The 482,144-nt window shown below is 35.2% G+C and overlaps 22 protein-coding genes, 1 long non-coding RNA gene and 3 other non-coding genes across 32 annotated transcripts; 12 read left to right on the forward strand and 14 right to left on the reverse strand.

Moving 5' to 3' along the window:
• Positions 1–8,601: 8,601 nt before the first annotated feature.
• Positions 8,602–8,673, forward strand: Trnad-guc (transfer RNA aspartic acid (anticodon GUC)). The gene has a single exon. It is a non-coding gene; the product is annotated as a tRNA-Asp (tRNA).
• A 7,810-nt stretch (positions 8,674–16,483) lies between these two features.
• Positions 16,484–79,229, forward strand: LOC106135856 (transcription factor AP-2-epsilon). Of its 2 annotated transcripts, none has more exons than XM_060951312.1 (10): positions 16,484–16,675; positions 64,151–64,297; positions 65,107–65,265; positions 67,093–67,206; positions 68,416–68,470; positions 70,271–70,460; positions 75,631–75,749; positions 76,105–76,247; positions 76,770–76,937; positions 77,407–79,229. In XM_060951312.1, the coding sequence occupies exons 1-10, from the start codon at positions 16,646–16,648 to the stop codon at positions 77,512–77,514; spliced, it is 1,233 nt and encodes a 410-aa protein (XP_060807295.1). In that variant the 5' UTR covers positions 16,484–16,645; the 3' UTR covers positions 77,515–79,229. The 2 variants fall into 2 exon arrangements, with proteins under 2 accessions (XP_060807295.1, XP_060807296.1); XM_060951313.1 differs by lacking the exon at positions 16,484–16,675 and adding an exon at positions 51,068–51,304.
• Trnad-guc (transfer RNA aspartic acid (anticodon GUC)) lies at positions 45,869–45,940 on the reverse strand. The gene has a single exon. It is a non-coding gene; the product is annotated as a tRNA-Asp (tRNA).
• Trnad-guc (transfer RNA aspartic acid (anticodon GUC)) lies at positions 51,442–51,513 on the reverse strand. The gene has a single exon. It is a non-coding gene; the product is annotated as a tRNA-Asp (tRNA).
• Positions 76,143–80,777, reverse strand: LOC132903308 (uncharacterized). Its single transcript, XR_009657377.1, has 3 exons — positions 80,699–80,777; positions 76,791–76,953; positions 76,143–76,265 (listed from the first exon to the last, which is right to left on the reverse strand). It is a non-coding gene; the product is annotated as an uncharacterized LOC132903308 (long non-coding RNA).
• A 1,767-nt stretch (positions 80,778–82,544) lies between these two features.
• LOC106135875 (uncharacterized) lies at positions 82,545–86,135 on the forward strand. Its single transcript, XM_013336276.2, has 3 exons — positions 82,545–82,680; positions 82,912–85,053; positions 85,939–86,135. Exons 2-3 carry the CDS (start codon positions 82,930–82,932, stop codon positions 86,047–86,049), a joined length of 2,235 nt encoding a protein of 744 aa, XP_013191730.2. The 5' UTR covers positions 82,545–82,680; positions 82,912–82,929; the 3' UTR covers positions 86,050–86,135.
• A 312-nt stretch (positions 86,136–86,447) lies between these two features.
• LOC106135945 (large ribosomal subunit protein uL30) lies at positions 86,448–90,615 on the reverse strand. 2 transcript variants are annotated; one of them, XM_013336365.2, is made up of 7 exons: positions 90,475–90,615; positions 89,582–89,726; positions 88,995–89,114; positions 87,940–88,029; positions 87,390–87,533; positions 86,991–87,140; positions 86,448–86,609 (listed from the first exon to the last, which is right to left on the reverse strand). In XM_013336365.2, the coding sequence occupies exons 2-7, from the start codon at positions 89,720–89,722 to the stop codon at positions 86,469–86,471; spliced, it is 786 nt and encodes a 261-aa protein (XP_013191819.1). In that variant the 5' UTR covers positions 89,723–89,726; positions 90,475–90,615; the 3' UTR covers positions 86,448–86,468. The 2 variants fall into 2 exon arrangements, with proteins under 2 accessions (XP_013191819.1, XP_013191821.1); XM_013336367.2 differs by having other exon boundaries at positions 90,415–90,546.
• A 340-nt stretch (positions 90,616–90,955) lies between these two features.
• LOC106135944 (zinc finger MYND domain-containing protein 10) lies at positions 90,956–96,510 on the forward strand. Its single transcript, XM_013336364.2, has 10 exons — positions 90,956–91,059; positions 91,399–91,507; positions 91,789–91,902; positions 92,749–92,888; positions 93,097–93,213; positions 94,193–94,347; positions 95,108–95,259; positions 95,625–95,786; positions 96,033–96,271; positions 96,367–96,510. Exons 1-10 carry the CDS (start codon positions 90,956–90,958, stop codon positions 96,434–96,436), a joined length of 1,362 nt encoding a protein of 453 aa, XP_013191818.2. The 3' UTR covers positions 96,437–96,510.
• Positions 96,511–96,663: 153 nt separating this feature from the next.
• LOC106135946 (small ribosomal subunit protein eS12) lies at positions 96,664–100,407 on the reverse strand. Its single transcript, XM_013336368.2, has 6 exons — positions 100,312–100,407; positions 100,137–100,177; positions 99,671–99,805; positions 98,491–98,593; positions 97,684–97,785; positions 96,664–96,775 (listed from the first exon to the last, which is right to left on the reverse strand). The coding sequence occupies exons 2-6, from the start codon at positions 100,151–100,153 to the stop codon at positions 96,713–96,715; spliced, it is 420 nt and encodes a 139-aa protein (XP_013191822.1). The 5' UTR covers positions 100,154–100,177; positions 100,312–100,407; the 3' UTR covers positions 96,664–96,712.
• A 789-nt stretch (positions 100,408–101,196) lies between these two features.
• On the forward strand, positions 101,197–109,493 carry LOC106135816 (dual specificity protein phosphatase CDC14A). The gene is made up of 16 exons (XM_060951243.1): positions 101,197–101,573; positions 101,874–102,049; positions 102,140–102,278; positions 102,469–102,598; positions 102,982–103,107; positions 103,293–103,345; positions 103,485–103,675; positions 104,408–104,489; positions 104,569–104,671; positions 104,744–104,839; positions 104,927–105,089; positions 105,406–105,582; positions 107,694–107,833; positions 108,584–108,651; positions 108,932–109,006; positions 109,361–109,493. The coding sequence occupies exons 1-16, from the start codon at positions 101,197–101,199 to the stop codon at positions 109,446–109,448; spliced, it is 2,184 nt and encodes a 727-aa protein (XP_060807226.1). The 3' UTR covers positions 109,449–109,493.
• On the forward strand, positions 105,748–107,196 carry LOC106135871 (protein NDUFAF4 homolog). The gene has a single exon (XM_013336269.2). The coding sequence runs from the start codon at positions 105,909–105,911 to the stop codon at positions 106,566–106,568; it is 660 nt and encodes a 219-aa protein (XP_013191723.2). The 5' UTR covers positions 105,748–105,908; the 3' UTR covers positions 106,569–107,196.
• Positions 109,494–109,513: 20 nt separating the features above from the next.
• Positions 109,514–118,311, reverse strand: LOC106135959 (N6-adenosine-methyltransferase subunit METTL3). Its single transcript, XM_013336383.2, has 13 exons — positions 117,904–118,311; positions 117,354–117,543; positions 116,785–116,909; positions 116,246–116,334; positions 115,691–115,817; positions 115,204–115,390; positions 114,533–114,621; positions 113,578–113,676; positions 112,819–112,963; positions 112,188–112,335; positions 111,097–111,208; positions 110,509–110,575; positions 109,514–110,025 (listed from the first exon to the last, which is right to left on the reverse strand). The coding sequence occupies exons 1-13, from the start codon at positions 118,088–118,090 to the stop codon at positions 109,899–109,901; spliced, it is 1,692 nt and encodes a 563-aa protein (XP_013191837.2). The 5' UTR covers positions 118,091–118,311; the 3' UTR covers positions 109,514–109,898.
• A 578-nt stretch (positions 118,312–118,889) lies between these two features.
• LOC106135901 (NADH dehydrogenase [ubiquinone] 1 beta subcomplex subunit 9) lies at positions 118,890–120,048 on the forward strand. Its single transcript, XM_013336302.2, has 3 exons — positions 118,890–119,006; positions 119,310–119,455; positions 119,870–120,048. Exons 1-3 carry the CDS (start codon positions 118,912–118,914, stop codon positions 120,046–120,048), a joined length of 420 nt encoding a protein of 139 aa, XP_013191756.1. The 5' UTR covers positions 118,890–118,911.
• A 345-nt stretch (positions 120,049–120,393) lies between these two features.
• On the forward strand, positions 120,394–122,689 carry LOC106135889 (DNA polymerase interacting tetratricopeptide repeat-containing, protein of 47 kDa). Its single transcript, XM_013336290.2, has 3 exons — positions 120,394–120,737; positions 121,164–121,354; positions 121,781–122,689. Exons 1-3 carry the CDS (start codon positions 120,591–120,593, stop codon positions 122,592–122,594), a joined length of 1,152 nt encoding a protein of 383 aa, XP_013191744.2. The 5' UTR covers positions 120,394–120,590; the 3' UTR covers positions 122,595–122,689.
• A 530-nt stretch (positions 122,690–123,219) lies between these two features.
• On the reverse strand, positions 123,220–129,598 carry LOC106135815 (uncharacterized). Its single transcript, XM_013336201.2, has 10 exons — positions 129,536–129,598; positions 128,731–128,898; positions 128,374–128,451; positions 127,965–128,094; positions 126,847–127,078; positions 126,057–126,246; positions 125,465–125,564; positions 125,076–125,183; positions 124,534–124,652; positions 123,220–123,342 (listed from the first exon to the last, which is right to left on the reverse strand). Exons 1-10 carry the CDS (start codon positions 129,596–129,598, stop codon positions 123,220–123,222), a joined length of 1,311 nt encoding a protein of 436 aa, XP_013191655.2.
• Positions 129,599–132,103: 2,505 nt separating this feature from the next.
• LOC106135906 (vesicular inhibitory amino acid transporter) lies at positions 132,104–134,750 on the reverse strand. Its single transcript, XM_013336310.2, has 4 exons — positions 134,518–134,750; positions 133,836–133,998; positions 133,407–133,536; positions 132,104–133,288 (listed from the first exon to the last, which is right to left on the reverse strand). The coding sequence occupies exons 1-4, from the start codon at positions 134,654–134,656 to the stop codon at positions 132,104–132,106; spliced, it is 1,617 nt and encodes a 538-aa protein (XP_013191764.1). The 5' UTR covers positions 134,657–134,750.
• Positions 134,751–135,594: 844 nt separating this feature from the next.
• Positions 135,595–142,699, forward strand: LOC106135814 (uncharacterized). The gene is made up of 10 exons (XM_060951396.1): positions 135,595–135,657; positions 136,379–136,549; positions 137,290–137,367; positions 138,185–138,326; positions 138,545–138,776; positions 139,337–139,526; positions 140,094–140,193; positions 140,995–141,117; positions 141,894–142,015; positions 142,556–142,699. The coding sequence occupies exons 1-10, from the start codon at positions 135,595–135,597 to the stop codon at positions 142,697–142,699; spliced, it is 1,365 nt and encodes a 454-aa protein (XP_060807379.1).
• Positions 142,700–143,171: 472 nt separating this feature from the next.
• On the reverse strand, positions 143,172–156,032 carry LOC106135971 (BSD domain-containing protein 1). 2 transcript variants are annotated; one of them, XM_060951205.1, is made up of 9 exons: positions 155,864–156,032; positions 154,556–154,652; positions 153,208–153,324; positions 152,377–152,434; positions 151,614–151,711; positions 150,297–150,511; positions 148,105–148,224; positions 147,375–147,466; positions 143,172–146,785 (listed from the first exon to the last, which is right to left on the reverse strand). In XM_060951205.1, the coding sequence occupies exons 1-9, from the start codon at positions 155,872–155,874 to the stop codon at positions 146,478–146,480; spliced, it is 1,116 nt and encodes a 371-aa protein (XP_060807188.1). In that variant the 5' UTR covers positions 155,875–156,032; the 3' UTR covers positions 143,172–146,477. The 2 variants fall into 2 exon arrangements, with proteins under 2 accessions (XP_060807188.1, XP_060807187.1); XM_060951204.1 differs by having other exon boundaries at positions 143,172–146,788.
• A 25,698-nt stretch (positions 156,033–181,730) lies between these two features.
• LOC106135985 (putative transcription factor SOX-15) lies at positions 181,731–294,153 on the reverse strand. Its single transcript, XM_013336411.2, has 4 exons — positions 293,931–294,153; positions 283,869–284,105; positions 268,306–268,697; positions 181,731–183,073 (listed from the first exon to the last, which is right to left on the reverse strand). The coding sequence occupies exons 2-4, from the start codon at positions 283,949–283,951 to the stop codon at positions 181,830–181,832; spliced, it is 1,719 nt and encodes a 572-aa protein (XP_013191865.1). The 5' UTR covers positions 283,952–284,105; positions 293,931–294,153; the 3' UTR covers positions 181,731–181,829.
• LOC132903299 (uncharacterized) lies at positions 227,076–232,193 on the reverse strand. The gene is made up of 3 exons (XM_060951258.1): positions 232,026–232,193; positions 229,969–231,169; positions 227,076–227,741 (listed from the first exon to the last, which is right to left on the reverse strand). Exons 2-3 carry the CDS (start codon positions 231,155–231,157, stop codon positions 227,683–227,685), a joined length of 1,248 nt encoding a protein of 415 aa, XP_060807241.1. The 5' UTR covers positions 231,158–231,169; positions 232,026–232,193; the 3' UTR covers positions 227,076–227,682.
• Positions 294,154–302,196: 8,043 nt separating the features above from the next.
• LOC106135960 (glutamate--cysteine ligase regulatory subunit) lies at positions 302,197–315,374 on the reverse strand. Its single transcript, XM_013336384.2, has 6 exons — positions 314,943–315,374; positions 311,752–312,037; positions 309,129–309,284; positions 308,375–308,494; positions 307,002–307,187; positions 302,197–305,824 (listed from the first exon to the last, which is right to left on the reverse strand). Exons 1-6 carry the CDS (start codon positions 315,036–315,038, stop codon positions 305,646–305,648), a joined length of 1,023 nt encoding a protein of 340 aa, XP_013191838.2. The 5' UTR covers positions 315,039–315,374; the 3' UTR covers positions 302,197–305,645.
• Positions 315,375–321,784: 6,410 nt separating this feature from the next.
• LOC106135914 (transmembrane protein 14C) lies at positions 321,785–326,463 on the forward strand. Its single transcript, XM_013336322.2, has 4 exons — positions 321,785–321,983; positions 323,985–324,032; positions 324,557–324,647; positions 325,098–326,463. The coding sequence occupies exons 1-4, from the start codon at positions 321,908–321,910 to the stop codon at positions 325,219–325,221; spliced, it is 339 nt and encodes a 112-aa protein (XP_013191776.1). The 5' UTR covers positions 321,785–321,907; the 3' UTR covers positions 325,222–326,463.
• A 610-nt stretch (positions 326,464–327,073) lies between these two features.
• LOC106135913 (A disintegrin and metalloproteinase with thrombospondin motifs like) lies at positions 327,074–440,062 on the reverse strand. 2 transcript variants are annotated; one of them, XM_060951123.1, is made up of 16 exons: positions 439,888–440,062; positions 396,281–396,378; positions 354,564–355,118; positions 348,809–348,904; positions 344,882–345,017; positions 344,056–344,163; positions 341,688–341,820; positions 340,925–341,054; positions 336,944–337,086; positions 335,468–335,523; positions 334,075–334,201; positions 333,614–333,778; positions 332,626–332,742; positions 332,051–332,165; positions 331,419–331,534; positions 327,074–328,689 (listed from the first exon to the last, which is right to left on the reverse strand). In XM_060951123.1, exons 2-16 carry the CDS (start codon positions 396,368–396,370, stop codon positions 328,680–328,682), a joined length of 2,097 nt encoding a protein of 698 aa, XP_060807106.1. In that variant the 5' UTR covers positions 396,371–396,378; positions 439,888–440,062; the 3' UTR covers positions 327,074–328,679. The 2 variants fall into 2 exon arrangements, with proteins under 2 accessions (XP_060807106.1, XP_013191775.2); XM_013336321.2 differs by having other exon boundaries at positions 327,074–328,692.
• LOC132903277 (homologous-pairing protein 2 homolog) lies at positions 336,972–343,179 on the forward strand. Of its 3 annotated transcripts, none has more exons than XM_060951125.1 (4): positions 336,972–337,107; positions 337,656–337,930; positions 338,336–338,594; positions 342,637–343,179. In XM_060951125.1, exons 2-4 carry the CDS (start codon positions 337,705–337,707, stop codon positions 342,701–342,703), a joined length of 552 nt encoding a protein of 183 aa, XP_060807108.1. In that variant the 5' UTR covers positions 336,972–337,107; positions 337,656–337,704; the 3' UTR covers positions 342,704–343,179. The 3 variants fall into 3 exon arrangements, with proteins under 3 accessions (XP_060807108.1, XP_060807107.1, XP_060807110.1); XM_060951124.1 differs by lacking the exon at positions 342,637–343,179 and adding an exon at positions 339,611–339,778; XM_060951127.1 differs by lacking the exons at positions 337,656–337,930; positions 342,637–343,179 and adding an exon at positions 339,611–339,778 and having other exon boundaries at positions 336,983–337,107.
• A 16,064-nt stretch (positions 440,063–456,126) lies between the features above and the next one.
• On the reverse strand, positions 456,127–457,934 carry LOC106135893 (uncharacterized). Its single transcript, XM_013336294.2, has 2 exons — positions 457,679–457,934; positions 456,127–457,306 (listed from the first exon to the last, which is right to left on the reverse strand). Exons 1-2 carry the CDS (start codon positions 457,814–457,816, stop codon positions 457,127–457,129), a joined length of 318 nt encoding a protein of 105 aa, XP_013191748.1. The 5' UTR covers positions 457,817–457,934; the 3' UTR covers positions 456,127–457,126.
• A 520-nt stretch (positions 457,935–458,454) lies between these two features.
• On the forward strand, positions 458,455–479,783 carry LOC106135926 (ubiquitin carboxyl-terminal hydrolase 20). Its single transcript, XM_060951118.1, has 21 exons — positions 458,455–458,880; positions 460,496–460,615; positions 461,387–461,491; positions 461,876–462,005; positions 462,616–462,769; positions 463,124–463,211; positions 463,798–463,890; positions 464,397–464,499; positions 464,709–464,796; positions 465,558–465,661; positions 466,358–466,484; positions 466,855–466,972; positions 467,318–467,437; positions 468,483–468,598; positions 469,726–469,904; positions 470,625–470,811; positions 471,216–471,329; positions 472,243–472,386; positions 473,798–473,924; positions 474,551–474,679; positions 475,479–479,783. The coding sequence occupies exons 1-21, from the start codon at positions 458,803–458,805 to the stop codon at positions 476,079–476,081; spliced, it is 3,027 nt and encodes a 1,008-aa protein (XP_060807101.1). The 5' UTR covers positions 458,455–458,802; the 3' UTR covers positions 476,082–479,783.
• Positions 479,784–482,144: the final 2,361 nt, after the last annotated feature.

The raw sequence follows: 482,144 nt of genomic DNA on the forward strand, positions 1-482,144 counted from the left end.
CAAGCAGATGCAAGCCATCACATACATATATGGTATATGTAGAACATAAAGACATAGCTAACTCATACACCTGCTATACTTGCAAATCACGCCTACAAACCTTTGCAAAATTATAACTTGCAGTTGGAAAAGCTTTTGCTAAAGGATTTGAGACTTTAACCCTTAGATGTAAGGTGAAAGTTGCTCGTGATGTTTGTTTATGTCGCATTGTCACAATAAGAAGCACGACAAAGATTAAGATTTAAATGTTTCAGGATTATGTTGGTTGAAGCAAAAAAATTTAATGTTTTCTGTGTCTTTAGATTTTTAAGAACAATATGACAGGACAGATGAATTAAACTGAAGACGCGGTAAACCGGACAAAATGTGAAGAGAAAAGAAGGAAGAGAAGTGTGCTTCTGGAAACACGCCTTTGTAATTTCTATTGTATAATTTAATTCCGATTTCTATGAACTGTACCTAACTCCCAAAGTCATATCTGCAATATACAAATTCTATGACCTGTAGTTACCGAAGTGGCAGATCGCAGCCCGTCCCCCGGAGCCATCACGGCGCGCCTTTCTACGCACAGCTTTTGTTTCGCGCCACCCGGCCGGTATAGCATTTTATTTTCATGATTCCTGTCCTACACTTTATACGGATTTCAATACAGATTTTAAAAAAATCGTAGAGTTTCTCTGCGTTGGCTTAAATCGTTTGATTCCACTAAAGAGAAGTAATATTTTATATACACCTCATGTAAGCTTTTAAGTGCCAACACTAATGTTAATCTAAGTACTGAACATGTCGCTTCATTTCTTCAAATAGCAATTAATTAATATCTTCAGCGAAATGCTAATAATGTAAAGATAAACTTATAAGATGCTTACTAAAGCTTCATCCAATTCAATCATAGCGTTAAATCTCCTAATATAAATCTTACCGGAGGTTATTTACTCTGCTCCTAACATTACTTTCCAAGACCTCTTTGACTTCGCCCCACCAACGGAATTAATCATACCCGCTTTTGTTTTACTTTTTAAATTCTCTATGGTAAGGTCTTGTTTTCCGCCCCCATTTTCTGTTTGTAAAAATGTTTTCGTTTGAAATTTGCCTCCTCTTATAAAATACTTATTTACGCTACCGAGTATAATATTTATTTATTTATTGTGTGCCCTTATTTTCTTTCGGCGAGCTTTATTTCTCATGTAATAACATCTCGTTGTATATATACAATGTGATATTGTACTCAATAGTAAATGGCTTGAATCGCAGATAAAGAAGCCAATACACGCATTATACACGCCTTTCAATTACTCATAAACATTAGAGAACGGGCCGTGTGTCCGCGTTCGATCCATTGTAACTATCGTAATGATACAGATAAAATAAAAATATGTCAGGCATAAACAACAGTCTGGTAAGGGCACGGAGCGAGGTAATAGCCCAATAGTGGAGTGGCAGTAGGTACGTAAGCCGCACGGGCCTCGGGCCGTCACGATAAATGACCCGGCCCTCACCGCCCATGGACAATTTCACCGGACCGCGCTCATGAAAAGACCTCTTTTATTCTTTTCATGTTCTTTTTTCGAAGTTTCTTTTTCATGCTAGCCGCAGATGATGATTTTGAAATGGCACTGCAGTAACTATAATTTTCGAATGGAGACATTTTGGAATGGTGGAAGATGGATGTATCCAATACGTACAATAGGAGTACTTAGTGTTGAATGTAGTTGTAATTAATGTAAATAACAAATTTCAATATTCAAAGATTATTTAAAATAACTTGCAAACTTCAAAAGGACAACGTTGCAAGAAAAAAAACGTGAAAATAAGAACCGAAATTTACACGTTTAAGAAAACTAACACATGATATAATAGGGATGTGGACTGTACTCAAATAAGTATAAAATTTTACCACGAAAAGGTAGTTTCTATAGTAAAAATAATAAAAAACACAAGATTTTCCTCAAAACACAAGGGATTATTTTTTTATTTAATAAAATGTAATTAAATATTTCACCCTCAAGTCACGTGACAATGAACACCAATCAAAATGCATGACGTCACGCGTTGCAATACAAGAATTTTCGCTGTCAAGTATTATGGTGTTTGTTGATATTTGGATCATATTATTACCGTGATTTCCGTCCGATTATCTTTTTGAATAAATTTTTAAAGGTTTTCCCATAATGGAAAGTGGATATATTAAGGCAGATAGTTCAAATTTGCCAAGAATTGATTGCTTTACGATAGCTTATTTCTTCGCAACAAATAGTAACTTCTGCTCTGCTGAATTTAGAAATGTGAAGTCATCCATGTAAGTAATATACTCAAGATACATTATTATAGCAATAGTAGGTATTTTTAACCTCAAAAAGGTAAATTATAATGATTTTTCCATATCATTGGCCAACTATAATGAAAGAACAAAACATTGTTTACATTATTTCTAACCTAAAAATACGAGTTTTTGTCTTTGAAAACTTAAAGAGAAAAATTATTTTAATACAAGTAAATGTAACAAATATTATCAAACTTACATCAAAATGATCCTCACAGAAATACATTTTACTTTGTGTAGATACAAGTGCCGGATCCCGACGGGCTAATTGAAGCCACTTTTTTCGCATCGTTTTTGTACGTGGAACGTGAATAAACAGTTTTTCAGTTGTTTTAATAGTTGTACTTTTTCACTGCGGCACCGCACAATATTTATAAAATTTTGAATTCATATTATTATCACACAACTACGAAATAACTATTTATTACATACAACTTCGACAATATTTTATAACGCGTGACGTCACAGCGGCCGTTTGACAGGTATCCGCGTTTTGGCGCGATATTTTAAATGGAATTTTAAATAAATTATTTTAAAGGAAATACTTGAAATAAAAAAATAATTTTAAATAGTTTGGGTTATATTTGGTACTTATGCATGGTTTTAAACACTTTCCCAAAAATAGTCCACATCCCTATTAGGACGTTTGCTAAGAAACATACCATAAGGCAACTAGCTTAAAAAGACCCCATAGGGTCTCGAACCCCAAAATTACTCGGCGACCGACTATAATTACGGCGCCCTATCTGATTTTTTATCGCATCGTCCTTGGTTGTATCAGCCACAAATCTATGCCCCTAATGACAGGATTCGACGACTAAGCGTCAATTAGTCTATGGTATCAGCATATCACAACCCTAGTGTCATAATGCACGATTTATTTGAATCGGAACGTAATATTGGGTTGTCCTGTTAGAGATTATAGACAATATAATATTTTTTTTAATTTAGAACACTTTGTCTTTTTCCTCGTAAGTAACAATTAATTACGATGAAAATTATCACGTAACTATGTCATCATTGCATAATAAAATTATATAGGTAGCACGGGGGCAAACACCTAAATAATTTAGCTTAATGTGGATCTTGTCTTTTGTGACAATTGGTTGTTTTCTTTATAAATGACAAATATCAGATAAAATGTTTGTGTATGTCCAAAGACAAAAGACGACAAGGCGCTAATAGCCCCCCACTGCGACCCGCTGCGCAAGCGCACCCGAGCCCGAGGCGCGAACTTCCTCAATTAGTTTATTGATCTGATTGATGGAACGTGCATCATTTTGAATTTGGATCAAGTTTGTTCTTATAGATTAATTATTTCTTTAATTAGTAAAATTTTGTTTGTAATAAATGTCGTAATTGTTATAAGCTTATCTCTTATCAACATTGTAAAAATCGTATCTTATGTTTCCATTAAAGCAGGTATTTGAAATTCAAACATCAAACGAATACATTATGTTTTGTGTTTATTTGTTACGAACAAACATACAAAAAATCAAATCTACCTCCAAACAACAAGGAGTATATTTTTGTTCCTTGCTAGCAATCAACTTTAATATAGAACTTTGAATAACACTTTTTACATATGAAACATTGGGGAGATTAGTTTTTTACCTCCCTTTTTTACAAAGTAAGGTAAGGTAACATGATGAAATTAAAGTACCAATGGATCAGCTACCCACGTTAATTATATCTAACAAGCTAATGTAACGGTGTACCGTCAAAATTAATAAAGTAGAGATATCGAGTGTCAACACGTGACCAAATAGTTATGTTTTTTATTATTTCACTACGCACAAGTGTGCCCGCCCCCTAATGCGCGACGCGTGGCCAGCGAAGAGCGTATTGTGATAACGCCCTTACACTGGCACGGTAATGGATCCTCCAGTTGGAAATAGGAAATATTGTAAAAAAACAATGAAAAGAAAATATAAGTGGTATTATACTAAAAAAGGGATTTATAAAAAGAAATTTACTTTAACCAATTATGGATAACATAATCACGTCTTTATCCCTAACGGGGTAGTCATCTAAATGGCTTAAAGATGTAATTGAGTGCCAACAAAAAGTATCCCAGTTTATTCGCCTTTCCCTTCTTCGCTGTTTACGTCATCCATAGGAAAGATATGGAGTATTTCTATTATAAAGTGCCGGGAACCACACGACTCACCTAAGTACACAATTAGTAAGATATTTAGGTTTTTTTTCTAGAATAGTTATAGCTAAATGTTCTATTATACCAATATGCCACCACTTTCCTATCGAGCACGCGTCAGCCATCCACTTCAATTTGAATTTAAAATTCGAATAGCACGTTCGAATTTTCCAACTTATCCGGATGATGCGATTTGAAGTACGCTAGCTAGCGAGGGCGCGAATCTAAGGGAATCGATGCTTGAAATCTCATTCGATTCTCAATTTGCCACGATTCCAAAAGGTATCTTTGATGTTTAATGCAATAATCTGAGCAAATATTTTAAGGGCAACTGATTTTGATCGACTGGGAGTTATTTTTAGAAAAGTAATAAATATTTAGATTTATTATTCAGTGTATTTATCTATGAAACTTATAAATTTCTGTTATTAAATATTATATTACATACTTATCATCAGAATAAACAAACTTGGAAACTCTTGCTTTATTCATTTCTTCTGTTGAAATTAGAAATAATTTATCTCGCAAATACAACGAGCTCTATAAATAATACGTTTATGTTAAAAGTTTATTCCTAATCGAGAATGGGGTATAATTCACCAAAAACACTTTTAAATCTCTCCAATTAATCCACGATCAAGCAAAGGTCAACGTGAGGTTAGACTCAGTCAATTACGGCATATTAGGAGCAGCTAGGACCGATAAATCACAAGTTTTGTGTTCGCGGATCACGCAAACGTCATAAATCAGATTTTGGAGAGCACTTTTTTAATCTGTAGAGGCATGCGGAAAGTGCTGGCTCCTTTTGTTAAAAAGTAATAATCATTTTAATAAAATGATATATCGAGGTCTACGTTGGGAGATTAATCGACTTCGCAAATCTCGGATCAGTTGATCTTTACAGACAAATAATAATAAGTTACAATGATACATATAATTACGTCTAGGTTTTATCCCTTGCGTCGTGGACAGAGCCTACAGTCTCGGAAAGACTACGATCAGCAGTACGGCTTAATAATAAATAGAGATTCCAATACCTAGTGATAACTTGTTACATAGGTAGCTTAGCTTGCTAACCAACAAGAAGAATCCCAAGTTTATTAGCACTTAATGAACACTGGTCAAACCAACGCATGTTACAGTACTTTCCTCATGCCGTACTACAAAATAAATTCGTCGATTTATTTGACGTAGAGATAGCTATAAAATTGTTCATACTCATTCCTAATTAATTGTATAAGGTTTTAAATTTGAAGGATGAATCATATGATATACTCGTATAGCTATCCGTGACTCATTCTGTAACGATTTTAACAAATTCTTCAATGTATTTTCCAGCATTAAATTAATTTCGCTTCTGTTGTATTAATGCAATTAATTTAAGTTGAATTATTATCTTGTGTTAAATGTTGAAAAATACATTTTCGCCAAAGAAAATCCTTGCTACTTTGTTTTTAATTCGTGAATACGCTACGCTACGTACGCTTAAATAAAACATAGGTACATAATAAATAATACATTTGTTTTATTAATACTAGGTATTTATTATATCTGTTAGAAAAAAAATATTCAATCATTCGATTACCAAATATGCCATAACGATATATACGAATAATAGGCAGCAGCAGACAACACTATTATTGTTTTTCTTTTTTTAAATTCTTTCATTCTCATTTCAAATTCCGAACGAGATTTCCCTCGCGTGCTTGACGGCGCAGCAATCAATCAGTCAAATTATATTGTCTCGGGATCGGCCAAATTGTCCCGAATCTAAATCTTATCCAATTGTTTCAAGTAAATGGACCAATTAAATCAATAGCTCTGTTTTGTTACATACAAATTACTTGAGATAGTTTGTTACTTTTTGGGATATAGAGTACCTATGTATTGGGTGCAATAAATTTAAAAATATGCTTTAGTAAATTGATTTTTAAATTTAGTATTTTGTCTATCACTATTGAAATCTATCAAAGTGAGAAAGTTCGTTTAAAAGGAGATTCTTAATAAAAAAAAATGTTAATAGGTACTCTTTTCTGAAACCTTTAAAATAGCGAATTGTGGATATACGAGTACATCAATAAACCATATGAATACTGATTAAATTTCGCGTATCCCCTCTTGCACCCTCCACCGCCACTTTAGCTTAGCTATTTATTATCCCTAGCGTTTACCAGAGAAAAATACTTATGATAGATTTGAAATATTTAAGTGTGTTCACTCAATATGTGATTTATGAATAAAAATTCATCAAAATCGATTTCAAGTCAAACAAAAAACTCACTTTCGCATTTCTATATATATGTTTCTCACGATATTTCTCAACCATCTATGCCAAATTAAAAAAGTAAAGACCATACCAGAAAGCGCTGAACCCTTTCCGTAAATTATTCAATCATATTTCAAATCAAATTATTAAAATAAAGGTAAGAACCGCTATTATCGGATTAGTGTAGTGATCCGGTATTATAATAATTTGATCGTGTTCCGACACTTTTGTTTTTGTACTTCGTAAGTATATATAAAATGACCAGGACACGGAAACGAGACAAAGATCCAGTATGAGTTAGTTCGTGATACATACATACATACATATGGTCACGTCTATATCCCTTGCGGGGTAGACAGAGCCAACAGTCTCGAATAGACTGAATGGCCACGTTCAGCTATTTGGCTTAATGATAGAATTGAGATTCAAATAGTGACATTAGTGATAGGTTGCAAGCCCATCGCCTAAAAATGAATCCCAAGTTTATAAGCCTATCCCTTAGTCGCCTTTTACGACATCCATGGGAAAGAGATGGAGTGGTCCTATTCTTTTTTGTATTGGTGCCGGGAACCACACGGCACACACACATTAGTTCGTGATTACATAGTATAAAGCCAAATCGTTTCCCGCGTCTGTTTGTGTGTCTGTATGTGTGTATGCTGAGATCTTTACCGCAGTCTGTTTTCGCTTCTTAAGCACTGACGCTTTGGAAGCGGCAGTAAACTTAGTTTTAAGTACTTTTTTTGACGTCAACCAATGTTATGAAAATAAAGGATATGACAATTATTAAGTGATATTGAAGTGTCCCATAATAATGAATTAAAGTTTTGAATTTGATTTTAAATACATGTGCTCTACACTTAACAGAAGGTCACGAATACTTTGATTGGTATACCAGGTGATTTAATTCTTCTTTTTGCAGTCTCGAAAAGACTGAAAAAGCCATGTTTAACTAGGGTTTGAAACTACTAAAAATAAATGAGTGGAAATGGTGACGTCACATTTGTTGTTTTGTGTGTGTGTGTGTGTGCGTTTGTAAATAAAAAATAAATTAAAATATTTTAATAAGTCAATCATATTTTGTCTTTAAAGTAATTTTTCTACATATTCGTTATTTTATTCTTGGACGTCAAAGGATTGATTGATATATGTTACGTGATAGGACCTCGTTCAGAAATCCCTTAATACTATTGCATGGGCCATAACTGTAGAATAAGAGTAAAGAATAAAATGAAAGGCCTAAACTTTAATATGGTACAATGAATAACCGTAATGAGTATGAAACTCATTACGGTGACGGAAAACATCGTGTGGAAACCTGCACATTCAGACAACTGGATGTGGAACCGTGCCATGCCACGTTCAGCTGTTTGGCTTAATGAGAGAATTGAGATTCAAATAGTGACAGGTTGCAGCCCATCAGCCTGAAAGAAGAATACTTACCAAGATTATAAGCCAATCCCTAAGTCGCCTTTTACGACAACTTTGGGGAAAGATGGAGTAGTCCTATTCTTTTTTTATTGGTGCCTGGAACCACACGGCACCATCTTGTCTAGCTAGATATTTTAAAATTAAGCATTTAGGTTCCTAGTGTAGTCTTGGGATGTACTAAAAAAGGATTTCCCGAAATTCCCGCGGGATCTGAAACTGACGGGAATCGTCGTTTTACACTAAAGGAGCCGTGAGCGTACTCTGGTAGACTAAACCTAGAGTACGAGAAGTAATAGGTATAGATATTTTTTTTATTCTTGTAAGTCCCAGCCCTGTATTTTTTTATTATCTTATCTTTGATGACAGTAATTGGTAATTACTCTAGTGATTTAATATTTTACCACTATTTTCGTCATTATGTTGAAGTCTTCGGTAGTATAGTGGTCAGTATCCCCGCCTGTCACGCGGGAGACCGGGGTTCGATTCCCCGCCGGAGAGGACTCTTTTTATTTATTTTTTTTACATTTCAAATTATTTTAATTTTTTAAACAAGATTCATTTTTAGTATAAAATGAGAACACATCTTAATGGATCAAACTTTCACTTTTTGTTATAGTAGTGCCATCTATTAGCAATCATATTGAAACTAAAAACTATTTTTTTCACCTCTCTGTAGAGGATTTTTATCAGAATCTGTAGGTAATACAGAACTAAAAGGACACTCAGATTTTGTACGGAATCAAGAAACGGTGCGCTGTTAGAGAGTAAAAGCGATAGCAGCGCACTCTTTCTGGCGACAATAACCGGTAGGTTGGTAGAGCCGTGCGTTTTTGAAGGGCTACTCCTGATACCAACTCTCAAATTTTAACAACTTTTGGCACATTTTTGTCACATTACTGCTAGAGTGCGCCAGCGGTTCCACGCGCGCGCGCTATACTTATAATTCCGTCAATTTCCGTCCAAGCGGAATATTTGTCAGCTCTCACAGTGCACCGCCAAACTACATCAGGAACCTGCATTTCGAGTCTATAAGTAGACCCAAAGGTATTTGATGAGCACTGAAAGGTCAAACATTCAGACAAGTCAATCAATAAGTATCCTCTTTTATATACATATAGAAGACATACATACATAATCATTTCATATCCCTTGCGGGGTAGACAGAGCAAACAGTCTTTTAAAGACTGATGGGCCACGTTCAGCTGTTTGGCTTAAGACGGAATCAATTTCATTCTAATTCAAATAGTGACATGTAACTATCCCATTGCTTAAAAGAAGTATCCCAAGTTTATACCTATCTAGAATACTATATTACTATTACTTACTCTATATTCAGTGACTATTAGCTTTTGTAATCAATTGATTGTTATAAAACTGATAGGCCCCTAATAATTAACCCAAACGCTTTATAATTGCAAGTCTGCCGGTCCCCACATAATTGCGGGGTAAACATAGTCATTTAACTTATTTTATGGTCGTCCAAGTCATTGTTACGACTTAAAAGATTTATGTCTGGCTTTTTGCGTGTTTAGATGTTATATTGTAGCTTTCTTTTGTTTATGTCTCTTCACACATTTTTTTATTTTACCGGTTAAGATATTGTGATATCGTGTGGTTTCGGCGCCTGACAATAGTACCACTCCATGTCTTTCCCAATCCGTGTCACTCCGCCCGCGCAGAACCCAAATTCCTGTTAATTTCCAATCCCGTGGAAATTTAAGTAAAAACCTCAATCATTGGACCCCTAGACCACATAAGGAGCCTATGCCAAATTTCAAATTCTTAGCGGTTCAGGCTGTGCGTTGTCTGTCTGTCTTGGAGTTAGTTTTTTAGTAACGAGAGAGTTATATATAGACTAGCGGCCAGCCCTGGTTTTACACTGATAGAATTTATACATATAAACCTTTTTTATTGAATCACTATTAAAAAAAATTGCATCAAAATCCGTCGAGTAATTTTAAAGATACAAACATACATACAGAGAGACAGACGCGGAAAGCGACTTTGTTTTATATTATATAGTGATAACGTTCTCCGTTTTGTTACGCGGGACCCTAAAACATTACACATGCTATCATCACATCTGATGATAGGGACGACATTAGATCAACCAAGGCTATACTTACGGACGCATAATAAAACTACATAATCTTTTTATCATAATAATTACCTATAATGAGGACTCTATGGCTTTTCGGAATTCTGTACGGTCATCTAATATGCTAATTTATTTTAACTTTACCCAAAAATATTAAAGAGGTTTTGTTTTTTTAAACAAAACTGGCAACTCTATTTCTTTTTTTTTCTGCGATACATTAGATTATCAAATTGGATATTTGTACAATACATATTGATATATAAAAGCACATTTAAATAATTAGCTGTTGCTACACTTTCTATAAATTTTTACTTATTATGTTATTACACTGTCTATGTTATTCTACTGCAAAGATTCATCAAAATCAGTTTAGTAGATTTTTACATGAAAAAGTACCGACAAACACACATCTCTACAAATTTTCGCTTTGTAAATTTTATTAACAGGCAGGCCAAATACTTACATAATAAACTATCCACTTTCATCAAGTTAGACTAAATTTTATATGTGAAAAAATATAAAAATCTGTGCAGTAAATACAAACATGTGACAGATTAAATAATTATAACTACTCGTATTAACGATCATTACCATTTTTGTGCCAATCTTCTCGTAACAAAATATTTTGGTGCACCATAGAAATCCCTTAAAAATAAAAATGACGATGGAATTTTTATTTATTCCTTTTCATTTATTTTGGGGCTGCTACGTCGTCATACGGCAATTATTTCCATTGGGATATCAGCTCGTCACATGAAATATCTGAGGATAACGGGAACACATATTTTATACCCAAAATCTCGTATAACATATGAATTATGTTACATAGACATAGAATTAGCGTAATGGACGAACACTCGCATCATAAAATAGTGAAGTACAAAAGGATAACTGGTGTTTACATATAATCGAGGCTACTTTCTTCTTTGGGAATAGAATTCATTTTTCCACTCGCTTCATTCTCGCTACATTCATAATAATTTTCATGAGTTTTACTTTGTGATCGATTTATCCATATCTATACTCTTAATTCTAAGTAAATTGAAAAGAAAAAAATATTTGTATTTTTGTATGTAATAAATTTAAAAGAAAATGGCCCCATTTTGATTATTCACTATATAGCATTAGCTACATTTTTTTAGAAATTCCCATGAAAGCGATACACCGAGCTACGCCTAGTAGTAATGTAAAGGTCGACTCGATTAAAATGTAGTCTATCGTTATTTTTGGCCTGAATTAATTAATATCTACATGCAAAGCTCTAAAGTCTTTGCATCTTGTATCTTACAATTAAGTTCTTCTTCTGTATTCTCCTTATTTTACGCTCGCGTGCGTCCCTGCGTTCCAGAATAATGGACGAGTATGCGAGTAAACACTGGCCGGTATGCGCGGCATTTCAATGACTGTACTTTTAAATTTTCAAATTTGGAACAAGATTGTTATTTTGTACACAACGTTGTTTACCGTCTTTTGAAAAAATAAAATGAAATTGAACTAACATCATCCGAATTTGTTCCCAGCTGCATCCATAGATTTCGGAATAAGACTATAGAAGTGGTAAGTACTGGTAAATGCGCGTCGCAACTAGTGGTAAACACAACCATTAGTCTTAATCTAAACTCTTAACTTTTTCATCTTATTTTACCGCTTTACAACTGCACAGAAAACTGTGACTTGCCAAACGGAGACACATCACACAAACACACACACATTTCTTCCGAGCTCCTCTCTATAGAGGTGAGGATAGTCGAGATTGATGCCAGGAGGAAGAAAAGATAAAAAAAAAAGATTACGATGAAATTTGTTATATAGGTAGCTGAAAATCCAGAATAACACAAAGGCTACTATTTATCCCCAAGTTCCAGCGGGATTCCACGCGGACGATGTCGCGGGCAGCCTCATGTCATCTATATAGCTCCGCAGTCACATGTTATTGAAAAAGTATCAAGAAATAATGGTTATTCACAATTTAAAATCGATTAAGTTGCTTTAAAAACGAATTTAATTTCATAGTGATTTTACCATGTCGCTAAATCATAATAAAATAAGTTTTTAATACCATTTCACAAAAAATAATCTACCGTTATCTACAATAATACATCAAAATACTAAATTTACGTCACCGAAAGGTCGGCGTATCGAATTAAATGGCCCAGTGAAGATAGGTGACTCAAAAATTTGTGAATTCATCAAAAAAGGTCTGACTTATGGGTCGAAATTAATTTGTGATATTTTTTATCATTGATGAGAAACAATTCTGAATGGTCTTGGTGCGTTAGCTGAATTGACTGTTAATTAGATTTCGTTACTTTTTTATAATTTAGAAAACATCATATTTTATTAGTAGAGGAAAGTCACCAAATATGGAATAGTATCCTAATATGGAATACCTTCATTTCTCTAAGACTATAAGTATAGAAATGCAACACTCGACCATCTTCTGTTTCATTCGGTCTACTAACTATCACACTCACACCATCGAGTCAGTTGCGCGAACGCTTCACGTGTGGCAGGCGTGTTTTATTTTGTTATCGTGCAGAAAATTTTTAAGGTAAGTAATAAATGAGTATAACCAGCTGTTATGTTTGTATACAAAAGTGTTATACTATTTAGTATATCGGTATTATGTTTATTTCACCATTTTGTGATCTTTTATCATTAAAATATTGTGACTTGAAAAAATATTTGGAAGAGTTTGAACTAGTATAAAAATCCAAATATGGACAGTCGTGGGTGTCTAATTATGGAATAGACGTTATCCAGTTTAGTGAAGGTAGTGAACAAGATGAGTTGATGGACCAAGTACGTCCTGACTCTGCTGATGCAGAATGTATGTTTTGTTCAAGTCTTTTTTCCATGGATAAAAGTGGAGAAAGCTGGATTAAATGCTTGATGTGTGGGCTCTGGGCACATTATGATTGTGCTGGTCCAGAGTTTGATACTTGGATTTTTAATTAGACTTTTGCAAGTAATTATGTAACTTCTTTCATTTATCACAATATGTTATATTCATTTGATTGATCTCAAAGATATTAATGTCCATTTTTGTTATTGTTACGTTGATTTATGCTTATATTCCATATATGGGTACCTATTCCATATTTGGTTACTCATTTGTGATTTTGTTTTTTGTGTTAGATTTTAATTTGATTACTAATATATTTGATTAAAGGCTGTTAATTACTACATATAAATGTATGACTGATTAGTTAAAACATTAAACTGGTTTAATTTATATGAAGTTTTTTTTTTATATCCCAAAAACAAAATGGTATTCCATATTTGGTGACTTTCCTCTAGTAATTTAAAAATTTAGCATGTCACACTTGCTCTTACTAATTTGCTTTTAATTTCAAAGATTTTTTACAATTTTTTTTGTTCTTGATGGGATTTTACTAACCGTAATGAATATATAAAAACTTAACTTAAACTTAGTTTAACTATTTGATAAATTAGTTTGTAACATCTTTTGCAGTTAAAATTATCTCTATAATAATTAATACTGCAGTGTAAAATAATTTTATACTAGCTATATTAGGTATTCTCAGAAAAAAATAGCTTACTTTATATTTACCTCCAACAATTAAGAATATTCATACAAAATTCCATCTAAATCGGTCAATCGGTTTAATTGTGGATGCGCAAGAGGCAGATAGACTTATAAGTACTCACTCTAATAGTGAGTAGAATGGAATTTGTGTTACCTATCATTTAATGTTGCCATTTCTAGCATTCTTTGATTCTCGCACTCAAAAAATATACCATACATACATAAAATCAGCCTTTTTCCCGGAGGGGTAGGCAAATACTACTTGTTTCCACTACAAAACATATTTTGTAGAAATATAATATTTATTTATAATTTTGTAACTCGACCACCAACCACACAGAAAATAAAGCTTAATTCCACATTTCCGTGTTTCAGCAAACTGTAATAGACGCCTCGAGGTGTTGAATTTAGAAAAACATCCAATGACATCTGTCAACCACTGTGTGGTCCGAAAATTGGGTGTTCCTGTGCAATTAAACATAATTAATTTCTTATTGCAACACCAATGTTTCCGTGTGGGCCGTGACACATTAGACTTACACGACACGACATCGCGTTGAGACTCAAAACTTACTTATGTAGGTAAGTACTACTTCTTTCTGTCATACCTAGACGTTATCTCTGGCATTTTAAAAATAAGAAAAAAAACTTTATAAAAATAAGACGTACTCTGATATTTTCAAAACGCGGGGCTACAAATTTTAGAAGTTTTTGTACCCCACGCACCGACATTTTGGGAAAGAGGTACAGTCTTTATCAGTATCATACCGTGGCTCTAGACAGACTAGATATTTAAGACCAAAGTCAGCTTGTACTGTAAACAGCAAAGTTGAATGGCGAAATTTAAGAAGTCGTAAATTAGAGGTCACGATCATCATCAAAAGAAGTCTATGAATCAAAAACGAAGTCGAAACGACAACGCATTTGTCGTTACGTCGCGTCGTGTCACTCCAATGTGCGACAACCCTTTTCTCCACAAACAGCCCGGGGAGACAGACATTTGGCCGACAGAGGTACGGAAAGTTGCCATCATTATATCGAAAGTTAATTTTCGCCCTTTTATGCGTTCCGTAATTATGTTATACGATTTGAATAGAAGTGGGCTGTCCGTACTGCGGTAAGTATTGTTAATCTTTTATTCGAAAGTATGTTTTTATTACCGGTAAGTATATAAAATTACTTGTGAATGTATTTTTACGTTAAGTAAATAAAATAATTGTATTGTGTATAACTGTACATATGGGTCCTTTTTATTTCATTTTGTAAAATATACCTAAGTATGTACATAACTTAAACCACGAACAAATATGAAATCCCGGTCATAGACAAACAGTTAGATACACAAACCCTTATGCATAATGTATCGGCCTGAATAAACCATGATAGCGTCCTGAATTGATATCACGACTTCCGGTTAGTGATGCCATTTCCGTTATTAGGTTTAGTGAGAATAAATCCACACTATCTATACAATAGATATAGCATTGATATAAATAAGCATACTATTAAAAGTGTTTGAATAATTTTAAGTGAGTAAGTAAGTACTTATATGATTGTAATTAAAACTAATCTTGACTGTTTTAAATCCTTTGAAATAAATTAATTACATTTCTACATTTATACTCTGATCTAATTAAGTATTTCTATCATTATTTCGCCGATAGGTACCTAATGTAAAATGAATAGATACTTATCAGATTGGATCAAGATACATTATCTTGAAATTTGATAGTAAATTACGAAATGATCCAATATGGGTTACAATTCTCTTACAGTGATAAGATAGCGATGGTCAGACGGGAGTCGCTCCATGTAAAAACCCGAGTCACCCAATCCAGGATCCGTGGTCAATAACCGCGTCCTGGACCCTTTTCCATACCTAGAGGTGGTAGCCGGGAATTTTGAGTATTTAGTAACTATGGTATTTTAATATCGAGACGTTTAGGTGATAAGTATTGTCATTTCACAATATAGGTACCTAGGTACTGACACCCGATTAATGCCGTAAGAAAATGAAAGTTAAAATTAAAAATATTTAATTCATAATACTTATATGAGAGAACCTATCTTAACTTATCGACATAAGTTTGTGTTAGAATAAAAAGTCACTAATAAAGTATAATAAAACGCAATAATGCCAACTATTTCGTAAAAATGTATCGATGTAAAAAGCTCAAAAAAATCAAAGAGTATCTATTTGCGATCCTCAAACAAAATCTGAAAACACTGCAAAAAATCAGTGAGAAATTCAAACAGGTGTTTGCTTAAATCGCTCGGAGCGTTACGAATCAAAATCGACAGACACGATTCAAACACCGAAAAACCAACAACGTGCGCAGGCGCAACACTAAAAATAAAATAAAAAAAATCACAATACAAATCAGGCATTGTAACGCACAGCCGTCAAAACTGCTCACTTAACCCTACAATAGCCGTAGAGAATTACAATTAATCGACGCGACAAGAAATGCCAGTAAAAAAACGTCAAAATATTGCCAGTTGACGCGCGGCTGCCCCCCTGGCGTCGTCATGGCCAATGGGGAGGCGCATACGGAACCCGCTACCGCTTTTAGGCCAATAGCGAGCCCCGGGGCGGAGTTCGGAGCTACGCACGGCGTTTCGCCCCCAGCAAAAGGCTTGTAGCCTCCAGTCGTTTACAGATAAGCCTGCGGGATGGTCGATTATTATTACGTTTTCGCGTCTCCGTGATCTTCGCCCCGGGCGCATCGGATATGTACAAAGTGCGATAACTTATCTGAACTCTTGTGATATGGGACTCAGTGCGTTCTGTGATATGGTTGCCTTAGTATAGATTTAGCGGCATGAACTTGTACATGCAGTGCCATCGTGAGGTATGCAATACTATCTTATTATGTAGAAGTAAGTAGAATCATGTGTTCATCGGTAGGTAATACAGCTTCAATGTTATGTGTATCATATACCTACTATGAAGTTGTTGCATTCTATTAGTACCTATATATAACACAATAGGAAGTTATTTTTTAAAATTTGGCTTGCGGCTAATTAAACAATGTTCAGGATAAGAAATAATAGAAACACAATTGATGATCTCTTTTATATCCGTAACATACATATAGGTAAAGATGTCTGACAAAATAAAAACAAAGTTACAATTTAAATAAAATAATTACACATTTAACAAGCGCGTCGGTAGATGGGTTTACACCGAATTATATCTATTTAATATATAGACTTCAGATATTTATCTTGATTCGTGTTATTGTAAGAAAAAGCTCTATTGAAGCGCGTTTTTCACCTCAGTAAAGACCATTTATTAAGGCAGGTACTGAAATTAAGGTAAAAAAACTTACGTCTTATTATTGAAAAATAAATTTATAAAACATTTTTAAATTATAATATGGTTAACAAGAAAAGTTACTAATTATGAAACTATTTTATTTCAATTTGATTTTACTTCTACGGGCTATGAATTAATTTAAAAACATGTTTTACAACAAAAATACATAAGTACTTAGTAGGTAAGATTGTTTTCCTTTTTACTTAGTACTAAGCCTAAAAAAAACAAACACAAAATGATGGTTCCAGAAAAAATACAATGTAACGTTAAAGTCACACACACAGCTAATTGCGTCCACAATCTAAATACTAGCGTCCAGTTCTTCTAGTAATCGATCCCGTAAGTTGAGGTCCCGATAGGAGTTTTTAGACTGGGAGCTAACAATAAAAATTACGCGTTAATTCGGAACACTGTTAAACCCGTACCTGTTTTATAACGTTTCTCCAGGGCTACACTACAGTGACATTTAATTCCGAATAATAAAGGTGTGCTACGATACTTTGCAGGTTTTAATCAATATCAGTGCAATATTTCCTCGAAATTGATACCTACAATTGTTTTTAAATTAACAAAAATACACATCCAATTGTCTTAATTAAATAAAAACAGATAAAATAAAAAATAAACTACATTTCCATTTATAATTCAATTTTGTGCTATAAATAATTCTGTGATACATCTATACCTAAGTAGGATCTAGGTATGTATGTTATATGTAACATACATATGTATGTGTGTATGTTATTTAACAATTAAAAATCACGAAAGTGGCAAATATTTTTGTAAAAAGTATTATTAGTAGACTTTTACAGGGTTCTTTATTTAAATAATTCAAAACATTCGATAGAAAACCAATGTATGAAAAAAAAAGCTATGCAAAATATTAATATAAGTATACCTAACTATCCCTATATTTTTTTGCGTTATTGTTTATAATAACATCGCTTCAACTTAATATAATTTTCAAAATCTTAATTATTTACTAAAATACAATAAACTACTAATATAATAATTAAATTAGCATTTGTTATTGTTATATTTGTTTATGTTTGTATCATTGTCGAATACACATTTTATCTATTTATCTATCTTATATGCCTTTATAATAAGTATGGTATTCTCTGCCAGTAGAATCTATGTATTATAAGTTGATCCAAAACTGAGATGTATGAAGTACGGCGGTGGCTTACGCAAAATAACCATACAATTTTATAAGTATTCATTATAAAATATAAATAGTATCGTTGAGTTAGTATCCCATAACACAAAGACCGAATTATCGAGGTATGGAACTTGGGTACTAGGGTACTTACCTCAATCTGCGTGATTTGTCCTGTATATTTTCATTTACAATTTTTCTGGTGTCGAGAGCTCCTATACTAACACTTAAAAGAATAAAACCCTTGACAGAGCAGCCTGTGCATTTAAAACATTCTTCCAAAGGGTACAATTAGCCCAGCCGAGTTTTTACTAAGTTATACTTTTATGATTATAATTGAGGGTTAAATTATAGGTGAGACATCGGAACGAACGAATATCGGCTCTGTTTTGGCGAGTTGTTCTATGTTTTGTAAATAATTATAAGTTTTGATCTAGTGGAAAAAGATAAATGTGTTTATTTATATTCTTTGATTTTTCAAGATTATGAACCTAGTTGTAACGTTATTATAATTATTGTTGCGTAGCACTAGACAATATGCAAAAAAATCTTTTCTAGGTTTATTTATTAATGGATTTACTTAACACTAAGGTTTTTGCCCACCCGAAAGCCGGACAAGCAAACACACAAATATAATTTCACATGTATAATGCATGTGGAAGTATGGATTAATTTTTATTTTCAAAGGTTAGGTATGTCATGTATAGTACCTACTGTCTATTTGTATAATAATTATAGATACCACTAAAATTATTTTTGTGGACGTCGTAAGAGGCGACTAAAGAATAAAAAATATTAATATTCCCAGTCGATGGAAAAGCTAAAACTAAGGGAATCTCTCGGAAAAGAGGCTTGTAACCTGTCACTGTCACTATCTGAAACTAAGCTAAACATGGCCTTCGAGTCTATTCAAAACTACGACCTTTGTCTACCTCGTAATGGTTAAAGACGTGTTATATGTAGGTGTATTCCAAAAGCGCGTTCAAAAAGATAGCCTGCTATAAAAGCTCTCCTACATCTTTGCACGATATGTAAAGAATTGCTTACATGTTTTCTTTAGCTTTAGGTGCTTTCAACCCGCCAGCTTTGAAACTGCATGCTGAGATGGGTTTTCAATTATTCTTCTTCTTTAGGTACCTACCTTTTATGTAAAGTCGGCACAATGTTAGTTTCTTTCATAGAAATCGAAATAGTATATACATAAATCACGCCTCTTTTCCGCAGGGGTAGGCAGAGACTACATCTTTCCACTTGCCACGATCATTACATACTTCTTTCGCTTCATAAACATTCATTACTCTTAATGAAAGCTCGTCGGTTTCGGGTACTCTTGACCTGAAGTTTTGACAGAATGTCTCCGATTTGATAAAAAAGTATCGAAATAGTAAGACAACTATTAGTCGGCTATCTATCCTTACGACGAAAAATCTCGTTTATTTCCTTTCCCCCGGGAATTTACAGAAATTCTCTCTTAGGCCCTTATGCAAAACATAAGGTATTAGGTACTTACCTACATGCCAAATTTTAAATCGCTAGACTTAGGGCTTATTGATATTAGGGGTATTGATTTGTTAGTCAGTGAGTTTCCTCATTTTTCAACGCATATAAATAGATAAAAATTAAACTTTTTAATCTTTCGTCAAATTTACGACACAGTTTGATCAATAACATGTAAATACAGTTAAGCTAAGTAACTTACTGTTAAGCGGGTAACTGCAACTAGTTTAACCTGTACATAATAAATTAGTGCACTCCTGATTGACGGGGCAATCTACGTCAAGGCACATTATGCAAAGACAGATGAGTATCGGGTTTTGTATGACAGCGTGTATGACCTGTTGTATGACGGCGAAACGTGGCCATTGGTTGAGCGGCACTAGGAATAAGAACTGCGTCTCAATGACTATGAAAATCTTACGCTGGGTGTACAGTTTCGAGGCGTGACCGCGTGAGGAACACCTGTATTCGCGGCAGCGTTCATGTCAGTGACATAGTAAATAAGAGAGCCTTCTTTGCTAAGATCAGGTCTTGCGGAAGACTGCATGCTATCTGAAGAACAAATGTCTGGTCATGCCGCCTCCGACGCGTGCAGATAAGTAGGCTTGACGTTATAAAATGTAATATGCGTCAATGGTCTTAAAATTGAAGACGCTTCATGCTGGGCTAAGTGGAAAGAGAAAAGTCAGAACCAGACCTAAGACACCTAAGCATGTGGTAAAGAGTGCAATTGGGAACACGCAAAGTTGAGAGAGAGAATAAATTAGTGTACGTACATTATGCAAAGGCAGATGCATATCGGCTTCCTAAGGGTGAAACAAAATTGTTTTGCTACTTATTGGTAAGACTATGAGCTTTACATTTTTTTTCCTATAAACCCTAGAATGACTGACTGATTAACGGAATTGAGATCCAGGAAGAGAATGATCAGAGCCTTTCGCCAAAACTTAATATTTCTTTTTTTTTACAATCTGCATGGGAAGTGAAGCAGCTGGTAAAAACTATGTTTTTTCTTCGCCATCAAACTAGTGGGAAGCTTGCACTTGATGGAAAAATGGGTGTGGTCCTGTTTTTAAGTTTCTTGAACCACACGACGATATATGTACGAAAGAACGGCGGTAAATAATGATAATGAAACAAAAGAAAAAGCATATTTGTAACAATGTATTCTCAAAGCTAGGCGGTCCTCTGTTACAGCGCAGAGCATCATTTACACCGTGACAGGTCCATTATTGGCCTCTTACTAGGAAGGCACCTGGTGTCAACAATGCCTTATGAGTTATGTTTACTTTGCCTTCATTAAATTTTATTTTAAAACATCCGATTGGTGCATATTACTTGCTGAAAACAAAGCCATAACAAATTTAAATTTCGATTTATATTTTTAATCACCTTTCTATTAAAGAAATGAGATACAAATAATTATTTGTGGCCAGCACCATCGCTCCCAACTTAATGAATTAATTTCCTTGACCTACGCGAAAGGATTAAAAAATAAAACAATCGGCTCAAACAGAATGGAAGGGACTTTAAAACCCCGCGATCCCATTACGGCGCTGTCATCGCTCACTTGATAAGATTTAAAAATTTAAATTAGCCGCACAATAACGTTGCTGTCAAATCCGCCATTAATTTCCAATTTTGAATTTGGAACGGGAGCGGAAGTAGGGTTGTTGCTGTCAAAAATTTTTGTATGGCCACCATAAATGACCTCAATTTTTTTTTTATAAAAATTTTTTTTGTCTTTATTTCGTGACTAAAGATTGTAATACCTAAACATAATTACAGTTCATGACGCGAACCCGAAACTCAGGTGGGACGTCATTCTAATGTTTTAGTTGTTAGGAAACTAAAATAATAAATACCAATACAATATTTAGTAATCATGTCTTGTCATTAAGGAAAAACAGATTATACATACTTCCGAATGAATTCCGATAATAAATTCAACTAAAAAGATGATGAGATACTTCTCGAAATAATCTATTTTTTTTATATTTAGTATTTTATGCTATGTGCCACGTGCCAACCCTAGCGCAAACAAAAGGCATTTTAGCGGCCAGCGTTGTCACTGCGACCTGACGTTGAATGTAATTCAGATTCAGATAATTAAATCATTAGTTCTCCTCCAATGAGTGCATTTGTCAAATTATTTTGACCTCTATTGTGTCGTGTGTCGCCTTTTATGGCCAATTTATTATGGTTTGTGTCTTATTTAGGTATTGTAGTACGTTGTTGTAATTTATAGACAGATAAGACTGAGGTGTAAGTATAAATATAATATAGCTTTTTATAGGTTCAATAGGACAGCGAAAATCCTTATTTTCTGCTTCCCTGAACTTCCACTGCGAAACTTCGTCTTTCTAAGCCCGGTAGTTTGAATGTTCTCTTGCCTATCAGTCACTCAGAAACAAAAAGTTTTCTATAATGATAATCTATGATCTATGAAGTAAAAATTGTATCAGAATTCGAACATTATGAAGCAGCCATAGACACGTATAGACGTCTTGCCGCCAAACTGTTTAAGTGGATGCTAACAACTTTATATTATTTATGAACAGCAAACGACATGACCACAGATTAATGATTTCCGTCCAGTCTTAACTAATAAATTTGAATGTAATAAATCTAACGACTTTGCTCCGCCCACAATGATCTAGACAAAAACGTCAGTATGACGATATCTGTTAAAAAAATACTTTAAAATAATTTTTTAACTGTTTTAGCTAAAAATTTTACTCAAAGAAAAGAGATAGAAGTGCAGATATAATGTTAAATTAGTATTATAAAAAAACAAAGAAATAGAAATCATTACTAAACTTTACGATTGATATGTGTTAGTTATTTTTTGATGGAATAAAAAAATAATTTAAATAATAAACACCAGAAATGTCTCACCACTCTATTTCATCAAAATAAAATAATAAAAACAGAAGACAAATCTACGTTTCTTAACCATTTTCTCAGATTTGAAGCACCGATAAAATCAGATGCGGTAGCTAGTTACCTGTTCCAACTAATCGAGAATAATTCTAATTGGCTATTTCGAAATTCGAATTTCAATAAGCATTGCCGATATTATATTTTAATAGGCAATAAGAGCAAGGATACGCTCTCTGGTTTTGTTTTTTTTATTTTTAATAGTGTGTACGGCACGGGCAGCCAAATGAGCGAGTCGTTGTTTTTTAATTTTTTGATTTATAACCAATGAATTGTGAACAGCAGTTAATGAAGTATTGAGTAATGTCGCAAGGTGAACTACGACGGTCGTATATCGTTTTATTTTCGTATTTTAATGGCACACAATAACCGTAACTCTTATTGTTTGTGGTGCTTCTTAATAATTCAAATGATTCGTTAAGTTTATAAATGTTGAGATCAATTTATATTCGTGATTATTTGATTGAAATATAGGTATAGTTAAAAATCAACCACCTATATTTTTTTATTTGACGCTAGATAGCAGGGCAAAAACTACAATAAATTCTCAGCCTATTTTTTTCGAAAGGCAATTAGTTACGGTAAACACAAACCTATTGTGTCAGTACGGAGGTCAGGCTGATTTTCTAAGCCATAAGCTAAATTTATATCCGACATTATTCATACGATCCTTCGCTTGTTTTCCCTAATTAGAATCCATTCAAGCGTGGACCATTAAAGTGGGCTAAATTAAAATTGGAATAACTTACTAACTAGATGTATAAATCACAGCGTACAGAAAGACAATAAAATATATTGTCGATTCTCGAAGCAATTATTAATACAACAATACTCGGGAGTAATTAAAATAAACTAATTTCTAAACGCAGACAAGTTTTGTGAATGAATTTGAGACAAGGGTTGTCTTGCACGGTGACTGATATGACGTCGACTTTAAACAAACCATTATGTTTTGACCTCACTTTTTTATCATAACTTTTTTATATTTTTAATCTGTCCCGAGTTGAGCGGTCGCCTAAGAAAGTAAGTAATTACCACTTTTATATTTTGTACTACCACACAATTACATTTAATTTTGTATTTAATTAGTAACTTTAAAAAGCTAGAGGTGATTATCTTATTTTAGAGAATTTGTTGCGCGTAATAAAAATGCCTTTTTTTTAATTTTATTTTAAACAATGAATAACATATTTGAAGTATCATCTCTCTGATATTTTAAGTTAATTATATTTCTAAAGTAGCAACATGAATATTGGAAAAAGCCAAATTGAAATGGTGCTATGCCTTGTAGATCATTAAAGTGTAAAAACTAACCATATTTGTAATCTTATTTTCTTGTGTTTAAAAAGTAAGAAAATAAAGTCTATTATTATAACACTTTTTTATTCTTGTTTGTTGCACTTGCGACCTCCCAGCAGGGCGCAGCATCCGTTGCCAGAATTAACTTATTTTAATTTTAAAACGTTACCGCTTTCCCTATTAATGCCTTTCAGTAATAATTTACATTAATTTACAATCTTTCACATTGAATAATTTTAATGGGGTCCATTTTGAATAATAGTTTCGATTAGCCGATCGTGGCAAATATAGAAATAAAGCGAGGCTTTGTCGGTTTATTTGAGGTTTGAATAACATTTTTTTGTGTTTTTTTTTCTTATAATAAATAACACTTGCCTATTTTATAATAACTATTATTGGGTATTGTGAAAAGAAGCAAAACATGTCAGATAAAGTCATTGTTTATTTATATGTATGTATTTCATCATGCCTAATCTTCTTGCCTTGTTTACACATTCACATTATTAGGAAATTTACTGAGAAGGACAAAGTTCTTTTTTTCATTTCAGAAAAAAAGTTACAGTTCCCACAATATTTGCGATACAACCAACACACGAAATAGTGGACGTATGCCAGTATTAAATAAAAAAAATCTAATTTGAATATACTGAATTCCTCTCGTCACGTTTCCAAAAAATCTTTGCATTTCTCACGCCGTCTGTAGCTTAGGTACGTACCGAACTCCCACGAATTAGTCGAGTTAGCATTTTTATTTGTGGCAACATTGGATTTGGATGGGTAAATCGGCACGGGTAATTACACCCTGCAGATCGCGGAATCGCCCTGCGTGCACGGTAGCCGTGCAATTTAAATTTTTGGAATATCTGACGCCATTTTTTTATTGCGTGCTACTGTTAGTATTTTTACCAATAATGAAAAATGGGATCCTTTGTGGGATCCATCCTAATATTATAAATGTCTGTCTGTTTTTTATGTTTAAACCTCTGATTTGGTTTTAACAAAATTTGGAATGGATGTAGTTGGAGACTGGAGGTCATACCTATAAAATAGAAGAAAATCCTTCGTAGTTCTATCACTCTTGGTAGAGTGGTCATCTCATAAAAGCTCTGTAAATGTTTTAACCATGATCCTCAAATTTTGATTAGGTTCTCCTGCAAGGGTTTCCTCTGGAGAGGGATTTGTTTGGGCGAAGTACCAGCACCCTTTTGAGGCTGGTGTCCATTTTGAAGAGCGTTCCATTTTGTTCTTTAAAAGGGATACTAGCTTCAATAGGGATAAGTGCTTAGGTAGTTTGTAGCTGTTTGACAGAACTTACTAATTTAATTTATTGAAATGCAAAATGATGAGAATTTCTGTGTGTGAAGTGTCTACGAAAAGCCTTTTTTCTGAATTATATTGGTGAGGATGAAGGACTATCGCCAGAGGAAAGAAGTAGGTTTTCATTTACAATGAAATGGGAATACCATATCAACAACATACGTTTTGAAAGATTCACAAAACACTAGTGGCATTACTCGAAAGTCTAAATGACTCCAAATCAAATCTCCCAAATACGACTCATCCTAAATAATAACAAGCGTCTGTTCGTCCGTCCACTGCATTTGGCATCACGTACACAAAACAAAAATAAGGTAATTTTATCATAACCCCCACTTATCTCATGTTTGTGGATGTAGGTATGTCCCAATCTCAACAAGTATTATAAATGCGAAAGTAAGTTTGTTTGTTTGTTGTCTCTACACGCATTATTTTCTTATAATATATAACTAAGAGCCTGGAGAAGAACAAAAAGGAACTTTTCATCCCATTAAAAACTAAAGCTCACGTGGGGTTTGATAAAACCCTGTATTGCTTTATCATAAATTTGTAAACGAGTCTATTTGGAAGTCATCTACAATATCGATAAGCCGATAGTATCGATATCTCGGTTTGGTAATTACAATAGTTTCAAAAACTACAAAACTATCGATAGTATTGTTGGGTGTAGAGTCGATAGTATCTATTTACAGTAATTGAGCTATCGATTATATCGATGGTTTAGACCCTGTCGACTTACTCAACAACACTACTGGGTGCAACGACCGTCGTAGCAAATATCTACGAGAAGAAAAGTATCCCTTGCACATCGGATAGTATACTTACTTTTTTCTGGAGCTTCATTCCCATAGAAAACAGAATTTTAGATATCTTTGTAGATCAGACTTCAGGTTTTATTCAGACAAAATTTACATGTCTACAATAAGGCATTATCAAACGGACTTCCCCACTATCAATATTACACAGGGAGGAATAAACTTTAATTAATGAAATAGTCCTATATTAAATGAATGAAAATCCTATTTTAAAATAAATAACCTCATAATTTCAAGTAAGTATTAAAGTTAATCAACAAGCACTTAAATACAGATAAGTAATAATTTTAGAAGCGTGTTCATAATACGAAGCCTATAAACACAGCCTTCGAAACTCATTTCCTACCAAACACGCCTAAACTTGTACATTAAAAAAAATAACATTTACTGCATTACGTCTAGAGTAGGTTGACCAAATATTTTAGTTACTTTTTAAATTTAGAAATAAATTACTTAACTGTTTAATTGCATTTTGACCCGACCACGGCGATGCAATAAGCAGGGTTATGATTTTTTATTAAATATGTTTAACTGGCTTACACCCGCGGCTCGGCCCGCGTGAACTCCACACTATACAAGGTGAACCTTCATTTGTTAAGGAAAATTTCGCAGCATGCTTCGACTATGAAACTGAGTGGGTTTTCATAAACACACAGCAAGAAGCAATAGAAAAAAAACTTTGCTATACTAAAAAGCGATCATGATAAAACCAATTTGTACATACAGGATGTACAGACAGACACACATATGATACACACAATTCATTTTATTATATTAGTATAGATGTATGAAGGTGTCGTGACATTGGTATGGCTTGTAGTAGTTTTAGATTTAATTCGTTCGTTACAAACAAAATACAAATAATTTGTCTTTACGATATGGGTATGGATAGATGAATTGATAATTATGCTGTTACGGTGAGGCAAAACATCGTGGGGAAACCTGCACATTCAGGCAACTGGATGTGTAACCATGATCGATCCAATACGGGATAAGTTTACCTGCAAAGGTTGCGGAGGTCAGTAGGGAGTCGCTTCGTGGATCCATGGTCAAAGGTATACTCCTCTCCATAGTGATAGGGATGCAACCAGGACTAAAGCCAGGAGGAAGGAGAAATATGGACTGATAAAGTGTCCGCGCACACCATGGTCCCCCTAGCGCTCGTAACGCGGTGGATGCTCGTGCGCGCGCGCACGATTCGGAGGCTGCTTTTTCATTAAAATTACACGCCTTCGTACGCCTCACTCAACACGTGCTGGTAAATAGCTTATTGATAGAATATACTTCAATAAGCTTTATAATCTACCCTAAAAAAGAAATAAAATCATTTGACCGTCTATCTAGTAAACAAAGTACGCCCGTCAATCAGTTAGTCAATGTTCTTCATTATATGTATAGTAGGTATTTTGAAGATTATTTTAAACAGTCATGAAGCTGGACGTGGCCATTCAGTGTTTCAAAGCTGTTGGTTCTGTCTACCTTGCAAGGCGTATAAACGTGATTATAAAGCGTAAAACGAAAAATCCTGTATCTAAGTAATCTACCGTTTCAGCGAAAATTTCCAAAAATCCTTTTTTAGCAGACGACTTACAATCTTCCTTCCCGCCAAATTTCATCTTTGTTGGCTTAGTAGTTTACTTTTAGTTTAAGTGAGTGTGTATTTCGCTTTTATTAGGTACAGAAAATAACGACACATTCGCACGGACTCAGATTCGCCCGGCACTGGGTTGACGTTGACTCACGAGAGCAAAACCACGGGCAACAGTTAGTTAAAAAATACACTCTCATAACCCAACTACCTGTCAAAACAAACCACCACTTCCTTCATTAGTATACATCTCAAAATCCATTTTCTAACTTTCCTACTCAAATCGACTGCTAACAAAAGTTTTGTACATAACCAACATACAGACACAGTTCACTACGCCCTTAAACCTAGGTCATAAGGTACATCTTAATGTAACCAATGATGTTTTAAATTTGTAGATGTATAATAGGCCGTGCTCATACTACGACATTCAATCTTGTGTTTGCGCGCGCATTCATCACGCGACCACGCCCTCTCGCAGCCGTTTCGACAAACCATTTAACCCTGTTCGGATTTTGAAAATTAAAAAAATCATAAGTCACTTGATAAGATGACAAGGCGTAAATTGGTCTAAGATGATTGAGAATGCAGACTGTCTCGATTTATACTTAAAAGTATGAAGGGACTGTTCTGTCTCTGTCTACCCCTTAAGGGATAAATATGTTATTGTATTTGGACGATAATGCATGGTAAGGGTAAATATTTTATCTTAAAATAGACCACCGAAAAAGCGGCCGTGTGGTTCCCGGCGCTTTAGAATAGGGCAAATAGGTAATTTCATCTTTTACTCTGTAAAGGTTGCGCAGTATTGATGGAAGTTGTTTCGTGTGAAACCTGACATAGGTATTCGATCCAGGATCATGGTCTAAATGGAACCGGGATTAACTGAAACAGACTTATTTATTTTATATTATTAATAATGAAGCCCTATTATTTAATTTATGACCAATATTTATCCAGATTTATAAATGTCATAAAATAAATGTAACTAGCCTGTACTATCTCTCTTAACTTTAAGCTTCTCTTCTTACGAATCACAAGTAAGGAAAAATTTTCATACAGTAAAATATCGCTCATATTAAAAGAGGTACCTGTTATAATAGGCTAATAAAAAAAACAAAACTAGCAAAATCATTTTTTTTATACAAATCTCATTTTCAAATCCAGGCCAATTATTAAACTTCTGGGCAAAAATTCATACTGTTGCAAATGAAAGCGAGCATAAGTACCTATGTTATATGGAAAGCCAATTTGATATTTACTTCTAGAAAATTAATCTGAATGCATTAAATGTGGAAAGATGTGACTAGAAGACTAATAATAGAATATTATTTGTCTCAAAAATATTCTTAAACCTTGCATCTGATAAAACACTGGTACGTCTTAAAGAAAAAAAGAAAAACAAATTACTGGCAATTTAAAACAACCCGAATTAAAAAGAGAACACGGTCTTGGAATGTTGAAATGAACGGGGCTACCAATTTTGAATACGCATAGCACATTGTTTTTAATCAAAATTGAACATTATCACTTTCGTAAAAGAACCCAATTTCGTCCGTGATTCAAAAACCTGTTGTTGCCCTTTAATTAATAAATCAAAATATTGACTTCCGTTTTTACGTAGACGGATGATTCTTAATTTAAAAATGTTATTAGACGCAATTTGCTATGGAATGCTGTGTTTTAATACAGTCATATATACATCAATTGTACATAAATTTATTTTATTTTTATATACATATGTCAAGCCGTATCATTTCATTCACGAGAAAGGTTTTCTAAAAAGGGATTCTTCTTACTAGGGATTATTCTCTTGTCATGATCATAAATCTCAATGCAACTAAACTTGAGCGTAGCTATAATGTAGAGCCAGTAGTTACAGACTCATTTAGTTGGACTTAGCCCAACACCCAAAAAAGCCTTTCCCTTGTTTGTCTTTTACAAACTTTACTGAAATAGTATGAAGCAGCCGCCGCAGCAGCAGCGCCAGCGCACATTATGTTTTTGATTGGAAAGCAAAGGAGGAATATACTTTGATCAAATCTAGGATATTCTATAAGAGGTCAGGTCAAGCGTGGGTCTCTAAACCGACGAGCTTGCATGAAAATATTGATGGATGAAATAATTAAGCTTCTGGCAAGTAGAAAGATGTAGTCTCTGCCTACCCCTCCACGAAATAAGCGTAATACTACCTATTACAATGATACTCCTTAGGTAAAGAAGTCCCCGTGGTCTCTACTTAATTAATTCATCTTCTTTAATCGTAAATTATGTACATTTCAATTATTTGCATTCATTAAATCTGCGGCAAACCTTTGATTTGATATAGAATTAAAGTTAAATTACAAATAAAACAGAAATCCAGCTATAGCAATTTAAATAATGTCTTTACGTACGATTCATAATTTTATGACCAATATATTAAATACTGTATCTTATAAGTACTTTATTAAAATTGCTTTTCAATGCTCTAACAGAGAGGAAAACATAGCGAGGAAACCTCCACAACCAGCTATTGTATGTGTAACCATGATCCGATATCGGTCACGTTCCCCTGCATGGTTGCGGAGGTCAGACGGGAGTCGCTTCGTGTAAAAACCTGTCTTACCCAATCAAAGATAGCGTGATCCAAGATGCACTCTGGACTCCTCTTCAGGGAATATGCACTACAATAAACTAATTTAATGTAGTATACCTTAAAGAAAATGGGTATACAAAAAAGTACTTTAATCAAATAACATTTCCTTCCATGACTGCGGATCGTTAAATTTTCCCTCCAAAACATGATAATTAGGAACGACCTTTCTCCAACATCATGTCGTCTATACCCAGCCGTGGCTCCACCAGGTCGAAATTCGTAAATTGCCCCAAACGTGGGATAATGAGCGCCCTTTAGACCCTTTCCCGGGATCGACATTAAAAACGTTATAGTTTCTTTTTCTTGTCGACACGAGGTTTTTTTTTTAATTGTGGGTTGGCGAATATTTGAATTAGATATTATTTAGTGATGGCTCAGCTTATTAATGATTGTTGATAACCTTCTCAACCAATAAAATTTTAATGCTAAATGTGTACATTTTTCTTTTTTTAGTTCTCAGTTTTTCTCTAATTGTATTTCTCAACGAAGAGAAAAGTCTTTCTAATCCAATCCAATCCAATTTGAAAAGCAACCAAGTAAGGTAAGTAAAAATTTGACGGTAAAGCAATACGTACAAACATTAAATAATAGCTAATAAAATAACGCTGAACAAATAATTTATTTGCAATTTCATGGATATGGATGGATATCAATTGTTTGGCTTCATCGCGAAATTCAGCAGTAACATTGGTCACGGATAAAACCGCAAAGTTGCGTTACACAAATAAAATTAACGTTCAGAAACTCCGAAAACCGCGTGTAATAATAGCTCGGTGCACGCTCCACAATGAGGCATAAAATTCTTGATGTCTGTTCCAAAAAACACTTTAAAAAAATTACTCTACTCGCGTTCCGTTCACAAATTCGACTTTAAACAGTCGAGATAAGATCAGATGTTCGATGTTTAAAAATAAGTTTTTTTTAGTGTGGTGGTCAATAAAAAATGCCCGCTCGCGTTGCCTCGGGCGTGGCACGGGCCGCCTCGGCATACAGCCGCGGTCGATGCCTAGAAATCACTCCGAATCTGTATTTAATGACCATAGACGAGTATACACTCTGCACAAGTTAAAATTAACTGACAATTTTATCGAGCCATTTCGAATGCCTTTGAAATTATCATACTCTTACTCATCGACATTTTTTGTAATTCGTATTTTATTTCTTGTAAGGTAGCGTTAGCGGTCAGAAAACCTTAGTATTTTATTTTCTTCCAAGTTTCCGCACTTTCATCTTTAGTCGCATCCTTCGATATCCACAGAAACTGATGTAGTCATGTGATTTTCAGGTTTATATGTAATTTTGTGAATACAAATTGTCTGTTTTTATTTTCGAAAAATAATTTCCCAAATTTGTGCAATCCATATGAATATTACACATGTGGAATTGTATTTGTACAATGTGTTTGTATGGCTTTCACTTCAAAAACAACTAAACACGATTTCTATGAAATTTTACGTAGGTAGGGAGACTTTTTCGCGGGCGGAGCCGCTGGCGAAACATAGTAGGTACTTTATAAATCACTTAAATCTATTCCAATGCCTTTCCTTTTAAAATATTTACTAAAAAACCTTGTAGTTTAGATTTAACTGAGCCACACTTTTAAAGGCTGTCGTGTTTGGTAAGTAACTAATTACAGTCCAATCACATGATGGACGGGCAAAGTTAGTAATTATGCTGTCTGTATTCCGTCAATAAATCAATAGATTTGAGAGGTGCCTCACTGGTCTATTGTTTTCTGTATTAGCTCATAAATTCCTACCTCATAAGTATCTAAACTATACTTTTAAGCCAAACATTCTGAATCAAATTGCACAATCAAATGATACGGAAGATAAAACAAAAGATTTTTAATTGCTAAAAATCCGTTAACACGTTATAAATACAAATATTAATGAAAATATAAATTCATTCAGGTGACTCCCGCCTGCATCAATTGCGCCAAGCTTTGCAGGGGAACCTAATCTTCATTTGATCATGAAAAGCTGTGCCAAATAAATTTTTAATTATTTATAATTTAGTAAACTCTCACTTCAAGCAGATGAATGTGCTATTTTTTCCTTTTACGATATCCATGGGAAGGAAATGGAGTGCTCCCATTGTAAAGTACCTGGAAACTCGGTACAAACTGCATAGTGCTTCAATTCTTAATGCTGATGAAAAGGGCCTATTCAATTCTTTGCCTCCTGTAATTAATATCTACTTCCATTATACAAGTTGTGATTATTTTGCATCACTAAGTAAGTGTTTTGTTTTGTTCTAGGTAAGCTGTGACAAGAATTTAGTGTTATAGTGTTGAATGATAATAGGAAAGATTTTTAAAATGACTTTTCGTTGTGTACCTACTTTTCAAGCTGTTTCGAATGATAGCAACGCCACCTGGGTAAGTCTGTGTAAACTATATTATTACTACTCAACAATAGATGGCGTTGTATTTTATATTTGTGTCATTTTAATTTATTAACCTTTGATTTTAATATATTTTAGTACAAACGAGCAGAGAATGATTTATTTACTCTACTGCAGTGTAATATTTAGTAAAGATTGCGTAGCGTTACTTTAATGATGCAGCGCCATCTATATTTTTATCTTAAAATTAGTACGTACTTTCACTTTTTGTTCTAGCTACTCGCCGCTAGATGGCGCAGTACCATTTTTTTACATCATTATCATCAACATAATGTAGCGTGTACTTTCTGTAATTAGCGCATACATATGCGCTAATTACAAAAAGTATTCAGCGGATTTTGTTCCTGTTCGAAATGTTAGTAAAAGGGTTTTGAAGGTTTTTATCTATACACGCTACCCGAGCAAAGCTAGGGCGGGTGTCTAGTCTAATATAAACGCATGTGTCTGTTGGTTTATCTGTAACGCTTTATCTACTAAACCACCAGACCAATTATGATGAAATTTTCTATGAATACAGTTAATTATAAGAGGTCAACATAGACTGCGTTGTTACTATTATCTTTTTCATTTTAATGAAAATTTTCACAAGAACGGGAGAAGAAGCAGCGGAATTAACTGCACTGCAGCATTTTCAACAGACTTCAATTTCCAAATATGGATCTCTTAAATGTAAATAAAAGATAGTTAAGACATCTTATTACACATTCACATTCGTAAATAGGGGGAAAATGATGTAGTGTAGTTTATTCCGCCGCTTTTTCTACACATACGTTTTGTAAGCGGTAGAAGAAATAAGCAGATTTAAATTATGTGACGTCAATAAGTGATACATTGTCTACAATTTTAAAAATTACCGATTATCGATAATACCGTTAATGTATTCTTTTCTCAGTTCAAAAATTTTCCTTAAAGTATATTTTCATCAATGTTCTCTTATAAGAACATAAACTTATAAGAATGATTGCATCATGTAAAGTCGGTTAAGCTACTTCAAGATTCAAGTTTATTTTTTCAATCGCTCCCAAACCGGTAGTTACTGCATTACATAAATGTACCTACTTATGTGTAATTATAGTTATCTCATATTTAAATCACTGGCTGATTAGACCGTTACTAATTAAATTATACTAGACTTAACAAGAAAACCTATAGGGTAGACCCGATTAACATTCTCAGCCATTTTCCGAGATCCGATTAAAATAACAGGAAATAGTTCGTGTATTTATTCTTTTTGCCCGCGATTACATACGCGTTGAAGTAAAAAGCTTAATGTGTACCAGTCGCTTTTCTTACCGTGCAGAATCTCAGTTCCATCATCAGCTGAACGAGGTCATTGTGTCTTTTTAAAATTGTTGGCATTGTCGACCCCGTGAGGAATGAAAACGTGATTATATGTGTCTGTATCATTTTTTTTACTAAATAGCGATATTTTTTTAATAACCTGTTTATTATTGTTTCAATGGCCTTCTTCAGCGATGGAATGTGTCCAATTGTTTGTAAAATATGACTAAGTAACTAGAGAGGCTTCCACCTTCCCACGTATGGCGTGAGGCGACATGGTCATAGGAAGCTGGCTACTTGACCGGCGCCTACGCAGGTCACGTTACTTAGCACCTCTACTTAATTCTAGCGCTTATTGTAAAATTGACTAGCAGCCTGCCACGGATTCGCCCGTTTTCACTTCATATTCATGAAATTTTGTGTAGAGTTCATATAAGACTCCATGTACCTACTAGCTTTTACCCGCTTAGCCTCGCTCGCGCGAATTTAGCGCCACCTACAAATATATACAGGTTTTTCGCAAATCCCACGGGAACTGTTGTTTTTACCTGGGTGAAGAGTACCACAAGTCTCACTTCTGACTCTTAATTATATATACGTAAAATTTCAAGAAGATTGGTACATAGGATAATGAGTGAAGAGGCAACTAACAAATAAACTTACTTTCGCATTTATAATATAAGTAAGGACATATAATTAGTGTTCTTTTTCTTTCATACATAGACAATGAAACTATTTCTCTATAACTGACCGATGAACATTGACATCATCCATAAACACATCAACATTCAAACACGGAACATTTGTTCATATACTGAACTAACTCAATTGCGTATAATTGTCTATGGTAATTGCTCATTAATACTCATTATAAAACTATGTCTGTTAATAATCTGCACACAGTTCACTTCGCCTTGCAGCCACGAAATAAAATCTAAAATAGAATCCTTAAATTTTGATTCCTAATATGTTTGCTTAGTAACGGCCCTTTATGACAAAATACTTGTTTTTTCCAACAGTCTTAAAAAAAGCTCAGCTTCAGCTGTTTGGCTCGATGATAGAATTGAGATTCAAATAGTGACAAGTTGTTTGCCCATCGCCTAAAGGAATCCCAAGTATACATATAATCCTATCTCTTAAACGCCTTTTACGACATCCACGGGAAAGAGATGGAGTGGTCCTATATTTTTTTCTATTGGTGCCTGGAACCACACGGCCTTGATTGAATTTTACATCTTCTCGGGAAGAGAAGCAGTTGGCACGCGCGTTGGCGTCTCTTCGCCAGCAGAAGTATGCATTTATTTGTTCAAAACTGTAACTGTGCCTACCAGGTGGGTCAAAATATTTGGGACTTATATGAACACACCCATATCGACGAAATTCGTTTCACGCACACTGACATTCATGTGGATCACATACAGACGCACACATACATATTAAAACTGGATATGAAAGGAAAGAAGTATAGTTTTGCGGTTTGGTGCGAGCAAGAAGCTTTTTGGTCATGTATATGCAAAATTTTCAGATAAATCAGAAGCTCCTGTGATGCAAAAATTTAAATCTTCAACTTGTATGTGTAACTTGAATGTTTAAACTCAGTTTATGCCTTTACATCATCAAAACTGTCCATGTATTTAGGCTGCAGTTGACTCAATAAGTTTTTAACTATGTATTTTAACCCATGGATGTCGTAGAAGGCGACTAGGGAAAAAAAATATTTATTGTGTTTAGAACATTACCTTCAGTCCTAACTTATCACCATCTTAGTCCCATAAAATATATTTCTGAACATAGGCCAAAATTCCCATCTTGACCGGTTGAGAAAGACATTTTATCTGATTATTCTGCACTGACTTTGATCTCCCCATCTTTTTATTATCATGTCTCGAGGCTGTACGTCTGCGCGCGCACCCACTCCATGTGATAGCCTCGAGCGACGCGCGCCCGTCACGTGGCGACACGCGGGAAATTCGAATTTAGAACATACTTACCGATTCCGAATTAGTTTTTTTTTTACTAATAGTTTAGAAAGTATAGCAGTCATTTTGTTTTTTTTTTAATATTACGTGTCATGTGTCAATGTTAATTACATAAAGTGCAAGTGATTTAATCATACTGACGGGCGTTTTAAGAAAATTTTTGTGAGCGTTATGTACTGGATTTTTTTAAATAACTAAATTTATTACAACTCGAAGATAATCACATATTGGCCTCAACACCGATTTCCTATACCATCAATAACGGGGCAAGTAAACAATAACATTATCTGACCAAAAGAGAGGGACAGACTACTGAGTCAGAACGAGACGGAACAGAAATCATCGATCTAAAGAAAATAGAATTCTCATACGAATCGTAATGACGGTACAATAATCGTGTAAAAGTTCACGATAGTTGCCCAATGCGGTAACAATACATCTGGACCAGTTTAACTGGGTCCTGAACAAATCGATTTTGCGGTACCGTCATTAGCTGAAAGCGGGGGTCTGGTTACACTGGTCTTTGGTTGCGGTCATCAACTGGGCAGATAATCATCTCCCGATGATTTACGCCGTGTTAAACCGACAATGGCACCAGATAACCCCCAGCCGATCTCAACAATGTGACCAATTAGAACAAATACTTTCGCCACGACCAAAATGAACGGAATCAACCTGCCTATGGCTCAAGAAAGCTTAGATTACCAATTAAAAAGAAAGAAAAATGACGATCTAGACAAAAACATGGCCGCGGATTTAGTGAAATTCGGTAACAATAATAATAATATTACAATTGAAAAAAGTTCACCGCAAAATTTGAAAAGGAAAAGAGATGAGTATATTGCATCTGAAATTAATATAACGATAGATAAAGATTGTAATAAAACTATAAGACTTGAATTGAGACATCCTGTGGATGTGAATGATGAAATCTCAAGAGAGTTAGACCAAGTCGGTGATGAGGCTGGATCAGTGATGAATATAGACAATGATGGGTTAAATGGATTTAATATGAAGGATAGTGATATAAATTTGGACAGTGAGAAAGGACTTAGTAATGGTGAGGACTCGGTGACAACACGAGAATATATAAATGGGAGCGACAGTCAAGATAATGATGTAAGTAAGATTTTGTATCATACATATGATCATGACCATATATCCCTTGTGGGATAGACAGTCCCAACAGCCTTGAAAGCACTAACGGCCACGAATGACTTAATGAAGGAATTGTGACTGAAATAAGTAGTTACAAGGTTTTTTTTAACCTATAAGGATTTATAGGTGCCGTGTGGTTCCCAGCACTATAGAATAGGACCACTCCATAAAGGGAATGACCAATAAACTTTGTATTCTCCTTTTAGGCGATGGACTAATAACCTACCTATTTGAATCTCAATACAGTAAATAAGCCATACAGATTAACGTTAGCAATTCTTTCTTTTTAAGACTGTTAGCTCTGGCTACCTCGCAATATCTCTAGACGTAATTGTATCTCATGTCGTGTATCACAAATTTCCAATTCTAAAATCAATCTGTAACATACAAAATTGATTGCAAACCTCATTTATATCCGCATTGTACTCCCATTGTGTCGGACGAGGAATCCGCCATCTTATCCTCATAATTAATCAACAAACTGAAGGCGGGCTTATAAATGTGATTATAATAACACGCTTCGACCGATCCTGGAATTATGACTAACTTGCGACTTTGTCCGCGAAAAGCAAGCACTTGTAAAACTCGCCTCTTGAACTAAGTAAGTACCTTTTAACTTTATCCGTGAAAACTTAACAGTGGACTTAGTATTGAACTATAGATAGGAAAGTGTAGTATTGATATTTATTATATCCCACCTTTTTCCGTTACGGAGTTGACAGAGCTAATAATCTCAAAAAGACTAGACTGAATTTTACAATCTATGAATTTTCTTTGCTCTGCCAATCTAGAATGAAACTACGGATATCAAAACAACTACTTATTATGTGGTCTGGGCAAGTAAAGAATGAAACCATTCTACCTCTTACATTTGGATGTAAGAGGCGACTAAAGGAATAACAATGTATTCTCTCGCCCACATTTCTATTCTAAGTTAAGATACATGTGAAGTTGACGTTGCTGAAGAAAATGCTGCAGTGCAGTTTGATACCGCTTCTTCTGCAGTGACGCTTTGGAAGCGGCAGAAAACTTAGTTTTAAGTAATTTATTTCTCGTCAGCCAATATTGTACAACTAAAACATATGACAATTAGTAAGGGATATGAAGTGTCCTTTAATAAAAAAAAATGAATTTTTAATTTAGAATAAAATATTCAGTTTGTGCAACAACAAAGTTTGGGATGCACTTTTTGTATTTCTTAAGTTTCTATACACAAGACTATAAAGAAATTTAATTCTATGGATGACCAGCGGGGCTAGCATGACACGCGCTATGCCGTTTTTATCGCGCCAAGACTATCACTGTTTCGCTTTTTATTATTACAAGAAACGGGACAGCGATAGTATGCTGAAAATTAAATTGTCAAACTATTTATTTATAAACAAGTTTTAAAAATTAACCTAAATTTATAATCATAACCAGGTGAAAAACGCCACATAATTAAAAAATTCAATTTATCTTTATGCGTTTCCGAATGGCACTTAAAATTTTATGACACATAATAATGTCGCCATATTTGTTACAGAACATAATTTACATGTTTAAAAAGCAAGTGACAAAGAAATTCTTAAGATATTTTGAAAATGTGCAATCTACTTATTCTTAAAATACATTATAAATATTAACAAACTTTGGTTGGTATGATTACATACATACACATTATCCGTCTATATCCCTTGCGGGGAGACAGAGCAAACAATCTTGAAAAGATTGGAAGGCCCCTATGGCTTTGTAATGGAACTGCGATTCAAATAGTTACAGGTTAGTATGCTAGCCCATCGCCTACAAGAAGAATCCCACGTTTATAAGCTTATCCTTTTATCGCCTTTTACGACATCAATGGGAAGATATTAAGTGATCGTTTTCTTAAGTGACGGGTACAACACGGCATTTGGTATGATGAGAATGCCCTTATTCAATACAAGCTGATTATTTTATGATAATTTCGGGATAAAAAGTACTTTTTTGTTATTCCAGATTGAATTATAATAGTTCTGTTGATTTTTTTCAATTGCTTTTTTAATAAAATACAAATCTTTTGTCTAGATCTAGTTACTAGATATTAGATAGTAAATATTATGGATGGTTATTGATTATGCTCTCACGGTGAGTGGAAACATCGTGAGGATACCTGCACATTCAGGTAACTGGATGTGTAACTATGGTTAATCCAATACGGGTTAGGTGTACAAATGTTGTAAGCTTAGTGTAAAAACCTGACTCGCCCAATTCAGGATCAATGATCAAAGGCATACCCCGGGCTCATCTCCAGAGTGATGAGGATGCAACCGGGACTAAAGCCAGGAGGTAGAAGAATGGATTTCGCTCTTATCATTCTATATTTTCGATGGCATATTCCTAATTCATAGATACATACATACACACATACACAGTCACGTCTATGACTCTTGCGGGATAGACAGAGCCAACCTGAAAAGACTGAAAGGCCACTTTCAGCTGGCTCTGGTATGATGATATTACTTATTCATACATACACACATATACAGTCACGTCTAAGGCCACGTGCACGTACGACTTGGTGATGGAATTGAGTTTCAAATAGTGACAGATTGCTAGTCCATCTTAACAACTCCCTTTCCCTTAGTCGTCTTTTAAGACATACTTGGCAAAGATATGGAGTGATTATATTCTAAAGTGCCGGATATAAATTAATAATAGATAATTAATCAGTTATAAAGCTATTCATAGTAACCGAAGATCGAACCCGGGACCTTATGACTCAGAGACAAGCTCATTACTGCACCACCATAGAAGGCGGCCGCCAGTTCTCTGCCACTTGTGAAAATTAACACGTAGCGTTAGATTCAGCTAATTCCTCTTCCATAATAGAATAGACAGATTGGAGCCTTTTACCAATTAGCGGAAATCCTACATTTTTTAATGTTTTATAGGTTTATTGTTTGTTTTGTGCGGGTTTTGTGAACATAGGGCAGCTCACACTAAAAGCTTAGCACAAGCTTGACTTTACATACCATTATTTGGTCTATTCAGTATATTTTACATACATACATACATACATATGATCACGTCTATATCCCTTGCGGGGTAGACAGAGCCAACAGTCTTGAAAAGACTGAATGGCCACGTTCAGCTATTTGGCTTAATGATAGAACCGAGATTCAAATAGTGACAGGTTGCTAGCCCATCGCCTAAAAGAGGAATCCTAAGTTTATAAGCCTATCCCTTAGTCGCCTTTTACGACATCCATGGGAAAGAGATGGAGTGGTCCTATTCTTTTTTGTAATAGTGCCGGGAACCACACGGCACTCAGTATATTTTCTGTAACATATTATGTATATTATTTTTGGATTCGAACCTTTTAAAACAAGTGAATACACACATGTTTTTAATAAAATGCGTTCATGTCAATTTAATTAGTAGAGCACAAAATAAATAAGTAGAATAGTTATTTTTTTTTATTTATGCAAATTTTTTTGTTGATTGTTACCTTAAATATAAATTTTCTCTTTCCCGATGGACTATCCAATGAAATGCTAAGAAACCTAGCTTTTCATCAATTCCTTGCGTTTATGGTCTGTTGTTACATAGCGGAGCTGAGCTTAGCTCGCGGTGTATCACATACCTCTCATAAAAATATGTCAAGCGCCCAATGACCACATTTTTTGTCATCGCAACTAAAATACGATGACCTCTAGATGATGCTTCAAATGTAGCTCTTGAAAGGGCAATGGAAGAATGTATAGTTAATGTTGCTGTGTTTTAAACTGGCCGTGTTCATTTGGCAAATGATTGGTAATTCGGGGCATTGCAGCCATAGAAATTTGAATGTTTTTGTCTGCGATTCCGCAAGTTCATTTGTCGTTTAATAAATCCCACGGAAATAGTGATCTTGTGATTCTTTGTATTCCATACAACGAGTATGCGAATTCAAGAAGATTTGGACGAAGGTATCTAATTTAGATTCATTGCAAATCTTCTGAAATAACTATCTACTTATAACCAAATAGCTAAACGTGGCCATTCAGTCTTTTCAATACTGTTGGCTCTGTCTACCCCGCAAGGGATATAGACGTGACCATATGTATGTATGTCTTCTTAATATGTGTGCAAACAAATCGTACATATTGAGGAGAAATAAATTCAAAACAAAAATCAAAAAAATTTAGAATTAGATTTAACTAAACTCAACGGAACTTATTAAAAGCAATCAATTGAGTCGTTTCAATCTATAAAAGTATTAGACATAACGTGGTCGCATGCAAAAAGACGCCTGTATTATTCTGTTTTTAAATTCAAAATGTTGCCAGGTGGTCTATTTTTTCATAAAAAAAAACAGTGCCTATATTATTCTGTTTTTAAAATCAAAATGTTGCCAGCCCTGCGTATTAGGTCGATGTAGCGTGGCGCGTGTTCCATGGTCCCTGCAGACACCCGGCCGCCTACGCGTTACCACGATACAACTCACCGTATAGTTTCACAACTATTGGACCTACTATTAGTTCTCGAATTGTAAAGATGGAATAGATTTTTTCAAAATAGTATACAAAGTTTTGAAACATAAGTAGAATTATATCTTCTACCGCTTCCAAAGCGCAAGTGTAGCAGAATTGTAAATCGAGTGATTTTGCGATTGAGTTAATACGTCTTTATTTTATAAAAATGAGTAACAGGAAACTGCAAAATTAAGAATAAAAGTTTCATTAAATACTTTTTACTCTCGAAAAAAACTCATTTTCTCTCGGCGATAAGACAAATGGTACTCGCATCCGTCTCTTAATAGAACATCGGTCGAATAACAATAATATATGGTCAGTTCGTTTATACAGTGCCATTGTATTTTTTTTACACTGCGATAGATAAAGAATCGTTCGTCTAGTAGCTTTCCATTAATTTAGTAGTCATGTACTTATTATACGGATAAATCATATAACACATACTTACTTAGATTTGAGAAAGTCCTCTTAGAAAATACGTCGTGAAAAAACCTGCACATTCAGGCAACTGAAATTTAAAATGTAATTTCCTTTTTTCACATTTCTGTGGGAATCGCGGGAAATCTTCTCTAAGTAGTTCAATCGCTAAAAATATAGTCAAGTCGAGACAATATGGCTCACATTGTTAGAATAGAATAGAATAGAATAGAATAGATTTATTTTCAAAATTGGATACAAGGTATCACTTATTGACGTCACATAACTTAAATCTAATTACAACTACTACCGCTTCCAAAGCGCATGTGTAGAAGAAGCAGCGGAACAAACTACACTGCAGCATTTTCATAGGACGTCAATTTACAAATATAGATCTCTTAAATCTAAATCGTGGACGAATTCACATTGTCTACATTAAAAAACATGTATGAATGTAGAACTGATTATTACTGTTAAAACTTAGGATCATCAGGAGGTGTACCATGTAGTTAGGAGCTAAGCTTTCAAGTCTTCATGCTATTGTGGTATTATACAGGTGAATTTTTGGTCGTCATAACGAACATAGAACTTATTTGGTTTAATGGGTACCTACTAAGGTTAATCAAAATTTAAAAATTTTCTTAACGCATAAAAACTCACCTGTACACGTCCAAAAATGGTGCGCTAGAAAGTTAGCTTTTTAGGTCAAGTTAAAAATGTTTTTTAATACAGTTTCCTCCAATATTTTTTTATCGGAAAGAAGAAATAGAAAGGTCATTGTCAAATTGTTCAATTATGAAAAACGTAAGTAGGTAAGTAATTACTCGTACTACACACATAGTATTTTTGAATTTGAATCAATCACACTATTTGAATCTCAATTCTATGATTATGCCAAACAGCGTAAAGTGGCTTTTCCGTTTTCTCAAGACTATTGTCTCTGTCTTCCCCCCGCAAGGGATAAAGATATTATTATATGTATGTATGTACACACATAGTTATAGTGCGCATAAAAGTTAATTCATACAGATTTGTTATCGTTTTTAATAGAAAGAAATATAGGTATACATACATACCTTTTGACATGCTCAATTATGTAATTTGTACGTGGATTTCCATATTAATACTATATTTGATAAGTACCTACTAACGTATACCCAAGTTCAAACTGGACGTCCTGGTAAAATCAGGTCAAGAGTACCCGAAACCGCCGAGCTTGCATGAAGAGAGTTATGAATGTGGTTGAAGCATGTAGAAGTATGCAGAGATCGTGGCAAGTGGAAAGAGGTAGTCTCTGCCTACCCCTCCGGGAAAGAGGCGTGATTTTATGTATGTACCTATGTATGTAAGTTCAAACTGTGATTGTCAACTGTAGGTCCCTCATAATTGCGTCAGCAGTTACGTATGTACCTACCGTTTCATGCGTCCAATAACTCATACTTGTTTATACATATAGAAAGTTGCTCCCAAATCATACTCCACTTCAGTATTACCCAATACTTGCGATACATACAGACAGACATATGACATTGAAAAGTGTACTCTATTCCTGAAGACGTTAAGTATTTTTTCTCTGTTGGCAGGTTAAAGATGGAGTTGCGTTTTTTAGGATTTAATTTGAATATAATATGTGACAATCAGGATAAATAATTTGCCATAATGTTGTCACCGTTAAATGGTAATTATCGCACATATTCAATTTTAATTTCGCAATGTGTTTTTTTCATTCTCGTTATAAAAATACGCTTGATTAAATTCATCTGTCCATAGATCTTAAGAATCAAGAAAGATGAAGAATTTTATATGTGTGTACTTATATTTTAGTACATCTAACAGTAGGTACTTAGTCTATTGACACCATTAAAGTTACAATAATAAAACATTAATATAAAAGCAAAAAGCTGTCATTGAAAAATTCTGTCAAAGAAAAATTCATAAACTTGGAATTCTTGTTTTGTTTGTTTGTTTGTAACATCTTTATTGTACTCATACGAAAGAACACAAAAATACAGTTTATTTGTAAGACAAAATATACAAAGGCGGACTTATCCCACTTAGGAAGTCTTCCAGTCAACCATTTTTAAGTCCGGTTCTCACCAAAGCATAGAGGAGACGAGTTGAGATCTGTTTTGAATAACCGATTAGATGTCGTTATTTCCACATCTCCTCTCCGCTCCGCTTTGGAAACCGGGACTTAGGCAATGGCTCAGCAACCTGTCGCTTACTCCGAATCTCAATTCCATTAAAGGCCGTCCAGCTAACAGCTATTATGTCTTGGGTTGGAACTATTGGCTCTGTATACTCTATTAGAGAAAAAGATGTGATATGATCATGCGTGCCTGTAAGTATTTATTTACACCGATGGAGAAATAGTATGCCACCAAACTTGAAATTTGCTTTTATCGAGTCATAGTGTTTTATGCAAGGTAAGTAAATTGATATGCGGTTGAATGTTCTATTTGTATATATCTTGTCATTTTGATCCCGGTGCATGGAAACGATCATTCTTTCCGTATAGCTGTATCATTCAGTTCTACTAGTAGGTTTAAGCGGAGAAATAAACCCGTATTTCTTTACCTAGAATTACGTTAGTACTATTAATAATCATGTTGTACTATTTAGTGAGGTTCTATATGGATTAAAGACGAAATGTAGAAACATGTCTGCTGAACACTTGACTACAGTCACAGATTAAAAATGCCACAATGGGCGGCCGCGACAGAATCAATCACGCGATTCCGAGAACATAACGGAACTGCACAGATTAAAAATATTACAGAAAAATGTTATATATGACGGCTCTAACGATTCCGTTGAAATTTTAAAAAGAGGGTGGGTGGTAAATAATCTATCTGGCTGGATCCCATGGCCGCGAAAATTAGGATTTCCTATATTTTAAACCAATATCATTTTGATAAATATACAAAAAGTGACTTTTTTTAAATCGCAATTCCTTTCAGGAAGGCATCGAATATTAATATCTCACTGATAAGAATCTACGCAGTTTTGGACTGCGAATAACATAATTATTTCCAGATAAGATAATAGTCTATTATTTCAATTGTATATGAAAACAAGTCAGAAGTCATAACCAAATTTTCGAAAATAATTATAAATGTTGAATGATAAATTGGATATTATTGTCTCATGTAAACAGTTAAACACCAAATTGGTGTCATTATGAAGATCGTGTTGTCCCCTCTGCGGCGCCATTTCTGTACTAACCTTATTTGGACAAAATCGCAGCGGCTTTCTTAATTTTACTTTTATTTTTTTGCGAAGTTAAAAATTTCATAATTAAGTAACTTTTTGCCGCCAAATGCGCAGGTCATATCCAGACCGGTTGACCTCAGCATGAATGAGATTTAATTCATTTATATTTTTTCTATAATAAAGCAACTTACGAGAAATTAAAATACGTACAATCACGTGTCACATAACTCACGTAGGAATTCCATGACAAATGTATTTCATGCAAAATTTCACAAAAATCATAACAGCAGTTTAGACGAAAAACATACTCACACGCTCGCGTTTACATATAAGTACTAGTATGTAGCATGGCTCGAAAGAATAGATTTATCAATGCTAAAATGAGGATAAGTAGTAAGTTTATCAAAATTATGCTATTGCTTTGTATTAAAAAACAAAAACTGTGCGTAATAAATTATTTCATAAAAATTGTAAAATTAAATGTAAAAACAACGAAAGGAGTCAAAATAATAAAATAAAAATGTAGAAAAATTTCAAAAGAGTTCTCTCCGGCGGGGAATCGAACCCCGGTCTCCCGCGTGACAGGCGGGGATACTGACCACTATACTACCGAAGACTTGTTAGTCTTTGTTGAAATTACGGTAATGATGCGTATTGTATCTAGACATGACGTCAACACTGTTATTATTACAAAATTGAATAGAAATAAAATAATTCATTTGTAGATAGTATATCGCATGCCGCCAATACGCCGAATTGATTTTGAGATACTTATTATTGCATGTCTACCTTTTATTCATTTATTTTTATTACTTTATACTTATTTCTTTTTTTATTTGCGTCATTTTCTCTATCACTGTAAATTTTGTCTCACTAGTCAAAAGGTCATAGTATACCCAAAAGTACATATAGGTATATTATTTTATTTTATAACTTTTTTATTCAGTTTTTTAATCATAAATTTAATTTATAAATATACTTCAATCAAACACCTTAAAATGGAAAAAGAAGCATGTAAATAAAATACATACACTATGTAAGTAAATACATTTTAATGATTACAAAACTAAATTACCCAAATATTCAATAATTCATATTTCCGGATGAAAGACTGGCAGCACGGCACCCCGCCATCTTGCCTTGAGCTATAAACCTATCGACATGCGTTCTTTTTTCAAAATCAATGCACGTCACAATGCGTTCTTATTTTTATATTTTATTTTTCTATTCATTTGTTTCTTTGTACTCTATACAAATTGGCCAGCTCTTTGTTAAATTCCGAATTCTTTACTTTTAGAAAATTAATACATTTTACAGCAATGGATTCCGTGATTGTAGATTTTACATACCACTTCTTAAAAAGGACGTTTGACTCACGTATTAACGCACAGTCCAATACCACTGGGTGTAGAGATTTGAAATTTAGAATGTAGTTTCCCTATAATATGCGATCTAGGTGTGCACTACGTGAGATAAGATTTCCCGAAACCCTCGCGAGAACAAAAATAAACGGTAAGTATTTATTTATTTCATGTAACAATAGTTACTTTCATCATTTTATATTTTGTTTTACCATGTAGCATTTAGTCAACCCTTTGTCCATTTTAAAGTGCAATAAGCTGAATACTTAATTTAAATATAAAATTATTTAAAAATTCATTTTTTTTTCCAATGCCGACGTGGAAAGCTACAAAATTACTTTCTGATAACCATGTTCTAAGTGCGATCCTCATATACCCCGAGGCTTCAGGCTATCAGGACCCCACGAGGGGAACTCACTAAATTACGGATATTACCGAAAGTGAACGAATTAGCGAATCAATTTCGCGATGTGGGTGTGCCGCCATTTTGGAAAACTAGGAAAATTGCCGCCCAATGAGTTTAAATATAGAATAGAAGATATTGAATTGACAGAGGTTGAAATATTTATATTTTTTGTAGGACAATTTTTTTAAATAAATTATTAGCATATTATTTTTAACATATTTTATGAAAAGGGGTGTTGTAGTGTGTTAGATTCGTCGTATATGTAGGTAATGTTTGTACTTTATATTGTTTATATGTTCACGCTTTCCTCTAAAACTGCTGCATACATACACAATATATAAAAATGCCTTTATCCCTTGTGGGGTAGACAGAGTCATCAGTTGAAAAAAACCGAAAGGCCACATTTAGCTGTATGGCTTTATGATGGAATTGAGATTCCAGTAGGTAAAGACAGGTTGCTTAGCCCATCGCCTACAAGAAGAATCCCAAGCTTATTAGCCTTTCCCTTAGTCGCCTTTTCCTTCTTCCATAAGAAAGATATAGAGGGGTTCTATTCCAAAGTACAGAGAACCACACGGCTAAAACACGATTCGATTCTACCGGAGCTTTCGATATTCAATTACACATTTTTATGGGAATACTTATATAAATTTATAGTGAATGCTAAATCTTATTAAATGAACATGGACGAACAGTTACTCTACCGAATTTAACCCCCCTATCTTAAGGCAATTTATTTTATTTTTTCACACCCTATGCCTCTATTATAATATCAAATGAATGCACTACAAAGTATAAGTACATAACACTGAACATTGCGTGTAACGAACCGTGTACACCGTAATTGTAAGTGCACTTACAATCGAGTGATCACCAATCGCAATCGACTCCTATACCTACTAATTATGATCGAGAGAGGCGGGGCGCGCGTTACTACGAGTTTCAGAACGAAATATGGGTGGAAAATGAGTGGATACTGAGTTTCTTAAATGTCATCCTCACGATGTTTTCCCTCACCGTAAGAGGCTCAGTAACCACTCATTTTCCATTAACCACTTATTTCGATCTGAAACTCGTAAGAAAAACTGACTCGAGGAAAAGAAGTAAATGTCTTCCTCACGATATTTTCCCTCACCGTAATTTTTTTTCCTGAGTTACTTATAGGCAGCATTCATTACGAGATTACAGACTAGAGTTTCTCCTCAAAGAATGACGATTTGGCCTTAGTAGGAAAATAATTTAATATTATACACCTACAACATATCCATGGCCTTTAAAAATCTGAAACTATGTGTATATAAACGGTTTCAGTAGATACATGTTTTTTATCAAAAGCCTATAGATTTGATAATAATCTGTTTAATTAAATAATAAATTAATTGAATGTCCTCGTACAAGTCTCAGTTTCCGCCCATAAAAAAGTAAAAGTAACAAGTTCTTGATTTATTTCACGTCTCAAATTATCTGTTTATTGCGACATTAGATTTATTTATTGCAATATTAGATTTATACATAAAATTTTTATCTGATTCTAATTGACCTTAATAATAATTTGATTGCTTATACACTCACTTAATTTTTTGATAATCATTAAGTAATTATTTACCTACGTGCGTAAATTCAGAATTTTTGATTTGAAAAAAAATCTGCAAAGATACAAAACTTTTAACTACATGATATTTTGCATGGAGAGGATTTTTGCAATTCCCACGGGAACGAAAGTTAATGAGATCTTTCTTTTTACGCGGGTGCTAGTGCGGACTTTACTATATAAAGGGAAAACTGACTACTTGATCTATCAATTTGCAGCCCAAATCGTTATGTTCTAGGCATTTGAAATTTTACATGTTTTTTCCTTATGTGTTTAGTTTGTTAGGCGTTATGTGATGAGATGTTTCGTTTATTAAAATTGTAAACTATCTTAGTTAAACAACAAACATTAATAGCATCTTTCGTGTCACGCGGGCCGTACCGTGTATGAGATAAAAGTCGTGTGACTTATAGAAAAACATCGCATTTCTCACTCAAAACTCGCTGAAACAAATGGTACCACCGATGTCCTAAGGGTCGCCTGTCGAAGGTCGGCCTCGGCACCCCCAGGGCGGACCGCCGCCCTCCGGCAGTCGGCCGCGAGCGCGCGACGCGAACGATCGTAAGCAATTAGCGATCGATCGATTATCAATTCGAATCGAGTCCGTCGGCAAACGTAGTGTTAAAGAATAGAACATTTATTTCTAATTTTAAAAAGTGTAACGACGAACTTTTTTTAAAAATTAAATATATGTAAACAAAAGTCAATGCAAATATTAATTAATCGATTTTATGAATTGAATTAAGATACATAACATATGCAAAAGTTCCAAAAAAGTAATTACATACACATCTTTTAATAATCATTTATCCTACTTAATTTTTATGTACAAATAGTTTTATAATGTTTCCAAAAAGGAATAATAATATTTAAAAAAAGCGTAGTAAAAACGCCCTATCGATTTTTTTTAATACTTCTTAATATAAAAATAATAAAACGCTTTTGTTATGACTACTTTGGCACAATTTGATAAACTGGAATTCAATGCACCAAAACATTTTATTGCTCACAACGTATATTTTAGTTTTTTTTATGACATAGACTAAAATAAAAAAGACCAGAAAATAGACTTCTATCGTATCGCTAGTATATTTATTTGTCTATTGTTAAACTAGATAGCTGCAGCTGTTTTATTTTAATGTTTGCTAAAGATAGCATGTTAAGTAAAAAAAGCCTAACAAAGCCAAAACTGATGTGGTTTTTTTAAAGTTACTTTGTACTTTAGTCATCATCTACTAATGAGACTACGTTCTTATCTACTTTTCCTAAATTCATAAGGTCAAGTGCCTCTTTATAGAATATTTTGCTATAATTAAGTCCAATAAAGTTAAAATAACTTCACTAGGGCTTAAATTGCTTTCTCAAAAATATTTCTCGCTATCATTTTTAAATTATGCTACCAATATTATTCGACAGTAACGAGATATTTTTAATTATTCAATCTAAATAACGGTTTTTAGATCACACATAATGGTTTATAATCGAGATATCATAGCATTCGCGTTCGCAATAAAACAACTAAGTTACAAAAATCACTTATTATAATAACGAAACAGTTATGTGATAATTTGTTAACTACTAGTTTTAATTTTTAGCTTTCAATAGCGTGTTGAATTGATTTTATCGACATTTCGGTCTTGATCAATCGTTCCTCCGATTTTTGGCTAATTGGCTTAATAAAGACATGTGTATTTTTGAATTGAATGTATTTTGTAGATTAAAAATTCATTTTTTAATCTACAATGATGTAGGATTGGTGAAAAAATGTTGAACTATATTTTCATAAGAATACTTTCAGCTTTAACTCTTACCAGCCTTAAAAATGTGAAAAATAATAATAATTTACATACTTTACTACAACTTGTAATTTTATTTTTGGATTAATACTTTAAGCTATTCTTTGGCTTAGATATATGATTTATACTTCAGCACTTTTTTTTTCTTCCCAAACCATTGTTTTCAACAATGGTTAATGAAAATTCAATAAGAAACCGATTACATTTTTATAATTGCTTTAGAATATGCGGTTATTATCAAATTATCAATAAATTCTTCCCGTTATAAATACAAAAGATAAAGATAACACCTTTTTATTATTAGTTTTGACAACACGTGCTGAAATATGACCTCTTTTACGAAATAAGCCTCCCACAAAAACAGTAGTCAGCAACAGCAAATCATTAAAAAGTAATCATCTCGGACGATGCTCGCTTCGCCCGCCTTTTAAGGGATCGATAATTATCGATATTCGTTATCGAACAGCGATTTACATATTGTTTTTGTAACTTTCACCTCACTAAACTTAACTCGATTAATGTTGATTAAATATTTTACACATTGATAGGACTATGCATTCTACCGTTATGCTTCGATAAATAGATAAAAATTTCAATTAAAAAGTAAGATCTTAACGAATTTCAGGAAAGATTTTTTAAATAAATAAATATAAGCAAGTAATCTACTTATGAAACGCTTGAATATTTTAATATATTTCTAAAAACATAATGTCGTAATCAAATAGAATAACGAAGTGCAATGTGCAAATAAGTGATTTTTATTGTGAAGTGATATAAAATCGAGGCCCTGGCGTACGTGGATTTGTCAAGCGTGATTGAGGTGCAGGTAAATATTGGGATTCAGCTTCCTTAAAACTGTTTATTGAAATTTTATTGCATCTAAAATATTATTTTTTATATGGTTATCTGGTCCCTTGAGTACTTATCCTTAAGTATTTAAAAAAAAATACAACAAAAACAGATCTCTCCGGCGGGGAATCGAACCCCGGTCTCCCGCGTGACAGGCGGGGATACTGACCACTATACTACCGAAGACTTATGTAGTGTGCCAAAAAATGTATTCAGATAATCTCATTTAACAATTTATCTTTATCGCGAAACCGCGTGGTACGCTTTAGGTAGATATGGAAACAATGGTACATAGTATGTAATTTATTGTATCTTATTTCACGTTGTCACGTCTTCTCATGGCTTTAAATTAATTTGTAGATGTATTTTTTAAATTTAAAAATTTGTTCAATGTATTATAGTAGGTCGGTTGTCAACCTTTATTTCAATACCCACTAAAGACCAACTATACAAACAGCTGAACGTAGCCAATCACTCTTTTCAAGACTGTCTGCGTCTGTCTGGCTCTGCCTACCCCGCAAGAGATAGAGGCGTGATTATATGTATGTTTGTATAGGTATAACCAACATACATACATCCCAATTCTACCACACAAGAGGCAGACAGCAGGGTAAAGAGATTGAGTTGTCCTATTCTAAAGTGCTGGAAACCACACGGCCGTCGACAACAAGTATTCCCACAATTCCCACAAAAACAGGATTTTAAACTTATAAAGTTACGGACAAAAGAAAATAGAAGAACATGTTCTTTGAACCAATTAGTTTATTGTGTACAATAAATTACACGACTGTAAACAACAAGTATAACGGTAGAACCTTTGATTAAATTCGCGTTGTTATGTTGTAAAAATCTAGTTATCACGCTTAAATTGATCTTGTGCAGATTGCTTGATTAGATACTGGCTTTGCCCGCGACTTCATCTGTCTTAAATCTTTAAATTTCCGTTTAGAAGTTTTTGCGTGAACATACATACATACATACATACATAAAATCACGCCTCTTTCCCGGAGGGGTAGGCAGAGACTACCTCTTTCCACTTGCCACGATCTCTGCATACTTCTTTCGCTTCGTCCACATTCATAACTCTCTTCATACAAGCTCGGCGGTTTCGGGTACTTTTGACCTGACCCTTTACCAGGACGTCCTTAATTTGATCAAGATACGTTCGTCTAGGTCTTCCCACTCCGACCTTTCCCTCCACACTCTCCTTGTATATCTGCTTAGTCAACCTGCTTTCATTCATCCTCTCCACATGACCGAACCATCTTAACATACCCTTTTCTATTCCTGTAACTACATCTTCTTTCACATCACAACATTCCCTTATCACGCTGTTCCTTATCCTGTCACTCAATTTCACACCCATCATACTCCTTAACGCTCTCATTTCCACTGCATTTATTCTGCTTTCATGCTTCTTTTGCCATACCCAACTTTCACTCCCATACATTAATGTCGGGACCAACACGCCCCTGTGCACAGCCAGTCGAGCCTTTTTGGATAGTTTCTGACTGCTCATAAAGGCATGCAAAGCTCCATTCACCATGTTCCCCGCGTTCACTCTCCTTTCAATATCACTATCATACTTGCCATCTGATGTAAACTTTGATCCTAGATATACAAACTCTTTCACTTGCTCCACTTTTTCTCCTCCAATCAAAATATTACATGCTGTCATTTCTTTCTCCATTTCAAAAACCAGTGTTTTAGTTTTACTTACGTTCACTTTCATTCCTTTCTCTTTTAAAGCTTCATGCATACAGTTTACCATCTCCTGTAACTCCTCCGCTGATGACGCCAGTATAACCTGATCGTCGGCATAGAGCAGACATTTGACGAGTAACTCATTCATCCTTAATCCACTTTTAGACTCTTTCAAATCTGTCAAACAGCTATCCATAAATAGGTTGAACAGCCACGGTGACGCAACACATCCTTGCCTAACGCCTTTCTCAATCTTAAACCACTCAGTGTGCGCTCCGTTTATCCTGACACAAGCACTCGAATCCTCATATAAGGATTTCAGTGCTCGTATTAAGAGACTGCTCACCCCATGCATAGAAAGTGCTGACCACAATTCATTCCTCTCAACTCTGTCATAGGCCTTTTCCAGATCTACGAATGTGCAATAGACTTTTTGACTCTTGGCCAAAAACTTTTCGGCTATGCACCGCAAGGAAAAGACCTGATCAGTACATCCCATTCCCTTTCGAAATCCCGCTTGAGCATCCCATATTTTGTCATCAGTTTCATTCCTGACTCTATTAATCAATACCTTAGCATACAATTTGCCGACGACGCTAAGCAGGCTTATACCACGATAATTTTTGCAGTCCAGCTGTGACCCTTTTCCTTTGTAAAGTGGCACGATAACAGCCTTACACCAATCTTTTGGTACTCGGCCGCTTCTCCAACACAAATTGAAAAGGCAGTACAACTGACTAGCTACTACGCCTTTTCCTGCTTTAAGCATCTCGACCGACACTCTATCACACCCAGCAGCCTTTCCCGCTTTCATACTCTTAAGTGCTTCCACAATTTCGAACATTTCAATTTCGCCTTCCATCTCATTCTCTTTTTCTTCGCTATAGCAGAAATCTTTCTTATTTCCTTCCTTTTTTTCAAATAAACTTTCAAAATAGTCCTTCCATATCTTTAGTACACATTCTTCTCCTTTCACAACGCTACCATCCTGGCATCTGATCCTAGTCAGCTCTCTGGTTATAGTATTTCCTCGGGCTGACCTTACGGATTTCCAGAATACTTTCAGATTTGACTGAAAGTCTTCTGATAGCCTTTTATCAAAATCCTCTTTATACTCTTCTTTCTTTCTAATCACAGCTTTCTTAACCAAATCTTTCATTTTCTTATATTCCTTACGTGCTTCATTCACATCTTCATCTATAACCTCTTGCATTCTTAAGTTAGCTTTTGCTGCTAACAAATCCAGCCATGCTTTCTTCTTTAATCGCACAAGTTCTTGCACATCTTTACTGATCCACGCATTTTTGTGATTTTTTCCTTTCCTTCTTCTACTTACACCACACACTTCAACAGCTACTTTCACAATTCTTTCTTTAAATTCCTTCCATCCATCTTCAATATCGCTCATTTCCTCTAAATCTTCAAATTCATCCTTCAGTCTATTAATATACTTCTTACCTACATCCATATCTTGCAAATTTTCTACTTTTACTCTTTCCAAAGCGCTGGTTTGCTCCCTTACCCTGTGCCGCCAGCGATTGAAGATACCCCTTATCCGGGATATCACCAGTAAATGGTCCGAGTCAATGCCAGCACCGCGATATGCACGGGTATCCAGCACTTTGTTCTTCAATCTTTCATCTACAATCACAAAGTCTATCATACTTTTTAAAATACCTTCCACTCTTGTGTAGGTGTGGATCTCTTTATGTTGAAACATTGAGTTCGACACAAAAAGATCCAAAAAGATCTTTTTGGATATTTTTGCGTGAAACGGTTACAATTGTGACTGTGATTTGGAATTCCCTCCCAGCTTCTCTATTCCCCGATACATATGTACAACTCGGAAATCAAGGCAAGAATGAATAGGCTCTATTTGAGCTTGCGAGCACCACCTTGGGCCACTTCTTGCTTACTACCACCAGGTAATGGGGGACAAACGCACTCAAATATGTCATAAAAAAAATTGTTCACATCCTTACACACATAAATACAATCCACCAATCACATTTTTTCCCAGATAAATTGAGAATACAACCATATCTGATGTAAGGGAACCATATATTACTCTAAAAATACATAGGTACTTTTAATTAGATGTACGCAGAAAAGTAGTTGTAAAATAACATTCTAACAAGCACTATTTTTACACAATCAATCAAATAATAAAGCAATACTAGTGCGGGGCTCAATTCCTATGTTAATGAGACACATATATCGATCAATTTTATCGTATTGTAATTGAGATATAGCCCAGTACGAGCCTAATACGCATTCCAACTTTGATTGATCGAATGTTGTCGTAACAGTAAATTCTATTCGATCTGACATGCAAGCATCGATATCGATTTTTGATACCGATCGCACTATCATGTTTTTTTTTTAATAATTGGCAGATAATTGTGACTTGGTATCGGCTGTTACATAATGATTGGCGAGGGAATATCATTCAGTTTAAACTTATTAGTTATTGCTATCATTTGCGACCGCAAGGCAAATTTTTACAGAAAATAAATCCTCAATAAGTCTGGCATACTCTCCTCGAATGACCACAAAAATTGTAGAAATCTGTCTGGTTAATTTATTTATATATCAATACTTCTCAACAATGACTTTGTGCTATTGACTAGGTTAGTAAAGCAAGAGCAAATGTTTAACAATTCCTTCGAGAAGCTTAGATAGTTCAAGCAAAAACAAACTTTGTTTTCTATTAAAATTTTATTTAAATTTTATTGTTACAAGCAAAGTAGATACAATGGTTGGACTTAATGCTAAATGCATTTGTCTTAACAGTCAACTCAGTCAATTATATTAAAATTGATAACAAAAACATTCTATATTTTTCTTTAGCAAACTGTCAATTTTATCGATATCACCGTCTATTCTGACCCAGCACTAGCATAATTTATCACTTATAGAACAAACTTGCTAACTCGATAGAGCTTTTGTTACCGAGAGCTTACGAAATGCGACCTGTTTGACCTCCGCATAGCTTTCTCCGAGGCTCGCAATATTTCAGATCTTTATTGACAAGACATTCATATGTGATGGCGCCGTAAATTAATTAATTAGTTTTATTTTTTGACTGTTTTGACCTAGAGAGTCAAAGGTTTGACGCAGGGTGTTTCAACTGCTCAGTTTTCCCATGAGATTTCGATATAGTAGGATCACTCTTCTCTTACACATCTTGGCATGTTCTTAGTTGCACCTTCTGCTACTAAGCTTCAGGGTCTGAGGTCCGCTTTCTACCTCTATCTATCCAGTTCTTCCGGTCTACGCCGTCTTTAGTTCCAAGACCATTTGCACGCACATTATATTTCGGATTTAAAGTAGATCCACTCTTTATACTTTATATTTTTAAAAAGCTTTGTTTATTCGATTGTTAAGTATGTAAGTCATCTTTTCCATTGATATATAGAGAAGAAAAAAAGACGGGATCCAATTTCTACCAGCTAATTTAAGTACCCCTTTAAAGTTGTAACTCTTTACCATTATTTATTTATTTATTTATTTATTCTTTATTGTAACAATAACAATTTGTAAAGTACAATAGGCGGACTTAATGCTAATAGCATTATCTAACAGTCTACCATTGGGTTAAGCGGAGAACCTTTGTGTGGGTGATAATAATAATGTACAATAAACATACTTACTTACTATATGATATATACTAAAAACCTATACATAATATATACCTATATACTACAGTAAACATAGATATACATAAATACATATATATACATAAATATATATATATATATTTGCAGCAGATTACATACAGAGATTACTCTCTCATGACTGAGTCAGAAACAACTGGACCACATGCGACTTAAAACTGGCGCGGCTCAGAGAAGCTTGAACGGAATCGGGAAGTGCATTCCAAAGTCTAACAGCTGTAGCAGCGAAAGAATTTGAATAAAAACCTGTACGGTGAAAAGGTGTTGCAAGGGTCAACCTGTTAGAGGAACGTAGGATTCTTTCATGAGTGGAACTTAAAAGTTGAAATTCGGATCTAAGATAATCTGGAGCTAGGGGATTATTAAGTATATTATAAAGTTGGCAAAGAATATGAAGATTCCTACGTTGTCGGATGGGCAGCCACTTAAGCTGAGAACGGAATTCAGAGACATGGTCATACTTACGAAGACAGAAAATAAATCTGATACAATTATTGAGAAGACGTTCAAGCTTATTAAGTTGTTCTTCAGTTAGATCCAGACAACACACATCAGCATAATCAATAATGGGTATAACAAGTGCTTGAGCCAACATTACTTTGGTTTTAATGGGAAGAAAATGTTTCAGACGTTGCAGGTAATGTAGAGACCCGTAGACCTTTCGACTGAGCTCAACGACATATGGGTTCCAGCAAAGGTTTGAATCGATGAGAAGACCGAGGTCTTTGACAGTAGGACTAAAAGGTATTGGAGTCCCGTCAAACATCAGAGGCAGCGTACTATTGATGTCTATGTTATTTATTTGATAGGTACTTCCAACTACAACCGCCTGACACTTTTTTACATTAACCTGGATCCCAAAGTTTTTAGACCACCCCAGTATAATGTTTAAATTGTTATTTATTATGGATATTGACTTATCTATGTCGTCTAAACTAGTATGTGTATAAAGCTGCAAGTCGTCTGCATAAAAGTGATAAGAACATGTAATATGAGACGAGAGAAGATTAATAAAAATAGAAAAAAGGATAGGAGATAAAATGCCGCCTTGCGGTACGCCGGCTTTCAGATCACACCAGTCGGATGTCTCCGCTCCGTTGCGAACCTGCTGCCGACGACCGCGAAGATAACTCGAGAACCAATCAATCACCGAAGGGGAGACGTTGCAACGGGTTAGAATAGTTAGTAAAATATCGATATCGACAGTATTAAACGCGTTACTAAAATCAATTAACACCAATATGGTAACTTTTTGGTTTTCCATGCCCTTTCTTATGTCATCAGTAACACGAAGCAGTGCAGTAGTTGTGCTGTGTCCGGGCCTAAAACCAGACTGATATCGATTGAGAAGATTGTTGTCAATCAAGTGTTTTAAAAACTGATTAAAGGCAGAGGCTTCGAGGATTTTAGACAGGAAGGAAAGGATGGAAATGGGACGCACATCATTTAAACGGATAGGATCAGGAATCTTGGGGAGAGGACGAACATAAGCATTAAGCCATGAGGTAGGAAAACGATGATCTATAAAACTGGTATTTATAATGTGCGTGATGACAGGGAGAATAAAACTGAGAATTGGGATCAGCATCCCGCGACTGATTTCATCCGGCCCGACAGCATTAGAAGTTATGGATTGGATGGTTTTTGAAACGTCGTCCTCGGTGACTGTGGAAAATTCGAATAAACTACCATCAGGAACAGGCAAATCAAAAATATAAGATATAGTACAGTTTTTAACTGTGTGATCCAAGAGTGGGACAGTTGTAAAATGATTGTTGAGAGCATTTAAGGAAAAAGGTATTTTTGAAGATTCATTTTTTATTTTGCCTATGCCCTGAGAATTGAGAAATTTCCAGAGATTGGCAGTAGAAACATTTTCGATGTTGTCAGTGAAATAGCGGCGTTTAGCGTTACGACAAAATTGGTTGCATCGATTCCTTGCAGCTTTATACAATGACCAATTTTCATCACTGCGCTCCCGTTTAAACCTACGAAAAGCATTGTTCCGTCGTCTCATGGCTATACGAACTGCATTAGTTATCCACGGTGCGGGAGGACGCCTTATTTTGACTGCTCTCACTGGAGCATGCGCATCATACAGAGCCAAGATTTTATTGTTAAACAGAGAAATTTTCTCGTCGACTGTATTCGCTGCAGTCACCGGAGACCAGTCAATATTAGAGGCGTCAGTTATTAAGGCCCTGTGGTCTATTTTTGAGAAGCAGCGCAGTTGGAGGATTGTAGGCTTTATTTTGGGAACTCTGAGCTTGTAAGAGACATAGATTAAGTCATGATGGGAAAACCCCGGGGCCGGTATTTGACCATGACTGGCGACAAGCTTTTCTGAAGAAGTGATTATCAAGTCAAGCAAGGTAGGTCCATGTTCTGTGAAGTGAGTTGGTCCAGATGGGAGAATAGAAAAATTAACCGACTTGACAATATTTAGTAATTTAGAAGTTCTAGAATTTCCCTTCAAAAGGCACGTGTTAAAATCCCCAAGGATCAGATGATGAGCATAGTCTGAACAAACCGATTCCAGAAGCGACTCAAAGGTAGAAAAATAATCTATTCTTAAAGAAGGGGAATAAAAGATGCCAAGAATAGATTTACAACCTTTAACTGTGACCTCTAACAAGATATACTCCATTGAAGCTGAATATTCAGAAGGTGACGTGGAGATTACGCGGTAAGGAATGTCACTACGCAAATATATAGCAACACCTCCCGACCCCTTATCAACACGATCATTTCGTATCAGTACGAATCCAGGCAGCGAGTAGCTAGTAGAAGGTAGACTAGGCTTAAACCAGGTTTCTGAGACAAGTACTGCACTCAGTTCATCAGAAGAAAAAGCTTCAACGAGGTCAGAGTAATGAGCGGGAATGCTCTGTGCTTTGATGTGGCATACATTGAAATTTTGAGGAAAGCGGTGGAAGGCATCCCTGACAAATTCTCCCAGTGTCCCTGAAGAGCCATGAGAGGCAAAACTGGAGGAACCAGAGTCCTCTGCAGTGCATAAGGAATCATTATTGTTAAATGAAAGTTGCTGTTGCTGCATAATTAATAAACACAATAAATATATATATGGTTCTTACAAACTAACTATTAATATAAGTGGTGTATTTAGTTTGACGAACTAAAGTAAAAGTTCTCGCCAAACCCGCCAGCCGGACCTTACAAACAAAGAAAATAAGAAAGTAAAAACAATTTATCACAAACCGAAGCAAGAACACCATGGCTGTATGTAAGAAACAACCAAGCATACAATTAAATGAAGTTGACAGTTAAGTTGACATCGACATTCACGAAATGAACGGCGAACGACAATAGAAAAGAAAGAAAAACAAAGTTAACAAAGCAAAATAACGCCTGTGAAGTGCCATTTTAAAAACAAATAACTATAAATTTTAAAACTGTCTACCCGTTAGTAAATAAAATAAAACTATGTATTAAAAAGTTCTGAGTTTGTACGCTAGCTACCTACGTTTTACAATAAAAATAGCCTACGGGCGAAAGTACACAAACTAAACAGTACAATAATGAGACGTTACACCTTTTACTTGGACTTGCCTGCCTGCATCTGACGACGAGTCATGTTTTTAGCAGCAATGGTGGCAGTTTTTTTGGAAGGCTGCGTCTGCAACAAGGAGCTCCGCGGTTGATCGGTTCGCTGCTTGTTTTCCTCTGGCGACACTCGCTTGTTATCAGCATCTACAGCAGGAAACCTCTTCGTCAAAACAGCCAACTCAGCAGCTGTGGTGAACTTCACGCGGTCACCCGCCGGAGTCCTGACACAAATTACGCCATCCATAGTCCAACACCGCCTCATACCAAAGTGCAATCGAGTAGCCATGAACACCTCCTGCCTGGCACGAGTGAGGAACTCTGAGATACTTATTGGAGATCCTTTCAAAGCAGTTTTTTTGTTCCACACAGTTGTTCTGGCATCTGTCGAATTGAAACGGACAAGAACAGGTCTTGCACGATCCAGTTTAGTAGCTCCTAAGCGGTGACATACTTTGATGTGACTACTAACATCGGTGAAATCAAATTGATCAGTAAGAATGCTGCATATTGTATTTGAGATATTTTCATTGGAGTCCTCCTGTATGCCATTAAACAGCAAAACTTTCCTACGAGTCCTCATCTCAATGGAGTCAATTTTGCTGCTCAAATTATGGATCTGTTGTTTCAACAGAAGGAAGATTGAGTGCACAATATTCTTAAAGTCTGAGTACTCTTCCCGCAACTGACTAACCTCTGCAGCAGGAGTGATGGTGAGCCGCTTCTCAAAATTGGCCATGCGATCAGCCAGTGACTTCTCCAGTTGCTTCTGTGTCATCTGTACTTGCTCTAATTCAGAGTGGTTTGATGTCTCCATTGCGATAAATTGTGTTGTGATGTGGAAGTCCAGTAAGGCAGGCTAGCGCAGAATTTATTATATGTACATAAACCTAAAGTTATTGTTTATATGTATATGACAAAATTATATATTGTTACTATTGTTTATTATTTTTAATCTTTAAAATAAAAGGATCAGCTGATTTTAGGTCTATTATTTGCAACTACCCACAGCGAAAAAAACAAATTATGACAAAGACATAGAATACTTATTTATAACTACAATAACTTGCGAAAAACATAATATGTAGATAAATAGTACCAAAAATACAGATGGATATGGTAAAATCTTTAGTTGATTTTGTTATTTTTCGTATAATAAATGTATCGCGTACTTACACCTTTTACGGCAAGAATTGTAATGGAATTTTTCAATCATCTTATCACTTGGTATTAAAGTTACACACATTATAATTAGAGTGCCGTGTGGTTTCCGGCACCAATACAAAAAAGAATAGGACCACTCCATCTCTTACCCATGGATATCGTAAAAGGCGACTAAGGGAAAGGCTTACAAACTTGGGATTCCTTTTTAGGCGATGGGTTTGCAACCTGTCACTATTTGAATCTCAATTCTATCATTAAGCCAAATAGCTGAACGTGGTCATTCGGTCTTTTCAAGACTGTTGGCTCTGTCTACCCCGCAAGGGATATAGACGTGACCATATGTATGTATAATTAGATTTCAATTTCGACATAACGTTACATAGCTGCGGTGGTACAAAAGTACACACATGTCAACGGTTCCGTATCCGGCAAGACCAGTCGCCACATAATCGATCAGTTGACCATTGCGACACATAACATCGAAGGTTGAGAATTCAAGCTCTCAATTCTTGATTAAAAATTATAACAAAAAAAATAACAAAAAGTGACTTATGATTGAGATTTAGATTGCTAACCCATTACATAAAAGAAGTTTCCAAAGTTAAGTTCCTATGAACTGTAATAAACGAAATTGTAATATATACTAATACAGCTTAATAAGGGGAGTCATAGGACAATTTTAGAAAAAAATTACACTTCGTTTACCAACATATAAAGAAACAGACCATCTTCTTAATAAAATTACAAATGGCGATGACTTTAGCTCGTATACGCATAACAGTTTTATAATCATTTTACCCTTTTGCTTGCAAGAAAGCATCTTGAGGCTCCTTTTTTAAATCCCTACTCAGTAAATAGGATAATGATTACCCTACCAATAAGTGTGTACAATATGACAATGTATAATTCATCGTGAATTTATTATTTTTAAGACGCTTTACCTCTATATTACATTGATTGCTTCTCATTTCGGTGATCCACATTTACTAAAATACATCGATTAAAACATGCGGGTGTCGAAATAGGCCCACTAGACCGGTTATTACTTGTTTGATCCATCTGATTAATTACAGTTACAATTACTACACTGTACGTATTCCAACCTTACATTGTATTGACCTATTGAAATAATGGGGAATTAACAATACAATATAAATGAGCATCAGTAGATATATATACTTATTAAATAGTTAAGCATTAAGCATTAGCAGTCAGTTGTAAATGAATATATTTCTTAATTTTGTCATTATTATACTTTTGTAAGTTTATTTTATTGTTAACCATAGATGACGGTCCGTGCTAAGGCCTATTTTTAATTATTTTACTGTTAAGACTTATATTTCCGATTCTTCGTTTCACGAAATTCACATCGCAACTTCCTTTAGTAGAAACCACTATTTAACTCCGACAGGTTAGCAATCTGGTTTGATTTTTGTTTATTTACATTCTCAAGAGATTGAATTGAGAGTGTAAGTTTATAAGTACGTACCTACACTAATTACCTGATTTTCCTAGTCGCCGATACTAAGAATTTATTAATATTGAAAGTAAAAGAAGCACTTTTGACTGATTCATTCTCGTAGCAGAATCGTAGCGCCATCGTAGCACGTTGAAATCTTTTAAACAGTTAACAAAATTTTATAAATAGTTTTTTTCCAATAAAAATTTCAACTTTCACATTCCAATAAAAATTTGACCTTTCACACGTTTCTGTAAAAAAAAACAATCTTTGACGCATGCTTATCTAAAACTGTCTCTGAGCATGGGTACATCCCAAAATTAGGACATATACGTTGATAGATAAATGCGAAAAGTATGAACATTATGTACTTTAAAACATTTTATTTTAATAAGTTTCATATGCTGTCGGTAAAAAATTTTGATGGAATGAATACAAATCAGAGTTAAGTGATGATGGTCTAATCTAATTCAAAGTTCGCGTGTCCGTGGCGTCATATCATTATTATCACATCAGAATTATTTCGAAATATAAATTAAGCAGACCTCTAATGAACAGCCTAGATGTCCAGATATAATTATACAAATGTTATGATCATATGCATATGAAACAACACGTCTATACTTAGATCTCGCAGTAAATTTGTTAACTTCAAAACTTAGTTACAAAAGTTTAAAGGCTTAATTGGCGGCGTGCCATTTAGTTCTTATGTAGGGCTGTCAAATTTTTAATGACAGTATTATTTTTTACAAGTCGTTTTTATTATTTTTAACTAGAGGCCGCCCGCGACTTCGTTCGCGTGGAATCAATCCTGCAGGAACTCCGGGATAAAAAGTAGCCTATATGATGTTATGTTAATCTGGGTCTTTAGCTACCTACATACCAAATTTCATCGTAATCGGTTCAGTACCTAGTTTCAGCGTGAAAGAGAAACAAACATCCATTCTGACATCCTGACGTACTCATAAACTTTCGCATTTATAATATTAGTAAGATAATATCGAATCTGTTTCTGCAGAAGTGTTACATATATTTTTTTTTACTTTATTTTAAACTAGCGACCCGCCCCGTCTTCGCACGGGTGCAAAATTTTGTTATTATACATAAAAACCTTCCTCTTGAATCACTCTACCTGTTACAAAAAAATCGCATCAAAATCCGTTGCGTAATTTTAAAGATTTAAGCATTCAGACAAACAGACTGAAATAGCCGCTTTGTTTTATACTATGTAGTGATTTCTTTTTGTTTTCTGCAGGAGCGTCTCGGCGGCGGCGGGCTGGGACTCGGCGGCGGCGGCTTCAGGAGCGGCGCCCAGCCGTCCCTCGCTGACTTCCAGCCGCCGTACTTCCCGCCGCCGTTCGCGCCTGCCCCTCATCCAGCTAGTCCGCATCATCAACAACAGGTACTTATTGTACTTTATAGTCTTGTAGCGGGAGCATAGTTTCGAGCTCGATTGCCAACAAAAGAAATAAATATAAAGGGGACAAATTACACTAAGTGATTTCAAAATATATAAATAAATAGGGGAAAAATTACACAGATTGATTAAGCCTCGAAGTAAATTCGAAACTTGTGTTACGAGATACTAACTCAACGATATTATATTTTATAATAAATACTTGAAACATCAGAGACCCAGGCTAATCAGTAAAAGTTCTTTTCTCATCATGCTCTGGACGGGATTCGAACCCGGGACCTCTGGTGTCACAGACAGTGCGTACTACCGCTGCGCCACGGAGGCCGTTAAAAAGTAAAAGAAAGTATTTTGACTGGAAACCCGTGGCTTACCACATCACTTTTTGGTGCTGGTCGATCATGAAACTTCGCTGCCTTCGTGACATAAAGGAAACAACCTACGGTAGATTAATGGTGACAGTCTGCTTAGTGGAGGCTCCGTATCACCCCCAGTCAGTCCAAAATCTGACTTAAATCTGATTATTTCAGACTAATATTACTTCATGTTCTACCTTGTTTACGCTCTTAATTCTCAGTTACTTTTCTTGATGTTGCTTCTGAACTATTTGACCAGATTCAATCTCCATTCAATTACCTTGGACATTAAGCTCTATTTAACTGTCATTTACAATAACGATATCTCTTCCATCGCTAAGATTTCAGAATTATTTCTAGACTATATAAGTACTTACAAAAAAAGTTTCTATCACCAACTTTTCTGCATTCGTTCGCAACCTCAACACTCTTCGTTTTCAGAGCCATGGCATGGACTACGGGGGCGGCGGTGGTGGGGGCGCGGAGTACGCACAACACTACGCGCCCCAGCAGCTGCTCCCGCGCCACCACGGGCACCACGAGCCGCACGCGCATCTGCGGCACCACAGGGACCACCACGACGCTATACATGCTCACCATGTAAGTAATACCATATATGGTGTCCTGTATGACAGGTTCCTTCGGATACCTAGTTCAGGCATCAGTTCTCCACAGCAGACCATTCATGCAACTTATGTATATTAGTTATGGTATAGTTAAGACACCAATTGTATTGTTGTGGAGCAAAAAATAAAGTTCATTTTTATTTATTATTTACATACTACATTAAATCACGACTCCTGCCTGAAGAGGTAGGCATAGACTCTATCTTTCCACATGCCACGATCAATGAATGCTTCTTTCGCCTCATCAACCTTCATTACTCTTCATGCAACCTCGTCGGTTTAGCTTGACCTGACTTTTGCCAAGACGTCCCCGATTTGACCAAGGTACATTAAACTATTAAGAGATTGTATACCTAATAGAAAAATAACCTATACAATTAATGCGCTGGGGTTTCTAACCGATGATTATATTTTGTTTATTTTTCATCAAGATAATAACAAAATGAAACAATAATCTGCCCTTATTACTTACAGAATTATACATTATTGTCTTTCTTATTCTATACTTGTTTAAACCATGTTTAAACATTAACAAAAGCTACTTAATATCGATTCATAATCACAAGTCTTCAAACTATTTCCCCTCCGCGCTCCCTCGCGAAAGAATCCCGCCATAGTTGGAACCCTCTGCCAACAAATATGCTAATAAATACTTACCTCCTCAGAAATCAGGGCATTGACGAGTTTCGAATAATTTCCACTAATTTTACGTTCATGCTTCATGTTTAGATGAAGGTTGAGATTATTGAACCCAGAGACTGCACGTATTTCATTTTAAGGATTTTGATAAATAGATAAATCTAAAGTCAAACTATTAGTACGATTTTCCTGTTAAGAATAAAATGTCTGCTTTTTCTAATTTACAAGGAAAGAAAAGAAGCAAACACACAAAACAAAGAGACATTTTGATAACGACAGTTATAATATAAAGTACTAAGTAGGTACAAACGGCATAATATTACCTACAGAATGAAAATATTTTTTTACTTATTAATTCAACAAGAAAATCCAATCGAATCGATATACCCATTATCCATCTTGCCATCTTATTTAATTTTATTTGAATTGTGAAAATACGCTTTCCAAATTCGAATTTTATTCCCTTTAAAACTACCTATATCATAAATATTTTGTGGCCAACAATGAGCATTGGAAGCAAGATTCTCTATGGCCCTACTTTAGCAGATTAGCCGTTGGTAATGTTCCGGTCTTCGAAACCCGGGTATGATGCACAATAGCGGGCGATTTTTCGCGGGAAACTAGATGTCATTTAGTGATTGAACTTCAATTTATGGAACGGCATAATGCAATGCCGATGTACAAAGTTAATAGCGGTGTTATTTTTGTAAAAATTGTTCGAGTCTACTTTAGGTAACTAAGTATTCACTATTATGATTTTTTTTTCCCAGAGATATTTTTCATGTTTAATTAATAAAGAAATTCTATGGTGAAGTGAAGGAGGAGGTGAGGAGGATTGGATATACGCTCTCTATTTATAATAACCACATTACATCATTTTTCAATTTTAAACTTCAAAAGGTATATATTTGATCGAAGCATTAAAAGTACAAACTAGTTAATGTTTCGATCAAATATATACCTACTACGTCTTTTTTTTTCATTAGGTTTGCACAAAACTCATGACGTAGGTATCTCAAACGTCTGATATTCTGGTCTGAAAATAAAAATAAAAAGACAAATAATAAGTGCTTGTCCATATATAACAAGCAAACAGCGTATCTAATAAATAAGATTTAAGTGCCTTGTATCCTCAGATCTTAAATGTACTTTTTTGTTCCAGTTATCCCACGGCGGGTTCAGCTACGGCGGCGGCGACCGGCGGGCGGACTACGGTGCGCGGGAGCAACATGAGCTGGCGCTGCACCATGCGTTACATTCCACGGAAGAAGCGCCGGTATGTGTTAATGTGTGTTTTATTAAAATTTCCTGCCATTAAAGATCGGCCAACTAATAATTCTTTGGCTATGCGAAGGGTGATAAAAATAGTGAAATCTTGTTAGCGACTTGACTTGACGGTGAAACAATTTACTTTTACATAACATTTTTTTAAACAATATATTGAATAATGAGACAGTATGATTAGGAAAAGAGATAGAGTGAGTATTTTAAAATTCCGAGAACCACACGAAATGAGCATAGATAGAATAAACCCTTTATTGCACATAAATTATAACAAAACTACTTACCCTTAACCTACATTATATGCATAGAAGCTATAGTTATATAAACCTTATCATTTTAATTTTAAGTAAACATATAATAAAACGTGATAAAAATGCCAATTAAGCTTATAAAATATCAATATCCTCTGGAAATATGTGCGACGGTCAATAGGAATTTAATAAACATTACCCCGGCACAAGGAATTCATCTTCGATATTTTTGAGAAATACTTCGATAAAAATGTTTTAGGAATAGGGGATGCAAGTTAATTAGAGTAGAAAAATATTGCCTAGCGTTATTTAGTATGGACTTAGGAAGAAGGTATAGGCGACGGTTAACATAGAACTATATTTAACTAGTCTATGCGTATTTAGTTAAGTTTTGTCTTTTACAACCTTTAAAATAAAATTTTAAATCTTATAATTTATCTTTTAAATCGTTATTCTTTCATGTTGGAAAAAAAGACATACAATCAAAAACTTGTGTATTATTTTGTAAAAAAGTAACTGTTTTTATTTTTAAAGAATTATATAATTACATTTTGAACGAATTTGAATTGGCAGACATACTTTATTGATTGGAATTCCATATACATTGTCGTTGTCGCTACGATTGCACGTCGAATAAAACAAACCACCACTGCTGCTAAACTCATTTACTCGGAACTTTCTTTGACTTTATATTAGATACAATGCAAGAAACCATATCGCGTTCTAATATTGAACAGAGCCATCTATGTAACCACACATTAACTATAAGAATTAAACTAAAAATAATTATCTAAAATAGATGGACACTTGTATCACATAAATGCTCACCAAAACAACGTCTCAATTTCCTACGGGGTGGACAGAGTCCACAGACACATTAAATATAGAAAAAATAGAAATTAGGATTACTAATTTGGACATACATAATTAATTTATTGTAATTATTTCAGAACTCAGGCATGGACGACACGAGTGGTTTCATGACGGACCTACCACTATTAAAAAGTGAGTGTACTTACATAATGTATAAAACCTTTATATATATGGTGTCATCTACGGTGTTTGATATTGTTAAATAAAAAAAATAAAGTTTACTGATAAAGGTTATTCCAAGTCTCGATCTATTAATCCATTTAAAGACTTGCCTTTAATAGGGATATTGCATTACCTATTTATTTTAAACTATTGAGGCAATACATAAATCATAGATGGCACACATTTTTTGTATGACCAAAGTCTTAGAAAATCACCGGTACTTGATCAGCCCAAAGATATTTAAATCGAACGAACATCAGATAAAATAAATACATATTATTAACTTATCAAAGATTTTTATTGTTACCTACTCCAACGATGACCCGCTAAAGATAAAACTGTAATTAGACCTCATACCAAACTTATCGGATAGGTGTATCGATTTTTCTAAGTAGATTGTAAAAAAATCCATCTCATTCAACGGCCGAATGAATCGATACAGATGAAATAAAAGTATCGATCAATCAATCTATATTTGAATAGCGTTTCGGAAATGAGTCGTTAAGATCCGAGTGCAATTTGAATGTGGTCATTAAGAACTGTAACTACAATCTTTCTGCTTCAATATTATAGGTATTCTGTTTAATAATACTTATTATAATATAATTTCTATGCTCTATTACTTGTTCAAAACTTTTTGCCATTCGTGTTTAAACTGTGCCGTTACCATTTTTCAAATAAGTAAAAAACTCGGACAGAAATACTTGTACTTATTCCTATGGTAATATTCCAATTTCAAAAGTATAGAACATTTTTTGTGTAATTGGCCACTAATACGACAACGCATTTCTTTTTTATTATTTGAAAAGGCATGGTGTTAAATAGCCAGTATGGTGCAAAGCTAATGACACACTAATGTTTATTGTATTAGGGTTGCCATATAGAATTATTACAATGAGAATAGCGATCACGCTGAGTGCATGTTTGGGGCGTGGCAGTGATTGTTAGAAGTGCTATTGTTAGTATTCCATGTCGGGAATTTGGTAATCACCCGTATTTTTTACACATGTGCACGCACATACTTTTGTTATATTTGAAACGTATTTTTTATAACATTAAATCTAGCTCGTCTTAGTCAAATCTTGTTTAATTAAGTTAATTATATCAAACAACAATGTTAGTGCCGTGTGGTTCCCGGCACCAATGAAAAAAGAATAGGACCACTCCATCTCTTTCCCATGGATGTCGTAAAAGGCGACTAAGGGATAGGCTTACAAAATTGGGATTCTTTTTTTTTAGGCGATGGGCTAGCAACCTGTCACTATTTGAATCTCAATTCTATCATAAAGCCAAATAGCTGAACGTGGCCATTCAGTCTTTTCAAGACTGTTGGCTCTGTCTACCCCGCAAGGGATATAGATGTGACAATATGTATGTATGTATATATGTAACAATGTTGTCAATATAAATTCAGCAGTCTGACAATAAAAATGTGAAAAGCAAACATAAGAGTTAGGACTGATTCTGCGATATAATCATATATACGTCGCCAATATACAGACTTAACTTACAGACAAAGAAACTACTGAGAGTAGGAACGAAGTTGAACATCTTCGAATAAGATAAGTGACAGAAAAAGTGATGCCAACCTATCTGTGAATACCCGTGAGTTAACGCTATAGAACATACAATATTTTTGTAATCGCGCGAACGGAGCTGCCATAATCTAGTTATTATTACATTAGTAAGTAGATTATGGGACACACTTGCGACTTACTTAACAAAAGTTCTTTTTATAAGCTGCCACGTAATAAATCTTATCCCTTGCAGCAATGAAAGGACGAGACGGTCTAGGTGGCAGCGGCTCCTGCGCACCGAACGACGTGTTCTGCTCCGTGCCTGGAAGACTGTCGCTGCTTTCCTCAACGAGCAAATACAAGGTCACAGTCGCAGAAGTTCAGAGAAGATTGTCACCCCCGGAATGTTTGAACGCCTCGTTATTAGGCGGCGTTTTAAGAAGGTGAGGTCTTGGTGAGGTAGTCTTCTTCTTCGACGCCCTGGCGTAAGTCCCGGTGCATCCTTACCTCTCTTAAGTAGAGCCCAGGTTGGTCCTGGATTGGGTAAGTCCGGTTTTTACACGAAACGACTCCCATTGGACCTTCACAACCTTTGCAGGGGAACCTTACCCATATTACATGTTAAAATTTAAGTGATTAAGTCTTCTTCCTCCTGGCCTTAGTCCCAGTCGCATCCTAACCACTCTGGGAGAGGAGCCCGGTGTATACCTACCCTTTGACCATGGATCCTGAATTGGATGAGTCAGGTTTTTGATTTAATATAACACAACTATTGATAGGATATGACATATCCCCAATAACAATATGTAGTTCTGCGGACCCGTACTGTACAGTACAGTCAATGTCTCACACTTGTCCTAATCGTCCAATATTTGACAACGGCGAGATTGCCGTGACTTATTTTAGGGAAACTCGAATGAAGTATTTAACAACCTGAAAGAAGAAATCACAAAAGTAGGTAACTTATTTTACTAATTTATTCTCAGCATTCTAGGTTGTTATGAAATTATAAATTCGCCCAGAAATGTCTCTTTACTCAATGAAGATGTCTAATTAAGTACATTTACTTGTGAATTTTCAAAAACATAGGTACACCTTTTTATAGGAAATTACTACTATATTAACTCTTAAGTCTCGCTTAATAATCAGTAATTTATTCCTTGAAAGGAACATCGGACAAGTAAAATATAATAATTGTCGTATAATTCATCTGCATAATTGAATTTAATAATTACCCCATGAATAATACATTTTAATTAAATTACTACGCACCGTCCTACAAAGTACCGGACGTTTATTTTATTTTTTGCAATGGCAGCACTGCAATGTTCATGGAATAAGGCGCGACCACTAAAAATACGTTTGACTTTCTGCGCTCATTTTGGTCGGTCATTAGATTGTTTTTATAGCGTTTGTCTGTGGTTATGTGGCGGGCTCATGTTAGTATAACATGTATCTACTCGGAATTTATCATAAATAATTACTGGTTTATAAGTTCTAGTGGTTACGGACGAGTTTCAAGTGTTCCATTGTCGCTTGCCGTTTGTCAGTTTTATTAAGAGGACGTTGCCACTGCTTTTTCCTAGTAACTTTTAAGTACCTACTTAATGCTTATAAATATCAAATTAAACACTTTAATAAAATTTTAATTAATTACATACGTAACTTTTTTTTAATTATATTTAACGGATCACCAAATCTTTCATTGAAGTATACTTTTTTAATAAACATTTTTTACACGTTTTCAAATCACACAATCTCAAAGTAGTACCTTAGAGAATATTAAGCACAATAAATCCACGTCTGTCTGAACGTTTAATAGAATTTGGAGCAAACGTCGAGGGCCTCTAATAGCCGTCATTAACATTTAGTTATTTACAAGCACCCATTGTTTAAGTAGTTATAAAATCGATCAAAGATTTCCACCAATATTAAAGTTAATTTTACAATATACATATTTCCTAGCTTTTTGCCAAATAATTTTAAGATGAATGAAAAGTTTGTCCACAATAAAAAAAAACACGAAAACACAAGTGTTTTGTTTTACCTACAATACCAATAAAACAATAATGAGTTTCAGGAAATAAAAAAAAATAAAGAAAGTATATAAAATTTTGGAACGAACACTCCTCCCGACTAAAAGATACTGGCTGTTTAAAAAATAGGATTAGGTTATTTAATTGTCTTTTCTACAAGGGCAACACAGTAAGCAATAAATTGTAAGCAAAGGCCACAGGTAGCAGCTGATCTTCATTTTCGAATATTTCACATACCTTGTCGCCATGTCGTCTTTATGGTAATTATCACTGTATAAAAGTTTATTCGAAACTCTTTAAGCAAAATGCTGGTTGTCATTCGACGGCTATTAAACAGCTTGAGAACCCTAATTTTCATGTCCAAGGGAGAAACACCCTTTCAATTGATTACTTATAAAATGTTATAGCCTCTCATAAGACCTTCGCCCGAATTTGCAGAAGGTGAACACATGTCTCAATAAAACTACGTTTTCAAATAAAACTTAAAGAATTATACATTCTTGCTCTTTATATTTTATTTTTTTAATTGGTCCAATAAAATATAAATAAATAAAATAAATAATACATAGGTACGTTACACTGATTGAGTTAGCCTCAAATTAAAAAAAAGGTATCCTCAATTCACAAGTACTATCAACACTTGTAATATTACTAAAGATATTTATAAATGTAAGGTTGTCTTTAAAAATCACTGAACAAATAGCTACGTCCTCAATAATCTTGTACATCTATACAAAATAAATCACTCGTAAAAATTTCATAAAAAGCAGTATGTCAACATACAAAAGAAACACAACATAACTGTCAAAACACGCGGGCTTTTCTAAATTCAAAAATATTGATACCCATTATATTTAACAACGTAGCCGCGGTTTAATGTTTTTTTTTTTTATTGAAGCAGTAATTGGACATGAGCTAATCTCGCATTTAAATAACGATTTTGAATTGATTGAAGCGATGTGTGAAATGAATAGGTATCTTTTTAATCGAGCACCTATCCCAAAGTAGCATGAACTTTGTTTTTTGTTATAGGAATTTATTGTGAGAATGTATTGTGAAATACCTATTACTTTTATTAATAAATGTCACGAGACAATACAACATGTCATCTTATGTCATTAAAATAACTACCTCTATAGTAGTTTTTAAGGCCTGTCTGAAAATTTATGCCCTGCCTTTTTGTCTCGATATTCACAGGAATCTTAGTAAAGATTTTTTTTATAAGAACAGTAGTTCTTATATAAAAATCTACTACTTATAGAGAAAGAAAATTTTTCGTAGTTCGATGGAACCGACCTTATTTGAAAACAATTATTTTTTTAAATAACTAAATTTCAAAAACTGAAAGATATCTTCCAAATACCACGCGCGAAACTTGAACAAGTAGGTAAGTTAATTTTTAATGCCCTCATGATTCTCCCATTGTCTACATAATTTCTTGAGGATAAAAATGACACCCACGGGCGCGGCTACTTCAAAATTAACCTTTCAACTTGCAAAAAACACCGCATAGAATGAACGGTACTGTTTCCATATTTATCGTATTGGAAATCAAGGAGGTGTACTCGATTGATAATCTCTTTAATCGGACTGTCAGCTATCGATACTAACTCGATACCCGTCGCCATTAGTGCTGTCCAATCTGTCGATTCATCCGATTTAGTTTTCCATTCGATTCTGAATTTCTTTGTTTGGCTCGTTAGCCGATGATTCTTGATTCTATTGTGTATGTCTAAGCGAACGTGTGAAAATATCATAATCAAAATGTCTTTATATTTTTTGTATATCCTACAAATAGAAAATCAATTACGGTTTCTTTGTGGAAGTTATTTGAACGAGTGGCTGCAAGTAACTTTTTAATATACCTATTTGTATAGTTTAAAAACTTAAGAATGTGACTAAACATGGATGGTTTTGGTTTATATTAAAAAAATGCACGATGAATTTTGATTACCTTTGTCATTTCATACTGACATAACTGATTTAAAACGGTTGCATTGCATTAAACTATTATCAGTATATATAATACTACAGGTATTAAACGTACCAATAAAATAAAATAAAATAAAGGTACGTTACGTGCGCTTTTATAACTGTAGTATTTACAAATGTCATACAATATCAAAGCTTAATGAAAGATTACAATATAATATAATTATCGCTTCAGGTTTCTGACATAACTTTATTCATTAGTAAATTAATTACGTTCGATAGTTGAAGATTGAAAGAAAACTGAAAGATTTAATTAAGAATGCAAATTATTTGACCTATAATTAATAACACATAATAAGTATTGTTACATATATATGGTCACGTCTATATCCCTTGCGGGGTAGACAGAGCCAACAGCCTTGAAAAGACTGAATGGCCACATTCAGCTATTTGGCTTAATGATAGAATTGAGATTCAAATAGTGACAGGTTGCTAGCCCATCGCCTAAAAAAGAATTCCAAGTTTGTAAGCCTATCCCCTAGTCGCCTTTTACGACATCCATGGGAAAGAGATGGAGTGGTCCTATTCTTTTTTGTTTTGGTGCCGGGAACCACACGGCAAGGTATTTATATTTATATATTTTATACTTACTTTCAATACCTTAACAAGATTTTCTAAAACAAAATCATTTATACATAGGTAGATACATAATTACATTTTAAAAAATATACCTATTTATAAATACATAATACAGCTATTATTAATACGTACGTAACGCAACATTTTTTTATGTCTAACGTTTAAATATTTTTTTTTATTTCGAGTTACTCTACCTACTAATATTCCAGTAGTCCGCTAAACTCACCTGTCAATAATGAAAGGCTAATAAAAAAAGAAATTCCGACACTTTTTCCAATCAATCAATCTCTAACCGGCCAGCAATCCGTTCACGTACTCCGAAATTATCAAAGAAATTTATGGAGAACAATTTCGTTAACGAGCGTTTATTCTTTTACGCTTAATACTGGTAGCTCGTTTTCATTCAACTATCCGGCATACTGGCAACAACACATTTAAGGTCATATAAAATTGAAAATCGAACTAAACAGAACCCTACTGCATCGAGATAAATTGAATAGGAATCCGGAAGCATTCTACGTTGCGTTTGTTTCGAATAACTTTCTTTCTATGCGTCAATCACGAATTACGCTTTTGACGGTAATCGATAGGTTATCGGTAGTTCGATCTAGCGGCCAGTAGCAACTCTATGACATTACTCGCGCACCCATCATTTGTATCTGACAGTTTGTTTTTTTATTTATTTTTCTGGGTTCAATGACTTTGGGCAATGATCAATGATAAATAGATAGCGTGGCCTCTTGAATGTGTGGCCGTATGTAACGACTTTTTGATGTTTAAAGATTAATGTCTTTATACCGACCATAGTTTTAATATATCTGAGATATATCTCAATTAAGCAAACCTAATTTCATCTATCATTATTAATTTTTCTATTTACTTTAATATATTTCTTTGCGCGAAATACCCAGCAGTTTTATAGTAATATTGCTATATTACTGTATATAACATAAAAATATAAACACTACACTTAATAAACAATACTTATTGATAATTTTTTTTACAGAGCGAAAAGTAAAAATGGCGGCCGTTTACTTCGTGAAAAATTAGAGAAGATCGGTCTGAACTTGCCCGCAGGCCGGCGGAAAGCAGCCAATGTAACATTGCTCACTTCATTAGTAGAAGGTACGATTCTTCACATTCTATGGTAACAATTACAGTATCAATAAATATCATCCTCATTTTCTTGTCTTTTGTCCCTTTTACACTTCCTACTTCTACAGCCCTGAGTAGCTACTTAATTGTGGTACATCCAAGGTAAACCATTGACATTTTCGCGTACTCAAAGGAGAAAATGATCTTAGTATAAGACATACATAAATACACTGAGGGAATTTTGCTGATGAATTTGGCTCTTTGGCTAACAAAAGAGGTTAAGCTTAAGCTAACAGCTTTGATATAGTCTGTTCGCTAAGATAATTCTCATTTAAACGGCGATGTTAATTTTACATACTGCATGTATATAAATCCTTGTTCACAGCTGAAGCAGTACACTTAGCCCGCGACTTCGGCTACGTGTGTGAGACAGAGTTCCCTGCGCGGGCGCTGGCGGAATACCTCGCGAGGCAGTACGCCGAACACGACGCCAGGCGGCGCAGGGATTTGCTGCAGGCCACCAAACAGGTATAATGACCACAAAATCTGCGTGGGATTCGCAATAAATATATAAGCGAACGAATGGGTTAGACTAGTTAAGCAACTACAATTTTGGGTCAACGAAGGTTGGCACCACGTTTGCACGAACATTAGTTGGTTCTCAAGTGTTGGCGTTCGGTAGACAATCCAGAACCAACGAAAGCTTGCAAATCCATTGGTTTCTTAACTTTCATAATACTGATGGTGGTAAAACGGGACATAAATTATTGTGACATCACCAAACCATGGCTCTACCAACCTTTCGGTAAAAAGGCAGAACCAAAGCAAGTCAGTACCTAAATCTATTGGTTCCTTAACTTTAATAATATTGATGATAGTAGTACGGGATACACTTAAATTTGCCTTCACGAAACCATCGTTCTACTAACCTTTCGGTTATTCGAAAAATTTCATTCATAAAATTTTATTAAGAAATCAAAAGCACGAGAATTCTGTGTGCCTTTAGTTTAGTTGGAATGGTATAAGTTATACTTTATTATAAATCCACAGGTGACGAAGGAGCTGATGGACCTTCTAAATCAAGATCGGTCGCCGCTGTGCAACACACGGCCTCCGCACCTCCTAGAGCCAGCCATCCAGCGACACCTCACGCACTTCTCCCTCATCTCCCACGGATTCGGGGGTCCCGCTATAGTGGCTGCTCTTACTGCTATACAGGTAGTACTATCATTCTCTGAAACAGGTGGGGTATCTATGTATATCGTTGTCTATGAGAGACGGGTCTTTACTGTACAACACATGGCCTCTGAATCTATTAGAGCCGGCCATTCAGCGACATTGCACACAATTCTTCCTAACTTTTCACGGGTTTGACGGTCCGAGTTTCTATCATTTCCACTTTAAACCAGCCTTTTTGCATTAGGCGTCAGTGCTTACTTGGTTTAACGACAGAAATTAATGGAAGGAATCCACATTTCTCATTAATAATTGACAAATGAATGGAAATATCTGTGGGTAATACTATGAACAAACTTTGTGGTGCAGAGGTAGTGCGCTTTTCTGTGACACAGTCGGTGTCGGGTTCGAATCGAATCCCGGCCATAATGAGAAAATAATCAATCTCAATCTGTGAAATTTGTCCCGTAAAACTAAATTTATTTTTAAAGTACTTTTATTTTTTCCACAGAATTTCCTGAACGAATCACTGAAACATTTAGACAAGCTATATCCCCAAAGCGGGATGGTGTCTTCGTCAATGGACAAGACGAAAATGGACCCAGACATCAAGAAGTAACGAAAAATCAACGTGGAGTCTACAGGATCAACTTGAAGAAGTTTGAAAAGGACGACCACAACCAAATAATACTTTATCCACGATGGATAACGGTTCTTGATCGGAAGAAGCAACATGTGGGGTCTAGCGGATTGACAAATGAAGAGAAAAATTAGCGGTGACATTTGTAATTGGCTGGTTGAAAAAAAAAATTACGTGTACCAAAACGGCAGCAAAATAAATTGATCGAAAGAAAAATTTTTTTTTCGCTCGACTTATTTGTTTTGATTGCCAGTACTGGATGTATCATTTCTTTGGAATTTTAAAAAAAATAAACTTAAAAATATTTTAAAAAATCTAAGTTTTAAATTGAGTTCCGAATTTTGGTGCCAAAAAACCAACCGCCAATGAAAAACAACGCCCTTAAAACTGCCAATGTGAGATTGCGTATTTATTTTTATGAAAGTCTGCGAGCCCATACAAATAAAGTGCAATTATAATACTCAAGATTGTGAGAATATGTACATATAGAATTATAACTAGTATTAATTAAGCATTTATATCGTAATCAGTTTCATTCAAACGCGTATATTTTTACAGAAAATAGATTTTCATCCACCGCAATAAGGACACATATCACGTTTGTATATAATATAGAACTAAATAATATCGGCGGATTCATTCTGCGTAATAAATAATATTATTTGGCTTGTCTAGAGTTGGTAACAAGCGAGGATTTACAGGATAAATTGAGGAAAAAAAATAGTACAAAACTTAATCAAATAGTACCTACTTAATTTTTTTGTTACAAGATTTTTACTTAAATTCTTGTATGTTTGAGTTTTAATTAACCTCTCCAATAAATGTCTTCACAAACAAATCCCTCGCTGTTAGTAACTGTTGACTTTGCCGATTTCGAACAAACCAGTGAAAATATTTAGTTAATTAGATTTAGTATTGCTAGTGATTCAATGTGAACGTGTGCCAATTAGGTTGTCATTGGAAATACGGCATTATTTCCAACGAGTAAGTATTTAATATTTATTATTGTGTCATGTACATAAAATTTGCTGTTTCCTTGCCTAAATAGTTTTAATTAAGCGTTTTAGCCATATTAGGGTCGTCACATCGGGATGGGTGTGGAAAAAACAAAGTAAAGTTTATAGTACAATTATAAAAACAAGAATATCAGCAAATTAAGCCTGATTGTTGAATGTTTTTAATGAGTATGTGGCGGTTCTCTACGCCACAAGTCACAAAAACAAAATCACGCTATCAAAAACAGCGAAAAGGCTAAGGCTAGAAAGTTTTTTTTTTAAACTCCCCAACAAATCCAACAGCCGGCCCTAACCGCGTCCGATGTGTGCCAACCCTTAGTCCAATTCGGCACTAGATCGAATTTTAATCTGTGAAATATTTTAAAGACTAATATTAAAATTTAAAATTGTTTTTAAATAGATACCTAATAATTTGACTTGCTCAAAAGCTAGGCTATTATTTATTTCAACGTTAAAATTGAAAATAATTTTTATTAATGAAAATTTACAACTTTTCGAAATTAAAATATTAAAAAAATTACATAAACAAATACATTTGGTATGCATAGATAAATATAACATTATTATTGTGAAAACCATGAAATGTTCGCCACAAACCTAATACAACTATAACGTTGAAATAAATAAAATTAAAAAACTTTTTGTAAAATTATTGTGCCAAACCTATTTCTTGTGAGCGTGTAAAACATTTTTTGTTTTCTTTTTTAAAATTTTTTGTATATATTTTGCCGTTTATTGTAATTTAAATAAATAAGTTTTTTAGGGTTACATTTCTATTGTACAATGATCTAATTTATCATCAATTTGTTCTGAATACCTCATCGTATTAAGATATTTTTTAAAACCTTGTGTTTTAGCCAATGATCTTAAATTCAATAGACCAAATACTTACAAAACCTTAATAGACATTATGTACAAAACTGAGTTTATAAGTTCAAAAGCTATCAAAAAGTAAGCCTGACACTTATCTCATTTTTCAAATAAAAAAATTGTTGTCAAACAGTCAGCGTAAAATATTCAATCGCAATAATTGTTTTTTCTTTAAAAATCAACATGACTGAAATTAATCATGCAATTCTTAAATTTTTTATTATTAAAAAAAACATTCCAATTACGAAATTATATTAAGGCCTTATCTCTCGCATTCATGAATCCGTAGGGGGCAACACGTGCATTTTGTGTCGTTTGAGTTTGTATGAAACACAACATGTGTACAAATATTAGTTTCCCCTGCAAGGTTGCGGAGGTCAGATTATGTACTTACTCGAAGCGACTCCCATCTGATCTCCGCAACCTATGCAGAGGAACCTAAACTCGTATTGGATCCTATTTACGAATCCAGTTGCCTGAATGTTCAGCGAGGCTGGCTGGCATTGCACGCGCGACGCCGTTTTCATCACGCGATAAACTATCCCTGTCCCGTTTCACTTCATAATAAAAAGCGAAACAGCGATAGTTTATCGCGCGATTAAACGGCGGTTCACGTGCCATGCTGCCGGGGCTGATCATCTCCTAACAGACACTAGTCCCTTCCGGTTTCTGAGTGTGATTGTGATGGTTTGGAAGATTCGGTTATTAAATGAAGTATGTGCCGAATGGCTTTTTTAACGCCAGCTACATTCAAAATACTTATTGGTTGGTGTTTAAAAAGTCGTTTATATCCATAAAAAAAGTCCTTCGTTGGAACGAATTGTACCTACATTGTGTATTTGGTTTCTTTGTGGAGTAAAAGAATGATGTTAAAATTTTGTTTTATTATGAGTATTCCTTGAATGTGGCTTCGCTCGACTTTACCATTGGGCTATTCACGAACTTCGGTAACGCGTATTATATAATAAATATGCTATAATAAATTTAGTGAATAGTCCCACTGTATCGTAACTGTGATCATCAGTGGGACATGGGCGAGACCACCAAAAATGGCAACCATAGAAAAAGTTTATAAATACAAACAAAACTAAAATGGAATCTCTTCTACATCTCATTAAAAATTTAAGTTATCAAAACTTCGAAAAAATTGTTTAGATATCTGTTGGAGCAAGGTCCGGGGAGTACGGTGGATGTCTTAGACATTCCAATTGAAGCTCGTCTAATTTGGTCGCCGTCTGGCCTGCAGTGCGTGGTCCAGCGTTGTCGCGAAGCAGTACCTAGTGGCGTGGAGCGATCGGCCAGCCTCGGTTGTTTAGCAGCTAGCTTTTCCAACATGCAATTGCGGACAGAAAATCTAAAAAAAAAAACAAATGAATGACGGTTAACGAACACACAAATAAGTACATACATTTATAAATAGCTGTATAATCCCTCGAGTTATCACAGTTTACATAATACAGCCTGGTGAAAACCGACGGACCGACAGCTGAGGCTTAGTTATTGTTTTACTGTTTTTACCTTTTAGGTACGGAACCCTGAAAAGGTTAAACCAAACCGAAGAAAAAAAATAGTACAAAACTTAATCAAATAGTACTTATTTTTTTTGTTACAATATCTATTTTTACTTAAATTCTCATATGTTTGAGTTTTAATCAACCTCTCCAATAAATGTCTTCACAAACAAATCCCTCGCTATTAGTAACTGTTGACTTTGCTGATTTCAACAAACCAGTGAAAATATTTAGTTAGTTTAGTTATTAGATTTAGTATTGCTAACACAGTATTGGCACACGTTCACATTGAATCACAATGTGAACGTGTGCCAATTAGGTTGTCATTGGAAATACGGCATTATTTCCAACGAGTAAGTATTTAATATTTATTATTGTGTCATGTACATAAAATTTGCTGTTTCCTTGCCTAAATAGTTTTAATTAAGCGTTTTAGCCATATTAGGGTCGTCACATATACATCGTTACATAGGGATGGGTGTGGAAAAACAAAGTAAAGATTACAGTAAGTACAATTATAAAAACAAGAATATCAGCAAATTAAGCTTGATTGTTGAATGTTTTTAATGAGGCTTAGTTATTGTTTTACTGTTTTTACCTTTTAGGTACGAAACCCTAAAAATGTTAAACCAAACTTTTATTTTCTATCTATATAAATCTGTTTAACCAAGAAATTGCTTGGCTTCAGCATAAAAGATCCATACAGGAACGAGCTTATTGCGTTTCACAAGAAGTATGCTTGACATCATCATGTGCCTTTTTGATTAGGTGTAAGTAGGTATTATCATGGTATCATTGACGAAACAGTGTCTACTCTACTTCGCAGTCTGAAGAACTTATTTTAGCTATTGAATGAACTAAAGTCTTTCTGTGCTGCGTACCATTCGATCGAAAAAAATGTCAGATTGTCATTTTATTATGTCAAATGTCGTCTCAAGAAGCGTTGCCGAACTATCGATAGGAACAAGTTTTACTATCGATAATCGACCTCGGAAATCATCTGCAATATCAATAAGCCAAACGATACTATGGATAGTACTGATACTATGTAAAGGCCAAAACTATCGGTAGTATTGTTGATGGAATGGGTAAGGTGCCCGGTTCAGATGCGTGATGCATAAAAAGGTAAATCCATCTCGACAATGTACCAATGACTAATTTCAAAGATATGTAGGTACTAATAATTTTAATACTAACCAATACTCTTATAATGAGGGAAAACATCGTGAGGAAACCTGCACATTCAGGCAACTGGATATGTTACCATGAATCCAATACGGGTTATGTTTACTTGCAAAGGTTGCGAAGTTCAAATGGGAGTCGCTTCATGTAAAAACCTGACTCTAGAATCCATGGTCTAAGGGCTCCTGGACTCCCCTCCAGAGAGATGAGGATGCAACCGGGACTAAAGCCAGGAAGAAGAAAGTATTTTGTTGCAATTAGAATTGACTGGTACCTGAGCTATCGACAGTCCCATAGATACTATTGCATCTACACAACTATCGATATTCTATCGATGGACTATCGATTACGGATGGCGAATTTCTTTCCGAAAAATCGGTTTTTAAATTGATCTGAATCGAATTAAATTTTGTAATTTTTTGTGAATCAAATTTAATGTTAATATATTCTCTATGAAAAACAAGACGGATGACATAATAACTGATCTCTTACCAGTAAAATCGGTTTTTTAAGTTCTACGAAAGGGATAATAAAAATCATTTATTACCATATTGAAGTCAAATCAGGTATGAAAGAAGACAATTTTATTTTTAAAAGGTATTTTTTAAATGAAAAATTTACATTCCTTAGATTTATCGATCTCAGATCATACTATCGATGGTGGTCTATCGATCGGCAACACTAAATTAGCAATATTTTAAATAATTCAGTCATTGACAAAATTCTTTCATAGTTACCCGCGCTTTGTCGACTTTTCACTTTTTATATAATTTCTGCAGTTTTTACTTAATTCTCAGGTAATATAAAAGTTAATCATGGATGTCACAGTTGAACCCGAAGTTCTGAAAAATTGTTTCAAGTTTGAACATGTATTATACCACAATTTATCGATTGTTTACAATCAGAACACCTCAATGGTAATATTATGGAATAAATTCCAAATATTTGTGCATGAAAATCGTAATTTGCAAAATTTAGCTAAATTACTAATTCCTGAGTTTCAAATCCATCAGTTGATACTCACAGAAAACTATATATTATGTTTAGACATGAGTGGCCATATACATACAATATCGCTGAAGTTTAAGAAATCTGCTCAGAAGCGTACAAGAAATTGTTTCCAGCCTCGGGAGCGAAATGTCAAGTGTTGTTTTCTCAACCTGCAGAATGCTCTAATAATCAAATATGTTGGAAATGAAATATTTTTATGTTTACATAAAATTGATGCAGATTTTACTCTAGACAAAAAAATTAAGTTGACATATTCCAGTCAATGGCCTTTACCAGAGCCAGTTCTGGGAAAATGTTTACTAGTGTGTCATAATATAAATGAAGAAGAATTTGATCGAATCAAGCAAATATATAAAGCAAGAATCATGCCTGAAGATTCGAAAGTAGTTATTATTTCATTTGATAGGCTAACAATGTTCAGCTGTCTGTTTAGTCACCACATGGATGAAGAAGTTGTACCTTTGATTAAACTGCACACTTGCCCTTCTGAAATATGTAGTATAGATGTTTTAGAGGATTTAACAATCTTAACATCTCTTAAATCGGGAACATTAATACAATTTGATCTGAAAAACAGTGCCAAGGAACCAAATGTTACGCATTTGACTGTTGCTATAGATAAATGTATAAATATGAAGGATACATTTATTTACTCTGATGGCTTGACTCTGTGGAAAGCACATAAACACCTCACTGATGATATTACATTCCAACAATTTATTTTTAAGCTAGTCAAAGATTTTGTGGTCTGTGGAGACCAACTAATTTGTACTACTTATTCAAACCTAATTTATATTCTACACATAGATGATGAGGCTGCATATGTTAAATCATTATCTACAGATGAATATTGTAAAGCAGAGACTGTTTTCACTAATACCGAATATTTGTATAAAACTTTAGAAGAAATAGAATTGAATAATGATTTGGTAAAGAAAATTAAAGAAGAAGGAAATTATTTAACTGTTTTAGCATTGTCCTATAGAAAAGATATTATGGATACCATTGTACAACAAAAAGTAAAAGTTTATGAGAAATATGAAGATGTTTGTCTAGAGCATAGAGATTTATTGCTCACCGACCACATGGAAGAATACTTTGATAAAGAAGCATATCTATTTCTAATAAAAATCTCAACAAAAGTTCTACAACAAATGTTCAGCAATATTATATCAAACTTATTCAGTGATTTGCAACTACATTTTTCTTACTTCTTAGATATGAAATTGATAAAAACAACTAGTCTGAAACTCAATGAAAACTTAAAGATGCTTCATTTGCTTACATCATTGAAGGTTAAAAATTGCGATATTTCTGAAATAAATATAGTTATTAGATTGATTTCTAGCTTGCCAGGGTCACACGACCGGAAGCAACTGCTCTGGACCTGTTTATATGAAAAACATATTTCATTGAAATCTGAACATTTTATAAAACCTGATACAACTTCAGCCCAAATTATTAATTTAGCTGACACTAAAGATAATTTAGAACAATTGATAGCTAAAGTGGAACATAATCGGCACAAGCATTTGTTCAGATTTGTAGATGCATCTAGTCACTACATTGAGGGTACTGATTGGTCCATGTATTTAAAACTACCCACAAATTATAGAGACTTGTTTGTGGAAAGTCAAATAATCAAAGAACATTTAAATCCCATAACTGCAAATTTTCTGATAAGACAATACACTTCTCAAGAGTTTTTAGAGTCAACAAGTGAATTTTTCCTCCAAATAGGCAAAGAAAAAGTGAAAGTACAACTTAACATGGACTTTTCATTTCCATTATTGCAAGTGTCAAGTCAAAATGTCCTTTTAGCTTTTAATATAAGGAACCTCTTTTCCAAATTAATCTATAACGATTTTGGGAACCTTGACTGTACAGCCAAAGAATATGTTAATCATGTTTTATACAGTGTCAACGAGGTATGTATCATGAAAATACTAATAAACATCAGTACCTACATAAGCCATTTTATCCCTAGGTATTGTTTCTTTAGACATTATTTTCCAAAAATATTATGTAGGTACATCTATTTCTTTAAAAATGTTTAGTATAAATATATTACAATGTAGGCTTATACCGTTAGGGATAAGGACGTGATTATGTGTATTGAGTACATATTTATGTAGGCTGACACTATTATAAAGAACATAATAATGCTGCCTACTTGAATTCGAAACTAACTTATTGGCGGGAATTTAAACGTAATTTTTTTTCATAAAAATTTTGCTTTTGGTTTATCTAGTGTTATTTTTTTTATTTTGTTATGTTGAAGTCAGAAACTATCCAAAAAGGCTCGACTGGCTGTGCACAGGGGTGTGTTGGTCCCGACATTAATGTATGGGAGTGAAAGTTGGGTATGGCAAAAGAAGCACGAAAGCAGAATAAATGCAGTGGAAATGAGTGTTAAGGAGTATGCTGGGTGTGAAATTGAGTGACCGGATAAGGAACAGCGTGATAAGGGAATGTTGTGATGTGAAAGAAGATGTAGTTACAGGAATAGAAAAAGGTATGTTAAGATGGTTCGGTCATGTGGAGAGGATGAATGAAAGCAGGTTGACTAAGCAGATATACAAGGAGAGTGTGGAGGGAAAGGTCGGAGCGGGAAGACCAAGACGAACGTATCTTGATCAAATTAAGGACGTCTTGGTAAAGGGTCAGGTCAAAAGTACCCGAAACCGCCGAGCTTGCATGAAGAGAGTTATGAATGTGGATAAAGCGCTCTCTGCCTACCCCTCCGGGAGAGGCGTGATTTTTATGTATGTATGTTATGTTGAAATATACATATACACCATTTTGTATTTCAGAACATGCAAAGGGATATAAAAGCGTGCATAAAGGAGCGCCGCCCTATAGAATTATTCAAAGCTGTTGCGGATAATTTTGAGAAAAACGTTATCGGTTCTTTACCTATCTAAATATGGAAGTTTTAAGCAAAACATATTTTTATAAAGTCCCTTTTTTGTTATTTTTATACCTTCGTACTACGAAGTCTGTGATCAATAAATTGTTATTTTTGTATGAAGTTATATTATTTTTTTCTAGTTATTAGTATACATGTCTCATTTTGTTTCCAGTTGCCTGAATGTGCAGGCTTCCTCATGGCCAAGGTAGGATTTCGACTGTCTCCATGCGCCTAACTAAGCAAGCGGGGCCCAGGGTCAGGTTAAAAAAGTAACAGGTGCAAAAACATTCTCTGCCAGGCAACCCTTAGAAAATGGCAACAGAAACAAAAAATGGGCTATCCTACGGGGAAAAATGGGACGTGATATACTTGTGTACGATTACTTTTACGAATCAAAATAAAACCAAAGCATAGTTGTTAAAATCTATATTATTAGACCATTCTCCTCAACAGCTCGTTGATCTTATCTTCGCGGTTTCCGAAGTCTCCGCCGTCGACGTAATGGATGGTCTTTTTGCGCCAGCCCCCGGTCGGGTTGTTCAGTTTGAATGGCCACAGGAAGTTGCTGGCGTACTGTAGAAAAAAGTAATAGTTGAAAAATTCGCAACACCGAGACGATTTCTCAAAATTGAAACATTACATTACATTACACCTTTATCGCGTCATAAATTTATACTTTGCAGGTTCTTTTAACCAATTTTTCCCATAATTTTATTTTAAAAAGCAGCTTTTCCGCGTCTTTTCGCTAACAATCTGTTTCATGAAAGCTCCCCTATATTGTTCCCTTAGAGGGATGTACGTAGAAAATGTTGTATACTAGTACAAGGCCAACACTTCCGAAAAAACCTTATTCAAATCAAGGGAATAGGTTTGCATTATGCAAGTACAAATATACAGACAGACAGGAGCTCTATAATCACATTTATAAAAAAAAGGTTATAAAATCTGTTATACCTTGAACTTATCTCCAACTGTGAAGATCTCATGGATCAGGTCCTCCACGCAGATGATGTCGTTCTTGCCGAGTTTCTCCTCGACGATTGTGTTGGACGCGATCGGCATGCGCTGGCCCTTCACCTTGGCGAAACCGCGTTTGTATACCAACTGGAATATTTACAATTTGTTTTAAATAATAAAATAAAAAAGGAAATCAAGTGACATGGTGCTTAGCTTAACAAACACATTATCTTATTGGGAAAAACCATATATATGATTTTTTGTTACTATTCTTAGTGATAATGTGGAGTTGTTTAGTTAAGCGAACCCTATTAGAATAGCAAAATCATGCCTCTATCCCGGAGGTTTAGGCAACGACTACATCTTTCTAAATGTAATAATGCATTGTATACACACCTCCCGCACGCTCTTGAGGTTGGGGTACCCCCAGGTGATGTAGGGCTCCGCGATCCGCAGCATGTTGACGGTCGCTTTGTTGAGGCGCACGAACACACCGTTGTTGATCTGTCTCAGCCTGAACAGCTGGAGGACTTTGCGGACCTGGATAAATAGATAATTTCATTATTTTTTATATATAACCAACTCTTACACTAAAATTTCCCTTCTTCCGGTCCCTATAGAAAAACTAAAAAACTCAATACCCTTTTCCAAGGTCTGTTTGTAACCAATCAAATTCCTGTGGGAAAAAACTCTTCCTGCGTTTGTCCTGGGGTTGCAATCTATGATGACCTTATGATTCAGAGAGGGTAGGTCGAAAATAACATGAAGCAAATACTGTCTGAACTCGTGACCCTGTCAGGAATCTTAGAATATCCCAACATTGACATTTGTTTTTCTTTAGAATTTCTGTATTTAACATTATAAGAATATTGCTCGTAACTGGCTGAGATTTTTTTACAAGAGTTGTTTAAAATAAAATAATTAAAAGGATCTTCTCTTCACTTACCTTTGGTGAAACCTGGTTGATACCACGAATACGGATAACAAACGCAAGCTTGGCTTCACCGGGAACATAGTAGTTGCCACGGTTGCGTGCCTGTAATAAAAGAAATTTGTTATAATTAAAAAAGAAAAGAGTATTGATTAATGGCATTTAGATCTATATTCATAGATATAAATTTCTATAAGGTACCAACACAAGGAGCTAAAGAATATTGTTTATGGTAAAATGCTGCAGAATAGAGGATTTTATGACAGACAGCCTTGCACTTACTTTGAGGGTAACTCAATCTGTCTTATTGGTCCGGTATACCTATATTGATTTATTATTTTATTTATTATTTTTTTAAAGAACACATAAAACCATGTATATTATATACATACAATGATATTTTTTTGTTTAATAGCTATGCACTATTTCTTGTTACTGTGTAAATTCTGTACAATAAAAATATTACAAATAAACATAATATGCAGAAAAAAGAAACCACTTTCAAGCATTGCTGAATACATCCCTTTAGGCTGAAAAGCTAGCCAAAAAGTAGCAGGGATGAAGTATCCAAGTTTAAATCAATCCTCTAAGTCATCTTACATCATTCATGTAAATGGTGCCGTGTGGTTCCTGGCACCAATACAAAAAAGAATGGGACCACTCCATCTCTTTCCCATGGATGTCGTAAAAGGCGACTTAGGGATAGGCTTACATATTTGAGATTCTTTTTTAGGCGATGGGCTAGCAACCTGTCACTATTTGAATCTCAATTCTACCCTAAAGCCAAATAGCTGAACATGGCCTATCAGTCTTTACAAGACTATTGGCTCTGTCTACCCCGCAAGGGATATAGACGTGATTATATGTATGTATGTAAATGGAAATACCATGGGCTTCATGAAGAATCTCAGAATTGAGACTGAAATTGATCAAGCTCTTTCTACAGCTTATCACACCAAAAACTAACCACAATCAAGTTGTATTTGCAGTTTTTTTTTTAATTATAAATGAATTTACTTCTTTAAGGAAGAAATAGATATCAAAGCTTTCCAATTTCTCATATTATTTACCTGTCTTGCTAGCCTAATTTCATCACGTTCCCTGATGCGGTACTCCTTAACATACTGTTCTGCTCTCTTGAAGATCTCCTTCTTCTTCTTGATGGCAGCTGAACGCCTCTTGAGTGTGACCTGTTGAATTAATACATGTTAGAAAATTCATAGTATAAATAATAAATTAAGCTCTTAAGAGTACAAAATCAGATTTGAAAGTTAACAGCATCTTATTCAGATGAACTATGCCTTTGAATTTAGGAATCATCATTCAGGAGACATGAAGATGTACATTTTGTATGAGTAAGTTTGTATAAAACGCTTGTTATTGGGACTGTCATTGAAAATCACAACCATCAACCACCTAGAGTTTGCCTTCCTCTTAAATGCTCAAACAAACAAAATAGTTAAATCTCATTTAGTAATATTTAATGCATAGACTTTAAGAAGGGCCAAGTACAGGTAATTTGAAAGCTGTACTGGAAGTGTTAAAAACTTCTGAAAAAAAATCATGGTATACAACTCTTGATGGTTTCACTAAGCAGAATACACAAGTGTTGAATATGGTTTACAATGCGTTTGTATTTAATATTAATAGAATTTACCTGGACACGGCGAGCCCTGAGAGCTTCCCTCCTCTTGCGGTGCTTGAGCACAGACTCTGGCACCGCCGGCAACTTCTTACTGCCCTCCTTGCCCTTTGGTGCCGGCTTGTCAGCAGGCTTCTTCTGTGTAACGGCAACCATCGTGCTGAAATGCAAATATTCACTATAAAATTTTTGCACTTTTCACAACTACTTGTGTTACTCCTATAATAATTAAATATTAAACAATTGGCACATAAAACAAATTTATTTCTGAGTTATCTAAGTTCTTGTAGCAGTCTGTAGGTGTAAAAGAATGGATCTTAACATGACATCAAATTTAATTTTTCATCAAATTTTCAACTTCTGTGCAAATATTCGTGTTATATAGTTTGTTTTTATTCATGATAAATTGAAATGAACCACGTTAAGTAACTGCGTTGTCAGCATCCAGGATGCAAGACTATCATATTAGATACCTAGATACTGACAATCATCAACATTTGTATCAGTAGGATTTTATGTATAGAGTTTAAATCAAACCGCCATGTAGTTTTATTTAATTTTTATATGAAAATTGAAGTAGACCAAAAATAATGCTAGAAAGACTGGCATGTTTTGAGAGGTTAGGTTGATAAAATATTATTTTTTTTGAAAAGTCAATAAACAGAAATTTTTAGGAAATAATGTATAAATAATTAAGAATTACGCATCATCAATAAAATATTAAGTTTCAATCATAAAAGATACAAAAATCAACAGAGGCGGCGTGACCCTATGGTATCAAGATTGACATCACTTTTCACAAATAAATCACATTAATTTGTTACATACTGACACTAAAGTATAATTACTTGTAATCTTATGAATTAAATAGCACCAATTATTATATAAATTTCAAGATTTTTAACCACCTGCGAGGTAAAACTCCACGCGGCACGTGTGTCAAACTCTGAAAAGAACGTAAGTAAAATTGAACTTCCGGTAGCCGCCATATTGTTTGATTATTGCAACACTTAATTAGCGTTCAAAAACGTGATAAATATTTTGTTTTGCTCAATAACTACATGTGTATAAATTATGGAACAAAATAATTCATTTCAAATTCAAAATGTAAAAGAACCAAATGTACTTATATGTGGCGTTATCTTAGTTTAGATCTTTTAATTTCCCTTGTGAGTGAGTTGATGACCGTGATTGACAGAATAAAAAAATTTACTTGTGTTACCACTTATTTCGTTTCCGGTGGCGCGCATTTACAAAATATTGAACAAACTAATTTTTTGTTTCCGTAGAAACTTCGATCTTCGATCTTTTCTTCACACGTCTTTGTGACGGATATCGCAAGAATTATCGCAATAAATTTCTTATTTTTTATAATACATTTAGAGAACGATGGCGGATAAAGATCATCAACTCAGCGCTCTCGAAGTCGGCGAATTAGATATGTTTGTAGATAGCATGGAACCCACACGACTCGAAATGATTGGAAGCCAGGTGTAAGTTTTCATTTATAACACTTTTTATTGCCGTGTAGTTCCTGTCACTTACTTAATAGGATCACTTCATCTACATATTTTCCATGGATGTCCCAAAAATGCGACTAAGGGAATAAACACATCCATCCAGTGAAACTTACCATGTCTTAACACGGGTTAGATTTTCCTGCAAAAGTTGACACACAAAAGAGTATTTTCATGTAAAAACCTAACTTACCAATCCTCGATGATAGTCAAAAGGCACACGTCAGGTTCATCTCTACAGAGGTGAGGACGCTAAGAGGATGACTATGACCAAGTAATTATTTTAATTTATACAGATGGCTCTTCGCATTCTAGGTGGGTAGACTGGCATATAAGGCTGCAAAAACTGAACCAGCAAGCTGTTTTAGAAGCATCCTCTATGCAAGAGGAGCTTACTAAAGAAACTCTTATTTCTTGTGGAAAGGTACCTAATTTTTTCTATAGATAAATTTATATAAGGTTCTGCCGTGCGACACAGTATACATAAGATGTGTGGTTAGAGGCGACTAAGGTATATGAACCATCAACCAAAACCTGGGTCAAGTTCCCCGAGTAACAGGGCCACGGAGTTTAAACGGGGCTTCCGTCTTACTTATTTATAATTCCAGATAATTTATTTATTTGACTTACCCACCCCTGGCGAGCGCCTCCCTAATGAAGACGCAATCAATGAGGTCAAATTGAAGAGTTCTTTTTCTATTTCAGCTTCCAGTCCTTGTTTACGAAGCAATATGTATTCAAGTCTGGCGTTTGAAGATCTACCCTCAGATTATGAAGCTGCAGCCATCACCTACTAATACTTTTGGTATTTACATGGTGGTAAGCAATGCCTACGAACACATACTAGATTTAAATTCATCATCTCAATGTATCAAGCATGCCGTATAATGCCGTTGTTGTGTTTCTCCCGACACTTTCAAAAACAGTCATTACAACTCGCTTGCTAATTTTAAGAATATGCTAGAATAAAGGGCTTTCAAGACTTACAATGAGTTAGCCATGGCTCATCTAGAGGGCCCAACCAATATTGTTGGGACCAAACAAATAAAGCTGGCTTATCACGAAACGAGAAATTAAGAGTTGGACCGCGCTCATACACGAGTCTCACGCCGTGTGAAGGCCGTGGCTCGACGCTTCTTGAACAGTCGGTAACTTCAAAGACGGGCGCAATTTGTAGACTCACACGATAATTTAAGTGCTTTATGTGCCAGAAAATTATATCTCAGCAAGAATTGCGAGTTAAGTCACGTTCGTTATAGAACTGATGAAGCAGACTCGCCTGAGGCGCGTACCAGAAATAAGACTCGTCGAATCTCGCACCGTGAGAAGCCACCTTAATCTTTCCGAGGCACGTAGGAACTATAACATACATACATACATATGGTCACGTCAATATCCCTTGTGGGGTAGACAGAGCCAACAGTCTTGAAAAGACTGATAAGCCACGCTCAGCTATTTAGCCTAATGATAGAATTGAGATTCAAATAGTGGCAGGTTGCTAGTCCATCGCCTAAAAAAAGAATCCCAAGTTTGTAAGCCTATCCCTTAGTCGCCTTTCACGACATCCATATGAAAGAGATGGAGTGGTCCTATTCTTTTTTGTACAGGTCCCGGGAACCACACGGCTTTAAACTATAAAATACTTAGAACTAAATGATTTTTCAGCTGTACCACGAAGCAGTAGCCGTGGGGCTCCTGGAGACGGTGCTGTTCCACGAGGACGGCGCGCAGTGCATCAGCGACGTGGCAGTGGATCTGCTGGACTACGCCGTTGAACAACTCACTGCGTTGCTGGCTTTGCTCAAGTTGGTCTCGTTCATATTTATAAAGAAATATATTAACGCTAATAGTAAAGTGCAGAATCGTTTTTATTTAGCCTAAAAAAAGGGTGCTTAAATTTTGGCCGTGTGGTTCTCGGCACTTCAGAAAAACGTTATCTCCCATAGATGTTGTGAAAGGCAACTAAGGGATAGACTAATAAAACTTATTGAAGAACAAAGTTGTAATTTCCAGTAACGATTACTTGAACAACATCGAGCCGACACTAACAGAGTCCGCCACAGATGAATTGGAGCGGCAGAAGAAGAGTCTTCAGTTTGATATCAGCATGAGATGCATCTCCATCGTACGGTAAATAGCTCAATAGACTCCTTTTTTATCAGCCTCGTGGCATTTGTAAGTTAGTGAACTTCGTGACATCCATAAGTCTAAGTACATAAGATCCATCCATCCATTCTAGGTAATTCGCTTAGAAATACGTTACTGTGGATATTTAAACTTAATGGTAAGTGGATTTTAATTATAGAGAGATCGTTATTATAACCAACAGCGGCCCTAGGAAACTCCCTTGGGGGACGCCCAATGATATTTTATATTTTTTCAGTTATTTATTTTTTATTATCTTTATTAAGGAAACAAACAGTTACATAGTTGTTAATTATTACTATATTATACTATGATGCATAAATCTAAAGAGTTTCCTTACAAATATAGAGTATTGAAAAGGCAAGAAAATAATAAGTGAACATAAGTTTGTTCTAGACAAAATTTTATAAAGTTCATGAAAAAAATAGCAAAAACCGAATAATTTATATGTTTAACAATTTTTTAATAAATGAAAAAATTATTCTACTTGCAACTATGTATCATACGTGAATTTTTATTTTAAAGCAGTCGTTAAAAAGCAACAGCGGTTCCAATATAATCCCTTTGGGTGCCCATGATATTTGCTGCTTTTTATACAGTTTGGTAGGCATTTACCTTTTTTTAATACAATTTTAACTATTCTACTACTATTGTGCCGTGTGGTTCCCGGCACGATTAGGACCACTCCATCTCTTTCCCATGGATTCATCGTAAAAGGCGACTAAGGGATAGGCTTACAAACTTGGGATTCTTTTCTAGGCGATGGACTAGCAACCTGTCTCTATTTTAAGCCAAATAGCTGAACGTGGCCATACAGTCTTTTCAAGACTGTTGGCTCTGTTTTTTTTTACTCGCAAGGGATATAGACGTGACCTTATGTATGTATGTATGTACTACTACTATTGTTCAGTGCCTAAAACCGTTTGCACTAGCTTCTTATATCCTACAATTTATTTCCGTTTAGCTATATGGCCGAGCATATGGAAGTAGCCGGCGTGGGCGCATCGCTCGCCACCAACCTGTTCAAGATAAGCGACGTGCCGTCTCTATTGGCTCATCTGATCGAGTTACAGCCGTGGAAGAGGATGAATGACAAGGGTGATATGGAGGTCTTCAATTGTAAGTATCCTAAACTTAGTACACTCTCATTAGGGGTAGGGTACCATCATCTGTACTGAACATTTCAGTAGGGCACCGCTAAGTTAAATTTATATACTTGCTACTTAGTAAAACTCATGAACATATTAGCGGAAGTAGTACAACTGGAAAACAAGAAAAAGCGTTTATGTGAGAAAAACGTAGTTTTTGAAGTAGGTACTTCATACTATGAAGTACCTACTGGAAAAATATTATAATTTTTTTTATTAAGAACCTTAGACGTCGGAGCGGAACGTTGCCCTCCCTCGTCATTCTGAACATGTTTTGTGTAAATTCTGAACATGTTATATCAAAAATATGTATAAAGCCAATATTCTTCTAATAAAATTAACATGTTTGGAATAAGATTTGTCGCCGTTGTTCTTCTCTATTACAATAAAAAGTAAGAAGGTAAAACATATTTTTTGGAATTATTATATTTATACAACGACATGCCTCTCCCCTTCCTTTTTACAATTCTGGCTACGCCATTTGTTCCCGGGTCCTCTAGGGAGCAGCCTGGGTCCACCGTGACTAGACTATAATCTAGGAGCAGTATTAAACTCATATAGCGAATTTACTACACCCATAAACCTATAAAACACTAATATGTAGGTATTACCAAACATAAGGTAATGAGTCGAACTTGCAGTTAATTTGGTGGGCAGGCTGATATAATGTTGACTGCACTACTTCATCGATACGTTTGGGCTTTTTATTCATGAAGGTATGTTTATTTCAGACGGTCGCTGGTGCAGGGCCAGCGATGAAGACCTCCAGCAGATGCACCGCAGCGAAGCTCAGCTGTGGCTGTGTCTTCGTCAATTGTTGTTAGAGCCGCGACTAGCGCATTATTACGTCATCGACGATTGTCGCAGGAGTGCTTTCTGTAGGGTAAGTTAGCAATTTTGTGTAGACGAATTATATTTAGGGCTTCACTGGTACACCGCTGGTAAATAAGACCACACCGTTTTGCAACACTTCGGTCACTGTCACTTGTATGTAGTGTGTACAATGTAGGTATAAAACTAACGCGCGTTTCTACGCATAAAATTGTGGTGTCCAAATCTGTTTAAACTTGTGTGTTCTGCCTCAAAGATGCCATCTGTCTGTAATTATTCCAGTTACTTTAAAGTTATCGGTGCTGTAGCAATAATGCTATACTTTGAAGGTATTGTGCAGCCAAAGATGACGTTTAAGGGCTTATGGTTAAGTAAGAACTTACGATAAAGACGACTCTAGAATTAATTTTTCATCAGATTCAAGGGAAAATAACTGATGAGATACTGGACCAAGTCCCTCCTCTGGGCGACCTGAAGAACTTCCTGTGCCGATTGTCCGTGGGAGACTATTCGGGGCTCCACAACCGCACCAACGGGGCCAAGAACCCTGGGTGCGCTCTCATTGAACTGGTGCCTCAGGTAAGTTTCAGGCAATTATGTAAACAACATTAATATCCAGCAGTAATTCACTCTATGTTTAAAGAAATTTGACATCAATATGTTCTATTCTAGATATATGCTTTTCTTGACATTCTTCTTCTGAATTGATTTATAGTTCAGGTTCAGTTAGTTCTTTGCTAGCGTGCTCTCTTCATGTCGTATGTGTAAACTTTTGTAATACCCAAAGATCACGATTTGTCATTTTTCCTATCTCCACGCGCACAGATAAAAAACGCGTACATGAAGCAAGTCCACAAACGCACCAAAGTCATCGCCAAAGCTCAACTGAGCTGTTTCGAGATGGACGGCTCCGAAGACTCCAGAATCATGGCGAAGAAGCTTCTAGAGTCTTACACGAGCGACGCGGCCCTCGCCATGGACAGCGGCGGCGCCAAGTGCGCGAAATGCGGCGACAAGGCCAGCAAGAAATGTTCCAGATGCAAAAACGAATGGTACTGCGGTAGGTTGGTACACAGTGTTGCCATATTCGTGTGCGTCGCCTTCTCCTTATTCGGGGGCGGGTTGTGATCAAAATTTTTCACACCAATTTTAATTTCAGGGAGTGTCAGGTGCAACAATGGCCGAAGCACAAGGACATCTGCGATCAGTTCGCCAGTCTTATGGTTTAAGTTTTTGGTTTCTTGATGCCGACCCGAATAAGGGGATTTAGAGAATATTAAATTTTGTTTAGTTTTTGTTGTAGAATGTTTAGAACTTAATTAATTAATTAGTCTGTTTACTTTTGGTTATTAACGAAGGTTGTTAAGGGAAAATAACTTCCGTTTTGTTTTCAGTTATAGCCTCTTATGTTGTGTTATTTATGATTAGATTATGTTTCAAATAAAAGTACGTCTACTAATTTTTTTGGATTTTTATTGATTATTGAACTTAGACATACACCTAGATTAGCTTGAAGACTTCAAGTAGTCTTTTAGCACGTCCAGCGCTGGTGTTTCCTCACCGAAATCCTGAAAATAAACATTTTCTGTTATTTATCTCTGCTGAATTAAATTTAAATTACATACCTATAAATTCCGATAATCCCATTTCTACCATTGAATGAAAGTGAAATCTTTGCTTGCGCGATTTAGCATACGCGCTGTGATAGGCTTAGTGGCGTGTGATGTTTACTATGTTGCCTTAGGCTCTTCACTGCCATTGTGAGAGCGAGTCGTATTCCCACTAGGCTGAAGGCTGATGGCGATCTCACTAAATGTAACGCACAACATTTAGTGAGATCGCCATATGTTATGGTGAAGTAAAATTTTTAATAACAAATCTGGCTTTGTATAAAAACATAGGTTTTCTACTTTGCCAGCGATTCAGCCAAGTAACTATTTAAACTGTTTTTGTCTTTATTCCAAAATTCAAAATTCAAATTCAAATTCAAGTTCCCAAGAATACATTAGCACCAGTCTATATTAAAAATGGATCTAGTACATGAGTGAACAATAGTAACTGACCCCAAATATAGGACATTTCTAATAATCAATTGTATGAATGATAGGAAAGTTGTTCATGCACGGGCATGACTCCATAGGGTCATTCGGTTGTTATAGCGCCCTATATTATCACTGAAGATCCATTGGGATCTGCAGTGTTCGTGCTAGCGCAAATCCTTTTCATTCTTGTATCATAAAATTTCCAATTTTTTTTTACAAATTGTCTTAGCCTTGAAGTAATTTCTCGGGCTACAAGAAAGTAAAAACACAAAAATATTTTATAATAAATAGATAGGTTCCGGTGATAAGACTAAACATGCTGAGAGAAGAAAAATCCGGGCTGATATAACACTATGAGCACTATGACATTTGTAAGGTTCATAGCTTCATACCTTCTTTAGATACAAAAATAATAAGGGTGAATAACTAATTACCTTAATGACAACACAGGAGCAGCCTACAATCTTCCTGGCCTTGCCGTCTTTGTCGATCTTGCACAGACCAGCCCACTCGCCCAGCTTCTTGTTGTTGTCAACCTATTGACAAGGAAACACAAACATTATATTTTAAACAGAATAGATGGTTGATTGTCTACCACGTAAGAGTTATGGACGTGATTATATATATGTATGTTAAACAAAGTAATTTCTTTAACCCAGATATAAATATAATTATTATAAACGTGCAAGGGTGATTGTGGCCATCTTTCTTGATGAAAAAAATTGAAGAAATGTGAAAAGTAAAGTAAAAAGTACACTATGCCCTTCATGGGCATATTGTACTTTTCACTAAGGGGTTGTTCTTAACACAAATCAGAAGTAGAAGTTAAATGTTTGAGTGCTAGGAAAGTTGACCTGGCATATTGCGAGCCACCATAGGGGCACACAGATTTGTCTATGCTCATGATAAAGTCAAATCAGTCATAAAAACTGACTTTATTAACTCGTGCAGAGCAAAACACACTAGGCGAAATCTCGTGTCATTCACTATGTTCCAAGTTTATTTCAATGAGAATCTTTGTGCTATAGCTATATGAAATAATTAATTATTAACATTTGACCAACATGCAGATGGGCTCAAAAGAGTATGCTCCAATCAATTATTTAACTACTAGATTTACAGAACAGAGCAAAATCACGATGAATGAAACGAAAAGTTGAATTTATTCAGATACTACTTATGCAGGATTGTGTGTCTATAAATAGCACGTCAATGGGAGTATGAGATAAAAGAGGTCTTACCTTTACAAGTGGAATTTGATGTTCGTTGCAAAGGGCCTGCACCAATTTCTTGTACGAGAGCTCATCACAGTTCTCGGCCAACACACACAGGACAGCTGTCCTCCTGCAAATACATTTGATCATTTAAAACATCAAGAAAACTGTAAGAACTACTTTCTAAAAAAAATTGATTATCTTTTGAAGTATTGATTGTAACAGCACATTTGTAAATCAGGAATGATCAAAATCATGTGCACAAAAACTACACTGGTTTATTCTATAACTCTTCGCAACCTTGACTACATCACAATGTTGGGTTATTTAAGTTTTAAATTATTGTATTACCAAGGTTTACGTCACTAAGCCATCTATCTAGCTGGACATGGCATTTCAGTCTTTTCCAAGATGTCCAGCAATTCTAGTGTGCTGATAATATGTTATCTTTTACAGCTAGATTCAATAGGTACCTACTACACTAAATCCAACTTTAAAATTATACATGAAATGTTCACATTATCTTGAAGTTGTTGATAGTACAGTAGCATATCAAGTTTAATTCACTATTTCTTGGCCTCTATTACAACAACAAAGAGTAGCACGCAGGGTAACTTGACATGTGGCTGACCGTACTTGAGTTTTGATCAATAATTTTTTGAGTGTAATTATGAGTATGTGTAAAAAAGCATCAAAGTAGTGATGAAACTTTAAATGTAGCACATCTGGGAGGCCACTGCTTTGAGAACCAAACACAGTGGTACTATGCGTGTGCATTCAGTTTAAGCAACGGATAAGATCCACCATGATCCATTCATGATTGATATTTCCACATGGCATACACCTAGAACAGGCATATGCCGTATGAATATTGGTTTAGGTATCCGTTGCTGGGTTTTCGGCATATCAACATAATGTCTTTGCATTATGTATTGTCAGTTGTTTTAGACACATTTTTGATGCACTAGATAAAAGTGATTGACCTGAATTATTGAATAATATACTACAGGCTTCAAACAAGTTGCAATTTTTATAAATCTTTTTCAGAAAACATTCTTTCCAAAATTTCAAACAGGAACAAAAGCTGTCCACAATATTTCTAGATTAGCGCATACATACAAACAGAGAAAATAGGAGGATGTTATTTTATAATTTGTAATGTCTAAGGTTGTAAACAAGAAACATAAGACATGCAACATTAACTTACTTGTCAAGGGCCTTGGCAGCTTCATGGAGCCCATGAACGAGACCTCCGTGGATGAGAGCAGTTTTCAGAACCTCCTGGAGGGCTGTGTTCACATCCATAGCACCTCCGCTCAACACGGGGTTGACTGGGACTTCACTAAAAATAAACAGGTTATAAAGAATAAAATACCAAGATAAAGGTGTTATATTGATTTCACAGATGTATATATGTTATGAAGTCATTCTTTGGACGTAGATTGGTGAACAAAGACCAAATACTTAAATAACTCAAAATCACGGCCTATCAACAAAATGTAAAAATTTTTACAAATTATCTTTGAGGTTATGTTGATAATAATAAACACATGAATTAATTACATTTATCGTGCACTCAGGACAAATACAGATAATATTGAAGCAATTTCTAGCATTTTCATCACTAACAAAGCACAGGTAAATTCAGAATTGAAGTAAACAAATACACTTACACTTCGACATCAGCCATGGTTTTCTATTATTTTTAGCAGACCTGAAATACGGATTGAAACACATTGAGTAATGAATCACTAACATAATTTATTTAGCACAACAGCAAAACCAGAAGAGATTGTATTAAAAACTTTAGATTGCGAAAAAATTACCAGACACAGTTTGACACTTTACCTTGCGCACCGGAAAAGAACTTAACTGGATTAGTGCATTCAACAACTTTTCTAAAAAGTTGTCATCGATTAATCGATGATTGCTCTTTGCCGTTTGCTCTTCTCTATTTTGTCGTTCGTAATTTTTGCCTGACCTGAAATTAACGGATTTGTTTATTGAGATTTTTGTAGGTTTTGGTACTTATGTACATCTTCTCTCCTCTTCTCTAGGTAGCCCATGACCAGCATGAATATGTATAATAATAAACACAAAAATGTGTACCTATAAAAGAAGTTAGCCATAAAACAAGAAATAGATAAACAGAGGTATACCAATGAATTTTTTTTGTATGTGTGTTCGAAACGCAATAACTCTCGAGCTGTTAGATTTTGATGAAATTTTAAAGTGTGTAATCAGTGGAGTATCACAATAGGTTAAGCAGTTTTTGAAATACTCATAATTTTGTAAAATTTAAACTCTTCGCGAGTTCTGTATAATTTGCTGCAAACGGCCAAAAACGTTATTGCGATATGTTTAATTTTAAAAAATGTTCTTTTGAAATGAAATTCTGCAGCCTACAATCGATATCGACATTGCCACTCAGTATCGAAGCATCACTATCACTTCATTTTTTTTTTAGTTTTATCCCATCCTGCGCAAGGGAATATAAATATGATTTTTCAAATACTGGCTATAGAGCTACACACGTAGACATGTTGCAATAAAAACAAAAATGAAATTAATGACTGTGTCGTTTTTACGCCGTTCTTTCATATACTTTTATTTATCAGATTTTTAGAAGTCGTTTTTGTAATAAAATCGTTGTGTTCAAACTGCTATAATTATTTTTATTAGTTATTTTTATTAGTGAGTAAATATGTACTATCAAATAAGTTCTATGCAATCATGACTCGAAACCCAGACATTCTGTTTATGGCAGAGTATATTAAGAATGTGCTTTATTTTGCAACAGTGAGACAAGGAAAAGCACTCAAAAGCACTTCGGATACGCATTATTTTTCTATTGACGACGAATTAGTATACGAAAATTATTATTCTGATTTCGGACCGCTAAATCTCGGTTGTGTATTTAGATACTGCTTAATATTAAATGATAAATTAAAGCAATACCTCAATAAACAAACTATTGTACATTATACATCAATAGATCCCAAAAAGAAAGCAAACGCAGCATTTGTTTTGGGATGTTACGGTGTTTTGTATTTGAGTTTATCACCAAGAGATGCCCTCAAGCCTCTTCTGGTTCACGGCCAAAGCTACAGGTAACTAAGACAAATTTTTTTTTTGAACAATTATGTAATCATCAACATTTACAAACCTTGTAATAAGTTTACTTTTCAATTGCGCTAGTGTATCTTACACTACCATATACTTAGTACAATCATGTGGTATGGTGCTAAAGGAAATTTATTTTATTTCAACATTAAATGTCAAAATATATTATTCCAAAAATTCATGTTGTATCAATGCCTTTAAGAAAAATAAAACTAAATGAAACTAAAAAATGAAAATTTTCTGATCCAAATTTTTCTTTTTTATCTTTATTGTGTTTATTTTCTCAGGCCATTTCAAGACGCCACACAGGGTGATTCAATGTATACTATTAATCTGATTGATTGCTTACAAGCTATTAAAAAGGCTCACGATTTGGGTTTTTTTAATTTTCAAGATTTTAATTATGAAGAATATGACAGACTGAATAAAATACAAGGAGGTGACTTAAATTGGATTGTACCGGGTGAATAAATTCATAAGTCAATTTTATCCTTATTGTTTAAGACGTGAAAACTTCGATAAACATAATAAAATGAAATTAATCTATTTATAGGCAAGTTTTTGGCTTTCATTGGTCCAGTAGACTACAGTGTGTCATTGTATCACCCGCCAGAGATGTACTTAGATTATTTTAAGGAAAATCATGTAAAAATTGTCATAAGGCTGAATAAGAGGTTGTATGATGGAAATACGTAAGTATTTGCAGTGATTTATATAAAAGATAATAGTAACGCTCCGCTTTTTTTAAATTAGTAGACTATAATCAGTTCTGAATGTCATTTTCTATACAGGTAAACATATTTTCAAGTAACAGAGCCAAACAAATATTTTACTTATGTATTGATATGATATGATATATTGTTGTACTTGCTTAAATTACAGGTTCAGTAACGTCGGCATCACACACTATGACTTATTTTTCCCGGATGGTTCCGTTCCTCCACGACATATTCTCTTCAAATTTATGCAAATCAGTGAAGACGCCGAAGGTGCTATAGCTGTCCATTGCAAGGTTATATAAATTATAATACCTTGTATGATACAAGCACGAGGCAAGGCGATCTCCAGTTACTTTTCTTGCATAATTTTGGCTTAATTCTTCTATGTGTAGGTTTAAAAAGTTATCTATCGAAAGTATTGCATTCTATAAGTATACCATAAGTACTTATAACTTAAACAATTTAAAATCTAAAAACGAATGCTTTGACCTAACATTACATTACATATAAAATATCTAGAGATTAGATATTTCCACTTGACACGATCCCTGAATATTATTTTCGTCTGATCCACATTTGTTTTTATTGAAAATTATGTACTTAGTACCTATAGCTTTTTTATGTCCAAGATGTTATATTCATCAATATGGACTTCACTTATGACGCAGTTGTTCAGGCAGGTTTAGGGCGCACTGGTTCATTAATAGGGTGTTACCTCATCAAACACTATCGAATGTCTTCGCATGAAGCAATAGGATGGATGAGAATTTGCCGACCAGGATCTGTAATTGGGCACCAGCAGGTAATTCAAAGTTGGTATTACCGGAATGCTGATTCAATATTTTTGTATGTATTCCTATTACAGCGCAGTTATATGTTGTTAGCTTTTAAATATTGTAAATATCACTTTTAATTCGATAACTATGGTATAATTTTTATTTCTTTATCTATATTTATACGATCGAATACAATTTTTTCTATTTTTAGGAATGGCTGGAGAGTCTGGAACCATGGCTATTAAAGCAAGGAAATATTTATAGGTAATATTAGTTGAACTTTTATAAATTTGGTTAAGTGCCTAGGTATTCAATTAACAATTTTAATATTAATATTAATATGTATGTAAGTAAAATAAAAGGTAACTTTAGTATCTTCGATTAAAATCAATAAAGTTTGTAGGAAACGGTTATTTCAAGATTCTGAAAAATTACCTTATCATGAATTCGGGATATATTCCATAGCTGAGAAAGCTATCAAACAGGGTCCAACGATTTTACATAAATGCCCATCGCCTCCTCCACCAATACAAAGACAAACACGAGCTGATGTCAGAATTTTAGAGAGACCACATGCTTCAAAAGTAAAAGATGGTAAATATTGAATTCAACATTTAATTTAAGTATCTACATTCAAACAGTGTTATGTATTTTCGATGTGACAATTTTTAGTTATATATAATATAAAGTTATCGTTTTATTTAATGTTTGAATTTAATTGGTAAAACATACACATTTAAACCTAATTGATCGATATAAAGTAACACTGTTTGTGTTATTATTTATTTTACAATTATGAACCATTTAAATGTATCGCCAATGTCCAAATTCAAAGCAATGCAAACCAGTGTTATTTTAAATCGATGAAATAATAATGAATGTTATTTTTGCATTGTCTTTAAATTATTTAAAAATTCCTTGTATAGAGAAACCGGAGGATGATGACGAAATATTTATAACGTCGTGTGATTTAACAGAAACACCCAAAATGTCTTTGGCTCAACTTGGCAAGGGATGCATTATTAAAAGACCATTGAGCGAAGAATTACTAGAAAATGATAGATATGGATCTTCAGAATTAAAAATACCGTTATGGAAAAAATGCCTTCTTTGTATGCCTTGCTTTGACTTTTATAATGATTTTGTATGGGCATTGGCGGTGCCTTGTGCGAAACTTAGTAATTCAAATCCTAGTAGTATCTGCATCTTGTTGGATAGGGTACGTATGTATTTCTTAAAAAAATAATAATAATGCATTTAAACAAAAATTATCATTAATGTCGAGTTTGGAGAACATTATGAAGAATGAGAAAAATATGATTTCAGCTTTTCATAAGACGACCGAGAGGGAATCTACCGACTGGCGCATGAGAACACTAAAAGTAGCGTCAAAACCTAGTCACAGAGGGTACAAGTATAATTTTAGTATTAAAAAAAACTATTATTTATGCAACAGTCTCTTTAAAAATGTTTATTTTGTAACACAGAGATCAATTTGAAACGAATATCGAGTCAAAGCGAAGTAGTGGCGCAGGAGAACCAAGAGTACCATCACGAGCTAGGTCTCAAAGGAATAATATTAAAATGAATGTGAGGTATTTTTTGCAAATATTCTTTCCTATACCTATTGAATATATTTAAAACAGATATTTTTATGTATAGGATTCTAGAGGAAACTTTCGAAGTTCTAGCCCGTGTCCTATATCTACTTTTTGCACTACTCAAGGACCAGTTGTAAAGACAATCAACGACGCGAAGGCAAGTATAATATTTTTTATAGCAGAAAGCAAGTGCACATTATATCTAGGAAAAACTAGTAATATATCAATTACATTGTATTGGCAGAATTTTTTGATGCGTAGTAGCGCATACAACGAACAACGATCAAGAAATTTGAATTCATCAATGACAATCACACCGCAGTACGGGCGTCACGCAGCTTACTCAAATGAGAGAGAAGTTTGCCCTCCTAATACAGCGCGTATTACTCCTTCATCATACAGCACTGGTTATTATTTTGAATATATTCTGATGGACGTAGATTGGGCAGTTAGAAATCGGTTAATAAATGGTTTGGTACATTAACATTTTTCAAGACCTATTATTAAAATTTTAACTGTACCACAAGCAAAAGCGGACTATGCGGCCAGCATTTCCGTTCTTATCTATTTTTAATGTTTGTCTATTAATATCAAATGAGCTACGATATTATGTAGATGTAATTATTTAAATTTATAGTTAGTTTATTTTTATTCTGCTTTTTGATATTACCTTAAATAAATATTGAATATATAATATTTGGTATTTTAAAATTACGATTCTAGTAAATAGATCATCGACTCAACCTCACTATCGACGTCGACTTGGCCGAAGCCCGAGCCCATCTCCAATTCGTAATGAACAAACACGTGCTACAAATACGCCAATTTCCCCAATCGAAAGGACCGTTGTGAGAGATGCTTCAAAGACTGCATTACAAGAAGCACTCTCAAGATTAAAATGTAAGTAAAAATAGCAAAATCACTTACTCGTTGAAAATAATTTATAGCCCTTTTCTCATTGACTGTATATTCAGTGTGACTACGAGTACTTAGTACATACCTGAATTCGAAACCATTTGAAAAAAAAAACTTAAAATTCGAAAATGTCACTTTCATTGCTGTCATGCATGAAATCATTATTGTCTTCATTTGTCAAGTGAAAGATAACCTATTATTCAGCGAATTTTGCGTTTCTTCTAACTTTTAAATAATTAGGGACAGGTGACGATGGTAGTATTTTAAAACTGTAGTTTTATATACAACGTCTTGTACTAACGCCACTTGAGATGGGTGCTTTAGTGTCAAAAGCGTTAAGACCAATTAAATCATTCAACATAGAGAACCGTGCCCATCGGGTCATTTCCAAAGAAAAACCAGTGCCTGCGCCACTGTACCCTGATAGCCTTGAAGACTTAAAAAGAGCTATAGAGTCGGACCCTGATTTGGACACCAAACTCGACAAGAAGGATCCAGATTTAGATATTAGGCTGCGTGATGTTTATGTAACCTCTCACGGGCAGCCCGAGGATGATATTACGCGGGAAAAACAAACTCAAAACCCGGACAGGCCCCTGCCGCAAGACCGGAGAATGCCTCAAGTTTATGAGTATGGTTTTAAAGAGCCAGAAAGAGTAAAATATGGACATGTTACCTTAAAAGATACCCTAAATTTTATATCTGCTCATCAAAGTAATCCGGAAGAAGTGACAGTGGCTAAAATTTCTCTAGAATATAAATTAAAGGAAGAAGATGTTGAAAGCATATTAAAATATTTTAAATCTTATGAGGTTTACATACCGCAGACAAAGAAAACCCCTGCTGTTTTTGCTGGACCAAGCACTACACATAGACAACTGCAAGAAAGTAACAAATTAAATGCAATAGAGAGTAAAGAAAGCAGTGCAAATGAATTAGATAAAGAAAAAGCTGCAAAGTCCGCCACTTGAAATTGTAGTGTAATTGAAATTGTAAAAATTTATACATAGTTTGTGAACAAATGTTAGTGAAAGTTTTTAGGTAGTCAATTCAAATAAATTCAAAATAACTTACCTATATTTGTCAAAAATCATTTTATGGTTTTAAAAATTTTGGTGGAATTTGTCATGTGTGGGTCAATATTTAATTTGGTTAGAAATATAATTGTATTATGAACATTATTTTAATTATACATTATCAGTAATTTATAGATATAGATACTGTTATAAATTAGGCTTTTATAAAATACGTTCATTAACGGCATCACCTCATGCATGTGACTTCATACTTTTAGAAAGTATGTGAAATTTAACTTTCTGTAACTAGTAGTTTCAGAGTCTTCTAATATTAATGGTGAAAATATATCTTGTTTTGTATACGCTATTTAAAACTGCAGTTAATTAAAATGTACAAAAGCCACAGCTAAATTCTACAGAGATTTTATTTTTATTTGACAACCAGAAGACTTTAAAATCAATAGTGATGTACACACATATATATGTATAAGGTAATGTTTAATTAACATTATTTTCATCGAACAAAGAATGGTCACAGTCGGTATTTAGTTGTAGCAATAAAATATGTATTGTTTTTGTTGAACTCTGTTTTTTATTTACATACATACATACATATGATCACGTCTATATCCCTAGCGGGGTAGACAGAGCCACCAGTCTCGAAAAGACTGATAGGCCACGCTCAGCTGTTTGGCTTTGTGATAGAATTGAGTTTTTTATTTATTCCCACTTATTCCACACATTATCATACAAGGTACAACATCTAAACAAAAACTGCGCATTGTTTTCATGACATTAATTTAAAACACGTCCTTATATCACAAGGAAGACTTGTCTCAATGTCAAAACTCAGTCCAATTCAGGTGTTTTTAAAGAATAATAGTTAATAAATCTAATTGGAAATAAACAAATATACATATAATGACGGCTATATCCATTGCGGTAGACAGAGCTTACCTATCATCAAGCCAAATAGGTGAATGTGGCCTTTCAGTCTTTTGGACTGACTAAAACCCTGTCTACCCCGCAAGGGATATAGACGTGATTATATGTGTTTATTTGTTTGAATTTTCCCACCAGTGACGACATGGCGGGACGGGTCCGTCGGCGCCGCGTCTCTAGGCGCCCGGCGGGACGCTCCGTCTCCGAAACGGGCTCCCAGCGTGCGCTCCGATGAACGTCCGCTGGCTACACAGGGCGACATGCTCAACAGTATCAAGGTGAATAAAACAGCGATTTCTTATCTGAAACTCCAGTATCTACTTAGTACTGCATGCATATTTATAGTCTACCAGAGGCCGCCCGCGACTACGTCCGCTTGGAATCAATCCCGCGCGGACTTCGGCATAAAAAGTAGCCTGTGTTATTTTGGGTCTTCAGCTACCTATATATTAAATTTCTTCGTAATAGTTTCAGTAGTATATGTGTGAAAAAGTAACAAACATCCATACATATACTTACAATACCTTCGCATTTATAATATTAGGATTTCTTTAGGTACGAACTGAAATAATGGTAAATAATTTTAATGGGTAGGTACGTCTTTTTATTGCATAATACATTTATAATTTAATTTATAGGTTTAAAAAAAATTATAACGAATATTGTTTTGAATAAATTTTGATATATTAATCATAGTGTATTTTACAAATGTAGGTATTTTTTAACAAGATATACCTATCAAGATTACCTTTATTTCAGTAGGTAGGTGCCTATAGAAATGGACTATACGCATACGTCACATCACATCTGTCTCTACAGGGGTAGTCGGAAACTATGGGTTTCCATTTAAAACGACCTTTACAGATATCTGTTGCTGTCGTCACATTCATAATTTGTGGACCACTTTGTGGACTGTAATATTTCATTCCATTGACCGACTTGTGCGATCTATCCGAGAAGAAGAAGAGCTAGAACACTGTATTTTTAATAGAGATAACTAATAATAAATTGCTATGCCTTCCGTTTAGTTCCAAAGGAGACTAAGGGAGTCGTTCCACGGTGAAAATCGGATTCCACTCATACAGGATAAAATCAGGTACGGGGTAGACAGAGCCAGATAGGATATACATAATTGCATTGATATAAATTTGTAGCATTTTTGCAGTTGTAAGATTTTTATCTAACAACTGCATAAAATCTAAAAATCAGTTGTTAGATTTTGTTTTTTAACTTTAATTTACAAAAGTAACAAAACAAAAAACATTAAAAAACAAAGATCCCACCAAAAAAGCCTTTTCACAAAGATTTATTACCCGGTATTATGATTTTATTCGAAATAGGTGAATACTTAGTAACCTTTTTTTACTTGTTTGTAGCGCAACAGCAAAGGAGAAAAATGTTAAAAAGGTTAACTCAAAAAGCAGTACTGTGACGAGGGCGACCGAGCACAGGTAAAGCATCACTTCTTGACAGACCAAAACTGCCGTAAATTTATTTAATCTCCTCAGGGTTTATTGACTTAATTCTCTTTGAATGTTAACATAATGACACCACTAGTGTCAAATGTGTTGACAAAAGTAATGTGTCGCGGCATCATCCATTTGGAGTTAGTCGCGGATACGTCTTCACCTCTGGGGAGGAAGCTTGGTGATTGACTACGGATGCTCAATTGACTTGTTAGGTTTTTACACCAAGCAACACCCGTCTGAGCTTCGCAACGTTTCTCCACACGCTCTACAATTGTTACCCGTTTTTGCTTTTTGTGCAATAGTGTTTAAAAAATATTATATAACGTATTTTGTCAGCTCACCTAAGATGATGAGCAGTACTTCCCGAAGCCTGTCTCGCCCCATCTCTCCTAAAGGAAGACGAAGCGCCTCACCATCGCATTAACACAAGTTGGGAATCTGGGAAATTTTTTGTGCTTTTGTGTGGGAGAATAATAAAAAATGTTTGAGTAAAATAAAAGTTTTATTTACATAATATTCACATTTATAACATTTAGGATTGCACTTATCATTGATTATACACTGATATTGTTTTAATAACACATACTGACATTTTGCATCATTAATTGAATTTCTTGTTTATAGCATTAGTTAACTCTCCAAGATATAACAATGTACCTAGAGTACAAGTTTCTTTACACTTTCTAATGAAGAATTTACTTCAAAACATAGTATTGACAGGAGAACACATAAGATAGGTACATTCACATTTCATTTTAACAAGAGTTTTTTTTAAGTTTTAATAGCCATGTAGGTATATACATGGCTGTTTCATTTTGAAACTTCATAATATTAGTCCCAAATGTCATATTTTACTGTCAATTCACTCTATAGTCTATGGTAGCCCAGGGTCCGGGGCCGGCGGCGCCATGCAATTCCCATCCGGGTACCGTTTCTGGAAGGCCGCTATTAGTTCAGGATCCACTAGACGGACACCATCCACCTGATTTCCCAGGGTTATCCTGAAATAAAAATATAACAAATGTTTCACTCCTTCATTTCACCGAGATAGAATTTTGTTTCAAGATTATGAGTTTAATGTACTTGTTATAAGGTTGTAATTAAATTGAGTTTTCATTCCGTATGTTTTGTCGGTAGATTGCACAATTCTGTGTCGTCGAATTTTGCCGATACGACTAATAAAGTGGAAGTACAGTATGTGTATAAAGAGGTTACATTAAGCGCTTATTGATGAACTAGCTGTGCCCGCGACTTCGTCCGCGTGGAATAGTTGTTTTGGGCATCATTGAAGCCCTCAAGGATGAATAATTTTTCCCGTTTTTTTCACATATTTCATTATTTCTTTGCTCCTTATAGTTGCAGCGTGATGTTATATAGCCTAAAGCCTTCCTCGATAAATGGTCTATTTAACGTAAAAAGAATCAAGATTAGCGCGTTCAAACAAACAAACTCTTCAGCTTTATAATATAAAACCTTGGTCTTACCAATTCGGCTGCACGTTGTGCGGTCGGCCGAACAATTCTATTTTCCTCGTGCCAGGACTCAGTCTTTCTGTAAGTGAAAATATTACATAATCATTATCACTTACTGATCAAATCCCTTATATAATTATATTATTATTTTAATAAATTTTTAAAGCTTGTGCCGTATGGTTCCTTTCACCTTAGAAAAGAACCAGTCCATCTCTTTCCTATAGAAAGGCAATAGGCATCTTGTGCAGCTTTTACCATCCAAAAGTCGTTAGGTTCTCCTGCATATACTGTGGAGGTCAAACAAGAGTCGGTTCGTGTAAGACCCTGACTTAACCATTCGGCATTGGGTGAGTCAGGGATTTACACGAAGCGACACGACCAAAGACGCGCCCCGGGCTTCTCTCCAGTAAAATATTAACTAACGCCAGAAAGAACCCTTTCAGAGATCGTGGCAAGTGGAAAGAGGTAGTCTCTGCCTACCCCTCCGGGAATGAGGCGTGATTTTATGTATGTTTGTATGTAAGAAGCCTTTTCCCTTAGTCGCCTGTCAAGACAAGAGATAGACTGGTCTTAGTCTAAAGATCCATAAAAAAAACTTACCAATTATGCCGTATATCTCGTCAGGCTTATGCGAGGTGGCGCGCACTTCAGCCACGATGACGTCACAGTCCAGACCCCGGTTCAAGTTCTCCGGGTTGCCTTTCATCCCCACCTAAAAATATACATACATATGGTCACGTCTATATCCCTTGCGGGGTAGACAGAGCCAACAGTCTCGAATAGACTGAATGGCCACGTTCAGCTATTTGGCTCAATGATAGAATTGAGATTCAAATAGTGACAGGTTGCTAGCCCATCGCTTAAAAAAGAATCCCAAGTTTATTAGACTATCCCTAAAAATATCGTATTTGATATTAATAAAATTTGTCGTATGAAGCAGTGAGAACAATATTTTAACTCGTACATCAAGCACACATACATGGTGCTAAAATGACTGCCGAAAAGGTGGAAAGTATTATTATATAATTAATAATTGAGACTTAGGTCTGGTTCTGACCAGTATGGTATTCTTACCTTTCTCTGGAAAGGTAAGAATACCATACCAAGAACCAATGCGCTGATGTCCTGACTAGAGGTTGGCGTTTAAAGGAAAAGCTTAAAGCATAATACTATTATTTAAGTACAAAACAAGATTAATTAATATAAGCTACTATCGTTTACAACTAACGCTTAAATTACACTTGGGCAATTATATTTGATGGACTGAAAAATCAGACCAGTCCAAAGATTGTATCGACTCTGACCCTTAGCAAACCAGGTACCAAAGAAAAAGGTATTTAAAGGTACGCTTTAAAAAAATCGAATTAAAAATCTATGATGTCGTAAAAATAACAAATTAAAATTATCAGTAATTTAAAGTTTGCTTTGCTAGCAACCTTTTTCAACGAAAACAATAAAAGAAATTATAGCTAAGGTAATAATAAAAACTAAAGATAATGTTTGTTACTTTAAGTCGTTACTAATAATTTGCGTTGCCCATCGGCACTATCGATCGGATAGTTGTATAAATTAACTAATTGAATAACTAGATGTGGTTAGTTGACGTGCTTAGAATGAGCGAATCTCTCAACCGCGTTGCGCAAAGTAAAACAACAGATGAGCGCCACCTCTTGGTATCATTTAGTACTAACCAAGCAATGCTCTTTGCCGTGGTTGAGCCAATGGCCGGTGCGACCCGTCCTGATGATCCTTTGCAGTTGGTTGGTTTTGACCCAGATCAACTCGTCCACTCGCTCGTAGCCCCACAACTTGAGGCATTCCCGACCTAGTTCCATTGCTCTGTTGGAAGAAAAAAAACATGGGTACTTATTAAATACATATGTGGCGACATCTCTACGCCACTCGTCACAACATCAAATCACACAACAACTGTCAATCATCGCGAAGAAATTAACGCGCTCAGCTCAACATACATACATAAAATCACGGGAATGTGATTCAATACCGCTCAAAATGTGAGCCTGTTTTAATTATTAACGCCCCTTAATTTTCCCTGTTACCTCTTGAGACATATTTTTCTTGTTTGGCAAATATTTGTTCAACCATAATCCAAATTGGTTTCTTCATTTGCCTATTTCTGAATCGTTCTATGCAATCAACTGTTCTCTCAAACTGAGAGATATCTTTGTAGTCTTAAGCAAACTATTCAACCAAGAAAAAGCCGAGCATCATAGGTCCATTCAAGAACGTGTTTAAGGAGACATAAGTATAGTCACGTGACCTCAAAATCAGGTACAAGTACGGTTACCGTGACCTCGTTACCTGCCCGTCACCCAGAGGAAGATGAGACCGCTATCTTGAAGCTGCGGCACTCCAAGACACCGCATCTCGTCGTCCGACATCGTTCCGTACGGCAGCTCCATGTGAATATCCCAGGGCGGGTCCGCCATTATTACTGCGAACTTGCCTGTGAAACAAAAACTAGTGTTTTCTAAATTGACTTGACACCGTACCATGCCGTGTGGTTCCCGGCACCAATACAAAAAATAATGGGACCACTCCATCTCTTTCCCATGGATGTCGTAAAATGTGACTAAGGGATAAGCTTGGGATTCTTTTTTAGGCGATGGGCTAGCAACCTGTCACTATTTGAATCTCAATTCTATCATTAAGCCAAATAGCTGAACGTGGCCATTCAGTCTTTTCAAGACTGTATGCTCTGTCTACCCGGCAAGGGATATAGACGTGACCACATGTATGTATGACTTGATACCTCACAGGTGTAGATAGCTGACATCAAAAGCAACAACCCTTTTTCTACGACTTTTGGTAAAACTCAAAACATTACTTAATGTATAGCGGGATATGAATATGATTTTTCATGCAAATATCATCATCTTCCTCCTGGCGTTAGACCAGGTTACATCCCCACCTCTCTGAAGAGGAGAACCGGATGCACCATTGACCATGATTCTGGATTCGGTAATTCAGGTTTTTACACGAAATCAGGTATGTATTGGATCGTGGTTGAACATCCAGTTGCTTGAATGTGCAGGGTTTTTCATGCAAATATAAACATACCTAAAAATGTCATGTCCAAATATCGCAAATCGCACTGTATCCATTGCGGCGGGGTCAGTGTCAGCACGCCGTCCGCAGGCTTCGAAACTGTGGTTGCGCCTGAAATTAAATATTTCATTTTTAACCCCCGGACGAATATAATAACGGCACTCCGTTATTATCTTCGTCCGGAGGTTAAAAATGATAATTATATATCACTATATAAGTTTAACTTGGGCAACGTAGCTATCGAAAGAAAGAATCGATTTTGATGTTTTTTTTTTAAAGACGTATTAGCCGAAAATGTTCTACGCTATGTTTGAAAGAAATCGGTTTAAGATGGCCGCCGCCACAAAATGGCGGATTACATATTTTGTCAAGATTCCTTTAATGTGGGTATCAAAAAAACGTGTTGGAGTGAAGTAGATCAACGATCCCAACCTTCGATGAACTATGATACACACCACACATATATACACCATTCAAAAATGGATCTTAATGTAATGCAATAAAAGAAGGTCACGGTGAATGAGTAAAGTTTAAATTTAAAATATTCGTGGTGTATTAAGATCACATTTATTTACATGAACATAAGATCCATTTTCCAACGGACGGACGAATTTGTTTGTTTTGGACACTTTTTCAACCAATTTATGAGTTAACAGAACCTACGTCGATGGTCGATTCAAATGATCTAAACAAATTTCAATAAAAAAAATAAAATAATTTTATACGTTTGCACCTACTCAAACATCTCTTTGACTTTTAATATTAAACTAGCGACCTGCCCCGGCTTCGCACGGGTTGCATTTATACATATAAACCTTACTTTGTATAAAAAATAAACCGCATAAAAATCTGTTGTGTAGTTATAAAGATCTAAGCATACATACATAGGAACAGACGCGTTAAACGACTTTGGTTTAAACTATATAGAGAAAAGAAAATTAGTTAAACATCATAACATAATACATACCATTATTTGGACCTTTGGCTGTATTTTCTGTGAGATTTTTATTCACAGTAGCGTTAGGATCTGTGTTGTCCACTTCGTAATGCACATATCTGAAAAGAATCACAATCCATACATATAATAAAACTGTAACTGAACTTTGTCTGTACATTGAAGATATTTAAGAAAAAAATTTATAAGGGCACTTTTTAGGGTCAATAGAAGCCAAAACAATAATGTATAAGAATAAAAATTATTTAATAAATTTAACTACATAAAAGAGTAAAACAGTCTGGTTTCTTGATTATATTATTTCTCCATTTTGGAAATTTCAGTTTTTAAAAATGTTCTAATATTTAGCAGAACTTGTTAGTTAATGACTTTTTTAAAACCAATATACTGGAAACAAATAAGTCATTAGATGTTCTGGAAGTCTCAGTAAATTTGAGTCCAATTCTGTCCAAATAAGTTTTGGTTAGTGTCTCATAGATGGCGTCTAAAAACGACCCATCGCTTTTTAATTATTTATGTACCTAGTATTTTTGTTTGTGTTTAGTATTCATATCGCTTTGTCGAGATGAATATAGATACATAAATAAATATTGTATATTTTTTTTTGTTCAGTATTTCTCAATATGGGGTCTAAGAATCCATAATTTTGATTAATTTTTTTATACATATAAATAGATACAAACTTGCAACTATCCATATGGAAGCAGGTGTTGAGAAACGAGCAGTCTCCGAGCGATTCGTCCGTATGACTTTGAATAATCTTCTTGAAATGTAACTTCTTGCAGCCGCTCCGAGAATCTTCTTTGTCGCCGGTTGCCCGTGCGCATTCAGCTCGGGTGCCGTGTGGACAGAACTCCATTACTTGAGCACCTGAGACGGGAATTTAACCCTTTATTATAAAGAGCTTTAATGGAGAGATGAATGTAAATAAAGCGAAAAAAAAATTTTCAATGATCTGAGCAATTGGAAAAGTCTTTTTGCCTTCCCCACACGTAAAGAGGCCAAAATTAACTCACCCCCTAGGCATTTGATGAGGGTTTGGAATTCTTTAAAGGGTGATTTGAACAGGCAGAAAGACAAATGTAATTATGGGCTTATTATCGGCCACACTAGGCTAATACATTTTCTGAGAAAAAAAAATATGAATAAAAAGTTTGTTTATATAATTACCTCCTTGACTTTTGAATTTATCAGCGAGTGACCTTTCCTTGGCTGTGGGTTTGCTGAGTAGATCCATGATTTCCTCTCCTACCCTCTTGACGGCCTTCTCCCTGCTTGAAGGCATTGCTAATAAGGACTGTTATGAAAAATAAATTAAATTAAAAATTGCCTGACATGATCATTTTAAATTTGATTTGATCAATTATATACTAGGTGCCCAGATGAGAGCAAATTCAATCAAAATACCGACTGATTCTGACTTTATACATCATATTACAAAAATCCATTCAAAAATAGATCTAAATAAGTTGCAATACAGTACACAATCGTTAAATATTTAACTCTGCTACAGGCAGATATTTCTTCAAACTGTTTCTTCATCGGCAAATTTTGTTCTCATGTTAATATGCAATTTTTTTGATATTTTTTTTTTATATATATTGATGAATTTTATGACAGAACTCCGGAAGAAGAGTTTGTACTCTGGCTGCAAAAATTTTCCAGTCAAATTTAATGTATTATTATGTAAATATCCATAATCCATAATAAAAATAAAAAAACTACCATAATGTCTGTGCCTTTTTGCGCTTTCTTTTCAACCGTCGCCGTTTTGGTCACTTTCGCTTTTGTATTTTCTTCTGTGACAGTTTCACCTTAAATAAAACATCATATTTATTTATTTGGTCTACCAAGATAAGTTACATTGTAACATGTTATACAATTAAATACATAATATTAATTTAATTGCTTAATGTAAAAACTATGAAAGGTAAACCTCACTTGCTCAAATTTTTAGTTGAAAATATTTTCTTCAGTATTAGTAAAATTTGGGAAACATATTTAGAATGGTAAAAGTTTTACAATTAAAATAAATAAAACAATAATTATAGTATAATATACTAGATTTTGCACGATGATTCACTCCCATGGGAATTCCCAAAACAAGTAGATTTTCATTTTCAAGAAAGTCAAAATTTTCAGTTGTTACATATAATATACCTCATAATATGTAACACCTGAAAATTTTGACTTTCCTGAATTTCTATGAATAAAAAGAAATCCCTGTATTTTGTGCAAAACTTTAATAGTTTATATCGTAATACCTTTTCTTTTGCCCGTAGAAGACTGTTCCTCCATAAGAGCAGCCAGCACCGCTGCCAACCGAACTGACTCGGCACTCACCACCTCAATATCACCATCCGTTGTACTCTCTGTACGCTCACTGATCCTAGAATTTTAGGGTTTTCCGTTATGATATTATAAATACATTAAAAGTTGCTATCAAGCAGGTGTGGGACTCTGGTGGCAGAGAAGATACTTATGTTTTAATGAAGACCGAAAAGCAAAGACAAAAAAATAGAAGCTTTAGAAAAATTTCACTTTCAAAATTTACTATTATTTATAGTATTGGTCTCATGGAATAAGCAGATTTTGCTTGGAGGGAGGCACCCGCTCCTACCTCCTGACTTTAGTACTGGTTGCATCCTCACCACTCTGGAGAGGAGCCCGGAGTAAGCTCTTGACCAAGGATCCTGAATTTGGTGAGTCAGTTACAGGAAGTGATTCCCATCTGACCTTCGCAACCATTGCAGGAGAACCTTACCCGTATTGGACCTATCATGGGTAAGTACATATCCAGTTGCCTGAATGTGCAGGTTTCCTCAATACTAACGTAATAAGCTTCTGTGTAGCAAACTTCTCTAGGAGATTAGCCACAATTCCAGCATCGACATCACCCAAGCCCGGCAGTAAAGCATTGGCCGTCGCAGGCAGCTGTAACTGCATGTCTGACAGCACTTGCAGTAGACGCACTTCAAGGGATGCTATTGGGACCACCTTCGGCTTCTCTGGCACTTGCGAGGCTAAAAGGATATTTCTTTTATTTCACATTATATACATAGATAGTCTCATCTATATCCCACGCGGGTTAGAAACCATTTAGTCTTGCAAAGACTAAAAGGCCATTTTTAGCTGTTAGGTACATGATTGAATTGAGATTCAATGATTTCAGTTTATTTTTTTATAAATTATGTATTAATATTATGAATGTGAAAATTTTTAGGTCATCCTTATTATCTCTGTGTGTTTTTTATTCATTAACGCATGAACCGCTGAACTGATGACATTGAATGACACAATACACTACCCTTAACAAATGGTCACTAAACATATTATGTTTCAAGAATTCCAATTTCAATGAAATTCATTGCTCACAACCTTACCTTCATTTTTCTGGGAGACTGGACTCAACACAGCCCGGTCTTTCGATCCTGGAGAGCCTTCTCCACGCTCAGGTACCAAGTTCGCGCCCAAAATGTTCTGTCGTTCTTTCTTTCGCTTTTCAAGCTTCTCCCGCAAACTGTTCCGCTTACTCTTAACTGCTTGAATCTCTTCCCACGCGTCAGACATAGTTTTTGAATGAAAATAAATACTTGATTGAAACCGGCTTTTTCAAAAGCTGATAGTTTAGATAACTGTAAACATATTTTACAAATTAAACAACATTATAATGAAATAAGACTTTCATAAATAAATGGCCTTATTTTTATCTGAAATCTTTGTTTTGTATTTTGAATTTAAATAGAAACAAGCAACAAGCACGGAGCATTTTGTCAATTTTTGTCAGTGTCTTTTAAATTAGTTAAATTTGACAGCAACTTGACTTTGACATAATTCTTTTTAAAACTAATTTAAGTGTCTTGTGTACATACCAAAGACTAAGCATAAGCTCAAGTACATTAACTCACTAACTGATTGACTGGAAAGATCTTCGTGAGTTACAATATTTTCATTTTGTAGGTATTCTCTTATATTTTGTTTTACGCAATAAAGTTACAACAACAAAGATAACAACTTTTTTCAAAAAACCTGAAAAGCCATGTTTATTATTATATGGAGTAAAATTGGGGCAAAACTGATTTTTCCAAATTAATTTAATACTCTGTAAGGTACTACTAGTTAGTATGTACCTACATACTAGTTAATATTAATTAATAAAATTTCGAGTTGCTGGCCACTTAAAATATAATTTAGTTTTTCAAAGAAATTAATAAAGTCATACATTGTCATAATTGTTTTATTTGGCAAGTGGCCAAGTATTACTTATTTCTAAGATCAAACATTAAATACGTCTGTTTTTTGAGTACACATTTCTAGACAAACTTTTTTGACCAGTTCTGAACAAAACGGTGACAAAATATAACTTACTTAAATTTCACTGAATAGGTATCATGGTTTTTGCTCCAGAACTGAGGACTCATGCGCAAAAAGTTTGTTCATTATACAAAAAGGCTTTGCGCACTCTAGAAGCCTACTATGTAGAAAGGTAACCTTATCTGCTTTTATGTAATACCTACTAGCTTTTATTCGGGGCTTCACTCCAGTGGGAAATTCTGGAAAAAAGGCTCTGAAGGTCTATTCTATATAGTGTTAGATTTCATGAAAACCATCTACAGTAGTTTTATGAGTTTATTCGTTAAAAACAACATACATTTTCTTTTCTCTTTATTAACACTGTGGGTAAAGGTGTTTTAATTATGGAATTAAAAGCGAATGGTATTTTTAGAGGACCCGTAACCTACTCCTCCGGGGAAGAGGCGTTTAGAAAATTTTATTTTGCGTGTTATAGAAAAGTGGTGCGCTATCATCAAGTACTTCTCAGGAAACAATTTGATGATAACAGATGTGTGTGTGATCCTGTGGAACAACGCCGTTTACTTTGGAGCGGCGAGCACGAGTTGTTCTTGCAAAAACATCCTATACCAGTAGCTAAATGTATGTAACACAGCATAATAAGTATTTAGTCTGAATATCTGGCTTGGGTTGCATTAATGCTCTATACCTGCCAGCAGGCTAATGGCACGCGCGACACTGTTTTTATAAGACCCGTTTCAAAAAACGACACAGTAACGATAGTTTTTCGTTAAAATTTGCGTTGCACGTGTCATGCTACGGGGGCAGGAGGAACAAGATGATATCTTCTTTTAGTCGATGGACTGGCAACCTGTTACTATTTGAATCTCAATTACATGATTATGCTGAACGTGGCTTTTAAGTCAAGGGATAAATATAGATATTTCGTATAATATTATTATTTCAGATTGATTTTGATTGATACTTACATTTGGTACGAGAAGTACCTACTCATGGCATCATTATGACCATTAAAATATGTTCTATTGTTTTCAGTTCCAAAATCTCTTGGAATAGCTGCAGGTGTAGCACACGGCCGTGTTTCAGAGCCACCAGATTGGGTCCTAGATTACTGGCACCCTCTTGAAAAAGCTCAATATCCTGAGTATTTCGCGAGACGCGAGAAAAGAAAATGTGAATACATTGAAAAGTGGCGCAGTGGAATTGTGTATTGATTAGCTTCATTTGTTTATTGAATTTATTTTTGTGACCGACAGCGTAAAACAATAAAATTACTGGTTACAATTAAAACGTTAAACTATTATTTCTAACTGACCTGGGGTGAAACCAAAGCATTTTAGAGCAATAATAGAAACTAATTATTAACCTACAGATTTAAAAACATTACTTGAAGACATGTGCGTGTTTACCGCTACGTTTGAAGCAGACCAAGCTCGTCTGCAGGCCTTTGTTACTTTGCCAGAAAACGAGCAAAATTGGCAAATTCAAGTATATTTTCTTTGAAGGTCTACGTCAAGATGACAAATGACAACCTACTTACCTATAATAGGTTATGTTGATATGTAGGTCGATTATCGTGCGCGTATATCGCAAACGCAAAATTTTGATTTCATATAAAAAATATTTAGAAATATAGTTCAATTACAGTAATTATTACTGTCATCCTAAGGTAGTTATATTATCACTAGTAGATTATATTATCACTTTAATATCCAGAGAATCAAATAAGCATAGTGACAAAAAAGGTGTGATCAAAATGTCCAACGAAGAGGAGAACAAGAAGGCGATGTCTGACGAAGAAAGACTTGCGTTGTGTCAGAAGCTGGACCAAGAATTGGATGAATTTATTAACAGCTTGGAGAGGAAGCGGTACACGGAAGGATGGCCAGAAGATCGTTGGGAGGTATGGCTCATTCATGATTATTGTTCGATTCATAATTTAGCATGAGATGCATTGCAATATTGTTCATCAAATCGAAATGTATTCCATCAATAATCAAGTCAATGTATCAACCTCTCTTTTTCGTAAATTATTATTTGCGGTTATGATGATAATCAACAAATTTGATGCCAAAGTCAAGAAATTGTTAATAATCCAGCTAATTATTGCTCCTTTAGTACATTGTAGGGTTAATTTCACAAACACAATTACCATATCTTTATTCCTTACAGAGTATTATTTTTAGGCCGATGTAGACCAGTAGTGTAGAAGCTAATTTTATAATTGGTCAAAACAGTAGGAAATAATTTGTGAGTGTTTTACATCTGACAGAATTAAAAGCTACTTTTTTATAACAATTTTACTTAAATTTTTTTTTATTTATTTCAGGAGGAGATGAACAAACATCCATTTTTCATGAAGGACACCCCAACCACTGGTGAGCTCTCTCCTCTGGCTGAGGGCCTGGCCAATCTGAAGTATGACCCAGAGGAAAACACGCCATTGGAACTCGCTACAAACTACAAAGATGATGGGAACTTCAACTTTAAGCACAAGAATTACAGATTGGCTATTTTAGGGTAAGTTGGTAACATTTTTTTATATTTTCGTTTAAGTAAACAACCCACAATGTGATCCTGTATTTAATTGCTATAATCTTTGTCTAGCCTTAATAAAGTTAAAAACCTGACAATAAAATATTGAATTATTTTTCCTTATTATATAAAGGTTTTGTAATTTGTTTATGACCTACTTAGTAAAGTTTTTTAATTGTGTAACCTTCATTTTATGATATGTTTTTGAAGAATGAATCTGTTTACACTAAAATAATTGAAGAATATGTAGGTATATGAGTAAAAAATTTATAAAAAATAAAAACAATATAAAAAGAAGTAAGTACTTTCATAATTTATATGTTTAGGATATATACCTGAGAAATCAATTTCTTAACCTTCAGTGTTTGCATAAAACCAATCAGTTGTATCAAGAAAACTGTTTAATTTCAGATATACAGAAGGCATCAAAGTGAGATGCAATGATGCTGAAATCAATGCTTCTTTGTATAACAACAGGGCAGCAGCTCATTGGCACTTAAAAAATTACAGATCTGCACTATTTGACAGTGAGAAAGCACTATCATTCAATCCAACCTATACCAAAGCAAGAGTACGAGCTGCTAAAGCTGCTTTTGAAATAGCAAACTATGACTCTTGTTTAGAACATTGTCAAAGAATACTTGAAGAAAACAAAGATGACAAAGAGATTACTGATCTTATTAATACTGCTAAGAAGAAGAAATTGATCCAACAAAGAGATCAACGGAAGAAGGAGAAGCAAGATGCTAAAATAAATGAGCAAAGACAGCAAGTTTTAAAAGCCATTATTGAGAGGGGGATAAGAATTGTAAATTGTGAAGATGAAGATGATATTGACCTTTCAAAATTGGAACCAAGTTTGCCCGGTGCCCATGACTCAATAGTCCACATTGAAGATGGCATTTTAAAGTGGCCAGTGTTATTTTTGTATCCAGAATACCAAATGACAGATTTTGTCAAAGCATGTCCAGAAAATGTTCCATTACTAAATCAGTTAGAGCAGCTATTCCCAGCTCCATGGGATGAAAAGAATAAATACAGTGTTGATAGAGTGAATGTGTATTATGAGGGCTATGATAAAATGCCACATATAGTAAATCCTGGTGATAAGTTGGGCGATGTGTTGAAATCGAAATATTTTGAGCTCAAGGCGGGGACACCTGCATTCTTTGTCCTACCGCGTGGCAGTAGGATTGAGAGTAGGTTTTTAGAAACTTATTTGTGATTGATCAAGTGGTTTGTTTTACAGGTATTTATTTTGTTAAGTAAATGAATTTTAGATTCAATGTAATATATGTGTAATATATTGTAGACAACTTATGTTTTTTGATTTTGTTTCCTCCACTAGTTTGGAAGGTTCCTTATAACATACACATCAAGACAAATGTACAAAATGCAGGTGTATAGCACAATGCTGAATTCGTAAAGTTCCTTTTCTTATTGAAGAATTTCGGTTATTTCTCACTTTCTTTTTATTTTGGTCTAGAAACGTGTATCTTTCTTTGTTATAATGTGCGTGCAGCTTTTGGTCTCCTTGTGAAGTGACACTTACAAAGAAATAAGTTACATAGAAACATATCATAAACCTAAATGGTTACATTTTTTCCTTGGATTTCCTTCATTTAGGGTTCATCAAAGCACAATCCGATTTCTCAGTTTTTTGCGCATTCCCAGTTGCAAGCTCCACAATAGTGTTTCAGGGCCTCGGGTCAGCTTTCCTACTACCATGTACGAGTGTAGGTTGCATTTTGTCCTCTATGTTAAATTACTATATCAGATGTAACACTAGTGAGGGGACAATGATAAAATTAATATCTATGTATTTTTATAATATATTTGATTTTATAATCCTAGTCTTCTGGCGGTTCGTCGTAACGCTTCTGGTGTGGGTAGAAAGGCGGTCCATAATCATCTTTTTTCCCATCTTTCGCCTGAGAAGGCAGGCCCATCCATTGAGGATACCAGTACAGACCCTAAAAAAACAAAAACATACAAAATAATTTTAATGCAAAAATTATAGACGTTACTAACTTGATTTAAAATCTTACTGAAAGTGTCCAAACTTTACTCGTATATGTTCATAGTATTACCATTATAACGATATAAGTGTCAAAATAAATTAAATGCGAATTTGTATGTGATTAAATGAGGATAACGTCAATTAGTGGTAACGCGATGGTAGGTACTAATGCAATTCAATACAAATGCACATTTACATACTTTGTCGACTTGTTCAAGTACAACTCGCTCTAACTCCACCGATTCGAAAAATGTGCATTAATAAAAGGATCAGATTTCTTAATCTTATTTATATTGGTGCCGTTAAATTGGCACCAATACAAATAAGAATAGAACATCTCTTTCCCATGGATGTCGTAAAAGGCGACTAAGGGATAGGCTTCTAAACTTGGAATTCTTTTAGGCGAGTTCCTATTCGAATATCAATTCTATCATTAAGCCTATCAGCTGAATATGGCCTATCAGTTTCTACATCGCAAGAGAAATATAGTGATTATATGAATGAATTTCTTAATAGCGTTGGGAGCATATTTTATTTTTATTTTAATAACGTTTTGCTATGCCTTTGGGTTATGCATTACATTTTTTTTGGAAATATTGCCAGCTAATATTTAAGTCGCAATATGGCGAGGTTTGCTATACAGGATGACATTTAAAACAACTGCATCCTTTTAAACATAGACTATACCCATGCTTCTGAGCCGTTTGAGCCTATTTTTATTTAAATTAAACGTCGTCATTTTCACATTTAAAAAACCCTCAAAAACTACGTCACACGCTTTAATACAGACCAATACTACAAAAAGAAATTAAAACTAAACATATAAATAAATGTCTGAAAAAGAAATTATTTTTCTAGTATCAAGATCAAGTAAAGTACAGAGTTGTCGAGATCGCTCAGCTGAATGAATTGTGTCGTTGACCTCTGAATCTTACGCGTCGCTTTTCCGCCGGCCGGGGCGATATGGCGTATTTAGGATCGTGGATTTTGATACTTTTATTTTTATCGTACTTTCTGAAATATGAACCGATAATTTTCTTTTAACGTTTTTAAATATCCTTTAGATGACATTTGACAGTTAAATTTATGCAGTTGAATTAGAAGTCACCCTGTATTTCTGGTCAAGATTTAAAAACAAGCATACCGGGCCTGCGTTGTTGCACGTCCACCGGTCGTCGTGCAAGTCCACGGTGTCCAGGTAACTCTTGCCCGCGATGGACCCGTAGTTGGGTGGGTATACGAAGAAACAACCGTTCAGCAAGTCTGCAAAAGAGAGAATTATCCTGATCTGATCATAGTTAGGAAGTTCGCGATTTGATCAAGGCTTAGGCTTTTTTTTCTATTCCTGTCAATATTGAGTCTTTCACATCACAATTTTCATCATAACAGTTTTTTTTTTAATTTTTTTCAATTATTTTTAGTTTCTATTTTTTTTTGTCAATTTATATATTAAATATGTTCAGTTATGAGTTTATGAAAGAAAGGAGAATTGTTTATTTGGTAGATAAACTAATAATAACGACCATAAAATAAAATGACCTATAAAATATGCACAAGAATGGTCCTCGCCCAGCATGTGTCGTGGCTAGGCCACACAGATTACCCTAATCTCTGCTAAGCAATGATACATTTTCTACGAGTACCATCATTAAAAATATGAACAAAAATTATGGTGATACAACTTACAAGGTGTGGTGATGTTGTCATCATCTTCATCCGGCTTGGGTGTGGGCTCCACGTACGGCGGCACCGGGTCTATTCCCGTGCCCGGATCTCCGGGAATTAAGAAGGGTCCTGTTTTTAAATAAAGATATAATTAATATAACGAAATTTTCGGTGTAGAGATGAATTCGTTAAAAAAATATTGATGTCTGCATGGTTACGAGTAAGTATTTTGCCTAAGAAGAAGTTGGTATGGTGATTTCTCTAAAGAGAAGTAGTGTTGATCAAGTCTATTGAACAACGTTATATATTGAACACTCGGTTCCGGTCCTTGAGTTTTATTGCCATCTTTAGTGAAGGTTTGTTATGAATTTACAAGAAAATTGTATAAACTTATTCATGTCTAAAATTACCTCCATAATGGTTGGTGTAATTCCACTCACAAACATGGTGGTCGCATACCAAAGGCGTATGTTTTTCTTTCGTATAGTAGGTTTGTCCGTTTGGTATCGTCTGAAACAAACACTAGCTTATAGACCACTAAGAGACCATCTTAGAAATTCATAATAATTCTTCTGGCAATCCAGTTGCGGCCATTCTTGAACACACGGACTGTGACAACGATCCAGGAGAGCAAAAGATAATTGAAACTTGACCAGAAATAGTGTAGGTACCTGTTGTTATATATATTTTAAACGTTATAGTATAGGCACATTTGTATAGTAATAAAAGGAGCCTTAATATTATTTTAGGCGTTGGATTAAGTTTACTTTTTTAAAAATTGTTGCCAATAAATTTTTTAAATCTCTTTAATAAGCATTATGGCGAAGTAAGTAAATAATTTCTGATTAAGCTTTAAATGGACCAAATTTATGCTACCTATAGTATAATGGATGATAGTAAATCGCTAACTCCTATCTCTCTCATCAACAAAAGATTGATTGGGTCCTTAAATATTTAAATAAGCCCGAAAATCCAATAAATTGAAATGCAAATAAAACCTACCAAAAGATAGTCGTGGTGTCTATACCGAAGACCCTGGATGTTAAAGTCCAGGATGAAAGATCCGGAAGTGACGATGCAGGAGGCGGCCGTGAGAGGAGGCAGCTTGTACATGACCAAGCCACATTTGACGATGGCTTTGGGCAAGGTTGTGACGTCCCTTTCTTGCTGGAGAAGCTTCTTGAATGGAAACCTTCGTAAAAAGCAAGTGTATTAGCATACGGGATAAGGCTTATAGACTTGGGATTCTTATTTAAGGTGACGGGCTTGCAACCTATCACTACTTGAATCTTATCATAAAGACAAATAGCAGAACGTGGCCTATTAATCTTCAAGACTGTTAGCTCTGTCTTTCCGCAAGGAATATAAACTTGACCATACATATGTATGTATGATAATAAGCATACTAGCTACACGCCACGGCTTCGACCGTACATAACATCTATAGATAATGTACAGTCTGTGTAATAGCATGTCAACACAACACAAATTCACCGCACATTCGCCTCAATAACTGCGTTATAGAGTTCCATGAAGGTTAACGCTTTGCTAATATTAGAAATAAGGTTTGTAACTTTGTTTGTTAGTGAGGGCTTATCTTCGGAGATATTGAACCGATCAAGAAAATTCTTTCAACGTTTTAACGGTACATTATCTGCGGGTATTATAGGATATGTATTTACCACGGGCCAAGCGGTGGCGGGTCACTAAAGGTACTACATGGCCCTGTACCCTGTGGGTGCCGCGGATTCTTGGCAACCCAACCCATCATAATGGTTCTTTATCATCTTACCTGAATATACAAACTCCTAAATGGCACTCCAGTCCATGAAGGAAGTTATCCGTCGGGAAAGAGATGCTGGGGTCGTCAAGGAGGTAGTACTTCTTTTCGTCGTGGTAATGAAGGAAGCCGAGGAAGACGAAGGACCGTTCCTTGCAGTACGGGGCGACCCCGCGGCCCATGTGATAGATGTCGCTGTACAACTCTGATAGAAAGATGTAGACGTTCTTCCCGCAGTAGTATTCTAGAATGGCATAATTATTTCAAATAAAAATGTGATATCACTCATATATGTACATTACCATCGTCATCACTATCCACTAAACCAAAAAAGAATAGGACCACTCCATCTCTTTCCCATGGATGTCGTAAAAGGCGACTAAGGGATAGGCTTACAAACTTGGGATTCATATTTTTGGGCGATGGGCCAGCAACCTGTCACTGTTTGAATCTCTATTCTTCCATTAAGCAAAATAGCTGAACGTGGCCATTCAGTCTTTTCAAGACTGTTGGCTCTGTCTACCCCGCAAGGGATATATATGGACGTGACCATATGTCTGTATGTATGTAAAAATGTGATAAGGAAAAATTGTAAAGTAAAAGGAGATATAGTGACAGGAAAAGAAAAGGTATTGCTAAACGATGAAAACAGGTTGAGTTAGCAAGTTACAAGGAGAGTGTGTATGGGAAGGTTACAGAGAGAACGAACTGGATCAAATGAGGGACGTCCTGGTGAAAGGAAAGGTCAAGAGTACCTACCCTACTACGCCGAATTTGCATGAAGAGAGTAATGAATGTGGACGAAGCTAAAAAAGTATGCCTCTAAAATCTTGAGTCTAATAAAACCAGCGTGTGTAAATAAAATTTTACGTGCTGTAAAAAATTACCAAATAAAAAGTATTTAGTCAAATTTAGATTCTAAAACCCAATCTCCACTACATCCACAATAAGAACAGTTTAAGGAATTAACCCTCTGCTAGAAATCACACGGAGAGGCTATTATTTGTTGTTCTCCTCATATTTTATTTCAAAGGGCGTTTTCGTTTACCGCTGTATCTATCTTAGCCGTTTCATAGAGGCGTGGTGATTTTGTTGATGAAGAGGTGTATGTATATCCATCTCCTGCTGACCTTGGCTCATGTAGAATTCCATGGGAACTGGCCCAGTGTACGTGGCCTTCCTCTCAGCAGCTATAGAGTTGTGGTTCTCGTACATCGTCAGCATGTTATCGATTACGTCGTCCAAGGTGATGAGAAGAACCTATAACATGTCAAAATATTGAAGCTTTTGTTCACTCGTTTTGTTCGAATTTTTCTCGTGGAAGACTCACAAAGTGCTTCAGGATTTGTCAAAAATACCTACAAATAATCTTTGACCAAGGGACCACTCGAATGTCATCTCTTCTATTCTGTTTTCAATATTTATTTTCAACCAATCACAGATAAGTTTGAAATTAACAAAAACATCCCTAATGCAATAAGAGCTCTATGTAAAATTTGAATGTACGGAGACATAGGTAAGGCTCAGTTCAGAGTTTACCTTTAATTCCTGGATATGAAGTTTTATAAATCGTCCCAAATGGTCGGTGGCAATGTGAACTCGTTCGTTGATTAGATACTGAAAAATAATAAATGAACATTTAACACTTACACATACTTAAACGAAAAGTAGTAAGCGTACGCATTTCTTTAAAAAACTCACTTATATAACGTCATAGATAGAACTAACAGCGTAGGTACCTGAATTTTAAATTTTCCGTCCGAAACGAAAGTCCTTGTTTCTCTAAGAGAGAGAGAGAGAAGAATTATGGATAACCGATGGCCAGCCATTTTGCTAAGGACTAACAGACTTTTTGATTTGTTTCTTGATCCACTTTTAACAAAAATGTTGCCTTACCTGGTCTTCGGCAGTCTTTATACGCAGCATTTCGTTTTGATACAACCACAAGTTGTCCAGTTTATCCGTGGGGTCGTGACCGTAGATCTCAAACGCGTCGATGATCATAGCCAGGGTGAGGTTCTGGTTGGGCTCCAAGCAACATGGGTGGTTCCGTATGTTGTAAGCCTGGTAGAAGAAGAGATATTTGGAGAGATAACTGTCTTTTTGAAATAAATGCTAGGAAACTGATCTCGAAAATGATCTGGGAGTGTCCCCGCCAAGACGAGCCAAGCAAGTCGCAAATAGCAGATAAATATTTTTAAAATGAATATTTAACTTAGGTTAACTGATAAAATAGTCTGCAGTTTTCAGAGTAACGTCAGTTCAGTAAAAATATGCCCAATTAATTTGCCTGTAGGTGTTGATTACAAAGATTGTTAGTTTTACCGTGGGTAGTTGTGCCGTGTGGTTCTCCCTACTAAAGAATAGGACTACTTAATTTCTTTCCCGTGGATGTTGTAAAAGGCGACTAAGTGATAAGCTAATACACTTAGGATTCTTGTAGGCGATGGGCTAGCAACCTGCCACTATTTGATTCTCAATTCCATTATAAAGCCATACAGCTGAACGGGGCCTTTCAATCTTTTCGAGATTTCTGGCTCTGTCAACCCCGCATAGGATAAAGACGTGGTAATATGTATGTTAGTTTTAGTGTGTTAGTTAAACGTGGCCTGTCAGTTCTTTCGAGACTGTTGATTCTGTCTACCCCGTAAGGGATAAAGACGTGATTATATATATAAAACATAGGTACATAGGTACTTACAGTTATATGAACCCAGCCGAGACATAATGCAAGCAGAACGCATGCTTGTATGAATGCGTCCATTTTTCCCGGGCTGAAGGCGCGAAAACGCCAGTTATTTTTAATTGGAATTGTTATTAATTGGTTTTTTGTTATCAACAACAAATACTGTTTTGTAGATACAATTTATTTCTTGCGTCTTTGCCTCTATTTTTTAGAGCACAGAGTATTTTTTATGATCATCGATGTTTCGTTATGGTTACTCTTCAAACTCTGTTTTGTAATAAGTATATGACTTGTAGCCTGATTTTTTATTTATTTACTTATTTTTCATTTATCTATTACAACGTGTTATTATAGGCTTATCCCAAAGAAACATCGCGTAAGTAATTATATAAAAATATACCTCGTTTGTGAATTTCGCTAGTCTTTTTTTTTTTTTGGACAAATTACACAGATTGAGTTAGCCTCGAATATTTGAATTGAAATTGAAATTTGAGTATTTGAATTAAGATCTCAGTATCAAGTCTTGAGTTTATTTTGAGGCTAATTCGATTTGTGTAAATTATATCAGGTATATGTTTATTTATTTATACATACATACACATTATCTCGTCCTCATCTCTAAAGGGGTAGACAGAGCCAATAGTTTCGTAAAGACTGAAAGATCACGTTTAATTGAGATTGAAATAGTGGCGGGTTTGCTAGCTTATCGCCTTAAAGTAGAATCCCAAGTTAGTCTTTTTCTTAGTCGCTTTTCTATTAAAGTACCGGGCACCACACGGCAATTTATAGCGTGGATCTAAGCCCACTTTAGGTCAATAAGTCGCTTTACTACGGAGGCAGTTTCTGGGTTAGTGTCTAATAAAACAAAAATATCGCATAACACTTTATATTATTTAAAATACACACCTAGAATTGTTCATTTCATCACAATACATGTATTTATTTATACAATATTATTGCAGTTGGATACATTTCTAAATATGTTCAAAAACTGGCGTTGATCGAAACTTACATGCACAAACATTGTTTACACTTTTTTTTCATTTTAATGGGACCTTATAAAGTCATTCAAATTATTGTCTTTCGTAAATTATACAAATATCTAAATGAGTTTCTACAAAAATTTACTTTTTGTGTGCAAGTTTTTACAATCACACGAGAAATCTATTTGCTATGCGTGATTTAATATGTGAATTATGATAAGTATATTTGATATTTCAAGTCAGTCAGTACACTGTCCACTTTCGAAGGATCTCATCGTCGGGGGCCGATTTTGGATGCAGTACATCATCAGGTTATACGTACTTTTCGTCATAATAAATGTATTATTTTATCAACATGTAGTCAGAAGTCTGGTAAATTTCAGCTCAATCGGTTAAAGATTTCTGCTTCAAATTCAGTTGTAAGATTCCACCCGTACAAACATATTTACATTGCAAGTTGTATTAAAGCTGATAATAAAATTTAGGTTAGACTCAATGATGACAAAATTTTATTTAATGGCACCGTATCAATCATTACTAATACATTAAGCTGTACTATTTGTCTGCTTACAACAACAGAGTGTGAAAACGGTACTCATATAAATATGAAGAGAGAGAATGTTCCTTCTTACATGTGATATGTAAATTTTAACATATAGCTTACGGCATTTTATAAACATCTGTAAAGAAAATTTGGATTAACAATCAAAAGATATGTATTTTTTTACTTTATATTTACGTCGTATTCTATGGTACCAGCTTAAAAAATAAAAACAACAATCCAATAATCCAAAATTATGTGTTACAGAGTTTTGTATACGACATTATTTTCACACACATGCCATCTCTCCATCACCTATAAATATTGTTACTAATCTATATAACATGTATTATTATCCTATATTCAACAACAATATTATGTTTCGAAATGGAAGACATTATTATATTTTAGGTATACATTACAATTTTATCACAATAAAACAACTAAATTTGTTAATTATTGTAATTTTTTTCATAAACATGTTATTGTCAAAATTCAAGGGAATATATTATTTGTACAGTTCACAAAAATCAAAATGTAATGAATGTACCTATAGCAATAAATATTATTTTCTCGGTTTTATGAAAAATGCTTATTTTTATAATAATATGTATGTATAAACATGTCTCAAACATTACGCAATGTTATATCTTTTTAGCAAAAGCAAAAGTCTATTCGACATAGCTATCATATTTTAATTGGAAGACTTCGTTGTTATAACTCCAAAAAGTAAATAGGTATTCATCTTGGAAGACATTGATTTTATATAATTTTATATTTAAATTTGTATAAATATTCGCAATAAGCTATTTTACTAATAAAAATGTATACATACATTATGGAAGACATATTTTCTATACTAAAATCATCTTCATTCATCAAAAAACTATATGTATTGTATATAGCCTTATAAACTAGTCATGACTTGCAAGAAAATAAATAACCCACGGAAGACGATAACTTTTAATTTGCAACAAAGCCGCTGTGTGCGACAATCCATATGAACGAAGTTTGTATTAATCTAAAAATAGTTCAACAATGACCTATAACTACCATAAATTAGAAGGGTAAGCCTATCTTAAACGCTTTTATGAGAGCAGAGCCAGAATCGTACATACCTATAATTCCGAACAAAACTCCAAGACCTATGATGAAGTAGTCGTAAGCAATGGTGGAACTCTCAAGTTGGCTACCCTTCAATTTCAAATGGAAATACGCAGGCCAGATGAAGCTTAACATAGTACCAGTGAAACTACCGATAAAGCCCATCAGTATAGCGAAATGGGGAATAAATATAGCCATCAAAACTGTAAACATTATCACACCGAGTCTCCAAGCAAGACCCCACACTTTTAACTCTCCATCAAGCGCGTAGATGACAGGAAACAATGTCTTGGGTTTACCCCTAAAGAGAGCGCGTTCTAGCAAATCACATGCGGCGTAATACGGCAGAGGGTAACTCAGCACAGCTTTGACTACGAGGAAAAAATTCACAAGTCCCTTGAAACCAGCAGATCGCAGATTATTAGTTATCACTTGCTGAGTATCATTTTGGAATGTCAAAAAGCAAAGGTATCCAAAGATGGATTTGAAGGCTGCTGCCGCAATATGGGACCAATCCAACATCCACTCGAATTTAGAGCGATCTTCCATGTTTCCTTCGAGAGTGGGCAAGAAAATCTGAGACGTGTAAGAGAATACGATAACTCCTAAACTGATGGGAAAGTTTTCGAAGTCTAAACTCCATTTGACTTTACCCCAGCCCCATTCACCGATGTAGAGAATACAGTAGCCAAGCACAATAGCGTTTATTATCAAGTGACTCATAGTGCACCAAAAGGACAGCATACTGACACTTTTAAGAGACTTCAAGAACGCTAGTGGAAGAAGAAATATTCCTGTGAGCATCATCCATGATCGCGTATCAATGGAACCATCAGGAAAGGTTCCGATCATAAGGTCTCCACAGACAACGACATAAAGGATGCAAGTCATGAGAAGTTCAATGATTTGGGCTATATTGACAATACGTGCACCATATTTTCTGCCAAAGCATTCTTTGGCAATGCTTACATAGGAATCGCGCACTCTTACGCGTTGTCCTGTTACTGGATCGTCTTCGTACAGGCATTCAACCAGTATTTTTCCGGTGTAGCAACAGATGTGTGCTATACCAATCATAGCCGCGATGGCCCAGTAGCCTCCTTGAAGTACTGCAAATGGTAGAGATACCACGAACATTCCCTGGAGTAGAAGTACCATTAATCATTATTGAAAATGTTTCAAGAGGCTTTGAAGACGTTTAACACATTACCTTATTATTCGACTTTATAAAATTGGTTTCTATTCAAAAAGTTCTCACCTGAATAGCATTGGTTACATTCCATGCAGCTTGAAACTCGTTGATTTTTGCTCCAGGTTTGCCTCCGCCCTCTTCAAAACCCCCTTCTTCAGAAGAAGCGTAAAAATCAACGCTTTGCATACTCTGGGTCCTGAAATAATTGAAAAAGCCCTTCATATGCCAACTAATAATCAATGCCAACTAAATCTCAAAGCCATCAACTACCATAATTTATTTTTAATACAAAATTAAAAGTCAGTTTATCTTTTTATCGTATTTGTAAGTAGACAATAACTAAAGGCAGATTTTTAAAAAGGCATCTGTCATGGATTTGGACTGCCATCCAGGGCCATCCAGTGGCGAAGAGTAACTCGAGAAAATTTTGTGCCATTTGCAGCCACCTACACAAGTACGCACCAAAACGCAATCAATGCAACTTTATATATTTACCTTGGAGCTCCATCTTGCTGAGGATACGTGTTCTGGTAGCTCGTGAAGGAGTCTTCAGCCTGCAGGTTTCCACTGAGGAATGGGTTGGTAGGATTGGTTGATTGGTACGTCGGGGACGTAGTTTCGTTCATAGTGGATAGCTCGCAGCTCTCGCCCATGTTATCTGTCACGGGAATAAGTTTTTGAGTGTACTTGTACATGTAAAGCCATCAACAGAATACTTTCACTGATGGGGTAGACAGAGCTAACAATCCTGAAAAGACTGATAGGCCACGTTCAGCTGCTAGGCTTAATGATAGAATTGAGATTCAAATAGTGGCAGGTTGCTAGCCCATCGCCTAAAAGATGAATCTGAAATCAGCTGTTAGACCTCAAATGTGTCAAATATAAAATTATGATACATACATTATCATTCAAAATTTTAAATGAATAAAATTGTTGAGCCTATCTGCCATCCGGCATCAAAATATTTGGTGTTAGATTTGGGTTATTTTTTAAAAGGTACATAATTTTAAGATATTTGATAGATAAATGGCAATAAGGTGAAAAACAAAAGAAGTGAATTGGCGAAAAGTTATTGATCGCCATTGTTTTTGGCCCTGTTACAATTCACCTATCGATTATATTTTAGTACCACGTTGAAAAAATTCTCTTTTGTAGTTCATGCAGTATTTTAACTTACCGAGATTCGCAAATCGGACATTCTGTGGGGGTCGAGGGGGAGGTCCAGGCTTATCTGGTATCTGCTGGCGAACTGTCTGCATCGCCACGTCCAGGGCATTCTTGAACGGAGGCAGTTTGAACCGATTTAGGTTTATCATTTTTACTGCTTTTATTTCTTTATTTTCTTCAAGAAATTTCTAATCAATCTTTATTGAACTTTTATTGACGATATGTTATAATATTTTTCATTTATCTATCACTCAAATTGACGTCAACGGGAAGACATGATTTGCTTAATACAATTTATCCTATTTCTAATAATAAATTTGCTTAATTTTTATAATTTTGGAAGACTTCTTTACACTACACTATAACAATGTGGAATTACATTATGTTAATAAATTTTATAGCTTCCCGAGCAGCCATCTTCCCGAATTCACTGTTCCATCTTTGAATTTGAATTCGATTCTTTTGTTTCTTTTTTCACGTTAACACTTTATTGTTCACTTTTACGGCTTATATTTGGTGCGGGGTTTGTTTTTTGTGGGTTTTAACCATTTTAAATATGGTTTTCTTTGACCGATGGCTGCTCGGTGAGATTTTCGCGAGAGTGTGGGGCGGGGATGGGTTGAAACTGTGCGCAGGGTGCGCGGTGTCCCCGATCGATACAAACTAACTTTGAAGGACAATTTTGTTATGATTAAGTTGCTCATTCTTTTTTTAAATTATCAATCAAATATAGCTTTTGTTTATCTGCATGATTTAATATGGTTAAGTTTTGCGTAAATGTAAACTGAATCAATTGAAATACAATTTTTTTATCAGGTGGCGTAATCCGTCACGTAACTTTAGATTTCAGCTTTAACTTTATAGTAACATAGAGTTCTAAAAAAATTAATATAACGTACATTGAGGTAATATTATAACCAGAATAAATGTAAAAAATAATAGTTTTAATTATAATCACCTCCGGGGCAAAAAAATAGTGTATTTTCTTCATTAATTTTATCAAATGTTACATAGAAATGTATCGAGCAATTAAAAATAATTGCTTGTTAAGCAATATAGAATTTTTCAGTTAAGCCCCGTTACCAGCATGTTCCGATCGGGTTATGGGCTGTTCAAAATTCTTTTGTTATCATGTTTTTCTGTTATCGTGGTAAGTAGTACTAACAGTGTGATTTGACTTTTACCTCCATTTGTATGAGAGTTTTTACGCGTTCTATGAAAACGACGAGAAAGCATTATTGCTATTATTATATTCGTAGACCTGCCTGCTACGGCGTAGCAAAAGACTACGTCGTAGCAAATAACTAAGATTTAAAGGACGTCTGTTGTTTTCAGTTAGTAGTATAGTTATAATTATATTTAAGTGATGTGACGTCAATAAGTCATACCTTGTATCCAATTTTGAACATAAATCTATTCTATTCTTAGGTACCTTAAGCACCTCTTTCGATGTAGGTACCATAGTAGGTTTTTATGTTTAATTTTCACTAAAATTCTCGTTACCCTGGAAATTTCGAGAAAACCTTCAAATTCAAATTCAATTCGTGACGTAGGTAATGGGACGTTATAAAAATAAGTGATATAAAATGATACATAAACACATATAATCACGTCTATATCCCTTGCGGGGTAGACAGAGCTAACAGTCTTGTAAAGACTGATAGGCCACGTTCAGCTATTTGTCTTTAAGATAGAATTGAGATTCTAATATTGACGGGTTGCTAGCCCATCGCCTAAAAGAAGAATTTCAAGATTAGAAGCCTACCCCTTAGTCGCCTTTTACGACATCCATGGGAGAGCGATGTAGTGGTCCTATTCTTTTTGGTGCCGGGAACCATACGGCTCACATACATATATAATGATTCCCATAGGATTCATACATCGTGCGCAACCACCCATGCTGCCAAGAGCCGAACGAGAACCTGACCCTGGCCATGGTGATAGACGCGTTCGAGATCTACGGCCACGACCCCACGGACAAGCTGGACCACCTGGCGCACTACCAAATAGAAATGATGAAGATCAAACGGGCCCCAGACCAGGTAACAATTATACACATACATATGATAACTGGTAGAGAATGCCAAACGGCATTAAGTCCGCCTTTTGTACATTTTTGTTTTTTGTGCAATGAAGTTTAAATAAATAAATAAAAATATGATCACGTCTTTATCCCTTACGGGGTAGACAGAGCTAGGATTGGTTGATTGGTACGTCGGGGACGTAGTTTCGTTCATAGTGGATAGCTCGCAGCTCTCGCCCATGTTATATGTCACGGGAATAAGATTTTGAGTGTACTTGTACATGTAAAGCCATCAACAGAATACTTTCACTGATGGGATAGACAGAGCCAACAATCTTATAAAGACTGATAGGCCACGTTCAGCTGTTTGGCTTAATGATAGAATTGAGATTAAAATAGTGACGGGTTGCTAGCCCATCGCCTAAAAGAATCCCAAGTTTATAAGCCTATCCCTTAGTCGCCTTTTACGACATCCATGGGAACGAGATGGAGTGGTCCTATTCTTTTTTTTTATCGGTGCCTGGAACCACACGGCACTATAAGAATTATATATACCTAAGTCATTTTTTGTTTTACTAGTGAATCTAGCCTTATTTCTCAAAATTGTGACGAGTTTGTTTGTTTAAACGAATATATTACCTTTCGTAAGACGTTTTATTTGTTGTCCAGAGTTCGCAAAATTTTTTGTAATGATTTTTTTTCAAAAAAGGGACGATATTTGGCGACTATACCTTACGATAAGTGTGTTGCGTGTTTCAGTACATAATAAACGAGCACGTCCACATAGCGACTGATCATTTGGGGCGGTTCATTTACATGCACATCAAGGAATTGAAGGTAATTTTACTTAACACTGACTTTTGCCAGAGGTATAGCTCCTATAGAAATTTACTATAAACCCTTCCTATTTTCTTCGTTTGTGATTTAAACCTTTTTTATTCCTAAGAGGAATTTGGTTGTTTCATGACAAAAATAGTTTTTTAACACATGTCTAAATCCATTTTCTCCTAATACTACTTCTTTTTTCTCAATAGTTTGAAGTTGTTAATAATATTTCTAATACGTGTTATGAGCATGAAACAACAGCTTAAATTTAACATCTTTCTTTTCTGCCTTTTTTCTACGCCCGTGTCTATCTTTACCTAAATCTGTATTTTTTGTTGTGTGCTACTGTAATCTCTTCTAGAAGCCTATACTCGTATGTCAAATTTTAACAGTTTAGGCTTCGCGTTGATCCGTCATGAAATTGGTTCCTTCTCTGTTCTTTGTGGTGAAGAAGTACATCGTGAGAAATCCTACAGGTTTTCAGGCAACTGGATAGGTTAGGTTCCTCTGCAAAGGTTGCGAAGATGAGATGGGAGTAGCTCCGTGTAAAAACCTGACTCCCTTTATGATTATGGTCAAAAAGCGCACTCCGGGCTTCTCTTCATAGGTGAGGATGTAACCAGGACTAACGTCAGGGAGAAGAAGAATAATCAGCTTGATCTAATAAGCAAAAAGGAAAGTACCTAGTTTCCTTTTTACTCCTTTGATGTATTTTCATATTGAATTTCTAGCTCCCTTATGTTTAGAAGAAAAAGCCAGATCGTTAACTCTTTTAGATGAAGAATTTCTAGCCCCTTACCTTAACATAATTAACCTAGATGTTTTCAAGGTACTACTGATAGCACTAGATGACGCCATAGACAATATGCTGACGATGTACGACAACCACAACGCTATCAAGTCTGAGAGAGTAGCTACGTACAACTCGGCTATGGGAGGGGTTGTACCTGCGGAGTTTTATTTGAGTCAAGGTTCGTATTAGGCATTATTATTAATTTTTCTTTTAATGTTCATGAATTAGTTTCGCTAAAACTTAAACATTGGTGAAATAATCGCTGTAAGATCAGCGTTGATTACTAAAAAAATTAATTGCTATGCCGTAGGTATTCCGCAAGGCAGTATTTTTGATCCAAATATTATTATAAATTTCGCTTTTTGATTCTACACAGTTTTTTTTTGTTTATTACAGAGTTCTATTGCGGCAAGAATGTATACATTTTCATATCGGAACTATACAGTGATATCTATAACATGGGGCGGGGGCCGTCCCCTTACTGTCTGGGAAGAGCCTTCCACTTTCTTGGCTTTATACATTTCATGGACGATAAGCACTACTACTTGGAGGAAGACCCGTCTGTCGTCTTCCAGATGGATAATTACATTCATGGGCTGGAGTGTCATCTGTCAGTTTGTATATTTAGGTGAGTAATGTTTTTCTTAATCAGGAAGAAATGGAGGTACGTCTAGGTTCAAATCCTACTTTGAGCAAGTATCAATGATTCTTTTTTGAGTTTTGTACACTAGTTTTCATGCTTAACGACGCTCTTACAGTGAGAACATTGTGAGAAAATTTGCATTCAGACAATTGATTCAATATGGTTTAGGTTCCCTTGCAAAGGTGGCGGAGGTAAGGTCATGTAAAACCTGACTTACGCAATCTTGGGTCATGGTCATGGATGAATCTGGGATTAACACCAGAAAGAAGAACACTACATTCCTAGATAAGTTATTGGTTTATGCATCATAGTTGAAGATAATATTATTAAACAACTACTTATGTGTCTGTTTGTTTCCTTAATAAAGATAAATTAATTAATAAATAGATCCTTTATGTCATCTAGGAGTGTACCAATTGAAGTAAATTAGCGGGATTTTACGTTTAACACGGATGGAGTCGCGAGCGTAGGTACTCTAGTAATTTTATCGACCTACGGTGAAGCAAAAAGGAGTGTTATGATTTTAACTGTATGGTAATATCAAGGTTCCCATTCAAGAAGAATCTGCAACACACCCGAGACATATCCTCGATGCCGAAAGCCATAGTGAAGTGTGGTCTGGTGACGTACAAGTTGCCGCCCCTCACCGCGGCTCTGTGCGTCATCACCTCGGGCTCATTCATCCTGGACTTCAACATCCAGGGCATCCGGTACAGGCACCACGACTACTTTCTCGTAAGAAGCATTTTTTCCTAAATTTTATTGCTACGACATCGCAGTATCTCTTTAGTGGACCCTGGTCTCTAAGGGCAAATTAGAACTTTGAGAAATGGTCTGTGGAAACCGAGGGCCCACCGTTCAGACTGACCTGATCATTGAACCTCAAAACCCTAAGTCAGCAAGCTGACTCCTAGGAAATGCTCTTTCATATACATTGCTGTATTGTAACAGCGCGTATAGCCGGCGCTGGCTAACGGCGCATCTCGCCAGCGTCACTCTGTAACCAGCCTCAACTATTTACTGAAAGCAGGTTATAATGGAAAAAGCTTGTTTTCTGCAGTGAGCCACTAACTAGAGTGAAGAAAGATGGAGGATGAAACCGATCGAGTAATAGCGCGAATTGCACCTTGGGAATTGAATTAGTATTTTGCTTCAGAGCCAAGAGTTCTTTACCTAATCAGAATAAATTTCAGTTAAGTGTGGGTTGATCACGTTCATACCCTTTTACATCTTGGTCTTCAACATCTGTTCAGGTTGAAATCATATGGCGTTGTCATGATAACAACGACATAAATTTTTCAGACTATCCCTAACGGCGCGACGTACTACACCAAGGAGCCGCAGTCACCACTGGCTTGCGACCACCACGTCTGCGAGTGGAACAACACTAACTTCTATGGGGGTAGGATTAATCAATCTTTTTTTTGCGTCAATCACTTCTTAAAATAATAATCAAGTTTTTTCATGTTTTTTAATGTAGACAATGTGAATTCGCGTCTGCGATTTAGATTTAAGACATCTATATTTGTAAATTGACGTCCGATGAAAATGCTGCAGTGTAGTTTGTTCCGCCGCTTCTTCTACACATGCGCTTTGGAAGCGGTAGTAGTTATAATTAGATTTAAGTTATGTGACGTCAATAAGTGATACCTTGTATCCAATTTTGAAAATAAATCTATTCTATTCTATTCTAATAAATTGTCATGGCGTTTGTCCTTGAGGAGCCCAGGGTCTTAATAATCACGATTCAGGAGTAGGTTAGTTAGGAAATTAAGAACTTACTTGAAGTATTTTATGGGAAAGATATGGAAATGCCCATTTTTTTTATGTGTACGTACGTTTATGCGTCGCCCATTCGACGGCGTAGAATAGCGCACACTACCGTCGAATCACACCGATTGAAAACTCAATAAAATAACGACCCTATTACAAGAACATTGAACTTAAAATCGAAAAACAAAATGTCACTTGTTATCTCGCGTATAAAAGTGGAACAATTTAGTGGCCAGTTCTGTTCGCGGGTTCAAATGGCGCGCTCTGATAGGCTCAACCGCTCAATTATTTTCGCGCCATACAAACATTTTACTCCTGCGCAGCTTGCCAGTGTAACATATAAAAGTGGTAATACCTTGTACATATTACAATGAATTTTAAAAAATATTAAAAAACAGATGTTTCTAGTAACTTTTTACTTCTACTTTAGGTCCATTCGTAGTCCCCGGAGACCCCGGCACGGGGCTGTCGCCGCCGCCGCCGTTCGTGGAGCGCACGACGGAGTCCTATCTGTTCACCACTCCGGACACGCCAACAGGCGACAATACTACCGGTAAGTACCAACACGTTTTCATACACTTTCAAAATCACGTCTTTTTCTTTTACGGGGAAGACAAAGCCACCTGTCACGGTCATGTGTCGTCTCACAAGAGTTCAACCATGCAGGTAATTTATTGCTTCAATTTTATTGTATGCAACAGGCAAGAAATTTGCATCATGTAAATGGCGCTTTATAGTTGGCTTCGTCTACCTCGGAAGGAATAAAATGTGTGTGTTTGTTGTTTTTATATAATGATGCCTTTAACTAGTTTCGTATGAAATGATTTAAATAATTCTAAATTGTTTAACATTTTCTTTCAGACTGTAAGTACAATTTTTTTTTAAAGTTCTATAGCACTTAAAACATTACAATTAGACATCAAAACTTAATAATGCAATGTCTTAATGATGATGCCAATGAGATTCTTGTTTCATCTTTAAAATGTTTAGGAAGGAAATATTAATAACAATATTTTATAACGAGACAACAAAAAACGCAAAGATTTGGGAAATCTATATATTAAACTAGAGGCGGCCCGCGACTTCGTCCGCGCGGAATCAATCCCGCGGGAACTCAGGGATAAAAAGTAGCCTATGTGTTCATTAATAAGTCGCCCGGGTCTTCAGCTACCTACATAGCAAATTTCATCGTAATCGGTTCAGTAGTTTTTGCGTAAAAGAGTAACAAACATCCATACTGACATACACACAAACTTTCGCATTTATAATATTAGTAGGATAATTAAATGTACTTTTAGATTAATTGACTAAAATTGCTCGTCTACGTAGTTTCCCTGGAAGGCTGCTGGTTCATTTTCCCCCCGAACTACGGCTCCATCGCCGGGGTCAGTTATCTGGACCCGCTGGCAGTCCACGACCACCGCTACACTTGTCAGGCCACTGGGAACAAGGTGAGTTCACACCCTAAATAATAAAACGGTGAACATATTTTACGTCTTTCCGAGGATTTGCTCTGTCTTCCCCGTAAGAAATAAAGTCGTGATGGTATGTGTGCAATGGCGTGATAGGCCAGGTAAACGCATCCGGCTCGAAGGACCACTTGTTAACGACGGATACACACGCGTTCCGTTAAACAGTTTTGTTATTTATCAATCTATTTTATGCAAAATAAAGTATTGTTTTGCAAAATAAGGTGCCGTGTGGTTCCCGGCACCAATAAAAAAAAAAGAATAGGACCACTCCATCTCGTTCCCATGGATGACGTAAAAGGCGACTAAGGGATAGGCTTATAAACTTGGAATTCTTCTCTTAGGCGATGGGCTAGAAACCTGTCACTATTTGAATCACAATTCCATCATAAAGCCAAATAGCTGAACGTGGCCTATCAGTCTTTTCAAGACTGTTGGCTCTGTCTACCCCGCAAAGGATATAGACGTGTTTATATGTATGTATGTATGTAAAGTAATTTTTTTAAACGAAATAATTTCCAGGGTCTGTATTGGTACCCACAATGGATGGGGGCGCCGCCCCACCACCCGTACCCGCAGCCCGGGGACATGTCCGCGCAGCCCGCCCCCCGCTCGCCGTTCTACCCCCACCAGCAGGACACCATGAAACTACCGCCCAAAGTTTAGTCGTAAATAACTTGATAAATAAAATAAATGATAAATTACAATGGGTCTTATTTAATGTAGTGTTTTAGAATTATATTTTGAGGATCGTGTAATTTGTTAGACTGAATGGCCACGTTCAGCTATTTGGCTTAATGATAGAATTGAGATTCAAATAGTGACAGGTTGTTAGCCCATCGCCTATAAAAGAATCCCAAGTTTGTAAGCCTATTCCTTAGTCGCCTTTTACGACATCCATGGGAAAGAGATGGAGTGGTTCTATTCTTTTTTGTATTAGTACCGGGAACCACACGGCACACGTTGGGTACCTAAATATGATAATAAATCAGACTTATTCTATATCTGTGGATACTCATTCGGAAAACCGTTTCCTAACATGACCTCGCCGCGGAGTCGAACCCAGGATAAATTTTAGTTCTATTTCATATTCAAGTATTAGTTGCAATATCAAGGTTAATAATAATAACACAATAAATACGATTTTTAATAACTTTTATTTCATATTATTATAATCATAATTTACACAAACATAACGAAACCTAATGCCATCTCGATACACGGTGACAATCCATTTCTAACCTATTTAATATAAATTTAAAATAAAAATGTCGAAATATAATTAGATCGTCTAAAAATACATTTCTGTAACGAAACGCGAAAACTTTAAAGAAACATCTAAATAAACAGTAATAAGAAGATCGAAGTCCAACACGATTAGACATTATTATGTAAGTACAGTCGGCCACATAAAAAGGATAAGTACCACTTTCGATACGTCTACTTTAAGTAATATGTATAAAGTAGATTTTTATGTGGCCGACTGTACGGTAAAAAAAATTCGGGTTGTTATGTCAAAAATATCAAGAAATGAATGCGGATCGGTTTTTGGAAAGAGACAATCGACAAATATCAGCCTCGTAGAGTGATATCTATGTCACATATTCCTTAACGTGATTTAAGGTAAACGAATCATAAAGTAAAGTATCTATTTCATATGAACATATAAGTACTTGATAAATATGATACTTAATGGACGGGCGCGGATTTTCGCCGAATTGCCTCTTGTCAATTTGCAATCTTTTCCATTGGGTATTGTAGGGTCCATGTTGTCATTATACTAATCCAGGTTAAGTTATAAAGTATGGATCAAAAATATATACTTTGTACGAAAACTAGGGACTCCTATACAGCAAAAGTAAAAAAAAAAACAAAATTTTGGTAAATATTACAACGTAAACATCGTTTACGTTTTCAAAGTTTAGCTTTGTAAATAGACGAAAGCGGGTTTCTTACTGTCATACCAACATACATTGTTGTTTTGAAATATTACATATGTATCAATTTTGGTAGGTAAAAATCTCTAGTAAGTTAGGAGCCGTTTGGTGGAGTGTATGATGACGGTCTTACATATTAACCAAACAAATGATTTTCGCGTGAATCACAGAACATTAACACACTATTGCACGAAAAAACTCGCCGAAAATAAAAATGATCGCACGTCGCTACTCTCATTGAAAAAGCTTGAAAATTTAACTATAACTACTTATACTATATCGAAAAATAATCCTATCTTATGGGATATCACACTTTACACGTTATTGTACCGCTTCGTACGTTAAATAATTTTATCATACAACTTTAATGAGCCACTTCAATATGAATCTCCCTATGCTTAATAAAATTGTCGTAATAGGTACCTACTGCGTTCAAGGGGGCAAAGCTTTTTGTAATTGTAAATTATGTTTATTTGTAATTGTAAATTATGTTTATAGGACACATGTTTTGCCTCTTTATTCACGAACGTTGACAAGGCATATGTTTTATTTCTCTCTATTATTTCAGATAACAAAAGAGAAAATTGATAAAACATATGCCTTATCAAGTTTCGTGAATAGACCCCTTAAAGCTTATATTTGAAATAACTGTAGAGTGTAGTCTTTTAAGTGGGTTATGACCTTTATTCGCCCGACTGGCAGGGTACGGAAAAACAAGAAACAGTAACATTAACAACCTCTTTTAAGAAGTAGGTTAAAAAGGGGCTCGAAATCGCGAGAAGATAGCAAAGTGACTCATTAAAGACCAGGTTCCAGTGTATATTTTATACCGAAAATGAATAAAGCTTTTTGATGTAAATATATTCTTTCACTCGACTGCAAAAAGGCAGTTACATTTAGTCATATAAGTGAAAATAAAAAGTACTACATACATGATTATAGGAGGGTACAAGATGCATATTAATTACAATATGAGATAAACGGGACGTTGGAATGGTTATCTATGCATAAAATATAAAGTCATTTAAAGTGCTGATTAAATGCTTGGCTGTTAAGATGAAATATACATTTAACACCAATTTGCATATATACATACATACATACATATCGTCACGTCTATATCCCTTGCGGGGTAGACAGAGCCAACAATCTTGAAAAGACTGAATGGCCACATTCAGCTATTTGGCTTAATGATAGAATTGAGATTCAAATAGTGACAGGTTGCTAGCCCATCGCCTAAAAAAGAATCCCAAGTTTGTAAGCCTATCCCTAAGTCGCCTTTTACGACGTCCATGAGAAAGAGATGGAGTGGTCCTATTCTTTTTTGTATTGGTGCCGGGAACCACACGGCACCCGCACGCACGGCATATATACGCGTTTTAAATCCCGAATGCCACATGAAATATACTTCTTTTTATCCTTTTAAGACAACATGATAAGTATCATCATCATTTACATGGTCCTTCGATGAGACGGATAAAATATTGAAAAATCCTAAGTACATTCCAATCATTCGCATTTTAATCGCCGCCAAAAATTGACATAATTTATAATATTTACGCTATGTAAATTAAGCAAACTCAAAAAAAAAAAAGAATATCTTGCTATCATTGTCTAGTTGTGCAATTGTCTGAACTTCGAAAAGAGACGGATCATAAGTGGTGAATATTTCTGCTCAGAGTTTGGATATTGAAGTACTTGTACGAAGTAACAAAGATTTTATACTAGTGTAAAATATCTTTGTTCAAGAAAGTGTTCATACCTTACGATTTCAAACATCATATTTAACCTTACCAAAAAAAAGGTTCATTTTTGGCATTCATGGGTATGAGAGTCGGATATGAGAAGGATTGTTTTGTTACAAAAACAAAATATTGGGATAATTTAGGGATAAACAATTAATGTGCACTTATTGGGGTATAAGAATACAAACTGAATGTGCACTTAGCCTAACGATACATAAATATGTCAAATACTATCTTTCTCAACAATATATATCTTTTGACAATTGTTACACTTTTAATGAACGACGTTTTATGAATTAATCATTCATTCAATCAGAAGAGGCTTGTATTGTCTGTGCAACAATGCGCCAATGAAATGCCGTATATACTGTCAGGTGTTTTGTAATGGCTAGCCGTTCCTATAAAAGGCATGATTGAGCCGAGTGATTGATTTTCGCTTACGATTCGATAATAACAGTAACCTACTAACGCTGTGACGCTTTAGGATTTCTGATTTCGGTCATTATTTAATCAATAGATAACTTTTGTTGTAGTGTAATTTATAACAAGTAAATTTTCCTCTTTTTAGAATATAATTTTCTTTTATTTTAGACATAAAAACATCTTAATTTTAACAATTAAAAAAATTCTAAATCACTATAAAATATATAAAAAATATGGATAAAGAAATATTTTCAACAAATAAATTTTTTCATAAAGAAATGACTGCAGATCAAAAACCATAAAGACGCCACTCACGTTCTATGCTGTCTATGGCCGGATTCAGGCTTTTACGTCCACATCGTCTAACTCAAACTCTTTCTCCCAACTTTCGTCTGAATTCGCGCTTCCATCATCACTCTCCTTTTCAGCAAAATGATCTTCCACTATATTATTCCCGCAATCGTCTGCCTTCTTTTTGGGAGATTTTGACGTCTTGTCTTTAACTTTGTTGTTGAGTTTGTCTCTGGTTTGTGCGTTGTCGTTGGTGTCGCGCGGCGGTTTGAGTTTCTTCGATGTTATTTCCCGTTCGTACTCCTCTAGAAGGAGCGTTTGCTGTTCCTCTGTTAGTTCTACATCGTTTGCGAAATCTTCTGGAAGGAAAGATAACAAATTAAAATGAATAAAAGGATAGATTAAAGAAGATAAAGGCAATTCAGTTAAACTTTAGTAGAAAAATCTACAAGTGTACATAACTCTTCCGTTAGGTAGAAATTGGTCTAGAAATTTTAAATTAGACCAAATAAGTAACCAATGTGCTTATGTAAGCTATTTATGTGGTCTAGGTGCACAGAGTGGAATTCCAAAAATTTCCGAGGGGTACGGAAATTAACTCAATTTACGCAAGCGGAGTTGCGGGCAATGCTAATTCACAATAAAACAAAATAGCTGATGTGACAAAAATGACGAGGCTCGGGCAGGGATTCCACCCGTACATGGTCGATATCTCCACCCTTCTAACCTTGCGATTAGCCAAATCTTTTATCATACGGCTGTGATTTAGAATTCACTCCACGCGCGTCTTTTCCCGAGTTCAATTAACTTTGTGATTTTCAAGGCAAGAGTGAATAGGCACTATTTGAGCCCGCCGCTACTTTAGGCCTTATCTTTCTGACCACCAGGCAAATTGCGGTCAGATGCACTCAAATCTTTTATATAAAAAAAAACGAAATACCTTACCATTATCCCAAGTGACGCCGTCATCTACATCGGGGCTTTCATACGTTGAGGGCGGATCACTGTCTATCCCTGAGAGGACTTTTTTCGGACTTCTGTCAACAAAAAATATATTTATTAATCAATAAGAAACCAAAGTAGAAGGCAAATTTGTTTTTTAAACATTGCATATCTTTACAATCTGCTAAAATATAAAATTCTGCTAAAGCCTTAATGAATTTATATCCCGATTTCTTCTTGTCTTTCTATCCAGATGTCTAAATGTGCTCGTCTCCTTTCGCTGTTTTGTCTCACCCCAAGAGCATCGGTTGGCACTCAAACTAATGTACGTAACTCAGAAAAGATTCATTCACTCCATTCATGCGCATTTTAATCGGGCATTTAATCGATTCGACTACCAACTGATATCCTGTACAGTTCACAAATAATAATAGCTAGTACTGACTACATGCAACTCTAGTAATAGCTAGTACCGACTACATACAACCCTAGTAATTGCTAGTACTGACTACATACTACCCTAATAATAGCTAGTACCGACTACATACAACCCTAGTAATAGCTAGTACTGACTACATACAACCCTAGTAATAGCTAGTACTGACTACATATTAAACTAGTCATAGCTAGTACTGACTACAAATTACTATAGCAATAGCTAGCACTGACTACGTGCAACCCTAGTAATAGCTACCACTGACTACATACTACCCTAGTATTAGCTAATACTGACTGTTGTATAGGCTGCAGTGGTAGGTGTTTGAGTACTGGATCATCGGTGGTGGGACAAACGGCCGGTTTCCGGGACGCGGCCGCCAGACGATCCTGTAGGAGGGCCACGCGGAACAAGTACCTGGGGAACAGGTAAAATATCAATTAACTTCAGTCATTCAAGTCTTGTATACATACATATGTATAAGCCTTGGATATTTCATACAATTACATATACAAATAATCACGTCTTAATAGGCTATTTGACTGTAATAAAAATATACATTTCTTTTATGTCATCAGTCTTAATATTATTTTTTTGGAGCGATTTGTATTAACGCGAGATAAAAATATTGCATTATTTTAACAAAATCCGTCTCAGAAAATTAGGGTTTTTCATGCAGCTGTCACGTGACTAAAAACGAACGTGATTGGCTATTTCTATTATGACGTCAATTATCCATAAACAGACTGTGGATCGTACCATTCCTTAGTGTTCGCTATTATTTTTCAAGATTTTATAAGTGTTTGATCGCTCAGGATTACTCAGATAACATAGGTATTTAATAATGGAAACCAATTCCGCGAAAGCTGACAGTCGAAAGGTACCAAAAGTGGACGCAATAATGGTTGGCGTCTTCTTCAAAAACAATCCAGATTTCTATGCTGCCGAACTGAGGTATGTGAAAACATCAATGTAAGTATATCTTAGATCTTAATCTGAAACCACTTCTTGCGAATATTCAAATCCATCGGCATAGAAAAAAACAGTTTCGTAGGAGATTTTATTGTTGTATTAGTGCATTGAGGCACTGCACAACATTTATAGGAACTCATTTTAATAATTTTCACACATATGACGTGGCACAAGTTAAATAAAACAAGAGAAAATAAAAACTTTTCGAAACACCAACAAGCTTTGTATGATATTTACACGAAATTTACGTCACTGCATGCCATGGCCGCCATATTGCTAAAAGTCGCGTTTTGGCAGCATATTTGAATATTTCATTTTCTTTTTAGATTTTTTAATAAAATAGCTGTAATAAAGGCAGAAAAGTATTTTTGTAGGGCTCCTTATAAACAAATAAATACCCTAAGATAGTTTTTAGAACTTTGTCAAATAGCCTATTCCTCACGAGGTAGACAGGACAGTCCCGAAAGCTGAGTACGCTTTCTCTAAGCTAACTATAGCATTAAGTAGACCCAAGAATTTGACACTTAGTATATAATATATATATATATATATACTAGCTGTGCCCGCGACTTTGTCCGCGTGGAATAGTTATTTTGGGCATTATTGATGCCCTCAAGGATGAATAATTTTCCCCGTTTTGTTTTTTACATTTTCCATTATTTCTTCGCTCCTAAAAGTTGCAGCGTGATGTTATATAGCCTAAAGCCTTCCTCGATAAGTGGTCTATTCAACACAAAAAGATATTTTCAATTCGAACCAGTAGTTCCTTAGATTAGCGTGTTCAAACAAACAAACAAACTCTTCAGCTTTATAATATTATAGTGTGGCGACATCTCTGCGCCACTCGTCACAACAACCAATCACACAACAACTGTCAGTCATCGCGAAGAAATTGACGCGCTCAACCAATAGCAGCGAGGAAACTAAATCGCGATTTCAAAGATTTCACGGATTGGAGCTATATATACAACCTCCGACACAACATCGTCTGTCGCGAGGTTCCCCAGGCATAACACTTAGCCTGGCGGAAGATCTTCCCTTTGGTGGCGGTCGAGCCGAATCATCGCTCCCGCCACATTAGTTTATATAGGTATACTAGCTATCCCGGCAAACCTTGTATTGCCATATAAATAATTTTAAAGTTATTTCAAGTTAAATGTTAAGTGTGGACAACCCTTATCACGTATATGAAAAATAGATGTTGGCCAATTCTCAGACCTACTCAATATGCTCACAAAATTTCATGAGAACCGGTCAAGCCGTTTCCTACGGGAGCAAACATTGTCACACGAGAATTTCATATATAAGATACATAATATACTAGAGGCCGCCCGCGACTTCGTCCGCATGGAAACCCTATCAATCCCGCGGGAACTCTGGGATAAAAAGCTACCTACATACCAAATTTCATGGTAATCGGTTCAGTAGTTTTTGCGTGAAAGAGTAACAAACATCCATACATCCATACAAACTTTCGCCTTTATAATAGTAGTAGGATATTTATTTAATCTGGTCACCTCTCCCAGAAGTCAGCGTGCGCCACCGCGTCGGGCACCAGCCTGTCGTACTGCGCGCGCAGCCGCGGGCTGGCGCCCAGCCGCCGCAGCGCCGCCGCGTGCGACAGCACCGCCGCGTCCGCGCTCTCCAGGCTGGAGCGCCACGCGTGGAACTCTTGGCTGTCCGCCGGCACTATGAAAGTGGCGTCGACGCGTTGCAAAGCTTCTAGTTCTTGCTGTTGGGAGAAATATAGTTTATTAATAATACATACATATGTTCACGTCTATATCCCTAGCGGGGTAGACAGAGCCACCTGAAAAGACTGATAGGCCACGCTCAGCTGTTTGGCTTTGTGATAGAATTGAGATTCAAATAGTGACAGGTTGCTAGCCCATCGCCTAAAAGAGGAATCCCAAGTTTATAAGCCTATCCCTTAGTCGCCTTTTACGACATCCGTGGGAAAGAGATGGAGTGGTCCTATTCTTTTTTGTAATGGTGCCGGGAACCACACGGTACTATTAATTATTTATGCCCGAAACCGCCGAGCTTGCATGAAGAGAGTTATGAATGTGGATGAAGCGAAGGAAGTATGCAGAGATCGTGGCAAGTGGAAAGAGGTAGTCTCTGCCTACCCCTCCGTGAAAGAGGCGTGATTTTATGTATGTATGTATGGTTTATTTTCAGGCACATAATCGCTAGATATCATTAAGCCAAATAGCGTGGCCATTCGGTCTTTTCGAGACTGTTGGCTCTGTCTACCCCGCAAGAGATATAGACGTGATTATATGTATGTATTTATGTGTAGGTATTATTTGTACAGAGTGAATTTTTATATGACATAGAAATTTGCACGGCACATTTGAATGATAAAACTGAGTGGGTTTAAGACTGATCCAGCTGATCAATCAATTAGCTCGGGAGAGTAAAAAGAAATTTTTCACTTACTGCTTTTTGTTTTAAAGGATTACTTAGTTACATGGTCCAAAAATGCTGTGAAAATTTCTTAAATTCAACATGTTTAGGTATATAAAACCTACTTATGTATGTACTGACTGTACCCGCGACTTCTTCCACGTGGAAAAGTTATTTTGGGCATCATTGAAGCCCTCAATAATTTTCCCCGTTTTTTTTTTTCACATTTTCCATTATTCCTTCGCTCCTAATAGTTGCAGCGTGATGATAAACAACCTAAAGCCTTCCTCGATAAATGGTCTACTAAACACAAAAAGAATTTATCAATTCGAACTAGTAGTTTCTGAGATTAATGCGTTCAAACAAACAAACTCTTCAGCTTTATAATATTAAGTATAGACAAGAGAAAAAATTTGATAACATACCTTATAGGTGGTGAGCATGGTGGTGTCTCCTGAAGAGAGGATGACCTCTGTGTCATCGTCATCGTCGGGCTCCGGGTTCAATGCTGTGCTCACTTGACCTGCACAACAGTAAATACCTTGTTATTATTATACACATGTATACATACATACAGTGCCGTGTGGTTCCCGGCACCAATACAAAAAACAATAGGACCATTCCATCTCTTCCCCATGGATGTCGTAAAAGGCTTACAAACTTGGGAGTCTTGAATAAGCAGATCACTCACGATGTTTTCCCTCACCGTAAGAGCATCGGTTAGTATGCAATCTAATGTACATAACTTCGAAAATGGTCATTGGTAGGTACATGACAGAGGTGGGATTTGAAGGGAAGGGGTTTTTAAGACTTGGCGAAATATGTGTATAACATACATACATATGGTCACATCTATATCCCTTGCGGGGTAGACAGAGCCAACAGTCTTGAAGACTGAATGGCCACGTTCAGCTATTTGGCTTAATGATAGAATTGAGATTCAAATAGTGACTAGTTGCTAAACCATCGCCTAAAAAAAGAATCCCAAGTTTGTAAGCCTATCCCTTAGTCGCCTTTTACGACATCCATGGGAAAGAGATGGAGTGGTCCTATTCTTTTTTGTATTGGTGCCGGGAACCACACGGTGCATTATACTATTCATAAAAAGAATACACGTAATAAACGTACGTGCGCGTTTAACATAAGACCTTTTGACAAAAGATAAATTATGAAAACTGTTACGCTTACCAATGAAAGTGCTTAGACTTTTCTTCATTACATTCGCTGGAGATTCTGGTTCGTCCAACTAAACAAAAAAAGAAATACAGTTACAATAGATGAACCAGCACATCATCAGATGTCAACATACATACATATAATCACGTCTATATCCCTTGCGGGGTAGACAGAGCCTACAGTCTTGTGAAGACTGATAGGCCACGTACAGCTATTTGGCTTTAAGATAGGACTGAGATTCAAATAGTGACAGGTTGCTAGCCCATCGCCTAAAAGAAGAATCCCAAGTTTTTAAGCCTACCCCTTAGTCGCCTTTTACGACAGCTATGGGAAAGAGATGGAGTGGTCCTATTCTTTTTTGTATTGGTGCCGGGAACCACACGGCACTGCCAGATGTCAAACAATTTATATATATACTAGACACCTGTCAGTTGTCATGGAGGTCAGACGATATAGTAGCTAACCTAACTTACGTTCTGGTTCACGATCACAGCCGGACCCCGGGCTCTACAGGGCGCTAAGGAAGAAACAATTAATAGGATGATGATGACTGTTAACCGCAGCTTCGTCCGCGTTAAACTTTGTTCTCGTTCGTGTTGGAATTTCCACTAGCTTACAGAACAGCTAAAAAGGCTTTGTTTCTCATGAAGGTCTGTTGTGCCAAATTTCCTCAAAACCAGTCCAGCAGATTTCGAGTCTATTCGTTACAAGCAAAAATACAAATCTCTTTATAATATTAGTAGGTATAGATTTTAACCTTTTCCACGATTATGTACTAAGGTGTACTTCTCGACATATGTCTTTGCCAGTCTAACCAAGTTGTTTTTGTTTGATCAAAGTTACCTTCAAAGTCTTCCCGATGACGCTGGAAGTGGTGCTGAAGACATGTGTGGCTTCACTCTTCACCGCGCTCCCGATTTCGTCCAGATCCTTCTTCACCATTGAATACACTTCAGCCGACTGTAATATATAAAGAAAATTTAATTAAATTTATAGACTATACTTGTTTTTCCCGCGATTTAGTCGGCTTGGGTTTTTTCGAAACAAAAAGTGTTTTTGCTCAGTGTCAACTCTATCTTTGTATCAAATTTTATCAAAATCGGTTCAGTGGTTAAGGCGTGAAAGCGTGACAGACAGACAAAGTTACTTTCGCATTTATTTTATTATAGTATCTTCAAATCAGGCGGGTATTACATATTAGTGAGTGTCACCATAACAATGATGCATCTTTATGAAGCCAAGAATTTTTCAAGAACCATTCCTTGTTTAATCAATTTTTATTGTCCACTTCCAACATTATCATTTGCAGGTCATTCCATATACATACATGTACTTCTACGTACATAATTCGTAACATATACATATACAATCAAGTGTGAATCCCTTATAGGGTGGACAGAGCCAACAGTCACGAAGCGACTGAAAGGCCACGTTCAGCTATATGGTAAATTGTAACATTAACATATAAACATAAAGTCACGCCTTTTGCCCGGAGAGGTAGGCAGAGCTTACATATTTCCACTTGCATTAATCCCAGCATACTTCTTTGGTTCATACTCACAGTGATAAATATTTGCTGTCGTTTTTATCATTGCATAATACTCATATTAGTCGCGAATCAACTGGACTATCAGTCACAGAAGATATGATTTCTTTATCTATCACGGTCCGATATAAAAAAAAAATATTACACAATTATGTTTATAAACAAAAACATGTTATAGTTACTTCATACACATAATTGATGTGGTTTCTTTAAAACCGCTTTAGAAGTTAAGTAGGAATTAATTAGGTACAAATTTAATACTCTATTACTTACCGTATTTTCTTTGTCATTAATGTGTGATGAGGGATAACTAGAAATTTGCACTTTAAGGCAACTTGCAGTAATGGTTTTTTCCTATTTTATTTGTTTAGCAACGTGTTTTTCAGTCTCCAGAGGTGAGAATACAACTGAGACCAATGCTAGGAGAATGATAATATTTATATTTACTTCTTACTAGCAGCCCGCCACGGTTTTGTCCATGGTATGGATATAGCCATCAACAAAGTGAAAGAATTTTTATTTTGTAAAAGGCAATAAAGGCTTGTAAACATGCATTCTTCTTTTAGACGTTGGGCTAGCAACCTGTCACTGTGAACAAACTCATAATAATAATATTTGTAAAGATTTTAATGATTCCAAACCTACCTTAGTCTTGGCAGAGGACAGCCAGCTGTCCCACCAGTTTCCCGTCTCTCTCTCCTCCTTGGGAGTGCTGGCTTCACTCGGGCTCGCTTCACCAGACCTGATGGCATAAAGACAACTATACCTTCAAGCCTTGGCCCAGGATTCAAATTTACTTATCATAATATATGTGTTATACAGGATTTATAATAAAAAGAAAGTGTTAAAGAATAAACCTCTCGTACATTTTTGTGCTGATCAATTGTTGCTCAGTGTGATGATATTTATTAAAATAGAAAGTAAACTACATTTATATGTATACTATGTATATATGTATACATGTATATTATACTATGTATACATGTATACTATATTTATACTTTACAATATCAAAATTTTACATTTTTGTATAAAATCAAGTTCTAAAAATTAATATAAAGCTAGACTTGTAAAAAACTTACATACATACATATAGTCACGTCTATATCCCTTGCAGGGTAGACAGAGCTAACAGTCCCAAGTTTGAAGAATTCAAAGCCTGTCCCTTAGTAAAAAACTTAATATAATTTAATATATTCACCTCTTGATATTTATGATGTGACCAGATGAACTCAATAAATCATATTTACGCCATTCCAAAACATATGGTTCAATGTTGAATTCAGGAAATCTTTATAAAAGGGCTTTCATACCAGGCTTACAACCTAAGGATTTGGGCATTGATTTGATACCTTTTTAAACTAGGTGGGACTTTTAACAATCTTTGCCTTAAGACTTTCCATCAAAACAAAATTAAGGACTTCTCTCTTCTTCAGAAGAGGGAAGCCACATATGGTCATGAATAGTTGGCCTGAGTACAAAAACTGATGAACTTATTAATATAAAATGAAGTAAGTAGGACAGTTTCGGATCATCAGTAGCATTGTAGTAGCTACATAAAACATTGAAATCTAACAGTTTCGAGCAGGATAACAATGATCGTGTTATCCAAGTGGTTCTGTCACGTTTTCCGCAAAATTTACAATAAAATGCGAGACCAACGATATAGTAACGTACCGTTAATAGCTTGCATTGTACCCAAGCGTGAAATTTGCACTCTCAATAAATAAACCATACCAACAGAACTAATCTAAATCATCATAAATTATTGATATAGATTGACTTCAAACATATTTATCTAATAAAAAAAAGGCAGTTACCAATAGTACGGAGGCTTTATTTTCGCAAAATTATAAAATAAGGCGCAATCTTTGGAAAATAAACTAGTTTCATGATAAGCAAACCAAGATTATGTGGATCAAAATTACCTCAAATAATATAGGTCAAACTTACTTTTCAGCCATCGTGGATATAAATCACTGCACGATGAAATAATAAGAGCACATTGACATCTATTTAAAAGTAAATATTGTGAATTGTTATTGTTTTTACACGGAATTTAGAATTAATTTTGACATAGTTTTTGTTTGCGTTGACATAAGGTTTCACGTTCCGTTTATAGCAATAGTGCCTAACGAACAAGATGTAAAGAAGTTTTATTTTATTTTCAGTTTTGCTTTCTGTTTCCTATACTTTTGATAAAGTGCTAAAATAATTATTTTATTTTATAAAATTTTGTCTGTATTTAAGTAAGTAATTTGATTCATTTCATCAATTTATGTATTTATTTCTTGCTATATAATTAAAATAAAATGAAAATTCACAGGAATGGAACGTGATCCAAGAAAGGTTTCCACAGTTCACAAAAGATGGCAGCAAAGTACTTTTAGTAACTTCGAGTTCTTACTTGAACTTTCAAGTTTGGTTCTGAAACGAAAAACAAAGACACCAGGGTTCACTTATTACCACTAATACCAAGTCAAGTAATTAAATGAAGGGACCGCCTAACCTCAGTTACCCTGATAATAGAAAAAGAACTTAACCCAAATTGGACTAGGTACATTGTTGTTATAACTGATAAAAGTGCTTATTACCTAAGTCTTCTCACGTCCACAGGAAGGGCATAGGTACGACGCAATCATCTCATTCTTCTTTAGGGGACATTTATCGTTTTTTCTGATAAGCAAACAGACTAGTCTAAGGTGGGGAACAAAGCGGGCGCTAGAAGCAGCCTGAAACTTTAAGTTCTCCTTTACTACCAGATTGGCTTGGAAGCATAAAAGTAATAGGTACCTAATCATCGAAAACATTCTAGAACATTTCAATTTGCCTATCAAAGCGACTGGTCAAACTTTAACCCATGTTTTTCAACAAGGTTCATAAAAATCTGTAGAGCCACACACGCGGTTGAACAGTGTAATCGTAGAGCGCCATCTAGCGGGCGGGGCGCGGCACGAGCGTGACGTCACAGCCGGCGGCCGCGCCTCGTGCGCCGGCGCTCACTGAGCCGCCTCCATCAAAGTTTGTGTGGATTATCCACGAGTATATAGTGTGTGTATAATCAGAATAAGTTCCTGTGGGAGTTATTCCCGTTAAAAAAAATGTTTTCATTTGCCTTTTACATCTATACCGTTTTTGTGAAACTATAATTATGTAAATTTCTTTTGTCTTATAATTGGAACGCGCATATGACGTCTTTATATCTTACTGGGTAGTTACTAGCTACTACTACTACTAGCCCGGTCACATCCTCACCTTCCTGGAGAGGAGCCCAGGGTGCCCTATAATCCTGGGTTAGGTAAGGTTTTTACATTAAACGACTCCCATCTGCGCTTCGCAACCTAAACAGGGGAACCTAACCCGTATTGGATCACGGTTTTATCGATGTAGCTGCCTGAAAGTGCAGGTTTCCTGACGATTTTTTCTCTCACCGTTATAGCATCGGTTAGCATTAAAACGAATAAACACACGGCTCAGGAGATGAAACCTGGGCCACCTCTTGTACATCAATCTGGGCGAGGTGGCACAGCTATCTCCTGAGCCCACTGTACATAGCCCAGAAAAGAGTTATTGGTATGACCGAGGTGGGATTTGAAACTTGTACCTACCTCCTTGTGCATCACGCATTTTAATCAGGCACCATAACGACTCCACCACCGACACTTACGGTAAGACGTAGGTAATACCAATTAAAGTATCCTTTGAAATATAAACTTCAGCTAAAGATCTGAAATTTGGCGATTACATTTTTTGTGACGATTCCCAAATATTTGTTACCAAAATAGTATCATCCTGTGCTTTAACCCGAGTGGTTTGGGCCATTACCTCGTTGCCTGTACTTATTAATAAAGCGAGGAAAACACGCGAATCTGATAGCGAGGCTGGTGTGCTAAACAAATATTGAGCACTTGTTTATTTTGTGTGCGGTCGAGAGAATTGGCGCGTTGATTTTGATCGACGGCTCAAATTGTTGGTAAATTCTAAAGCCGTTTTGCGAACGATTGGAATAGGACTTTAAAGTTATTATTAAGTCTATCTGAGGATTTCATTTATGCAGGTAAATTGTTTGAAATACAAGATACAGAGGTGACAACTAAGACATTATCATAATATATATTAACTTTGCAGAATTTAGATTTTTTAAAATATAAAAATTAAAACAATCTGTAAATCATTATAAATACATAAATGGACTAATAATTTGGAATTAGAAAGGTTGGTCATTAAAGAAAAAAAACCTGCATTGATTTTAATAAAATGTGGCACATAGACCTATCTAACACAAAGAAAGAATTGGTTTAATGTGATAAGGCATAGACGGAAACTACATAATTCTTTCGCTTTTGTCCACATTCGTTACTAATTACTGGTAAAGTAATATTAACCCAAACCAATATGGTATTATTAAAATTCGATAAGCCAATCTCAATTCATTGTGGCCCCACTATATTGGAACAACATCTTAACCAGCATTAACCCGTAGGTACATTACGACGAAACCTCTTCAATAGCTTATTGAATAATCCTTCATAGAGATCAAAGATAACTCTCCCCACACACAAATTTATAAATTAATATTGCCAGCGAAAATTAATGTAATTAGCCTTAATCGCTGTTTTGTTTACTTTGCCAAGCCATGAGAAAAATATACTTTTAAATTTTTCACTCTATCTGGCCGGTATCATGTCGAAAATTTTTAAAATTCGAACTTATTTTTTGTTTTATTTTCAAGACTGTAACTTAATAACCCACGGCCTTTGCCCTTATGTTATTGAACTTTGTGATAACATCTGCTAAGGAATATTTTATTAAGGCATTTTACCTCCTAAGTAAGTAGGTTTAAAAGTTTTAAAATCAATTTTTTTGTTGTTGGAGTTTTTGAACATAAGTATAAAGATATTGAGGGGTTCAATTTAACCCACCAAATGAATGCTTAATCGCGAGAAACTATATCTTGCCTCCCACGGAAGTACAATCAAGTACAAACTCCTTGTTAAAAAATTTTGAATAAAGAAAAGTTCGTAATTTTAAATAATGTATGATTATTATCTTTCTTCCATCTCTTTTTAATTAGGCCAATCAAAAAGAGATAAAACTTCAATAAAAGAGATAAACCTACAATAAAATAAATATTTCAAGGTGAATTTTCCTTTCTTTCAGTGCTGCTTCCTGTCAGTACATACATATATCAGATCTTTGTCTCTAAAGGGGTAGACAAAATGAAAAGGCTCGAGAAATCTCATAGACCACGTTCAGCTCAATAACTTAATGATAGAAAAGAGATTCAGACAGTGACAGGTGGACATCCCATCTGTCATAGATATGCTGACATACAACTTAAATTTAAACATACATAAAATCAATCCTCTTGCCCGAAGGGGTAGGCAGAAACTATACAGACTATCTTTCCTCTTGCTACCACCACTGCATACTCCTTTCGCTTCATCCACATTCATAACTCTCGTCATGCAAGCTTGTCGGTTTTGAATATTTCTACATACAATCACGTCCTTATGACTTACGGGGTAAACCTCAGGGGTAGATAGAGCTAACAGTCTCAAAACAGTACAGCTTTTAATGAGAATAAGTTTCAAATACAAAGTAATAGAAGTAAGTTAACAACATTAGCATGTTGTTAGCCCATCGCCTACAAACTTCAACTTTATTGCTAGCCTTTTCCTTAATTGACTTGCTAATAATTATTAATATGTACGTTATATCCGAAGTAATGATTTTATTTAACTATACCACATTAAACTCTGCTATTTAATGAGTAACCTGGGATTTGCGAAATAACGCATAATGTTGAGGAGCCGCGATTGTTTCATTGCGATCGGCTTATTGATTGGTTGGAAAAATCGTGCTCGCGCCGCTGGGGTGACCATGAGTTATAAATGAGTATTGTAAAAGATCAAACGATCATTTCGCCAACACCGGTCTCAATGCCAGATCAGAAATAAACGAAAAACGTTTGGTTTGACTGTAGGCAAAAGTAAGAATGTTTAAGTTGGTACTTCCTACGATAGGCTTGCGTTCTTCAAATAATTTAACTCTTGCTACTCTCTTTCGTCAAACTATTATTTACTCTCCCTTCTTCGCTGTAACTGCTGTAAGACTCTGGTACGAGTTACCGGGATTTATTAACAAAGCGCCTGCGTTTAGTCTGGCAAGCTTCAAGGCTTAGGTCGTCAATTTGATATGAATGTTACATACATATGGTCACGTCTATATCCCTTGTGGGGTAGACAAAGCCAACAGTCTTGAAAAGACTGATAGGCGACGTTCAGCTATTTGGCTTAATGTTAGAATTGATATTCAAATAGTGACAGGTTGCTAGCCCATCGCCTTAAAAAAAGAATCTCAAGTTTGTAAGCCTACCCATTAGTCGCCTTTTACGACATCCATGGGAAAGAGATGGAGTGGTCCTATTCTTTTTTTATTGGTGCCGGACACTACACGGCTATGAACGTTGCTTGAGAAGAATATGCTGGAATTTCGTGAATTAACGTGATCGTCTTTTTAGTTTTACATATTCGTTCAATATTTTTTTAATTTATGATTTTCCTTTTTTAATTCTTATAAACATGGTCACCTTACCCACCGTGGGCGCAGCGTGGGTGCTCTCCGCAACTATGTGATGCACATTAAATTTGATTGTTTCTGCAACCAGCGCGCTCAGATTTATTGCACTTAACCACTCATTTGGATATTAAACGGATATCAATTTATTACTAAATATTAATATCGTGACGCTAACAAATGTCAGTGCAAAGGTGAAGTCTAAGTGATCCATTAATGGTAAAGTTTTGATAAATCAATTAGGTGTTAAAGTTATGGAGAAGCATGAGCTCGAATCAAACATAGTTGAAAATTTGAAACACGTTGAAAATAGAATCTTAGATAGATCAAGAATTTTTGATTTTTGAAATCGCTTCTTTGTACTTGGGATTTTCCTTTAGGCGATGATCTTGTTAGACTATCTGTAAATCTATGCCAACCGAAACGTGGACTTTGACAGTTATGACTATTTACTTGGCTCTGTCTACCTCGTGAGTGATGTAAAACGTGTGCGTTTACTTTCCAAACTCACTCACAAGTCGAATTCGAATTGAAACTACTGTCTCCGATCGCACAAATTACATTTATATCGCTGAGAATTTATTACCGAGAAACAAATGAAAACCACGTCCAGAAAGTAAATCCAATCTGCGGATGTTACCAGGAGCGCAGAGCGGCGGCAGTGGTCGCATCGCAAAGAATGTCGTCGCTTATTTTATGTGTGCGCGCGCATTCGATGACAAGCGGCCATCGGCCACTTCTCTACGCGTTATGTATGCCTGGTACTTTTTGGTATAGAGATTCTTGATTCAGTCGGTTTGTCCGGTTGTTTTGTCCGAAGCCTCGAAGTAGTAGTAACGGAATGAATTTATTTTTAGAAACAGAAGTACAATTTTGAGCCTTAGTAAGGTAGATACCATTGATTTTGCAAATTTCAGTATAATTTTCCTGTAGGACTAAATAATCCTAGTTCTAGATGTGATACCTTGTATCCAATTTCAACAACTACAATCAAACAACTACAAAAATTCAGACATCTTTCGTCCGTACCGTCCCTCCGTATCGTATCAGCGTACTATGCGGGGCAAACAGAGCCAACAGTCTTGAAAATACTGAAAGGCCACGCTCAGCTGTATGGCATAATGATGGAATTGAGATTCAAATAGTGACGTGTTGTTAGCTTTTCATTCACTCTTTTTAAAAAAAAAAGCATTGCAGCCGCATTCTTAAATATCTCTGTTTGAATAGTTACATTTAATTAAAGATGACGTACTTAAATTATAATGTTATGGCGAAGGGAAGATGTTTAAGGATAAAGCAACGTAGGCTTGAGCAAAATCTAAGTATGCCCTGTCATTCGATCATGAAGACTAGTCCAAACACCCTCTATTAACCCCATTAATTCAGCCATATTATTAGTCACTCACAAAACGTACTACTCTCCACTGTATTGACGGTATGACATCTTTATACCCTGCATTACCTTCAATTACCATAATAGAGTGAAAGATACGTAGCAGCCGCTGCCCATTGGACGTCGGCTGCCACTAAGTAAGTATTTATGCTAAAGGGCGGCTTGGTCCGTAATAAACAAATGACGCGCTACCAGATTTAAGGCCCTACGTCGCAATTATTTCGCTATTTCGACGCGGCGAAGCCGGCAAAAGGCGGCTTGCTTATTTGAATTTTAAGTAGGAACAGCGACTCTGCATGTTAGAGGACTCAGGATCTTAATCTTTGTAAGGTTTCTCCGCGATTTCTTGATAAGACTGAAACTGAAGAGTAGTTCTGGATTATTAATGGTTGGGACATTATTAGTTGCAAGTTTATGGCAAACTTTAGATGGAGAATAAGGGATATTTTTACTCTTGTTGGATTATAGATACTCAGTGAAAAGTGTTTTGTCTAAAATGTGCCATGTCTCCACTTCATCTCTGACTAATTAATGAACGCAGTAGGAGATTACTAAGGGAATGAGCACTTTCAGAATCTCTAAGTGCAAAAATCATAATCCAATTTCCTCTGTTAGCCGGATTGCGGAAATTTGAAAATAGTGTAATTACCTGACTTATCAACTACCGCTTTTTACGCAAATTCTGTATTGCCCATCTTCTTAGAGAAGACGGGAAGACGCAACCGGAACAAACGCCAACCGCTTATAAGAACGAACATACATATATTCACGTCTATATCCCTTGCGGGGTAGTCAGAGCCAACAGTCTTAGAACTCATAAGAGTTACAAAAAATAAAGTAACTAAGTATTGCTTCAACTTTCTTCAAGTTAGTCTCCAAAATAATAAACAGATTATTTTTTGTAGAGAGGCAATTTAAGCAACAACAATTTTAACTGATACTCAACGCGACGCGGCTACTGGATGTCTGGATAATATCTTAAAAATGATAAATCACTTCCATCACCGAGCGACTCGTCAAAATGAACTTATTTGTCAAACTTAGATGTTTGTGTAACGATAAAGAAAACAGGAAATTGAAATACTGTATCACTGGCCGAAAATCAAGCACTACGGCAGCCATTTTGGATGCTAATCGTCGCTCACCATGATTTGAATATGGAACTCTTTATTCATAAAACGCGGTAAGATTTTCCTTTTTTTTCAATTTTTTAGTGAACAGTTGATGGATATTGTTAAGGAGGAAATGGCTGCTGTTACACAAGGTACTGTGATGGGTAAAAGATTACTATCACATGGGCTATGATTCGTTTTAAAAGATTTTATGTTAGTTTTATGACCTGTTGAAGCTTCCTTATTTTTATTTACTAACTTAGAAATTATAAAACTGATTATATTTTTCTCAAAAAAACACAGTTTTCGGATTGAATATCCATGTGTAAATAATTACATGTAATTATTGATTACATTAATATAGATGAGTTAGTATTTTATTGTACAAGTAAGAGGTATCAAATTTATTTTAGGGCTAGCAAGGGCTGTATGTGTGTGATTAAACCCGTACATATTTATATCATAAGTATTCAGGTCATGTGCATGAATGTGTATTTTAAAATGAGACTGATCAAGAATCTCGCAGGAAAACATTGATTTTGTCGTAATTCTCACGAGCATCGACGAGTAAAAAGTTTCAATTATCACCGTCTATGGTAGCAGTGTTGCCAGACGATTGATTTGTAATCGCGCTCAGTGTTCCATTAAAAAAATGTATGTTGTATACCTAATCGACGTATTAAATCTGCCAAGTTTACTTTTTATTAAGTAGTTACGGGAATTCGCAAAGTTTGTACTCAAAATGGATTTTATCAGAATGTTTTCGATGTATCAACCCATATAAAAAAAATATACCATAAAGTGCTGCTAATAAAGTTGTATTTTACTCGACTTGGACGGTCAACAGTGAGTTTGTTTCATAAATTTAATTCAGCGATTAAAGTTAATGTTTTAATTAATCAAATATACATTTCAATCACGGAGGGAGGACATTTTTGGAGTTCCTTGAGGGAAAAGAGGAATAAAACATTGATTCCGGTTAATTGTGTGTTCGTCACGTCCCGACCAATGGTGGAGTATTTCAAGTCATAAATTAGTTCTTTATGTTGAATGCCATTGTTTTGTGCGATGCTGTGACTGATTTTTAGAGTGCAAATTAAAATTAATGTAAGTGTACGATCAACAACATATCAACTTACCCAAATTCACCGCGACTTCGCCTCTATAATGGTGTCTTACAGTTTAGTGCAGCGTAACTTGACATGAGGTTCATTGTACATAATTTTTTTATGGGTGGACATATTTCTTTTGAAGAAAAGTGAATTTAATCTATATTGGACAATGGTTAATCCAGATTCAAAATTCAGTAACTTGAATATGCTGGTGTCCTCACGATGTCTTCGTAAGAGTATCGGTTATTACTTGGTAAGATAATGTTTATTCAAGCTTTTTTAAGTTGGGTACATTTACCACTTGACTAATATTGCTTAAATATATTATATTTTTCCAATAAATTAAATTAAAATGTTGACCAAAAATGGTCTCATTAAAAAATACATTGCGGGCGAAGCTTAATGCCGCTATAAATGAGCGCGGGCTGTCCGATCATGCCGTATACGGGTATGTTTTATCTTCTAACTTTTAAAACATATTATTTGTAATTCTTTCAGATAAAGAAATATCGATTTTATCACTTATCAACAGCAAAATAATTTCATTTATCTGTCTTAACTAATTTATAAATGCGAAAGTTTGTCTGTTTGTTCCGCCTCTTCTTGTTTTGTGTTGCAGTATCCTTTTTGAAGATAAATCTATTTCATTTGTGAATAGATAGATGATAAATGAAACCTTAGACCAAAGCTGACTGTGTATAATCACTATGCCACGGAGTTCACCATAACTTTAAACCAAAACTTTTAAAAATATTGGGCAGTTTCTTACATCAGATACTTAACACTGTATCTAATTATATCGGATTACCAATCAACTAACGCCTGAACGAACTAGAATGGTAAAACAATATCAGATTACGAGAAAATCAGTGACAATTTCGTACACCTAATTAAACATGAAACCTCCGATTTAAACCGGGAGATCTTGATCTGGCAATGCGAGGCATTTAGCGACAGTTATGTTCGGAACCTTGGATCGCGGACTATCTACTAGAAAATCCTGCCAGACTGTGGCAATAGCCTTTAAATGGCTGTTAAAATGGCGTATTTAAGTTAAGCAAAAATCGAGGAGTCCCTTTAGTGAATGTTTTTTAGTTTATGTTTACTGCCACCTACAAAAAATCGATGAATTTTGTGTTACCTAGAAAAATCGACGAATTTAGTGCCACTTACAAAAAAATACAGGATTTTCGCAAATTCCACGGGAACAACAGTTTTTAAAGGGATGAAAAGTACCCTATGTCCTTCTCCAAACTCTTGATATTATACCGAAAAGTTCAAGAAGATTGGTTAAGAAGATAACGCGTGAAGCGGAAGATAATATACTTACTTCCTCATTGATAATATTAGTTGAAATTTAATTTTGAGGCTCGTGACGATTTTCAAATATTAATCTATATCAAATGCCAACGTTATACGATAAATTGTCACCTAAGTAATTTTAACTATTTTCATACCAAATACGCTTTCCAACTATACTAATTCTAAGTTTACCTTTAGATCCTTGAAAACCAGCTGATTGTGCAACCGGCCGCGGTCTATATGGGCAGTTTAATTAGGCGTATCGCTAATTATTTAGAGAATCACGACGCCGCCTCACCCCGACTCGTAATTAATTGTTTTGTACGGGTCACTGCGTCGTTTCCATTTTTGTATTTCGATGTTTTTTCTTGGCAGAGGAATAGGAAGGAGATACATCTCCTTCCTATTCCTCTGAGGACTTCTTCTTATTTAAGAGATACCTCTTGTCAGTGGAGTGCTGTGGAACGCGGTCATTTCTTTCTCTAGTTTTATTAGCCGGTTCATTTGCTTTTTCTTTTACTCGTTAAAAAATATCGACTTTATCATTTCTGCGTGTACCTCTGGGTAATGAGGATTCTTTTTCAATATACCTAGGTGTAGAATTTCTGTGCGCTGTGGTTTAAGTCACTTTAAGATAGGATAACTTCATCTTACTCCCATGGACGTGACTAAGGAAATAGATATATTCGTCTAGTGCACCTTCTGCCCGCAGTAGCTTCAAAGGGAGTCGCTTCGTGTAAAAACCTTAGGAAATAGTCTAGACTAACGCCAAGACGCAGAAGAGGAGTTCTTCCTACTTTACTCACCGAAGTAAGGATTTTTTTAATCTATTCGGTTGTCTCTTGGAAAATGAGTTACTAAGTAGATTTTAATGCTTTTCTCCGTGCTTTGATTCCCTTGTATATCCTATAGAAAGATATGGTTTCACCATATCTCTCCCATGGATGTCGTAAAATGCGACTAAGAGAAATAAACTTGGGATTCTTCTTGAAGGCGATGGGCTAGCAACATGTCATTATACCTATCAATTCCATCTTACGCCTAACAGCTGAATGTACCTATCAGTTTTTATCAGATATAGCCCTGGTGAAAGAGTGTGTGGTTATTCTCCTTCTTTTCAGCGTTTCGACTCTGACAATAGCAGATCATATACGAAAGTTTCGTTTAATGTACAATACCTTTTATGCACACGAACCATACAAAATACCTAGCCAACCCAAAACACCGGCTCAGGCAATAAATTTGCACAGCACAAAAAAAGTTATTCGTTCTCTCCGAACAAATAGTTATCCGAATGTAGATGCGATCTGTCGCGAGCCCTTCCTCATCTGTGATTGTTGATCGGGGAGGTACGTTGTCATTGTGTGAATACTCCTGTGTTGATGCATTAAAAGTATTACAATATTATGTACCTTAAAAAAACTGAATTTTATTTTATTTAAAATAAATGCTATTGATGTTACTAGTCGCATTTGAAAATTATAATTATGATAAGTTCACAACTAATTATCCGCCACAAGCATCTTTTAAATTAAATGAAAATAAAACTATATCTAGTTATAAACATTTTGATGTATTATTAGAATAAGCATGCAGCTCAACCCGCGTAACACAAAAAATCGCAATTTACTGTAGCGGGAGCGATGATTCGGCTCGACCGCCACCAAAGGGAAGATCTTCCGCCAGGCTAGGTGTTATGCCTGGGGAACCGCGGCTCCGACGATGTTGTGTCGGAGGTTGTATATATAGCTCCAATCCGTGAAATCTTTGAAATCGCGTCTCAGATTCTTCGCTGCTATTGGTTGAGCGCGTCATTTTCTTCGCGATGATTGACAGTAGTTGTTTGATTTGATGTTTATGGCAAATGGCGTAAAGATGTCGCCACAGTACTCCCCCCCAAGACCGGAGGTCTGAAGTCTTGAGATCTTGCTGTGCAATCTGTGCTTCAGTTGTAGCTTGCAAGTGCCAGTTGTCTTCCAGTGAGTCGGAAGTTGCTCGAAGTCCTAGTGAGTCAGGAGTGAGCTGTTGCGTTGCTCGTAGTCTGCGGTGAGTCGAGACAGTAGAGAGCGAAGTCGACTTGTTGGCGCCGGTAGAAATCGTGCAGAGCTGCCACGCTGGAGAGAAGAGCGGCCGTCGATGAGATCCAGGCGTGGGCTGCGGTCGATGCGTCGGTCGCTGAAGTCGATGAGAGTGAGTGCGGGTGGAGTCAGGACCAGGAAGCTCTTTGCGTTGGCTGCGATGGACCTGCTGCGATACCCAGTTGCTGGCTTGCTGTGAGACTGCTTGCAGAGTGAGGAGTGATGCTGAGGATTGGAGTTGATGATGATGGAGAAGGTTGCTTCCAATCACGTCGGGGTCACCAATGTAGCGGGAGCGATGATTCGGCTCGACCGCCACCAAAGGGAAGATCTTCCGCCAGGCTAGGTGTTATGCCTGGGGAGCCGCGGTTCCTGCGGAAATTTCGGAAAATCGTACGAAAATATCTTTAACTTCAACATTATTCTCAAAAAACGTTCGAGAAATGTGAGAGAAAAATAGTTAATCAAAAGCAACCTCTTTCCGTTATCTTATTGAGCTGTAGTAGGTAAAAAAATATGTATTAGGTGTAATGTTTCAATGTAGTTAATTGTTTACAAAAAAATTGTTCATTGTCATTCCAATTGAATGACCTTATCCACCATATCCTTTCGCGTCACAATTAAACGATTTTTTAAATACCCAATTAGAGTCCTTAATTTGTAAATACGACAATTATTTAACTCGTATCTGTACCCGAATTGATTTAATTTTAACCTTAAGATCTTTGCAATTAAAGCTGTTTTTGTTTGGAACTTTATTTTGTAAATCATAGGGTTTACTTTCAAACCTTAGGGCTTTTGTATTAATGGTTAGTTCGCTGTTGTTTTTGTAGTATGTAGTTAGCGAGTTAGTTTGCATATTTCTTTTGGTAAAATCGTGACAAACCAACACATTAGTAACATTTAATGAGATTATGTTCTTAATTTCATATTAAAGTGGGTTCATATATTTTATAAGTACGTTCTACCCAAAAATAAACCTACTAGAATTACGTAACACTAGAAATCTTATATATTATATCAGTTTCTGTATCTAACCTACTAGTTTTCATTAAGAGTGGCCTGTGTGGCAAAGTTTTCATACTTTCATTTTTTCATAATTTCGTTTTCGCAGCACAAATAGAGAGAACAAAAAAAGTTCAACTTTAGCATTTGTAATATCAGCGGGAATAAGATGTTTTGCAAAAGCATACACAACAATAGATCAAAGGCCATTTACAATACCGAAGGCCACCAAGACATCCATTGAGATTTTAAATCTGAACTCCAATTTCAAGTTAAAAAGCCTATGTCAATGTGTCCGTATTGCGTACAGGATTTTTGCCGTCTATTTATATAAGGTGGGCATGGACAGCGCGACAGCCGTGCTACCGTCCGCGGTACTAAATAACAGTGTCACACTAGCCTTTGCAGGCACCGCCTGGACGGCCGCATGCAGTAAAGAACCAGCAGCGGTAGCAGCAGTACCCGCTCCTACTTACTAACGGCCTCGTAGCGCAGATGTAGTACGCTTGTCTGTTACTGGAGGTCCCGGGTTCGAATCCCGGCCAAGGCACGATGTGAAACAAACTTTTTCTGATTGGCCTGGGTCTTGGATGGTTATATATGTAGTATCGTTGTAGTATCTCGTAACACAAGTTTGAACTTACTTCGAGGCTAAATCAATGCGTGTTATTTATCATATACATATTGATTTATATTTATTTACTTCATTCTTTATAGTAAATGAAAAATCAAGATATAAATGAGGATGAAACGCAAGAAATGTGCAGGTTTCGTGGCAAGTGTGTTCCCTCCGGAAAAGAGGCATTATTTTATGCCTTCCCGATCAGAAAGTCTGCAGCAAAACGTCAAACCGTTCTTTTTATAAATTTCTTTTTCTTGTTGAGAGTTGCAATTATTTTATTTTTATAGAATTGGAAGTAAGAATGTACTCAAATTATTTGCTTCCCATATTTCGTATTTTTGTTTGTACTGTTTATATGAAGCGGTGTAATTTAATCATTTCTCTCACATTTAACAAACTTTTAAAAAAACTAAATACTTAAAGCTAAATACCTAAATTTGAAATAACAAAAAAAGGTATTGAAAACAAAACCTTTTTTTTTGTTATTCCAAATTCTAAATGTAATAACAATCCTGGCCACATCTAGCACGCACCGTCCCCGCTCGCGCCTTTTTGCTCGACGCCGTATTTCGGCTGCGCGCGCGCCCATTTATCTGAGCTATCATCTGAGATACGGGCTATCTGAATCTTTATGCGGTTGTATCTGATAGCCAGATACCAAAGCCCCTGATTAGCCGATAGGTATTGATATTCAGTGATTTAGCACTCATATCGGAAGGCTATTAACGTAAGTAGGTTTGCCGCGGTACTTTGAAGCTTTCTAGGTTAGTTTTTAATTGTGGTAATAACCGACATAACTTATGTGATAGACGGAGTCAATGGTATAGAAAATACTCGAAGGCCACGTTCAGCTGGATGGCTTAGCAATGGAATTGAGATTCAGAAAGTGACCGGTTGTTAGCCAATCGCCTAAATGAAGAATCTCAATTTCACAAGATTTTCCATGATAGGCTTTTACAAACTGCGCGGGAAGAGAAGCTCGCACACACTATTCTTATTTTTCGCTTCCAGCCTAGAGCGACACCTGCACTAGATGAATATGTATATCTCTTAGTCGCCTTTTACGACATTTGCTTCCTCTAACAGCGTACTCTTTCTTGACTCCCCTCAATAATATCTTAAGCTTCCCTTTAGTTCGTCCACCACATTCACCTTACGCGTGAAACGAAAAATCCTGTTAATTTCTGTTCCCACGGGAATTTCGGCCAATCCTCCCTTAGTGCACCCCTAGACCACATAAGCCACATGTCAAATCTCCTAGATCCAGCGGTTTGGATTGTGCGTTGATATATGTCAGCCAATCAGTGTCCCGTTTTTTTATATTTAGATTCTGTAAAGCTAAATCCAAAAATACTACCGACATTACTATGTTACTACACTTCCAATGCCTGTCTCTATATCAGCCATCTTACAGCCTGCCACCTCTTCAATCAGGTCCGCAGCGTGACGTCACAGCCGCAATTAATTAGGAACACAATGCCTCGAGCGATCGCATCGCGGGCGCAGTCGCTTTGTTTGTTCTACAGATGTCATCGGGGATTTTGATCTTTGATGGCTTTGATCAACTATACATTAAGTTCATAGATAAGAGCGAAATTAAATACAAAACTTTTATAGTGCTATGTGGATCCTGGTAACAATAAAAAAAAAATAGGACCACGCCCTCTCTTTCCCATGGATGTCGTAAAAGGCGACTAGGGGATATGCTTATAAACTTGGGATTCCTCCTGTAGGCGATGGGCTAGCAACCTGTCACTATATGAATTTCAATTCTACCATCAAGCCAAGAAGCTGAACGTGGCCTATCATTTTCAAGACTGTTAGCTCTGTCTACCCCAAAATTGTGTTGTGAGTGAAAAGAGTTTTGTAAGTATGCTTTTTTTACTGGCGACAAAGTACAGATTTTACCATGATGAGGTCAGCTCGGAGTCGCTTCATATAAAATCCTGATTTTCCTAATCCAGGATCCAAATTTGAGGATAGGCACAAATTCCCTCTCTGCTTCATGGTACACTCCCGCAGCCCGCTGGTTGATGCTATGCTGGGACTGGACAATTTGTAAATTTAAGTTTAATTTGTAATTATTTTTTTTGTAGTAGTTTTAGTTTGCTATTATTAAATTCTTTATTTAATTATTTTGAATAAGAATCAATATATTTAATGGGATATGCATTTAATACATGAGAAAAACTATTCTTTGAAAATTATAGAGAACCACTAAGATAATATTCAACATTTTTTCCAGAGATGGGAAATAACCGTATTTTTTCATTTTACGTTGGCGGAGATGATTATTATTCCAGTGTAGACTAAAAGTATGAACATTAATTTCCACATAATATGCGTTTTTGTTGAATTCGTAAATAGAAATTAATGTTTTATCATTGCAATTAAAATTAACTATGATCGTTTTGACAGTAACATTGTTTCAGGGCTGTCAAAATATATTGTATTTTAAATTGCGATTCTGGTCTGACCTCAGAAGCCTTTTAGATTAAGGTGTTAAAGTTGCCTGAATGTGCAGCTTTCCTCGCTAACACATCAGTTGTTCTATATAAGTATGAATGGAAAGGGAGATCTACTACTAGGCTAGTTATGGCTAGAGTACTGCGCGAGAAATAATGTTAAATCGGGAATTTGTTCGAATTTGTGCTCCAATCATTAGAAATTCTAATTTGGACTCTTCGCTGCCATTGGCTTAGCGCATCGCATTCTTCGCTGTGATTGGCTGATGGCGTGTGACGTTTGGTTTGATTTCTATGGAATTACATTACATACTTAGATAAAATCACTCCTCTATCCTGGAGGGGTAGGGGATCATTAGGACTACATCTTTCCATCTCTTAGCTAGTCGCACACAACTTGTGCACTATAACACACCGAAGCCGCTTTAAACTACTTAGAGTTAAAAATTAATGGGGCCCAATATAGACCCAGTTTAAGGTTTTCAACCCTATACAGCCATTATGCAGCGCAGTGCAGTGGCTTGTCTTCTCGACAGCTCTTTGTGGACGCCGCCGGACCTGCGTTTGCGCATACTCTCACTATAGTATACGTTGTCTTTATCTCAACGTTTTTTGACAAGGCGCCCAAGTTACTGACCGAAGTAAGTATTTATTTATTTCTTGCAGTGCTTGCTCCTGGGGCTCCGCTGCTGTTTCATTTTCCCAGAAAAACCCTATGTTGAATTTAAGGTTATTAACAATTTTAGTCCTTTGTTTTTGTCATAGTAAGCTTTAGTTCCGGTTGCGTCGTTAGTCTCTCGGAGCCTGGGGTGAGTCTATTGATCATAATATTATTTGGATAGGTTTAGCACGAATGTCTCCTGGCTGACCTCTGTCGCCTTTGCAGCGAAACATAACCCAAATTGGATCATGGCTACACATCCAGGCTGAAAGTTAGGTTTACTAGAATATTACACATTTCATTACACTATTCATTTACTAGAATAGAATGCGTAATTCTTGCCTTTTACTATACAAACATTGTGCTCTGACAAGAATAGAAGAATTGCGTGTCAGATGTAAAGTAGACAAATCAGAGATCCAAGATGGCGGTCCGCAACGGAAGCCAATTATGCAATAAATCGAACCGGCGTAGATCTGCGCCTGCGCCGACCTAATGTACCGTTTATATGGAAATTTGTTATTTATACCTTTGCTAGCTGTGAAATGTATTAAAGTATGTTCCCAGGGTGCATTATATGGAATGGTTTACGTTACTTTGTAATACTATGCTGTTCCTCCGGTTTCCCCTGAATATGGCTAAGTCCATTTTACGTACTTTATTTTTGGCGCGTTGATGTCTTTGACTAAAAATATTCAACATTTGCCAGGGCCTCGCTCTCGGCTAAAAAAGTTTAAAAACGTAAAAGTTCGAAAGTCGTACACGACTTTTCATGAAATTTGGTACACCAAATTTCATGAAAATTCGGACTTTTAACTCTCTCTCTCCTAATAAAATAGGGTTTTAAGGCAACCTGTTATTACTTACATTTGAATTCCATCACTTATCTCTATCGTTATAGCCTTTGAGCTATTGGCTTCACTATACTAGACTAGGTCGTATGATATAAAGACTTGATAATGTAAGTGTAATGTGTACTTATATATGTGCGCACCCAGGTTCCTATTCATGCAGGAAAAAGCTATCTGAGCATAATCTGTATTTGTAGTTATTCTGAGTCACATAATAAGTAATGAAAACATCAAATTAATATCGCATTGTATGTCAGTATGTAAAACAGTATTAGTACATACATACATACCTATAAATGGTCACGTCTATATTCCTTGCGGATTAGACAGAGCCTTGAAAAGACTGACAGGCCACGTTCAGCTTTTTGGCTGGTTAATAGAATTGAGATTCAAATAGTGACAGGTTGCTAGCCCACCGCCTAAAAGAAGAATCCCAACTTTATAAACCTATCCCTTAGTCGCCTTTTAACGACATCCATGGGAACGAGATGGAGTGGTCCTATTCTTTTTTTATTGGTGCCGGGAACCACACGGCACAGTATTAGCCTACGTATTTTTGTTCGTTATATACATTTTTCTTAACTTTATAATATTTTTCTGGACATTTTCGCTTAGTTTGCGTATTAAATAAATCACTGTTGGCCGGCGCGCGGCCGTATCGCGCGGATATCTCAGATACCGGCGCGATAAATAAAATATTGACGCGTACACCAACAGGATATTCACGTGCTAAGTACTTATATTAAAAAAAAAACTTTCATACATTTATAATATTCGCGGCACTTTAGTATAGTACCATTGCATATCTTTCACATGTAATAAAAATAAAAATCTTCTCGTTTAATAAAAATAAAAAATACTTGGATTGTTGCGACATCAGCGCGATACTTAATAATATATTCCCGTCTTTCTATATATTTCGTTAAAAATAAAATAAAAATATGAATAGACGGGACAGAAGTCACCTGTCTTTTTAAAGGTGAACACCAGTTTCCCCTGCGTGTGTACTCAGTATCCAGTTTAAATTAGCGACGGGTGTACAGCGGTGAACGCAAGGCTTGCCTCACACCTACAACAATTTTATTTAATTTTACATACATACATACATATGGTCACGTTTATATCCCATGCGGGGTAGACAGAGCCAACAGTCTTGAAGACTTTTCCAGGCCACGTTCAGCTATTTGGCTTAATGATAAAATTGAGATTCAAATGGTGACAGGTTGCTAGCCCATCGCCTAAAAGAAGAATCCCAAGTTTATAAGCCTATCCTTTAGTCGCCTTTTACGACTTCCATGGGAAAGAGATGGAGTGGTCCTATTCTTTTTTGTATTGGTGCCGGGAACCACACGGCACTTATTATTTAATTTTCTTTACAATATTACTACCTTATGCCTGCAGCTATGCTCATGTACTTGGTAGTACAACGGCGTAAAGATATTACTTACTAAATTACTAGCCCGTGACTTCCTAAGCGTGGAAGACTATATCGTACTTGGTTCTAAATCTGGTGTTCCAGTTACCAAAATGAATGAAACCCTAAATACCCAAGGCTAATAAGTAATTACTAATTATAACTTAAATTTTCGTGAATCGTTCCTCTCGGCAATAGAAAAGTGCCCCGTGTGAACTAGGCCTTATAGCATTAACATAGGGGGCATGCCCGTTCAATTTACTCACATTTTTAGCTAAAAGCCTACAGAGTACGTAATTAGACGCCATTGATAGGCACGCACTTTAATTGGTATTGTATGCAGGCGAAATTGTTCTCGTCTGAAGCCATTTTGAAATTTTAACTAAGTATACTCTCGGTTACTGTTAGGTATTTTACTAAGAGGTTCAGTGTTATCGATCTAACCTTCGCTCTGTGTCAGTTCAGTTCGATATCTTTTAGTTAGGTATTTATTGTTTAAGTGAGCGACGTTTAAGTAAAACGTCGCAGGTAGGAGTGATGAGAGATGATTCAAAAAATTCGTAGATGAACTACAATCTTTATTGGACTAGTTTTACGATTTTTAATAGAGCGTTAGTTTAGCTATAGATACGAGATCCAGCGAGTAACCGGCTGAGGATAGCGAGCTTCTTGCTGAGCGCTGAAGTAGAGCAAAGGAGAAGGTGCGTGGCGTTTGCGCATGCGCTTACTAAAATTAAGGGTCGGGGCGGTGAAGATCGCAACGGCATGACGTCACTAGTGTAATATAAATAGAACCTCCGAACTTCTTTTGTTAGAAGTCGAACCAATTTACATCGGTTCCGCTATAAGCTCATGAAAAATGCTAATGATAATAAATATGTAATGAGGTTCTATGAAAAGAGTTATGAGTGTGGATGAAGCGAAAGAGGCATATATGCATGGATCGTAGCAAGACTCCTTCGAGAAAGAGGCATGATTTTAAGTATTGGACTCCGGAAAGCGGACCTAATGTTCTGAAACATAGTGGCGGATGATACAACAGGGTTAAGGAAGGACGAGATGCGAGAGAAAAATAAAACGAAACCTAACCTAACTCTTATAATTCTAGAGTGATATTATGTAATTCTCCCTCCCCTAAGTGCAAAAAGTTTTTATTAAATTGTTTCCTCTCTTTTATCCGGGACTTCCGACACCCAACAATAGATACGGTGCCAAAAAAATATTTAACATTATTTAAATTTTCTAACAATGATAAACGATATCACTGTTAAAAAAAGGTTGAAATGCAATTGTCTGGCCAGCGACAAAATTTAATTATCGAATGTGGATACTAAGGGCAAAGAAATTAGGGATGTACAATATTCATATTTTGAAATTTCCGAGTTGAAATCTCCGGTTCGTGATAAGTATTAATAAAGCGAACTAGGGGTGGTCTGACGAAACTACTTTATTTATGAGAATGACGCGACGTTCGATTTATGAATATTAACTATGTTATGACCGGCTTCAATGTGTTCATTTTTTGTCTTTTCTTGAGTATCTACCTATTATTATCTACTTGAACATACCTGTACTGTATATTCTGTCTTTTTTTTTTAAATGCGTAAGCACTGTGTAAGTGACTCGATAATGATAGGCTGTTTAGTTTTTAAAAGATAGTTCCGATAAATTGAGATCCTCCTATATTTTCAAGTTGTTTGAAATAGGTTTACTACCTTGGATACTGATTGTAAGTCCTTTGATTCCAGAAGTTCCAACCCCATTCTTTGAACAAATTTTTAGACGATTTGAATCTCATTATGCCATCATGCCATACAGCTGAACTTTCACTTTGTATAAGACTGTTGGATCTGTCTATCACGTAAGGGATAAAAACTTGATTATATGTATGTGTATTCTCAATGAACACTAAATAATAATACTGGCATTTCCTCTTAACCCGAGCCATTGGTACAAAACGAAAAATAAAATTGTAAATTTCGCTTCGTCACCTCGACATCCTGTCCCACCTACCGACTTATGTCCGTCTGTCCATCACACATGGCCGTATCGGCTCATTTACATACACAAAACGTGTTTTTCTTAATTTATTTTATGTAAATACGAAAGGAATGAGAAAAAAAAATATCATATTTCGATGTCAAAGCCAGAAAGTTGGAACTTTTTTTAAGTATGTGCTTATTACATTCGGAATTTAAATATATTTTCGTATTTTTTTTCATCATTGGCATGAATTTAGGAATTTAATTTTCGGGGTTGTTCTTCGTGCCTGTATATATAGCTCGCAATGCATTTAATCTATATAAGTGTACTTATATAAAAAAAGAAACTGCCTGACATATCCATGTACATCTGAAATCGTTGGCTCTATCGATTTACAATTATATCGTGGACACGAGCGGACTCCGGCTACAGTTCCATTAGGGAAATATTGATAATAATTTTTAACACATCAAAATAACCCGGCCCAAAGATGTTGGTTGATGAAATGTTGATAATTCTATTGACTGCATGATACGAGTACATTCTAGCCTTTCTGTCAATCAGAATCATTCACAACTCCTTATCGGTACAACTGTACTCTTCCATTTTTCCGTAGTTTGGTGTTTGGAAACATTAGTTGCGGCACAAAGGCTCGTTAAACGCGTGTTTTGCTTGAAAACTAGGTAAAATAGGACAGGTTGTGATAAAGAGCACGTGGGCTGATGTGTGCTGGCCCATTTACCTAGTGAAGATGATTATAAAAAATTTCTTTATTTTTGAGGATTTATTTATTTTGATTCAATTATGTGTATCAAAAAATGTACCATTAGTACATACATATATCAGCATAATATATACTTATTATAACATATTACGTCTCAAGCACAATGTTGAAACGACCACGTTCAGCTGAATGATGGATTTGATATTCAGACAGCCTACGTTGCTATTCCTAGTCCATCGCTTTAAAGCTTAGAGTATATATTTAATTATAAAATTTAAAATAGACCCAATTTTTTGGAATAAATACATTTATTTGCAATGGTAATTTATGAAATTAACGTTTAAGCAAATTTTATTAATTTATGTAATTTTACGAACAAATATCGATTATAAATTTTTAAGATCACAAAAATAAGTTCATCAACCTGCTTTTCGGCTGGAAAATAAGTAAGAGCATTAAATAAATCTGATCCATTTATGGGAGCCAATTGCGCCACCGGTCGCCAGAGGCCGCCACATTTGATAGGTCCAAATCGCGAGGTATGCAAAGCATTGCCAGTAATAAATGTATCGCCGCTATCTTCAAAGGCGCATCTACCCTTTGGAGGAGCCGCTGCCGCAGTGCCGGGTTGTGTTCCAGTGAGAGCTGTAAGATGTAGGGATTATAGCTTGACCGTAATCGCTGTACCCCTGTTCGCCTCCATGCGCGTTCTTTGGGCGCGGTGTAGTGGTTACGGTCAAGCTATAGCTTTTATGTTTTAAATAGTTTTCGCCCTGCGATCCGTGACAACTATTCTTACCTGAAGTCGTACGTCGTCTTACACAGTACTCAAAACTTTATGTAATGCAAAATTTCATAGAGATTGGTTCAGTGTTTTCAACGTGAAAGACGAACAAATAAACACACATTCACATTTATAACATTAGTAAAGATTTATTTTGTATGTGTACGCATTATTATCGGTTCTGTCTATCCGGTGACACGTGTAAATTAAAATTTATAAAATATTAAAGCAGTAAGTTGGACAGGAAAATTTTACCGTATAAATTTATTAATTATAGTTATAACTGTGTGCCTCGTTAAGCCTTACCTCTTTACATAGCTTCGCTGCAACTGGAAGACAAGCTTAATACGTCGGCCAATGCACATATTTATTGGTCGCTAGACCTATTACGAGCTGCCCTGACGCCCTTCTTCCATTTAGCTATGGTTTAAGGAACCAGCTCTTGCCACGTGTCAAAGGGAAGTATTTATTGTTAACAGAATGTTTTAATGTATTTATGGGAGGAACTTTGATTAAATAGCGTGCTTGTTGAATGAGAGACGGCGTACGTTGTGGTTGTTGTTGATACGCTGTTGGGCGGGTTTTGGTTCGATGCTAAGGGTAGCTAATATGTTTGTAATTTATTCCTAAGTACATTTTTTCTGCGTGTCGTATAAATTTAATTTGGTTTTGGAGTTATCCACACCTTTTAGGCTTTTTGAGAATATTGTTTTTCTTTTTTTTTCGGATTTCGTATTTTTTCTTTTTTTTTGAGGATTTAGATTTAATTTTTTTTCGTTTGATAGAATACATTTCAATCTCAGCTCATATCTTAAATAAGGTCTAGCGGAGGCCAGAGGTGTAAGTACAGACTACATCTTTCCCTGCAAAATTCGTTCGCTTCATTAACATTCATAACTCTCTTAATTTTTTTTAAATGTACCTAGTATTTTTAAGAAAAGACGTGTCAATTTGTTTGTTTATCTTTGTTTCAGTTCCTAAAGAAATATACTGTAATAAAACCCGACATGAATTTCAAACAGCTTGTGTCCGAGTCAAAAAGTCGATTATAGGGTTCGATATCAGATCATCCTAAAAGTGAATTTTCTCTGATTGGTTAGATTTGCATGTTTATTTTAATTAATTACATTAATCGTTATATTAATTGAATAGGGTTTTAATAAAAAAGTAGTAGATAGCAGAATCATTATGAGTTCGTGTCCCGTTTAGTCTCAAAATAACTTTGGATTTAGCTTTACCTATGTATCAATTTATATTTACTGATACAATGGATACAGACTGTTTGTTGGATGTAAAATACAACATTTAAAAAAGCCACATTTAATTTTGATTACAAATATTTTCAATAGTGTTTATCAATAAATAAAGGCAAGCCAGGGTCGCTCTCTCGATGTCCCCTTCGATTAAAACATAAAAGAGCAAAAGCTTAATTATCACGTATTATAACAACCTTGCGCCGGGAGCGGCCGCCGCTGAAATAGCGTAAGTACGAATTTATAGATTTTCAATATTTACAAATTATCATTATCCTGGCTTTTGACCAGATTAAGAGCTAACCTTTACAGATAGGAGCCCCGGGTTCCATGATTCTGGATCGGATAAGTCAAGTTTTTCACGAAGCGACTCACGCCTTGTCTCTTTTTGGGTTAGGTTTCTCTAAAAGTTTAGAGAAACCTAACCCGGCTTGGAGCAGTAGAGAAACCAATAGGTATATACGTATTTAGAATTTTATTTGCCTGACTATGTAGTGTAGTTCTTCATTATGTTTTTACTCACCCCAAGAATATGGATTATCAAACGAAACTGTAAAGATGTTACCAATAAAAAACTGCCGTTGTTTTCAAATTGCCGTGAAGGTACATATAGATTTCAGTCTCCTTTATTCATCCCTTAATAGACAAAGCCAACAGCCTGGATTAGTCTGGAAGGTCACATTATGCTGTTAGTATAATTAGAAGATCTCCTAATCTGTCAATAAAGAGTATCATTGTATCATAAATGAAGATATAATATATACATAATAGATTGTGTATAATGATACTTTAAAAACTTGTGTTACTAAGCTATCACAATATTCCGAAAAGTCAATAAGTACATGAATTAAAACACTTTAAAACTAATTTGGCAAAAATGATTATGAAGACCAATATAGCACGTATAAAAATTAAATTGTCGGGTTTAAGTCGTTTCTGTTTGAAAATGTCAATACATCAATATCTTAGGCGCAGGGTAGGGGCGTGTGCAGGCGGGCCGCACTCGTAATTACAGGCACGCGGGCCCTGGGGCCGATGAATGCGCCCCTGCCTCGCCGCGCAAATTATTTAGTAATTTTAATTTTATTTGTACTTATGCCCTTGAGAGTGGGCGGCACTTTCGCGTTGTTTAGTATTTGGAAAGTGCGTGTGAGGTACGAGTAATGTTTCTATATCGTTATTTATGAGACTTAATTGTGAGTTAATGACATACTTGGTGTTGTAAATAGTATGGTTTATTTTACTTCATTTATTCATTAAATTTTATTGCAACAAAAAATAATGTATAATATGAAGTCTGAATGCCATACGAGTAACGTATTCTCTACCAGTCGAACCTTAAGACAGAAACTGAGATTGTAATTTTTCATGAAATTAGTCTTTAAAATATTCTTTTTAGATTGATTGTTTATGAGAAAACATCGATGACTGTGGATGAAGTAAAAAGTGAAAGTAATTTCTGCTAAATGCTGAAATATCCTTTCGAAAAAGTAGAGTAAAAAATGTATATTAATTAGCGCTAATTACTTAATTTATACCTAAATTTGTTTCGTGCAATTTTTGGTGTCATCCAAAAACTGTTTGCCTGTCGAATCAGCTTTCTACACGCATGTATTTATTAAACACTTACGTAATTTTTTATAGAGAAATATTATCAATTATCAGGTAAAGCATATTTGAAGACTGTTGGCTCTATCTACCCCGTAAGGGAATAGTCGGTTTCTTAATTTGCTTAAGTACAAGTAGATTATGTAAATACCTTTTAAGATTATGAGTAGAATAAAATATTTTATAATTTATAAACCGAAATGAAAATACTTGATTTAGAATATAATTTTTATTGCTCTTATAAATTTTCTTACAATTAGGAAGAACAAGATCGCGGTGCGAGTGTTTTTTCTAAATTACTACAAAATTGCAACATAATCTAAACATTTATCTAAAATTTTAGTACAAGTAAAACTATGAGATATTTTTATTCAATCTTACAATTTATACACATACCTAACATGATTATATATATATAAAATATAAAAATAAACTTACACACTATATCTACAGGCTTAACGGAAGAACTAATATTTCGATTAAACTGACATATTTTTAGTTAATTTTAACAACGAAATATACAAAAATAGTTACAAATAAATAAACTTTTCATAGGAATATTCGATACCATATTGGTAAAAGATTTTTCGTTACAGTAAAATATAGTTTTTTTTTGTAGTTAGGACGTTTTACATAGCACCAATACTCATTAATTGTATAGTTTTATCTTAAGTTCGATACAGCCTTTTCTATTAATTATCATTAATCTTTTTGACAGAAATTCAATCATGATTATGAGTAAATATTATGAAATTGTCTTATCATTTTCAGTTCATTACAATATTGTTCATCAAAAAAGTTACATTTAAAAACATAACTCAAAATGATAATACAATCCAAACTAAATATTTATACTCCTATATAAAAAATTTTCCTATATTGCAGTCACTATTCGAAAGACCAAGTCGGTATACTCTTTGGGCTATATTTAGGAAATGTCCTTACTCCTTTTCCATATCAGCTCTCTCTATAGTCAATTGCTGTAGCAAGTCTGTCTCACTCCGGCTAAGATGACGCTGAACTCGTCTTCTGGCCTCACGTCGGCGCCAGGGGCGGGAGGCGCGTAAGTCACTGACGGAGGAGCTGAGATCACAGAAGCGTACGGAGAAGGGTACATCCTCTCGGAACAGTACTCCGGCCCTGGAGGCTGCTCCCCGCAATATGGAGGCCTCGAGTACTGCTGCTGTTCGTATCTGTACTGCTGCTGATGCTGCTCCATACCTCCTTCTGCCCCGTAGTCCAAATACTTATCGAACTCCCTAGCGTCGACGTCAGAGTCAGGCGATCCAGTCCTCATCTCTGAACGTTGGTTCATAAAGTTCGGGTCGGACTCTTGAGGAGTATTTGGCGGCGGCTCTTCAGAGAAATACGAGCCGCCTGTATCGTATTCAGATTTGGGCTGATCTGGGTAATGTGACACGTAAGCGTCTTCAGTTTTGTACATCTGCTCGTACGGTTCATAGGGATGATATTGAATGCTATATTCAGCCGGCATGGAACCGCTGGGTGCTGACGATACTCGCGGGGTGCTCGTGCCCAGAGCCTGCTGGTCTTGGGATGTAGCGACCGGGGGGAAGAACGTCCCTGTCACTAGCGGGGGTTGCTCCGCGTTGTTTCTTTGTGTGCACATGACGTACATGCCGTTGGCCATTCCCATGGCCGCTACTGGTGCTGGCGAGAAGGAACCCGGCGTTCTATACGTCTTATAAGGCGAGTATGAGTCTGATAGCGACGACGCATTGATGGCTCTCCGCCTCTCTTCGTATTGAAAGTTTTCTTTCTCATTCTCGACGGGCGAGGCGTCAGGAGTCGGCAGTGGGGCTTCGGCCGGGGCGCTCCTCCTGCCTTGAGGTTCAGGTGACCTCGCGGGGGATGATTCAGGAGTCTGGACGTGGCCATTGAACTGTTGGTTCGATTGGAATGAATCTGAAGCGAGAGGTGACGTGCGGTAGGGGGAGAAACCTGCTCCGGGGTTATGGGAAAAGCGTGCGTCAGGAGAGTCAGTGGCAGTGGCATATGGAGATCCTAGTGCGGCGGAGGCACCGGGCGGCGCGCTTACGGGCGTGGACGGCTGGTTGGGTCTCGTTTTGTTCTGCTTCCGCCTTCGCGGCCTGTACTTATAGTTCGGGTGCTCCGTCATATGGATCACTCGGAGTCTCTCAGCTTCTTCGACGAACGGCCGCCTGTCTTGCGGTGTCAGCGAACGCCATTTTTTACCTGGAAAACGGGAAAAAAGCAAATGAGTCCATTGTTGTGTTAACGACTGGTATATTTACACGTTTTTATCGTGCAACTAGAGAAAACTCATGGTCTGTACGCTATACATATACATTATGGAGTTTTTTGTGATCTTTAGACAGGTCATTTGTCAGCGAAGCTGGTAGCTACAACGTGAAAGGTAACACCGATATTATGAATGCCTCCGTATTATCGAGATAACATTCCTTTGATATTAGGAGAGTGTTTGAGAAATAAAATAGACACCGTCTGCCACAAACTCAAGCTTAAATAATCACGATAGTGTTTTATCAAATAACTATAAAATACGCGCCATGAGAGGGCTATAAATCTTGTGTAGACTTCGAACAAGTAAACGTAAATTGACAAAGCAATTTGAACCTTGAAAATACGATTTTAAAGTAGTATTTTTTATGTATCAAAAAGTGTGAGTGCCATAGTGAAATTATCGAGAATACTGAACAATCTTTAAGGATATTTATCAACGCGACACTACTTGCTACTGGCAAAGCAAACAACTTTACTTTTAGTGAAGTGAAATATCGATTTTAAAGTATCGATAAGATTGTGAACTGTTTTTTGTTTATCTTTTGAACAATAGTAAGTTATTGTGACTTTAATAATGGCGTGTATTCATTAGTTTTAAAATTGTATGTAGCCTAAATGATATTATTGGTTTTATGTATTGACTTGCTCATAAACCTCAATATTAGTATTTTTTTTATCAATTTCGGCAATAATAAGGCTGACACGGTAAATTGTTTTAAAAAAAAAGTTTGTATTTTAATAAACTTCTAATTAAAAATAAGAGGAATAGATATTAATGTAGAACTTACATAACGTTAAAAATATTAACCCGTTGAGTGAATTTTTAATATTAAATTTTGTAAGTAGATACTTCATACTTAAATATAAAATAGACAACAATATTCCCACAAGCATACGTATATGTATTATAACAGAAAATATCGTCTTCACTTAAAACGAGCATGTTTGACGCAGAAACTCTTTAAAATCTCTTGTAATCTAGAGAAAAAATCGTCAACCTGCGAGGCATTGAACCGAGTAGAAAATGTAATCCACAAAAAATGACAACCAGGTATCAAGGCGTACTTGACTGATGTCAAATGTCACTGTGACAAATGACAGTGGGGCTTCCTGTAGTGTGCGTCGTATTCCATTAGTACGGCAGTTTATCCGTGTTTCGGTTTATCGATATCGAATAATTAATGATTTAGCATAAAGGTCGCGTCTCGGATTAGTGTTGTCAGCATGAGGTTTCAACTGTTCTTTATTTGAATCAATTTATTTTAAACTATGGTTGCGCACTGGGTAGCCGTTTTTGTAATAGGAACTATTTCACGTGATTTTGTACTTTATCTTATTTATATGGTTACTTTTTTGTGAAATAAGAATCTTGTATTCAGAAAAACCTCTTTGAATTTTCGGTCAGGCATAATTAGAATCGACTCCGGCAACCTATTATAAAATCGTTTACAGATTACGATTAATGATCAGATCGAATGGTTGGCTGAAAGATAATGCTTCTAGCACTAAGTCCCCTATTTGTGCTATACATTTGTATTTTGTACAATACAGTTCAAATAACTTACTGACTCTGCTATGCGTATGAGCAGTTTAATTTTATAAAGTACGTAAATTTCTGGCATTAACTATTTTAAAAAGGCATTGCTACACCTTACATACATAACAATATAAAAAATATAAGCAAACATTATCTTATATAGGTATATCTATTTTCTTGAAAAGTTGTCTCAGCTAATCTCTTCAAAAATCGTTCAGAAGGCCCTTGTCTGATTATAAATTCATAACCACTTTTTACATAAATACACGTCATGTATAGGTCACGTCACGTCTATATTCGGGGGTAGACGGAGCCAACAATCTTGAAATGATTGAAAGTCCACGTTCAGCTGTGCTGTGCTGGCTAATGACAAAATTGAGACCTCTTTTTAATTAATAAAAAAAATATATATATAGAAATACGAATAATATTTTGATATATATTTTTCAAAAATACATAATGCAATAAATAGTCCTGTCGCCTTATTTCAAAAAGGCAATTGAGTTATCATAGATATTCTTAGAAAACCACCCAATATGAACTTAAAATGTTACAAATGAGCTGCCATTAAGCCGAGCGTCCCACGGGAGAGCCCCAAATGATTTTGAATGACACTTATCAATCAATCCCGGTGTGGGTTGAAAAAAATTTAAACAGGTAAACTGTTTGGTCGCAACCTTCATGAACATTTTAACCTGTTATGAGATGATGTTGGTGATTTTTTTTTGTTTCACAAATAAGTTTTGTTTACGCAGCAAACACACTTATATTTAGTAGTATGTATTTTCAATTTTGAGCCTTCTTTCATAGATAGACATAGATTCTGTAAAATTATTTTTTTCCAACAGCAGTGGGCACATAGGTAAGGATACAACCTCCAAAATTATTTAAAGTAGTATACTTCTCCTAATATTACATACATTCAACACGTCTCTATCCCTTACGGGGTAAACAGAACCAACAGTCTTGAAAAAACATATAAGGCCTCGTTCACCTGGACATCATAGAAATCAATTTCAAATACTTAGTAACAGGTTACTAATTACTCTCATCGCCTAAAAGAATAATTCCAAGTTTCTTGATTGGCTTTTACAATTGGCATGTGAAGTGAAGCAGCGTTTTTTCTTCGTTACCACACGAGCAAGGAAGGTTTCACTGTTTTTTTTTTACCAAAAATAATATCTTTCTTATATTAAAGAAAAAAAAACAAACCTCCTAAACAAAAACTTAATCCAAACAGTCAATTAATCCGTCTCGGGACTATCATTAGCTGATCTAATTAATGATGATCGCCAGACCACCGCGTCATAACACGGATGATCGATTGGATCATTAAAATTAATCATTAGTTACGTCCACAGCTTCTGGTTTTGTTTTGTGTCAACCAATTTGGAGTTTGGATGATCTTAGATACGTTGAGTTGAAATTTTAACTTTATTTCATTTTTAATTTGTAATGTTTGTACCTACGTACAGTTCGATGAATTGTATTAACTTAAAGGATTTTCTTAAATTAAGAGTCAATATATTTTAGTACCTTAAATAAATAAGGTATGCCTTCGAGCATCGTTCTCGTGGAAATGTTCAGAATAAAAGTACTTAAAAGGAAATAGAAAATTTATTATAAACGTATAAAAATTAAATTTAATGAAAATTAATTACGGTTTAGCCGTGAATATAACAGACAAATTTTTGAATTTACATTATTAAATTTGGATTACTGTAATTATGAGTTTTTTTATTTATGAAGTTTCACACTATCATTAATCCAAAATCGTAGCGCCAGAAAATAACCATTGCAGCACCATTTTTTCGCTGGACGGATGTCTGTGCGCACGCGTCGCATTCTAAATTTGAAATGCCTTTCCTCTCTATCCAGGACATTCGTGTATTCTGTCCTTTTCGCACATATTTTTTTTGCATTTCGATTCCGAATGCGTTTGTGATATCGTTTGTTTATTTTTAAAGTCGTAGTACGGTTCCAGACAGTGGCAGAATTGTTTTGTTTGATTTAACTGTAAAATACTACTTAAGGCAAACTTTCTTTATTTCTTCTAGGTATTGATTTCATTTTTACCAATTGATAAATATGAAAGACTGAATAAGCCTAAGGTAGCGAAAGCCCCGGGAAAAAGTCTAGTCAATATAAAATTTAAAATATGTGGTTGTTAGTCTGTCTTTCACGTCAAAACTACTGAAACAGATGTTTATGAAATTTTGCAAACATTTAGTGTGAAGTACTGAGAAGGAGATATGATACGCAAGCGAAAAGTAGTTTAATAATAAAATATTCGCAAAAGTTGTTTTGTGAAGTTAAGATAATAATAGTCCATCTACTTCTTTGGAACTACATATTTATTGAGTTGAAAGTTTAATAATCCCTTTTTGCTACCCTCAAACGAACGACAGAGAATGCAAATTGACCATTTCGAATTTACGTCGCTTGCTATATAAAATGCTACCAGTACTACTACTAAGTTTTATCCAATTTTATTCTAAAATCCATCGACAAAGGTATTCACAAAAACACTTTTAGCACTAAACGCTGTGCATTTCATAGCCGTCTATAAAAACAGTAGTTGCCAATATGTACCCCGTTACTGCGCTTTCTGCGTGCGTCCAGGTGTAAAATAAAGTGTTCACAGAAGTGGCATCGGCGCAAAAAGTCCGTAAAAATCGAGTATATTTACTGGGTTTGTTAGAAAAACAATTATGTATACATACATACATATAATCACGTCTATATTCCTTGCGAGGTAGACAGAGCCAACAGTTTTGAAAGACTGATAGGCTACGTTCAGCTTTTGGGCTTAATTTAAGAATCGAGATTCAAATAATGACAAATTGCTAGCCCATCGCCTATAAGAAAAATCCCTAGTTTATTAGCCTGTCCCTTAGTCGCCTTTTACGACATCCATGGGACGAGATGTAGTGGTCTCATTTTTTTTTTGGTGCCGGGCACTTAAAAAAAATTATGTATTCAGCTTTTTACCTTCTAGATTGTGATTCAACAGGAATAACACCTGCATAATCTCGCCTTTATTCCTTATAGGGTAGACATAGCCAATAGTCGAACCGATGAACTGGCATGACAGGACTTATGAATGTGGATGAAGCGAAATAAGTATGCAGAGATCGTGGCAAATGGAAAGACGTAGTCTCCGCTAACTCCTTGGGAAATAGGCGCGATTTTAAGATTTTGTAAGTAATATTTCTATAGTGTCTTTGGTGTGTCACGCGAATAAACTTCTACACGCTCAATGTTTTGTATTACCTGCGTGTGTCCAGGCTTTTTCTCAGTTCTGAGAATGCACAAAGCTGCCGAAATACATAAAGAGGGGTTTTATTCGTCCGTAGACACTTCTATATACACAGAAACTTAAATTGTAAATTTTACTTGGTGTGTGGTGTGAAGAGTAAGAACTATGGTGAATTATTGCTTCCAAGTTAGTTGATGGCCGTGTGGTTCCCGGCACCAATAAAAAAAAGAATAGGACCCCATGGACGTCGTAAAAGGCAACTAAGGGATAGGCTTATGAATTTGAGATTCTTCTTTTAGGTGATGGGCTAGCAACCTGTCACAATTTGAATCTCAATTCTATCATTTAGCCAAACAGCTGAACGTGGCTTATCAGACTTTACAAGACTATTGGCTCTGTCTACCCCGCAAGGGATATAGATGTGATTATATGTAATGTATGTACCTTTTTATGTGTCACTGAGCAAATAATTCTATGAGATTATTTTCTTAAGAAATAGTATTAGTGAATGTTCCCTATTCAGTCTTTTCGTAATTGTGGGCTCTGTCTACCCTGTAACGAATAATGATGTGATATTTGTATGTATGTGTACCACATTTAATTAGACCTCATCTTTCTTACCATCTGTCAAACTATTCAAATTTCCAATAAAGCCGTTTTGAGAATTTCTTTTTTTCGAAGTGGGTTGGTTACCTTGGGAATATACCTTTTACATACGCGTCCTCTTATCTATTGGACCACACCGCAATCCAGTAATAAACCCTTTGCAAACCGGCCGCGGGCTCTCATTGTGGGAGTACCGCCCTCCACCTAGGTACGCCTATCAAATTACCTAGAAATGTGGACGTAGACCATTGGTCTATGGTCTGTAACATAGTCTTATCTATAATAAAGAGTACTTAATAAAATTTGTACGGTTCACATTTTATTATTACTGTAGGAAGTATAGTTATAAAGTTATTTAATTCCTACAGAAGATAGAAGGAGAAAAGAGGAGAGAAATAATCAGTTAAAAATGACTATATTATTTAACGTATAAATTCAGAAAATCTAACAATAAAAATTATTTTTGACATAACTCACTAACAAAACCATGGCAACCGTTGCTATGGCGTTTAGCAAAGCCTTCATTAACTGTACTAGCTTTCGCCCGCCGCTCCGCTTGCGTGTGGAAGTCAGACCGCCTGTCTGACCTGCTACTCATTTAGAGTAACTCAATCCGGAATCATGGTCAAAGACGCAAACTAAGCTCCAAAGAGGTGAGGATGTCACCGGGACTAACGCCTGAAGAAAGAAGATATATTACGCGAGCTGAACCCACGGCCGAAGTTATATTTCTGTGGCGAAATCTATACGCCAGAAGTCACAAGAATAAAAAATAGAATTACGCGACGCTATCAATCAAAAACAGCGGAACACCTAAATCGCGCAAGCAAAGATTTCATGGATTGGAGCTATATGTATATACAACCTCCGTCACAACATCGTCTGTCGCGCGGTTCCCCAGGCATAACACCTAGCCTGGCGGAAGATCTTCCCTTTGGTGGCGGTCGAGCCGAATCATTGCTCCCGCTACATTTCAAACACTTCGAAAAATATTTTATGACGAAATTAAAATTTTATCATCCTTTGTATTTAGCTAGTGGCCTTAGTAGATGTTATGTTTAAGGGTTTGGTTCAATTGGAAACAAGATGTGGTGATTTTTTAAAATGATTACATGTATTGTTACGTCACTATCCCTTACGGGGTAAACTGAGCCAAGAGTCACGCGACTCCGAGGCCATAATATTCACATTGCAAATTATATAAAAGTTGGTAATAAAGTTTAGATAAGACTATTATATGGGATATTCCATCATTAAGACTCTTAGCTTATCTAAGATTTAAGTAGATAAGCTAAGAGTCTTAATGATGAAATAGAGATTCAGCTATTTAGTCTATCGCCAAAAAATGACTAAACTTTTCTACTAAACCTGATTGCAAAAAAATATCATCACATCTCATCCCACGCAATTATTTAATACTGTGAAAATATTATACTTGCACGTAAAAATTCGGGATTCGTCAAGCATCATTAGGCTCGTTTTATAAAATGCTTAAATCACTTATTCTCGCTGTATCAACGGTGATATTTATTTCTTCTAATTTCTCGGTTGCGAGTCGCAGTCATTAATCATATACCTATCTCTTTTGCACTCATTTAAAGGATATACATCTGTCCTACTCTGGCGTGTTAAGATGCTCAGCGCGTGCTGAATAGGCTCGTGCCGGGGTGACGTTGCGTTTACAAGAAAATCTATAAAAAAAAACCGATAAAATAAAAGGATTGAATAATATCCGTTTGATTTAAATGAGAATCAGTGGTGCGAACGATGACTTTCAAAGTTTTTATCCTAGTTCGGTTTTATTTTTGTCTGGGTGTTTTTAATTTTAACTTTTGGTGTGTTATTTGATGCAGGTATTGTCACTTTTATGTGCATCTTGATGGAAAATAGATGCTACTAAATAAGTAAAATACCACAAGCCAAATCGTAACCTGTCAAATTTTTGGCGAAGCAAAATTTGTGTCGCTTTATTTGAAACTATTACTTATAACCAAGTTATAGTGCAATTTACATCTTAGCAACGTTTATGTAATTATTAGTATTATTAGTATCACCGCACTTCACTTCCCAAACCGTTCGGCATACTAGACCATCAATTCGCGCAAGAATGTAGACAAAAGACTGCCGATTTTTTTTTTTAATTCCTCGAATTATCGAGCACACGCATTGTTGCCACGCAGCCCACGTCAGCGGCATCCTGTGTTCTGCGTTTTACCAGAACTCTATGGTAGTCCTTACACGTGAATATGAGGCAGTGGTAATAATAATAGGTAATAACATAACACATACAACGCAGCGGTGGACGGTCGTGCCGCAATGCGAGAAGTGTGGTTGCACTGTTTGAGACGATACGGAAAATATATGTTTTCTACTTTGGGTTACAAGATTCAAGATTATTTATTTGGAAAACATGTTACATTACATACATATAAATGGGTACATACATGTATTGCAGATGAAGAAGCATATTGTTGTGACTGAACACGTTTGAACATGGCCATACGGCATACAAAATATTTACATACATATGATAACGTCTAGTGAGAGGTAGATAGAGCCAAAAGTCCTGAAAAGACTGAGGTCTGCTGCTGTATGGCTGACTGTCACTATTTGAATCTCCATTATTAGATTCAAAAAGTGACAGAGATTGAGATTGCTAGCCCATCGCCTACGTAAGAAGAATCTCAAGTTTACTTTCCCTTAGTCGCCTTTTATGACATCCATGGGAAGGATTTGGAGTGGTCCTATTCTAAACTGCTGAGAACCACACGGCAATGATAGCTGCGCTTATAGCAACTAGCACACACATTGGGTACCTGATATTTTATTTTACAGGTACCACGTGTCAACCTAAGGGCAAGAAGCTGAGGAAACTCTCAGGCAAAAGCTAGTTCGTAATAAGAAGTTAAATAGGTATATAAATCGTTAGAGTAAAATTGCAAGTTTATGAACTCTTAATTGACTTTAAAAGTCTGCGTCGATTGAGAGCCAACTGTACATCGTTTCAAAGAAGAATTTTATCAGCCTTTCCCTTAATTAGCAATCTGCACACACTAATATTTTCCTTCACTATCAGACAGCATGAAAGATTGCACGAGATGAATGTGCCTATTACCTTATGCGCATTTTACGACTTGCATTGGGAAGAAGTTGGAATGATATTATTTTTAGGGCACGTTAGAAGAAGACATACATACATACATTTAATCACTTCTATATCCCCTGCGGGGTAGACAGAGCCAACAGTCTTGAAAAGACTGATAGGCCACGTTCAGCTGTTTGGCTCAATCATTGAGATTCAAATAGTAACAGGTTGCGAGTCCTTCGCCTGTAAGAAGAATCCCAAGGTTGATGAGATCCCAACGAGATGTCCGAGTGGTCCTATTCTTTTTTTATTTATTACGGGAACCACACGGCACAGAAGAATACCAACACACTAATCTAAGACTATAGTGTGTAATCTTCTGTGCTAAAACTAATCACAATATATGTTTAACATTTTGAAAAATTCCCGTTCACAACAATGGAGACGGTGCGAGCGGCGCGTGCTGGCGACGTGACCGCGCAGGTCGCGCGACGCATAATGAGCGCGCTGTTTGGACGCACCTTTATGTTTTACTTCACCTTCAAACATTCGATTTGATTTTTGCAACATATACGTACTTCTTTCGAGTCGTTTAAATTAATGTACCAGGTTAATTAAAGTGACTCGGTACATATGTACTTCTTTCGTGTCGTTAAAATAAATGTAGATTAAAGAAACTTGGTTAGCCCCAAAGTGAGATCAAAGCTTGTGTTACGTTGTTTAGCTTTTTGTTATGACGTGACACGGGACTGCGATAGTTTTCGCGCGATGAAAACGGCGTCGCGCGTGCTGTATACTAACACAACGATGAATTTATATGATAAATAATATGAAAAATTCTTTTATAAAAAAAAAATCAAAGATCCAAGCCAATAAAAAGAACTTCGTTTTTTGTCATGTAATGGCTGGGATTCGAACCCAGTGTGTCACAGGCGAAATGCCGAAATGGTTAATAATTATTTTACTAAAAACTTTGCCCACATTAAAGCTACTATGAACGTTTGCCGCCTTTATCATCTTTGCAAGATGTTTTATAGTAAGGATAAGACTAAAGACAGACATAGACGCGTTGAAACGCGTTGATGTCTTTAGTTTGGCCGTTAAGTTAGCGTTAAAATTCCAGTGCAGAAAACATATAGTACAGTGGGGTATGGTAAGTATGATATCGTGTCGGTATACTTTTGTATGTAGCTCACTACTATGCCAAAATACAAAATGAAAGACATAAAGTTGTAGTTAGAGTTTTGCTTGAAACTCTTGGCTCTGTCTACTCCGCAAGGTATATAGACGTGACTATATTTGTATGTAGGGTTTTGATTAGTGATTGGTCTGTAATCCATTTGTTATACTTAAATCACATTTTAAAATAACCGACAATAAATCACAGAATGAAGCGCAAATCGAAACGAATATGAAACATGAATAAACTCCACGGTTAATATTTATAAACCTTTTTAAATCGTGTGTAAACAGGCTCATCATAAAGCGATAAATAAAATTATAGTCCTTTCACGACACGCTTACACGCGACATCTGCTTAGCGGTACTAAAAATATCATAAATTTTATGTAGTTACCGTTCTATATTCAAATTATATCAACGACAAAATTTAAACGGACAGGGCAAAAAATACTGGCACAAAAATTGTAATCTATGCCAGAATGACGAATTAAAAAGTAACTGTCACACGTTCGCGCCTCTCATAATTTTATATTTCGAACACCCACATCGCACCAAAAGTCCCTGCCCCTTTCCTCGTACGTATAATTAGGAGAAATGATCACGGACTTTATGCGCGACAGGCGTCGAAAGGGCAGGCCCGTGCTTGCAAATATATGACCGATTTTTCTTATACTGCACTAATAAATGTGCTCATAAAATCACGGTCGGCACGTTTAATAAATGCCCTTTAATAGAATGATCTTTATTATGAATCATGGCCGTATTTTCGCGGGATGAATGACTCTGATTTCATTCATCCGACTTCACAGATAGTAATCATACTAATAGCATAGAATCGTAACTTAATATTGATATTCAATTATTCTTAGAAATTCGACCACACGCAATCGATATGACCACAAAATCGATCGATTTATCGATTTAAAACAAAACGGTTCCAAATTTGAAACCGGCGGGCTCTGCTCTCTAATTCCGTTTCCCCGCCTATAATTGACGCCGACGCGCCATTTCTTGTTTCGTTCTGGCGTGATAATTTCGTATGGGTTTGTCTCATACTTTGTAGTGTCACGTGCTAATGTCAGTGCAGTGACTATTTTGACAATTATGTCATTTGGTTGTCACGGGCGTGTCATTTGGGCGACGAACGATTGTAGCCCTGTAATTTCGTTCATATCGTGGAATTCTTGGGGTCACTGACATTTGTTTTTGAAGTATGGGAACATCTGGCTCTGAGAATTTTGACACAGGGGGAGGTAAATGGTGACGTTCACCTTTGACGGACATTTTGAGGGCCTGTCATTAATTTGGGTCAAATAATCAGTGATTTTAAGGCAAACATTGTAATGATTTTAGTGCCGTGCTGTACCTGGCACTTTAGCGGAGGACCACCTGCATCTCTTTCCCATGAATTAAAGAAATAGGCATATATTCATTAGTTATTGCAAAGGTCGCAGAGGTCAAACGGGTGTCCCTTCATGTAAAAACTTGCCTTACCCTAGATCATGGTCGGAAGGCACATCTCAAGCTCCTTCGGGTTGCACCCTCCACAAAAGTGTTTTAGGGCCCGGAGTCCGCCTTCCGACTTTTCTCTCTCCACTTGGTCTGATTTACGGCGTCCTCGGGTTTCCATTGGCTCGCATATAATCTTTTGCGACGTCCAGCCATGATCTTTTCAGCCTGCTCCTTCTACCTGGGTCTGGTGGTAGCGGCATGGTCAGACCTCTATTTCAAACAGATTTGTACAAAATTATGTTACGTTGAAGAAACAAAATTTCCCCATAGAGGCGAAGCCGTCTAAAACCTAGTGTGAACTAAACATTGACAGAAATCAAGTAAACCCGTATACAACAAGCAATACTCCACTCGTGACTGGAAAATTCACGATCATCTCCGGAATTGAGCCGTACCGCCGCATGAATTAAATATGAGCTTGAACTTAGCCCCGTATATCTGTTATTGAGCCAAATGTACCTATAAAGAATTAGAATTCTTATGAATTTCATAGAAAATTGACCAGTGCTTTATGGAATTCTGTTAAGTTACGAAATATTTATATAGGCGCTACTTAAGGTTGTGTTTTCGTACATAGAAGGGAATATAATGGGACTACGTTTAGTTTATATGTTTAGTTGCTACTATATTCTAGTTAACTATATTCTGGAAGACGTGGCTACCGAATTCTTCTTCCGTCTTCGTGGTGCGTAAGTGATCACAAAGGTCACGTTTAACTGAATGGCTTAGTGATGAACTGACAGTTAAATACCCTATCATCGAAAAGAAGAATCGATACAAGGCCCGCGTGGAAGGTTAGTATGTGCATAATGCATTTTTGTAGTACTCAATAATGTGGAAAATCACAAATTCCAATGTCTGAAATAAATTTTCAGGAAGATCCCGTGGGATAGACACTACAGATATTAACATAAAAAACAATCAGATTACTTACTCGTCTCCCATAGAATATACCAGACATACGCTGACCCAAGCGTAATTGATTCAGCGAACCATCATAATTACAATCGATTATTTCATAATCGATAAAAAGTGACACGGAAGCCGAGTAGCAATTATAGATACAAAAAGTATCGATGGAAAAACTTCTCGATTAACTAGCGTTTGATAAATATGGAGTTATGTATGGGAACGGAGGTCAACTTTCTTTTGTAAAACGTTGCGATGTTAACATGTTTTCTTTTACTGATTTTCTTTACCGTTTGTTGGCTGGCATTGGAGGAATGCTATGGGATAGTAAGTTGGCTCATTGAAGCTGATATTATACGTAGTTTTGAAAGTATAATTACCTTCTTTTACCTGTAATGTAGGCGATCATTAGTATCCGATTTTTTATTTATTTAACACCAGATTTACACTTATACATAAATTTACGCTTTTTTCTGATGGGATAGGCCGAGACTAAATTTTTTGGCATGCGCGATACTTGAAATATACATTTACAGGTACTGCGGATGTGTTGTTTGATACGTACGATACGATAGTAGTTATTTGTTTAGTTTTGAATCCATGCATTACGAATTTATCTTTTTAAATGACCTAAACAAAGGGATTCTAATGAAGTAAAAACCTTACTCTATAAAGTATTGTATTTGAAAAACATTAATTTTAGCATAAAAAAATAAAGGCAATTAAAAAAATATATACCTATTTAAAACTGATATCAGTTCCTTCTTTAGTAACCTAGAGAGTATATCGTTAGGAAACCTGTACATTTAGGCAATTCCCGTCTGACCTCGGCAACCTTACAAAGGGACCTAACCTAACTAATATTGGATGGTTACACATCTAGTTGCCTGAATACGCGAATACAGAAGTTTTCATACGATGTTTTCCCTCACTGTAACACGTTCGGACACGTTCTTGTCTAATTACAGTTATTACAGAACAATTCGTAATAAATCAAGCGTAGAAACTTACAGGCAATAAAAGTGTTAAAATTCTTCTGCTAGTAACGCTTGCGCATGCCACAGCTATAAATGACACATTTTTCATATTTAGTTTTTATATTGGTATCTGTAATTCCAAATTATAACTATCATTTAGGATTTGTTACATACATAAATCACATCTTAATCCGTATTATGTGCGAATTGAAATTAAAAGATTATTTCGTAAAAACTTACTTCAAAATCACCAGAAATATCATCTAAAAGATAGAAATCGCCAAAACCGCATATCAAAGTGTACTTTTCGGACCACCGAACGCATATTAAACACAAAAACGTATGACTGGCTATGTGTTATACCTACTAAACTAAGAACTAGAAAATTTTTCGTAAGAGGCGAGCGCGCTCGGCGACCCGAGACGCCGTTTCCTGTCGGGTGCTATGACCCCAAAGAAATGGTCTATACGCAAGCGAACTCTGCATTTTGTTTTTTTTTTTAACTTTTTAATTTGTAAACCAGGAAATTGATCGGGGTTTCGGACGGTTGTTTAACGGTCTAATGAGTTCACATTTTTGATGCTTTTTTTTTAGAACTTGGGATGTTTGAATTTAGAATATGCATTTAGATTTGAACAAAAGAGCTTTTCGCAGTGTTTTTGTTTTTATATTCCTAATTTATAATCAGAATTTGATGATGATGTTGCATTCAAATTCATTTCTGTTTTAAATAAAAAAAATGACCAATTAATGCGTATGGGGGCACAGGTTCATATCCTACCTCGGCCACGTATCAAGGACTCTTTTGTGTTATGTGCACAAACACTTAACTCATATATTATGAGTTTGGTTCCTCTGCAAAGATTGCGGAGGTCAGATGAGAGTCGCTTCGTATAAAATCCTGACTCACCCAATCCATGAGGATCATGGTCTTAAAGGAGCACTTCGGGCTCTACTCCAGTAAAGTGAGGATGTAACCGGGACTAGTCAACTAGGAGTACAACAAGAGTTACTTAGTTGAATAACGCTTATATATATATCATAAATTAAAATTATAAAATAAAATTTAACGATTTACTTCTAGCTCCTAAGCGTGTATGTAATGCTTGTAAAGATAATGAATCCTTGTAATACGTATGCTTTACCGCGGGGGGTCTTCCTACACACGCACACGCTAAGAAATTGATAAACACGAAGACACAAATAGTTATTATTGATTATACAAATTGCACAAGACAGTAACACGATACTAACATAAATCCTTGCAAAATAGTATACTGAATAATTGTAAAGCTCGATGGATAAGTCATAAATTGTTCACATTGGTCGAGGATGAGTGGAGAAGTTAGCTCGGCTCAAAAGTTTTTAAAATATAAGGAAGTTAGAAGAAATTGGAAGTCACTAACATATTTTGCCGACTCCACACCTGCAGCGGCTAGCATGGTATGTGCGAAGCGATGTTTTTATCGCGCGGTAACCATCGCTCTTTCACATTTTATTATGTCGTAAAACGGGACGGCGATAGTTTATGCGATGACAAAAAGAGTTCCGAGTGCCATGCTAGCCCAGATGAATGGAAAAATGTAAGGAAGAAGACGACTTCTCAAGAAATGTAAGTAAAGGAGTATAATCAAATTAATTTACCAATAATTGTATCTGCTGTAATCTATTTGTATCTGCGGATGTTGGGACTGTTTCAGTTCTACTTAACCTATATAAACTCTGGTGTGAATTGTCATAATCGAACAATGTGCGCCTCTAATACAGTGTCGATGTGATTTGCATGTTAAATCCTGTTTTAGATAACCTAACACAGCACTTAGTGTTATCGATATTTAGATGATTTCACACTCGGGTTTGCACTATATTGTTGCTAACGTAATACTTAGACATAGTCTGTGGGGTATTCAATAAATATAATGCTTAAATATAATCTTCTTTCTCCAGGGGTAGAAAAAAATAGATACTTTATTTTCCAATTCCAAATGTGATCGTTTAAAAGAAGAATCCCAAGTTTATAAGCCTTTCTTTTTCATCATATTTCATAGGCGCGGAACGAAAAGCAGCAAACAATGTTTTTATTTTTCCCTAATAAACCATGCATTAAAATTCTGTACTTCAAATTAAGAATAAAAAATAAACCTTGTCTATGGTACAATCTGATCGGCCTCTGATTGGCCAGGTGTCGCAACCTTCTGCGTGTTTGCAAAACAAAAGTGAGCGGCTCATACAATTTTAGTTCTCACTTGTGAATTAGCAGCCTCTACTTGTTAATTGGCGGTCGTTAACTTGAATTTTATTGCCAATACGAGAATGTTAATTTGATATACTACTGTGATAATGTAGGCTACATTAGTATTCTTCAGATTTCAAGTGGATAGTCCAATTAATTGTTGGCACAAAATATAATCCTACACACACACGTTGTGTTAAATAATCTCTATTTTTTGAAAATATAAGTGCCGTATAAGAATCGGGGAAGTCCTGGTGAAAATCCAGGCAAAATTAGTAATCGACGCGCTTGTATGAACAGATTTATGAATATGTATGTACCGAAGGAAGTATGCAGATACCATGTGAAATGGTAAGATGTAGTCTCTACTTACGCTTGATTATTAATTTAATCAATATTTATGAAAGTTCCTGATTATAAAATGATAAAAACAAATTATAGGAATATCCAATCATTGTCATAAAAATAATTAGCTTATTTGAAAAGTGGAGATTCACAAGCCGTTATTGGCTTACAAAAAATCCTTATACATGTAAAGAAATCTGTAAGCCCTAGTGTCTTTAAATCGTTCTGATTAAAAAAAAAACGATCACCCACAAACAGCTGTTACCACAAAAAAATTTCTTCTACACGTAGTGATGAGTGGTTCCCGGCACCATTACAAAAAAAAAAGGACCACTCCATCTCTTTCCCACGGATGCCGTAAAAGGCGACTAAGGGATAGGCTTAGGTACAAACTTGGGATTCCTCTTTTAGGCTGTGGGCTAGCGACCTGTCACTATTTGAATCACAATTCTATCACAAAGCGAAACAGCTGAGCGTGGCCTATCAGGCTTTTCAAGACTGGTGGCTCTGTCTACCCCGCTAGGGATATAGACGTGATCATATGTATGTATGTACGTAGTGATGTCACGACGTTTAGCCTCTAATCAACGGGCGTGTGAACGGAGGGTCGCGAACGCGGAAGTTTCTGAGTTACGCATCGTCGGACAGACAGACCCTAGATGTGCAGGTTTTCTTTGTCCCGCAACGAACTCATTAATTACGAGGACAAAATCTAGCAATTTCATAAAAAAAAACACCCTGATTTAGTCGGTAAGTAGCTTTTGTGCTAATTAATAGTTGAATTATAAATTAACTAGGAATGTCTTTTGTTTGGCTGCCTGCGGTTTGATATCGTCAACTTTTATAAACTTTTCGCTGTTGGTTTATAGATTACGACAGGCAGGATATTTTTTTTTTATTAGAATAGTCCGATTGGAATACATAGCGCATTTTTTAAATTTATTTTGCACATAGTTTTTCACATGTTGGTTGGTAGTCGGTCGTTGGTCGTGGTAGCTTGGGTTTTGTTTACTGAATTATTTCTATTTACAGCTTAACTTATGTTGATGTTTTAATAGCCCAAATACAGCTTTATTTTTTATATTTCGGCAGTATTAGTTTAACAAGTGCCGTGTGGTTCCCGGCACCAATACAAAAAATAATAGAACCACTTCATCTCTTTCCCATGGATGTGTAAAAGGCGACTTAGGGATAGGCTTACAAACTTGGGATTCTTTTTTAGGCGATGGGCTAGCAACCTGTCACTATTTGAATCTCAATTCTATCATTAAGCCAAATAGCTGAACGTGGCCATTCAGTATTTTCAAGACTGTTGGCTCTGTCTACCCCGCAAGGGATATAGACGTGACCATATGTATGTGTATGTATGTATGTATTATTTATATTTACAGCTAAACTATGTTGATGTTTTAATAGCCCAAATACAGCTTTATACATACATACATACATAAAATCACGCCTCTTTCCCGGAGGGGTAGGCAGAGACTACCTCTTTCCACTTGCCACGATCTCTGCATACTTCTTTCGCTTCGTCCACATTCATAACTCTCTTCATACAAGCTCGGCGGTTTCGGGTACTTTTGACCTGACCCTTTACCAGGACGTCCTTAATTTGATCAAGATACGTTCGTCTAGGTCTTCCCACTCCGACCTTTCCCTCCACACTCTCCTTGTATATCTGCTTAGTCAACCTGCTTTCATTCATCCTCTCCACATGACCGAACCATCTTAACATACCCTTTTCTATTCCTGTAACTACATCTTCTTTCACATCACAACATTCCCTTATCACGCTGTTCCTTATCCTGTCACTCAATTTCACACCCATCATACTCCTTAACGCTCTCATTTCCACTGCATTTATTCTGCTTTCATGTTTCTTTTGCCATACCCAACTTTCACTCCCATACATTAATGTCGGGACCAACACGCCCCTGTGCACAGCCAGTCGAGCCTTTTTGGATAGTTTCTGACTGCTCATAAAGGCATGCAAAGCTCCATTCACCATGTTCCCCGCGTTCACTCTCCTTTCAATATCACTATCATACTTGCCATCTGATGTAAACTTTGATCCTAGATATACAAACTCTTTCACTTGCTCCACTTTTTCTCCTCCAATCAAAATATTACATGCTGTCATTTCTTTCTCCATTTCAAAAACCAGTGTTTTAGTTTTACTTACGTTCACTTTCATTCCTTTCTCTTTTAAAGCTTCATGCATACAGTTTACCATCTCCTGTAACTCCTCCGCTGATGACGCCAGTATAACCTGATCGTCGGCATAGAGCAGACATTTGACGAGTAACTCATTCATCCTTAATCCACTTTTAGACTCTTTCAAATCTGTCAAACAGCTATCCATAAATAGGTTGAACAGCCACGGTGACGCAACACATCCTTGCCTAACGCCTTTCTCAATCTTAAACCACTCAGTGTGCGCTCCGTTTATCCTGACACAAGCACTCGAATCCTCATATAAGGATTTCAGTGCTCGTATTAAGAGACTGCTCACCCCATGCATAGAAAGTGCTGACCACAATTCATTCCTCTCAACTCTGTCATAGGCCTTTTCCAGATCTACGAATGTGCAATAGACTTTTTGACTCTTGGCCAAAAACTTTTCGGCTATGCACCGCAAGGAAAAGACCTGATCAGTACATCCCATTCCCTTTCGAAATCCCGCTTGAGCATCCCATATTTTGTCATCAGTTTCATTCCTGACTCTATTAATCAATACCTTAGCATACAATTTGCCGACGACGCTAAGCAGGCTTATACCACGATAATTTTTGCAGTCCAGCTGTGACCCTTTTCCTTTGTAAAGTGGCACGATAACAGCCTTACACCAATCTTTTGGTACTCGGCCGCTTCTCCAACACAAATTGAAAAGGCAGTACAACTGACTAGCTACTACGCCTTTTCCTGCTTTAAGCATCTCGACCGACACTCTATCACACCCAGCAGCCTTTCCCGCTTTCATACTCTTAAGTGCTTCCACAATTTCGAACATTTCAATTTCGCCTTCCATCTCATTCTCTTTTTCTTCGCTATAGCAGAAATCTTTCTTATTTCCTTCCTTTTTTTCAAATAAACTTTCAAAATAGTCCTTCCATATCTTTAGTACACATTCTTCTCCTTTCACAACGCTACCATCCTGGCATCTGATCCTAGTCAGCTCTCTGGTTATAGTATTTCCTCGGGCTGACCTTACGGATTTCCAGAATACTTTCAGATTTGACTGAAAGTCTTCTGATAGCCTTTTATCAAAATCCTCTTTATACTCTTCTTTCTTTCTAATCACAGCTTTCTTAACCAAATCTTTCATTTTCTTATATTCCTTACGTGCTTCATTCACATCTTCATCTATAACCTCTTGCATTCTTAAGTTAGCTTTTGCTGCTAACAAATCCAGCCATGCTTTCTTCTTTAATCGCACAAGTTCTTGCACATCTTTACTCATCCACGCATTTTTGTGATTTTTTCCTTTCCTTCTTCTACTTACACCACACACTTCAACAGCTACTTTCACAATTCTTTTTTTAAATTCCTTCCATCCATCTTCAATATCGCTCATTTCCTCTAAATCTTCAAATTCATCCTTCAGTCTATTAATATACTTCTTACCTACATCCATATCTTGCAAATTTTCTACTTTTACTCTTTCCAAAGCGCTGGTTTGCTCCCTTACCCTGTGCCGCCAGCGATTGAAGATACCCCTTATCCGGGATATCACCAGTAAATGGTCCGAGTCAATGCCAGCACCGCGATATGCACGGGTATCCAGCACTTTGTTCTTCAATCTTTCATCTACAATCACAAAGTCTATCATACTTTTTAAAATACCTTCCACTCTTGTGTAGGTGTGGATCTCTTTATGTTGAAACATTGAGTTCGACACAAAAAGATCCCACTCTAGACAAATTTCTAATACACTTCTTCCATTATCATTCACCTTTTCGTCACCAAACGCACCAAGCACCTTTTCATATCCATCACGCTTTACACCCACCCATCCATTAAAATCACCTAACATAATAATCTTCTCATTTGGCTTGGTAACTTTCAATACTTCTCTTACACTATTCCAGAACTCCTCGTTTTCGCTTTTTGCTGATGTTGTACCCCTCGAACCCACATCCCAAGGTGCATAAACACCTAGAACGAAGATCCGAGTGATTCCAACTTTCAGCCTAATCCATAGAAGACGAGGGCTGACACACTCATACTCATTCACGCACTCAGCCATTCGTGCAGAAAGAATTAGACCGACCCCTTGACAGCCTCGGCTGGTACTGGAAATTCCAGACCAATACGCCGTGTAAGGGCCGTGCTGCGTCGCGTCGCATCCTTTCCGCTTCGTTTCATTCACGCACAACACATCCAAACGTCTTTCATCCATCATCTGGCATACTTCCTCAATCTTATCCTTCATTCCTCCTCTTACATTCATCGTCGCAAAGCGGCTTTCAGCAGACCGCATACCGCTCCCGCCGGGAACGAGACGTGATGGGGTGCGGACACCATCGCCGCCATCTAGGTGCTCTTTCAAAAAATTTGCATCCATGCGATTCCCACGAGACGCTAGGGAAAAATTTTGTCCGCCCCAGCAGAGCCCCGCATGCCAGGGTAAGGCTAGCCATTACCTGGGGGTCGCCCAACCCCATGGCGGAAGTGGCACGCTCGAGACTAGGCTCGCCCCTAGCCATACAGCTTTATATTTTAGATTTTGGCAGTATTAGTTTAACAATCACCTCATAAAATGGACAAAAATATGATTAGCTAGAACAACAACTTTTGTCGACCACCAACGGGCCAAAGTGCAACAACCGTAGCAATTAATGCAAAAAAATAAATTTAAAACTCAATCAGTGTACAGTTAGCGTCATGGGAACGTGGGCACATGTATATTGCACTAGTTAGCGGTGGTAATGGTTAATTCCATCGAGGTTGTATGTACAAAGAGTGCGCATTTGGCCAAAAGATCATACCAAGTAAATCTCTCTCTCTCTTCATAATAAGATAAGAAAAGATGCTAAATATGAGTGGCATATTTCAGATTGTATTCGCAGCAGCGTGAAAAGGTGGAGAGGTTTCTAAGTTCAGTGTTTACGACCAAACATACCAAATTTTAAACGCTATCATTTATTTTTTCATATTTATGTTTGGTGGTGGTTGAATTAAAAATAAGTGTGTCGTTTTCTTATGAAGAAGAGAAGAATTTATTTGAATTCCTTCTTCTTGATTCTCATTGCTTCTTTCCTTTCAACACAAGTTATGTTTTCCCTTTAGTTTGGCTTGGCAAGTTCTTTGCCGGCTGCCGAAGAAAAGATGACCAAAAAAGAGATGGAGTTGACAAATCACGCGTACTACCACATATTGCTCTGATAGACGTAATCAAAAAGAACAAGGAAATGCCTTGTCTAAAAGTTGAACATAAGATAAAAAAGCAAAAAAATGCTGGCTGAAAATTATTTACTGTTCTTACATATGAATGCGCGCGTTAAGACAAAACTCTTTCTATGCAACCTCTACGGTTTATTTATAACTATGCCTGCCGACCCGGCGATGCGTGTAAGTCGTATTGGTTTTTGTGGAATCACTGAGCATGGTATTAAAACTTAAGAGTAGTAATTACAGCATTATGGAAATGTTTCATGCGTTTTTATGTTAGATGGAATTTTTGATGTGATTTGTGGAAGGGAATTTTCATTTTGATTGATCTAGTTTATTCATGAAGATAGATAGATAAAAGAAAAAAAGAAGGTATTTTTATATACATCATTTTGGATGTAAGTATATTTATAATGATAATAATGACAATGGACATTCATTAAATGTCAATTTCCTGTAACGGTAGACAGAGTCAATAATCACGAAACTCAAAAGCTGAATTATTAGAGAATTGAAGAAAACATAGTGACAGAGTGCAAGCCTTTCGTATTTATAAATACTTACAATATATTAACAATATTTGGTAGATACGAGAAGTTAACTCTAATACCGGAACGAATGAGATCTCTGCATTTCAAAAAGCTTCTTACTATCAAAAGGACTTTTCAAGAATATTTTCAACATAAACAGGATTTAGAAGTGGCGAAATAAAAACAGTAATGACGCGAAGTGACTGCCTTCTGACTTCCTAGATTTGCTAACAGGTAACCTGACCAATTGAAGCATGATAATATAATTTTATAGTCTCGTTTATATAATTAACTTTACAAGAAAAGCGAACTTAAACCTAGATCTTTTTCAAACTGACCGAAAGAGTAAGGGTAACTGTAAAATTAAAAAAAGTCAAAAACGTACGTAGGTAACGTAACACAAGTACGTAATATAATGCAGGCTTGCTCACAATGTTTTCCCTCACCGTAAGAGCGTCCGCAATTTTATTATATCAATAACTAAAATAATCTAACGCTAATATAAATTATACCAACGTCCAAGTTTACATATGCTCATCAAAATATTATGATATCTATCGTTCAGAAACAAAACACGGACATCATAAAACAAATACAAACATATCATCATATCTAAACGTTCACAAGTTTTTATCCACTAATTACTTTTCATTAACTGACCATAACCACCCATCCATAGGATCGTCAATGGAAAAACAGCTTTACAACCTTTTTGATAAAAAACAAAATTGATTGTCGTTCAATGTGACCATAGACCACTCCTAGAAATCCATATTGCTCTAGTTCGGGCAGGTTATATTGAACTTTAAGCGCGAAAGGATACGGATTATTATTGTTTGCAGTTACTTTTTTTTCTTTATTGCTAGTAAATTAAATTACTCGCTTGGGAAGGCTACTAAACGGCCGGCTTGTAGTATGCTATGTAAATTACAGATAATTAATGTAAATGACTGATGTTGATTCGAAAAGGCAAGAGCAACTTGTTCAACATTTGTATGACATTCAATCAAGTTTTTTTTTATTGGGTACAAGAATAATCTATAAATATATTAAACATGTTTATTTATAATTCGCAAAAGGTATTTTGTACAACTTGCATATGCTCTGTAAGATTAAAATAAAAATTCCGTTGTCGGTATTTTCTCTCGTTTTTACTTCACTAGAGAAAACTCCTGGGTACACTTATGACCCCTATTATAGATCATCGTGTATTTCACAGTAAAAATAGGTACCCACACTTACCTATTCGATAAACAACTTGCTACTTAAAGTTAAGACTGTACAAAATAATAGTGTACAAATTAAAATGACGCTTAACATTAAAACCGAGCAATAAAGATTCAAAACCAACATCTTAACCGCAATAGATTGTTATCTATCGCATGCATTAATTATTAATCTAAATTAAATTGACGACATACATAATTAAAATATTCGTGAAAGTCGAGCTGGGAGACAATGCTGTGAGCCTCCCACGCCAAGTCGAGTCAAGCTCATCGTTTTGCCCGTGTCACCTAGATATCGCTAAGGTTGAATGTGGAGCAGGGTCTTAATTTAAAAAAATGCGGGCTATTTTTAATCTGTGCATGTGTCTTTTTTGGAACGTTTTATTTTTATAATTTTTTTAAAAGGTTTTTCGCACATTTATAAAAATCTAATTTTAAATTTTAAGTATCAGGCATTTTAGTTTTTTTCCAGGCTGTTGGGTGTGTTAACACCGTAAAATAAAGACGTGATATATGTTTGTAGTATGATATGTTTATTCAATAAAACTGTTTTATTTTCTTAGTATAAATGTTTTTTGTTAGTAAATTGTAAACGTTATTTGGTACTTACTACACAAAACAATATCAGTTAACCTCATTAATCTCAGTGTCAATTCTTACAATTTCTTAACTTTTCTACACGGAGCATTAAGCACTGGTTTAACAATTAACAAATACAGTTACAAATTAACATTCAACACTCGATTTACAACGAACCGCCATTTTCTTTAAAACAAAACTCAATATCCCTATGGTCATATTTAAAAAGTTAATAACCCTTATATCTTTAGACATACGATTCAGTATTGCGTTGAAATATGCATGTTTTTAGGGTTCCATGTTTAAAATTCGGAACCCGTAAGGATCTGTTTTAATCTATTTGTCTGCAAGATTTTCACAGAAACAGGAATGCATCTGAAATTTACATAAATCTATCAAATTTGAATTATTCAATGCAAAAATTGCTTTTAAGCCAACGCGATCAAAATGTAACCGAACAGTATTTTAAAAGTTTGCAATTTGCAAGGGAATTAAATAAAAACGTTTGGTTTTGGTCTCCTTGTCTTGAAATCTTAAAAAGTGGCAAGAAACAAGACTTACATTGTGTAAAAGCAATAAATCTGGTAGCCGTAAATATGTATTTGAATAATAAAAAACTATTTTTCTGTAACAAGAATTATTTTTATGCGTAGCAGAACTCTCAGTGCGCGAAGCCAACTCACTCTTGACCGGTTTATGGTTTGCGATGGTGCGTACAGTTTCGGGTGGCTGCGCATCTAGGGCTAAGGTGAAAGAACAAGAGAAAATACGTATACGTTTACGACATATGCCATATTTTATACGAACGTGTGGTAGCACCTTTAATTGGTGTTCTAGATTCATCTTTAATGTCGGTGTGTAATTATAGAACGTCCGTGGTCGAACAGTTAAGATGGTCGAATAAAAAGACTACATATCCATGACTAACCCTTCGTAAGTCAAACGACCAACAGAACAGTTACATACATATGGTCACGTCTATATCCCCTGTGGGGTAGACAGAGCCAACAGTCTTGAAAAGACTGACTGGCCACGTTCAGCTATTTGGCTTAATGATAGAATTGAGATTGTAATAATGACAGGTTGCTAACCCATCGCCCAAAAAAACAAACCAAGTTTGTAAGCCTACCCCTTGGTCGCCTTTTACGACATCCATGGAAAGAGATGGAGTTGTCCTATTATTTTTGTATTGGTGCCGGGAACCACACGGCACAACAGTAACAGACTCATAAAATTGACAAATACTAATCAAACAGACTTAAAGAAACAAAAAGGCTACCATTTCCGATACCAATTAACATTGTTCCTGTTTTTCCTGTTTGCGAAACGCTATCAAACCCAATCTGTTTTCGCACAGTCGCCGCCGTTTGACAATGAAACGAGCCACAAGAAGCGTTTCACACGGCGTTGCGCGCGTATTGCGCAAACGCATGCGCGAAGGGCGGACACTCATTGTGTGTTGGAGCCTTTACGCCGGGAATTGGGTTTTTGTCGGAGTTCAACGGTCAGGATTGATAACCTTAAGTTATTAGATACTTTAACCAGAATTAAAGTTCTATAGTTAACATAGAGATCGGAATAATAAAAGAATTTAGAAGTGGTAAGTACTGGTGGATGTGACGTTGCAGCTGATAAATGTGACACCATAAAGTTTATATTTGCAACTGCGCAGACAATTGTGCGCAATGCAAGAAGACGACACATCTTTTCTATAGTGTCAATAACACTGTTTCATGAGTGCCTGCCTATGCCCGTTTTGTGATTTCTGGGATGGATAAATTAGACTATTTCGAAAAGCGAATGAGAAAGTTAATTGAAAAAAGTCATTATAAACTCCTGGGCAGCGTCATGTTGCATATAAACTTTATACCGGGGTCATCCAATATACCTTTACGCCGCATTTATGAATTTGGATACGCAATTGGGTGATATTAACATAGATCGCGACCCGGCCCCGATCATCGTGTTGGACACATCTTCGAATTTATAATTCGATCTTTTTTTCACATGTGTAAATCACACCTCTTTTCGAAAAGAATGCATAGACTACCTTCATCTTTCCATTTGCCTCAAACTGGCACTTATACCTAGAACCCTATTAAGAAATAAAAAATAATTCTGGTTGACTAAGTAAAAATACAGGGCGAGTGAAATGGTAACCTTGGAAGGGTTAAGACGAATACGTACCTTGGCCAAATAGCGGACGTCCTGGCGAAAGATCTGGCCAAGAATACTCTAAGCTCACAAGTTTGCATTATGAGAGTTATCATGAATGTCGATGCAGCGAAAGAAGTATAATGATCGTGACAAGTAGAAAGATATATAATACTCTGTTAAATCCTCCAGGATATTGGCGTGATTTCATGCATATATATGTGCATATGAATACCTTATTAACCTAAGTTATTTTGCAAAAAAAAAAGAAATAAAATCTTCTTCAACAGACATCATTATAACGACCTCACCAATTTAGAAAGGTGCACAGATAATTAAGAAAAAAAAACCGTGGTCCATATGGGTACATAGTCGGTAGGTCTATTGTCTTAAGAAAAATATACTTTATACGGACATAAAAGTTATCAGATTTTCACACGGTCTAACTGTTGTTATATACAGGCTGTTTAGTTTTATAGTGCTAAATTAGGGACGTTATTTCACATTTTATACGATAAGTCTTGATGAGATGAAGTTTTATAGTTTTCTCTTTGGAATTAGTTATTTTATTCTATGGACATCTTAAAAAGATAATACGGAATGATAACATAGTATTTATTACTACTGTTTGCATCAGAATATGTGAGAGATATTTACGAAAACCATTTGTCTTTAAATATATTTTTCTCCATCCAATATATCCTATTTTTGTATGTTTTTAATGAATAAACTCTACGTAAATATCTATATTTATATATGTCTTGGTCGTATAGGTCGGTAGTAACGTTATAGGCTACTTTTTTCTGGAATTTTCCATAAAAGCGAAGCCCTCCTTAAAAGCTTGTCTACTTTTATAAATCGCATGTTTTCTTTTTCATCTACCTACATATTTACTGACAAAGATCACTGATATATCTGAGTAAAGAAAATATGATTTGAAAATCCAGGTGTACCATACGTATTTTTAATTCAGACATACTGTATACAGACTGCGTATTGAGGCAATTAATATGTTTGCAACACAGTTGCGCCAGCGCAGGCATCCTTGGCAGCCGCTCCCGAAAACTAGCCTTGATCCATTTCAAAACGATTTCAATTAACAAGTTTACGTAATTAGATATTTACATTTTAACTGGTACGAGACACAATTGAAGTGGCCTTGATATTTTTGTCTACTAAGTCGGTCACTCTAGAGGATAAAAATTTTGAACGATATCAGTATACATACGTTTCTATATTTTCCATGTGCGCTGGAAGAGATTACATAATGTGATAAGCCCGCCTTTTGCACACCGAAATCACCGAAATAAGCCTGTATTGATTTCGGTGTGGAAAGGGAATTTCATTCATTCACATAACATGCAGGCAAATTGTTTATATTATGCTCCTAATAATTGTGATCTGGTAGCGTTCTCTTTAGATAGGAATTGAGAGTGCGATCAGAACTGAAGAGTCTTAGTCAAGAAATAACATATGTAAATTCTACTAACAGAGAAAGTTAATCCGACCAACCTTACTTTACTTAACTTATTAAGTAAGTTTAGTAAGGTTTTTAGTAAGATGAAGTGATTCAAATTTATTAACGATCCTTTCTTGGTTTTGCAAACTAACAGACGATCTTACCTTAACTGGTCTTTTTACTGGAACATACATAACGAATCTATGTTTGTGTATAGTAATACCACTTTTATCAGTCGCATCGGTAATGAAAAACTCAATAAAGTAACGACCTTATTAAAAGAACATTAAACATAAAATCCGAAATCAAAATATCGCTTTCTATCTCGCTCATAATTAAATTTCAGTTCGTGGGTCCAAATGGCGCGCTCTGATAGGCTGTTGGCTCAAATATTTTTCTCCGGGTGTAACTTATAATAGTCGTTATACTGTACTACAACATCATCAAAAGTTAATAAAGGCGGCGACATCAGCTGAGGCCGCCGGAAGCCGCTTCAGGTGTGGCTCCGGCCTTATTTCGTATTCAACGAGTGCCCTGGGTTCGGGCTTTAAAAGGATAATGACTGCTACTGTTACTGTCGCTTTATTGCTATAAACATATGATGGTGACGACATTTCCTTTAGAAAAACAGTTAAATTACAGCCGCTTTTTCCCATATTTTTTTTTAAATATACTTTATTCGATGTAAGTATTTAGCTTCAAAATTCCATCCTGTGCATAGACTTAGAATAAAGTATCTGTGACACGTGTGGATAGTCAATCAGACAAGAATTATAAGGATTCAATTGCTTTACAACTACGGACCCATTAAATGCTATCTGAAGTTACTGTTACAAAAAAATAATCTTTATGGAATTTTAAGTATTGTTTGTATTTGAGGAACAATATAACGCAGTATGCTTGTGCTAAGTTCGTATATACCTATTTTGTTACAACGTTTCTGATATGTCTAATTTTCTCTCTCTGTCTGCCATTCAAATTAATCTCAGAGCGAAGTAAGGAAATGTCCTCTGTAAATGTAATCTGTAAAAGGAGCTGTAGGTTAGCCAAGCAGAGTTGAAAAATTATAAGGTTTGTTTTATCCATTTTGTAACCCAACTCACCTCGGAACGTAAGTCCCGATTGCATCCTCATTTCTTAAGATGGACCCGAAGTCCGCCTATCATGGATTGGGATACGAAAAGAAACATAAAATGTGGATGAAAACATAAAAAAATAACAGTATAACAAGCGAAACCGTAGCATGATTGTGTTTACAAGTACGAGTACTAAGTTAATGGCTCTAAATTATCCATTTTGTGACACGATCCATTCACCGGTCATATGACACACACCATATTGTGGCAAGAACTTACAACACACAAGTTTTCCTTTTTTCGTGGGAAATCTGACGTTTTCACCACACACTGAACAATGCCCCTTCATGCCAAGAGAAGCATATACGTTGGAACATTAGACCATATTAACAAAGATATACAGTTTAATTTTAAGTGTTTAGTTGTGATAAAAATATGTAAGTAATTATTTGAGAAATTCGGTAATAAAATTGTATTGTAGCGGATTTTTATAGCGGTAAAAATTAAACGTTAATCTTGTACTGGTAAGAGTTAACAGTTTTTACACAGACTAACGGTGTCATTCCTTATGAAGCTTTTATTTCAACGACTCTTCTAATTTAATCTAGCCCTTTCTAAAAAACTTCCTTTAAAAGTAATTAAATACATCGTTGTGCATCCAAAACCGCTTCCTAAACAAACTATGCAGTTTTACTCGTGTTTAGGTAAAGGTATGAGGGTAAAGTATATGTAAAGATTTTCGTAATCAGAATGTATAAAAATGGAATGCGAAAGGTCTGAGTGGGAATTTTTACGACAGACGTATTTAGGTCAAATTACGGATGTCCTGGCTAGGGCCTGGTCAGGTCAAGATTAGTTACCCGAAACCGCCGAGCTCGCATGACGAGAGTAATGATGTGTGTCTAAAAATGCATCGTAAATATTACGATGAATTTTTGATTTACGTGACATTTTAACTGTTATCTATAACGATTTTATAAAACCTTGTACGCCCATTCTCAATATAATTTCCTCGTTAACCAAATACCCACGCATACAAAATCGCGGGCAAACGCTATTAATTTATAAATACTAATGTCATATCGGATGACACAACAAAAACCATCAAATTTCGATTAGAAGACCACCAATGATTAATAGATATACAAACGTATTCGTTATACTATCCTCCTACGCGAGTGTCGTAAGGAGCGGAGGCTGATTCTGGTACACGTCTCACTTCACTCTGAAAGTTATTTTTTTATATTTTCGTATCGGCATTTGGCACTAGGGAATATAAACTGGGGTCCCGGCTCTTTGTCAATCCCCAAATTTTTGGGATCAAATTCCATAAACCTCGGAATTTTCGGGGTTTTTTTTTTAAGACAGAGGTATGTACTATAGATAAACCAAAAATGTTTAAAGTATAAACATATCTAACGAAGTAATCATGGATTATACTTAAAAAAATATTTTAATATGACAATCTACGATTGTGTAAAATGAAAACCTACTGCTATAAACATACTCCAGTCGGGAAAACCAGGTGCTGACGTTTATGTACGTTTATTTACTTATACCTAACTGTAACATTTGAGCCATCGCTAACCTCAAGGGGGTTCAGTGCTTATATAGTTTGTAAGCCTGTAACTTTTTTGTCAAATACAAATATATTAGATTTATACCAAATTATTGAAAAGTAAAATGACATGAAAAGTGCCCGCGAAAGCCTATTTTCCAATATTGATTTTAAATCATTGGTTCTTTCGATTTATTTAACTAATATTATAAGCGAGTCTGTCTGCTCTGCTTTCAGGGGTCAACGGCTGGTCTAATTAAAAAAAAAAAACAATAGTACATCATTTACGTATAGGCTAATTTTTTCGGGAAATTCCACAAAGCGAAGCTCCTGGTTAATTATATTTGGACTTATGTGGGATCATCTATTTATTTTTTATGGTGATGGTGAAAAACTGGTAGGAATGTCTCAATGTTTCACAAGTGAAGCGAGTTCTAATTCAGAATCAACCAACGGCCTACCAATTTGTTCTTCGCCCGATACGATCTAAGGTAAGCCGGGTCAGCATTCAAATGTGATTTTAATTGCTTCAGCTGCAAATCTTAATTTGCCTTAATTTTATTACGTTACGCTAATCGTGTTAAGAAAACACTTCAAGGATTTGTTACTTAATGTATTATTACCCTATCTTTGGGATCGTTTGTCTTTTTTCGGATGTATATAAAATGCCTCTTTTGATTTTGTGAAATCTCTTCCAATATTTACTCATAATGATTAAAATCACAAATTATTAATGACTATGTCGTAAGTTTGTTTGTTACCTCTCCATAAGTTATTTATTTATTTTATTTTATTTTATTTTATTCAGAAAATATACAGTCCTAAATAATGATTTAATAACTATATGAGAGACTATTGACCATTTACATATTTTCACATGTAAAAATCTAAACAGCCTGTCAGCAAAACCACACTACATACGTCATAACTAGGACAGAAGGAACCAGAAAAAAAAGACAAATAGAATTGACAAATAGATTTGAACCATTTGAGAGTCATTATCTAAAACAATCTTTTTGAAATTTCGCAGAGTCTGATTAAGGACATTGGGTATTTCATCCCGGTAAAAACTACAGTTACTATGGGATTTGTAAAAAATTCGGCGAAGCCAAGTAAAAGGTAGTCACCTAAAATATATATATTTAAATATTACTTGCCTTCAAAAATGCAATGAAAGTCTCATCGGAAACATATTGAAGGTAAAGAAATTTGCAGTAATGACTAAATGTTTGACAACGTTAGCACTACTGATCGTATAGAGTGCTGGAATTTCATTTGTATATTCTTAAACAAGTTTAGGAAAGTAAGGAACGATTTCCCAAAATTCCCACAGGAACGGGAATAACCGCGATTCTCACTTAAAAGCTGGCGGAGCGGCGAGCGTATATTTTGTATTTAAATGATGTCATAATGCAAGACATGTAGAATGAATTACTGAAGACTGCCCACATGGCATCAGAAACTATATTACATCAATCATATTGTAATTAAATTAGTGTAATGTTTATCTTAATTTATTGGTATTTAATACCGAAAATTATGGACTTGTTTAACTGGTTATTACAAAAAATCCTTGATTCAATATGGATAAGGTTCCACTGCAATGCGGAGATCGAATTGGAGTCACTTCATGTAAATTGGAAGGATCATGACATACCTTAGTTCTCTGAGAGATGAGAATTTAACCGGGATTTACGCCAGTATAAATAAATATATCAATATCTTCCATATTGATATATTTTATTTACGTTCAGCCCTACTGCGTTGCTGTTTCTGAACAGATCTTACGCTGCTCATTAAAGATTCTAGGTCGACTGCAATCGTTAATTAGAGAGATAAGTGCTGTATTAATTGTATACTGCGTATCGCGCCATCTAGCGGATGCTGGCTGCGAAGGTTTGAGAGGGACTGTAGACATATGAGAAAAGAAGGAAATTGATGCAACTTTTTCTCAGTACACAGTGCTAAAGTTTAATTTACGTAGTCGAAACGATAATAAAGGATATATAATGACATGAAACTCTTAAATTGATTGGCTCAACTAAGTGCGTGAAAAGACTGAAAAATAAAAACTAAGTTACACAATACTGGCTTGTTATATAAAAATATTACGTTGTTGAAGAAACTTAGTACCTATTTAGACAAATCGCAGGCTGTATAATATCTAAAAAGCGTGTTGCAAAAAATTATATTTGAAAAAAAGAAAACAGTTGAATAGCTTATTGCAGTAAAATCTGCAAGAGCAAATAATGCATGTTGTGTTTGCCAGTAGAAGGTTGTTCAACTTATCTATTTTGTATTTTAGCATCAATGTTGTAACGACCAGTTTGCGAACAACGAATATAACATCACTAGTATTTACTATAGGCTTCTGGTTTGTAACTTCTGGATAACGTTACATTTTAACGTTGGAATGATTTTAAATTGCAGAAATATTCATAAAAATATACCCTTTAAAAAAAAATTAAAGCATCTCTATTTTTACAGCAATATTTTGATTTGAGAAATTTTGGAAGTTATTTATAATTTTTAATAATACTTATTAATTTTATGATAAAAAAAAACTGTCGTGATTATATGATTACCTAGCAGAATGAGGGGTCACTTACGGAGTAGAACGTCTTTAATTTTAATCATACCTACATATAGAAACGTCTAAATGATTTGCGGGACAGGCAGAGCCAATAGACGTGAAAAGACTGAAAGACCAAGTTATGGCTTTATGATGTATTCAAATAGTGACAGGTTGCTATCCGCCTATTCCAACCTTTCAGTTTTTGAATATATACAAGAATAATCACAAGGTCACCTTGGTGGTCGCCTTAGTGATTCTCTTCTTAAGTGCTGGAAACCACACCGCACGCCCAGTTATAATCAAGTACTTACTCTTACCAAATTTTAGTTTTGATCAAAGTTTTATTTCGTTCTAATCCTTGTGTTCGAAAATATAGCACGTTTACGTAAATGTTCCTTAGGTAGTTAATTACACACGCGAGTTATCGGAATTTTAATGATTGTCAAAGTTCAGTCGACGCGATGAGGAAATTAATGCCATGATTTTTTGTTCCCACTTACCCAAGCAACGTCATAGCAGTTTAATGAAACATACCTGAAAACAAAATAAAATAATATGAATTTATGATTAAATATAGTAATAAATATCATTTTAATAATAAATATCAAGGCATAGCCAAAAAATCTTTTCATACCGTACCTACATAATGCAAATATTAGCATGTCTCTTCTGAAAATTTTTGAACAAAAACCGCAAAGATCGGGTTATAAAGAAGTATGTAGGTGTTATAATGATATTTTTATAAGAGAAAAAATATTTACGACGTCATTATGCATGACTCTTTTAGGACTGAAGAACGAGTAGGTACCTACTAAAATTTCATTTTACGTAGCATGACGAAGAATTTTTTTACACTTTTTTATTTCAACAAAAACTAGTTATAGAAGGTTATATATCATACGATACTGGCATGGAAAACGAAAAATATTAAAATTTAAATTAGCGTTCCAAACTTGACATTTTTGAAATCCGTATATCCTTCGAAAATCAAATCCGAAACGCGCCAACGCGCCTGAATTCGGATGTGAACGGTTGCGAAAATGGAACGGATATTGCTCGTTCCTCTCCGCGGCCATTCTGATCGAAATTTGAATTTTGCCGGTTAACTGACCCCATCCGGCGCGGTAACAACGCTTTGTTTCTCAGTTGGGCAAGTATCCGAACGGATTGGGCGCTGTACAGTCTGCAGAAAATTAATTAGATGATTGCTAAATTGCTGGGACATTGTTCGTGTACTTTGAAAAAAATCATGAGACTTATTATACTCGTTATTTTCTATAATATTACCAGAGCAATTTGCTGCTACAGTCTGTTCTGATTGACGGTTAATGTTACTTACTAACCTACATACATATACCTAAGTCATTATTACAAGTAAAATATAAGCCATTTGCTTTTATTCGGGAAAATTTATGATAGCTACAAGTCATTCTAGGCTGTTTTCAGCACTTGAGAATAGGATCAATACGTTGTCGTAAAAGGCTACTAAGGGAAGAAGTACTTTATGAGATTTCTGGTCATATAAAAGTCAATAAAATCCAAACCGTTAAGATATTAAGGTGTCATAAGGAGAAAATGTAATTAATTAATCTGCCGACTGTACTCAGACGCAGGTGTTGAACCGTGTATTATTGCTTTGCATTCAATTTAATCTGGGCTGCTGCGTATCTGGGTAATGGTGGTCAAACGACCATATAAGAAGGGAGAAATGTTATACCTAAGTGGCCGGTACTTTTGGACCATTCCATCATTTTCCCACTTCGTGTAATTTGGTTGACTTTGTAAGCAAAGTGTTATTTTATAACCATATATTTATCGACCCTAGTTCACATTTATTGACAAATATACTCAGCATGGTTATAAATGGGCCCGCCGACTCCCATTCTGCATATGACCAAGTCTACACTCACTCCATTTGTATCGTCTTTAATCAAGAATTATAGTAATAGAATAAGTATTAGGCGCTTTATCGTTATCCTATAATTAAAACAGGGAAGCTACACGGTTCCTTTTCCTTTGGTGACGACTGCTCTTAAGGTCAATAGATATGTGAAAAGATATTATTATATACATACATACATATACATACAATCACGTCTTGATCTCTTACGGGGTAGACAGAGCCAACAGACTGGAAATGACTGAAAGGCCACATTCAGCTGTTTCGCTTAATGATAGAGTTTAGATTCAAATAGTGACAGGTTGCTAGCCCATCGCCTGAAAGAAGAATCCAAAGTTTATAAGCCTATCCCTCAGTCGCCTTTTACGACATCCATGGGAACGAGATGGAGTGGTCCTATTTTTTGTTATTGGCGCCAGGAACGCCACATTATATAAATAAATAAAATCTTTATTTGCAAATACGAGTAGAACACAGTTTACAATAAAAGTAACAAACATTAATAGGTGTTTATTGAGTCTGAGAGCTAAAGCGATCCATACCTACGTGACAGGACATCTCCGAACTATATATAGTAATAGTTATACTTAGTAATAATACATACATACATAAAATCACGAATCTTTCCCGGAGGGGTAGGCAGAGACTACCTCTTTCCACTTGCCACGATCTCTGCATACTTCCTTCGCTTCATCCACATTCATAACTCTCTTAATGCAAGCTCGGTGGTTTCGGGTACTTTTGACCTGACCCTTTACCAGACCTTTTTAGTAATAATAGTTAAGAAAATAGTGATGTACTTTTCACAGTCCGTTCTACATCCGATAGCGGTAATTACCGCTCCTGTTTGTAGTCAATATCTTCAAGTTTGCGTATACAAATATGAATAATGTAATTAGACTACCTACGCTACCTTGGTCTGGTAGTGAATAAAAACAGTGTGTACTAGCTGTTTCTCTTCCCATGCGGTGTAGTCCCACTGTAAAAGTGAATTAAGGGAAATGCTTCTACATTTCGTATTATTTTTAGGCGATGGGCACTAGCCCAGACAGGTTACTAAACCTGTCACTATTTGAATCTCAATTCCATTATTAAACCATATCTACAGCTGAACGTGTCCTTTCAGTATTTTCGAGACAGTTCTGTCAACTCTTAAGGGATAAAGACATGATTACATGACATGTATGCATACGTTTATATTTCTATGAAGAAAACAGCGATGTTCCTTTCTCTCACAGTCCGTTTTACACCCGATAGCCGTGATTACCGCTCCTAACTGTCGTCACGGGTCGCCGGCCGCGATTATGAGGCGCGACCACGCGTTACCGTGCCCTCTAGAGACCGCGCCGTCTTACACCCAGCTTTATTTTATTCATTTGACTATACTCTGTCTTGTTTGTGGTTTTGAAAATATAGAGTTCGAATTTAGAAATTATGAAAAAAATAAATAAAAAAAGAATCTTGGGTTACTCGTAAATGATGCATGAAGTTTTGACTTTTACTGCGCTTTATATAATATTCATTTGACTTCCCATCCGCGGGTGTGTTTGAGGTATTCACGTATTTCATAATGAATAAATTAGAAAAAAATCATACAAAACCTGAGTGATCAAACTGGAATAAACGACATTAACACGTTTTGATTATTTTAGGGAAATTGCAAATAGATGGACCTTTTACATTAAATGACTCGCAAATAAAAAAAAAAAAAACCGCATAACAACTACAGTTTAAAAAAAAAATATACCTATGGTATGCTTGTTCTCAGTAATTACGCTTTAAGTTTCCTGAAATTTAAAGCCTAAGGGTAAGAAGCCCTACCGAAACTATTTATCATCATCATTATGCTAATTTCAACCTTAAAATCGTTTTTGAAGACACAAAGAAAACTTCTTCTCTTCGCGTTCTTCTAGTTGACCCTCAGCCTTAACAAGTCTGGTTCCTCTTTTCGACATATTTCCTCTCCACTCTGCCTCTCATACATACATATGATCACGTCTTTATCCCTTACGGGGTAGACAGAGCCAACAGTCTTGAAAAGACTGATAGGCCACGTTCAGCTGTTTGGCTTAATGATAGAATTGAGATTCAAATAGTGACGGGTTGCTAGCCCATCGCCTAAAAGAAGAATCCCAAGTTTATAAGCCTATCCCTTAGTCGCCTTTTACGACATCCATGGGAACGAGATGGAGTGGTCCTATTCTTTTTTGTATTGATGCCGGGAACCACACGGCATTCTGCCTCTCATTTTTATAACAAAACACTTCCAATAGTCTTTTGTTAAAAATCATAACATCGCTTTCAGTTTTGTATATTCTAACTTCAGTTCCAAATAACACGTTAAATTTTTCATATATCATGTGATTTTTCTTCGGTACCTAAATCAAAATATTTTTTTATACATTAATCTGACAGAATGCATACGAAATGACCACATGACCTTCTCGTAGGGTCAACAGCTCCGATTGGATGCACGTCACGTCACGCGCCATGCACCACTGATGCACTTTTAATTCAGCCAGTCAGGTTGGGCAATACATACATACATACATAAAATCACGCCTCTTTCCCGGAGGGGTAGGCAGAGACTACCTCTTTCCACTTGCCACGATCCCTGCATACTTCCTTTGCTTCATCCACATTCATAACTCTCTTCAAGCAAGCTCGGCGGTTTCGGGTACTTTAGACCTGACCCTTTACCAGGGTTGGGCAATGACGTTTCTTATATGAATTTCGTCGCATTTAATGTATATTTTTGTGAACACATACATATAGTCACGTCCTTATCTCTTGCGGGGCAGACAGAGCCAACAGTCTCGGAAAGACTGAAAGGTCACGTTCAGCTGCTTGGCTTAATGATAGAATTGAGATTCTAATAGTGACAGGTTGCTAGCCCATCGCCTAAAAGAGGAATCCCAAGTTTATAAGCCTATCCCTTAGTCGCCTTTTACGACATCCGTGGGAAAGAGATGGAGTGGTCCTATTCTTTTTTGTAATGGTGCCGGGAACCACTCGGCACGAATTACGAATTTACGAATTTCATGGCATTTAATGTATATTTTTGTGAACACATACACATACATACATATAGTCACGTCCTTATCCCTTGCGGGGCAGTCAGAGCCAGCAGTCTTGGAAAGACTGAAAGGCCACGTCCAGCTGTATATGGCTTTATGATGGAATTGACATTCAAGTAGTGACAGGTTGCTAGCTTAGAGGAATCCCAAGTTTATACGCCTATCCCTATACTAAGTTTACTTTACTGAATTACCTATTTCCTTTATTGTTTGCCGGTTGACTGGAAGATATCCCTTCACGGGATAAGTCCGCGATAGCAAGTGATTTGCCTCTTTTATAACTATGTACTTACTATTTTCTTGTTACTGTGTAAATTTCTATGCAATAAAGATATTACACACAAAAACAAACAAAGTTTATTGAGCTCAATTAAATAGATAAATGTACAATAATAAAGCACGAGTGTAGTCGTCGGAAGGTCGTCCGATTCCGACACGCGCCGTTTCGGCCGCACCCTCGCCTGAACACAGGGTGTTCATAAGTATCTTTTTTTTTTAATATACAAAATATGGAACTACTTTACTTACTTTTAACAAATCTTTTAAGAACAGCTGACTTTTCAAGACTGTTGGCTCTGTCTACCCCACAAGGGATATAGACGTGACCATATGTATCTATGTATGTATTTTCAGAACATTAAAATAAATAAATAAAATTATTTCTTGAGTTTTAATTTAACAATGCAATAAGCTATTGTCCGCGACTTCGTTGGCTTTCAATCCCTACAAGTTTTAACTCGTTATGTTATTCCAATGACTGAAGCTGTATAACTGCAAATTTTCATGAAAATCCGTTTTAGCGTGAGAGAGTAACAAACACACCAACATTCACAAATCCTGACAAACTTTCACATATTTTATAACATTAGTAGGAAGTATAGATTGAATTTTAATATATAAATATACTAGCTGACCCGAGCAACTTCGTTTGCGTGTATCCCGCTACTTCGACAAATACAGTCAACGCACCAACACATATTGGATACTAATTTTCAATTCACAATAACTTCTCTTTCCCTTAACCGCGTTTAAAATATTAAAATGTTAGGGATGTTAGGGATATGTCTAAATAACACACTGTAAACTGCAAAAATAATCTAAATTAAATGCTCGTGATGATGAACTTACTTATTTTGATAAGGATATATGTATTATTGGTTATATCACCAGTTAAACATCACCCAACGAATTAAATGTTTTTTTAATACAGAAAAGTAGTTTTTGTGACTTAAATAAAAAAGCTGGATATATGTCATCGCGGACTTTTTTGTAGAACTAATAAAGACCAATGTTTTTGCTATACATTGTTCTTACTTGTATCCAACGGTATAAGCGGCGCACGCACAAATGCAATCTTCAATTAGATTTTTTTTCTGACTTCTTGGACATAAATCGCTATAACTCAGCTAATATAGTTTCAATGTATTTCAATTATATATAAAAACCTGTCGGAGAAAATACTCTTTCTATTAGTGAAAACCACATCAAAATCCGTTGCGTAGTTTTAAAGTTTTATGCATACGAAGGGACTACAGACAAAATGGGCGACTTTGTTTTATACTATGTAGTGATAATATATAAATAGGAGCATATATAACAAACACCCTGTAAGTTGACATCGGCGCATGTAAGTACATACATACCTCCGATGTGAAATGATCCGCGAACTGCGGACGTACAAATTTGTTATTCGACTCATATTTACGATTCCCTGTTTAATTAGACTGAAAATGTGATTTATTCGCTCCGTTTCATTGGACATTTAAATTAGTACACTAAGTATTCCCAATTCCTTGCATTTAAATAGTCTAATAATTTATTTCAATCATTTTTAATCATTTTTAATCATTTTTATTTTTAAGTACCCGAAACCGCCGAGCTTGTATGAAGAGAGTTATGAATGTGGACGAAGCGAAAGAAGTATGCAGAGATCGTGGCAAGTGGAAAGAGGTAGTCTCTGCCTACCCCTCCGGGAAAGAGGCGTGATTTTATGTATGTATGTATGTATGTATTTTTAATATCCCGGAACTAAGTAACTAGTACTTAAAAAATTAGATCAATCTTAACGTCCAATCACATTTGACATTACGAAACGCCTTAACAGACACAGGACATAATATGTCACAGTATAATCTTCACCCGGCCCATCTGACAACTATAATGTGAATGAACTAAAGTCTACTTTTACAAACAAGTTTTTGTCGTACGCAATCCGTTCGAATCACAACACTATTTATCATAGAAATATCGAGTGATCGACTGGTATACAATTATAATTTTACAAACTTTTGTTACCGTCTTAAAATTTATAAAATCTAATCTATAACTCTTATGTATATGATTATAAGAATGAGAATGCGTCTACGTGTAGTTTGGCTATCGGAAAATATAATTTTGCCAATAAAGAGTACCGGTGCGACTCATTCATAGAGGTCTGCAGTGCTAAAAGTGACGTGTTTCAAATTATAAATAGTTGAAATATTGACCTTTAAGTTATATAACAGTCAACGTTATAGCAAGCTTTACAAAATAGTCATTCAATAGTATTTAATCAAAATAATTGTCAAAATATTTCCCAAATACAAAATCACTACACCATTATCAAATCCTGATCTGATGATGATTTTATTTTTATTCAAGTTTTGTTTCGCGTCTTATATCAATCTTTATAAACTTTTTTGAAAAGAAGAATCCTTTTCATAAAATAACGCATCTTTTGAACTAAATCTATAATAAGGCGTATTTTGCGTCCTAAACAAGAAGAAAAGCGAATAGGAACTAATACTAACTAGGCTGTTTCTACCCGGTCTCTCTTTATGGAAGCTAGGTTTTCCTTTGTAAGAAACGTATCTAGGAATAGGTATTCCTTAATTAGATATACATAGTTATAATAAATTAAGGACGTCCTGGTAAGGGGTCAGGTCAAAAGTACCCGAAACCACCGAGCTTGCATGAAGACAGTTATGAATGTGGATGAAGCGAAGGAAGTATGCAGAGATCGTTGCAAGTGGAAAGAGGTAGTCTCTGCCCACCCCTCCGGGAAAGTGGCGTGATTTTTATGTATGTATGTATGAAAAGTTATAACAAAGACCGCAGATGTACTGTATAGGTATTAGCACATTCACCTAGTGCAACTTTAACCATGATCCAGTAAGAGTTATGTTCCACTGCTCCCGTAGCATGACATGCGCGACGCAGTTTTTATCGCGCGAAAAACTATCGCTGTCTCGATTAACGTCTTAATAAAAAGAGCAACAGCGAGTTTATTGCGTGATAAAAACGGCGAAGCGCGTGCCATGTGACATCTTACACATACATAACTACAATCACGTTTGTATCCCTTGCGGGGTATACTAAGCCGACATCTTATTAAGACTGATAGGCCACGTTCAGCTGTTTGGCTTAATGATAGAATAGAGATTGCAAGCCCATCGCCTAAAAGATGAATCCCAAGTTCATAAGCCTATCCCTTAGTCGTCTTTTACGACATCCATGGGAAAGAGATGGGGTGGTCCAATTCTTTTTTTATTTCTGCCGGGAACCACACGGCATTATATTGTTACATCTATGTTGTTTTAAATAAATATACCTACTGTAAATTAGAAACGTGTACCATTTATAAAGTCTTTCCCAACTCCGAGTTAGAGAGTTTACAAAATAAATTCGCACACATACACATATAGACTACCACATGCATCTATATTAAATACATAGTAAATCACATAAAGGTTTTATGTGGCTTCACTCAATTTTATTGCGTGGTGTTTGTAGCGTCAGCAGAGACGTTTTGACATAAAATAAAAAATAAAATAAAAAAAACTAAGCAATAAAATGTTTGTGGTCAGAAAATGGCACTTTCTTGTAAAAATACGCTGTTATTGAAAAAAGATTTTGTGAAGTTAAAATAAAAAAAAAATCTCACTGGTAATGTTTCAAAATGACATTTAAACTTATTTTTGTCTTATAGGGTTGATAGAGACTGACTTAGTATATTTAAAGCCTAATTTCTAAGAATGCGTCAATATGCGAATTTAGAAATAATATATCGAAAATAGACATAACTTTTTTGGAAATAAACAGTTCTTGAAAATAGAATTCATTTGATCGTCCAAAGAGAGTCGATTTAAAAAAATATTCAATCGAATTTGTAATATTATTTTGAATATAAAATTAAGAGTGTCTTATGCTAATATGTCATTTTCATTTCAACAGAATAATATGAGGAAGACAATGCTTACTTAAAAAGCGGAAGTGTCCCTTGGTGAAAGTCATCATTCAATTTTTATTTCCTTATTGTTTACTTAAACAAATAAATTAATGTTTATCGTAGAAGCTGACAATAGGAATAAGCTAAAATAAAGGGTTTTTTTCTGAAGAGACATTTATTGATTGTATTAACTTTTTTGTCATATACAATATATTTTTTGGTCAATGTAGGTGTTATTCAAATTAGATTTTTTTATAAGACTTTAAAATAGGCTTATTTATAAAAATGCATTAGGCTGCAGCTGGGCTGAGAATCAGCGATAATATCATAAATTCCATTTTCATACGATCCTTTCTTAGCAACATCGTAAATAATACAGAGACGAATATTTTTTCAAAGTATATCTCGTCTTACAGATGCCATAAGATGCGACTAAAGTAGAAAAGCACTCATACTCAACTAAGTATGTAATATATGTATGATCTTTCATTTTGGATTTTTTGGCAGATAGTCTATATAACTATGACTATCTGCCAAAAAATCCAAAATGAAAGATTAACGAAAACACAAAACCGAATAGACTGGTCAAAGAGGAATCAAACCTTTCTGAATGCACACCTAAAGCATAACATATGAGAAAAAAATATAACTGGCCAGGAAGGCATTTAAATTTAGACTTAATTTTTATATTTTTCTTTTCTGACGCTACATTGCCAGTCGCTTGTGGTTAAGCGCACCTTAACGATTTTTCCAATACTGCCTTCAAGCTACAGCCTCTTGAGTACACGCAATCACATAAGTAATAATAGCTTTTATATGCCTTAATTTTTTTTTCAACTTGCAGTTTTTTTAGTACAGTGTGCAGGTGTTAGTTGCCTCATTTTATGCCAGGATTATTTGGCCAGAGCGAGACATTTTTTTATTTGTAATTATTTTAGCGAAGTCAGTTCTATTAACTGAGTCAAGGAGGTCAGACAGGATTAGCTTCATGTTATTTCACTTCACAATTTTGTAATAAATTAAAGTGTTTGCGAGGTCTATAATAATAGATTAAGCTATACTTTGTTATATTTATCTTTTTTTCTTAATTTTATCAAAACAAATATATTTTTCCCCCTATTTTATTTATTTATTTAAACTTCATTGCACAAAAAACAAATGTAAAGCACAATTGGCGGACTTAATGTTAGGAGCATTATCTAGACTAGTCAACCATTTCTCCTGATATTTTTTTTTAATGTTGACGTTTTGTTTTTGCCTGTACATGCGCATGCGTCGCTGAAACAAGTTCGCAATGAAACCAGAGTGCGCTCGGTACGCGTTCAATTTGCAACGCGACCCTTATTATTTATTATATAAATACATACATTTAATCACGTCTATGTCCCTTGCGGGGTAGACAGAGCAACAGTCTTAAAAAGTCTGATTGGTCACGTTCAGCTGTTTGGCTTAATAATAGAATTGAGATTCAAATAGTGATAGGTTGCTAGCCTGTCGCCTAAAAAAAGAATCCCAAGTTTATAAGCCTATATTTTAGTCGCCTTTTACGACACCCATGGGAAAGAGATGGTGGTGATGGTGGTTCTATTCTTTTTTCTAATGGTGCCGTGAACCACACGGCACTTTTATTTTTATTTATTATATTTGTATTACTAACTATTGTTATAATATTTGTCTTACCGCATATACCTTTAAACGAATTATTGAATAACATAAGAACACCAATAGTTATTACCTCAGGCTCCTCTGAAGTGAAGGTGAGGACGCAAACAGAACAAGCAATCGACATTAATAAAACGCTTGCATAAATGTACTGACAGAAGAAAAATCTACCTAATTACAATAAAAAACCTACATACACATAATTATTCTCTCTTGCGATAGACAGAGCCTGGTAAAGACAAAAATCAAAAACTGAAATGCCAAATTAAGTCGTATGGCATAATGATAGAATTGAGATTTAAATAGTTACAGGTTGCTAGCCAATTGCTCAAAAGAAGAATTCCAAGATTATGAACCACTCCCTTAGTCGCCTTTTACGAAATCTATGGTTAAAAGAGGGAGTGGTAAGGACCACTCTCGGCTCTTTAGAATATGTTGCAAAGAGCCGGGAAACCACACGGCTTAAAAAACCTCTATCTTAACTCCAAAACAAGGATCACTTAGACCATCTGAACATGACTTTCAATTTATAAGGTCCCCTGCTGAACATCATACGATGGGCCTGTATAATACCACTTCAATGATGACTGGCCGATTTGACGATTTAATATCTTTTGTAGGACGTCGTTTTTTAATTGATTTAATGTTATACACAGACAAAAAATAACCGTCTAAATGTGAGCGATAGAAATAAGCTTTTTGGGAGTTTATGCGAGAAATTGCAAGAACTAAGCGGGTAGCAAATAAATAAGAAATGTCTTATTTTTACCATGTTTACTATAATAGAAAAACATGTTGGGTACTCTCAGTTAACCCTCAAAAGCAATGTGGGTATTCTAGTTCTAATTAGAGGACCATGGTTGTTGATAAAGTTTGTACTGTCGTACAATAATATTTGTTGAAATTTACAACAACTTGATTTGTGCACACACCCGCTCTAGTCTGGCATACGCCGTAAAGTGACAGAACGTGCTGCCGCTCCACTTGCTTACGTCACACCACAACGATTGTCATTTATTGATGCAATACATTACATCTACCTTTTACAAAAATTGAAATAAACAAAACAACATTTTCTAATAACAATGAAATCATGAATTATTTAAGTGACATTCAACCAGAGTTTACAAATCTTAATTATTATCGACTGAGATGTTTTCGCTGTCGGAATCATTTTTATGTTCTTCATTTCCGTCATTACATACTTCCCATTTTCCTTCAACTCTTTTTAAATGTACCACATTTCTACGCAATCGCTGTCCCGTTTCTTCATTTTCTATTTCCATGTCGTTTCCTTTCTGTTTTGTTACTGTATAAGGTACATTGTTAAATGTTGTAGACAATTTATTTTCTTTTATTAAATTCTTTGTATAAACCTTTTCCCCGATTTGAATGTCTGTTTCCTTAGCTTGTCTCTTCTTGTCAGCATATTCTTTACCTTTTGATTTCATTTCTGTATCTCTATCTCTGGTTTCTTGGTCGCAATCTGCGAACTCAACATCTAAGAGGGAAGGCAGCTTGTCACGAAATTGTCGTCTAAAAAACAGTTCTGCGGGAGTCCTACCTGTAGTAGAATGGGGTGTACTATTATACATTGTTAAATACTTGAGTAAATCGTCTTGCCAGTTAGATTTCTGGCTTTGGCTAATGCGCAATCTTTTTAATATATCCCGATTCTGCCTCTCAACCTCGCCGTTTTGTTGAGGCCAATAAGGGATACTATGAAATAATCTTATACCATATTCCTCACAAAAAGATTTAAAGTCTGCGCTTATAAACTGGGGACCGTTATCAGCAGTAATGCTTACTGGTGTACCTAATCGAGAAAATATTTCTTTGAGTATTTTTATCGTTTGAGCTGAGTCTGTTATTTTAGTGATCTTTACCTCCTTGTATCGACTGTAATAATCGATAATCACGAGGATATAGTGACCACTTGGTAACGGGCCCAGATAGTCTATTGCTACATCTACCCATGGCTGGGAGGGAAGTTTACGTCTATGCATGGGATTAGGAGGATTTGGAGCCGAGACCAAAGTGCAACCCTTACACGATCTTACATAATGTTCCGCGTCTTTGTCTACCTTCGGCCACCAAACTTTAGATCGCAATCGAGTTTTCATCGCAACAATACCTGGATGACCTTCATGAGCCGATGCCAGCACTTTTAATCTCAAGCTCGTTGGTATTACAATCTTATTTTGCCGCAAAAGTATATTATCTTGGAAACACAGTTCATGTTCGAAAATTTTGTAATTGGTCACACTTTGATCCCAATTACTGTTGAAAACACCCTTTTTAACTAACTGTAACTCTGTATCTGCTTCAGATGCCAGTGATAATTCGGTTAAAGTGATTGCTGTGGGACAAGATTGATCTATAACCAAATTCAGATAGTTATCGTCATCAAATGGTTGTGGTGCTGAGTTTTGCATACACATTCGTGAAAGTGGGTCGGCAATATTATTTTTACCAGGAATATATACGATTTTAAATTTATACGATTGTAAACGCAAAACCCAGCGTTCGATTCGTGCGCATGGTTTAGAATTTGGTCCAAATATTACCTCTAATGGTTTATGGTCGGTTATTAGTTCAAATTGGTCTTTACCAAATAAATACATATTAAAGTGCTCAACAGACCATACTAAAGCTAAAGCTTCTTTTTCTGTTTGGCAATATCGTTTTTCTCGATCACTCAAACTTTTATTACCATATGCAATAATACGTGGTCCCTGAACACCATGTTGAACTAGAACGGCGCCTAAACCTACTGGACTAGCATCAGCAAATACTTGTGTTCTATCTTGTGGATTGTAGTACCCTAAAGTGTGAATATTGTTAAGTGCCTTTTTCAGCATCGCAAATGCTTTAGACTGCTTGCTCTGCCAATGAGATGAGATGTTAGCACCTTTAGACAATTTTAATCGCAAGAGCTCTCGCAGTGGATCAGTCAACGTAGCCAAATGGGGAATCCATTTTCCTACATAATTTACGAGACCCAAGAAGCTCTGGACTTCCTCTATTACCTTAGGTTCTCTAAATGACTGAATCAAACTGACATATTTGTCCAGAGGTTTCACCCCATTACACGATAATTGATGTCCAAGGAACTGTATCTGTCTAACACTGAAAGTACATTTTCCTTCATTTAGAATGACGTTATTATCCTTCAAAACCTGTAAAAGTTTTTTTAGTCTCTCTCCATGTTCGGAGTCGCTTCCAAAAACAACGATATCATCAATAAAATTGACGACGCCTTCACAAGGCAAAAGTATTTTCTCAAGCGTTTTCTGGAAAATTTCAGGAGCGCACGATATGCCAAACATGAGGCGCTTATATCTAAACAATCCTCTGTTGCAAATAAATGTTGTTATATATCTGCAGTCCTCGCTAAGTTCAATTTGATGGAATGCATTTTTAATATCTAATTTAGAAAACATCTTCGCATTTCTGAACTTAGGGAGAAGCTGTTCCATAGTTGGTAAGGGATGCTTTTCTCTAATAATTGCTTTGTTGGCTTGCCTCATGTCCAGGCACACGCGAGCATCTCCATTCTCCTTGAGAACTGGGACCAAAGGGCTTACCCAGTCTGATGGACCGTTAACAGGTTCAATGATATCAGCATCTAACAGTTCTTGAATTTTATCATTTATTTTGGACTCAAGGGGAACGGGGATTCTACGACAAGGTTGAGAAACTGGTTTAATTGTCTCATCGATAGGGATAGTGATTTTTACGTCTTTGAATTTCGGAAATTTTGTATTGACCATATTAATTCCTAAACCTACCCTCAATACTCCTAGTTTGATAGCGGTGTCTTTCCCGAGCAAGTTTTTTGTGCCACCTTTCACCACATAAAAAGTTTCTTCATCTAATTTACATCCGTTTGAAATGACGATAGAAGAATCAAATGCTCCCAAAACAGTGAGGGGATTTTGGCTTCCGTAAGCCACAAAGTTTTTCTGTGGAGATTTGACCTGATTTTTCACTATAATGTTCAAGGATTTAAGATTTTCCCAAGTAGCATCATTAATTATGTTACACTTGCTGCCGGAATCAATAAGCATATCAATGTTCACCCCTCCTAATGTGCATACGATGGTGTCATCACCATCAATCTGAAAAATGTAATGTACATCTTCTGCAGGTTTAGTCGTTTTAATTTTTTTAGTTGATGATTCAGCGACAGTTGTTGTTCCGGAAGTAATGTCGTTAAATTTACGCTTCTTTTTACTGGTTTTGCAATAACGACGAAAATGACCGACATAACCACATTTCAGACATTTCTTTAAGAGTGCTGGACAAGACTTTTCATTGCTTGGGTGGTTCCCACCACAACGACAGCAAGGATCAGGAGTTTCTTTTTTTGAAAAAGATTTGTTCACATGATTGACTGCAAGTTGAACTTTACTTGCATCAAAACCTTTTAATTGCCGCTGAACTGCTTCCAAAGCATTAGCTTCCGAAATAATTTTGTCCAATGTTACATCATCCCCTAAAGTCAAGATCTTCTTTCGTAATTCTACCGATTCACACTTTTCAGTGATTTGATCTATCAAATGTTCCTCTACAACTTGAAATTTACATTTAGCGCTTTGATTCCGAAGACGAACGAGAAACTTCTCAAATTTTTCTTCCGCTTCTTGTTTAATAAGTCTAAACAAATGGCGTTCATAAACACGGCTTTGCTTTGGAGAAAAGTATTCGTCTAACTTTGCTAACGCAATAGTGTAAATATCCCCACTATTATCTTCTGGGGCTTTATCTACATGGGCACCTGGTATATTATAGTATATCTCCTGTAGAGAAAGCCCACCCATGTGTAGGAGTATTGCTCTTTTTGTTTCCGGCGATTTTATATTTGTTGCCGTTAGATATAGTTCGAGCGCTCTTTTCCACTTTTCCCATCGTAGACCAACGGACGAAGGATCTCCATCGCAGTCTAATGACTCTAATGGCGGTAATTGCGACATATTGAGGGATATCTGGAAAATAAATATTTCCATTGTAGGTACCATTCGACTGGGGTCGAATTACCTCTTATGCTGCGATTGCTACATTTTGTGGTAATGGTACCGTTCAGTTTTACTGAACTACCAGTTAAAACAATCGCTATTGTAGGTACCGTTTAGCTTTTTGCCAAACTACCTCTAATCAACACGAATTTATAGGTACCATTTGATATCGAAGTATCAAATTACCTCTGGTTTATATAACCTCTTTACCTCTAACAGGAAAACATTAGGATTATATTTTTTTTATATTAGAACTATTTATTTATTATTGTCAATCACAGGATTACATATTATTAGTATTAAATTTACACCCAATTATTTACCCGCAATAGTAAGAAATAATACAACTAAACAGTGGTATCTATGCACGTGCATTAAACAAAACAATTAAATAAGTTTCATTATTTTATTAAGATGTTACCTTACCTTACTTCTTTTTGTTTACCGATTTAAACTTAGATTATGTTTACATATTTATACCTTCTTTTACATTTTCACGTCAGAGACTTATTTGTCAATGGTTTCAAATGACATAAAAAAACACAATTTTCGTTGCCTAGCAACCATCTTTGCAAAAATAAAGTAAAACAAAAATATATGAAACGGGAAAATAACAAATACATAATAATTTATTATTTTTAGATAAACATTGCACCAATGAAAAACAACAAAAATATTATGTGTAGGTGTTTAATACTTTTGTAATTCTTCACACCTTTGTAATGTTTCACTGTTAGGGCAAAAGGTTTCAAATGTGTAGGTGATTTTTCCGTTGTTGATTTAAGTATTTTTTTATAGGTACTAAAAAAATAATTTAGGTACTTGCCTTTAGGCTCTTTACCTCTTGCAGGGTCGCCAAATGTACTGTCGTACAATAATATTTGTTGAAATTTACAACAACTTGATTTGTGCACACACCCGCTCTAGTCTGGCATACGCCGTAAAGTGACAGAACGTGCTGCCGCTCCACTTGCTTACGTCACACCACAACGATTGTCATTTATTGATGCAATACATTACAAAGTTCAAGCGTAATTAAAAAAAATTATGATTATTTTAATTTTTTATAAAAAACTTTACTGAGCTTTATTGTTACAGATAAGTTTTGTGCTGAAAGCATTCTTGTTTTAGGTTTTTATGCTAACTCGTCGATTTATGGCACAGTCAAAAGCATATGAAATTGCCCAAATTCACTGCAAATTATTAATAATTAAAATTAATATTAAAACGACACAGAGTTTTTTCTTCAAATTCTACTTGACATGCGGTTAACTGTACCGTGGCCGGATTGAGATTCAAAGAACTGTAGGAAGTATAGTCGCAAAGTTAATATTCACTACAGAAGACAGAAGGAGAAAACAGGAGAGAAATAATCAAATTTAAAGTACTATTTTATGGAAATAAAATGAAAATATTTGACAATAAAAATAATATCTGACATTTTTTCCTAAGTAACAAACCATGGCAACCGTTGCTATGGTACATAAAGAAGGTTGCCTACAGAACTAATATTCAAATTATGCCTCAAATTTACAAGTACATTCCACATACACTACAAACAAATGATCGAATACAACAGTTAATAAAACCACGTGTTTATCTCAGGCTCCCGTGATTCGGCTCTGATGGATCAGTGCGCGGGAGGCCTGCGCTAAGTGATGTGGCGGCTATCGATATATCACATCGATAAATTGCTATCTCGGTGTAATACTTGTAGCTGTAAAATCAATTTTGTCAGACACGTACTCTGGATGAAGTATCGATGGAAATATTGTTACTTATGTTTAAGTATTCAGAATTTTAGGACCCTTTAAAGTCCTTGATTGGCATGCAATGTAATCAAGAGAATTGTTCAGAGGAGTTTACAAACAATAAAAATAAATGTAACAATTGCTTCTCACTGTGCTTGTTTCTAGTCAATGGTGTCATGTTCTGTATTATGATCGGAAAACTAATTCCTACCTAAAATTAACTCATCCCTAAAAATACCAATTAGCAGTCCCCGGATCTTGTAGCGTACCGGCCGAGAGTGCAAGTAGTAAGAGTGAATTCGCAAGGATAAGTGATAGCGTGATTGAACGGTATATTCCACGTAGCCTTCTATTCGGGACTCTTAAAAAGTATCGATAAACTAATCAATTGCGGCTCTAGAAATCGAGAAAGTACACAGCGCGTCGCAATTAGGCGATATCGGGCATCGCGGTGCGGCGCGCTAACTCGACGTTTACAACATTTGTCAAACTACTCGAACAAAAACTATGGAGCTGACTTTATACAAGATCTATATTTCAAACACGACAGTCTTTGCGTGCTATTCTCCTTCCCTATAATTTGACATACGAGTTCATACGACGCTTTTATCCCTAGCAGAGTAGAGAGCTAACAATAATAAGATTGAAAGCCACATTTAGCTAGATGTCTTGATTATAAAATTGAGATTTAGATAGTGGCAGGTGGCTAGTCCATCACTAAAGTACGTCACTAGTATAAATTACGAAAGAGGTCACCATAATTTTTTCATAAGGGTTGGGTTAAAATAAATTATCAGGACAAACTGCTTTAACATTATTTATCTACGTTCACTTATATGGCTCTGGTTGTACAGAAGACAGTTTTTTGCGATAGCCTTTGGACCTCATACTCCTCACCAAAGGACTAATGTCAGAAAGACAACGATAACCATAAAAACAGTTTTCATCTTAAAGTAGATGAAAAAGTGATGGCAAGAATTCTAAACATAAAAATGTATGCAATGCAAATATAACTGAAACTATTTTTAAAACATGATGTCCTACAAGACGGATCTTTGGTACCAAAGACGACGTAGTTATCACGTCACGGTCGCAACGAGGAAAACTCTTCCTTGCATTAACGTTTTTCTAAACGACGCCATTCATAATTGTGCCAATTAAACGTCTTTGCATACAGACCTTGAGAATGTACTCTGCATTTCCGTGCAATTAGCTCTTGATTCGAATCCAGTACTAGCACTGAATTGATAATAGTATTAACGTATAGAACGGGCACTTACAACCCAACAATCCCAACAGATCCAGAGATTCGTAGAGTTTTTAAAAGTATCAATTGTAAGTACTGGTGAATGTGACGTTGAGTTTCGAGTTCGTTTTCCAATCGTTGTGACTCCATAAGACGTTTTGCATCTTACATGATTCTAAAATTTATTTGACAACTTTACAATAGCGCTTTCAAGTAAAGTTTTTTTTTATCTTATTTCGTAAATGATTTTTAGAATTGATGGTAGGTATCTATCTCGCAAAATCATGATGAGATTTAAGCTGTTCATTTGAAATGGTAAAGTGCGATACTAAATTACTCTAATTTTACGTCTCAGCTTACTATTGAACATTATATTACTCATATCAAATCTATAGGAAATCACAAAGCACCATAGGTATATTTAATTTTAATTTAAAATATGTAACTGTTGTTAAATTATATTCTACTCCTACGACCAAAATCTTACAACTATTGTACATCACTATTAGAAAGGATTCTTACTTTATTCTCAAGTACGAATTTATAATCAAGTACGTTCTTTTCACATTGTAATTATAATCACAAAATAATTCGATAAGATCAGTAAACTCATTAATCTGACTACTTGCACTAGTCGGTTTTTCCCTAGGGAGAAAACGGAGCTCATATCAAAACCCTCTCCATAGCACAGAAAGCCATTACCAAGAAGTGTTATCTATACGCCTCGGTCCATCTTTCATTTTTGGACCGCACGGGACGAAGCCGCGAGTCGATAAGAGCGGATTAACTATGACTATTTATCATTTACTCGACTTTTTTGTTCACTACCGTTCTAGGATGGATGATTTGACCTCCTTGGAACTCGCTGGCTGTATGCCGTTGACAGGCTCGTTTCGAAATTAAGAATGTAAGTGTCGAAACTTGTTCGTAATTTGAAAATTAGTGGGCGACAGTTAGTTTTTTTTTTAACATTTAGTCTGCCAAATGCTCACAGGTTTTTTATTGTCTGTGGTCTTTAGCCAGTGCCAATTTAGTAATTTTTAAAATTCTAGTACTAACATTGGAATCCTAGTAAGATTGTTTTATTCAAATAGAAGCAAAAGAGGTTTACATAATCTCAAATGCCAACATTACAATCTCAATCAAGCAGTTCAAAACCTACTTACAAGACAAAACAATACAATTTAATACTCGTCACGTTAAACAAACAATGCTGGTTCATTGTTACACCTTCTCTTTCGATCAATGGCAGATAGAATCTCGTGAAAACAGCTGATCGGAACAATGACGAAAAACGTACCTATTTAAAAAAGTTAGATGTGAATGAACTTGCCTTGAGGAGCTCCTGATGTGCGCAAATGTAAGAATAAAGAACAATGCCCTATTGTTGATGACGTCATAGGTCGGAATATAGGTCACCGGAGGTCCGAAACCGCTCAGCTGATCGTGGGACCGGGGTCTTTGAATGGAGCAAGCTCCAGAGTTGAGTCCGTACATTTTTTGTTCAAATCCTAATTGCCGTTAGGAGTTATCGTGATCTGGGGCCTTTTCATATCTTTGTTAGATGGAATGTTGGTTGTAAGGATAAAATAATCATATAAATAAATATATATGATTATTTTATAAGTGGATCATTTAAGTTTTATAGAGTTGAAAATCACGAAAGATTTGGGTTCACGTTTGTAGCTATATCACAGAAAAGAAATAGTTACTGGTTGGTGATGTCGTAAAAGGAGACTGGGGGAAAGGGAAATAAACTTTGGATTCTATCGTTTAAGCTATGGGCTAGCAACCTATTACTATTTGAATCTCAATTCCACTATAAAGCCATTCAGCTGAACGTGGCCTCTTAGTCTTTCCAAGACTGTTCTGTCTACCCCGTAAGGAGTAAAGATGCGACTGTATGTGTGTACGTAAAGTATAATGATCGTAGCTCTCAACTCGCGATTTCTTCGAAAGTTCGCCGCTCCCAGACAATGGCACATTGTTGTTTCACAATTATGTCAGTATCCACGTGGTTAGTTTTGTTTACCAATTGTTTTGTTTACCAATTGTTTTGTTTACCAATTGTTTCACGCTTATCTCGCATCTAGGGGCGTCCTTGGGATGTTTCAATCGGATGACAGTTTTGGAACTACTTTGATATTATGAATCACTGGTAGGCCCTCCATGTATTACATAAATACATACAAGCATTACATTACATATCGTCACGTCTATATCCTTGCGGGGTAGTCAGAGACAGCAGTCATCAAAAGATTGTATGGCTTAATGATAGAATTGATATTCAAATAGTGACAGTTGGCTAGTACATCGCCTAAAAGAGAAATTGCATTGCAAGTATATAAGCCTATCCCTTCGACGAATTTTACAACATCCATGGGAAAGAGATGGAGAGGTCCTTTTCTTTTTTCTATTGGCAAAATTATCAAATAAATACAATCACATTCTTATCCCTTTCGGGTAATCAGAGTCATCAGTCTTGAAAAAACTTGGACCACGTTCAGCTGTTTGGCTTAGTGATGGAATTAAGATTCAATTATTGACAGGTTGCTTACCAGTTGCCCGAAAGGAAAATCCAAAGTTAATTATCCCTTGATTGATTTTTACAATCTACATGGTTAGAGAAGGCAGCTGGCGCGAACTACATTCTCCATATCATACCAGGATGGAATATATATATAAATGTGCTCTCATTCCCTTAGTCGCCTTTTACGACACCCATGTGGAAGAAGACGAAGTGGTCCTATTATAAAGTACCGGAAACCACACGGCACTCACTACAAAGAAATTATGTATTAAAATGTTGGTGCGTTGGTCGTTTTAGGAGTAATTCCAACTTTTATTACTTGTATAAATGCGAAAGTAAGTTTATTTGTTTGTTCTCTCTGCACGCGTTATGTAATGATGTAATGATGCGCTGAAAGGCACAGGTTCAAATCCCACCACGGCCATGTACCAATGACTAATTTTAAAGTTATGTACATTAGTTTGAATACTAACCAATGCTCTTACGGTGAGAGAAAAACATCGTGAGGTAACCTGCACATTTGGGCAAGTGAATGTGTATCCATGGATCCAGTACGGGTTAGGTTCTCCTGCAAAGGCTGCAGAGGTCAGATGGGAGTTTATTTGTGTAAAACCTGACTCACCCAATCTAGGATCCATGATCAAAGGGATACCTCGGGCTCCTCTCCAGGAGAGGTGAGAATGAAACCGGGACTAAAGCCAGGAGGAAGAATAAAGTTTTTAAGGTATCGATGGGTATTTTTTGTTAGGATTGCACGCAAAAACTTTTGGACGGATTTTGATGGAATTAATTCGGGTAAAATATAACTTATAGATTGCTTTTCATCCCAAAATCCTTACGGAGGCGAAGACCTGGGTCGCAGATTGTAAACCTTCATATAAGATTTAATTGATTTTAAACATTCGCATTATACTATTTACAAATAATATCTGTATTAATATAAGTATAAAATCAAGAAGTAAGGACAGATTAAAACTAAATGACGCAGAACGTTAGCCGTCTAGGCAGCCTTGCTAGCGTATGTCCCTCATTACCATAATTCAAAATAGTTTATTTTATTGTTTTCGTTTTAACGTCCGTATGCTGTCGAACTCGGCATAAACATGCTTTAAAAATGGCGACGTGACAGCTCACGATGCGACCCACGTGTTTTTGGCGTAAAAATAATGAAATATAGCTCATAAGTTTATTTGATTTAGACATTAATTTACTTACAGTAACTAATAATTAGTGTTCCTAATTCTTTTTTTAGCCTGGCTTTAGTCCAGTTTCATCCTCACTTCTATGGAGAGGAGCCTGGGGTATGCCTTTGACCATGGATCCTAGATTGGGTGAGTCATGTTTTACACTAAGTTACTTACGACTCCCATCTGACCTCCGCAACTTTGCAGGAGAACCTAACCCGTATTGGATCGATCATGGTTACACATCCTGTTGCCTAAATGTGCAGGTTTCATCACGATGTTTTCCCTCGCCATAAGATCATCGGTTGGTATTCAAACTAATGTGCATAATTTCGAAAATAGTCATTGGTGCAATGCCGAGGTGGGGTCGAACCTGGGCCTTGCTGTGCATCACGCATTTTAACCGGACACCTCACCTATTGGACCACCAACGTTCACGTATTCTATACTTCATTAACTGCTTATAAAACTGAGATTTGATTGATTGGCCGTGCGGTTCCCGGCACCAATACAAAAAAGAATAGGACCACTCCATCTCTTTCCCATGGAAATCGTAAAAGGCGACTAATAGATAGGCTTACAAACTTGGAATTCTTTTTTAGGCGATGGGCTAGCAACCTGTCACTATTTGAATCTCAATTCCATCATTAAGCCAAATAGCTGAACGTGGCCATTCAGTCTTTTCAAGACTGTTGGCTCTGTCTACCCCGCAAAGGATATCGACGTGACAATATGTATGTATGTATAATATATAGGGGATGGGCGGGCAAAGGTCGGTCCCCTAAACTGTCCAGTTTGTATGAAGATATGAATGTGGATGAAGCGATAGAAGTGTGTAGTGACAGTAACAGGGGAACAGATATGGTTTCTGCCTACCTCATCTGGAAAGGGGCACGATTTTATTGTATGTAGTAGTAGTTTGTATGTAACTAGGATAAGTTCTTTATGCAATTTGTTAAAAAAGTGCATTATTATATGTTATATGTTTGTCGTCATTTTAATTAGCAATAAGTCTTGTCAAGTCAGTAAAGCCACTAATTTCGTTAGTTGATTATACCAACTCAACGGTAGTTGAAATGTACTTTACTTGGACTTAGGATAGCCTTCAATAAATCTTCACTCCCATACTTATCCTATATTATAAATGTCTAGGTAACTCTGTCTATCTGTATGTAAGCGTTTACTTTTAATTACATATACATATATAGGTGGCAGCGACAAAGGTCACGTTCAGTTGTATGATGGAATTGAGATTGGAATAGTGACAGGTTGCTAGCCCATCGCATACAAGAAGAATTCCAAGTTTATTAGCCTATTCCTTAGTCGCTTTTCACGAATTTTCTAGTGTGCCGGGAACCACACATTTACTTTAATTAATTCAATTTAATATGGACTTGAATCTTCTGGATAGACTAGAAAAACGACCAAATTTGCTCGTGATCATCTGTGTGTACCAAATGTGATAAAAGATAGAGATTTAAATTTAGAGAATTTGAAAAATATATATTATTTTTCTTAGGTGATGAAAAAGATACATTTTTGTTGTCTGTTACCTCTTTGAGATCCAGAATTATGAACATCACACAAACAAAAGTTGTACACTCATCATCGTCACGCTCAAAAGTGGATTTCCCTGTATTTTTTCCCCAGAAATCATTACTCAAAGTCAAAGATCAAAATTAACATGACATTTCGGTGTAAACAAAATTCTTTAATTACTAATGTGTTTTTTAAATTTTCAGTTTATGCGTAAGTAAATAAAACAACGTTTAGAAAATGCTGTAATTAAAAAGTTCATTTATTTTAAAGTCTAGTCTGGCCTTATGGTCTTTTCGAGACTTTTTTAATAATCTATTTTGAACGTGCACTTCTAAAGAAAAACTTTAAGTTAGAGGTAGTATGTTATCATAATATACAAATTTTATAATGAATTTTATAATAATTATTGCAATAATTATAATGGCTATTTGTGATTTTTTGATCTGATAATACATGCTGCTTTTTTATTTAATGTAAGGTATGTAGGCAATTCATGTAAATTATTTTTAAAATAAATAAAAAATAAATTACTTCGCAAAGATTTATTTTAAGAGAGTTGGTAGCAAAAAGGATAACGTCTTGCGCATTTTTACGCGAATACGCGCAAATATCCAAAACCGTTCGTCGAAGCGATCGAATTATCTTTTGAATAATTTTATGTGGCAACTTCGGTTTTACGAGCATTACAGTGTTGCCAGATGGACGCTGGAAGATTTATAGGGAGTTTCACGGGTATACGGTGCTAACTCTCTGATTTTGGAATTGCATCTCATTTTGCGTTTTATACTTTGTTGGATAGTTGCAGTATTGTGATTGATGTGTGATTTGGAAGCAGTTTTGTTTTCTCGTGGGAATTTCGATGTAAAATCTTCGATACTAAATAAGATATTGTACATTTTCTTAAAAGTTCTTAAAGTTATTATTATTCAGATGTCTATCTGTTAAAAACTTGTACGTCTATAGTTATTCTAATACGAGTAGTGGATTTTAGGAGTAGGCAACTCTATACCTATGCCTGAATGTCCTAGTAGGTATATTTTCCAATTTCATGACGGCTCTATTATACAACTAACGGTAATGGGTTTAAAAGTAGACATACTTATAATTTAGTTAACAACTTTCACATATAATAAGGGCTAGCTATTTGTTTCATAAAAAAATTGAAGGAGTTATAAGGGGTAACCCCAAATAACTTTTATACCGGAAATTTTAAATTTGTCTAGAAAATAAACTCGATAACGACCACAATCCGTAATGGGTAGGTATTGAATTGCGAGTAAGTACTGGTGGCAAAACCAATAAGTCTAATGGTCGTATACTTGCGTATAGGTATATTATAACGGTTATTATCCTAGGGTTGCCAAGCACAAAAAAATTAAATACGTTTGCAAGTCTACCCGAAATGTTCTGATTATTGGCGTGTTATGAAGTTTACATGACAAGCAAAAATAATGGCAAATCGATTCTTGAATGAAATTACATTTTTTGTATGTTGATAACGCGACTTTCAAACCGTTGATCTGATTTTGACGAAATTTAATTTGTCTATAGTTTTTTTTAGTTGGGCATCAAAATCGGTTCAGGATTTTCGTTCGCGGCGTAAATTGTATTTAGGCAGGCAGTTTTTATATAAAGGTAGTGAATCTCAGTTCTATCATTAAGCCAAATAGCTGAACGTGGCCATTCAGTCTTTTTAAGCCTGTTGGCTCTGTCTACCCCGCAAGGGATATAGACGTGACCATATGTATGTATGTATGTATGTACATGTAATGACAGAAGCTATGTATTGCACCAACCTGGACCAGCCAGGTATGGCAAACGCAAATGACTGACCTGGCTGTGTTAAATTAACGTGCAATATTTTGCTCCAAAACGGCGACGGGTCATGTTTCTCGATGTTTATTGCAATTTACACACGTTTGGTTTGTTCGTATAGCACGAACGGTTTTCTTTTGATTCAGAAATTTATAATTAAGCTTAGAATTTTTCGGTGACAGACATTAATTAAATTAGTATTTTTATATTTGTGATACAAGTTCAACAAATTGAAGTATTTAAAAATTTTGTTTAGTACAACTTTTTTGTACAACCATAAAGTTTGTGTACATTTTTTGAAACACCCGAACGCATATAAAGATATTATGTGATCTACATATCGTTAGTACTTAAGTGAATAGATGTTTCTATGAATAAGTACTTATCATTTTAAAACTACATCTTTTCACTTGCCTCGTTTACTTATCTATAAAATAAAGCTCTACGGCTAGCCAAGAACCAACGAAAAATTGACCGAACTCGGCGGCCGTGTGTCTCGCGCACACAGCAACGCCCGAACACAACACCTTTCGTCCGAACACGATTAGGTACGCAGTACGGAACGGACTTTTCGAGAAATTGCCTCCACCTCACACGAGTCCGTTCCATTTCACGCAAACACCTATAAAATATTTGTTGTGAAGCTTGGCGTTTTCGTGACATTTTTATTTCTTTATGGGAAGCAATCAAGGTGAGTTCCGTCCATATATCTTTCACGTTGCTTTAAAGTTGTTTTCTTTCATATGTCGTTACGCACAAAATGGTTTTCGGCAAAGTAAAATATAATCTAAGTTTAAAAATAATATTTTTCCTTGACTGACTTCAACAATTTGCTAAAATGTAGATACACACTGTGATTGTATTTTCGCTACCGAACCAATGAAAGCTTGCAATAAAGAAAAAGTTCGAATGGGCTTATATTTTTAAGTGGCGGAGACCATACAGCACAGATATATTATTTCTTTATTGAAATGATGACTATTGTACTAACAAGTTTCAGACTATAGGTATTTAGGTTTTTTTTGCAGGAGAACCTTTCCTATCCTGTTAACACATCCAGTCTGAATGTGCAGGTTTCTTACGATTATTTACCTCGTCGTAAGAGCATCAGTTAGTAATCAAACTAATGTACGTAACATAAGTGGGATTGCTTAAAAGTTATTGTTACATAATCGCAGTACACCTATGCATTATGCTTTTCATTTCGTTTAGAACTTTAACTTTTCGCTTCTAAAAACTTTGTTGAAATAAAAAAAAAATCAGATTACCTACAGTTAATTTTCTAAAATCGATTGGAATGGTAGAATAAGGTAAATAACAAGCTTCACAGAACCTACACCTTTTCGCATAAACGTCTCACGGTGTATTTAAATGTCAACTACCATGTTTATACAAGTGAAGTATAACATGGTATGTTTTGACTGATCTCGCATGAATGAGTGAAACCCGACTACTCGATTATAATCGACGTTATGTTGGTTGTAAATCGAGATCGAACTAATCGATTATTAGAATTACACGATATTACATATAGGAAGTATCGGTTTCGGAGTTTTAAAAGCGACATTTGGATTGAATGAAATGTTAAACTTGATATTTAAATATAGAATTTAATAGACTTGATATTTATTAGAATTGGCTATTGATTTAAGTTCATTCTGTACTGTCATGTAAGTCAGTCGATGAGGAGATTTCTTAGATAAGCAGATTATTCAGGATAAAACTGGTATTTCAGCCATTCTTATAACATCCAAGAAAGACGGTAATCATGAGAAGCCACGGCCAAATATATATAAAAGACTGCAGTAAATAACGTACAAACCAGAAATTTCGCAAAATACTTTCTTTCTGCACCCCAGGATCTCATAAGTACCGAGCGATTTGGGCTGTGCTATGTTATATTAGTCAGTCAGTCAGTCTGATGACCAGCCAGCATAAAAGCATTATTAATTACTAATTCATCAAATGAAGAAAGATTTTGAAATACAATAAACGGTTAAAAACCTCGATCAACTTACGCATAATCTGTCGCAACTTTGACTAAAAAGTGTGACCAAATGCAAAACGGCTGAGACCTAGTTTTCTAGACCAAATAATTTGTATGCCACACTTTATTAAAAGTAGGTGAATATTCACATCCACAAATTAATTAAGGTACAGAAGTGCAGAGGTCAGACGTTAGTCGCCACGTGTAAAAACACGATTGAACTCCAAATATGTTTTGAATAACAACTTTAATTGTTATGTTATGTTAAACAGTTTGATAGTCTATGTTACAAGGAGGAAATTGATATAAGTTTCAATGATAGCAATGAAGAAAAATAGAAAGATATCGTGAGATTTAAAATCCGAGTAAATCCTGTTGTAAATTCTCAAGTAGTTCTAATTCTGTACTTTCTTTAGTGTGTACTTAATGTGTGATAACTTACGCATACCAAATCGATGTGTCGCTTATTTAACTTATCATAGAAACTGTTAAATTACAGCAATTACTTAACAAAGTCATGCACACTTATGGTACTTTAGGAAAAGTTTAATGTATTACTAGAGTAATAAAGAATTAAATAACGTTTTACTTATTAAAATATACAACAGCCTATCTATCATAAAATCTATAGACAGTCATACAATTTTCGCGTTATTTAGCGCCTGACATACACATAGAGCTGAAATTACTGGGCATTGTATATTCCTTGAAAGAGTTGAAGGATTGGCATGGTATATTCCTTGGTAAGGCCTTAAACTACCATAGGACGGGACAGTTTTCTTGTTCGCGAAAAGAGCAACGGGTTTAATCTAGTCTTATTATATTGCAATATACCATTTATTGGCATAATAATAAAATTTACTAGCCAATATATGAAGTGAACGGCTAAAAAAAGGTTTTATCAAAATAATTATTATTAACTATTGGTCACTTATGTTTAAAACATTTCAAAAATGATACTGGCCATTTACAAAGAATACATTTAAAATATTCATAAATTAAATATCAAATGCGGCGAACGTCTGGACTGCAAAGAGATAGAACAATTGTATGCATTTGTATGCAACTCGCATAAACGCGGTTGGAGGTAGGTACACGCATCAGCACATCACATTAGACATCTATACTTATACATATATCAAATCTCGCCTCCTTCCCGGAGGGGTAGGCAGGGACTACATCTTACCTCTTGCCACAATCCATGCATTCTCCTCATGCAAGCTCCCGTTTTCACCTTTTAGATACGGAACCCTAAAACTTGGGCCATGTTGATAGCTTGATTTGTAGTTGACTGTACGTCGGCAAATGCAAGTACTGACTAATGACATTGTGACAATTGGCCGTTATTTATCAAATTGAGGTTTTAAATCATAGTGAATACGTGTTTTATGGTCGATCAAAGATAACGTGATAGTTTGGCTAGTAGTAGTGGACTAATATGGAGCGGATGTAAAAACAGAGACTGTACACTATAAAATAATATAAACACCTTACGACCTTCAATATATACATATATAAAACTCTTATCTTACTTTTGGATGAGTGACAGACAACGCATAGCCCAAAATGCTGAGTCTGGAAACTTTAAATTTGTTAAGAAAGGGTTCTCTAAAATTTCATTCAAAATCATAGATAGAATATTAATGAAAAAAAAAATATGCACAATCACATTGCCTTCCCTTTACAGTCAAATATAATGGAAACTACAGTTCTTGCGTATGCGCACACCAACACAATAGTGTCATCTAGTACGACATGTGTCTGTCAGTCTGTGACTACAAAGAGCTGAGGTTGATGGTTTATTAAGAAACTAAGAAGGCGTAAGTATTATAGCTTGATTTAGTCATTAGCACAGGAATATATACAGGTACAAAATTTAATATAACTATATATTATGTTAAAGCCGTGTGGTTCCCGGCACCAATAAAAAAAGAATAGGACCACTCCATCTCGTTCCCATGGATGTCGTAAAAGGCGACTAAGGGATAAGCTTATAAACTTGGGATTCTTCTTTTAGGCGATGGGCTAGCAACCTGTCACTATTTGAATCTCATTTCCATCATAAGCCAAACAGCTGAACGTGGCCTATTAGTATTTTCAAGACTGTTGGCTCTGTCTACCCTGCAAGGGATATAGACGTGATTATGTGTATGTGTGTGTGTATTATGTTAGTTATATGTTTAGTTATATGTATATAACTATATGACTAGCGACACGCCGTGGCTTCGTCCGTGGAACATATATATACTGCAGTAATATCTTTTTGACGTTGAAGGAATTTTCATAATCGGATCTGTATTTCAGATTAGGCCTTACAAACAAACACAGAAATGTTGTACCTATAGTTAGACAAGCTAATCGTGGATATACCTTCTTTTATTGCCTACCGCGGTTGCGTCCTCGCCGTTAGTAAGGTTTTTATATGAAGCGAATTTCGTCTGATCTCCACAAGGCAGAAGATCCTAACCTATACTGAATCATGGTGAGTACTTTAACTTATGAAGTACATAATTCAGATGATTTTCACACTTTCAGTTATCATATAACTTTACAGTAATGTAGCTTAGACATTGGAACAATATTATAAGTTAACATTTATAGTTTTTTTTTTTTTTTGACAAAGTAGCGAGAATAAGCTAGTCTTTATTTTTAGTAAGTAAGTTTTGCTTCAAATTTCACCCTGTAGAGTCCCGGAATAAACATACAAGATCCAGGCTAGTCAGAAAAAGGTTTCCATAGATGTAGCGTAGATCATAAATGTATCAGAGCCTTAACAACCTTAGCGAAACGTATTACCTTACCTGAATGTTTCAGCCTTGAAACAAGATAGCCTGGTCGCAAACACGCCAACTATTATAAATAGCCTATAAAAAATATAATTGGACGCTGACATTGGAATTACGTAAATCATATTAATATACTTGTGAGACATCAATCAAGAGTTACTGTTTTACGTTTCATATAATGCACGTGCGCGTTTGCATGGTGAAGAAACTAAAAATATTTGTTATCGTAAATACTCGTAAACATTAAACATGCATACATAAAATCAAGCCACTTTTCCGGATAGGTATGCAGAGACTATGTCTCTCCACTATCTCTGCATACTTCTTTTTCTTCATCCACATTCATCAGACTCTTAATGAAAGCTTGATCTGACTTTAATCCTTAACATTTGTAAGGATTTAAAATTTTGATCATACAAGTTTCCTTCACTAAAATAATCATACATTTTTAAACAGCCTCTAAAGAAATATCATTGTAGATCAATATAAGACATTTTTCGCCCGCTATTATCAAGATTCGATTTATCCTAATTATTCTGACGCATCAAATAGAATCAAGTATCTTAAACTTCGTTTTGAAAGATAAAACTCACGGAACTGACCAAAAACAGGACAGCTTACCTGAAAACAAAAGAAAAAGAATTATTAGAAAAATCAGTCGTGTTCCTCATTCGAAATAAATTAATTGTTAAACCTTTTTCAAAGAATATGCTAGACTTCCATAATTATTTTCAAATGTAATAAATAAACAATTAAAATCTCAGATCAAAATACATGGCCCACTGACAGCTGACATGTGTCAGAAAGCCTGTCAACCACACCTCGCGAAACGGGACGTTCCTACCAATAATACGATACGCAAGCAAATTTCAACTTTATAGTACTAAGAAGATGCAAATTATCAAGGTGAAAATTAATTCAGCATATTGGAGCGTGTTCTTGGAACTCGATATATGAGTTTTATCGAACCGAGGTCCCATTGAAAAGCGCCTCCCACTCGTATGATAACGGTACCTTGTGGGTCTGTGGGGTATGAAGATACTGATTCCGGCACAAGAAATAATACAGTCAATGTGTTGAAGTTTTAATAGCTAATGAATAAGTGCTCAATAAATGTAGATATTACATAACTCTGTTGTGGAATTTTTTTATGAAAAAGATAAAGTTAAAATCACCATTAAATATTTTTTAAACCGGGTAGGTGTATAAAAAAATTATGATGTTATTTACAACAATTTTAAAAGTATTTTTATTAAAATGTATTTCTTGAATGTTATATTCTTCTTTTGTCTTTTTATTTTTATGATTATCACCTACTCACTAATGTGACAAAAAATTGCAATTAAGTATTCTATCTATATATTTTGTAAGTGGTTTTAAACTTTTGTTGCCTCTTATTATTGCTATTTTAATTTTACCGAAAACCACAGATATAGCTCTGTTCTAATTCTTCATGAAAATAAAACATTCAGTACTTCAAGGCTTAGGGAGCGTGATAAACAAAACAAAAGTAAAAAGAACAGTAGGTACCTCCTTCTCTCGTCTCAGCACAGATGACGCATTAAAATATTACCATATTTTAAAATACATACGTTAAAACATAGTTTCCGTCTGTCCGTAATGTATGCACGATGGGCGCTGATGTCTCTGGCATTAAGAAAGGCTGTCTTCGCCCCAAATGCCAGAGATTAAAAAGAAAACTACTTTGACATTTGGGACGTATGGTAATGTCACGCTTGAATTTAATTTTCGAACAAGGTGCACTCATATTTTGAAATTATGAACTGGCCTGTTAGAATAAATGCCAAGAAGAAGATAAGAACATTATGATCAAATTTGAACAGCATTATATTTTTTGTTGTTGTTGTATTTGTTTATTGTTTTAAATTTAATTAATCTATTTACAATCAAATAATCATAGCTTACAATTATTACAAAAAACATATTTTAGCGAATTGACTATTAATAATGTAAGAAATATATAATGCTTATGAGTAATGTTTAAGTTTTTATTATGGGAAACAATGTTCAAAATTAACTGGAGGTATTAAACCACCAAAAGAAAAATGTCATATTTTTTATATATATTTAAAAATTATTATTATATTGGTAGAAAACCAATGTAATAATAATAAAAAACACACCCTAGTTTGTGTGTTTTTTAATATTATTACAAGGCAAAAAAAACTCACACGCACACATTCGAAATAGCCACGCCTACGTAAGTAGCGTTCGAAAATCAAAATTCAGACATTAGCAATTCAAAACAAACTGTTATGTGACGTCACGAGCTAATAATCCGACTCTGTAGTATGCTAATTACAAATAATTTGAATAATAATGTATGTAATAGGTAAAAAAAATAAGAATCACGTTTTCAAGTTTTAATTTCAATTAGACACCGATATATAAGTTACGGAGATAAAAGATTTTTAAATGTTCCAAGCTTTCTAGTAGCAAAGAAAAGTCATTGCTTCTATTTTACGTGCAGATTGTAAAACTTGACCAAGGGAAAGGCAACTAAACTTGGAATTCTTCTTGTAGGCGATGGACTACCAACCTGCCACAATTTGAATCTCAAATCCATCATACGGTCATACAGACAATTTTTAGAATTGACGAAACATACTTTAAATCTTATTGAATTTTCTAACACTTCTTGTACAGTGTAGGGTGTAAAAGTTCGATAAAGATTTATAAACAGCCTGTTAAAAAAGTCTGATGAAAAGAAAATGACTATCATAGTCGTAGTAAACAGCACGATTTATCTTTTTATTACCACTGTCATGAAAATCATTAAGCATTTATCAAGGTAACTTAATTGTTATCGTTTGATCAATAGCTTGGCATGCAAATTTTTTCAAGGATCTTGTTAGAAACGTTACATCAAGCCACTGATTTGAAAAATACTTTACATAAAAGTTTTTCAAAGCTTTTCTGTACTATGTAGGTACCTAATAACTTTCATACTCTCGGACTAATTTATGTCCGTCGGACTAATAATTGAATCATAAAATCATATTTTTGAAAATTGAAAATTAACAAATATTAAAATTATCCAAAAGGCGTCGATGTTCAGGATTAGAAGGATAGTATTAAACCAGGACCAGTCTAGTCATGTCTAATATTTACGCTATTTTAAAAATGAAGCGTGTTCTGAAATTTAAATTAAAAATTAATTCTCACGTTCGATATTTCAAATATTGCCAGCACCATTGAGTGGTACACTTTTAAATTGATCGCGTTCGACCATTGGTCGGCTCGAATGGCCGCCATTGGTGGACCTCGCGACGTCACAAAGCGCGGGAGAGGCGGCGCGTGTCCGATGAATATGGGTACTGATATAAACTGGACATGCTGTGAAATAAGGCGTCTGTGGTCGAGCGGGTAAGGTATCCGAATTAAATACATTGTGCACAGGTTTGAATTCTATCGCGGTCAACTGCCAATTAATCTTTTCTGATGCTATTACGGTGACAAAACCTGCACATTCAGGCAACTGGATTTGTAATCATGATCCAATATGGGGAACCTATCCCCTGTAAGGTCACAATGTCCCATCTGACCATCGTTAATTTACAGCTTTTACAGAATACAGACCTCTGATAGTTAAGTACTCGACCACCTCATGCTAACCGTTTTGAGCTATTTTAAAACATAAAGTCACATTGGTTGGGAAAGCTAGCCACAAACTTAGTTTTCATATATAACGCTATCATCTCGGACCTTAAGATGTTCTGGAAATTATGCAGTACCTATTCGCTATATGTCAATAAGTTAAGAAGAACCCATAAAAAGTGCATTTTTATTATGTGACAGTACGTTTTTACATTTTGCCAGGTAATCAAGTCCCAATTGAGATGCCAAAATGGCCTATTTGAATTTCTCCTTTGATTATACTCCTGATCGTGTTATTTCGATGGCTAACCTTGGAAAAAAATATTCTACCTATATTTTTAGGTATATATGTATATTAGGTAAAAATATCTTTAGGTAATTCAACAAAACAGGATTAGTCATATAAATAAATTATTTGAGAAACCTAAAACTTAAATCTTCAATTATAATAAAAAAAAAAGAAAAGACAAAATCTGGCTATAATTTCTTTGCTTTGCGGCAAAGATGCGGGTCAAAGCGTATTTAATAATTTTGAACAAGACAAGACAAGGTTCTGCCACGTATATACTTAACAGGGTATATTGGATCATTGTAAGAAAAATAAAAACAAATGGAAATCTACTACTGTGCTACATAGGTTGGTATAATAATTCATCTGTAATCTAACAACCTAGCTAAAGGCGTGGTAATTATTGTGTGGTCGCAATTAGGTACTTGGTAGAGCGGCTTATTGTGAGCTAGTAATAATTAGACAATCAATTAATGTATCCGATAGGCGTTACATTGAACGGCACTTAAGTTTTATATGCAATCTCAGCTTTTAGGTTACAATTTAGTAATTACAATCTATTTCATTACTTGTAACTTACTGCGTTGGATTATTACAAAATTCTCCTTAATAAATTGATAATGTTACCGCGAGGTGTCATCGTTACCCAAAATATCTCAGTTTGAAGTCAAAATTACTTAAATTATCAGTAAAGAAATAACCAATTAAATTTATTTAATTCGGTGATTCCTTTTCATAATATTGAGGTACTATAATGAAAACTCATTTTTAAATAAGTATGTATTTTGGGAGCACAGTTGTACTAGGTACTTTGCGACTTCTACGATAGTACCTGATTGAATAAACCCAGCAGGTACCCCATACAAGCGGAAAACATCATTTTGTGAACCTAAAATGACTTCAGCAATTTTCCTGTCAACTTTAAAAAAAAACGTTCCAAGAAAATAAATTAACATAACACACGTCAATTGTCACCATATCAGTAGCCGAAAGTCACCGATCGTATCCGAAAACGACCGACGAAAATCAAAAATGGCCGCACGGCCCCGATTGCATCTAATAAACTCAAAATCAAATGCAAAATGGCGTATTGAATATATGACGCCGTCGTTGGCATTCCAACAAGCTATAAACATTCGCATTTTCATTTGAAACCATTGTCTTGACGATATTAGTACTGATTTCAATAAATAAATTAATAGTATGCCGTATAGAGAAGCATTTTGGCACGCGACAGTGGATTGTAAAGAATCTAAAGTTTGTACCGTGCGCATTGTTAAAGATTATAATTATTTGTATAGAAATTAGGTTTACCGTTAGTCGAGGATCAGTGCCCTCAGGTCTTCGTCATCATATCGTGGTGATGACTATTATGATGTAAAGTGCTCGTCTTGTAAATGCTATTCTTTTTTTTCTGTTAGGAGATACGAGTACATGTGTATAGCTCAGTTCAACGTTATATTTTAAGCAAATAATAAATCATAATAGCAGCACTTAAAACTGTGTACCCAGTCTTTAATTGCGAAGTTAATTTTGGAATTATGTGCAATCCAGCAGACTAACTCAATAAAAGGCTGGAAAATTAATACGTAACTGGCAACACTTATATGAAATTAGATAAAATATTTAAAATAGAAATAACCTGTTTGTCTGTTTGGAGAAAATTACGCCTTAAAATCTTTCATGCTTTACACAGCTGTTCAATTTTACAATTTAAGAAGTTTACATTACGTGTATTGGATAGCTGAAATAAGTAATTACTAATAGATTTTTTAACATATTATGTAAAAAAAAAATATAGAAAAGTCTTGCTAACCATACGTCTCTCTGTCGTTATACTTGACTCATGTTACGTATGGCAGGGCGTTCACATATGATTTTCTTTCTAACAATGCCATCATGCGCTGATAAATAATCAACAAGTGTACCACCGTTTAATGTATGCTGATTATCATTATTTTATTTGCTATGGATATGGTTATATACTTTAGAAAAGGAACGTGCATTTCATACACTACAATAAAGACTAGGTATAAGGGAATATGAGCACATTTATCTAATGAATTAAAAATACCTTCCATGTGGGTCTAGTATCGAAAAAAAACATAGTCTATGCCAGCTGTTTCACTTGACATGTAGATTGTAAAAGTCTAGGGAACGGATAATAAACTAGGAATTCTTTTTTCAGGCGATGGGCTAGCAACAGAAACCTGTTACTATTTGAATCTTAATGCCAAACATTGTACCAAGAGCTGAACGTTGCCATTCTGTCATTTCGAGACTTTTGGGGACTTTTCTTCACCGTAAGAGATATATGTACGTATGTGTTAACTTATTTATAATTATAGCTATTGCCTAGGCAGTTCATTCAACTTAGGTGAAAATCTATTGTTTAGAAGAAATACACGTAATATGGCGTAAGTTTGTGTCAAGTGTAAGTTCAATGCCCAGGAAAGATTATTACACAAAATCATATTATTCAAAAGAAAAATTATACATATATGTATATTCATGTCTTTATCCTTTATAGGGTAGACAGAACCAATTGTCCCGAAAATACTAAATGACCACGTTCAGCTGTGTTTGGCTTAATGATGGAATTAAGATTTAAATAGCGACAAATATAGATCATCGCCTAAAAGAAAAATTACAAGTTTATAAGCGTTTCCCTTGATTGACTTTCACGATCCGCTCCGGAAGAGACAGCACACATCAGACGGAAGCTGTTACTACAAAGCAATCTCAAGGGGCTAGCATTTTTGTTTTGAATTTGCCAGTATGTTATCAGGTAACAATAGTCACGCAGTTTTGTTGTACAGCGAACGACTTAGGGCGCAGCAAGTTTAAATTATTACTGTTTAATGTTTCTTTATAATTAGTATGGGTTTTCCGTAAAGATTAATTCTGCAATGTTGCCAAGTGATGACAGTCTCGAAACGGCATGACTTCACCGTTCAGCTCAGGAATGCCCCGACTAGGTCAGGAGCATTAGTTTATCGGCATTTATACGACTTGTTGGTATAATCCAACTAATGTTTGTCAACGCCCATTTTATAGTATTGACTTATAAAGTATATGATATTGATTTCAGAAGGGTTTTCAGTATTTAAGCAATAAGTTTGTATTTATGTTCAATTCTTATTTCGGACATTGTCAGAGTGTTGTCAAAAAACGAAAATTGATATGGGGGTATATTTATGTACGTCAACAAAGCGTTATATTTTCTCTCTTGAATATTATTGGTTAAAATTACAGTTACAAAGACAATATATTATTTGTATTCGTGATATATCCTGTACCACATAATTTAGAGTCGAAATTTTAAAAACTGAGTTCACAATTTTTTTCCTTTTTTTTTTCAATTTTCAATTTTTCTCTTCAATAATATGACTTACAATTTTTAACGGTCCCCGGGCAATGTATTTTTTCATACTGAAAGGCTTTGAATGCAACAGCTGAGAACACAACTCTGAGGGCCCAGAACGAGAGAAAATAGATTAGGTAAATTCACCCAAATGACTTTTATAACTTTTTGAAAGTTGGAAGAGACTGGTCTAAGGAAATCAAATGAGTGCACATTAAATTACATAGGAACGAATAACTATTTATTTTATTTCTAAATTGATTCACCAATATCAATAATTGTATTTTTGACATCGATTAATGGTACAAATCGATCGTATATATCGATTAATTCGCTATAACTATTTGTCGTCGGCAGTCATATCTATTCGCCTACTTATACTATAATGTATTCTTGAACCTACGTACAGCGTAGGCGCTGTGCTGCGCCTGACATGTTTTGATACTTGAAGAATTACTGGTATTACTATGCTACTAGCTCACTGGGCGGCCATTTCTCTCTTCTTGTTAGCTTTTCGGGTACTCTTTATCTTCGAAAGTCCGGTAAAAACGAAGCAACTCTCGTATGATTTCTTTGGCCCATGGAAAACAAACACTGATAACAAAGATCATATGTATTACTATATATCAATACTGTAGGTATTTTATATTAGGAGGCATTTTAAATGAAATGAAAGTATTTTGTAAATATGTCAACGGTCCATTTTCTACCTACATACGGTCCTTCGCGTTATGGAATCCGCAGTTGAAAACGTACCTAATTGAAAATTTGCTTTTATGAGTGAAAGAGAGTTATTACCCTAAATCATTCACAAGTCTATTGAGACTATTCAAAAACGTTGATAACATGAGTGAGAACAGTCGCGTTTTGCCCTTTTGCCCCGCCTTCGCTCCCGTGGGAATTTCCAAGAAAAAACATGTAAAGTGAGTCGATTTATTATAAACATGCAAAAATACACTATTTTTTCTCTTTATTATTAGTGCGGATGTGGATAAAAATATATGCATGTTGCAAATATTTTAATGACCAAAACCTCTTCGTCAGTGCACAACCAAACGAAACGCAATCAAAACGTGGTAAGCGGCATTTGTATATAGTTTTACAAACTATGTATGTGTGGAGCCGTGTCGTGACCCTATTGCGTGTGTGAGTCATGGCGCGTGCGCAACACTGAGGTTTTAAATTTCGAGTTCATTCGAATTCGAATATCGGACGATAAGGTATGTGGTTGTGCTATTATGCCAGCATTTGGAAGGAAATACCTGGTTTCAAAGAGGTCGCTAATAATTTTAAAGGTTTGATTGTCCTAGCGGCTAAACTATAGGTTCATTTTTGCTTACTGATATAAGGCTGCTGCTTAATCATAATAATACCAGGTTGTAGTGGAATGATTGTACGAGTACTTTCTTATCTACAAGGAATTAGTATAACCAAGTTTTCAGTCAGTCAGTAGTCTTCTTACGGTTGGGATGACAATGGAGTATTATGAAGTGAACCTTATAACCGCTTTTTATTCTATGTATCGTCTTAAAATTCCTTACGTCTAGCTGGATAAACATGCAACTTTGTAAAAAAAAAATTGGGCAAATTGAAATAACTTTTGCAGTTAACATCCACAGGAGAACTTTGTAGGGGCTTATTAAAATCAGAGATATTCTGGTGTAAAGTAAGGTCAAAAATCCCTAAACCAATAAGCTTGCATGAAATCGCTCACATAAGTGATCACCTCAGTGGCGCAGCGGCAGAGCGCTTGTCTGTGTCACCAAAGGGTTCGAATCCCGGCCAGGACATGATAAAAAATGAACTTTCTTTGATTGGCCTTGGATGTTAATATAAATAAGTATTTAATATAAAATATAGTACCGTGAAGTAAGTATCTCGTCATACAAGTCTAGAACTTACTTCGAGCCAAACTCATTCTGTGTTATGTGTCAAAAAGTTATTTTCTACATAATAAAATCACGCTTACCCATTCAAATGATCATTGCATGTATTTTTTATTTCGCTTTATCCACATTCATAACTCTCTTTCCAGCTCATCAGTTAAGAATGATCTGTTATAAACCGCAACTTCTAATTTTCAAAGTTTTCGTCAGTAATTGGCACTGTCATAATTAACAAGTCTATTACACGCGCGGGTGGGGTGATGGGTGTCAGCGGTAAGAACAAGCCATTACGTCATTGCTGTACCTAAAACGATTGAGAACCAATTTGTTAGAATAGAATAGATTTATTTTCAAAATTGGATACAAGGTATCACTTATTGACGTCACATCACTTAAATCTAATTATGACTACTTCCAAACCGCTTCCAAAGCGCATGTGTAGAAGAAGCGGCGGAACAAACTACACTGCAGCATTTTCACCGAACGTCAATTTACAAATATAGATCTCTTAAATCTAAATCGTGGACGAATGCACATTGTCTACATTAAAAAACATGAATGAGTGTAGAACTAATTATTTCAATACGAATATTTCGTCAAATAAATAAAGATAAAGATAAAATGTTAAAGTAGATACGAGTTAATAATTGGCTAAGTTCACTTTTTGTGATTACTCTCTAAAGGAAAGTTAGCTACTCAGGCAACTCAATGTGTTACCACGATCCAATATGGATTAAGTTTCCCTGCAAGGGATGCACATTTTTCATGTAAAATCCTACCTTACTTTTTCAAACCGTGTGTATAATACGCCCTTGACTCACCACTCCACCACTCCACCACCACTCTCCTTCAGAGAGGTAAGGAGTAAACGGGAAGAAGAAAAAGCCTTCCTGTTAGAAGGTTAACGGTCGATTAAAAAATCCTTGTCAAAACATTTATGATTGGCATGGTTTTTTTTTTAACTTCACCGCTGTAGAAGTGTTGAGAGAAGCAATTGGCACCAACTATCTTTTTTCTCCGCCACCAAACCAGCATGAAAATAGAATCTTTAATTTATTTTATTCTTCTCAAACCATAGGTACAAAAAAACATTAAAATATTAGTTCCTACTCCAAAAAGCATTTGCATTTTCGTAAATAATTTTAAATGATTTTATTTTTAATTCGTCTACAATAATACTTGATCTATCTTCTGTTTAAAGAACTGACATAAAAATACAATTAATATTGAGTCGCGCAAATCGAAGTTTTCCTTAGGGACAAGCCTCCCAAGTCGATGCCACATTTTTATAGTTCATCCTATATAGTCATGCCCACTTTATCCGTCAAAATTCGAAGCGTTATGACACTTATTACAATAGTCATAAAGTCTATGCCATCTGTATTATTATCTTTGTGTTCCTACCATCAGATAGAACATACGGAATTAATCGTATTATTACGGACGCGGTAGGAATAATAATGTTTGTCGGTGTTTTAGTTGATTCTTAGAATTATTTTTGTACTGGCTACAACGTAAAGAGTATTTTCGAGGAATCTAGGCTTCTTTGAAAGTAAAGTGTGTATTAAAAAAATGTTAAGGTGACATTTTTTTACTCTTTAGAATATCTATTAAAATCAACGCAAATAAAGGTTCAAAATACGCATACATTCTTACTTTGATTGACGTAAGAACCCACTACAGAACGATTTGTAGTATTTTCCACGGGAGCGTAACCCCGAGCAAAAGCTCATCTTTATATCAAATTTATATACTTGTTATTTTTACAATTTTTGAAGGTTTTAGAACCTTCGTTGTCATAAGAATGTGGTGAGGTTAAAGAAAAAGACCAAATTTCTTGATTTTTATGAAGAAAAATTCCTAGATCGCGCGCTGGTCGTAAATGCTAATAAAAATTGTGGATTCCTTCCACGAGCTTCCTCGTCTGTCTTCCGCGGAGTCCCTGCATCTATTCCCTTGACTACTAATAATATTATATTATTTACTGTATTTCGTCCTAAAAAATTTAAATCAAAAAATATAAAATTTAGATATTAAATTTTATATTTTTTGATCAATTTGTAAATCATCGTTTTTTACACGAAGCGACTCCTGTCTGATATCCACAGGACCTTTATAGGGGAACCTAAGCCATATTGAAATGTACCTATCCCCTTAGTCTTAACGGTTACGGAAGTGAATTTATTGGCTAAAAAGACAATATGACACAAATACATAACTATACTAACATTTATATGTTTATGACATTCGGAATAAAACTATACAAACTGAAGAATATGACAAAATATTGAAAAAAAAAAACACCGCAGACAAGCAACAATTTCAAACCAACAAGCAAACCATTTCGTGTTACCGCGTTACGCATATCAAGATTAATGACATACTCTAAAAGGTCATAAAAACGTCCATGAATGGTCGAGCCGGGAGATATGCCTGCTTTTACGAATGAAAGTAGTGATCGCGAGAATTATATGGAGAGGACTAATATGGCTTATTGTCTTAGTAGTGGCTTATATACGAATAGTTAAGAGCGCCAGTGGTCGAACGGTTAAGGTTAAGGGCTAAAATGCGCAAGTTATGTGTGTTGAAAGCCGAGCTTGCATCAAGAGAGTTATGAATGTGGATGAAGCGAAGGAAGTATGCAGAGATCGTGGCAAGTTAAAAGATGTAGTCTCTGCCTACCCCTCCGGGAAAAAGGCGTGATTTTTTGTATGCACCTATGTAAGTATGTATGTATGCGTGTAGAGGCACAGTTTCAAATCCTAGCTCGGTCGTGTACTAGACTCTTTTCGAAGTTATGTACATTAGTTTGAGTGGTAACCTATGCTCTGATGGTAAGGGAAAACATCGTGAGAAAACCTGCACATTCAGGCAACTGAATGTGTAACAATGATCCAATATTAGTTAGGTATGCACTGCATTGGTTGCGGAGGTTGGGAGTCTTTTCAAGACTTTTGGGTCTGTTTACCCCGCAAGGGATATAGACGTGACCATATGTACATATGTATGTATGTAGAAGAATAGAAGTTTAACATGGTTAAGTGACAAAGCAGACAAAATGCAAACAGCCACAATCTTCTTACGTACAATTTAATCGTCTGTGACTCATAAAGGATTGTTCAACAAAAAAAAAATATCTTAATGAATAAAAGATGCGAATAATTCCTTACACATTGATAATTACCCCCTGCCGTGTCATTAGATAAGATTAAAACATAAAGAACATAAACAGACGACCGTAAATGGCTTAGATAGTCATCAGGCCATAAATGGGTGGCTTCTTAAGACTGAAACTTGTACAAATTGAAATTATGCTAACTTTTTTTCGAGTCTCTTTAACCTTCTCAATAACATGTTATCGTAGAATATAACCCCTTGTCATTCAAGCAAAATTATAAGGGGATTAAATTTTTCTACCGTCAAATCATTTATTTGTAAGAGATATTGATATCTCAATTCCATCTTTAAGGCATATAGCAGAATGTGGCCTTTCAGTCTTTTCAAGACTGTCGGTAGCTCTGTCTACCCCGCAAGGGATATAGACGTAGCATGGAGAATTGCGTTTGTTGGTATCATGCTACAAAATCGTATTAAGAATTGTAAGTTTAAAGTGTTCATTTAGATATATGAGACGAGTAAGTATGAGAAAAGAGTTCTTTTTGAAAATGTTAACAATTTTTCTTTATAAGTAAGGAATATACTCAAATGCTAGTTTAGCAAAGCCAAAGACTAGATCCTGCGCAGAAACACAGGCTATTTTTTCTTCCGGTTAGTATGACAAGGTTAGTACAAAAAGGGTCAATAAAAAAAACATGCAGAAAAAAGAGAGTTAGCTCTTTAGTTTAAGAAGAAGAAAGAATGACAAGAGCAAAACTTAGTCCCGTTATATATAAAGTTTATATCGTCCCAAATATTCATACTCACAGTCTTCACTATTAAAATCCATAATTCGTTATGCCACCTGTACTACTGTTTAGGAATCTATGAATCCATTAGTGTTGCCAACTTAGCCATTTCGGCGCTAAATCTAGCGCTTTTGCCGCCAAATCAGTGCTCAAAGTTCAGCGTAAGGTATAAATCCACCAAGCCGTTCTGGCTGTAGCAGGAAAATCAGAAATCTACATAAGTACACACGAAACACATTACCCTCCATCTTTCGCAGTAGGCTACAAAATGGAATAGGCGAGCTAAAAAAGGTCGTCGAAGGTTTTATCTACCTAAAGGATGACCTTTAATTTTGTTGTTCAAAATTGTCCGTAAGATCTTTAACACTTGTTTTAGGCAATCTATCGCTTTTAAGGACCGACTTAGCGCCTTTTCATTAAATATAGTTGGCAACAGTGATTACCCTGTTAAAATTCATAATTATTCCTGTCACGTTGCATACGCTTCCGCCGCCACTCATAAATGGTTTTAACTCCTAATTAAAGACATCAATGCAATGAGTACCGACTATTTTATTTAGGAATGTCTATATAGCTTTGTACACACTTAATAAATAAAATAATTATCTATATATAGATAGTAGTAATTAATTCTTGGACATATATAGCCTTATTGGTAACTTTATTAATGCAATTTTCTGTGCAATTAGTTTGAGAATTATTTTACTGATTTATTTATTATGTAATACTTATATGTGGTCAACTGTCCTACTGAGCAAACTCTGCTCGGGTTGGATGTGGAGCTAGCTGTAGAGCTGTTCAAGACTTCGCCTGCGTGAACAAAGAAACAGCGTAGTCGAAAGAGCTCTCAAAGGGCTGATTTATTACCGACAAACTTGACTTTATGATAAAATTTTAAAAAATCTCCGTTAATTGTAACTCAATGTGATAATTCAATATATAAGTATAATTAACGCAAAGTTCACAAACACAACAATTCGTTCACTGGTTTTTACGTGAAAGAGTAACAAACACATCCACACATACTTAAAAACTTACGCATTCATAATATTAGTACGATAACTGGACAGTACCTACTTACATGAGCTGTCAAAGTCACTATAAAATCCCAACACACTTACTAGCGACCCGCCCCGGCTTCGCACGGGTAGCATTGATAGATTAGTCAGAAAACCTTCTTTCATACATTTAAAACAGAACAAAATTCGTCCACAACTTTCTGAGATTAGCGCATGGATGCAGACGGAGTAAATTAGGGGGAGTTTACACTTTATAATATGTATAACGTTTCTTTCTCTTCTTTACTTGTTCTCGGTTGCACCCTCCACAGAAGTTTTCCGGGGCCCAGGGTCTGCCTTTCGACTTTTCCCTCTCCACTTGATCCTCCTGAGTAGTGATAGTGATTGATTGATCAAAATCCGCCAGTTCCTGTCCTAAATTGCAATGGGCTGACACCTTATTTTTTATCTGTAAACTCTCAGCAGACGACTGTGACGCCAGGCCAATGTCAGTAAAACATATGTCATATAAGAGATATAAAACCACAAGTAAGATAATGAATGCATTAAAACTAATTTGCGCGTTAAATTACAGAATTACTCATAGAAATAAATAACCATATTTTACAAAATTCTTCATTTGTTTGTTTAACGATTTTCGAAGTTTTATTAAAAGGGATATCCCCTATCCACACACATAACCTCACTTATCCATACTACCTAATATTGTTATTTGTAGTTTAGTCTTGGTGATTCCTTCGGTTGGTCAGCCCTTTTGTCGCGCGAAAAGTTATCGCTCTTTTGGTTTTCATTGTGACATGAAACGATAGCGATATTTTCGCGCGATAAAAACGGTGTCGCGCGTGCAATGCCAAGGAGGCTGGTAGCGAAGATAAAACAATATGTCACCTGCTATTTTTCCGTGCATACTGTCAAAGGCAAAGGCTAAAAAACTTAGGATACTTCTTTTAGTCTATGGGATAGCAACTTGTATTAATCTGAATCTCAGTTCCATTTAGATGAACAACCCTTTTAGTCCTTTCGAGACCGTCGCCTCTGTCTACCTCGTAAGTGATAAAGATAGGTATATATATGTATTCGTGCAACGTACAAAACATTCATATAATATTCAAATTAAAACTGATAATTTGAAGCAATGACTCAAGCATCTTTTAAGGGCAGGCATATAATTAAGGCCACTAAGTATGTGCGTCGCGGGCCCCGGCACAAGGATCACATAAAGGCTAGGTGACTGGGCCTTAAAAGGGGAGTAATTTAGCCAATTATTGAGGAAGGATCGCTCAAGGTCGGCGTTGTGAAACGTGATGAACAAGCGAGTTATTTAGATTCTAGCATACGTCTTCATTCTCTTTATAAACTTGCATGCTGTTCTTATTGCATATTGTCACGACTATATCCCTTGAGGAGTAGACAGGGCCAACAGTCTTGAAAAGACTGAAAGGCCATGTTTAGCTGTATGGCTGTACATTCAAATAGTAAAAGGTTGCCAGTCCATCGCAAAAGGACTCTCAAGTTTATATATGTTAACAAATAGAATAGAATAGATTTATTTTCAAAATTGGATACAAGAGTACCATTTATTGACGTCACATTACTTAAATCTAATTATATCTATTACTACTTCCAAAGCGTATGTGTACAAGGAGCGGCGGAACAAAGTACACTGCAGCGTCCTGCACAGATCTGCATGAGATCGAATAACTCACGAGTTAGCTAGCCTCTATAGTACGTTCGATACCAATAATTTGTACCATTTTAGAAGTCTAAATATAAATAGAAACATAAATTACAAATTAATTATTCTTATCAACAAAATTATTATGTAAATTTAAGAAAATGTTCATAATTTATAAATTAAATTAAATTGAGTCAGCTGTAGATAGGTATTTCAATTTGATTAAGTACATACATAATTGTTATTTCTGCCACAACTTACCGTAAACACTGGAAATACCGCTTATGACCGATAAATTGTCAAACCCATAGTAATATTAAATGTAATATTATCATGTAAAAATATAATAATCCATTAGAGTATAAAATATACCTAACACAAAATACAACAAATTCATCCTTTTGTTGTCGTAGAAGAAGATATTAGGTATATTTTTGTGAAAATTCAGCGAAACCTGATCATATACCTGATGAAATACTTTCGCTTGTAGGTACTTAGTTTGAAAGTAAGCCTTTAAATATTTCGTTATTTTCTGTAAAAAGTTTTAAAGTGCATCTCTGAGTCACGGGTTCGATTCCTAGTTGGGACCGGAAACCAATAATACCTAGTATCGTTGACAATATTAAAATTTTAAAATATTGCAGCTAGCTCACTACATACACTCACATTTATATCCCTTGCGGGAAAGACAGAGCCGACAGTCTTGAAAAGACTGAAAGGCCCCATTCAGCTGTATGGCCAGTTTGATGGGATTGAGATTAAAGTAGTGACAGGTTACTAACCCATCGCCTACAAGAGGAATCCCTAGTTTATAAGCCTAACCCTTAGTCACCTTTTACGATATCCATGGGAAAGATTTGGAGTGGTTCGATTCTAAAACACTGATAAGGTATCTGTATTTATTATTGTATGTTTTTTAGAATATAAACTTGCTTATTAAATTTAGTTTCATATGTCTACTCAAGTTTATGATTAAAAATGTCCAAAGCTTATTTTGGTATGGCTGCTTTTATTTTTTATACTAGTTTTATTTCATTAAGTCCGATAGTATCTACCACCCACGCTGCATAATGACTTGGCATATCAAAACTCTTTAGTACAGGCAGGCACAAAAGATTTACCGTTATCTGTGTTCCATTTTTGTCTATGCACTATGATATTTAAATTAAGAACTTAACAATGGTTTTCACACTTTCGTTTGATATTTAGTTTTTGGTGCAAACTTTTGCAGACAACTTTCCAAGACTGTTTTTGCTAGTTTTAAGTTCTAAATATACACTGTTCTGTGAAATTTTTTTAAATTTATTGAGATACATGATGCATATTATCACGTCTTTCTCCCTTGCGGGGTAGACGGAGCCAACAGTGTTGAAAAGACTGAAAAGTCACATTTAGCTGTAAGGCTTAATGATGGTATTGAAATTCAAATAGTGGCAGGTTGCTAGAAGAATTCCAAGTTTATTATTTATTAGCTATTCCCATAAAGCTATTTAAATCCACAAGATGTCAAACTGAAAACTAAATTGACAGCGTAAATATGTATGTACCTAGTTAAAATTTTAGCTTTTTTATTTTTATTTCGTAGCAGTTATTGTAAAATAAAAGTTTCAATCAGTGATATAAATTTCTGTCAACCGAAAATTATTACAGAAAAATAATTAATACTTGGTTACATACATACATATAATCGCGTCTATATCCCTTGCGGGGTAGACAGAGCAAAGTCTTGAAAATACTGATTAGTCACGTTCAGCTGTTTGGATTGATGATTGAATTGAGATTCAAATAATGAGATTCAAGTATTTGAATTGTTTTTCATATTTTTAATGTGATTTATAAATCTGCACAATAAAGTATTTAAGTACCTACTTATAATATAAATCATATTTTTTGTGAATTCATAAAAAAAATAAGTTTGTCACTGATTGTACAAGTATTACACGAGCTTACAAAGTTCATGTCTCGACTCCCGGAGCTTATCGGAGAAAGCTCGTAATAACTGCGAGCTTAATATCATTCGCCATGTTAATTGTGGAATATTTAGACCATTCCGTCTTATTTTGACAAAACTGACTTAGATGTCTAAAATTGTGTATTACATGTTAATCTATCTTACACTGCTGTGTGGTTCCCGGCACCAATAGAAAAAGAATAGGACCACTCCATCGCTTTCCCATGGATGACGTAAAAGGCGACTAAGGGATTGGCTTATAAACTTAAGATTCTTCTTTTAGGCGATGGGCTAGCAACCTGTCACTATTTTGAATCTCAATTCTTTCTTTAAGCCAAATAGCTGAACGTGGCCTATCAGTCTTTTCAAGACTGTAGGTTCTGTCTACCCCGCAAGGGATATAGACGTGATCATATGTATGTATGTCTTTTACCTTCACATTATACAGATTATGGTGGTGCTATAGAAAGTATGATGAAACAAGGATACCATTTGGCTTTGATCGTGGTCAGATGAAGTGATCAAGTGTTTTATTAAGGAAGATTAGAAATTTTAATGCGTTTGACTTCAATATCCCTAATGGTAGCTCAAATAATACTTTGCCTTTAAAATAAATTATTTCCTTATATATACCTAACAACAGAGAAAGTGAGTGTGATCAAAAAGTAACCTAAACATTTTAAGACTGTTGAGTAAAAGTGCTTCTTTTTCTTCCTGGCTAAAGTCCCGGTTAAATTCTTACCACTCTGGAGAGGAGTCCGGAATTGAAAGACCTCGACCATTGATCCTGGACTGCGTGCAGTCAGGTTTTTATAAAAAAGCGACTAACCTAACCTAACCTAACCCGTCTTGGATCATGGTTACACATCCAGTTGCCTGAACGTACAGGTTTCCCTCACCGTAAGAGCATCGGTCAGTATTCAAACTAATGTACATAAGTTCGAAAATAGTCATTGCACAGCCAAAGTAGGATTCGAACCGGTGCCTTAACCACCGACGCATCTACAAACTACTAAATCATCCTTTATCATACGGGATAATTAATTCAAACATTCCTCAGAGAATATAAAAATAAAAAAAAGGTGACAAAACTCATCTGACGACTTCTCAACTATTGCTATAATTGATATTATGATATTTGCAGCAGCAATGAAATGCAACTGACTGCATTTTTGTTAACTTCTTGCGCGGTTCGAAACGTTCGTATGACGCAAGGAGAACGTAAGTACTTACAAATACTTGACGGGTACTGTCGGCAGAACAAGATTAATTAAATTAGGTTTGTATGCTGAAGTTTAAATTGAAATAATCACGTGCCGTGTGATTTCCGGCACTTAAGAATAGAACCACGCTTACCCATGAATGTCGTTAAAGGCTCAGTTTGTTTCATGCTTTATGAAATTGTTACTAAGAAGGAAAATACCGTTACAGTGTCTTGAAATGCCGCGTTCAGCTTAATAACATGTTTGAATTTGTGAATGAATTCATGTTGCTAGCCCATCGTCTAAAATGAAGAGCATTCACTTGATTGACTTTTACAATATTTTTGTTTTTCCTTCTCTACCAGACCATCATGGAAACTTGATAATACTATGACTTTCGTTCCCGCGACTTCATTCCCCGAAAATATCAATAAATAAAAGCTAACCTCCTGTCCCTTAGAGGGGTGGGGGGGAATATTTGTATACCAGTGTTAAGTTGGACTAAGCTAACTAAGCTGACTAACATATCTGAGAAGCATTCAAAGCGGTGCAACAATTTTCTCTTAATACGAGTACCTACAAACATACAGACAGACAGAAATTAAAAAAAAACATATTTTTGGTTTCAATTGGTCTTATAAAGATCCCCCGTATCGAGTTTTTTCAATACATTTCTAGTACAGACAACGTTTAGTTACAATTTTATTATATGGATATCATTTCTCTGTCACATCAACTTAACATGCTGACGGTACTTTGATTAAGTTATTAGCAGTCCGCGAGCGATGTTGATCGGACCTTTTAAGCCTCGGAATGTACTGCAGATCAGTTAGCTAATAAGGAATTAATATAAGGGCTTCGAGCAACATTTTTATTACGACAAGCCACTTATCAAAACTAAATTGGCTGCTCTTTGCTCAGTGTTTTGGTGGTTTGATTTATGTGAGATAAAATTGTTGAATGAGTTACTGTTGGCAGACTTTTGGTAAAGGAAAATGGTACTACTCAATATTGTCTATGGATGAGTGATGAATAACGTAAAAAGCCTCAAAATTACTAAGAAATAGTTAATCCAAATTTCATCATAATAATAGAGTTAAGATATTTCTTTAGAAATAAACAGAATCTATGAATTTTTGTTTCTTGTGTTTATTATTCTTGATGTTTGTTGTTTACAGAAATTAGTAAATAAATATATACCTTAATAAACAAAATTTTACAATAGCTGTATTTATTACAATATTATATGCTTTTGCCACACCTTACAAACTGTCGCATTTACCTATAATATTAGCAGAACTAATTATCAAAAAGTTCCTAGGTAGGTAATTCTAGTCTTCTTTTAGGCGATGGGCTAGCAACCTGTCACTATCTGAATCTCAATTGTATCATTAAGCCAAACAGCTGAACGTGGCCAGTATTTCAAGACTGCTGGCTCTTCCCGGAAGGGATATAAACATGATTTTTGAATAAATGAAAGTAAGTATAGTAAAAAATCAAAATGGCCACCAAGTAACTTTCCAAAGCAAAATTTTTTAACAGAACAAACTTTTCCATTGTAATGTACGCGTAAAAGTTCCGAACCCTAATATCACTCGAACAAAACCCACTACCTTTTCAATCAAGATGCGTGTAGTTTTCTTGACAAAATATGCAAATATATTTATTACCTATGCATAAATAAGCAGGAAGTAACAATACGTCGAAAAATAACATTTTAAACAATAAGAATAAGGTCTATAATATCTAGAATAATGTTAAAAAAAATTGTGTGACAGTTAAACATATTGATTCAAGGCAGATGAGTATCAGATTTTTGGCTAAATTACAAGTACGGTTATTCATTTAGTCTTGTGGTTTTCGGCACAGAAGAAAAGTACTGCTACTTGTGGATGTTGTAGGCGCAAAAAGCATATACTATTGCCACAAATATTCCCAAGAAAGGTTGGGTGACAGGCAAATTGAACATACAAATGAAACTTAACTATGTAAAAAAAATTAATTTTCATTTGTATGCAATCTTCAGCAGACGTCAAGCTTTTAAATAAACATATGACCGGTTTTTTATAGTGTGATTAAAACTTTAAGTCGGCTTGGAACCAGCTCGTTAGATTTCAGATGTCGTAAATGGCGACTAATGGAAAAGACAAATAAATTTAGGATCTTACTTTTAGGTGGTGGGCTAGTAAACTATCATTATTTGAATCTGCGACATTATTGGCTCTGTTTACTCTGTTACAGAACGAGACGAAGACGCCGACGGATTGTATGTAAGTAGGTACCTATAAAACCAGCTTTTGAAAAGGATTAACTATAAAAATAAAAAACGCCTCTTTTCGGGAGAGGTGGGCAAAGACTCTCAATCTTTCCACTTGCCACGATCCTTGCACGTTCTATTTACTTCATCCACATTCACATGTCTCTTCATGCAAGCTCGACCTTTCGTCAACATTGTGTTAACTTTTGTATTAACACAATAATTCTTAGTATAGTTTGCGTTATTGTCCGCACGGTTTCACTCATATAAAAAAGTTCGAAGTAACCAATAAATGTAAAAAAAAAGTCGGAATGGGTTTACTAAACAGCTATTCCATCGAAATATAACGAGTTCGAAGGCAGTGTCTATTATTTGAATTTTAAATGTGATTATTTCTGTTTCTGTCGAGTCATCTGCACCAACTGTTTAAGTTAGAACTTGGCTGTGTTTTGGAATGTATGAATAATACACGAGTAAAAGAGGCGAGGGAATTAGAAAACATGATTAAATTATGTTTAAAATAAGTTTAAGGATGAACCAAAAGATGACCTTTTGATAACAAAGCTTAAAAATCTTTTTAACAGGAAATTAGCTTATGATAGTGCCTCCCAATCTGAGTAAGGCACAGATGCTTAAGCAAATTCTAGAAGTTTTTCGCGGGACTTGAAGCGACTATTAAACTGTACGTTAAAATTATTCCCAGAAACTCGACATTCTAAGTATACCTATAAATATTTATAAGACTTTTTCGAAAAATTAATTATCTACCTGGTGTTAGCCTCGGTTGCATCCTGACCTTTTCAGAGGAGCCTAGGGCGCGACTGTGACTACGATTCTTGAGTGAGTAAATCAGGGTCTTATACGAAGTGACTTCTGGCTTACCTCCGCAAACATGCAGGGGAACCTAACCATGCTTGGCTGAATGTGCAATTTACGGAGTAATATCAAAAATAAATGTACATAAGTAGTAGAAATGGAAAGTTAATTCTACCTATAAAATCAGAAATAGACACGATCAAAAAAAAAAATTACCGCTCACATTAGTGATTGAAGTACATATTACTTACTTCGAATTATAAAAATATTAAAAAAAAAAACTCACCTAGCATTTTACTCAAATCGGCATTATGAAGGTCCGGATTCTCATCGGCCAGCTTCTTCCTCTCGACCTTCGCCCACACCATGAACGCGTTCATAGGCCTCCTTATCCTCGCCTCTTTCAGCGCTTTAGCTTGCCCCATTTTCGTCGTAAAAGGCGCTCTAGCGTATTGCTGAGGTGAATAATCCCTTGAAGCCTCATATGGGTTCCTATAATCATATTGAGTTCTATAGTCTAGGCCGTAAGGGAGCGTGGACCATACAACTAGTTCTGGACTTGTCTGATCTTGGCCGGAGTCGGTGCTGTTCTCGACGCCTCCTTGGACGTATTGCTCGTAGGTGCGGTGGTAGGTAGGGGGGGATTCCGCTATGCCAGCCCCGCCGGAGTCCATCATGCTGGGGGAAAAATAAAATTGAATTTAGAATTCCGTGTAAAATAATAAACAATGGAAAATAAGTACTTATATATAATAACCAAACATTTTTGGGGAAACACTGCCCGGTACACTGGTCGGCACATCATTTTACTTTACATAATATGGTCAGACGCGTCGTGCAAACACCTAACATTTCAACCTAAGATCGTGTTCATAGGAACGGCCGGGCTATCTCCAAAAATTACATGACGGCAAAACCAAGACTAGCGCCAGGAAAATGATAAATTTTTACTATCAATGGGTAACCATATATAGTTATATACTATTATAGACTATAGATTTTCACTTGTTACGATCCTTGTAGATTTCTCCCTTCTTGTTTAGTCTATAAACATTTATCCTTTGCGTGGTAAACAGAGCCAACAGCCTTGAATACACTGAAATGTTACTGCTCAGCTGTATGGTCTTATGATGGAATTGAGATACAAATGGTGACAGGTTGCTAGCTCATCGCCTACAAGAGGAATCCCAAGTTTATAAGCCTATACCTAGATCGCCTTTTACGACATCCATGGGAAAAATATAGTGTGTATAAATATATTCCAAAATGCCGTAAACCACACGGCACACTTACTCTACGCTTATTATCTTTAAAATGGTTGAATTATTATGCATGCTCCTAATATCATCCTATTTCAGGAGAACCACAATCCTGATAAGCCTCTTTCCCCGAGAGGTAGGCAGAGACTACATCTTTCCACTAGCCTGCATACTTCTTTGGCTTCACCCACATTTATAACTCTCTTCGTGCAAGCTCGTCATCAAAACGAAACGCCACATAAATTCGTGTCATACCACTGAATTACCAACGTTAACAATACGATAAACCTCAGGATAGCAACAGGCTAGACGAAGCTCCTATTCCACCGATTGCAAACCCATAACCAGACTATAACCCGCTCGGTTTACGTTTCCTGAACTCATTATGTATACGACACCAGGGTTTTTCAAATTCCTACACCTGAGTATAATTAACGAGGTATTTACACAACAAGTGCTAGACCACCGTATCAGCTGTTCTGAAATTCTACCTCCGAGTCATGGAAACGATCTTGGAATTCAATGTATAGGTATGAGTTTACCGAAGAAAATTATAAAATGATACCATAGGTGTGGTAGAGGGCGTCAGTGGCCGAACGGTTAAGAAGCCCAATTAAAAATGGCACAGGTTCAAATACCGCGGAACTATTCCGAATTATTAACACTAGTTTGATTGCTAACCGATGCTCTGGCCCTGTAGCATTGGCACGCGCGACGCAGGTAATATCGCGCGAAAAGCTATCGCTGTCTCACTTTTTGTTGTGACGTAAAACGGGATAGCTGGATAAAAATGGCGTCGCACGTTCCATGCAACGAGGGCTGGTGATAAGTAAAAATATTATAAAGAAACCACTAAAACCATGATCAAAATTGACCAGTCGCTTTGTTTAAAAACTGAATAAAGTAAATCACTTATTGGCGTCAACCAGAAGGGTACTGAAGATGAGAGAAACTTCCTTCTGACATTAGGCCCGGTTGCGTTCACAACTCTCTAAAGAAGAGCTTGACTGGAAGAAATCCCGATTGGGATAAGTCCGCCATTGTACATATTCTTCTATATCTGATAAATGTTCTAATTTTGTTACATTTCTTTTTATGTGCAATAAAGAGTTTACAAACAAACAAGACGCGGCCGAGGTGTGCCTGTGCGCACGAGTCAATATAAAAGAGGCAAGTGAAGCCGCCAGCAGAAGCTAGTGAAATTATAATTCCCTTACTTCCGCAAACCAATTAATAACTTATTAAGGAATTTACACTTCACCAATACTCATAATTAGAGATCGGATATTCGGATGCATATTTACCTAAAGTTGCAGTGTTGGGTTAGTATGGAACGTTCGAATCCCGAAAGCAAGAAGCCGCCTCCATACTTTCTAAGCCAAAATATTAGTTTAGGTAAATATGCATCCGATTATCCGATCTCTACTCATAAAGCAATATCTACTAATGTCATCATCTTAATTCAAAGGGCATAAGTAGTCATTACGTATGATATGATATATGATCGGCAATAGGCCGGAGCGATAATAGCGTACCGCGGACGATGAAACAATTCTCAATTTATCACTTGAACTGTACTTAATAGAGACTTAACGTTGAGTTTGTAACTCATTTATTAGCCCCTTCTTCGCCCGCGGTATTTAAGTGGAAAGAGTCTTTGTCTACCCCTCCGGGAATATTCGTACCTATTGAAATCATAAGTTTCATATTCATTAAAATTTCGTTCAGCTGTTTGGCTCAATGATAGAATTGGGATACAAATAGTCACAGGTTGCTAGCCCATCGCCAAAAAGAAGAGTCCCAAGTTTATAAGCCTATCCCTTAGTCGCTTTTACGACATCTATTGGAACGAAATGGTGTAGTCCTATTATTTTTTATATTGGTGCCTGGAACCACACGGCATAATTTTTTTTTTAATATGTGTAAAATTATCGTGGCTAGTGGAATGAGGTAGTTTCTGAATACCTCTCCGGAAAAGAGGCGTGATTTTATGTATGTATGTTATCGTGATATAATTATTGGTGCCGGGTGCGGCACATTTTTTTAATACTAATAAATTATGACTAACACCAAAATTAAAGGAAAGTCGGCGCCGCGACCCGACACCGCAGTTTCCAGTTACCGCCGCCAGAGGCGCCACCGTGTGGGAATCGCCATTGTTCGCGTGGTTTCACTTGATTCCACCATCTTGTACTTGGAACGGTGTAAGTTCACCGTAACCACTAACTGTGCCTTTTTTTGCTCCAATGTACAATTTCCAAGTTATGTTATTAGAATTATCGACTGGGAGCGGAGAATAAGAATGCGCCTGTTCATTTTCTACTCGCGTAAGCAACGCTCAAAGTAGTCATTGGGGCACAATTATTATTTACAAGCAGTCAAAGCAATCAAAGCTAATAAATTTTAGAGTTTTTCTTTTAGTCTATGGGCTGGCAACCTGAAACTATTTGAATGACGATTCCATCACAGCTAAACGCGGCCTTTCAGACATTCCGAGACTGTTGGTTCTGTCTATCCCGTAAGAAAAGAAGAAAGACAAAGATGTGATTATGTGTATTTAGGTATGGACGTGTATGTAAAAACAAACCGAATATTTATCTAGTCTTGAATGAAGGGATGGAAGTCTTAAGGAATATAAATTATTTCGCGAGAACCGAAAAATCTATAACTTCTTAAGGTTTTCAGTAGATAAACATAGGTAAGACAGCATGATATTTTCATTATCAACAGTCTTCCCAAATCACGCAAGTGTGTGTGAGCAAATACGCTAATAACTATTTGTTGTATAAAAAACGTACCTATCCATTCAAGTATTCTTAACACAGACACTCTTAATAGTTTCAACAAACAAAAAGAAAGAAATATGTATAATCAAACGCAAATTTTTAAATAAATATCGTATTCTATCATCAGCATTATTTCAGAATTACCGATAGAGTCATATGCCCGATTGTTTTGCGTTGGATCTCGTAAATATAAATAAAATTGCACACAATCGCGCTAATTAGAAATGCGGCATACCAGATCTCGTAAACATGTGTGTTTACAGTTTTCGCTATTGTCAACGATTCGCAGTCTAAGAAGAATCTTGTTTTCAGGTCAAAATGGTGTTTAATAAATGTATATACATATACATATATAGTCTATGTACGAAACGCCATTACGAAATTTCATCAAAATCTGAAAACAATGGACAACAGAGATAATAATATTCCATAATATTAATTCAATTCAATTTTTTTTGCAGTAAATAGGGTTTACACTACGGTCTTAGGTATTATAATACAGATCTTAGGCCTAATTAGCTAATTTTTAGCATGCAAATATCAATCTTTGATAATAAAATAATATTATCAATTAATTGGTGTCATTTAAAATTGTGTAACTCCTCAACCGTATAAAATATATTTCTTATTAACCAATCATTTAAGACTATTTTATTTTCTGGTAGCAATATGTATATATATCTATAGATATATATTTATGCACATTACATAGAATTTTTGGACACGCTGTATTGTAGGCACTAACTCTGATACTAGTTTATCAGGGTACCTGATACTCCTACTCGCCACATCTTATTAGTAGAGATTACACCTATTTTTGATATCTTTGCAGGTAATTTATCAGATAATCAGCAAAACGAGCTCGAAAGAGCAAATGTACGATCACCAATCTCGAAACGTGAAGGGTGACGTTATTTTACAAATAACGCGAGACAATAGCTATTGTTGACAAAACGAGCACTCAGCGTTCAGGGGAGCCGTATCTGAAAACTACTCGATAAGCACTCGATTCTTTTCTCGATTGTCAAATCGATTTGATGGCGAATGATAATCGGAAGTCGGAAAGGAATTCCGGGTTCGCCACGCCGCGCCGGGTGAGTCACCGCAGGAAATATTTCGTGTTTTGCAATGCTATGATATGAATAATGATGGGTATGATACATCAGGTGATAGTTTCATCGTCAATATTGTTACAAGGAAATTAAATTGTGACAAGAGATATAGTTGGTTAATAGAAGCAAAACGTTGTGAGGAAACCTGCTCATTCAGGTAAGTGGATATGTAACTATGTTCCAATGAGGATAAGGTTCACTTGCAAGTTCGTGGGGATCAGGCGGGTGTCGCTTAGTGTGAAATCTTTAATTTCCCAATCTGGGATCGTGGTTACAGGTGGACCTTGGTTGAGGAGGCAACCGGGACTAACGCTAGGAGGATGACCATAGCCTCTAAAATCGACAGCTAAGAAATTAAACATGGATGCGAGTATCCAGATCAATGAAGAGCATATTTTGATTTTTGCGACAAACTATATTTAGTGGTCATCAAACCTTTACTCTTGAGATTGCTGGCCCTGCCTACTCTGTTAGGGATAATATGCTTACTCTGTTATCCTTATGTGTGACTTAGGTATATGTGTAGATCATTTGACATTTCCTCCAAAAGGAAATAAATCTATATAGGAGTGAAGGACAAAGAGTTTAATCCAGAAAAACTCATACCGTTAAATTTGGGATATAACGATGATAAACCATAAAGTGCGCGAGCAGGTCGCAGAAAGAAAGCTAGTATTTTCCTAAAGAAAAATAATTACACGTGTTTGTCAAAAAACCATATAAAAAGCCGCCTTGGTTGACGCCAATAAGCCAAAAAAAAAACAAAGAAATGAGCATAATCTGTTGAAATGCTCAAAGTGTGATGCTTCGCTGAGCTGATATCGCAAGATCTCTTATCGGGCGATAGCTTATCACTGCAACTCGGCACCTGCAGTTGTAAGGGCCGCTATACACTAAAGTACTGGCACAGTTTTTTGTTTCTTCGTTCATCAAACTTCTTTATGAACTTACTTAATACTGGCAGTATTGAGTCTTAGTCAGTCCTCGTTAGAAAAAAATCATCTTATAATGGTTCAATTATAAATAGTAAACAAACAATTTGGATTGAACATACATTAAAAAAATTATTAAGTACAGCACAAATAGTTCCCGCCAAAAAGTCCAGAGGCTTTTAAATACCTAAAAGGGTTTTTTTCACAACTTAGATATAATTAACATTTTTTGTACCTAGATAAAAAATATTTGTATTTGTATTGACTTGGATACTGGCCAAAAAAAATCATTTGTGAAAGTGCAATAGTTTTATAATATAGTGAAACGCTAAACAGTATTATCTCAATCTAGGTTCTAATCTTTTTTTAAGCGCAAAGAAATTATTTCGCCAATTACCTTACACTTGATTTAGCTAACAAGTCCGACCGCGTTTAACTGAAATTAACGATTTTGTTGAAATTTTCAGAATAAAGTAGCTAAGTGTAGATAGCTAGGTATATAATTATCTTAAAGATGTTATGCATTTACAAAAAAAAATACTTATATAAATAGACTGATTTTTAAATAATTGTTGATATTGATTAATCTTCAAACAAATACAGTTTGATTTTTTATATTTTTTGTCTTCAGGAAGCCTAATATGGGTTCGATTTATGAATGTGTGTAGTTTGTGTGAACTACACGAGTTCGATTTACGAGTATTACTTGTTTAACTATGTTTAATTTATTTAACTTAATAATTCAATATATTTGCATTGATTGTTAACTTTCTTAAGCAAAATAGCATTAGTTATTTAGTAATTTTATATTTTTATGCTCATCCTCATGCATTTTGTCACCGCTAGACACAATTAGTAATAAAACGTAGGCGTGAAATTACCCTATAGGACCTACGTAATTAAAACCAGTATAAGAAAAACAAAGTGCCGTAGGGTTCCCGGAACGTTAGAATTCCTATAATAAACTTGGGAATAGCACCCTGTTACTATTTGAATCTTACTGCCATCATTTCGCCATATTTAGCTGAACTTTCAGATTTTTCGAGATTCTTGGCTCTTTATCCCCATGTAGAAGACGTGAGTAATGCTATGTATGTTTTTTAGTTTCCTCCCACCCTACGGTTGACTGGAAGAGATTGCTTTAGCAATTTGTTCGCCTTTGTATCTTATATTATTATATTATTAGTGCCGTGTGGTTCCCGGCACCAATACAAAAAAGAATAGGACCACTCCATCTCTTTCCCATGGATGTCGTAAAAGGCGACTAAGGGATAGGCTTGAAAACTTCAGATTATTTTTTTAGGCGATGGGCTAGCAACCTGTCACTATTTGAATCTCAATTCTATCATTTAGCAAAATAGCTGAACGTGGCCTATCAGTCTCTGTCTGTTGGCTCTGTCTAACCCGCAGGGGATATAGACGTGATAATATGTATATGTGTATGTATGTTGTATCTTATAACCTGTGTTTTTTTTGTTTTTGTGTTTCTTTTGTTGCAATAAAGAGTTTATCTATCTATCCATGTATTTCAATCCATGTATCCATGCGTTTCGCAACTATCCCAAGATTCCTTACATTTCGGCGTACGCGCCGTTCGGAGAAGCGTTTGTTTTCTCTCCCAGAACTGTTGTTGATGTATCGCAATGACAATGCTTGTTGCTTCAGCCCGCCAGTGTACACTGTCGGGCAATGTCCGCTGGCTGATAACGATATAAATAATCTACATATTACATTTGAGCAAGCGACTTTCCCGGAGGGTGGATCGGAGTCGGAGGGATAAGGAGAGAGCGAAAAGTTCGAGGTTATAATGCCAGGCTGTCATGCCGGAGTTCCCAGATTAAATCCCTGGTCAAGTCGAGCTGTGAAAATAAGGCGATCCCCGGTCAAGTCGAGCTGTGAAAACAAGGCACTTATTTCTTCTATTGCAGTTCAAATAAGTACAATTTATTTACAAAGAAACTAAACGGGAATTCAGTCTAGCTCATGGTAAACCTGATGTCACTGGTTCTACAGACCCTGAAGAAATCTGTTTGTTCACCAGACACATTGGCAAACAGTGTTGTGACTGCACTGTTATCAGATGCACTCTTATCACGCCGTTATCAGTGCAGTTCCATCGACCTTGCTTTACGCGCCATATCACTGCGATTTTGATAGCGTATACTTATTTTAAATGAAATTATATGACTTTTACTTTGAAACACGTTTTATAGTAAGATGTGTATTATGGTAAGGTTCCTAAAACCTTTTTTGAATAGCCTTACAAGATGTTATAAAAAAAATCATTGAATATTTTTTGAAAATTATTAAATTCTAAACGGAAGCTTTATGATAAAATATTTTAAACAGATGTTATCGCTGGAAATTTTTTTTGAACACACGAATGGCGAATGTCGCAAAAAATGTTTTATTCAAATGAGATACTTATAGGTATCGGATGCTGGTTTATGAAAGATTTGAAATCTGAGACTCAATTGAATTATCGATTTGTCTGATAGTGGACCCGAAGCATAACAGTGGAGGGTGCAACTGGAAACATGCAAGCAAGGAACAGAGAGAGAAATAACATACATACATACATACATAAAATCACGCCTCTTTCCCGGAGGGGTAGGCAGAGACTACCTCTTTCCACTTGCCACGATCTCTGCATACTTCTTTCGCTTCGTCCACATTCATAACTAACAGAGAAATAACTATTTCCCAAATTCAAACTTAAAGAGTCAAAAAGCGTTTTTTCTTTGCAATTATTTGCTAAAAAGCATGCTTTAAAGGCATGCTTTGGTAGGTTTTAGCTCAGAATAATACTTATGGTTTAAATTATCTGTACCTAGGTTTTTGCAATGCCTGCTCCAAAGCCAGCAATTTGTATGTAATTCATATTTTATCGAAGAGGTGGCGTTGAACCTTAGGTCACCGAGAACAGACTAAATACCTTGATTGTAAAATTTATTTCTACCAATTCTTTAATTGAAAACAACTTATTACACACTCAAAAAAAAATATCTTCCATTTTCAAAGTGAAACAGAAAAGAAAAAGCATTACATTTATTTTTTATTCGAGGGTTCCAAAACGGCCTGCATTTAATTTTTATTTTGTAAATAGATGGCGTTGATCGATGTTATTTCTCTATATGGTTTGTCTTTCCCGCAGATACTAATAGCTGTGGAGACTTGTTCGAGGCTGGAGAACAAACGACACAGATCGTCGAGGCTGCGGGTTCCTGAGGGAGCTGCGGCGTATGAGACCGACTTTTAAATTTTTGACGCCCGTGCACATCGTGCAGGGGTAAAAAAAAAACGTTTATGCGACGACCATTTGCCGAAAAATGCGCTTGATAAGGGGACTAAAAATATTTGAATTTACCTTATTAGATTTTCTGATTTCTCTGTGGGTTGTGTGAATTTGCTAAGTTTACACTATCTTACATTTGACAAATATTTTCTAAAATTGGGATTTTTCTTTTAGGCGATGGGCTAGCAACCTGTCAGTATTTGAATCTTAATTCCATCATTTAGCTAAATAGCTGAACGTGGCTAATCAATTTTGTCAAGACTGTTGACTCTGTCTACCCCGTAAAGGAAATTGACGTAATTATATGTAAGAATGTATGTATGTGTGGACCGACCAAATCAAGGTTGAATTGGATGCACCTGAGGCCGAGGAAGGCAGCCAGGAAGAATGGCGACCACTCTATCAAGAGTGTAGCGGCTCAGAATATCAGATAGGTATAAATAAACCCTAAGGAAACCAAATAATTGTTAACTTCATAAAATGGTCTAATGTCAAACTAAAGATGTAGTCTCTGCCTACCACTCCGGGAAAGAGGTGTGATTTTATGTGTGTTTGTATGTATGTCAAACTAAACAATATGGTTCACTCATCCACACCGACCTCACACGATCAAAGTCAGCGTTTAAACTAGTCATAACAACAGTTTCGAAACATAACCCATTCATAAGGCATTTGAAAAATAACCAAAGAGTTTTACATGTTTCAAATTACATACTTACTACATCTCGCACATTATTTGTGAAGCCGCGTTTACAATGGTCAAGTTAGCTAGGCGAGTAGAGTTATTCCATTTTTAGTATATTTTTTTTACCAACATAAGAAAGAATAAATATGTAGGTCTTTGCCGATAGGAATACGTTTATTTTCGGAATCAAGTCATAGCCGCGCCGTGATGTTCCCAGCACCAATAAACAAAAAAGAATAGGACCACTCCATCTCCTTCATATGGATATCGTAAAAGGCGACTAAGGGATAGGCTTAAAAACTTGGGATTCTTCTATTAGGCTAGCAACATGTCACTATTTGAATCTCAAATCTATCATTACTTGGGAAATCTCTTTTCTCTCCTTTATTAACCCTTTAAAGGCTTATAGTAAAAAGACTCGAAAGCCACGTTTATCTAGACGTGTTCAAAATTGAACTAAAATTCAGAGATCGTTATAGCTTGTTAATCAATCATTTAAAAAGAGAATTTCTTTACGGCGCAATTCTTTTTTTGTTTTTTTTTTTTTTGTGTAACACGTGTATATGTATGTAATTCTTTTTATTTTGCGCAATATTTATAAAGACAACATGTCTTACCAAAGCCCTTGGATAAAAATTTCTCAGCACTCGTCTTCAAAATTTACCCATTGTAAACGCGACTTTCTCGCCCATCGAATGGTGAAAAATTAATCACCGTTATCACGATCGAAAAATTCATTTCATTCATAGGTTCGAAACTGGTTATCACTTAGCGGGTTTCGACTAATCGTAATTGATGAATCGTGATGCTGTGACACGAGTGCATGAAGTTATGAATGAAGAAACCTGCACATTCAGGCAATTGGATGTGTACCATAATCGATCCAATACGGGTTAGGTTTGTCTGCTAATGTCGCGCAAGTCAGATGGGAGTCGCTTCGTGTAAGAATCTGACTCACCCAATCCAGGGTCTTGACTCCCTGCAAATTCACTTCAGTATCCCTTTAGTTCAGTATCACTCAGCCCGTATTATAAAGGGGCTCGTAACTTACTTACCCACTACCACGGCTTTCTTAACTCCATCACTTTACCCTCCATCTCGTTCCCATTAATGTTTTAAAAGGCGACTAAGGCTATATCCCTTATAAACCTGGAATTCTTCTTTTAGGCGACGGGCTAGAAACCTGTCACTATTTGAATCTCAATTCTATCATTAAGCCAAATAGCCCAATGTGGCCTACTAGTCTGTTGGCTCTTTCTACCCCGCAAGGGATATAGACGTGATAATATGCATGTATGTAAAATTCAATTTACTTTTCCTTTAGTTTTGCATTACTCGCCCTCTATTCTAATTCTTTATTCACTAAATCACTACACTAAGACACTAAAAAAGCACCAAGACAGATACAGTGGAGGCGTGCCTTTATTTTAACTTTCTAATTTTATGATTTGAAGTAGCACCGCCGTGAGTCGCCTGTCGATAACTGTATGATATGTCGGCTTAAGTATTTGATTTTGTGCTGTATGATGATACTATATAGACCACAGCATATTTAAGCGAAAGTATCTTGATCAAATCGGGAACGTCCTGATGTAAGGTCAGACCAAAGGTATTCTTAATGATGAGCTTGAATGAAAGCGTGATGAATGTGGATAAACTAAAACAATAAGTATCAGTGGAAAGAAGACTTGCTAAGCAGAAAGGAAAGAAGGGGGAAATTCATTTTTGAAAGATTTTTATCAATCAAACACTAGAAAGTTTTTTAAATGCATTGGAATTGAATATCTACATTGGATTTCGGGGAATTATAAATTAACCATTTTCACTTATGTAAAAGCAGAAGTATAATAAAAACCAAAAAAGAAAAATTACGACGAGCAATAGCAGCTATTAAATACTGTAATTCAAGATCACGGATAGTCTGTTGTGAAAGGTTATAAAAAAAATATGAATACATGTATATAATTTGGTAGGCTCGATGATAAATTAAAACTATAATAGTCACATTGGCGCCAAAATATAAAATTCTTGCACAGATAATAAAGACGACGTTCAGTAATTCGCTGCACGTGGATCGTTTATGATAAGGTTTATTGTCGTGCCAGCTTAGATATCTGATGACGGTAGTAGAGGAACAATAAATACAATTGCTAATACAATTTAGTATAATCCGATCGTGCCCTGACCACCGTCGGTTCCATAACTCCATTTTGCGACAAAACAAAAAACAAATTTGCAAACGTATAAAGAAATTGAAAGGTACCGGCGAGCGCGATGCTATCGCAAAATTATTTCCAATTTCACCGTTTTGCGTCTCCGTTGCGATTCTTTTTTTGAAAAGTTTTATTTTTTTAATTTTGTTTCGAATGGTCGCGCTGCACCCACTGCCATAAATTATAGTTCGGTAGCTCTCTTAAAGGGGTTTTCGGGTTTTTTATTTTGGTTTAGCTCTTTGAAGAATTTATGTCCCCGTCTTACTTAGTAGCAGCGGTCAGCCGACCTGTCTGGCTCGGAAATATTTTCTGCTTGCTTCCTTTGCTCAGATTTCGAATGCAGGCTATCATTTGCGGAGGCTCTTAAGTTTTACGGCTCAACTGTTGCGTTTTTGCAGCCGTTAATGACATTAGGGAAACAAATCTATTTTATGAAGTCATTAAATCTGAGAGTGTTAGATGACTGACGTTTAGCTCGTATTTATTAGTGCTTTTGTTACTTTGTTAAAACAGGTATTTAAAAAAAAATCTGTAACAAATATAATTTTTTAATTGATAGATTTTTTAAAACTTTGAAAAACTGCAGAAAACCATATTATTTTAAAATGTTTTCAATTTTATTATTACTTGGTTGATGTTTATAAGATAACAAAAAAAATATTGGCAAATAACAATTATATCCAGGAAATATTACATAAACAAAAGTTATCTAGTAAAAATAAGCAGATAAAAATGGCGCGCGCGTTCGTCAAAAATAACCTCTCAAAAATGTTATAACACACAAAACGGATTCCTAAAACTGGCAATTGGAATAGTTTTCATTTGTTTTTTACTTTTTAATTCGAGCTGCCTGGCATCCTAACGGTATACACTTGAGACATAACTCTGGACGGACGAGCAAACTTTTTAAGCTATTTTTCTGTTGACCTCAGACGGTCGCGATCGCGAATCTAAATTTAAAATCATTCCATTTTAAAATATTGTTGATATTTTGATCTATAGATATTAAACAAAAGAATGTTGATTCATTGGACGTAATTTTGCAACCAATATGAGTTCTTCAATAGGTAAATGTTACTTCAAAGGCGCTGGTATTTTTAAACATTACACTTTTTGCAACATAGATAAAGTACCTATCAATATTGTCTTTTGCCACGATATAATATTGAAGTGTAACAAATATACATTTAAATTTTTATTGTTTAATAATGTGAGTAAGACATAATGTATTTTTATATTATCATCGTGAGAATTAACTACAAAAATCTTGCAATCCTTGTACTGGCAATCCTAATTGCATTTAGTGCCGACCAAATTTTAAAAGAAAAATCGCGCAGTAAGAATCCCGCCTATTTTTAAAAATGGAACCCGACGATGATTTGCCTAATTAATAAACCAATCACGTACAGTCGAGACGCGGCGACGAGGCGCGGCGGACGTGCGGGCAGGGGGATGAACGCTTGGATATTCGAATACTATATTTTTTCTGCACTTCAAGCATAGCAATTTTACTTGTAATTGGCCTGACGGCTGATGACATCGAATTTTGTATCAAATTGATTAATTTATAGAGAGTTCAAGTTTAAATTTGTCTGTTGATGATACTTTACAAGTCTCAAACAAACTTTTTCAAATCTTTTTACAGCATGTCGCTCATATGCAGTCTTCCTCGGAGTCCGAAAAATAAGTACGATTAACTACGACAAAAGTGTTGACGTTACAATTTTCGATATACTGGAGCACAAACAATATAGACGGCTGTTGAGTTGCTCGTCGGTTCTTTATGACAGCAACCTAGTTAATGTAGCGTAGCAAAAAATGAAACCCGTCTCAGTAGTTAATCTTGTCGTGTCAATAAAAGAGTATTAATAAGAGCCCGATCAGATTCTTGGAACACTGTTATGTGAACACACGGATTATATGACAGCATTACGTTTCCGTTTTTGATTGAACGGCTATGAATGAAGCTTCCATTTATTGACAAAAATATTTATGTTTATTTGACATCGAAAATTGATAAAAAATTCTTAGCGAAAAGAAATAGAATTATTTATTGGCATTATGCTCAGTTAAGTCTTTGCGCAGCGTGACTGTAAAAAGTAGTTGAATAATAAGTACCGCTGGCAACACTGAGAGCCGAAGGATACCGAAGTTGAGGGCGAAGATTAGTGAGCGCGCACTTTTTGTTTGCTTCAATCGATGCGCTCGCGCATTCGCATGATGAATAATTCAAAAATTGACATGAAATGGCGTATGGTTCTTTTTTTAAATGAAAGGTGCCCAATTGAGGACTGTAACCGCCTGACGAATTCATTGGACAACGGCTTTTTGCGACCGGTAATTGCTGTATTTACTTAAATAGGTTATGAAATTAGTGCATCCCTTGCCGTGTAACGTAAAAACGTAATTCAATGTGATCGTCAACATCGCCAATTTTCTGGTTATTATTGAAATAAAAGTTTGATATTCAAAACCTTTCCGAATTTTATTCAAAAAGAAAACAAATGTCCTTCGTCTATACTTGTTTCATTGTTCTGGATTGTTGTTTCGTGACTTATGAGTAGGTAAACCTTATTTTTACAAGTGGGCTGTCGCGGCGAAAGAACTGTAATTAATTCAAGTAATGCTGTTAATGAAGCCTCGAAAACTTGTGTCCATTTCCAAGTATAAGTAATCTTGTCATCTGAATTCTGTTTGCGATTGGGCAAAGATCGTCGGGTGTATTTTTTGGGTAAATGGCTTCATCGCACACTATTGTCCGCCAATAAGTTATGGTTATGACAGCTTTTTACGAGATTGAGTGACAATTTGTAAAAATTTAATTAATTAAACTGTTGGCAAGTTCTGATTTCTAAACATTTTTCAATTTATCTATAAAACAAACGGACTGATTTTGTAAACTGATGCAGATGATTCTTGATAGAAAGAAAATTTCGTCAACTACAAATTTTGCAATTTGTAGTTGACGAGAGACAAACTACGATAAAGTTTTATAATTCCAACGCCTTTGAATGTATTCTAATTTATGTCTCAGGATCAATTCTTGGCAATAGGTATTTGATTTAAAAAATTGGTATCGTTACTGTGTGTCAACAAAGAGGAATTAAAAATTGTTGTATTCTCTTACGAAATCAGACAGGTCATCAGGTCTTCTAATGTAAAATGTCTGAAAATTTTACAATAAACCGATATTTCGATATGAAAATTAACGTTATTCCCGACTACATCTCCACCTCTTTGGGCCTCATTTCCACTGTGTAAAAGTTCGTGTAAGAGTAGGTGATCACATTGCGCAGGCATGACATATAAATTGAATACTTATGATCAATATCGCATCCTCATTGTACCTTCACATTCATTAGACCACCTATTCTTATATACAATCTCTTATTAATACTGTGCCAACCTTGTAAATTTGCCTCTTACTTCTCATTATACCCGTTTGCTATGTACAGCTTTTATTTATCTATTTCTCCAACCCCTTAGAAGTCAGGGCAGTATGGGAAAGTAGTCCAGACTTACGTAGGTAACTATAAATTTATTCAATAATATTGTAAAAATACTTACTTGTATGATGAAAAAGACATATTGCTGTCGACACAAGTCTGATCTTCCACTGATCCACTAGTCGTAAGCATTAGGGTATTCATCCGTGTGTGTAAGTATAATAGGATAATCGATTTATTATACTATCGACTCTAACGCGCACCACTACTTCACCGATGTCCGTTTCTGTTGCGTCACGATGACGCAGTGCAACATTATGTACGTCACATCACTAGCTTTCTTGTCTATGGATCATGTCTGAAAAGAAAAAAAAGCTTTTATTATTTGTCCGTTTTGATTTGAATATTTTCAAATTAGAACCATAAGCACTATTTGTATTGGTTATGGTACTTGTATGCAGTAACTTGTATCAAAAGGCACACCCTGGTATAGTATAGAAACATATGTAGGAAGAGAGTATATGTATGAAAAAGCTAAGCCATAATAAACAGTAAAATGTATAAGTAAGAAATATTTTTATATATTTATAGTTAATCAAAATCTAAAGCGCTTAGATATATAGTTTCAACAAATCAGTCCGCAATTTTTCAGTTACATAGCAAGATAATACAATGTATGTTTTCCGTTACAGACAATTAATTAAAATACACCAGTAATGTTTGATACCACAAAAACATCTTCATTCTTATCTACAACGGGTACTGAACCCTGTACGAGATTTAACGCAGATAGTCGCCGTGTTCGATTCCAACCGGCTCGGTCGCCATATTGAATCTGATTGACAGCTGTCAATGTTGGCGGCACAACGACGCGTCGCCGCGCCTGCTCTACGGTACACGCGGTACCACTAATTCCATTTAAAAATGGAACGCGCATTTGTTTTTTTTTGTTTTCTGTCAGATTAATTTTACTATTCTTGGTGGCTATTAAGCTCAAAGAAACATGACTTTCTGTTTTTTTCCAATACCATAATAATAATAGATTTTTAGAACGACTTAGATTCCAAGATTGTACTTGAGCTTGAGCAAAATGCCAAATACTAACTTCAAAATTATTTTAATGTTTGTTTACCTATAAAATAAGTTGTTAAGTTAACCTATAAAATTTCATGGAAAAAAACAATTACTACCTAAATAAATATTAATTTTATAGGTAATCCCAGTTCGCATCAAAAACATTACCGCTGATGAATAAATATTGTAAAATATTACGTCAAACTAATATTGTACATATATTATTTATCTAAAATTATGAAGGCCAACACATTTGACCACAAATCTAAGACATAATTTTATTTATAACATTTTGATGTTGCATGTCGAGGAAAACCACGTAATAATAATAATTCATTAATGCTTATAACATACAAATTTTATGACCACAAAGGTCTTATATAGGTAATCGTCTTATAATTCGGAATAATATAAAACTGTAGAAGTGATTGGAAATTCTTGTAGGCGATTGTGTTTAAGAAGTACCTTATTTACTGATGATTACACTATAATGCACATAAAATCTTAAACATACATACATATAATCACTTCTATATTATTTGCGGGGTTTACAGAGCCAACAGTCTTGAAAAATCTAAAACTAATTAAAAAAATCAATAAGTATCGTCATGACTCCTTTCATCAAGTCTCTTGTCTAGAGTCTGCTGGAAAAAAGCAGCAGCTATGTAAGATAGCTTCTTGTGTATATCATTCCTTCGTTTTATTTATACGTGAATTGGTAAATAAATAAAATAAAGTGTCAAGCTCAGGATATTTGAAAGTTTTTATTTAATATATACGGAAATGTGGGGAAAAAAAGGCAATATATATATAAGGCAATAATCTTAAAATTGGGTAAGCCGAAGACCGAACAAAGTGGAGACCCCGGGCACTACAGCATAGCGGCGGAAGGTGCGACCGGGAAAACTCAAACGTCAAAAAGAAATGATTATACTTATTAATTTAACAATTGAAATAAGACTTTGTAATTCACCGCGATAATAATTTATATTAGGTTAACGACCACAGCATTTACATACATACTTACATACAATAGATTTAATATCGTTTGCGTCAACCGAAATGCAAAGTGACAATGTATCATGTCAACACATTTTTGGTGCTGACTGTACCATATTAGGAACGAACACGTCCTTATTGCGATGATTCACTTAAATTTTTTACCAGACTACTAACTTAGACGTGATATTGCTTTTGGCCAAAATAGAGTGTCGGTGGTCAAACGGTTATTGTACATACATACATACTTATAATCACATCTATATCCCTGCGGGGTAGACAGAGCCAACAGTCTCGAAAGACTGATAGGCCACGTTCGGCTGTTTGGCTTAATGATTGAATTGAGATTCGAATAGTAATAGGTTGCTAGCCCATCGCCTAAAAGAAGAATCCCAAGTTTATAAGCCGGATAGGCTTATAAACTTAGTCGTCTTTTACGAAATCAATGGGAAAGAGATGGAGTGTTCCTATTCCTTTTTTTTGTTGGTGCCGGGAACCATACGGAATAATATGTTATAAACGGTTAATGTGCCCGGCTGAAATGCATAAGTAGTGCGCTTGGGGGCTCAGTTTCAAATCCTAGGTAGGAAATGACTCTTTCCTTAGTAATGCAAAGTGCTAACCGATGTTCTTACGGTGAGGGAAAACATCGTGAGAAGTCATTTCAAACACTAAAATCTGTTAAACAAAAAAATAGAATATGTAATAATGATCGAATATGGGTTAGGTTCCGCTGCAAAGGTTGCGGAGGTCAGATGTGAGTCTCTTCGTGTAAAAATCTGACTCGCCCAATTCAGGTTCATGGTCAAAAAGCACACCCTGGGCTCCTCTACAGAAAGGTGAGGATGTAATCAGGACTAACGCCAGGAGGAAGAATATTGCTTTTGCCAAAATGGTGGAAATCATTGAGGGAGTCTATGTTCAGCAGTGGATGTCCTACCGATGATATGATGAATAATTATTTATTAAGAAATTTACTTAGTTACTGAAAATTATGTTCATCAAGTTAAATATTCATATTACGAATTGTTTATAATTGATTTGATTGATGCTGTCAAGTGTATCAAAGATTTTGACAAGCAGTGCTGCCAACCTACTTTTTGGTATCACCGACTCGTCGATAAAATCTTACGATAGTATCGACTACTGTCACAGCACTAGTTAAGCCTAGTACGATAACAATCTAGATTGTAGTAGCTTTGTGAATCGTTCAGATGTCCAATTAAGATTATTTTTTTAGTCGTGAATATTATTTTCGGGATAAGCGACCTCGCTGGCATAGTGAATCTGGTTGAAGAAGTTGAAGTTTAAATAAAAAGTTCAATACTGCCATCACTATAGTAGTGGGTATGACCCACCTAGTGGCTTTGGAAAAGGATCGTAAAAATTAATTTATCTACAAACAAACAACATATTTGCTCTAACCCTCCCCTCTGCATACATACGCGTGTGAATTTTAATAATAAACACTTTCTCTGGAGGAAAAAAGTACTTTAAATTATTTAACTTAAAATTAAGCCCTATTAACATTTTAGATGTAGTATATACAGTGCGATTTATTTAATCATTTATGCATTTAAAAACTGAAGATATACATTTTTTACATTATACGTATTTTTAAGAAATTCGCGCTGGAATAGACTATCTGGAACTATTTAAATTTTTTTTCTGTCTAATCGTGTAATATAATAAACGGACCTAGGAGGCTACTAAACTACGAAAAAATGCGGTTTTAAATGACTTATGTCAAATAAATATATAAAAATTTTGCTAAACAAAATTAAATTGCTAAATTTAAAATAAACTAAAAAAAAACTAGAAATCAAACAGGATTTTTAATTTCTTTATTTGACAACTTGTAAAAAAAAATCTATAAATTTTAACTAATTTTGTTATTGCAATTTTTTATGAAATTCCTTTTAGTAGAGTTACAAACACACACGCAACCACGCATCCTCACAATCTTTTGCATTTGTACCTCGTATCCTACCTAAGGATAGGATAATTGTGCACTTTCAGAAAAAATAATTTCACGCGGAACACAATTCTAACACATTTCACAGTGATTCACGCCGGCAACTTAAGTATAACCTCTAATTAAAACATGAAATGTTTTGGTTTAACGTTCAGTCGTAATAAAAAACATCCTCATTGCATGAGCCATTTGTTTTGATATAACCATTCGGTGAATTAACACACCTCTTGTTCGGTGTGGGAGAAAACTGGTAAGTAGTGTTATTGGAGAATATTAATGAAATGTTATTTTCATTCACAAACCAGTATGTTTTAGAAATTTTAAGAAATACGAGTGCATTTGTCTCAGCTATTCAATTTTTAGCTTTTGTAAAGAGAGATTAAATTTGTCCGTGTGAATTAGATTTTTACAGCCTGAGATTCTTCTTTTAGGAGATGTTAGCAGCCAGGTATACGAGTAACGTATATCTGAATATTATTCTGTTATCTAAATTAATTTATTAAGCCATCCAGCAAGGGTCACGAATCCTTTGAGTTTAGTGACTATTGGCTCTGTCTTCTCTGTAATAGATAAAGATGTGATACGTACGTGTATTGACATTACACGCCCGAAAGAGGGATTAATCGGGAAACAATGTAAGGAGATGATACGGTTATATAAAATATAGAAATAAAAAATAATAGAATTAATATAAGTAGTAAGTAATAAAAACACTAGGCTAAATATGAAGATCTGTTAAATAAATGTAAGACCTTGTTGTACTCATATATTGTAAATAAAAATTTGAATTAGAATTTAGAATTAATATAGTTAGTGCCATGTGGTTTCCGGCATTTTAGAAAAAGACCATCTCTTTCCCATGTGACCCGTTCACAATCCAAGGGTCTGGTGGATTGACCACAATAAAAAAAACACCAGGTTTTCAGATCTTCGTTCAAGGCGTGTCTTGTCTAGTCGTCGTCTCAGTCCAAATGATAGGATTTTTTTTACTAATCTGTCAGTCAGTTTTATTCGTCTTATTGTCAAGTCATAGAGTATATATCTACATATGTCCAGCGTGGAGGCTGAACGGCCGCAACACCTTGGGTGTCGTAAAAGTTGAAAAGGATAGATAAAAAATCTTATGATTTTTTATTTAGGCGATGGGCTAGCAACTATTTGAATCTCAATTCCATCATTAAACTAAACAGCTGATCGTGACCTTACCGTATTTTCAAGACTCTACTCTGCCCCGAAAAGGATAGACGTGATTATATTTATGTCAGGTTAAAACTGAGAAAACAATGGTTTGATCATAATGCTGTTAATATCGCGATTTTCTCACCACGTTTGAAAACCAAGGGCACATTGCATTTTCCTTAGTATTTTAAGCTTACGCTTATTTTCTCTTGTGTGGCCTTATAAATTATTTTAATGAATTCACGCATTTTAAATATTAATTTATAAAACGTTATTAACAATACATCCTAAACAAAAGGAACATGCGTGATTTTATTTGGAATCGTTTCAAATTAATGATAAAAAAAGTTCAAAAAAATATGTTAAATTATGAATTTAGGTCTCAACTGATATAAGTCCGAGGGTTAAATCCTCATTAAAAGTTGAAAATAGTGGCAATAGTTGATTATTTATATATTATATTATTATTCGGTACAAATTTGTTGTTTAATATGCCGTTATAAACAAAACGCTTCGTCAAAATTGTAACAGAAGTTATTAAAAATTGTGTTTTGTCAAATAAAAAATTAATAGGAAATCGACTCGACTACGCGCGGCCGCCATGTTAGATTTTTGGCGTGTAAGCGTTCTAACAAAAGATTTCAACGATACGCCAAATTTTCCAAATATTTTCACAAATTTTTTTTTGTTAAGCAATATTTTTGAATTTTTTATGGCAAAGTTATAATATAAACAAACTATGTATATAATGTCGTCTTTATCCCTTACGTAGTAGACAGAGGCAGCAGTCTTTTCAAGACTGAAAAGCCACTTGGTGCACATTATTACTATGCTTTAAATGAAACTTATATGAAACATTTTATTTTAACATAAGAGCATTGCCCGTAATATGTTTTTTTATTTATTGAATGACTTTATAGTAAGTAATTATTAGTAAATAATTATTAAGTTAACTAAAATTATTTTCATTGATATAAATAAAAATATAATGATTATTCGTTGGAATAAAGAATAGGACCGCTCCATTTCTTTCCCAATGATGTCGTAAGGCTCTAGAGTCTTTTGGCTCTATTTACCCCGCAAGGGATATATTCTCTTATTTCTCGTTTACGTGTGGATTGCCAAAAAAAGAATTTCCTTTTTTTCAAAGAAAAAAATATATCCATATATTTATACTTCATCTTCATCGACTTCAGTCTCCTGAGTTCAACAAAGTCGATTAGGACATAGTTAAGAAGTAACAAATAAACAATGTAGGTAGGTACTTTCGCATTCATAATATTATTACGGCTAATAAGATAACGATTCAACAAAATAGTTGAACATAATTTTTCTTGTTAAATCATTTGTCTGTCAACGATGGGTTGTTGACCTCGAATTTCAGATGAAAATTATAGACGCTTTGTGGTAAGCACATAAATATTAGTAAATTTAATTTCATGCCAATACTTAAATCGATTAGGACATTTAGAAGTTGTATGCGCCAAATGAATTTGATGACAAAAATTATTAAGACTGCAATGAAAATCCATATTACGAGTATTTATATGGTTCCATATATTTATGGTAGGTTATTTACCTACTAATATTCTAGATAGACTAGTTACGAAAAAAACATAGTGTTTGGCCCCTGCTTCTCTTTGTAAATTGTAAAGTCAATAAAGGGAAAGGTTAATAAAATTGACCTATTAAGTACTATCTAAATCTCAATTCCACCATTAAGCCGTACGATAAGAGGAAAGTAGCCTTTTATTGTCTCTTAGGCTGTTGGCTCTGTGTATCCCTCAAGGGGTAAAGACGTGAAGATATGTATGTAGGAGAAAAAAGTGGCATTTAATACATATCGTGTATGCAAACGCAATTTTTTTAAGTACCTATTGTGCACACGGTAGCTATTGACTATAGTATTTCAACAGACCACGATGTGCTAAAAGCGATTTTTCTTTTATTTAATTTACATCTGAATTACTTAAATATATTTAAAATTTTGTGTTCGCAAAATTATCTTTCTATACGTTGCTCAAATCAGATAACAAAATTTACTGTAATTTATTCAAATTCATGTAAACTTATTGAATTTCAATCAATAATTTACTTCTAAATATTTTTTAGACGCACACTTAGAATGTAGGTAGTTTTGCTGAGGAACCATGGGTTAGAGTTCTGAATTTGAATTGTTAATTATAATACCTACTCATTTTTTACTTTAGAGTTCAAGATCCATCGTTTTAAAACTGGCCGGAATGTATTTATTTTAAAAAAAGTGTTGTAGACACTTATCTTAGGATTTTTTTAAAGTTTTAAGTATTTTATTTTTTGCTACTAAGTAGCTTTTGCCGTTTCCTAAGCACGAAGTTACTTCAAAACGTGAATGCCTGTATATGCCTCTTATGCTTTCACGACTCATCCTCTGGACAAATTTTAATGAAACTGTATACAATGGATATTGTTATTATTATTACATACATACATACATAAAATCACGCCTCTTTCCCGGAGGGGTAGGCAGAGACTACCTCTTTCCACTTGCCACGATCTCTGCATACTTCTTTCGCTTCGTCCACATTCATAACTCTCTTCATACAAGCTCGGCGGTTTCGGGTACTTTTGACCTGACCCTTTACCAGGACGTCCTTAATTTGATCAAGATACGTTCGTCTAGGTCTTCCCACTCCGACCTTTCCCTCCACACTCTCCTTGTATATCTGCTTAGTCAACCTGCTTTCATTCATCCTCTCCACATGACCGAACCATCTTAACATACCCTTTTCTATTCCTGTAACTACATCTTCTTTCACATCACAACATTCCCTTATCACGCTGTTCCTTATCCTGTCACTCAATTTCACACCCATCATACTCCTTAACGCTCTCATTTCCACTGCATTTATTCTGCTTTCATGCTTCTTTTGCCATACCCAACTTTCACTCCCATACATTAATGTCGGGACCAACACGCCCCTGTGCACAGCCAGTCGAGCCTTTTTGGATAGTTTCTGACTGCTCATAAAGGCATGCAAAGCTCCATTCACCATGTTCCCCGCGTTCACTCTCCTTTCAATATCACTATCATACTTGCCATCTGATGTAAACTTTGATCCTAGATATACAAACTCTTTCACTTGCTCCACTTTTTCTCCTCCAATCAAAATATTACATGCTGTCATTTCTTTCTCCATTTCAAAAACCAGTGTTTTAGTTTTACTTACGTTCACTTTCATTCCTTTCTCTTTTAAAGCTTCATGCATACAGTTTACCATCTCCTGTAACTCCTCCGCTGATGACGCCAGTATAACCTGATCGTCGGCATAGAGCAGACATTTGACGAGTAACTCATTCATCCTTAATCCACTTTTAGACTCTTTCAAATCTGTCAAACAGCTATCCATAAATAGGTTGAACAGCCACGGTGACGCAACACATCCTTGCCTAACGCCTTTCTCAATCTTAAACCACTCAGTGTGCGCTCCGTTTATCCTGACACAAGCACTCGAATCCTCATATAAGGATTTCAGTGCTCGTATTAAGAGACTGCTCACCCCATGCATAGAAAGTGCTGACCACAATTCATTCCTCTCAACTCTGTCATAGGCCTTTTCCAGATCTACGAATGTGCAATAGACTTTTTGACTCTTGGCCAAAAACTTTTCGGCTATGCACCGCAAGGAAAAGACCTGATCAGTACATCCCATTCCCTTTCGAAATCCCGCTTGAGCATCCCATATTTTGTCATCAGTTATTATTATTAATGTGTTATTAATATTAGTTAGCCCAGGTATCAGCTGGTAGGTATAAAATTATAATGTTTTTTAATGGGTAGGTTACTGCCAACTAACATATTAAGTATTTCAGTGGCTCATTCGAATATTTCCCTAAGTTTATTCAACCGGCAAGACCTTACTTTGCATATTGTAATGAAGGTCAAAAGTCCACATCGATCCAAATCATAAATGTTTTTAGTTTTAGTACTACATATTTTGATTCGTACATTTTGTAATTCTTTGAGATAGCTACCTACAACGCAATAGGTTTTTTTTAATACAATTAAATAACTTTGATTCTTTCGGTTTGAGGCCTTCCCTAGGGAACTTCTAATTTATATCGGCATATCAAAAGTATTCATACTAAATGAGTACCGTAGTTTATTTGTAGAAGAGTAACAGACAGACATACAGAAAATTTATAATATAAGTTAATATAGAACTATGGACGGGTGGATGAGAAACAAAACAGAGTAAGATTTTGTGATATTTCGGAGTTAAGAAAATTTTTTTTACTACTCTGTAGTTTTTTTACAAGTATTAGAATTACTATAAAAATATAATTTGGTTTTTACATTTAAGATAAAAATGTGTACTCAGATAAAAATGAAATAACAAAAATAAAATATTATTTTACATAATATTAAAATTTTACGTTAAAAATTAATAATTATTTTATAATAACTTAATTGGTATAAAAGCTTTTAACTTTATAGGTATAAAAGCTGATACCTATGATATCAAATTATTCTTTTTCGCATTCTTCTGACTTTTATACCTTAAAAGTTTTGCTGTAACAAAATAACTTTTTGAGAACTTATTCTCTTGGAATAGGTAAAATTCAATATTATAAAAAAATCTTTTCAAGCGGTGACTGATCAAAATGAATAAAGGCCCTAAATAGCTACACTTATCTATGGCCGTAAAAACATTATAAATAAATGAAATAACTTTCGACCCACTCAAGAGAATTTCTTAATTTCGCGAGAATGTACGAATTGAAATGTAGACATGATATTTTATAGGTTTAAGAGTTATCTTACATTTAAATTGCAACCATAAAATGTCGACTCATTTTGTCATAAAGGTAGGTAAGTAATTGCAATACTTATATCACGTCCTCCTTTATCTAGACTAGAAGTACAGTGTACTCTAGGTTATCTATTAAATATTGATAAACAAAATAAACACGCACCTGTTTTGCCAACGGAACACATAAATAGTTTTTTTTTTTAAATCACTAAGCACTGGCACAAAATATCTCCAAATACATCCGTTGGGGGTTCAACCACACGTCACGTTCGAAATTCAAAATTCACTGCACTTCACAAATGTTTCAAATTTTGAAATTAGAATGCGCGGTTTGGCTTCGGATATAGTCGGGTTGGGTTCGGGAGTGGTGTAGTATGTGCGCGCGCGCGGGTACCACAACGACTGGCGTCGCACGCGCCTCGGGACACGAGCTTCGGATCATTTCAGAGATTGTAAACATTTTTTAAAATAATTGTAGGGCTATATTTGAAGTTATTAAAGACTCTCTGACTTTAGTGAATTGAAATAAAATGATCACACCTAAAAATATACTTGTTGAGCTCTCACTTAATAATTATAAGCTCTATGAAATAGAGCAATCATGCGTGTTTCAAAAACAATATATTTTCTCTTCATTTTCTTCCCATGTCTGTTACTTCTAATAATATGCTTTACTGTTAAATTACCGATACTAATAAAAGTCCGTATGGAATAACTTTTTTTAACTTTTATTTGCTTGCAATCCAAATGTTGGCAATAACTGGGAAAACCTGTTAATTCAACCGATGTATGCACCACAAGCTCTTAAGATCTCCACAGAAATATACCTAACCTTTTCTTTCACGACGTGTTGTGGTAACAGTTGGAAAGGGACATCCTAGTGTTACACGTGATTTCACATGAAATCAACTCGGTTGTTCCGACTCTATAACGCATTAAGTATCTTAAAAACATTTTATTTGAATATGAACTTTAACTTCATAAGTTACGTTCGACATCTGAAAGAATTTATCTCAAATACACAATTTGAAATAAAATTCTTAATTTAAATTATTTATGTTACCAGGATGCTGCTCAAATTACGCAAGCATATAATTAAGAAAAAAATGTAACTGGCTAGTTAGAAGGAATGTTTTCATTAAAATAAAAAAGCTTGTATTATCTATGCTTGAGATAAATTTGGCTTGAGATGCCCGCGCGCTGGACAATGGACACGATTCATTAGCTACGTAACTGCATTTATCTGTTGGCCTCTTTCATCCGTAGGAGCATCCCGCAAGTTTGAAAGAGATGGATTGTTAGTTCACATCTGTATGGACCACGTAGTTGCGGCTTTAATGGGAACTTCCCAGATCTGTTAATTTTGGGAGTAGGTAGGAGGAAATTTGTTACATAGCCATGTGTTTTTATATAGAACCACTTTATATTGATATCGGGACAGTTTTTTTTGTAGTTTTTGGGTTCATTTGCGTTATGTATAAAATGTTGTAAATGTTGTTTTATATTATCGTAGTAGGTACCGTTTTATATTATGTTATTTTTATCATTACCATTTTATATATTTATGTACTTACATCAAGGAAAAGAGAAGAATAGAACTTTCACTAAAAATAAATTTAGTACAAAGTCACTACTTATTTCTAGAGAAGAGAAATTTCTTCCAGTAGGCCCACAACAGGATAATGTAAAGAAAGGCATTGGCTTGTGTACTTACAAGTTTTTTATAACACGTCTTCTTAAATATGTATTAAAAAAAAATTATATACTTAAAGACAATGTAGTGATTATTATATAATGACTCATTAGGTACTAGATTGAATACATTTTTAAAAACTACTTTTAAGTTTTGCATATTTTATGAAGGATCCTTTGGACGCTAAGCTTGCGACCCATAACTAAGACCCATGCTAAGAGCAGAACTCCTTTCCCAAATTAGTCAGGACTATAAAACTATTAGCTGAATGTGACCTATCGGTCTTTTCAAGTCTGTTGGATCTGTCTACCCCGCAAGGGATATAGACGTGATTATATGTATGAAATTAGTTGCTTGTAAATTATGACCTCTGTTCATACATATCATAATCATACGGATGAAGTGTTTTGCAAGCGAAGCGAAATTCTAAATAAATCCAAAGCACAGCGGGATCCTGTAAATTCTTGTTAACCGTCTTCATATTTTTATTATCCAAAGCTTTTAGTTTAGATGACAATATTATCTACCTACAGGCGATTGCATACGATCGAATGAATATTTACATACAATATGAGTACCTAATCACGTCTTTATCTCTTATGAGATAGACAGAGCAGTCTTGAACCATAGGCCACGTTTAGTTTTACTTACGGCTTAAAGATGGCATTGAGATTCAAGTAGTAACAGATTGCTAGCCCATCGCTTAAAATAAATGTTGTTTTTTTTTAATCTTAATTTTCTGTATTTCTTTTTCCGTATTCCAAATTTAAAATCTCTAGACACAGCGATTTGGCCAGTGCGTTGATTAATTATAGATACGAGTATATCTACTTACTTACTTGGGATTAGGTATTTTTAGGCGATGGGTTAGCAACCTATCACTATTTGAATCTCAATTCTATCATTAAGCTTAATAGCCGAACGTTGCCCAGTCTTTTCAAGACTGTTGGCTCTGTCTACCCCGCAAGGGATATAGACGTGACCATATGTATGTACGTACATCTACTTATGTTTTGAAGTTTTTGACATACTATTATAAATGATGAGAAATTAACTAAGGCTATTTATTTTATTTTAAACAGTGATTCCGACGATAGGCCGGTATTCGAACGCTATACTTACCTTGTAAACTCACAGGCATACCTACTACCTAAGCCTAAGTGGCTTTCAACAAGTCTGTCATCACTTGAAACATGTAACAATAAGGGAAAGTGAGATATGAAGTATACCAGCTAAACGTTCGCGGCGCTCGGCAGCCATTACTGGTGATTTTCCACTTTCCCGATCTCCGAAACGTACTCGTATTTGTACGCATAGTACACAAGCAGGCGAACTTGGTCTTCTAACATTTAATGAAATAAAAATACTTATATTTATTATGAGACTGATCGATGTATGTATCTCGTGACCTGAGAACTGGAGACTTCTTAGGTTGAAGATTAAGTATTGCCATTCAATGTGGCAATACAACCAGCCTTCTGGGCACCTTGTCGCGGGCAAATGATTTACAGGGACTACGCAATTTACTATAAATTTAACACGAGTTTTATTTTCTGTTCTCTTTATAATAATTACCTATAATTAGTGATATTAAATTAATTTTGATGTTAGATGAAATATACATAATTTTATAATGGTTGTACTCGTAAATGCAGAAACAATAAATGACCAAAAGGATGCAGAGATCGTGGCAAGTGGAACGATGTAGTCCCTGTCTATACCTTCGGGAAAGACGTGTTTTTGTGTAGTCTTACGCTAAGGAACCAAAAAAAAATATTTTTTTTGCAGGTAAATTGTATTTTATTAGAATTTTAAGTATGGTTATCTATAACAGCCTGCGTGTGTACAGTACAGCGACACAATCAAGATTGTATCTGGGGCGTGCACCTCAGTTTCACGATCGTAGTCACTCGGAGACGTAACTGAAAGTTACAGTGGGCTACATAGTAAATACCACCTTCGATACGTCTATGAAGATAGTATGCTTTTATAACAGCTTTTTCTAACAGCGACTGTAACTGTAAAAAGAAGGTAGTATATATAACTATATATACATACCACGCTTCTTTCTCGTAGGGGTAGGCAGAGACTACATCTTTCCACTTGCTACGATCTCTACATACTTGTTTCGCATTATTTGCAGAACTCTTCATCCTACACGCGCGAATTTAGCGCCAACTTCCAAACCAAAAGAATACAGGTTTTTCTCGAAATATTTTTTACCGGGATGAAAGGCAGCCTATTTCCATCATCAGACACTTATCTATAAATAAGTATATACGTATTACATAAAATTTCAAGAAGTTTGGCTTAGTAGATAACTCGTGAAGAGACAAAAAACAAACAAATAATCTTACTTTTGCATTTACAATATTAGTTGCGATTCTAGGTAAATAAGTAACGTAAAGTTAATATTCCTCAACTTTCCAAGAATTCTTAAAGACTCAAATGACACGAGTACTAGGTAAAGATCAAATAAACCAATGAACATGACCGGTTTCACATTCTGACTTCGCTTTACTTATAACATTTTACATATCGCTTTATATAAAATATTTACTTATAAACAAATACCCTACTAGTCACAGTAGTTTCGAAAAAACTCATTGAAATTGATAAAACTTTCCTACGGCCACGTTTAGTTGGAAAACCTAATGATTGAGTTGAGATTCGGAAAGTGACAAGTTTCTAGTCTTTTCCCCTATCGCTTTATACGACATACAAACAAAAAACACGTCCTTATACCCTACGGAGTAAATAGAAGTTTAAAAAAAAACTCATTGATATTCAAGATATTATATAAAACTTTCATTACTGAACGGCGACGTTTACATAACCTAATAATTTAGGTTCAAATACAGAAAAAGTGCTAGTCTTTTCCTCTCATTGACATTTACAATTTATGTGAGACATGATACAGCTGATACAAAAAAGTACGTACTATACTTACTTTTTCTTCACTAGGTATTTGGCCTTCATGAAAGCTCACTCTAGATGAAATATTTTCATAGACGCCTTTTACGACATCCTTGGGAAAGAGAAGTGAAGACACTTATATACAAGCAACCCGCCTCGGCTTCGCCTGTAATAACACCTGCTCATCATGAATGTTCAACTGAATCATGTTTTCATTCACTTCATCGTTAAAAAATCTTTTTTTGACGTTGAAAAAAATATTAGATATGATCGATTCGGTATTTCCAAAGATAACCATTACCGCCTTTACAAACAAACAAACAAACATTCAAAGTCACAAACTGTACCTATTTTTAGTAGGTACCTCTAATAGGTACAGGATATATTTTAAGAAAAGTCTCAAAAGATGATGCCTTAGAAAGAAGATGAAACTTTAGAAGTGGCCTGAATCTTTTTTTATAAATTAATGTCTCAATTTGCCATATAAAACTTTAGAGGTGGCCGATGTACGTGATTGGTCTACGGTCAGTTGGGAAGGGCAGCCAATCGAAACGCAGGTAAAGACTCTATGATTTACTAGTTAATAGCTTTTATACCTAGTTCTGCAAGGTTATAATTGTATCAAGTTACGTATTTATAGTTATTTTATGTATGTATTATTTCGACTGCTTATATAAATTTTAAAATAGTGTATGTTTGTTAAGTTCTGCTGCGTTTCATATTCCTGAAAAACAAACAATTTTGATGAAATTTAATTAAGAGATAGACTACAAAAGAACATTTTACTGTCGAAAAAGGTGAGAGGAAGCTGGAGTTTTTCACCACTAACCACTATTTCTCTTCTGAATTATGAGTAGGTAGGTACTTATTTGTGATTTTATATATGTATGTATTAAATTCAATTTAGGATTTCATATGAGTCAACTCGAATGCCAAAAATTACCTTTGGCATTAGACCTTCTGACCTTACTACAGGGCAGGACTAAAGAAAACCAACAAAAGCCGTTTCACGCACGTCACTGACCCTTAAATATTACGATAGGTTACAGGTACTTACAATACAAGGTCATACAAATAATTAAACTCAGTGACAGACCGAGGGGTCAGGGACCTGAGAAGCAATTAAAGCGAAAGGACACATAGCGAACAACGCGCGTCGAGAAAGTAAGAGTGTGACAATTTCACGGCTATGGGCGCACGCGCTGAACTTGGGGTGATGAGTTAGGTACGGTCGGCATAAATGTATATCAGGTCTTTTCTAACTTTACGAGGCAGAATCAACAGTCTCGATAAGTCTGAACGGGGACGCTCAGCGTGAAGGCTCAATGGTGGAATTGAGATTCATATAGTGACAGCTCAGAAGCCTGAAAGAACCCGAAGTTTATTAGCCTTTCCCTTTTACACTTTGTACAGGAAAGAGAAGCACTACCACACTACCACAGCATGGACACTTGTACTAAAAGAATGCGCTTGTTTTTAAGTCACCTTTTACGACATCAATGGTAAAACAGATGGAGGTATCCCATTCGGTTTTTGTAAGTTTGTTTATAAATATATCTACAGAATCGTGAATAATTGGTCCTGAAATAAAAAAGAGCGACGCACACGGAATCACAAGTTCAATCCTGCTACTGCCATCTAAGTAAACAGTTTACTTACCTTTGCTGAGTTATGTTCTTATAAAGATTCAATACCTACTAAGAGGATTGAATGGTGAGGTAAAACATCGCAAGGAAACCTTTTTATTCATGCAACAAGATTGACTTTTGTGTAACCTTACAATGATCGATTGTGCGTTAGGTTCCCCTTCAAATGTGATGATGGTCAAATCAAAGTTTCTTAGTAAGAAACCTGACCTAAACCAAGATTTTGGTGATGTGAGGACTCCAAAAAAAAAACGACAAAAATGACTTTATACATTTCAAAAGGAACCGATTTATTTGCTGTCGCTACACCTAGACGACGCATGCGCCGATCTCGCCAAAATTGTCCCCGCGCAATTTACCAGCTTTCCATATTGTCTTGCGCAACTCGCATTCGGTAATTCGATTATCTAACTGATGTCATTATATATCCGATTTGTTTTGATCCAGTGATGTTGCCATATGACGTTAAAATTGGAGCTTTTGGCAAATTTACTGATTTAGTTATCTGTTGAGAAAGTTATGTTTCATGTTGAATCGATTGAATTGTTTGTACCTCGTGGCATCAAATAAATACCTAAGACATAACTGAATCATTAAGCTGAAGCAACGTCTAGAATGCTAAGTTGGAAAAATTTTATTAAGAAACCTTGTATCTTACTAGTGTCTGTTGTGTTGCCTTATAAATAAATATGTGATATTGTCAATAGGAAATATAATAATAAGACAAGTTTCTTTCTATGAACACCTATTTGGGTTGGACAGCAACAAACGTATCTACATACATATAGTCACGTCTATATCTATTACGGGAAGACAGAGCCAACAGTCTTGAAAAGACTGATGGGCCACGTTCAACGTTTTGGCTTGATGGTAGAATTGAGATTCAAATAGTGACAGGTAGGTAGCCTGTCGCCTAAAAGAATCCCAAGCTTATAAGCAATCTCATTTACATATATTTATAATGTTTTTACATAACTCGACTATCTGAGCTCCGAAACCCTGCATATAACCCAGCTTGGATCCTAGTTCATCAGTTGCCTTGATACCTAAATATTTTTGCTAACGACACATTTCATCACCGTATGAGCATAAAAAGACAGGCGTGATGGCAGTATGTATGAACATCAGTAACATTCAAATTATACACTCCGCTGTAGTAATAACGAATGACCTAATCGATCTATTGATACCTACTTAAGGTATCTAATTTGTTCTTCTTAAATAGGTACTAGGTTATAACTCTGAGTAGAGAAGAGGATAGTGTACTGAGGTACAAGCCTAAACTAGTTCAGACAAGAGTCTCTCATGATTTTAAATCACGTACGTAACAAATACTTCGTGATATAACTTTACTTACGTTACTCATAGGATTGTAGAGAAGAAAATTTACGAATTAAAGTATTTTTACTTTCTATTTTACTGTTAAAAGTAGTACATTTAAATATTACCAAAATCATTACATAACCTATTTTCCTTTTGGTGTTATACAGACCTTTGCTTTTTCGTGATATATTTTTCTCTTCTCATTACCAAGAAAAAAATAAACTGTTTTATTTGGTAGGTATTTATTCTTATGTCTTTTAGTCGTTCAGGGAACGAAATATATTGACACCAGTAAGAAGTATCAGAAATTATATGAGGTATAAATAAACTATGGCCGATGGTCAAGTCTCGAGTCAAACCAACATTAACCAGTTGCCAACTTAACAAAAAAACAACATCGTCAACGGAGGGCCGCCGCGGAAGGCAATATCCGGTTTCCGGTTAACCCCTTTTTATTTTAATTCACAATTATAAAGTTATTCGCTTGATTTCGTCAGCTCCTATCGTCGGCTGAATATAAATTGGGTAATAAGTGTTACCAGCAAGGGTGGTCTGTCGTCAGTGGTGGAATTTTAAAATTGTGTTTTATAAAATACGAGTAAAATATGTTAAACAATACTTTAACCGCGACTTTGCATTAGTGAAAGAGTTTACTATTACATTAGCTGTTCTAGTTACCAAAATTACGTACTCTATACCTACTTATGTCGCAAAGACTCTAATAAACATTGTAATCTATTAATTTAATATGCTCGGGATAAAAAGACTCCAGAGTGATGAGTATCCATCTAAGGGACTAAAACCAGGAGGAAGATGAAGGATAAAGTTACTCGTTAAAACATATCTTAATGTAGTTTAATAAATACTTTAATTTTAAAACAAAATTTTTTTCCTTACATCATATAGTAAAATTAATAAGTGTTAACAATAAGTGTTATTACATGAATTCTTGACTTCTTGTTTTACACCATTTTCGTATGACAGCGTGAATTAAAAAAATAAAATATAATAAAGTTTAATACATTGTTATGTGTACTAAGGCACAGCTATTTTAGTATAATACATCAAAGCAAATTGGTAATATTTTAATTTACCATTTCTTTAGGTTATATAATGAAGATACAGATAAAGAATCTTGAAATGACTTTAAAATAAAAACATTAATTTGTTAAATATTTATAATAATGTAATATGTAGCAAAACTAATTCATAGTGAAAAATACATGAAAGCTATTTCCTTTAATAAAGAATATATTTTTCAATTAAAAGTAGTTTCAACATAATTTTCCTTTACCTTTATTTGGGCACCTAAATAAATGAACTAAACTTAATTACAATTTCAAATGCATAATTCAATATAATTCATAAACTTAACACTAAAAATATAATTTAAATTCAAAATAAAACCGTTTTCATTGTATTTCATAGAGAAGATAATGTAAATCTTTAGATTTTATTTAATCTATTTTTAAATTAGATAAACTGCAAATTTGAAGAAACAATGTTTAGTGAGAAAATTAATATATTCACCACATCTGTGTATACTTAATTACTTTTCGACTATAAACATTAATTAAACAAAGATTTATATTTATGATTAATTTTAATACGGCTTAAGTTTGCATCTGTCAAGGATAAAATCAGTTTGTAAATTTGTTTGTATATAAAATAAAAATGCAACTACGGAATGAAAAAAAAAGGTGTGCGGAAAAAATTGTTGTATAAAAAATAACTATATAATTTAATTAAAAAAAAAATTCAATTATTTAAAACAAAATCATTCTCATACATTTTTTTCGATGTACCACCGTTTACAAACTAAATTGCATATAAATTTAAATTAATAAAATACAAATTCATTCGTGAATAAATATGACGCCACAATTTGAGATTACTTCCTTATATATAATAAATAGTCATTCATTAAAATATTATGTGATCCACTTATATTGCTGGCAAAATGAAAATTTGATATGAAGACAGAGAATATAACAGGTTATTTTTTGTTATATTCTCTGTTCCTTATGCTGGCTAGTGCTTTATTTTCTCTTTGAACTTTTTTTTTGCCCGATAGACTTAATTAATATTCTATAGACAGAATAAAAAATAAAATTGCAATGTCTATTTTCAAACGTTTATTTAATTATTTTTGCGACATTTTATGAAATCGTTTTAGAGGGATTTCAAACTATACCACTCATATTTTACTTTTTCGATCAAATGCAGATGTAGTTTTAAAAGAGGTTTAGAAAAAGTGACTGCAAATTAATCAATTGAAATAGCATCCAATCCATAAGAGTATAATATCTACAATCGTCAGGTGTTAAAATTATATTTTTTGATCAGACTTTAACAAATTAGTAGGTATGAGCGATAAAAACTAACAAATTCACATCTTAAGGCCCCTTATCACAAAAGCCGTATCACCCCAAATTACTTTTTGTTAATAAATTCTATTCTCTCTACCTCTTACTAAGATAATTTTTATCATTTCATTGGGATACTGGTAAAGAATGCTCTCATGATTCAAGGTGATTATAGTTCTGCTATTAACGGGGCCATGTGGATCAGACAGTGGTCACTTCGTGTAAAAATCTGATTCGTGACCATAAACGTGGTGACCGTCTAAATTCTAATACTACTGTGAACCGATAACACACTTAACTATTATTATTTTTTTAAATGGCTATAATTCATTGCGAAGAAAATGCAATAACAATAAGATATAAAAAATTATTAAGTACTTTGTACGTTATATTCAAGGAATACTATATTGCCAAAATATATTTAGTATCTATCGCATTTTTTGGGTATTTTTACCCATATTTTATTTTGTGGTTATTTGAGACAAAACGCGATACATTTTATTTAGAACTTAATGCATATATAGGTGTAGTACTGGCGGGGCCACTAATTATCACATAAATAATTTTGTTCTTCTGTTCTTTGGCATAACGGTTTCGGCATACAATATTTTGGTCTAAGGCATAATTGATTTTTATGGTGCCCACCCGGTTCCATGTTTTACATTTCACTACCCAAAGGTTGGCTGTAAGAGATTGCTTAGCAATAAGCAATTTGTATTGTATTTTATTGTATATAAGTAACTTTAAGGCAAATTTATTTTGGCATAAAGGTAACGTGGATAATCTCCGTACGAATAATAAATATAAGATTAATAGTATTAAGGAATAATTAACAATTTTTGAACCAAATGTAATTATTATAACAGTTATTTGTAATAACTATTATTAATTGGTCACATCAAATGCACTGTTATAATAATGTCTGAAATATCCTTAATATAAAAAATATAATTGTGACGGTAGGTTCGTTAGGTTACTTTTGACCACCGCAAAGAGAAGCGAGCAGAGCTTCAAAAGTATAGGTTTAACAAATCTGACTAGATTTGGGTTATCTTATGACCACACAAAGCAGAGCAGGCGGAGTTTCCAACTGAGCCAAAATAAACTAGGTTAGGTTTGATATTGTTATGTTTAAATATATTTATGCTTTATAATGTTATGCCTAAACATGACAAAGCTTGGATACATTATGCTTCAAATAGTTATGCGTTAACCGTTATGCGAAATAACGTAATGCTTAAAAATCATTAGTACGGTATGCTACATAACATTCTAGTTTAAATTTTTTATGCTAATAGATAAAGACCCAGTACTAAATACAGTATACAAAATTACAAAAGAAACATAATTTCTTAGGTTACGAATGAAAAGGCTGTGTTTTGTTTTTTATTTAACGCAACATATTTAGTATTAAAGAATTGTAGAAAATATTCACATTTCTTAAGTCCTTGCTTGACTACTGCTTCGCTTATCCATTTTTTTCCAAAAACAGTAATACACAATGCGTGAAAGGGATTTAAAACAGGATACACTCAAAAAGTTCTTCGCGTTTCTGAAGAGAGGCGAAATATAACTTAAATTATTTACCTCAATTCAGTTCGGACTTTGTCAACTGATACAGTAGGATAGCAAGCAAGATGGAATCTACTATCTTTTTTTGGTCTTTATCGAAATAGAGAAATTATCATTATTCCATATACATGGAACAATGATTGCGTTAAAAAAAAAGTTGCAGCTGTAGTATTTTTGTCATATTTTGCTATTTTTAAGGGATATTTTCATCTCCTTATATTCAACAATATACGTGCAAATTTTAGTATTTTGAAAGTATGGAAACTATACAGCTGTTTTAATTGAGGCCACAGGTTTTGAGGTATATAATCTAATATTGAGACATATAATACAAATATTGTCTTTATTTTTCAATAATAATACTATTTGTTTACCTCGATGATTTCATCCTTGCTTCCCAAAGTGGCTTTACACACGTACCCTTTCAACGCGAGAACGCCTCTGCATTTGATGTGAACCTGGTACCTCGCACACCAGTCCAGGTTGTGACATCCTACTCCTGCGTCGGAGAGAGTTTTGACGGCAGCTAGGGAGAGTAGATCTGAGAAAGAAAAATGCCTGCTGAAATGTGCTATACTCATAATTATATAGATATAAAAGATAACCTTTACGAGGTGTACTACTACCGTTGTATTTTTGGCGTAAATAAATAAATAAATAAATAAATCAGTCCGAACGAAACATCAGAATAATAATGGAATTATGGTCAAAAGTGTCATTGACATTAAGATTTTTCATTAATGATGGCTTCACCAAACAGACACGTGTGCGTGTTGTTTGTATTAAAAAGACATTGGAAAGACGACTAAAAGTGACACAACATTTTTTATAACGTATAACTCCGACGTCAGAGTTGGATGCAACATCAGAAGTGGGATAAAGATGCGAAGAGAAGAATATATTTGAATTGTATCAAAGTAAATAACATAACATATGCTCACGTCTACATCCCTTGCGGGGCAGATAAAGCCAATAGTCATCGAAAGACTGAAAGACTACGCTCAGCCGCTCGGCTTAAGGATAGAATTAATATTCATATAGTGACAGATTGCTAGACCATCGCCTAGAAGAGCAATCCCAAGTATATAATAAGCCTTTCCCTTAGTCGCCTTTTACGATATCCATAGGCAAGAGATGGAGTGGTCCTATTCTTTTTTACCATTGGTGCCAAGAAACCACACGGCAACTGTGTAAAGGCACGGCACCACGGCATATGAATGAAGGCATTTTGACGTCAACCAATGTTGTGAAACCAAGCGTTTTGTCAATTATTAAGCGATACGAAGTATCCTATAATAATGAACAAAAATTTTGAATTTGAATTATGTACGATATGAATAACATTTATCACGATGACCTTGACAATAAATAAATAAATATATACGGGACAAATTACACAGATTGAGTTAGCCTCGAAGTAAGTTCGAGACTTGTGTAACGAGATATTAACACAACGATACTATATTTTATAATAAAAACTTATATAGATAAACATCCAACACCCAAGCCAATCAGAAAAAGTTCTTTTCTCATCATGCCCAGGCCGGGATTCGAACCCGGGACCTCCGGTGACACAGTCAAGCGTATTACCGCTGCGCCACAGAGGCGAATGAAGTATCTATATAATATATAATGAATAAAATTTTTGAATTTTAATTTTAATTCTGTACGATATGAATAACATTTATCACGATGACCTTGACAATGTCTACACATACCTGGCGGATCTGCATGTGTCAGTAGCTGTACGTCGTTGGCACGACAGAAGGCGTGCAAAGATGGCGGCACAACGCAGCACGAGGCGAGGTTTATCTGAGCTATGGCCGGCTTGACGCGAGCCCACGCGTGAAGTTTGCGCAGACAACCGCCACCGACGTCGGCGACGCCCAATTGGTTCACGCGACCTGGAGAATTGAATAGATTAATGTTTACATACATACATATGGTCACGTCTATATCCCTTGCGGGGTAGACAGAGCCAACAGGAAATGGAGTGGTTCTATTCTTTTTTGCATTGGTGCCGGTAACCACACAGCAAATTAATGTTTGTAAGTAGATATTTTCTTCGGTAACTCATGGAGTGAAATAATAATACGAATAGTTGAAAACGCCGGGCGTAAGATGTTAAAATTTATGAGTGGATTTAGTCACGTCTTATAACATGTTATCAAAGTACATTCATACATACATATGGTCACGTCTATATCCCTTGCGGGGTAGACAGAGCCAACAATCTTGAACAGCATACTTCACAAATAAGTATAGAAAAAGAAATAGGATAATTACCTTCTTTTTAAAGGTAGTATGCAGAGATCGTGGCAAGTGGAAAGAGGTAGTCTATGCCTACCCCTCCGGGAAAGAGGCGTGATTTTATGTATCACTACATAGTATAAAACAAAGTCGCTATTTTAGTCTGTTTGTCTGTATGCTTAAATCTTTAAAATTACGCAACGGATTTTGATGCGGTTTTTTGTAACAGGTAGAGTGATCAAGAGGAAGGTTTTTATGTATAATAACATTTATAATTTTGCACCCGTGCGAAGCCGGGACGGGTCGCTAGTGTATGTATAATTACCTTACATACATACATACATACATAAAATCAGGTAGGCAGAGACTACCTCTTTCCACTTGCCACGATCCCTGCATATTTCCTTCGCTTCATCCACATTAATAACTCTCTTCATGCAAGCTCGGCGGTTTCGGGTACTTTTGACCTGACCCTTTACCAGGACGTCCTTAATTTGATCAAGATATGTTCGTCTAGGTCTTCCCACTCCGACCTTTCCCTATAATTTCCTTTTTATAATTACCTTACATACATACATACATACATATAGTCACGTCTATATCCCTTGCGGGGTAGACAGAGCCAACAATCTTTAAAAGACTGAATGGCCACGTTCAGCTATTTGGCTTAATGAAAGAATTGAGATTCAAATAGTGACAGGTTGCTAGCCCATCGCCTAAAGAAGAATCCCAAGTTTGTAAGCCTATCTCTTAGTCGCCTTTTACGACATCCATGGGAAAGAGATGGAGTGGTCCTATTCTTTTTTGTATTCGTGCCGGGAACCACACGGCACATAATTACCTTCTTTAACGTAATCCTCTAGAATGGCCCACAACACTTTGATACCAGGCAGGATCGCTTCACACTTCCTGGCGTCGGCGTCGCTGTCGGCTTCCGTACCCTCGGCTGAGGGGTTGCGCGCTGGAAATCAAGTGAAACACATTCATTTTTATATCGGTGACCCACACCAATATTTTTAATGTGAAAGGATTTTGGTTTGTCGGTCTGTCACGTCAAAACCACTTAACCGATCTACATGAACTTTTGTATAGATATTTTTGGCGAAGTTTCAATTGAATATAATAGTCTTGAAAGTGTAAATTATACGAGTATATAAAAATATAAATATTTTTCATCTTCTAACAACTACAAAATCCTTATAATGACAGGGCTCACTATGATCTAAATCTGATGATATCATTCTTTCACCTTAGCTTTCAGAGTAGGTACTTTCCAAGACAAAACCTCAGCTTTAGAAACCAGGTCTGATTTTCACCATTTAAGCTCATTAATCTAATAATAATAATCATTAAGCACATAGCATACTTTTTTAATTCAGTATGTAATTATTATATCATTTGCGGGATATACAGAGCCAACAGTCTAGAAAATACTGAAATGCCACGTTCAGCTGTATGGCTTTATGACGGAATTAAGATTCAAATAGTGACAGGGTGCTAGCCCATCATCTCCCATCATCTACAAGAGGAATCCCAAGTTTGTAGAATTATCGTATGAAGAAAACTTTCCAAAATTAAGTCCTTTTTGTGCTTACCAATATTGCTCCCAAGGGAAATAGGCGACGCTTTGGTGGCGCTGGCGTGCGTATTGTTCTTCAAGTTGTTATCTTCTGAATCCTCTTTGTACAGGATTTCTGGATTGTACGCCAGGGTCACGTTGTCTATGTACTCTGTGTGGAGGGCCGTGAATACTGGAAATTTGAAAAAAAAATATAGTTTTATCATATCATTCCAACCATACGAAGCACACCCGGTAACCACACGGCACAGAAAAAGTAGACATACAGAGGAAATTGTAATAATAAATACTTATATAGATAAACTTCCAAGACCCAGACCAATCAGGAAAAGCTCGTTTCTCATCACGCCCTGGCCGGGATTCGAAGCCTCCCGTGTCATGTCAACCTCCGGTGTCACAGAAAAGCGTACTACCGCTGCGCCACAGAGGCCGTCAAAAATTGTATGAACTTCAGAACGGAGGCTCCCTATATTATAAATGCTAGCATTAAGTCTTCAATCACACACTGTCTTTCTAGACCAACATGGAACGTAGATGAGGTACAGATATTAGTCATTGAAAATTATAAAGGCGATCTGTTAAAACCAAACATCCGTGACGAACGGTTTCAAAATATCCGCCAAGAAATAACAACTATTGCGTAAGTATTGTGCAATAGACTTTTTTTAAAGTAATTTTCACCATATTAAAATTAATTAAACTTGCTTGGAGTTGGCGAGTCATTGGGAAATTTCAGAAAAAAATGCCTGTATTTGAATTTATATTTTATTATTATTAACTACATCCATACAAAAATATCATTAAACTTATGGAGCAGAAAATAAATAGACAAACAATCTATTGCACTAGTGTCCTGTCCTATGTATTTTTTTTTTCTTTTTGTTTTGCTAAACAAATTGAGCACTCTCGATTTTTTTAATTGCTTTTTAAGACATTTATACCAAAATCTATAAGGTGTATAACCTTGACAACTGGCGTAAATAAATGAATAATATTAAGTCAGTATGGAAGTATCGATTTTATGCTCCGTCATTCCGTGAGTCAGTACTTGTTACACAGTTACATATCAATATCTCTTATCGCTTAATTAGACCCCTACCAAAATGTCGAGTGCTAGGCGTACTCTCATTGGGTAGAATATATATATATATATATATACTAGAGTAGATAGTAGTAGGTAGAGTAGATACACGAATGCCCGTGGCTCCGCCCGCATAAAACGAAAAATACCGTTCGTTCACGTTCCCGCGGGAATTTCGGGAAATCCTCTCTTAGTGCACCCCAAGACTATATGGAACATGCTAAATTTCAAATCAAAATCCAACGTTTTTGGATTCTAGTTACCAAAATATTATACGCAGTGTGTTGTATAGGTTCAGTAGCTATACAACAACAAAAAATATCATCTAAAGCCGTAGTGTAGTTTCAGATATAAGTGTATCACATATCAACCCTGCATGAATGAAAACTTTATGAAGCGGTCATAAAGGCGAATTTGCAGCGAATTTTGGTAGGTTGATATGCTGTTGACTGTAAAAACAGATCCAATTTCATACATCGTTGTAGCAACTAGGAAATTGTATATCTCAGCTGAGATTCTTCAAACTTCAGAATCATTCACGTGGATAGAGTTTATTTATTATTATTCATTTATATATTTATGTACATCAAGGAAAAAAATACAGATAGAACTTAGACTAAGGAGAAATTTAGTACAAGTTGTTTATTTTTACATCATATTTCTATAACATCTAACCACGCTATCACGAAACAAATCACTGTTTGATAAAGGAAGCGCACTCAACGCACTATTGTTATATGATATTTTATGACAAGTGTTTTTACCTATTGATAAGAGTGATCGCGAATGTTATAACGGAACGTTATTATCGGTTTATTGTTTGTTACATAGGTACATATTAAACAATATGTATAATGTAAACTTTTTGATACAATTTGGTTCAACATTTCCTCATCAATTCATTTAGAAGACTGAGAGTTTTCTAGATAAAAGACGTGATTTAGGTTGCTTCTTTCTTTCTCTTTACTTTTCCAAATTTGGACCGAAACAGTCAATATATGTGTTACAAGCAAAAATACAATTTCTTTGATCTCATCAACTGAACCACGAGTCTACTACTGGATATATGGTTTTACCAAAGATATACATATATGTAAAACTGAACTCTTAAATAGAAACGGCATGGAACTTGTTTCTAAACCTTAACAAATTCATAGGGATAACTTGTTTTAAGAGAAAAAAAGCAAAAAAGGTTTGATTTAATCCTTCGACTGAAGTTAATTAATAATAGGTATGTAAGTTGCTTGAGTGGACTGCATTATGGATTTGGTCGCTGTATCTCCAAATAAAAATATTAATTTAGAAATCATGGTATAACTTGACGAGACAAGTAGGCCGCCAGGAACGGATACATAGGTTCGAGCATGTTCAATGTTAATTCTATCATGAGGTCCTAGAAGCTGAACGTGGCCTTTAGCCTGTTTAAACTGTAAAAGATCAAGGCGCGCTTATATAAATGTTAAGTGTTAATGACCCTCTCAAGTATGTTCTCACGGTGTAGTGTAGACCCGCCTAATCATCAAACGGCTTAATCTAGGCTAAAGTGTCAAAATCTTACCATTCTCCAAGCATTCAGTCAGAGACGTTGTACTGTCCTCATTAATGAATATCTTGACACCGATTTTTAAATTCTTCCTCTCCTCCTCTGCCATTTTGTTTTGCACGTCATCGTGAGGCCGCGTTATATTCATCACGGCTTGCGCGGGCGCATTCGATGTGGAAACTACCATGTAGTTGGATATCTGGTGGGGGTCTTGGCTCTCCTCTGTGGCAGACCCGTTCTGATAAGGGGAGCTGTTTTGTGATCCCCATTCAGTTAGTGTCAGTTTTATGCTCTCGGATAGCTGGAAGAAATTAGTGTTATGTAGGATTTTACAAAAAATAGTCTAGAAGCAATAAATGCAAGATTGTAGTCCATGTAGGTGATTTTGGCGACTTGTCATTGGTGGGGCAGAGTGTTTGGGATGCGTACATTTGTTTATCAGTCAATGTAAATATTTGTTGTTTAAAGGTGAATATTTGGGATTTGATAAGCTGTAGAAGTAACTTTAAGTACGTAATTTGTAATACTTTATCAAATTACCTACCCCCAGCGAAAAAGTTACCAATTTAAAAACAAATTGACATAAAGATAGATTTATCTATAATTATGATGTGTAAGTACTTACCTACTTTTACATATATTTCGTCATATTGCATTCATAAAAAAATATCGATAAGGTAGTGACGCGTATGCGGAAAAACTAAATAAATTATGTAATCGAAAAATTACTGCAAATCACTACCGAATGACGACATATTTTCTGTAAGTACCTACCTACTTGCGTTATTTTTTAAGCATAGCCGTAACCAATTAAATTGGCATACAGATCAGCAACAAAGTTATCAAGAAGGAGAATGGAAACACGTCACGAAGAAAGTTCTTTCTTTAAGGTAATTGGATCTCTGTGTGTTTGTTACTCTTTCATGCAAAAAGTACTGAACGGATTTTAATGAAACATTGCAGTATTGTAGCTTTGAAATTGGAATAACAATTTAAGAAATTTTAGCTGGACGAAGTTGCGGGCAACAGCTGGTAATAATTTAAAACCGAAAATACCATAGCGTGAAAATTTACTCTTACAGGGGCGTCTTAAAAAGCCTCCGGAAAATAGTTATAAATCGCGTCGCATCATTCATTTCCTACATTCTCAAAAGTGGCGGTTCATGTGCCATCATTGATATGTCAACAATTAGTGTGAAATTCAAACCTTTGTCCATAGCATACAGGTACAATACCTAATCACTTGCCGTTGCTACTGACAATCATAAGCACTCAATGTTTAACATACATCTACAACACATAGTGACATAAAATCACGTTTCTTTCCTGGAGGAGTAGGCAGAGACAACATCTTTACACATGCCACGATCCCTGCATGTTCGCTTTATTCTCATTACTCTGTTTATGCAAATTCGGTGGTTTCTGATACTATCTATTCGAGTTTGTTGGTTTAGGCGTATCCACTCTAACCTTTGCATTCACACTCTGTATATTTGCTTAGTCAACCTACTTTAATCTTCTTATAGCAATATTTTAATGTTACAGAGAGACAGACCAGGGAAGCGACTGTGCATTGTACTATGTAGTGTAATACTTGCTATTTAATTTATTCAATTCATACATATTTTAATATTATAATGGTCTTATTATCTACACAAGGACATATGAACAACAGTCAGTTGTTCTAGATAATTAATCATTATTACATAATATCAATCCTCATAATGGTCTGTAATCATAGCTTTATGTTCAGCTAGGTACTTCCATTCATTAATATAAGTTATTGATAGTAAATTAATTGATAATGGCCTAAATATATATATTATTTTATTGTGGATAAACTTATGTTCATTATTGCCCATAATAGAAGGAATATTAAGGAATAAAAAAATATAGGTAAAAGTCTTGTGGTTCTTTCGAATAGCACCATTCTGACTCTTTCCCATGGATGTTGTAAAAGGCGACTAAGGGAAGGTACGCAATCAGCTTATACCATGAGTTTCCTAGCAAAGTTTGCAGAAGTTAGATGGGAGTCACTTCTTCTAAAAACCTGACTCATCTAATCATGATCATTTTTATAAGGCACTTCTGGGCTCCTCTCCGGAGAGGTGAGGATGTTATCTGTTAATTCAGAGTACCAAGTTACCATGAGAAAGGAAATAATTTATTTCTTTGTAATAAATTATTAATTTCCTTATTCATTGTAAGATCTGAAATCCTTAGTAATAATCTCACTAAACTAAAACTAAAAAAAATGAGTTATGGTTCATTTATTTTAAGATATGTCTAAAGATAACTATTCCCTTCCATTTATTTGTTATATGTGATAACAACAATTAGTTGTTTTAAAATAGTTTTCTTAAAAAGTGTATTTAAATATTATTTTCCTGTTATTTCAAAAGGTTTGTTGTATTAAATTGCCGTGTGGTTCCCGGCACCAATAGAAAAAAGAATAGGACCACTCCATCTCTTTCCCATGGATGTCGTAAAAGGCGACTAAGGGATAGGCTTACAAACTTGGGATTCTTTTTTAGGCGACAGGCTAGCAACCTGTCACTATTTGAATCTCAATTCTATCATTAAGCCAAATAGCTGAACGTGGCCTTTCAGTCTTTTCAAGACTGTTGGCTCTGTCTACCCCGTAAGGGATATAGACGTGATGATATGTATGTATGTATGTATGTTTGTTGTATTAAATGCAGATACAAATGACATTAGTTTGTTTGTTGAAAATGACAAGCAACCTATTACTACTTAAATCCAAAATCTATCATTAAGCCATCAAACTGAACTTGGCCTTTAAGTATTTCTGAGAGTGTTTAAATTTCATTTATTTTCACTTATTTTTATTTGTTTAAATAATCTAACAAGGATATACTTCATACTTATATTTAAACTACCTTTAGTTCTTTTGTTGTCAAAAGAATATCCAGAAATGAGTAACCCATATGACCTCAGCATAGTAACTGCTAAGGTATTGCATACAAAATTCCATCAAAACTCTTCCTGGGAAGGCTCAACAAACTGACATACAGATTTTTGTATTGTATTATTGAGTATGAATGTATAACTGGGCCCCAATTCATCATAAACAAATAATAATTATGAGATAGAGTGGTTCCAATAAGTTTTGTTTTGATCCTATTATTGTTTTCAAAATATGCTATGATGAATGGTAACGTTAATACAAATTATGTGAAACTAACCTCTTCAGTTACATTTTGTCCAGCTTTTTTCTTGATATCGATTAAATTCAGCACGTTCCCGGTGTTAATTGTCACCTTAGAGGCACTCTTCAACATCGTGACCAACTAGAATATCCTTCACTTTTTAATTGAACTTTTGGCCTTCGCGGCTAATAGACAAGGTTACCTGCCAGTCTAATGAAAAAATACGCGTGCAAACACTACCGACGGCTTAGTATCACTAAATAAATAGGGGCCTGAGTATGCAAGACATAGGTACTTCAACCAGCTGATATCTTTATACGCTTTATGATGAAGTGTGACGAAATATGAACAATGATTGCAGAGATATCTTGCTTATCAGCTGAATTCGAAGTGGTTTACTGAAAATTTGCAGTGGAATACTGGTAATTTATTCTATTTCATATTTCCAAAAATGACATTTCAGTTCAACTTACTTTGCGGTTGTCAAACAAACCAGACAGAATTCTGCTGATTGTAGGAATGTGAAAAAAAAATCGATTATGGAAAAAATCGATTTAAAATCGATTTTTTTAAAGTAAAAATTGATTTTTTTACGTGATTTTTTAAAAATTAATAATCGATTAAAAATCGATTTTTATAATCATACAATAAATGCACTCCGACATTACGTTTTTGTCTTCTGGCTTGGAGCCCGGAACGCGAACTGCCAAAGAATACTATCATAGCTCCATAATATTACATTAACGCCATCTGTGCATTCTTTCTGTGCTCTTAAAACAGTTTAGATGATTAATTTACTTTATAGACGACCTCTGTGGAGCAGCGGTAGTACGCTTGTCTGTGACACCTGAGGTCCCGGGTTCGAATCCCGGTCAGGGCATGATGAGAAAAGAACTTTTTCTGATTGGCTTGGGTCTTGGATGTTTATCTATATAAGTATTTATTAAAAAAATATAGTATCGTTGAGTTAGCATCTTGTAACACAAGTGCTGAAACTTCATTTTTCAAACTTGATTGTTAAAAACTTTAATTTGTGTTGATTATATAAGAACTTACTGTTTCTATTGTTTATTTTTAATGAATAAATCTATTGATATAATTATATGGCGTTTATTTTGACATAAATTGAAAAATTAGGAAAATCTATCAATATAATAAAATCGATTATTTTCTTAAGAAAAATCGATTATTTGTTAATCGATTTTTCATACTTAAAAAATAAATCGATTATATAAAAATCGATTTTTTATCAGCAATGTCACATCCCTAGCTGATTGATTTATATTGCTATTGTCAATGTCAAGTGAAATGCTTAGCAAGACATGCGATATAAACATTGACGCTTTGTAACCAACTTAAAAAATGAGGAGGTCAATTCAACCGGTCATTTTTATAAATGTTATTCATGGTTATTTTTATGTATATCTCCGATATTTATAATTCGATAAGAAAATTATTTTTGTATTTAAAAGAATAGAGTATCCATGTGGTTACATAGAAATTTGGTTGAAGTATTGTCATAAATGTGGAAGATATTCCAGATAACTCTTCAAAAATGAACAGTCAAGCTCTATTTTTTAAAATTTCAATTGTTCGGAAAAATAATTCAAAAGAGTAGAACTGTTTTGCATTACAACAAAACAGATATTATATACAATTAACACACAGCATAGATAATGAAGAAGCTGTCTATGGTTTTACCATACATACGGTATAAAGCCAACAAATTGTCATTGGTTTAGCTTTCATTTCGGGTCACCGCAAGACATATCCAGCCTGTCAATGTCATCTCTTCATAGTAGTTCTTCAGCAGCAAGAGCCTTGCTCTATGCTGTGTGTTAATTGTATATAATATCTGTTTTGTTGTAATGCAAAACAGTTCTATTATATACGGTCTTAACACACAGCATAGATAATGAAGACTTGTTTGTTATCTGCTGGTGACAAGAAATGATTAAGAACCTTTATCAAAGGAACCAAAAACGCTATGTGAACTGTAAGCTGAAAAAAGAAATAAAAAATATGTTATATCTTTTAAATCAACTCACTTCAATTAAAATTGTGATACCCAGGTAACAGAAATTGAAATGTATCACTTGCAACATATTTACATGCCTATTACCAATAGACCTGATAAATGTTAAAACAACATTTAATCTCAATAAATAAAAAAAATCTTATTTAAATTAGATAATTTCAAGCTTGAAATAAAGTAACATTTAAGCATAACATGTTTTAACTCTTTACTACTCCATATATTTGCAAAACAATTATTATTAAGTTTAAGGATAATGTACTTAATAATTTTATTCACTAAATGAAGTTAATGATCAACATCATTAATTATGTTATTACATCTTTCTACATAACAACTTAAATATTCAAAAAGTTATTTTGTTCTCAGTCATTTAAGTTAATCTGTGACTTATATACTGGATGGCAGTAATGTTGACAGCAGTAATGATTACTCCTATTAATGTGAAATGATGAATTTCCTCAATTAAAATTTTTCTGAACAGCTGAAAGGGCCACCGCCGACCTTATACTTCCAGGAAATGCATCAATAATAATTTCTTTGAAAATAGTACTTATACACACAGCTATCATAGCTGTAAAAGCAGGCATATTGCTCCCATAAAAGGTTTAAAAAAAAATAATTATATATATAATATTAAATTTCCACCCTCAAGTTCAGGATTTATTGAAAGTTCAAAGTTAAACTAGGCAAACTCTTTCCTCAGCATGGGGCAATAAACGCCATCTTGACTGCTCATAACTTCTAGAGTCAGTTAGAGAACAAAATTCAAAATTGAGGCCACATAATTATATCATCTTATATTATACCTTGTTCGGTTATAACAAGTAGTGTTAAATCATGAACTCTACTTCCCGCAGCTAATGTAATATATACAACTATAGCTGCTCTCCTGGAGAAATGGAATAATGACTCTATGAAAGGGGTTTTGATCAAACCATTTTAGGTCCCAATTGGGGGCTCTTATTAGTCTGGGGTTAAGCTCTAAGTATAACTTTTAATACTTGTCAATAAAGAAATTGTTTGAATATTAATTATTAACAGCTCCACAAAAGGTCAAAATAGCTTATTTGTGTGAACCTATTGTGTTATAAGCCAGGTGTTTCCTTTAGAATAAACTGCCTAAAAATCAAGCCATATCATTAGTCTATTTATCATTTATTCTTTTTAGCTGGCCCCAAGAAAACCAAGCTCCTATAGGAGTTTTATATGTTGAAAGAGTAGATGGTCGCCAACTACTTGTACTTCTAAATAAATGCCATTCTTTAATAGACCAGTGTGAGATTTGACTCGACTAGCCTCAATCATCCATGCCTGGAAAGATAATTTGCTGACCATTAGAGAGTATGTCCCTGTGATCTGGCCTATTAGAACCTTCCGCAGGTTCGTGATTGCTACAGGCTCACAGTGCCCTGGTTTGCAGGTCTGGTAGCCAAAAGCATTGCATCCAAAGGGGGACTGTTGGGATATAAGTTCCTTTTGCACAATTAAGGTGTGTCAATAAGGTCTAAATTGTAGTCCCACTGTCGACTGAATGCGTCGCAAAAAGTTGCTGACCCTTGAGTCAAACATAGAGGTTGACCACTCCTGTTTCTTTGGATGTCAATAATTTTATATTTGGGTGCTCCCCACATTTTGAACAGAGCCTCCGAGGCCAGTGTAAGTACCACTCGAGGCCAGTGTAAGTACCACTCGGGCACTGATCGACCTCTTCTAGAACTGAGCGTCGACAATACCGGTTTATCCTTCCGGGAAGGGATCGACTGTATTGGCCTGTGTATACCCAACAAGTCCTCTAGATGGCACTCTATTGACACATATACTGCATAAAGTTCTTCTAGGTTTGAGTGCCAAGTGTTCTGAACATTGTATTTCCCTGAGAGGAAATGACCATTCAGGAGAGCGCCTAGTTCGCATCCGCTGCGTCTAGGCCAGGAAGTGAGTGACTTCTCTTTTGCTCAATGGTGTAAAGCTGTGGTTTATTGCTCCAAGCCACCAATTTAGATCCTGGATAACTTCCAGAATTCTCTTAATTTAGGCAGTTTGCACTACCGTCCCCTCTCTGTTGTATGACTACATACATACATATAATTAACGTCTATGTCTCTTGCAGAGTAGACAGAGCCAACAGTCTTGAAAAGACTGATAGCTGTTTGTTTGGTTTAATTATAGAAAAGAGATTTTCTTGTGGTAGGATACACATTCCTTGTTGGGTGTCCTCTGTGAGAACTAGATAATCGATTATCTGAACAGACATCCCAATTACTTGTAATTTGTCTGCCAACCAGAGAATTCTAGATTTTTTGCTAGAATCTCTGTCACCACACAAGACAGACAGTGCTGTTTTGATCTGATCAGACAGAAAATAGTTATTTTAGTAAACTATCAATCTCATACCTCAGGCTCTTAGAATTCTGAAAGCCAGTTTGTGACTGTTGCAAAGATTTGAGGGGCTGGTGAAAGACCAAAAGTTAGGGCAGTTACTTGTAGTTATTGCCCCTAGTAGATGATCCACAGAAATCATCTGTGGTTTTCTGCTATTGATATGAAAAATAGCTTGTTGCAAATCTACTTTTACAAGGCAATCCTGCTTTTGGAGGAAAACAGAAAAATCAATCTGAGATACAAATTTTGTAAAAACAAAATGGTTGACGCCCTGCAGATCGAAGATGGGTTGCATGATCCCATCTAGTTTCTGAACTAGGAACATTTTTTGAATAACCTGTGGTTAGATTTGGGGCATGTTCTAAAATCCCTTTTGGATGAAGACATGATAATAGACCTATGCTCAAAATGCTTTGTTGTGAAGGATTTGACAATATTCTTGGAAGGATATATATAAGGCAGTATTCACTTAAAGGGGGTACAGCCCTGGTATATTGTTTTGAGTCTGAACTTACTTGCTACCAATATGTCCAATGCTTGAAAACATCATCATTGATCTTTCAAGCACTCACCTCAAAAGAATGCGTCATTGTCCTAGAGTTGACTTATTGGAAGTCAGTCCTCATCACAGATTTAAAAACATTTCTTGTTGTTTTATTTCATTATCACAGTTAATAAAGTTGAGTATGTATTTAAAAAATAATAATAATAAAAACAAATTATATTCTGAGGATTCTAGGAAGTTTTTCCATGTTGTATGTTGCCAATGCAACATATTTGTGACTAAAGGCCTAACTATTTTTGCATTTAAATCAGACTTAAAATATTTGAAGTTTGTTTGTTTGTTTGTAATATCTTTATTGCACAGAAATTGACACAATTACTTAATTACTTATTTTATTTTATTACACTTATATTAACCCAATCAATCTTTATCTTTCTCATTATATAAAGACTGACTTGATATTTTTTTATTTGACAATGCCACTTTCCTTTAATTAGTTAGGTGTATTCAGACATAGCTTTGTGCCACAAAAGAAATAATAATTTCAGAATTGGGCAAATTTTCTAATCTGGGAAAGAAATTTTTTAATCTGTAATGTATCTCTAAGATTCATGTTTGAGGATGAATCAGTTAAGACTTTAATTTGTTAAATTTATATTTAGAGATTAAATTGCATCTCACTTCAATGCACTCGGACCTTTTGTACCACAAATAAGTTGCATATTATCCCATTTTTTATTAGTTTGTGATCCCTGACCAAAAATAAATTAACTTGGTCAAAAAAGGTTTCATTCAAATTACTATTTTATTGGTAGCGCTCCCCAATCAACTAAACTCTGCAGACCAGCCTGATATATACTACAGTGTAGTAACTACACTGTTCTAAATTTATATTTTGTTAGTCGGCAATGAAATTTTCTATTGCCAGCAAATAGTCTTTTTTGTTTATTGAAATGGTAGACTTCATTATTAACCTGTAGTGATACAAATTTCAAACTAGCTGTGCCGGTTTGTAATGTTTTTTTTTTTTTTTTTTTTTTTGTATTGTATACCCTTCCAAGACTTAGAACCAAATTTTGCAAAGTTGTCAATTCTTTCAAATGTCTCTTCTCAGTTGGTGGAATAATCACATTAATTTAAAGCTCGATACCTCCTTCGCCCAAAGCCAAATCAGTATTGTTAAATTAGGGTTTCTCAAAAAGCCCTGATGTTATTTTGACGGGGCAGCCCCATCATCACACTACAAAGATTAGCATTTGACATGGCAGGCATATATGGGACAGTGTTCACAATGTAATTAGAAAAGCAAGCGACCTGATTAATCCAGGAATCAATTCTTGCATCGTGAGATTTTTTAATGGTACTTACGTCGATTGTTTGGTGGCAAACTGGCATGACTGTCTTCATCTTCCGAAGATGAAGAACGAATTAGTTATACTACTGCCCTCAGCCACCGGATTCACATTTTGCTCTCCATTTGGAGCGGCAGATGTGGACCCTCTGAACCCACTCACGTTTGAACTTTGCATATTACTTACGTAAAATTATTAAAATATTTTCTTGGTTTCTTATCGTGGTAGATAAAAAACCCACTTTGAAACACTTTTCATTCAGTAATACTAATTATTTTGAGTTTATGAAAAAATTTTCATAAGCGAAAAACCGTTGCGCGGCAAAACCAAAAACGCTATGAAGAGATGACATTGACAGGCTGGATATGTCTTGCGGTGACCCGAAATGAAAGCTAAACCAATGACAATTTGTTGGCTTTATACCGTATGTATGGTAAAACCATAGACAGCTTCTTCATTATCTATGCTGTGTGTTAAGACCGTATATAATAGATAGATTGTCTATGTGAACCCATAGAAATTTGGTTAAGCTTTGGTCATTAATATTCCTTTGCGTAGCTGTCGCCGCAAAAGAAATCAGACTGATCACACAATGTCGCTGTCATGTATCTTGTCAGTTGTCAGTTGTACCTTTTTTCGAATAGATAAATACAAGTACGACGACGAATTTTTCGCTGTTTTACTCGAAATATTTTTTATTTGTATTTTCTAACTTCTAGAAATAATGGGTGTAGATATTCTTGGTTTTGCTTATGCTGCTACAGTGGCCGCCGGTGGTATTATGGGCTACGCGAAAGCAGGTTGGTCCATTTTCAAATCTACATCTACATCAATACACATTTAATACTCAACATAAGTTTTGGCGAAGAGGCATGGACCCAAGCCTCCCTTCCAATTAGGAATGGAGGCTTAGGAATCCGAAAAATTTCTTGTGTAGCCCTGCCGGCTTTCTTGTCCTCTATCCACAGCACATCTAATCTTGTAGGTAATATTCTTAAGGTCCCTGCGACTACAAACTATGAGATTGCGTGCTTGGATGAGGCCACAAATGCCTGGCTAACCGGACCGAGTCCAAATCTTCCCTCCAAGCTACAAAGCCAAAGGGCCTGGGATTCCATTTCTTCTAATTTTATTTTCAGTTCTCTTTTAGAAAATTCCTTTAGCAGAGATAGGGCTAGACTATTAGCCGTGTCCAGACCAGAGTCCGGACATTGGCTTCATGCCTATCCATCTCCTGCTTTAGGAACTTTTCTAAATCCCCTAACTCTTCGCGTGGCTGTCGGTCTCAGAGTCGGGGCTGAAGTCTGTGTGGACCACAGCTGTGCCTCTTGTGGGGTTTCTGTTGATCGCCTAGGTCACCATGGTCTTGCCTGCTCCTCGGGTGCCGGCCGCCAATCCCGCCATGCTGCTCTCAATGACATCTTGAGACGGGCGCTTGTCAGCGCCGACGTCCCCGTGGCCCTTGAGCCCCAGATCGTGCGAGACGATGGCAAGCGCCCCGACGGGATGTCATTGATACCCTGGCGCATGGGTCGCGCGCTGGTCTGGGACGCCACTTGCGCAGATACGCTGGCGGCGTCCTACCTCCCTGCGACCAGTAAACAGGCTGGTGCGGCGGCGGACGCCCGGGAGCGCTTCAAGACCAATAAATACAGTTGTCTTGGCGCCCAGTACGAGTTCGTACCGTTTGGTGTCGAGACACTTGGTCCTTGGGGCAAGGGCGCGCGGGAGCTCCACAAGGCGCTCAGCAAACGCCTGAGGGAGGCAACAGGAGACCCTCGCGCGGGCAGCTTTCTTGCGCAGCGTATTGCTATTGCAATACAGCGCGGGAATGCTGCCTGCGTGATGGGAACCCTTCCTAGGGGTCAAAATTTAAACAATAATGTTTTTGGCTTGTAATTTAGAATAGTTTTTTTTTATTATTATAAAATAATTAATATTAGTTTAAATTATTTAATTAGGTATATTTATTATTAGTACTTTTCTGATTAATTACATCTACATTAGTTAAATAAACTATTTTAGTGTGAAATCTTAATGTGATGTATAAAACACATTGGGATAGACGTATCCAAATCGATTTATAAATGAAGTTGCAACAAAAATCTTTTTGCAACACAAACATGATTCAGTCTTAATTCTAGGTCTAAAAACCCAGAAAGCATTTCTCTAAATGTTGTTGATAAGATAATTCAAAGTAGTAACAAGTGTGTTTTGTTAAAACTGCTTCATCATCATCAGAATCTAATATTTTGCGCAAGGAACAGAACTTGGCTAAAATATGTTATGGACTGTAGAGTTCGATGACCCTGATTTCTTGGCTATAACCTAGATAACACTATTAAGAGTCACTGAGAGAACTTTTAAGTTGCGAAATTTAAGTATATACATTTTTAGGGTTAGGCGGTTCCCCCACCTTAACAAATTTATGAACATAAAGGTAAAAGAAAAATCTTTGAACATAGAAGTAACATAAATGAAACTTTTGTTTTAAAATTCCAACAAAATCCATTAAATTAATTAAATAGTCATTGGTACTTGGCCACAATGGGATTCAAACCAGTGCCTTTATACACAAGAGCATTTTCACCAGAGTTTATTATTTTTATTCAGCCTTCGAGACTGGTGACTCTGTCTATCCCATATATTTGTAACAAATAAACTATTAGACCTTTTTGGAAGGAATTTGCCACAGAAATAGAATAGACCATGGAGTACAAGTAACTTTCTGGAAATTCCCACAGGAAGGACTCTCCATGCAAATGTTGGTAATAAATATAGGCAATGTATAATTTTTTCAGGTTCCATACCATCATTGGGTGCTGGTTTAATCTTTGGATCAATTTTGGGTTTGTATTTTGTTTATCTACATATGTACATCTAATAAATTACTTATCATAATAATAAAGCAATGTCTGTACTTAAAAGGTAATGCCAAAAATCTAAAATATGGAAGATCCAAATAAGTCCAACAGAAGTGAACAATATTATTTTTAGAAATTCTGCTGGTTTGTATGTTTGTACGAAATGCGAAAACTATTGCTATGATTTGAATGTGGTATAGAATATAATAATACCTCCCGTACCCCTTAAAGTTGCAATAGCTTGTAAATAATTTGTGTCTATGCTGGTCTGATAGAAAACACAGAGTATATGCCAGCGTCTTCTCTCCCTGTGCATATTTTATAAGACTTTCTTTCTTTTGTAGATTAAGGCTTCGCCATACTTTCAGTGATTCTACCAATGGTTTGAAGAGACATTAAGTTACGAAATTGGTCCAAATCAAACAAGTGAAAAGTCTTACGAACTTGTGATTCCTTTTGTTTTGAGGAAGTTTTTTCAAATAATAGTGAATATTTTTTTACTTTTTTAGGCGTCGGCGCATATCAGCTTAGTCAAAATCCTTCTAACTACGCTCTCATGCTGGGAACGACAACGACACTTGGCGGTCTCATGGGATACAGGTATGATGTATTCCGTGCTTATATGGGCTTCTAATTTACCGTTCGCAAACAAAAAGTTTACATAACACATTTTTTACACTTACATAAAGTCACACAGGGGTATGCAGATAGGTACCACATTTTTCTTTTTCTTTTCTTCTTTGTGGCAATCAAACTTCTTCTCAAAACTTATTTTTGCCAGTCACTGGCCACATTCCATGCAATACGTCCAATTCTTTCACATTCATCACTCACTTCATGTTAGCTCTTGACCTGTTTTCGCCAGGACTTTCATATTTTGATCTAGGCTAAATAAAAAATGTCACACACATGCATGCACACAAAAAAGTGTTTATATAAACAGTATTTTTGGCAGATGCTGTTGCCTCCTTCCTCATATATAGATGACTGATGACATTTTTTTATTTTACTTACCATAAACCTCTTAAACTTAATCTCATTGTCTTTCAGGTTCTACAACAGCAGAAAGTTCATGCCGGCAGGCCTGGTGTTCGTTCTATCTGTGGGAATGTTGGCAAAACTGCTTGTCAAAAATGTTGGCAACACCAACTCCCTACCCGTGAAGACTGGTTAATATCACTTGTTATTTAGTAGTTATTTGTACTGTCAACAGCTTTTCAAGTCTTCCATCATGATCAAGTTGCTTTTGAGCCAGGGGTCCCCTACCTAACCTCCATTGTTTAGGTAATTAAATAATCTTGATACTTATATACTTTTGTTAAAAAAAAAAGGTTAATAGATATGTTTATGAGATAGGTTTTATTCTGCATATATTATGTGGTTATGATGATGATAAAAGATGTATAATAGGTATTGCAAAAGTTGATAAGCTGTTGAATGTATTAAGTACAGTCGGCCAGAATAAGTTACGTGTTTAATAATATTAACAGTCAGCTTTTAACAAATTAATGCTTTTATTTTATATTAAATTTAAAGCCACCTTTGTGGTTTTATGCAGATCGCCGGGAAAGACATATTCATTAAGTTTATAATAATATTTATATTTCTAAAGCATAATCTTGTGACATTTTAATACTTTACATGGTAATACTTTACATGGTAAAGTATTAAAATGTCACTAGAAAACTTAAAAAGGTCTGGCCGTACTGTAAGACTGTAATATATTTAGTAATTGATAGAGTTGTACGTATTTTTGTCAATTTTTCATAATGGTTAAATAAACCAGCCAAGTATGTCGCGCCACGCGAATGAAGGTCCGTAATTACCCATACCTATAACAATAACGCTTACAAAAAAACCACTTTTCATTTCGCCCAGTCAAGATTTTATACATACATCATCAGGTCTTTATTCATTATGGAACATTCATTTATTTAGTGAATTTTATTGTGTGTCTGTAGTGTGATATAATCGAGTCAAAAACTTGCCACAGAAATACTTCCTGTAAGATACCTTAACATTTTAAGAAGGCATTCAGTTTAATTGCAGTAAGACAGACGGACTTATGTGAAAAAATTATAAGGAGTCGATACTACGGAACCCCTAAAAATAAGGCAATAATAAATTTATACTACGCACCTAATACGAAATAATAATTATGTATAAAAAAAATATACTACGTAATACGAAATAATATTTATTTGTAGCTATATTAATGTTCTATGTATATGTTGTAGCGTAGGGATTTCAAGACTTGAACATACAGTAGCCTTAGCTGTGACGCAGTGGCGCCATTTTTACAAAAGATATTTACTTTGTTATACATTTTGTTCTCTTTTAGTTGAAACGCCCGATGAATTGTGACCCTATTTTTGTATAATGTGAAAAATGGCGAATAAAGCGGTGTCGGGGATAAGTATTCTTTTCTTTATTTTTACCATGACCTGATGAAGAAAGAAATTAGAAGAAAAAACGACCTTATGGAACGTAAATAGTAACATGTTAGTCTTCTTGTTCTTTCTAGCGTTAGTGTCCCAGTTACAACCTCACCTTTCATGTGAGGAGCCTGGTGTGGGCTTTTACGACTTTGATCCTGGATTAGGTTTTTACACGAAGCGACTCCCGTCTAACCTCCGCAATCTTTGCAACGGGGAGTAAGTATAATACATATTGAATCATGATTACACATTCAGTTGCCTGAATGTGCAGGTGTTTCCTCACGATGATTTCAAAGCGCTCCATTTTTGAAACCATGAATCCAAACTGTCGGCTGTGTTATTAGATTTTTTGTTGTTCTTTTTGATTTGGATTTTAAGTTAAAACGAACTCGTTATTTGGTTGAGTTTTCGTACGATTCGATTCGGCGGTATGTCGCAATTCTGCGCCTTCAAATATTGCCGATGCGACGTTTAAATTGTAATGGGTTTAGATGACTTTCTGCCACGTCGAAAAAGGAGAGAAAAGATAATGCATATATATGTCGAGAAAGACAAAGTACTTAGGTAATGAAAATGAAACAAAATATATGTTTGTTATTTTCTAATTCTTTTCTTATAATTTAGATAATTTGTGATGAAATAAGAAAAAATCCGTACATAAATAGTTCGAACATAATAAATAGTTAACGGCAAGCTGTGTACAGTTGAAATATTCACTGTGATTCTTAAAAAAAATATCGAAATATAAACTTTTTGTTTTACGCTATTGGTAACTTTATGATTAAAGAACTATGTCACATAAATAATTTTAGCAATTCAAAACAGACTTAAATTATAACAAATTGAAAATGAAACAAGGCGATCAGATTCCCTTTAAAAAAAAACAGCATTCACGAAAACAGTGTAAAAGCAGCTTAAAAATAAAGGATACTAAATTGTTCAGATGGTTGCGAACCAGTCGCACTATTAAAAAAACTTAATACAAAACCTATTTTAACATTTAGGCACGTAGTGGCAGTTTCGTAATTCGAAATTCGAACGCTATTTTTTTACAACCGTTTACGAAGGTAGGCTAAAGAGTATTTCTTAAAATTCCAAAACCGTCGCAGTTCCCATCACTCGCAGGGTTGGCCCCGTTTCTAACTTATAAAATAGTTCATTAATAGTAACACAATCACATTGTAATATCACTCACTGACCTGCATCCGACACAATACGTCTTGAGACGCATTACACACATCACACTATCCCGTATCAATGTATTGTCAAAAAAAGTAAAATAAAATCAAGCAAAAATCCGTATCTGCTTGCTTTTATTTTTTATTAATACCCCTAAAAAGAGGTACCAGTCTATTATGCTTCACTATTATGCAGAAATATACTTATATAATGCAAATCATGACATCATATTTTGTTAAAAAAGTTGTATTGTTGTTCAACATACAAGTTTGCTTCAGCATGTGTAAAAATATGCATAAAAAGCGAGTTTAACGTTAATTACCTATTCTGTTATACATAACTCGTTAACGCATTGTAAGTCGTCTTGATGTAATTAAAATTAATTATTCACGTACTTATTAATAAAATAGCCAATGGATTGGCCAATAAAAATATTTACAACATTTATTGATATTATCCTATTCGTTATTATTATTTGGAACATAAAGGCGACTTTCCATTGCGTATAACACAAGTTGATTATTATTGAAGTTATTATATCTTGCGAAGTAAAATTATTTTATACATACATATTTCCTGTCTTATGCAAAGTTAATTCGACAAAGATTAAAATCTACCTGAATATCAAATGACACATGTATGTACTTAATTTGCATTTAAATACAGTTGAAAATGAGTATATATTTCGGATTACAACTTTTACACGGTAGTGTGTGAGCCAAGTTCGGATATGATCACAACGTATTCTTACGGGACGTGCATTTTCACTCAATTTGAAAACCGGCACGGTGATTATCTAACATTTACAATCGCGGAATGATAGCAATAATGATATCGCACGCGTTTTTTGTATCCTGAACATTGATAAAGAGCATACAAAAGATGCAATGTAGGTACATCAGTCTGCATATAGATTGGTAAATGTACGTGATAATCCCGCTGGGACTTTGGTCCTCGGTAGGCCTCCGCGGCCCACTTCCGGAGTGGCAGTCTTGTCCATAGTCCGCTTCTTATTTTAATGGCGGCTGCTGAAAGCAGATAAATTTACATGTATATTAGAGGATGTTTTAAAAGCCCATAGTAATAATGAAGTATTTACAGCAGATAATAAAATATACGAATACAAGTATCAATAATGAATTACTTATACTATCAGTTTTTATATTTTAAAAAAGTACTTAAACATATATCAAAGTATAAAAATATTAACACGATGTATAAAATATTTAGTATTAGGTATTTGTAATCGAAGTTTCTTTAGTTTTTAAAATAAGACTGAACTACTTAAATAAGTACGAATAAGAAACTATTAAGAAAGATGGTATGTAAATTCACATATCCAAGTCCATCAACAAATAAAGAACTAGTGTTAGGAAAACATTATTGATTGATCTCTGTTAATAGTTTCTTTTAAATACATGCTTTATTTTAATTGACATAAATGAATATGGTAGAAAACATGTAAAAGTACACATAATGTATTTTAAAGAAGTAATACAAACATCGTCACTCCTGCAAGATTTTTGCTAGTAGGTACTGGTCTTTTGTAAAGTCTCAAATGATACAGCCATTTTTGAATCGCAATTTTTTTTCTGTATCTTTATGAAATGTAGTTGGTATATAGTACTAACTCTGGACTGCGGGACAAGTATCGCTGTATCGTTTGACGTCATGACAGAAATCGATACAGCGATAGTTGATTGATTGAGACATATTTCTAAATACAGGTAACGATGTTTTTTTTTTCAAATTATGTTATTAAGAGTGTGTAATAAAACATTTAAAAATAGGTAAAGAAGTACAATATGATAGTGATGGTATAAATGTATTCGGTCGATGTTGTCTCGGTAGATCGATATGGAAGAAAAAGTTTGTCTTGCCGTTAAACACAAAATGCAAATATGGAGTTTCGCTTTAGGCATCAATGCTAGGGTTTACGATTATTTATACATTAGTACTTAAATAGTATCGTTTTTTTTTTATACGAAATGTATTTTTATAAATAAACAGGTGTTGATTGTGCCAAGTTAAATGAATCTCCACATTTGCTCCAATTAGTTTTTAAGTGAGAATGTTGCGTATGAATTCCATGCGGCGACGTCGATGAATGACTCCTTATATCTTACCAATAATTTATTCTACTGCTGTATTTCCCCTGTAGTCACACCAATCTGGCCGGTTCAATCTGAACTTGCTGAGAATTTGCGTCGGGCCTTATCAAGTTTGGTTGCGAATAATAGGTTCCTATTTTGAAGAGTGGCTGCACTTTTTGATATGGATTTTTCGTCGTCCAACTCGAGTAATTGTTCGAATATGTATTTTTACCATAGTATCCTTTATCGTAGTTTCGTGTTGTGAAATCTTGAAAATCGTACGGGCTTCTCGTTGTTGAGACTGAGTATTTGTTTATTGAAGGTGGGAATGTATAGCTTGGTTGCGAGTAGTGGAATTGGAATGGTGATCTTGTAGTGCTGTAGTAGTTCTGCGTTGTTGTCGTTGTATTGGTGGTTTGCTTTTGATTGTAAAAGTTCTGTTCATATGGCTGTGTGGTTGCTTCGTAACTGTGTTCGTTAAATAAATTCATTAGTATCGTGTTGTAGTAATCCGACGGAGTGATATTTTTTTAACTCAGGGCGGTGCTATTTTCATAAAGACGGCATTAACTTCGTTAAAGAAAAATAAAAGCCCTATTTCAAATTGAACTGCTAAATGGAACATATAATTTTAAATTTAGGTAATATCAACGTTGATTAATATAGCACCACCCCCCAGTGACTAGTTGTTTTTGTCCTCATTTCAGAACTGTACCATGTAAATACTAGCAAACGTTCTTACTGAAGTACGTTACTAGTATTATTACAGATAGGTATGTTATCCTGTATGTAAACGGATTTCATATGATAACTGATTCTATTTAAGAGTCAGCGGTCACCAGTTGTTCTTAATCAAGTGTGATAGTTGACTTATAATAAAATACAAAAGGATTCATATATACTTGTAAAATAAATTTACAATGGAATAAAGGTCATGAATGCCGATTTAGTCAAATGCAAAACAATATATAAATAATGATATTTCAAAGTCAAAGAGTTAAAAAAAATTAATAATTACCCTATTATTGCACACTCAAAAACTCAATCGGCAACCATATGTTATATAATTAAAAGTCGGCGCATAACCTTACTTATTTGCTTAGCTTGGCTAACGCACAACCGCGTACCTTTATGAGTACTTCTATAATAATAGAAGACTTTTGGGATGACTGAACTATTAGATATTTACTCATGCATTTCATGAGTGGTAAAACTTGCTAGACACAATTCCTCTACGGCCAGGAATTGTGTCTAGCAAGTTTTACCACTCATGGTACTCAGGACTCAGGAGTTACTCAGGTAAGGTATAATCAGCATAATCAGCGCCTGCCAGCAATGACTGAACATGCATCTAGCAAGCCTAATTATTACATACATACATATGGTCACGTCTATAGGTCACGCGGGGTAGACAGAGCCAAGTCTTAAAAAGACTGAATGGCCACGTTCAGCTATTTGGCTTAATGATAGAATTGAGATTCAAATAGTGACAGGTTGCTAGTCGATCGCCTAAATGAAGAATCCCAAGTTTATAAGCCTAGTACGAGTCGCCTTTTACGACATCCTTGGGAAAGAGATGGAGTGGTCATATTCTTTTTTGTAGTGATGCCGGGACCTTATTTATTAAATTTAGCCTAATTATTTATTAAAAAAAAAATTACCTGGTAATATTCCCAAAGAAGGGGCTCGTGTCGGGGCGCACGTAGCTCGGCGTGTGTTGGGAGTAGTCCGGTATTATGTTCTCGTGTTCCGTTATACACCGCCCGTTTATACAGTACTGGAATTTTTTGAGGGAAATTTTACTTTTTTTTTCTAATAGCTATAGTTACTTGTATATTTGCGGGTAAAGGAATAAAGGGCAACATTGCTCGCTTTTACCGCGTGCTTCAAATCTAATGCTGTCCAGCGAATTTTCATTCGTTTAAAAAAATAGCATGTTAGGACGATGAAACTAAATAGCGAAAATAGAATATATTTTTTTTTATGTCCTATACTATGTGGTCAATCAGCTCAACTTTTACTAGTTATTTTAAGGAAATCCACTCAGTATCATTGTTCAAACATGCTGTGAAAAATTCGTAAACGAACGAAAATTCCCCAACTTTCAACTGTCAACTTTTATCATGCTACATTATGTGGCGGCCATTTTGTCATAGAGGCAACATTGTGCCCTTATGGCAATGAGTTTGAACTGATGAATGCCGTCGCTACAGGGCGAGCTCTCAGCAGCAAACAGTTGAGCTATGAAAGTTATGTAGATTGTGTATGTATGGATGTATGGATGTATATTCACCTGGCCATCACCACAGGGCGACCCCTCGGCGGCGGGGCGGTAGGCGACGCAGTACCCGCTCGCCGCGTCGAAGCAGAACAGTTGAGCGCACACGCGCTCGTCTTTGAAACACGCGCTGAAAGTACATATCACTCATACATAGAATCACGTCTATATCTATAGACAGTGTCAAAAGTCTGGAAAAGACTGATAGGCCACGCTGTTGTTGGTTTGGTTGGTGTTGGCTTGATGATAGAATTGAAATTCAAATAGTGACTGGTTACTAGCTCATTGCCTGAAAGAAGAACCCCAAGTTTATATGCCTATCCCTTAGTCGCCTTTTACGACATTCATTGGAAAGATATGGAGTGGTCCTATTCTTTTTTTTATTAATGCCGGGAACCACACGGCACATATCATTGGCGTTGAAAATAGTTTTAAATACTTTAATATGATTTTCTTTATAAAAAAGGTAATACCAGAAGAGCTGCCAGTCTGAGAAGAATGGCGTTGTATTAATATAAACCTTAATATCTACCGGTATTTTTCACTTTAGCTTAACTTTTTCACATCAGACCATCAAACACGATTATTACCTAGTCCCCCTGTCTTTGCGGCACTGAGCGTCTAACGTCAGCAGTCTTCCAGGCAGCACCCGCGGCAAGGAGTCGTCTTCGTGCGGCGAGTTGTACAAACATGTTGCGGTGTCCCCACTGAAAATAACACCATTATTATATGTTAAAAAAGCATACAGATTTGCAGAACGAGTGGTTCCACTTTGTCATGTTTTTCCCGAGATCCATGGGAAGGAGATGGAATAAGGATAGAATAGTTTATTTTACCTAGTCACAAGTGGACCCCGGGTTCTTTTCCAAAGAGGACAAAACGCTACCGGGATTACAGACGAAGAATGATGAAGAAGTTTGTGGATATTGATTGAAAACTTACTAAAAATTGATGCTCTAGCTAAAAACCTATCCTGGATGTAGGTATCTACAAAAGGTTTGCGAGCAAACATGATAAGTCTCAGCAGAAGAACTTAATTATTAGGCTACAAATTTATAAACATACATACATACATACATATGATCACGTCTATATCCCTTGCGGGGTAGACAGAGCCAACAGTCTTGAAAAGACTGAATGGCCACGTTCAGCTATTTGGCTTAATGATAGAACCGAGATTCAAATAGTGACAGGTTGCTAGCCCATCGCCTAAAAGAGGAATCCTAAGTTTATAAGCCTATCCCTTAGTCGCCTTTTACGACATCCATGGGAAAGAGATGGAGTGGTCCTATTCTTTTTTGTAATAGTGCCGGGAACCACACGGCACAAATTTATAAAAACTTCTGAAATCAAGACTTGGGGATTGGATTTAAGGGTAAACTTGGTTGCCTTTTAGAGCTGCGGAGCTCACACGGGAATCGCTTCGTATAATTAACTTACTCGTTTCAAGATCATGGTTTACTTTTCTCTGGAGAAGAGAGGACGCAATCAGGATTGACGCTAGGAGGATAAGACTTAAGAGCTAAGACTCAAGCTTGGGAATATCGATACATGTTGGGACGAGATTTTTGAACTTACTTCAAGAAGTGATGGAAACTCTGCACGCTGCATGGTGACCACCTAAACCCTTTCTCTGTGTGCCGAAGGTCGGACATGATGAAGCCGTCCTCCCACCTACACTTCTCGGCACCAGGCCCGCCAAGGTAGGAAGGTGGGGGGCTACCGTCGTGCACCGCGCCCAGTCTGGAAATTCGTATTATGTTGGGTATTTACAAAACGGAATATCACTAATAATCAAAGGGGAAAAGTTGGCAATTTTGCCCCATTTGGGGTTTAGTCTCAAAAAAGTTACGTTTAGTTATTTGAAGAGAAATTCAGGTCAAATCATGTCTATAACTTGATACATATGTCGCGGACTTGATGTTATTTGTGTCAAGTATCATTTATGTGTAATTTGCGATTATTCGTATTTTTTTTGTTTATAATTAATTTCTTTTTAAAGCTTCGTGATTTCCATTAGTAATGGGAAAAATACTTACAAATGACCAACTTCGTGCGCAGCTACTATGATACCGGAGAAGCCGCCGGTATCCTCAATTATTGCAACAGAGTTCACTTTCTCTAATCGCTTGTTCACAACGCATGCGCCGCCGACATATGCAAAACCTGTACACCCATAGAGTAGAATTATAAAAAATATAAGACAAAATACCTGGCTGTATTAAAAAAAACACAAAAAGAAGAAGGATTGTTGCTGGCTGGAAACAGGGTTCGGGATTTAAATTAAGATTACTTACATATAAAATGTAGTTTGATGAATCAGATCAGTGATAGATAATTGCAATAAAACTATTTATGTATATATATTAAAAGTAAGATTAATAATAATTACACTAATACAGGTACTTACATTATGCTGGCTTACAGTCTTAAAATGTAAGATTTAACTACTATCATGCAAAGCATTAACACAGCATGCAATTAACAGAAATGGAAAATACTTAGACCACCAAGGCTCCCATATATACCCATACACAGAACGCCATATAAAAAACCAATTCGTTTACATAATCTGTGTCCAAAAAATAATATAAAAATAATAATAATATTGCCTTAGCATAAAAATAGCATGCTTTTGCTTTTAACATTGAGTTTCCGTAACATTAGTGTTAATCATTCCACCACACAGTCCTAATAAATTTTTGAAAAGCGATATAATAATATTCCCTTCCTGATAATAACTATTATATTAAAATTTCAAGCTAATAATTTGCCCAGTTATGTTTACCGTGGTAAATACATTCGTTTATAAATATGCCTATTTTACTGTTGCTATTCGTAAATTAGCTTCGACACCTATACAGGCATTAAAATGTCCTCGTGTCATTTTAATTTAAGGTAGAGCCAGCTAGTCCATTACTGACCTTACGCAACTTTCTTGTTAAAGTAATTGCAGATGTACCAGTGATCTTTTGAATCGATTTAAGCCAATCGTTACAACACTACCTCATTATAATAAACCTTTAAATTATCATGCAGTAGGTAAATTAAAAAAAAAAGCAAACGTATGCCCATATCTTTGCGCAGTATTGTTACATACTTATAAGACGGATGAAGGCTGTTCATCTAGAAAAAAGAATAACGATGATGTAAACTCATAAATAGAAGGCCCTTTGATGATACTACTACATTAGAAAGAGAGAGAGAGAGACTAAAATATATACACAGATTGTACACAGACTACATGAAAATTAGGTAATGTTTTCCAAGAAATTTACACGTGTGAAAGAGAAGACGGTTGTGAAAAGACAGATTATTCACAAGGTGCTAATGACCGGATCGGAGGGGTACAAATTCGGATGGATGGGTCCCAAAAGTGTAAGGTGTGGGACACAGGCGTGCTTGTGTAATGTTTTATAGAAACACGCCTACCTGCGGTCCCTCTATTGCACGCATCGTTTGCATATTGCCTCCTGCACATGTCTAGTCTGAAATATCATGGAAACAAAAAATAAACTGAGTAACATTCTAATAAAAATCGACACTGGAGACCCCATAAAGAACTAGACCTATTTGTTCCGGGGCTAGTGTTTGTGTTTATGTCAGCGCCAATACCAGTCCTTTACCTCATACATATAATTATGAAGCCTTATCTAAGGCTGGTTTCAGAGTGATGACGGCGAAAAGCGGCGGCCACACGCGCGGTTCACCGGCGGGGAGCTGTGACGCGAGTATCGCGTTTCGTTGCAAATTACGGCGCTTTGACAGCGCTGGGCGACTGCTATAAAACGGGGCTATTATCTAGTGTAAAAGCGTGCGTGCGCCGGCGCCTTTCAGACCGCGGCTCTGAAACTAGCCTTTAAGCTGTTAATGCGCAGCTTGACCACTCCAATGGCTTTAGGAAGGTATTTTTACCAGCGGTGCCTTTTGTGCAGCGACCACCCTTGCGTCGTCGGCACATGTCGTACCTGTTGGTCAGATTATGTTTGGTATCTCTGTTACTTTGGAATTGTAGATTTGCTTATTATTGCTATATTATTGCTTTGGTATTGTATGTTTTCTTATTATTGTTATATATGTATATTATTACTTAGGTAAGGTAAGGACAGAGTAGCTCTTGAGTATTGTGATTTTTGGATGTGCGCAAAATCTCTAAAATACTTCCATCAAGTTCTTGGAAAATACATAAATAATTAAATGTTCTATTTCTTATTATTTGATAATAATTATTATTTACTTGAGTGGATTACTTACCATCTTACCTGTAAAATCCAGATGGCATGAACAAAGTATTTAGTAGGAAATTATTTTATATATATTTATTCTTATTTTAATAACTCTAAAAGCCTAATCCCATCCAATAGAATATTCTTGAAAACATTGCTTACTTAAATTTTTGGATACATTTAATAGACTAAGCTTTTTAAAGTAAGTTAATAACTTTAATTGAAAAGCCTTATAAAGTATAAGGCTTTTCAATAAAAGTTATTAACTATCAAAAATAAAAAAAATATCTTTTGAAATACATAATCCAAAAAAATTACACAAAGTTATTGAATTAAAAATTTACAGAATGAATTACTTCAGTAGGCCTTTATACATTATAAGTATTTATATGATGAATGTGCTGCCATTTGCGCAATAACAGCTTAATATCAGCGATGACAGAAACCTCGCTAATACAAATATAGTGTTGCAAAATTCATAAATCCAAATTATCAGTAGGTACTTACATTAAGGCAATTAATTAAGGCAATCTATACATGCACGAGTAGGTACCTACTCGTGTCCTTTAATTGGGAAAAACGAAATGAAATTTGAAAATGGAACATTAATTGTTGTCTATGGTACATATTTTGACTTTTTTGTCGTGCCATTTTTTCAGCAAAGTCATCTCACCATACTTACTTAGTGATAGCGACGGCGATATCGTAGACGGGCAGTCTCCGTTCTCTGAACAGATACTTGCCCATGTCAGTGAGCGCTGCGGCCGAGTCGATAGCATCGCGACCTACCCGATTCCTCTCGAGATATGGCGTGGCATCACGGCCCTGTGAAGAAAATTATTACGTGTTGGTAACAAATAATTGTAACTAGCTATATTTCTTGCCGCCAAATTAACCAAATAAACTTAGGCTTACTTTTATACCTCTCCTGACTGTGACATTGCGACAAACGAGTTTACAATTTTTACATAACTTTCGTAACCTTGAATTAAAAAATACACGTCAGCCAGTTTCGGATTTTTATGTTATTTTCTTGGAATGATCATATAAATAACAGCAATTCAATTTAAGAGCAGGTGTGTTTAAAATATACAAATTAATTCAATGATAACTTGTGATCTGGTTTTGAATAGCTATACCTTTTCTTAAATGTTCTATTTGTCATTTGAATATTCATGTAATTTAAGTATAGTTATGGTATCTGCCGATTATGATTGGAATTTGGATTAATGAACCGAACTTGAATTATATAAAAATCGTACAAAAAAAGAAGATTATTTGTACAAAACGGCTGTATGATCTACTGTCTTTGCATATAACTAAACGCTTTTCCTTAAAAAGTCATCATGGCGGCAAATGTAAAATAAAAAAAAATGTTTTGTGTTTAAATACAGAAAAAAGGTACTCAAGAGCAAAACTTAAATATATTTTACATGGTTAAAAATGGCCAATGAGGCGGTTTTGAAATATCTGACCGACACAAATCGACCATATTCCTGTGCTGATGTCACGGTGAATCTACGAGGTGCGTTCACAAAGTCGGCCATACAAAAGGCTCTGGATTATTTGAGTGAAAATGGCAAAATAAAATGTAAATTATATGGGAAACAGAAAGTGTATGCCATCGTACAAACCGATGTTGTAGTGGAAGGCGATAATGACATCGACGGTAAGTTGGTTGTGAAAATTTATAGTTAATACAAAATGAAAACATACGCACGATCATGCATCTTCACCGGAGGGGTTGGCATTTGCTTACCAGGCTACCTTTGCAAGTTGGGATCTTAACTACTTACTGTCGCATATTACGAAATATCCTGTTAATTCTCGTTAACATTTGAATTTCGGGAAATTCTTGTTGGACCCCTCAAGGTTCCGTATGATCTATCATATGAAACCTGCATACTAAATTTAAAATCTCAAGATTGTTAGTGGTTTTCGCTGTACGTTGATATATCAGTCAATCATATTTAAAGATTGAATACTCACTTTAAAAATGTAACTGATTGATTTGTGTAGTATTTAGTCTAATTATACAAACCGCACCAAAAACGTTTTATTTTTTTATTTACAGATTACGACAACCTCGTGAAAACCTTAACACAGAGCATTGCTGACAAGAGCAATTCACTAAAAACAGCTGAGGCGAATTTGAAACAACTGACTGCCGCGCCTACGACCGACTCCGCCAAAGTTCAGATCCAAGATATTAAAAATAAGCTTCAGAAATTACAGAATAAGTTGGATACACTTAGGTCCTCTAGTGAAATAGTTAGCACTGAAGAGAAGAAGATTATATTGTCTGAACATGATAAGTTTCTTAGAGAATACAGGTGAGATGTTTCTTATTCGTAATGTGCCTAACTTATTGTGTTAGGATTAGTCCGATAGCTTGCCATCTCTGTTCCACGCATGGACCTTACTTATTTTTAAAACCTTTTCATTTTTACTTCTACTAAGTTACTGACTGTACCTATATCCGTTTGTACACGCTTATCACCGTCCATTGTGACGGATTTTGTCGAAATTGTAGGTTAGGTATGTATAGATTTAGGCTGCAATTCATTTTCTCTTCTACGCATACGAAGTCGCAGTCAAAGACATGTTTTTGCGTGAAAAAAAAACTAGGTAATGTTATATGCGCGAGAAATTACGGGATGCCTTATGTATATGACTACACTATCACTTATCTTAGAAAAACATACCTACTGTCACACAATTCATAGAGTACGTACAGTTTCTCACATTTTTTCGCCAAGTTTTCTTACATTTCTCTTGCAAAAAAAAACTGCTATACTCATGAGAAATTCTATTGGAAAGTGATAGTCTAACGATTGATGGAATGGTAATTTTAAACAATAACAGTTTGATACTAAGCTTGAAATATAAATAAAATGGTCAAAACGAGATGTGTTGTACTATAAATTCTGGTATTGGAAAATCTTATAAAAAAAATATAAATAAAATACATATATTTTGATGAAACTGCTTTAGATACCTATTTCTATTTTGTTGTTGTGTTATAGCGTATTTAAAAACTTATAAACTTGGGAAATCTCTAAATGGCGGCTAGCATGTGCATATTGTAAAAGTCAATAAAGGTTAAGGTTCATTAACTTGGGATTCTTCTTCTTGATGGGCTAGCAACCTGTCGTCACTATTAGCAGTATTTTCGGAACTAATAGGTCTATTTACCAATCCCAAAGTTTTTTGCCTTTCCCTTAGTCGCCTTTTACGCCATCTATGGGAAAATTATGGCGTTCTAATCTAAAGTGCTGGGAACCACACGGTATGTAGGCATAATGGTAAATGGTGCATAAGTTAACATACCTATATTTGTGTTTCCCAGAAGAAGAAAAAGAATCAGTTCTGAGATGCTGGACGCGGTACTGGAAGGTTATCCGAAGTCCAAAAAGAATTTGCTAGAAGAACTCTGCTTAGAGACTGACGAAATGGCCGACTTCAAACTGGTGGCGTCTTAGTTTTCATATAATTAATAAATTATTGTTTCAACTCTCATTTGTTATTTAAACTCAATTATTTCTTTATTTTAGCTTTAAGTAGCCTATCAATAACCCGCCTTATGAATTATGAAAAAATTAAAAACTAGGCTTAGTTTCGTTTTTGTATTTTAGCCGCCTCCTACGATATACCTACATTAACAGATGGAGTGATACTTTTCCACCCATTTCCATGTAGTAGTATATCGCACGAAAAATATCGGTATACATACTTCGTTCTTCATAACAGGAATGATTTTTACAAATAAACACAAATTATGGTAACAAAAAAAAATTTAACGTAGTTTGTACATTGTAGTAGACTGTACAATTCTGTTTCCTATTTATGCCATAACGGACTTCGCATAAATCATAACATGTACAATTATGTAGATATCAATTCCTTACTATGAAAACCATATTTGGTTGCAAGCCGGATCCTTTCATATCATAAAATATGACAATGTGATTTTGTCTCCATTTAAGCTCACTATAATTTTGATGAGTTTTTTACAGACATTAGGTATATCACGTGTGGATCTCTTTCGAGATATACAGAACCAATCGCTCAACAATGCTCGTCAGGTTTAGCTCAGCGAGAATTAATTTAAACTTAAATTATGCTTTAAAAAATCAATGTCTTGTTGGGGTGAGGCAGGCAGCGGTTTTTTTTTATTTCTCTCAAAGATCAAATATAAATTAGATAACCCTGCAAAGGTTGTGGAAACCTTACTTATACAATACAGGATTATGTTCAAAATAACACCCCGGCCAGTCTCCAGAGAGGTTGAAGATGTAACCGGGACTAACGCCAGGAGGAAGAACATACATACTTACTTACATATGGTCACGTCTATATCCCTTGTGGGGTAGACAGAGCCAATAGTCTTGAAAAAACTGATAGGCCACGTTCAGCTATTTGGCTTAGTGATAGAATTGAGATTCAAATAGTGACAGGTTGCTAGCCCATCACCTAAAAAAGAATCCCAAGTTTGTAAGCCTATCCCTTGATCGCCTTTTACGACATCCATGGATAAGTGATGGAGTGGTCCTATTCTTTTTTGTATTGGTGCCGGGAACCACACAGCAGGAGGAAGAAGTTTGCATTTATACACTTCTTGATAGGTATAACAATGTTTGAGGTTAATAAAATGGAGACTCACCCTAGAAATAATTATCCCAGCGATGGAAATCCGTATTCTTGGCCCTTTGAGCAGTTTGTATCGGAGGTCGACGCCGTTCCAAAAAGAGACGAAGTATCGTTTGATTTGTACGTTATCTCCGCCGTGTAATCTGAAATTGGAAATATATTAGAATATCAATTATTCTGCGTTTATTTAGGTATCTTTCGAAAACAAATTACACAGACAGAGATAAAAGGAAGTTCGAAACTTGCAACTCTGTACAAACTAAATACACAACAAATAAAAAAAATATATTACCTAACTATTTTTTTTTTGCATGACGTGATGATTACAATCGAATGCAGGATTTAATTTCAATTTAACATTTATATAAACAAAAAACTGAATATGTGGGTAGTCTTAGGTAATTAATTATTTTTCCCAAAATAAACAACAGAAATCTATGATGTATAGTGGGTTACACAGAAGTATATCATTTTTGAATGGAACATTAGGTAGTGTATTTTTCTCTGTAGCCCACTGTACCTATCTCGATCACATTACAAGATATTCAATCGATTGTCCTAACTAGATTTTCATACTCCAAGTTTAGGTTACATTAATTCACAATATTGTAGATGTGGTACGGAGATAAGAGTTATTTAGATGTTAGGAGTATTTTTTAGCCGTATGAATGTACAACATAATTCTCATTCTAACTCAAGCCTCTTATTTAATTGTCCTAACTAATTTAAAAAAGAAATAGGACAATTAAGTATTTAAAAGAAGAAGTGTCACTTACCTGTACCCATCATAGTCTACAATGACCAAGATTTCAGGGTAAATGACGTAGGGTGCGTCCCTTTTTCTTCTGCTGTGATCTGCTGAGCGTTTTCGCCGAAACCTTTTGGCCATGTGATCGGGTTCCATGAAGGCTGTATACAAAAGAATTGGTCAATAATAGCTCTCTGAAAAGGTAAGTATGATCTTATATGAGTAAGGTTCCCTTGTAAAAGTTGCGGAGGTCAGATGGGGCGCTTCGTGTAAAAGCTTTGTAAAAGAATTGACTTACCATTAGTCAGACAAGCAGGCGTCATCATTTCACTATGAGCAATGGGACATAAAATTATAGGTATTACCGCAAACCAGTTTTTGATCTCACACAACCAACTCTAATAATAGTCGACGGACATTTTACATAAATTATATTTTATCGACGTTGACAAATATGTACCTACCATTGAATAGTGTTCATATGACAATTTTTACCTACTTGGATTTCGTAGTATCTTAGATGTGGTATTACCTTCCATTCAAGGAACCTACCTATACTTTTCATAAAACTATCAAAGTACGTTGTAATGTTTCTAAAAAATGTTTTTATCCTCAGATTTTACCAACGTTAAAATCGGACATACCTATTAATATTTAAATAACATCATAATCGGACGGATAGTCTTTCGCATTTATAATACTAGATATTTGAAATAAATCGCCTTAAGTTGCTGGCGATAGGCTTCTAAAAAATAGGGAATTTCTAGACATGTAACTAAACCATTACTATAAAATAAATTCAAACGTAAGTCAATACTTATATTCAAATAGTTGACACCCGCTACTCCGTCTGCGTGTTATTCGAAATACGAAGGTTAAGGTTATTAAATTTACTCAAATTTCCATACATATTACAGAGTCGCTGGTCCCTTTGGATTCTTCATCACCACATGATCCAGATCTTCCATTTTTTTTAGCCAAAAGAAAGTGCTCATCAGGTTGGACAACATTCAAGCCGTCGTTTCCATAATCCGGGTGATTTAGCTGGTCTATAATGGTTCTGCATCAGGTGTTCCAGAGGCTCCTATTACCTTCGCAACCTCAGCAGGATTTTTTTTGTAATAATGTGATTAATAAAATAAAAATAGGTAACTACTTACTTTAAGATAAAAAATATTACGAAATCTTTTATCGATACGTGACTATCACAAAAACCGGTGTACCGATAACATCTGTAAGATCCAATCGATTTAAATCGATATGCGATCCGATGATCACGTCACGTGCTCGATAGCACGTGGAATCGATATAATTGTGTCATTAATCAATATGTTGACCATATTGTACCTACTATGCAGATGTTTTAATAGCTTAATGATTAAATTGCATGTAAATTGCTACTACTTATTTAAATATTACTTGATACCTATCATGTTCTGAATCAGTATGTGCTAATAAGATCTGGGAGACTAGTTAATTAAATTTAGTTTGAAGTTAACTTCAAACTCTGCCCATAATTGATGAAATTACGGATATCCATTTTATTTTTGCTATTTGCTGTTCTATTAAATTTATTTAAGTATATATTGTACGAAATACAATTTGTAAAAGGCACAATTAATACTGATAACTTTATCAATCTACCATTTGTTTGTTTTATTACGGAACTATAAACTAGATAAATTAAAATAAAATTCCGAGAACCATATCTATTTTGGGCTTCTAAATTCTACAAGTTTTTATAATTAAAATGATCAACTGAATTTAATTCAAAAACTTGCCTAGAGAATGTGTTTTGAGTGTTCACAAAGTACCTACGCTTTAGAAATCTACTACAATATGTGTAAATCTTATAAAAACCTAGTCAGATTATGGGTATGTTCTTTCATAACTAATAAACCCACAATCCTTCAATTAGATACACGGAACATGCCCAAGAATGTTATTATTTGTCCACTTTATTTTAATTGTAGATAATTAAACGCGAGCCACTTTACGGTATTGTAGAGACATTAAACTGAGTAATTCAAGCAAATATCTATTCAATAAATATTACGTACCGCATTCTTTTAAATGCTCCATTATTTTGATCTAAGATGACGAGAAGGTAGTTAGTATCGGTTAATTAGTTATTTTGTGTGAAATGGTTCTAAGGTATCAGATATAGAAAAAGTGACTGCCCAGGTTTGATTCCTGCCGCGACCTTATCTCAATATCTCTTTTTTCAGTTGTACTAATCCGCGATTTGTTTCGCTGACAAGTTATTCCTGGCTTCTTCCTCTTAGCGATAATGCGATGTTATGGCTATACATTTCTTCATATATTTTCAAAGTACATTATTATTTTTGTTTTATCTTATTCTTATTTCTATGGCTATAATAATACGAGATACTTACCATAGTCTCCAAGGTGGTCCCCTTCGGCCGGATCCCTCTTGATGATGACGTGCTGAGCTCCGTTCAGCGCTCGCCTCAGTCTGTCCTGCTCTTCTGTTTTCCTCTTCACTAGAAAAATGTAGAAGGTATGTGAGAGATAGCTGCTGTTTTGGTAGCTACCACTAGGAAGATGATCCCATTGACATTAAAGTAAGGGTATTTAAAGCCTTGAATTGGTTGGTATAGTAATGGTAAGCTCTTCCGAGTAGACCATCACCAAACATGCCGCCTCAGGCAACAGGTGAAAAGGTTGTATTTATTACATTCTATAATAGTCGTATAACTCAATGATTTCTATTAAGCTCTATTCTAAACCATTGTCTACGAGTAACTATTTGCCCCTGTGCAAATTTTCAGAAAAAAGTGGTAGCCTGGATGTTCCTCCTGGAGGTTTTGTCGTTTTGTGAGTATACTAGCTTTTGTCAGCGGGTTCACCTGCGTCAAAAACTAATACCTTTTTTCAATTCCATTTCATACTACATGTATGTAAAACTTCATGGAGATCGAGTCGATGATTTAGCTGTGAAATGGTACTTAACCAAGGCATGAGCGAATAGGCATTATTTAAGCTTGCGTGCTCCACCTTAGGTCTCATCTTGCTTACCACCAGGCAGATTGAGTTATTACGCACTAAAATTAATGTAGGTATACAGGGTGACTCATATAGCTATAAGGAAAGTAATTAATTCGGAATTCATAAGAAATAATTAATTGCAACCTAATAAATAATATTTCACTTACTTTGGATTCGTTATAAACAAAAACAGTTATGTAAAAGACAACTCACTGAGAGGCAGCCCCGTATCTATGGAGACCATGTCCGCCATGCTGGATGGGTCCATGAACATCTCGTCGTCTTGCGCGGGCGCAGTCATCGAGTCCGGGATCGGGCGGATCACCAGGTCGTGACCAATTGAGCCTTCCTGTTGGCAAAATATTTATTCAGTTGTCACACACTTACTCAATTCATCATATAAAGTCATAGAAAACGGAATAATCCATACTTAATATTAAAAGTAAATGTGAAGTGTGTTTGTTTGTCCGTCTTTTATATCAAACCCACTGAACCGATATCCATGACATTTTGCATACATATAATGTGTATGCGACATTAGCATTATGAAGGACGAAGCCTTAAGGTCATCAAGATTTACTTCATGATAGTGATAAAAACGAAAAAGTACAAAATTCGATCTTCTTCCTCCTGGCTTTAGTCCCGGTTGCATCCTCACCTCTGGAGTGGAGCCCGGGGTATGCCTTTGACCATGGATCCTGGATTGGGTGAGTCAGGTTTTTACACGAAGCGACTCCCGTCTGACCTCCGCAACCTTTGCAGGGAACTTAACCCGTATTGGATCGATCATGCATGTGTAAATGCAGTTGTCTGAATATGCAGGTTTCCTCAGGATGTTTTTCCTCACCGTAAGAGCATCGGAGCATCGGTTAGTATTCAAACTAATATATGTACATAACTTTGACAAAATTCATTGGTACATGGCCGAGATGAGATTCGAACCTGTGCCTTTTTGCGGCAAAGTAAAAACATCGATATTTATTGGAAAATAAAAAAATCTTGCCAACATTAGTTTTGAAACAATGAACCAGTTTGGGGAAGCCATTAGCGGGGGAAACAGATTATGAAAACGTAATTATTGGTCCGCACGTTACCACACAGCGGAGGAGCCGCTGGGAAATAGGACGGAACGTCGTCACGAATGTTTTAACAATTGCCTATAATTGTGATGTTTTTTCAAATTCAAATTCAAAATTTTTATTCATTATTATAGGATACTATATATCGCTTAATAATTGTCGTATGGTTTAACAACATTGGTTGACGTCAAATAAATTACTTAAAAACTAAGTTTACTGCCGCTTCCAAGGCGTCAGTGCAGAAGAAGCGGTAACAAACTGCACTGCAGCATTTTCTTCAATAACGTTAACTTCACAATATTAAATTATACTTAGAATAGAATGTGGACGAGAGAATACATTGTTGAATTTTATTGTAACTCGATCTGTTCTTAATATATACATACATATGGTCACGTCTATATTCCTTGCAGGGTAGACAGAGCCAACAGTCTTGAAAAGACTGAATGGCCACGTTCAGCTGTTTGGCTTATCGATAGAATTGAGATTCAACTAGTGACAGGTTGCTAGCCCATCGCCTAAAAAAGAATCCCAAGTTTGTCAGCCTATCCCTTAGTCGCCTTTTACGAAATCCATGGAAAAGAGATGGAGTGGTTCTATACTTTTTTGTATTGGTGCCGGAAACCACACGGCACTGTTCTTAATCCTCACGTGTTTTAGATGTCCTCATTACAGAAGATGTATTTGGGGTTCGCCAATGGTAGGTATCTTCAAATCAACATAATAATACCTATTTCGGATCAAAGCGGTGACTTTAAGATTGCAGGTGACAAATTATAGCCAACCTTCATTATAAGACCATTAGATGAATTTGAGAGTAATGAAGTATGGACCAAAAAGAAAAATCACGTTAAGAACTTCGCGATTTTCCTTTGTGTCCCAAGGTACGACTGGCAGAGAAAGCTTTGTGGCATTAAGTCCACCTGTTGTACATTTTACGTGCAATTTTTTTTATTAAATAAATATTTTTTTGAAAGTGAAGGCGAAGGTATCCTCATGAGGATAAAATAAACTAAGCTTGTAATTCTATTCCCACTATGGAACATTATGTATTAGATAGCTGTTGCAACAATATATATATATATACATACAACTTATATTATTCTTAAACAAAGCGCTAAATATTTTGAATAATAAATAGGTGCCTTTTTGTTAAGTAAGCTATTAACTGACAATATAACAGTTTGACATATCAATGACGACATTTTTCTCAGTTGAATTAAGCCAATAATTACATTTTTATTTCAAACTTTAACTTGATTAATTGATATGTCATGACCAAATTAAAAAAGTAACAAATACCAGGTCATGGTTTAGATTATTAACTCTGAATAGAATCAGATTATACATACATACAAAAAATCAGATTAGTTGTAGCATAATTTGTAGATAAATAAGTATTGTACTTATTGAAAGTAGGTAGATGTATTTTTAACAATAGCAAGAAAATTACTTTCCAAACGTTATTATTGAGACATATTTGGAGCAAGAATATTAAATTGTGCACGTGTACTTACCATAGAAATCGGAAAAATATGAGACAATAGAAATGCCATTTTGTTTTTGCAGCCAATCAAGGGAAAGGCTTACAAACTTGGGATTATTCTTTTATGCGATGAGTAACCTGTCTCTTTTTGAATCTCAATTAAGCCATACGGATTTGTATGTGAAATAACAGCGTTTTTTTAAATCTAATGGTTTTTATTTTCCGTAAGGCATAAAGACGTGACTATATGTTTTTGTGTCTTGCAACGCACGCAGATTTCTGCATAGTTATAATTTTAAAGCTGTTAAATAAAACTCAGAATTGATAAATGCACATAAGTATCTCATATAAAAACTTTATGGTGAATGATGACCTGATAGTGGTGATTATTATCAGTTGTCGACACATTTATCAGTACTTGCCACTTCCTTAGTTTTAGGTATATTCTTAAGTAGCTTTTAACCGCAGCTCCACCCGCCCGAATTAAGCGCCAGCTACAAAATAATACTGGTTTTTCGCAAATCTCACGAGAGCATACATACATACATATGGTCACGTCCATATCCCTTGCGGGGTAGACAGAGCCAACAGTCTTGAAAAGACTGAATGGCCACGTTCAGCTATTTGGCTTAATGATAGAATTGAGATTCAAATAGTGACAGGTTGCTGGCCCATCGCCCAAAAAAAAAGAATCCCAAGTTTGTAAGCCTATCCTTTAGTCGCCTTTTACGACATCCATGGGAAAGAGATGGAGTGGTCCTATTCTTTTCTGGTATTGGTGCTGGGAACCACACGGAACTATAGTACCCACTATATGAGTAAGTACTCTATAGTTTTTATCGGGATAAAAGAACCCTATATACTTCTCCTGACTCTTTATTACATATAGGTACGCGTAATTTCAAGAAGATATAAGATATGTATTGTATATATAAGATAAACAAACAAATTTACTTTTGCATTCACATTATGAGTTGGGATAGTGCTTTTGTGTTTAGTCGAGTTTTCAACGACCTTACATACTTTGTTTCCTTGCGCGAAACATGTTCCGACGTTTAAAAAACACATTAAGTATGTAGTCCCAATAAGATTATAATTTTAAATCTTCTACACAATAGGTGTCTGGTCTGGGAGCCGTTACGCAACTGACCTTAGTCTACTTGCCATCCATTGTTTATGGTTATGGATAATGAAAATGCGACTTATGTAGGTCTCACCAAAAGATTCGAAAGATAAAAATTAACATCGATATTTTATTATTACAATTGTTATAGTATGTTACCGTGTTGGTTCCGGTACCTTAGAATAGAACCACTCCATACCTTCCCATTTGGTTGCCATCAGATTTTTGAATGTAGAGAGGTGTATCTTAGGGACACTAGTTCGAGATGTACATAAGCTTAGGTTTCATGGATTACTGCTTTATTTTTACTAACACCTAAAGCCATCACCAGCCAGAGAGTTTTCGTTTTTCTAACACCTAACATTAAAAATCTAACATAATATTAATATGATTTTAGGTATTTAATAAAACTTTCACAAAAAGGATTGGTATACAAAATAAAATAAACTTACCACAACGATCTTCCCGTGTTTGGGGTGTCGCCTGATGAGCAGAGCAGCGCCATTCTCTTCGTCCTGGTACAGCTCGCCCAAGTCTTCGTCGCCTTCCTGGAAATCGATATTAGTTTTAGAACAATGACTGGAAAATTAGGATGGCTGTATTGTGAAACAAATTCTTTCGAGGTCATGTATTATTTATGAAATTAATTTTTTAAGAGCTGGGTCCCCAGTGTATATGGATAGTCATAATCAGATAGGCAGAATCAAGATTTAAAGTTTGAGAAAATTTAAAATGGCAGAAGTGGTTAAATTGTATTTTCATAAAAGAATCTAAAAATTACTTAAAATGACAATTTATCATTTGGACGAACGTGTACATAATAATGTAGATAAACAATTTATACAATCAAAACAAATATTCGTTCCATACAGTATAACATACAGAATAAGTTATAACCTTAAAGCATAAGTTATTAGACAAAATAAACTATCAACTAACTTTTAGCCAAATAAACTTTAACATAATGAATGATAAAACATTCGAGGTAAAATTTATACTCGGAAATTTTTAATAAGGCGTTTTTGCTTTCATATAATGTGTTCCAAGTTCCAATCCAAGGGTGGAAAAAATTAGATTAAAGCATATCCTATCTAAGGTTATTATCACTGTTTGGAAAGGGGCCAAGGAATTGTCCTGAAGGTTCCAGGGCTAGATATTACCGTGAAATGTCCGTCTACCCAAAGATTATATTAATACAAAGATTTAAAGTACTTCCGGGAACAGAACCACAGTCCTAAAGATAACAATGTAAATTACTTTTCGATAGCTCTATCTACCGTGTCGATATAATTAAAAATTTATCTCCGCAAATCTTTGGACGGAACTGTTCCTGACCTTCATGGGTTCCTTCCGTCAATTGTGATTACAGTATCTTTGGAATGTAACCAATTTGGTTTCAATTAACCCTCTCCGGATGTCATTATTTTATTTATTACTAACCGGTGCTCGTGACTCTGTCTTCATGGACTACTGAATGTCGCAAAATGCTTTTCTACTAAAATAGTAGGTTAATGCCGAAAGTTTGTAAGGTGTGTGTATGTATGTTTGTTACTCTTTCACGCAAAATCTACTTTGACAGATTTTAATGAAATTTGGAACACGGGTATAATATAACTTGGAATAACATAATAAGTACTTTTTATCCTGAAATTCCCATGGGACGCAGCTACGGGGTCATATTTGGCTACCATTAGTTTACCTTTCTCATTATAAAAGCAATCCCATCCGATCAAACATCAACATAACGCACTTAATATTTTGAAGGAAAAAATTATTTTTAAGTTCTTGATGTCTATTTTTAACAAATAAACTAGAACGCTGCTGGATCTTTAGATGTAATATTAATATATTCCTTTCCAAATAAAATAGGATTTTTTCAGGCAATTTCCCAAGAAAACGAAGCTTCGCACAGTAGACTAAGTATATGCAAATGACAAATTTGATGTATGTATTAGTAAATGTAATGAACACTTTTGCGAACTGCTTATCACTAAACGCGCCTAAAGTTATCGTGAGAGGATCTCGTCGTGAGCTGAATACATTGCATCAATGCGTGGGAGTTGCTAGATGACAATTCGACGTCCGCGTCGCATGAGAAAGTATTTTGCAGAGTCAAACCTACGAACTACCTTAAAATGTCGGTGGTCGTACTGAATTAAAGTCGTGTATGCATTGGAAATCAAATTGCTAATCTGCTTACAGAAGTAAATGAACTATTAAATGTTTTCTTTGTTTTTTAATTGAATGTAACAAAAAGTTATTCCCAAATAAACGAGTCCAAGTAATATAATAAATGCGAAAGTAAGTTTGTTTGTTAGCTCTTTACTCATTTTGTACTGAATCAACCTTCTTGAAATTTTGTGTATGTATACTTGTAATTAAAAGTCTGGATGAGGACGTGTGGTACCTGAATACGTCAAAAAACTATAGTTCTCGTGGGATTGTAAGAAAGCTTGTATTCCTTAAACATTGCGCGAGCGCAGCTGCGGGCAAAAGCTAGTCGTAAAATGATGTATTTCACCACATCTTGCGTCACTGCCCTTCGGAACGAAGTTCTCGAGAAATGACATATATCTAATGACAAACACATAAAAATATAAGTGCCTAGAAAACGTTTCACGGAAAATGGTTTAATAATATAGAATCCTTGGTATGACAAAATATTGATTGAATGTTGATTCATTTCCGGGAGTTAGAACGACACATACCTGCTTATTTGAATATGCTGTTTATTGGGATTATTTCCGCGAAAATCGTATTGTGACATACGAGCTTTTGAATGGGGTTTTACTGTAGTGAGAATTTGCAGAATTCGTACCAAAGCAGATGTGAACATAATTTAAAGTAAATAATAAGCTTTTGCATTATACTTTTAATTGTTTTGGTTTTGCACACAGATTTTTATTCAGCGATTTTTGTGGTCGCGCATCTATAAATACTTCAATAAATTTCCTTTTAAATGTCCATACAAACCGCATTATGAAAATAATAGTTATTCATAAACTTGTCAGAAAAGGTACCTAGCTTTACTAAGTAACACAAAATAAAACGAACGAACTGTTAATTAGTACGATTTCATATTTCATGCACATTCTCACGCGTCAACCGCAAATTGCAAGCGAAACCGCAGGCGTTAACATATCAAGAGAGAACATTAAACCTTACCCGGGTCATTTGAGTAATAGCGTAATAAGGGACAGGGATAATTCCTAAACCGCGTTTGAGAAATTGAAATACTATACATGACTTGTAAGTATTAATTACTAGACGTGTGTAAGAAAGAGTACATAATTTCGTAAAAAGCGAGTAGGTAAAGGATAAAAACGTTACCAACCCGTGTATTAAAAGATTTCAAAACGGGAAGTGTGTTATGGTAGGGGGCCTACCGTAAAATATTTATTTAACCTTTTCACGCACAGACTTTTTAAGAAGAGTTGAAAAGGCAGTCTTTTTTTAGAAGTTATATACGTCATGACATGAGAAAGAGACAATGAAGAATATATTCCTCACGTTTTAATGCTATCTACATGTTTAATTTAGCAAACTTTGAGAATATTTACACTTCATTCGAGATGACCTGATGACAGCCACAGGCGACATCGTTTAAACAGATGCGAGGTATTCGTTCACTAAACGCTACCGGAGCCGCTAGCAATAGCTAATATTTTTATATTCAGAAGGTGTGAAAATGATATTATTTATTATGGAAACATGTAAAGTAACTACTAACATTATGTAAGTCAAATAGCTGAACGTAGCCTACCAGTCTTTTCAAGACTGTTGGCTCTTTCTAGCCCACAAGGGATAAAGGCGTGACCATATGTATGTATGTATGTAACATTATATCCTCGTTGCCATACTAGAATAACAAACCTGAGTGATCACGAGGAAACAGAGCGGTAAAAGTGGCAGAATATTTTTAAAATTTAAAAATCGAAAATCGAAAATTTTTAAATCTTTGAAATTACATTGCGACACCAACGAGATAATCAAGCTTTTATTTAATAAAATCCAACAATTTAGTGAAGTCACCAGCCGCTGGGTCTGAACAATCGGCCCATCGCGGTCGTGTCTCGTGAGCTGATAGTGATCGTGGCGTGCTGGACTGCGGAAACGTTTGTGCGACACTTGTAAAATTCACATGGCAATATTAATGGATGCTTCTAGATGGAAGAGCTGGTTGAACTTTCTATATGAAGCCTTTAAATAAAAACATTTTCACAAGTCTCATAATTTTTTTCATAATTTTCGGAGTTCTTCACGATAAAAGATTTCCAACCCAAATCTCTACGTGGCATAGTTTCGTCAACCCCTATAAAAAAGGGAAGTAATTAATTCACAACCACACTGGTATTGTAACATTCCCCTTTTTCACAAAAGGTTATAGAATCTTATTAAAAAATATAAATCGGACAAAACGTCAATTTAGACGTTTGGGTTCCCGCCAAAAAAATCAATATACCTACCTAAGCTTTGCATTTCTCGACAGCTTTAAATCTTGGCGTTTAAATGGCAACGAAGTGTCTATTAAACTCAGTATTTAGTGTAAGCCTGAGGCATAAGCTAATTAATATTTCCTGCAAAACTAATAGATATCTTAGCCTAAGTAATGTCAATAATGTTAGCTACCAATGTCAACAAGACACCGCACTTCAATTCAACGACCGTATTATGTCAGAAACATTATAAATGAATTAGTTCACTACTAAAACGCATTCCGTTTGCCTAAGGCGTAATATTGGTAGAAGAATTTAGGGCTTGAATGACGCTAGACCGGACGTATACCTATAACGTACCTAATACTATGTTTGTATAGATTAAACGCGTGCGCAATTGAGACTCACAGTGTCGAATACTTTATTTACAACATGTCCAATATAATTTAACGAATCTTCTTGAAATGTTCTTATGATTGTAGGCTCAAGAATCTTTATTCGCATTCATGTTATTTCTTTGAACATTTGTTACGCGATAAAAATATATTCTACAAAAAGACAAAGCGCTAAAGAATGTGCTGATTAAAGGCGTGACCAAAACATTTAATAACCGCGGGGTGTATTACAAATTCGCTGTCAAAATCCAATCATTAACGCGTATTATTACACTCGTTTCTTTATTGTGTTCATCATTAATTTCTATTTTCATTTCATATAGGTACAATTCTAAAGAACTATATTAATCATTGCGTACCTACAGATGCTGTCACGTGATCCCACCTGCCAACGCCAGTTAGATAACCATGTGGGAACACTTTCACTAACGTTTTTACTGTCATACACTACAATGACTATCTCCGCGCTTGAATGAGGTTCGATCTGCTATTGTTTAACCCTTTGAGTTTTTATACAATAGTTAATTAATAACTAATGTATATTTGAGGGCTAATGATCTTATTTAATAAGGAGTCGCTTCTTGTAAAATACTTAACTCGTCCAATCCAGAATCATGGTCGTTAAAGTGCATCCCGGGCTCCTCCCAGGCGCCTACGCCAAAACAGTTAAGCGAGAAATGTGTATGAAGCAAAAGAAGTATGCAGAGATATCAAGTTGAAAGATGTAGTCTCTGAGAAAGAGGCATGTACGTTTGTAGGTATGTTATATTCAAGAGCTTCTTGAGCAAAGCTAGGTACCCTAATTAGTTATAAAGCAAATCCGACAATATCAAACAAAGTTAATAGTGATTTATGTACGCCCATTAATAGTGTTAGTTAAGTAGGTCAAGGCCACTAATTGACCCTAAACAAACACAATGTAGAGCATGTCTGATTCGTTACACTGTTTGTATCAAAGATTCTATGGACCATAAAGCAAGGACAATTTTTTTACACAACAAACATACAATTGGTTGTCATATAATATTAGATCCAAAAATTTAAGGTATGCTTGAATGTTAAGGTAATCTTTGTACAAAATTACATAAAATTCGATCATTACCATTTGAGTTGAGTTTATGAATGGTGAATGCAGGTTAAATAAGTGCAATAGGGATATTGGAAGTATAAGGACAAGACACTTTATCAAAACGGGGACGTTTTGGCGAAAGGTCAGTTCAAGAGTACCCTAACCTTGCATAAAAAGAAATGTGAATGCGGAGGAATGAATAGAACCACTGGAAACTGTTGCACATGCAATTCGTTACTTAACAAAAAATCTTTGAAGACTATATGAATATTGGTAATTTTTTTTTAAATGTTTGATAAACCCTTACCTCTTTCATCTCCTCATAGTCCACTCCGTGTGGTTGCGTTACATTATTCAACGCCCGCCACATCTTCACTCCATCCTTCTTCACCAGCCCCTCCTGTCTCTTCAGCACCAAATTCAACTGTTTCCCAAACGCCTCCAAATCTATCCTATGCACACCAGTTTCCTGATCGTCCACTACCCTTTCCTCATCACTGGCACTCAATTCACTATCAGTAACTTCACTAGAATTCGTCACACTAAAATCGACGCTCACTGTATTATTTAAATCACCAATAATGTCAACATCTTTGATGAATTCTTTCGCTTTAACGAACATTTCATCATTGAGAAGGGATGGTGGACTAGTCTCGGTCTTCCATTTACGTTTCTCCTTTTGAGTTTTTTCGTGTGGGTTTTTTGATGGATTTTGGGAGTGGGTGTTGGTGGGGTGGGATGTGGGAATGTTCCGCCTGGCGAGGTGGTGGGTAAGTTGAACTAAGTGGTACTCTGGAACTAAGCTGTGATGCTCCACGTGGAAGACGTTTCGAAGCTCGTCTGGAGACATGTGCTCGTGGATCTGAAAAGATGGAAAACAGTCCGATTAAATGATGAAATTTCAAAATAGGTATTGATTTAGTTTCTTCGTAAAAGTAACTGTTTCTGAACACTAGTCGTCTTGGATCATGGAAAAAAATATGAAAACCATTCATATCTGGTGATAGAAAATTATGAAAAGCCATTCGTTCCTTTTATTAGCAAACGTATATAAAAATAAAAACACGATTTTTATTACATTTTATGAGTAACAATTTCTTGCCCTAAAATCTAGTCATATCGCTAGCAAAATATCTGTAAGATTTTTGAATACAAAACATTTTTAAATCTTAACAATTTCACAAATGTATACCGGATTCTGACCCAAAATGTTACTGATCTTATAAATCTTTATTAATTTTTCCTACTATATTTTTTGCTGTTTGTTTGTTTATATTTTCTACATTATTTTTTGCTTCAATAACTGTATCGGCACGAGTCCACATCCGTATTGCCTGAATGTCAGTGGCCAGATCTCGCAAACCTTGGGCGAGGTCATCGTCTTATACTTTGCCTTTCTCGATATATTTCCATTTTTGTACAACAATACCTTATGATCAGCGTTTGAGCGGCGTAGTTCGTAAAAATAGTTATAACATATTTTTATATTATGAAATTATTATTATTATTATATTTGTACCGTTTGGTTCCCGGCCGAAATATAAAAAAAAGAATAGAATCACTCTATCCCTTTCCCAAGGATGTCGTAAAAGGCGACTTATAAACTTGGGATTCTTCATTTAGGCGATGGACTAGCAACGTGTCACTATTTGAATCTCAATTCTATCATTAAGTCAAACAGCTGAACATGGCCTTTCAGTTATACGAGACAATTGGCTCTGTCTACCGCGCAAGGTATATAGACGTAACTATATGTATGTAGTTATATTATGGAATGAACACGAAAATTTATAATGTTCTAAGAAAATTAATTAATTGTATTTATATTTATTATTTGCAGCGCTCCGGAGCTTCGCTCCCGTGGGAATTTAGATAAAAAAGAACCCTATGTGTTATAATAATTTATTGCATTTTTACATTTAATGATTAAGACTTTTAATGTACAAATTAATTTTCTCACCAGATGTTATCAAAAACGTACGAGTATCACAATCAGATAATATCAAGTTTTAAAGGTAACTGGACCACCGTGTAGGGTGAAAATATTACTTAAAAGAAAAACATTTTTGGATTATGTACATGTTTAACATGCAAATTGGTTTAAAACATTTCGCGAATGGCTTGAAAATGTCTAAATATATTTCGGACGCGCTCAGATTTCGGTATTGAAGTATTTTTGTATTCTACATTATGTTTATCCGCTTACTCGAATTTCTTATTGTATAATGGATACGGGTACATTTCATGAATGCAACAATGTTGTTTTAAAAGGCACTGCATTTTATCTTGGACACCAATAAAAATCATATTTTGTTAATTTAGGCACATAACATAATCACTTCAATATCTCTTGCGGCGTAGACAGAGCCAACGGTCTTGAAAAGAATGAAAGTCCACGTTCAGCTGTATGGCTTACGATGGAATTGAGATTCAAAAAGTGACAGGTTGCTTGTCCATTACGCACGCTTACAAGATGAATCCTTTCGGTCTTGGCGGGACTGTCGGCTCTGTCTACACCGTAAAGGATAAAGACGTGACTTTATGTATGTATGTTATTTATTTTCCACAATAAGCTATAATTTGAGATTTAAAATAATTAGGTTGTATTGTTTTCCATACAGACACACTGAGGTTGTTACAAATTACAATACGACTCTCAATTACAGGATTACAAGCAAAATTTATACTTCCCGCCATTGTTTTAAGTTTCCATTCACTTTTGAGACCTATTTCGTTTCGCTAAAGCGATATTTATTGAGCTGACTTTAATTACTAAATTCCATAATTTATTGCATCTTAAAATGAAATATTCTTTGAATAAAGTCCTTATTAATATGTAATGGGTCATTATTGACGTTAATAGTAATGGTCTTTTTAACTTTTTTGCTCTATCCTTTAAAAAATTTTATTTATGCTTTAATAACATATTTTAGTTAGCAAATATTGTAATAAATATATATGTCACGTTTGATTTCTCATTATTTCTAACCAGCTCTAACCCGAAGCTTCGTACTTGCGAATTTAGCACCACCTCATATAAAAATCGACAAATTTAACGCCATCTACCAAAAGCAAGGAATTTAAGTCCACCTACAAAAAGAAACGAATTTAGCGCCACCAACCAAAAGCGAAGAATTTTTGGCCACCTACAAAAACCGGAGAATAAGAAGCGTCACCTATAAAAGAATATAGGATGGCAAGTACCCAATGTCTTTGTCCAGACTCTTAATTGGTTCAGATAGCGCGTGAAGACCAACCACTCCATATCTTTCCCGTGGACGTCGTTAGGGCGACTAAGGGAAATGTTAATAAACTTGGAATCATTCTTGTAGGCGATGGGCTAGTAACCTGTCACTATTTGCATCTCAATTCTATCATAAAGCCCAACAGCTAAACTTGGTCTTTCAATCTTTCAAGACTACTGGCTCTGTTTACCCCGCAAGGGATATAGTATGTATGTATTTTTCAACAAAGAGAGAGAAAGAGATGCCTTAAGAATTACTTAGTTCTCGAAGCCAAAGACCATTAATTTACAATGCCTAAAAGCTATAGAATGTCTGCTCTGATTCAGTTACGCAAGTACACTTTCCTGAGTATTTCCTATGTATAAATCAAGCGCATTGTACCTAATACCCGGTCTGACCAGGAAAGCGACTTAGGTAATCATTTTAACGGTCCTATCTCACCAGTCAGGTAAATTCAATAAATGTTTGACGTTGGAATTGGTTATAGAAATAAATTTATTTGCAGAATATGTATCACTCAATGATGTCAACTAAAGCGTGCTATGGCGAATATTTATTAAGCTAATCGAACAATATTAAATATTATTCGCTAATACTGAATAAATTATTAAAAACAAACACTCGTGGCTTTGTCAACCTTTTGGTATGAATGTAAATGTATGAATGTAGAACTAATGGTTGACTGGAAAATAATGTTTCTAGCATTAAGTTCGACAATTGTGCTATGCATTTGTATTTTGTACATTATAAATAAATAAATCTCTCTTGATTGATATTGAAAGAATTTTTCGCTTTACGCGGGCGTACTCTGGTAACACAATACATACCTACCCTGCTGTTCACAAGGTTGTATGTCGGTTTGTTTGTTATTTGCATAGCGAAGGACACCACAATGGGATTTATTGTGTTTACTTGTTTATTCTATAAATAATATGTTGAACGTAATGTATGACTAAGTATGAAGGAAATAGAAGATTCAAGTGCAAAATAAGAATTGAGTTTCTTTTCCTATTGTTATGTTTCATATTTATAATATAGAATTATGACTTCTTTATTATAAAGAAAAATGTACTGTTTTTATTTGTTAGTAACAAATACATGTATACTAAAAAACTACCACTCAATTTTAATATAATGTTTGTATTTGGCACAAAGACAGCATTTTCAGGAGTAAAATTGGTTCCTTTTTATCTATAAATCCCAAGGAAGCGAAGCCCCAAGCAAAAGCTAGTCTACAATAAAAGCGTCTTCTTTTTTATTTTTAATATACGTACATATTACCACGTCTATATCCTTTGCAGGGTAGACAGAGCCATCGAAAGTTCACGTTCTGCTGTATTGCATTAGAATAGAATTGAGATTCAAATAGTGATATGTTGCTAGCCCATCGCCACATGGCACTAAAGAACACTTTTTGTTTTTTATCTACATAAGACTAATTGTTTTTTTCGGATTTAGTTAACATTTTCCATTAAAAAGGAAAATGGAAATTTATAACGCGTTGATGTCTTTTCAATGATATGTCACGTTCAGCTGTATGGCTTTATAATGGAATTGAGAATCAAATAGTGACAGATTGCTATCAGGCTGGCTATGAGCCCATTGCCTACAAGAAGAAGCCAAGTTTATTAGCCTATCCCTTAGTCGCCTTTTACGGCATCCATTGAAAAGATATAAAGTGATTTAAGTAGGTAGTAGTAAACTTCTCTTGTTGTAGAAAATTATTCATATTTGAAAAACTATTAAGATTAACTTGTTTTGATATAACGATATGTAACAGCGTTGCATTAAAGCATTACGCAAACTAGTCTCACAAAATGAACGTGAGTGAGAGCCGCTTAAAGGAAACAGATTAATACGTCACAGCCCGTTACGATCGACCTTAAACTATACAAGATGGCGCATTCTAATTACATCATGTTATGTGATAGATGAGCGGAGATGTACAGGGTGCAATTTCGACAAATGTCAGGTTTACACGCGTTAAAAAAATTAATATGGTTCATTATTTATGCGTGATAATGTGTGTGTGTATGGGTAGTGCCGTATGGTTCCCGGCACCAATATAAAAAAGAATAGGACCACTCCATCTCTTTCCCATGGATGTCGTAAAAGGCGACTAAGAAATATGCTTACAAACTTGAGGTTCTTTTTTAGGCAATGGGTTAGCAACCTGTCACTATTTTAATCTCAATTCTATCATTAAGTCAAATAGCTGAACGTGGCCATTCAGTCTTTTCAAGACTGTTGGCTCTGTATACCCCGCAAGGGATATAGACGTGACCATATGTATGTATGAAAATGTATATTAAATTAAGAAAATATGACCTTTTGACCACGATCCTGGATTGGATAAGTCAGTTTTTACATTAAGTAAATTCTGTATGACCTCCGCATTCTTTACAGTGGGGAATCTAAACACATTTAATCATAGTATTTATTTAGTTTCCTCCCGATGTCGTCCCTCACTGATAGAGCATCGGTTAGCGATCAAACTAATGTGAATAACTCAAAATAGATTTATTATATTTTATTTAATGGTACACTAGCTGTGCCCGCAACTTCGTCCGCGTGGAATAGTTATTTCGCGCATTATTGAAGCCCGCAAGGATGAATAATTTTCCCCGTTCTTTTTTCACATTTTCCATTATTTCTTTACTCCTTATAGTTGTAGCGTGATGTTATATAGCCTAAAGCCTTCCTCGATAAATGGCTTATTCAAGTCAAAATGAATTTTTCAATTCGAACCAGTAGTTTCTGAAATTAGCGCGTTCAAACAAACAAACAAACTCTTCAGCTTTATTATATTAGTATAGATGACTAGGATGAGTAGAATTCCAATGTGTGCCATGCCATCCGAGAAATCAGGCAACAGCCTGTATATAGCAGTGTATCTATGTTTATCTGAACTCCAGATATCAAATTGCTCAAGATTTGAAAGTAATTATAAATCATTAATATTGGTTTCAAATGATCGTGTGCTATCATCATGATCTGACATAAAGCGAGATAATGTGAGAGGTAATGGAAGATATTTGATTAAGAAGTTCAGTATCTTAAAGACACGATTGAATTAAATTTAAAATCAATTAAAGTGGAGAAATCATAGAATTCTGAAAATATAAAACGAAATTGAAATAATTTACGACAATGCCATTTCGTGCATAAAACTATACGAATGATGTGTCGTCTATCTCAGAATTGAAATGCAATAAGAAAATACTGTTGGTGCCACAACCATCATTTGCGATGTCACAACTACCAATAATTACCAATTCTATAGTCGTATTTTATCTATGATTAACACAAACCTCCTTTGACTTACTCTGTTTATACCGACATTTAAGTAAGTATGAACAAACAATGGTATGCACTTGCATTGGGCAAGGAAAACACTTAATCTGTACAATCAAGCACATAATTCGATGCAATTTTAAAAACATAGCTTGATTTTTAATTGTTTAATGAACTAGGTTAGTTTAAATTCTACATTTCAAATTCATACCTCTAAATAAGATGTATTCTCTTTCTTCTCTTTAGGGGGAAAGAGTAAGTAGGCCTTCCCCTTCCAAAGTTCCCATTCGCTCTTTTCTTTAACACATATTTGCTTCGTAAGGCTATTATCTTTCATCCTCTGCATATGACCAAACCATCTAAGGTAAAGAGGTTACAAACATAGGTATATACTACAGAAAATATGTATTAAGTTTCGCTTTTGACTGTACCTATTACAAACACGATATGGCGTATTATAAACGAAAGTGCTGGGCGTAATATGATCGTATCTTTATGCATACTGATAAAGTTAATGAGTATTTTCGTAATCTGTAATAATTAAGTCAAGGCCGAATTTACTTTGTTTCACTAACATGTTAATTTGCTATTAACTGAGATAAATTTGTATGAGATGATGACAGATTAAACTTAAATTAACAGACAAAATAAGTATTTATTTTTCTTACACATGTTAATTGACATCCTTGTATAAAATTATTTTAAATTGTAACGATAAATAAAAAAATGTGGTATAAAACAATTTGAAAAAAAAGACGACACAATTTTTTTAATGAAACGAACATCTTCAATACAAAATTATGCCAAAGGCCATTAAAAAGTTTCATAAGACCGGCCTAATGCGTCGGTTCCGTCGGATTGCTAATACTCTTGGTTTTTTCACACGATACGAGCAATTTGTACGTCCGCTACTTGGCGGGCGATACGTAACCTTGTGTGTTACAACACTTATGAGAAGCATACAACACGAGATTGTATCGATTTTCGTAGTTTGGAAGCAGAGAAAAATAAAGTTACTAAACAGCGACAACAGTTTTTACGGCCATGGATATACATAAGTCTTTTGCTTTTCTAAATCTACTTCCTTACCATGTACGACAGTAAGTCAAAATAATTATGTCAAAACACTTTGGATTTTTTTATTCGCTTTGGCAGCAACGGAATTAAATTAAAATTAAATTTAAGTGATGCCTTTGGAGTAAATTCGTTGAAGGACAATGCAAACTTAAAGAAAAATATATAACATTACATATCATCACTACATTGTATAAAACGAAGTCGCTTTCTCTGTCCTATGTCCCTTTGTATGCTTAAATCTTTAAAACTACGCACTGGATTTTGATGCGGTTTTCTTCAATAGATAGAGTGATTCAAGAGGAAGGTTTATATGTATAATAACAACCATTAAATAGTGGAGAAATACTGTTATTTTTGAGGTTTCTAATATAATGTCGTTAATTAACATATTTTTTTCCGCTTACATTGCAAACGCAAGCTGAACCCTACGAGATTTATCAGAATAATGTACCTACTAATTATTTGTACACATTGAAAAGGTCTACAGAAAACTCCGCGATGGTATATGTCTATCTCTCATGGATATCCCACAATAACAATTTTTGGTCATTTACTTTTTACGACGTTCAACACTGCACCCGTGCGAAGCCGGGGCGGGTCGCTAGTTTATATGTAGGTATATACAAGCCAAAGAACATAATAATTATTATTATAGGCGCAGATTGAAGGGAGTATTAAATTTTTTTCTTGTCACTAAACAGAAAATAATGTGCGGAAATCGATGAGTTATTTTGGCGCGAAAGTATCTGACATTCGCCGCCATATTGCCTGACGGCCATCTTGGCTCGACCTTGCTCCAGAAACGCACCGGTTCGTTTCGCAATCTCTTGGTGGGAAAATTCATGATCCTATTGATTCAATTATTAAGTACAACTTTGTTTTACGAAATGATGACGGAAATTGAAGAAAATTTGTCAATCACAAGTGTCATAAAAACCAACCGTTTAAAGTGGCGACACAGATCTCTCCTAAAATAAGTGAAATTTTGAATGCATTGAAAATTTTAACTTGGCCACCAGGGAATAACCATGTAATCGAGATAAAATTTATATAGTAAGAGGCGATTAAGGGATTAAGCGGGAAATGGGCGGCAGCGCGAGAAAAAGATACATTTCAAAGCAACTAATTAGGGCTAACAAAGTGTCGAGTGTCCAGTCAAGGTCCCTCGGCCGGCCAGTTCCTTTCATTGTGCTAAATAAGCCCAGCATTGTTCCGTTGTATGCCCCACCGTGTTTTGCATCGAATTCCCTTATTACCATACAAACGGTAAGGCCGCTGTCTACAGAGGCGTCGATGTAACACTCAATCATTTTGACGACCTCTATGGCATAATGGTAATCATGTTTGTGTATTTCACATATCTGTATTGATTACCAGATCTTTTTATAGGCGGTTTTAGTCATCCAATTGTTGTATTTCGATGACTGGCTGAAAACTGTTTTACATATATGCAACCTTCACACTGGAAAAATTACCTCGAAATCTATTCGTACTTTGATTACAAGTGAGACGTGTCTTTTTCTAATTGACTTACTTAATTTGAAAGAGAGGGAAAGAAAAACAGTTTTAAGTCATGTTTTTATTGTGTTCTATCTTTTTTTTTAATAGTTTTCCAGCTTGTTTGTATTTATTTCCATGGATCTAGTTAAACCTTTAACCAAGTAATTGCAATACAGCATAATCCAAAGTTTAGGATTTTCCCTCCTCACTTTACTCCTTTCAGTTTCATTGTTTCATTCATTTCAGTATTCAAAGTTTCATTAAAAATTCCATTACTTTTTCTTAATCAAAAAGAGTTGGTGCGACTAAACAATAGTAGTAAGATTAGTATTAGCAACAAAACTGTTTGTTTGTTTGTACATGCTGAACTCAGGCAGTACTAATGAACTTCATGAAACGTTTTTATTGTACAGCTATTAAACTTTCGGTAACTAGAACATTTGAGGTAGAACCATGATACATTCTTCCGCAAAGTCGCAGTCATCAGCTAGTCAAAACAACAAGACGCATACTTCCCAGGCCCTTCAAGATAATTTATTCGATTGTTAGAATTCAGTGATATGCTATCTACAAAATGAAACACTGCATTCTGTAGCCATGTTTAGGCGGACAATGAGGTGTCGACGCGATAATTTTATATGGTGTGTATATACATATAATTGTGTTGTAATTGTTAGCAATATGCGTAGACGGTCGTTGAACCGAAATTATAATAGTTGAAAGATGTATGAGTTTACAAGGTTCATGTTTATAAATTCAGGAAAGTTTGTTAACAGCAAAATTCTAGAAGAAACAAAATTATCTTTTCCTTTCGTACAGATGAGTATCAGTTTGATCATTTAATTTGCATGGGATGGACGAAAAATATAGCCGTGAACTAAATTTGTGTAATGAATAAAATAAATATAAATATATGCGGAAAAAATTGACTTAATAATATTTCCTCGCGATCCAAAAGTCTAGGTAGCAAAACGTCAAACAAGGCGAAACGTGTAATGAGCAACCTGCCTAGCTAGCTAATTGCTCTTGTAGCAAAACGTCTTATTATTAAGTGGATTATAAAACAAATTTGGCTCCTCACACTACCCACAGCAATAGTTTTACTGATTTTATTAAACTAGGATATGACAATTATAACAACAAAAGCGCAACGAATACATCAGTCAAAGAGCATATATTGATCAATTTCATTGTTATACTGACCTTTCCGCCGTATAAACAGACAATACGATTATTTATTTTTCTATAGACTACTACATAACTACACGGGAAAGCTTTCGTTCCGCGATGGTACTAACAAAGTTTGACCTTTGCCAAGAACAAAACTAATTTGAATGTCAATCGAATTTGGAGATTAGGCTTGTAGCGTGACTTTGTAATTTTTAAACATTTTGATACGTTAATTTCCGTTTCTATGGATATCCCAGGATAATTAGTATAGTAATTACTACTAAGTGCCTAACGCAAGAGATCCTCACATTTTTTTACTTTTTGCGCAGCAGTAGGATATTTACATGGTCAAGATATGCACTAGTTATTTATAATTTTGTTCTTTAGTTGTCTTTAGCCTTCCAACATCCACAGGGATACTACAGAGTAGTTCCTGTTCTTCCTTGTCTAAAATTGAGACATTTAAACAGACAGACAGTTTAAACGACCTTATCATAATGAATATATCAATTGTATAATAGCTATTGAAATGAACCGCCTACACAGCTATCGACTCAATTAAAATAAAATGAGATGCATTTATTCTTTGCGCTTGTTTTTTTGACAATAGAAAGCAGTTATGTAAATGACGAGTAAAGGTTCATACATAAACGTTTTTTTATCATTCATTATCTCCTCTCGGCGGCCTCTGTGGTGATCTTGTCTGTTGTGTAGAAGGTTCCGGGTTCGAATTCTGGCTACATGATGGGAATCGGACTGATTGGCCTATCCCTTGGATGCTTATCTACATACATACATTTAATTACGTCTTTATCCGTAAGAAAAAGCCCACAGTCTTAAAAATACTAAAAGGCCACGTTGAATTGTAGAATCAATGATGGAATTGAGATGTAAATAGTGACAGGTTGATAGCCCATCGCCCAATAGAAGAATCCCAAGTTTGTATGAGCCTATTTAAATGCTTCAAAGTGCTTGAAAAGATAATTACTTTTAACCTAAGAGCAAGTATAATAGAGCCTTATTCAGATGCTAACATTTCCGACGTGCAAATGGCACTTGTCCAAACTAGTTGCTTCCCGCGGTGTCGTCCAAAAATAGTGACGAATGGTTTTGCATAACCGGCAGGTGATATAATGATTGATTTAGTGAAGATGAGTGATGGTTTGCGTAAACAGTCGCGTGAAAATGTTCATCGTAATTAAAGTTTAGACTAAAAAGGACCTTTATGAAAAATAATAAGAGATATAAATAAAAGTTACCAGGTAATTTAGATTATTATCTTTTCCATAGATGCCGTAAAAGGCGACTTAAGTAAAAGCTAATAAACTGGGGCTTCTTCTTGTAGGCAATAGCCTAGCAACCTGTCGCTATTTTGTATAATATAATTAAGCCATGCAGTTTAACCTATTATGTCTACCCCACAGAGGATATAGACGTGATTACATAATGTATGCATGCATGTATAAAAGTTATGAAGCCCTGTCTTCCTCCTAGCGGTAATCCCGGTTATATTCTCACCTCCAGAGAGGAACTCTGGAGGAGCTGCGTCTTTGACCTAAGATAAGATTGAAGATAAGATTAGGATTTTGTGCTTCGCGCAAAATCCTTTCCTTTGCAGGGAAAAAAATTATATTACGGTAAAAGCTGCGCAAAATGAGGTTATGTATAGGCACTATATCGTTAGACGTCTAAAAACAGGAAATCCATTACTGTTTGTAAATAATTTTTTTTTACAAACGAATGGACTTAGCACTAAGTGTATTAGTATAAAGAAGTTCTAATGTCATTGTTGACGGAACTAGGATTAATTCTAATAGGTGCACAAGGAAATAAAGATAAGCCTGAATACTTCGATAAGAAACGGAGGTCCTATATCTTTATAGGTCAGTAATTAGTACTAAATAGTATTTATTATCTGTGGCATGAATTGTGTCCGTGATTGTAGATTAGTATTTAATACTATATCCGGTAGTGAATTGTATTTTTGTGACACAATAAAAATATTTAATGGATGTCATTTGTTACTTTAATTAATCGATCAACCAGGCGTCAACGATGTTTATATTATTATTATATTAGCGACTGGCCCCGGTTTTGCACTGGTAAAAATAAAGATTTAAACCTTTCTGAGAAAACCCTCTTTCCAACATTTCAAACAGAAACAAAATCCGTCCACAACTTTCCGTGATAAGCGAATGCATACAGCCAGATATAATAGGGGAACTTTATACTACACTAGAGGCCGCCCGTGACTTGGTCCGCATGGAAACCCTATCAATCCCGCGGGAACTCCGGGACAAAAAGTAGCCTATATGTTACTCTGGGTCTTTAGCTATTAAATCGTATTCTATCATCCATAATGAATAGAAAATTCATAGGTAAGTATATAAATTTGTCTAACTCAAATTTAAGAACCAATACAAACAAAATTCCTTCCTAACTCAAATTTTTAAATTACCAAAATTCATAAAAAAAATAATATCATTCATCTATCTTGTCAATCGTAAATATGATCGATTACCAAACTGGGCCGTGAACTGGGCCACCACGCGCTCCACTGCTCGCTGAGAGTGGTCCACGGCCCACTTCCTACCACTTTCAGTTTCGATACGCTTGCACTTTCATTTGGAGACCAGCCCTTTCATATGCCATGTGGTTTCCAGCAAAAATTAATGTGACACGACAACTCCGCGTTATACTAGGTATAGAAGGCGACAAAAACAATTGATTGACAATCTTTTGTTTTGTTCATGCTAATTTTTATCTTCACAAATTTATGTTGATGTCGGGCAGAAATAGGCACTTTATTTACCTAATGCCCTGATCCAAGTTTGGATCTCCGCTATGAACAAGGTCACGGAGGTCAGATGACAGTCGTTTCTTTCTGTGTCGTTGTCATATGAGGAACGGATCGCACGTATTTTATCTCAGACATCTCGAATCATCTGACAATGATCCGTGGTCACTGAGCGACTATTGCAATGCAAAAGTTTCAAACAATGTTTATAGTTATTCCAATTTATCATATTAAATAATATTTGATGAATGAATACAAAAAGTAGGTCTATATCTGACCCGAGGCACTCATTGACCTACTACTGCCTACCGTAATATCACTCTCGATTTCTTTACACTTTCTTTAGAGCGAACGTAATACCTTGATCACGTCATTCAACTTCTTTCACGATCACGTCATTCCTTTGTTTTGGTTAGATTTTAATTATTGTTAACGCAACATGCTACTAAAAATAAATGCCATAAAGAAGCGCTGCTAGCCAGTAAGTACTTTAAATAAAACTAATACTAGATTTCGCGCCGAAATCGCCAAGTTGGCAACACTGATATGGGTATACAGTTTTATTTTTGTTTTAAAAATGGAAAGCGCACACGGAATCTTTTACAAATAAATTAAGACGTACACAACAAATAAACCACAAATAAGTCATACATATTGCGAAATGATAAAACAAGGAAGTTTACTAACAAAAGGGATTTAAATTTATACATACAACAAGATTTATGTTTTAACTAGAGTTTCTCATTTCTCGACCATTTTTATTTCTCGGAGCACGAGAATTCCCGACAACTGTTTCCCGGGAATTCTCGGGTTGTCGAGAAATATGGATTTTTTTTAAATGTGTGGGATTTAACAATAAAACTACGCTTTTTACGCAATATTAAACACAACATCTATTAATCAAAAACATTAACTATAGAAAACTTTAATCAAGCGAACAAAATAAACTCTAGTGAGATCTTTTAATCATTAGGTCTACGAACAATTAGGATTAAATAGTCTTTTTCTTTGGAAAAAACAAATAAAATATCTTCTAAAAACAATGTCATCCATTATGGCACCATAACAAAACTTAGTTAGTACCTAACATTACTAAATAATACACAACAGTACTAAATAATTTACTTTAGTCTCTGTCTGTACATACTACAAACTTTTCTTTTCAATTAGGTATAAAAAATAACAATCAGACTAACTTAACAATTACGAGTAAGGTACCTACCTTAATTTAGTCTTTGTATGAATCAACCATTAAATATTTGTTATAAATGGACAGTCTTATCAGTAAACATCAGTCAGAACCTAATTAATAATCCTATTCTAATCATGTCAATACAATAAAAACTTAGATCTTTACATACTAAATAATTTACTTTAGTCTGTGTACCACAAACTTTTTAATTATGTAACATAAAAAGATAATTTTTCAATTAGGTATTAAAATAATCAGACTAGCTTAATAGTGTACCTTAGTTAAGTCCTTGCAATAAATATGCCCACTAACTTGTCTATTTACTAAGGAAATAAGCCTTTAAAAACAAAAGAGCATTTATAGCATCATCTGACAATCGGTTTCGTATTTTTGTCACAAAGTTTCCAGACAAGGAGAAAACCCGTTCGTTTTCTGTCGACGTAGGCTTTGCTGTTATAACAGCTTTATACAAAATTTCAAGATTTGGTGTTCTTTTGCCAGTGGATTCATATAACTGAAACTCTTTTTTAATCAAGCTTTTCGTAAAAACATTTTCAATATTATTCGTAGTGTCTGTGGCTGCCTTTTCAATAGCTTGTTTTAGTTTCAGCTCAAAGGATGTGGCTTGCTCGAATTGCTCGTTTTCTGATATCTGTATTAGAGTGTTATCTTCATCTTCGTATAAATTAGAGTTGCTAGGAAATAATCTATTGTACAATTCTTCTGTAAATCGTATCAAACGGGGAGTGGGGCGGGGGCGCTGTCGGTCGCTTACGCACCGCGCTGTAGAGTCGTGTGCACGTGCAAGCGCGTTATTAAGTTTTTAATTATTATTACTGAATTTCTCGATTTCTCGACTTCTCGACCACTGTTTTCTCGTCTCGAATAAGGCAAAATTTCCCGGGAATTCTCGGTTCGAGAATTCTCGCAGAGAAACCCTAGTTTTAACACATTCGTACGAATGTTTATAACACATGTTTTTTTTAAACATATCATAAATTCAATGACGAGAGATTGATCACTTATATTTTGTTATTTTTGGGTGGCATTTATGAATTTTATTGATTGCTTTTGGGATTTATGGCACCTTTATCCAAGATGCACCCATGGACATTATTTTATAAAATAAAGAGAAATCCTTCACATGGTATTATTATAAATAATATGTCTTTAATTAGAGGTACAGGTCAATTCAATAATGTAAGCCTCAAAAAAATAAAGGGTTATTACACGATTTAAAATAACAAACTAACTTCAGCCTAAATGTATCTTATGTTTGTGTGCGGAAAGACATTCATTTGGCACAATGTTTTCATTCCCTCGTCTGTACAAACGTTAGCAAAATCTAAATCAGTAAGAACAAAGAACCGCCTCAACTTCTGTCACAAACTGACCCAGTGTTTGTCACTTTCGTTTTTATGTCCGTTTTGCGACGTGCCGTGAAACATAAAGAAGGATTTTAATATCCCTGATGTCACTACACTACGATATAAGGAAAAAATATATTGAACCTTTTTTAAGCTAATATGGCTGCGTATGGCAGTAATCTTCCTTTATAGACATACATACATACATAAAATCACGCCTCTTTCCCTGAGGGGTAGGCAGAGACTACCTCTTTCCACTTGCCACGATCACTGCATACTTCCTTCGCTTCATCCACATAGACAGTTATAGACAGTTTAATTCAATAAAGGATTATTTTATATTTTAGATTATTAGACCTGTGTCTAAGTCTAATTACTTAAGCACATCATTCAGCTGAACGATTCCTTTGAGCCAACAATCTCGAAAAGACTCGAAGGTCATCATTATCAGTTTCATGTGTGTGCCTACGTAGCCTAATAAAGTAATTAAATAAATATATTTTATTCTAAATACTTAGGTATATAGGTAATCATCTAAGACACAGGCCAATCAGAAAATGATCTTTTCTCATCATGCCCTGGCCGGGGTTTGAACCCGGGACCTCCGGTGTCTCAGACAAGCGCCACAGAGGCCTAAAAGATTTAAGATCAGATAGTGACAAGCTGCTTTACATAAAATCCTATCACTTTAAAGAAGAATCCAAAGTTTATAAGCTAATATAAGATTACAAACAAAATAGTACTAATTCATATAACATTTGTATTGTACATGCTGCTGACATCTGCACATACGATGTGCCAAAGCGAGTCTTCACAATGACAAATATCTTATGTAATTAGCGGAAAGTCACTCATTCACATGGTTACATGAAATAGTACATCTTTTAACGATGAACTGGTTTTAAAATGCAGTGGTTAAGTCTTCTTTTCCTATCGTGTCCATTACTAAAAACTATAAATTCATAAAATCATCTTTCCCGAGATACGGAGGAGTAGGCAGAGGCTATACTTTTCTACTTGCCACGATCCCCGCATATTTTTTTAGCTTCATCTACTCTCTTTATAAGCTGGTCGATTTTACTCCAATTTTCTTCATGCCTTACACAAAATGACTTCCGTAATCATGATAGCAGAGGATCTTAATTAATAACCATTCTTACTAGAAAGTATTTTTCCCTTAGTCTTCTCTCACGACATTGATACTGATCAAAATAGAATATAAGTGGTTACTTAAGTGCGAGGAACTTCACGATCCCAATTTTTTTAATCTAGTTCTCCTGATCAAAATATCTGGTCAATGTTAAAAAATACCTATTCACTTTCTGTAGGAGGCTAGTGGGTCATTCATTGCACGAATGTGTTACATGACGCGGCATAAACCGGCTTTTTATAAGTAAATTATTTGGTTTCAAGTGCGAAATAGTGAGCCGACTGGCATACTTAGTGAAATTATAGGGCTTAAGTTATGAGATCATAGCGTTTACTAATATTATGTAGTCTTGGAAACGGGTGCAAAATGTGCATCCTTTGACAAGATACACAATCACATTATATAACTTAACACAGAGAAATCTAACGAGTGTTAATGACTGTGGGTTTATGACTAAATAGAGAAAAATCCTATTAACTAAATAACAGAAACAGGAACAATAAAATACTAAATACGCCACCAATATAAAAAAAAAGTATAAGACCTTATCATTCCCATGAATGTCGTAAAAGGCGACTAAGGGATAGGCTTGGGATTCTTCTTATAGGAGATGTACTAGCAACCTGACACTATGTGAATCTCAATTCTATCATTAAGCTCAACAGCTAAACGAGGCCTGTCAAGGGAAGGGATATAGACGTGATTATATGAATGACTGAATGAACTAAATTCTATACACACCGCAGTAAGCTTATGCGTTTCAGGAGATTAAAATTTACCATTAATTAATTATTACTCCATCCATTAAAAGCCACAAATCAAAAGTATTTATTTCATATGAACACAAATCATAAACTTAATTCAAACCAGGTTCAAATTAAGTTCCGTTTTGGATGGGATTACTAGATCAACGATACAGGTCAGCCTGAAAACGATAATCGTTCATTTTGTCCTAACCGTGAATGAAACCAACGACCTTCAAAAAATCAAGACACAAGAACGTTGCCACAGCGCCGCGCTTCAAGCTAATTCGGAGCCCTCCTATAACTTACACCATATGACATGATGCAACGCCCCTACCGTCGGAAGAGGGAAGTTATGTCATTGCATTGCGTGATCTCTCGCTTTGTCGGCGGTATCTACGAGTACTAGCAAAAATTCTGGGTGCCATCGCTGTAAGAAATGCTTTGATGAGTCGTGACCTTTATAGGAAGTCACGGGTGAAGTAGATCGCTGAATTATAATCTGTACAACGTTACAGATTATTAAAACATTCACATTCACCCTTGACTAGTTAACACCGTGAATAAGTTAACGAATTTTAATGATGGTCATATTTTGTGTCGTGTTGTGTATATGTATTTTCGTGTTTTTTTTTTTGTTGTTCTACCGAAAATTTTATGTTTTTTTAATTTAATCATATACGTGACACAATTTAATATTAACTATCTAATAATCATAATTTACCACTGATCTTGAAATAAAATAAACAAATATTAAATTAAAAGAAGAGTAGGACCACTCCGTCTCATTCCCATGGATGTCATAAAAGGCTTATAAATTTGAGATTCTTCTTTTAGGCGATGGGCTAGCAACCTCCATTTAAATTTCAATTCTATCATTAATTTAAACAGCTGATCGTGGCCTATCAGTCTTTACAAAACTTTTGGCTCTGTGGGGTAGACAGAGCCAAAAGTTTTGTAAGACAAGGGATAAAGATGTGATTATATGTATGTGAATATTAAATGAAGTAAACAAATATAAATCATTAAGTTATGTGTCTGTTATATATAGTATATATGTATATATACGAGGTATGGTTATATGGTACGAGGCGTAAAAAGTATGTTAGATTTTTAGCATCTTTTAATAGTATCATCATTCCCATGGTCTTGCATCCTCACCCCACTGGGGATTAGCCATCAGGATTGGCCTATTATCACGATTCTAATTTCTGAATGTGTAACCTGCGCAACCTTTTTACATTCAACCCATAATCAAAATACAATTAAGTCCACCATAAGAATGAATGATTGTAAAAACGGTCAATGACTCCGTATTATTTAGGTATTTCGATAAAAATTAAGGTTCGTACCGCTTACGTCTGAGTAATAAAGGTATCAAAAAAGGAAGACTCAACGCCTTAGGGTCAAATCAAAGAGCGTAAAGGAAAAATCGGTATTCGCATGCAAATTTACAAATCACCGGAATATTTGGTAAAAAAAAGAGCGAGCAAGCATTTTGATACTTGTGTTTGTTATGCAAATATTGTGATCGTTGCTTTCAATTTAATGAAAAAGGACACCAAAAACGCCTACGTAATCGTCATGTAGTGGAATAAAAGAGTTATTTTAAAGAAATTATATATTTCCGAAGGGATGGATTAAGGTATGGATCTCTTAAAATTAGCAAGTCTCAACAAATATAGGTAGATAAAGTGATTGATTGTAAAATAAATTAACTTATAAAGCTATTGAGACATTTGAATGTGGTAAATATTCTAAGTGGAATAATAAACATAAACAGCTTTTTTTTTAATATTTTATAAAACACAAAATGATTATGTCCATTGCGGTCTAGACTGAGTTTCGATTCATTAGAGTGGCGTGCCAAGGTGTTTATTAAAAAAAAACACTATTGGTTACGGTCAGGCAACCCTATTACAAAGTTAATAATTCCTATTCATAGAAAACTTACCACAAACGACTTGTTAAATGTTTTTACGTGGGACTATCATTATAGTACAGTTGACAACATAAATGTTTGTGAAAGACTACATACATAATATCACGTCTTTAAACCTTACGTGGTAGACAGAACCAACATGCTTAAATAGACTGAAAGGCAACGTTCTGCTCTATGGCTTAATAATGGAATTGAGATTCAAATAATGATAGTTGCTCTAGCCCATCGTCTTAAAGAAGAATACAAATTTTTTAAGTCTTTGGGTGGGTAAAACAACTTAAACTTTATAAAATACTAGCTGTGCCCGCGACTTCGTCTGCGTGGAATAGTTATTTTGGGCATCATTGAAGCTCTCAAGGAGGAATAATTTTCACCGTTTTTTTTTTCACCTTTTCCATTATTTTTTGCTCGTAATAGTTGCAGCGTGATGATAAATAGCCAAAAGCCTTCCTCGATAAATGATAAATTTAACACACAAATAATTTTTCAATTCGAACCAGTAATTCCCGAGATTAGCGCGTTCAAACAAACAAACAAGCTCTTTAGCTTTATAATATTAGTATCTATAGATTTAAAGCAATATTCTTTTTTGCACTAACTCCTTAATGAATGTATGTAAAACAGAACTGCAGCAACACTTTAGAGACCTTATAGGGAGTCAAGAAGAGTCGATGTGAGAGATAGCAAACGCGAGAGTAGCACACTCCTCCCGTCATTCGGATCATTCGGATAAATAACCGGAAGGTAGGTGAACGGGTTCTACTTAATTTAAGGTCATCCTTGATAAGTTTGGAGTTGCCTCCAAACGTATCAAGTATCTGTTGTAAACCAGCATAGTCGAGGGCGATTACACTAAGCGCACGTCTGCCCTTTACCCAGTGACACAAATTGCGGCTCGGATGCAAAAAGTACCTTTTACAAACGCGACATCTTTTTGCCGAACAAAAACTAACCTTGTCACTCCAACTTAGAATCTAAATCCCAATGATTCTGTGGAATCGCGTGCGTCAGAATGTAAAACATTGAAAGTACAGAGAATCACCATCCTCCTGGCTAGTTATTCCGGTCGTATCACTCAAACGGATAGACTCTTCATTATTATAATTTATTTTGTCTGATCTGATGCACTATGAAATATTTTCTATTCCGTTCTGATTCCCCATCTCATTCCTTGATCAGTGGGATCAGAATAAAATAGAAAAAAAAACGGATCTACTAGGGCATCAGGTTTGGGAATCAGACCGGAATAACTCCTGCAATGCACAGTTAAAGATTCGATGATGTTTATTTTAAATCCAATTGATTTCAGTATAGTATCGTCGAGTTGGTATCCCATAACCAACTCTCGAACTTACTATAAGGCTAGCTCAATAAGTATCATATGTCCCGTTTATAATAAACTACGAGACTATATATCTGTACTCGAATATTTTAAGCATCAAACTTGGTTTTAGAAACGTGACATTGGACGCGGCTGCAGAGACAATGCCTGCATCGAATCCTAATGAACATGTGCTAACCAATTTGTGAGTAATTCACTTGATACCGTCACACCACGTTATGTCGTTTTTGGCTATTGTTTTTTTTTTAATTAAATTATCTTTGCTTGGAGAAAAGGCTGTATGTGAGATTTCCTGCGTTTTTTTACTAGTACTTTAATTTTTATAGTACTTAATAAGCAACTTTGGTGCTAAAGAAAGAATTTTTATGAAAAACACGGTTTATTTTAGAAAAAAAAATATTTTCATCAATGTCTCTTTTATACGCCTCGCCTCGCGTTCGCGTCAAACTTTCGTACTCTTGATTATTTATCTATTTCTATTTGTCAATTGCTGTGCGAATGATTACAATATATTCCATAATTGAATTATACCTATTATATTTTATAACTATTATAGAATATAACAGTGAAATACAATTTATTATTGTGCTAATTCGCAATAAATAAAATTGTTTGTATATTAAATATTATAAATGAATAAAAATTTCTAGATACGATAACTATCAGTGCATTACTTAGCACCTAATAAAATATACCAGTAACACGATCTTATCCTGCCCCTCGGCGATATGCAAGTAAAGGTCGTGTATATTTTAAAGCATTGTTCGCAACAGCAAACAGAAGAAAGTTATTGACAGGTTTGACAGCTGCGACAGCCGGATATAGGAAGAGTTTCATTGTCTATAGGCGTTATCTAACTTCCGGTGTCACTATGCTTTGGAGGTCAGGGTCGGAAAAACTGGATCATGTGAATATTTTTGGTTGTTAAAATGTATTGTATAAATTTTTTTTATGGCAATCAGTGGCTATGAAATACGGCTGAGCCTTTTTTTTTACCCCGCGAGGGATATAGACGTGATTATATTTATGTGCATATATTCAGAATTCTATGAGTATAATCAAGAAAGAGGCAAAATAGAGAGGTGATGAAACGCTGCTATAACTGTCTATAATCTTGTAACTGCATCCATAATAATCCATTTCCTTGCCTGCGGTTTACATACGGTCAGCTTTCTTGACCGCTAGTCGTGATCAAATTATAACAATTCGTTATTTCTATTTTTTTGAGTTAAGAATCTGATAGTTAGTTCTAATTTTTCTTTTATTTTTTTAATCCGGAAACCTCATATTTAGTCTTATTTATTTCTTTCTACTACCATATAAGTAAGAGTAAAGTATTTATAGAAAAAACGTAAATGGTCGACTTAACTCTTTAGATAAGAGACCTTAAAATCATATTTTTCTTTATCGACTTGCCGCCTTTTACGATTCAAAAACAAATAAGTAAATTGTTCTTCCCACTGTCACTTTTCCCGCAAAAGCATTATAAAAATAAAAATAGCCTTAAAAGGTTATTGGCCAATCCCGCAAATTTGGTGACGCGTCGTCTATATACAGCGACCAATGTAACTTGAGCCTTATAAATTTCTTTTATTTTTGATTCTCGCGTTCACACCCGCTGTCGGACACGGGTCATCGCTTTCTGGAACTTTTAAACAATTCATTCTGTCAGTTTGTATGTTTAACGCATACTAGCGAACAAAAAAATACAATTGTAAACATGATGTAAGTCATTAACCGACATATTTGCAAATTGGGCTTCACTATGAATATTACGTCATACTGCTCCAATATTTATCTCTCCTCTCACGGGTCTGCTGGACGATATTTCTATTATATATATAATTTTGTATAAAATAAATTAACAATATATTGTTTTTTTTTTCTTAATTGAATGCAGTGCTTGCGGTTTTTAGAGAAAATGGTTTGTTCCACAATAAATCTAACAAAGTAAAAAATAAATATAAATGTGGCAATGCAGGTTTTATATATTCAATATTTCAGCACCCAAATAATATTATTACATGTTTAAAAAAAATATTTTATATATTTGTTTCATTAACTAAATGCAAACTTTGAGATACACTGTCATTTTAAGCATCTACTGCAGTTTAATTTGATTGTAAACAAAATTTTATTATTAATTTACATATTTTGCAAACTTTGTAGTTTTTACTTAAGGATATAAAATGAAGTGTTTTATTGTGCCCTCAAAGTTATAATATCAGAGAGATTGAGATTAGCTGTATCGATTTTTTTATCTTTTTGTTGTTCATTAAGAACATGAAATTCAAAACACAACATTAAAATAAAGGCAAAAAGACTGTGCAAAGGTTACAAGGAGAAAAAAAAAAGATTTTAATTCAATCTCCTTTGTCACAAAGTTGATTCTCTAGCATATCCGATAAGTCCGCCTTTGTACCATCTCTATCTTTCGTGTTGATATTGTATGTTTTACTTTTGTTGATGCAACAAAAGTGTTTTATTCACATTTTTTATCACCTCTGTGTTGCTGAAAAATTATTATGCATACATTAACTCGTTCATATTTGTTTATGTTTTTGTAATAGCGATAAATAACTACTGAATGAATATTCCCGACTTTTTTTCTCATAGTGAAATGGTAAAAAACAAAAAAATAATAGAAGAAGTCCACAATGCTTAAATGAAAATTTTCTGGGTGGCTAAACCTCAATTAGCAGCTGCTGCATTACCTATTTCAATAAAGTTTCTTGCGTTGCTAACGTGTTATTGTCATTTTTATAACAACTTATTTCCTCTCATAATAATATGTCTATTTAAAACCATAAAATTGTCATTTCATTTAATAAAACAGCAAACTTCCGTTCGCGATGAAGCCAGTCAGCGCCCATAGAGAACGTTTGGCCACTGATTCAATGCAATTTCTCCACAACCGGTGTAATTGCCGGTATCCCGTCAAACTACACAGACGACTTTCATCAGATGCACCGATATCCTCCTATGATATTCAAACATCATAGATGATTTCCCAAACCAATATATGTATAAGATTCGTTAAAATGTTACTTTATTGCAAAATTGAAGGGATCGCGACCAATGCAACATGTCTATTTTATTTTTGTTAGAGCTTTTTTTATAAAAAGAAACAATATTCTACTCAAAGTATTTCTTTGTGAAAGGAAGAATGTAAAGCCTTTGCCCATTATTAGGACATGAATCACCCTGACATGAAAAAAAGCTTAATATGGTCACTCTAACAAAATAGAAATTCAAAGCTTACAGTAAACACAGCATATTAACGTATTTACCAGCATATAAATCACATATGTTCCAAAGATAATATCGTGTACAAACACGACTCTTAATAAATTTATTATATTTACCTATCTGTTAATAAAACGAAAATAATACAGACAATGTCGGAAGTGGACACTCGCGAGAATCACGACTCGATTCGTCACTTGATTTCCGATTACGATACAATCGGCACGTGTTCGCAAGGACGAGATATTATTCGATTAATTGTCTCCAATTGGCATTTATTAAATTTATATCGCTATACATGAAAGTAACAGAGGAAATTGCAACTCGGAAGTCATATAATGACTCTTGATTGGAGGTTATTATAGCGAAACTATTTTGTTGTAAGCATGACCGTTTTGTTATTTCAATTGTATACAATATATGTTCATGTGTTAAGTTTTAAATATTTTCTTAAACAAGCTCATTATGTCTTTTAAGTAAACACAAATAGGGAAACTTTCTTTTATTTCACCCCTAGACAACATCAGGAAACGCCAAATTTCAATACTTGTCAACCCAGCGGATGCTGTGCATTGTCTTCACTCAACAACGGAAAATATTTACAAAATTAAGCTTATAAATTACTAAATGCATATGAATATCCCTAAAACGTAAAATATATTAGTAAGTTACTTTAAAAAACCGAAATCAATACCAATTTCTTCAGATATTCAAAACAAATCATTTAGTCGAAAAAATATTGCTTATTTGGCGATTATTACAAAAACGATCAAATTACGTTGTTCGCGTTGCGTACGATCTGTGCGCACGAATTGAGTGCAATATCATAACAACACCATTTTTATCGTGACCACCATACTTGCAATATTGTCAAAAAATTCCCTTGTTTTGAAACAAATCGGTGGTACAGACACAGAATTTTTAAAGAACTCCTCGACGATTTATTATATAGATGTGTTTTTTTTATGCTTACAAAAATTCAGTTATGCTTACTTTTACCGGAGCTGAACTGCCACTTTTTAGTAATTACCTGAAAAAAAAACATTTATTAAATACAATCATATTAATTAGAACACATAATATTCATATTATTTATGTAAAACATTACACATTAATGAAACTAATATTACCTGGAAAAAACAACGATAATGCGATTTATCCAATCTTTTGACTAAATTCAGACACTCCACCGTGGGACAACTTAATAATATAAACTAGTCCCTAGTGGAATATACCGACTTATTCAGATAAGTGAAATATCATTTGGCAACTTTTTCCAAATGCACTTAGTATCTGAATTATATACCGAATAACTTAGTTGTTATACGCGCTTCAGTTAGACAAAAGTACACAAAGTATCAAGACTATTACAGCGGTTACGTAAAACTTTTAACCCAAAAACCTTCAAACGGTCTTGGCATAGATTAGTAACTAATTTTAACTCTGCTTCACGTGACAACCCGCAATTTTAAGACTGCATGCATTATTCATTCGGGTGTGAATGATAAAATGTAGCTGACGTGACGTCTGATTGGCGAACAGCGTTAAATTGCCCTACTTCAGTAGTTTCTTAGGTATATCAAACAACATATCAAACAATAAATATTAATATTGAGTTGATTCTGATACAAAATATAAGTACTTTATGACAATATACTGTTCTGAGTAACCCACTCTACATATAACTATCTACTCAAAAAATTATGAGTAAAAAAGTATCTGATCCTCCATAAAAGAAGAGTTAAAATTTAAAATCATTCAATTTTATCGGTTCAGAAACCACTAATATATTCGTGAATATGTCCCTTAGGTCGATGCGGTGTGACATGTTAAAACCACTTTCGTAAAAAAAACTTATAAAAGATCCTAAATTCTTGAAACAAAACACGGTTATGAGTATACGAGTTTCAGAATACTATGTGTGTACAAAGAAGTTGTTTGTTTGACAATACAAAACAGATAATGGAAAAATATTTACGATGGCAACTTTGTAAATGTGGTGCAGTATAGGTTACTTCAATATATTTGATGTAAATAAAAAATGTAGTGGTACCATTAATTTATCATCATCCAATTGGAAATAACTTATTTTGAATAAGTTAGTCTGAAATAAATAAACTAATATTGTGATAATATTATTTAGTTTATTTTAACTTAATTGCTAATCGAAGCTTTTACGGGCGCATAAAAGCAAAACATCGTGGGAAAACCTGCATATTCAGGCGACTGGATGTTTCACCATGATCCCATATTTTTATCGCGGACGTTTAGGTTAGGTTCCGGTTTTGGTTTTGCAAAGGTGTCGGAGGTCAAATGGGAATACCTTACCTTCGAGTAAAACCCTAACTTCTCCAATGCAAGAACGTGGTCATAGGCACACTGGCCAGAGGCCAGGAAATAAAAGAGTGTATCGGTAGAGAATGCATTGAAAATATTCACCAAAAAAAAAACATACATTTTTGTTTTTATAAAAAATGAAAGCATCTGGGTAGAGTGAACGCAGTGAGTTCTTGAGTCGGAACTAATAAGACATTGGACAAAGAAAAAAAAAGTATTTGTCCAATTAATTGTTTTGCAAGCGACCCACTAATGTACAATAGTATGATTCGACACGCGGCGCAGTCGCGGGTTGTATCAAGGACTTCTTTAGATGGAATTATTATTATTATTAACCTCCATGCTGAACTTGTAGCAAAGAAAAAATATTGCACGTGACAGCTTCCTCTCGTTTGACAAATTTCATGGAAATGTGTTCAATTTCTTCATAATTGGCTATGTATCAGCTCAATATTTTCTTGCTTCTTAATTTTTTTGCCTAACTTTAAATGAGGACATCAAATTCGAGTTGAAATAAAAATAAGAATGGGTAATAGAATTAGGGCCACTGCAACATTTGAAAACTCCTGCGCAACCTTCACGATTATCTATTACTTAAGATTAAAAAAGATTTTCTATCAATTATTTGTCATTTTGACACGCTGACCGCTGCGTGCGTTGCACAAAATATTGTTACGCCTTGGACCTAAAAAAACTATTACAAAGAATGTAATAACAGAAACTAACCACGTGTAGTTATCGATTTTGTTACATTAATACAATCAAGTCTTTATACCTTAAGGATTAATCAGAGCCAAGAAACTTGAAAAGACAGTACTCACGTAGTATACATACAGTAGTCCACGTTCAACTTATAGTTTAATGATGGAATTGAGATTTAAATAGAATATAGATCAAGAATAACCTATTATTTTTATCGTTCTCAAATGCTGATGTTGGCAAAGGGACTGAAGCTCAAAAGTGAATATGACTTTCATCAAGTATGTATTTATGCTAGTTCATAAAATATAGGTCTGTGGGACTGAATCCATAAAAGTAGATCCAGTACAAGTTAAAATCAACTTCTAAGATTAACATTAACAGATTTCAAAATCCTCTTACTACCAATCTTACGGCTCTCCGCTCAGTTGACTGATAGAAAAAGGCCCAGGTTTAAAGTTCACCTCTGTCTTTTGTAATTAACTAAATAAATTTAATGAAAAACCCAAGTGTCTTACGAATCCAATAATTTGAAGCAATTATTTATTGTTTCAGCAATATCGGTTCAATTATCAAAATTTTAAATTACATACAAATATATACATACTATAATGCTTGATTCCTATAGGGGTAGGCAGAAAGCCTCTCCTATTGCAGCACCAGTCAGTGTCCTGAATGCTTATATATACCTATATTAAGATCTGCATGTATATAGTGCAATAAGAACGCAATAAATGATTGAGTATTGGGTAAGATAGTAAGAGACTGTGGATTTCCACTCGTTACAATCATTACAGACCTCTCCTGCTTACTCCATACTCAATACAAATTAGAGAGTCGAAAAATCTCAAATTCTGTACACTATGTGGATGTTGAGTAAACATCTAGCAGCCTCGTTAATTTGTGTTAACTCGAGTTTTTTATCACATTTAGCAAATAATTCTATTAAGTTGTTGCCTTCTTAAGTAATTCTTTTTTTGGTGGACTTAATACATTAGTAACTGTAATATCACCAAAACTTGGAGCGAACCTATTATCTAACAAACATAATAATTGTTTCGTAATAATTGTTGTTACACCTACATGTTGGAAATAATTATTGTGTTCTAATTTACATATAGAGAGTGCTGCAAAGTGTTTTAATAATGCCTTCAAGTTTAATTATTTCACCCACAATAGTTTAATTCGAATGTTATTTATTTTAGATTACATTTATTAGTAAAAATGCTTTGTTCGATAAAGCACAGCACTAATAATGTGTTATATTCCGTTAAGTTCCTAAAATTGACATCACTATATAGTGCTCGCGCGCCGCGAGAGATTTATGGGAAATCCTCTCGGAGTGCACCTCTAAAACCCATAAGGAACCCATATGCTTAATTAAAAATCACTACACTCAGTAGTTTTGGCTATACATTGCTGTTAGAAAGTCAATGTCTTATATTTAGATAGATTGGTAAAGATAATACGCGAGGGAAATTATCGTGGGAAAACCTGCACATTCAGACAACTGGATGACATGAATTGACACCCAAACCAGGATCCATGGTCAAGGGCGTACCCTGAGCTCGTCTCCAGGGTGGTAAGGAGGCAACCGGGACTAATGCCAGGAGGAAGAAGAAGTTATTCAGTCAGTATGTCCTCTTATGTGAGGTATATTTATCTAGATTAGTGAAAAAATAATAATAATACTTGATCATTGATAAACTTATTTGTCATTCAGCAAATCCACGTGCGCCGAGTGTAAACAATGACGTCACACCATTCTATCAACATGTCCATCGGCGTTCAACATTAATTTATTTGCAATTTACGACACAATAACAATTTATAAATGAGCTACGTAAATTATTTTCTTATAATTTTCCACGTGTGTCAAGTTCTTAACAACGAGACGTATATATATAGATATATTATATATATATATATTCCTTTTTATTTAAATGATAGTCTGACAGCGAATTAAAAACCAATATTACCAGTTACTTGCGCACATTGTAAAAGTACAATCAAGGAAAGGCTGACTTATAATAGTTTCTTTCTGTTTAAATATATTGAATATTCTTCTTGTGGCGATAAGGGTAGCAACCTGTCACTAATTTAATCTCAATTTCATCATTAAGACATACAGCTTTTCAAGACTGTTGGCTCTGTCTCACAAGGAGTATAGACTTGATTATATATACATATATGTATGAATATATAACTTCATACGGAATTTACATGCTAAATTTCAAATCTTAACCCAGCGCTCTAGGCTGTGTAAATGTCAGTCAATGAGTCAGTGTTTTTTTTTTCTATATATTTAGTAAGAGAACTCAATATCTTAAGCCAAACTAATAAATTATTTAAGTTACGTAAACAGAACCACTCTACCGCACCCAACTGTCATTAGTTCATGCAATACCGTGTTGTAAATCAGATTGTGTTGCCACAATTGATTTTTAAACAAACAATTTACCTAGACTTATCTTCTGCACAATCCACAAAACAATTAAGAGTTTTGAATCTTGCATCATCATCTAAAATGATAAGAAAAACTGTAAAATTAATGAAAATTTATAAGTTTAATTAAATTTAAAAACAAACAGGTTTATAAGCCTCTCTCTTGATTGACTTTTACAATTTCCACAGGAAGAAAAAAAACACCATTACAAATTCAGTAACACAAGTTTAATACCTATCACTATAGGGTAACCTTAACTAACTAGGGTTTACGAAATTTTTTCGTAAACCTTATTTACCTCTTATTCCAACTTTGAACAGTACATGCATTATATAGCAATAATCCAATTAGTAAAAAAAAGAAAAACAAACCTTTTTAAACAACACCTTTCTCACCAACACCTCACCAAACAAACATTGTACTTGTTACTCACGTTGTTATATACGTACTTACTGCAAACACATACAAATTTACATGTGTGTGATGCGTTCTTATTGTACCTTAATTTTTACTTATTTATTTTTTCAAAGCAGTTTAGGGTAAAATTTTTTAAACAAGAATCTCTTATTGGCATTAAGATTAGTTTTAATATATTCTATTCTAATGTCCCAAGTGCATTATAAATAAATAATAAAAAAATACCTTTGCCTTTAATTACCTTCAAGGTTTTTTCAGTAAAGGGTACATAAACATGTATTAGTAAAATTTTACAACGTAAAAGTTTTTGACAAACAATGATTACAACGAATCTAATCACCACAACCTTCACGTATCTCTCGGAGTGTGGTGACATAATGACCAAATTAACATCGACACTTGAAACGTGTTAAACACTAATTAGTATTTGCTGGTAAGCGCGACCTCACTGAGTCGGCCTGTAGCTGTGCATATCACTCATGTTGCGAGTTCAATTATTTAAATATGCATGCGTTTTCGTAATCCATTAGGTCAGGTTCTAAGAGTACTTTAACGTTTTAAAAGTAAAAAAAAGTATGAGGAACGAAATTTGACAAACTTTTAGGATTCCACACCCAATGGGTGAAAACGTAATATATAGACAAATAGCTGAACTTGGCCATTCAGTCTTTTCAAGTCTGTTGGCTCTGTCTACCCCGCAAGGGATATAGACGTGACCATATGTATGTATATACGGGTGAAAACGGGAAATTGGCACTTAACTGTCCGTCTATCCCCAGGCTGTATCTCATGAACCGTGGTAGCTAGACAGTGGAAATGATTCACAGATGGTGTATTTCTGTTGTCGCTACAACAGCATATGTATATACTAGAAAATAGAAATATGTAAATATATAAGTGATTTTGTTTATACTTATTTTTGCTTGACATTGATAACGGCGACAGGTAAGTGGGATAAAGTAAAAGAAACAGTTTATTTCGCATTTGTAAGTGAGTTATAGAATAATTAAGGACGTCCTGGCAAAGGGTAAGGTCAAGAGTACCCGAAACCGCCGAGCTTGCATGAAGTGTTATGAATGTGGATAAACTGAAGGAAATATGCAGAGATCGTGGCAAGTGGAAAGATGTAGTCTCTGCCTACCCCTCCGGGAAAGAGGCATGATTTTATGTATGTATGTATGTATATAGATGGTACTTACGGAACAGTAAGTGCGCGAATTCGACTAGCATTTGCCCATTTATTTTTAATTTAAATTTGACTGCGTTTGACCTACATCTGCTTGACGGTGAGCAAGATACGTCTTGGAAGGTACTCATTCTTCCTGGCATTAGTCCAGGTAACATCCTCACCACTCTGGAGACGAGACCAGGTTGCGGTTATCAACCATGATTCTGGAATGGGTGAGTGTGGTTTAAAAGCTATTCCCGTCTGAACTTTGACTGAATTGACGGTCTCTGTGGCGCAGCGGTAGTACGCTTGTCTGTGTCACCGGAGGTCCCGGGTTCGAATCCCGGTCAGGGCATGATGAGAAAAGAACTTTTTCTGATTGGCCTGGGTCTTGGATGTTTATCTATATAAGTATTTATTATGAAATAAAGTATCGTTGAGTTAGTATCTCGTAACACAAGTCTCGAACTTACTTCGAGACTAACTCAATTTGTGTAATTTGTCCAAAAAAAAAAAAGAACTCCACACCCTTTGTGGGGTAACCTTACCCACATCGGTTCATGGTACATCCAGCTACCTGAACTTGGTAGATTCCTCGCGGTTATTTTCCCTCACTGGAGGCTAAAAGCATCGATTAGCAAGCAGTACGTAGGTAACTCAGAAGAAGAGTCATTGCTTCGTTGTCACAATATGATTTGTACCTATGCATCGTGCTTTTTTATTCGAGTGCCTTATTCATTCGTTCGACGCTCTTAAATCCAAACAAACACTATAGATTTTCCAAGAAATCATAAACAATTAATTACTTAATATTATATTGAAACTGCGGTTACATTTTATCATTTGACAAATAGTCGTAGTTTCTTTGTAACTTGATACATCAGAAACTTCTTCAATTATTACATCATCATACAATTTATAAAGTAGACTAGTAGGTAATTGGATTTACCATAGGATTCGTAATCATTATAAGACTGTAAAAATAATAAATACTGGGGAATGTGACGTTGCAACTAATTGTTTTGACAGTTAATACATACATGTATACAAATCACGCCTCTTTCCCGGAGGGGAAGGCAGAGACAAAATCTTACCACTTGCCCCGCTCCCTGCATACTTCGGTTTCGGGTACTCTTAACCTGACCTTTTACCAGAACGTCTCCGATTTGATCAATTTACTTTTGTTATGTAGTCTAGACGTCCCCACTCTACGCCATCCATCCCAGTGCCATTGAGTATTTAAACATTACCTTATTTATAGTACAAGGGTACTAATTATTTCAATAATAATAAAAAAAATAAAAATCCATCGATCGATTGGATCGACGGGAATCGCTTCGTGTAAAAACTCTGACTCGCCCAATCCAGGATCCAACCAGAGTGGTAAGGATTCAAATTCTATCATTAAGCCAAACGGCTGAACGTGGCCTATCAGTCTTTTTATTTTTTAAACGGTTTTTAAGACTGTTGGCTCTGTCTTCCCCTCGAGGGATATAGGCGTGATTATATGTATGTATTTATGGTAAGGATGTAACCGAGACTAAAGCCAGGAGGAAGCAGTGTTTAAACATTTAATTATCATTAGTACTTATTATTTAAAATATAAAAAATGTAGGTAAAATCTCTTTTAGTAGACAGAAACAAAAATATGCACAGACTCGATGAGGAAAATAAGAACCATTTATTACTAGTGTATAAATAAAAAGTCCAGCACGGACTTAGCATTATTAAAAAGTAATAAATTATGAACGAGATACATAGAAGTTATAAATTATTGTTTATGGCTGTCATCAATTCGCACACCTGCTAAAGATTTATGATGTTACACGGACAGCGTCCCGACGATTAATTATCTGATGTTAAAACTAACTATGTCCAAAAAGGTCGATACTTTTATATCTCTAGACTAGACTAAGGGGCTAGGGAAGACTAGGTACACATATATATATATATATATAAATCACGTCGTCAAAGACATAAGCTCTGTTATTAATTATAAGACCAATGTAACTACACTTAGATAGCAAATTCAAAATCAAATCAGAAATCATAATGTTTTATTTGCATTAAACATGGTATAATAAAAAAATTAAAATATAAAATTTTCTTTTTGGGTAAAATACAATGCAATGATGTCAACATAACTTATATTTAAATCTAAAAATGCAAGTTTTAAGAAGCGGTGGAACAAACTACACTGCAACATTTTCACTAGATCTTCACTTTCCAAATTAAGAATAGGTACTAAAATCATGAATACTTCAAAATGAAGAGTTTAAAAAATCCATTCTTATTCGCATAAACACGGGTTTAAAATGGCACCCCACACCGTTAAATCATGTCATTACTGTTTAAATTGTAATAACTGGTCATCGATCATTATTCTATTTGCATTACGAAAAGATGACTCAAATATCATCATTATTGCACAGTTAAAGTATTTTGACCTTACGCCTTTCTAACCGAACTTATAAGGGATAATCAATCACAATAAAAATGTATGGCATTGTTTTAGAGGCTTGTTTACATGAAGTTAGTGGCTTTGAATGACTAAACTTTGCGGTTTATTGTATAGTACAATTTGACGTAGTAGATACAAAAGAAGGTAATAACTTAGTCAGCTCATAGTTCTGGTTCCCGGTTGTTTGCTTTTTTATTAGTTAGATTATAATTATAGCTAAGTTTTAAATTATCGAATTACACTTGACTTTTATTTTTTTTAATGTCGACGTTTCATACAAATTTTCAACCCCATCAGTTGATAAACTGACATATCAACTCACAGCCCAAACCACAGGGCATAGTTTAAAAAAATTGTGACATTCTACAACCTTTTTCTCATTAAAATTATTATATCACTAAGCCATGCATATAAAATATATAAATCGCAGATTTTAATTTAATTATTACAATCACGACTGAGATTTAAACATTCAAAAAAAGATAATAGGACCCTTCTCAATCGAAACTACACACTTGACGTTTAGTTCAAAGTTTAGCCACTTCGTTCGTGTGAACAAAGCATAAGACATTAAAATACAAGTGGGTCAGCGTTATGACATTGTGCATAATATGTTCAAAGGTTGCTGAACTTTGATCTGAAATATTGGGTATTTTCAATGTGGACTGTCATTAATTTTTTGAACGCCGTAGCGGGCACCAGGTGTCCGACAAACAATTGAAATAACTTCTTTTATATTATATCCTTTATTTTGTTAATGTTCTGTTGCATTATTCAAATGATTTTGTATGCCATCCATCCATAGAGTCTGTATCCTTTGCGGGGAAGACAGAGCCAACGGTCTTGTAAAGACTAGAAGGCCATGTTTCTCATCACTTAATGATGGAATTAAATAGTGACAGGTTGCTAGTCTATTGCCTACAAGAAAAAGCTCAAGTTATAATCCTATCCCTTAGTCGCCTTTTACGAGATCGATGGGAAAGATATGGAAAGGTCCCATTTCTTTCTATACGGTGCCGGAAACCACACTTAAAGTTAAATAAAATTCTAGTCAAAAGTAAAATTGCTACTGCGCATTCTAGAAGTGTCAAACTCTAAGATCTAATTGTTTGCCAGGTACTACAATAACTATTTATAAATTTTATACTATTTACAAATTCTATCAATTTTATCATCTAGCTAGTTAAAAAAAACTGAACGTGGCCTATCAGTCTCTACAAGTCTGTTGTCACTATGTCTACCCCTTAAGGGATATAGACGTGACTTTGACGTCTTAACTTTTTTATTACCAATACAAGGAAATCGCGAGCGGTTCTCCCTGTGATGTATTGCTTACGGCAAATTAATGCCCGCTTTGCTAACATGAATTCATAAATTAAACATTTCTCTTTATTTGGATATATGTATATATATAAAAATTCAATTAAGTGGCCAATGACCTCTTCAGGTAATTTTACGGTCAAATAAAACACATCAATCCTATTAATATTTTATATCTAAACTAATATTATAAAGCTGAAGAGTTTGTTTGTTTGAACGCGCAAATCTCAGGAACTACTGGTTTGAATTGAAAATTTGAAAATTCTTTTTGCGTTAAATACACCATTTATCGAGGAAGGCTTTAGGCTATATAACATCACGCTGCAACTATTTGGGGCGAAGAAACAATGGAAAATGTGAAAAAAAAACGGGGTAAATTATTCATCCTTGAGGGCTTCAATGATGCCCAAAATAACTATTCCACGCGGACAAAGTCGCGGGCACAGCTAGTTATATTATTAAACGCAAAAGTGTGTGAAGATGTGTTTGTTTGTTACTCCAAGCAAAATTTACTGAACCGATTTCGGTGACATTCGGTACATACCTACATACATACATATTATAATCACGTCTATATCCCATGCAGGGTGGACAGAGCCAGCAGTGTTGAAAAGACCGATAGGCCACGATCAGCTGTTTGGCTTAATGACAGAATTGAAATTCAAATAGTGTAAGGTTGTTAGCACATCGCCTTAGAGAAGAATCCTAAGTTTATAAGCCTATCCCTTAGTCGCTTTTTACGACATCCATAGGAAAGAGATGGAACGGTCCTATTGTTTTTACTATAGGTGCCGGGAACCACACGTAGAATATAACCTGGAATACCATTATTATTACTTTTCTTCCCGAAATTCCCACGGGAGTGAAGCCCCGGGGCGCGACTAGTATATATACGTTCCGCCCGCATGGATAACTATATGTCAGTGTAAAAGACTTCAACGCGCGTCCGTGGTCGAATCGCCACCTCGGCCATATACCAATGAATATTTTCGAAATTATGTACATTAGTTTGAATAATGTTTGTTTGAATTGTGCCGTGTGGTTCCCGACGCCAATACAAAAATAATAGGATCACTTCATCTCTTTCCCATGGATGTCGTACCTAAAAGGCGACTAAGGCTTAAAACCTTAGGATTCTTTTTAGGAGATGAGCTAGCAACCTGTCACTATTTGAATCTCAATTATATCATTAAGCCAAATAGCTGAACGTGGCCATTCAGTCTTTTCAAGACTGTTGGCTCTGTCTACCCCGCGAGGGATATAGACGTGACCATATGTATGTATGTATATATGTATGTAGTTTGAATACTAACTGATACTCTTACGGTAAGGGAAAACAACGTGTCATCGTGACAAAAACATCGTGAGGAAACCTGCACATTCAGGTAACAGGACGTGTAACCATGATCGATCCAATACTGACAAGTTCCCCTGCAGAGGTTGCGGAGGTCAGATGGCAGTCGCTTCGTGTAAAAACCTGTCTCACCCAATCCAGGATCCAAAAGGCAATACAAAAGTCAAAGGCATACCCCGGGCTCCTCTCCAGAGTAATGAGGATGCAACCGGGACTAAATTAAGAAGAAGTGTTAAATACTTCAACCCGCCCCCCTGTTCAATTATAATAGCATACAAAATTATCTGAATAATGCAACAAAACAAGAACGAAATTCCCCAAACATCATGCCAAAGCTTGGTAATGAGCTACCAGCTTAACTTATTATCATAAGGTCATTGAACCTGCCTCGTTTTGTGAACCTGCTTCTGACGGCCTCTGTGGCGCAACGGTAGTACGCTTGTCTGTGACACCAGAGGTCCCGGGTTCGAATCCCGGTCAGGGCATGATGAGAAAATATTTTTTTCTGATTGGCCTGGGTCTTGGATGTTTATCTATATAAGCATTTATTATAAAATATAGTATCGTTGAGTTAGTATCTCGTAACACAAGTCTCGAACTTACTTCAAGGCTAACTCAATCTGTGTAATTTGTCCCGTATATATGTATATATTTTTAACGCATTTTGTTCCACTGTATCTTACATGAAATTTTACTTTGGTTATTATGAGACATTTATAACAATTAGTAAAAAGTGCCGTGTGGGAACCACTAAACAAATAATAGGACCACTCCATATCTTTCCCATGGATGTCGTAAAAGGCGAGTAAGGGTTAGGCTAATAAAGTTAGAATTCCTCTTGTAGGCGATGGGCTAGCATCCTGTCACTATTTGAATCTCAATTCCATTTTGAAGCCATACAGCTGAACGTGGCCTTGCAGTATTTTCAAGACTGTTGGCCCTGTCTATCTCGTAACGGATAAAAACGTGATGATGATTCGAGTTTTCGTGTGAAATGATGGGAATTAAATAATGGCTGAACATTATCTATTCATTCAGATTATTTATTATATTTTTAGCGATCAAACGATTTATAATTTGTATGTTGTTATGAGTGAGGAATTGTCTATAACCGTTCGTTACCTAGTTTTATGCTTAATTTGTAAGTTGTTGGTCTTCGTTAGAATTATATAAAAAAAAATATTGTGTCAATGTTTGTGATAAGTTCCCAAGATCCGCTACTTTGTTATATATTGTAGAAAGTATAGTCGCAAAGTTAGTTATTCACTACAAAAGACAGAAGGAGAAAAAAAACGAGAAATAATTCGTTTAAAAATACACAACAATTAATTTATTGTTTGACATAAAATAAAAATATTTGACAAAAAAAAGTTTTAAATAAAGAATCTTGCCTACATACTTTATACCTATATATTTTACTGCACAAAATGTTGCCACTTTAAATCGGCCGTGACCACTTGCGTTTCAGCGGGTCCCATCAGCTGACCTTTTTAAAAAGTGGATTATTGACATTTTGCGATCCCAAGATGGCCGCCAATTACGGGTGGTTGCGTAAGAGTCGCAAAAAACGTGAACTTAAATGGGTCGAAAACGCATCTGATGAATTTATGTATTTCGATAAAATTGTGGTATAATTTGGATACAAATAAAGTGAGGACATATAGGTATGCAGTTAATATTAACTCTTGAAAAAATTGTATTTATATTGTGCAAAAATATTTTAAATTAGCTTTTGTTGCGGGTCTTCGCACACTTAGAAACCTTCTTATATTATTCTTAAAGGTCTATTCTATATGTGTTCTAAATTTCATCAAAATCGGTTCAGAAATTTTTGAATTTATTTGTTACAGACATAAAAATAAAATACAAATATTTTCTCTTTATTATTTGTGTGGATGAGTCTTATCTTTCTACAATATGTTATTTTGTATACATCGGGGTCTGTTTTTACTAAATAATGTCAAGATGAACACCAATCGACGTGGGAAAGTGAATGAGTCAGTCATAATTCAAGTATTGATTGCAAGAGTGATGAGTGATGATCATTTTAATGACATTGATTGGGATTCGGCAATTTTGTGTAATAACTCATTTTTTATGAAAAGCTACATTGTTGATGACGTCGTTAAAAATATAATGTTTTTTATAGGTTATACAGAATTACAGTCAAGTTCTTTTTTTTATAACGAGTTTTTGACCGCGACTTCGTTCGCAAATAAACTAAAAATAGCTACCTCAATTTATTTTCCCTGTAGAAGAGTTATATAAGTACAAGTTTTAAGTAGGACCAAGCTAAATATAGACCGTGTGGTTTTAGCACTAAAGAATAGAACCATTCTATTTCTTCCAATGGATGTTGTAAACGGCGACTAAAGCTTAAAAATTTAGGATAGCTCTAGTAGACCAGCAACCTGTCACTATTTGAATCTCAATTCCATCATTGAGCCATACAGCTGAATATGGTCTTTTGGCCTTTTTAAGACTGTTAGTCCCTGTCTACCCTGCAAGGGTTATAGAAGTGACTATATGTTTAAATATTGTATGTATGGTCTCACTAACACCAATATCTTCATACATGGACGTAGGTATGCCAGCTCTTTTTTTTTATTTACTATTTTGTGCTTTCTTTAATGACATTTGAATCTGTTGGAGTTTTTGGTGAAGTTATTGATAATATTATTGAGTAAGTGTAAAGTAACTTTATTTTATTTGAATGAACTGAACACAACATTTTATAACCACACGCTAGACGCCATGACAGGTAAGAACAGTTTTAGCGGAAATGAGATAGGGTGGCGCGACATGTACATGACAATAATCAAAATCAAGACTTATAGTATTTAATTAATAACAACAGAATCATCAATAAACACCGCTCGGACGCCAAGGTATAATAGATGTAAGCTATTAAAATATATTGTTATAAAGTTGAATGAATAACAAAAAAAGAAGAAAATAAATGATGACGTTGGGTTTTTACCAGATCCTTTAACAAAACCATTTTTATACAACTCGAAGTCAAACTACCGTTAAAGATCATCGCTCAAAATACGTAATCAAGAATTAATATCGTAATTTAAATACCAATAAATTATTATGAATAAGAAAAAGTCAGCAATGATGTCGCTTTAAGCATAACTAATGATCGTTATTGTTGAATTTCATATGTTTTATTATCTTTACAAACATTAGTTTTTTTTTGTACGTATCTGTTATCCATTTAATTTAGAATTTTACTACGTTTGTATTTTCATAAGGATTTTTTTATTGTAAAGCCGTGTAGTGTCTGCCACTAAGAATATAGTCAGTCCATAGCCATCAAAGGCGACTAAGGGATAGGCTTATAAACTAGGGATTCCTGTTGTAGGCGATGGGCTAGCAAACTGCCACTATTTGAATCTTAATTCCATCATAAAGCCATACCTACAGTTGAACGTGGCCTTTCAGTCTTCTCAAGACATCTGGCTCTATCTACCCCCCAAAGGAATAAAGACGTGACTTAAAGTATGTATGTATAATATAAATATCAATTAAATACATACCTACGATTTAACTCATATAATCATTTAAATGTTTCATTACAGTGTGAGGTATTGACAAAAAAATAATTAAACCAGCCCTGAACAAAAACATTAATAAAAGAACCTACAGCCATATTCAATCGCCGAAGTAGACATATAAATAAATAATAATGACATAGTACCTAATAATGTTATCCATAAAACCTATTGTGTTGTGTAGTGAACAAAAACTTTAGGAAACAAGAGGCAGTTTTTACAAGTTATACACAACAATGGTAACAATAATCATAAAATAAAGACGAAACAGATGGCTAATACTTTTTGTAAATGACAGAGAGACAAGCAATAGATAGAACTCTTTATTGCACCATAAGAGTAAAACATACAAAACAGCACAAAATAGACAGAGATGGTTCAAAGACGGACTTATCGCTAATGCAATCTCTTCCAGTCATCCTTTGGAGGGAAGAAAGCCAATCATTAGAGTACACCCTCATCCCCGTCCGCTTAAATCTAACATACATATATATAATCATGACTATGTCCCTTACGGGGTGTCTTAAAGTCTGTCAGACCACATTCAGCTGTTTAGTTAGGTTAAACGATAGATTTTAAATTCAAATAGGGACAGTTTACTAGGCCATCGCTTAAAAGAAGAATCCCAAGTATATAAGCCTATTCCCTAGTCGCCTTTTACGACATCAATAGGAAAGGTGCTACTGGTCCTATTATTTTTTCGAATGGTGCCGGGAACCACACGGCACGGCTCGAATCTTAAAATCCCGTTTACTTCCGTTCCCGTGGGATTTTGTAAGCGACATTGAAAATTCTGGTGTGTGAATAAAGAGAATTGGCCTCAAAGATATAGTTACCAAAAGTTTAGCTATTTCATATGTTATTTTAAGCACTCAACACGTTATATTAATGCTGTACATTATCTGTGTTCTAAGTATTTTGTAACACAGGCATAACCTAAGAAGTGCGGATTCGAGTGAAAGTGGCGTAAACGTATGAATTATGTATCACGTGGCTCTTCCGAAACGATAATGTGATTGTTGTTTTTATATAGTTAACTAGTTGTTAACCGCGACTTTATCAGCACAGAACAGTACATCAGTCTGCATTTTAAGTTTTCGCAGCGCAATAACAAGAACGGAACCCTAATTTCGTCAGCTTAGCTACGGCCACTATTTATATCTAGTGAAAAATAATAATTTGTGCCGTGTGGTTCCCAGCACCAGTACAAAAAAAAATAGGACCACTCCATCTCTCTTCCTATGGATTTCGTAAAAGGCAACTAAGGAATAAGGCTTACAAACTTGGGATTCTTTTTTTAGGCGATGGGCTAGCAACCTGTCACTATTTTAATCTCAATTCTATCATTAAGCCAAATAGCTGAGCGTGGCCTATCAGTCTTTTCAAGACTGTTGGCTCTGTCTTCGCTCGATGTATTTTGATGGTCACATCTATAGACGTGACCATCAAAATACATCGAGCGAAGCCCGTCTGATAGATTTATATCAACCATTCACCTTTCCTTCCTCTACACACAGATTTAATTTCGCAAATGATTTACACGCTTTTCATATATTAGCATACTTTATAAATTGGACCGTATAAAAGTTCCAAAGATGTGACATCACGGACAGGTGTTCATTATAGACTGTTTTATCCCATCAAAAGGATATTGTAATTAATAACACTCCGTTTTAAATTCGGTTAGAATTTTAGTTTAAATACATATATATTTGTTACTCGGAACAAGTTCTCGGTGTCATCCGATGTTTGGTCATTTACATAATATGCAAATTTCATAGCGAGTTTAAAGAAAGAAGACAGGTTTTCGTGATTTCGCGATTATGCCTAAGAACAAGTAATTTGCGGTGTCTTATCGTTAGTTTACTAGATAGATAGATAGATAAAAATCTTTACTGCACCATAAGAGTAAAACATACAAAACAGACAGAGATGGTACAAAGGCGGACTTATCGCTAAAGCAATCTCTTCCAGTCAACCAATATGTAATAACTCAAACTTAAATTAAGATAAAGTTGATTATAATGCATGTATGTTACGGTGCCGTGTGGTTCCCGGCACTAAAGAATGGGACCACTCTATAGAATGCTCTCCCTGTCGATATCAGGATAGCCCAGACTATTGATAGTTTCGAAAATCTCGTTAGGTCTTATTATCATTCTACTCTATCCTAAGTATATGTTATCTACTAAAATCTTACCTTATTGTTTAGCGAGTGTGTCGACAGAAAAGAACAGAGGAAGACGAAAGCGGAGAGCCAGTGGGCCAACACTGTTTGTGTCGACTCCATAGTGTTGCCTGAAACAAAAAATAAAAAGTTAAGACTGGACTGAGGATTTAACAATATTAGTCGTAAAGTAATTTCTAGAACTTGTAGTTTAGTTAGTGAATCGATAGAATTGATGCCAGCGCTTTTGTCCTTTATTTGTCTTCAATGTGTCTTCTGTTCCCGAATGTTCTTAAATTTACTCCTGAATGTCTATTCTATATCTGTGCCTTTCCTCAAAACCGGTCCAGTAGAACAAAAAAATATTTTTATTTATGTTTATGGATTTATTTTCTGCATATATTCAAATTGACTAAATGCTAATTATTATTTAAGCTGGAAATTTTGTCCAAAAGTGCACAAACACAATATAAATACCCGGGCTAAATTAAGACCCGATAAAGTAGTCAACTACTTTACGTTTAAAGCACGCGGCAATTTATTTTTGTGAATAAGTATTTATCAGAATTAGATATTTTAATTATTTAATGATTGTTAAAGAAAACATACATACATACATACCTACATATAGTCACGTCTAAATCCCATGCAGGGTAGACAGAGCCAACAGTCTTTAAAAGACTGATAGGCCACGTTCAGCTTTTTACTTGCTAGCCCATTGCCTAAAAAAAGAATCCCAAATTTATAAGCCTATACCTTAGTCGCTTTTTACGGCATCCATGGAAAAGAGGAGTGGTCCTATTCTTTTTTTATTGGTGCCGGGAACCACATGGCACTAGAAAACCAGTGTTCATAATTTTTTTATAATAAAACTAGAAAAGAAAAAAGAAAAGAACTCGTTGTCTATAGATTGTGTAGTCCCTTTACACGAGCACAGAAACACGCGACAACATAAAGATATTGTTGTGAATACTTACCTCATATTTACTTAAGCATATTTTTTGTCTATTGCAGAAATATTGCTTAGAAATTGAGTAATCTTATATAAATATCTTAGGGAAAAATTGACATAGTAAGTACGTATAGGTACGTCTATTTGACAGTTATATTTATATGAGTCTGATTGATTACTACAAAGGATAACTTAGCTCCAACAGATAAAAAGTTATATGCTTAGCTCGAAATAAACAAAATTAAAAGAATTTGAGCAAAGACAAAAAATTGGGGAATCGGTTTTAATTCCCCAATTTTCGTACACAAGTTCACAAGTAACACGAGATTTTTTTTCTGAAAATTTCTTGCTAGTTAAGAAATGAATGAATATAACCGAGTAAACAGCATTTGCAATTATTAAATGCAACTATGCGCTTGACCAATAATTCAATCAGATAATTAAGCTTCAATAACGTACTATTGTTTGGTAATAAGTAAAAGTAGAGTTATTCTTCACAATCACATAATCAGATCAGTGAAGGGTACACGCTCCCCAAACGCCTTCTAAGACATTTTAAGGGTTTTAATCTGCGCTGCCTTTTGATTATGGATTTTCCTTTTTATTTTGGTTGACTGGAAGAAATCCCGATTGGGATAAGTCCGCCATTGTACATATTCTTCTATATCCAATGACTGTTTTATTTTTGTTATATTTATTTTTATGTGCAATAAAGAGTTTACAAACCAACAAACAAACAAACATTTGCTTTGGTCTATAGCACTAGTAACTGTAGTTTTTTACTGAAATGTTCTAACGGCCTCTATGGCGCAGTGGTAGTGCGTTTATCTGTGACAGTCTGTGTCACGCACACTACCGTACCCTTGGGACCTAATGTAAATCCTAATCATGATGATGGGCATAATGAGAAACTAACTTTTCGATTGGCCTGAATCTTGGTTGTTTATCTATTTTAGTAATGTGTTAGGAAATAGTGCCGTGTGGTTCCCGGCACCAATACAAAAAAGAATATGACCACTCTATGTCTTTCCCATGGATGTCGTAAAAGGCGACTAAGGAATGGGCTTACAAACTTGGGATTCTTTTTAAGGCGATTGGTAAGCAACCTGTCACTATTTGAATCTCAATTCTATCATTAAGCTAAATAGCTGAACGTGGCCATTCAGTCTTTTCAAGACTATTGGCTCTGTCTTCCCTGCAAGGGATATAGACGTGACCATATATATATTTATGTATGTTAGGAGATAGTAATAACTAACTTCAAGGCCTAAATCTGTGTATTTTGTCCCCTATATATATTTATTAAGTGCACTCCCACCATTTCACCCACATAAGGCTGTATTACCACCGAATTTGTCGCGCTAGAATCTTTAGCTGTTCCCTGCAAATGTGTTTCAACAAAAATTTTAAAAAGTTTTGTTGAGGCTTTTGTTTTCAAACAAAATTTCCATATTTCACTACAGCACCGCAGAAAGTAAAACTTAAAAACTAACAACGCTTAATTATAAAGTCAAAGAGAACAATAAACAAACAAAACCCGGGGTCGTCGCACGCGCAGGACAATGTTCCGACGTTCTCAGAAATGGCGGTTGAGAAATATTAACTCCTGTTTCCGCGTTCTGACCGGTTGGCTTTGCAGGTGGAAAATAAAACTCGATACAGTTTCAATAAAACTAATAAGGTTAACCTACTGCGGCGGAGAGGGTCTTGTTGTTTCAATACCCAGATGTTAATTATATGTAATACTAGAGGCCGCCCGCGACTTCGTCCGCGTGGAAACCCTATCTTAACTTAAAACTCCGGGATAAATATTCTAGGTCTTCAGCTACCTACATACAAAATTTCATCGTAATAGGTTCAGCAGTTTTTGCGTGAAAGAGTAGCAAACATCCATACTGACATACTCACAAACTTTCGCATTTATAATATTAGTAGGATTTAGCCCAGAATGAAACGAATCATCTATACTAATATTATAAAGCTGAAGAGTTTGTTTGTTTGAACGCGCTAATCTCAGGAACCACTGGTTCGAATTGGAAAATTCTTATTGCGTTGAATAGACCATTTAGCGAGGAAGGCTTTAGGCAATTAACATCACGCTGCAACTATACGAAGCAAAGAAATAATGGAAAATGTGAAAAAAAAAACGGGGAAAATTATTCATCCTTGATGGCTTCAATGATGCCCAAAATAACTATTCCACGCGGACGAAGTCGCGGGCACAGCTAGTGATCAAATAAGCTGGCGCAACATTAACAAACTTCGACAATAAATAATTAAATTAACAACTTAGTTAAAGGTTGTAACCGAATGGCAGACGAATTAAAAAGGAAGACATCGTGAGGAATCCTGCACAATCAGGTAATTGGATGTGTAACCGTGATCTAATATGCGTTAAGTTCCTCTACAAAGATTGCTAAAGTCAGACGGGAATCGATTATGTAAAAACCTGATTTACAAAATCTAAGATCGTGGTAAGTGGGTTAGCATAAATTGTATATATTATTTTGCTAACTAATTTAAACTATACCACTTATAAGTTCAATTACCTACCCCTGATGTTTACTACTGACAAACATGCGATACCAATAAAGATGTACCTCTATAAATGCCTTCTCCCGAGTAATTTAGGGGTTTACTGCCCCCCACTAAACCCTTAAATTACTACACGTATCAAAAACACATAAACTTAGCCATCCTAAACATAAATTGATGCCAACCTGATACTCAAGGTGCGTAAAAAAATACTAAAGAAACGTTAACAAAAGCTTGAAAACATTTTATTTCTTTTTTTTGCGGTGTCAAGTAAAACTAGTGTTTTCGTAATAAGGTTAATCTTGTGCGACTAAGGGGTAGGCTTATAAACTTGGGATTCTTCTTTTAGGCTAGCAACCCGTCACTATTTAAATCTCAATTCTATCTTAAAGCCAAATAGCTGAACGTGGCCTATCAGTCTTTACAACACTGTTGGCTCTGTCTACTCCGCAAGGGATATAGACGTGATTATATGTATGTTAATCTTGTAGCATTGAATTAGCGACAAAATAAGGTTCTTAATGAAGGTCGTGAAAGCGGGGAAGCCGTGTGGTTCTTGGCACCTCAGAATTGGATAACTCCATCTCTTTCGCGTGGATGTTGTAAAATACGATTAAGGTTAAGGTTAGAGCTAAAAAAATTGGGATTCTTCTTTTAGGCGATGAGCTAACAACCTGTCACTATTTGAATGGTGTAACTCAATTACATCATTAAGCAATACAGCCTTTCAGTTTTGCGAGATGTTGGCTCTGGCCCGTAAGTGATAAAGCATATTAAACATATTATCATAAAATAACAAATATCAAATTAATAAACATACATGTACTACAATATAAATGAATAGTAGATGCGTCACGACGACAACGACAGGTAGTGTACTCTCACTCCCCTCTTAAAACTTGATAAGGATTTTAGTAAGTAATCACATACGTTTCTGTGGCTTAACATACATACATATGGTCACGTCAATATCCGTTGCGGGGTAGACAGAGCCAACAGTCTTGAAAAGACTGAATGGCCACGTTCAGCTACTTGGCATAACAGAATTAAGATTCAAATAGTGACATGTTGCTATCCCATTGCCTAAAAAAGAATCCCAAGTTTGTAAGCCTATCCCTTAGTCGCCTTTTACGACATCCGTGGGAAAGGGATGGTCCTATTCTTTTTTGTATTGGTGCCGGGAACCACACGGACCTTCTGTGGCTTACCATTGAGATAAATGTGTTTTAAGCTATGCAGGAAACGTCTTAACTCCGCCATTAATATAATATTAACTAATTGATAACTTCGCCTTGACAATTCGTGGGAACGTGCCTGTTTATGTAGTGAATCATTTCTTCAGTATACCGATCCAAAAATGGCTCTTATTATCGGCAATTTTAAGATGATAATTACTTAGTCAAATATTTGAAGAATTACTGTGACTTGTCGGTTATTCCTTCTTATTTTTTTAGATTTTTGATTGATGGTCAAGGTACTGTCCTGCCAAATGAATCAGTGGACAGGGAAATACAGGTATTAAAAAATATTCTTTACAATAATAGGTAGACTGAATAACAATATATTTTTACTCTAATTACAATTCCTACAACATAGACTTAACCTTAACGGTGCAACGTATGAACAACCACAAAAGCAGATTAAGACCGCTTTCTGTAGATATAACAAGAGGCGTCTAAAAGACGAGACAAAAAACATACAAACATATAATCACTTCTATATCCATTGCGGAGTAGACAGAGCCAACAGTGTTGAAAAGACTGATGACCACGTTTAGCTGTATGGCTTTAAGATAGAATTGAGATTCAAATAGTGACACAGGTTGCTAGCCCATCGCCTAAAAGAAGAATCCCAAGTTTATAAGCCTATCCCTTAGTTGCTTTTTACGACATCCATGGGAACAAAATGGAGTGGGCCTATTTTTTTTTTTTATTGGGTCCTGGAACCACACGGCACAAAAAAACTTTGATAAATATTATAACCGCATTTAATATTGAGATTGCATACACTAACATGCTTGCTTAGTGAATGCTATATAGAAAAAAAGAACAAGTGCAGGGAAATAAGTGCAAAAAAATTATTTTCGCACTACCAGCATAAACCAACTTGCACATTCTTGCATCAGTGACATACACAATTTTTACTCATTTGTACGAACATATTTCTACAAAATTATCCGCAAATTACACTCGAAATAACATGTAACATTTTATTGGTGCCCTGTCCAAATTGCAAGGCGCTACGACGAACAAAAGAATTCGTAGTTATTACAAAATCTTTGCATCTCCGTGTGAATACTTCTTGCGAAAGTTACCGGGCTTTTTGCGAAATTACCGATTTTGCTCAAGTTGCGATGCGTCGTAAAGTCCATAGTTTGCTATGATGACAGATTATTGTTTTATTTTATAATGCCAAACGTTAATGATGGATATAAGTAACGGTTCAAAGTTTAACCTTTATTAGATAAAGATTAACGTTGTTATGAGAATGTTAAATTAATGAACCACCAAACTAGGAAAATATTTTCGCAAGTAATTTTTTTAACAATCGTCATATATCCGTTTCATAAAATCACCAATCAGAATTATTATCGTGCAAAACGATTGATCGATTGAAATTAAAAATGTCTGATAAAAGTACTGAATATTATGCAAAAACACGAGTGAGTATAAGAGATATAGTATCTATCTATATTAGAAAGCTGAAGAATTTGTTTGAACGCACTAATCTCAGGAACTACTACTAGTGTAGTATGTAGTATCAGGACAAAATTAATTATTATTTTTAATCTTTACTTGTCCAAGGAACAATACGTTTTTTCCCGCCAAAAAGTTCAAGCGAGTTAGTCTTTTTGTCGTATTCGTCGTCTTCACAGCAATCATATCAACTATGAAAGACATACAATAGTAAGAAATTGTTGAACTCCTTGTAGAGTTCAATAAACTTATAGCCACGGCCAGTGTCATTTTATTATTTCAGTCTATTCTTGTTCATGAGCTTATTCTACATAATTTTATTCAAAACTTTTATTTCAGTTTATATAAATTTCCTAGCATTTGTCCCGTGTGATAACTATGACTTCATTTCAGGAGTCTGTGAGTAAAATAATAGAACGAAGCGACTCCCGTCTTCGTTACCTAATTTTATTATAGGTAACACTCATCACATTTCATTTCATCTCATCTTATCTCATCTCATCATGGCGTGTTCCCAGTTGCACAAGTCTACTTTAGACAGTTGGGCAATAAATATTTTTGACTTTGTTTTAAATGGAAATCCATAGTCTCTGCCTACCCCAATGGGAAACAGGCGTGATAGTATGTATGTATGTGTGCAGTTTTGAGTGAGTTTGAGATCCTTTGGCTTTGGAACCTGGGGTTCGCTTAGTTGTTGCACTATCGGAGTCTTCTTTTCCTCACGAGAGATGATCTCCACCTAAAGAATATATGGGGTTGTATACCATATCAGTGATACTTCATCAGTTAAACTTCGGAACCTACTTTACCTACTACTTTTGTCCTTAATTCAATTAAACTCTTCAATTAAAAAGATACAACAAGAATGAAATTATCACTTAATTATGTAACTTTAGTTGGGAGAAAGAATTAAAAAAAAACCGTGTTAAAGTAATAACCATACTTTTTCAAAGTGTAAGAACCTCTTTTACTAATTGGCCGACACGGTCAAGAGTATAAAAACCTTTGTCGGCTGCAAACACCTGCTTTAAGAGTATTCTCCTGATAATATTTCGTCTGAGATAACGAGGGTAAAGGAACTCTTGTACAGATTAATAAAAAAACAAATTACTTACTCTTATGATAATATAACTTTCTTATTTTATAATACTTATAGGAACAATTTAAATCTTTGATAATATACATATATACATACATTCGTCTTTATCCCTCGTGAGATGGACAGAGCCAACAATCTTGAAAACGTTGATAGCCCATCGCCTAAGTAGAATTTCAAGTTTTAAAAACTTATCTCTTAGTCGCCTTTTACGACATCCATAGGAAAGAGATGGAGTGGTCCTATTCTTTTTTTCTATTTGTGCCGGGAACCACACGGTTTATTTTGGCAGGACATATGATATTTCAATACTCTACTCAACCCTTAGTTGAGAACAGTTAAAGGAACGGTAGATTTTAAATAGCCATTAAATATTCCTTGAAATTTAATGGCTATTTAAAATCTACATCTTAAAATTTTTATTTATTTCATAGTTTGTGAAAACTGCTTCAAAATAAGTAAAAAGGTTCACATGGAAATCTAATATAATATTTCGTCCTTGTGGAGAAAACAATTACAAAGCAGTTAGGCACAGCTTTCGTGTCGTGACCCCAAAAATCGTGCGATTTTTATGGCCCGAAACCATATCAAATGAGAAGTATAAGCATGGTCCAAGCTATGGCACCCTACTGTTCAGCACTTAACCATTACAGGTTTATTGACCTCAAAGCGAAATATCTCGCACTTTTAGCCAGAATTTGTCCATCCCGTTATGCAATAATGGTGGCACAAAATTCATTAAATGCGCATATCCATTGCGCGAGTTTATTTACTTTATGGTCCGCGGCACTTTTTTATTTTTTCGCGGCAATACGCGCAAAGGAAAACACACGTACAGCTTAATTTAAATTTGATATTTTATCGAGATATGGCCTCTTCAATTTATGGTTTGACTGTGGTTCGTGTATTTATTTAAAGAGTTCTTTTTGTACGGTTATTTTCAATGGCAGGGATTACCGCGGAGTAGAATTGTTGTTTGGCCTAGATTTTTGCAGGGTTGTCAAATATGCCTTTAAAGATTCGTGTAAGTATTTTCAGTTTATTAATTTATCATTAAAAAATCGAGAAATGTTGTTAAGAGTTTAAATTTTACAAAAAAAAAAACTTAACAATTCGATTTGAAAAAAGAAACTGCAAAATCGTTGTTTATGTTTTAATTTCTACTAACTCCATAGAAATATAAACGAGCAGAATTGCTACTCAGCTTGGTATCTTTTGCTAGATATATAAATCTTCTTTTAATATGCACTTTTAATGTTTATTTTTTTTATTTTCACTTACAAACAAGTCAACTAACAAGGCAGTGTAATGTAACACACCAAAAATGTTCAGTTACAAGAATTGCGCAATTTACGTAACAATACCGGTGTAATGGTTCATACTTGATTGGATCTATTTTTTTGCAAATTGTTTACTGTTGCTAGTTAAACAGCATTTAAACTTTTATCTGTGAAGTTGACGTTGTTGAAGAAAATGCTGCAGTGCAGTTTGTTACCGCTTCTTTTGCACTGACGCCTTGGAAGCGGCAGTAAACTTTGTTTTAAGTAATTTATTTGACATCAACTAATGTTGTGAAACCAAAAGATTTGACAATTATTTAGCGATATGAAGTTTCTTATAGATAATAACGATTAAAAAAAATTAAATTCGAATTATTTGATATGAAAAATATCATGGGATTTTTTTTAATTCTTCTTGTAGTCGATGGGCTGGCATTTTATTACTATTCCATCATTAAGCCGAAACTACTGTCAACGTGGCCTTACAGTATTTTCATACTATTTTACTCTCACTATAATTAATACCATTTTCCCAACATTCCCTTACCACGCTGTTCCTTATCCTGCAACTCAATCTGACACCCATACGCTTTAAGGCTCTCATTTCCGCCGCATTTATTCTTCTTTCTATCGAAATGTTGATTTCTGAAATTCATTTTTTTACATTCCAATAATAGTCAAATCTCATTGAATATGTTCAGGTATGGAGCATTAGCTTATATAAAAGGCACCATAAGATGGGATAAAAGAAAGTATAATATAGTGGATTCTATCCGCAGTCACAAGGCGGTACAATTTAATATGGCGGACGCCTCGTGAAAATCGTTCGCGTTAGGAATTTTTTAAACTGCATTGCGATATAACTTTCTTCAAGTTATATAGTCTTTTTGGAATTAATTAGGTGAAAGTAAAGATATTTAAGGATACTTGTTGAAATTAGAGTAGTACTGAAACGCTATGATGAAACAAACAAACAAACAATTTTCCAATTGACTTACAAATAACGTAACAAACGGTATAATAATATATTTTATAAACTGCCATCATTGTTTGATACAGTTGATCCTGGCCTTTCTTCTCAAGACAGTTGGCTCTGTCTAACCCGTCAGGGATGAAGACGTGACTTACGTGACGTGATGTATGTATGTTTTTCATACACAATGAATGAAACATTCGTGATACGTACCTGTAAAAATAAAAAAATATGACATTAAACCAACATTTTTTACGACTAGAAACTGCCATGTTGTTGACGGCACTAACTGGATTAGGTAGATACCAAAACTTGGAACTTTTGCCTGATGGTAATCAAGATGGAGTCTAAAGGACGACTTTGTTTTAGGTTTCTCATTGTGAAAAATAACTAGATATTAACACGGGATATTAGAATTGGCATGACTGTAAAATTAGATGTAAAATTAGGAATTATCTTTAAACACCATGTACGTATCCACGACTAAAAAAATGATGATGGAATTAATTCGATTGATAAAAAGGTTTTACTCCATTAATCATTTTTTTTGTGACTTGTTCTCATCACTTACATGATTAACTGACGGGCTGGGGTTCGCAATAATATATATTCAAAGTTTTGCACTAAGATTAACATCCATAAAATTACGCCTCTCGAGGTCAGAGGGGTACGCCAGAGTGGAAGGCAGAGATAACATCTTTCCTCTTGCCACGATCCCTGCATACTTCTTTCCCCTCATCCACATTCATAACTCTCATTATGCAAGCTTGTCGGTGTCGGGTACTCTTGACCTGGCCTTTCACCAGAACGACCCTGATTAAATCAAAGTATGTTCGTCTTGGGTCTAACAACTTTATTCGCAAAATCTTAGATTCACACCCCGGTTCCCATTCACACTCTTCTTACATTTGCATAGTCATTCTTCTTTCATTCATCCTCTCCACTTATTTAAACCAAGATAGATATAAAATAGATAGATAGTGTTGAGATTCCTCTTAGGCAATGGACTAGCAACCTGTCACTATTTGAATCTCAATTCTATCATTAAGCCAAACAGCCGAACGTGGCCTATCAGTCTTTTCAAGATTGTAGGCTCTGTCTTCCCCGCGAGGGATAAAGACGCGACGATATGTATGTATGGATATACAATGTTTAAGATTACAGTATCTTAGCAAACTTGTTCAAAACTGCATGAGGCGAAGTGTCAGCAGCACATTCGTTTATGACATAACATGCTTTGCAGACGAAAATGTATGTTAATTTAAACAAATAAGAGGTCAAATTAATTTGCCAGTTTGTTTTACTGATAGCAAAAAAACAGGCATTACGTAAGATAACTGCCTAAAAGTATCAGTTGTTTTAAATGTGATTTTATGATTTATTATTGCCAATGAACTTTGATTTTATTTTTTGTACAAAAATACCAATTTTTTTCCAAGAGTTTTGCTACTGTCGAAATTGTGTATTCAATATTTAATAATATTAGGTATAAAGGTCTAGTTGCGAAAAACATAGTTTGGCATGTGCTTCTCTTTCCGCGCAAGGAGAGGCTAACGAACTTAATAATTAAGGGCTTGTTTTTAAAACTGTATACAAATTGGTTAATGTAATAATTTTATAATTTAATAATTTAACGGTAATTTTCGCGTGTTGTAAGTACAAAAATACAAAAGACAGGAATTCTCAAAATCCCTATTTTTTTTTTTGCTTTTGTTAGTTATAGACCCGGGCCCGAGTAATATACTGTACATTTGTCAAACTCAGACCCAAACTTACGTAAACACAAAATTTGCCGATTTTGTTTACAAATTGCACACTTACCGATTTGGCGCTTTACGTAACGACATTAAAGATTTCCTAAACTGTACAAATATTGTCAATAGACAGCCGATTGGTCTGTCTATGATGCAAATGAAATGTCTTTTTTCATAAGAATCCCAAGTTTATTTGTCTTTCCTTTGATTGACTTATTTATCTATATGTATAGATATTTAATATTTAATATTTTTTATAAATATAAAAAAAAAACATTTTGTGGTTCAAATTTAGCGTCGATAATGACAAGGATACATAAAATTTGTCGTACTTTTTCTTTCGGTATTATTAATTTTCTAAAAAAATTATCCCTTAAATCATACATACATATAATTACGCCTTCTTTCCGGAGGGGTAGGCAGAGACTACATTTTTCCACTTGCCACGATCTCTGCATACTTCCTCAAATCAACTAAGTTCAATCCGAAAATGGACGTGATTCCCGTGAAGTTGACCTCTAATTCTACGACGCGAACCGCCGGTAAGAGCTAGTACGAGTAATATTAAAAATAGGATACCATCACCTATCGGATATTGTATAACTACTTTTTTGCTACTTTGATTAAACGAATAAGTTTTTATTAGCCTCTGTCACACGACAATACGAATAATTTACCATTCTCATAATAAGTCGGCAGTTTTTGCTTACCATTGTGAGCGGTTTGCGTGACCATACTGTGAGGGACGAATGAATTAGTATGGTGTCAAAACTAACGCTATGACTTTTTTGAGTTCATTCATTAACCCGCGATCAAATATAGAATTAGTATTTTTTTTTGTGGAGATGGCCCAAGTCTTATTTCCTATTAAATGACGCGGGACCCGTTCTCGTGAGAATGAAAAAAAAACGTTAGTCCTGAAAGTTTGTCTGTCTTTTTACTGAATATAATCAAAATCTATCCAGAAGATGTTTTGTTCATTCTTTACAAACAAAAACAAATGATATGTTCGTCAATCTTTATAATTTGCAAACAAAAATGGTAACATACATATATCATGAATTACATCCAGAATTAATTAGAGTTATTCTATCCATAAATAACTTTTCGCCAGATAAGTACCCGCGACCTTCGGATCATCAAGCTAACGCCTTAACTCTTGGACCACGAGACTAACCACGAGCTAAATAGCAAGAAACCGCCAAACCATTTACCAAAATACACACTAATTTCATGCCTATCAGTCAACCTTAACCCTTCTCAATAAAAGCGTTTTGCCCACACAGAGCAAAACTGAGAAGGCCGCGTCGTTCTTTGCTCAGTGGTCAGCTATTGAAAGCGGTTCGTCCAAATCAAAAGGTTATATTTGGAAAGCGAAGATAAAGTAATTATCAACTGATTAGGTCCACATTAAGGTGTAGCAATCACTTGAATTTCAATATCGGTTTCTAAACGTGGATTATTAGTTTAGGTGGTCTGTCGAATTGACTTACTACAGCCAGAGATGTTGTTTAACTTTTCGTTTTAATGGACGAGCTTAAACAAAAAAAATACTTTTAAAATTAAGAGTTTGAACATCAGACATTAGAAACAAAAGCGCTCGAAGTTAGAGGCTAGAGATATTAGTACTATATTCAAGAATTTTGATAAGGTGTACGTCTTTTCAGAGATTCCCATAGGATAAAAATTATTAACCAAAATTATCAAGACGTAGAAAGATGATAATGTGTAAATTACGCTTTAGCTTATTAAACGTTTGAAAAAAAATTTGGTCAAGAACAGAGACGGCTGATAGAATTATCCAAAATGCTTTCTTGGCCGTGCATTACTCTTATTCCCCTTATTCCCTCATACTTTTATTCCCTAAAGCCTCCGGACATGTTGGAACAGGAAGTAATTATTTTAATATATAGGTTAAAATAAATTATTATTATTGCAATACATAAATAGCAGCTAGTATTTAAGTAGTAACACGATGAAAGCACAATGCTTCTGCAATCTGTGACATTCAGATTTATAATTCCAAAAGGCAGTTAAACAAATCAGTATGCATCATTACCTCCAAACCAAAGAAGTTAAAATACTTACAATGAACGATGCTAATAACACAGTTGCATCACAAATCAGAGCAATGCATAATTTCCGAGGCAATTTGTAGTCAGTCTTCCAAAAACCCGTCAATTTCGTCCGCAGCCCAAGCCTGGCCTTCGCAGCCAGTATGTTCTTACTCAACGGTAATTATAAGAGAAACAATGGTTTTGTAACCGCGGTCGCACGATCTTGGCGGTGTTAAAATGACGCTTTTTGAATCACAAATGTTTTGACAGTGAAATGTTTTGGTGTTTTATCGTGCGTTGACAGCATTTTTGATTTAAGAACTATTTTTTTTTTACTTTTTAGTATGGTCATAGACACCTGATTATGTTGTTGTATTTTCCAGATTTATTTAATCGAAGCTTTATATAAAGAGCATTATTATGACAATATTTTTTTTTTCATAAATGGAAATCTTTGTTAAAAGCAACTGGGGAACGTAAAGATGAGAAGGAGTGAGAAATATAGTAAGGTGACATGTCGGAGGTTATTGGTGTCTACCTTTCGAATGTTTAGAACCTGAATTTTGTCAGTCGGAAAATTCCAATAAGAACAATTCCAAAATTCACTTCTAATTTACCTTCAAACTATTGGTAATAAAATTTCGTCCAACAAATTAACTACGAAAATGTGTTAAAAATACAAGACCATAAAAAATGACTTGATAAATTCTTGCGCATTGATTTGCTTGGGATAAAAATGTAATTTCCAAATTTTTAACATGTTTTACTTATAACATTATAATCTTTTCCACAAGTGACTTGCTTAAAATTGCAAAACGGATAACCGGTGTCACAAATATAGAGAGTACGGAATCGTAATTTCAATCCTTAAGATGCGTCATTTTTGTATCGTGACTAACTAATTATTGCTACACATTTCATAAATAATTTACCCGTCATCTCATAAAGACTAGGTAAAAAGGTAGCGGAGGTTAGGCGAAAGTCGCTTCATATAAACTTGACCTACCCGAGTACAATTTTTCAATTCACCACAAATATATTCTTTTCATTAAAATAAATCACACAGAAAAACAATACATACATATCGTCACGTCTATATCCCTTGCGGGGTAGACAGAGCGAACAGTCTTGAAAAACTGACATGCCACGTTAGCTGTTAGGCTTAATGATAGAATTGAGGTTCAAACAGTGACAGGTTGCTAGCCCATCGCCTAAAAAAAAATCACAAATTTATAAGCCTATCCCTAATTCGCCTTTTACGACATCCATGGGCAAGAGATGGAGACCAACAATATTTACTGAAAAATAAATCAAATACTTCGCGTTTTATACTAGCTTCTTGGGCATGAAATTCTTCTGTACTCTTATTATTTTAAGTCGCTTTTCTTACGCAAATTATATGCGTATCGCATCGGCTATCGCATCCGGAGGAGTTTAACGGAAGGCATATTTTATCTTTATTAGTGTTAAGGCCGACACTGTGGTCAAATGGTAAAACACACTTTTCACGTCCTTATCCTTTACGTGGTAGGCACAGCCAACATTCTTGAAGAAACCGAAAGTTTTTTTTCAAGATGTATGTCTTTAAAATGGAATTAAGATTCAAACAGTGACAGGTCGCTAGCCTATCAGTTACTTGCCTCTTACGACATCCATGGGAAAGAGATGGAGTGGACCTAGTACAAAAATGGAAATTTCCAGGAGCCTAAAAACTACTTAATTGTTTTGTAATTGTTATCTTGCTTAGCATATAAAGTAATTTGCGTTTACACTTTTCTATTCGAAGTAGATTACATAAACCTTTTTTGTTACGTGAAACGGCCAATAATTTTTGTTCTAGTTAACATACAGGTGAGTTAGTGGTATAATTGCAAGAAAGTTATTAAAAAACTAAAAAGACTACTTACAAATACATAGACTCACATAAGCTTCACGTCTTTATCCACTACGAGGTAGTCAGAGGCAAAAGTTAATAGATGGCTTTTAATTATGAAAGTTATATACATTAAACCAAATAGCTGACCGTGGTCATTTAGTCATTTCAAGACTGTTGGCTCTGTTTACCCCGCAAGGGATATAGACGTGACCATATGTATGTATGTAAGTTATATTTAAGGATAATAACACTTAACCATTTTCTAAATCGCCCCAACCGAACATACATATTTTACTGCCTAGTTCTAAAGTTCATTTTTGAATTGACCATCCTGACAAAAAATTATTGGGTCGCGCATATAAGTACATATTTCATATGCCGTATTTCGACTGCTCTTTCTTGTGAAGAAGTTTATAACGCATTTTTTACTACAGAAGTTTATAAATTTTACCCCAATGTAACAAAAGGAGCGTTGTTCGTAGCTAGTTATGACAACCAGTGGCAGGCAGTGCCGTGTGGTTCCCGGCACTAATAGAAAAAAGAATAAGAACACTCCATATCTTTCCCATGGATGTTGTAAAAGGTGACTAAGTGTACTAATTTCTAAGTAATAGGCTTATTAACTTGAGATTCTACTTTTAGGCGATGGGCTAGCAATCTTTCGATCTCAACTCTATCATTAAGCCAAACAGCTGAACGTAGCCTATAAATCTTTTCTATACTGTTGGCTCTGTCTTTCCCGCAACTGGTATAGACGTGATTATATGTATGTATGTATGTATTTATGTTATGACAGCCATTTTTCATCAGCGGGTGGTGTTAAATAGACTCATTAATATCAAATTAAGTTCTTACACAACGGTAAAAGTAGTTCGAACACCATTTTTATTAGACGTATCTCAATGTATTGTGCGCTCTGAGTAGAAAGCCGCTATTGTAAATATGTCACTTAAACTTGGTGTGTTCCATATAGCGCTATTTATTTATCTGTACTATTATTATAAAACTGAAGAGTTTGTTTGTTTGAACGCGCTTATCTCAAGAACTACTGGTTTGAATGGAAAAATTCTATGTGTTCTTGAATAGACCATTTATCGAGGAAGGCTTTAGGCTATATACCATCACGCTGCAACTATAAGGAGCAAAGAAATAATGGAATATGTGAAAAAAATGGGCAACTCATTCATCCTTGAGGGCTTCAATGATGCCCAAAATAACTAATCCACGCGGACGAAGTCGCGGGCATAGCTAGTATTTTACATTAGAACTAGCTATCCCGGCAAACGTTGTTTTGCCATATAAATATTTTTTATAAGTAATTTCTAGTTTAACAAAAATGTTAAGGGTGTGGACAACCCTTATCACTAAGGGGCATGAAAAAATAGATGTTGGCCGATTCTCTGACCTACCCAATATGCTCACAAAATTTCATGAGAATCGGTCAAGCCGTTTCGATGGAGTACGGGAACGAACATTGTGACACGAGAATTTTATATCTAAGATATATTTTATTTAAACGAAAAATATGGTTATTTCTAGCCGAATCTCAGGAAAGTGACTCTTTATACATACCGACCTCGGTTTGGACTACTGCGTTGACATGTCAGTCAAGTTTATTAGCTATTAAGATTCTTCTTTTATATATTATGATTCTATTTAATTCTTCAAAATTTTCTTCTATCATTAAACCTGTACGTTCCGTGTATAAAGATGTAAATTTCACGATCTCTTTTATATTTTTAATTAATGTATCCCTTTTCTAATGTTTCGTCATTATGGGAGCGCTAGCTTAGTGCTTTAGTAAAGTCCCAAGTGGAACATAACCATCTAGCTAATAATTATATTAGATGCGCAGGCGACGACGCGTGGGTAGCGAATTGTCGCGAGCTTCAATTACTATCTTCTTAAAGATTAGAATAAAATGGGATATGATAATAATATGTGCAATGAATTAATGGTTTGTTAATTTAACACAAAAACTTATAATTTCATCAAAACCTCGACGTATTTGTAAAAAAAATCAATTCCACTTTACTCTATTCCCGACCTTATCCACTTAAAACTCACTCATTACTGTTTTTCTAATTAGACATACGAGATAAGCACGTTTTTATTCCTTATGGGGTAAACATAATCAACAGTCTCGCTAACACTGAAACGCAACATTCAGCTGTATGTATTCAGCTTAATAATAGAAATGACTTTTCTAACTAAGAAATTAAATTTACTTAAAAAAATTGAGATAGAGCTAAAAAAAGGATATCCCAAAACTCCCACTTTTTGCCTATTTGCGCTTTTGAAAAGCAATTGCGCGTACAAAGTTGCAGGCAAAAGTTAGTTTTAAATATTTCCCGTCACTAAGTATACCATAAGATTATCTTCGGCCCTAACCTAAATGTCCACACGTTGTCACGGCAGAAGGAAATGTGTGTTTCGCATCGGGAAATAATGCAATCTTGCTCAATTGTAGTTATATATATTGCACATGCGATGTGATGAAATTTGTTTTATAAAAAGAAGATTTAAAGGTAGGTAGGCGTGAGGATAAATATAAATTGTTTGGTACAAGTCAAGATTTCATCTCTGGTTATGATACGAGTAGACATTAACACCGTAATACCACTGAAGTCCCCACCAGTCGAGTTATAAAACGGCACGGACACAGAATACTTTTCTCGAAGTATCATGGTTTTTTTATGGGATTATTTAAAACTTAAAAGGAGTATGATGGGTGTGAAATTAAGTGACCGGATAAGGAACAGCGTGATAAGGGAATGTTGTGATGTGAAAGAAGATGTAGTTACAGGAATAGAAAAGGGTATGTTGAGATGGTTCGGTCATGTGGAGAGGATGAATGAAAGCAGGTTGACTAAGCAGATATACAAGGAGAGTGTGGAGGGAAAGGTCGGAGTGGGAAGACCTAGACGAACGTATCTTGATCAAATTAAGGACGTCCTGGTAAAGGGTCAGGTCAAAAGTACCCGAAACCGCCGAGAAAACTTTTTACGTTAGAAAACTGAGATGCGAGACTTGGTTTTTTACTGGATGTTTTAATGGGATTTAATTATTCTTCTCCTTGACTAAATTCGATTATTTATTTACTATCACTTTCTGGGATAAAGACTGCGAGAACTGGCTCCGGAAATACGAGTATGTGTAAACCTCTTACCAGATGGAGGGACGACCTGGTCAAGATTGCTTGAATGAAGGGCCGAAAGTACAGCGTACGTTGCTAGATACCTACATTCCGCATTGGATGAAAACAGGCAAAGAGAAAAGAAGAAAAACAAAGAAGAAGAGAAGAAAAAGACTTACCCAGAAGCGTTCTTACATTCGCTAACAGCTGAGTATTAACTGAATATTATATGTATTGGTACAACGCCTTTGTCGTAATAGAGTAAAGAAACAAATACCTTTTCGACAACACCGAGGCTACAAGGCTACAAATTAGTTAGCCTTAGGCTAAAATACATTATGCACGTGCTTCTGCTAATATGTTTATTATTACAGTAATAATTTAACCATAAGTCAACGATCGAAAGTGAATGGCTTTCGTGCGTACACACACACACACATACGAACATTCAAACAGACATGAAAACAATCTTGTGTGGGGATAGGAAGTGGGGTGGACTTAATAATGACAAGATTTTACAAAGTGACCTTTGAGTGTTGTCACTATTGGTTATGTCAAGCCCGCAAGGAATGAAGACGTATTACTACTGTGTTATTCCTGCAAACTGTAAAATCGCAGTGACAAATTATAAATAAAATTTCAATTTGTACAGTCGGCTCAAGAAAACATGGTCGCACGTAAATACAAGAAAAACATGGGTGGGCTATAAAAATCAATAGTAAACTCCTTGGCGTTAATCCTGTTTACATCTTAACCTCTGGAGATAAACCCGAGACTCTGTATTGATTAAGTCCCTTTTAACACGAAGTGACTACAGTCTGACCTCTGCAAACTTTTCAAGGAAACTTGTTCTCTGTAGCAGACTATACAAGAACATTTGGCAGTCTTGTCCCGTCTCTTATAACTATGTCTAAACACTAATAATTGACATCATGATTTGTGTCGTTTCAAAATAGAAATAAACCCGGATTTAGTACTACAACGATTATTTGAATCCGTAATCCGGATACAGAGGTATTTCTTACTAGATTTTGCCCGGAACTATTTATATATAAAGGAAGTTAAATTATATTTAAACAGAAAGTGGCCTTACAATCGCATTTCATCACAAACTCGTCGTTTTAGGGTATGTACTTTTGACTTGACTCGACCTTTTACCAGAACTCCCCGAATGTGGATACAAATAAGATTTTAAACTAAAATGAAACCTTTAATTTAAAATCTTATTCTATATATCTTTCCCTGTGTGAATTTATTTATTTATATAACAAACTAATACTTAATTTACAAATTGTACAGTGCATAGCATCAACTTGCGGGAGTGAGCCCAGGAGGCTGGCAGCATTGCCATTTTATTAAGATTAAATGTACTACTCAGATGAAATCGAAGATAAATCCTGTATTGTGTTTGTTACGTCCCTATCTACTCTACTAATAATTTCTAGGGACTAAGATCATCTTGTTATAGCTATTCATACTTGGGAAAGTGGCTATAGCTACATAGATTTACAGACACGTTGCGGAGAAACCAACAATCGAATATCGATTTATTGCCAAGGAAATTGTAGGAAACCGCATTTTTAATTCTGTCGTCATTGCTTTTCATTTCACCTGCAAGCTAATCTTTTATAAGACCGCTTATATTGAAATTTAAAAGTATTGAGCTGCACAATATATCCTTAACGGATCCTTTACTAAATCTATGTATAAATGTAAACTTCTTGCAGAAAACGTAAATCTGAAATTTCTAGGTGAAGGAAGACTTGTAGTATAAACAGTAGATGATATTTGGCATAATCCTAAAGTTACTTTAATAAGGACGTTGATAAATGAGTAGGTATGAGTTTTGGAGAAAATATTGTCGATAACGTTACACTCCCTTACAATCAAAAATATACCCAATCGGTAACTGCATTCAAATTGCACCTACATTCTTACTCAAGTCGGTTAATAATATATTACACATTGTTAAGTTACATAGACTTTCTTGTGACTCCGCCGGTTGCGTGATCATAACTTCCTCAATTAAGATTATAACCATATGATATTTTTACGGCTGACAATTTATTAGAAAATTTTGCTTACACACGCTTCCGTTTAGGTCAAAATCATAAAATGATTATTTTCCCATGAGAATCCGTATTATTTCAATTATTAACGCCAAATAAGCATGACTAAATCAGCCTCTTACACAATCGTAGTCTAAATAACTACCATTTCCACCTATTATATTATGGGGACATTTGAAACATTATTATTTATATTAAGAAAAAAAATGAGCAAAGTCTTAAATTTCTTAGATTTCCTTCAATATACTGATAATTAATCTTTTTATATTCCATAAGAATTTACCTGCAAACTCATTATTAATCAACAATTTTGAAAATCGAACGAATGGTGCAGCGACCTAACGGAATAGCAATCCTGAAAAACAGTTACGTTCATAACTGGTTCAGAAACGAAATAACGTTATTCCATAACTAGTTACGGGACACGAAGACGAAAGTGATTCTAGCCCACGACACGCTCCAGTCTACAATTACATCAGCTTATTAGATTACTGGATGTTGGTTTAGCACGTGATTAGGTATCATTTTCAGTTTGCACCTAGTTTTATCACAGCGGTATATTTTACTAACTACAAGAGAGGAACCCTTGGGCATTTTCGCTTTTGTTTCATCGTAATAAATTAAAGATCACAAATTTTTTTCTTTGTTTGGTTTGTTTAAAATTGCAGTGATCTTACCTTAGACAGATATATACATACAAATTACACTATATATACATAAATATTATAGATTTGTTATTATTTATTTAAAATTTATTGGTAAAAATACTTATGCGAAAGACGAACTTAACGCTATACGGTATTCTCTTAATAATCACCACTGCTTCGCTTTAGGAAGCAAAACTTTCATAAACCTCAACACTATATGCATCAGTTGTAAACAAATAAGTTCACCTGGTTAATGTGATGTTATGCTCCAATTATCTTCATGATATAACTGGTATTATGTCACGGTGTTGATGGGTTTATGGTCTGTGATCGATAATAATTAAATTAGATGGAATAATTAACTTTTACCTTCGGTCAGTAGGCTTATTGAATGTTCAATTTTCAAGCTTGCTAAAGGAGATATTTAAGTGATAAAGAAAAAGGATTGAAATGAAATTATAAGAACATATATATGTTCATATATCACGTCCACATCCCTTGAAAAATATACAGAGCCAACAGTTTTAGATTTTATATGAACCGATATAAGATCTAAAACTGTTTAGAAATAACAGAGAAGGAAATACTCCATATAAGTAGAAGCATTTATTAATCAAACAGCGGAGGTCAGTTCTTATAACAATTGAATATTTACTACAAAAAAATATTATTACAACTGTACAATCCAATAAACCGTTTCTTGTTTTTGCTAAACAGCACATTTCGTAAAGATAAATGTCGAAATCTCATTATCTGACCATGAACTCGAATTGCCTTTAATTAATTTTTGCAATAAAATGCAAAATCTATTCCATCTGAATGAATGCCATATTATGGTTTATCTATCACTCATATATTTATTTACGTATTTTATATCGGAAAGAGATCGCTTTTAATGATAAGGTTTACAGAATATTTGGATATTTTTAAATCGGTTAAAATGTTGTACTTATTTTTATTTACTTATTATTTCCCAGTATCGTTTTTTAATCAAGATAACAGAAGTCTATTTCAGACGTGACAACCTTAAACCGATTCACAACAATGAAAACCTATTCTTCAACGATATAATAAGGTTATGCAAGCAATTTTGTTCATAAACGGTTATTGCAACAACGGTTATTGTTTCACGCTGTACATCTGTCATATTCACTTTTTCCCACTACTCTACCTACGCACTGGCCAGTTGGAATGATGTAATTTAAAAAGATAATTATCTGACAGATTTATATATGGTGCAAATTTTATTTTTGCCTTTGTCATTATTCTCTCATATTATTCAAAGCTCTATTATTATTTCTTCGTAGATTTATGAATAGTTATATTAATACTAACGAACAAACTAAACTCATTCATAATTTAATTTACTAGACTAAGAAAGATTTACAGTATATTTTTGTCATTACAAGGTATTTATTACTAAAAACAACTTTAAACTCTGCCTGCCCTTATATTTAATATCAGTGACAAATGTGTGTAAGTAAATTGCAGTGCATGCAAACATCGAGAGCGAGCTATAAAATAAAACAAGTAGTGTATATTACGGACGACTTACTCAACAACATTATATTTCATAGAAATAACGCAAATCACACTCAAAAAAATTTTTTTTTTTATATCCCGAATTGACCGGATTTAAATTTAGGAACTCTTTACTCAGAGGAAGTACACTACCACTGCACCATCGATATGTTTGATTTTGAACACTATCACTATTTTGGCTAATGTTTTATTCCAGCAATTTTTTAATCATATGTGTAAGTTGCCATCTCTATCAGATTAACTAGGCCACATGAAATTGTCTAAAATAGCTTAATGAGCGTCATCTAGTGACCAATATGTCAGGTAAAGAGTTCCCGAAAATGACAAGCTTACATAAAGAGTTATTTGAATGTGGCTGAAGCAAAAAAAGTATGCAGGAATCGTTTTAGTTTCTGCCAACCCTCCGGGAAAGAGAAGTGATTTTTTCTATGTATACATATGATAGCCGGTATTAACGATTTAACGTGCCTTCTGAGGAGCCCCAGATAATTTTATGCCACTTACGGTAACCTATTATATTGTTATATTATTTTATTGCTTCGGCTGTTGTAAAACGTTACAATTAATTCTAAAGCGAGTAACAATATGCGAGTGGTCGACACAAAACATTATGTAACGCGACCAACTTTCAACGGAACCGGTCAAAAGGCGCGCTGAACATTAGTGCAAAATTTTGTTCCACAAATATAGTAATAGTAATAGTTTAAAAAACTTAACGTCTGCTGGCTAGAGCCTAGGACTACATGGCACTTAAGAGGAAGACAAATAATAACATGCATTACATCCCTCTTCTGGGATAGGTAAGTTTAAACCTTTAAATCTGCCGATGTGGGCGTTTGAGCGACAGAGTGCAATCACAAAGTCAATCCATGCAAGGCAAAGAATAGGTATAGTAAAAAATAAGCTCCAAAATAGATTTAGATTCAGTTACTGCACATTATTAATATGCAGTAACTGAACCTAAACTCGAAAATAGATTGTTAATTTCCTAAATTTGATTCAGTGCAACATTGTTTAAATTCAACCTACTCTGCCATTGAATCACTGTGCCACTTCGTCAACTAAGTTAACTATGTCAATATTTTATCAATAAAACTTATGTAACTGGGTTACTAAGGGTCTGTCCTACAAAACGTTACATTATCTTAACACTGTGACTGTGTGTTATTGCATAAGAAAGTAGGATAAGATGATACATTTTATGAAACTCAGTTTAAGCAAGATCCTTAATTTAAGATTTAGTGACGCTAGATTGCATGGTAGATTTCTTCACTGCATTTAATTAGTGATGCACTCAACTTGCATAACAAAGTAAAATTGAAATAACTAACTTTAATTAAATGTTATTCATTCATTTGGCATGTAAATAGTTTGTGTATAAAAGGAAAAAAAATCGTATATAACTTATTTTATTTTACTGATGCATTTTTATAGCTTTTATATATTTTAGAGCCTTGATTTAGCAGAATAGATTTCACCGAACATTGGCATACAAATAGTTATAATGATACAGGCATCCGCTGAGGAGGTAGCAATTACTTAAAATGTAGGGAACGTCGATAGAAAAAAAAATTATGGATTCACAATTGTACACAGTAAAAATGTAACGCATCAAATTCAAAAATATAATGAAAAATACATTTAAACCTATTTACCAAATTAGTTTTTGCTAAAATTGATAATTTAATTGAACAACGATTAAATTTAAGTTATACCTATGTAAGCCCATAATAACAAAATATAGTAAAAAAATATTAAAAGAGAAAAAAACACCAATTGAATAATGAATTGAACTGATAACGCGTTATAATTGAAAGTTATTTGTTATTCCTTCAAAAAACTAGTTAGTAACGATAACTAGTCTGAACCAGTTATAAGTGGTTATCTAACATAGGGCGAAATAGCACAGTTATGATAGCAAAATGATCTTGTGCAATATATTCGTTGAACTTATTGTTTTTGTAGTCACGAATGTGAATGCAAACGAAAATGAACTTTAGTCAGGATTGTTTCAATGCAAAATGAAAAAAGTTGTCTTGGAAATGTTGTGTTTATAATTGTTTGTTGTGTATTGCAAGTTCTGAGGTTGAGTTTAATATCAGACTGTTGAAATATATTCACGGAGCTGGAGAAATGTGGGAAGTACCTCGCGCTAACAAAATTAAAACGGATCTTAAAAACTAAGGGCCCGTGCAGAGTGCCGACGACTTCATCCGACCTAGGTCTCTCGACTCGGACAGACTGAAATGAACGTGTGTGATTATACGGCGCAGTGCAGCGTGCCACCGACCGACGACTAGCGACTAGCAGTTGGTAGGTTGGACAAAGTTCGGCGTCACGATGAACAGGCCCTAATTTAAAAATCTCTGAATCTCAATTCCATCGTAAGGCCTTCCCATAAAATAATGGTATTTTTGTGTGTATAGGATATTGCATGAAGACAGTTATGAATGTAGATGAAGCAAAAGAAGTATGCAGGAATATTGGCAAGCTGAAAGATGTAGTCTCTGACTACCACTCTCCGGAAAAGAGGCGTTATTTTATATCGTATGTACTCGTAGTATATATAATAAATAAAACACCAAGGACACTAAACACTTCACTTTTTTCGACAGTTATATACAAGAAACAACGTTAATGCATTATACAAATAAACCAACCAACGGCAATACTTTCCGTTATACAGCGTGGTTGCCGGTTTAACATACGTTAATAGAATAACAATATAAAAATAAGTTCAATGTTCTTTAGTTATTCATACCTTCTCTAACAGCAGCGTAAAGTAGGAACCTCTTTAATTCTAAAATACCCCTTCCTCTCTTAGGGCATCACTAGTTCACAAGGGGCATCTCTAGACCCAGCTGTTTTTTTAGTTTTTAGATTTTTTTTAGTTATGTGCTGTGCGTTGTCTGTGGGTCGGTCACTCAGTCACGGAAGAGTTCCCGGCACTTAATTCCTTACACACGACATTAGGCAAAGACCGCAAGAGGAACTCATATATTTTCGGCTTACATGGACAGACAGTGTTAGGGTATGTAAACCTATTTTGATTACGCTTGTTTCGATTATTTTTTAAAGATTTGGTCAAAGATTCAGATTGGTCCCTTTTGTTATTATGTTGATTAATAAATTCACTAACTGATTAGCTTAATTTTGTGTTATTTTACTTACACATTTCAATTTAATGACGTAACAAAGCTTAAGTGCGCTTGACCAACATGACTCTAAGTTACCCTGCTTGGATGGAGTATATGATATTAGCATCTTGCAGGCCCAGGTAAAAGGGGTAGGCCAAAGAAATCCCGCTAGACGTCGCGAAAGATGATATGCGAGCCAATGGACCTTAAACCGATGAGTGGACAAAGTGGAGTGAGAATAAGTAGTTGTGCTGTAGTAGACACCTCAAAAGAAGCAAATAATATCGATGTTTTTGAAGAAAAGTCTTCCAGTTTCACTAACAACCGTTAATATGGAGGAGACTGGCAAAAAACTACTTATTTAACTCCACGACTTCACAAAACAATGACCACTAATGGTCTGGTTGGTCATAAAACATATATACATGTATGTTTGCCACTTGACCTGTCGAGTGTGGTAAGTACACAAGGCGAGTTCATAGAAAGTACATTGACTGTTGTGGAACGTTGTTCACAATTGGCTATGTTAGTTATTTTATCTTCTTTTCGAAAATAATTTATAATTGAATTTATTATTTTATCCATATTTATTCTAATTTGCCTTTTGTCACATCAATAATTAAAAAAACATTTTTATTAAATAATAATGACTTTTATTTTATTTTAAATCTTTCAGGTTTTTTTCATTGAACAAATAAAAGACGTTCAATTTGTATGCCTTAAACGCGGTTTACAGATTGTATATGTTTTATTGAATTTAAAAATTGGAACAAAACTTGAAATGTATTTTAAAAATAAAAATTCTAATTCCATATTTAAACAAATGTCATCGACCCCACTCACTCAAACAGGTAACATTCAATGCAACAATATATTTTTTTAGGTTATTGATAGGTATTGCCAACATATCGTGACTGTTCATTTTTTTATGTTTGTTATTATCACTTTTTAACATCAACTTAAGTTTTGAAGTGCTGATTCATGTAGTGGTCATTGGCTTGCTTTGCGGTTATAAGGCACTTTATCAAAGGACCAACGGACACTTTTACTAATGATGTTTGTATAAAAATAACTAGTTCCTTGCCCTTCTTTGTTCTTAAAATAACTGTTTGCTAGTCTGTCGAAAATGGTACATAAAACGCAATTCGTTACGATACGACTTAGTTTTTTTTTTATTATTTCATTGATTATAAGTAGGTACCGTAAAACCTGTAGCCAGGCTTCTTTCAAACTGGACCCAAAATTTAAGATAAAATAAGTAAATAAATAAATTAATAACTAAAATAAGTAAGGCAAATGGGTTTTCCAAATATTGTACGATAGTAAGTACTTACATAACACAAGCACTAGAACGTACTCGATTGTAGAAAAATTGATGAACAAAATTCACTTACCTGAAAAAAGAAAAAAAATGCTGTTAGAACACATTATAGACAAAACGACTTTTCCAGAAATAATTCGTATTCGTTAGAGAGGGAGATTACTCTCTCTCTCTCTCAAAATTTTTTTCTAATTCAAATTCAAAATTTTTATTCAATTATAGGATACTTCATATCGCTTAATAATTGTCAAAACGTTTGGTTTCACAACATTGGTTTACGTCAAATAATTTTTCTCTATTTATTTGAAAGAAAGTTTATTTGAAAAAAAGGAAGGAAATAAGAAAGATTTCTGCTATAGCGAAGAAAAAGAGAATGAGATGGAAGGCGAAATTGAAATGTTCGAAATTGTGGAAGCACTTAAGAGTATGAAAGCGGGAAAGGCTGCTGGGTGTGATAGAGTGTCGGTCGAGATGCTTAAAGCAGGAAAAGGCGTAGTAGCTAGTCAGTTGTACTGCCTTTTCAATTTGTGTTGGAGAAGCGGCCGAGTACCAAAAGATTGGTGTAAGGCTGTTATCGTGCCACTTTACAAAGGAAAAGGGTCACAGCTGGACTGCAAAAATTATCGTTGTATAAGCCTGCTTAGCGTCGTCGGCAAATTGTATGCTAAGGTATTGATTAATAGAGTCAGGAATGAAACTGATGACAAAATATGGGATGCTCAAGCGGGATTTCGAAAGGGAATGGGATGTACTGATCAGGTCTTTTCCTTGCGGTGCATAGCCGAAAAGTTTTTGGCCAAGAGTCAAAAAGTCTATTGCACATTCGTAGATCTGGAAAAGGCCTATGACAGAGTTGAGAGGAATGAATTGTGGTCAGCACTTTCTATGCATGGGGTGAGCAGTCTCTTAATACGAGCACTGAAATCCTTATATGAGGATTCGAGTGCTTGTGTCAGGATAAACGGAGCGCACACTGAGTGGTTTAAGATTGAGAAAGGCGTTAGGCAAGGATGTGTTGCGTCACCGTGGCTGTTCAACCTATTTATGGATAGCTGTTTGACAGATTTGAAAGAGTCTAAAAGTGGATTAAGGATGAATGAGTTACTCGTCAAATGTCTGCTCTATGCCGACGATCAGGTTATACTGGCGTCATCAGCGGAGGAGTTACAGGAGATGGTAAACTGTATGCATGAAGCTTTAAAAGAGAAAGGAATGAAAGTGAACGTAAGTAAAACTAAAACACTGGTTTTTGAAATGGAGAAAGAAATGACAGCATGTAATATTTTGATTGGAGGAGAAAAAGTGGAGCAAGTGAAAGAGTTTGTATATCTAGGATCAAAGTTTACATCAGATGGCAAGTATGATAGTGATATTGAAAGGAGAGTGAACGCGGGGAACATGGTGAATGGAGCTTTGCATGCCTTTATGAGCAGTCAGAAACTATCCAAAAAGGCTCGACTGGCTGTGCACAGGGGCGTGTTGGTCCCGACATTAATGTATGGGAGTGAAAGTTGGGTATGGCAAAAGAAGCATGAAAGCAGAATAAATGCAGTGGAAATGAGAGCGTTAAGGAGTATGATGGGTGTGAAATTGAGTGACAGGATAAGGAACAGCGTGATAAGGGAATGTTGTGATGTGAAAGAAGATGTAGTTACAGGAATAGAAAAGGGTATGTTAAGATGGTTCGGTCATGTGGAGAGGATGAATGAAAGCAGGTTGACTAAGCAGATATACAAGGAGAGTGTGGAGGGAAAGGTCGGAGTGGGAAGACCTAGACGAACGTATCTTGATCAAATTAAGGACGTCCTGGTAAAGGGTCAGGTCAAAAGTACCCGAAACCGCCGAGCTTGTATGAAGAGAGTTATGAATGTGGACGAAGCGAAAGAAGTATGCAGAGATCGTGGCAAGTGGAAAGAGGTAGTCTCTGCCTACCCCTCCGGGAAAGAGGCGTGATTTTATGTATGTATGTATGTATTTTTCTCTATCTCTCTCTCATTTTTGAATATCTTTGGTTTATAAACTTTATGGTACAAATACAGGTGTTTAGCACACCTTTCCTTTAACAGAAAGGGACTCCAGTTTGTAAGCATTGGAAATCAAACATTATAACACTGCTTTTACGCCATAATAATAAGTTCACGTGGGCATGTAAGTACACAAACCAGCCATAGATCTAACCATTGACGTTAAGCAACTGGTTGTTCCCAATACAGTGTCCAATGCGCTTGCGCCATGCGCCTTGTTATGGCGGAACAAGACATTACTATGGAATTATTTGAATATGAAAGGAGACAGATTTTTATCATCGTAAACCATGATTCAGTATGGGTTAGGTTTACTTCAAAGGTTGCGGAGGTCAGACGGTAGTTGCGAAGTGACCTGATCTTCGGCAGACCCCGTGCCTCTTTCCAGAGCGTTGAGGACGAGTAGAATAGAATAGATTTATTTTCAAAATTGGATACAAGGTATCACTTATTGACGTCACATCATTTAAATCTAATTATAACTACTACCGCTTCCAAAGCGCATGTGTAGAGTAAGCGGCGGAACAAACTACACTGCAGATGCAAAAGGAACTAACGCTAAGAGGATGATTAGTGTTCGTATCTCAAATTACCGGCAAATTACGTGTATATTGGTCTATTTTCAAGAAAATTCTAGCCCCCAATTTTCATTATTCCGCTCATGCCAGGTTTGTTCCAAAGCGGAGAAGACAGGAGATTTAAGAAAGGAACCCATTTCTATTAAAATTTAGCGGAGGGACGTGGAAATAAAAAAATCTAATTGATTATTCAAAACACATCTCATCTCTTCTCAACTCCTCTCCGCCTCGGTGGAAACCGGGCCTTAGCGTACAACCTAACCCCAAGAGGACGATAAATAGTGTGCCCATCTCAAAATAGTCTAATGGCCTACCTACATTCGTCTGTAGGGGCAGAATTTCTTTGAAAATAGAACTAATATACCGGTTGTCAATGAAATTTGATAAAGAAACATATACCCAGTCAGCTTAGCTATACACAGACTGAGCAGTTCTCGCAAGAACCTGTATGTCCATTTCAACGCGACATTAAGAAATAGGAAATGTTCTATTGGGTGGTTATTGCAGCCTTGAGGAGAGCGAGAGGTGTGGTCGGTGAAAAGGGATACAAAGCATACTTCCTAGATCAGATTATTATTCTGATTTTGTTGTACCATAAGGTTCACTGAGAGATTTAACTAAGTTAGACTTTATATTAATAAAACTACATACACACTTACGATATTATTATTTTGGGGATATATAAACATTTGAATCCTAACTTATATTATAAATGCAAAATTCTTTATCGTCATCTACTGAATCATTCTTCGTGTAATTTTGAGTAACATAAAACATAAAATTTAGAGTCTGGAGAAGCACATTAGGTGGTTTTATGCCGGTAAAAACTAGTTCCCGTGGGATTTAGAAAAGCCTGCATTCTTTTGAAATCTGTGACTCCATGCGCATCAACTTTTTATTCGGACACTAACATTTCGACAACAAACGCTCTGCCAATGCTATAAATATCTATCAAAGATATTACCATTCACATTAACACCAATTAAGGTAGCATTAACTCATCGGAACATCTGTCTGCAGTTTTGAACTATTACATAAAGTAATGCACATTATTACATCACACATAACCTTTTATGTGTGTCGAAATGTCTATTGCAATTGCTTTCCCCTGACCACTGACTCGGTGACCTCTTGACACTCTTGAACCAACAAATACTGAGATTTTCATTCGTGTGCGTTCTTATATATACACTTGATCGGCCAATCACAAAGCAGTATTGATTATCCGTCCCTTTTCCGCCGAAACTCACACAGATTTAAAAGTTCATGACACTATTCTGTTGTGAATTTGTCGAATTCGTAAGGTGAAGGGTAGCGCGACGGAAATCTGAATATTGTCTCATTTCTATGGGTAGCGGGGAAACGATAGTCTGTCTGTTTGTTTATTACGCTTGGCTAAAACGCTAGGCCAATTTTGATGAAATCTCGCAGGATGTAGAGTTAATTATCCAAATTTATGCAAGGGCAAACAAACCATTTTCCTGACTTTTCACGAGTTTTCAACAAACAATTGTTTGGCTCGTATGAAGTAATAATCAACTATTTCTATCAATATAATAATAAAATAATAATGCACTATCCAATAATTTTCGTTCAGTAATCCTAATTCTTCTCGGACTAACTCGGTTACGTAATTTTGATGCTGAAGCGAATCTAAACTCACTTTCACCCAGATTCCGCATTTAGGAATAAGAGGCAAACGAAGATAATAACCAATGGGTAAAATGTCAAACTGAAATGTTCACTAGTAAACTTGGAAAAAATAATCACACACAATGATGAAATTGAAATTAAAATAGTAACAGGTTACTTATTCATAATTTTCCTAAAAGAAGAATGTCAAGTTTATTCGTTGATTTTTAAATTAACTGTAAGTATGTACCATTCCTTAAAATTGTGAGGAAACCTGCACATTCAGGCAACTGGATATGTAACCACGGATCCAATAAGGGTTAGGTTTACCTACAAAGGTTGCGGAGGTCAGATGGCAGTCGCTTCCTGTAAAAACCTGACTCACCCAATCCAGGAGCAATGGTCAAAGGCATACTTCTCTCCAAAGTAGTGAGGATGCAACCGGGACTAAAGCCAGGAGGAAGAAGAGCATTCCTTAAAATACATTAAGTACATAGGTGCGTATTGTATTTTTTATTTAATTTAGCACTCAGCGGGAATACAGACAAACTGGCTGGTTACAATTAGTTACGTAGTCCATACTCACTCAGGCGGAAACCCGGTTGCACATGCACGAAATACAAACTTGCATTTTTTTGCATCGGCACGTGCCGACGCGGCTTATGCCACGCGATAATGTAATTGGTTACCTGGGGTTTGTTCCCGCGGGAAATGGGAAAAATATGTTAAAAACTTGTAGGTACAGTCGTTCGCAACAGACGTAGACGTCACGATCACTCTTATTTTTTACAAATTGTGAATATTTCTAAACAACTAAACCGATTTTGTTGCCCCAAAAATTTAATTGGCAGATCATATACATTTTACCTGCACATTCAGGCAACTGGATTTGTAATTATGATCGATCCAATGCAGGAGAACTTATCCCAGGTTCTCCTGCAAAGATTGCGGCGGTTAGTTAGGAGTCGCTTCATGTAACAACCTAACTCATCTAATCCAGGATCCATGGTCAAAGGCATAGCCTGGGTTCCGCTCCAAGCAAGGAGAACCCAGGAGGGGTTCTCCTCTACCGCTTTAGAGGAAATATAGTTTTTAATTAAACTATATTTCCTCTTTACGATAACTTATGAAGGTAAGTAAGTATAATTATAAGATACATTTTTTGAACCTTCGCTTATTTGAATCATTAAATATTTTCGCTCAAAGGTCATAAACATTTGGGTTTAATACACGCAGAAAATTAAACAAGTTTTATATTAAGTAATATGAATAAATCTATGGTGATATGCTGACCAATTAAAACGTCAAATTAAATAATCAAAACTCGTAGTAACTCAATTAAAACAGTTGCAACTAGGTTATGTTACAATTACCTTCAATACAAATAGTTGTAATAAACATTATACATAATGTTGTTTGTGGTTATCTAATTTTGAATTCTTCGACTAACAACACAACATACATACATACAATTACGTCTATTTCTTTTGTAGACTAGTTTTAGAGTAGTTTTTCATGTTTCAGGCTTTGATGGAATTGAGTTTTAAATAACAGGTTGCTAGCCCATCGCCTACAAGAGGAATCCCAAGTTTAGAAGCCTATCCCTTTGTCGTCTTTTACGACATCCGTGGGAACAATATAGAGTAATGCTTTTCTGTAGTAGTAGTTTTAAGTACCGCAAACCACACGATATTATAGACTATAAATTCCAAGCAAACTGAAGTATCTCAGAGGCAAGTTCCACCACAATCGGTCCATTAGTTTCGTGTGTATTTGTTACTATTACTCTCCTTCCTTGTTATTCCAATAACCTTAATCTTACGGGGCAGACTGATCAAATTGTATTAAGTTAAGTAAAGAATTTAATTTCTAATCATATTTTGCGAAAATAACAATGTAGGTTAAACCCTAAATCTTGCATAAAAAGTGCCCGGGCGCAGTAGAGCGTTATTTATTGCGAATTGTTGGGTAACAGTTAAGAAACATTGGAAAATATTGGAAATCACGATGAACTTGTGACCTGGCGGGAGACCAGGGTAGCATTTTTACTAACGATTTACCTCCACAACTTTTACCTAGTAAGAAAACTAAATATATGTCGTGTGGTTCTTGGTATGGCGATCAAGTGAATACATAATTAAGGCGGATTGACATCTGGATGAAACTATAAAATATTTGGCTACGTTTTATTTAAAAGTTTATTTCAACTTGTTTTTTTGTATTGGTGCCGTGTAGTTCCCGGCACCAATTAAAAAGAGAATAGGACCACTCCGTCTCTTTCCCATGGATGTCGTAAAAGGCGACTAAGGGATAGGCTTACAAACTTGAGATTCTTTTTAAGGCGATGGGCTAGCAACCTGTCACTATTTGAATCTCAATTCTGTCATTAAGCCAAACAGCCAAAGGTGGCTGTATATCAGTCTTCAAGATCGTGACTGTCTACCCCGCGAGGGATATAGACGTGACTATATGTATGTATGTATGTATATATGTATGTATGTAGTAACTTTTATGGATTTTTAAATTATCCCTCATCACTTACCTGCTACGTTTTACCTGAACGACACACAGCTGCATTTGCCGCGTTATAGTACAATTCAATCGAGGGAAAATCTTGGGATCTTTTTAGGCAATGGACTGGCACCCGTGGCACCCTGTCAATTCCATCAATTTGAACATGGTAATTTATTATTTTTTTGACTACTTGCTCTGTCTACCCCGTTAATTATATGTAAACATGTAACTTACAAATTAAGGTCATATTCTGTGATGTAGGATATAATCAATATTTTCAATTCCGCGTTTAAGATTAAATATTCCAATTAATCAAACAATCAAAATTCATGTCACTATGCTTCCAGTCTTATAAAAATTAAAATTCAGATGAGGTTCAAGTAAAACTTAATATGTACCGTCGGTAACGCATAAATAAGTACCCCTATAAAATTCATCGACTGATTGTTAAGAATTTCAATTTATTAGAATTTAGCTTTTACCTGCTGCTTAACCCGGGTTAATTTAGTATAAGCACGAATTTAGCGCCACCTACACGTATCCACTTAGCGCCGCCTACAAAATAATACAGGACAAATCCCACGGGAACTTTACATTTTTACCGGGACGAAAAATTACTTAGGTATTTTTTTATGTCCAATTTTACCCTACATCCTTCTTCAAACTTTCAATAATATAAATGCGAAGATTGGTTGAAAGAATTGAATGGAGAATGCTCTACTAAGCTCCACCGACAAAAGTTAACGCTTAATATTGTCTTTTATACGTCTAAATGTTGTGTTAAATATGTAAGTGTGTCACGTATTCCACAGAAGTATGTACAAACGATTTCGCATATCGAAGCATAGCGGTAGAGGATGCAATCGGGAATAGACAAAGACGACAGAGACAAAAAAGTTTATATCGCATCCAAAGGGTTCCGTAACAAGGATTAGTGTTAAATTTGGCAAACAGCTTATACTGGTAAAATTGTCACATGTTAAATTTTTAAAACGTAGGATATTAATTCAACGAAAACATCCAAGACAATACGAAACAGATCATTTGCCATCTTGATTTATTATATTTATTTTCGAACTCGGGACAAACAAAAATAAGCCTGGCATGATGACCACTATGCCACAAGCCACAGTGTAATTAGCTACTATCACAGTTATGTGCCTTATCTTATTTAAAAAAGATTTTGATAATGAAACTGATCCATATCATGTGGTACGTGTCATTTTCTTAGCATTGTGTGTTTGTAATCTCACATACACTGTCACGTCCCCATCTATGATAGGTCTGACAGAGTCTCAGTTTGTACATATTTATTTGGCTTTTAACTGCTTTCAACCTATTTTATTTGGGTATATTCAACCTAAACCCAAATTTAATTTTACTCCGATACTGGACCGATTTTAATGAAATTTTGTTATAAAAAATACTTAAGTTACTTGAGAACAAATAAACTCATTTTAATCTGGAAATATCCTTTAAAGCAAAGCCCCAGAAAAAAGCTGATATAGTCACTAAAAACACAACATTGGAATGGAATATTTTCTACAGCGAGGTGAACGCTCTTCTCATCACTGGTTCTATACATTTTTACATAACTCTATTTGTTCACACTTAACTGAGGTTTTTCTTATAAGGTTTGTACAAATGTTAATTTTATAGATAACCGCTTTTATGACAAGTGAAGCCTACGCATGTAGTTTGTAACGTAGTTTCACAGTAGAGTTAAAAATTGAATGTTAATGTTATGTTTATATTAAACGTACTTATGTGTACATTGTCGGTATTAAGAGTTAATATGCAAAATTGTTCTATAGATGATCAGTTTTCACACGAAGCTTTCCCCGAGTTACAAGTTTCTATAAGATCTGCAGAAAAGGAAGCTACGTCCATATTAAATTTCTTAACTTTATCTAAAATCTGATAGCGCCATTTTTCACAGATATCGTTATATTTTCTGAGGGGACCACCTTCAACATGTATGTATTACAAAAGTTTTAGTTGTTCGAAATGAACTGTCATATTTTTTCAAGATATGTATATCTTACTTGCTGTGCCCATGACTTCGTCCGCGTGGAATATTTATTTTGGGCATCATTGAAGCCCTTAAGTATGAATAATTTTCCCCGTTTTTTTCACATTTTTCATTATTTCATCGCTCCTAAAAGTTGCAGTGTGATGTTAAATAACCTAAAGCCTTCCTCGATAAATGGTCTATTCAACACAGAAAGAATTTTTCAATTCGAACCATTAGTTCCTGAGATTAGCGCGTTCAAACAAACAAACTCTTCAGGTTTATATATAGTAGTAGTAGTATAGATAAGTATGTACGCATCCAGGGCAGTATTGCCATAAAAAATACAAATAATAATGGTGGCTACAAAAGCGCGGCAACACTATATTTTTGTCTGTGTGTACGTCTATGGGTAGGTTTCTGAATATGACAATAGGCTCTCGAACCTAAGGAATGTGACAATGGCACTATGGAACAGCCTTGTACAGTTCGGTCATTGTTCTGGTACGGTGGGCTCAAGAGATAGGTGTCAGCTCGCCTTGATTGGTGTATGGGAGGTGGCCCAGGTATCTCCTGATCCGCGTGTACTAGATTATGTTAAATATACCTATATACATATATATTTATAAATTATAAATTTTCTCGCCTCGATTTTGTTTGGATTTGGTAACACTTTGTACCAAAGATCAATTTGACTAATACTCCATGGGATATGAGATTTTTTATTATGAATGAATTTAAAAACAAAGTCTTTGTTAGTCCCGTTTCCAATGTGTCTTTTGTATGTACGCATTCAATTTTCAGATTTTTCAGGATTGCCTCCAACAGTAAGTAAGTCGAAGAAAATCTAAGATTTTAGTAACATTCTTTATTTGATCATGTTTAGGTACATTTATAAAAACATTTAAAGAATGCTTTTTGATAATACTCGTAAATAATTTTTGCTCTCGCATTTTACTATAACTAATTACTAAAAATGTAGTGTGTTGAAGTCGGTTCCATTGTTTTTTTTCTCTGTCCACTGCCAAACGAAGGTATGTGACAGCAATAGCAGACTGCAGTCCTACCTTTGCCACCCAAAAAGTTAGTCCAAAACAAATCTTAAGATACATTTATTGTTGTTATATAAATTTGCTTCCTAAGTCGCTACTAACGATGTTTATGATAAAATATGGTTTCGTCAATGAAACCAATCCTATTTTGTATTTCAATTATTATAATTTTTTTTGTTAATAAGTAGGCGTAATCAAAGACACTTTTTATAGTGTTGTAACACATGTGGAAAATCAATTAGCCATGTCACTACAAAGTTATTTACTATGACATTGACATGTCTGTTTCCGGTCTACTTCGACCAGTTTTAAATACTATAACCATACACGCAATACATAATATTACAAAATTGCAAACATCTTGTGCAGCTTTGAGGCCGTTCCAATAATGTCAATTGAATTTGGCAGCATTATACCATATCACGATAGGGCATTGAAATCGAAAGTTGGTCGTGATTTTAACTTAGATAATATCAAGTATTAACACTTAAATTATTATTAAATGGTACAAAGATTACAGTAACCACTTTCCATTTTATATGTAAACCTAATGTTAGCGTGGACGCCGGTGGCAAGTAGTAAGTAAATTAATCCTGGTACAGATATGACACTAAGGTCCCGAACACACATCTCGGTCTATACCACTAGTCCCATTGTATAGTTACATGGTAGAACAAGCGAGACGATTATATACCAGAAGGCCCATGGGCCTAATGACACTATAGGCAGCATGTTATTTTGGTGGGTTTGACCTAACCGTCCAGCTTTCCATAGCTCAGTGAGCAAACGCGGGTCTCATAAAACCTCGTGTCCAAAAAAGCTACTCAATGTTAAGACTTTATCTGTTAATTAAATTTAAAGCAGCATAATTTTTATCATAGTATTTCTCTCATATTTATCACAAACTAGCAAAAAAGCCAGGAAGATGAATACTTATTTTACACTTAACAAGCGACCCGCCCCAGCTTCGCTCGTGTAGCATTTATAGATATACATAAAACCTTCCCCAGAAAACTCTCTTTCCAACGTTTCAAACATGAACAAAATCCGACGACAACTCTCCCGAGATGAGCGCATACATACAGACAGAGAAAATAGGTGAACTTTACTTTATACTATCTAGTTTTATATGTATTATTTAGCATAGACTATCTTTTTTTCATCACAAAAAATACGCAATAAAAACATTGACAGTTTTATTTTTAATCACAATTTATTTTTGATGTAGACATACATATAATATGCTTTTGTCCACGATTTAGATTTAAGAGATCTATGTATATTTGTAAAGTGACGTCCGGTGAAAATGCTGAAGTGAAATTCGTTCCACCGTTTCTTCTAGACATACGCTTTGGAAGCGGTAATAGATAAAATTTGATTTAAGTTATGTGACGTCAATAAGTGATACCTTGTATCCAATTTTGCAAATAAATCTATTCTATTATATAAGGCATTTAAAACAAAACAATTAACGATCGTTCGTTGGCTGGTTCAAACTGTTTTATCTTAAAATATTAATGTTACAAATGAAAATTTGAAATATTGTTAACCTTGCGAATGCTACGCTAAATGACGCAATATAGAAAGTAAAGTTTTGACCAAAAAATACCCACTTTCGATGTATTATTACAAAATATATATTGTGAATCATATGCAAGGTTATTTAAGATGCTGTTAATATTACTTCTACGAACTGAATTATGTCTGTCCGTCTGTTTGTTCCGGATTGGGTATACGTTGTTTGTTTGTTTGTAAAGTCTTTATTGGACATAAATAGAAATATAACAGAATATAAAACAGTCATTGGATTAAGAAGAATATATACAATGGCGGACTTATCCCAATCGGGATTCCTTCTAGTTATTTCCTTTCTCTTACTGGCCTATTGTAGACTTACCCAATAACTTTTCTTCATCTCACCGCCATTTTTAATAATATCCTTGAAAAAGTAACATAGTGGTCCTAATATATTTAAGTACTCTGTTGTACCCGGCTCTTTTTAGCTCTTATGCCGGGCGAACATATCTACACTAATATTATAAAGAGGAAAACTTTGTTTGTTTGGTTGTAATGAATAGGCTCAAAAACTACTGGACCGATTTTAAAAATTCTTTCACCATTCGAAAGCTACATTATCCACGAGTAACATAGACTATATTTTATTATGGAAAAAAATATGGTTCCGTAATAATATATAAAAATAATTGGCAAAACAGCGTTTGCCGGGTCAGCTAGTAGGATATAATTTATTTTGGAATCTGGAACAGCTGATATCGAACCATAACTACTCAGCTAAACTATGGGAAATATCGAAATGACGTCTTAACAAATGTTGTTCAACCTGATAAGCATTTTCTGTAAGCGTATAAAAATCGAAGATCTGTAACACTTGATGCAGAACCATTATAAACCAGCTAAATCACCCAAACTTTGGAAAAGACGTCTTAACAAAAGTTGTTCAACCTGATAAGCATTTTCTGTAAGCGTATAAAAATCGAAGATCTGTAACACTTGATGCAGAGCCATTATAAACCAGGTGAATCATCGAAATTATGGAAAAGACGCCTTAACAAAAGTTGTTTAAAATGAGCATTTTTCATTTGTTTTTGCGAAAAATAAAGGAAGAACTGGATCATGTGATGTAGAAGCCAAAGAGGCCTCTACTCTGTAATATGTACGGAAATATGAGTAAATTGAATAACCTTAACCTTCGTATTTCCAATAACACGCAAACGGAGTTGCGGGCAACAATTAGTTATAATACATTACAACAAAATGCATAATGATGATTATCATATTATAAGAGACAGTCATTAGCTGAGCGGGCTCTAATGTTTCACGACATTAGAATAAATTCGTAACCAATTAATATTGCGCACCTGCGTTTCGATTAATGAAAACTTAATTTTAAAGTATTTTCATAAAAACAATTATCAAAAGGATTAAAAATCAATATCGTCGTTCTTTTCAAAATAGTGAGTCCTGAGACAAAATTTTTCTTTGAATTTGTCCTATATTTTAGAATAATTTGATAGTATTTAATAGAATATATGTCTTTAACAATTAGACGCTGGGGCTTCGTAGCAAAATTTAAAATCTCTAACCAACGGCTTGGTCCGTGCTTTGTTATGTCAATTATTCAGTCATCATCTTCTTTTACTTATATGGTTAAAATAAAAAAATATGTGTTATTCATGTGAGTCACGTTGAATTCGGAGAAGCTGAGGACGTGTTATAATTTAATCAAAATCAGGTATTTTATACAATCCATTTTGCATTGATCAAGAGGATTATCTACTCCGGTATACAAAAGTATTTTTTATAGATTTATACTAAGTTATTCCAATGTAAGTAAGAGAGATGAATTAAACTCATTATGATAGCATATAAGTCAAAGCTAATTGTGAAATAACCCTAATCCAAATCCCAAAAAAAAGCGAAAATATGAAAGTAAGTATAAGACCTTTGACTTTATTTGTTACGCAATCTTTTACTGGGATCCACATAAAAATTCTCATAAAATCTGACAAAAGCTAGCTTGTTGTAAAAACCACGAGAACGAATATACGGGCAAATCTATAGAGGTGTTAATAATTATATCGATCCTTTTTAATGTGTCTTTGTTTTTCTCAATTATTAAGACAAATTATTGATCATAACTGTACCAGTCTTAGGTTAGAGTACTGAAAATGAAAAAGTATTTCTTACTTCGCCCCGTACAAATTTGTTTTACGGAAATCCCACAGGACAAACATGAACGGGTGGGAAGTCGCGAGAAAAGGCTAGTTATTTCATAATTTAATAATTAAAAGTCCTACGGTGAGGTAACACGCGATTGCCAAACAGACGAAGTCCGCTTGACCACAGAATATCAATATTTAATCTGGTAAACCCAGACTACGTATAATCGGTATGTATGTTTGGTTGTCCGTTCATTGTAAACTATAGTAAACATTGGATTTGTTTGATAACAATTGAGATGTCTAGTGATGAGATCTCTCATACCGTGTTTAGCAGATCTATTGATATCTGTTAGATTTTTTTTCTTTCTCTTCAATTTACCTTAAAAATAGAGATAATGAGGAGATAAGACATGCCTTTTTCAAATTTCGAGAAACAAATAAATTAAAATAATAATCATAATATAATCCTTGACCCCTGGACTATTAAGAATTTCTTAGACAAGCAAATGCCGATGATAATTCTATTAATTTTATATATCTTATTTTACTACATAAAACAAACAAAACATTAAACTTATTTTTATACATACACTTAGCATTAACATTTATAATTTCAACTCCTAATCAATCAAATTCTTTAACTCTATCGCAATACACACGATTAGCATAACATATTTCTTTACCAAAATAAATTACGACTAAGATGCAAGTATATCCGCGGGCCAAAGGCATGTCAGTTCAAAGGTGGCGTTACTGGTTTGGCCGGCCCGGCTAATAAACTCTACTTATTGAATTATACATTTATGCATTTTTTCGTCTGACGAAATATTTTCGCACGACGCTAAGATCTATTGTAAGACTTGTAACCACATGGTGAAAACGATTTTTGTTACCAAGGACTTCAATTATTTGATAGGTTGATTATAAACAAATTATAGAGGTAAACGAGACGTTAATTGAATTAAATTCTTATGATGAGAAGTCAGGTTTTTTAATTAGGCTGCTCTTTGTGACTTCTATTTTACAATATACATAGAATGACATATCCAAGCAAAATTTGTTAACGGACAGGCAAAATTTAATTGTTATTTTTAAGAAAAAGTTCAATATATGAATATATATTTTAAATTTTTCTCTACTACGAATATGAGAGGAACCTAAGCAGTCGAAAAGTTTATAGGTACATATATTATATTTAAAATATGCCCAATTATTATATGAATATAAATATGAATCTCAATTCTATCAGTAAGCCAAACAGTTGAACGTGGCCTATCAGTACTATCAAGACTGTTGGCTCTGTCTACCCCGCAAGGGACATAGACGTGATAAATGTATGTATTAAAATTTTCCTTTATGCAGTGTCCAAGTGAGCCGCCACTATCAGAATCTCAATCCATCATTAAGCCAGCTGATCCTAGCCCTCGCGTCTTTTCAAGACTTTTGATTATGTCCACCCTGTGAGGGATAAAGACGAGATATATCTACGCATATATATGAATATAATGTAAGATAATTATGTATGTGCATCCATTTAGAGGACGTATAGTTAAATTAATTACCAACTTACGATTGTGAGATTATGGCGTATTCAACTTATATGTTAATAGATAAATTATTCATATAATCATAGTTCCTGTGATATTTCCTGTTGTTTTAAATTTATAACTTTATGCCGACATTAAATGCCATCACTCGATTATGTGTTTAATCGTATACTTATTAGTTAGTTTGTTATCTGAGAAAAACATAACTTTTAAACAGACTCGATGTAATCTGGTTTCTGAATAAGTACTCTTTTCTGATTTAAGCTATTTTAAAAAAATCTGAGCAAAAATTTGAATGTTATTTAAAAAAAAAGTTAATCAAGGTAAATTTTGCTTTCTAAAATATAAAGTTTGAGTACTTTTAAAAAAATATTTGTACCTAGGTGACCGAGAGGTGTGGGGAAAATGATTTTGATGGGATATACAATTTTTTTCAGACATGGGACCCAGTTAGATCGATGAGCCTGCCATTCATTCATACTAATATTAAAAATATGAAAGTATGTTTGTCTGTCAGCCTTTCACGTCAAAACCACTGAACCGATTTCCATTAAATTTTGAATACATATAGTTTGAAATATAGAATACTTTTCACGCAGACAGAGCCGCTGGCGAAAACTAGTTGCACATTATTTATGTACGTTTATTTTTTTTGGTCTGGTAGCTGCTTCTTTTCACTCGCAGATCCAAAAGCCAATCAAGGGAGACGCTTATTAACTTAGAATTCTTCGTTTAAGTATTGTAATTCCACTTACGAATCTATTGATTTATGGAATTATACCTCTTTTGATATTTTATACTCATAGGTATAGGTTTTTACTATCTTTGGCCATTATTATGAAAATTATAGCTTAACATAACTGGTTGTAAATTCAAATTAGATTTGTTATAACAACAAATTGTTTATTTAATGTTGTTATACGGTTAAGAAAATTAATTATAATAACTGAATATAAAATACGCCCAAGTAAAATCTAGTCAATTCTTGTTACCTTTAGTATTTCTTCCTAAATCCAACGTTTGTCATAGGTCAGTCAATAACACAAGACTTAATAAATTGATTGATCAAAGATTGATTTGTCAAAGTGGCAACGCGTTCTTGATTTTTATAATAATGGCCATTTTTAATTATAAACTCTAAAATATATTACAAGTTACGAGGCAACTTTGTTTGAGACTTATAATGTGTAAATGTGTAATTTGGCAAATATTATTTAAAACAGCGTATGTGTTGAATCCTAGCTCAAATTTATTAGTTATTAAATCATTATCTTTAGAGTATTAAAAAAAAACTATTTAGGACAAAACCAAAATGCTTAATTTTGCTATTGCATTTTTTTTTTTCAAATACATATACCTTATTGATTTTATACAAAAACAATGAATTATACATAAATTCACTCATATTAATTCAACGACGTGTCTTAACCCATATAAACGAAACCAGAACCAAAAACCAAAAACCAAAACCGAACTTAAAAGATCGAACAATCCTTTCTCACTTTCAGTTTCATTGCATAACACTTACCGTCAATAGCCTACGAGGGGGGACCGGGTGCACTGCAAATAACACAACACTTATAAGCCATACACGGTATCCATCATTTAGGGAATAAAAAAAAATATATCACAATTATTTTCGGGAGAGCGCGACACAATTTTTCCAGTGTGGAAACTACGGCCGCGCGACGCGTACTTCGCTCGACGGCCGGAGGCGCACTGTCGGAGCGACGGTCTTCCCCCACGCATAAAACCTTTGGGAGGTGGTGGGGAGGTTTTCGGAAATGCATTTCGGGTTTTCCTAGGTCCAGTCGGGTTTCAGGATACCGACTGGACGTTTTGAGGGTTTGGAAAGGTGTATGGATAATTTGGGATATCGTGTCAGGAATTCCGTGATTTTGTAGGTTTGCGAAGTATTTTTGATGATTTAATCATGTTTTTAGTTAGGTACAATTTTTTTATTGTGCTTTGTTTATGCTAAACTATTGAGAAATAAACCAAAACTAATTGCTTGTAACTATTATATTTTATTAATTTTAATTTAATTAAAATATTATCTCTGATAGTTTATTTTAATAACTATCCTATCTATACATGAAAAAGGAAACAAAAATAAATAAACCTATAAATTTAATGCAAAATAAATCATTTCTTAACATTTCTAAACGTTTATTCTAAATTTCCTGACGATCAAAAAAATAACGCTGCCTCCCGTCTATGAAAAGACATCAACGAGTTCGTCACATTTCATGCTCATTTGAAAAGCATTTTTAATTCGTAAGTTTTGTAAGAAAATAATAAAATTCTATATGTTATCATTACAAAGCAGACAGAGCACATACAACACCAATCTCGAGAAGTCTAAAAGGCAACGTTCAGCTGTGCCATACAGCATTAATGATGGAATTGAAATTTAACCTTTGGTATCTTTTTGAGAGTGGTGTCCGTTTTAAAGGGCATTCCGTTCTGTTACTTGAAAGGGACGCTAGCCTCAAGGGGCTAAAGTACTTGGATTGTTTGTAGCTTGTTCTTTTTTGACAAATATAATATAAATATATAGGTATACGGGACAAATTAAACAGATTGAGTTAGCCTCGAAGTAAGTTCGAGACTTGTGTTACGAGATACTAACTCAACGATGCTATATTTTACAATAAAGATAGATAAACATCCAAGACTCAGAGATCAGAGAAAGTTCGTTTCTCATCATGCCCTGATCGGGATTCGAACCCGGGACCTCCGGTGTCACAGACAAGCGTATTACCGCTGCGCCACAGAGGCCGACAAATACCTACTAATGTATTCGGTATAACTTATATTTATTGAAATGTAAAAATATTGACGTGAAAAAGTGCCTCCAAATGTCTATTTCATGAATCAAACATTGATTTTAATTTAAATTATGACAGTGCGTATAAGAAGAATCCTATGTTTATTCAGCCCTAAATAAACAAGTCTAACATTTTACGTATTTCGCGATTAACAAAACACGCGGATTCGGATTAATGCGTCATTTCTCCAAAACTTACTAAAGTGTTAGTTCCATGGAATGTTTATAGCTCAAGGAAAATCACAGGATTATCTTCGAGTGAGATGTAAACAGCAGATAATTATAATTATACAAATAGGTATGTTTAGCGGTCACTTTGTATGTTTTTCTATAGCACGAATGAGATTTACGTTTTTTATAAAATGCAAAACATTATATAGATTAGTCATAGCTTATATGTGTCTTTTTAGCATATAAATACATATATATGATCACGTTTCTTTATGCCGTGTGGCTCCTGGCTGTTTTTAAAAACAACACCTCATTTCTCGTAAAAATTTGTCTTGTGCAGGATTAGTACCACAAAATGTAGTGGGTTAGGTCTCCCTGCAAAGCGATCAGACGAGAGTCGTTTCGTTTAAGTTACCCAATTCAAAATGTAGGTGAACAGGCGCACTCCTGGTTCTTCTCCGGTAGTAGTTTTCTTCTTCTTCATCGTTACCTTTTCCCACTTTCTTCGTGGGGTCGGCACAGTATGTTAGTGTTTTCCAATTACTTCTGTCACTTGCCATATCACAGTTCCCTCCCTTTCTACTCATACTATCCTTTACGCCGTCCATCCATCTCTTTTTCGGTCTTCCCCGATTTCTTTAATCGTTCATTTCCATATTTAAGGCTCTTTTAGTAACATGACCTTTCTCTCTTCTCATGATGTGTCCGTACCAACTCAGCTTATTACCATTCGTCTTTTCATTTATTGGCGCTACTTTCATACTTCCTCGAAAGCCAGGAAAAAGAAGTCGTATAATAGTTTAAATTAGCTATTGTCGTCAAAAGCGACTTAGGGAAATCTTGGCGTCAGATTTTTATAAAATCTGTATACATTTTGTAACTACCTACAAGCTATCATCATATAAACAGTAACTCCGTACTTTTTATGAACCTATTCTGTTTCAGTACATTTTAAGCTTATAAATTAAATAATATCGGAAAATTAAAAAAAAAAATAGGGAAAGGCTAATAAACTTGGGATTCTTCTTTTAGGCGATGGACATGCAACCTGTCACTACTCAATTTCATATTAAGCTTATTATTATTAAGCACATTAAGCTGCTTCAGCCCGGGCCGCTACTACGTAACCACACGAAACGAACTCGCGTGATCGCAAACCTTGTTATTTCACGTGGCCATTCGTGTCGACCTAGTTTTTGTGTTAGGTTAATATTATATGCATCGAAAGAAAGAAAGAAAGAAATTATTTATTGGAGCATAAAATTGGACATGGATATACCTATAGGCAACTAGCTTCGACTTTAGCGCCACCAATAAAATGCGACAGATTAAGCGACACATGTTAAAGAATAAAGGTTTTTCACAAATCCCACGGGAACTTCTGCTTTTACCGGAATGAAAGTTACTCTATGGCCTTCTCCAGACCCTTAATCATACGCGTAATTTCAAGAAGATTGGCGCAATAGATAACTCATGAAAAGAAAACAAACAAACAAACTGACTTTCGCATTTATAATATTAGTTGGGATTACGTTTTGTACATAAGTTTAATTGCTAACCTAAACACTTGCGTCGAGGGAAAACATCGCAGAAAAAACCTACACTTTCAGGCAACTAGATGCGTAACCACATGATCCAAAATGGGTTAGGTTCCCTTGCAAAGGTTGCGGCTATCAAATGGAAGTCGCTTAGTGTAAAAACCTAATTTGCCCAATCCAGGAACATTGTCAAAAAGTCCCATCCTCTCCACAGAAGGTGAGGATGTTGATCCCTATTAAATCCTCACCTCTCTGGATTAAATTCTCACCTCCCTGGGTTAAATCCTCACCTCTCTGGGTTAAACCCTCACCTCAATGGGTTAAGAATAAGTGCCCTAATAATGAAGATGCAATTTTTTTTATATTAGACATGAGTACGCTTGATATGAATCTGCCTGATGGTAAGCTATGAGGCCTAATGTCGTTAGCTCAATCAGCCGATTCACTTTTGCCTGGAAAATCCCCAAGTTATATGTTTCGGGTAAGAGAAATGCTGGGAGGGAATTTCAAATCACAGCGGTTCGCATGATTAAAGATTTGGCGAATCGTAAGGTCCTAAGGGGTTATCGACCATGTATCTACTTGTTGAAATATATATATATAAGGGACAAGGGACAAATTACACAGATTGAGTTAGCCTCGATGTATGTTCGAGACTTGTGTCACGAGATACTAACTCGACGATATAATATTTTATAATAAATACTTATATAGATAGACATCCAAGATCCAGGCCAATCAGAAAAAGTTCTTTTCTCATCATGCCCTGGCCGGGATTCGAACCCGGGACCTTCGATGTCGCAGACAAGCTTACAACCGCTGCGCCACAAAGGCCAAAGTAAAAACGAGGAAAGTAAAATGACCAAGGGCCTTTAGTATAGGAAACCTTACAAGGTTTTAATTCGAAGATTCTGTCTTCCGTTCAAACACAATTATAGGAAGCATTCACGGATGTTTTACCAACTCTTCCTTGTAAACTTACTTTTAATTAGAATATGTCATAGTTAATTAGAATTGATGGGTTTTCGGCGACCTCTTTAGCACAGTAGTTAGTTACCTCAGTCAGTTATAACCTTAGGTACAATAGATAATTCTGAGTTAGTTTTTTATAGTAGACAAATATACATACATACATATAATCACGTCTATATCCCTTGCGGCGTCAGAGCCAACAGTCTTGAAGACTGGTAGGCCACGTTGAGCTATTTGGCTTAATGATAGAATTGAGAATCAAATAATGACAGGTTGCTAGCCCATCGCCTAAAAGAAGAATCCCAAGTTTATAAGCCCATCCATTAGTCGCCTTTTACGACATCCATGGGAATGAGACGTAGTGGTCCTATTCTTTTCTTATTGATGCCGGAAACCACACGGCAAATATGTCTAAAAATATCTGGCCAAGTGCGAGTCGGACTCGCGCATAAAGTGTTCCGCACAATCAATATTTGTTTTGTGAATATTTCAAGCGTCTAACTGATGCTATTATCAATGTCGAGTTTGTGGTATGGGTCAGTAATATTTATTGAATTTTAATTTCATTTCCGAAGTTACCATATATACTGCGAATATATCGGTATATCCTAATACCATTACCAATTTCGACCAAAAAGAATGAAAAAAAAGAGGAACGTAACTGACCGATTGCTTCGACATACTCTTGACATTTAAAATGTTTCATATAGTTGTAGGTTTCTTACAATATTCTATGGCGGCATTAAAAGAGTATTTCCTGGAATTACTCTCTCGCTCTCTCATTATTGCGCATTCCCAATTGCACCCTCCAATATAGTACCTACTTCGGGGCCTGAGATCCGCTGCATACACCGTATCCCTATTTCTCGACTTACATTATAAACGTGACAATAACTCTGTCTGTCTGTTGTGCTCTCTCGCCTAAACCACTGAACATATTTTGATACAATTTGGTACAGAGATAGAGTTGACCCTGAAAGAGAACAAAGGCTTTATTGTGAGTAAGGGGAAGAAGACCACAAGGAAGAGGTCGCGGGCAAAAGCTAGTATATACATACATGCATATAATCACATCTATATCCCATGCGGGGTAGACGGAGCCAACAGTCTTGAAAAGACTGATAGGCTACGTTCAGCTATTTATAAATTAAAAATCAAAAGCTGATAGTTATTAAGAAATGATTGGTTCACTATCATGTAGCGTTCTTAACTGATATTCCATGATGATTGACCGAAGAATATGATTAAATACTTAATACTAACATACATACATAATGATCACGTCTATATTCCTTGTGGGGTAGACAGAACCAACAGTCTTTAAAAGACTGAATGGCCACGTTCAGCTATTTGGCCTAATAATAGAATTGAGATTCAAATAGTGACAGGTTGCTAGCCATTCGCCTAAAAAAGAATCCCAAGTTGGTAAGCTTATCCCTTAGTCGCCTTTTACGACATCCATAGGAAAGAGATGGAATGGTCCTATTCTTTTTTGTATTGGTGCCAAGAACCACACGGCGCCATTAATTAATTAAATACTTAATATACATAATTATTAGGTAAAGGTCTATCCTTATGAAGTACTTATTATAATAACATAATTTGTCATCATCTAAAGATATGACAAACATGTAGGATATCCGGTGAGAATCCTCTTCATTCAGTTATTAAATAAATGTTTTCTTATATTATTATTGTAAACAGGATTTCCATAATTAAGGAAATATTTATCTTCAATATTAATAATAGTGTTTGAAGACTAAATTGATTTATAAATGCAAGTTTGACTAGCTCTTCTCAGCGGCTTCTGTCGCACCCGCAATTAGATAGATATATACAATGTTTATTCAACAATGCTACAAATACAAACAAATATAACAATAACAAATATAATACAGGTGTGCTGTAGCAAGTCGAAATGGTCATAACTCAGCGATCTTTTTGGTTTAATCAATTACGCAGCAATTTGCAGAGTGGTGAGACGCATACCGGGACTAAAGCCAGGAGGAAAGAGATGTTATCCATACATGTAATAAAGCTGTAACTGAGCGATGTTTGTACTCGTCCGACCTCTAAGAAAATCGATATAACGATCTATATAATGAGCAACAGAAGCCAAAAATATCATTTTTAAATATATACATATCTACATTTAATCACATCTATATCCCATGCGAAAGACTGATAGGCCACGTTCAGCTGTTTGGCTTAATGTTAGAATTGAGATTGAAATGCAGATAGGTTGCTGGCCCATTGCCGAAAATAATCCCAAGTTTATAATTCAAATACAGACAGCTTGCTAGCCCATCGCCAAAAAGAAGAATCCCAAGTTTGTAAGCCTATACCTTAATCGCCTTTTACGACATCCATGGGATCTAGATGCAGTGGCCCTATTCTTTTTTTATATTGGTGACGGGAACGACATAGCGCATTTAATTTTTAAATATTTCATCGAAACCATTAGAATTGGAACTTCTTGGTACTCGTACATTTTACCATGCTTGAATTACTCTTAATATTTCTACATTTTTCACCATATAAGGTAGACATAATGTATTTGCATATCGAACCTCCTGCTAACGTTTTCAATGTCAAACCAGTTTCGCCCTCGTCATCAAAACGCACGTAAACAACATATAAACATATATAAAATGCAACACGATTCTTATGCACTGACTGAGTGGCTACCTTAACCTTTGTGCGATAGCCGAAGTCAAGAAACGTTTGCATAAATCTTCCTCTATATATTAATAGGTAACTACTGAACCGCCCCAGCTTCTGACGAATAGCATTTATAGATATAAACCTTCCTCTGAAAATTCTCTTTGCAAAATTGCAAACAGGAACAAAATCCGTCCACATCTTTTCGAGATAAGTGCATTCATACAGACAGGGAAAATAGGAGGACTTAATAAAATGTAAACTGCTGATGTATGAATTAATGAAAGAATAAAGAAGATGCTGACTGTTTGACTGACATTTCAACGCATGGTCCAAATCGATGGGTAGATATTGTATTCTAAAGAAGTTTTCCGAACTTTCGTGGAGAGGGAAAGAGTATAAACTTTATTTATGTGCCGTGTGGTTCCCGGTACCAAAAGAAAAAAGAATAGGACCACTCCATCTCTTTCCCATGGATGTAGTAAAAGGCAACTAAGGGAAAGGCTAATAAACTCAGGATTCTTCTTGAAGGCTAGCAACGTCACTATATGAATCTCGATTCCATCATTACAGCTAAACGTGGCTTTCATACCTTCTAGGCCGCAAGGATATAGATGTGACTAGATATACATATATAACTAAGTACCTAAATTCAAAAATATTTTTAATTTATTTTACAATAATAAAGACACAGTAAAAAAGATAGAAGAAGAATATTTTGCGCAATCGCGCAAATGCGAGTTAGGTACCTCTTTTTCTTTCAGTCGGTGTAAAAATTAAAGTTATCGCTCCTTGGATTCCAATGTATTACCTCACTGTGCTAAATAGTGCATGATGTTACCTGGTCATACAGGGTAGCTATGTTAATAGCATACAATCATATATTACGTGGTCGCTAACTGGTTGAAAATACAATTTTCTATATAGGTCTTGCCTGTTAGCTTATGAAGGTTTGAAAAATGTCTCAGCCACCGTAACTAAACACTATTAAGTTTTCTAAACAGATTTAAGTTTTGTTTTGTGATTCAGTAGTATTAAAGATAACTAAATAGAGTTATTTTTAAAAAGAGTAGCATTACATAACATATAATCACGTATATATCCCTTGAGCGGTAGTCAGAGCCAACAGTCATCTAAAGACTGAAAGGCCACCTTCAGCTGTTAGGCTTCATAATAGCATTTAAATTCAAATAAGTGACAGGTTGCTAGACCATCGCTTAAAAGAGGAATCCCAAGAGTATAAGCTTATCTTTTAGTCGCCTTTTACGACATCCATGGGAAAGAGATGGAGTGGTAACATGTTTTTTTAATTGACGCCGGGAACCACGGCACAAACACACGGTATTTTTTTTTTACTTTACATTTCTAATGTGCCGAAAACCACACGGCGCTTTGCATTTAGAGTCTCGATATCCCAACGTTTGAGGTGGAATCATGTTGCTTAATTTGTATAGGTACGGTGGACTCTGGATATAATTATGCCAGAAGCCTTGATGTAAAGGAAGTACCCACGTATCTCCTGTGCCGTGTGTACTAACTTAAAAACGCGTTTCGTAACCACATCAATTCTTAATCCCATCATATAAGGAATTTCAGTTCCATTAAAACCATAATCTTAAGTTTCCTCGTTAAAAAAAAAACATTTTGTGTCTTTCAGATAAAAATATAAATAATGAAAAACACGCATACTATAATTTCAATAGAAACGTTTCAAGCGTCTAACTGATGCTATTATCAATGTCGAGTTTGTGGTATGGGTCAGTAATATTTATTGAATTTTAATTTCATTTCCGAAGTTACCATATATACTGCGAATATATCGGTATATCCTAATACCATTACCAATTTCGACCAAAAAGAATGAAAAAAAAGAGGAACGTAACTGACCGATTGCTTCGACATACTCTTGACATTTAAAATGTTTCATATAGTTGTAGGTTTCTTACAATATTCTATGGCGGCATTAAAAGAGTATTTCCTGGAATTACTCTCTCGCTCTCTCATTATTGCGCATTCCCAATTGCACCCTCCAATATAGTACCTACTTCGGGGCCTGAGATCCGCTGCATACACCGTATCCCTATTTCTCGACTTACATTATAAACGTGACAATAACTCTGTCTGTCTGTTGTGCTCTCTCGCCTAAACCACTGAACATATTTTGATACAATTTGGTACAGAGATAGAGTTGACCCTGAAAGAGAACAAAGGCTTTATTGTGAGTAAGGGGAAGAAGACCACAAGGAAGAGGTCGCGGGCAAAAGCTAGTATATACATACATGCATATAATCACATCTATATCCCATGCGGGGTAGACGGAGCCAACAGTCTTGAAAAGACTGATAGGCTACGTTCAGCTATTTATAAATTAAAAATCAAAAGCTGATAGTTATTAAGAAATGATTGGTTCACTATCATGTAGCGTTCTTAACTGATATTCCATGATGATTGACCGAAGAATATGATTAAATACTTAATACTAACATACATACATAATGATCACGTCTATATTCCTTGTGGGGTAGACAGAACCAACAGTCTTTAAAAGACTGAATGGCCACGTTCAGCTATTTGGCCTAATAATAGAATTGAGATTCAAATAGTGACAGGTTGCTAGCCATTCGCCTAAAAAAGAATCCCAAGTTGGTAAGCTTATCCCTTAGTCGCCTTTTACGACATCCATAGGAAAGAGATGGAATGGTCCTATTCTTTTTTGTATTGGTGCCAAGAACCACACGGCGCCATTAATTAATTAAATACTTAATATACATAATTATTAGGTAAAGGTCTATCCTTATGAAGTACTTATTATAATAACATAATTTGTCATCATCTAAAGATATGACAAACATGTAGGATATCCGGTGAGAATCCTCTTCATTCAGTTATTAAATAAATGTTTTCTTATATTATTATTGTAAACAGGATTTCCATAATTAAGGAAATATTTATCTTCAATATTAATAATAGTGTTTGAAGACTAAATTGATTTATAAATGCAAGTTTGACTAGCTCTTCTCAGCGGCTTCTGTCGCACCCGCAATTAGATAGATATATACAATGTTTATTCAACAATGCTACAAATACAAACAAATATAACAATAACAAATATAATACAGGTGTGCTGTAGCAAGTCGAAATGGTCATAACTCAGCGATCTTTTTGGTTTAATCAATTACGCAGCAATTTGCAGAGTGGTGAGACGCATACCGGGACTAAAGCCAGGAGGAAAGAGATGTTATCCATACATGTAATAAAGCTGTAACTGAGCGATGTTTGTACTCGTCCGACCTCTAAGAAAATCGATATAACGATCTATATAATGAGCAACAGAAGCCAAAAATATCATTTTTAAATATATACATATCTACATTTAATCACATCTATATCCCATGCGAAAGACTGATAGGCCACGTTCAGCTGTTTGGCTTAATGTTAGAATTGAGATTGAAATGCAGATAGGTTGCTGGCCCATTGCCGAAAATAATCCCAAGTTTATAATTCAAATACAGACAGCTTGCTAGCCCATCGCCAAAAAGAAGAATCCCAAGTTTGTAAGCCTATACCTTAATCGCCTTTTACGACATCCATGGGATCTAGATGCAGTGGCCCTATTCTTTTTTTATATTGGTGACGGGAACGACATAGCGCATTTAATTTTTAAATATTTCATCGAAACCATTAGAATTGGAACTTCTTGGTACTCGTACATTTTACCATGCTTGAATTACTCTTAATATTTCTACATTTTTCACCATATAAGGTAGACATAATGTATTTGCATATCGAACCTCCTGCTAACGTTTTCAATGTCAAACCAGTTTCGCCCTCGTCATCAAAACGCACGTAAACAACATATAAACATATATAAAATGCAACACGATTCTTATGCACTGACTGAGTGGCTACCTTAACCTTTGTGCGATAGCCGAAGTCAAGAAACGTTTGCATAAATCTTCCTCTATATATTAATAGGTAACTACTGAACCGCCCCAGCTTCTGACGAATAGCATTTATAGATATAAACCTTCCTCTGAAAATTCTCTTTGCAAAATTGCAAACAGGAACAAAATCCGTCCACATCTTTTCGAGATAAGTGCATTCATACAGACAGGGAAAATAGGAGGACTTAATAAAATGTAGACTGCTGATGTATGAATTAATGAAAGAATAAAGAAGATGCTGACTGTTTGACTGACATTTCAACGCATGGTCCAAATCGATGGGTAGATATTGTATTCTAAAGAAGTTTTCCGAACTTTCGTGGAGAGGGAAAGAATATAAACTTTATTTATGTGCCGTGTGGTTCCCGGTACCAAAAGAAAAAAGAATAGGACCACTCCATCTCTTTCCCATGGATGTAGTAAAAGGCAACTAAGGGAAAGGCTAATAAACTCAGGATTCTTCTTGAAGGCTAGCAACGTCACTATATGAATCTCGATTCCATCATTACAGCTAAACGTGGCTTTCATACCTTCTAGGCCGCAAGGATATAGATGTGACTAGATATACATATATAACTAAGTACCTAAATTCAAAAATATTTTTAATTTATTTTACAATAATAAAGACACAGTAAAAAAGATAGAAGAAGAATATTTTGCGCAATCGCGCAAATGCGAGTTAGGTACCTCTTTTTCTTTCAGTCGGTGTAAAAATTAAAGTTATCGCTCCTTGGATTCCAATGTATTACCTCACTGTGCTAAATAGTGCATGATGTTACCTGGTCATACAGGGTAGCTATGTTAATAGCATACAATCATATATTACGTGGTCGCTAACTGGTTGAAAATACAATTTTCTATATAGGTCTTGCCTGTTAGCTTATGAAGGTTTGAAAAATGTCTCAGCCACCGTAACTAAACACTATTAAGTTTTCTAAACAGATTTAAGTTTTGTTTTGTGATTCAGTAGTATTAAAGATAACTAAATAGAGTTATTTTTAAAAAGAGTAGCATTACATAACATATAATCACGTATATATCCCTTGAGCGGTAGTCAGAGCCAACAGTCATCTAAAGACTGAAAGGCCACCTTCAGCTGTTAGGCTTCATAATAGCATTTAAATTCAAATAAGTGACAGGTTGCTAGACCATCGCTTAAAAGAGGAATCCCAAGAGTATAAGCTTATCTTTTAGTCGCCTTTTACGACATCCATGGGAAAGAGATGGAGTGGTAACATGTTTTTTTAATTGACGCCGGGAACCACGGCACAAACACACGGTATTTTTTTTTTACTTTACATTTCTAATGTGCCGAAAACCACACGGCGCTTTGCATTTAGAGTCTCGATATCCCAACGTTTGAGGTGGAATCATGTTGCTTAATTTGTATAGGTACGGTGGACTCTGGATATAATTATGCCAGAAGCCTTGATGTAAAGGAAGTACCCACGTATCTCCTGTGCCGTGTGTACTAACTTAAAAACGCGTTTCGTAACCACATCAATTCTTAATCCCATCATATAAGGAATTTCAGTTCCATTAAAACCATAATCTTAAGTTTCCTCGTTAAAAAAAAAACATTTTGTGTCTTTCAGATAAAAATATAAATAATGAAAAACACGCATACTATAATTTCAATAGAAACGTAAGTAATTTCCGAACCTAATTTCGTTCCTCATAATTAAAATTTGCCATTAAGTTAATTAAATAAACACCACACACAATTACTGAAGAGTCACATACATATCTATAATTATTATTGAAATTGAGGCATTTCTCACGATTTACATAATTGATACATCCCGATATTGTATAATGCAACACTGCAACATGTAACGCAGTGAGTGCATCTTGAAGGAAGTTACGTCAGTGTCCCACTCTCTATACGCTTAGTGCGCTCGTCAAATGAATTTCGAAACGAAAAATAGATATGGTATGGATTTTTTTTATTTATTTATACAAAAAAATGTACAAAGGGCGGACTAAATGCCATTTGGCATTCTCTCTCAGTCTATAAAAACTTTAAGTTGGTGGTACATACAAGATAATTAAAATACCTATACATATTATTAATACATACATACATAAATGATAGATATTTTTTTTAAATATTACTTGGGGCAAACAGAGCCAACAGTCTCGAAAAGACTAAAAGGCCACGTTCAACTGTAAGGCTTAATGATGGAATTGAGATTAAGATAGTGACAGGTTGCCTCTCCATCACTTTCCTGTGGATCTCGTAAGAGGCAACTAAATGATGCTCATCAACTTGGGATTCTTCTTTTGGGCGATGGGATGGCAACCTGTCTCTATTTGAATCTAAATTATATCATTGAACCAAAGAGCTGCACGGGGACTATCAGTCTTTTTAAGGCTGGGATCTGTCTATTAACTCTAAATAACAACCTTTTTAACAGACTTTCCTCTTCCTAAAACGTTGTCATATAAGTCAATCGCGGGCTTCTCCGCAGAAAGACTTTTTTGGTGGTATGTTTGGCTCAGTTGTCGATTCTCAAAATGCCTCCGGGCGCGATCGCCGGTCAGGTCATGATGAAAAATGATTTTTCTGTGACTGACCTGGGTATTGGAGGTTTGTATATTTAAGTATTTATTATAAAATATTGTTTTGTTGTGTTAGAATACCATAACACAAGTCTCCATTTTACTTTGGGGCTAACTCAATCTGTGTAATATCCCAAAAAAGGTCGGGAGTCGCTTCGTTTAAAAGCCTGACTCACACAATCTAGGATCCATGGTCAAAGGCATACCCCGGGCTCCTCTCTAGAGTAGTGAGGTTGCAACCAGGACTAAAGCCAGGAGAAAGAAGATATCCCAAAAAAAGCTCGTCTAATTAGATATATCCTTCACCCAAAAAGCAGAAGCTAATATACTAATGCGATGATCAATGATTTCAATTTATATATATGTATTTATAATGCCACATCTAATCCCTACCGTGATATGGATCCTCGTGGTAGTTCGATATTCGCACAGCAAATCTAGGCTAGTGAAGGTGATCTGTAGTGAAATGGTTTTAATACAGACAGACAACACTTATTCTATTAGTAGATAACGATAGCGCACGAAGGCGCAATGTAATAACATCTACTTAATCTGGATTTCAAAATAAGAGCATTGCTGCATGAATGTCTGATCGTGCCGTGTGGTTCTGGCACTAATAAAAAAAAAGAATAGGCCCACTCCATCTCTTTCCCGTGGATGACGTAAAAGGGATAGGCTTATAAACTTGGGATTCTTTTTTTAGGAGATGGGCTAGCAACCTGACACTACTTGAATCTAAATTCTGTTTGATCATTATGCCAAACAGCTGAGAGTGGCCTATCAGTCTTTTCAAGACTGTTGGCTAGACAGTGCCAACAGTCTTGAAAAGACTTATATCCCTTGCAGGGTAGACAGTGAGAATAGTCTTAAAAAGACTGAAATACTACGTTCAGCTGTATGGATTGATGGTGGAATTGAGATTTGTGACAGGTTGCCAGCCCATCCACTACAGGAAGACCACATGCAGCTGTTTGACTTCAGGACAAAATTTCAAATAGTGACAGGTCACTAGTCCATCGCCTAAAAGAAGAATCCCAAGCTTAAAAGCGTGTCCCTCAGTCGCCTTTTACGATATCCATGGAAAAGATAATGAGTATTCCTAAAGTGTAAAACCACACGACGAAGTTTCTACCGAGAATCTTATACTAAGTACCTACTCTACTCTAACGAAGAGTGAAGAGTGAGAAAAGACTCCTCTAATTCTCAAGACCACAATTTACTTATGCGCCTCAGACTTTATCTTCAAACAATACTCGTAGGATCAACTTCAATAACATGACCGATCACCTTTCACACGGATAAAGTACTTACAAAAAAATAGCACAAAGCTCCCGGCATACTTAGAATCGTGCCTATCGTGCCATTGTGTCCGATACTTATTGGACCGCTTTCCTTTTTTTTTCTGCGACATCCAATTCTATCAGGCACGAGGTTATACAACCAACTTTGACGTTTTGATATAATTTTTACTGCTTTGTAAGCTGACAAACTTACCTTTGTCAATTCTGAAACAATAGTTAACTTTTTAACGACTTTACGACGATACCTTTAGAGGTTACAATCGTCACGTGTAGACTTTGCGATTGTTATTTTTAAATTGGTTTTGTGATACGAATCGTGACTACGAGTACAGAAGCGACTGGCATTGCGCAAGGCGGTAATTATCATCTGTTGAACCGCCGAAAGTGCAAAATTAGCGGCGGCGCTAATGTTAAAAGCAGACTTGTTCTGTTTTTGCGATGCTCCATTGTTTCTGGGTCAGTATTTTGCTGCTGGCTCGTTGTTAGTCATTATCTGTTGCTTTACACGAATGGTAAAAGACATACATATAATCACATATTTATGCCTTTCGGGTAGACAGAGACAACAGTCTTGAAAACTGATAGGCCACGTTCAGTTATTTCACTTAATTATCAATAGAATCGAGATTCAAATAGTGACAGGTTGCTAGCTGATTGCCAATAAGAATCTCAAGTTTTAATCCTATCCCTTAGTCGCCTTTTACAACATCCATGGGAAAGATAAAGAGGGGTCCTAATCTTTTTTATATGGTGCCGGGAACCACACGGCACGTTTTAACCATCGACAAACATTTCCGTTTTTAACAATCACGTAAAGATACATCTATGGTTATTAGATAGCAAGCGGTCGTGACTGGAGGACTAAGGAAGCGATCGATCACGAATGTCCGAACTCAGTGAAAGCAGGAAAGCTAGCCTTTTACATTATAAAATGTAGATATATTCCTATACTAGCTGTTACCGTGTGGTTCCCAGCACTAAAGAATAGAATCACTCTATCTTTTCCATGGATGTAGTAAAGGGCGACTAAGGGAGAGGCTAATAAACTTGGGATTCTTCTGGTAGGTGATAGGCTAGCAACCTGTCAATATTTTAATCGCAATTCTATAAAACCATACAGCTGAACGTGGCCTTTTAGTCTTTTCAAGACTGTTGGTTCAAGACTGTTGGCTCTGTCTACTCTGAAAGCGAGAGATGATTATATGTATGTAGCTGTCCTATTCTAAAGTCCAAGAACCACAGAGCACAATTCATATTTTCTGAATAAACTAAAAATTGTTTTCCTTCTGACATTCGTTCCGGTCACATCATCATATTCCTTTTGACCGTGATTTTTCATACTGTCGCCGTAGCATGTCACAAAGGGCGTCGTTATTATCGCATGAAAATCTATCTCTGTCCCGTTTCACGTCATAAGAAAAAGCGAAACAGCGAGTTTTTCGCGCGATAAAAACAGCGTCGCACGTGCCTTACTACGGAGGCTCGATTAGGTTAGTAAGACGAGTAAGGAAGCAAAATTACGACTTATATTATCGATTTACGTTAATGCTGTCAAACTTCATTTGATAACGCCTTAAACTTATTTAAAGCAAAATCACACCGACGGGTCTGTATTATTTGAGTTGAAAAGGTGTCAGGCTAACTTATCAACTAAACGCCACCTTCTTCTCATTTTATGTGTAGGCAACCTTCTCACAAAAAAACCTCCATTTTGTAATAGTAACAGTAAAACAATTATAATTTGGGGATAAGACTATATCACAAAGGAAAAAAAATAACAAAAGTATGTCAGAAATCAATATCAAAGATTTATTTTTGACATGTTAATAACATAAAAGTTGAAATATAGACAAATTAAAACATTTTTTTCTTACGGACTTCAAAGACCACAATCATTTTTAAAAGATGATTTACCATCTTGACAAGTAAATGTGACTGCATACTCCATAGCTTTCACTGTTATACTAATTTAAGCTATCTTCATTATAAAAGAAAATTTCCAGCAAAAATTGGATGAGATCCCTTCATGGGATAAGTCCACCATTGCAAGTGATTTATAAATATGTACTATTTCTTGTAACTGTGTAAATTTCAGTGCAATAAAGATATTACAAATTAACAAAGTCATGGAAAACACCAAACAAAATGTTAATCTGAAAAATTTGTTCATATAATTTCCGTGCCACACGGGAAAAATTTGACATGTTGAAAAAAGCAATTTTACAGGGCGGCCATTTTAAACTTTGACTTCCTCTGGAAAATGCATTTGTTTGTTAAATTTATAACTTATACTTTATCTAAGGTAAACTTTTTACGATGATTCGAATAACGTACAGTAATTTGCATAATTTTTCTTAGTTTTTGAAATAATCGACATGTCAATATGCGTACCGACGACTTATCAAGTGACTTATCCACATATCAATATATTTTCCAATATGTAAAGATGAGTTATCAAGTTTTTCACCTATTATATTTCGTCTTTTTTGTAGTAAACAATAATTTTAAACCAAAACTGTTATTAAAATTCTTGGTGGATGGGCAGCAACTTCATCTGCATACTTTGCGACGTTGACTTGCTTACGAAAACTGGGCCGCCATTATTGAAAATATACCCCCAGAACATTATTTTCTATTACTATCTTCATATTTCTATTACTACATTTTCAAAGACAAGTTTTACAGTTATTCAAAAGCTAGTTTAGAGGTCATCTTTACATCAGAGGGGCAACGGTAAATGCACCCAAGAAATAAAATAATATACAAGCCTTTTCGTCTATGATGCACGTCATCTCTGCATAGAAGCAACTTTTTCACTAATCTCGGAGAGCATCTGAGCTGATTTATGTATGTTCTCAAACTGGTAGCCCATGTGTACAGCTATCAGCTGCATTTTCTTTAAATTCTGCTCACTACCCTCCATCAGAGGTTCAGATGCAGCCATTTCTCTGGCTGATTTTGACAGAAGCTGAAATAAAGATAACAATATGATTTATTTTGTGTTTGAGAACTACTTTACAATTGTAATAATAAATTAAGCTTGACTCCATACATACAAAATGCCAAAGACGGAGACAACTATTGTGATTGAGGTGCATTGTGCAAGGAAACTTCTAACTCTTGTAGCCTAAGGTTATAAATTTAACCACCATACTCACTAAATTTTAATGTATTTAAGCATACCTCTGATACTGTAAAACTGAACCTATTTTATTTCAAAGTCTTAGATATGACCATCATGTCATGAGACAGAATATTATCATCATGTTCTGTTTAAAACACAAATGATTCATAATGAAAGTAAATAAAGTAACTACAAACAACAACCTACAAAGCCTACCTCATTAGATTTAGATCCCCGCTGGATTTGTCGGGTTAATGAGAAGATGTTATTCATATTAACTTGGACCCGCTCTGCAAGTCTCTGTTTAGACTCTGCGAAGAGAGAACGAGCACTGCTCGAGGAAGCAGACGTCATTTTAGGGCAAATCAGCGGATCAATTTGATATCTTCAGAACTATCTTATTCTATTAAGTTCATTTATTTCATTGATAAACACAAATTAACTGATAGAACAACACAGACAGATGACAGAACCAACCTCCATTCAATCATATTGACATTCCTTTGTTAAGATGACTTTGAGTGACAGCTAATTTATAACGCATTTGAAATAGGCCAATGTCGATAGTTTAAAGAAATAAAGATCATTTCGTTACTTAGTTTCATTAGAAACGAAAAGTAGAACATCTCTTTTTAAAAGAAGCCCGCGTGTTCTACTATGAATCGTATAAAAATATAACAAGGACTTTTTATATGATAAGGATGCATAGGACGCTTACCACAACGTTTTATAGAACCGTTCAAATATTAAGGCAGTTTATTAGCAGGCCTGCTCAAAACTCGTACCATGACGTAAGGTGAACGGTTTAAGCTGAATACAAAACAACAAGAAATAATAAAAAACCATCTTTAGAAAAACATAATGTATCTTTTCCTTAAATTGATAATAGGGCAACATTGAAATGTCGTTATTCTGTAAACTCATTCATGTTTCGAAATCATTTTATAAAATAATTTCGAATTGATTTCTTATATTATCTGTCTCTATTAATTCGCTACATTTCTTATGAGTGGAAATATACAAAAATATTACTACGACATCGCGAGTATTCGCAAGCGATTTTTAATGACAGCGACAGCTCTCTCTCCAGAATAAGTTTGGTCTCTGACTTTTTGCTCGTCACGAAAGGTTTTGTGTTGTAGGAAATTTCTGTAATCTAATTCAATTACTTGATTTTATTCTAAAATGCACCTTTTAAAATTTAGCGTACGCATTTTATTTTGTTCCAGTATAATTAAGTTTCAATTACGGTCGGCCGTAGTATAAAAATGTCCTTTATTTACAAGACTAGTGTATCTATAAAGTTGAATTAGTATCTACGAAAATACTTTTAATTCACAATGGATAAAGGAGTGACGTGTGATCATTTAAATAAAGTGACAGACTCCCTTGGGAAGGAGCTATGGCAAACAAAAGAGGTGGGAATATTTTTAAATGCTCATAACCTAAAACTTCAATGGTCAATAATAAGCATTCTTCAACGTTTCTCGGTCTTAGTTATCATTGTGTAACTCCTTGTGAATTCCTTTTAAGTATCATGCAATATCATAGCACTTTCTTTCGTAGATACAAACTTGGTTGTAAGTTTTATATTTTTTATAATTTTTTATGGTTTATTTGATCTTGTTTACTTGTTGCTCTCTTCCAGTGTATTCTAAATAATAATTTATGATGAAAATAAATTTATTTATAATGTTTATGTATATTATAAATATATATCGTAATATATTTTTAAAAATCAGTTATGTCTAATTACTTAAAATGATAAATTATGTTGCCTGTAACCTAACTCGCTGCATCTAACACACATTCCACAGATCTTATTAAAAAAATATTATTACAGAATAATAATAAACAAAACCAAATGGCAAATATACAATTCTCTCCTTAAATTTTAATTATATTATTATAAATTAAAAAAATTTATGTAAATAAATCAAATATCACATTGCTCATAGTTACCTTCACATGGAGATATAATTAATATTATACAGCAATAAAGTTCTATGTATTATTTCTCCTCTTTGGTAAGGAATTCCAAATTCAAATTTGTCCTGCCTTGACTTTGTCCGCATGGAAACCCTATCAATCCTGCGGAAAATCCAAAAAGTTTTTGTGTGAAAGAGTAACAAACATCCTTACTGACATACAAAATTCAACAAAATTATTTTATTAGTATTTTTTTTATGATTTGTCATATAGGTACATATTTATTTACTAAATCAGTACTGGATAATTAGATAACTCCAGTGTTAAATCATATATGTATGTGTTTGTCCTGTTTGCCTCCCTCTCATTGGCCTTTGAAAAAAATGCTAAATTGGGTTGCCAGAAAATTACTAAAGATTCCTGACTGCATTTAAACCAACTCCCTTGGTAATGCACGATGCCATTTTTATCACACGAAAATCTCTCTAATTTAAGGGCAAAACATCAACTAGTAGCTTGTATTATTTAAATCTACGAAAGGTCCATGCCTACCATCATATTACTTACATTTACAAAAAATATATTTAAGTTTGATTTGATTATAGTATCAGATATATATCTGATTGCTGAATTGTTTGAGAAAAAAATATGTGCAATATAATAATAAAAAAAATGTTGTTTATTTTAATTTATATGCTTATTATTTAATTCAATTTGTCAAGTCATTTGTCATTTGTTATTCGACAGTTAAATGAACTTCCATACCCTATGATATTACTTCATACTATGCTAAAAAATTTCATTTAGATTTTCTAATATAAGTACAGAATTACCACTTTTATATGTTACACTTTTGTCCCAGCATGGCAGTAAAACTTTTCTATAGTACAAAAATTTTTGAGTAGTTGAGCCTATCAGAGCACGCCATTTATAACCATGAACTGGACTGCCTGCTTCTATTATGAGCAAGATAGCAGGGGACACTTTTTCAGTTTATGTTTAATGTGCTTGCATTAAGGTTGTTTTTAGTTGAGTTTTATTCAGCTGTAGCCGTTGATTATTGCCGAGATGAGTGAAATTGTATTAATAAAGGTTTTGTTTCAGACACTAACATGTTTCGACTGTGGCTGCCCGGGTCCCAACCTCTGGATCTGCTTGCAACCTGACTGCCATCATATCGGTTGTTCCGAAGTGAAGAATGACCACAGCACTTTACACCAAAAGGTGATTTGAATTATGATTTATTAAAGACAGTTGTGCCGTGTGTTACCCGGCACAGAATAAGACGACTCCATCCCATGGACGTCGTAAAGGGCGACTAAGGGATAGGCTTATAAACTTGAGAGTCTTCTTTTAGGCGATGGGCTAGCAATCTGTCACTATTTGAATCCCAATTTTGTCCTAAAATCAGAAGGCTAACTGTTACCCTATCGGTCTTTTTAAGACTGTTGGCTCTTGTCTACTGCGCAAGGGATATAGACATGATTATATGTATGTATGTAGGTGCACATAGTGGAATAAACCAATGTGTAAATACGTATGCATATTTTGTTGTTACAACATACATACATACATGTGGTCACGTCTATATTCCTTGCGGGGTAGACAGAGCCCACAGTCTTGAAAAGACTGAATGGCCACGTTCAGCTATTTGGCTTAATAATAGAATTGAGATTCAAATAGTGACAGGTTGCTAGCCCATCGCCTAAAAAAGAATCCCAAGTTTGTAAGCCTATCCCTTAGTCGCCTTTTACGACATCCATGGGAACGACATGGAGTGGTCCTATTCTTTTTTGTTGTGGTGCCGGGAACCACACGGCACCAATGGTGGAATAAACCAATGTGTAAATATGTATGCATATTTTGTTGTTACAAGTCCACCCAAAGTCCCTTATTTGCAATATGTTGTCTTTAACACGGTCAGAGAATTATTCTCTTGACCCTGTTGAAGACAGTCATGTTAATGGCTCTCTTATATGTTTTTTTTTTTTTCAGAACTTCCCAACGCACTGCGTTCACATGAACGTCTCCACTGAGAGGATATGGTGCTACCTGTGTGAAAAAGAGGTTCACGTTAAAGCTGCGTTAGCACAGGGATTGGTGAGTTAGTTATTCTAGAACAACTTTTAAACCTTATTATTAGCGCACAAGATACATTTTCGCTCAAATTTCGCCAGGTTTTTTCCCCAGAATACATTTCAAAGCTTAATAAATAATGGAATAGACAGAACCTAACATAAATTATGACTACTTCGTTACTTACAAAAGTAATCAAGCAGGTGTAGGTTTCAAATTTCGTATTTAAAATGACACATGCTGCAAGAAATCTTTGCCAGTTTTTAAGATCTGCGCCATCCTGATACCATCTGCCTGGGAAAATTTTTATTCACTGGTGATATTGGTTGAAATGATCAAATCACTATTGATATTTTAAGTTTTCGCTTGATCGATCAAGATCAAATAAATCCTGTTTCCCAATTGCAGACAAGTCCAGACTCGACATCTCTAGACGGTTCCATCAGCAGTGCTCGTTTCGGTTCCATAGTCCTGGGCTCGCCCGACGATGAACTGGACCCAGATGATATGGACTACGATGATGAGGCGAGACACAGAGGTAACTTAAAAAACTGTTATTATTAATCATACAATGTAACAAAATGCTTCCATTTCTGATTATCTGGCTGAGAAACAACTTAAAGCCGAAACTATTGGGCGTGGAAATTAAAATAATAAATAACTAACAGCCAAAACTACTGGACGTTCGTGGGAAATAAAATTTGGATTTCTGTTCTTTGGGAAAATTTTTATGTTGTGTAATTTGTAAAACCGATTTTACCAAAATAAAAGACTTTAAAAATGTCGTGTTTTGATGATTGATATTAGACTTTCACTGTAAGAGAGAACAACCTTTAACCAACCATTTTATAATTGATTTTACGGTGGCAGCGGTGGGATCACTAATTAAAAATTAAAAAAATCTGAAAAGCAGAATTTGTTACTATCGTTTTCTTAAATGTTTTCTTAATGCTCTGTCTACCCCGTAAGGGATAAAGACGTGATCATATGTATGTTTTCTTAAATGTCTAGTCAGAGAGTTTCTGTATAATTATATTAACCATCATACATCTCAGTTTTGTCCAAAGGTTCGACTGAATGTTGTACACTTTACGTGCATAAACTTTAAATAAACAAAAAATAAATAATCAATTTATCCGCCTTTTTAGCAGGTCTCGTGGGCCTCCAAAACATGGGTAATACGTGCTACATGAACGCCGCCCTGCAAGCCCTTAGCAACACCGCCCCGCTGACGTCATACTTCCTGGAGTGTGGCGCGGCCATCGCAATATTAGCGGGGGATAAGAAACCGGGACTTAGTCGGTGAGCGACCGTTGTAACCCAATAATACCTTCTGTATTGCAAACATACTCTATTAAGTTGCAAATTAGGAAATAACACATTTGTCAAGGGGTCACGTATTTCCCAACCGTTTATCTCCAAATCGTGCCATCACAACAGAATCGACTAATTTGGCAATTGACTTGATCGTTAGCCAACAGCTGATTGGTCAATATACACTGCACAATATCTATAGTTGCGCGTTGCCATTAGCAAAATATAATTAATTCACTAATTTTAATGTAAATTTTCGATGAAGCTAATTACAATATTAATTAATTTCGTATTTTTACTCCGTAAGATGGAATCTTAACTGTATTTGAAACGTGTTTTCAGGGCATATCAAAAATTAATAAAAGAAATGTGGAGTAGGAAAACGAGAGGCTACGTCGTACCTAATGGGATCCTGTACGGAATACGGAGTGTAAGTATTTAATATCTTTATAATGTTAATAGAGATTTGAGCCATATTCGGAATTTTGGAGTATGTCAGTGGATATGTTTAGTTTACGGCGATGTTGTGCGAACGCTTCGTGGTAGTACATAGGTGTAAAGGCTAGTTTACTAGATGTGACTTACGCTATACTACGAGTATTGCCTGACTTTGCCTGTGTATTTAATATAATTAATGAACGTGTTAGTGTAGTTTAATAAATGCTGCAAATATTATACGTGTGTATGTTTGCTACTCCATAATGCACTTTTCTTTGGTAAGTCACAAGAGAAACTGTTATTTTAAAATTGAAATATAATATATTTCAACGATGTAATTGCGCATTATATTTTTTTTATTAACGTAAAAATATTGAATCAGTCTATCAGAGCGCGAACTGAATGCCCGCTATTACTACCGAGATGGCTGAAAAGCCTCAAGGTTCTAACTGGCTTTAACGCCAGAATGAACAAAAAGTTACTGCAACTTTCATTAATTAATAATTCTATAGCTTCATCTACTTCATTCTCTTCATGGTTTAAAGTACTCTTGACTTGACCTAATATCTGTATTGAAGGTGCACCCAATGTTCCGGGGATACCACCAACACGACACACAGGAGTTCTTGCGATGCTTCATGGACCAACTGCACGAGGAACTCAAAGAGCCGGTAATGTATGGACGTTGTTTCTGACAGATGTTTTACGTATACAAGTATAATTGTTATGGCATTTGTTTGTTTGTTTGTAATATCTTTATAGCACAGGAATTGAAACAGTCACAAGAAATAGTACATAGTTATTGTAAAAGAAATAAATCATTTGCAATGGCGGACTTATCCCGTGAAGGGATCTCTTCCAGTCAACCGTCAAACAATAAAGGAACGAATTATAGGAAGCATTTAGTATGTTTTGTGTGCCCTACTAATAAGGTTGACATACTCATATATATATAATCACGTCTATATCCATTCTATCTATCACGTCTATCTAGCCCGCAATTAATATAGACGTGGACTATATATTTAAATTATAAAATATATACTGGACAGGGCACACACTCACATACACAGATTGAATTAATTTAATTATATTGTTGTCTTTAGATTAACAATAATAAAGGCTGCCTATTTCGTGTGTTTGTAAGTTATTCTTAAATTATTTTAACATTTTTCAGATATATGACAATGCACTCGAAGACAAACTAACCTCTGAAGCGGACGGGGACCACCAGGATAACAGGAACTTGCATGTCAGGAGACGGGCGGCTTCGTCTGGAGGTAATTTGTGAATATAGACACTAATCATCATCATCATCACCGTTCCCGCGGGAACTCCGAGAGGCCCGACATTTTTACAAAATTGTAAATATCTCAAAAACTACTACACCGAGTTTAATGCCCTATGAATTGGAAAATTTTTATGACAGGTCCTTTTTTCCAACTTTTATCCAATTTTGAAAATAAATCTATTTTATTCTATTCAACAGCGAGCGACGCGCCATTCTTCGCTCGAATGCGACGGAAATCTCCAGCCGCTTCCTCGTACAGCGAATCTAGAACTGACGGCTATCTCAGGTAGAGTAATAATTTCGAGAGACAACTATTGCATTATTGATATAGTCGTTTGCAACAAATGTTAACCTCGCGATAATTTTGGCGCCACCAAGGAAGAATTGTCTGTTGTGTCATGGCTATAGCCAATTCTTCCTAGGTGGCGTGGGTGGTGGTGGCTTCTCCGAATCTCAATTCCATCCTATAGGATAATGACAGGAATCCAAAGTTTATAAGTTTTTCAGCTGCATAAAGAACTAATCAATGCACTGGCCTCAACTGCTTAAGCTCTGATCAGCGCTCACCCTACCGGCCACGTTTTTTTAATTTTATTTTGAGTATTAATGCATTACAATAAGTTTGGAAATACACCTTTCTCGTTCGAAAAATTGATTTCCCGCGGCAGATACATGGTGTAAATCGGATCGTGGGTTCGGCAGCTCAGAAGTTAATCGCCTTTTACGACAATCATGGGAAAGATATGGAATAAGTAGTACTATTTTTAAGTCTGCCCCGGTATAACTAAAATGCCGTTATCTGCCAAATCCTTGTTTTAAGTAAAACGTCAAAAATGCGGTTAATAATTTGAACTGATGCCATTCATCAATGATGACTTAAAGGTACCAAAAAGTCGTATATATACAGATCGAAAGGGATTTTTTTCTTCTTATTCTACTGGTAAAAAGGTGAAAATCCTGATGTCAGATAACAGCATTTTAGTTATACCACGGCAGAAGTGCCGTGTGGTTTCCCACATTAAATGTATTTATATAATGTTTTGAAAGGGTATCGGAAAGCTGCCCGACTTCGGGCAACCGTCACCGACGCTCGGCCAGTTTCGGCGGCGCCCGCCATCTTGCTTACGCCGCACTCGCTGATAACTTCACTGGTAAGTATATAATCACTTATGAGGGAGTAATTTTAATTCTATGTTAGTTGTTTTAGAGTTGATATTCCATTATTTTAAGGTTTCTTCTGGTGAGAGCTCCATTAGGTAGGCTATAGTGTAAGAACCTGACTCACCCAATCCAGGATCCATGGTCAAGGGTAAGCTCTTCAGAGTGGTGAGGATACAACTAAAGCCAGGAGGAAGAATAGCTACATTAAGTATGTTTTATAGACTAATGTGAAATTGTGTGTGTGTTTGTCCGTCTTTCACGTCAAAATCACTGAACCGATTTCCAAGAAATTTCACATATAGTGTGGATTACGGAAAAGGACATAGGATATTTTTCACATACATACATACATACATATGGTCACGTCTATATCCCTTGCGGGGTAGACAGGGCCAACAGTCTTGAAAAGACTGAATGGCCACGTTCAGCTATTTGGCTTAATGGTAGAATTGAGATTCAAATAGTGACAGGTTGCTGGCCCATCGCCTAAAAATAAGAATCCCAAGTTTGTAAGCCTATCCCTTAGTCACCTTTTACGACATCCATGGTAAAGAGATGGAGTGGTCCTATTCTTTTTTGGTATTGGTGCCGGGAACCACACGGCATACGGATATTTTTCACACGTCTCATATGGTATCGTTTCATTATAAAACGGTGCTGTATGAAGAATATATGTAATAATACAGGTGGTGAATCTATCAATCGGGAAGTGGGTTCAGAATCGGAACTGTCATGTTCGAGCGAGGCCGAGGAGCGCTACGAGACTTGTTCCAGCGGCGCCAGCGACGCCGAGCTCAGGCCGGAGAGGACGCGGTGAGTCTCCTTCATACATATATATATATATCCCTTATGGGTTAGACAGAGACGAACGCTCTTCAAAAGACTGAAGGGCTACGATTAGCTGTAGGTAAAGCTTGGAAATTAAATTCAATTTTTTATATGGTGACAAAAATGGCAAGTAAATTCCATTTATCAAATAAGAAAAAATCCACGTTCTATGTCTGGTTACCAAAGCTGAGTTAAGAACGTGGATGGTACCTAAAAGGTGACGGTTGCTAGCCCATCGCCTATAATTTGAATCCCAAGTTTATTAGCCTGACCCTTAATCGCCTTTTACGACATCCTTGGGAAAGATGTCTATATATCTAATTTATATATTTTTAAATTATTATTTTGTACACAGCAAGACTTCAGGGTCGTGTGGAAGCGGCGACGGCAACTCAGTTCGTTACAGGAGCATTATATCAGACGTGTTTGATGGAAAGCTTCTGTCTTCAGTGCAATGCCTCATTTGTGATAGGGTGAGTACTCTATCCCATTGCCAGTAAATATTTATGGTACACTTTACGGAGAAAAAACTATAACACCTTTAAATTTGGTGTTTATCATAGTAATTTTAATATATGTTCAGATGTGTTATCTAATATTAAAATGAAATAGTAGCAAATTGGATTATTTTAAAAATTATATTGTATTTCTCTGCGGAACTATAATGATGTAAACTAAATTGAGTTTTTGTGTAATTGTAGGATCATTTTATTAAATTAAGACAGGCAACAATTGTTTCTTAAATCGCAAAATGTCAAAAACACTAACGCCATCTATTGCCGAAGACTATAAACAAAGTTTCTCATCTGGACCAACAGGTGTCCACCCGCGTAGAAACGTTCCAAGACTTGTCTCTGCCTATCCCGTCGCGGGAACACCTGGCCGTGCTGCGGTGTCAACAGCCTCATCACAACACGGCCACTGCGCAGGAGTCATGGGTATATATCTATATATTTTTAATTATTTTTTAACTGATCGGTGATAAACGACTCTCAAATTATTATGAAAATGAACGCGGACTTTCAGTCTTTTCAAGAATGTTGGCTCTGTCTAGCCCGCAAAGGGTATATACGTGATATAGATTATGATGTATGTACTATGTATATATGAACAAAAGAACTAGAATGCACTATTCTTGTTTCCATCTCTTTCGTGTGGTTCCCGGCACCAATAGAAAAAACAATAGGACCATTCCATCTCTGTTCCATGGATGTCGTAGAAGGTGACTAAGGGATAGGCCTATAAAAATGAGATTCATATGCTGGTAACCTTTTTGAATCTCAATTCCAATTTAGACTAAAGTCCACCCCGTAAGGGGTGTAGACGTGATTATGATTATACATACTATCTTATAATGATTATATATTATAAGTATGTATAATATGTACGTATTAGCATTGATGAACTATCGATAATATAGATATAGATAAATTACTCGTATATGTATTATAGAAACTATCGATAATGTTTTTGATATTGAGTTGATTTGGGTGTCAATAATATCGACGATATATACCCCGGGCTCCTCTCCAGAGTGGTGAGGATGCCACAGGTCTAAAGGATGACAATCGACGGTATCTGCGCTATCGAAACTATTGATACTACACATTATTACTCAACTCATCAACATCGATAGCCTATCTATGGACTATCTATCGACAACACTAGTACGTATGTATGTATGTTCAAGTACTCGTTGAGAAATAGTTATATGAACTCTTGATGAACTGAAACTGCACTTTGATTTGAACTTAAAAACATGCTCTTTAATAAAAAAAAATGCTTATGCTAAACATCAAATCGGTCTTATGGTATAACTTAATGGAATTCCAAGTGAACTAAAAAAAATTATTTTTATTTTTTTGTAACTGGCCAGTTACAACCTGGTAAACGAAGTAAAGAGTTTTTACCAATACTCATTTTGAATTATACTAAACACTGTATGTTATATTGTTTTTAAGACTGTCGTCATCCCTATTGCAGGTTTGGTGGTTGTTGAGCTGGCTCAGGTCGTGGTTCTACGGGCCTGTGGTGTCTCTACAGGATTGTCTAGCTGCCTTCTTCAGCGCGGACGAACTCAAAGGCGATAATATGTATAGGTAATGTCATTTGAGAGTAGGTGTATGTGGCGAAATCTATACGCCACAAGTCACAATGATAAAAAATAGAATCACGCAAAGCTATCAGTCATAAACAGCGAAAAACCTAAATCGCGCAAGCAAAGTTTTCACGGATTGGAGCTATATTTACAACCTCCGATACGACATCGTCTGTCGCGCGGTTCCCCAGGCATAACACCTAGCCTGGCGGAAGATCTTCCCTTTGGTGGCGGTCGAGCCGAATCATCGCTCCCGCTACAGTGTAGAGCGTCCGTGGTCAAATCGGTAAGGTGAATAAATGTTCAGAAAGGCACAAGTTCGAATCCCAACTCGGCCATTGAAACATGAGTATTTATCGAAGTTATGTACTTACATTAGTTTACATACTATTCTTACGATGAGGGAAAATATAGTGAGAAAACCTGCACATTCAGGCAACTAAATGTGTAACCATGATTGATCCAATACAGGTCAGGTTGCAGGTAGCGGAGGTTGCTTCGTGTTAAAACCTGAGTCACACAATCCAGGATCCATGGTCAAAGGCATACCCCGAACTCCTCTCCAGACAGTGTTTCAGACATTTGCTCTTTCATAAGTAGCGACTATTCAGTCTTACTACTGAATTTTAACTTGGTCTGTTGAGTAGTTAATAAATTAGTTATAGCGATAAATTGTGTTAATCGTACTTCATTCTAATATTACAAATGTGGGACGCTACTAATAATTCTCTTTAGCTATATTACGAAATGGCTCCCAAAAAATTTGTATGAAAAACCCAAATTTCGTGTTTAATTAAACTTTTTTTTCTCGGCACCTCAAAATTTTGCTAAACATATGGTCACGTCTATATCCCTTGCGGGGTAGACAGAGCCAACAGTCTTGAAAGACTTAATGGCCACGTTCAGCTATTTGGCTTAATGATAGAATTGAGATTCAAATAGTGACAGGTTGCTAGCCCATCACCTAAAAAACGAATCCCAAGTTTGTAAGCCTATCCCTTAGCCGCGTTTTACGACATCCATAGAAAAGAGATGTGATGTGAGTGGTCCTATTTTTTTTTTGTATTGGTGCCGGTAACCACACGGTAACTTGTTTTTAACCTGTTTTTTTTATTGTTCAATTCCCAGTTGTTCCCGCTGCAACAAGTTGCGCAACGGCGTCAAAATGTCCGGCGTGGTGCGGCTGCCCGAAGTGCTGTGTGTCCACCTCAAGAGGTTCCGTCACGAGTTGATGTTCAGTGCCAAGGTGGCCGCCAGGGTGGCGTTCCCGCTTCACGACCTCAACATGGCGCCTTACACGCACAAAGGTCAGTTTGTCTTTTCGGTTGATCACGGTTATATTTTTAATACCTCTGTGGAAGGTCTCGGATGCGCCTTATGGCTATAATACTGAAGTTTATCACGAAGCGACTTTCTGAGTTCAGCAACCTTTACAGGGGAAAGTTACCAATATTGTATCAAGAACCTTTGGATAATGGACCGATTTTGGATAATGGTAAACGGTGCATTAAATGAATGTGCCTTTTGTGACGTCCTTAGTAAAGAGTTGGTCCTATTCTAAAGTGCCGGGGACAATATGGCACCATCGTTTGTGTGTCTGTCTGGTCCGTCTACCTCAAGTCCTGTGTGACCTGAAGAAGTTTCGTAACGAGAGTAGTAGTAGTAATATAAGTGGGACTTTTTAAGACGCGATAAATTTTGTTCTTCTTTTTGTTGGACAAGGGTACCTCTCAGAAATTATGTATGAAGTACAACTGGAGAGCACTTAAAATAATAGAAAAATTAAAACGAAATAAATATATCCTACTAAATAAATGCGTAAGTTTGCGAGTATGTCAGTATGGATGTTTGTTACTCTTTCACGCAAAATCTACAGAACTGATTACGATGAAATTTTGTATGTAGGTAGTTGAAGATCCAGAATAACATACCTATACTTTTTATCCAGGAGTTCCCGCGGAATTATTCTGCGCAGACGAAGTCGCGGGCGGCCTCTAGTAATTATAATAAAACTTTTTCTATACCAGATTGCACATCAAAAGTGACCCGCTACGAGCTATGCGCGGTCATTTCCCACGCGGGCACAGCCGGCGGCGGTCACTATACTTGCGTGGCTCGCAACGGCAGGAACTGGTACACCTTCGACGACCTGTGTATAGCGCCGATGCCATTCCACCATTTGGCACATTGCGAGGCATATGTGCTCTTTTACAAGTGAGATTTCACCTATTATAAATATAAATTAATATATACGGGACAAATTACACAGATTGAGTTAGCCTCGTAGTAAGTTCAACACGTGTGTTACGAGATACTAACTCAACGATACTATAGAGATATTATAATAAATACTTATATAGATAAACATCCAAGACCTAGGCCAATCAGAGAAAGTTCGTTTCTCATCATGCCCTGGCCGGGATTTGAACCCGATTATCCAATTTAATTTATTTTTTCTACTTTAGCTATTAAATTTTTATAGAAACCCGCTCAGTTGCAACATCATCCTAAAATGTTGTAAAAATTTCCCAAACCAATAAAAATTAACCCTTTATAATACGGCTCAACTGCCACCACGATGATAAAAAAATAAAATTAAAAACAATTATCTTTTTCAGAAAAGTGAACCCCCAAATGACGGTGCTACGGCAGAAAGCGGCCGAGATACTCAACTCTACGACACTGGAGCCCAACGACATAAAATTCTACATTTCTAAACAGTGGATCAATAAGTAAGATGGTTTTTTGTTCATGCAAAAAAGGCCACATATTACCACTTCAATAAGTTAAAACGATGCGCTTACGCAGAAGTCTTGATTTGTCTATGGCTAGAAAATATTTGAGCGGCCAATCAGAGCGCACCATTTGAACCCGAGAACTGAACTGTCCACTATTATGAGCGAGATAGCTGGAGACATTTTGGGTTTTAAGTTTAATGTTATTGTAATAAGGTCGTTTTTTTTATTAAGTTCTCATTCGGTTTGATTTGGCAGTAAGAAACGCTTTTCAGCACCGTCAAATATTGCTAATGACAAAGCGCCTTATAAGAGTGGTAGTACTGTACTCACTTACATATTAAATTGTTCGTTCGCCCACCTCCACCTACCGCCTAAATTATTCCATGAGTTTAAGATGATCAATTAAATCCTAACTAATATTATAAATACAAAAGTTAGTTTATTTGTTTGTTTGTTACCGCTTCACGCGTTATCTACTAAACCAATATTCTTGAAATGAAATATATAATTAAGTGTCTGGAGAATTATGAATGTGGATGAAGCGAAGGAAATATGCAGAGATCGTGGCAAGTGGAAAGAGGTAGTCTCTGCCTACCCCTCCGGGAAAGAGGCGTGATTTTATGTATGTATGTATGTATGTGTCTGCAGAAGGACATAAGGTACTTTTCATCCCGATAAAAACCAAAGTTCCCGTGGGATTTGCGAAAAACCTGTATTCTTTTGTAGGTGGCGCTAATTTCGCGCGTGTTGGTCTTAGAGTATCTACTTCATCCTCACGTACTACTAATGTAATATTAACCTAATGTACTTAAGTAAACTTATTATAAATAAATTGTGAAGGTGGCGCCATCGAATCTATCTATCTATATATCGCTAGCTTTTTATAACACATTAATAATCTTTTCAGATTCAACAACTGGGCCGAACCGGGTCCAATAGACAACAGCGACTTCGTCTGCTGCCACGGCGGAGTGAGGCCGGACCGGGCGCAGAACCTGCAACACTTGGCCACCGTAGTGCCCGGCGTCCTCTGGCAGTTCCTGCACGAGCAGTGAGTATGACCATAGACACTAGTGTACGGAGCTGGCTGCCATAGACAACAGCGACTTCGTCTGCTGCCACGGCGGAGTGAGGCCGGACCGGGCACAGAACCTGCAACACTTGGCCACCGTAGTGCCCGGCGTCCTCTGGCAGTTCCTGCACGAGCAGTGAGTATGACCATAGACACTAGTGTACGGAGCTGGCTGCCATAGACAACAGCGACTTCGTCTGCTGCCACGGCGGAGTGAGGCCGGACCGGGCACAGAACCTGCAACACTTGGCCACCGTAGTGCCCGGCGTCCTCTGGCAGTTCCTGCACGAGCAGTGAGTATGACCATAGACACTAGTGTACGGAGCTGGCTGCCATAGACAACAGCGACTTCGTCTGCTGCCACGGCGGAGTGAGGCCGGACCGGGCACAGAACCTGCAACACTTGGCCACCGTAGTGCCCGGCGTCCTCTGGCAGTTCCTGCACGAGCAGTGAGTATGACCATAGACACTAGTGTACGGAGCTGGCTGCCATAGACAACAGCGACTTCGTCTGCTGCCACGGCGGAGTGAGGCCGGACCGGGCGCAGAACCTGCAACACTTGGCCACCGTAGTGCCCGGCGTCCTCTGGCAGTTCCTGCACGAGCAGTGAGTATGACCATAGACACTAGTGTACGGAGCTGGCTGCCATAGACAACAGCGACTTCGTCTGCTGCCACGGCGGAGTGAGGCCGGACCGGGCACAGAACCTGCAACACTTGGCCACCGTAGTGCCCGGCGTCCTCTGGCAGTTCCTGCACGAGCAGTGAGTATGACCATAGACACTAGTGTACGGAGCTGGCTGCCATAGACAACAGCGACTTCGTCTGCTGCCACGGCGGAGTGAGGCCGGACCGGGCACAGAACCTGCAACACTTGGCCACCGTAGTGCCCGGCGTCCTCTGGCAGTTCCTGCACGAGCAGTGAGTATGACCATAAACACGCTAGTGGGCGGAGCTGACTGCCATAGACAACAGCGACTTCGCCTGTTGCCACGGCGGCATGTTAAGGTATTTCTAATATGTGCTCAGAGGGCACTGACCCACAAAAGAACATAATATTTGACCGCCATACTAGCACTTATAAAATTTAGACATGCTTTTTTGATACCGCTCTGTTTTACTGGTATACTAAGTAAGAAATTAAGTAAAAATGGGAGAATGCCTGAAAAATTCTGGTGAAATTTTAGGATTGTTTTCTATTTCTGGTTAAGTCTTATATGTTAAGGACCTGACATTGCTAAATGTAACGACATTACCAACATCGGGTTGTTTACAAATAGGCAATACGCAATAGAATTTTATACATTATGATAAAATTGTGACAATTTTTCAATGTGTTTTTTCAATTTCAATTGAACGATTTGAAAATGGAATCTATGAATGGTTGCAGTTTCGGCGGCGGGCCGGCGCTGTCGCACGCGCACGGCTGCGCGGGCTGCGCGCGCGCCGCGCTGCGCCTGCGCGCGCGCCGCCAGCGCGAGCTCGCCGCCTTCGCCGACCTGCACGCCATATTCCAGGTGGGGGCTTTCAAGGCCACATTATCTGAGCTTGCTTACCACCACGCTGACTGAGGGCAAGCGCACTCATATCTATTAAAAAAAAAAACTTTATCTTTTTACATTACAAAAAGGACACTAACTTATACATAATAAACGCACCTCTTAAACCAATGTGTCAAGAGAATTTGTGTCATGTGTGTAAGATCCTTTGGCGGTCCAGGCGGTAAATTAATTTCGCTTTACGTTGGCGAAGTCGCGGGCGTACCCTAGTACATTCATTTATCACGTCTTTATCCCTTGTGAGACAAAGCTTACTCGTCTCGAAAAGACTGGAAGGCCACATTGAGCTGGAGAACTTAATTATGGAATAACAATAGTAAACTTAATTACAAGCCCATAGCCTAAAACAATAATGTCAAATTTAAAAGCATTCTTACCATTATCTGACTGAAAATGATCAATCCATATTGATTCAAACTGCTATCAAAGTATTTTCACCTTTTTAGGTACATATCGAATGATAATATGTATAACATAACATATAATCACGTCTATATCCCTTCTAAGCCCACAGACATGAAAAGACTGGAAGGCCACGTCATCTAATGAGCCACAATACAATTAATGTATTTCCGTCTGTGTAGGAACAAGAAAGGCCCCGCGCTATATACGCAATAAGCATGCATTGGTTCCGGCAATGGCAGGCGTTTGTGAGAAACAAAACGCAACAACCACCGCCACCTGTCGATAATAGCGGAATTGTTACTAAACAGGTATGTTTTCAAAGGGAATTCATTTATTTTGGTAATGAACGAGGGACAAAACGCAATACACTTTCTCTTTCTAAGGTTTCTCTTCGAAATCATGTGAGAAACAAAACTCCGTCGAAAACAGCGGGATCGTAGCTAAAGAGGTAAAAGTTTCTCTTCAATTAGTACGTGAGAAACAAAGTACCGCAACCCCTTCTAACAACAACGGCATTTGAAACTAAAATGGAAAATATTTTTAAATTAAATTAGAAAAGACTAGTGAGAAAATAGGTGAGAAACAACACACAGTAAAATGACTGCCATCAACAAAATAAAACCACATTAAACTTATGTAATCAAAAACCGGGCAAGTGCGAGTGGAACACGCGAACGAAGGGTTCCGTACAATCATCACGTTTGTTACGTAATTTTTATAAATTTATTTTTGATCTTCACGTTTCTACTTGTTTATTTACTTCGACCAAAAATTGCAAAGGTTTTCAAATCGGTAGAGCTAAAAAGCGGTTAATACACACCAGGTTGCATGTCTACTCCTAATAAGTTCAGAAAAAATTATAACAATTGCACTTTCGATAGGAAAAATTCGTTTGTTGTTTGGTATAACTACTTTATTTAATATTAACTTTGTAAAAAACATAAATTAGCTTTCTAAGTCTATAGTTTATGTGATACAGCCTAGTGACAGACAGACAGCAGTCACAGGGTCCCATTTTTACCTTTTAAGTACGGAACGCTTAAAAGCAGTATCTCCTTCCGCACAATATTTTATCTTATTTTTAGCAAAATTATTTCATCTTTACAGGAAATAGACGGAGTCACAACATATTCGGTAAAACAAGGGTCCGACCACGCGCAACTAAGTGAAGAACTATGGCGGTTCTTCACAGACATCTACGGCGGAGGGCCCGAGGTCAAACTCAAATCCCCAGGCTCCAATCCAATAATACAGGAACCACCCAAAGAGAAACTACTTGAAAACAGAACACTCTCAAGGAAATATTCGGAATCGGACAAAGAAGAATACTGCTCAAAATCTACTTCGGAAATGAACATACGAGACACAATACAAGGGGAACTGCAAAAGAACCAATCGCTACAAAATATCAACAGGAGATACAAGAAGGCGGAATCAGACGACGACGTCAATTACAAGTGTCAATATAAACGTCACGAACCGAACGGTAACTACCAAGATTCTGACGATGAAATGGAGTCCATACCTCTGCAGTACGTCAATACAGTTCGCATGGAGAACGGGGTGGACAGTTCCGATCACGACGCGAACGACAATCCGGTGTGTGCAAAGAAAACTGATGACCTGCCAAATCTAGATAGTATATCTTTGAAAGCGAAGCCATCGAAGAGTGGGAAAGCGAGAAAAATGAAAAAGCGGACGGTGAAATGATTTTTTCTTGCTTTCCAGTTTGTACACAGGTTGAGGCAGATGGTAAGCTCGAACAGGGACTATGTATGAATCGAACATTCCTATTGGTGATTGGTGACAGTGCATTTAGTGTCGGGAGCCCTGAGGAATTGTGTAGTGAAATTTTAGACCGATACATGCTCTATTGAGATTGTAATACGGATGTGAAAATTTGAATCCTTACGGGAATTGTATTTTTGTTTGAACTGAAATGAATGTTGAAAAAAATATATATTTTTTAAACAGCATAAATCAAAGAAACTAGTTATCATTTCTGAAAGAAGAACTGTATTTTCTAAATTAACTTAAATAAATTTATTATCTTATACCATCGAGTCACAACGGCTATGTAAATGTTATTAAGCTTTATTTCAACGAGTTTTGTTAATTTTTTCTAGAACTTTTCTATCCTATTCATAAAACGGTTTCGGCTTTCGATATACGTTTACATTTAAAAAATATTTCCTAAATTTATTTTGCAGTTTTGCAAGAAAACCGATGATTGTTAAAAATTAATTGTAATCTGAATTGAGTATGCAATGTACGCTATCAAAATAAATATATATATATTATATCAAAGTAAATGTATAGATTTGTTCTTATGATTGTTTCCTAATTCATAAGGTTATAAATATACAGAAATGTAGTAGCAATAATTGTAAATAATAGACTGTAATCATATAACTTGGGGTAAAAGCAAATAAACATATAACTGATGGAGAATATGAAATACTTTTATTTCTCAGGGCTCCAGTTTTTTCAAGCCTTTGCAAAGAAATCGAGAAACTGAATAATAATTGTGAGAAAACAATAACTTTTCTATTTCTGTACTTTTGGTTTTTCGGATTTCAATTGCCTCTGCAACTGCCTCTGGTTTGAAAATATTTACAGAATCATAAAATTGGTTGTTAACATAAAATATATTCTCTCGTTTCTTTTGTTCGGCGCGCCACACTCAAAAACGTAATTTGTCTTATTGTAATTAATTTGTACATACATAACATTTCGGGCGAATCTTAACAATGACCTTGAAATATTACGTCACTAAGGGATAAAATTTAGGCAGTGTACGATGTGCAGAAATAGACCAATTAGAACGCGTCCGCAGAAATGGCGCGCCTTGATTGGCTGGTTTTGGGGAAATGGTTGCCTTTTAACGATTTTCACAATATTTTTCTAAATTACATAATATAATGTTAATTGGCGGACGCAAAGCTCCAATAAAGGGGAGGGATAGTATTTTTAGTACAATTTTAATTTAGTTCAAGTTCAGGTAGACGGATTAGATACTTGAATGATGTTAACCTGATAGTGTTGCCGCCCGATAATCAACTAAGTTTAAAGAAAAACAATAATATCTATACCTATATAATACCATGAAACTATCTATTATGAAAGAAATCATATTGCAGAGAAATACTATTGATAGTATAAATAGGTCTATGGATATTTCCGAGGCCAACTATCGATATTTCGGCAACACTATCCATAATCGAACTGTATATTTACATTAATTAATGTATATCTTGTAAAATTTCGTGATGTTAAGCATAAGGTCGGTTTTACGGGACGATTTAATTCTTGTCGATTTTTATACATTGTGTCGGTCAAGCATTGGGAAGAATATGGAGGTATCTATATAATTACAGTCTTGTTCCTTTTCAATTTCTTATTTTTTGTTATCGTTAGTCCCCATCCCCATCCCATAGCGCCCCGGAACGATATTGACTGAAAATTTGAAAGTGAATTTATGAATGGAGTTATTTCTATGAAGAATGGCAATACCAATCTTATCACTGTCTTTATTATTTATTTATAAGAAAACTATCCCCAAATTCGAAATGTGACTGTAAATTTTAAAAACTCTATTCCATTTTTACTACCAATAGACAAAACTTTAATGAGTGAAGCCTCCATTTATTACGATGGTTCTTGGCACTATTTTCATGATTCGTCATGTAAAATCGACTCGTCTGTGAATAGATTGTGTTTATAGTTAGAAAATATTTCAGACTGCATTTTTTGTTCTTTTTATTATACTTGTGGATTAGGTATTTATTTTGTTGTTTCTGGTTCTAAGTCTATGATATTTGTTAATGAATTGATCAGCAATAAAATTTATTTCATCTATATTGGCTGCATATGTGCGTTTGATTTATTTGTACTTTCCACAGAATTCGGAATACCTATAGAAGTGGTTACTTATGAATGTGACGTCGCAACCGATGGTTGTGTTTACATAACATTTTCTTGATGCATCCCTATACTGAGATACATATATTTGACTGCATACCAAAGCTACGTGCGATGCCGGTCGACGAAATCATTTCCTTCAGTTTTAAGTACAATATGACATTTCTACTGTCTTATAATATTCCGATTTCTATGGTATTGAGTCACAATATTAAAAACTGGATTTCATTTTCAAGGAGATGACCTGTCACTATCTCAGTCTCAATTCCATCATATAGTTGATTGCGGACTCCAGTATTTTTTATACTATCGACTCTGTCTACGCCGTACAGGACGATTATTTATGTATGTCTGTGTCACAAGTAGCAAATATTTTTCGTATTTAGTCTTTTCAATACTGTTCGTTCTGTCTACCCCGCAAGGGATAAAGACATGATTTTATGTATGTATTTTTCGTATTTGAAACTTTTAAATCCCAAAACAAGTAGCAAATAAAATAACAAAACGATGTTCAAAATATTTATTACAATGAAATACATTACAATGCGTTATTATAAACCAGGTACATTGTTTATAGTTATTTTAAACTGGCTATCGGGAGGGCACAAATACAACAGAGTGCAATAAACATAGTCTATGCAGGTCACCAATTAAGATTACAATTCATTCAGATACATTATCTTCAAGCAATTATAGTTTTATGCAATGTTTACTGCATAAAAGTAATATTGAAAAAAAAATGGATGCGTTGTATCTATTTTTGTAATACAAATGTAAAACGTTTCAATAAAACAAAAGTAATCAACAAAATCATATGATACAATTTTATCTCTAGACTATGGTTTTTATCTTAATAGGTACCCTGCGGGGATAATTAAATTAACTGTACTACTTTCAAACTTTAGGTTACAATAGCTTTAGACGAAAATAGGATTTTTTTATTTGTAGTAAAACTTGAATAAACAGTAACAAGTTAAACATATGCTACCTACTCAAAATATTTTTTATATTTTTTTTTCATAAATAACAACATTGATGATAGGTATATAACTGGTCACAAAAGACTTATCGTAATAATTATTCTATACAACTATGCGTAACGTGGAAACATGTTTTTTGATACAGAATAGAAAGAAAATATTATTCAATTTTACATAAATCCCACTTCCGACTAAGACTATAATATTCGCAGAGTAATTTCTTGTGTACATTTTTCAACATCCAATGTAAAGGAGACGTATTTCTTCAAAAGCGTAACAAAAATAGATCATTTCTATTAAAATATATCGTAAACTTCTAAAAATATTTTTTCTTCATTACATACATTTCAAACATCTACATTTTTATTTATTAAGGCCGCTATGTTATGTACCAAAATTACGTATATCTATTGATCAGTGTCACTTCTCGCTATGAGTAAGGCATATATTTGTAACTACCTAAATAATATATATATACACTTAGACCTGGTATTGTTACAAGAAAGTAATAGTAGACTTCAAGTTTTAAAATTAATCTGAAATATTTTTACAAATCGCAAATGAAAATCATCAAATATTTTTATATTACAAACAACAATACAATCCCCACCCAAATATAATTACGATCATACAAAAATCCTTACTCATAGCACATTCGTTGATGTTACTAACTTACGACGAAAAATATTCGATATCTTACATACAATGTAAGGAAATAAAATTATTTGGTATTACACGAAATAATTGTAATCATATAAAATATGAGTCACACTCATTAACTGTAAGACAACTAAACAAACTGAGGGTGGATGCGAAGACAAAAATACTAACAAAAATTTTATCCATTCCTAACAAAATAGTAATATTCTCACAACAATGAGTGTCGATTCCGCTGCAATTCCTTATAACAATTCGATGTTAAGGGTTAAAACATTACCGTCAGAAACTATAATCTTTTTCTTATAATTTCCAAAAATAAACGATATGTATATGATAGATAAAGGAGCAAAAATTATAAAAATATATTTTTTTTTTATTATTATTTCAATTTATTACCAATTTTTTTATATGTAATTGCAACAGAATCAAGCTCATTTATTGCATAAAATTATAATAAAAAATGAACACTTTCAGTGCTTCAAACCACATTAGATACATTTTATTGTCATTTGACATCTGCTTTAAATAAATAAATACAAAACGGTACAGAACTTCAATATTTTATATTCAAGAACAAGGTATATAAAAAAAATATATATTAACAAGTCATAGTGTGCGTCGTTACTAGTCTTTGATATGTTAATATACATAAAAATTTTAATTCTAAATCTTTACAAAAATATATTGCATATACATCGTTGTATATTTATGTCAATATGAAGAAGTTGTATGTACATATACTACTATTATGTTTGTACTTGCATATTTTTTTATTCAGATTTATAATATCACTCAGTAAATAACTGCCTTTTGAGAATATAATATGTACTGCTATTGTATATGACTAGGGATATAGGGCCTTTTGAAATGAAATATCCATTCCAATCAGAATTTTTAAAGAACAACTATTTTGTAAAGTTGTACTCATAAAATATTATGCATAAAATCTTTTCTGATATTTGTTGTTTTAATATGTAAATTTAGTATCATTTAATATTCATTTTATTAAAAAATGGGCGGTAAATTCTTCTTTTTATATAAGAACATTTCAGTTAACTAAAAAAATTATAACAGATCGATTATTTGAAAAATATTTAGTTAGTTGATTCGAAACAATTCCCAACTTAAATGTTGACTAAAAATTAAGAAAAAAAAGAAGCGAATCTATACATATTATGTTGTACATACATATCAATTATCAATAAAGATTTCTTTAATCAGCACAAATATATGAAACACACGTCTAGGATTGCCAACTCCCTTTTCTGTTTATATCTTCAAATATGTTATAATCTGTTAATCATTGATGTAGAAAATAAACCTACTTACATACTGTAAAGTAAACATTATTTTAATTCTTTCACAAATTTCACACGATATTTAGCTTTCCATAGATGTCAAATGATAATTTAAAAAAATTGTCAAGGTAAATCAAACCTGTCCCAATTTCTTATTTCACCAAAAATAAGAAGATTAAGAAACTGAATTTGGCATTAATAATGTATGCATTTTTTTAATTACAAGGAAGATGGCAACACTAGCTGCAGTGGACCAAAATGTCCAGTGCATATCCCAAATAGAAAATAAGACCTAACACTCACTAAATTAAAATAGTAATTACAATTCTAGCCGTAAAAGTAAATTGCAATTGAGGTAGATTAAATTTTTTATAGACCTATTAACCTACAAGATTAGAATTATTTACATATTACAAGCGTTTACAACATTGGATCACTCCTTTAACTTTTCATGCCAAATGCCATTACTAGACGCCAAACATTGATTGTAACCACATGCATTAAAAACTTCAATAATTACCAATTAAAATTTTACATTAACATATTAAAAAGTATGTTACAGTGTCAGGAATTAAAACGTCCTGATAAAATGCTTCGGAACACTGTCGAGATTGATAAATTTTGGAAATCAAGATGAACTTTGTTTCTTGTTATCAGACCAATGGAGTTCATTCATTTTTATAATTGATGTGTCATCGCAAATTATTAGTGCTGTAATACTTTTCGACTTACAATGATGGTAAAGAATCTGTTTGAGAAACGAGAAGACAATATTTCCTTTGTTTCATTTGAAATTTAAGATATTTACACAATAGGACTATTTTATTAGTGCTTTTTAATCAGAGATCGACGAGGTTTTAAACAATACCTCTTTCCAATGGATGTCGTAAAAGGCGACTAAGGGAGAGGCTCAT

The sequence above is a fragment of the Amyelois transitella genome, chromosome 24 (assembly GCF_032362555.1).
Source record: "Amyelois transitella isolate CPQ chromosome 24, ilAmyTran1.1, whole genome shotgun sequence".
Classification (NCBI taxonomy): domain Eukaryota; kingdom Metazoa; phylum Arthropoda; class Insecta; order Lepidoptera; family Pyralidae; genus Amyelois; species Amyelois transitella.

Coding starts and splice junctions, on each gene's coding strand:
- LOC106135856 (XM_060951312.1), top strand. CDS start 16,646: ATGAACTTGTACATGCAGTGCCATCGTGAG. Junction 65,266..67,092: donor ACGCTATACATGCTCACCAT/GTAAGTAATACC, acceptor TTTTTGTTCCAG/TTATCCCACGGCGGGTTCAG. Junction 76,938..77,406: donor CTGCTCTTACTGCTATACAG/GTAGTACTATCA, acceptor TTTTTTCCACAG/AATTTCCTGAACGAATCACT.
- LOC106135875 (XM_013336276.2), top strand. CDS start 82,930: ATGGATGTCACAGTTGAACCCGAAGTTCTGAAAAATTGTTTCAAGTTT. Junction 85,054..85,938: donor TTTTATACAGTGTCAACGAG/GTATGTATCATG, acceptor TTTGTATTTCAG/AACATGCAAAGGGATATAAA.
- LOC106135945 (XM_013336365.2), bottom strand. CDS start 89,722: ATGGTTGCCGTTACACAGAAGAAGCCTGCTGACAAGCCGGCACCAAAG. Junction 89,115..89,581: donor TCAGGGCTCGCCGTGTCCAG/GTAAATTCTATT, acceptor TTAATTCAACAG/GTCACACTCAAGAGGCGTTC. Junction 88,030..88,994: donor AAATTAGGCTAGCAAGACAG/GTAAATAATATG, acceptor CTTTTATTACAG/GCACGCAACCGTGGCAACTA.
- LOC106135944 (XM_013336364.2), top strand. CDS start 90,956: ATGGCGGATAAAGATCATCAACTCAGCGCTCTCGAAGTCGGCGAATTA. Junction 95,787..96,032: donor TCATTGAACTGGTGCCTCAG/GTAAGTTTCAGG, acceptor CCACGCGCACAG/ATAAAAAACGCGTACATGAA. Junction 96,272..96,366: donor AACGAATGGTACTGCGGTAG/GTTGGTACACAG, acceptor TTTTAATTTCAG/GGAGTGTCAGGTGCAACAAT.
- LOC106135946 (XM_013336368.2), bottom strand. Junction 98,594..99,670: donor GCTGCCAAGGCCCTTGACAA/GTAAGTTAATGT, acceptor ATGTATTTGCAG/GAGGACAGCTGTCCTGTGTG. Junction 97,786..98,490: donor ATCAAATTCCACTTGTAAAG/GTAAGACCTCTT, acceptor CCTTGTCAATAG/GTTGACAACAACAAGAAGCT.
- LOC106135816 (XM_060951243.1), top strand. CDS start 101,197: ATGACTCGAAACCCAGACATTCTGTTTATGGCAGAGTATATTAAGAAT. Junction 101,574..101,873: donor GTTCACGGCCAAAGCTACAG/GTAACTAAGACA, acceptor TTATTTTCTCAG/GCCATTTCAAGACGCCACAC. Junction 102,279..102,468: donor AGGTTGTATGATGGAAATAC/GTAAGTATTTGC, acceptor CTTAAATTACAG/GTTCAGTAACGTCGGCATCA.
- LOC106135871 (XM_013336269.2), top strand. CDS start 105,909: ATGGGTGCTTTAGTGTCAAAAGCGTTAAGACCAATTAAATCATTCAAC.
- LOC106135959 (XM_013336383.2), bottom strand. CDS start 118,090: ATGTCTGACGCGTGGGAAGAGATTCAAGCAGTTAAGAGTAAGCGGAAC. Junction 116,335..116,784: donor TTCTACGGGCAAAAGAAAAG/GTATTACGATAT, acceptor GTTTTATTTAAG/GTGAAACTGTCACAGAAGAA. Junction 112,964..113,577: donor TTTGGACATGACATTTTTAG/GTATGTTTATAT, acceptor TTTGTTTCACAG/GCAAGTTCGCAGTAATAATG.
- LOC106135901 (XM_013336302.2), top strand. CDS start 118,912: ATGGTTTTTGCTCCAGAACTGAGGACTCATGCGCAAAAAGTTTGTTCA. Junction 119,007..119,309: donor GAAGCCTACTATGTAGAAAG/GTAACCTTATCT, acceptor TGCGTGTTATAG/AAAAGTGGTGCGCTATCATC. Junction 119,456..119,869: donor TCCTATACCAGTAGCTAAAT/GTATGTAACACA, acceptor TATTGTTTTCAG/TTCCAAAATCTCTTGGAATA.
- LOC106135889 (XM_013336290.2), top strand. CDS start 120,591: ATGTCCAACGAAGAGGAGAACAAGAAGGCGATGTCTGACGAAGAAAGA. Junction 120,738..121,163: donor GGCCAGAAGATCGTTGGGAG/GTATGGCTCATT, acceptor TATTTATTTCAG/GAGGAGATGAACAAACATCC. Junction 121,355..121,780: donor TACAGATTGGCTATTTTAGG/GTAAGTTGGTAA, acceptor GTTTAATTTCAG/ATATACAGAAGGCATCAAAG.
- LOC106135815 (XM_013336201.2), bottom strand. CDS start 129,598: ATGGACGCATTCATACAAGCATGCGTTCTGCTTGCATTATGTCTCGGC. Junction 128,095..128,373: donor TTCATATCCAGGAATTAAAG/GTAAACTCTGAA, acceptor GACATGTTATAG/GTTCTTCTCATCACCTTGGA. Junction 124,653..125,075: donor TGACAACATCACCACACCTT/GTAAGTTGTATC, acceptor TCTCTTTTGCAG/ACTTGCTGAACGGTTGTTTC.
- LOC106135906 (XM_013336310.2), bottom strand. CDS start 134,656: ATGATAAACCTAAATCGGTTCAAACTGCCTCCGTTCAAGAATGCCCTG. Junction 133,537..133,835: donor CAGCAAGATGGAGCTCCAAG/GTAAATATATAA, acceptor CAATTATTTCAG/GACCCAGAGTATGCAAAGCG. Junction 133,289..133,406: donor ATGTAACCAATGCTATTCAG/GTGAGAACTTTT, acceptor CTTCTACTCCAG/GGAATGTTCGTGGTATCTCT.
- LOC106135814 (XM_060951396.1), top strand. CDS start 135,595: ATGTTCCGATCGGGTTATGGGCTGTTCAAAATTCTTTTGTTATCATGT. Junction 136,550..137,289: donor TCAAACGGGCCCCAGACCAG/GTAACAATTATA, acceptor TGCGTGTTTCAG/TACATAATAAACGAGCACGT. Junction 137,368..138,184: donor TGCACATCAAGGAATTGAAG/GTAATTTTACTT, acceptor GATGTTTTCAAG/GTACTACTGATAGCACTAGA.
- LOC106135971 (XM_060951204.1), bottom strand. Junction 150,512..151,613: donor CCATGCTCACCACCTATAAG/GTATGTTATCAA, acceptor TTCTCCCAACAG/CAAGAACTAGAAGCTTTGCA. Junction 148,225..150,296: donor CACGCTGACTTCTGGGAGAG/GTGACCAGATTA, acceptor CCTGTTCCCCAG/GTACTTGTTCCGCGTGGCCC.
- LOC132903299 (XM_060951258.1), bottom strand. CDS start 231,157: ATGTCGCAATTACCGCCATTAGAGTCATTAGACTGCGATGGAGATCCT. Junction 227,742..229,968: donor ACTAGGAGTATTGAGGGTAG/GTTTAGGAATTA, acceptor TACTACAGGTAG/GACTCCCGCAGAACTGTTTT.
- LOC106135985 (XM_013336411.2), bottom strand. CDS start 283,951: ATGAATACCCTAATGCTTACGACTAGTGGATCAGTGGAAGATCAGACT. Junction 268,698..283,868: donor ATGTCTTTTTCATCATACAA/GTAAGTATTTTT, acceptor TTTTTCCCCCAG/CATGATGGACTCCGGCGGGG. Junction 183,074..268,305: donor CGATTTGAGTAAAATGCTAG/GTGAGTTTTTTT, acceptor CCCGTTTTCCAG/GTAAAAAATGGCGTTCGCTG.
- LOC106135960 (XM_013336384.2), bottom strand. CDS start 315,038: ATGTTGAAGAGTGCCTCTAAGGTGACAATTAACACCGGGAACGTGCTG. Junction 309,285..311,751: donor GACTGAATGCTTGGAGAATG/GTAAGATTTTGA, acceptor TCAAATTTCCAG/TATTCACGGCCCTCCACACA. Junction 308,495..309,128: donor TTCCCTTGGGAGCAATATTG/GTAAGCACAAAA, acceptor CTTGATTTCCAG/CGCGCAACCCCTCAGCCGAG.
- LOC106135914 (XM_013336322.2), top strand. CDS start 321,908: ATGGGTGTAGATATTCTTGGTTTTGCTTATGCTGCTACAGTGGCCGCC. Junction 321,984..323,984: donor TATGGGCTACGCGAAAGCAG/GTTGGTCCATTT, acceptor TAATTTTTTCAG/GTTCCATACCATCATTGGGT. Junction 324,033..324,556: donor AATCTTTGGATCAATTTTGG/GTTTGTATTTTG, acceptor TTACTTTTTTAG/GCGTCGGCGCATATCAGCTT.
- LOC132903277 (XM_060951124.1), top strand. CDS start 337,705: ATGGCCAATGAGGCGGTTTTGAAATATCTGACCGACACAAATCGACCA. Junction 337,931..338,335: donor AGGCGATAATGACATCGACG/GTAAGTTGGTTG, acceptor TTTTATTTACAG/ATTACGACAACCTCGTGAAA. Junction 338,595..339,610: donor AAGTTTCTTAGAGAATACAG/GTGAGATGTTTC, acceptor TGTGTTTCCCAG/AAGAAGAAAAAGAATCAGTT.
- LOC106135913 (XM_013336321.2), bottom strand. CDS start 396,370: ATGGAGTCGACACAAACAGTGTTGGCCCACTGGCTCTCCGCTTTCGTC. Junction 345,018..348,808: donor AACACGGGAAGATCGTTGTG/GTAAGTTTATTT, acceptor TTTTGCCAACAG/GAAGGCTCAATTGGTCACGA. Junction 337,087..340,924: donor CTGGGATAATTATTTCTAGG/GTGAGTCTCCAT, acceptor TTTTCTTCACAG/GGCCGTGATGCCACGCCATA.
- LOC106135893 (XM_013336294.2), bottom strand. CDS start 457,816: ATGACGTCTGCTTCCTCGAGCAGTGCTCGTTCTCTCTTCGCAGAGTCT. Junction 457,307..457,678: donor GGGGATCTAAATCTAATGAG/GTAGGCTTTGTA, acceptor TCTTTATTTCAG/CTTCTGTCAAAATCAGCCAG.
- LOC106135926 (XM_060951118.1), top strand. CDS start 458,803: ATGGATAAAGGAGTGACGTGTGATCATTTAAATAAAGTGACAGACTCC. Junction 464,797..465,557: donor AGAACTGACGGCTATCTCAG/GTAGAGTAATAA, acceptor ATGTTTTGAAAG/GGTATCGGAAAGCTGCCCGA. Junction 473,925..474,550: donor ACCTGCACGCCATATTCCAG/GTGGGGGCTTTC, acceptor CCGTCTGTGTAG/GAACAAGAAAGGCCCCGCGC.